Below are 576,716 nucleotides of genomic sequence, written 5' to 3' on the forward strand. Positions count from 1 at the left end.
TGGTAGATTCCAGAGATTGTACATCCCTTCCCTTTTCCTATACTTTGCAAAATTCATACACAAATATTTGCACTAGGAGGAAACTGAGAGGAGCTTTTGTGAATCCTACCATTGCAGACTTAAGAACATAAGAACACAAAAACATAAGAAAAACCCTGCTGGATCAGACCAAGGCCCATCAAGTCCAGCAGTCTGTTCACACTACGGTTGCCAACCTCCAGGTAGAAGCAGGAGATCTCCTGCTATTACAACTAATCTCCAGCCGACAGAGATCTGTTCACCTGGAGAAAATGGCTGCCTTTGGCAATTGGACTCTATGGCATTGAAGTCCCTCCCTCCCCAAACCCTGCCCTCCTCAGGCTCCGCCCCAAAAACCTTCCACCGGTGGCAAAGAGGGACCTGGCAACCCTAGTTCACACAGTGGCCAACCAGGTGCCTCTAGGAAGTCCCCAAGCATCTCCCATCTTAGGAATCCTGGGTCTCTGCTTTAAAAGGTACCATACCTATGAGACTTAATATTTCTCCTGTTTATTGTGATATAGAGCTTTGGTGTCTAATGTATGTAGCAGCACATGCATGTTTGGAACTGCATGGAAGGCAGACAATTTGCTCATAGGCTTATCGCACCCAGTCCAGGGAACGTTTCTGAACCCTTTATAACACGGAACATTCCTTCCCCCCTGCACTACATTTTCCCATTTTGGTCATGACACCGTTTTGGAAGCATATAAAGGCTGCAATATCCCAAAACAGTTTTATGACAATTTAAAAACTTCCCCCGTTCCCATAACATTCTAGCCTTGGGTGCGATAACTCTCAGACGCTTTGAGGACCCTTCCCTCTGCCCACGCCCACTTTTCCCAGCTGCCTCTGACTCCTCCCCTCCTGGTCAATCTTGTGGTCACTCCTCTTTTATTTGCTTGCGTCCTCCTTTTTTTTATCGCCATCTGCTTTTGCTATCGTTGGGTCAAAGGGAGGCTTGTTCGTTGAGATGAAGGGGAGGGGGTGGAAGAGAGCAGGCTGCAGGATCCCGGACGGGACACGCTCCTTTTGCTTGGACTGTACCATCACTTAAATATGAGCGGGTGGATTGTATTGCCAAGCATTCCCCCCACTCACATTGGGGAATTGTCTGCTCTCTACCTAGCCTCAATGGGAATTTCATGTTTTTGGAGGGGGAAAAACCCTTTCTTAACCTCCAAACCACTACAGCGAGCATTCCTGGCAGCCTCTGGTAATTGGAGAAATAAAAGTGTACGCTTGCAAGCCCCCCCCCCCTTTATTTAAACCATGATAACTTCTATTTTTATATATATATATTTATTTTTATAACATAAACTCATAAAACAAAACAAATACAATAATAAAAAGAAAATACAAAAGAGTATCAATTATATAATCTACTTAATATAATCAAAATTACTGAAATTCATAATATCCTTTTGATCCACCACCCACCAAAAAAGTGACCCATCACCAGACTTCCGGAGAAGTGTCTAAACAGTTTGAAAATTACATTATTAACAGTGAAATTAAAAAAAAGTTAAACTTATTTCTATAACTCATTAACTAATATAGTAAAATCCATTTTTGCCAGTTTATCCCAATATGTGACGGCCTTCATCCATGTTTTAACCATGATAACTTCTAGTGCACCCCCCCCCAATCTCTAGGCAGAAGGACTTTCCCTATTCTGCTTCTGGGTCCCAACTGATTGCAAGACCCCTCTGTTTTCCCAACCACCCAACTTCTAGGGCACCTTCCCCCCCCCATTAGTTTCGCTAGTCGGTTACAATGCAATCTGATTAGAGAGTTCTGTGTGTGCACAAAAGTTTGTGTGCGTGCGAGAACTAGAGGCGTCGGGGGAAAACGTGAGCCCATCGTCCTATCGTCCCGTTGCAACGACGATCCTGCGCAGGTGCACCGAAATGCCGAGGGGGGGAGGTAGAGGGGAACCCAAGCAACGTCACGATTACGTGTTGCTCCCTCCATGCCCCCCTCTCTCTTGTGTGCGTGCTATTTTATTGGAGGTGCGCTCTGTGAGCAGACGTTTCAGAGACGTTAGAATGGGCAGGAGTGCGGGGTGGAATTGGAACTCGCATCCAGGACAAACGCTTTTAAGGTGTTTTCCCCATGTTTCCTGGACTGGGTGCGATAAGCCTCTCAGTCTGCGTCTGGCTTGTTTTACACGTAAAGTGGTGTCCCAGCTCTCCTGAGGAGGAACCAATTGTAAGAAGTAAGACCCTGTGTAAAACAAACCCAGTTGTCTTGGTTGTATCGGCTTTAACCTCACAAGAATGGGGAACTGTTTATTTTGAATGCTAGATCTAACTTTTTAAAAGGTTGGGCCCAAGATAGGCACATGTTGAAATTATTTACAAAAATATGAGCGCATACGTACATCTTTTTTAGCATTAACATCTCTCTGCTTTCCTGGTCTTTTGCTTCACTTACCACTAGGGTTAATTCAGTGATGTACGAATGCACTCAATTTATAAATTATTTTAATGTCTGATGTATTCATTATTCGCATAGCTATTCTTGACCTGTCCCCCGCTTTTTTTTTCTCTCTTCAGGGGTTCAAAATAAGCACTTGACTCTGAACTCTGTCTTAGATTTATATATAATCTATGTAATATTGTCCCATGTTTTCTCTTTCATCGCGGGGTGGGTTAATTTAAGTGTTAAGGGGCACAGAATAAGGTTGCCAACCTCCAGGTACTGTGGAAAAATCCTATGTAGGAAATTTACTTTCAGTACACGGCCACTAATAAATTTAATGACACTAAGGGTGCTATTGCAATATTCTATTATGCCCTTAACATTACAACGTAAAATAAACCATCACAGTGGATAGTAATACAGTTACTCAAATGCACAAACGGAACTAAACATTACATGAATAGTCCATATATCTGAGTCCATATGATAGACGTTTTAGATGAAAAACTTGTGAATACTGTGGTAAGGCACTTTTCTTCCAGCCTAGCTCTAATCCCTTCCCTTCATGCCCATTTTGATGTGAAATTTGGATGGCACCTACTACCCTTTACACATGAAGGGATAAACATAGGATTCAACGACATGGCTGTCCCTATCATATCAAGGTAGGTCTAACCCCTACCATTACGGTTTCTCATTTTAAAACATCAGTAACGCTACATGTTGGATCCACTAAATATAAAAATCTGAGATGCATCCCAGGAAGAAAGGAGCTCTAAAACCTCAGAGGCTCTGAAGAGTCTTGAAATGTCAATGTGTTCTTGAGGTGTATCATGACAATCTGCCCTTTGAATGATATTTCTCATAATGTTCAAGTACAGGACTTGAATGTTCAAATCCACACCGTTTTTCAGTCAACAATACATTTTACCTCATCATTATACCCATTCCCTCTGAATTTCATCATTTTTGTGAAGTGATCCCTGGGGAAAGTAGGTCTTTTATTTCAAATATGTACAAAAAGAGATTATTTTATGCATGATGGAGTCCCTCCTTATGATAGTTTATCAGCCATGCACTAATACCTCTTTCTACTTGGTATTCCTCAGTTTGGTCCTGGGGGGAAGAGGGGGTGTCTCCATTTTCTACCTAGAAAATTCTGTGTGTGTGTTAAGTGCCGTCAAGTCGCTTCCGACTCATGGCGACCCTACGAATGAAAGTCCTCCAAAATGTCCTAACTTTGACAGCCTTGCTCAGATCTTGCAACTTGAAGGCTGTGGTTTCCTTTATTGAGTCAATCCATCTCTTGTTGGGTCTTCCTCTTTTCCTGCTGCCCTCAACTTTTCCTAGCATGACTGTCTTTTCCAGTGACTCTTGTCATCTCATGACGTGACCAAAATACGATAGCCGCAGTTTAGTCTAACAAATTCTAACCAAAAAAATAAATAAAAAAATTCAGTGCTGTTATGAAACCACAACTCCAATATCTTGGAAGGGAAATCAAGATGAATTTGATTTCTAAACACTTTACATTTGTGGCTGATGTGTTAATGATAGCTCAAGAAGTTAGTTTGGGGAGTCAGAAATTGCTTCTGATCCTTGCTGTAACAACAGTTCCCAGCCCCATTTGGCACCGCAGGGTTACTTGTTTATATTTAATGTTTCAACTGTATCCGTAGGGTTGCCAACCTCCAGGTGGTGGCTGGAGATCTCCTGCTATTCCAGCCGATAGAGATCAGTTCACCTGGAGAAAATGGCCGCTTTGGCAATTGGACTCTATGGCATTGAAGTCCCTCCTCTCTCCAGTCCCCACCCTCCTGAGGCTCTGCCCCCAAAACCTCCCACAAGTGGCGAAGAGGGACCTGGCAACCCTATGTATCCGCTTTAATAATGATAATACAATATTGTGAATAACCACCAACTGGACTTATTTCTTACTTCTTTATATAAATAAGTACTTCAGTTTAAAGCGCTAAAAGACTTTCTGCTAGCTAAATTGTATTTTGGCCCAAGAAGACATTTTCTTTCTGTCTTTCTGCCATTCACAAGCAAAGAGAGACAGTGACAGTAATTCAAACCCATCCACCCTCTGTGAAATAGCTAATAAGAGCATTTTTACTCTTCACGCGATGAATGTTGTTTTAAATTCCACAGCCTTTGAGGAAATGGCCCCTGATTCCCTGTTAGGCAGGAAAGGAACGGCCACCATTTTCTAAGCGGTGACAATTTTAAAGTAGCCTTAAGAGGCAGCAGAATAATACCTTACGCCCTTCGTGGAGGCACTTCTAAATCCCACTCTCGTGGCCTCCATCTGGCACATAACAAACTGTAACGAGTTATCCAGCCCTACACAGTCCTCACTTCCACAAACCGCTCAACCCCCTGTGCATAGATTTTAAGCTATTGTGTTTCCTTTCACTTAAAATCCATGAGCTTTTGCCAGCAAAAACTCATCCTATTAATATATTATGCTTAAGTTAAACAAATCTCGGCATTTTTTTTCAGCTGCATTGACTCTGGAGAATGTCAGAATTGGCAGGCAGAGATTCTTTTAGCCACCGTTGGCCAACCTTCGGCTAAAGGTGCCACTGGCAGAGCCGGGGTGGAGGTGGGGTGGGCTTGAACAGTGAAACCGGAGTTCAAGACACTGTTTGAGCCATAAATACAGTGTCGTTCTATAAATGATCAGAGAAAGCCGACAAGAGCCCTAAAAGGGGGATAAATGTGGGAGAGGGGAGGCATCTGCGAATTGACATTTATGGATGAAAATTTAAACATAATTATTCTCCTTTGAATAGAAAAACAGGTCACCAAAGGGCCAGCTCTATGATTAACTTGTCATGCAAAATCCTTCCCCCACCCCTTTCTTTTTTTGCTATAAAGGGAGTTAGGCTGCAGAGCCGGGCCAGTCCTTGAGCTGCATTCACACACCATTGGATATTGCTGAATCATTTCACTATAGCACTCCTTTGCAATGGGAAGATATTTTGTGTGCAAGCCGACACAACTGCCAGTGATTGCTGTATCTCAGTGATAGCGCCATATCCATCAATGTGAGGATACTTCTGAAGATGCAGACAGGTATGACAAATATTGCCCTGACCTGGATGGGCCAGATTAACCCAACCTCATCAGATCTCGGAAGTGAGGCAGGGGCAGCCCTCGTTAATATGTGGATGGGAGACTACCAAGGAAGTCCAGGGTTGCTACGAAGAGGCAGGCAATGGCAAACCACCTCTGTTTGTGCCTTCCCTTGAAAACCCTACGGGGTTGCCATAAGTCAGCTGAACCTTGAAGGCACTTCCATGATCGTGACAAACATCAGGATTTCAGGGGATCATGATTCAAGATCCCATGGATGTGTGATATAAATCAAATCAATTAATCGACTAATAGATTTATTGTTAAAAGCTTCCAAGGGTTCTGTCCTTTGCTTCAAGAAGGATACTTCATATTCTGGGAGCACAAGACAACTATGCATACCTATTCTCTCCAGGATCAGAGGACCATGTCTTTATATTAGGTGCTGTGGAACTAAGGCAGGACAATGCTGCTGTAGTGGTCTTGTTTGTGGGCTTCCTAGAGGCACCTGGTTGGCAACTGTGTGAACAGACAGCTGGACTTGATGGGCCTTGGTCGGATCCAGCATGGCCTTTCTTATGTTCTTACACATAAGAGGCCTCGTAAACCCACAAGTTCCCTTTACTTCCACGTTGCACTGGGGTCTTTTCTGGTATTCTTCACTTTGTAAATCGACCTTAAAAGGACACCACTGCCAGCTTCTCCAGATTCAAGCCCTGTAATATTGTGGAGCGGCATTCCAAAAATATCTGTATTGATTTTTTCTCTCTCCATCAATTTTTCCTGCCTGTGTATCACCCCATTTGAGGGTCTTACTTGGGAAGGGGCCGTTGCTCAGTGGCAGAGCGTCTCCTTGGCATGTAGAAGGTCCCAGATTCAATCCCCAGCATCTCCAGTTAAAAGGTTCAAGTAGGAGGTGATGTGAAAGACCTCTGCCTGAGACCCTGGAGAGCCCCTGCCAGTTTGGGTAGACAATACGGACCTTGGTGGACCATTAGCCTGATTCAGTATAAGGCAGCTTCATGTGTACGTGTGTACTTTGTTGTGCTGTGCTGAACTGCATACACATAAGTTATATCTGCATTAGCTTGAATTCCTGGGAAAGTTGCCGTAGCACATATGTGCTGTGTTAGAGAGATGCAATTGCAACACCTGTCCGGAGCATCAGCATCTGCTTATCCCATAATGTCCTGTTCCTAGCTGAAGAGGCACTCCTCTGGAAGTATAACAGGACTAAAATATGAAAGCATAAAATTTTTCTCCCTCTCCCAAAAGACTAATAGGGGCACTTTCACACCGCCCAAATAATGCACTTTCTAACCTTAACTGCACCTTAACAATCATTTGCAAGTCGATTTTGCCAGTTCACACAGTAAAATCCACCTTCAAAGTGCATTGAAAGTGGATTGAAAGTGGATTATTTGGGCTGTGTGAAAGTGCCCTAGAACTCAAAGGCATCCAATGAAGCTGGTGGGCAGTGGATTCAGGACAGACAAAAGGAAACACTTCTTTACACAGCGAGTGATTAAAATGAGGAGTTTACTGCCAGCGTGTGTAGTGATGGCCACAAGCATAGATAGCTTTAAAAGGCGATTAGACAGCTTCGTGGAGGAGAGGTCTATCAGTGGCTACTAGCCATGGTGACTAAAGGGAACCTCCATGTTTATAGGCTGTCAGCCTCTGATTATGAGTGCCAGGAGGCAAGATCAGGGGAAGGCCTCTGCCTAGGGTTGCCAGCTCCGCGTTGGGAAATTCCTGGAGATTTTGGGGGCAGAGCCTGAGGAGGTTTGGGGAGGGGAGGGACTTCAATGCCATAGAGTCCAATTGCCAAAGTGGCCATTTTCTCCAGGGGAACTGATCTCTATCGGCTGGAGATCAGCTGTAATAACGGGAGATCTCCAGCCACCACCTGGAGGTTGAGGAGGAGAAAATAGACACCACTGTACTAGTATCAAAGGATAAGAAATTCAGTACAGGAGCGAAGAATACTTATAAGTGCAAACAAATATTTATATGCTACCGTGTCTAATACAATACGCACTTCATAAATATACAAAAAGAACCATTCATACAGTTGTAACACACATACACAAAATCATCTCTAGGATGGTGGTGAATGGAAAAAGTTCAATAAAAGATGCAGTTTCTCTCAAGATATGCTCAACAGTCTTCTGTATTCATCCCATGCAGGTAAGTAGAGGTAATAAATATTAATTCAGGAGGAATAACTTCATGGAGGATACGGCCGTTTCAAATTCTTGACAATTTGAATTCTTCATCAGTCCTTCAAGCATTTTCCTCTTATATTGCACATCTTGATAATAAATTACAAAGTGCTGGATATAGTTCAATTCCCACGAAGGGTAACATTCACAAGTGTAGCCAGCAACCTGGAGGTTGGCAACCCTGCCTCTGTCCTGTTGTTGGCCCTCCAGAGGAGCTGGTTGGCCGTTGTGTGAGAGAGGATGTTGGACTAGATGGACCACCGGTCTGATCCAGCTCTTCTTATGTTCTTAAGCAAAGCGCTGGCAGCAAGGGTCAACAGCCTGTGGCAGGTGTGCCAAGTAGTGGCATACCAGATTATTTTGCTTGGCACACAAGGTTGCTTCTCTGCCCAAGCAGCTGAGGTGAGCCCCTGGGGTTCTGTCAGCAACGCTGGGTCTAGCAGTGTGAGGGAAGGTGGTGGCCATGGTAGATGCTCACCGTTCTTTCTGTACCCATGCAGCAGCCCTGGTTTCCTATTTCAGGCCTAGAGGTAAGCAATTCTGCAGCAAAATCAGCAGCAGATTTCACAGCCTTTCTTCTGTGCCCCAAATTCACCAGACTACAGCATAAATTAAGGACCACGCTAGTCTTTATCTCAAATTTCATCTGAATAAAATGATAAGAAGTATATCTATTTCATGCAGGAAATGAAAGGCACTTGGTAATCCTTCATGGACTACAACAATACACACTAGGGTTGAAAACCTCCAGGTACTAGCTGGAGATCTGCTATTACAACTGATCTCCAGCCGATAGAGATCAGTTCGCCTGGAAAAAATGGCTGCTTTGGCCATTGTACTCTATGGCATTGAAGTCCCTCCCCTCCCCAACCCCTGCCCTCCTCAGGCTCTACCCCAAAAACCTCCCACCGGTGGCAAAGAGGGACCTAGCAATCATAATGCACACCAAGTGTCCAGAAACTCAGCAGTTCACTCTGAGAAGCATTCTGATGTTCTGTTTCCTCAATTTTCTGCGGACAGTTGTAAAGGTCATTGAATAGCTCAAGTGAAAAGTAAGCTGAGAAATGAAGGGAAGAAAAAAATCAAACCTGGTAGTATTGCAGAGTGAGTTCAAAGAATGAGGGTGGATAAATGTCATTTTCTGTGAAATGATGGCCGATTCTTTTTTTCCTCCTCTGTACAAATGGTGATCCTAGAATTCCCAATATCTGTAAAGCTCTCTAGTGAAGCAACATTTGACACTGTTCCAGTGAAAACTACTAGCATCAAATATTAACACCAAAGATAGTGTGTTGTAGATACGACAACAATAATAATGTATCAATTGCCTTGCAATGGAGATGCACTCAAAGCAAAATACAATAAATAGTAATAGTACATAACAGCAGCTGTTAGGGTTGCCACCTGGCCAGGAGGAAAATGTCTGGTTCCCTTAATAGAGGCTTAATGGGATGTTATTTACCTCCACACCATGAAAAGCTTCAATTGTCTAGTTGCACACATTAAGCCATTACGAAAGAACAGGGCATTTTCCTCCAGACCTGCTGGCAATCCTAGCCGCCGTGCTGGATCGGATCAATAGTACATCTCTAGGCTGGCATCCTGTTTCATACAATAACCAACCCCATGCCCCTAGGAACCCTACAATTACTACTGCATTGGCTGCCCCTGAGTTCTATTACTAAAGGAGATAGAGGTATGTTTAGGAGAGATCGTTCTGGAGTGCCTGATAATCTACTTTGATTTTTTTTTATCTTCCTGAATACTTTGGTGTCATCCCCCAACTTGGCCGCTTTTCGACTCACCCTCAATTCCAGAGCCTTTATAAACACATTAAACAGCACCAGTCCCAGTACCTGATCTTTGTGGAATCGCACTGCTTAGTTGCCTCCATTGGGAGTGAACTGCCCATTTACTCCTCCGCTCTGCTTCTAATCCGTAAGCAGGCTTGTCTTCTAATTCTATAACTGCTAAATTTACTCAGGAGCCTTGGGACTTTGTCAAACAGTTTCTGGAAGTTCAAGAATATGATATCCAGGGCTTTGTATTGTGGCATCTTTGGGGGGGGGGCGCTCCCCCAAGTCCTGCTTGGGGGGGATTGGTGAAGACTGGTGCAACCTTACATATGAATACTGGCATCTTTTTTATTGGGGAATGGATCCCTTTTAACAAGTTGGTGTTAACATTTTGCCATTTTCCAGTCTTTTGGCATGGAGGCTGATTTTAGCAACAAGTTGCATATTTGTATTAGGAAACCAACAATTTCACATTTGGCTTCTTTACAAACCCTTGGGTATTTGCCATCCAGCCATGGTGACTTGCCTGTTTTTCATTTCATGAGCTCTGGAACTGCATCTCTCTTCACATCAATTTTATTTGGTTTTTCCCACACTCTTTTTGGGAACAGCAGCCTACATTTTCCACAGTAAAAACTGGCACAAATAACACAGTTTCTCTGTAATCTCTATCTTCTTTTAGCAAACCTTTTGTCCCTTTGTGGTCCCAAAGGCCTTGAACTTCCAGCCCCCCCCCACACACACACACACACTCTTGATCTGGGCTGGCGAGGCATAGCCGGCTTAACCAAGTGTAATTTTTCGCTCCATAAGACACACTTTTTTCCTCCTCAAAAGTGAGGGGAAAAGTCCGTGCGTCTTATGGAGCGAATGCCGGCTGGGCGCGTGCGCTTCGGGACGGCGCGAGCCGGTGTTCCCAGCTCCGACGGCCAGCTGGGAGGCGGGTGGGGCGGCACAGAGCGAGCCGGCTCATGCGGCCAGCTGGGTCTGTGCGGCCCCGCCCGCCTCCCAGCTGGCCGTCGGGGCGGGGAACGCCGGCTCGCGCCGTCCTGACTCGCACGTGCCCAGCCGGCATTCGCTCCATAAGACAAGTTTTTAGAGGAGGAAAACAAGATTTTTTCTTGTTTTCCTCCTCTAAAAACTAGGTGCGTCTTATGGAAAGGTGCGTCCTATGGAGCGAAAAATACGGTATGTCACATCTGGCCCTCGTAACAATTTAGTTCGATGCCCCTGGTATAGTGGTTAAGAGAGGCATACTCTGATCTGGAGAACCAAGTTCGATTTCCCACTCCTCCACATGAATCCTGCTGGGTCACCTTGGGCCAGTCACAGTTCTCTCAGAACTCTCTCAGTCCACGCGGAGTCAGGCAATGGCAAACCACCTCTGAACATCTCTTGCCTTGAAAAACCTATGGGGTCGCCATAAATTAGTTGTGACTTGATGGCACTTTACACACATACATAAAATCTTGCACTTTGTATTCTGGGGTGGATGTTGTGAATTTTTCAGATTTGTAGCCACCCCTTTCCTCACGTAAGTATGAGTTTCATTGTTTCCCAGGGAGAGGGAATTCTGATTAAGCCAAAAGGAATAAGCTGTAAAGACATGCCTTCCTCTGTATCCATTTCAAACAATAGAAATTACAAGAATTTGAAACCTGAATTTTACATTTCTGGGGAATAGTCATGTTAGTCAATTGCAGCCAAAGCAGCAAAGAATCTAGTTAGTTAAGGACTAACACAGCATAAATTATCACGGACTAGAAGCTACTTTATCATAATATTGATATCTCTAGGTATGGACAAAACAAACAAAGACTGTAAATATTGGAATGGAATGGTCCGTGCAAATCTTAAACATATATAAGATGAGCGCAGTGACCATTCACAAAAAGAATGACTGGCGATAACTCAGCCTTCCTACTTTTTGATTTAATACGGCAAATGTTAAAAATGTGGAAACCACAGATTGTGTTAATGGTTGTCTCCAGCAGAGGGCTCTCTGGCACAGATCCACCTTTTGGCCAATCAGGGTGAGTAACAGCCTAGTCCAAGAAAAATACAGATCACTTACAGGTTGGTTTTTTTCATTCTCTGGAACAGACGTGGCAATAATAACTATCTAGGGCTCCATATATACAACTGTGTTTTGACAGGGAATATAATACCATGAGTTCACCACAGGCATTGTCGCTTTGCATCTAGAATGTTTTACATTATAAGGCACCCTACTGAAATTATCACTACTTGGGTAGTAAGAGATTGCTAAGTACATCACATGCTATTACAAAGCAGGACACGATCCAAAGAGATGTGCAATTATCTCTGTGCATGCTGTGCGAGCTTTTTTGGTTATTTCCCCCCCCCCCACACACACACACACACACCTCCCACAGATGGAAGCCCACATAACAAATGGCTTTTGCAAATTCTCTGGATGGTTTGCCACACAATATGGAAGACAGTGTTGAAATTTTGTAAACAGGTTGTGGATGCTACAACAAAATGGCTGCCCTGGGGGCTAGATCCAGTGTCAAAGCATCGAGTCTACAGGGATGGTATAACAAATCAATATAGAACTGCTCAGTTGGTTCCAAGTCCTCAAAGGTGTTTAGGGCTTGTGTTTTACAAGCAGCAATTCCCCCGCCCTCTACCTAGGGCTGCCAACCTCCAGGTACTCATCAATACAAAGAAACAGCACAAGCTCTTAACTTAGAAGAGTACAATGCTATATTCTGAGACAATTAATATACGATCAACACACTTCACAAGAAAAACAAACCTGTACCATAGGCATACGAAATAAAGGCAAACAAGTTCTCATTAAACAGCTAAATATACAAATTCGAACACCAAGAGTAATGAGTAACGAGAAAGTTCATTCCCAAAGTTGATAAGCAATCGGTGGCAGAGCTGAGTTGGTCATGCACAGTAGAAAGACTGAAAAAGTTGAATAGCTGGAAGTTGATCATGCGCCGTAGAAGAACTGAAGGCAAGTTGAGTAACTGGAAACAATGATCATGTGCAATAGAAGAAGTCATATGGAGCGGGAACCGCCCGTCATTCAAACTAAATAACAAGATAATAGCTGTAGAATATATATTCAACACATAGCCATGGTGCAGAAAAAGATAGACTGAACGTGGTCTCTAGATTATTGTTCACGTTTCACTGGGGGGGCTTCATCAGCCAATGGTAATCAGTGCAAGACAGTCAATGCTGCATTGTAAGAGACCCGCAGGTTCATGTATCAATCATGACATCTCCTCAGGCTCTGCCCCCCAAACTTCCCACCGGTGGCAAAGAGGGACCTGGCCATCCTACTGTTGGATGAGGGAATCAGGAAAGCTCCATTCTGCCACTGAAAACTTTAGTCCGGATCCAACCCACTATAAGTCAAAAGATGACATCATTGGGCATTTACACTGATGCACTTTGTAGCCATGGGAAAACCACCAAACTTTGCCAGGCTTCCACCCGCCAAGCATGGGGGATAATAACAGTTTTCACAGTGGTGTGAAGGCTAATTATTGTGCAACTTCCTTTGAAGATAAGGAACACTTAAGAAGTAAGTATCCTTAAATTGTAATCCAGCAATTATGACCCTCATTACTTGCCTTTACTGTTATGTTGCAAGGTTTGGCCTTTTTTGAAGATGGGGAAGACAAGCTGTGCATTTGCAGACACTTGTTTTGGGAGTAAAATTTAAGGTTATATTTTATGAGCCCTGCTTGACTGGAAGCCTTGTGTGCGGAATTCCGTCTAAAATGGCTTATAGCCTCAAGCCTTATAGTCATGGTTACTGTATGTAAAACAGTGCTAAATTAATACATAGAAATCATGCGGCAATTAATATCCCATTGATGGGGCTGTTTTTAGAAGGGGGGATTGCTCATAGAAGCACACCCATGAATCTAAAACTGTAAAACATTAGGTCGGACATATGTATGCTGAGCAATCTCTGGGATTCTTGGCATATCTGTGTCCAATTTGAGGGCGGATGTAGGAATAAGCCCTTTTGATGTTCTTGCTATGAAGCCGAGTTATGCTAAGCAAAGATCTCTCTCTCTCTCTCTCTCTCTCTCTCTCTCTCTCTCTCCCTCCCTCCCTCCCTCCCTCCCTCCCTCCCTCCCTCCCTCCCTGATGCTACTGGGAATCTGGCTGTTGTTGTTTTATAATGGCCTTTTGTTGTTAGCTGCTCTGAGCACGGCTTTGGCCAGGAGAGAGGGCGAAAGACAAATCCAAAGATAAATTAAATTAAATTATTCTCCCCATTCCTAGTTTTTTAGCCCCCTCCCACTCCTCCGGTGACTCAGATAATAGTCTGTTGATGGCATTAGAATGGCTGGGGTTGCCAGGTCCCTCTTCGCCACCGGTGGGAGATTTTTGGGGAGAAGCCTGAGGAGGACGGGGTTTGGGGAGGGGAGGGACTTCAATGCCATCGAGTCCAATTGCCAAAGTGGCCGTTTTCTCCAGGTGAACTGATCTCTATTGGCTGGAGATCAGTTGTAACAGCGGGAGATCTCCAGCTAGTACCTGGAGGTTTAGGATAACAACAGCACACGGCTCAATTTCTATCATTCATTTACTCATGCAAAGAATTAACATGTATAAGTTCTAAACTTAAGGAACTAGTATAACAGTACAAAAAGTACAAACGATAACTGATATAAATCACAGTCTTCACTATTCAGACACCAAGGTAAGTAAAAAGTAGAAATAATACTGTAAATAAAAGTCTCTCCTTTTCTTCTTTTGAAGATGCCAGATGCCAGGTTACTTCACCAAAAAGTCATAGTTTCACGAAGATTCCCAAAACATACAATAGTCCAAAGTATTAACAAAAACAAAACGACACTTCCAGATCAGTGCGCGTTTTGCAATAAACTTGCTTCATCAGTTGTTCTTCTTTGTATTCTTTCATGCGTATTGCCAAAATTTATATTATGGGTACAAAGACCTCTGGAAGAAATATGGAACATGCTAACCATCATATAATTCAAAAATAATATACATGATTATATTAAAAGGAAAATATCAGAGCTTACCCTTCTAATGACCAGCATACCCTCTAGGTTCTTTTGTAGTTCTAATGGCTGGTGGAGAACAGTGGTTCTCTCAAAGTTTAAATTCATTAAACTGGTAGATGCCCCAGCTGTAGCTAATCATGGTAAAACTGTCTCTAAAGGAATTTCTTAAAGAAAACATGCCAGGTCGAATTCATTATTGAGACCTGAGGGGGACATAGTTTTAAAGAGATAGACGAATCTCATTTCTTGTCTACGTAAGATTTTAACAACGTCTTCACGGCAATAAGGACGTGGTTTATACTGCCATAGGGCAAAGAATAACAAATCATAATCAGAGTGGCCCTTTTGCAGGAAGTGGCTTGTCAGGGGCGTCTCCATCGTTCTGGAGCGAATTCGTGCCCTATGTTCACCAATGTGCAGTTTTAATTGTCTAGATGTTGAGCCAATGTACATCAAAAAACATGGACACAAAATGGCGTACACGATATTTTGTGAGGCAATTAGTAAACTGTGATAGCTTGAACTTAAAATTAGAACTAGAAGAACTCACTTCCTTAATCGGCAGGCTATAGGTGCAGACGGAGCACGTGCCACACTTGTAATGGCCACTGATGTTAACTCCTTGTTTACCCATTACAGAAGCGGTCTTAACCAAATAATTGCAAAAAGAACAAGTTTTTCTAAGACCAAAGAGTGGTAACTCAGAACACCCCGAAACATTGTACAAAACATGCCAATAACGGTGGATGATTTTTTTAATTTCGCAAGTTAAGTGATTGAATTCAAGAGAGGCATATATCCTGGGACTAGATTTCCCAGATTGTAAAACAGGGCGGAGTAATGAATCCCGGTTCGTGTTGGACACTCTATCTTGTGCCGCTTTGATTATGGAATCATCATCGCCCCTGTGACATAATTGCCTTTTCAAATCTTGTGCCGCATTCAAAAAATCCTGGTTATGGGTGGCGTTACGTTTTAATCTTAGTAGTTGACTAAAAGGAAGATTGAGCCGAAGGTGGAGGGGATGGTGAGACGCAAAGGGAAGTCCCACCCCTACATCAGTGGGCTTACGAAATGGTTTTACCGTCACTGTATTCCTCTGGGTCCTAAAGACTGTCAGATCTAGAAAAGAAATAGCCTGTTGATTAGATTGACCGGTGAATTGTAGATGTGGGTTAATGGAATTAATCCATTGTAAGAACGTTTCATATACAGAAGCTGAGTCCAAAATAAGAAAAAGATCATCAATAAACCTGAAGAAGGTTACCACATGATTCTGAAAGTTTTGATGACACATGAAAAAAACTGTTTCAAAAGCAATCATATACCTGGAGGTTGGCAACCCTAAGAATGGCAGCTGCTGATAGCTGCATCTTCAAGCCCCTCCCTCCCAGGTAGGGTTGGCAGCTTTGGGTTAGGAAATACCTGGAGATTTTGGGGCGGAGCCTAGGAGGGTGGGGTTTGGGGAGGGGAGGGACTTCAATGCCATAGAGTCCAATTGCCAAAGGGGCCATTTTCTCCAGGTGAACTGATCTGTATCGGCTGGAGATCAGTTCTAATAGTAGGAGATCTCCAACTAGTACCTGGAGGTTGGCAACCCTATCCTTTGGGTTCTGCTCCAGGATTTACCCCCAGTAGTGTCTTAATCAGAAGTAGTCAATGCCTGGTCTGTATTAATTATTAGCAGTTTTATTTATATAGTGCAATGAATGTCTTATCAGTGAAACCTAAGCCTTTTTACTCAGAAATAAGCCCCACTGAGCTCAATGGGGCTTACTCCCTAGTAAGCATTCTTAGAATTACAGTGCATGTCTTGTTGACTGTAAGCTCTATTGTCATGTCTGTCTTCTGCCAACTTGGAAGGCTACCAACTTGGAAGGCTTTAAGAGGGAAGTGGGCATGTTCGTGGAGGAGAGGGCTGTTCATGGCTTCTAGTCAAAATGAATACTATTCATGAATCATACCTATTCTCTCCAGGATCAGAGGAACATGCCTATTCTATTAGGTTCTTTGGAACACAGGCAGGATGCTGCTGCAGTCATCTTGTTTGTGGGTTTCCTAGAGGCACCTGGTTGGCCACTGCGTGAACAGACTGCTGGGCTTGATGGGCCTTGGTCTGATCCAGCATAGCTTTTCTTATGTTCTGCAGAGTACCTGTAATGCCAGTTGCATTCAGACATCATGATGAGCTGAGACTGCGCAAGAATACAGTTCATAGTGGTTTTCACGTCCTTCTCTTCTGCTGTCATACATGGAGTTTTAGTTAAAACTTCATGATTTGATCACACTATGATTTGCCATGATGTCTAAATGGAGGTACCACAGTGAACTGGTTTTATTCTCAACCAGCTGGGATTTTACATGTGGATTAAACCCAAATTAAACCTGATTTGTGTGGGGGGGGGAGTGTACAAGGTCCAGTTTGCAGAGGTCATTGCATTCGGACAGCATGGAATGTGATCGAGCCAGGGAGTTTTAAATCAAGCCTCATGTGTGGAGGAAGGAGTGGAGGTGGTAGGAATGAGAGGAGTATTAGATCACAGCACCAAAACGGTGCTCATGTTAATTTTTCAACTTGTCATCATGTCTGAATGTAGTCAGCGGTTGAAATTACACAAACTAGGAGTAGCTGTCCAGAGTCCTGTAAAGGTGTTACGTAGTGGACGGCCCACCTATATGTTTGTATAGAGTATTCATTTTAATTGTATATTTTAAATATTGTTAGCCACCCTGAGCTGGACTCGGGTCAGGAAAGGGCAGGATAAAATCAAATCAATCAATCACAGGGATTGAACACTGAACCAAAATGTCAGGTTCGCACAACTGAGATCACAATATACAGTATATCTCGGAGTGAAGACAGGCAATTTTGAGAGCTGAAAATGGTCTGTGAGATGCTTCACTTCCAATGATCTCTGAACATATTGTTTCTTGTCCTATTGTGTTCTCTGGCCAAACAGATTTCAGAGGTTTAAAAAACCAACAAACAAAACTCCCAACTCTTTTTTTTATCAGAGGTAAAGGTAATGGATTATGAGAATGACAGTCCCACTGTAGGTGCGCAACTTGCATATATATTTTTTGCGTTTAAAAAAATGCAGCTGGTTGCACTGTGGAGAGGCACATAAATGACGAAATAAATAAATTAAAAATATCTGTAAACAATTGCAGATATGTAGGGCTGTGTGTTTGAGTTTTGGGGCGGTGGTAGATAAGAGTTTCTGCTCTTCTCAGCCTTACACAGTTAGGCTTTGATCAGTCCTCTAGCACTGGGATTGTACCGTAAGAGAACATACAGACCCCACATAAATGAATAAATAATAAAAGACGCAGGCACGGGGAGCATTGTTGCTCATCAATAACGATATTGCAAACAGGTATCCATTAGCTGCCCATTACATTAATGCAACTACACTCTAGTACACAGCAATCATGATGGTAATGGATGCACTGAAGTAAGCAGTAAATTTCCCCAGTTACCAAATGTAGGACTTGGATGTGGACAGAATCGAGCAGGTGCAGAGTGACGAGGATGATCGGGGGCCTGGAGACCAAGCCCTGTGAGGAAAGGCCGAGGGAGTTGGGAATGTTTAGTCTGGAGAAGAGGAGGTTGAGGGGGGACAGGATTGTTCTTTTTAACTATTTGAAGGGCTGCTACTTAGAGGAGGGCAGGGAGATGTTCCTGTTGGCAGCAGAGGATAGGACTCGCAATAATGAGTTTAATTGCAGGACGAAAGGTACCGGAGGGATATTGGGGAAAAATTTTTACGGTAAGAGTTGTTCGACAGTGGAATCAGCTCCCTAGGGAGGTGGTGAGGCTCCCCCTCACTGGCAGTCTTGAAGCAGAGGCTGGACAAGCACTTGTCAGGGATGCTCTAGGCTGATCCTGCATTAAGCAGGGGGTTGGACTAAATGGCCTGCATGGCCCCTTCCAACTCTATGATTCTATAGAAATGTACATAGGTGGTGCTAAAGGGAGCATGGAATGGATACTGCCCTCCCTGAAAAAAATCTTGCTCCTTCTGGTAGGGTATGAAAGCTAATACCCTACCAGAAAATATTTTTGTTAGTCTTTAAGGTGCTACTGGACTCTTGCCCTTTTCTATTGCTCCTTCTTTGTCCTTCTGTTAATGACTAACCATTTCGGCACATAAGACTGCTCCTCTTCCTCCTTGTCCTGAGTGCCCAAATCCTTTTTTTCCCCATTGTGGCCATGCCGCTGTGTGACAGAACAGCCGTCCTTGAGAGAAGATACCCTCCCTGGTCACAGAGATCGATTTGCCCTGAAGAAGCCGCAGTGATTACCAGGCACAATTCTAAATGCTCTTTTTGACTTTAAAGGTGCTGAAGAGCATAAACGGTGTTTAAGAGGGTGGAGCTTTGCCTCAGTGACTGAGAACTTTCTTTGCATGGAGAAGGTTCAGAACCTGACATCCCAAGCTGAAGAAGAGTTGGTTTTTATATGCCGACTTTCTCTACCACGTAAGGAAGAATCAAACCGGCTTACAATCCCCTTCCCTTCCCCTCCCCACAAGAGACACCCTGTGAGGTAGGTGGGGCTGAGAGAGCTCTAAGAGAGCTGTGACTAGCCCAAGGTCACCCAGCTGCCTTCATGTGGAGGAGTGGGGAAAGCAACCTGGTTCACCAGATTAGTGTCCGCTGCTCATGGGGAGGAGTGGGGAATCGAACCTGGTTCTCCAGATCAGTGTCCACCGCTCAGGGTCTCAGGTAGTGGGTGCTGAGAAAGGCCTTTGTCTGCCTGAGCTGCTGCCAATCAGAGCAGTCAGTAGTGAGCTAGACAGGTCAATAGTCTGGCTGTACATTACTGCAGCTGTCCCTCGTTCGATAGAGCCGTTGATGCCTGGGAGGGTCATGGAGGTCTCCTTCCGTATGTTCTGTACACCCTGAACTCTTCCTTAGGGTTGCCAACTCTGTGTTTGGAAATTCCTGGAGATTTGGGGGTGGAGGATGAGGTTTGGTGAGGGACCTCAGTGGGGTATAATGTCATAGAGTCCACCCTCCAAAGCATCTGTTTTCTCCAAAGGAGCTGATTTCTGCCATCTGGATATTGGTTGTAATTCCGGGCCCCATCTGGAGATTGGAAAGCCTAGTTTGGGTGTTTTCTCAATCCGGTTAGAAGAAGAGTTGGTTTTTATATGCCGACTTTCTCTACCACTTAAGGAAGAATCGAACCGGCTTACAATCCCCTTCCCTTCCCCACAACAGACACCTGTGAAGTAGGAGAGGCTGAGAGAGTGTGACTAGCCCAAGGTCACCCACCTGGCTTCATGTGTAGGAGTGAGGAAACAAACCCGGTTCACCAGATTAGTCTCCGCTGCTCATGTGGAAAAGTGGGGAATCAAACCTGGTTCTCCAGATCAGAATCCACCACTCCAAACCACTGCTTTTAACCACTACACCACGCTGGCTCTATGGTTACTAGGGTGGAGGGCTTCTTGGGTGCCCGTACCTTTTGGGGGAACTCCCGGCCCAGGGAGGCTCACCCTCCTGACTTTTGGAAGGCTAAGTCAATGGATTGACTCTATAAAGGAAGCCATGGCCCTCAATTTGCAAGACAGCATGTTTTTAAGCAGCCCAGTAAGAAAATCAAAAATAGCACCCCTTATGGTAGTGGGGGGGGGGAGATTGACAGTTAGGGATTCCAGCCTCCAGGAAGGATCCGGGGATCAGTTCATCTCCTGACCACTGAGATCCTTTCCCCTGGAGAAAATGGATGCATTGGGGGGTGGGCTCTATGGCATTGTACCCCACTAAGGTCCCTGCCCTCTCTGGGCTCCATCCCCAAATCTTCAGGAGATTCCCTCCCTGGATTTGGCACCCCTACTCCCCCCACACACCTGGCAACTCTATTGGCATGAAACTCCAAAATCTCAGATGGAAGATGGGCAGGGTTGCCAACCTCCAGGTATTAGCTGGAGATCTTCTGCTATTATAACTGATCTCCAGCCGCCAGAGATCAGTTCACCTGGAGAAAATGGCTGCTTTGGCAATTAGACTCTATGGCGTTGAAGTCCCTTCCCTTCCTAAACTCTGCCCTCCTCAGGCTCCAACCCAAAAACCTCCCGCAGGTTGTAAAGAGGGACCTGGCGCCCTAACTCTATGGCATTGCAGTCCCTCCCCAAACCCCGCCCTCCTCAGGCTCCGCCCCAAAAATATCCAGGTATTTCCCAACCCGGAGCTGGCAACCCTAAAGATGGGTCACTTTACTCTGTATAATGGTGGTAGAGGCAGCTCTGTATGACTGAATTGTTGCACTGATTCAGCTTTTGCCTGTTTCCATGAAAATGGTACATTATTTTACACGTGGTGTGAAGTCTCTAAGGGCACTTTCACACATGCAGCTGGATTTTACTGTGGCCATTTATGCACGGGAGGTTTTGCCTTGGATTTACCATTCTCTAGGTGCACATTTTTTCCCATCTGAGTTCTCAAAACTAAAAAAATAAGCCCCCATGCAGAGATCTGACAATTTGGATGAGGAAACTGTGCCTCTAGAGTGGCAAATCCAAGGCAAAAAAAACCCAGGCATAAATGGCCTGTGCGAAATGGCAAAACCCACTTGCAAACCATCGTTAAAGTGCATTGAAAGTGGCAGGAAAGTGCCTTATTAGTCAGCATGGTGTGAAAACGCCCTTGAACGTAAGCTGCTTTGGAGGCGAAAAGCAGCGGTCTACAAATCTGGGGAAAGCCACCTCTCCGTTTCCCCCTCTTGGCGTTTACCGGCTCTCCCTTGTAGGGGTTCGTGGGGGAAATAGAGACCTGAACCGTTATTTCAAGAAAACAGTTTATTCTGGCAGCTGCGACCCAGAGGCCCTAATGGGCAGAAATCTCTGAGTCCCGATCATACTGAGGAAGGGATATATACCCAAATTCAAGATATGACAGCCATTAACATTCAGGGCATATCTGATTGTAATACAGGCCGAGAGGCGGCAGTATAGTAACAGTTTCACCCAGTTCTTGTTACGGTTCACTGTAACCCTCCGTGATTCTTGCCCCAATTACTAGCACACAGACACACAGAGATACCCTGCCCAGCAACAAGCTACTCCCTTGCTGTCCTAATACATGTCAATACATTTACAGAAAGGAAAAGAGATTATTACAAATTGCAAAATCAGTGGATCTTCCATAGTCATGGGAAGTCTACCTTGCTGTCTCACCCTCGACGAGCGGCTCTGGCCTGCAAGGCCCCAGCTACCGAGGACGTTTTGGCAAACCTGGACTCAAATTTAAGAGTGAATATGTGTGGAATTCTACGTCTTCCACAATTCCAGTAGCAGAAGTGGTCTAGGTACAGAAAATGTGCAAAAGATTTAGTGCTCAAAAAGCGAGTTACAAAAGGGGCACAAAATGCTACAGGAGACCTGCTTTTCCTACATTTTGGCATTTTGTCCAGCCAACACCCATATCTCAGTGCAGTTCCAAATTGCTCTCGAAAAGCCCTGATGTGCTTTCGCTCTTGCCTTGATGTAATCCCCCAATGTACGCCTCTCGGCATGCAAAGGATTGAGCTGCTGGTTGCTGCCATGGGCTCAGGTGCAAATGAGGGCAAGACTCAGGTCCTCTCAGCCAGGGAGACTGGACGTTCTGGCAACAACGGGGTGGTGAGACAGCTGGCCGGCCGGCTGGAAGCACAATCGTGGCTTTCCTGCATGGTGATTTGCTTGGACATAAAAAAAAAATGCATCTGTATATGATGGGCAACCATTGTTGTGTTATACCACCTTCTTTTTTATATATATATAAAAAAAATTATTATTTTCTCATTTCAAACATCATAAATAATTTTTCATTGATAAATTAACAATACAAAGTAAAGTCTAATAAAGATCCTAGTTCAAAAAATAAAAAGAAAGTTGACTTCCCCTACACTCTCTTCTGTCCAAAATTAAATTGTACATACTTTTGCTAACAATATATCCCCCCTCTAATTGGTTACTTTATAGGTATCTTATTTTATCTAGTTAATATTCATATAAGTATCCCAATATAATCATTACGCAAAGTAAATATGAGAGTAACACTGTCCTTCAGTGTTACTCCTCTGAAGATGCCTGCCACAGCTGCTAGCGAAATGTCAGGAAAGAAAATACCAAGACCACAGTCACACAGCCCGCGTAACCTACAAGAACCAATAAATATGAGGGATTAAATCAAAGAGTATCCTTTAAAACACTGGTTCCCAACCGTGGGTCTGTGGACCCCCAGGGGTCCGCGAGAACTAAATTAAGGTCCGCGAAACAAAGTTATAAACCCATAATAAATTAATATTTTCAATTAAAAGTTCTCTATTATAAAAATATATATTCAAATATTGCCCTGACCTGGATAGGCCAGGCTAGCCTGAACTCGTCAGATCTCAGAAGCTAAGCATGGTCAGCCCTGGTTAGTATTTGGATGGGAGACCACCAAGGAATACCAGGGTTGCTGTGCAGAGGAAGGCACTGGCAAACCACCTCTGTTAGTCTCTTGCCATGAAAACCCCAAAGGGGGTCGCCATAAGTCGGCTGCGACTTGACGGCACTTTACACACACATTCAAATATTATTCTAAGTTTAATGTTGAACTAACAGTTATGATTAAAGTTTATTTTCAAATTCTCTGAATTTTTATTTTGAACCTTGGGGTCCCTGCACCGAACAAAAAAGTCCTAGTGGTCCCTGGTCAAAAAAAGGTTGGGGACCACTGCTTTAAAATGACCCGTCGAGAAGTAGTTTTCACAGTAAATTCTCCACACCTCCCACTCCCCCCCCCAAAAAAAATTTGTACATTTTTGGTCTGATTAATATAGGCAGTGAGTTTAGCTGTTGTGGTAGGCAGCCTCTCCACAGTGTCCCACAAATCCTCCCTTTTCAGATATTGCTCCAGCCTCACAGACCAAACATGGTAATTCCCAGAGGTGAGCTTATACACAGGGATAATTGATTGTGCCATAACTCACACAGCCTTCACTTTTCCTCAGTAGCTTCTGAAAAATCCTGGACTCTGCTTATCTGCCACCACACGTAACCTGCGCAGTGTAGCATAAACACTCCTTTAACGTGGAGCTGGGCCCATAACCCTGACGTGGAAGCCAAGCAGATTGGCAGCCTGTCCAGGATAACCCTCAGAAAGTCCTCGGCTACTTAGAAAAGCGTAGTTTATTTTACAGTGCAAAGATATAACACAGATACTTCTTTCACACTCTCCGCTCATAGCATTCACACAAGTCTTTATGTGTAGAAGGGGCTTTATTGTGTGGTGTTGTTGTTTGAGGACAGGATGTGAAGTGGTTATGGATCTGGTATTTATTTGAACAGTTTTCTGCTGGAATTCATGTTTTTAAGCAGCCCAGTAAGAAAATCAAAAATAGCACCCCTTATGGTAGTGGGGGGGGGGGGAAGAGATTGACAGTTAGGGATTCCAGCCTCCAGGAAGGACCCAGGGATCACTTCATCTCCTGACCACTGAGATCCTTTCCCCTGGAGAAAATGGATGCATTGGGGGGTGGCTTCTATGGCGTTGTACTCCACTAAGGTCCCTGCCCTCCCCAGGCTCCATCCCCAAATCTTCAGGAGATTCCCTCCCTGGATTTGGCACTCCTACTCCCCGCATAGAACTTTATGCATCCCGTATAGAACTTTAGTTTCACTCCATTATATACACCTGGCGGACGCAGCCACCAATCACAGCAGATGCTTCGACCTCCTTAAAGTCTCCAGACTATTCCCCTTAGTGAAACAATAGTACAAGGCTCAAACAATCAATTTGCAAAAACATATATTGGACAATTACAACAGTGAAAGTGCAGAAAGTGTTGAAACGAAAACTAATCAAATAAGCTAACAACAATAATCTTAAAAGTTGATAGGTTCAAGTCAATAAATATGTTCAAATCAATAAATATATTTCAATATGAAGTCATATAGACTCTATAAAAGTTCATAACTGATATATCTTTCGCTTGTGTAGAGGGAACGAAAGTTGAGAAGAGACGGAACGCCGTCCGGACGTCTTGCGTTTTCGCCGCCCCCGCGGGCGGCTTCTTCTCGACTTTCGTTCCCCCTACACAAGCGAAAGATAGACCAGTTATGAACTTTTATAGAGTCTATATGACTTCATATTGAAAATATATTTATTGCTCTGAACATATTTATTGACTTGAACCTATCAGCTTTTAAGATTGTTGTGGTTAGCTCATTCGATAAGCTTCCCTTTCAACGCTTTCTGCCCTTTCACTGTTGTGATTGTCCAATATATTTCACAGCGGGTCGCCGTGTTAGTCTGTTTGCAGGAGTCAAAAAGGGCAAGAGCCCAGCAGCACCTTAAAGACTAACAAAAATATTTTCTGGCAGGGTATATTTACTGGACAGGAGTCCAGTAGCACCTTTTCCGGCAGGGTATATTTACTGGACAGGAGCCCAGCAGCACCTTAAAGACTAACAAAAATATTTTCTGGCAGGGTATATTTACTGGACAGGAGTCCAGTAGCACCTTAAAGACTAACAAAAATATTTTCTGGCAGGGTATATTTACTGGACAGGAGTCCAGTAGCACCTTTTCTGGCAGGGTATATTTACTGGACAGGAGTCCAGTAGCACCTTAAAGACTAACAAAAATATTTTCTGGCAGGGTATATTTACTGGACAGCCTGTGGCTCACGAAAGCTCACACCCTACCAGAAAATATTTTTGTTAGTCTTTAAGGTGCTACTGGACTCCTGCCCAATATATGCGTTTGCAAATTGGTTGTCTGAGCCTCGCACTGTTGTTCCCTCAGCCAGACTTTGCTAGTGCTAGCGCTTATTCCTCTCAGCTATTCCCCTTCGTGGGCACCCCGCCGTCCCTCCCCCGCCAGCCGCCTAGGCGAGCGCGCGGACTTGCCCGGGGGTGGCGGCGGCGGCGGCGCGTGCTCCCGCGCTCCCCCTAGGGGCCGGCTGCGCCCAGGCGGGTGACGCGCGAGCGTGGCAGAGGCGGCGGCGGCGAAGCGCTCGCGCCAGCCCGGGCTGTTTGCAGCAGCAGCAGCAGCAGCAGCAGCTCCAGCTGCAGCAGCTCCAGCTGCAGCCCGGGGTGGAGCGAGGCGGCGAGGGCGGCGCGCTCCGTGCGCAAGGGAAGGAGCCGAGGAGGAGGAGGAGGAGAGGAGGAGGAGGAGAGGCGGTGGTGGCAGCCATGGCGAGGCTCCACTGAAGGCGGCGGCGAGCGCAATCTCTGCATTCCCTCCACCCCATCCCTTCCTCTGCGCTGCGGTGTGTGTGCGTGCGTGCCTGCGTTGCATTGCAACCGCACAGCCCTGAATTCTCCTCCCTGCCTCCCCTCTTTTTTCGGCGGAGGGGAGCCTTGCGTGCGCGCCGCAGACAAAGAGCCCCACGCCCGCCGGAGGAGAGGGCAGCGGCGGCGCTGCGGAGCGGAGCCCGGGCGGGCGGGCGAGGGAAGGGCGCGGACGTCGCCTGCGAGCGGGCTATGGCGGACCGCAGCCTCGACAGCCTCTCGCTGCCGCTGGAGGTGAGAGCCCGGCTGGCCGAGCTGGAGCTGGAGCTGTCGGAAGGTAAGGCGGGCTTGGGGAGGGGGGGATCCCCCCTTGACCCCCCACCCACCCACCCTGATCCAACCAACCCTGATCCAACCAACCCCACCCCAAGGAAATGAGACGATGCCGTGCAGGGATCCTTGGGAAGATCTCCGCTCCGGGGAGCCGGGTGGATAGAGAGCATCCGTCCCTTGGGGGAGGCGTGCGCTGCTCCCAGTACGGGGGGGGGAGGGGAGGAAGAGGGGGTGGGGTGGGCAAGGTTAGGAGTGTGTGTGAATTGGTGTTTTTTTTGGGTTTTTTTTTTTTTGCAATAATCTGAAACGAGGATCTCTGGAAGGTGGATCTCTCTCTCTCTCCCCCACCCCCACCCCCGCCCCTCTGCAGTGTGCAAACCCATCGCTTCCAGCTCGGCTCCATCATTTCATGTGGCATGTTGCAATTGTTTCCTGTGGGTGTCAGTGGCTCCTGGGCTATATGTGACAGAGCCTAAGAAATGGGGGGTTTCTTGGAGGCCCCCCCCGAGACCCCCCCTTCCCCCCTTTCCTCTCCTCGGTGAAGGACAATTCCATTGCTGCATATATTCGCCTATTGTTTAGTTGGTCAGGAAACTGGTTCTTGGTTTCAGTCTTTTTTTTTGGGGGGGGGGCTTTGCTCATTGATTCTTGATGGCGCCTGTTGTCTCCTTCCCCAGTGCCGTTGGGGGTGTCTGCGTGTAAATATATAGATTGGATCCTGATTGCGATGAATTTGATCTTCCCTTCCTTCCTGCCTTCCCTTCTCTGCTATTCTTTTGGCCCTGGTGCTAAGAGGAGATGGGGAAAGGGGCCGCTGGCACCAGAACCGCTGTTCCAGCTCTGCACGCTTTATTACGGAAGATGGAAAAATCTTTAGGGCTAGGCTTAGGAGGACTTGCATCCTGCCAAGAAAATACAGTTTTACTTGGGGGGGGGGGGGATGCAAAAGAACAAAACACACTCAAGCCTACCCTTTTCTCTTGGTGCAGTTACCGTTTGAAGGCACCCATTGGCATTCTGGCATCCTACAGAGACGGTGCATAAGATTCACTCTTGGATCAAGTTTCAGATATGAATAATCAGTTCTAGGTTAACGGTTTTCATGCTCGCTTCTGGAAAGGGGGTTGTGGGTTATGTGTGGTTTTAACGCTTGGTGTTTTGTTTGTGCATTTTGGTGAAGAGGGTGTAATTTTATGGGTTTGGTCCATTGTGGTGCTTGGAGAAGTTTTAACCCCGCAGAGGGCATTTATACAACATTTTGACCTTTTTTCTTATGTGAAAAACAAACTGACTAGAGCCGGTAACCTTGTAATGTAGGGACACCGATGCAATTTATTTATATATAATATATATACATATATATATTGAGCGAGAGAGAGAGACTCTCACTTGCTGCTTCTTTTCATGTACGTGTTCAGTGGCTGCTCATTTTAAATAATATTTGATGTTTCCATTTCCTGTCAATATTTCTCCGCCTCAATAGCCAGGACTGGGTCTCTTGTGTGGGTTCTTCAAGTGCTTATGAAAGGAATGCTGATAACTCTTGGCCAAGGTGTCTTGCGTTTCTGGAAAAGACTAGATGTCCCATTCCCTTTGGAAGGTTATTCGAATAACATTTGACAGACAAGGGGGGGGGGAGAGAGAGAGAAAAAAACAACCCTACGTGTCCCAAATCGGGGTTGGAGTGGTTCGATACAGGGAATTTTTCCTCTCCCTCCCTTCTCAGATTTTTTTTTTTTTGGGTAACGGTTTTGTGAGGGCTTCTAGCCAGAAAGTAAAATGCTCTCATGCCTGCTCCATCAGCAGGGAGGAGCTGCTGTTGACATTGTATTTTTCTTTTAATGCTTTCGAAGGGGGCGTTGGGATTGTCGTATCCATGCCTTTATAGACGGTGCCTTAGCCAGGACCACAGTATTCTTAGCTGCACTAAGGGTTAAAGAAATATTGACTTATTCTGGCTTTCTGCACATCGATTTGCTCTTTTCTAAGCTAACAGGGAGAGGCAGGGAAAATTGCTACAGTATGCTGAATGTACCACTGTATACATGGAAGAGTTTGTGTGTGTGTGTGCGCGCGCACACACACACAAAGGTCCATGATGAATATAAATGCCAACATTACAAGTCCAAAATTTCAGCACACTTATAACTTACCTGACTTGTAGATGTAGTATGAAATCTTTCCAAAATAATAAAATTACACGCTAAAAATCTGTGGCAACTCCCTCCCGCCCACAATAGCTAATGCATTGAGCTCTGTCCAGTATGTGCTGAGGAAGTGGGATGTGGTTAGCAATTTAGACACACCAATGGATCCAATTAATCCCTGCTGTATTTATTTCGTAAAAAGTATTGCTGAAATTAATTTAGTTGGCTGATAATTTTTCTTCTCTTGTTATGTAAAATCGCTCAACTATTTGAGTGTTTTCGGAGGGGGGGGAATCACTTTTGTGCAACTTTTTCCCTGTGGAATGGCCAAGAAATTGGGTATTGTTTTTAAGAAAATATTTATCTTGCCGTTCTTGAAAATCATAGAAAAATTGTCACTCCTGAAAATAACGGTGTAATCCAAACCGTGTTTACTCAGAAGTAAATGCCAATCAGTTCCGTTTCAGTTCTGAAACTATCTTCAGTGACAGTATCTTGTGCACACGCTCTCAGAAGTAAGTCCCATTGAACTCCGTGCTTTTTACTTCTGTGTAAACATGCATAGGATCAGTCTGCAATGCTGCAATCCCATACATCGTTATTGGAGTAAAAACCCACTGAACAAAGTGGAACCTGCGTGCAAGTATGCATTGTTGGGGCTTTTAGTATCTTCATTTTTTAAATTTTTTTTTTAAGTTTTATAACATAAAAAATAACAATTGTTATAACAATAACAAAAAATAATAATAAACAAAAATAACAATAAACAACCAGGAGTATCTGTATATATTCACTAATACAATTTAAAAGTATCATTATTAAATCTACTAAGATACCCCCTTTCCCACCCCCCACCACCTTATGGTTTAAGTTTAAAACTGTCAAGTGACTTCTTCGGAAGTCAGGTGAAGGGTCACATAAGGTAGTATCTTCATTTTCAGCATAATCAGATTTAATAGAAATTTCAGGTACCTTTCAGCGTGGTGTAGTGGTAAAGAGCGGTGGTTTGGAGTGGTGGACTCTGATCTGGAGAACTGGGTTTGATTCCCCACTCCTCCACATGAGCGGTGGAGGCAAATCTGGTGAACCGGGTTGGTTTCCCCACTCCTACACATTAAGCCTGCTGGGTGACCTTAGGCTAGTCATAGCTGTCTTAGAGCTCTCTCAGCCCCACCCACTTCCCAGGGTGTCTGTTGTGGGGAGGGGATTGTAAGCCAGTTCGAGTCTCCCTTAAGTGGCAGAGAAAGTGGGCATATAAAAACCAACTCTTCTTCTACCTTTGAAACATCTAGTTAAGTTACCCGGTGAATACACATTGCAGTGCAATTTGACTTTTAATGTATCTCAAAGTTGACTCGTTTTTGTATGTCACACTTGGAAAGCCTATTAAGAAAATTTCCAAGATTGCAAATGCTCTCTGGCCGTTATAGGAGAATTTAAATTGGTTTCATATTTTGTTAATGTATGCATATGCTCTGATATGCCAGAGTGTCTGCATAAAGGTCTCGCTTCAAGAAGACAGAGCTTCCAAATTGATTCATATGATACCATGTGTGGGAACAGATGCGATGTTTATATAGGGTATTTGGCATTCCAGTTGAAGCACCTGATCAATTAAAAGTTGTTTCCGAGACACTCCAAAGCTGGCTACCATATTTTGCGGCTCGGTTGGTTCCAACCTTAGGGTATTTTCTTAATTATATTGGTTTGAGTTCATCTTTTTATGAGTCTATGTGGTAACTATTATCACCAGTTTGGAACAAAGTTCATGTATATGAAATTGCAGAAGCTCATGTTTACATTATAAGGATGATCACAAGCATATTTTCTCAAAAGTAAATCCCGTGGAGTTCTTTAAGACTCACTGGATTTTCTGGTGGCAGCAGTGGCCCAGAGTTTGTTACGCTTGCTTGAGTTGGTTCACTTAGCTGTGCCTTTTCCTGGAGAAGATCAATATAGTTGAGTAATTTATGCCTTGGAAGCTAAGTAGAGTCTACCCTGGTTAGTAGTAGATGGGAGACCACCAAGGAAGATCCAGGGTTGCTATGCAGAAGCACGCAACCCTGCAGAAATTTGCAGAAGCAAATTCCACTGGAATTTGTCTCTTGCCTTGAAAACCCTGTGGCGTTGCCTTACTTCGGTGGCCACCAAGTATCATGTCTTAAGACCAGCATGGTGTAGTGGTTAAGAGTGGTGATTTGGAGCGGTGGAATCAGATCTGGAGAACTGGGTTTGATTCCCCACTCCTCCACATGAGCGGAGGAGGCTAATCTGGTGAACTGGATTTGTTTCCCCACTCCTACACATGAAGCCAGCTGTGTGACCTTGGGCTAGTCACATTCTCTCAGCCTCACCTACCTCACAGGGTGTCTGTTGTGGGGAGAGGAAAGGAAGGTGATTGTAAGCCTGTTTGATTGTTCCGTAAGTGGTGGAGAAAGTCGGCATATAAAAACCAGCTCTTTTTCTTAATTACATCCAGACTGGACAACTGAAACAGACACTTTTGGGGGCTGCATTTAAAGAGTAACTAAAAACTACAACATGCTTCCAGAACCCAGGGACTGGCTGCAGGAGGGGCCGTGGCTCAGTGGTAGAGCATCTGCTTGGCATGCTGAAGGTCCCAGGTTCAATCCCCGACATCTCCAGTTAAAGGGACTAGGCAAGCAGGTGTTGTGAAAGACCTGAACCTGAGACCCTGGAGAGTCGCTGCCGGTCTGAGTAGACAATACTGACTTCGATGGACCAAGGGTCTGATTCAGTATAAGGCAGTTTCATGTGTTCATAATGCCAATTTTATGCAGTTGCTCTTGATGCCGGTTAATTTCTCGGCCCAGTTAAAACCAGCAATCTAAACCGTAAAGCCATCAACAGCCTGGGCCCAACATACCTAAAGGTCTTCTGCTCCCAACTGAACCGACTCACACATTGTGATTTCCCTTGGAGGCATTTCTTCCACTGTCAGAATGACTAATAGGATAGGGCTTTCTAAGTAGACTCTGGAACTCCCTCTGGAAGGATTTTCTTGCTCTTTCCATTCTGGCATTTTGGTGGTGCTTTTTAATGGCTAGATCAACACAGTTTGTTGCTACAGTTTTGTTTTTTTTAAATTTCTTTGACCTTCAGTTCTTCCACGTGGGTTTACCCTTTATTTGGTTTTTGGTTTCATTTTTAGCAGGTAGTGTTGGTTTTAATTGATGGTTAGTCATCTTGGAGGTTTTATAAAATGGGAAGGGAATACTTTTTTAAAATACAGATGCGCTTTCATGAATGAAGGACTCTAGTATTGTGTGTGTGTGTGTGGGGGGGTATCTGATAATTTCTTGCACTATTTGATCTTACTTTATGCAGCTCTGCATCCTATCAGTAGAAACAGCAAGGGCTGAATCTACAGCCAGCGAAGGCAAAATATTTGAACTCTTTGGAATTCCCTAGAACCCAGTCAGGTACAAACTTATTCAGGATTGGGTTTAACTGGACTATATGTTGCCTACACAAGAAGGAAAACCAGCTCTACCACTTTACATACATGGCCTATTATGATTGCACAATGTGTAAGGTTGACTGAACATGCAAATAGCGTATTGTATGGTGTATTTTGGGGATTGTGTATTTTTAGGACTGAATGAGGTTTGACTAGGGAATGGTGTTCAGAATTGCTTGTTGAGTGCTAGAGTGTTCAGCCAGAGCTGGAGTGAACTTTTACTGAGATCTTGGGGGTGGAAAGTGCCATTGAGTCTTGGCTGACCTATGGTGACCCTGTAGGGTTTTTAAGGCAAGAGATGTTCGGAGGTGGTTTGCCATGGCCTGCCTCCGTGTGGGCTGAGAGAGTTCTGAGGGGACTGTGACCGGCCCAAGGTCACCCAGCATGCCTCATGTGGAGGGATGGGGAATCGAACCCGGTTCTCCAGATTAGAGTCTGTCACTCTTAACCACGATACCACTCTCTCTCTCATCTTGCAGCTCCCTTTTGCCTCATTGGGCCTTCTGCAGACGGCACTCTTGTGTTAAACCAATGAGCCTAAATAATTGCAGTTCCCTGGGTAAAGTCACGTTGTGCTACAAACATACTAGACGTGGCAGATCTAATGAAGCATTCCTTCAGGGGCAGATTGGGTGGAAATAAAATAAAATAGTAACCTTACTTTGAAAAATTACCAGATGAGGATGAAACAAAACTTTGTACAGTGCTTTATGTCAGTAAGATTAACAATCTGTTGTTAAGACCAACTGCCCAAATGGTATGGAGGGGCAAGATTATACTCGACATAAGAAAAGCCATGCTGGATCAGGCCAAGGTCCAGCAGTCTGTTCAAACAGTGGCCAACTAGGTGCCTCTAGGCAGCCCACAAGCAAGACAACTGCAGTAGCATCCTGCCTGTGTTCCACAGCACCTAATATAATAGGCACGCTGCTCTGATACTGTAGAGAATAGTTACGCATCATGACTAGTATTCATTTTGAGTAGTAGCCATGGCTAGCCCTACTCTCCACGAACATGTCCACTCCCCTCTTAAAGCCATCCAGGTTGGTAGTTGTTAATACTCAGTGGGTCTTGGCATGGATGGGGGGGACTGACCAGAGGTTTTCCGAAGGAAGAGCAGGATAGATGTGTGGTAAATAATACATACGTTCTCCTGCTTTATGGTAGTAGGCCCAGGCTTTCCACTTATGAGTTGAGAGAGAGAGAAAGAGACACCAAATGGCAGAGTTTTAAAGCCAGTTGATAATGCTTTTCGAAAAATGCCCTAGGGATGGAATTTGAGCTAGATGTTTTCTGATTCTGTTACTTTCCTTAATGTACCCTGGAAACCAAAGTGTATCATGGCAAGGGCTGCCATAGCTTAGTAGGCATCTCATCCCTGTCCCCAGTGTGTAAGCTAACCTAATCTCTCAGTGAAAATGAGCTGTGCGCTCTGAATGACACCCCCTCTCAAGGTAAGCGCCGAGGCTTAATTTTATGACACTGCTGTAAACTTCACTGGAGGTGTTTCTGAGTCTATTTTGAGAAGAGGAAAGATGTGCGAAGGCATCACTTAAAGCGGCAGCAGGGTGATCTTCTAGGAAAAGTGAGATCGTGCAGTTACGTTACATGGAACTAAAGTCCCATTGATTTCAATAAGGCTTATTCCTGTGTGTGATTATGTATAAAGGGCAGAAGTGAGCAATCTGCCCAGCCGTCATAAAAATAACCTAGAGTCTGGATAATTTGCATATTACGCTTCCACAAAAAAGTTTACTTTGCTTAACATTTGCAAATAAGTGATAGGTGTCTTTAGAGTGACACTGGTACGTTAACTTACTAAAGGGTAAAGGTCCCCTGTGCAAGCACCGGGTCATTCCTGGCCCATGGGGTGATGTCACATCCCGACATTTACTAGGCAGACTTTGTTTATGGGGTGGTTTGCCAGTGCCTTCCCCAGCCATCTTCCCTTTACCCCCAGCAAGCTGGGTACTCATTTTACCAACCTCGGAAGGATGGAAGGTTGAGTCGACCTTGAGCCGGCTACCTGAAACCAACTTCCGTTGGGAACTCAGGTCGTGAGCAGAGCTTGGACTGCAGTACTGCAGCTTACCACTCTGTGCCACGGGGCTCCTATCTAGTTAACTTACTAGATATTGTTTAAACAAAATGTCTAAAAGGAGAGCCAGCGTGGTGTAGTGGTTAAGAACGGTGGTTTGGAGCGGTGGAGTCTGATCTGGAGAACTGGGTTTGATTCCCCAGTCCTCCACATGAGCGTCGGACACTTATCTGGTGAACTGGGTTGGTTTTCCCACTCCTACACACTAAGCCAGCTGGGTGACCTTGGGAAAGTTACAGCTCTGTTAGAGCGCTCTCAGCCCAACCTACTGCACAGGGTGTCTGTTGTGGGGAGGGGAAGGGAAGGTGATTGTATGCCGGTTTGAGTCTCCCTTAAGTGGTAAAGAAAGTCTGCATATAAAAACTTAACTCTTCGTCTTCTTCTAAAACAAGGCTGATTCAAAGAGAACGATTGCTCTGTGAATATTCTGGCCACCCCAGATCTCAGATGTGCAACCAAACAGAGAGAAATGTTCCTAAGATTTACAACCGTGAGCGACTTAAAACAAAGTGAAAGATAAGAAAGAACCACCTTGGGATAAAGGGTACACAAAGCCCAATGGCTATGGTTTCCTCTCCTCTTTTACCATTTGCCAGTGAGGTTTGTACATCCTTGTAATTTCTTTAATGCTCCCTTAAGTCTGCATTGGTTTCCACCAATTAAACCGGGACTCTTGAGTTGCCCGGACTTTGTGGTCAGATGCTTTTGACTACTCACGCTAGCTGCTCTTTCAGTTTTTATGAGTGTCTTGTTTTCTAGCCTTGAGGGTGTATGTTACTGGATTTATCACTTGGCTTTCTGGGATATCTTGCAGACAATTATATGAATGCTTGATGTAATACTAATGGGGATTTTTATAAGTGTGTTTACATAGAGTATCAAAAGTGCAAGATCTCATTTTTCTTAAACCAGAAGTACAACCGAAAGACCTTTGTGAAACTCAGCCTGTTCCAGAAATGTGGTTATTTGGAAGTTAGTCATACTGAGTTCACTGGGGTTTACTCCCAAGCAAGTAGGCTCAGGATCATAGCTGAAAGTTTACATGTTCTTATATACCAGCCTAAGTTAGATGTGTAGGAGTTGTTATCTTCACTGTGCTGTTTTTTTTTTTAAAGGACCAAGGGCAAAAACGCATGGTTGCTTTAGCCTTTTTTATTCCCTGTTTCAGCCAGGATTCAGCCAGGATCGAACACTTGCGTTTCGCCTAACATGCGTTTATTAGAAAATAAACTTGCAGTTGCATTGGACAGTGTTTTCAGTATTTAAATTATCTTGCCAACCCTTAAGGAATCACACAGGTGTTACATTGAGGAGAAGCATCAGAGAAATATTCCAAGTATATGCGAAGTCCATATCCTCTGTGTTTAAAAACCAAAAACTGCAGTTGGGTTACATTGACTCTCATAAAAAACAAACCTCAGAGACCCAGAAAATAACTGCAACCATGGGTGGTGGCGGCGGGGGTGGGGTGGGGTGGGAGGAGGGGAAGAAATCACTTTGAGAGCAGTAGATAAACCTGCAGTTGTAAACATCTGTTGCCAGAGGCCTAGGAATTTAACAAAAGGTGCTGGGAAAATAAAGATATGGAAGAGAGGGTAAATACAGTCATGAAGGGAATTCCGCAGGACATATTGGTCTGTGAGCTTTCCAGTCTTCTCTTTCCTTTTTGCAGCAGTAGATGGATATTTTCATCCTTGAGACCAAGGAGAAGGGGAGGGGCCGTGGCTCAGTGGTAGAGCATCCGCTTGGCATGCAGAAGGTCCCAGGTTCACCCGGCATCTCTAGTTAAAGGGACTAGGCAAATAGGTGATGTGAAAGACCCCCTGCCTGAGACCCTGGAGAGCCGCTGCCGGTCTTAGCAGACAATACTGACTTTGATGCAGCTTCATGTGTTCATGTGAGAAATGTCAGTAATTCTGTATATTCTGTATATTCTGATACCAGCACCCTACTGACTTTTGTAATAGGGCCTCAGCACTGAAGGCACTACAGAGAAACATAGGGGGTTACCGCACCTGTATTCCCAGCGATGTATTAAGAGTTTGAAAATGTTATAAAAAATACTGTTCGCACTTTGTTTGGCCCCTTTAGCTGTGAAGACGTTTTCCAACCATTTATAAGCCGTGGTATCCAAAACCCTTTTAAAGCGATGTTTTTTTACAACATTTTCAAACTCTTAATACATCGCTGGGAATACAAAGTGTATGGGTAACCCCCATAGGCAGGATCCCAGCTCCATCTTTTCCAGCAGCACTGTTTTACATTCAGATCTTTTTAAATGTCTATTGTTGTTATTATGATGCCTCTCTGTCCAATATACTTCTGGTGCAACATGATCTAGCTGCGGCCAGCCCATGAACTCCCCCTTAAAATGTTCTCTGCTTCCTAAACTGCTTTCTGGGAAAGCGCATTCCCTGGGAAGGTTCCATTTAAATAAGTGGGACCTGCAACCCAGTACTTAGCTGGGAATGAATTCCCCCATTGCATTCAGTGAATTGAAATGTGACATCAGATAAACAAAAAAAATTGAACCATGTGTGCACCAGGGTTCCATAGTGGTGAGTACTGGCACACTGAGAGCCAGCAGTGGTTAAGAGCGGTGGTTTGGAGCGGTAGACTCTGATCTGGAGGATCGGGTTTGATTCCCCACTCCTCCACATGAACAGCAGAGGCTAATCTGGTGAACTGGATTTGTTTCCCCACTCCTGCACACAAAGCCAGCTGGTTGACCTTGGGCGAGTCACACTCTCTCAGCCCTGCCTACCTTACAGGGTAAGCCGGTTAGATTCTTCCTTAACTGGTAGAGAAAGTCAGCATATAAAACGCAACTCCTCCTCCTCCTCCCCTTCATCATCATCATCATCATCAACAACAACAACAACAACAATGGATGCGTACCAGCTAGAGTTGCCAGCTCTGGGTTGGAAAACCCCTGGAGATTTGTGGGTGAAGCCAGGGGAGTGCAGTTTTAGGGACAGGAGGGGTCTCAGCAGGGTATGATCTGCCTTGAACCACGAGGAAAGGCAGTGTATAAATGTTTTAATAAAATTAATAACATGGCACAGACTCCGCGCTCAGTATAGCAGCCATTTCCTCCAGGGGAACTAGTCTCAGACATCTGGAGATCAGTTGTAATTCCTGGAGGCCCCCCCGGCCTGGAGGTTGGCAACCCTTGCTTTAAGCAAGGTGACATATGCACACAGATAAATTCTTGTTGCACATCCAGCGTTGCATTTAAATTGGGCGTTTATTCCTAGCAAGTATCCCTATGATAGCAGTCTTTAGGACATAACTACGTGTTGATGGCCTGTTGATACGAAGCTGTTTCTGTCATGTTCTCTGGATTGCACTCAGAAGTATCTCCAGATACACAGCTACAGTGAGGGAAAAAGTATTTGATCCCCTGCTAAATTTGCCCGTTTGCCCTTTGACGAAGAAATGACCAGTCCAGTTTTTGAATTACATCCCTCATCCTCTCTGTAGAGATTAATTTGTTTTGTGTACATTGGCTCGTGGGTTTGGGCCTATGTTGCAGATTGGTTTTTGGCAATCCCCCCCCCTTCTCGCCCTTCCCTTTCCCCCTTCTCGTCTGTTTGTTATGTGTCAAAATACAGCACTTTTCCATAGGGAAGGAAGGTCTCCCTGCACCAGAATAACCGCTGTCAGCAAAAATAAGAGAGCGTTCACTAATATGCCTGGCAAACTTTCTTGTGCACATAAAAAAACAGGGCCAACTCCGCATGTCTGGATATGCTGACTAGTTGAAGTCAGAGGGCCTTTGGTTGACGCTGCTTGCCAACGGAAATCTGTACCAAAGGGATGTTTTAAGTGTCAGGAATGTAAACCAACTATCAAACTTGCCACATCTGTATGATCTTAGGGAGACGAGCTAACCTCTGTCTGGAGTTGTGATTCTGCATCATGGTCTGCCAGGATTTTCCGCTGGGTCTTTGCTGTCTCTCTTTGTGATACGCGAGAGGCAGGCTGCCGCGGGTAGTTTGCTCTCCTACTCTCCGCTCAGGGAGTGGCTGGCAGGTGCGATTCTCAGCAGTCATCTTTGTGCATGCCAGTCTGGAGTGGGAATGAGAGAGAGAACTTGCGCACCCGGCCTTTCCTCTGAACAGTAGACTTCTCAGCTGTCACTACTAGGCTAGGGCTTCTGAGACATTTTTTGTTGCGCTGTCCTGTGTGTTTTTTTTTTCCTTTTCAACTTGGGTGTTCAAACATGCATCATTTAAACACCCTGAGAAGTAATAAACAGATCTATAGGATTAAAGACGATCCTGCCAATGGGATGCAATCTAAGGGTTCCTGATCACCTCAGGACTACTTCCAGTGTTTCCACTCATGCACGGGAATCAGTTTTCATTTGGGAATGGCATTTTTAAGCAGAGATGTTGCAAAGTGTATGTGGTTAGTGCCGGATTTTATTTTATTTTTGCCGTCAAGTTGTTGCTGACTTAACGGCATCCCTGTAGGGCAGGGGTGGGGAACCTTTTTCCCGCCAAGGACAAACTTGACAAACTCAAGATGGCAAACAGTGACTTGGAGCTATAGTTGCAAACATTAGCCTATTGATAGCCAATCACAACATGACATAATCAGGGCTGACCCTGATTAGCTTCTGGGACCTGACGAGATCAGGATAGCTTGGACTGTCCAGGTAGGTGAGAGCCAGATCTTTATCAGGAAGCTTATTCATGTGCCAGCATAAAACAGGACCCGAGTCTATTTTGGTGGCCTTTAGAATTTGCATGCACATGCACTGATTTCATAAGGGACACCAGGTGTATGTGGTACTCACAGAACAAGTTCAGAAATTATACATGTCATACTCAGGCATCCCGGTACCTTACCAATACAAGTGACCCCAGGTGTTACTCAAAGGGCTGTAGCTAAGCAGCCTGGAATTCAGGGTCAGCCCCGCCCAGAGGCTGAGCGGTGAGGCCATCTCAGATGGTAGATTTTGGATGCCAAATTGCCAGTCTTGTAGTGATGACTGTAATTTCTGTGGCTGGGAAGAGAGCAGAGCCCTTTGTTTTTGTTTCTGCTAAAGGCAGCAACATGTTCTGGAGCGGCACTGCCACAATTCTCTGTCCAGATGTAGACTGATGTTTCTGGTTCAGAATATTTATGCTAGCTAAGATAGAAGAATGTGTGTGTAAAGTGCCTTCAAGTCGCAGCCGACTTATGGCGACCCCTTTTTGGGGTTTTCATGGCAAGAGACTAACAGAGGTGGTTTGCCAGTGCCTTCCTCTGCACAGCAACCCTGGACTTCCTTGGTGGTCTCCCATCCAAATACTAACCAGGGCTGACCCTGCTTAGCTTCTGAAGTCTGACAAGATCAGGCTAGCCTGGGCCATCCAAGTCAGGGCAGAAGAATACTAAAGTCCATTTTATATGGCAGTAGGGTAGCTGTTTGAAATTCAATATGTGTGGAGGTACCTTAGTGGTAATCTGTTTGTTTGAAACGGCCCCAAATGGTGGAGGTCTATTGCCAGTGCAAACCACCAAGAAGGTAAAGTTAACAGTAAAGTTAAAATGACCTGAAGGCACTGTAAAGGTACTGTCAAGTCACAGCTGACTTATGGCGACCCTGTTGGGTTTTCAAGGCAAGAGAGGTTTGGAGGTGGTTTGCCATTGCTTGCCTCCGTGTGGGATGAGTTTTGAGAGAACTGAGACCGGCCCAAGGTCACCCAACAGGCTTCATGTGGACGAGTGGGGAGTCGAACCAGGTGCCCTAGATTAGAGCCCACTATTTTTAACCATTTCATCGCACTGGCTCTCACGTTGTCTCCTAAGGTAAAGGTAGTCCCCTGTGCAAGCACCGGGTGACCCATGGGGTGACGTCACATCCCGACGTTTACTAGGCAGACTTTATTTACGGGGTGGTTTGCCAGTGCCTTCCCCAGTCATCTTCCCTTTACTTTTAGCAAGCTGGGTACTCATTTTACCGACCTCAGAAGGATGGCAGGCTGAGTCAACCTTGAGCCAGCTACCTGAAACTGACTTCCGACGGGATCGAACTCTGGTTGTGAGCAGAGTTTCTGACTACAGTACTGCAGCTTACCACTCTGCGCCGCGGGGCTCCTAACACATTGTCTCCTAACACATTGTCTCCTAGGGACTTCAATGCCATAGAATCCAATTGCCAAACGGGCCATTTTCTCCAGGTGAACGGATCTCTATCGGCTGGAGATCAGTGGTAATAGCAAGAGATCTCCAGCTAGTACCTGGAGGTTGGCAACCCAAGTCTTAAGGACACCCTGTCAGCTTTATGGGCGATTGAAGATTTGGACTGTGATTCCTCCTTGGAACACGTTGGGCCCTCGTGATGCTCTATTAGGCATGTCTGAATTAGTTTACAGGTTGTTTTTGCCTTGCCGTTAAAACACCATGGCAAAAACAACCTGTAATCAGTTCATTTGTTCTTCTTCTCATCCAGTTGTTGTTCACATTTTACCGTTATAAGACAGTAATGTGCAGCACACACCCCGTCTCCTAATACAATAATTTCATTTTGCTTCAGCATTCAACGATAAAATTAGATTTGTATTCAAGTGTGATAGCCTGCAGTCCAGTTAAACCAAACTACAGTGTGATTTAAGACCATTTTGTCCTGTTGAAATCACTAGGATTCAATCAGTTCAAACACACATAATTCAATTTAACTGGGTTGCTCGCATTTTCGTAGAGCTACAGACTAGTTTGCATTGAAAATGTGATTCTGTATTTAGATGTGTATTGAAACGAAGGCAGGCACTTTCAAATAGCCCTTATCTTTCAGGGGAGAAGATGATAAATGTTCCCTTGAGAAAATAAATATATAAATATATCTAATTTTGGAAATCACTGGTTGATTCACAGCTGCAATATTTTTGTATCAAGCTGGCTAGGCTTGCGGAGTACGCTAGAACGATAAATGCTTCTCTAAAGGAACATCAATAGAGCCCTTCGGGTTTTCAGAGTGCAACACACTTGTATGCATGAGCACAAGAATGAGCATCCTGAATAGGCAGTATTTCTTCTGAGTTGATAAATGCACCACCTCTATTCATTTTTTTTTCCGTAGAGGCTTTTTGTATAAAAACATGATGCAAGATGCATTTTTAACACATGGAATATTCAGTCAGTGCAGTACGAGACACCTCGACACATTCCCAAGCCTTGTGAAATTATGCTTGCGTCTTCCCCTATGTTTGTGCTGAGCAAAATGTCCCCATCAGAATTCTGACCCTGCTCTTCTTTGCCTCCCCTCTCCCACACCGCTTCTTAAAGCTATGGCCTTTTATGCATGGTCCGTTTCCGCTGGATCAGCTGCTCTCTAACTGCACAGTATTTGCAGTCGAATTCTCAAAACGCTATGCAGAGGGGCTATTTGCCCTGAAAAAATTCCAGGTGTACCGCGTGATCAATTATGCACCCCTAGCAAAAAATGTGGAGCTTCTGAACCACGCGTGAGCCCCTCCCTGAAAACACTGCTTTGTAATTGGCTGTGGTGTGCTTTTTAAAAATACGTTGCCAGCCCCACAGCCGGATTCTTTCATTTGATATGAACCAAGTGACCATTTTACAGCCAAAGCAGAGAGGGGTCTGGACAACCCTACCCCCCCCCCCAACCAATTTGTTTCTGCTTAACTCAATGCAGGGGTCATAAGTACATAAAAACACTTGCAACAGTCATTTGTGACATTAATCGTTCCATCTGTAGTCTTGCATTCACACACAAAAAAAACTTTCATGCCTATAAGAGCATGTGTATAAAGGGAGGGCTGCAAATCAGCCCAGCCCTATTCTATCCTGCTGAGAACTGAAACTGACCCACACTCGCTGTGAAACTGACCAAATAAGCAGCCCCATAGGTTGTAATTATATCAGCGTCCTCATTGTGTTTTATAACACACCTAAAGAATAAGATGCGACCTCTAATTGATGTAGCTCATTATGTTTTGCTGTTACAGAGTAGCATGACAAATGTATATCCAGAATTATTTTTAATAGTTCAAGAGCAAGTGTGGTATAGTGGGTAAGAGTGGTGATTTGGAGCAGTGGACTCTGATCTGGAGAACCGGGTTTGATTCCCCACTCCTCCACATGAGCGGCGGATGGTAATCTGGTGAGCCGGGTTTGTTTCCCCACTCCTCCACATGAAGCTAGCTGCGTGACCTTGGGCTAGTCACAGCTCTCTCAGCCCCACCCACCTCACAGGGTTTCTGTTGTGGGGAGGGGAAGGGAAGGTGATTGTAAGCCAGTTTGTGTCTCCCTTAAGTGGTAGAGAAAGTCGGCATATAAAAACCAACATTTCTTCTTCTTCTTCATTAGATAGTTTGGTATACAAATGTTTCTTATATCCTTGCTGCATTGGAGTTCTGCATTGGAGAATTACCTTATTGGTCTCTGTTTCCCCTTTAAAAACAAAACAAAAAAGCAGTTACTTCATACTTGTAGCTTTTCTTATTTGCTGCATTTTTCAGTTTATAGAGATTAAACTAACAGATGGGTCTGTTCTGCTTAATACTGAAAGCCATAATGGAGCCAAAGCCTTCTTCTCCCCAACTCAGTAATTCTGGGTTGTCTTTCTTGCACATAAAATGCTGCCCAGAAACAAACTGTAGTTAGGCCTGGTCTACCCAACCAAATCCAGTTTAGAATTAAACTCTGGATTGTTTAGAATCACAGAGTTGGAAGGGGCCATACAGGCCTTCTAGTCCAACCCCCTGCTCAATGTAGGATCAGCCTACAGCAGTGGTTCCCAACCTTTTTTTGGCCATGCCCCCACCTAAGCATCTCTAAAATCCTGATGCCCCCACCCCGTGACATATAATTCTTATTATTCAAAAAGTGAACTCCTGTTCACCACTCCTCTCTATTAGCGGGCTTTCCCCCTCTCCATTGTCACCAGCTGACCGCCGTGTACATTCTGATTTTAATTTTTAAAATGTGTATGTCGCAATATATATTTATATACTGTATATGAGGCCCCTAGAACCATAAGAAATGCAAAAAAATAACTGTTAATAACTCATTCTCGAATTGCCCTCCTTAAAAATCAAATTGCCCCCCTGTGGGGCGTGTGCCCCACGTTGGGAATCACTGGCCTAGAGCATCCCTGACAAGTGTTTTCCAGCCTCTGCTTAAAGACTGCCAGTGAGGGGGGCTCACCACCTCCCTAGGTAGCAGATCCCACTGTTGAACAACTCTTACTGTAAAAAAATTTTTCCCCTATTATCCAACCGGTGCCTTTCTGCCTGCAATTTAAACGTATTATTGCGAGTCTTGTTCTCTGCTGACAACAGCTTGTACAATTGAGGCTGCTCTGGAACGTTCGTAGTAGCAGACAGTTACATGAATCTGCCTTACACAGAGTCAGACCATTCATCTGCCAAGGTCAGTGTTTTCTGTTCTGATTTTCAGTGGCTGTCCAGGGTCACGTTCACCTCCTGCCCAATTCTTTGCACTGGACATGTCAAGGGGCTGAACCTGGGACCTTCTACACACAAAACAGAAGCTTTGTTCCCACCCCAGTTCAGCTTTTCCTTCACTACTAAGTAGTTACACCCTACTGCTAATATGCAGGATAAGTAGAACAAGTTTCAGGTAAAAAAAAAAGAAGAGTTGGTTTTTATATGCCAACTTTCTCTACCACTTAAGGAAGAATCAAACCGGCTTGCAATCCCCTTCCCCACCACAGACACCCTGTGAGGTAGGAGAGGCTGAGAGAGAACTGTGACTAGCCCAAGGTCACCCAGCAGGCTTCATTTTCAGGAGTGGGGAAACCGACCCGGTTTACCAAGTTAGCCCCCGCCACTCATGTGGAGGAGTAGAAAATCAAACCCGGTTCTTCAGATTAGAGTCTACCACTCTTAACCACTACACCACGCTGGAGGAAGGAAGTTCCATGTGGAAGTAAAGGATTGCCTTACCATTATAGCCTGTGTGTGTGTTAAGTGCTCATGGCGACCCTATGAATGAAAGTCCTCCAAAATATCCTATCTTTGGCAGCCTTGCTCAGATCTTGCAAACTGAGGGCTGTGGCTTCCTTTACTGAGTCAATCCATCTCTTGTTGGGTCTTCCTCTTTTCCTGCTGCCCTCAACTTTTCCTATCATGATTGTCTTCTCCAGTGACTCGTCTTCTCGTAATGTGGCCAAAATACGATAGCCTCAGTTTAGTCATTTTAGCTTCTAGGGTCAGTTCAGGCTTGATTTGATCTATAACCCACTGATTTGTTTTTTTGGCCGTCCACGGTATCAGTAACACTCTCCTCCAACACCACATTTCAAAAGAATCTACTTTCTTCCTATTCTAGCTTATAGTTTAGGAGCTTACATTCCACAGTTTAAAAAAAAAATGGTTACAAACACAGATAAGCAATGTATATACGGGCAAATGGTTCTTTGTTCCCTTTCTTTAGCTGTGCTTGTCTCAAAAGAGGCACCTTTCTCATCCCCTACACCTGTCTCAGAGAGCCTCTAGCTTAAATAGTAAAGCCCCCGCCCACCAGTTGTTCCTATGCAGACTTTCTCTGGCTTTCTTTTACCTGGCGAGGACCTCTCCTCTTCCACCTCCCCAGGGTTTGCTTTTGTTCCCCCCCCCCCAAAAAAAACCTCTTTGGAGTCTTCCCAGCTTCTCTTGCTTTGCACCTGGCTGGGGCCCAGCTCAAGCTGATTGTCTATTAGGCTATTAGGCTTTTCAGCTGTTTTGGCCTCAGCTTGCAGCCAGACAATCCTGGGCTGGGAATTAACCAATTGCTCACCGGTGCAGAGTGTAGAATGCTCTCTTGCTTTTAATAGGGCTGCATGCTCCTTGTGCCTTTAAGGGCCAGGTGCAAACCGGAGAGAAGTGAGCCACGATTCGAAAAGCTCTTGCTGGAATAAATGTTGGTCTGTTAAGGTGTCTCTGGACTTCTGTTTTATTATGCTCACTCAAAGGCCTTTAGGAAATCACCTGTCTCCATTCTCGGCTTCCCATCTGTAAAAAAAGAAATAAATTGTGACTGACCTAACAGGGCAGATCTACCAAGCCCATATCCTTAGAGGGATCTTGCACTTTTAAGGTTGCACAAGAGAAGAATTTCTCTAGCTGCAATAATGGAAAAGCTACACTTAGGGCATTTTGAGAGCCAGCAGAGTGTAGTGGTTAAGAGTAGAGGTTTGGAGCGGTGGAGTCTGATCTGGAGAACCGGGTTTGATTCCCCACTTCTCCACATGAGCAGCAGAGGCTAATCTGGTGAACTGGATTGGTTTCCCTGCTCTTACACAGAAAACCAGCTGGGTGACCTTGGGCAAGTCACACTCTCAGCCCCACCTACCTCACAGGGTGTCTGTTGTGGGGAAGGGAAGGTAATCCCGTTTGATTCTCCTTTAAGCGGCAGAGAAAGTCAACACATAAAAACCAACTCCTTTTCCTACTCCTCCTCTTCTGCTGCTTCTGTTTCTTCCTTTTTAATGCAAATTTTCCTTTCCCCCCTCAGATTCAAGACCCAGGAATGATATATGCACGGGAGATCGCATGATTTTGTTCTGCTTCTCCATGTGCTCTGCAGTGGCAAGCTCAGTTGCACAGCGTAGCTCTTGGCCTTGCAGTATTTCATACCAGAGGGTAGACAGTCGTGCCAAAACAAAACAGACATGGGACCGCATCGCTGCATTGTTCAAACTCCGGCAGCATGAAGCTTTGCCTATTATTATTATTCGCCTGTTATTGCTAATATCCCATCGGGGTGTTGTTGCAACTGTTTGGGGCTCAGGGGCATTTTTGATCGCCAGGCTGCTTGGGAAAAAATATAGTAGTGATGAGATGCCAGAACTCCTGATCTGTTGCACAAATTACAATTCAGCTTAAGCAAGAATTCCATTGCCCCCCCCAAAGAGCTGCTTTCTCAACTTAATTGTGTTTAAAATGAAGGATTGGTTGCATATAAGTAATTCCTAGGGTTGCCAACCTCCAGTTACTTGCTGGAGATCTCCTGCTATTACAACTGATCTCCGGCTGACAGAGATCAGTTCACCTGGAGAAAATGGCCTCCTTGGCAATTGGACTCTATGGCATTGAAGTCCCTCCCCTCCCCAAACCCCGCCCTCCTCAGGCCCCACCCCAAAAATTTCCCGCCCGTGGCCAAGAGCAACCTGGCAACCCTAGTAATACCTGGCATGTATCCAGAGTAAAGCTGCCATAGCGTCCAGCTCTTCTCCCTGCAACCCTGCTTTCTGTTCCCCTTTCTCAGAGTGGGACGGGGCATTCTGAAACTGAAAATAACAACGATTGCTTCCCTTATTCTAACACTTTATAGACCATAATCTGTAAAACCTGCCTGCATGCAGAATGAGTATACACAGCAATTCAGGCCTGTAGATGGGTTTCACAAAGGTCAGCATTGGCCCTACTGGGGTGGGGAGGGAATGGGCAGTTGAAGCTTTTCTTGGCATGGAAAAGCTTAAATATCTATTAAAGGAACAGGGTTTTTTTTTTCCCCTCAGGCCTGTTGGCAACCCCTTCTCTCTCCTCCAGGCGTAGCCGTCACAGTATCAATCTGCCTGAGATACAGTAAAGAGCCAACCTGTTATTTATTAGTTACAATCATATCATGTCTTTTATGACCACAGAGGTGTGTTTTATTTCGTGATCTTAAACATGCCAGTGAGACTTACTAGGATACTAAAGAGCTGGGAACGTTGTAGAAAAAGATAACCAAAAAGGATCAAGGGATTAGAGTGTCTTTTCCCAAAAGGAAAGGCTAAAGAATTTGAGGTTTTCCAGAAAGGAGATATTTGTCTTAGAGTGGTGGGATGTACTAGAAGTGTCTTCCTATGTCTCTCCCCCATAATATTAGATGAAGAATGATAGGTTTTATACTCGCTTTTCTCTGGCTTAAGGAGTCTCAAAGTGGTTTACAATCACATTTCCTTCCTCTCCTCCCAAAAGGCACCTTGTAAGGTAGGTGGGGCTGAGGGAGCTCTGAGAGAACCGTGACCAGCCCAAGGCCACCCAGCAGACTTCATGTGGAAGAGTGGGGAATCAAAACCGGTTGTTCAGATTAGAGTCCACTGCTCTTAACCACCACACCTCGCTGGCTCTCAGGGACACCCGGTGAAACTGATGGCATTGAATTTAGGACACAAAAGAAAGTACTCCCAACACACAAGGCATAATTAAGTTGTGGAACTCAAGCGCCTCAAGGTGTAGCAATGGCCACTAACAGATCACTTTGGTGGTAGAAAGTGCCATCAAGTCACAGCCTCCTTATGGCGACCTCGTTTTCAAGGGTTTTCAAGGCGAGAGATGAACAGAGGCGGTTTGCCATTGCCTTTCTTTGTGTAGCAACCCTGGACAACCTTGGCGGACTCCCATCCAAGTGCTAACCAGGGCTGACCCTGCTTAGCTTTTGAGATCTGATTTGCCTGGGCCATCCTGATTGCTTTAGAGGGAGATTAACTGGCAGTTAGGTCTATCATAGATCATGGCTGCAATCTGAGATGGCTAAATTGGGTGGGGACATCCATGCTTCAGGGGTGGTATGCCTCTAAATGCCAGATGCATTCTGCACATGCAGATACAACAGACTATCCACTTGTACCGCATTGGGTCCCAAAGTATAAGGCATAAAGTTAAGGCTTCCTGTAGGCAAATGTGGCTTTTGTGGACTGTATCCCTGTACTTCATCACTTTCTACGTGACATCTGTTTGCATTGTTAAACCCAAATTATGAACTCTATCTTCGGATCTTCTTTGAATATTCATGAAGGCACCTGTTACGCAAGTGGTGAGAAATGCTCTCCTGCCTTCTGCCACAGTTTGTCAAGGTGAAAGGGGAGGGAGAGGGAAGCAAGATCATTTGTCAATTTAAGTATTTGAAATCCAGAGCTGTGCCTCATCTGCATAATAGCCTAATACTGAAGAAAGATACCATTAGTTTTTACTAGGGCTATATTTGCGTGATTGCCTGCAATTGAATTACAGGGTATTGAGTTAAGATTTGGAGAAGCCTCATTTTGCATAATGTCACAGCATTACAAAGGAGCTCTGGAATATTTAATTGGGGTGGCACTAATGTTTGATTGCAACAGATCTATCATAGGGTATGGATCCCTACCTTGTCAGGGGTAGGGTTGCCGAATGGCCTGGAGGAAAAATGTCCTCTTCTGTTGGTGGTGGAGAGTGCCGTCAAGCCGCAGCTGACATTTCCAGGGTATAAGCTTTCAAGAGTCAAAACTCCCTTCGATAGATTATTTGCAATGCTTTCCTTTATAGAAATATTTTGCATGAATTTTCACAACTATGGTCTGCCAGAAACTTAATGTCTGAACAGTGGTTATTTGTTTGTAAGACTTGGGTTTGTGAGTCGATTCCTGGTCCCTCAAGTAATTACAAGGTGATCAGTAGCAAGTCGTGAGCTCAGGCAGAGTTGAACTTGGTACTAATCCTCTGCAGATGAAGAACACTCTGATTTAAGGGGAAGGCGTGAGAGATTAACATATTTTATAGATTAGCTGTAAAATCTAATTTTAGGAATAAATATGCCTGAAAAAAATAAAAAAAGCTCATCAATATTTATGGAGTTTGAGTTCTGCTTGGCTGTTGTTGGGAACTTCAGTATCCAAGATGGGTTTCTTCAGACGGGTAGAGCTATATTAAAGACTCTAGATTAAATAGAAATTAAGCGCTGCATATCTTCTGCGTACATGACTCATTATTCCTCCATTAGTACATAATGGTACATGGCAGAATAATCTAGGGGAAAAAAGAGAAGCCAGCCCTCCCTTAAGGAACTGACAGTCTTCACTTTGACAGCGTGGGGGAGACAACAGAAGAAGGGAGAGGAAAATGAGAAAATAACAAAGAATGCAGAAAGGGGAAGGGAGAAGCAGAACAATGAGTCCTATTTTGAACTGTGTTCGGTTTCTTTAATTCTCAGCTCCATACTTTCCTGAAGCTGCCAATCTCAGGGCCTGTTTTGTAAAGATGGAATTGAACAGTAACTGGTGTTGGCTTTTCACATGCGCAGAGAATGAAAGTATATGGGTATATCAAAGCAAGTGTATGGGGTATATCAAACCCAGTGCGGATTCAGAAGAATATATAAACACAGGCCTTTGAAGGTTTCTACTCTAGGCAATTGGCGCTGTGTCAAAGGTTGTCCTGGAAATGTAGAGTAGCCCATGGATTGCATTACTCGGTTGCTTGCGATCAAACAAAAGTCATGTATCCTTTACTTTAAGGCAGTCCTTCATTGGGTCTGAAGAACATAATTGTTTAGTGTCAGTACCCGTGGTAATTTGGCATGCTCATCTCCATGTGCAATTGGTGTCAGTTAATTTGGAATTGATTAACTGCGCATGGATACTCAGATGTAAGCCCCGCTGTGTTCAGTGGGGCAGACTCCAAGGTAAATCTGTACGGGATTGCAGCCTAATACTCTTGAGTCCTTGGTATGCATTATCATTATGGTTCAACCACAGGGCTAAACAAGGCTGAAAATCTTGCCACAAATCCTCACGCCAAATAAAAACCCTTGGGAAACCTGTTGTGACCATGGATTGCGGAAATATATTTTTTTTAAGCTGTGTGATTCATAGTTGGATCCTCTCCAGGATCAAAATAGTTGCTTTCTGATTTCAGGCTATGGAAGCCGTTTGGGAAATCTTTAGACATGTCGCCCATTGAGAATATTATGTCATTAACAGAAACACATTGCTTCTTGCTATTCTTCTGTGTTTCCCTCCATTTAGATCCATTGGTATTAATTCACTAAACAAGTTTAATTCTTGTAGGGTCCAAAAGCATCTGTAGTATAAAACTCTTAGGGATGGCTAGTCTTGTAGCAGCACCAAACGTCGTGGGGCTGAGAGAGCCAGCATGGTGTCGTGAGAGCGGTGGACTCTGATCTGGAGAACCGGGTTCGATTCCCCACTCCTCCATGCGAACAGCGAACACTAATCTGGTGAACCGGGTTGGTTTCGCCACTCCTACATATGAAGCCAGCTGGGTGACCTTGGGCTAGACACAGTTCTCTTAGAGCTCTCTCAGCCCCACCTGTGTCTGTTGTGGGGAGGGGAAGGGAAGGTGATTGTAAGCCAGCTTGATTCTTCCTTAAGTGGCAGAGAAAGTCGACATATAAAAACCAACTCTTCTTCTTCTAATCAATAATTGCAAGAGAGATTCAATTCTACACTCCCTTGCTTTTTATTCTCCTGTTTATGGAACCAGTTGGATATGTGAAATTTGCTTGTGTGTGTTGGCCATTGTGCTAGGCCCCAGTGGTTGGCAAAGCAACCATGGAATTCCCTTGTCAAGAGTAGCCTCAGGGCACGTCGTAGATGACATATGCTTCAGAGGAATGATGTGGGAAACAAAGTTGTGTGTTTTGGAGGAAAAGTTAAGGCCATTTTGATTTTTGTCTTCCGGTCCAAGATGAGTGTGTGCTTTCTTGCATTTATGCTAAAAGTTAGAAACAAATGTATTTGTTGTTATTACATAGAGTTTTGCAAAAGAAAGCCACAAAAAGCTGTACTAACCAATCCGCTCCGCGATGTGGTGCTTATTGGAATCATTACATGGCGTACCATTGAGCAGAAAGTGGCAGGGAAAGCACCGGACATCTAATTTTGCGTTATCTTACCTGCCTTGTCGTCTCAAGGTTATTCCCGTCACCTTCAGGTTACCGAGTGTGTGCGAGTCATCAAGTCACAGCTGACTTACGGCAGTCCTGTAGGGTTTTCGGGGCAAGAGAGGTTCGGAGGTGGTTTCTCATTGCCTGCCTCCGTGTGGGCTGAGAAAGCTCTGAGAGAACGGTGACTGGCCCAAGGTCACCCAGCAGGCTTCATGTGGAGGATCGGGAAATTGAACCTGGTGCTCCAGATTAGAGTCTGCTGCGCGTAACCTTATACCACGCTGGCTGTCACGTTGTCTCCTAGCCGCTGGTATTTGGAGATTGACTGCCTCTGAATATGGATGTTCACTTTGGCATGCTAGCCAGGGTGACTAAGGGGTACCTTCAGGAAACCTCTAAATAGTGGTTCTTGGAGGCAACGTGAGGGAAGGACTTGGTCCTTCCCTCTGTTTGTTGTCCTTAAGGCAACTGTTTGGCCACTATGTGAAACAACGTGCTGGACTAGATTGACCACTGGTTTGATCCAGAAAGGCTCTTCTTATGTTCTTACATATGTGACTTGCCACAAAGCCTGCGATCGTAAGGGGACTTTCCTGGGAGTGAGGCCCATTGAATAATATTGGACTTACTGCCAAGTAGACCTGTTTCGGATTATTTCCCAGCAGTACAATCCAGATCAGAGTTGGTCTCTCTTAACCACTACACCACCCTGGCTCTCATCATGTTACCGTATGCGTGGTTATTTCAAGTCTGCTTGGTAGCTCAACATACTTAAAATATAATTTTGACCTCTCCTTTCAGTTACTGTATTCACTAACATTCCCCCCCCCCAGCAAGGCTTCTGTGCCTATATTAGCTAATAACTGGCAGATGTTCAGAAGATAGAACTTGAGTTGAACATGATGGCCTACTGAATTTTAAACCGTCGCAGAAATGCCATGGAAAGGTCTCCTGTGTAGCACATGTTTCTGAGCTTCTCTGAGCAAACGGAAGGATTAGACCATAATTTTTTCCATACGGGGGATGGTCTCCTTGTCCAATTAATATCATCTGGGATGTCAAGATCTGGTCTTCTTGAACGGCTTCAAAATGGTAATTGAATAGCTCTTAAAGGAAATACCCTTCTTTTGACCATGTGCTTCTTCAAAAACCTCAAACGTATCCTGGCATGTGGTGTGAGTGTGTGTATTTGAAGATTTATAGGGGCATGAAAAGAAATTAATTCTTTGAAAAGGGAAGATTTCCCTCTCAAGGGAATGGTATCTGAAGAAGCAGTTCTTTCAGGGATAGGTCATGGTATGTGTCTGCATTGTGTGAGTCATAGATTCTTTTTTGGCTTTTGGAATTGTATTTGCATGTTCTGTACCCGCTGTGGTTTGCCATACCTAAAATTACTGATGGATCAAGGCAGACAAGGCCCAAATCTTTAGCATTGTTTTGGTCTAAAAGGATTGCTTGGATTTCCTGAAGCCCGTAATCTTTGTCAGTAAAATAAAAATTGGAGGATAATTAAATTAGAATGTTATCCTGAAGAAAGAAATGGTGGAATATGTGATTTATATTCATATTTATCGTCACACCAGCTGATGATGGAACATCAGTGGGTATTACCCATGATGACTCAATGGAACCACAATGTTCGAGGGATGTTACCTTTTGAATAATGGACTGTGGGCAAGAGAGAGAAGGAGACAGAGAGGGTTTGGCCTCCCATGGCCTGTTTGTAGTTCTTCTGGGACCATCTGAATGACCAGAGTGTGAAACAGGATGCTGAATTAGATGGGCCTTCGTTCTTGTGTTCATATTGTGGGAGACAAGGGGGTTCCACTAAAAATAGCCAATACAGTATCATTTTGCCCTTGTTGCGATGTCACTATATTGGATTTTCTGCTCTTCCACCTGAAGCAGCCGTGATGTGGTTAGGTAGAAGAACTGCATGAAGGTGGAGCATCATGCCATGGGGGAAAGTGACATGATACCTTAGCAGAAGGGAGAATGTAATGCAGGGATGGCGTTTTCAGAACCAGCTCCATGTCTCTTGTAATGTGCAGTTCTACTCTTACAGCCAGTGTTTGATGTGGCATTAAACATTTATAGGAAGCTTTTTGAACACCATGTGCGAGGTGAGGACTGGTGTGGTGTAGTGGTTAGAGTGTCAGACTAGGACCTGGGATGACCAAGTTAGAGTCCTTCACTGAGTCATGGAAGCCCACCAGGTGGCCTTGATCCCATTGTAATCTCTCAGCCTAGCCTACCTGTACAGGGTTGTTGTTGTGAAGATTACGTGGAGAGAGAGATGATGTGAGAAGCTCCTTTGAGTTTCTGATGAGGGAGAAAAGCAGGATATAAATGTTAAGAAGTGTAAAAACACATTGATGTAATAGGTTGTTTGTGGCTTTGGAAATGACTTTCATGGATGCATGGATGCAAAAATGTTTGTTTAGAATACATCATCTATACTCCCAGCAGAGTAATGTTCCAGTGACTTATATTTGTCCAGTAATTCAGCTACTTCAACAAAGTTATTTCCAGTCACTTGAAGAGTTGTTGTTGCCCCTGAGCCATAGAATGGAGTCATTACAAACATTTCTATGGCCCTTCTTGCATTTCTGTCCACGTGTGATTGTTGCTCAGGAATATCAGTCTCTTGGAACCCTGTTTCTAGCTTCTACACAATGAGTAATTTACAAGCAGGGATGTTGTGAATTTCATGGTGCTTGTATTGGACATCCGAGCATGCTGTGTTTGGCTGTCCTGAGCACAGGTGAGCTGATCGCCCAGTCTGTTCAGCTCCCACCAAACAACTTGAACTCCTGCTGCCCCGAAACCGCCTCCCAGACTTCTTGCTGAGCACAGGGACCTAGTGAGAAGTTTGGAGGTGGAGCTCAAAAGCCGACTCTCAGACGACAGTAACTGACCTTCTCAACTACACCAGAAGAAGAAGAGTTGGTTTTTATATGCCGACTTTCTCTACCACTTATCCCAAGGTCACCCAGCTGGCTTCATGTGTAGGAGTGGGGGACACCCAGTTGTCCAGATAAGACTCCACCGCTCCAAACCACTGCTCTTAACCACTACACCATGCTGGCTCTCTCTTGTTGTTCACAGGGAGAAACTTGGGATGGGAGTTTGGAAGTGATCTGCTTCCTTTTCTCTGTGCCCCAAACTAGCAGCTTGGGATGCAGAGAAAAACAGTGGACTTCTCTTGTTCTCTGCATCCCAACCAGTTTAAGGTGTGTGTGTCTCTGTGTGTGTGTGTCTGTGTCAGATATATTGGGCTGCAAACAATAGGCTCAGATTGCTTCTGTTCTCTGCAGCCTATTCTTTCAGTTTTGGGTGGAGATGAAAGAAGCCACTTTTCTCTCTCTATCCAAAACTGATGTAATCGGTTGACATCTTGGGCTGCAGGAGAACAGGAAGGACCTGCTTCTATTCTCTTCAATCCAAGCTGACGCTTGGGGGGGTTGGGATGGAGAAGTGATTTATTTCTCCCATCCCAAACTGAGAACTTGAGGGGAGTAGAGATCTGCTTCCCACCCCCATCCCAAAGATGGAGAGAATAGAAGCAGATTGTTCCTCTTCTCCTGCAACCCAGACTCTCAAATTTGGAGGGAGAGGGGATCTAGTGTTCTCAGCCCAGACTCTCAGTTGGGGGCGGGGAATGGATTGCTTGCGCCCACTCTCCCTTGGTCTGCAGAAGATAGAAGCATATCATACTTGTTTTCCTCATTCCAAGCTGTCAGTTTCAGGTGGACAGGGGGCAATCCTTCTCTTCTCTTCTCTTCTCTTCTCTTCTCTTCTCTTCTCTTCTCTTCTCTTCTCTTCTCTTCTCTTCTCTTCTCTTCTCTTCTCTTCTCTTCTCTTCTCTTCTCTTCTCTTCTCCCCACTGGAATCCTGCAGGGGAATCAGCTGGGCTTCTGACTTCCCCCATCTTGCTGAGCCCTGCAATCAGCTGAGACTTGGCTTCTGATTCCCCTCTCCCTATTACTTCGCTGGATACACAGCAAAATGTCCCCAGCAGGAGATCAGAAGCCGACTCCCAGCTGATCCCTCCTCAGCTGCCAGTTGGGTTCTGATGGCTGAAGTCGCCCCTTCCTGCGAATAGACATGAACTGACTGCAAACAGCCAAACAGCCTGTTGATTATTGTCGAAGGCTTTCACGGTCAGAGTTCATTTGTTCTCGTAGGTTATCCGGGCTGTGTAACCGTGGTCTTGGTATTTTCTTTCCTGACGTTTCGCCAGCAGCTGTGGCTGGCATCTTCAGAGGAGTAACACTGTCCTTCAGTGTTACTCCTCTGAAGATGCCGGCCACAGCTGCTGGCGAAACGTCAGGAAAGAAAATACCAAGACCACGGTTACACAGCCCGGATAACCTACGAGAGCCTGTTGATTAATCAGCTACCTGATTGTCACCAGAGAAGAGAATGAGCCGAACCAGCAGGTATTTAGAGCATCCCTACTGACAGTCAAAAAAATGGGTTATTATACTCTCCATGCAAAAGACATAAATCTCTTTGCTTTGCTTAAAGAAATTGGTTGTGCATGATTAATTGTACTCCTGTTGATAATGTTGCTGTAGTTGTTACGCGCTATAAACAGAAAATAATTACAAACATTGCTTAAAATAGACAGGTCTTTCCCCCCCCAATTTAAACTTGGACATATCCAAAAGCTGACCTCTGTAATCTGCTGTGAAGGCCCCTATTTCCCCATCCACAAGGCTGAACGGCTCCCTGGTAGAAGGGGCAGGTAAGGCGGAAAGGTGTCTTGGCCTGCCAGAAAACAATTTTTAGCGTACGCTAATGCTGAGCTTTTTGCAGGTTGCAAAATCTGTTTGATACTGAATGGGGGCGGGGGGAACAGTGGTGACACTGATTTTTCTTTATTAGTCAAGAATCTGCTTCAAAAAGAAGAAAAGTATAACTCCACATGATGTGTACGAATGCAATCCTAACCACTAGGGAGTAAGCCCCAAAGAGATAATTGGGAATAGCTTCTGAGCAAGTGTACTCAGGACTTCACTGCAAGTCTTCTACCACCAGAGGTGAAAGTAAACTGGTATGTGCTGGTATGATGTACTGGTCAGAAAGTGGCTAAAACTGCAGCCGTGTGGAGGCCTGATATCTAGTTGCAGTTGCTTCTCCACATCTGACTGTCAGCTTCAGTGGTCTGACTCACTATAAGTACCTTCATGTGTTCATAACCTTCATATAGGTGCCTTTTTGGCATGCTGGAGAAAGTGTGAGGTACATGTACAGGCTAATAAACAAGCCTTATTTAATATTTAATCCCCCCTTCCCCAATTACATTCACACAGCAGAACCAAAATAGCCTCCCAAAATCCTTTCCTTTCCTTTCCTTTCCTTTCCTTTCCTTTCCTTTCCTTTTATCCCTTAGAAGCTCCTTGATCAATTGATCTTGAGCAGCATATATCTAGTGTTGGAGGGATATAAGGACTGAAACAAATCTTGCCACTGACAATGTAGCCTTGGGGTCCCTATCACTTAGTAAAAAAGGCATTATGTCAGTCACAGAGGCATTGGATTTGTATATTAAAAGGGGGGAAATATAGTGCGATCGAAGTTCCTCGTAAAAGCGGCATTCCAAAAGGGCATGGGCTAATGTGTCAATAGAGCCAGAAGAGCCAGGGCAGATCCTGTCTGAATATGGTATATTCAGAATTCTGCCCTGCATTACCATAGAAGGGTTAGCATTCAATCTAGCCAAGCAAAAAGCTCTACAGAGACGAGGAGTTGTAAGATAATATGTATAGGCAGGCAGACCACGTGGAGGGGGTATTCCGAAGAACTGGGATGAACAGACGCGACGAGCACGAAAAGTAGTGCTGTTATAATCGAGCTCTTTAATGCGCTTTTTAATTTTGGCAAAAGCTTCAGTTTTCCCAAGATCTGATAACATATCCTGCGAGAAGCCCAGCAACGCCAGTTTCTCATCTAAGATTTTTTGCCATGAGGATTTGAAAGGGTCATGCTTCAGAGAAGCTAGGAACCCCTCAGTGCTAAAGCACAGTTTAAGGTGGAGTTTAAAGGCGGCCAACCACGCCCTAGCTTCAAGTGACATTTGGCCAAACTCGGAACGAAGAGTAACGCCAGCAACACATCGAGGGGCATTTAGGAGTTTTCGTAAGAACTGAAGCAGTGGACGATCTATAGATTCATTGATTACTGTAATCCAGACGGCAACACCAAAGAGGATAATTGGGGTAATTTTCAGGTTAAAAACCTGAATAGCCCCTGGAATATATTTGCCACCTTTGGTGTGAAAAAAATTGACAATAGCACTAACCCCAGGTTTAATTTTGTTGGACACTGCTTTTTGATGGGCATTCCAATTTAGGTTATGGGAAAACAGAATGCCAAGGTAAACAAACTCCTTGACTTGGTCAACCTCAAAGCCATCTAATACCCAGCGAAAAAGAGGCATTTTTTTCCTTTAGTGAAGATCATGATCTTAGATTTATGATGGTTTATTTTAAGACCTTCCCTAGAGCAGTACTCAGAAAAAGTTTGCAAAGATCTTTTCAAACCAATTCTTGTGCGGGATAGGAGAACTGCATCGTCAGCATAGAGTAGAATCGGGGTGGAATGGCTTGCAAGCTTTGGGGGGTGGCAAAACTCTGAGAAATTGGTTGCCATATCATTCAGGTATAGATTGAACAAGAGAGGAGCAAGGAGGCAACCTTGTCTAACTCCCTTGGCCAGTTCAAAAGGCTCGGTTAGTTCTCCTTGGTTGCCACAGCGAACCTGAGCTGTGAGGTCAGTATGAAATTGCTGGATAAGCCATAGTAACCTCCTATCCATAGTAGAATGTGATAGTTTCAACCATAGCCTCTCCCTCGGGATGACCTCCCAAAATAAAAAATACCCTTATGTGGCATCCACGTTAATTACCACTGGCCTGACTGAAATTTAGTTAATTGATCTATTAATTAAAGCTTGAAGATTTGATTAATTTGTCTTTAACGCGTCTCTCAAACTTATTAGGAAGGAATATGTAAGTTTTCACCTTTACCCCCGAGGAATAAGATTTTTCTGTCTCAGAAATGTGCTGGCTGTTTTCAAGGGGCCCGTGGTGGTGTTTTCCTTACACAAAACATTTGATCTGTGTGATGAAGAAGGTTTATAATAAGTGCACCATTGCCATTGGCTTAAGTCCCAAGGTAAATCTCAGCTCCAAGAGGTTTCCGTCAGTGGAACAAGACTTTCTTGGCTTCCCTCCTCATGCATCAGCTCAAAATACTCTTCAAAAATACCACTTCTGGGGGACAGGCGCTCTCTGGAGCAGCGTTGGGGGAAAATTGGGGGGTCTGCAGTGGGAGAGAAGAATTGGAGAAAATCGCATCCCCCTCCAGTGGGATCCAAGCCAGTCTTTCATCGATCCAGCGGGTGCCATCGTACATGGGGGGGGGGTGTCACTGGGTTATAACTGTACTCGGGGGGGGGGCGAGAACACAAAAGTAAGAATGCACAAAAGTAAGAATGCACAAAAAGAAAAGAAAATCCATTGATTCCAAGAAGTTCTCTTGTTAATAATTTGCAGACTTGACAGGATTTCTCATCCCATGGGCTAGATGTTCATACGGTGTTTTGGCTTGACTCTTATTTTTCCATGTGCTGATGTCATCTTTGGGCTTCCTGACAGTTTCAAAATTCTTGCTTTAGGTTGCATCATTTGCACGCGCACACAAAATCCCCCCCACTGGTTTTGAGCCAGACTGCCTTCAGTGAAGCCATGTTTGATCAAAGCTTTTAAATACAATAAAACGTAAACACAGTAAACTTGCAAAAAACAGCACACAACCACGTTGTGTGGCTGGAGTCCTTGCCAGATACTTTGGCAACAGCCCGTTCCCCCCCCACCCCGCCTTCTTTATTTCTGTTTTTAGTTGTTTTCTAAGCAGAAAGAAGTTGGTTCAAATGACTCTGTTTCTTGGGTGTGGGATGTGTGGATTGTCCCACTAGGCTGTTCAAAGGCAAGCCTTGGTTGGAGTTTCTATGCTTGAATTGTGTTAGTCCATTAGAATTGGTTTTGGTACAATGCACAGCCCACTTTGAGGTAATTTACTTGGCCGTTGCACGTGTGGCTAGTTACTAATTTTCATCTGTATTAACTGAGAACCATTTGTCTGAACCATTCATCGCAGCTCGGTAGCCCGCTGTGAACCCCTGTTACGTGGTGTAGGCCAAAACCACGCGGATTGTTTTTGAATCTGGGTAAACATGTGGCCAGGGTGATATTGTGGCTTGAACAAAAGCCAGGATCCAAACAAGCTAAGACCCTGTGCCCAAAGGGGACTTCGGACTTGCTGTACCCAAACACCACTCTGTCATATAGTGTAACAAACTACTTTTTAAAATGAGTGTTTGCTTCGAAGGCAGTTTGTGATGCACTTCGGAATTTTGCACAAGCCCTTAGGCTAATTTAAAGAAGTCTTTTTGCATCTTTGCTAAAAAAAAAAAAAGTAGCTTCCATAGTGTCTCCTCTTAGAAGTTCTATCAGCAAATCTGGACATAAATCCCTTATTAATATTGGAAATCCACAGATATCACAGATATCAGATACCTGGATGCCCGTGCTGGCCAGATCTCATCAGATTTCCTGATGGAAAAGAAGAAGAAGAGTTAGTTTTTATATGCCGACTTTTTCTCCCACCTAAGAATCAAACCAACTTACAATCACCTTCCCTTCCCCGCAACAGACACCCTGTGAGGTAGGTGGGGCTGAGAAAGCTCTAAGAGAGCTGTGACTAGCCCAAGGTCACCCAACTGGCTTCATGTGGAGGATGGGGAAACCAACCCAGTTCGCCAGATTAGCGTCCACCACTCATATGGAGGAGTGGGGAATCAAACCCAGTTCTCCAGATTAGAGTCCACCACTCCAAACCATGGCTATTAACCACTACACCACACTGGCTCTCTCATAGGAAAAAGGCTTCCTATGATGAAGAAAAGCTATTGAAAGAAGTCTGTCCTTGTTGAATCCTATGATACGCTTCTACCAAGGAAGTCATAGGATGCAACGACTTTAAGATACGGTAAGTAATACCTTCTCCAGTCTGGGTTACACAAGTCCCCTTGGTCACATGAAATTAGTTATCCACTAGTTTTCTCTTGTGTTCTCCCCACTGTAGAGGAAGATCTGCAATGGTGGATGAATGAAGATTCTCCGTTGTTACCTTTTCCCCCGAAGGAACCCCTGAGAAGTTTCAGAAGGTCCTCGGGCTCTCTAGGACTGCAGTTTGTAAAACTGTCTTTGTAGGTCCCATCCTAATTGCATACTGGTTTCTTAATAGTAATGAGTTTATGGCTAAACATTGGGAAGAACTTCCTGACAGAGAGATTCGTCAGTGGAACAGGCTTCCTCAGGAGGGGTGGGCTCTCCTTCTTTGGAGGTTTTTAAGCAGAGGCTAGATGGCCATCTGTCAGCAATGCTGATTCTGTGAACTTAGACAGATCATGAGAGGGAGGGCTGGAAGGGATGAGTCAGTGCTCGGCTATCAAAGCGCTTTCTTACAAGACCAGGGTAATGCCGATCGCCACTTTGGAGTCAGGAAGCAATTTTCCTCCAGGCCAGATTGCCCAGGGATCCTGGAGGTTTTTTGCCTTCCTCTGGGCATAGAGCAGGGGCAAGGAGGTAGTTGAGAAGTTCCTACGTTGTGCTGAGGGTTGGATAGATGACCCTTAAGGTCCCTTCCAGCTCTGTGTTTCTATGATATAACCTCACATTTTGTTACATAATCAGAAGACTCTGTGTTTGTTTTGTCTCTTTCTGCCTAATCTGAAGGTGTGAATTGACTCATGGCCGTGGCCTTGTGTTCTGGCCTGAAGGGAACTCAAGAATGGTATGCTAATTCTAGTTCCATGTATTTGGTTAAACGGCGAGGAAGCTTACGTAGCAGTCTTTATGATTAAAAATAGCTCCTTTCTTCTGTTTAGTTCACTGAACATGTAGTAATCGTACATATAAATGCATCTAATTGATGTTTCTAATTGAAATTGTCTCAAAGGCTGGAAAAATGAGTCAGAAGGATGAATTCCAAGAATTACTTGTCAAGTGCCGCAATGATATTCACAGCTAGGTTTAGGACTTCAGACTTGTTCATCAGGAGGCAAAGCCTTTGGAGAACATCCCTTGGTGTTACACCATCTGGTGCTAATATAGTGATGGCATACCACTGTGAGTGTAGATGCCCACATAAGGATTTCCAGATAATCCTTCAATGCACTCAACATTCCATGAGGACCACAGCAGGCAAGAAGTGGTTGCACATTTTACTAAGTCTACCCACATTTCTCCGGTGGTTTGGAGGACCAGAATTAAAGAAACAATAGGAAGAAAAAATGCATAGACAGGTGTGCACCGAGGATCGTTTGACATTTTATTTCATGCTACCTAATGACCATGTTGCTAAATTGCTTCGTTGCAAGATTTTTAAAAAGTAACTTATTAAAACATGTATACCCCATTTTATTCTCTCCAGGATCAGATGAGCATGCCTATTAGGTGCTTTGGAACACAGGCAGGACAATGCTTCAGTCGTCTTGTTTGTGGGCTTCCTGGTTGGCCACTGTGTGAACAGACTTGCTGGACTTGATGGACCTTGGTCTGATCCAGTCTGATTGGCCTTTCTTATGTTCATCTTTCCTCATGGTTCAAGGTGGCTTTGCTCATAACACTACTCAGCCTGTTTCATGGGTATGTGTGCACTCATGCATGCTGCTGTGTGCATCTTGCTGCTGCACATGAGAATCTGTGGTCTTGGGGAAGAGATTCTGACCCAAGTACCACCCATCTTCCTTCACCCCAGCCTGAACAGAGAATCCATGTGGCTAATCATCTAGGTTCTTATGAAGGGCAGGAAGTGAGCTCGTCCATCTCCAGTCCCCCTCTTAGCATCTGATAAAGAAGGGATTGGGGGGCTGGCAGCCGCTGGTTGACTTGTGGCAGTAGGATTCCCAGATTCCCGGCAGTCCTGACTCCCCTGCAGGTGTCTCTCTCATGACCTCCCCAGCTCCCAATACGAGACCTTGGGGCGTATCATGCACACATAATGCTGCCTTATACTGAATCAGACCCTTGGTCCATCAAAGTCAGTATTGTCTACTCAGACCAGCAGCGGCTCTCCAGGGTCTCAGGTAGAGGTCTTTCACATCACCTACTTGCCTGGTTCCTTTAACTGGAGATGCCGGCGATTGAACCTGGGACCGTCTGAATATCAAGCAGATGCTCTACCACTGAGCCACAGCCCCTCCTCTAAACCACGAAACATTCTAAGTAACATTTGAAGAATGGGTCACTCAGTGTGGATGCAGAGTAGGAGTTCCTTGCAAAAAGTTATAGTGTGGTGTAGAGAGCCAGTGGTGTAGTGGTTAAGAGCAGCAGACTCTAATCTGGAGAACCGGGTCTGATTCCCCACTCCTCCAGATAAAGCCTGCTGGGCCTGTCACAGTTCTCTCAGAACTCTCTGAGCTCCACCTACCTCACAAGGTGCCTGATGTGGGGAGGGGAAGGTAAGCTACTTTGAGACTCCTTCGGGTAGAGAAAAACCAACTCCTCCTCCTTCTTCTTCTTCTTCTAAAGTTCATACATGTCTCAAATCTTTAGAAGGTCTTCATCTTTTTCACCTTACTAAATGGCAAGCAAACACAAAAGCCACATCAAACCTTTGCAGAAAGAGCCACACAAAGTGTGTGTGTTAGAATCTGAGCCTGTTTTCTCCTCCCCACCCTCATTTTAGAGAACAGCCTGTCTGGTATCTCTGACTAACAGTAACATGTCTCTCTTGGATGGAATGAATGTACGAATGACCCCCCCACCCCAAAGGCCACCTGTAATCCTGTTTTTGAATTACAGGCGTGGAGGCCTGTTCGTTGGCACGGTGGAGCATGGAAAGAAGATGCTCAGCTTGTCTAAAATCTGCAGTTTTTGTTGCTAAGGCATTTATGTCTTGCAAAAGAATGTTCCTACGACATGTTAATTCGGGATGGACAATGGGTCCCTCTGTATTGTATGTGAAATAGTCTATTGTGCTGTGTGGGGCCTGTGTTCTGTCAAGCCAGACACACACACACACACAACCACCACACATTCAGTGCTGCCTTTCTGTTTCCTGTGCTGTGTCCACCACCCAACATTTTCTTGCAACTTTATCTGAAAGATCTGTTATCTTTTTTGGGGAGGGGGTAATTAAATGAATAGCTTTCCTTTTCTCACTTGAACCATTGTTGTCCCTTCATTTAAAGCAGTGGTTCCCAACCTTTTTTTGACCAGGGACCACTAGGACTTTTTTGTTCGGTGCAGGGACCCCAAGGTTCAAAATAAAAATTCAGAGAATTTGAAAATAAACTTTAATCATAACTGTTAGTTAAACATTAAACTTAGAATAATATTTGAATATATATTTTTATAATAGAGAACTTCTAATTGAAAATATTAATTTATTATGGGTTTATAACTTTGTTTCGCGGACCTTAATTTAGTTCTCGCGGACCCCTGGGGGTCCGTGGACCCCCGGTTGGGAACCAGTGATTTAAAGTAAGCAGCTTTTTCTTGTTCCCTTCAGTGTAATTGACTTCAGCCAGCGTGGTGGAGTGGTTAAGAGGAGTGAACTGTAATCTGGAGAACCGGGTTTGATTCCCCACTCCTCCACATGAGTGGCAGGCTCTAATCTGGTGAACCAGGTTGGTTTCCCCACCTCTACACATGAAACCAGCTGGGTGACCTTGAGCTAGTCACAATTCTGTTAAGAGCTCTCTCAGCCTCATCTACCTCACAAGTTGTCTGTTGTGGGGAGAGGAAGGGAAGGCGATTGTAAACCTGTTTGATTCTTCTTAAAAAAGGTAGAGAAAATTGGCATATAAAAACCAACTCTTCTTCTTCTGAGGAATTATGTTTAGGATTGCTGCATTAAAGAACCACAGTGTAACTGAATTTACATGAAGAGCTAGATTCGAGTCCAGTAGCACTATAGAGACTGACAAGATTTTCAAGGTATGAGCTTCTGAGAGTTCAAGCTCATACCCCCCAAATTTTGTTGGTCTCTAAGGTGATACTGGACCCGAATCTAGCTCTTCTACTACGGACCAACATGCTTACCCTCTGAAACGGAATTTAATTGCAATTTATTCTTAAGGTTTTTTTAAGTCATCAACAACTGTGCATTGTTTTAAAGATGTGAGTAAAAAATGATAAGAAGATGTACAAAAAATGATAAGAACATATACAAAGTCATCAGTGTGGTCTACTCCAGATATCCCACTTCTTGTGTTGCTGGCTCAGAGCAATGACAAATCGGGAGGTGAAATGCTGAACATAGCGTGGATATTACCGTATTTTTCGCTCCATAAGACGCACCTGACCATAAGACGCCCCCCCACCTGGCCGTCGGATCGGGGAACGGCTGCTCGCGCCGTCCCGACGCGCCTAGCCCGCCTCCTAGCTGGCCATCGGGGCGGGGAACGCCGGCTCGCGTCGTTCCGGCGCGCCCAGCCTGCTGGCGGGAGGGGCGGGGGTCCCTCCGCCCGGCTCTGGGAGTCCCAGATGGACTTAGGGTCCATAAGACACACATTCAATCCATAGGTCGCACAGACATTTCCCCTCACTTTTGAGGAGGAAAAAAGTGTGTCTTATGGAGCGAAAAATATGGTATGTGGATTTAGTTCTTGCGTAGAGGTTTTGCTTTGGAACTGATCTGGCTGCCTAGAGATGCTTGGCTGTCGCTTGACCTGGAACGGGGGAGCAATTCCAAATGACTCGTTCCAAGACAGTGGGGTGAGCTGCAACGCTTCGTAACTTTAGTTATGTATGTATGTATTTATTTATTGTTTGGATTTATATACCTTTGTATTCCAGCCAAGGCCGGGCTCAGAGTGGTTCACATCATTAAAACAACAGTTGAATAAAACAGTCATTGCTACATTACATGCAAAAAGTTACATTAAAATAATAATTCCTAAATCGAAACCCTAATTCCTAATGTTCACTCCCATTGTTAAAAAGTGGGGGGAGTCATCAGTATTTACACACTCTGCACAAATGTAAAATCAAGGCACAATGAGTAACAGCAACACTGCTGGTTATTTCCTACCTCTTAATTTTGTTCCTGTGATCTATAGAGATGGGTTTTTTTTGTAATAATAAGTCATGGTGCATAGACTTGGAAAAGACTGATAATGCTTGGTGTCTCTGGAGATAATTACAGAGAGAGAAAAAACATTTGTGATTTAACAACTTAATAAACAAAACAAATCTATTTAAAATCACTGAAGCATATCCCTATGAGAGTTTTGCTTCATGGAATGTGATCCAGAGCCCTTTTTTTTGGGTCATTTTGTTACAGGATACGCATGATAATATATTCAGTTTTTTTAAAAGAATGAATTCATTTAAAGCGACTGGTATGTCTTTTTCCACTTGTTGATTATGTGTCTGTGTCAGTGCTCTGAATATAGAAAGACGTGGCGTTATGGCTGTGAACATTTTGCAACAAGGAATTTCTGTACTGGCTTTTGCTTTCTTTCACCAATATAAATGAGACCCCCCTCCCTTTGTAACCTTCTTAAATATAATGTTTGATGTTGCTAAGTAGAGATTTACTGGAGAGTCAGCTTGGTGTAGGGGTATAGAAATGTAATAAAATAAATAAATCTGGAGAACCGGGTTTGATTCCCCACCCTTCCACATGAGCAGCGGACTCTAATCTGGTGAGCCGGGTTTGTTTCCCCACTCCTCCAGTTGAAGCCTGCTGGGTGACATTGGGCTAGTCACAGTTCTCTTAGACTCTCTCAGCCCCACCTACCTCACAGGGTGTCTGTTGCGGGGAGGGGAAAGGAAGGTGATTGTAAGCCGGTTTGATTCTTCCTTAAGTGGTAGAGAAAGTCAGCATATAAAAACCAACGCTTCTTCATCTTGCGTTAGAGGTCCAAATATAACTTGGAGTGTTTTTTCAGAGTCCTGGATGATGCCCACTCTCTCCTCCACTCTGGGTCTCTATCCTTTCTAGTCAGTGGCTTCCTATATGACCAATACCTATGTGCTTCCCACGCATCTATTCCTCTTCCTTAATTCGCTTTTGCTGCTGCTTGATTTTAGTAAAAGTAGGTCCCTTTTGGTCATCTACTTCATTGCATATTGTAAGTATATTACTTTCAGTTCAGTTTAAAAAATAGTATGTGTTTTTAGAAGCCATCTTTTTCAGAGTGACACTCTGACAGCTAGCGCATACTGTCTCTGGCTAGCCACAGCCACTTAATTACTGGTGCCAAATCTTTGGTAATCTGTTTAAGGAGAAAAGATAGGCACTAATGAAAACACCGGCTGAAAACTTATCAGCAGTTCAAGAGCGCCACGTCAGTTTAATTCTCTCTTCAGAAGGACGTGCGTTTTAACGTTAAATGGGAACTAGTGGGGAAATCTATCCATTTAATAACATAATATTTGTCCTGATGAATTAAAAGAACAGGACTTTATAATGATGGGTCTATAGGTAGGAATTAAATCAGGTCAAATTGCATGCTGAAATTATTGTGAATATTGTATGAGAGGAATGTTGTATGAATCTGGGCATGGATTTCCATGGCGGATATTCAGAAAGATGCAAAGGTAAGCATTGAAAATGTGTGTCACAAGACATTCTGGCCTATAGAAATTTAGCCTTAGAGCCAGTTTAATATTGAAACCTTTTTTTGTGGACTGTACAGTTTCACCATGCATGTTGCAGTTTATGTATGTCTCAATGCTCCTGTGGGAGAAAAACCTCAACCTGTCTGCACATAAAACACTGTCATATCAAGAAGAAAGGATCGACTCACCACCTTTCTCCTCCTAAAGAAAAGTAGCTAGTAAAACATCTCTTTGGATTGGCCTTTGGTTCTTGAGTTCGGGCCGAGTGCCTTCGATGCAGTAGTTTGCACAAAACTTGCAAAATGAAGTACTCGCCTCTCAGCTTCATTGCTAGAGTTCTGATCTAACCATTTCTCTGTCGTCTTCTGTCCCTTTCTTCTTCTCCCCTTTCTCTTACAACATGCTTATTTTGTGTTTGATGGTCTGCTTAGAAAGACACTGTTGGGCAGGTTTTCCAGTGAGCGTCAGATGCGGACTGCCACTGTGAGGAATGAATGAACTACGAAGAGAACACACTTGATAACTGAGCAGATTCCATTTCTTGCTCCCTGCCAAGGTTTCTGGGGAAGGAGTCTCCTTCTAGCTTTATGCTGCCATTTGTCACCAACCCGTATCTAGCTCTGCTGTATTTCTGCAACTTTTTTTCTTTGGGGGAAAATAAGTTTTCACGGACTTTGGCATTTGTTGGCCCCTTTCGCAGGAAGGCTAATACTATTTTCTGGAACATAAAGTTGAATGCAAAGACAAATCACTGTGGCCAGAAGTCGAACAGTGTGAACAACATGCAGAGAGGTTTGCCTGCCTCTTGTTTCAAAGGAAATTGTGGGGCCAAAGAGAGAAGCCCTATTCAGTGTGACAAACTAAATGTGTCTTTGGTTGTGGGAGCCAGCGTGGTGTAGTGGTTAGAAGCGGCGGACTCTAATCTGGAGAACCAGGTTTGATTCCCCACTCCTCCACATGAGCGGCGGACTCTAATCTGATGAACCAGGTTGGTTTCCCCACTCCTACACATTAAGCCGGCTGGGTGACCATGGGCTAGTCACAGTTCTCTCTGAACTCTCTCAGCCCCACCTACTTCACAAGGTGTCTGTTGTAGGGAGAGGAAGGGAAGGCGATTGTAAGCCAGTTTGATTCTCCTTAAAAGGTAGAGAAAGCAGATTGATATTGCAGAAGAATATACCTAAGTCACCAGAGATGATGCTACTTAGTATAATACCAGATACCATTTTAACTCATAGAACTTTTTTGATTTATGCAACCACGGCTGCAAGACTGTTATACGCAGCTAAATGGAAAACAATGGATATGCCAGACAAACGCGATTGGATATTGAAAATGTTAGACTTAGTGGAGATGGCAAAATTAACGGCTCTGATAAACCAAAGTGATAATGAACAGTTCAGGGGAGAATGGGAGGTATGGAGAATTTATTGTGAACAAGAATTACATTCTGGGAAAATAGAAGGCTACACACTGAACTGACCCATTATGTGTTTTTTGATGATTAGTTATTGACGGTTTTTGTTTAATATTAGGGTCAATATAATAAACGAAAGAAATGTACTAATCTATTTTGAAGCAGAGGGAGGTGATGGGGAAGTCATTGTTTAATTCATTACTATGTATTTTTAACAACTTTACCGAGATATTTACTAATGATTATTATTATAATAGTTGTTAAACGAATGTTAAATTTTTTATCTTTAAAAAAACCCAATAAAATTTTATTAAAAAAAAAAAGGTAGAGAAAGCATATAAAATCCAACTCGTTTTCTTCTTCTATGAGGAGGCTGGGGCTCAGCTCTTGCCAAGGTACCAAGGACAGGTTCAACTCACGGGGGTGAGGGTAAAGTCGAAGGACTGCCTGCGGCAGGGAGTATCAGCAAGCTGAGTCTGCTTGTTGGTTAGACCAGAGAGCAAACCAGGCCTGAAACCTTTAATAAGGATCTCACTTTTGTCGCGTGACCTGCTTTGGCCATTCTGGCAGGACATTCCTTATAGTTTGCTAGCCAAAGGAAGGACCAGTAGTGGCTGTGCATGTAGTTCTGTCCTGTGCTCATATTTATTTGCTTACTTCATTAATACCCTGCCTTTCTCTCCTGCCTGGGCCCAAATCAGATTACATCATTCTGCACTCCATCTGATTCTCACAGCAACCCTGTGAGGTAGGTTAGGCTGGGAGTGTGTGACTGGCCCAAAGTCACCCAGCAAGCTTCCACATCAGAGTGGGATTTTGAACCTAGATCCTAGGCCAGTACTGTAACCACTGTACTGCACTGGTTGTATAAAAGTGTAGTTAAAGCAGTATAAATGTATAATATAAGTATGCCTGGAGAGCACGGATGCAATTACTCCTGGTCTTTGAAATTCGCCATTTCCTCTGTGCTGCAAAACGTTTGCCTACCTACAAGGAATATTAAATACAGAGAATGTAAATCCAGGTAAGTACCAGATATTCCTGGTGGTGATTGGTACAGGCATAGAAATTCTCCATGCATTTGAGAGGCTGTACATGATGATGTGTTCTAGGCATTAGTGTGTGCGTGCAGAGCGATCACCTGAGGGTGTTTCCAAATAACAATTCTGTAGAAAACTTAGTGTGAAGACCAGCCTGGAGAGTGAGTCCCTCCAAGACATTTGGAAGTAGAACTAGTGTGGGGTATTCCACAATTATCAAACAAGAACGTCGTTATGGGTGCACGGATTCTAGAGTGGTGTGGCACAGGGCGCACAGTAAAGGTGGTCATGCAGACGTGGCCATAGTATGATTCATCATGTGGAAGCATGAGTTCGCCCTGCACAAAACCACACTTCACCATTTAAAATTGCCACCCTAGCACAAGTAGAGAAAACAGAGAGTGGTTGCAAATACAGAGGGGTGAGCTGGTGGCCTGGGGACTCTCCAAACCTCAACGTTTTCAGTCTCTTTCTTATGGGAAAACCGTTTGCCAAAAACCGAAGCATCTTTCCATGAAAACTGACCGAGGGACGACTCCTCCGTCCACTTGTAAATCACGGCAACTCACAGCTTCTGTCAGGTTTCCTCGAACTGAAAGTCTTCATCTGTTTCCTGTTGATTGCTTAACACAGGAAGCCCAGTTTTCCTGCCTCCAATCAGAGTTGGCCTTTTGAATGAACCTGGTCCAAGTAAAGAGGGCTTCCTCTGTGTTGCTGCGGTACCTTTTGCTTGTAAAGGTGGCCTTTGTGCCTTTAGCCGGCTCGGTTTGTGGCAGCTTCTCATTCCGTGGCTGCAACCCTGTGTGCATTTCCTTGGGAGCAAATCCTGTTATATTCAGTGAGACATCTCAGACGTACAGGATTGGGTTATTTGTCTTCGTAGCGTGGGTATTGCCTTGCTCGTTCATCTGTGTCTTCAGACAGCCCAAAAACAATGGGAAATGTTGTCACTAAAGAGTAATTCACTCATACTTGTATGTCACAATTTCTCATCAGTTGATTAATCTGCATTTGGTGACCAGGGGTTGAATGAGTGAGCGTTTTCTACTCAGAAGTGTAATGTTTGAGTCTCCACTATGTGTTTTCAGATGGGATATTCATACATATAAGGAATCACTTGATGGTGGTGAACATTACATCTTCTTGTTGACTTTAAAGGGGTTAGACACATTCATGAAGGACAGGTCCATCAGTGGCTATTAGCCAAGATGACAAAAGGGAACCTCCATATTCAGAGACAGTAAACCTCTGAATAACTGTGTTAGGAGGCAATATCAGGAGGAGACCTTGGCCTCTATGCCCTGTTCATTGGCCCTCCAGGGCTATTGGTTGGCCGCTGTGTGGAAGGACGCTGTACAATATAGACCACTGGTTGGGAGAGGCTGTGGTTCAGTGGTAGAGCATCTACTTGGCACTCCGAAGGTCCCAGGTTCAATCCCCGGCTTCTCCAGTTAAAGGGACTAGGCAAGTAGGTGATGTGAAAGACATCTGCCTGAAACCCTGGAGAGTTGCTGCCGGTCTGAGTAGACAGTACTGACTGATGGACCAAGGGTTTGATTCAGAATAAGTCAGCTTCATGGTTTGATCCACCAGGGCTTTTCTTATGTTCATGAACAAACTAGCCCTTAAACAATGGCATATTATGGAAACATTTCTAAATGAAGATTCCTGTGATCTAGATGACACTGGTCACATCAACTCTGCCAGTCAGTTTATCATATTAACGAATGTACAAGCTAAAGGCCATATATAGAATGGTCAGCATTGGCTCTTTATATTACTTTATTTCGTTTATAGTCCACCTTTCTCATTGATGTATTTTTAAAGTTACTGTTAGGACTGTATACCTCTTGCCTTTAAAAATGACTTAAGAACCAGCTCTGACAACAGCTGGCTATATCCTAAAATCACTATGAATTATAGCTCGTTCACATACTACAAATTATCTCCCATTTGGTTCTCCTTTAGTTGATCATTATTTGCTTTCACGCTCCAGTAAATGTTTAGATAATGCATTGTTTTGTGTCAACTGTTCCTGCTATCAGGATGTGGGGTTGTTATTCCTGTTATCTTTGGTCCTCGCCTTTTACCTGGACTTACCCTTTGTTGTGTACCAGTGCATGAAAATATACACCTGCTGTGATACATTTGTCTAAGAACTGAGCTACATATTCAGGGAGATCACGTAGTGGTGCTAAAATCTTTTCCCGAATGGTTCCCCTTCACACTGCTGGTAAAGGATTGCAGAAAATGGGCATAGCAGAGAAAAAGGTTCTTTAGAGACCAGTGATGATTGTATTTATTTCTGTTAATAATTTTTAAAAAATAACAATCACAGTTCACAAACACAGGAACACAACAAAACATAAAGCAAACAAAACAACAACAAGAAGAAAAAAACAGCAAAACTATAATTACAGCACTAATGGTCGAGGGCTAAATATTTGTTATAAATTCTTATAATATATATATATATATATATATATATATATATATATGTATATGTATATGTATATGTATATGTATGTATATGTATATGTATATGTATGTATGTATATGTGTGTGTGTGTGTGTATATATATATATATACATATACACATACACACACAGATATATACATATATACACACACACATGCATAAATACATAAACCTTTTCCTTTTGATTACAGGTATAAAAGGAGTACAATATCAGTATAGGTGGTTAATACATTCAGAAATGAAAAGAAAAGAAGAGGAAGGGTCATTATAACTTTAATTTGTTTTCCATAATCTTTGAAATGGTTTAGATGCAAGTTGAATTTCTTTCTGGTTTGTATATGAGATGAAATCAGGCCATGTTTCGTAAAAATCCAATATATTAGCCTTGCCTTTAATAACTAAGTTGATGTGTCAATTTTTCTGCCATAGCTATTTGCCACAATTCAGAATACCAAGAGTGACGATTGTTAGAGCTTGGTTCTGGGTGAGTTGGGTTAAAGATCTTCTTTGTTGAAGCATGATCGTACTGGCTGTTCCCTCTGTTCCTCCCAGGGTTGATCTGAGGACAGTTAACAGTGCTGGTAACCCACGTATAGATATTAGTGCTGGCATAGCTACATGGAAAACTGATGCAACATCCATGGAAAGCAGCCATAATGTGATAGACTGTGGTCTCATTCTGCCCTGGCAGCTTGGCCCAGCTGTTAGTATGCCACATCCTCGAGACGCATTCGCTGGCACAGCAATTTTATGATTGAGCTGTAAAATAGTACCTAGAAACACTGGAGCTGGTATGTTATTTTACACAGCAGTTCTCTCTCACACATACACACTCCTTTTCAAGGGCCCTTTGGGGGTATTATTTTTCTTGTGAAACATGTGTTAACCGATGAGTTACAAAAGTAGTGAACTACCAGCATAGTACCATCCTAATCAGAGTTACACCCTTCTACGTCCATTGAAGCCAGTGGGGCTAAGCTGGGTATAACTCTGTTTAGGATTGCCCTGTGGGTCACACTTTGTTGTGTTGGTTTTCTTCACCCACTTGTGTTGTGTCGTTGTCTAGAGATACGTATTTGGGGCGTGGGATGGGGTGAAATCACGCACATTTTGTAGTGCATTCCTTACTTAAATTAGCATCTCCAAGGGGCCAGCTGCTACCTTAGTTCTCTAACGAAGGTTACTTAAAAAAAAAAAGGCCTGTGTAGTAATGTCATAAAAGCAACTAATGGAAATGTCCTGTCCCGACGCTCAAACACTATATGCCTTTGCTTGCATTTCTCTCATGTTTGCTTTTTCTCAACTAAAGAAAAAGGGGAACAAAGAAACTCAACCTAAAAGTCAGGGGAAACTAAACACTAATGTAATAACCAGTAAATCTATTTTTATTATATATTGTGCACATTTGTATTTAAAAACACAGGGCCTAAAATACAGGCTTCTTCAAAAGCACAAGCACAGTTACAAATACTGCAAGCCCATAACAGTTGATATTAGTACATAAAATGGCCAAAATCTGACCAGACGCATTTCGGCCTTTTACAGGCCGTCCTCAGTGTTCATACACACACAGTTTTACAATACACATCCTCCTAAATGCAACTAATGGGGATGTCTTGTTCTGCCGCTCAAACACTATATGCCTTTGCTTGCACTTGTCGCATGTTGTTCGCTTTGTCTCCCCATCTTTCCTCTTTTACTCTGGAACGCACTGGATAAATAAGGGTAATGATGATGACGATGCATTTAAAAATAATAATTTTATTTTCAAAGCAATCCTGCCATGACAATCTAATTGGCAAAACAGAGGATTAGAACAGCACCATTAGAATTGCAGAGCTGTTCGATCCAAATTAATGTCAGCGTAGCAGAGGTATGTAAGGAGCTTTGTTTGTGTAAGCAAAGAGACAGATGTTAGTCACAATATTTGAACGTTTGTTCGTTGACGCACGCCTTGCCAACGCTTACTGGGATGCAAAGTTTTAAAAAAAAAATATTGTGGCTACAGTAATGTCCTGGGCCATGATCCTGATCTACTTGTGTGCAAGAGGTATCGGCTCATGGTGGGCATGCACCTACATCCCCTATTTGTGTAAAAAAATATTCCTTTGGTCAATTCTGTTAGGACAGCTTATGCTCATCACCAGACCGGTGTGCTGAGCTTGGCTGTATTTATTTATTTATCGAAAGAATTAAAATGCCCCCCCCCCAGCCATAAGCTCCCTGGGTGGCTAACAGCACGATAAAACATAAAAAAAATATCATAGAGCTGTAAAATTCAGAAATGAAATACCTAACAGTGAAAACCACTCCGTATTTTGAATCAATTAAAAAAAAAAAGAGTAAGATGTACTTGGGGCAGGGAGAGGGAGAAGATGGGGTCAAAGCCCTCCGCCACAGCCCCAAAACTCACAGATCAGCCAAATAAATAAATAAATAAATAAATAAATAAATAAATAAATAGGGTAAATAAAAGTATTTTAACCCCATGCCTGAAAGTAAGAAGGCCTGATCTGAATAGCTAGGCCAGGAGTGGGAGAGGTGGATGGGTGATAGACGTATTCTAAAGATAAGGTATTATTATGGAAAAGATCTTCCTCTCTGACAGCTAGACTGCTCCTTTTTGAATTTTGGAGCATATAGAAAAGGGCCATGGGAAATTATTTGATTTCACTGGCAAGCATATATTGTGGTATAGACTCAGCATGGTGTAATGGTTAGAGCAGGGGTCCCCAGCGTAGTGCCTCCCAGGTACCCTCCGACGCTTTTTCTGGCGCCCACCAAGTGTTTTTAGGAAGTGGGTGGGGCCAGGTAGGGTGGAGTCTGATCTGAAGAACCGGGTTCGATTCCCCGCTCCTCCCCATGAGCAGCGGATGCTAATCTGGTGGATTTGTTTCCAGACTCCTACACACGAAGCCAACTGGGTGACCTTGGGCTAGTCACACTCTCTCAGCCCCACCTACCTCGCGGGGTGTCTGTTGTGGGGAGGGGAAGGGAAGCAGATTGTAAGCCGGTTTGATTCTTCCTTAAGTGATAGAGAAAGTCGGCATATAATAACCAACTCTTTTTCTTTTGCCCAGAAAGGCTTCTGATTGACTTATTAGAGATTTGATCGGCTGTGCAGATTTTTTAAAATGTGGCCTTGGCAGCAGCTGCCACCGCAGCACAAGGATCTACGCTGTATTTCTGAAGTTAAGCTATGGCAATCATTTTGTGGCTGGTTCTGCCTCCTGCGCCAGCGATTTCGTGGCTGCGCCCACCATGCCGTGGCAGAATTCCAGATTGGCCCGCAGGCTCAAATAGGTTGGGGACCCTGGGTTAAAGCATCAAGCTTGGATCTCAGAGTCTGTGGTTCAAATCCCCACTTGGCCATCAAAGCTCTCAGACCGTGGGCCAGTCACATACCCTCAGCTTAGCCTACCTCACTGGGGCGTTGTGAAGATGAACTAGAGAAGGGGGAGAGTGTTGTAAGCCACTTTGGGTCCCCACTGAGGAGAAAAGTGGGGTATAAATGAAGTAAATAAATATCGGAGAAGGCAGTCCTATAAATACTATGGTCCCCGATAGTTAATGGATTTAAAGGCAATAACCAGCACTTTGAATTACGCCTGGTAGTGAATAGGTAACTGGTATAGTTCCTTTAGTACTGGAGGAAGGTGCTCTCGTTAATTTGTACTTGTCCACCAACTAATTGCTGCATTCTGAACCAACTGAACTTTCCAGCCCGTCTTCAAAGGCAGCCCTCCTGTTCAGCACATTACAGTAGTCTAGCCTGCAGGGTAGTCAAGAAATATCCTACGTTGGCATTTAAAAAAAAAAAAATGAAAAAGAAAATATCCCCTCCCTCATCCCCTATGAAACTGTTCTCGGTAGAGCTTTCTTGACACCCTTGTATCCTTCTTCACCTTTCACATTTAATTTAAAAGTCAATGTACTTCAATAAAGCTGGATGCAAGTAAAATATTATACCACAGTGTACTGTTATTTAAGATGTAATAGTATTTTTTTTAAAAAAAGAAATATCCTACAGAGCTGAGGTTCTATCTGTTGTTTTTTTGTTTTATCTTGATAACCCAAGGTGGGAAACTCGTTCCTTTAGACCACTGGTTCCCAACCAGGGGTCCATGGACCCCCAGGGGTCCGCGAGAACTAAATTAAGGTCCGCAAAACAAAGTTATAAACCCATAATAAATTAATATTTTCAATTAAAAGTTATCTATTATAAAAATATATATTCAAATATTATTCGAAGTTTAATGTTTAACTAACAGTTATGATTAAAGTTTATTTTCAAATTCTCAGAATTTTTATTTTGAACCTTGGGGTTCCTGCACCGAACAAAAAAGTCCTAGTGGTCCCTGGTCAAAAAAAGGTTGGGAACCACTGCTTTAGACTGAGGAGGTGGAATGCCCATCGTTTAGAACCTTGATTGGCATTATGATTGACCAATAGCACCTTTTTGCCTTGCTGTCCTCTCCTCCTCAGATCCCACCCTCCTGCATTGCCATCACCCCTGCCATCTTTGCCCAAGGGCAGCTTCTTTGGACTTGAATGTTTTGATTAGAGGCTTGCCTGTTTTCTTGCTTATATTTGGCTTTTGGGCCACAATAGCTACTAAGGATGACTACTTATCCCGAGTGGGCTTTTCCTTCCTTCTTTTTCTGCTGGAATTGGCCAGCGAATACAAGATAAGGGACTTAACAGAACTCAGTACTCCTGAGGAGGCAGCGGGAATTGCATTTGCATGTACTTGGTATCCATGGTGTACGCATTCAGGGGTACGCATGGTGTACGCATTCAGTTCCTCAAAAAAGGGATGGAACAACCTCCTTTCTCTAGATCTGCAGCAGAAAACAGATGGTGGCTCTTAGCTTGGCGTTTGTTCTCCAGGGCCGACTTGATCGCTGTCTGTCTTTAACGTTCCCCTCGCAAGCTTTGACATGGACGATAAGAATTTTTCTCATCCTTGTTAACCGCTGCCCCGATGCCAGTCAGATTATTTTTGCTAGCAGCATGGCTTGACTGCTAGTTATTGGACACAGAGCGAGAGTGCTTATTTGTAAACACGCACGGGCCATCCAGGCGACAGCAATGCCGTTCCAACTGGTCCTTTCAATCTCCCTCACTCCCTGCTTCTCTCCCTTGGACCCTGGGAGAATGGTGCTGCAGAGGAATTGCACGGGAACTGAGGACAAAGAGGAGGAAGAAAAAAGCAATTCAGAATGGTATACAGACAGCAGCAGTGGGCCTGAAAAAAGCAAACACAGTTGGGCGAGGAGCTGTTGTGGAAGGAAGAGTGGGTGGCAGTGCGTTTGCTGTTGTGTGCGTCCAAAGAATTGGGAGCGTTGCTGTTTGCAGCTCACAGCAGTGTGATTCCTGCCGGGACTCAGCCTCGCAGACTGCAGAGCCATCTTGCAAAAGGGTTGCAGGATCTCTGGCAAGTTGCTCAAAGAGTGAGCAAGGGAGGAGGAAGTGGTTGCATGGTGTGTGTGTGTTAAGTGCCGTCAAGTCGCTTCCGACTCATGGCGACCCTATGAATCAATGTCCTCCAAAACGTCCTATCTTTGACAGCCTTGCTCAGATCTTGCAAATTAAGGGCCGTGGCTTCCTTTATTGAGTCAATCCATCTCTTGTTGGGTCTTCCTCTTTTCCTGCTGCCCTCAACTTTTCCTAGCATGACTGTCTTTTCTAGTGACTCTTGTCTTCTCATAGGTTGCATGGTAGCAAGTATGAAATGATTGCCCCCCCTGCAAAACGGGCCATGTGATAGCAGTACCAGGAGTAGTAGAAGAAGAATAATTCGTTTGTATATGGTGACTTTCTCCACCACTTAAAGAAGAATCAAACCGGCTTACAATCACCTTCCCTTCCCCACAACAGACACCCTGTGAGGTAGGTGGGGCTGAGAGAGTGTGACTCGCCCAAGGTCACCCAGCTGGCTTCATGTGAGGAGTGGGGAAACCAACCCAGTTCTCCAGATTAGCGTCCGCCACTCATGTGGAGGAGTGGGGAAACAAACCCGGCTCTCCAGATCAGAGTCCACTGCTCCAAACCACCTCTCTTAACCACTACACCACGCAAACCAATCTTTGATGAAGTCCCTTGCTATTTACTGAACTCTTATATATGCCTAGTCTTCTATTGCTCTTCTAGACCGCTGTCTTACTTGCTGGGCCTCATCCTTCCCCTGGCTTTAACCAACACCCTCGCACTGCACTCTTTCGAAGGGCACTTTTGGGAGCAGCGTGGCACACGCCAGAGATTTAAAGCCGTTGGCTTTAAATAAACATTGTTACCATGCCAAGCAAATCTTCAATCTGGGGTACTGCAATTCTCAGTCAAATCTCCATTTCTAATTTCTGGAAGCTTTTTGAAATATGCTTCCTAATACGCAGTAACAAGCTTACTTTTCACCTGTCCTAATCCTCCAAGATACAGTTTGCCAAAAAAAACAACAACCCCACTCTGTTTCATTCTTATAAAGGGATGAAGGAAATCGGAGTGAATTTTCAGGCTTGCTTCAGGTAGTACAGAGGAGAATGTATTCTAATAAAAGCTGGTGATTAATTACAATTTAACTGGACAAGTCAGAATTCATATGTGTATGATGATTAGTCTTTTCATACATATAGCATAAATTGATCTATAATGAATGTGTTAAAGCCACGTTGGCTCTTTGCCACACTGCACACAGTAGAAAACCTTTCTAAAGTTTAAAAAAAGAGCCTGTGTTGAGAACAATTTTTTTTTCATATTACTTGTGAAGGTGTCCATAGACAAATAACACGGAGACCATTTTTGCACATGGAAGTAATAAGTACATGATTTGTGCCATGTGTAAAGGTGGCCGATGCCTGGTGGAATGCAGAAGGGAATGTACATTTTATCCAGTGTGGGTCTGACTTTTGCATTTCAGACATGGAGATGGAAAAAAATATAGTATATAAATTAAGCGTCCCTTGTGAAAATGGTGACAACGGTAAGTGTGTGAAGACCGAGCTACCACATTTTGGGTCATTTTGATTTTAATGGAGAGTAAAGCTGTAGAACTGCTTGCAGGGATTGTGATCGATTATGAACATGCACACGAGAGCCTGATATATCATACTTTGTAAGACCCTTTTTAATCTCCCCCCTCCAGGGTTTTGCCCCATTTTCACCAGTTTTTAATCAGTGCCCAATCTTACTTTCTTGATACATCGTGTATTTTATAGATGGCTCAAACACTTTAATTAACGCATCACTCCGCCCCAAGTTCAGAAGTCCCAGGCTCAAAACCCTACTCGGCCATGAAGACCACTGATCAACCTTGGGCCAAGGACTCTCTCGGGCTCTCCTTTCTTTATGGTGTTAGGATTAAATGGAGTAGGGGGAGAGAACGGTGTGTGCTAGTTTCTCTCTCAGCCTCACCTACCTCACCTACACACGAAGCCAGCTGGGTGACCTTGGGCTAGTCACAGCTCTCTCAGCCTCACCTACCTCACAGGGTGTCTGTTGTGGGGAGGGAAGGTGATTGAAAGCCGGTTTGATTTTGCCTTAAGTGGTAGAGAAAGTCGGCATATAAAAACCAACTCTTCTTCTTGTCCTCCTCCTTGGAAGAAGGGCGAGATAAACATGTGATCGGTAGATGAGAGATCGATGCTGTCCTATCTAAAGGTCGCTTGTAATTAGAAATCATATTTGACCTTCTCGGTAGAAAACCTAAGGTCTGAGTTATATACTCAGCTGATCTCAAATTAGAAGAGGTAAACGTTGGAAGGTAATTGCAGCTTTTGCTTCGGTGCCCGGGCTATTTCATGTTCTCGTGTGTACACATAGATAAGTGTTGTTGATCCAGAACCGTTTATGAGGCTTTGCTTATCCAAAATAAAGAGTATTACACAGCTATTTTGACTGCTCTGTTTCATTAGCTCTTTCCTCTCCAAAATTGTTTCTCCGCAGTCAATAGTAAAAGGCTTTTTAATACAAATGGCGAAGTCATTACTGTGGCATCATTTATCAAATGACCCCAGGTTGGCAGACCAGTACCTAATACTGGATTGTTGCATTTGGGGATGACTTAGGGACCTCAGTTTTTCAGGCTTCCATTTGTCTCATTGTCTTTGATAACAGCCACCATTACCTCAATTAAAATGTAGATTTAAAAGTCGAGAAAGGTTCTTTTCATTTCATTAATTTTTAGGAGCCATTTCTTATGAAGATAAATGAGCGGATGGAGTAAATGTCCTTTTTACAATCCCAAACTGAGTGTTTTCCCCCCTTTTAATGAAAATAGCTTTCATGCTATTTTATTACTGTCTCCCTTTATGAACCTCATTATTTGTTAAATTGCTGTATTTTATGCTTTGGCTCGTTTTGCGAGTTAATTTGCGAAATTGGACAGTTCTGTCTGTGTGTTTGGCCCTGTTTACAAAGGTCCCGCAATTCACTCTCCCGCAATGATGTTATGCCATTCATACTTTGTGATGGAGAAAACTTTAAGGCACACCTGCACAGGCTTTTCGCAGGGCCAGGTGCATATTTTCATGTTTGCCGATTCCCACAAGACGAGCAGCACTCCGGGCTTACCCCTGGCCTATTCAGCACCCCCCGCCTCCAGCCCCACATCAGATGGTTGTGGCGATAACAGTTCTGGCCTAGGTGGAGTGTGGTCTGTGTCAACGAAACCTGGTTGTTTGTGCAGAGTCTTTCCTTGTCCTGGAAGGTTGGGTTGTTTGGGAGGATTTTGTTTGCCCTTTGGGGTTGCATTGCTAAAACCACCCAAACAAGAATATGGACTTACCTTTAGTAATTCTGTTTGCAGCCAACGCTAGATGTACCAGATCACTCCATTAACCCAAACGCTGCTGTATCCTGGTATTTTATTTTCTGTTTCCCAGTCAGTTGACAGATGAATTTCCCCCTGAATTAAAGATGCAGTGTCCATCTTTTATGGGAGGGTGGGCAGCACTGGAAGTGATTGAACAATCCCAATGTCATGGTGTTAGCTCTCCAGCCGATAGAGATCTGTTCACCTGGAGAAAATGTCCTCTTTGGCAACTGGACTCTATGGCATTAAAGTCCCTCCCCTCCGTAAATCTCACCCTCCTCATGCTCCGCCCCAAAAATCTCCTGCCGGTGGTGAAGAGGGACCTGGCAACCCTAAAGCACACATGCTTGTTTTTATTTGGCAGCTTTTCCTACATTTTTGGCAAAGTTTTTTTTCCGTCCCCAACTATTGCTGCAGTGTATTATTCTTCAGCCCTTCTTCTATTGACCCGAGGACTATTTTTGTTCTTCCAAGTACAGTCCTTTGCCTTCCCCCCAACCAGTATTATTCAAGACTTGTCAACCAGGAAATCTCTTTTATCTCTTTGCGCTAAAACAATTCCGCAAGAGAATGCCTATCTTGCATGTGTCTCTTAAGCTGCTAACCTATGAATATTCTGCCCATTTGTTTCCTCTAAGAAACAAGAGCAAAAAAAAAATGATTTATGTATTCCTCTGAAGTTAAGAAGCTCCAGATGTTTCCAGTGAAGGGGTGGAAGGAAACCTGTATCAATTAACAATTTTCAAGCGGGTGACTGATTTCTTTTTTTACATTGAAAAAATACTATGTCTGAAATATTGACTAAAAGATAAAAGCTTCAGGTAGAAGATAATTATGTGCCAGCACTGTACAAGAGACAGCGTGTTCCTGAATTCAATAGCTTTACCATATGTCTGTCTTGGTGTGTTTATTTGATATTATGTTCTCCCCTTGAAAAGGGCGAAGTGTCTCAGAATCATAGTCTTTCAGTAGATGATGTGCTGACAATTACTGAAATAGTATAAAACATGGGCAGTCTCAAACCAGGTGCTTTGGTAGTATGGTACCATTTCCTTTTGTGGTTTGTAAGAAGAAGGAAATGCAGACGTTTCCCACTCTTTGCCGCTGCTGCCACCGTTGAGGATGGCCAGAAGTTGGTATTGCAGCTGCTAGCTCAGCACGGGTTAAGTGATACTAGTCAGGTTCCTTCAGTCTGGCTCCTGGGTTTGAGGTGTACCTCCTGCTTATCTGCTGGTCAGATTGATTGCCCATTAGCTCTACTGCACATCTTCTTCCAAACTCAAGTGCCTATCTGGTTGATACTTGCCAGCCCTGACACATAGGTGACTATCACTGCTCCATCTTTTCTGACAGGATCCTCACATAATTTGAATTAATTAACTCCTATTCCTTTCAATAACCATTTTGTTTCACACAGTAGTTGTCAAACAACTACCCGCCTGATCCCCTTGACTCTTATGTAAGGTTATATAAATTACTTCTCTGTCATAAGCTAATACATCCTTTTAAAGTTCCAGATTAATTATCCTTAATTTTTTCCACCGCCTCCACTGTCACTTTTGCCTCTGGCACAAAATTACACCCTTTAATAATGAATATGAAATAGCTATTCTACCTCGTCCTTTTCTCAAGCTCATTTAGTATACTACCACCAGTAGTGTGGGAAGCAGGTTGCTTGAGATCTTGTCCCAGTTACGTCTCTGCTGTGGAGCCATAGCTTCTCCCATAAGAACATCACAGCACTCCAGAAATTAGGGAACCTCAAGAGGAAGCAACTGTGTCTTTCCCTTTACCTATGTGCTTTTGCCTGCCAAACTTTCCAGAAGGGGAAAACACAGAAAAGGGTGTAGTTGTGGCATTTGAGGTAGAAACTACATATTAACTCTTGCATTGTCCTTCTAGCCCTGTCCCGGATGGCCCAGACTAGCCCTGTCTCTTCAGACCTCGGAAGCTAAGCAGGGTTGGCCCTGGTTAGTACTTGGATGGGAGACGATCAAGGAAGTCCAGGCTTGCGACACAGAGGTAGACAATGGCAAACCGCCTCCATTCATCCCTTGTCTTGAAAACCCTATGGGGTCTCCACACGTTGTCTGCAACTCGGTGGCTCTTTCCACCACCAATGTGCTTCTAAACATGTGTCCTACGATTAATGTGAATGATAGGATTGGGGAGGCATTTGCCTGAATGTGCCCAGCAAACACACACTGCTCCTGTGTTAGCATTATGAGGGAAACATGGTATGGGGGGAGGCATACGTTTCCCTTGTAAGGATGCAGTTCATAAGGTGTAGCTTCTCCATGAGAATGCACTTTGACATAGACCTTTAAAAATATTTCATTTAAGAGTAATATATCCCATTCTTGAATCTCAGAGTAGTTTAAAAGAGGCTTCCCATGATCTTGTCAGAGTCGCACCATCTTAGATTAAGTTCTCAGGACCATGTGTTCATTAGCTTTGTACGTCTGACTGAACGTTACTAGTTCTATATTCTTTGGGTTCCCCCCCCCCCGCCATGCCCCTGGGTAGCCCACCCTCTGCAAACTCGTGAATATCTGATTTAAGCTTATCTCCTGCAGTTTTACACGAGGTCTCGATTTTGATTTCCATTATTCATGTTCACCTTGTACAAACTTTTTTTTTTGACTAATTGTTGTTCACAATTATGTCATTAAGCCAAAGGCTCTTAAACCGCTTTACCATTCCAGCTTGGTTTCCTGCATAAACCCGTTTACTTTGATATGCAAATGTGTGTAATTTTGTTTTACTACTTTAGTCCCTGAAGTGCCGTCTCTGAATGTGTAATTACCAGCAGGCCCCAGATGTACCTCGACCAGTTATGTGTCTTATAAAGTCTAAGGCATGTTGTTTCGTACCGAGTTCTTTCGGTTCTGCTCACGCCCAACCGGCCTTGGCAAGCAGGGAATTTTCTTTGGATATCTCTCCTTGTGGATATGGACTGCTCATTGGGTGTCTGTATACCGTTCTCTTCCTCTGTTAAAAACTCTGAGTCGAACACCCTTGGGCTTTGTTTCCCCTAAACACCCAGCGCAGACATAATGCAAGAACTCTTCTTCCCGGCACTCTCTGACGACATAGCTGCCTCTTGTGAGTGTGTTCTTGGCCATCCAAGAATTATGAGTAATTCTGAGTATGTTTCCCCCCCTTGCTTCCTTTCTGTCTTCTGAAGAGAGGGGCAGGCTGTAAAGGTAACACTGGCAAAAGATTATGGGATCTTGGCAGAATCTGGTAGGTGAAACTCCTGACGGTAATGCATTCGTGGGGTCTGCAGACAAAAAACAGGAGGTTTTGGTCTCCTGTTGCTTCTTGTGCAAAATAAAAGACCTTCATTGTATTGTTTTTCATTCAGACCATCACAAACAGAGCACAGCACAACCACAGAGGGGCTGTGTAGTCCAGTCCAGTGGTCCAGTGTGGTCCTTCAGTGCTCACTTATCATCATTCTTATCTAAATTAATGAACACTCTTGAACTCATTTGGTTGACTAGGTTGCCCTTCCATATTTTGAATTTGTGTATGTGTGCATGTGTGTGTGTGTGTGTCAGGAAATACGTATTAGTTTCCAAGGTCAGATACTATACAACTGTACATTATGAGGTGAATGTACATTTATGACGCGAAGGAAATCCCCCCAACCCACAAAATGTGGCGTAATTTGGGGCAATTTGTAATTTCTTTACATTCGGGGCTCTGTTTGTACCATACAATGTACATGTTGCCAGAAATGGTGTTCAGGTGGGCCATTCCACAAAACAAGAGCCAGAACGGAAAAGGAACAAGGTCTACATCTGCAGAACATAATTGACAGGTTCAGAACGCTTGATGGGAGGAGACCCAAGGTTGGGGGTTACAACAAGTGAGAGGCGATTGTTCAAGTAGGGGGGTCCCAGGCCCTGAAGGACATTAAAGATAATAATCTGCACATTCAGTCTGGAAACAGGTAACTGGTGTAGCTGTCACAAAATTTGGCATGGTACGCACATGTTGTACCATGCATGGCAGATTAGCAGCCCCGTTTTGCACTAATTGAAGTTTTGTGGGGTTATCTTTGAGGGCAGCCTTATGAAAACTGCGTACAGCCTCTTGGAAGACATGTTCACCCGCAGCTGCAGTTTGCTTGGACTGTTAGGTACGTTTTAGAGTTGAGGATCATGAAGTCTCAGGGGCGGAAATCTGTTTAGTTCCTAAGGTTAGGTGAGCCGGCCTACCAGCATGGGAGCAAACAATGAACGAAATGTGACTCAGCCTTATATTTTCTTCTCGCCTCCCCTTCCTGCCCTTAGGTCCGCATGAGCTCATGCGCCCCCGTTGTCTCCTTCCGTTCCAAAGTGACTCAGCATTGCCCTCCTCCCCTCAATAATTAAACGGTTGCCGATTTGTAGGGCTCCAATTCCCCCCCACACACACATTTTATTTTCTGATTTGCTTCCTTGCATCTGGAGACAAAAATGGATTTAGCGGGGAAGTCTTATTTTGTCTTTCGTTCTCCCCGAGGAGGCCTGAGCTGGACAACACCCCCCCCCCATCTTGATGACCAGAACTTCATCCGTCTGACACAGTTTAACGTTGTCTTGGGTGGAGCAGTTTTGTTTCAGTGATGATTCAAAACTGTGGGCTGTTTTTCAAGAATGAGAGTCACGGCGGAAACGTTCGTTCGTGTATTGGGGATAAATCTTGTTGTTAGGGCAACCGGCACGGCTGCTTGCTGCATGCCTATGCGCTTTCTGTGTGGCAGACTTTTGCAGTGTAGCCGGCGCATACGTTACGAGAGTATAGCTCCTCCTGTTTATCCCTTTTAAATATTCATGATGACATTTTAATGTATAATTTTCCAAGGCTGAGTAAATAAGATTTTAATCTAGTTTAGAATGAAGCATTTAGCATTAAGTGATAGGCCTTTTCAGATGACTTAATTTTTTCCCCCTTAGTGCAATCCTGGTGAGACATGCTGAACAGGGCATTAGTAGAAGATCTAAAATGCCTGGCAGATTCATAGGGGAGCAGCAATCCTTCAGATGCCATGTAATAACTGTCAATTTTTGCATGAAAAACAAATTGCCCTGAAAGGTTTCTAATCATTTTGAATAACACCTCCTTTTCTCTTTGTTACTCTCTTCCTTAAAGGTTTCTGGATAATATTTTTCTGTTCTTTCACCAAGGAGCTTAGGCCAGTAGACATGGTATTCTTTTCTTCTTGTAATTTTTCCTCACAATAGCCTTGAAAGGTAAGTTAGACTGAGTGAGAGTGTGATCAGGCCAAGGTTGAGGTTCATGGATGAGTGGGAGATTTGGTCCCTAGTCTGAATCTGACACGGTAGCTGAAATATCCCGAATGTAGTTCCCAAAGAGACCGGTGTGTTTCCTGGAACCTGCTGGGCAGGTGTGTCAGAGCTGCATGCCCTGAATCTGGTATTGAACACCGACTTCCTTATGTCTTAGGGCTTGGACTGCCAAAAAAACAAATCAGTGGGTTCTAGATCAAATCAAGCCTGAACTGACCCTAGAAGCTAAAATGACTAAACTGAGGCTGTCGTATTTTGGTCACGTCATGAGACGACAAGAGTCACTGGAAAAGACAGTCATGCTAGGAAAAATTGAGGGCAGCGGGAAAAGAGGAAGACCCAACAAGAGATGGATGGACTCAATAAAGGAAGCCACAGCCTTCAAGTTGCAAGATCCGAGCAAGGCTGTCAAAGAGAGGACATTTTGGAGGACTTTCATTCATAGGGTCACCATGAGTCGGAAGCGACTTGACGGCACTTAACACACACACACACACACACACACACACACACAGGGCTTGGTAACCTCTTGGTGAAATTTGTACTCAAAATATCACCAGCAAGGATCATAGAATCATAGAGTTGGAAGGGACCACCAGGGTCATCTAGTCCAACCCGCTTTGCAATGCAGGAAATTCACAACTACCTCCCCCCCCACACCCCCAGTGACCTCTACTCCATGCCCAGAAGATGGCCAAGATGCCCTCCCTCTCATGATCTGCCTAAGGGCATAGAATCAGCATTGCTAACAGATGGCCATCTAGCCTCTGCTTAAAAACGTCCAAGGAAGGAGAGCTTACCCCCTTCCGAGGAAGCCTGTTCCACTGAGGAACTGCTCTAACTGTTAGAAAGTTCTTCCTAATGTTTAGACGGAAACTCTTTTGATTTAATTGCAGTGTGTAACCATTCTGCAGGAAGACCTCAATTTGCTACCACGTTTCACCCGTACTAGAATTTCCAGTGTGGTTTCACACTAAGGCTGGTAAAGACCCAGGTTCAAATGCCCGCTGTGCCACAAAACTCACTGGGTGACCTTGGGCCAGTTATCTCCCTCTCTCTCTCTTTTTCTCTCTCGGTCTCATCTATCTGACAGGGTTGTTCCGGGATGTAGAGTGGAAACACAACTACCTGTGTTGCCCGGAGGAAGGGCGAGATAAAAACAGACAGGATAATTTATCTTGAAACTGGCAGCTCTGTCAAACTGGAATATCATTGTGAAATTTCCAGCAGTAATTGTACTGGAATCAGCTGTGCTTTTATATAATCTGATGTGTAGTCGACCAGGAAGTACATCAGTATCTTCGGCGCTTTAACAGTTAGCACTACACTGTTGAAACCCCCTAGTCTGTGGACCCTTTCCTGTCTCTTCTGGCTTGCCAGCCAGAGGTATGGATTTTCACAAAAGCTTTTGGCTTCTGATCCACTTCAAAGAATTTCAAGAAGACCTGAGAATCAGATCCCTTCGTAAATCTCACTTTAAGCCTCCTAATTATGGGTGTTCAACATTTCCAGTTTCTGAAGAATGCGTCTTTGCCTCAAGTAACCTTGAGGATGATAATGGAAGATTTTTTTAGTTCTCTTGTGTATCTTAACACTGATCAGAACAGTCTGAGAAAGGGGCGTGATGCAAAGCTTGAGAGCCCCTGAGTAACCTTTTGAATTAAGGTCTGGCAGGCGCTGCTGTGTTATGCAAGCAGATGGCACGTTTATCACCAAGCTTAGATAAAGGATGAACTATATGGGCTGCTAATGGGACCTTGTACAGATCTGCTATCAAGCTCCAGTAGCCCTTGGCTAAGATAAGACGACCATCCCAACATTTCTTCGATGCAGCAAGGGCAAATGTTTGGTTGCACATAACATTTTGAACACTACACTGCAAAATTAAATGACTTCCAGCCCTTGGCCTCCCTTCCCCCTCTCAAATAATTTTAAATGCTCAGCTGCCCAACCATGTGTAATATGGCCTTCAGGCTGGAAAACAGTTGACAGCATCCAAGTCATATGAGCGGAGCAACGTTGAATGGAGAGTTCTGATGGCCACTTCGTGTGCACAAGAGGGGCCGTCTTCTGCCACAATGCAGTGAGGCTATCTTTATTTCCCAGATCTGCTACACGTACAAGTTAACTACTTCTTTCTGAGAATGCAATGGGCTGATAAATGCTCAGCAATGGGCTGATAAATTTTTAGGGGACACGTCTTATTTAGTATTACATTTCTATCATTTTTCCCCCATTGGGGAAGTGGTGGCAGCTTGCACACATTCTCAGAAGGTCTCCCAGCTAAGCACTGACCATACCCAAACAGTCTTAGGAAATATAGGAAATGTAAGCTTTTACAGTTGAGCAGAACCCTTCAGGCACAAGTAATAAGGAAACACAGAGCCCTAGACAAATTAAAAATAATGCTTATATATTTGTACATTGTAGCAATAATTTTTAAGAGAAATAGGACTATCAGTGTTATAATTTATATTTAAATCCTTTGACTGAAGAAGAGTTCTGTTCTACTCAGCAGCTGACCCTTCAACCGTATGGCCATTAGTTGATCCAAATGCAACCCGTTGCGTCTCTTTTGTGCTGTTTTTAGGTTTGTAGGACCAATCTGGCTCTTAAAGCTGTGTGGACGCAGTCTGAACTTTCTGCAGCAGCTGCTGGCATGGCTGAGTGAACAAGCTGATGTCAAACTAAAAATCTAAGCTTTACAAGCAGCTGCCGTCAGGGTTGCCAGCTCCAGCTTGGGAAATTCCTGGAGATTTGGGGCAGAGTCTGGGGAGGGTAGAGTTTGGGGACGGGGCTCAGCAAGGATGCGATACTGTACAATCCACCTTCCAAAGCTGCCCACTTCCTCCAGGGGAACTGATCCCTGTGGTCACTTGTAATTCTGGGAGGACCCCAGGGCCCACCTGGAGGATGGCTGCCCTAACCACAGTAGAGTTTCAAAGGTGCAGGTGTGGTTCTGCTAATGCATAAGCTGAGCTTAACAGAATTGCCTCCTAAACCTTTGCATCATATTCACAAAGGCATTCCTGCTTCTCTCCAGTGAAAATTCGAACCTGACGGACATTTTGTAATTTCCCTAAGCGATGCCTCACAATGACACCTGTTAGAAAAGGCAGGCGGGCAGCTGCTCCCCCAGCGGAGCCAGTCACAAATCCCAAACTATTTGCCTTGACCAAGGCACACATGGTCTGGTATTCTTGTCCGTTAGCAGCAATTTGTGATCTAGGCATACCAGCGTGAGCTCCCTAGGATTAAAGTGACTGCCAATATCAGTTTTTTGAATCTTTGACCTTGACCGATGGCGGCCTTTCCTGTTGAGCCTGCAGAGTCGGTATCCGTGGCTGTGCCTCTGATAGCTTCTCTGCACGATTTTCTATCATCGGCTGTGTTTTTATCATTTCCTGCCCTGGGTCGGAGAAATCTAATTACCTTTTCCACCGCCGGCCCTCTTTCCCCTGCATGTCTGCATTTGTTTCAAGAGACACCTCTCCCATGACATACACCACCCTTGTTCTCTCAACACAGCCTTTGGTCTTCTCTCCCTTTGAATATGTTTATGTGGATATTGTAAAATCAAAAATACCAGGGGCTAAGAGGATGCTTGAGCTGCGGTATGAATTTGTGACTTCTAAAGAAAGTCTGTGGGCAGGCGTGCAGGAAAGTTAAAATTTTAATTTTGAACTGGCGTGTGCTTTCAAAAAGAAAAAGCATGTCCAAGCCTGAAAAAGCATGTCCAAGCCTGAAGCTTAACAGAAGAATGACAACCTGGAGAATGAGGGCTCGTTCCAGGTTTTGGTTCCTGGAGCTCCCTTCCTCTTATCTGACTGCCGCCACGTCATCCTGCTTACACCCCCCTGCCACTCTCCCATGGCCCACCTCTGCATTCCCCCACCACCACGGTTGCTTGTTTGCCAGTCCTCCCAGTTCTCACATGCTCTTCCCTGACAGCGAAGAAGAAGAGTTGGTTTTTATATGCCAACTTCCTCTACCACTTAAGGGAGAACCAAACCGGCTTTCAATCACCTTCCCTCCCCACAACAGACACCCTGTGAGGTAGGTGGGGCTGAGAGAGCTGTGACTAGCCCAAGGTCACCCAGCTGGCTTCGTGTGTAGGAGTGGGGAAACCAACCCGGTTCACCAGATTAGTGTCCATTGCTCATGTGGAGGAGTGGGGAATCAAACCCGGTTCTCCAGATCAGAGTCTACTGCTCCAAACCACTGTTCTTAACCACTACACCATGCTGGGCTTTGCATGCAGATGGGAGCGCCACTGCCAGCAATGAGTTAGGGCTGCTATGTCCACCCACATGCCCTTCCCCCACAAGCACTGGGCAGGATGAGCAGTCAGGAGAGTGGGTATTGGGATGGCTTACAAGGGAGCAATGGGCAGCAGAGGAGCTGTCCAAGTGTGTGGGTGGGCAGCAGCAACGGGGCCCCGCCGAAAGCTCTGGGAATCGGCAGCTGCCCCCCCCCCAAGGTATGCAGACTCCAGCCCCGACGAGAGCAAGGAAGGCTGCTCGCGAGGTTTAAGAGGGGCCGGTAGGAGAGGCTTCCCTGGCTGAAGAGCAACAGCAAGCCCTGGCAGATCATATCGGGCAGAGCTTGACAAATCCCAGGCGCCAGGTTGCCATGGCGGCTAGAAATTTCACTGTGGCGCTTAGTATTTTTTTTGTGGTAGCAATAGCTAGCAAATGTGGTCATACATAACCCTGAAGGCTGAAATCCAAGTCCGGTGCCTAAATTTTTGAGCTGCCTTCTAGACCCAAAGAAACTTGTCAGCGCCACGTATAGGAAGCAGTAAGAGGTGACTGATTCTTCCTGATCACCTGATATCCAACCCAGGTGCGTTCTGCCCAGAGATATCTACCTGCCAGCTTGACAAGCCTGCAGTTTCTCCCAGCCCAGTTGTTCTGGTGATCTTCCTCTTTGGTGCTTAATGGAAGAAACGGCCTATATCTATTCATTTACTTTCTTGTAGCATAGGAAGGTTTTGTGAATTACGGTTACATCTGTGTAATGTTTTAAGAAACTTGATAACAATCTTGAGAAAGGCTAAACTGACTTACAGTTTCACCTGAATGCCAGATTCAGATTTTTTTTTTTAAAGAGTCCATAAATCCTTTGAAAAATATGCACATTAAAAAACGGTATTCAGTTATCTACGAATGTGGGGGGTTGGCATTTTAAAGTTTTCAGATTCAAAATCCGGATGTTTCAAAGTGCAACAACGTAAGGGTACAGGTTTTGGATTTCAAATACAAATTTTGCATGTTGAACACAGCTCATTTGTCAAAGTGGGAAGAGTATTTGAAATACTCTCAGTATTCCTATTGGCCCTGATCCTGAAACGGATCTTTCCATCAGAACCTGATCCTGGTGCTGTCTGCTGTAGTTCACAATGATGTTGTTTTTCAAAGGGACAGCTGTCTTCTGTAGCAAAAAATAACTCAGATCCTTGTAGCATAGTGAAGACAGAGGCTGTAGCCCTAAGGACACTTTCCTGGGAATGAGCTCCGTTGAATAACTTTGGGACTTAGTTCTGAGTAGACCTGCTTAGATTTGCTCCTTTACAAGTTTATTGTGGCGTAAACATTCACGAATGAACCCTTCTTCAGTGAAGAAGAAGAGTTAGTTTTTATATGCCGACTTTCTCTACCACTTAAGGAAGAATCAAACCGGCTTACAATCCCCTTCCCTTCCCCTCCCCACAACAGACACCCTGTGAGGTAGGTGGGGCTGAGAGAGCTGTGACTAGCCCAAGGTCACCCAGCTGGCTTCATATGGAGGAGTGGGGCATCCAACCCGGTTCACCAGATTAGCCTCTGCTGTTCATGTGGAGGAGCGGGGAATCAAACCCGGTTCTCCAAATCAGAGTCCACCACTCCCAACCACCGCTCTTAACCACTGCACCTCACTGGCTCTCAGTGGATGAATGAAGTGCATGTATATACCATATGAGCAGCCAGTTCCTGAGTTCCAGGCTGAAAAGTGCTCAGAAAGAGCGCAAGTGGCTGTGCCAGTGGCCGGGCTGCTTGCGCCGGCGCCCGGGCCACTTGAGGCACCGTGAGGCAGGAACATTGGCATTGGGGTGCTCACGCTGGCCTCCCTTGTGCTACCGTGACAGCGCAGCCCAGGGACGCCGGACTGGCCTCCTGCCGGCGTCCCCCTGGTGCAAATGCCCGCGCCGGCATCCCAGGGGGCATTCCTGGGGCATTCCAGTAGGCAGCTTCATGACCCATTTCAGGCTGGGAACACCCCACTTTGAAACAGCGTTGCTGCGACAGCTTTTTGCTGGCGCAGTCTCACTGTTTTCAATGGGGCAAAATGCCCCATTAATTTTATTTTTTTTAAGGCTTTTTTAAGCCTTTAAGCGGCCGGGGAACGGCTTTGGGGCAGTGCCTCGGCTACGCCGTCTCTTGGCCGCTGCAAAGCTCAGGAATGAGCTGTTACTGAGAAGGACGGTGAACCTGAATGTAAGATGACTCCTCTAAAACAAGTTTTATTCCAAGATTATTATTTTTTTACTGGACATAGCTATAACTTGTTTGCACATGTAAGATGACCCCGATTTATGGCATAACTGAAGTAGGGGAGCTCGCCTTGCATTAGAGTAAACGCTGTGTCTATATAAATAACACAGAGACCCAAATAAAATTTGTTATATAAGCACAAGGGCCAAAAGGCTATGCAATGCTTAGAGTAATAATAGGTCTGCAATATTTGCATCCAGAGCCAAAGATAAGAACAAAGCAGTCCACTCCCAACAGTAGATGTTGTTGAAACAGTGATCTTCCTATCGATAGCAGGCTAGTTTTAACGCCTGTTGTGGGAATTTTTTTTTTTTAAATCTAAACTAAGCAAAATCAAATTCTAGCTCAAAATGGCAATTTCCTCTTGGAGGTCTTTTATTCAACTAGAGGTGACTTTGAGGTCAGCAGCAGAGCAACTGGACAGACCGAAACATTTTCTCACTAGTTTTTGAAAGCTGCTGTTTGTAATGTCAGATTGCGTTAGGGATGCCAGACTCCATGTGGGACCTGGGGATCCCCCGGAATTGCCGCTCATCTCAAGACTACCCAGATGAGTTCCCCAGGATAAAATGGATGCTTTGGAGGGTGGACTCTTGTAGCCCTGTACCCCACTGAGGCCCCATCCTCCCCAGGGTCAATCCCCAAATCTCCAGGAATTTCTCAACCTGGGTCTGGCAACCTCCCCCCGCAATCTAGGCAAACCTAGATTGTGTCCTTTAATTATCATGTGCCAGGGTGGTGTAGTGGTTAAGAGGGGTGGTGTGGAGCGGTGGACTCTGATTTGGAGAAGCGGGTTTGATTCCCCACTACTCCACCTGAGCGGTGGAGGCTAATCTGGTGAATTTGATTTGTTTCCCCACTCCTACCCATGAAGCCAGCTGGGTGACCTTGGGCTAGTCACAGCTCTCTCAGCCCCACCTACCTCACAGGGTGTCTGTTGTGGGGAGGGGAAGGAAAGGTCATTGTAAGTCGGTTTGATTCTTCCTTAAGTGGTAGAGAAAGTTGGCATATAAATACCAACTCTTCTCCTTCTCTCTGCCAACACTGCCATTCACCATTCTACACAGGCAATGTGAGTATGTACACACACACACACACACACACACACACACACACACACAACTTCAGGTGAATGAGCCCCAATGGTATGGCTGATGTTATTAGGTCCTGGATTAGGTCTAGATGAAGGGATATGGCGTCAAACCAGGCACCCACTTAGTGATGTTTTAAATCATCCTTTAAAACCAGATCTCTGCAGTATCATATCATAAAATTTATTGCGGTCTTTGACCAGTGTAACAAAAGTTATAACAAGATTTTACAAAGGTTCCAGATTTAATCTCTGCAGTAACTTTGCCAGTTCTTTAGCTTTTCCTTGGAGATTTGTGACTCACTTCTTGGGCCTTGGTTTTTGGGTGGACAGTGAAGGCTCATGGTCTCCACAACAAGAGTTGTAACCTGGAATTACTGAAATTAAGCAGCTGTGCAGTGAGTCCTCAAAAACTGAAAGCTCAGGCGGAACCAAATATTAATCTGATGGCAAACTGCAGAAATGCTCTTCTACTTGGTTAGCTGTCTACATGGTGCAGGCACTATTTATATAATTCAAGCACATTATATCCATGCCAGGGAAAAACCCTAATTTTGGGGCGAAGAAGGCCCCTGACATGATGAAGGACCATGGCATGTCTTCTCAACAGCAACTGTGCCTTCAGGCGAAGTGTCTTGGAGGGGGAACGAGGCAGTAACACACCAGAACCGTAGCAGCACCAAAGATAATAAAACCTATGCCCTTAACTTGCAACATTTTCTGGATGTGTGGTCCCCACTGATTATTTAAGTAGTAATGCTTAAGTTGATGAATCTGGCTAACCTTTCTGCCCTAACTAAAAGCCAACTGAATTCTCTTGATTAAGAAAATTTGATACTAGAGAAAGGATGGTTAAAACGATTGCACTTCGTTATTTCTGCATCAGTATCTGTCCGACCACATTTCACATTGTCATCCAGTTGCAGAAAACCATAAATCATGGAAGAGCCAGCACATCTGAACTTTCAGGCACCCTTTTAAACTCTCGGCTATTTTGTATGCTGCCCAAATTTCAGTAATGACTTCTTTGTCACTAGTAATTCCTTTCAACAATAGGTCTCTCCCGACATTCAGAAGAAAAATGCACTCCATTTGCCCCTCAGTGTCTTGGCAGCCTCTTTTATAGATTTCTGCAAACTCCAAGGGGGTGGGTTAAGACCTTCCAGGGTAGTCCGTATTGTGTTTGTGTGACTCTTAAAATTTTACAGCTGCCTTTCTTCTGGGTGATTACATAAAGGCACTGGGAGAGTTGGAGAGAGAGAGAGAGTCTTTCATTGTCACCCTCTCTAGGGAATAAGTAATTTTTAGGGTTTTCAAATTGTCTCGTACTGACAAAAGAGAAATAGCAGTGGCTTTTTAAAAAATTTAGTCGAGCCGTGGTGGTGGGGATCCAAACTGCCTGAGCTTTTAAATGGAACTGAATTCCTTCACAGCGTCCTGCTTCCAATGCACAGTGCTCAAAACAAAAGAAAACCCTTTCGTGCACTATGGGAAGAGAAAGTCACTGGATTACTTCGTGACCGGGTTGTGGTTCTGAGGTCCAAAGCCCCCAGCAGATTCTCGTGGTGGGCTTGAACTTTTGCATCTGCTGCCTTACCACATTTCCTCATACCTGCTACTTCTTCTTATCCCTGGTACCACATTTATTTCTTTAGCAATGTGCATCAGTCCAAGTGGCCTTCTTCCATAAGCAAGATATGCTTGGGGGGGGGGGGAGGAGAGTTGGTTTTTATACTCAACTTTTCTCTATCTTTAAGGAGTCTCAAAGCTGCTTACAACTGCCTTCCCTTCCCCCCCCCCACAACAGGCACCTTGTGAGTTAGGTGGGGTTGAGAGAGTTCAGAGAGAACTGTGACTAGCGCAAGTTCACCCAGCAGGCTGCATGTGGGAAAGCTGGGAATCGAACCCGGTTCTCCAGATTAGTGTCCGCTACTCATGTGGAGGCGTGAGGAATCAAACTCAGTTCTCCATGTTAGAATCCGCTGCTCTTAACCACTACAACACACTGCCCCTGCTAGTTCCAGGCATTTGGGGGGTGGGGACTGATGTTATCGTTGAGGGGAACCAGGAACCCCGTGGAAAGCAAATGGATGAATAAGGGGTAGCACAGTCAAGTACCTAATATTTATGTTTTTGATGGGCTTTGCATGGGTCCACCCTGAACACTGAATACTCAGTAGTACCAAGGTCCATCAAGTCCAGCAGTCTGCACAGTGGCCAACCAGGTGCCTCTAGGAAGCCCACAAACAAGACGACTGCAATAGAAATGCTTTACAATTTTGCTCCTCTGATCCTGGAGAGAATAGGTATGCATCATGACCAGCATCCATGTTTACTAATAGCCATGAATAGCCTTCTCCTCCATGAACATGTCCACTCCCCTTTTAAAGCCTTCCAAGTTGGCATCCATCACCACATCCTGGGGCAGGGATTTCCACAATTTAACTATGTGTTAACTAGTACTATGCATTTAACTAGTAGTGTTAGATCTCCAAATGCAAAGCTGATGCCTTCTGCTCAGTGAAAAAGCCAGGAATGGTCCCTCCCCCCTTTCACCACCCCAGAAGATGCTACGCTGAAGGGTATGGCATCTGTATGTGCCCTGTGGGAAGGGTGCTGTAGAAGGAGGGGAATTAGGTGAGTGAAAAAGCAGGCAGGATGCAACGCAAATAGCTTTAATCCTTAGAACATTTTCGTGCATGGTGTTAAAACTGGTTTTGGCATTTCGTTCCTCTGTGACACAAACAGAGGATCTACAGCCAGGTTAAAAATAACCCTGTTCTGCTTTGTGTCTTGCGTCAACCGTATTTGCTGTTTGCCCAAGAGGGGCTTGCTGGCTCTTAGAAGCTGCAGACTGGCTGCTGTCATTGAACCCAGTGCCTTTTTTTCCTGTTTATTGTGCTGAAGGTGGGCCTTGGTTGTCATGTGTGAACACCCCCTTAGGTATTGTTTGTGCATCTTGTAGTATGGTACACACAGATTTCATTTAAAATGAGTGGGGGGGGGGCTGCACAAAGAAGTGCAGTTCCTGAGCCCCCCCTTTTTTTGACTAGCTTAGCAACTATTCTCTATTCCTCAGCAGACCTGGCGTAATTGATTTCTCAAACAATATGTACAAATTAATTGAAATCCGTATTGAGCTCTCATCCACAGTGTAAATACATTGCTCTGATTGCAGATTGAATTAGCCTGAAATCCAGCATCTGATTGTGGTTAAGATAACTAAAGAGATGTCTGGCTAATTTAATTGACAAGATTGTAACTGTCAGAAAGGGCCCTTACTTTCATGTTGGAAGATTAAAATAACGAATAGTGAATCACCTCTGCCTTAGAGATGTTGGGGGAAGGGAGATGATGAAGGCTGGCAACCATATTGATGGTGGGATTGCTTTTGAAGAATATGTTAGGGCTGGAGGCAACTAAGGCAGGGTCTGGCAAGCTGAAAAGAAGCAGGCAGGCAGAGGGGAGTGAAGCAAGACAAGGAAGCAAGCCCTTGGTCTTCTCTGGAGTGGGAGATTGCTCTTCTTTGAGTCAGGCTGACATGTGAGGGTCCGGCTGTGTTCAGACAACCAAACAAACCATCGTTTGTTCCGAGAATAAGCCTTGGAAGTCGCCTGGCTCATGCCTTCCTTTTCTTCCTTTGCTTTTGGCTTGTAGATCAAAGACATTCCTGGTATCAGCTTAAATTGTGGTTTGGAATCCTGGTTCATGGGGGGAAATGAACCCACGGAGGCTCAGACCATAATGTGAAACCGTGGTTTAATTGAATGGAACATAGGCCTCTTCACTAACTGTGGCTAGTTTGTGCCCATCAAACCAGGATTTGAAACCTCAGGTTTGTGTTTTAACCACTACTTGTCTTCTTACCAATGGTTTTGCACGGTGTATGGATGAGACCATCCTGGCTTAAACCTGGCTTGTTTCCCAAAGGCCTGGAGATCTCCCAGACTTACAGCTGATCTCCAGACAACAGAGATCAGTTCCTCGGAGAAAATGGCAGCTTTTGAGGGTAGACTCCTTGGGCATTATACCCCACTGAGGTCTTGTCACTCCCCAACCCCATCCTGCCTGGGCTCAAGGACTTTTCCAACCCAGAGCTGGCAACCCTACAATGAAACCAGGAATTGAATGATTGGCTGTGAGCTAAACCCTAGTTTCATAAACCAGGTAAAGGTCCCCTGTGCAAGCACCGGGTTGTTCCTGACCCATGGGGTGACAAACATCCCGACGTTTACTAGGCAGACTTTGTTTACTGGGTGGTTTGCCAGTGCCTCTCCCATAATACTAGAACACGGGGTCCTCTGCTAAAGCTGGAGGGTGAGAGATACTTCCTTTTATCTGTTTTGGATCTCTCACCCTGCAGCTTTTTTCACACAATGCATAGTTAAATTGTGGAACTCCCTGCCCCAGGATGTGGTAATGGCTGCCAGCTTGGAGGGCTTTAAGAGGGGAGTGGACATATTCATGGAGGAAAGGGGTATTCATGGCTATTAGTTAAAATGGATACTAGTCATGCTGCATATCTATTCTCTCTAGTATCAGAGGAGCATGCCTATTATTTTGGGTGCGGTGGAACACAGGCAGGATGGTGCTGCTGCAGTCGTCTTGTTTGTGGCTTCCTAGAGGCACCTGGTTGGCCACTGTGTGAACAGACTGCTGGACTTGATGGGCCTTGGTCTGATCCAGCAGGACCTTTCTTATGTTCTTATGCCTTCCCCAGTCATCCAGCAAGCTGGGTACTCATTTTACCAACCTCGAAAGGATGGAAGGCTGAGTCAACCTTGAACCGGCTATCTGAAACCGACTTCCATCAGGATCGAACTCAGGTCGTGAGCAGAGCTTGGACTGCAGTACTGCAGCTTACCACTCAGCACCATGGGGCTCCTAGTTTCATAAACTAACCATAACTAAAACAAGCCATGGTTTTGCATTGTGGCTGAACCAAGCCAATGAGTTGCTTGTTCTGATTTGGATGCCACACCAAATTGCTGCAAACCAAGAGGTCCTCAATATATGAGTCAAATGGGGGGGGGAGAGTTGATGTGGGAACTTGAGTACTTGTGAGGTTCATTCATATCTGAAGAATCCGAACACTTTCTAAGCTGTCAAAATCTCCCCCTCCCATGTCTTATAGAATAATACCATTTCACTTTGTTTGTTGGTTGGTTGATGAGAACTAATGAAACATAGATGTGTGCTGTCTCTTTTCATTCATCATAAAAAAGTGAATTCTGAATTTTTTAAAAACTGACTCACTGTTACTTATTTACAAGACCAGAATCGTTTGCTCACGGTAAGATATTTCAGTAACCTGTTCTGAGGTAGAACATTACATTTATGAATATTCCGTTAGGGGATGATTCATTGCTACTGCTATTTTCTGAACAGTGGGACTTGAGTGACTCATGACAATAATAAACTATTGGATTAAAACAGAAGTAGCTCATAAATAGAAGCATAGAGTTTATGGCCGGGTTAATATTCTTTTTGAATTTTGAAAGATCAGATTGACAGCAAAGCTAGTTGAGTGGGTTGAGTGTTTTGATCTATATTTGGGACGGGGAGTTTTTTAAAGTCCTCATTAAACAATAGATTCTTCGAATTACCTCGGGTGAGTCATGATCCATCAGCCTCAGTTCTCTTATTGGAAAGCGGTCATACTAATGAATAAAAACGACCATTACCTAACAAGCTGTTTGTTTTCTATTTTTTCAGTTGAAACCATATACATAGCCCTGCTGAATCAAACTCGCGGTCCATCTAATGCGCAGCCCTCTTTCCAACGTGGCTAGTTGGATGTTCCAAAAATCCTTTAAGCACAACAGTGGCCCTTAACCTTGGTGACTAAATGGAATCTCCATGTCTGGAGGCAGCGTGCCTCTGAATAACTTGTTGCTACCTTCCAGCAACTGGCATTCAAAGATGCACTGCCTCTCAACGTGGAGGTTCCATTTGGTCCTCATCCCTAATAGCCATTGATAGACCTATCCTCTGTGGATTTGCCTGATTCCTTTTCCAAGCCATCTAAACTAGTGGCCGTCTCTACATCCTAAGTCCCACAGAGCTCATTTAGTTTACTCACTCCCCAAGTTAGCTTTTCAAGCAGTTTGCTAGACATCTAGAAATCCACTTTCCCCTTCTCCTTTCACAGTTTTTGAAAGCTTTTCCTTTTCATCCTTTATTCCGATATTCTCTTCTTGGCACAGAAACCCCAGCAGACAGAGGCAAGTTGGCAAGGCTGTTCGTAGCTCTGCTGTCGAAGATGAATGGTTTCTTACAAACAAATAAACAAAAAAATCCAAGATGTTGAGGTTGCCCTTCTTTGGCAATTCTGTTTGCTAGTTTGGCAATAATCCTGAACTGTTTGGAGGCTGTGAGCGTCCTTCTGAACCAACGCATGTGTGCCAAGTGGGCAACAAGCCAACGATCAGGCTCTACATGAAAACATGGTTTAGAGCCAAGAATGCTTAGCAAACAAACATCAGTTTGATTGAACTACAGTTATTTTAGTCTAGGTGAAACTTGTATTATCTGCAGAGTAGATAACTTGTAGACTTCCAGACGTAGGACCCAGTTCAAATATTTGCTCAAGACACGGGCTTGTCAGTTGGCCTTGGTCAAGTCATAAAATCTAAGCCTCCGACATATGTTACTGAGGCATGAGCTGCTTCACATGTACCATTATCCACCTGTGGTTGCTGCTGGAAAGCACTGGGCAGTTCTGGTGATCTACGCCGGGAACAGTGTTTCAACTTCTCTTCTGCACATGCTGATTCAATCTTGTGAAGGGTTAATATGTCAACATCAGCTCCCCAGAGGAATGGTAGCACAGGTGTGCTAAAGGATTTTTATGGGATTGTACAGAGAAGGACAGTTTCAATAATACCCTATACTGGGTGATGGCTAGTATTTGGAACTGACTTTGGGTACTCTCACACATGCCAAATAATGCACTTTCAATCCACTTTCAATGCACTTTGCAGATGGATTTTTACTGTGTGACAGCAAAATCCACTTACAAACCATCGTGAAAGTGGATCGAAAATGGATTATTCAGGATGTGTGAAAGTGCCCTTTGTGAAAAGCAGACCAAAAGGCAACAGATGCAATGTGGACTCTGCAGTTCAGATGCGCATTGGATTGTGTATCTACCTCCAAATTAAATGCCTATGCAGATGTACCCAGACGATGTTTTGTGTATCTGGGTTAAAACAACCCAGTTGCTCCAACTCGGCAAGGAAGAGCCGTGAGCAGAAATAGCCTCTGTGTAATTGAGGCGGATGCTCATCTGGATTTGTATCTGGAGTAATGGTCAGTTGAGCCCCATTAAACTGGGTGGAAGAGCCTTTGGGTGAGGTACACATGTCCATCCAGGGAGGGCCAACAGTGGTTATCACACAACTGCTTGCCTGTGTCTAGAGCTGAACTGAGACCAGTGGTCTAGGAGATAGCTCCATAAGATGTCCACCATTACTATGGCAGCAGCTTCCTATACTTGGCTTTGCCTGCCTCCTATTTGGCATCGTACATGTTCTTGTGGGCTCCAGATAGTGAGAAAGCACTCATCTAGATTATTTGTTTGTTGTTGCTGCTGCTTTAAAAAACAAACAAAAAAACCCCCCAATGCCTCCCTTCAAGAATGAAAAATCAGTTAAATTGCGGTAGTCTTGAATCTGCTCCAAGTTAGATTGCTACACAACTCTTATTACTTTAGCTGCTTTCTTTCCTTTTAATTTTTTTTTAATTTTGCCTTTTATGTTGGAATCATGAAATTATCAAGCTGATCCAGGGACTGTGTGGTATGAATGAATGGAAGAGAGAAAGACAGACAGAAAGAAAGGATTGATGCAAAATCCTTTTTGTAGTGATCGGGCTAAGCTCTAGAATTCCAGCCTCTACGGCCTGATCCTATGGGAAATTCTCCTGCACCACCCTTGTTGAAATGAAGGGAAGCCCTGTGCCAGGCCAATGAAGGTAATCCTGCCGCCTTGAGTAAAAGTTCTGTGGAGTAAGGGGGTTGTGAATTTCTGCAACCTAGAAATAATTTAAGGAAGCGCCATCCAGTTCTTTTGTGTAAATCCGGGTGACAGAGGGATACCTCAGTACTAATCAGAGGGCCAGGTCAGATGTTACTTATTGGGAGGAGGTCAATCCCGGGTTTCCAAACAGCCTTGCTCGTCTGAATGTCGCGCCTTCAGCAGTGCTAAATGGAAGATCTGGACATTTACCCTACCCCAAAAGACTTTGCTCATGTAACATGAATAAAATTTATACGCTTTCTCACACGATGCTGGAGCATCCCCATTTCAAACTCCTACGTGACCAATGGATCACTCCTATTTTAACGAAATTACCTGCCCCCGTAACAGATGATAAAATAGTCATAAGAATATAAGAAAAGCCATGCTGGATCAGACCAAGGCTCATCAAGTCCAGCAGTCTGTTCACACAGTGGCCAACCAGGTGCTTCTAGGAAGTCCCCAAACAAGACGACTGCAACAGCATTGTCCTGCCTGTGTTCTAAAGCACCTAATATATTCAGCATGCTCCTCTGATCCTGGAGAGATCCCCTTTTTGCTGGTGGATAGAGATCCAAGTATTAACATTGGTAGTGGCCAAGTATCTCTCCACCGTATTTTCATTAAAGAAATAGAAAAATAAAAAAGCTCCCTATAAACTGCTCAAGACCAGTGGGTCAAGGGAGCTTGGAAGGAAAGGAAACTGGGAGGAAGTCTCTAGTTACTAGGCTGCTCATACTCCTTCCCATCTCCTAATAAAAGGAGGCTGTGCTGCTATTCAGGTAGCTCCTCAGCTTTTTGAACACATTTCTTTCTGACCTCATGCCTGTTCTCGATAATGATGGAAGGATTCAGTCATGACTTGAGGGACCACATATTAACTTCATGGCCGTGGTGAAGAGGTGGGTTTTGGTGCCTCTCTCCACAGGTTTTACCAGCTTGAGATTTCTCTGCGGTGAGGGAAAAGAATGAGATCAGCTTATAATTTAATTATGCTTTTAATTGCAAAATGGAGAAGTTCCAGTTCTGTGATGACTTTTTGTACACCGCCCTATAAGATTTGTAGCTTGGTATTGTTAACCTATGGATAAGGACTTTAAAATAGCATTTTGCTGTTAAGGGGAAAAGGACTTCCCCCCTTAGTAGCGCTTTAGGTTTTGTCCCAGTTGTTTCAGGAAGATCATTAAGCAAAAGTGTATGTTAATAGTAACACCACTTCAGCAGCGACTATGCCTGATTAAACAATTTCTACTTAAAGCTCTGTGCATGCCAGCTCTAGTGTTCTCTTCGAAAGCGCAATCGATGTTTTATGCAACAGCCTCTCGCTGCATAATTCATTATAGATCTCTCCCCCCCACCCATATTGACTTCAGAGAGTCTATACGGCATGACACTCGCTAGATGGAAACCCAGAGCACTGCTGTTGGATGCCGTTGTTTTGTGATTCTTTCTGAAACAATACGTTGCAGAAAACACGCGTGATTGAATGAAAGAAACCTCACAGTGTGGCTGTGTCAGATTTGGTTTCCATTGAATTTCAGGGATCTAAAAGGGTTGCTAATTATCCCTTTGCTGTGTGCAGTATTTAAAACATCCCATGGCTTGTTTCTTTTTTTAAAAATCCAGTAAAGTGGACTCTGTGGTTTTCTTTGATAATTGCATATTTTGTATTGCTTTTAAATTTGATATTTGTTTCATTGATTTCCTCCTTAAATTTAGAATCATAGAATCATAGAGTTGGAAGGGACCACCAGGGTCATCTAGTCCAACTCCCTGCACAATGCAGGCATTTCACAACTACCTCCCCCACACTCCCTCAGTGACCCCTACTCCATGCCCAGAAGATGGCCAAGATGCCCTCCCTCTCATGAACTGCCTAAGGTCATAGAATCAGCATTGCTGACAGATGGCCATCTAGCCTCTGCTTAAACGCCTCCAGGGAAATGTTGGAATCTTTGTTGTATGACCTTGCTTTTATTGTGATGTCTATTACCGTTGAAATTGTCTTTCTGCATTGTGGTATGTCATGCCCTGGGTTTTTGTTTGTGCTTCTTTCTGATTCTACAATCCTAGTACTATTGCTAAATGTATGGGACGCTTGCTTATGTTGTCTGACTGAATTGTTTTTTGTAATCTTCCTTGAGGTTCAGTGAGAAAAGTGAGCTGTAAACAAAGTAAATACATCAATGCATTGTATTTCATTTTGATTTCTAGTTTTGTCTTTGGCAGACTTACGATACGTGTTGCTTTATAGGTAGGATTAGGTTACAGATTAGCCTTCTTTCTTTTAAAGAGCAGCAGATTTATCCTGATAGCGATATCTCACTGTTTTTGCGACAGATGCTTCTGGAGCCGAGGGAGAGGGTTTACCTGGATTAGTCTGATTCAGGTGTAACAAGCTAGTACAGTCAGTAATACACGTAAATCCAGCTGGGCCAGGCACTGAATTGGTAGGAATGACCTAAAAATACTTAATGTCCCATCTTGGGTGGCTTCTTATGACAGACATTGGGCTAGGCAACAGTCAGTAACAACTAGACTCAGCAATTCAAGAACTTGAGAAACAGATTTTGTACCCAAGTTCCTCTGAGCTGCTGCATGGAAAGAAATCAAGAAAAAGAAGAGGAGGAGGAGTTGGTTTTTATATGCCGAGTTTCTCTACCACTTAAGGGAGAATTCAACCAGGTTACCCTTCCCCTCCCCACAACAGACACCCTGTGAGGTAGGTGGGGCTGAGAGAGCTGTGACTAACCTAAGGTCACCCAGCTGCCTTTATGCGTAGCAGTGGGGAAACCAACTCAGTTCACCAGATTAGCACCTGCTGCTCCTGTGGAGGAGTGGGGAATCAAACCCGGTTCCCCAAATTAGAGTCCACCGCTCCAAAACACCGCTCTTAACCAGTACACCACGTTGGCTCTCTCTCAAGCTACTTCTCTTTGACACTACCTGGTTTTCTAAGACTGCTGAAACCTGTGTGTGATATGTTCCAGCAATGTGTTTAGAATTGGCATGCCTGTGTATTTGTGTTTGTGGCTAGGGCCCCTAACTGTGTCACCACCAAAATGTTTCCTTAAAGATTTTTTTTCCTGCAGGCTTGTTAATGTGACCTCTTTCTCGTGCATTGAAGCTGTGTATGTGAAATCTCACAACTCTAAAGGATATTTATTTATTTACTTGCTTATTTACTTACTTAATTTATACCCTGCCTTTCTTCTCAATGGGAAGTCAAAGTGCTTTATATCATTCTACAGATTAAAATGACTCCTACGGTTTTTTCCCCATACACTTGGGCACCTCTTCTGCATCTGCCTTAAGAGTTTCGAGTGACCCAATTCCGTGGGTGGACAAGAGGCGACAAAGTGATGCTTCACATCGGCGTTGCCTTTTCATCAAGTTAGTTCTGATAATCACTTTGTCTTGATATCGTCCCTGGTTTCTTGCAGGTGTTAGAGCCAGTTTCTTCTTTTGGCTCATTCAGTCTGGTAGAGGGAGGTTTTATTCATACTATATAATTTGTAAAGGTAACATAACAGATTTCTAAATGCTTCTTTCTTCAGTTACTGGATTGGATAGAGTCCTAGTGGTTACACCTATTTTTTTCCTTTTATTCCTGATGTATGCTTATATTGATTCAACTTACAAGGTTACAATTTATACCGCTAGTGAAAAAAACAGTTTTTTACTACACTTTGAACTTCTATTGTACATAAAAATTATGCCCACTAAGTGTGTCTCCAAACATTATCACTATAAAGCTTTCAAACACCAAGGAATTGGAACAAACTAATTTTCCTGTAGGTTGCTGCAGTCCGCCGCACCACGTCAAGGATGCACTCGCTGCACCGGTCAGCTGACCCTTATCTAATTATATTGATTCAACAGCAAAGCATCTTCATTTGTAACGAGGTGTGGAAAACTGTAGCAATTCAGGGCTCTTGCTGTTGTTCTTAAGGGTTAAAGAGAAGAAGAAGAGTTGGTTTTTATATGCCGACTTTCTCTACCACTTAAGGGAGAATCAAACCGGCTTACAATTGCCTTCCCTTCCCCAAAACAGATACCCTGTGAGGTAGGTGGGGCTGAGAGAGCTGTGACTAGCCCAAGGTCACCCAGCTGGCTTCATGTGGAGGAGTGGGGAAACCAATCCAGTTCACCAGATTAGCCTCCACTACTCATGGAGAAGTGGGGCATCAAACCTGGTTCTCCAGAGCAGAGTCCACCACTCCAAATCACCGCTCTTAACCACGGATATGCCATGGAATAGCCAATCAGTCCGTAGCTAGTAGTGGGCTAGATAGCCCAAATGGATAGTCTGACCTGGTATGAGGCAACCTCCTGTATTCCTAACTAATCTGCATTGTGAACATGACTTCTGTATACACTGAGTGATTATAGCATCTCTAGTTAAAGGATCTCAGGTTGTAGCTGTTGAGAAAGAAGAAGAAGAGTTGGTTTTTATATGCCGATTTTCTCTACCACTTAAGGGAGACTCAAACCGGCTTACAATCACCTTCCCTTCCCCTCCCCACAACAGACACCCTGTGAGGTAGATGGGGCTGAGAGAGCTCTAACAGAGCTGTAACTTGCCCAAGGTCACCCAGCTGGCTTCGCGTGTAGGAGTGGGGAAACAAATCCAGTTCACCAGATTAGCCTCCGCCACTCACGTGGAGGAGTAGGGACTCAAACCCGGTTCTCCAGGTAAGAGTCCACCGCTCATAACCACTACACCATGCTGGCTCATAGAAAGACTTTTCTATGACTCAGACCCTGGAAAGCAACTGCCAGTTATAGAAGATACTGAACAAGATGTACCAATACAGTAGTGCAGTCAGGTGGGAGTCCAGGGCTCTGGTTGGGGTGGGGGCAAAAATCTGTGGTTTTGCATTTGAATTACCACCTAAAGGGAGCGCTCATTAGACTTGAGTCTATCTGTACCATTGGACCAGTAACTTGTCTCAATATGGCAGCTTGTAACCTTTGGTTCAGCATTCCTCTTGGTCTTTTTCCGAAAGAAGGCAGAATATGATGAACTAGATTTTTTTTAAAAAAAAAACTGACATTGTTTTTGTTAGCCTTAAGAAGACTATTTTCAAAGACTTCCAAGAAGAGCATTTTCCAAGAAGTATTTCCCAAGCATTTTCCAAGTCTTGGGAAATAAGAGCATTTTCCAAGACTTGGGAAATAATGGTACCATTGCTTCTCAGTGCTGGCGAGACCTCATTTGGAGAGCTCTGTGAATTTTTATGCAATGCCATTTGGAGAAGAATGTTGAAAAAACTGTGGAAAACTTTCAAAGAAAAGCTATGGAAAAGACGATAGGCTCTAGAAGAAGTTCGTGGGATCAAAGCTTGTTGGAAATGGGACAGTTTAGCCTATAGAAAATACGAGTCATTGATAGTCCGTCCCCCTAACGTTAAGAGGGTATCAGAATGAAGAAGTAACAAAAGAGAGTTCATGTTAGTCCTCTGCAGCAAAGGCAACGAACTACTGTGACATCTGAAACAGCGCAATCCTGTGCAAAGTTATCCCAGTCTAGAAGAAGAAGAAGAGTTGGTTTTTATATGCCGACTTTCTCTGCTGCTTAAGGGGGACTCAGACTGGCTTGCAATCACCTTCCCTTCCCCTCCCCACAACAGACACCCTGTGTGGTGGATGGGGCTGAGAGAATGTGACTTGCCCAAGGTCACCCAGCTGGCTTCATGTGTAGGAGCGGGGAAACCAATCCAGCCCACCAGATTAGCCTCCGCCGCTCATGTGGAGGAGTGGGGAATCAAACCTGCTTCTCCAGATCAGATTCCACTGTTCCAAACCACTGCACTTAACCACTACACCACACTGGCTTAGACTGGAGTAACTATCTTTAGGATTGTACGGCATTTATTGCGGCAGAAGCTAGAGCCATTTTGTTAGACACATGAAATATGCAGCAAAGGTAATCAAGAGATACATACAGTAGGATGGGGAGAGGGGAGAGTGGTATAATGATACTGAAATTACAGGAAGTAAGATTTAAGGTAAAGATTAGGAGAACGAAGGCGAAGAAACAATTGGTGCAAGGGAAATGAATCTTCAATGTTTTATAACCCCAACACGTTTCGCATAAAGCTTCTTCAGGTGGAATCTTTTACATTCAATTCAAAACATCCTGTGCAAGTTCTTTATTGCTTGCACAGGATGTTTTGAAGTAGAATCTAAAAGATTCCCCCTGAAGAAGCTTTACATGAAACGTGTTGGGGTTATTAAACGTTGAAGATTCATTTCCCTTGCATTAATTGTTTCTTCCCCTTTGTTTTGCTTTGATGCGGCCCCTCCTTTTTCTTCTTTAAAGATTAGGAGAAGTGGTTTTCAGATCACTTTCCGTTGAACTTTCTGAAGAAACATTGAATGGCCGTCTGATGAAGATAGTTTAGGGATCCGATAATTTGTTCTGGGTGAAAGGCTTAGTTTAGATTAGGGAGTCAAAACAATTTTGTAATGCCCTTATATAGGTATGTGGTATGGCCGCATTTGGAATACAATGTACAATTCTGGCTGGCCCCATCCGCAAAAGGTAAAAACTCAGCTGGAAAAGGCTCCGGGGCTCTGAAGGTCGCTTTGTTATAAGAAGAAGAGTTGATTTTTATACGCTGACTTACTCTTACCTTTTTAAGGAGAATCAAACTGGCTTGCAATCTCCTTCCCTTCCTCTCCCCACAACAGACACCTTGTGAGGTAGGTGAGGCTGAGAGAGCCCAAAGAGAACTGTGACTAGCCCAAGGTCACCCAGCTGGCTTCACATGTAGGAGTGGGGAAACCAACCTGGTTCACCAGGTTAGAGTTCGCCGCTCACGTGGAGGAGTGGGGAATAAAACCAGATGAATCTGGTTCTCCAGATTAGAGCCCACCACTCCTAACCACCACACCACACTGGCTCTCCATAAGTCAATTTTGAAAAATATTTACAGATTTTATGTGCATTCTCCACTGGATGTTGATCACTACCTCTTTCTCCCTCTCCCATAATACTAGCCCTTGGGGCCACCTGGTGAAGTTGATGGGCAGTAGAGTCTGGACAGACAAAATTAAATACTTTTTTCATTCAACAAGTAACTAAATTGTGGAATTCACTGCCAGTGGATGTAGTGAGGGTCACTACCACAGAGGGCTTGAAAAGGGAATTAGACAGATTCATAGAAGGCAGCAATCCTATGAATGCCAGTGCTCGGAGACAACACCAGGGGAAGACTTTGGCCTCTGGGTTCTGCTTCTTGACCCTCCAGGGCAACTGGCTGGCTGCTTTGTGAAACAAGGTGCTGGACTAGATGGACCTCTGGTCTGATCCAGCAGGGCTGCTCTTAAGCCATTGATAGGTCTATACATCATGATACGATCTCCTTTTAAACCTGTCTAAGTCCATGGCCACATCTTGCGGCAGTGAATTCCATAAGTTAATTATGTGACCTGTGAAGAAGTACTGTCTTTTGTCTGCCTTTGCCTACTACCCATCAACTTCCTTGGGTGACTGAATTCTAGAGTTGGAAATACCCAGCCAACCCCCATCCTTTCATAGTAGTTATGTTTTAAAAGTTAGTGCATTCCTTTTATTGATGACAGGAAACCAAGGAAGGATCTATAATTCAGTTAATGGCCAGCTATAAATAAATTGCTTACTTAAAAGTGCATTGGCCTGTCGCTGATGTGCACATGTGCTTTATGCTGACTTATTTCAGAATGTGATTTCTCTTTAACTGTCTCATGGGCAAAATTTTGCTCCTGTGCCAAACCCATGAGCCCAAAATCTGAACAAAGTGTGGAAGATATGGAATAAGAACAAATGGTGAACATGTCTAATTATGACACAAATGTTTGAGAGGGAGTGGCCTGTAAAACAGGCATGAATTAATAACTGCAAGGTCAGTGTGACCAAGAGGCAGAAGGGTTGAACGGCACTCTTTCTTTGCCCTTCCTTCCCCATATGTTCTCTTGAATGTTGTGTTTTGTCTCCTTAGCCATTTCATAGAATCATAGAGTTGGAAGGGACCACCAGGGTCATCTAGTCCAACCCCCTGCACAATGCAGGAAATTCACAACTACCCCCCCCCACAGCCCCAGTGACCCCTACTCCATATCCAGAAGATGGCCAAGATGCCCTCCTTTTCATCATCTGCTTAAGGTCATAGAATCAGCATTGCTGACAGATGGCCATCTAGCCTCTTCTTAAAAACCTCTGGGGAAGGAGAGCTTACCACCTCCTGAGGAAGTCTGTTCCACCGAGGAACCGCTCTAACTGTTAGAAAATTCTTCCTAATATCTAGACGGAATTTAGGAAGAATTTTCTAATTTTCATTAGTTGGTGGTCACACTGTTCAGAGATAAATAAATGTGTAGTAACCTTTAAAACAAGGTCATAAAATAGATGACGCTCATTTTTGGGAGCAGAGACCACTGTAAGGCCTGGAAGCAGTCAGGACCCCCATATTTAGTTGGAAAATTTATAAACAACTGTAAAGAGAAAAGGAGTGGGGGTGGGAGGCCAACATTCATGGGAAACCGTAGCTGCCCTCAACTATAGGCCTGGTGGCACAACACTGTTTTTCAGGCCCTGAGGAATTCTTTGAGATCCTGCAGGGCCCTGGTCTCATTAGAAAGGGAGTTCACAAGGTTGGAAGAGACCACAAGGGCCATCCAGTCCAACCCCCTGCCATGCAGGATCCCACAATCAAAGCGCTCCCGACAGATGGCCATCCAACCTCTGCTTAAAGACCTCCAAAGACGGGGACTCCACCACCCTCCGAGGCAACGCATTCCACCGTCGAACAGCCCTCACCGTCAGAAAGTTCTTCCTAATGTTTAGGTGGAATCGCTTTTCTCTTTAAATCCATCACTCTATGTCCTAGTCTCTGGAGCAACAGAGAACAAGCTAGTTCCCTCATCAACATGACATCCCTTCAAATATTTAAACATGGCTATCATGTCACCCCTTAACCTTCTCTTCTCCAGACTAAACAGACCCAGCTCCTTAAGTCTCTCCTCATAGGGCATGGATTCCAGAGTTCCACCAGGCCACGGCCAGGGCCGAGAAAGCTTGAGGACAGCTAGACGTTTATTGGGCCGAGGACCACCAAAAGGTTATTTGCAGAGCTTAATGCTCTCTTGGGAGAGGTATACCATGAGAGGCGGCCCCATAGGTGCGAAGAATCTTACATTAGGCATCCAGATCATGTGTTGCTGTTCTCGAATATGTATATTTTTTTTGTCACGGAGAAGCAGTTTTGCTAAAAAATGTTTGCGGAACACTTGGAAGCTATTTCCTCCACACTTGCACATTCTTCCTCTTTAGCTTCAGCGCACGGATTAATTTTTCATCCCGGGGGGCAGAAGGGGGAGGCTTGATGACATCTCCTTCTTGAAGTGGACATTTGGAAACTATTTGTTCTGCACTTTCGGCCAGATGTGCATTTTATTGGTCCCTGGCTTTAACACTGTAAAAACCTATGCTTTCTGTAGAATGATGTAGTAATGTCCTGTATACTCTTTTTAGCAACTATTTGAAGCATAGCATTAAAGATATGTGAGCACAGCTGATCACAGAAATCTTCATATGATCAACACCCTGTTGGGAGGAAGGATAACACTCCAGCAAGAAACTCTGATGGGATTGGCCTCACCCGTATCGTGTTTATATGCACCCCCTTCCCCGCAGTTTTGGATCATACCGTAAAGAAGTGGGCCTTATGCCTCTGGGTGTCTTTGTGGCCTCCTTTTCCTACAAAACTATGTTTATCATATTTTTATCCTGCCTTTCCTTCGAGAGGATCAGGGTGACTTACATGGCTGTCCCTTCCTCAAAGCCTTTCTATTCCAGTATCCCATTTTCTGCTTAAGTAGCTGTATGTCAGGTGGGAAGATGCCTTTAGATCAGGGGTGGGGGACATCAGGCCCAGGGGCCATTTAAGGCTTGCAAAATAATTTGGTCTGGCCCTTCATGGCCCTTCCTGGCAGATCTCTAGCACAGAAGGATCTAAGACTGGTGATCCGCCCCCTCCCCTCGGACAGGAGTAGTCTCTATTCAAGACAGATGTGAGTTTGTTTTGCCGAGAAAAGGAACCTTTCCCCCCCTTGCAGAAGAGTCCTTAGCTATGGAGCTGCTAGGACTGCCCAAGAAACTGTGTTAACCCTTTCCCACCCGGGCCATGGAGAGAGACTGGGGGCAGAAATGGTGATAATGGAGGGGTTAAAGGAGGCAGGGCCAGAATGCATGGGTGGGGGAGTTCTTAGCCAGTGTGTCCTCATTTCATCCCTGCTGGCGGAGGTAGCAGGAGCCGATTGTAGAATACGACCCCGACCATGCGGAGCAGGATCAACTGTGGCGTGAGACTGGACGGCTATGCCCGGTTGGCAGAACAGACCATCCTGTGCCACCAGGTGGGCGAGTGCGGCACTGGTTGGAATGCCTGCTTGCTTGCCTGCGCGCGGGGTGTGTGTGTGTGTTGTTCTGGGGCAGCTGCTTGCTTGGGACTTGGTTGGCTAATTTTTAAGTTGATAGTTTTGTATGGCCCACGAATGATGTTATAAATATCCAAATGGCCCTTGGCGGCAAAAAGGTTCCCCACCCCTGCTTTAGATAAAAACTAGAGTGCCCAGCAACTGCAAAATTCCATTCATTTGGAGATCTGGCAGAACCAATCCTGAGCATCTTTTTGAAGCATTGTGTTTCCAAGTTCAAAGTCATGTTGTGATTGGCTTTCAGTAGGCTAATGTTTGTAACTATAAATCCAAGTCACTGTTTGCCATCTTGAGTTTGTTGATAGGGTGGGCTTCAAACCAGTCTTCTGGGGCTCATCATGCTGTCTGCAGTCAGATCTTGGAGATCCCTGATCATATGACAGCCTTGGATCCTCCAGAATAGATTCTGTTCCCCCCCCCCCAATCTGTGACACCGGGTACCCTTTTGCAGAGAATTATGCATCAGTAACTAACTTTATTGGATTGCCCATCTGGCTTCTGTGAGTGGAGGTAGGGATAGATTATTGGTTTAGCTTAGTTTGTATGAAGTGCATAATAATAAACAGAAAAATGCCATATGTACGTTTAACATGGTCTTGATTGTGGAGAGCTACTGCGAAGGGGCCTGATGATCCACACAAAACATGCTGCAGGTGGGTAGAGACCAATGTGTGAATGTATACATCAGGTCTGTATGTGAATCCCATTGCTTTCGAGTTACATTTTGCCTGTATTACTTCCTTGCTCATTCATGTTAATGGTGCATTTAATGAATTTGTTGTTTTAAGATCGACCCTCCTTCCCATCCCTTCTCTTCTGGTAGATTCTTTTTTTTAATACTCAAGATCATATTTTACTTATCTAATTCGGGTGGTGGTGGTGGGGGATGCCTATTGGCTTCCAGGCAAGCTGGGTCTCTCTTTTAATGAGCTGTGATTAGATATTGATGTTCAAAGCATGCTAGTGTGGTAGGGCCAGCCTCCTAAATTCCCATTGATTCGTCTGGGACCTGCTTATCTTTTGAACTTCCTAACAAGTATTTCATTGATGCTGGACTATGCTGATGAATTATTCATGTTTGTTAAGGAGGAGGCAGGGTTGTGGCCCGTACTGTATATTTTTCTCAACACGGAATGGGAATAATTGAATCACTTGATGTCAGTTTCCATTTTTGCAAATTGTTGGCATGCTCTTTAAAAAAAAAAACCCCACAGCAGTGAATTATATTCAGAGCATGTCACTGGACTGGTATCATTTGGAGCCATTTTGCAGACCTTATGAATTGGCTAGTAAACTCTCTGGAGCAGGGCCATCCTGTCATTTTATATGTCAGTGGAGTTTCAACCATGTTGCTGGTGCTCAGTCAAAGATAATAAACGTAAGTAATGTTCACACACGATGGGTGTTTGGACTTTATTACGTTGCAAGTGGGCATTAGTTTACCTCACAAAATCGCCACCGTCAAGTTCCTGTAATTTGATGCACTTGGCCAAAAAAAAAAGCTAACAGCGGAATAGTAGAACACATTGACAATATAGAGGACAGATTATCCAGGCATGTTTTGTGCTGACGTTGCCACCTTTTTATTTTTAATGGACAGAGAGAGACTTTGTGACAATTGTATGCCAAGTAGGAATTCAACTTGTGGAGCTTTTCTCCCAGTATGGAAATGCATTGATGGGAAGCCCATCAGATTACTGTAGCATGTGTACCAACTTTCTGAAATCTAAAAGAATCTGATTCAGTAATTATGTAGGAATTACATATGCGCTGTTGCCCTGACCTGGATAGCCCCAGGCTAGGCTGATCTCATCAGATCTCAGAAGATAAGCCCTGGTTCGTATTTGGATGGGCAACCTCCAAGGAATACCAGGGTAGTGATGTGGAGGCAGGCTATGGTAAACCACCTATGAAGGTCTCTTGCCTTGAAAACCCTACGGGGTCGCTATAAGTCAGCTGTGACTTGACGGCACACACAAAAAATGACAGTATAAGTATATGGAACTTATCCAACAAATAAGTATATATTTATGTGGTACAGTCTTGGGCCTACTTTGAATTGTGGGAAGGGAGCACCATTTGGAAATCTCATCCCCACCCAATTCTAGAAAATTCTCAGGGGGCTTGAATGGGCTGTATACGTATATGGAACTTATCCAACGAACAAGTATATATTTATGTGGTATAGTCTTGGGCCTACTTTGAATTGTAGGAAGGGAGCACCATTTGGAAATCCCATCCCCACCCAGTTCTAGAAAATTCTCAGGGGGCTTGAATGGGCTGTTTCCCCCCTCTTCCCTCCTTGAACTGTTTTCAAATCACTGTTCATCGGGCCATTAAAAAAAAAGAGATGGATTTCCAGTTGGTGGATTGTGTATATTAGTTAATTCATGGGTATGCAGAAAAAGCAGGGTAAATAGTGATGTTTGTCCAACTGACCATGGACTTTGTCAGCAGGACTCTGCCACTTCTCCTTCCTCTTGCAGCTCATGGAGCCCTAAAATTTTGTTCCTGGGGTCCAGTGGACCTTCCGAAAGAGCATAGGGGACAAAATATGGATCTGCATTGAGTGGGGAATTGGCAGAAATCAACATCCGCAATCAGGAATGTTACTCTGTCAGAGGAAATATGGGTTGAGTATATGCTAGAGGAGCAAGAGACCATTAAATGCAAAGTGCAGATGCATACAGAAATCCACAGTGATCTTTTGCATCTGCTGTAATTGGTGACAGAACAGGCTTCTTCCCAGCTTTGCTATGTCAACTTAGCAGTGTAATGGGAGAGAAATCATGCAGCCCTAAACAAATAGCATGAAACTCGTGGATAAATGCAGCAATTTTGTGTTGGCACCTCCCTTACAGCAGGTTAATCTTGATAAACAGCTTGTTCTGTGAGCAGTTTGAAGATGGTTTGGAATCTCTGGAGGAGGCAAATGATGTCAGGGTTGGCTTGTGGGAGCATCCAAGACCAGTGTAAAGTGGTAGTAATTTTTGTAGATGAGTAACCTTTGTAGATTTGTGTTCAAGGTTGCTGTGTAAGTACAGGTGCTGCCTGATCATAAGCCACAAAACTTACTAGCCCCCAAGAATTTTTACTAGCTTGCCTACCCACAAATCTCTGTGCTAGTAATTTGTAGCCTAAAATAAAAGAAGACATGAAACTTGGCAAAGCTTCCCTGCCATGTCACCTGGGGGCAGTTTTAATCACCATAGACTAGGTGAGTAGATGTTAGAAAGCTCTATATCAGGGGTGTTGAACTCAAGGGCCAGATATGGTATAAATGTCCCATGCCTCGCCAAGCCCAGATCAAGACTGGGTGGCTGCCTCAGCTGGCTCGCGGGCCGGATTAGAGCTCTCAAGAGGCTGAATTCAGCCCCCGGGCCATATATTTGACACCCCTGCTCTATATGACCTGGATCCAGTGTATGTGAGTGCATTCTCACATGTGACTCACCTCCTAATACTTGCCTGTATCTGTCATGGTGTGGAACACAGCCTTTTTCGTAATGGCGCCATGATGTTGGAATTCCTTTCTAAAGAAGGCCTGCCTGAATTGAGCTGAACAACTTGTACAAGGCATATCAAAACTTTATCGTTATTCAATCTTTTTTTTTTCTTTTGCTTGTTGCGTGGTACTGTTTGATTCCTGTTTAGGAGTCTATGGATTTTTTTGCCCTGACCTGGATGGCCCAGGCTAGCCCGATCTCATCAGATCTCAGCAGCTAAGCAGGGTCAGCCCTAATTAGAACTTGGATGGGAGACCACCAAGGAATTCCAGGGTCGCTACGGAGAGGCAGGCAAAGGCAAACCACCTGTTAGTCTCTTGAAAACCCTACGGCGCCGCCATAAATTGGTTTAATCTTGATGGCACTTTACACACACACACACACACACACACACAGACACACAGAATTATTTGCTTCTGTCTAACATTTGACGGAATTGTGTTTATATTGCATTAAGTTCTTTTGATATTGTTGGTGCCTATCAAGGGGAGCCCCTTTGGACTTCCCCTGGCAAGGAAGAACACATTTTTTAAATCTGTAAATAAAGAAATATCTGTACTTTCAACTTTACTTTGAAAAAAACACAACAACGCTGATTATAGTATGTTTATTTGAACTTCATTGATTGTGAGTGGAACACACATTTAACCTTGCAACAAAATGCATGCAGTTAATAAAAAAAACCCTGAAAAATTGAACCAGCTGTGAGTCTTACACAATACCATTCTCAGCTGCAGTGGTTTCTGATGCGCTCCCAGGATATCTTGATACAGTCTAATAGTTCAGAATGGAAAGACCTTATTTCACTTGGAAGAGAGTGTAGCTATGGTGCTGTTTAACCATTACAAGATTTCTAAAGCAGCAACAAACTCATTTTTTTTGCACCTGCTTTTGTGGATAGCTGCCCAGAACCCCATTGCTGTAATTAATGTGAGTCCTTGTGTGTCTAATCTGCCTTGGAAAATTAGACTCCCATCCCAGAATGCATTGTGGGGCACCATTAAGAAAAGCTGTTGAAATCTGTAGAAAGTAGCTGTCAAATATTGCTTAGAACTGTGGCTAGAAAAAAAACAGGGTCTTGGCCCTCACAGCCCTGAAGATGCGGAAGGACCATTCTTGATTAGGCTTGTGTGAGCTTTCCAAGAAGATAAATATGAGGCCCATTTGGGGAAGTAGAGGTTAGCTTTTGAACACTTGAAGCTCCCTTATAGTGAATCAGACCATTGATCCGTCAAGGCCAGTACTGTCTACTCATACTGGCAGCGGCTCTCCAAGGTCTTGTGCAAAGGTCTGTCAAATCACCTACTACCTGATCCTTTTAACTGGAGATGCCGGGATTGAACCTGGGGCCTTCTGCATGCCAAACAGATGCTCTTCCACTGAGCCACAGCCCCTCCCCGTGGCTTTTCTCTGCTGTTTTAACCTATTGGGTTGGATCCAGCCAGCTTTTCCATTTTTGTCAAAGGAAGAAGGGGTCTCCATTGACCACCAAAATGGCTATGCTGGGGTACGTGGCGCCGGTGTGGACTAAAGCCATTTGTGATGTGGTCTAAGAAGAATCGGGCAAGAGTGAGCAAAAAAACCTGGCTATATCCGATTCATTGTTTCCCCGTCTGTTGCACTTGCTGCTTTTAAAAGGATGTTTTGTTATTTCCAGGATTCTGTTATTGTTTTGAGGAACCTCAAAAGGTTGGGTTCAAAGCATCTTACAAGATGGCGTAGGCAGGACCTCTTTTTGGTGGGATATGAGCATGTCAGGGCACCATCTAAAAAGAGACCCTCTATCCTCAGAGTGCCCTGACCTGGATGACCCAGGCTAGCCCAATCTCATCAGACCCTGGAAGATAAGCAAGGTCAGCCCTGGTTGGCACTTGGCCAGGAGACCAACCAGCGTCGCTATGCAGAGGCAAAATGGCAAACCGCCTCTGTGTGCCTTACCAACAGGGTTGCCAGTTTCCTCCTGCACAACCTGCAACTCTGCCTTGTGAGTAAAACATGAATAGCAGGTGGAAACTGGCATTGGATAGTATGAAGGATGAAGAGTTAGGCTACACCGATACTACATGAACTTGTAAAACAGGCTCATACCTAGAAAAGTAAAGGCTAAGCAGCAAGGACATGCCACATCACTGCTGGTATGGATAGTTGTGTCGCTTGTGACAACCCTGATTTAATTATTTTGCTTTTAGGTCTGAACTTAGCTCAAGACTCTCTCTGCAGAGCTGCCGTTGGGTGAACGCAACTCCAGAAGTGACGTTTTTGTTCGGCATGAAGCATACCATTAGTAGACTCTTTTTTGGGGTTGTTGCTTGATGCAAAAGTACTGATTTCGTGACCCAAGTAATAATTAATGCATGCTGTGAGCAAGAAAGGCCGTGTGCGCAGGTTCCTCACTGATGGTGCTCTAACGAGAGGGTGTAGGCACAGAGACTTTTAAAGAATCCCCCCTCCTTTTTTTTAGCCTACACACATCTGTATGGCAGAAGGATACCTTTTTTTTAAAAAAGTGGCAGGTTATGTAAATAGAATTGGCACGTGTTTAATGTCATTCCGGTTTTAGTTTTGCAATTTGGCCGCACGCTTTTGCACACTGCCGTCTCTGGCTAGTGAGGCCCTGGCAGTTCTAGACCTGAGCATTTTTGATGTACAAAATTTAAAGCATCAGTATCTGAATTTCCGCCTCCTCTCTCCCCTTGGCTCTTAAGCAACAGGAGGGGAGAATGGAGGTTGTACTGATTTTCTGTAATACAGATAATAATGGGTTTGTAGTGTTTAGAATAAGGTTAGGTTACTAATCTGTGTGTGTAAGCTTATATCTGATGCATATGTAGGGACTTGTATTGCATTTTAATCAGTCTAATTAAATGATTAGGAGGAATAGATGCTGCATGTAGACTTAAGGGCATACCATAGAAAGTCACTTCTGGCGTTGCGTTCACCAAATAGCAGCTCTGCAGAGAGAGTACACAATACACCAGAGTGATGTAGTGGTTAAGAGCAGTGGACTCTTAATTGATTCCCCACTCCTCCACATGAGTAGCGGACTCTAACCTGGTGAACCGGGTTGGTTTCCCCACTCCTCCACATGAAGCCTGCTGGGTGACCTTGGGCCAGTCACAGTTCTGTGGACTCTCTCAGCCCCTCCTACCTCACAAGGTATCTGTTGTGGGGAGGGGAAGGGAAGGTGAGTGTATGCTAGTTTGATTCTCCTTAAAAGGTAAAGAAAGTCGGCATATCAAAACAAACACTTCTTTTTCTTTTTCTAATCCTTGTGTGCAGGCTCTAAAGGTAAAAGGTAAAGGTCCCCAGTGCAAGCACCGGGTCATTCCTGACCCATGGGGTGACGTCACATCCCGACGTTTTCTAGGCAGACTTTGTTTACGGGGTGGTTTGCCAGTGCCTTCCCCAGTCATCTTCCCTTTACCCCCAGCAAGCTGGGTCCTCATTTCACCGACCTCGGAAGGATGGAAGGCTGAGCCAACCTTGAGCCGGCTACCTGAAACCGACTTCCGTCGGGATCAAACTCAGGTCTTGAGCAGAGCTTTTGACTGCAGTACTGCAGCTTACCACTCTGCGCCACGGGGCTCTTCATGCAGGCTCTACTGTTTAACATATGAAGCTGTCTTATACTGACTCAGATGCTTGGTCTGTCATAGCCAGTATTGTCTACTGAGACTGGCAGTGGCTCTATTCCCTAATACCTGATCCTTTTAACTAGAGATGCCAGGGATTGAATCTGGGACCTTTGGCATGCAAATCAGATGTTTTGTCAGTGAGCCACATCCCTTTCCCTTATGCATAAGTCATGTCTTACATGTCTTCATAGGCCAAAGCCCAGCTTGGTTACAGGCATGCATGGTACAGTCTCTGTTACAGTAACATGTGAAGTGGCCCTGTAGAAGCTGTGGTGCCAGATGTTACTAAATCAAGTATTGCATCCCTGTAGCCTCTTCTGTTCTGGTCTTGCACTTTAAGACAACATTATTTCCTTCTTTTCAACCCCCCTTAGTATATCTTGGCTTCTTCTTTTAAAGGTGATCTCATGCAGAAGTTTATCGTAAGGTGAGGATTTAGAGAAATAAACCACACACACAAACTAATATTTCCTGCCAAACGACATCAGTTCTTTGGCAAACAGATGCGCCAATCTTCACGCAAAGTGATGGTATCGCTTTACTGTGCTCTGGTTAGACCTCACCTAGACTATTGTGTTCAGTTTTGGTCACCCCAATTTAAGAAGGATTTAGAACTTGTCCAGAGGAGGGCAACGAAGATGGTGAGGGGTCTGAAGACCAAGTCCTATGAGGAAAGGTTGAAAGAGCTGGGTATGTTTAGCCTGAAGAGGAGAAGACTGGGAGGTGATATGATAACCATCTTCAAGTACTTGAAGGGCTGTCATATGGAGGATGATAGGAAGTTTCTCATCCCAGTCTTTGCCGGAGGATCGCACCATTTCCCGCAAGGCTTCCTTAATAGTGCAGTTAGTGCGTTCAATAAGCCCAGAAGATTGGGGGTGTCCGGGAATGTGGAAGCGCTCCTTGACGCCCAGGGCAGTGCAGAGCTCCTGGACCACCTCCCCAATGAAGTGGCCCCCCATGTCGCTATCTATAACATGTGTAACACCCCAGCGAGACCATATGTTGTTGAAAAGGAGGCGAGCCGTAGTAGAAGCCGAATTATTCTTGCAAGGAAAAGCCTCCACCCATTTACTAAAGGGATCAACGACAGTACTTGTTTCCCCTGGCGGTAGTTGGCAATGGACCTATGAAGTCAATTTGAATCCGTGCCCATGGTCCCTTTATCCGCTGGTGTTGGATAGGGGCTTTAGCACCCGTGGGGTCAGCGTTCACCATAGCACAGGCAAGGCAATTGTCTACCCATTATTCCACGTCTTTGCGCATGCCTGGCCACCATCCAGTGTCTCTGACACGTTCTAGCGTGCCTTCCTTGCCTTTTTCTATGAGTCTTCAAAAACATTACATTCCTCTGATTGCCAGTTACTGGAGAGCTGCAGCAGGAATAGGCTGGGCTTTTGTAAAGCACCGTCTGATACCTGCTGTGGCCTTTTGGGGACATCTGTTTGGGCCTGTGGAAGAAAGAGCATGCTGGATTAGATGAACCCTAGGGCTGATCCATCAGGACTCTTCTTATGCTCTTAAATCAGGTGGTTTTGAGTCACTGGTGCAGTTTTCTGCAGCATGCCCTGTAAACCCTTCCTTCCCGCTGTACACACACAGTGATATGCAGTGGGCAGTCAGAACTTCAGGAGATCATAGAATCATAGAGTTGGAAGGGACCACCAGGGTCATCTAGTCCAACCTCTTTCACAATGCAAGAAATTCACAACTACCTCCCCCCAAAAACCCCAGTGACCCCCTACTCCATGCCCAGAATATGGCCAAGATGCCCTCCTTTTCATCATCTGCCTAAGGGCATAAAATCAGCATTGCTGACAGATGGCCATCTAGCCTTTGCTTAAAAACGTCCACGGAGGGAGAGCTTACCACCTCCTGAGGAAGCCTATTCCACTGAGGAACTGCTCTAACTGCTGGACAATTCTTCCTAATGTCTAGATGAAAACTCTTTTGATTTAATTTCAACCTGTTGGTTCTGGTCATGGCAGTCAGCTGACGAGAGAGCTACTCACGGCAGAAATTAACTGCATATGAAATATGTTCTTCGGAGAATTGCTTCCTTCCTGTTAGTTTTTGAGCTTATGCTGCCATGGGTTAAAAAAAGTTACATTGATGGCTCACGTGCACTGATGCCTTTCATTTTAATTGACATGTTGCTGCAGTTTTCACCTGTGGAGTCTGTGAGGTTGGAAGTTGGTGCAGTCTCTGACTCTCCTGTGCTAAGAACTGTGGCGGAGAAAGAGATATTATATTCACTTTGGGGCTTTGATTATTGAGGTGGTTTGGTGTTGTAAGTAGAGTTGATGTATTCCATTTGGGACCAGGCAGGAATATGAAGGAAAGCACCAAGGTAATAGGTAGGCAGCTTTTTCTTCATTGCTGCAAGCTGGACCTTATTCATTTACTTAAAATGGGGTTGGGTGTTTGTTTGTTCGCCACTCTTAGCATAGATGGGAGTTACCCCAGTTCATGCTCTCAAACAACCCTGTGAGGTTCATTAGACCAAAAGGGAATGGCTGGCTCAGCCTTACTTAGGGAGATTTATGGAGAACTGGGGTTTGGAGCCTGCTTATTGCTGATCTAGAGACAAGACTCTACTGATTGGGCTACATGCCTATCTTATGAGGAACATCTGCTATCTTCTAAAAGGGATAGAAAGTCCACACTGTGTGGAATATGACTACTTGTGAAGAGCGTTGTCAGTGCCCCTATGCCCTCTTTCTTTTATCTTCTCTGTTTTTGCTCACTTTCACTGATACAAAATTGATCTGATCAATTTCACAGGGCAGTTTTTTTCTATTGGCTTGTTCCCTGCCCAGATAAAAAGTTGTGATCAAGTTAATTGCAGGTGTTTTGAATGCTCCAGTTGTGTTTTCTAGACTGTGCTTCAGAAAGCCCAGACGCCGAAAGCTACATCTGGTAAAGCTGAATTAATAAACTCCATACATGACGTTGATCTGTCCTGAATGAGATTATGAACTCATATAGTCTAGAGATGTGGGTCCTCATCATATGCTGATTGAGATACTTTTAAATCGGAGATGCCGAGGATTGAACCTGGGACTTTCTGTATGCATTACTGATGCTCTGACACTGAGCTATGGTTTTCCCCCAAAATATTTGCAGTGTTTGCATGGTCTGTCTCTTTTTTGTTAGCTATGGCAGTGGGACAAGGATCTCTGTGGACCACTGGATTCCCTACACCAGTCACGGAACCCCGACTTAGGCCTAATGATGTGGGTTTTCTGAGAAAAGTTGAAGTGGGAAAGTTTCTGGAAAACTGTTCAGTTATTTTTCCAATTCATATTTAAATAAATTATATCATGTCAGCAAAGGAAGGCATATACCATGTACAAGCCTAGACCAGGTACAAGCATGGGGTTTGCCTCTGCTTCATATTCAGTGTTTAGCCCATCTAACATGATTGATTTGCAGCTCAACAATTGTAATAGCTATAGATAAGACTGTTTTTACATATGTTGGGGAGAAAGCTGACCACCAAAAAAGCATAGTGAAAAATTTCCTCCCCGTATTACTACTTAGTCCTCTATCTGGCTTCTGAGATTTTTAAAATGTTGACCTTACATTTTAAAGAATATATTGGAGCGAAAGAAATGTACACATTTGCCTTAAAATGGAATGTCATTATGCTGAATTCTTTTCCAGGTACCAAATGTATTATTAGCATGGTAGGATCATATTATATGCAGCTCAAATTGAGGACCAAGTGAGTAACCTTCATGAGAGATTTGTTTTAAGCAAGCCACAGAAAGTGGCAGAGAAGAAAGCCCCTTCCTATGTAATGGGACGATCCAGCCGCCCTGACACCATAGGATCCGGGGAGAAAGAGCGCACCAGTCTTAGTTTACAAGGGCCTAGGAAAGAAAAGGCAAACGGTACCGTTACTCAGTGTGAACCAAAGACCAGGCAAATCTGCCACAGCTGTACGGATTCTATATTTCCTTCCTGAGCTAGAGCTGTGTGGAAAATGAGATGGGGAGGCAAATGTTGGGGGTGTGGGGAGAAGGAGATGTCATCTCTGCCTGGCTTAATTGCATCCTTTGGTATCACCTCACCCTCATATTAGAATCGCACGATGCGCTATTCATGCACAAAACAAAGCGCTCTGTGAAACTAAAATAACATACAAATTGGCTCCGGTTGGGGTTTTTTTAATGGTAATTTCAATCAGTAGGACCCAATCCTGCAAGGTCCTTCCTGTTTCTGCCATCTTCTGTAGTATAATGAGCAATGAGGTCCTCTTAGCAGTCAGCACCAGACAGGATGAAGCCGTTGCGCTTAAAAAAAAAAAAAAAACTTTTCGAATGGTAAGGCTTTTTATCTCCCCTTGAAAAAATTATGCGATTGGGTGCACTATAATTATAGAAATTGTGATTCTGTCCTCTGGACAAGTCAGGAGCATTTATTTATTTATTTATTTATTAGTTCTAAGAGGGGAAGGGATACTGTGGGTGTATTCCTGAAACCTAAATATAGCTTGGGACAATTATTTTGTTTCATGATTAGAGGAAAAAAAGAAGGAAGAAGGAAGTAGAAGAGTATGAGGAGACTTGGTGTAAATAGGGTTGCCAGCTCTGGGTTGGGAAATTCCTGGAGATTTTGAGGATGGAGGCTAAGGTAAACTTAGCTTTTCACCAACTAAGGTGAAAAAAATTAGAAAGGGACACACCAGTTTTTTATACATCTTGTTTGATGGGTTATCTGGAGTGTATTCTTAATTTGCTACAGGCCATTAGGAAAGAGCCTATTTACTGTCCTGCTTTACCCACCATAAAGTATATGTGAAACACCATGAACATCACACTACGGTTATCTGCATAGTACCTTGTTGTACACAAGTAGGCAGGTACTACTGGAGTGTACATGGTCCTTCTGAAAAGCACAAATATTTTCTTAAGCTAGGCTGCTGTGAAGGTTTTAGATGTTGCTTTTTCTCAGGTGGCCCCTACATATTGTACTCTGACCTTGTGTGAGCCACCCCATGATCCTTCAGAGAACATCAGCTTCTTGTAACTTTGGCATGTCACAATTTATACCACATTGAGATTATTTGTAGAATATGAGGCCCATAGTAAATAGTTTCAAGTGTGTTTTGTATTGAGAAAGTGGGAACATAAAATTGGTAACAACTTTCCCAGCAAATCTGCTCACTCGGCGTATTCCAAGTTTTATTTGCTAATGTCATTGGCTAAAATGAGCCTTTATGGGTTCTTTAAAAACATCCATATAAGACTTTTGATGCCAAGCAATAACTCTAGGAGGGAGAACCTTAATTTGACTCCAACACTATCAGCAATGTATTAACTTTTTAAATTGCAGGCTCTTGATTGCTGGCAATCATTTTCAAGGAGTGACCTCTTTCTGGCTTATCTTTCCAGTCTCAGATGGAATTACTTAGCAGGGAAAGATGAATAGAAATGATTTCACCCCCATACAAGCCCAACAAATTGACAGTTGGCAAATGTGAGGCTCTCTTGATTCAGAAGGTAAAATAAAATACTTTTAATATTGAGAGTAGTAGCAAGATAAAGCTAACAGTGTCTTTGTAATCAGGATCCAAGAGTGTAATAAACAGCACCAGATGGAATCTGAAACAGAAGTCTCAGAGGGTATACAGGAGCATGGCTGTCAGGGAATGCCGTGTGTGTGTGTGTGTGTGAAGTGCCATCAAGTTGCTTCCGAATCATGGCGACCCTATGAATCAACGTCCTCCAAAACGTCCTATCTTTAACAGCCTTGCTCAGATCTTGCAAACTGAGGGCCGTGGAGTCTTTTATAGAGTCAATCCATCTCTGGTTGGGTCTTCCTCTTTTCCTGCTGCCTTCAACTTTTCCTAGCATGATCGACTTTTTCAGTGACTCTTGTCTTCTCATAATGTGACCAGGGTATGATAGCCTCAGTTTAGTCATTTTAGCTTCTAGGGTCAGTTCAGGTTTGATTTGATCTAAAACCCACCGATTTGTTTTTGTTTTTTGGGTGGTCCAGAGTGTCCGTAACACTCTCCTCCAACACCACATTTCAAAGGAATCTACTTTCTTCCTATCAGCTTTCTTCATTGTCCAGCTTTCACACCATTACAAAGTAATAGGAAATACAATGGCATGAATTAACTTGATCTTGGTGGCCAGTGACACATCCTTACACTTAAGAATCTTTTCTAGCTCCTTCATGGCTGCCCTTCCCAGTCTTAATCTCCTTCTGATGCCCTGTACCCAAGGCTAAACCTGGAGTTCTCCAGTTCACTTTCCCTGTGGTCAGTGGCTTGAGCTGCAAGCAGGAGCCTTAAAGGGTAAGAAGCAGAAAGTCCTGTTCTGTTGACCAAATAGAGGTCAACTCCTCCTAGACTCCTAGTGTTTATAACAAGCCCTGACAATGCAGAGGCACGGTACTGCCCGGAAGTTGTGGGGGTTGATGATGCAGGCCTGGATGACCATCTGCACCTCCGTTCTGAGTTCCAAGCACACAGTAACCGCAGGTGTTTCACTAGTTCCCACTTCAAAACCTAGAAGTTCCCAGTTCAAGCTCCACAATATAGAACTAGAACATTCCCCCCTCTGGGACTTCCCCTCCTCATTTTCCCCAACCGAATTGAAAATTTGGGGAAGCAATGAAAAACAACAACCACCCAATGAAATATTTTACCTTTTTGAACGAGCGAAATGGTTTCGAATGAGCGAAATATGTAGTGTGAAGACTTTCGGGTAAAATAATTTACAGCAATAGATAATGATAATTCCTGTGTATACTGTAGGTGTATACAACCTGTTTTTAAGGAGATGTTCATTGTTTAAATATGGCCAATTTGTCCACAACTAATTTGCTATTTTGAGTGGAGGGAGATTTGTCAGTCCTCCTCTATCATGGACTTCCGCCAGCAGGTGAAGAATTTTCTATTTTGCTTGGTGTTCCCTCAGTGTCCCTCCTGCCTATTTAAGTGTTCTGATATATGTATGTATTTTTACAGTTTGTTTTAATGTTTTTTATTGTTTGCTGCCTTGGGGACCCTAAGTTGGGTGGAAAGATGGCATTAAAACGTTTTACATAAAATAAAAATAAGTATTATGATAGTATACTTTCTTGACATTCAGTGGTTTCAGTGTTTACACTTCAATGGTTTCAATGTTATAAACTTTGGCTCAATATCTAAATGTACTGCTAGTCCTTTTGTGGCTGTCCCAAATAGAACTCTTTCTTTTGTTTATTACAATATTTGTGTTTTCTGTTTTTCCTACTCAGATGGCAGAAATTAGATACGCATCCCAAGGTAGCAGAAGGTGCACCATTTGCATGTATTGGGTATATTTACAATATTGCTTATAGAAAACAAAGTTATTTATAGTTTAAAATTTCATAAATATGCCATACTATATGTTAACTATGATATGTTTTATGTTGCCAAACAGTAAAACAAGTTTAGCTGTGATAAGAAAGTAAGCATTGCATATATTTACATTTTCTGCAAAATATGTGCCCCCCATCCCTGGGAAAAACTCTCCCTTCCCCAGTGGCTTTAATATTTCCAGAAATTTCATGTATATAGGCAAGATTAAATAAATAGTAAAAATGAAAGTTTGTGCATGGATAATCAACTATCCCAATCTTACTGGATGTTTATTGTTTTGGAGAGTATTATTCTGTGAAGTACTTCCAGGGTTTTTTCTCTCTCTGAAAGTTTGATCTAAAAGGACACATTAAATAAATACACGTCCATAACTATGTTGCCTGTACCCCTCCTGCTTGTTGTGACATCAGCATATAAATGACTGACTCCACATGGCCTGGCTAACTATGACATTTGAAATGGAAACAAACTCAACACTTAGAAGAAGAAGAGTTGGTTTTTATACCCCACTTTTTCTCAACCTTTGAGGAGTCTCAAAGTGGCTTACAATCACCTTCCCTTCCCCACAACAGACACCTTGTGAGGTAGGTGGGGCTGAGAGAGTTTGGAGAGCACTGTGACTAGCCCAAGGTCACCTAGCAGACTTTTTGTGAAGGAGCAGGGAAAACAAACCCGATTCATCAGACTGGGGTCCGACGCTCATATGGAGGAGTGGGGTGTCCATCGCTCTTAACCACTGCACCATGCTGATGTAAATTTCAAGTTCTACATGGCGTGGGACTGGGATATCTAAAGGGACTGTCTTCTGCCATATGTCCCTGTTTGGAAATTCAGATTTCAGGGAGATGCCCTTCTGACTGTCCCACCAATTAAAGATGCTCATTTGGCAAGTATACAGGAGAAGGCCTTTTCCGTGATAGCCCCACAGTTATGGAACAACCTCCCCAGGGAGATGCGCCTGGCCCACTCATTGTCGATCTGCAGAAGGCTGTGGAAGACAGCTTTATTTAGGACCGCGTTTTGATTGATTTACTTTTATTATTGGCAGTCTTAACTGGATTTTTTAAACTGTGACTTTTATGGGTTGTTTTTATTTTGTTTTTTATAATGTTTTTTTTAATATTGTAAGCCGCCTTGCGTTTCGCAAGGGAGAAAAGGTGGCTAATAAGTGTTTCAAATAAATACGGTAAGTAAATCACAGTCCCAAACCCGTTTTGGTTCCTTTCTTTTGGTTTTGAAGTAGGCTGTGACTGTTCCATCTACAAATAAAATAAATCATAGCCAGAAGAAGGATAACATGTTCACAAATTCTTGCCTGTCAACTTTATTATGAGCACTCAGCTGCCCCTATAAAAGATAACTTCACGATGTGCTTTATGCCTTTCTGTGTAAGAGGTCAGCACAGCAACAGCTCTCTGAAAAACGTAATGTGGCATGCATCATTAAGCCCTATTGAATAGAAAATGGTGGCTCGCATATGTCAATATAAGCACTTCCCAAAGACTGTGTAATTGAAGCTTGTCTACTTCATGATGTTGCTCAAGGTCTAAAGTTCCTTTCAAATGTGAAGTGATTGTTCAATGTCTTTAATGTTGCCGTATTATGGCTTCTACATAGTCCAGAGTCATCTGCACTCATGGTTCTTAAGGTAGCATTTTCTGCATTTCCTTGAGGATCTACAACCAAATGTGCAAATTCTTAGAAGCTTCTGGCATACCAAGATGAACTAAACTCTTCCTGGCTAAAAATTGGGATCCAGTAAATCCTCTTAATCGTCTATTAATCATTGCCTGTGTTGTAATCAGAGACAAATCGCTGTGCAAGTTACTCCCCCTATTCAATTAAAAAAAAATTACCTGTAATTTTAATGGCTGCAATCATCTATATTCACACCCACACAAGATTATACTTCACACTGACCGGAGACACACTCGGGCATTGTACTGCTGTGTTCGTTGAAACATTGTGGATTTGTTTTATGCAAATTCAGATAATATTGTGGATTCCTTTTGTTTGTGCTCTGCGGTAGGGGTGTTAAATGTAAATTTTTAGTGAGCGCTAACTGGGAACTGCAAGGGAAGTATATGTCTCCCTGGTGCTTTCATGCAGATAGAAAAGGCATGGATTCTGTTGCTGTAGAACATCATAGATGTCAGGGCTTAATTGATGGTTGCTTGACAGCCACCAGAAGAACATCACTCCTCGGTAGGAATGGATAAGATGCCATTAGATGCATTCATTGTTCTCAGCATTATTTTAAACTAATGTTTTAAATTATTGTGTATGTTATCAATATTACTTTTATGTTTGTATGTATATACTCATAGAATCACAGAGCTGGAAGGGACCACCAGGATCATCTAGTCCAACCCCCTGCACAATGCAGGAAATTCACAACTACCCCCCACACACCCAGTGACCCCTACTCCATTAGTTGCTCTGAGCCTGGCTTTGCCAGGGGAGGGCGGGATAGAAATACAAGTTGTTATTATTATAATATTATTATTGTTGTTGCTGCAGGGTTTTTTTAAAAGAACATTTCTGAAACCACGTGTTTGTTTGTTTGTTTGTTTAAGACATTTCTATGCCGCCCTTCCACGTAACCCAAGGTCCCCAAGGCAGCAAAACAGCATTTGAAATACAAATATACATAAAATATTTAGAACAAATAAAACATATAGACGCTAAGGACGACAAATAAGAGTTAGTGAGCACTTACCTTGCTGAAAGAACTGACATCGCAGGGCAACATTTTTGAGTTAAAATAATAGATTAACAGTGTGATCCTAAAGAGAGTTACTCCAGTCTAAGCCCGTTCATTTATGTGGGCTTAGACTGGAGTATTTGTAGGATTGCACTGTAAATCAGTAAGTGAGGTTTTTCTGCAGTTTTAAAAGACTCACAGGAATTATATATACTTAATGCTGGCCATGCTATGGTATGTGATATGGTTCTCTTACCTGCATTAAACTCATACCAAAATGGATTAGATTGGTAGGAACTCTTATTTTATAAACTCTGAAGGTTACTGCAGATTACAGAGATCTGTAAACGTTGCAGATTACTGAGCAGATTTCAGATACTCTGCATCTTTTCCGTGGATGTGACATTCTCTGATCATATAGAATTTATAGCCCCGTGGAGATTCAATGAGGACTGCAGGGTGCCCTGCTGGGTTTTAGATATGTGTCAGGTCAGGATTGCCGTAGGATGTGATTGATTTTCGTATCTTTCAGATGTGCGAGATCCCTACGGACAAACAGTTGAGGGCTGTAGCAAAAGACAATATGGTACCTGGTTTACCATGCGTGACCGTTTGTTCGCAAGCAGCGGCCACTTTGAGCAAATAGCACGACTTAACATCTGAGTCACCAGATACATGATTCACACGGAAACATGCACCTGCTCTGCCTGCAAAAAGTCAGTGCAATAGCCAACATTTCCCAGGTTTGTGATAGCGTTGTTTTTTTCTTAATTTAAATTGCCCACCTGAATTAGTCACATCTCTGGGTGTGGGTTTCCTGTTTGGAAGAAGCAAGGGGTTGTTGCCTCCTCTGAGGGCAGATAATCTCTCGCCTATCAGGAATAATTCAGTGTTACAATAACACCAGACGCTTAATCACACCTGATGGAGAAACATGACAGACTCACTTTACCCCGCAGTGAAAGCTGATTGGAAAGAATCCAGACCTGAGCTTTTAATAAATTTTTATTTGTTTTTCATGGCAGTTCTCCTGGTAATCCAGGGGCAGGCAACACCCAGCATGCATACCGAATGCGGCACATCAGATCACTCAGCTCGGCTCTCAGGATCAGTTCTCTGGCCGAGCAACCAATGAGAACCCTTGTGGTGGTGGCAGCGCCATTGGGGATGATGGCATGCATGAAGGCAACAGGCACGGGTTTTGCCCACCCTTCTTCCAGGTCCAAGCTGAGCTTCTGAGGTGTGGCTTACCCTCAGTATGTCCGGCAAAGCACAGCTAGGGTTGCCAGGTCCCTCGCTGCCACCAGCGGGAGGTTTTTGGGGCAGAGGGCGGGGTTTGGGGAGAGACTTCAATGCCATAGAGTCCAGTTGCCAAAGCGGCCATTTTTCTCCAGGGGAACTGATCTCTATCTGGTGGAGATCAGTTGTAATAGCAGGAAATCTCTAGCTAGTACCTGGAGGTTGCCAACCCTATCTCCCCACTTCCCCCAAGTTTTGTTTTCCAGCACAGCAAAATCTTCACTGGGAGAGGTTGCCCTTGTTTTGGCGCTTGGGCCACAAAGGTTACCTGCTCCTGTGCTATTCCATGAGGTATTTTCAGGACCCAGTAAACTCTTGTGAGTTTATTTGAGAGCGTCATACAGCTGGCTATAGGAACTTACAATGTCCTTAAAAAAATTTCCTTAAAAAAAAAAAAGGGAACAGAAAAACAAAGAAAAAACTTTAAGAATATATATAAAGTAAAGACAGAAATATAATAACAGTGGTGGCGAATCTGGACATAAGTTTCTATAAATGGTTTCCAAATATCCAAAAATAAATCAGTGCACAATTGCCGTCTGTATGCCATGCAATCAAATATTGATAAACTTCTAAGTAAGGTTACCAGGCCCCTCTTCGCCACCGATCGGAGGTTTCTGGGGTGGAGCCTGAGGAGGGCGGGGTTTGGGGAGGGGAGGGACTTCAATGCCATACAGTCCAATTGTAAATGCGTCCATTTTCTCCAGGTGAACTGATCTCTATTGGCTGGAGATCAGTTGTAATAGCAGGAGATCTCCAGCTAGTTCCTGGAGGTTGGCAACCCTACTTCTAAGGTTCAACTATTAGAGTTCTAAGGTTTACCAGAGTTGCCCTTTTTGTACTTTATAATGTCCTATAGAATTGAGAAAAAGAAACCCACAAACACACAAAACATTCAATTTACACCTTCCACATTTATTGCAGGCAATATCTTTACTGAGGAAAGCAATCACGTGAGGGAAGGGTCACACAAATGGAACAAAAACCCCAAACCCAGGAACGTAAATAAACACACCAAACCCAGAAACTTGCCATATAGTTTTCAGGGAGGGGAGGAAGAAGAACAAGTGGAACAGGAAGGGGAGGAAGAAAGGTAAAGCAAGTAGAGGTTGCCTAGATTACCAGATCCTGAATAAGCTAGTGCGCCCACGATGAAATAGGTTTAGTACTTTTAAAAATGGTTTGCTAAGACCTTGTGTGGTGCAGCAGTTAATGTATCAAAATAGAAATTGGAAGATGTGGGTTCAAGCCCCACTGAGCCATAAAGCTCTCTGAGCGAGGAGATTTGGGCGCGTCATTCCTGCTCCGACTAACTAGCCTAATTATCAGATTGCTGATAATTTAGAATAAGTTAGAATAAAATGAAGCAGGGAAACACTGTTTATACTGGCTTCAGCTCCTTTGAGGAAGGGCGGGATAAAAATATATACATATGTATGAAGCTTTGCCATGCACACATCTGACTAAAACACTGCACTAAAGGTAAGATTCAACAACAGTTGGAACTGGTGCATGCTTAGGGTGTAGTTTGGTGTAGAACCAGCGTGGCATAGTAGTTAAGAGGGGCGCACTCTAATCTGGTGAACCGGGTTGGTTTCCTCACTCCTCTGCATGAAGCCAGCTGGGTGACCTTGGGCTAGTCACTGTTCTCTTAGTGCTCTCTCAGCCCCACCTACCTCACAAGGTGCCTGTTGTAGGGAGGGAAGGCAGTTGTAAGCCGCTTTGAGACTCCCTAAAGGTAGAGAAAAAGCGGGGTATGAAAACCAACTCTTCTTCCTTTTAATTACTCTTTTCCCACATTTTTATTCGTAATGTGTGAGTGTTTTGTTTTGAACTGACTTTCAGAAAAATCCATTGGGTGATGGAATCATTATATCTGTTTATCATTTCTAGGAATATATTGATTTAATATATTCATGCTTGGTCTGCACACTGACTTAAATTAATTTGGAAGACCCAGGGTGGTATAGCACATTGCAAGTAGTAGTGTTTTTGACTTGGAAGTGAGCTGAATGTTGTACTACTTCCCATACTGGTGACATCTCCTGCCCTCTCTCCTCCAGGTGCCCTATGTGATTCTTAATTGTTTGAATTCTCCTCCTATTTGGGCTGTGCCCATTTTTTCCAAGGACCAGCTCTTATGCTAGATTGTTACTGTTCACGCCAGAGGGCATGAAACAGTCATTTGAAGACCTACAAAAGAGTATATAATAAAAATAACAATATTATGCAGCTACAATCCTCAGGGTTTATTTGGTCAGCACAGCCTGATCATCCTGTGTGCGAGTCCTGACAATATGTAAATTTGAACAACTCCATATACCTAAAATCTTACTATGTAGCATTTCTGCCAGTATGGTGTAGTGGTTAAGAGCGGTGGACTCTAATCTGGAAAACCGGGTTTGAGTCCCTGTTTCTCCATGTGAGCAGTGGACTCTAATCTGGAAAACCGGGTTTGTTTTCCCTCTCCTCCACATGAAGCCTGCTGGGTGACCTTGGGCTAGTCACAGCTCTCTCAGAACCCTCTCAGCCTCACCTACTCACAAGGTGTCTGTTGTGGGGAGGGGAAAAGAAGGTGATTGATTGTAAGCTGCTTTGAGACTCCTCAAAGGTAGAGAAAAGCGGGGTATAAAAACCAACTCTTCTTCTACTTCTCTGTGTGCATATGTGCACGCACAACTGTGAGATATTGGCTGGGTGGAGAAGCATATATGTCTCACCCTCCTCCTGAGAATGTCTATAACCAGTAAGAGCTGGTTTAGCCCTGGTCCTGACACATACAACATTGAACTGACACCATATATACCCAAAAACACTACTTAGAAGGAAGTCCCATTCATTTCAGAATATTTTAATTTGCGTTTAGGGCCACAATCTGCCACCTGCTGATTTAATGCTTCTTAGATTAGTTAAGAGATGGATGGACTCACTGAAGGAAGCCACAGCCCTCAATTTGCAAGATCTGAACAAGGCTGTCAAAGATAGAACATTTTGGGGGACTTTCATTCATAGGGTCACCAGGAGTCGGAAGCAACTTGACGGCACTTAACACACAGAGAGATTAGTTAAGGAAATTAACCCTTGAAAAATAAGTTTTCGCTCAGACAGCCTGGTAAGAGATGGTCTGAAAACTGAAGCTACAGGATTCAAGTCTTAAGTTTTGCATGTAGGCTGGAATGTATTTAGGGAATATTTAAAAGGCATGTAATTAAAGCAATCTGTTTTTTTGAACTGATGACCCATCTTGAAATAATCAGCGGCGTGTCTTTCACAGTGCTAGAATTCAGAACATGGCAACTGTGCCACTAATGAAAATGGCTGAGGGAAGTGAGAGAAACAATGAATTAGCGAGGAGCTATCAGAAGAAGACAGTTGGAAAAGAAACTGGGGGTTGAATCCTGCAAACTGTGTTGGGGAAGTCTCCTTCCAGCAGGGGAAAACACTTTCTGTTAAAGGGATGGATCCAACCCAAGGGATGTTCATCAGTATCTATAAATGGCAACAGATCTGAGTTTGTTTGTTGGGGAGGGGCTGTGGCTCAGTGGCAGAGCCTCTGCTTGGCATGCAGAAGGTCCCAGGTTCAATCCCCGGCATCTCCAGTTAAAGGGACTAGGCGAGTAGGTGATGTGAAAGACCTCTACCTGAGACCCTGGAGAGCCGCTGCCGGTCTGAGTAGACAATACTGGCTTTGATGGACCGAGGATCTGATTCAGTATAATCAATCAATCGACCTTTATTGCCATATACTTAGAAACATGACATAAGCAGTGATTCCGTATAAGGCAGTTTCATGTGTTCATGTGTTTTAATTTATCTTACCTTGAAAAGTTTGTGCCTTTAAAAAATTCTTCTGTGTATAAGTGTTCTTCCGTGTATAAGCATATAGAGCAGAGCAGGCTGAGCTATTGAACAAGCTCAGCTGCTCTGATTGTGTGTGTGTGTGTGTGTGTGTAAATTAAATAGAGGGAGCGATCATCATTTTTATTGGTGCCGGTTTAGCATCCCAAGATTAAGTGGGGGGTGGATAGCGTGGCTGGAGTCTTTACATTGACAGCTCCGGGTGGATAGCTGCTCAGTGACCCACATATATTGTGCACTCCTCTTGACGTATGACGTTTATGTGCTTCTCTGTGAACCAACGACGCACAGAGCCTCTTTTGAGATGTGGGCAGATGAAAAGAGAGGAAACAGCTGGTTCGATTTTATTCCATTCAGGTCAGTTCCCCCCCCCCCCCAACCTAAAGTCACTATGTAAGATAATTTTTTAAAAAACAACTGTTGTGTGCCAAGACAACACAACAACCTTGCCATTATCAGATGTTCTAGTTTCAGAAGATGGTCTGGTGGCCTGACCTAACCAAGAGATCTAATTTTTCAGTAGCAGGGTAACGGTTGTCTTTTTAAAAGTGGTTGCCGTGCATGCCATCTGCAATATATTCAAAATGCGTGACACATTTTTATCCTTTTTTTCTGTGAAATGTGAAGTTGGAAGGCTTCTTAACGATAGCATGGAAATAAAGTGAACATGTTTCACTCTCGAGGAAGATGCAGATAACAGCAGGATGAATTGTAGTGATCTGCACAGAGGTATGTGTAGTTTCTCTGTTCAAAGCCTGTTGCATTAAGCTTAAAAGGATTGCTTCCAAGTCTGGGCTGCAAGCCAGTTGGAATGTTTACAGTGATAATTGACCTTTTGCCTTCTTTGCTTTGTAATGTGCATAAACTTGGGGAGAAAAACTTAGTGCAAATATTGAGAGAACTGGATTAGCAGCTATCAGCAGGAACTGGGCGGCAATCGGGGTAATATTGGTGGAAACGATGGTTTTGATTGGAGTGTGTGCAACTGGTATCGGCCTTCTGAAGGAATCTGCCCTCAGAAATTGATTTCCTTCTCTTTACTTAGAGCGGAGTCATGTGAACTTCTTGGCATGGTAACTTCTGTGCGACTGTGCCGGTACCACATGCCGTGGCGATTGCCTGATGGGCCCCCAAAAGTCATCAGTTTTTAAATGGGCGGGTTGGACAGCAATTGAGAGAGAGACGGTCAACCGAAAGGTTTCCAGGGGAGACCCATTTGGAAAACAGAGCCATTCACTGTTGAGAAGCAGTTGAGAAGCAGGACGGACTTGTACGCTTCATGCAGACCAATGGGTTTAGTCACCTCAAATGATTACTGAAGCACCTTAATCCACTACACTTCCTTTTGCCCCCAATATTATTGTAGATAGTGACAGTAAAGTGAAGTCACTGCCCCAGGATGCGGTGATGGCTGCCAACTTGGAAGGCTTTAAGAGGGGAGTGGAAGTGTTCATGGAGGCGAGGACTATTCAGGGCTACTCTTCAAAATGGATACTAGTCATGATGCATCCCTATTCTCTCCAGAATCAGAGGAGCATGCCTATCATATTAGGTGCTGGGGAACACAGGCAGGACAATGCTGCTGCAGTCGTCTTGTTTGTGGGCTTCCTAGAGGCAACTGGTTGGCCACTGTGTGAACAGACTGATGAACTTGATGGGTCTGATCCAGCATGGCCTTTCTTATGGTCTTATGTTCTTATGTTCAACAAATACTACAGTTATGAACAATGCCAGTGTAATGTTATCAAAGTTACGTCGGCAGGACATTTAAAAGGAAGATCAAAGCAGCTGTTGTGGAGCAGCTGGGTTTGGAGACTGAGTTGAATGCACAGAGTCCGACTTTTGGGGTTGGGGTTGGCAGTGTGGAATCCGGGGACCTCAAAGGACTCCTTGCATAGTATAAACCTGGAATTCAAACTATATCCCAGAACGTGGGTGTGCTACCATTGGTGAACTAACTGCTGTAGCACAAACTGGCTGCACCTTCGTCAGTTTCCTACGTGCCAATAAAACGGGATTCATCATTACGTGTGTGTGTGTGTTAAGTGCCGTCAAGTCACTTCCGACTCACGGTGGCGTTATTATTATTCATTTCCCCCTCCCCAGTCTGCTACTGCTTCACCTTGCCTCATTATAGAGCTAGCCATGAGGTCAGTTCACTTAAGTGAGTCGTGTGGTGGAAAACTTTCAAGAGTTGTGAAAGTTTGAGAAGCCCTCTTGAGTATATGCGGCTTGCAGCAGTGTGAACACACGAAGTTGCCTTAGGCTGAATCAGACCTTTGGTCCATCCAAGTCAGTATTGTCTACTCAGACCGGCAGCGGCTCTCCAGGGTCTCACGTAGAGATCTATTCACATCACCTACTTGCCTAGTCCCTTTTACTGGAGATTCTGGGGATTGAACCTGGGACCTTCTGCATGCCAAGCAGATGCTCTACCTCTAAGCCACAGCCTCTCCTCTATGTGTGTTTGAAGACATCCAGGGAATGAGGAGGGAAAGCAAGGGCCCATCACATACTCTGGTTCCTGAGTGATGGTAGGCAGCACCCCTTCTCAGTATGCCACTGTGGACTGTCATGTTGGAAACTCGGCAGGAAGATCTGTGTCTTTGTACCCGTCTCCTGTGTCTTGCACATTAGCAGGTGATGCTTTTCCTAACCTGGAAACAAAATGATGATTAATTTTTGTGGCTCGCGAGGGGAAAAAAGTGGCAACCCTATTTCATGGTTGCTTGTATTGACACACAGACAGTTAAATGTTCCCTTAGAATGCCAGTACAAAAAACGGTACACAGCTTCTGTCCTGGGAAACTGGGCTGAAAGACACGGTAGCTTTGAAATAGCTTATCTTTGTGGCAGGGAAATAATTTCTGGGGATCCTATCCATTGTGGTAGGGCTTTGTAAAAGTCCAAGCAATTTCCTGGCATAATTTAGCAGTCAAAATCTTTCTCTCTTTTTTAAAAAAATGACAGCCTCTTTTTTTTTCTGTCCACAAAGGACCGTTTAATAATGTGGACGACTAATCTTGCGGATGTAGGAAGCACTACAGCAAACTGCATATTCTGTGAGCCATTTTAAGAGGGATGGCTGCCTGGAAAAATGAAGGCAATAGGCAGAATGGTTATTGTTTCCATTAACACAGACACTTGACATCATGCGTGTGTTTTTGTGATTACGCTGTTAGTCAAATGTGCAGCGATTGTTGCTTTGCAGAGCGGATAAGAATGGCTGCCTGCGAAACGGCTTCTCCGCAGACGAGTCAGTGTAAAAGTTAGTAAATGTGGTTGCCATTTGAATGGTTGTTTGCGAGATCTGGACAGTTCTGGGCAAAATCGCCCGCGTGTCCCTTTGCTCGTAAACGTGCCTTCATTTAAAATAACGTTGCTCGGGCATCCGTCCTACCTCTTGACGCAGCGATTACAGTGACTCATCAGAATCTTGTATGCATGCATAGGTTTTATAGACGTTGGGTGCTGTGAGAGGGGAAATTTGCTTTGCCTGCCAAACGTCGTCACTGAGCATGTGCAACTTGGGATTGCTTTTGCTTCATTTACTCTCTGTCAGATCTCGGTAATAATGTTTCCCGTCTTTCACCTGTGTTGCCATCTGGCACTGTAACTTTGTGTCGAACCCAACCCCTTTTACTCTGAAGCTGGTATGTAGCCAGCGTGAGAAAACTTCTAGTTGCCAAGAGGCATGAACAGGGCTGATAGGAAGACTTTATAGCACTGGTTCCCAACCAGGGGTCCGCGAAACAAAGTTATAAACCCATAATAAATTAATATTTTCAATTAAAAGTTCTCTGTTATAAAAATATATATTCAAATATTATTCTAAGTTTAATGTTTAACTAACTGTTATGATTAAAGATTATTTTCAAATTCTCGGCATTTTTATTTTGAACCTTGGGGTCCCTGCACCGAACAACAAAGTCCTAGTGGTCCCTGGTCAAAAAAAGGTTGGGAACCACTGCTTTATAGGGATCAGGAAGTACCACCTGACCTGTTGTGGCCTATAGCTGCAAAGAGACAAATATGGCTGTCCTCCCTTCTTTGGCCAGAATTGAGTGGTAGCCCATTGGCAGAATGTAGAGTTGCCAACCTCCAGGTGGTTCGTGCTGTTTCTTGTTTTATAACCTCCAGGTGGTGGCTGGAGATGTCCTGTTGACAGGCCCTGAACAATCAAAGCCATCTTATTCTTGATTGCTAGATTGGGTTCAGAGCAGTGGTTTGGAGTGGTGGACTCTAATCTGGAGAACCGAGGTTTGATTCCCCACTCCTCCACATGAGCGGCGGATGGTAATCTGGTGAGCCGGGTTGGTTTCCCCACTCCTCCATATGAAGCAAGCTGGGTGACCTTGGGCTAGTCACACTCTCTCAGCCTCACCTACCTCACAGGGTGTCTGTTGTGGGGAGGGGCTTACTGATTGTAAGCCAGTTTGATTCTTCCTTAAGTGGTAGAGAAAATGGTAGAGAAAGTGGTAGAGAAAGTCGGCATATAAGTGATAGAGAAAGTCTTCCTTAAGTGGTAGAGAAAGTCAGCATATAAGTGATAGAGAAAGTCTTCCTTAAGTGGTAGAGAAAGTCGGCATATAAAAACCAACTCTCCTTCCTCCTCCTCCTCCAATTTTGATTGTCTGAGAGAGGGCGAGAGAACTCTAGTGCAGACAAGAGTTTAAAATATAGGCAAGTAATTGCAACAGGTATTCACCATGAAGTAAAACTTGGCACACTGTATGCTCTGGAGCTACATTTACACATAGCTTATTCAATACAGCAGAGGCCTCCCATATGTTTTGCAGTACCACCCCTATATTCCAGATGTTTCTAAAACTTCTCCACAGTACAGTCAGCTCCAAAATATTTTGCTGAAGAAGCTTGTTTTATAAAAAATGCTGCATAGTATAGTGGTTAGAGTGTTGGACTAGGTTTGAATCCTCTGCTTAGCCATGGAAGTTTGCTGGGTGGCTTTGGGCTAGGGTTGCCAATCTCCAGGTGGTGGCTGGAGATCTCCTGCTATTACAACTGATCTCCAGCCGATAGAGATTAGTTCCCCTGGAGAAAATGGCCGCTTTGGCAATTGGACTCTATGGCATTGAAGTCCCTCCCCTCCCTAAACTCCTCCCTTCTCAGGCTCCGCCCCAGAAACCTCCCACCGGTGGCAAAGAGGGACCTGGCAACCCTACTTTGGGCCACTTCACACTCTGAGCCTGGCCTACCTCACAGGGTTGTTGTGAGGGTAAAATGGAGCACAGGAGAGCAACGTAAGCCACTTACGCTCTCCAGATTGTTCTGTACTGGTTCAAGGCTGCACAATATTTGTTTCAGATTATAATAATTTGTTATGTTTATCACCTGTCACACAGCTAGGTGATCTCTCAGATCAGCTATATCAGTTTCAATAAAAGTCACAATTTAAAGCGACCCTTTTTGCAGACGAACAGTGCATTCCTAAGGACAGTTACTCCAGTCTAAGTCCATTCATTTCAATGGGCTTAGACTGGAGTAACTCTCCTTAGGAATGCATTGTAATACAATATGTGGTCACCATTTCAGTATGTATCTCCAGGAAGTAATAATACCGAGCTGTGGTATATTCTACTTTCTCAGTGTGGCGTGCAGGTTGAGAATTGCTGCAACAAGCCATAGAATGGATAGTTTAAAAATGCATGCATTAATTTCTTATAAGTGCAAATCTAACATTTTTTCACGAATAGTGTGCTTACCTCTTTGGACACCTCTTTCCTTTTGTGGAGACATTCTTCTTCAAGCCAGCCCGGTGGCTTTTGCATTCTGCTTACACTGTTAATTCATACAAAAGCTCTGCAAGTTTTTTCCACCTCACAAGAGTTTAAATGTAGAGTGTACGGAGAAAATCTTGTATGCGTGGGGTTTGGCCCCGATTCAGTAATTCAGATTAAATTACATTCTTTGATGTCCTCAGTGTGACTGAGACATACTTTATCTATGGGATCATCATGAAGGAATACAAATAAATCTTGTTCACCTGGTCTTGTTAATTGCCAGCTCTCTTCGCTGTTGATGTTTGAAATTTGAACTCCAGGTTCTCTGAACTGGTGCCAAGAAGCGTAGGCTATTGTTCTGTTGGAAATAGCCAACACATTTGCCAAAAGGTCAACCAGCAGACTTCAGTGATATTTAGATTCTATTCATTAACTTCCTAAAGGAAGGTACACTCTCTAAAGATGGTCTTGCACCTTGCGGACATTCCCCTGGGAAACACAGAAAAATATAATTATTATTACAATTCCAACACAGTTCAAGATTTAATTACTTGGATTCCATTAATAGTAAATATGCAAGTCTTCTTCTTCCAAGGATAGTGTATAATTGCATGTTCAAACATTACAGAAAAGTCCTGGGGAGGGGAACCTATACATGAGAGGCCTTAAATGCCTGCTATAATGGAAAATACACTGTATTATAACTTCCACACTGATATGTGTGTGTTAGGGTTGCCAACCTCCAGGTACTAGCTGGAGATCTCCTGCTATTACAACTGATCTCCAGCTGATAGAGGTCAGTTCACCTGGAGAAAATGGCTGCTTTGGCAACAGGACTCTATGGCATTGAAGTCCCTCCCCTCCCAAACCCCACCCTCCTCAGGCTCTACCCCAGAAACGTCCCGGTGGTGGTGGTGAAGAGGGATCTGGCAACCCGTGTGTGTGTGTAAAGTTCCATCAAGTCGCAGCCAGCTTATGGCAACCCCTTATGGGGTTTTCAAGGCAAGAGACTAACGCAGGTCCTTTGCCATTGCCGTCCTCTGCATAGCAACCCTGGTATTCCTTGGTAGTCTCCCAACCAAATACTATATTCCTGATTAATTCCTCCACTCTATTTGCAAACAAAGAGTGTATTGTATCTGCCACATTCCCTGACCCAGCCTAGAAAACTATCTCACGGAGCCAAGCCTTTCCTTCTTTTCATTTCACAACAAGATAGATTCTGCTCTGGTTCTGTGCGTCAATTGTGTCTGCACCTGTGAGTCAAAGCACATGTTACAGGAAGCAGAAAAAGGAGGACGGTTTGTCTGTAGGACTGATGGACTTTATATGATCCCCCCCTAGGGGAGGGTGGCTCACGGACTTCACCACAAATGAGACCCCCAAATCCCATTTCACATGTCGCACCATAGAAATGGCTCGCCACAAGATAGACAGCAGCTGCTCTATGAAGCCAATTTAACCTGGCAACCACATAGCAACCATAATTTGTACGTTGACCTCCGGGTAGTCCAGTAACGTCGTCGTCTTTACTTATTAAAATAAGGAGAAATGCTTAATATACTAAGCACAGTGTTGTTGCTGGGGGGCGGAGGGAAAATCTCAGAAGTAATTTCATTCTTGTCATCTTTTGTAGGAAGTTTCCTTAAAGCCATTTTCCAATATGTTCAGATGCAGCTTTCCCCGCTCATTATTATCACTAATGTGTGTATGTTGCGATTTATAATTTTGCAGTTTCCTTCTCAATCTCATGGGCAAATTTCTTTTCTTTTTTAATATGCTATTTGTGGAAACCTCCTGTTTGGAATAGCTAGTTTTTTGCCTGCCTGTTCCACGGAGGACATTCTAAAACCAACAACATTTGTGATGCTGGTAATACTTAACATCTACATTTTAATGATAGGTGCATGTATGTGATGCACATTTTAAACCCTAAACCGGGAGGAGTTCAAAGCGAAAGGTTTATCTTAAATCTTTGTGGTGACTCATTTTAAAAATGCCTGTCTAAAAATAGCTACGCTGCCGGCAGAAATGCACAAAGCAACCCATCCTGCTGAGTGCTCGTATCTTTTTTGATCAATGACGGTGCGCTAATAGATTTTTATTTTCTCTGAGTCATCTCTCCGAGCTTCTGGGCCAGTCCCTGAACAATCAAAGCCATCTTATTCTTGATTGCCAGATGGTATTCTGTGAGGTGCTTCCGCGCATTCTTTTTCAAAAGATGTTACCCTCATCGATTAGGACGGCGCTAGATGATTTTCTCCTCTTCAGCCTAAATGGCACTATCACTTTTTGTAGAAAACCATACGCTTGGTTTTACTCAACTATTCCCCTACTGGGAGCTATGGATTGAAGCGAGTTGTGGCCTATGAGATGAGCCTCCCTTTGCTTTGATGCCGGCCAGACGCGGTGGGAATGGGTATTATGTGCTTTTCACAGCTGATGGGCAGAAATACCCAGTGGATTGCCGCGTAATCATGAGTCTTCCTGCCTTATAAACCTGCCCCGCGTTTCAGATCATTTTCTGGTTCCCTGTAGTGGATTACCCCCCTCCCCCATTCAAAGACTCAATTGATAAGGACTGTGGTTAAGAAAAAGAAGAAGAGTTGGTTTTTATATGCAGACTTTCTCTACCACTTAAGGAAGAATCAAACCAGCTTACAATCACCTTCCCTTCCCCTCCCCACAATAGACACCCTGTGAGGTAGGTGGGGCTGAGAGAGCTCTAAGAGAGCTGTGACTAGCCCAAGGTCACCCAGCTGGCTTCATGTGGAGGAGTAGGAAACCAACCCGGCTCATGTGGAGGAGTGGGGAATCAAACCCAGTTCTCCAGGTTAGAGTCCACCACTCCAAACCACCGCTCTTAACCACTACACCATGCTGACTCTCTAAGGTCTTTTATGTCGTAGTGCCATACGTACGTAACCTTTTCTTTGGTAGTACCATATGTACGTAATTCCTTCCCCAGAAATGGTACTTTGTAGACACCATTAGGAATGCTTTTTCTTTATTCCTTCAAGCATTAGCTGGCTGATTTGTTGAATGCTGCTTGTTGCTGTGTTTATGTTGTTGTTTTTGTTCCTCTCTTGTTTTGTAGCAGTTTGAGCTTTTGATTGTTGTTGTTGTGGCAATTTTATCTTAATTTTTTTGTTAAGCCACCATGGAGGCTTTCTAATGGAAACATAGGATACAGTAAAATCATCATCATCATCATCATCATCATCATCATCATCATCATCATCATCATCAAAGAAATAGATAGTGAACATGTGCCAAATGTTACAGTCAGTCATTTTATATTATTGTTTGTGAGTCCCAATGTCATTATAATAAAACATGCCTTTATAATAGAAAAATGCCTTTACATCTGTGGTTTAACGTCTTGGGCCGAGGCTGAAAATCCAAATGGCAATTCCTCACTACCACCCAGCAATTAACACAGGGCAATGGATTGCATGAGCTTCAGCAAAACTAAAGGGGGCGGCGATGAAAACATGCTTGTACCCTTGTACAGTTTTTACTCATTTTGTTGATGCCAAGGCAGGAGTCCTTCCTAACAAGACTGTTGTGCCTCATAGAACAAACCTGTTTCCTTTTCCTGCCCTTCACAGTGCCCCAAATCCACCACTACGGCCATTGCCGCCTCCTGTCTCAGTAGGGTGGCCAATCTCCAGGTAGTGGACAAAAAATAAGTTAGCTTGCTGTCATGTAAGATAAGTCAGGAAAAAACAGCTGAAAGGCAATAATACCACTAGTCTGGACACTAATTTCTGTGTGACAGTTCCCTTGACCTGTATCAAGAGTGCAATGGATACAGGGATCCGGTATTCTTCCTGTTTCGATTTACAAATCTTCCTCAGGATATAACATGGTCTGCTCTATAGCCAGTTCACATGTTGGTGTGAGAGAGATCTCCTGCTATTACAACTGATCTCCAGCCGATAGAGATCAGTTCACCTGGAGAAAATGGCCGCATTGGCAATTGGACTCTATGGCATTGAAGTCCCTCCCCTCCCAAAACCCCACCCTCCTCAGGCTCCACCCCTAAAACCTCCCGCCAGTGGTGAAGAAGGACCTGGCAACACTGTGTCTCAGACCAAGGCTACCTCTCGACTATGAAATAGAAGGCACTCATTTTTTTATAGAGCAAAATCAAAAGGGCACATTGGGAGAAGAAGAAGAGAGATAAAAGCAAGAGTACATGTTTTCAAAATTTGAACAGAAGGGATGCAGCCTCTCTTTTTAAAAAGCAAAGCATTGTCTTAAAGGTCAGAATGTGAACCACTTTCCCCCCCACAAGGATTTGAAAAGACCATGTATTTAGTCGCTGACTGACTGTCTTTATGAAATTTCTTTGCAAGGAAACAGTTGAGCCCTTCTTGACAAGGCATACCCAGAAATGCAAATGGGTGTTGCGTTTTTCCATAAGTGCACTTAGCCAGCTATAATCAGGGCCTCTGGGGAGGATGCATCTGTTCCAGCTCATAATCAAAACTTGATTGTTGTGGAAAGAACACTATTTTTATTCTTCCATAGGCGACTGCAGTCAGATAACACCATGGGATTTTATTTATGTAGCCGAACATTCCCTTTACCCATCTCGGCTACATTCATTGTTCTCTGCAGTAACAAAGACAATAGTCTAGCACCTCTCAGTAAGACAGTTAAATGCCATCGCTAGCAAACCAAGGGGAAAATTTCTGCCTACTATGTTGTCCAGCTATGCCGAAAAAAATTACTGTGAAACTCCACCCGGCAGCTAGAAGAGGACTGAGCAGGCTCAGTGGGGGAAATTTCAACAGTTTACTTCTTCTACCCTGTGACTTATTGTGGCCCCCCAATTTGAACTATTTAGTTGTTAGAGCTGGACAGAATTTGTAATTAATGGTTTTTAAAATGATCATACATTTAAAATGAGAATACATTTACTAGCTACTGACTTAATTCGTATTTTGGGAGGTTGTTAATATTTTTCTAGAAAATTAATACCTGCAGAAATCTCTGCTCTGGAAAAATAGCCATTTAGTAATAATATTAGTATTTCTCCTAAGAGCTTCACACACATTATTTTAACCATACTTACAACACTCTTATAAGTAGTATTATCACCTGAAGCTACATAGTAAACTCATGGCTGTTATTATTTTTATCTGTTGTCAGTCCTTCTTTCACAAAGCTTATATTAGGCTAAGATGCAGGGTTAAATTAACTCTGGAATTTTCAGTGGTGTGACATCACTTCCAGGGAAAACCTGGAAGTGATGTCAGTCTTCTCAAGGAATCATCAGAAACTCTTAAGTTTCCAGTGATTCCTAGAGAGGACTCATGTCACTTCCAGGTTTTCCCTGGAAGCGACATCATGACATCACCAACAGCAACCCCCCTCTCCTGCTGGTTGCCAGACCATGCCTTGCAACCCTGGGCAGGCTAGATGTGCAATATGGTGGCTGACATAGTCCTTTTTTGTGATGGTACTCTCCGATACTGAGTATGGGAGCCTTTTTGGGAAGGGGCTTTCGCAAGTCCTGAGGGGGGAAGTGGTGGAAATTGGTGCAGCCTTATATACAAGCTCTGCACTGGTGGAAATTGGTTCAGCCTTATATACAAGCTTTGTTACTGGTGGAAATCGGTTCAGCCTTATATACAATCTTTGTTACTGGTGGAAATTGGTTCAACCTTATATACGAGCTCTGGCTCTTCCTTCCTCCCTCCCTCCCTTCCGTCTGTATTAATTTTGTAACGTGCTGAGCCTCAACATCCATTGGTGTCAGTGGGCTTAGAAGGGCGTAACTCTGTTTAGGATTACACTGCAAAGAGTTCAGAGCAGCCACAAGGCGTTCAAGACCTATTCTGTTGGCAGTGAAGCCGATCCTTAAGCCAATGAGAGCCGCGCAATACGTCTTGGTCTGTCAATAGCTTACTATTATGCTTCTGCAGTACTTCGTTAGTACCAGCATCACTGCCAAATGTGTTACATCGCATCAACATTAATGTTGGTGAGATCAGCTGAAGCCTTTTAAGCCTTTTCCTGTAGAAGACCCACATTAAGACATTGCAACGTTTGCTGTTGGATAACCTCGTAAGCCGGCGTTTGTTGTTCAAAGGGCTTACCTTTTGGCACAGGGTATCTTGGACACACCTGTTCCGAGGAGGGCATCATGGCATGCAGCTGAAGCGATGCTCACCTCATTTCAGGAGCATAAAACTGTACCTTCTGGCAGTGATTCTGCTAGGCAGGTGCGACCAGCTTTCCTAGATGTAGGTCACGTATGTGCAATGCGTGATCCCCCAAGTCAGAGGCAACCCGCCAGCCACGTCCCTGTTTTTGTGGTCCCCCAAGCAAAAACAGGTACATCCTGGGAGGTGTTCCCAGGGCGTTCCAGGGGGCGGAGCTGCTGGTAGGCAGCTTCCTAACCCCTTTCAGCCCAGGAACATCACTATTTTCAAATGAACACATGAAGCTGCCTTATACAGAATCGGACCCTTGATTCATCAAAGTCTGTATTGTCTACTCCAGGGGTGGGGAACCTTTTTTTTGCCAAGGGCCATTTGGATATTTATAACATCATTTGCAGGCCATACAAAATTATCAACTTAAAAATTAGCCTGCTATATTTGGTCAAACATTTAGCCAAGAGGCATGACCGGAGACGGCTCTGAGTGTCTGCCACATAGAGCGACTCGCTTTTGAGCTCTGCTGTCCCCAGCTGGGCCCAAGAGATTCAGGCAGGGCAGCATCCTTCTGAGCTAGAGATCTGCCAGGACCCATGAAGGGCCAGACCAAATGATTTCGCAGGCCTTTTATGGCCCCCGGGCCTGAGGTTCCCCACCCCTGGTCTACTCAGACCGGCAGCAGCTCTCCAGGGTCTCAGGTGGAGGTCTTTCACATCACCTACTTGCCTGGTCCCTTTAAATGGAGATGCCGGGGTTTGAACCTGGGACCTTCTGCATGCCAAGCAGATGCTCTACCACTGAGCCATGGCCCCTCCCCTAAAATTATTTGTAAGAACACATGAAGCTGCCCTACACTGAACCAGACCATTGGTCCATCAAGGCCAGTATTGTCTACTCAGGCTGGCAGCGGCTCTTCAGGGTCTCGGGCTGAGGTCTTTCACATCACCTGCTTACTACCTGATCCCTTTTAATTGGAGACGCTGAGGATTGAACATGGGACCTTCTGCATGCCAAGCAGGTGCTCTACCACTGAGCCACGGCCCCTTCCCCTTCAGTGGGGCTTTCCCCCCCCCTTTTCTATTTTTTTCTTTTTTAAAAACCCCTTTCTCCCCCTGCTGCAGCGGTCTAACCTCTTTGGAGGTACCTCAGTACTGCCACGGCCACACCGTCCCCAGCCGCTGCGGCTCTCAGGAATGAGCTGTAAGTCACCTTCCAGGCTTGATAGGTTTATAGTTTAGAGAGGAAATGGACCAGGGGGAAAAAAGGCTCTGAAATGTATTTAACGTGAGTGATAGTGGAGGAAATACTTCCAACATTTCAGAGGGGGGGTTATTAATCAAGTGGATACCCAACCACTGACTGAAACACATGGAAAACTTCTGAGGAACTTTATGAGCGTACTGTGCTATGCAGAATCCACCACAGCATTTAGCCGCAGTGTTCGATTACATGCACCACAGAAGGAAAGCGTGACAAACATTCAATTCCCGTGTTGCTTGTTCCTGTATAGACTTGGAGGGTGGGGGAGCAGTTCTTGGAAGCACCAACTTTCCATTCATGCCCACGTGGAATTTGAGCACGACTAGCTAGACCACATTGCGTCAGATGTGGAACCTTGGCTGTCAGAGTGTAGGTTTGTGGGACTGTAGGCAGCCAGAAGTTACATTATTTCTTTAAAATTATTTAAATTAGCTGCCTTTTTCCTTACAGAGGTCAAGGTGGCTTATAATTCAGAGTTGCAAAGGTGAGGTGTTATCATTTGACCCCGTACTGTCTTTCAGCAGGAAATGGAGTATCCCGCTGGCCACGATCCTGCCCCTGTTCAGAGGACAACACAACATTCAAGAGAACCCAGATTATGTAGCAGTAAGAGGCCCATGAAACCTTTTAATATTACTTCCTTGCAAACAACTCACTATGACACTGTGAGAGCTAGAGACCTGAATTAAAATTAAAAGCATAGCTGCTTCTGCTTAGAGTGTCCATATGGAATTTCACACATGTGGAATTCTGGGAACAACCCTATGTTTAAATAACTTAACTCAATGTGTAACGTCTTCATTTCTTCATTGTTATCATGGCTTTCAACCTTCCCAAGCACTGGAGCTAGTACCTTTAAGGATCACCTGTAAACAGTTTTTGCAAATTGCCAGTTTCTAAGTGACCTGGCTAGCCTGATCTTGTCAGATCTCAGAAGCTAAGCAAGGTCAGCCCTGGTTAGTATTTGGGTGGGAGACCACCAAGGAATACCAGGGTTGCTGTGCAGAGGAAGGCACTGGCAAACCACCTCTGTTAGTCGCCATAAGTCGGCTGTGACTTGAAGGAACTTTACCCACGCACAAGTGACCTGAACTTTCTATAGTCGAACCCCCACCAACCCCATCACAATGGAATGAATTGGGATCATCAAGTTGTGCACACAGTAAACAAAACATAAATGTGTGACCTTATTACTGATATCTTTGTCCTCCTATCGACTTCCTTTGTTTCAATTGTGAGACTTTCCAGGGCATATACTCAGCAGCCCTAGAGATTTGTTAACTGTCTATAAACATTCACAGAGACAAGAGATGTTCAGTGTTGTATTTGTACAAGTGATGAAGAGTTGGTCTTTTCTCTTAAGTGGGTGTTTTGTTTTTAAATAGTTTCAAGGGAAATGTTACACTTACTTGTGCTATGGGGGCGGGGGGGAAGCAGCGTTGTACCCTCATCTGCAAACTTTCCGGTAGGAAATAGCTTCAGTTCAAAAATCTTGGCTGGAAATCATTAGGATGAGAACCTTTCTGCGGTATCAATTAATGCATTGTTTTTTTGTTCTCCCTTTCATGTTGCTAAGCAGGCAGAGAGATAGGAGACCAGCTGTACTCCATCTTGTCAGATGAGTTAAGCTATGTCGGTTATCTGGAAGAAGAGGGGAAACATCCCCTCTTGGATTTATTTAATAAAGCCCACATTTTCCAGGTCATCTCCTCTGCAGTAGATATTCCTGCCAGAAATTATGATTGCAGTATCAGTTAAATAAAAATAGCAAGTTAATTTTTTTCAGCATGCCAAAAGGGGGGGGGAAGCATATATTTGTGCACATGGTTTATTTACCATAAAATCGCCAACATTTTCTTCTCTTCAGTGTGAAAATGGAAGCTACACATATAGTTCCTAGCACCTGGATGGTCCCATTCAGCAGTCAAGGTGGCATTTGATAGCCACAGTTTTCTTTGGGAGCAAGAATGAGAAGCGATTGAATTTAACCCCCTCCTGCGCTGTCCTGCCTCCAATGGGTATGCATCACATGTTCAGAGGAAGTGTAATTCCAAAGCACACTTTCATAGGAGTAAGCACTATTGAATAGATGTGAGCTGGGTTTTGAGGAGACCTGCTTAGGATTGATCTCTAGGCTGTGGATGTGTCTTCACTTGCTTTTTAGCAGAAAGGGAAATTGGTCCTTTAGCCTGATTTAAATGTCCTTTGGCCTGATTTAAATGGGACACTAATGGGACAGAAGAACTTCCCTGGATGCTGCTCCATGACCAGTATTTCATTTGAACTTCAGCCACTGCTAGGGTTGCCAACCTCCTGGTGGTGGCTGGAGATCTCCTATTACAACTGATCTCCAGGCGTCAGAGATCAGTTCACCTGGAGAAAAATGGCCGCTTTGGCAATTGGACTCTATAGCATTGAAGTCCCTCCCCTCTCTAAACCCCGCCCTCCTCAGGCTCCAACCCAAAAATCTCCAGGTGTTTCCCAATCTGGAGCTGGCAATCCTAGCCATTGCACTCGCAGTCCCATTATTCCCTCCTAGTTAACATGTCATTGAGGAGCCCTGTGGCGCAGAGTGGTAAGCTGCAGTACTGCAGTCAAAAGCTCTACTCACGACCTGATTTCGATCCCGACGGAAGTTTGTTTCAGGTAGCCGGCTCAAGGTTGACTCAGCCTTCCAGCCTTCCGAGGTCAGTAAAATGAGTACCCAGCTTGCTGGGGGTAAAGGGAAGATGACTGGGGAAGGCACTGGCAAACCACCCCGTAAACAAAGTCTGCCTAGTAAACGTTGGGATGTGACATCACCCTATGGGTCAGGAATTACTTGGTGCTTACACAGGGGACCTTTACCTTTTTTTTAACATGCCATTGTGATGCCTGTCCTGAATTCCGATCTCTGGCATGCCAGCAGTGTATACGGAGTGGCTGAGGGCCTGGTTGAGATGAAGGTCCCATGTCTTGGCAGTGCCATGTTTAAACCAGGCACAGGGGGTCCTGGTATGAGAGGGTACAAACTTTGGGCTTACATCCTTCCCAGAAAAAAAGTAGTTCCGTGGCCAAGTTGCATATTGGACCCTTGCATTTCTGGGCTTCCCTCGTGCAGTTGATCTTCTTGCCCTTTTCAGTCTAGGGATGGATTTTGGGTTCAGTAAGAGAGAACCTGGGTACAGCCAAGCCTTGTCATCAGCATGGGAATCGAACCCACATCAACAAAACAATAGCTTTTTTCCAAAGCAGGTTTGGCCAGGTCCAAAGCCAGTGGAGAAGCTTTATGTGTGATGTTTATTTATTTATTAATTATGTATTTATTAAATTTATAATCCGCCCTCCCCAGCCAAGGCCAGGCTCAGGGTGACTCACATAAATATAATAAAACTATTAAAACAGTTATTAAAAACAGCCCGTACAATCCTAACAATGATATATGTAATTCTGAGATGTGACTAGCATGATATTTAGGCTGCAGAGTAGCCTGCTATATTCCACATCCCCCAAAGTTAACAATTTGGGGGGGGGGGGATGTGCAGGATAAAGGAGACTACAGGAGAATTACTGAACTTTAAGGTTAAAATGAGGAAATTGAAATTGTTGAAGACTTTCTATTCCTTGGCTTCATCACCAACCAAAAGGGAGGCTGCTGCCAGGAAACCAGAAGGAGATTGAGACCCCTACAGTATACACAGGAATTACCATTATCTATTGCTATAAATTATTTTACCCGAAAGTCTTCACACTACATATTTCGCTCATTCAAAACCATTTTGCTCATTCAAAAAGGTAAAATATTTCATTGGGTGGTTGTTGTTTTTCATTGCTTCCCCAAATTTCCAGTTCGGTTGGGGGAAATGAGGAGGGGAAGTCCCAGAGGGGGGAGTGTTCTAGTTCTATACTGTGGAGCTTGAACTGGGAACTTCTAGGTTTTGAAGTGGGAGCTAGTGTAACACCTGCGGTTACTGTGTGCTTGGAACTCAGAACGGAGGTGCAGATGGTCATCCAGGCCTGTATCATGATAGCATACGGGCCTGCCTAAATCTCCAGGACTGGACCTGGCAACCCGGTATGCAAGCGCACTGACTGCTTTCCAGCCGTGCGCCTGCCTCAAACGCTACTGGGCGGTCGCAGCGCGGTTCATTTGAAAGCTGACACAGCCGCTCCCACCAGCCCGGGCAACCAGCCGCTGGAAACCAGATGCCAAGGGCCGTCTCTGGTGAACCTGAGAGGAGCCATGTTCCTGTAAACCTCTGTTCTAGCAGCAGCCATTTCGCAGAGAGCTGACAGCCACGTACACAATGCGAGCTGCTCCCCCTCCCAACTTCCTCCGTTGCTCAATGGGTCGTTAGCAGTGATCCTGATATCAAGATGAGTCATCCCCCCCTGTCCAGCTGCAGCGACCCCAGGACATTTGCACAGATCACACCCATTGTTCCTGAATGTAAATCACATCAGCAGAGATATTCCAGACCATCTCGGGTTGCGAAAGCCATTGGCATTAGAATAGATTTCCAAATTCTCACTACCCTGCCCCGGTAGACACAGCTTAATCCTTTTGTCACCTTTTGTCACCTGGGAACCTGGGAGGGGTAAAACCCCTCCTCCCGCCCCCAGAAAATAGTATAACTGGGATGCCCCTGGCCCATTCAAGACACCTTAGGTCTTTCCTGGCACCTTTGCCGTTACTCTGTTGGTTTGGTTTCGCGGACCTAACCACGCTCCCTCCCGCCTTGGGAACCCCTACCCCCATCTCGGTCTTCCTTTTCAATCTGTTTGTAGCCTGCGTGAGATTGGACAACACCTCATCTAGATACGGTAAATATTGGATCAACGATATCCTGCCACATTGGCAAACGTCTCTGTACTCCTCTCTTTAATTTACTAGCTTCTTGTATGCTTGTGCTGCACCATTTGAATGCTTGAATACATAAACCCTGTTTAATTTGGAATCCTTTTGTCTGTCTTTATTCAAACGTCTCATTAAACGGATTCTGGTATAGTTGAGTGCGAGATCGCTATAAAAATACATAGTTACCGATTGCTCAGCTAATTTCCCCATATAAAGGAGCATTTCGGCTAACAATCATCAACCCCCACAACGTCCGGGCAGTACCGTGCCTCTGCATTGTCAGGGCTTGTTATAAACACTAGGAGTCTAGGAGGAGTTGACCTCTATTTGGTCAACAGAACAGGACTTTCTGCTACTTACCCTTTAAGGCTCCTGCTTGCAGCTCAAGCCACTGACCACAGGGAAAGTGAACTGGAGAACTCCAACTTTAGCCTTGGGTACAGGGCATCAGAAGGAGATTAAGACTGGGAAGGGCAGCCATGAAGGAGCTAGAAAAGATTCTTAAGTGTAAGGATGTGTCACTGGCCACCAAGATCAAGTTAATTCATGCCATCATATTCCCTATTACTATGTATGGCTGTGAAAGCTGGACAATGAAGAAAGCTGATAGGAAGAAAGTAGATTCCTTTGAAATGTGGTGTTGGAGGAGAGTGTTACGGATACTCTGGACCACCCAAAAAACAAAAACAAATCGGTGGGTTTTAGATTAAATCAAACCTGAACTGACCCTAGAAGCTAAAATGACTAAACTGAGGCTATCATACCCTGGTCACATTATGAGAAGACAAGAGTCACTGAAAAAGTCAATCATGCTAGGAAAAGTTGAAGGCAGCAGGAAAAGAGGAAAACCCAACCAGAGATGGATTGACTCTATAAAGGACTCCACAGCCCTCAGTTTGCAAGATCTGAGCAAGGCTGTTAAAGATAGGATGTTTTGGAGGACATTGATTCATAGGGTCGCCATGAGTTGGAAGTGTCTTGACGGCATGTAACACACACACATACATGTGCAGGGTAGGGAGGCCATCATTGTTGGAATAAACCATAGCTGGCCACAACCATAGGCCTGGTGGAATAGCTCTGTCTTGCAGGCCCTGCGGAAAACCCTAAGGTCCCACTGGGCCCTGGTCTCAGTTGAGAGGCTTTCCCACCAGACAGGGCCCAGGGCATGTTCTCTTGAAAGACTCTCTTCCTCGGCTTGTAAGCCCCAGAGTCCTTGTGCCCAAGCTACAAATTATTTGCCCGTTTTCTCTTCTGTTCATCTTCATCTCCCTTTCCCAAGTCTTACAGAGCAAGTGCTAATAGCTGTGTTCTGCGGTGCTTCAGCAGCCCAGTCGTTGCCTTGCAAAGGAGGAGAGACTTGCAGAAAACTCTGCTGGGGAAACGAATGCTGGGAATAAAAGCTCGTTCCTGGAAGCGGTCTCTTAGGGCTGCAGCCCTGCAGGCTGCGAGCTCTCACCATCAACTCGTTTAGTGGAGAATCTCCACCAATTACCCAGTCCTTCAAAAGGGAGTGCAGAGCATCACATGCGAAGGACCTGGCACAAGAACAAAGTGGAAGATAAGTGGCATTACAGAGAAACCCGACCAAAATAACTGCCTGAAGGGGCATCCCATAGTAGCTTTCGTCCCGGAGACTTTGTAGATTCTGATTCATAGCCACAGGGGCTTATATTTTTGAATGGTTGGTTTGTGTGAAAGCTGTGATGCTGTACAGATGTACCACAGGCCATCACTTTGCCTGAAGTTCATCCTGGCTTGAAGGGATCTTTGTTGGTGTTGTTTAAACATTCAGGCTGATGAAGGGCTCTGGAAGATGTGAAAGCTTGCACACTTCGTTATATTTTAAAAGTTATTGCCTGACTTTTCTGGGGGGGAAGGGCTTACTATGGACCAGTGTAGGTACTTGCCTCAGATTTAACTGATAAAGAGAGGAGTTCTTCAACTGGCAGAAAAACCTGGGAAGATAGTATTCTGATTATCACTAGGAGCTGTTTAGATGGAAAATATAAGAAGATCCCGAGATCTGAAAGGCTGAGCCCTTGTAGTACAGGTGACATAGAAACCATCGAACATGTATTGTTCAGCTGTCCATTTTATCATGAGGCTCGTAGTAGACTTATTGATCCCCTGATCAGCGAATTCCCAGATAAGTCAGCTGAGTTCCTGTCTAAGAAGTTTCTGATGGGAGAGATTCCTCATCTTTCGCTCCCCACTGCTAAATTCTGCGCCATTGCAATTAAAATACGCAAAAATAAGGTGGAAAAACCCCAACAAACTCTTTTATACTTTTATATTTTTAGTAATCTTAAGTTGGCAAGCCACTTTTGTGCCGTGTACTAATTTTGTATATTTTATTAATACCAGATTTTTTAAAATCAATTTTTGTAATTTGTAACAGTTTTAGTTTTATCAAGTTGGACAATATGATAAACTAACTTCTGGCTAGTCAAATAGACCGTATTAATAAACTTGACTTGACACTAGGAGCTGTTACTCCAGCCTGGCTTATATTGGCTTTTTATTTAGTGTGTCAAACCTTCCAGTGATTCGGCTTTAGGGACTACAGCGTTGTTGTTGTTTCCTTTGCTCTCAGCCTTTTCAGGGACTTCTGTGTTCAGTTTGTAGTCAGAGTCATTTCACTCGTTACTAGTTTGTATGTGCACAATCACACGGCGTTAGTTTTTGCTTCTGTCCCAAAATGCTTAGGGTTACCAGAATGGCACTGGTACGGTCTGATGACCACTACACCTCACACCCTCTGAAGGTAGCAGAACAATTCCACCCAGTACAAAGGACTGTAAGATTAACATGGCTGTGAAGGATCCTCTCCTCTGACACACACACACACACACACACACAAACCCATCCGCACAAAGAGTTAACTTGAAAGCTGGCACACATGTATTATTACAGTGGGTCTTGATAAAAGTTGTTACATGGCTTTTGTTTTTCGATTTTATTGTAGGCCAACATGCTCTCAGCCTTTTCAGGGACTTGTGTATTCAGGAACTTGTGTGTTCAACATGTGCATCCATCGCCTGAAGGACTCCTTTAGCATCCTTCATCAATAAGAGTGTTGCCATTTAACAGCAGTGGTGCCTTTTAGAACAACAGTAACAGTCTGATATGTAGGTAAAGCTTTTCGTGTTGCATTATCTCCATGCTGAAAAAGACTACGTCTACTGTATTCCCGAGTACCAGGATGTTTGTAAAGGCACAGGGTGAATAAAAAGTTGTGTGTGTATAAAGTGCCGTCAAGTCGCAGCTGACTTATGGTAGGGTTTTCAAGGCAAGAGGCCAACAGAGGTGGTTTGCCATTGCCTTCCTCAGTGTCCAGATCATGTGAAGTGATGGTATTGCTTTACTCTGCTCTGGTTAGACCTCACCTAGAGTATTGGGTTCAGTTTTGGGCACCACAATTTAAGAAAGATGTCTGCAAGCTGGAACGTGTGCAGAGGAGGGCAACAAACATGGTGAGGGGTCTGGAGACCAAGTCCTATGACGAAAGGTTGAAGGAGCTGGGTATGTTTAGCCTGAAGAGGAGAAGACTGAGAGGGGATATGATAGCCATGTTCAAGTACTTGAAGGGCTGTCATATGGAGGATGGTGCTGAGTTGTTTTCTGTTGCCCCAGAAGGTCGGACCAGAACCAACGGATTGAAATTAAATCAAAAGAGTTTCTATGTAGATATTAGGAAGAATTTTCTATGACCTTAGGCAGTTCATGAGAGGGAGGGCATCTTGGGCATCTTCTGGGCATGGAGTAGGGGTCACTGGGGGAGTGGGGGGAGGTAGTTGTGAATTTCCTGCATTGTGCAGGGGGTTGGACTAGATGACCCTGGTGGTGCCTTCCAATTCTATGATTCTATAATGACCCTGATTTTCCTGGGTGGTCTCCCATCCAAGTACTAACTAGGGCTGACCCTTGTTGTGGCTTCCTAGAGGCACCTGGTTGGCCACTGTGTGAACAGACTGCTGGACTTGATGGGCCTTGGTCTGATCCAGTAGGGCCTTTCTTATGTTCTTATGACCCTGCTTTGCTTTTGAGATCTGATGAGATTGGACTAGTTTGAGGTTTTTTCCTGCCTTCAGTCATCTCTGTAGTTTTCTCTTTGCCAGCCCTCTTCTTGAGCCAATAAACTGTACTGAACACTGTGGGCTTGGGCTTTTGGGAAGTACCGTACTTTTACAGATCCCAAGTTATTAGTGGATCAGTCCAACTGCGTCTCTTTGGTGGTTGACTTCATGTTGTGTGTATTTTTAAACACTGCTGGAAAGATGATAAATTGTAATTCAGTAATATCTGGAGTCATTGTCCAAAAACTATCTCGAGGCAACTTTGAGTAACATACACTGCATAAAATTGGCCGCGGAGAGTCCCATGGGGGCTGATCTGGGCCCATGAGCTTGGTCTATATTTGAAGAATTGGCAAGACAGCCCTTTCTGTTTTCCAGTGTGAGATACAATTTGTGTTAAAATAGACGGAAGGAGAAGATGCTGACTTTAAAGGATTTTTGAGAATGATTCTTGTCTGTGCAGATGCTAGTTAATTTCTTAGCAGATGCTGTTAATGCTGCTATTTATTTTAGCCTAAATAAAGTATGTCTTAACTTCTGGTTGGTAGAATTTTTTTTTCCTGCATAGATTCCTTTGGGCAACTTTCACGAGATGTTTATTTCTGTTTGGCTCTGATTTGGTGTGAGAGCTTTGTTAGATGAATATTACATTCTACACTGGCATTCCTCTCGTATGTTCGTTAAAAAATAGAAGTAAGGCCGGTTGGTCAATGATCACCTGTCCGATGGCCTGTGGCAAATAGGAATCTCCTCTGTTTTTCTTTTTCCTTAAGCCAATTTACACAGAATATAAATAGCTAGGGCCAGGTGATAACTAAACCAGGCTGCCCAATGGAAGGGGCCTTGTTCTCCCCCCCCCCCACCATCTCCGCTTGTGGGATTCTTTCACACATGTCATTCATCACTTGTTGTTGCAGTCATCAGATGATGCATATATATGTCTAGGTTGGGTCAGTGCCAGAAGGTGGAGATCTCCTGTGAACACTGGGAATTAATGTTACAGAAGAAAGGTGAGATATAAAAGAAATGAATAAAATCAGTGATTGTAAAAAATAAAATCAAGGTTTTGACTTGGAGGGAACCCCCCCCCCACATTTTTATGTATCCTGTTTTTTCAGTAGAAACATGCAAGAGGCAGCTTATGATGTTCAGTTCTAACAATAAAAACGTGCCCAATAAACAACCAGTATAAAATGGGTCAAATTTGTAATAGTTTTAAGGTAGCATCAGAAGAAGAAAAAAAACAAGCTCTAAACAAAACCATCCATAAAAGCAATAACTGTAAAAGCAGCGACACCATGTTAAGCCAGCAGAAATAAAACCCTGATAAAAATTTCACATGCAGGTTGGGTGAGTGGAAGTACAAAGATTACATAAAAAGCATGGGGAAATAAAATGATTTTTGCCTGGCCTTTTCACAAATGCTGGTTCGGTACCATTCAGGATTACTCGGTGGTAAATCCAAGCAGAGGAGCTACCCTGCCTCTCTTGCAGTGATTGGGAAATGTCTTGTGTGCCCAGGGAATCGCCGTGTTTTGCGTTGGAGCCTTCACGCCACAAAGGACTTCTGGGCTATATATTACGGCTACTGATTCCCATGGTGAGCTTTTGCTGTGCCTCAGCCATGACTCACTTTTTCAAAAACTACTAAGACAAAATTAGGGGGGCAGAAGTCTTGCCACAGAGACGCCCTGTCCCCATGGTGACCATCCCATACAGCCCAGAATGGGGCAGTGTCTTTTTAAAAGACCGTGATGGATTTTCTTTCTTTCAGAACTGAAAATTAAGGCTGTTTTCCAGTATTCAAGCATGGTTTCCTTCGACAAACAATCAGATCTGAAAAGTGAATCTGAGAGCTGTCATCATCTAAGTCCATGTCAGTTTTCGTTTTCTTCTCTCCTTCTTCTTCATATCGTTTTAGGCTGTAGGCATTATTGTCACTGCGTTGTGTAAACACATTTACAAGAAATTAAATCTCTCTGCGATTTCATAGGAGCACCCTGCCAGGTTAGAAGAAGAGTTGGTTTTTATATGCCGACTTTTTCTACCGCTTAAGGAAGAATCAAACTGGCTTACAGTCCCCTTCCCTTCCCCTCCCCACAACAGACACCCTGTGAGATAGGTGGAGCTGAGAGAGCTCTAAGAGAACTGTGACTAGCCCAAGGTCACCCAGCTGGCTTCATGTGTAGGAGTGGGGAAACCAACCTGGTTCACCAGATTAGCCTCCGCCGCTCCTGTGGAGGAGTGGGGAATCAGGCCCAGTTCCCCGGATTAGAGTCCACCACTTGAAACCACCATTCTTAACCACTACACCACACTGGCTCTTAGTGTGTGCTGAGGGTTATTGTAGGACTTTCTTTAATGTGTATGTAGGATTTTTGGCAGTATTTATGATTTATATAAAAGAACACTACTTTGTGTGCATGCAGGAAAATCCGTGGAGGGCAGGGTATCATTTTTCTTGCCATGTGTGGTTTCTGGATCATCATTTACATGGCTTTGCTAAATTGTGGTATTTCTAAATACCAGTTTATTTTGCAAAAAAAAAATTAAACATTTAGTTTGGGGATGCTTTCCATTTTAAGAAAATTTATTGTCACCTGCAAGGAGCTGGCTGCCGCTGGTTTAATGATTTTAAGCATTTATTTTTATGATAACCGTACAGAAACAAATAGACCCCTCCTTCCTAGCTCTCCAGCTGTTCTAATTGCCAGCCGTGAAGTATTTAGGAACAGATATGCCTGGAGAAAGTAGATCATCCCATCTGTGTTGTGTTCCAAGATAAGTGGTTAAAATATATTTGAAAGACGTGTTTCAGCAGGAGGTACCCACCCTGAGCCCTCTTAGTAGCAGTCAAGCTATGGTAATACACCTGAAACTATCGTGACGTTTGAGTCCAGAAGGAACAGTCATGCGCATCAGTTCATGGCTGCAGTATCAAGTGTTCGTTTTGTGCGTGCGATGAAACAGCCATCAGAGAGCTAGAGAGCTTCCATATAGACTTGTACATTGTCTCAAAGGCAACCTTTGTGAAAGTTGCCCGATACTTAATTTGTTCACTGGTGAACTGATGTCCCTTTTGGTTGGATTTTGCTTTAAAACGAAGAAGAAAAAGAGTTGGTTTTTTATATGCCGACTTTCTCTACCTTTTAAGGAGAATCAAACCGGTTGACAATCGCCTTCCCCTCCTCTCCCCGCAACAGACACCTTGTCAGGCAGATGAGGCTGAGAGAACTGTGACTGGCCCAAGGTCACCCAGCTGCCTTAATGTGTAGGAGTGGGGAAACCAACCCGGTTCACCAGATTAGAGTCCGCCGCTCGTGTGGGGAATCAAACCCAGTTCTCCAGATTAGAGTCCACCACTGGTAACCACTACGCCACGCTGGCCTCTCTTTGTAACATCTCTCTCCTCTGCCTTTCTGTTAGAAATGTGCTTTTCGTGTCTCCGATGAAGTGCGCTCTGACTCACGAAGCCATATGCTGGAATACGTTCTGTTAGCCTCAAAGACCAGTCATTGGACTCTTGTTTTATTTTGATCTGTATAACTTTTCCAGAGTGCCTTCTCTGAGTAGTTCTCTATGAACTCAGGCAGAGAGAAGTTTTTTTCCACACCATCTGCTAGCTGAGATTTTTAACTAGAAATCCTGAAAACGGAACCTGGGACCTTCTAAATGCAAAACAGGTGCTCTAGCAAAGAGCCAAAGCTCGTCCTTGGGAGGCCATTCAGATATTCAGTTCTTATGTTCAGCTGCAAGTCATTGAGCGACAGGTAATTAGGTGATGAACCTGCATGTGTGAATTAGCCCTCACTAGCCTTGGACGGAGTGGGAATGGGTAATTGCGTAGACCACATAATTTTTATCTGTTCCCCTGAGGCCTGAAAGAATTTGAAATCTTTGGACACTGTTAATATGCTTATTGGATGGAACTGCCAATAAAATTAGCGTAATAAATCCCACAGGAATGCTAATGGGGAATGGATCAGGAAAGCAATTTTTAGAGAGCCTCGGGTTGCCAACTTGTTCTCTGGGGGTGGGGGTGAAGTCTGTGCTATGCAGTCCTACCCAACTGCTAAGTTCGGCTGCCTCTCTGTTTTTGCTGCCTGGCTGTGAAAAGCTTAACAGGCCAAAAAGCGTGGTTGGTGGGCGACCTTCAGTTTGGAGGGTTATAGGCTGTGCAAGCCTGTTTTAATAGCTGCATGAAATGTGGGAAGTGGAATTCCTGTCCACCACGGAGATGAGCAAAAGGAAAAGAGTCTGTTGTACAATTCCTGCCGGTCATGCAATCTTTAAATGCATATGAACTGTGTTAGGGGGAAAAGTTCGAAGATCTATATTTTATCAGAGACTCCCGTAGGGTTGCCAGGTCCCCCTGGTGAGAGCTGGGGAGGGGGGATTCGCACGCGCACAAACGTCCCTTCCAGGTTTACTCTGGAAGCGGCAGGGACACTCTAGCATGCCCCTCAAAAAACTGTATAGTTCCCATAGAGTTTTTTAAATGGGACATGCTAGAGCGTCCCCATCACTTCCAAGGTAAGCCCAGAAGGGACATTATTTCACCGTGCACTGCTGTGCACACAGATTCCCACCCTTTAGCTGGCCTGCTTCCCCCGCTGGCCAGCTAAGGGGTGCTGGGCAGGCCTGCTTATTGGCGGGCAATTGCCTGCCATTAACAGTCACCTGGCAACCCTAGTCTCCCATGAATTAGAAGCCACACATATTCAGGTCACGTGCAAATTCTCTTTCATCAAGTAATGTAGAATTGTTTTCATATGTTTATTAAAAGCAAAAATGTCCCCCTGATAGGTCAGAGGTCCGCTTCCTTTTTTCTCTTTCTACCACAGTTTAACTTCTCTGCTTTGTTGGAAGTGTATTTTCACAGGCGCTATCCAAGATTGTAAAGTTTGCTCAAAAGTTACCGCATGATTCACTTGGCCCAGCGTCCTCCAGCGTGGCGAGGAAAAAGATCTGGTTTCACTTCAGAGCCAAGAAGGTTATGAAGAGATGTGATTACAGTCTTGAAATATCTGAGTTGATGTCTTGAAGAGAAGGTGGATCACAGCTGTTCTCTCTTGCCCTAAGGCAGGGGTCGGCAAACTCATTAGTCAAAAGAGCCAAATATCAACAGTACAACGATTGAGATTTCTTTTGAGAGCCAAATTTCTTAAACTTAAACTATATAGGTCGGTACACTGTTTATTAAGTTAATAAACTTTAATTAAAGTTTTAAGTCTTAATTAAACTTATCTGGGGCCCGACTGGGTGCCCTCGCTGACAGGTACACTGAATAAAACTTGATATCATACTTAATAGTGATCTTATTTATTGATAAAATTAAATTGTAAGTCCCTGCCATTTCCCCCTCCCCGTCAGGAGTCCTCGTCTGGAGGCCTGGTCTACCGCCATAAAAGCCTATTGGTAGACCTGGCCTCTGGCTGAGTCCCATTGGGAGGCCAGGTCTACCCATTGGCTTTTTTGGCAGTAGACCTGGCCTCCGGAGGCCCATAGAAGCCAATTGGTAGACCTGGCCTCTGAAGGGGGACTTTTTCCCCTCCTCGGAGTCCAGGTCTACCGCCAAGAAAGCCAGTGGGTAGACATGGCCTCCCAATGGGACTCAGCCGGAGGCCAGGTCTACCAAAGGAAGCCCGCCCCGCCCAACAGCTGCTAGGCGGGCGGGGGGAGGGCAGGAACCGCCGAGCCTCCCGCCCAGCAATTGCGCGGCTAAAGGGAAGGGGAGGCTTTAGCCTCCCAACCATTGAGGGCAAGGGAAAGGGGCTGAGAGGAAGGTGGGGCTGAGAGAGCTGTGACTAGCTGAAGGTCACCCAGCTGGCCTTATGTGTAGGAGTGGGGAAACCAATCCGGTTCATTGGATTAGTGTCTGCCGCTCATGTGGAGGAGTGGGGAATCAAACCCGGTTCTCCAGATTAGAGTCCACCTCTCCAAACTACCACTCTTAACCACTCATCATGCTGGCTGTTACTGTGTGGCAAAAAGAGGGAACTGGGAGGGAGAGAGGGAGGGAGAGAAGGGGTGTGTGGGGGCCACTGTTCGCCAAGGGTGTCTCAGCCAGCAGATGAGGTGGGAAAGGGATGAGGATGATGGCAGAGATGGATCCCCCACCAAGAGGGCACAGTGCCCCCCTCCCCAGCAATATGCAGTATGGGGTGAAATGGTTCTGGATCATTTTACAGGACAGTTGTAAGAATTGCTATGGATAATGGTGCTTTCAAGAGTGTTCCATATAAAGGCCAAGTATAACAATGGTTATTCGTCAGAAGCTGCATTCTTGTGCAAACTTACTGAGGAGGATTCCCATTTGCCTTTAAGAGTCAGTGTGCATTACAGTTTTTTGCAATTTTCATGGATCAAATCACCCCAATCCACATGGTGAGCCTCTACTTAAAAACAACAACAAAACAATTTAGGCTCTTTACCGCTTGGGAGTGGGATCGTATCGTATCTATTGATGCTGATCTATCTTACTAATAGTAATAGTGGTTTTCATTAATTGGGTTAAAGGTGTGCTGCTGTTTCCTGCTTAATCCTTGGAGAAATTGACAAAAAGGAGTTTGTAATAATTGCTTTGCTTAGTATCGTTTACGGCATTCCAGCAGGTCTGAACTGCAGTGGTCCAGAGTCATCCCCTGCTTGGCTAGGAATGAATGATAGTTATTTTTAAATATAGCCTTTGCTTTGTAATCCCCTCACCCCACCCAGCATGTGATATTTGATGAATTCAGAGTCAGTAGTTCATTGTGGGGTGGGGTGGGGGAGAGAAGGCAGCATGGTAGATCTTGGAAGCTAAGCAGGGTCAGTACTTGGAAGGGAGACTGCCAAGGAAGATTCTGCAGAGGAAGGCAATGGCAAACCACCTCTGCTTTTCACTTGCCTTGAAAACCTCTCTCTCTCTCTCTCTCTCTCTCTCTCTCTCTCTCTCTCTCTCTCTCTCTCTCTCTCTCTCTCACTCACTCACACACACACACACACACACACACACAGTCCATCGGGGGAAATGGTCCAGAGAAGATTAATGCAGTAAAAACAGATGATATATTTATGTGTTTAATATGAGAGGTCTGCACACGTGATTAGCATCATGTATGAGGGGGAAGCTGCTGGTGCAAATTGTGCAAACTGGGGAACTGGAAAATATAGTAACACTCCCATCAAATATTACTGCTTTGTTGTATTCCCCCCTACACGCACAAAGGGCAAAGGGGGCATTTCTGGCCCAAAAGGGTTTAGGAGGTTGCCTAAAAGCGGTTTCTCCCCTGGACCGGCCCGGAAACGCCCCCGGGAGGACGGTGTACAGAAGTGTACCGTCAGGACGCCGGCGTGAGGCTGTGCCGGCGACCCTGAGCTGCGCTGCCGCAGCAGTGCCTAAAGGATAGCGTGAGCGCCCCAACGCCGACATCTGTTCCTCTCTTGGTGGTGCAAGTGGTGCCGGCTCAGGGGCCCTGGACGCCGCTGTGGCCACTTGTGCACTTCCTGAGTTTTTTCAGCCTCAAAGCTCAGGAATGGGCTGAAAGTGACCCAGCATTCACAAGCATTGAGAAAGGAAATATTTTATCTCCTTCCTTGCTTGCCATTTCCTCTGTTCCAAATTGTCTCCCCCTCCCAATAGCTTTTTCCTGCAAATTCATAACAGATTTGCTCTTCTAAATTTATTCTACGGTTAGCAGTTTCTAATTTCCACCTCCAAAAGCTGCTTCATTTCTGTCATTGAAGTAATGCTACTTGAATCAGTAGTAACGCTGCCAGGCACAGCCTGGCAACCAGCAGGAGATGGGAGAGGTGTGGACTTCTGGATTGCTGGGGAAGGTGATCAGCATCCCTGACACAATGAAATTACTTCCAGCCCGAGTGAGAAGTGATGTCATTGGGGTGGGGGAGGGGGCGACACTCTAGCATTCACCCCAAACTCTGTGATTTAACCATAGTCTTTTGGGTGAATGCTAGAGCGTCACCTGGCATGATATCACTTCCAGGTAGTGCCAGAAGTAACATCACTGCGCTGGGGACACTGATCATGCCCCCACATTTTGCTGGGCATTTCCTCCCACTGCCTTTTATTGTGAAGTGGTACATACTATCCATCCTGAGTTTTGACTTTGGGTGTATGCAGGAGGGAACAAGAGGAGGAACAAAACACTGTGAATGCATTTTTTCCTTCTTTCAGGACTATACATTAGGTTTGTAATATTGAAGCATATATACAAATAGAATTCCTCTTTAAAGTTCAGGTTGTATGGTGAATTGCTGTAAAACACAGATTTAACACTAAGAACCCATTCCTGAAGGCGGGAGGCAAAGCTCCTTAGGAGTTGGCGTGACCCCGCATTGGCATAGGTGCCACCTTATAATGGAATAAGGTGGAACCTACGCTGGCTTGGGGACAAACATGCCGGGAGCCACTGGCCCCCGCCGCCAGCACAGCCAAGCCAGCAGGGATCTCCCAAAAGGGAAAGCCTGCGCCAGCATGAGTGGGTGTTCCTGGGGGGAGAGCTGCTGTTAGGCAGCTTCCTCACCCCTTTCGCCCCAGGAACGCCCCCTCGCACTGTGGTGGCGCAGCCCCATTAGAGGCAATGGGGGATTTTCCTCCGTTTTGTATTTTAAATACATTGAAATACCTTTTTGGCGGCCAGGAAGCCTGTGGGTAGACAGCGTGGCTGTGCCGCTCCCGATCCCCGTGGATCTGCCCCCTCCCTTCAGGATTGGGCTGCCCATATAGCATTTTGTGGAAAGCAGTTGTATATGTCCTGTTGACCTGGAATTAAAGGCATGGGCTTCTATGACAGTGTTTCTACTATCTTCACACATCTGCTACTACTATTTGCAATGCATTTAAAGGTATTATTATTATTTGCATTTTTAAAATTCGTAGTCTGCAGTTGGAGCTGTTAACAATATTTTAAGCAGCTGTAAAATGAGGCAGTTCTGTCCCCTGAAGGGGGGTGGCCCTGAAAGGAAGTTCACAATCTAAAAAAAAAAAATGTCGAGTTCCCAAAGGCCCACTGAGCACATGCACATAATTAAAACACAGAATGAATAATTAACATGAACACCCAGAAGAGCAGATTAAACTCCGCAAGGAGTTCAAAACCACAGAGGTTCACTTTCTCTGGGGCTGTCCGTTCTTTGAGGAACAATTTTTTTTTTAAATGAAGGTCATCGTAAAATCTTCTTCCTTCTGAGACGTCCTTACGGCCCCGCAGTCTGTTCTACACCGCTGCTGCGAGGCTTCACATTTCAACAGTGGTGGGGGAGTTAATTGAATCATAGTCTGCTGACAGAAGCATGGACAATGCACCGCATTCAGAACAGACGGCATTCAGCGGTCCACCAAACATCAGGGCTCCCCCGGAAGGCAGGAGGCAAATGCCTGCTTGTTTGTTCATCCCTCAGCAAAGAACCATGTGGATAGCTGTCAGGAAAGCGGAAGGGAGGGGCAGAAGATTCAGATCTCAGTCCACTTTGCAAACGGACAGGAAGAGACAGTAGTGACAGCATCTCAAGAGAATGATATGGATCGCTGCAGATGGGGGCGAAGGCAGCGCCGTCTTTTCCTGTGTGTAAGTCGAGTCCCTGAGATACCAGGCCTTGAACGTCAGAAATCATGATAGCTGACTAAGGGTTTTGGCTTTTTAAAAAAGGATGCTGCTTTAACATGTTGTACAATTCAGCATCTACACCACTGGAACATGTTTTTTGTTCAATTCAAGGTACTGGACATCATCTATGAAGTCTTTCATGGCCTGTATCCACATACCTGCAGGATTGCCTCTCCTACTATTCTCCACCTTATGAGCGTCTCATAGAGAGCCAGCGTGGTGTAGTGGTTAAGAGCGGTGATTTGGAGCAGTGGACTTTAATCTGGAGAACCGGGTTTGATTCCCCTCTCCTCCACATGAGCTGCGAAGGCTAATCTGGTGGACTTGTTTCTCCGCTCTTACACATGAAGCCAGCCGGGTGACCTTGGGTTAGTCACAGCTCTCTTAGAGCTCTCTCAGGCCCACCTACCTCACAGGGTGTCTGCAGTGGGGAGGGGAAGGGAAGGTGATTGTAAGCCGGTTTAAGTCCCCCTTAAGCGGTAGAGAAAGTTGGCGTATAAAAACAAACTCTTCTTCTTCTTCTCCTCCCCAAAAAAAGCTCTTCACCAGCTGTGTCTAGTTTAATGTGCTTTTTCTATTAAATTTGGTGTTTGCTGAAGTTGTCTTAGGGTCTGAGTCTGTAGTAGTTTCTGAGAACTGCTTTTCACATTAACATTTCAATATGCAGAAGACTATCCAGGAGAAATTTTCGGATGCCAAATGTTCTTCAAATGCTCACGTATGCTCTAATCCAAGACATGTAAACTATTGATTTCCCACATCCAGACAACATGTTTGTACCATTTTAAAGATATGTGTATGATTAGCAACAGTAATTTGATAAATCACTTGCATTCTATCACAAATGTGGGGAAGGAGTTTCTATCACTGAGGCTGACATGCAGTCCCACCTGGGTAAAATCCCCAAAATGAATCAAAGTCTGAGCAGGCTGTAAGAGTAGGACAATGAAAACCCAGTGAAAAGCTCTGGGTTTTCTGTTCATTTTTAGTTAGCCTGGGCACAGTTACTGGAATGAAATAGGAGAGTTTTGGCATGGGATTTTAAAACCAGTTTGGTGGAAAGCATTACCTTCTGGAAGTTTCTCCGGAATGCCGAAGAGAATTCTGTTCAGATGTCTGTGACTTCTCGTTTTGAAGGACTTTTTAGTTTGTTGGGTTTTTCCTTCCATTTCTGGAGAAGTTTTTTCTAAAAAAATATGTGAAAAATACCGTGAACTTCTTTACAGCTCAAGCTTTTCCCACAGAAAAACTATAATGCCAACCTACTCCAATTAATCTATTCACCCCCAGGACTACCAGGCTGAGCGGAAAAGTCCAACTGTATTATTTCAAAATATGAAATGCTTTAGAACGCATTATGAAATAAGCAGCAAATATATTCTGGTTTCATGTGGTTTTCTCCCAGTCACGATTTATGTGGCTTTTTTTGTAAATGCACAATTAGCTTTGGGCACATCTCAGCCCTTTTTCTCACACAAATGCACATATACAATTTTATTGCATTTATCAGATGTCTTACCGTAATAAGTGCATTACAGGAATTCCTTGGGAGACCAAAGAGTATACAATTATTTGTAAATATGTGCCTCTTGGATCGTACCTTGTGAATGCTCCCATTCCTTTTTGAAAAGATTTTATTTTTTATAGATATATAAAAACAGAATATAAGAATGACTGAATGCAAAAGAAAAGAAAAATTTAAAGCTCATATCATGACAGCAGTTACAATTGTGTCAATTACATCAGATAAAAAAGCTAGAATATAACAGACAATAATATTATAAACAATGCACAATAAAAAACAATTGCAGAAGAGTAGTGTATAATAGAATAATGAGCAGTATTAAACAGTGACCATTAACATAGATCATAAGAGACTCTGTATAATACTTGATAAACACAATATTGAAGTTGTGTGTGTGTAAAGTGCCTTCAAGTCGCAGCTGACTTATGGCGACCCCTTTTGGGGTTTTCATGGCAAGAGACAACTCGAGGTGGTTTGCCAGTGCCTTCCTCTGCACAGCAACCCTAGTATTCCTTGGTGGTCTCCCATCCAAATAGTAACCAGGGCTGACCCTACTTAGCTTCTGAGATCTGACGAGATCAGGCTAGCCTGGGCCATCCAGGTCAGGATTGAAGTTAAGCAGTGTTATAAAATGAATTACAAAATGTAATAGATAAAATTACTTGCAATAATAGTAATTATTATAGATTTATAAAGATATTTCCCAAATATTAACAATTACGTTTTGCTTCCTTTTTGGCACGTTTTCAATTCAACATGTTAAGACGATTTTTGCACGTTTCGTATATATCATTACGACAATAACCTTTGTTTACACCCAATTTTAAAAGAATAATATGAGTAATATGCTTTCCGTTTATCTTGGAATTCTCTGATTGATCTTTTGTTCACATAATTTGTCAGTTTTGCCATCATTGCGTATTCAGCCAACTGAACCCTCGCATTCTCGCTTAAGCCTGTTCATATGAGGCGTCTTAGGGTTGCCAGGTCCCTCTTCGCCACTGGTGGGAGATTTTTGGGGTGGAGCTTGAGGAGGGTGGGGTTTGGGGAGGGGAGGGGCTTCAGTGCCATAGAGTTCAATTGCCAAAGCGGCCATTTTTCTCCAGGTGATCTGATCTCTATCAGCTGGAGATCAGTTGAATCCTGCTACTACCTGGCAGTTTACAATTGAAAAAAAGACTTGGATTGCAATAATTAGTTATTCAAATACTAGCAATCTCTATAGCTATCAATTGCTATAAATAATCCAATGATAATAATAAAGTAGTAAAGTAGAGATAAAAATACTTTATTATTATCATTGGATTATTTATAGCAATTGATAGCCATAGAGATTGCTAGTATTTGAATAACTACCTGGCAGTTGGCAACCATAGTCATCTGAGTTCACCACAGTCATGTGTTGTGTTGTGGAGTGCTAGAATATTGGAGCAGCAGTAACTGAACTGGGAGTTCCTGATACTTCAGAATTGCTGAAGCTAAGCAGGGGTCAACCTGGTCTGTCCCTTAAGTGGGAAACCATAGGGAGCCCCCCTCAAGCGTGTCTCAGTGAAGGCGCTCCTGCTTCAAATGGAGAAAGTGTCAATTTCAGTATCTGGCAGGTTCCATTAAAGAATTGAGTGAGCCAGTGTGGTGTCATGGCTAGAGTGTTCGACTAGGACTGGGTTAGGGTTGCCATCCTCCAGGTACTAGTTGGAGATCTCCTGCTATTACAACTGATCTCCAGCTGACAGAGATCAGTTCTGCTGGAGAAAACGGCCGCTTTGGCAATTGGCCTCTATGGCATTGAAGACCCTCCCCTCCCCAAACCCTGCCCTCCTCAGGCTCCGCCCCAAAAACCTCCCGCCAGTGGCAAAGAGGGACCTGGCAACCCTAAACAGAACATCAGAAGGGGGGAAATTAGGTTATTAAGCTACTGGCAGAGCATTATCTGAGCAATAAGAAACAGCTCCCCTTTCGGAAGTCTGCTCATGAACTTTAAGGCATATGCAAAGACGATGCAGGAAAGGTGGGTTTACCCATGCTCTGAAATGTCAGCCTGGAATTAAAATTAGGATGTTAAGATTTGGGAGTGTCGCAATGGGCACTTTTTAATTACATGCTTTGCAGATTCCTTGCATGCATAATCATTAGCTGTTCATTTGGCATAGACTGGGTTTGATTTCTTTTTGGTGCTGTGCTAAAAAGAGCACAGGTCAACCCCAATGTTCAGAAACTGAAACTGAAATTATTTGGGGGGGGGGGTGGAATGGGAAAAGGGTGTGCAGCATTCTTCAACTGCCTGCCAAAGGTTACTTATTAGAACAGAAATGTGGCAAGAAGCCATTGGGCCTCACACCGAAAGGAAGTGGAGTTGTGTGGGAGTTTAGCTGGGCTCCTCTGTGTATCAAACCCACTTCTCATGGCTGGCTCTGCTCTGCACGCCTTTGGGGTTTGCTTAATTCTGCCAGATGTGAATCAGGACCTTTCCTACGGCCTACGGAACAGGCTTTTTATGAAGCCTGTGAAGCTGCTTCACTGACTACCTTTTGCTGACTGGTTAAGACAGGGGTGTCAAACATAAGGCCTGTGGGCCGGATCCAGCCCCTTGAGAGCTCTTATCTGGCCCATGAGTCAGCCGAGGCAGCCATCCCCCTTCCCACTCTCAGTCTGGGCTGGCGAGGCATGGCCCGGCCTGACCAAGTGACATCTATGTCATATTCAACCCTCGTAACAATTGAGTGTGACACCCCCGAGTAAAGACTCTTCTTTTCCCCAAGAATATGGTTTCAGAGGGTTGCTGTGTTGGTCTACAGTAGAACAGTTAGATTCGAGTCCAGTAGCACTTTAGAGGCCGACAAGAGCACCGCAATTTAAGAAAGATGTAGACAAGCTGGAATGGGTCCAGAGGAGGGCAACAAAGATGGTGAGGGGTCTGGAGACTAGGTCCTATGAGGAAAGGTTGAAGGAGCTGGGTATGTTTAGCCTGAAGAGGAGAAGATGGAGCGGGGATATGATAACCATCTTCAAGTACTTGAAAGGCTGTCATATAGAGGAGGGTGACGAGTTGTTTTCTGTTGCTCCAGAAGGTCGGACCAGAACCAACGGGTTGAAATTAAATCAAAAGAGTTTCCGTCTAGGCATTAGGAAGAATTTTCTAACAGTTAGAGCAGTTCCTCAGCGGAACAGGCTTCCTCGAGAGGTGGTAAGCAATCCTTCCCTGGAGGTTTTTAAGCAGAGGCTAGATGGCCATCTGTCAGCAATGCTGATTCTATGACCTTAAGCAGATCATGAGAGGAAGAGCACCTTGGCCATCTTCTGGGCATGAAGTATGGGTCACTGGGGGTGTAGGGGGGAGGTAGTTTGGAATTTCCTGCATTGTGCAGGGGGTTGGACTAGATGACATTGGTGGTACCTTCCAACTATATGATTCTATGATTTTTGGAGTATGAGCTTTTGAGAATCAAAGCTCCCCTTCTTAAGTTACATCCTCCTAAGTCCACTCATCAACTCAACAGGCTCAGAAAGCCGCCTCATGGTATACTGCAATGGTATTTTTATTGGGGCACATTGATATGACAATTTTATTGGAAATGTAGCCGATGAACGAAGCAACTAAACTTTCAGAGGTAAGGACTATCTTAAAAAGTACAGCTCAAACTGTTTCAGTCCCCCTTCCCTTCTAATTGCTTCTATTACAAATGCCTTTCCTTTCAAGCACAGATTCTGTTTTATCGGGTCAGAGAAGGAACAGGTTGCTTGTTTTGTACAGTTTCGATTATCACTTTGAGACGTGTCTGGGAACATTTGTCCCTTCTAGAAAAATAGGAAGGAGTTTTCCCTAGCAGGCTATAACTACTTCTCTGATGAATTGCCTGTGTTGCACTTGACTGGACTCACCTGGGGTTTTTTTTTGGTGATACTTTGAGATGGCTGCCCATTATCACGTATGGGTGCCTCCAAGTCCTGAAAGTAATAATCTTCCTCACAGGTCTATCATCCCCCCACCTTTTACTGCAAGGAATGATGGCAGAAAGAGATCAACAACTGACTGCTCAAAGTGCTCGGCACATCCTGCAGCACGGAGGGAACCTGTTCAGCTCTGATGGCTACATCAGAAATACATAAAAGTGCCAGAAGACTGCCACAAAGAGGAGCCTTTTTGATGCATGAAATTAACATGAATGGCACACTGCTTCATACTTTCCTTCCTTCCCTGAGCATCAATCTCTCTGTTTTTTTTCCAGAGAAAAGTGCACTAGATACTTATCGAGTCTTTGCAACTATATATTTATATATCGATTAAGCAGGTGTCACAGTGGCGCTGCGGCAAGCACACAATCACGCAATTGCAACATTTCAAAGCAACACCGGTCCCAAAGCAATAGTTTCGGTCCAGAAACACCTTTATCTTGGAGTCTCTCAGTACATCTGATTAATGTTGATTGTGATAACACAAAACAACACTTGCATGAAACCGTCTGTATCTTCTTCCACCCAATTCTTCTTTGATAGGTTGTGTGCGTGTGTTAAGTGCCGTCAAGTCGCTTTACGACTCATGGCGACCCTATGAATCAAAGTCCTCCAAAATGGCCTGTCTTTGACAGCCTTGCTCAGAGCTTGCAAATTGAGGGCTGTGGCTTCCTTTATTGAGTCAATCCATCTCTTGTTGGGTCTTCCTCTTTTCCTGCTGCCTTCAGCTTCTCCTAGCATGACTGTCTTTTCCAGGGACTCTTGTCTTCTCATAATGTGACCAAAATACGATAGGCTACACAGTCTCTATCAGACAAGGTAGGCTGTTCACCATGAAAGCTGATACTATAATATAACTCACTTATCCAAAACTAATATTTTTCCACTCTGCCGGATGAGGGTTCCATATATCTACATATTCCTGAACAAGGAATTTTTTGAGATTCCCACTTCCCAGAGGAATTTGGAGGAGGCAGTGCTGTACATTGGTCATGTTTTGTTGTAAGCAGAGAATACTAATGGTGTTTTTGGAATCTCTCTCGGTGACTCAGTTAAGAGCCTAGGAGTAATATTTGATCCGGCATTACTACTGGATAATGCAGCTGTAACACATGTTTTCGTCCATTTTCATTTCACCCAGATTATGACTCCCTATCTTGACTCAGATGATCTGGCCGCGTGGACTCATGCCACAGAACCCCAAGTCTAGACTACTGTAACACATTCTACATGGGTCTGCCCTTAAAGTCAGCTAAGAAACTCCATTCAGTACAGAATTGGGCAGCTCAGTTGCTATTGGGATCTAGGCAGAGAATGTACATCTCGCCCATTCCGCATTGGTTACTGATCCGGGTTCAATTCAAGGTACTGGACATCATCTATGAAGTCCTTCATGGCCTATATCCACATACCTGCAGGATTGCCTCTCCTACTATTCTCCACCTTATGAGCTTCTCTTAGAGAGAGCCAGCATGGTATAGTGGTTAAGAGTGGTGGTTTGGAGCATTGGACTTTAATCTGGAGAACCGGGTTTGATTCTCCACTCCTCCACGTGAGTGGCGGCCGCTAATATGGGGAACTGGGTTGGTTTCCCCACTCCTCCACATGAAGCCAGCTGGGTGACCTTGGGCTAATCACAGCTCTCTCAGCCCCACCTACCTCACAGGGTGTCTGTTGTGGGAAGGGGAAAGGAAGGTGATTGTAAGCCCGTTTGATTCTCCCTTAAGTGAAAGTCGGCATATAAAAACCAACTCTTCTTCTTCATCATCTGATCAAAGCAACGCTCTGTACACATGCATTCTCTGTTGTGGCTCACACCTGGTAGAAAAATCACCACGTAGTACATGGACGTATTGTGTGCCCTCTGTTTAAAGCTGTGCAATTTGTTGTGTTTTGCAGGACAATGATTCAGCTCAAACCCAACCCCTTTCTGACTATATATTACTCTTCCTACACACTTGACACTGAGAGACACTGTCCTTCAGTGTTACTCCTCTGAAGATGCCTGCCACAGCTGCTGGCAAAACGTCAGGAAAGAAAATACCAAGACCACGGTCACACAGCCCGGATAACCTACAAGAACCAATCGTTGTGTTGTGTTTGCCACTACCCAGTAGACATGAAACACATTTGAATCCCCCTTGGGTTCACTGGGTCTATGTAATACTTAACTTTTAATTAGATCAGGCCCATTATTTACATAGCACATGTTAAAGGAAATGCAAATCCCAGAAGGTTTTGGCTAGTATCTCTGTCCGGGGGACTGTCATCCATGCAAGCCTTTTGTATGTTTGCTGTCCCTTGACTCTGTGGATGTCCTTTTCTGCTCCTATGACATACCTGGTGTGGTCAAGCTGCAGGAGGAACGGGCCATTGGAGGGTCAAGGGTTGATTTATAGTGATGGAGACCAGATTCCAAGTGGTGAGCGTTTCATCCATTGGGTGGTTTTTAATTACTGTTTTTGAATTCTGGCAGCATCAAATGTACTGGATGAGCCAGATGGGCTGATTTGTCTAATGCGTAACAGATTATTATTTCAGCATCGTTTTCAGACATATCTAGGCAATTTGGGCTTTCCCATTCTGGCTTCTATCTTCAGAATGCGAGGAAATAATTAACAGATTCTTTTGCCCCCCAAACGTTCCTGCCGTTTCTATTGAAATACTAAGTTTCATGCAACATTCTTTCTGTTTTATTATGTCCTTGACATTTATAACTGTAAAATTCCATCTACCTGGCCCTTCAAGTAAAGTAGCAGAAACTGTTTCCCAGCTTCCAGCATGCATTTACAAGACTGTGAATAAGCTCCATCCTGCAAAAGGCACTAAGGACAGATGTCTATTGCAGACCTCTCCAGCTCAAGAACCGTCAAGCCAAATATAAGTCGGGATGTGACGTCACCCCATGGGTCAGGAATGACCCGGTGCTTGCACAGGGGACCTTTAACTTTTACAGGTGGGCACACGCATCAGCTTAGAAAACCTAGGTCATTTATGCATGGGTACTTTCACTCACATTCGCCCCCGGTCTATCTCGGTTTTTCCTTGGAGTTATGCATGAGTTTTCCCTCCATTAGACATGACCTCGCTCCCAGCCCTCACAATGTCCGGGTCTTCCCATTCTTCTGTTAACCCGACTCTTCACTCTCCCCTGAGCTCAGACCGGATGAAATGCCCGTACATAAGGCAAAGTGTGGGGCACGCAAGCTTAGTTTCTTTCACAGCCAGTTACAAAGCAGCATGTCCAGAGGCGGGGATTGAAATACTTCCTGCTTCCTCGGAGCTCGTTCTGAGCAGAAGAAAATATTTTTAAAACCGAGGCTTGGATTCCTCCCCCCCACATTTCAGATTGCTCTGTTTTTTATGTTGTTGTTCTTAAAATGCTTTTTTATGTGGCAGTTGTGTTTTTTGGGGGGGATTTTCTCTGACAGTAAGCACTACAAGTAAGCCAATTACAAAGCTGCATTTAGAGGGGCGGGACTTGAGACCGCTGGTGGATAGATTCCCAACAGGAAAGTGTGGGTCCAGCGAGCAACGAACTACAGGTAAAACTCCTGTGCATAAATGACCATACTGTTCCTGTTACCTGCCTGGGGCTTTTTAAGCACCTGGAAGGCTGGAATACTTGCCTGGTCGCAGATTTCACAGGCTTCCTCCATGGGTAAGCACTAACATTTAGAATCATTTAAAATAGTGTGGAAAGTTTCATTGATTGGAGGAAGCAAAGGGGAAGGCTTCTTTATTTACCCATCCATTTATGTTTAGCTAATAGATCTATTGAAGACCTGTGCAAGTTGTAGCATGCCGAGCTGAGAACAGCCTACTAGCCAAATAATGTAGATTTTCAAGCAGTTGAGAACCCCCATTTTTGCCGAAAGAAATACTGAGATGTTCTTGATGACTTGCTCACCTCTCTTGGGTCATTGTGGATAGTTGCTGAACTGTTTGGAATGGCAAACAATATACCGTGCAAGTCTGATCTAGGGGTTAATCAAAAGACAAATGATGTTGGGATAACAGACTCTGCAACTTGTGGAGTTGTTGGATCCTGCCAGCTTTTTCACTCAATGGTCATTTATGCATGGGAGTTTTACCTGAGGTTAACAGAAGAATGGGAAGACCCAGACATTGTGAGGGCTGGAAGTGAGGTCATCTCTAATGGACAGAAAACTCATGCATAACTCCAATGAACAACTGAGACAGACCGGGGGCGAATGTGAGTGAAAATACCCATGCATAAACGACTAATATCACCCAGTTCCCTTCCATTCTACAGCCCTTGTTCCATGTGGCTTTTGTACATGCAGGACCCATGATTCTCAGATTTTTGTGGTGGTCAAATGGAATCACTCCTTCCTTTTTCATCAGTAGAAACGCTGGTTGGTTCCAACCTCTGGTTTCTTTGTGATGTCAGAATTGAAGCATGATGAAATGAGTGTGAATGAAACCGTTTAGGAGTCCTTGGTCTGATTAACCAGGGATTGGTGATTTAAAAACAAAAAACAAAACATGGATTTGAGAGTCTTGGGTGTCTCTGAATGCAGGAAGGCTTTGCAGCAAATCTTTGTTTATTTTTGATGGCACAAAGCCTTGGATAAAACTCCAGTTTGCCATTACATCCGATGCAGGTAGCTGTAAAAGTTGGGGGTGCTAAACCTGAATTAAACCCTGGTTTAGAATCTTGAGTCTTTGTACTACACCGTGTTGGCACTCAAATAAATATATATTTATTAAACTTATATCTGGCTTTCGTAAGGGGCTGCCTTCTCGAAAAGGAATGACTAGGTCTGTACCTGTTTTACTTTAGCAATGAATCAGGTGCTCCCAAACCGCTTGTCACAGGTGAGTTTAGTGACTGTTAGTGAAAGCAAACCAAGGGATTGTTTTTCATATCAAAGGCCATAATCTCCAAGACAATTATGTTTCAGTCCAGGGACTTACCATGTTGACCTGTTGACCTGTAAGCTACAGAGCAGGGAGACACTGAATGATCAATGCAGGTGTGAATGCTTAATGCTGCTGTCTTGATGCCTGAAGGTGTAAGAATCTGTTAGATGCTCTTGGAAAGACTTGTTCCATTGGGAAGGTAAACACTGGGTATTTTTTCTATTAGTCAGCCTTTTCTTTTTTAAAGAGCATTGAGTCAAGTACTCTGGATGGTTTGTTACATTCACTGTGTGCGCGCACGCTTGGCCTTTCAATAACAACAACAACAACAACATTTCTATCCTGCCCTCCCCCGGCCAATCTGGCCTCAGAGCAGCAAACAACACAAAATATACAACAATAACATATTATAGTACATAATAACATAGATTTAAAACTATTACAGTAATTCAGTCATGCTAGGAAAAGTTGAGGGCAGCAGGAAAAGAGGAAGACCCAACAAGAGATGGATGGACTCTATAAAGGGAGCCACAGCCCTCAGTTTGCAAGATCTGAGCAAGGCTGTCAAAGAGAGGACATTTTGGAGGACTTTGATTCATAGGGTCGCCATGAGTTGGGAGCAACTTGACGGCACTTAACACAGACACACACAGATTTAAACCCATTACAATAATTTTTAAATACGCTAAATAAAACAATAATGCTAGGCTATCTTGATGGCGCCATTATTTCCCCAAAGGAGTGATGTTATTCTGGTGGCGGTCATGCAACCATCGTTATCAGAAAAGGCGAGGAGGGCAGAGGAGAGAATAAGGGGAAGGGGAAGGAAAAGAAGGGAGGAAAAATACAGAAAGATATCCATTTAAATGAATCAAGAGATTAGATTGAGATTTTTGCTTTGTGGTTGGGATATAAGTTTTTGTTTTGTGAATTAGTTTTGCCTTTCCAAATATGTGGTCTTGTACTTGGCCACTGGGCCTAGGTTTTAATTAGGAATGTCATAAGACTGCATGTAGGAAACCACTGGTCATTTTTCTATAGTATAAATAGATGGGGAGGAAGTAAAGGGAAGGCAATAAAATGAAATTGCTGTGAACATCCTGCTTTCTAATGGAAATCTTTTTGTTTAAAATGCAAAGCTATGTAAGATTTCTATTAAAGCAGGCCACTCACAGTATTCTGCTGAAATTATCACAGTTTCCTTGGTGATACTCATGCGGCTGAATGCTGGAGATTATACCTTTTGTTAATCGTTTCTCATATTTCAGGCAAATATTTTGGATAGGAATCTGCAGCAGGAGTTGACAAAGGCTTCCTAAGTACCAAGAGATTGCATTTTAAGCATCGGATTCTTCCCCTTTTGCTGAGAACACAATAGAGCGGAGGTGGGCAATCATAGGCTGGAGCCTTTCGTCCAGCCCTCGAGCTGTGTAATCCTTTGTTGGGATGATCAACTGCAATATGAACTAGTGAAAAAATTGTAAGACAGCTTGAGAGCCATGAAGGGTGGGGGAGGGAGGGCATCTTGGGCATCTTCTGGGCATGGAGTAGGGGTCACGGGTGTGTGTGGGGGGAGGTAGTTGTGAATTTCCTGCGTTGTGCAGGGGGTTGGACTAGATGACCCTGGTGGTCCCTTCCAGTCTGTTTATGAGGTTTATGAGTTGCACAGAGGTGCTGGAAATAGGAAGAGCCGTTGTCCAACTTGGAGACCTCAATTGAGAGTGCAGGTCCAATTTTTAAAAAATTAGCCCACCCATACAATTTAGGCATTTTCTCCCAGCAGGGCTGTTTCAGAGAGCCAGTTCATATCTGGAGATGGGGTGGCCAACTCTGGATGAGGAAATTCCTGAAGATTTTGGGGGTGGAGCCTGGGGAGGGTGGGATTTGGGGATGGGACCTCGACAGGTGTAATGCCATAGAGTCCACTCTCCAAAGCAGGCATTTTCTCCAGGGGGACTGATCACTGTCGCTTGGACAGCAGTTGTAATTCCAGAAGATCACCACACTCCACCTGGAGGTTGGCAGCCTATCTGGAGATAGGGTTGCCAACCTCCAGGTACTAGCTGGAGATCTCCTGCTATTACAACTGATCTCCAGCTGATAGAGATCAGTTCCCCTGGAGAAAATGGCTGCTTTGGCCATCTGACTCTATGGCATTGAAGCCCCTCCCCAAACCCCACCCTCGTCAGACTCCGCCCCCAAAACCTCCCACCGATGGCGAAGAGGGACCTGGCAACCCTATGTGGAGAGCAATGGGGGTTAGGCGTCTCCCCCCTTCTAAGATTTTTTTTAACGTCAGGAGATCCATTTCTGCATCTTTTACATCATGTATAGTTTGGCATTCATATTCCTGCTGGTGGCAAAAGGAAATACCTTGTGAAGGGGAGTTGCCCCGGGTATTACAGCTAGCTCCAAAGTCTGAAGTTAAATCAAGTGAAATTGTATATAAATTTGTCACGGTGTCAAAGCTAAAATTTTCAGAAGGAGAAATAAATTCTGCTCCAATCATCGTAATAACACTGATTACTGTCTCTGGGAAGCGTGCCAAAACCTGCAGCGAACATTGGAGAAAATGTTTGCCATTTCGATAGGGTGGTGTGTTGTTCGTGGAAGAACCGAGGGAGCCGTAGGAGACAGAACAAGGGTGGGAGTGGGGAGCGCAGGTGGGAGAGTTAAACGTGTTGAGGATCGTTTAAGGGTTCCTTCCCCCTAGATGGATTTTCTGAGAGCCAGCGTGGCCTAGTGGTTAAGAGCGGCAGACTCTAATCTGGAGAACTGGGTTCGAGTTCCCACTCCTCCACATGAAGCCTGCCGAGTGACCTTGGGCCAGTCACAGTTCTCTTTGTTCTCTCTCAGCCCCACCTACCTCACAAGGTGTCTGTTGTGGGGAGGGGAAGGGAAGGTGTTTGTAAGCGCTCTGAGACTCCTTAAAGGCAGAGAAAAGTGGGGCATAAAAACCAACTTTTCTTCTTCGACACAGAAGCCTTGTCCAAGCAGGAAATTCCAGGTGTCCGACAAATACCTGTATATGATGAATTCACGTATGCCTTTTCTATTCCTTGTGCGTGGAGCAGGGAGTCTTATTTTGGCATCTGCTGCCTCTTGCATGAATGCAAAAGGCAAATATCTCTGTCTGATTTTTATCCTGCCCGTCCTGCAAAAAGTGCGGTGTGGTGTACTTGTTCCTCCTTACCTGCATTTTATCCTCAAAACAACCCCGTGGGGCTGAGTGGGAATGGTTGGCTGAGGCTCACCCAGAAATTGTCATGGCTGAGTGGGGATTTGAACCCGGCTCTCCCTCATCCTAGTCCAGCACTCTTAATCACTACCCCACACCAGCGGTGGTGGTGTATTACAAACTGTATGTAGGATGCATTCAATTTCCTACATCAAACTCAAGGACATCTGATATAGCGTGGGTTCAAATCCCTGCTAATCTATAAAACTCATTTCCTGGTCTTGGGTAAACTGCCATCTTTCATCATCTCAAAGGGTTGCTGTACGGGTAAAATGAAACAGCATAAATTGAATGTTTTGTTTGACCCTTATAGCTAGGGCTGCCAGCTCTGGAAATTTCTGGAGATTTTTTTTGGTGGGGGGAGGGGGGGACCTCAGCAGGGCATAATGCCATATAGTCCATCTTCCAAAGCAGTCATTTTCTCCAGGGGAACAGATCAGTCGTCTGGAGACCAGTTGTAATTCCAGGAGATCTTCAGACACCACCTGGAGGTTGGCAACCCTACTTATAGCAACCCTTTGAGATTGTGAACAGAACAGCATTAAGTTCTGAACTTTGGATACATGAGCTTAATAAGCATTTATTAATAATATTTGTATACATTTTTTATTGTGCATTTCTACAAAAGTGACTGAAAGGTTACAAAAAAGAATAGTACTATAATACCAAAAATCCCTATAATATCGTACCATTTTATACACTGTTGTTGGTGTTCTGTATGATATTTTGGGTTTCTGTAAAATGGGCCATAAATATTTTGAACAAATATACTGGCATTCTGTATGAGTGCATTGAATTGCAAATTCAATGCTCCCAATCACCCATCTAACCAGAGATTACTGTTTATCTGATATTTTTAAAGGTGTATTTGTATTAATTTATGTTGTTAGCTGCATTGTTATACTCTTGTTTTAAAAAGATGGGATAGAAATATTTATCTATTTTTTAAATTTCCAGCCTGCCCTTCCCAGCAAAAGCCAGGCCCAGGGCTTTTAAAATAATATTTAAAATAAATACCAAAAGAGTCCATTATTAGAGAGGGCCAGAAAATAAAACTAAGCAAAAATTGCTTTCTCCCCACCCCCTTGCCAAGAACAACAGTCTAAGCCGTTCAGTCATTTCCACATTGCATTCATTTTCCGTAAGAAAACTGTCCAAGTTGCCACCCTGCTAACCTGGCTTCTTCGCCAACAGGTTTGCCAACTCATGCGGTGAAGCCGTGACCTTGCAGTCGGGAGAACCTTCTCAGCTCACTCATCAATTTGTCTAGTCCCGTCCCAAGGCCTGGCCTTTTTTTTGCATTGCTGGGCTGAGGCTCAGGATCAGACACTTTCCGCTTTCATTTCTCCCTTGTAAAGAGAAAGCAGAAGTGAGGGCAAAAGGCTTTCTGTGTTCTACAATTTGGTTCATTAGCAGCTGTTGCATGTGTTTTGTCCAGCTGTGGCAACTCATAGAATTGGAAGGGACCACCAGGGTCATCTAGTCCAACCCCCTGCACAGTGCAGGGAATTCACAACCACCTCCCCCCTCACACCCCCTGTGACCCATACTCCATGCCCAGAAGGTGGGAAATAAAAAAAATTCTGCTATTTAGGATGGGTTCCAGAGCAGAGCCTTTGCGTTTACAGGACTGGAGCCCACAGGAAACATTTTGTTCCCCTAAAGGTGTACAGATAATTGGATGTGTTTATGAGTCCTGTGCCACTAAGCGATCCCATATCAGACCTTCGTAGGTGACAAGACAATCCAGACTATAACCATAACACAATAATAAAGGAGGAAAGTCAACCACCTGCAGAGCAGATAACTCAAGAAAGTGAGCCAAACCACAGAGTAAAGGTAACATTCACGTGTGTGCATTTATATGGCCAAGGAATAAATTGGGGCGGGAAGGCTCACATTATCTGTAAAGGAACTAACAGGTAGGAAGCACACCAAAAGAGCTAAATAAGTAGAGAAACACAGACACTGTACAGGCAAATCCCCCCCAACTGAGGAAAGTCAACCACCTGCAGAGCAGATAACTCAAGAAAGTGAGCCAAACCACAGAGTAAAGGTAACATTCACGTGTGTGCATTTATATGGCCAAGGAATAAATTGGGGCGGGAAGGCTCACATTATCTGTAAAGGAACTAACAGGTAGGAAGCACACCAAAAGAGCTAAATAAGTAGAGAAACACAGACACTGTTCAGGCAAATCCCCCCCCCCAACTGAGGAAAGTCAACCATCTGCAGAGCAGATAACTCAAGAAAGTGAGCCAAACCACAGAGTAAAGGTAAAATTCACGTGTGTGCATTTATATGGCCAAGGAAAAAAATGGGGGGCGGGAAGGCTCACATTATCTGTAAAGGAACTAACAGGTAGGAAGCACACCAAAAGAGCTAAACAAGTAGAGAAACACAGACACTGTACAGGCAAATCCCCCCCCAACTGAGATTTAAAGCAGCCAAGGAGGGGAATTTTCAACCAAGGAAACAGCATAAGGAGAGGCGTTTTTTCCTTGCACCATGGCTCTAATCCATGTCCCTCCCCCATTGCTTTTTGCTGCTAAATCATAAATGGATATCTGATGAAGGACCCCAAACTTCCTGTGTAGCTTGACCCTTAGGTTGAAGTCTTCTCTGTTATCTACCTGGAAGGAAGTTCCACTGAAATCAGTGGGATTTACTGCCGAGTAAACATGCTTAGAAGCAGGCCGAGTTCACATCTCCCCGCATTGCACCGATGGGAGCAAACTCACGGCGGCTGGCATAACGTGACTGCAGACGGGCTGTCAATGGATACGTCTTCTCATTTTGCGAAGGCAGAACATCGATTGAACTTGGGCGAGTCTTTCTCCTCCGTGGGAAGGGGAGGAAAACGCATTTCAGCTCAGCTTTCTGCCTTTCGGACGGGGCAATCACGTTTCTTTCCCGAAAACACATTCTTCGTTTTGGAAGGCAGATAATGACAAGGGGCGTCAGAGTATAATCTGTGTGAGAGCAAGCATTATTCTGCCGTGGAAGCAGTGAACTAGCACTTTGGTCCCAGGTGGCCCTTAAAGCCACGTCTTTTCCCGTTTAGCGGGTCGGTTTTTTATACTGCTTTGTCAGGGTGGCAAGAAGCTCTTTCCCCCCCCTCCCCGTTTTCTTCCGCATTGTCTTAAAGCAATTATTTGGAAAGGAGGTTTGAACATTTCCGAAATAACTAAAAACAGGGAGTGCTTTGCGATATAAAAATGCAGATATTTATTTCAAGCGTTTACCGTGTTGTTTTTAAAAGGAACCGTACGGTAATAGTTTTCAGTTTGCATCACCGTGAATTCCTGCTGCTTCAGGTCCAGAGAAGATTATATACCAACTCGGGTCCATTCATTGCTGCAGTAAAGAGTTGCTATCTGGACCTGGAGGGAAAATGTAAGGGGGGAAGTATCTAATCAGGATATTGCATTTCCCCCCCCCTGACATGTCTTGGAACCAAATTGTGGGGGAGGATTATGGCTGACAACACTTCAGCGTAATAAATAGGCAGAAAGTTCTCTGCCTTTTGATATTCCTGTCAACTCCAAGAGGAGCTGACAAATTACCAGGGAAGGTGCCTTCCGCACTTGCCGCAACCAGGAAAAGAGAACATTATTTTTTTATTAAAAAAATTATTGCTTTTTCCATAAAGTTGATACAATAATCCCATTCGATATACCATCTAGCTTATTTTTCCATATATAAACAATAATAGTACAATGCTAAATGGATATCCTCATAGTAAAATACATATATCAATTTGAACCCCCCCCCCAACTTCCTCTAACCCATTCTTAATCCGGTCACTTCTTTGTATTACTCATTGCCTATCCTTCTAAAACAGTATATATTTATTTTTATTTATCTATTTCTTTCTTATATCCATGCATACGCCATAACTTTGTAACCCTATCTGAAAAGAGAACATTAGAGGCCGGTGTTTGTGCTTTGAGATGGGATAAATTCCTAGAGAAGGACAAATGGCGAAAAGTGCCTTTCGGCTGACAGCGACGTTCAGGCGACTGAAGATATTTCCGCCAATGCATGCTTTCAGAATGACTTGAGGCCATCTTGAAGTCCCATCAGCCTTGTAGAGCACATGAAGCTCATCTGATAGGACCACACCCTAACCTTGCATTCCCCAAAGCTAAAGCAGATTTCCCTGAGAAGAGTTCAGGTTTGGTCTACTTAACACAGCAAAATGAAGGAGAACCCTGAGGTGATAGAGGGGACGTTGCCATTAAATTTGCAGGGGTACTATTTTTAAAGGCTGCCCCACAAAAACCAGTGTGGTGTAGTGGTGAAGAGCGGTGGTTTGGAGCGGTTGAGTCTTGATCTGGAGAACCGGGTTTGATTCCCCACTCCTCCACATGAGTGGCGTCGGCTAATCTGGTGAACTGGATGTCTGTTGTGGGGAGGGGAAGGGAATACCTATGCTGCATACCTATTATCTCTAGTATCAGAGGAGCATGCCTATTATTTTGGGTGCGGTGGAACACAGGCAGGACAATGCTGCTGCAGTCGTCTTGCTTGTGGCTTCCTAGAGGCACCTGGTTGGCCACTGTGTGAATAGACTGCTGGACTTGATGGGCCTTGGTCTGATCCAGCAGGACCTTTCTTATGTTCTTATGTTATGGAAGGGGATTGTAAGCCAGTTTGAGTCTTCCTTGAGTGGTAGAGAAAGTCAGCATATAAAAACCAACTACTATTCCTCCTCCTCCTCCTCCTCCTCCTCCTCCTCCTCCTCCTCCTCCTCCTCCTCCTCCTCCTCCTCCTCCTCCTCCTCCTCCTTCTTCTTCTTCTTCTTCTTCTTCTTCTTCTTCTTCTTCTTCTTCTTCTTCTTCTTCTTTGCAAGGAATAAATAGTGCATCAGAACTCAACAGTTTATCGGCTGGAGATCAGTTGTAATAGCAGGAGATCTCCAACTAGTACCTGGAGGTTGGCACCCCTAACCATCAGCCTGCCTGTGGCCCGTGCCACCATCATGCGTGGGCCCACTGAAGAGCTCCTGTCCTGCCAGCACCTGCTGGTTCTCCCTCAGAAAGCCCCTGAAGTGACTCAAGAAACCTTGTGTCAGGGGAGTTGTCTGTATGTCAGAGCTACCACATGCATTTGAAAGGAATGGGAGCTGTTTCCTTCACAACCTGATGTAAATGTTACATGAACCAGGGAGTGGACTGTGGAGAAACCGGCATGTGAGAGGAAAGCAGGGAGAAAACGCACAATTCTGTCCTCTTGATCCTTTACCCTGGGTGACCTTCCACAGGCCGCCTTGGGACAAGCTTGAAGCCTCCGCAGTAAACAAAAGGCAATATGGCCGTATTGGGGCGGGGGGGTGTAGCTTATGCTGTTGTTATTTTTTTTAAGTCGAATACATAAAATGCAAAGGAGATCCTGCAAAACAGAAATGTTTGCTCGATCCAGATGGTGTTAAGTAGGAAATGTGGTCACAGCACATTAGTTTTGTCTCCATGGTAATGCTGCTTTGGCAGGTTTGGATATGTAGATCTGCAGTGCAGCGCTCGCTACAGGGCAATCTGCACCTCCCTGCTTTTGCTGGGCCTGAACGCAGCCCTCGTTTGTGCAGTCGGACGCTGGCAAATGCGGCCTGAAGGAAGCAATGTCATTTTCGCCTGGAGAGGAACGGAGCGACGGCGGAGGACGCGTTTGGTCGGCTGCTGTGATTAAGATTCGCAGGCCATATTTTTTATCCAAACGACTCTTATAGGCCCCAGTTCCCTGCGTGTACACCAGGCAGGTTGCAGTTGTTTCTTGATTATGATGTGTTCGTAAGTTAAATTGAAACAATATCTGCTGTTCAGGGCAAGAACGCAGCCTTAATTAAGTGGAAGCAGCTTTGGGGACTCTGTCCCTAGCCTGGTGGGAAGGAATTGCGAGTACCCTGAAATGCCATGCATCGAGAGGAGTTTGTTATTGCTCAGTGTACTATGGAAAGGGGAGGACGTAGGGTTGCCAGGTCCCTCTTTGCCACTGGCGGGAGGTTTTTGGGGCGGAGCCTGAGGAGGGTGGGGTTTGGGGAGGGGAGGGACTTCAATGCCATACAGTCCTGTTGCCATTTTCTCCCGGTGAACTGATGGTGATATTCTGGAGAGATGGTCAAAGGTCACCGCTTTGTCTCATGCCTGAAACGAAAAGCAGATGTGCCCATACATTATATGTTTTCGCCCACATGTGCAAATGGTTACTGGCTTAACTTGGCATTAAATTTAATTAGGAAGTCATTAAATCATATTGTCAGCGTGGGAACTGGATTAGTAGAAGTCCACGGACTGGCATATGAAAAATCGGGCTGGATGGCACAGTAATTAGAGAACCCTGTTATTACCAACACAGTCCTATGCAGCTTTATTCTTCCATAGGCCTCTCTGTGTTCAACAGCGTTTGCTTACAAGTAGGTGCAATTAGAATCTGCAGCTCCGACCTATCGTTCTTTAGTTGTATTTGTTTCCGTGAAACAATGTGTGGCAGTTTCATGTTCCAAAAGAATCCTAACTTTAAAGGAAATAGCAATGGGCAGCGCTGTAAAACTCTTAGGTGTCTGGTTTTACGTAAATGGGGTGCTTGTTGCTTTTTTAAAAAAAAATTTTATTGAATTTTTTAACAAAACATACAGTATAAGAAAGAAAAAAGAAAAAAAATACAATAGTATTAAAAAAACAAATGTAAAAGGGTATTTATACAACATATTCAATACAATTCGATTTTCAATACCATCATCAATCTAAATATTCAAAAGTACCCTTTCCCCCCACCCACCAAAAAAGTGACCCGTCACCAGACTTCCGAAGAAGTGTCTGGTAGTTTTATTTATTAATGATCTAAAATTTAATTTTATTTAGAAGATTTATTTTCTATAACTCACTAAATAACATAGTAAAATCCATTTTTGCCAGGGTGCTTGTTGCTAAGAATTTTTCTCATGCCTGTAAGAGAGGAAACCTATATGTATGCCCTGGAACATTTGGTTCTAGCACGTTGGAATTGTAAGCTATTTTTCCAGCTGTGGTAATGGATGCTACAGGCTTAGAAAGCGGATGGCAAATAAAATTTGTCTTAAGAGTTGTACTGTTTTTCCCCCTCAAGGTCTTTAATACCTGGGGTTAAGACTTCCGGAATAAGAAGCACCCATTTTCAGCAAATCTACATTGTCCGCTCTCAAAGTTTACATTTTAATCTGTACTGAGTGATCAGCTTCTATTATGTGTCCTGTGTCTTTAACAGCTGCTAGATCTACAAGACATTACCAGGCAATAATATTTACCTCCATGCGGAAAAAAAAAATGTGCCACCTGCAGATTGCTATACACCAGACTGCTAATGTTAAAAATGAACCAAAGATTGAACAACTCTCCATACTAAATTCTGTATTTAAGCCACTAGGGGCTAACATTTTAAAAAGAAAAATGAAGCGTCTCTCCTGGCAATTGAGAATCTTCTTAACATCTTGTGCCTGGTATGCTTTAGGCTGGTATTGCCAAAGAACAAAGAATTTGAGATCGTGGTCACTATGACCATGAGAGACAAAATGGCTGACAATTGGTGCGTCCTGAGTTCGAGCCCCTAGTGGCTTAAATGCAGAATTTGACCTCTCTTGTTTTTTGTAACGTGGTCACTTTAATCAGTTGGATCCTTTTGAGAATTTTTTCTCACAGCTGTGTGCATTTGAGTTTGTCCCTGCATTCCTGTTCTCACTTCGAAGAATACTGACTTCTGAATGGGTTGATTACTCTTTCTAGATCCCTTTCGTATGGGGTAAGACTTCATTTTTAGTATGGAGAGTTGTTCAATCTTTGGCTCATTTTTAACATTAGCCTGAGTGATTAGCTTCATTGTACCATAGGAAAAAATTGTTCCCATGAATTTCCTTTTGAAGATTCTTTGGACTTTTTGAAAAGCAGTGGTAAGCAGTCTTATTTTTGAAATTGCATTCACGTTGTTACAAATGTATTCTCAACACTCATAAGTTGTCACTGTAGCCATTTTGATAAGCCTTATTATTATGATGATTATCATTATTTTTATTATTGGTCTCTTTAAACATCGTAGTGGTCGCCAAACTGAGGAAGGATTGGATTCCGAAACGCGTGCTTGTGATAGACCCACCTTGGACCTTTCTTTGTCTTTTCGTGATTTTTCATGGACTACCGTATATACTCGAGTATAAGCCGAGTTTTTTAGCCATGATTTTTGGCTTAAAAAACTCACCACGGCTTATACTTGGGTCAATACGGTAATTCGCCTGCCGGGCCATCTCCCAGTGCACTCCCGCTGGCCAGCTGATGGGCGGGCTGTCCCTCCTTCTCCCCGCCTTCTCTGTGTTATGGATTTTCCAAAAAATAGAATTATTATATTCTGTAATATTGTTTTCTTTTCCAGTTGGTATATTTCACATTATATTATCTTTGAAGCCACGTGCTGCCATTTATTATAGTTTCTACTATTTCCAGCATAGGTATTTTCTTCTTCCAGTTCACCAACCTCCAGGTGGTGGCTGGAGATCTCCTGCTATTAAAACTGATCGTCAGCCAATAGACATCAGTTCACCTGGAGAAAATGGCCACTTTGGCAATTGGACTCTATGTAGGGTTGCCAACCTCCAGGTAATAGCTGGAGATCTCCTGCTGTTACAACTGATCTCCAGCCAATAGAGATCAGTTCCCCGGGAGAAATTAGCCGCTTTGGCAATCGGACTCTATGGCATTGAAGTCCCTCCCCTCCCCAAACCCCGCCCACCTCAGGCTCCGCCCCAAAAACCTCCCATTGGTGGCGAAGAGGGACCTGACAACACTAAGCCCGGAGCCAGCGCCGAAAAGGACAGCCACACACTCTTATGTTGTCATAATAGTTTTTTGGTGTGGTGTCTGTTCTGACTATTAACTGCTCTCTGGTCTTTGAGGCTGAGATTTCACCCAGCTTTGGTATCTGAGAGTCTTTCGCTGGAGATGTCAGGGAAGAGCTGGGGACATGCCGAGGTCATGTCGAACAGATGCTTTCCCACAGACCTGTGGCCCTTTCCTCAAATTGTCATGTGAACGTTCTTACACTAGGTCAGACTGTTGTTGTATCTTGCACTTATTCGAAACATTTATGTTGTGCTTTTTGATCACCAGCCCTCCCCATCCTGCAGGCAGCTTACAAAACACGCCAGTGAAAAATAAATCCCCAAAGAGAGAGAAAGAGAGATATCACGCTACAACCAACAAAACAATGGAAGCCGGCCGAGTGAAAAGGACAAACCAAACCAACAAAATACTGAAAGAGAATAAGCATGTTTTAAGCCAGGGTGCTTGTATTCACACATCATGCGAAAGTTTAGTTTCACATCAGTGACCTTAGTTTCACATCCCAGATTGACAGATCCTCATTTGGTAGGGCTCAGACACACTAACCACAGTTTAATTAAAGAATTGTATGTTGTCTGATTTGAGCCATTAAGTCTAATAAAAATAATATTGATAGATGGTTGCAGCGTGGTGTTGTGGTTGAGGGCAGTGGTTTGGAGCGGTGGAGTCTGATCTGGAGACCCAGGGTTGTTTCCCCACTCCTCCATATGAGCAGCGGAGGCTAATCTGGTGAACTGGATTTGTTTCTCTGCTCCTACACACAAAGCCAACTGGGTGACCCTGGGCTAGTCACACTCTCTTAGCCCCACCTACCTCACAGGGTGTCTGTTGTGAGGAGGGGAAGGGAAGGTGATTGTAAGATGGTTTGATTCTCCCTTGATTTTCCTTGGTCTGATCCAGCAGGGCCTTTCTTATGTTCTTATGTTCCCTTAAGTGGTAGAGAAAGTCGGCATATAAAAACCAACTCTTCTTCTTCATCATCCAGCTAAAACCAAGCATATAACAGCCTATTCCTCTATTTGTCTGACAATTTAGACCCTAAATATTGTCGAAGGCTTTCACGGTCAGAGTTCATTGGTTCTTGTAGGTTATCCGGGCTGTGTAACCGTGGTCTTGGAATTTTCTTTCCTGACGTTTCGCCAGCAACTGTGGCAGGCATCTTCAGAGGAGTAACACTGAAGGACAGTGTCTCTCAGTGTCAAGGGTGTAGGAAGAGTAATATATAGTCAGAAAGGGGTTGGGTTTGAGCTGAGTATTGTCCTGCAAAAGTAATGTGCTAATCATTGTCCTGTAAGTATCAAGATAATGTGCTAATGATGGTATGGTATGTTAATGATTAGCACATTACTTTTGCAGGACAATACTCAGCTCAAACCCAACCCCTTTCTGACTATATATTACTCTTCCTACACCCTTGACACTGAGAGACACTGTCCTTCAGTGTTACTCCTCTGAAGTAACACTGGCGAAACGTCAGGAAAGAAAATTCCAAGACCACGGTTACACAGCCCGGATAACCTACAAGAACCAATTTAGACCCTATTTCTTCTTTTTGTTCAAAGAGGCTTACAAAGAATTAAGTCCCACTGAGTTCGATGATGCTTACTCTAAATAAGTGTCCGTACGATTACAGCCAAGCCCCATTGATTTCAATGGGATTTGAATGTACTCTACTGTGGGTGGATCCCAGCCAATATTTGAGGCACCCCGGTGTAATGAATTAGCTAAAGTGGGTTGATCCGTGATGGTTTTCTACAGATCCAAGTGAAATGTCTCTTTATTATAGATGCTAAAATAATCATTCAAGGAACTTGCTGAATGCTTCGGTACTTTACCCGTTTATAGAAAAAACAAAACAGAGGCCTAACTGATTTCTGTCATGCAGAGTGGAAAACCACAACTGCAGTGTTTTTGGTTACTTAAATGAATATAAATGGTTTAGCAAACAAAAATGAGCCAGCTGGGTATTTCACACCAGCAGTCTGTACCTATTTTTCTAATGCAATTCGTCCCTCAGTTACTCTGCGTTCAGGTATTGGCAGTCCAAGTAATTCAGCTTGATTGGGGCATGAGTTGGAACTTGACCATGTGGCCAGCTTTGGCCACAATCCTGTGCTAGGGTTGCCAGGTCCCTCTTTGCAACCGGCGGGAGATGTTTGGGGCGGAGCCTGAGGAAGGTGGGGTTTGGGGAGGGGAGGGACTTCAATGCCATAGAGTCCAATTGACAAAGTGGCCATTTTTCTCCAGGTGATCTGATCTCAATCGGCTGGAGATCAGTTGAATTAGCAGGATATGTCCTGATACTACCTGGCAGTTGGCAACCCTATCCTGTGCCGAGGTGAGCGCTCAACACAAATTGGTTACATTCCAACGTAACTACTAATAGATGTTTGTGAGGCTCATGAAGTCAGTTTGTTGATATGCTTATGACTCCCCCCTTGCAGTGGAAGAAGAAGAAGAGTTGGTTTTTATATGCCGACTTTCTCTACCACTTAAGGGAGACCCAAACCGGCTTACAATCACTTTCCCTTCCCCTCCCCACAACAGACACCCTGTGAGGTAGGTGGGGCTGAGAGAGCTCTAACAGAGCTGTGCCTAGTCCAAGGTCACCCAGCTGGCTTTGTGTGTAGGAGCGGGGAAATAAATCCAGTTCACCAAATTAGCCTCCGCCGCTCACCTGGAGGAGCGGGGAATCAAACCCGGCTCTCCAGATCAGAGTCGCTGCTCCCAACCACCGCTCTTAACCACTACGTCACGCTGGTTCTGTGACTGGGACTATGATTGCAACTTCCTTTTTCGGAAGAATTGAATCAAGTTCCAGTTGATGTATATAGGATAAGTGTTTAATTAAAATGTTTGTTTGTTTGTTTATTCAGAACACAACGTACCAGCAGTCATAAAGATTTTTAAAAAGTCATGTACATTTGTAGCCTGGAAGTGTGATTCTTTTGACCACTGAAGAAGGCCATTTGGCCGAAATGCGTTTGGCCAAAGTCTATTTCTGTGATTGTATGTCCATTTGTGTTGTATGTTTATATGAATATGTTGGTTTGGTAGGCTATTGCAGGGCCTTGTATATGTTTTTTTTTATTTTAGCCTGTAATAAATATATACATATTTTGTACTGATATAACCTTTAAACTGTATAATATTTGGCCTTGAATGCTGATTTTTTTCTTGACCTTTGGGTGCTTAATTCAAGTTCCAGTTCGCCACAATTACCAAATGCAGTCCTCTGGACAAATTACAGATTGTGTCCATTACAAACTGGGATTGAACTGAGGATTAGAAACTAAATTTGTGAGTCTCAACCTCGGCCCCTTCCTTTCTGCAAGCTACAAGCAAGCTTCTGGGTATTGGTCCACAAACAGAGCGCAGTCCCAATGGTTGGAAAGTTGGGGTGAATTCTAGGGTGGAGGGCATTTCTCCACAGAAGCTTTAAATGCAACAAGATGGGCTGTGTGGTGGTGGTGGTCTTTAGGAAAATGAAAAAGAGCCACTAAGAGCAATGTGGGTTTCTCCGCATCATATTGCATAGCTGTAGTGGTTAAAGCCAGTTCCTCCCCCCTCCTTGCAGTGGGACTGTGATTGCAACTTCCTTGTAGATCATGAGAGGGAGGGCATCTTGGCCATCTTCTGGGCATGGAGTAAGGGTCACTGGGAGTGTGGGGGTGGTAGTTGTGAATTTCCTGTGTTGTGCAGGGGGTTGGACTAGATGATCCTGGTGGTCCCTTCCAACTCTATTATTCTATGAATTGCCCTGTGGGTCCTAACTCATAATGGGCTTGTAGCTTCTGTGTATCCTTTTGGTTTGTCTCCTCCCATATACTCATCAGTGGCTTAATTTAGCATCGGAGAGCAATATTATGTATCATGTGCCTGACCAGTGGACAGTCATGTGGTTCTTATGAACTGAATTTTTGTGACTTGAGTGTGGAAGTCTAGTTATGTTCATTTATACTAGCAAAAAGAGTAAAACCAATCGGCACCTTTATAGTTTATCTTTTGTTTTGTTTGTTTTGGTGGATTGAGTCTTCTATAATGCTGTACCTCTTACACAGTGCTTCTTTCCACTGGACACAATTTTCAGGACAGATGCCCTGAGGAACATAACAATAAGTGTAGCGGAATCCCATTCTCACTTCAGTCTTTCATGTTTTGCATCTAAAATGGCCAGTTTTGAATGTCAGCTTACTCAGTGGCCTTGGGCAAACTATGTAGGTCTCACTTTGATAATGTAGAAGCGGCAGCGGGAAAAACCAACAGGAATAGCAAGGAGAGAGACAAAGATGGAAGACTGTGTACAGTTCTGGTCACCCCACCTTAAAAAGGATATTGCAGAGATTGAGAAGGTGCGGAAAAGAGCAACCAAAATGATCAGGGGACTAAAGTAACTGGCCTGTGAGGAACGGTTAAAACGCTTTGGGCTGTTTCGCTTAGAAAGAAGGCGGTTAAGGGGAGACATGATAGAGGTCTATAAAATTATGCATGGTTTGGAGAGAGTGGACAGGAAGAAGCATTTCCCCCTCTCTCATAATACTAGAACGTGGGGTCATCTGCTGAAGCTGGAAAGTGACAGATTCAAAGCAGATAAAAGGAAGTATTTCTTCACACAACGCATAGTTAAATTGTGGAACTTCCTGGACTTGATGGACGTTGGTCTGATCCAGCATGGCCTTTCTTATGTTTTTATGATGTGTATCCAGACGTCTGCGGAAATTGGGGGATGGAACTTCCCCTCTCTACGTTCCACCCTGTTCCTGTGGTTCATCAAACCCTGAATAACCAATTGGGGGCAATGTGGAGAGGGGGAAATTAGCAAAAATAATCATCCGATCTTCCGCAAATGGAAATTCAGTTCTGTTGAGGAATCTGTGTCATAGGATGCATGCCAATGGGGTATAGAGGTCTCTGTGTAGGGTTGCTAACTCCGGGTTGGTAACTACCTGGAGATTTTTGGGGAGGAGCCTGAGGAGGTGGGGGGGAGAGGGGGACTTCAATGCCATAGAGTCTAATTGCCAAAGCGGCCATTTTCTCCAGGGGAACTGATCTCTATTGCCTGGAGATCAGTTGTAATAGCGGGAGATCTCCAGCCACCACCTGGAGGTTGGTAACCCTATTTGAGTATCAGACTAAGAGCAGAGAGAGATTGGTTCTCCCTCCCTCCTTCTCTCACGCACACACCCTAACCTATCTCTTAGGGTCGGTGTGAGGATAAAATGTGGGGGGGGGGGGGAAACCATATATTTTGCTGTGAGCTTCTTGAAGGAACAGTGGGATTAAAAAAGTGATAGATAATGCAATTAGGATTTTAACATCTGTTTCATCATCCAAATGCACAGACCACACATTTTTACTCATTTTGAGAATCCCATGAGCATTGTGCGAATTTTCCCCTGGAGAGCAAATTTAGGAAATAATAGTAACCATTTGTAACTAGCTAATTGGAGCTTCTGCAGCAGTTAAGAGTATGAGCTCTGAGCTAGGAAGCCCAATTTCAAATATCCCCTCAACTGTAAACTAGTTCTATTATTATAGTAATGATCCCAGTCCCAACCATGCAGAGATAATGTCAGGTTGCACCTGGTTTGCAGTCTCACCTGAGCCATAAGGTGCTTCTGAGTGGCTGTTCCCCAAGCTGATGGTAGCATCTAACAGGGAGAAGAAGGAAAGTTGATTTTTATATGCCGACTTTCTCTACCACTTAAGGAAAAATCAAACCGGTTTACAATCACCTTCTCTTCCCTTCCCCTCCCCACAATAGGCACTCTGTGAGATAGGTGGGGCTGAGAGAGTTTAGAGAGAACTGTGACTAGCCTAAGATCACCCAGCTGGCTTCATATGGAAGAGTGGGGAAACCAACCCAGTTCACTAGATTAGTGTCCGCCACTCATGTGGAGGAGTGGGGAATCAAACCCGGTTCTCCAGATTAGAGTCCACTGCTCCAAACCACCACTCTTAACCACTACACCACACTGGTTCATATATCACAAAGAACCGTGATTTGTTTATATGACTGTTGCAGAAACCCTGGTTAGTCTATTGGATGCATAAGCCACATTTCGTTTGGAAATCCCATTCTGCTGTTGCTTCCTTTCCTGCCTCGAAGCAGAATCCCTGGAAAATATCCTAGGCTTCCTTGTATTACCAGATTTCTGGCAGAGCCTTACTCCATATATAACCCTCTTGCTATTGGTCAAGAGCAGTAAATGGGAAGGGAGAAACGTAGGGCAAGCCAGTCTGCTACCTCCTTGCCCTTGGCTGAGTTATAGACTCCATTCCATTTCTGTTTAGCTACTTCACTTAATTCCTGAACTTTAAACCTTGAAACAAAATAGAGCTTTTATTGCCCCCCCCCTTTATGTCTGCCCTTTCTCCTGCTTTTAAATTTCCTCTCTGGAGAAGCTGAAGCCTCCAAAGTACATTCCTGCTTGGTGAGCCGTTTCTAGCAGGAACAGGGTGTGGACAAAAGGCAGAGGTAGGTAGGAAGTTCCTTAGAAGATGTCACAGATTATTGCCTCTGGAACAGCAAGGTTTTCTGTTGGTCTGTGCTTCCCTCTCTGTATGCTGGAGCCTAAGAGGAGGGCTGCTACGGAACAAAATTGGATTTCTGAATTCAGATGTCACAATTTGCGACAGTTGCCAAGTAAGGAACAATTCGTGGTTTAGAATCCCTGCTCAGCATCTGCTAACAAGCTACAGTTTATTGGGCATTTAGATATCACACCAAACTGGAGCCTAATTAAACTAAGGTTTACTGCAGTGTCTGAATGTAGCCAGATTATGTCTGTTTCTGTGAAAGCATAGGCAGAAGGTAAAGAGGAGGCAACCAGTGGGCTTCCTAGAGGCACATGGTTGGTCGTTCTGTGAACAGGCTGCTGTACTTGATGGGCCTTGGTCTGATCCAGCAGGGCTTTTCTTGTGTTCTTACGTTCTTAGTATAGAACTAATTAGTTCTGCCCTTCAGACACCAGCTGGGTACTGGGTGGCATATGGGTGTTCACCATTTGATGACTACACCTTGTGTGTTAAACTGAATGTCTGAATGATCTAGCATGGCTCAGGCATGACAAATGGAATGTTGATATTTTATTATTCGTCGAATTTAGATCTTGATTTTTTAACTAAAACCTTCCAAAGTGGCTCTTAACATTGTAAAAGGCAACAGATTTTTTAAAAAGTAACCCCCCTTTTCATTTGAACATTAAAGCCATAATATAAATAGATGAATTAGAGCAGAGATGGATGGGAAGAAGACAACAGATTCAAAAAGAGATTTTTAAAATACTGAACTGTACCCCCCCCCAAAAAAAACCCCCCAGAAACTTAGAACATAAGAAGAGCCATGCTGGATCAGACCAAGGCCCATCAGGTCCAGCAGTCTGTTCACACAGTGGCCAACCAGGTGCCTTGAGGAAGCCCGCAAACAAGACGACTGCAGCAGCATCCGGCCTGTGCTCCATAGCACCTAATATAATAGGCATGCTCCTCTGATACTAGAGAGAATAGGTATGCATCATGACTAGTATTCATTTTGACTAGTAACCATGAATAGCCCCATCTTCCATGAACATGTCCACTCCCCTCTTAAAGCTTTCCAAGGTGGCAGCCATCACCACATCCTGGGGCAGGGAGTGCCACTATTTAACAATGTGTTGTGTGAAGAAATACTTCCTTTTATCTGTTTTGAATCTCTCACCCTCCAGCTTCAGCAGATGACCCCACATTCTAGTATTATGAGAGAGGGAGAAAAGCTTTTCCCTGTCCACTCTCTCTATACCATGTATAATTTTATAGACCTCTATCATATCTCCCCTTAACCACCTTCTTTCCAAGCGAAACAGCACTAAGAGTGTTAACCACTCCTCATAGGGCCCATCAAGACCTCAAAGTCTTCAGGACATCTCAAACCCAATGCTTTCCAGTGCAGCCAGTTCCCACATTCAGCTGTGGAGTACTGAGGGCTGAGAAACCTGGCAGTGTATATACATGTTTAACTCAACCCTAGCTGTCACCCTTGTGGCATTTGTGCCACATCTGTGCTGCTGTCCATTCTGATGATTCATTTGGACTGGTAGAGATGGACGTGGGACCTTTCACAGCTCCCGTATAGTTTAGGGGTGTCAGCGCACCTGTTTTTCACAGATGCTTCCACCTGTGAGCAACCATAGACTCCCTGGGTATCTTAGAACTCTATCTATCTCACATCCTCATCTCTAAGACAGCAGAGATAATGACCTACCCTACAGGCTTCCTGTGAAGATGAGATAAGGGTAGAAAATCGCTTCATGTTGTTAAAAGGGCTGTATAAATGATTCATGATAACTGAGTGCTTCCCAGGCACTTGCAGGGGTGAGTAATTTTCTATTTTCCGAGGGAAGTTAATGGGATAGTTATTGCTGCCTTTAGTAGCAAGTTGCAATTATGAGTCTGCAAGGGGAGCATAGGGAGGGAGCTACTGCAGTTATTAAAGAGGTCTTTGGCTCTGCGCATGGAACATGTTAGCTGACCATTTGCGCTGGCGTAGATCCCTGAACTTTTAACTGGCTTGGTGAGGAATGACTTATTTCAGCGTGCAAACCACTGTTCCAGATGTTCTACTGGTGTCACGCTGAGTGAGGAGGAGAAACAGAATTTGGAAACTGATTTGGGATGGGCAGAAGCAATACAACAAAGATTCGTTGCCCCTTCCTCGTCCTCAAATAGAACCGAGCTAGGGGTTGCTAACTTTTCAACCAGCCTGGCGCTGCCCCTTTTAACAGAAATTTGATCTGCAGCAATGAACAAGTGATGGTCTTTAATCTCGTGCCATGAAAAACTTCAGATCAAGATGATAGAGTTCCCATATTTGATGGGTGTGTGTGTGAGAATGCTCATAACATCCTCTGCCATTCTCTATAAAAATCGAAATGAAGCACCACTATGTTAAAGGAGAAATTTTAATCAAAACACAAAAACATAGGTAGCCAAAATAAGAATGCCATATATATGTAATGTTTGGCCGCAAATATAAAGATTTCCAACAAAGTTATATATGGAATACAAACGCTCCCCAAATTTCCTTCCTTCGTTCACCCCTTCCTAGACAAACTTCTGGGTTGCTACTGGCAGTGAGGAAGTTTGTCTAGGAAGGGGTGAACGAAGGAAGGAAATTTGGGGAGCGTTTGTATTCCATATATAACTTTGTTGGAAATCTTTATATTTGCTGCCAAAACAGTACATATATACGACGTTCTTACTTTGGCTACCTATGTTTTTGTGTTTTGATTAGGGTTTCTCCTTTAACATAGTGGTGCTTCATTTTGATTTTTATAGAGAACGGCAGAGGATGTTATGAGCATTCTCACACACACCCATCAAAGATGGGATCCTTTTTTAACTTTGCTAATGGAAACGATTGCACCCTCGCTGCTAAAGCTGTCCCTTGTGATAGGGTTGCACAAGACCCCATTTTTTTTTTGCAGCAGATAACGACAGGGCTGAGCTGCCGCTTATTATCTGAGTAGCTGCTAACACCTTTAGCCCCGTTGACACGTTGTATCTAATCACACGAAGGGACGAAATGCAATGCAGTAGAATGTCATCCGCAGTGGCGAGCGCAAGCATTTGCTACGATGTCTTGATAAATGCTATCAATTTGCCCGGCAGATAATGTTCAGCCTCAGCTGACAGCAGTTGTCTGGCACGGTGAGCACTGGCAAATGTATTGCGTGATTTGAAAGTTCTCGGCTTTTAGAGGTATAGATGCTAGTCACAAAGCACCCCTGTTAAGAGCGTTAATACCGAGTATTTTCTTGGTTTTATTAGAAAATGGTTTTATTAGATCCAGCTTCTTCTAGTAAAACAAAAGGGGGGTGGAATGGAATGAAAAACATTGGATGACCTTGAGCCAATCACTGTTTCATAGCATCATAGAATAGAATCATAGAATCATAGAGTTGGAAGGGACCACCAGGGTCATCTAGTCCAACCCCCTGCACAATGCAGGAAATTCCATCCCTTACCCCCAGTGACCCCTAGTCTATGCCCAGAAGATGGCCAAGGTGGCCTCTCTCTCATGATCTGCCTAAGGTCATAGAATCAGCATTGCTGACAGTTGGCCATCTAGCCTCTTAAAAACCCTCCAGGGAAGGAGAGCTTACCACCATGCTAGATCAGACCAAGGTTTCTCAGCTCCGTCAGTGATGCTAGAAAAACCACATACACCACCTGCACAGGAGCAGCCATGCTGGATCAGACCAATGGTCCCATCGAGTCCAGCATCCTGCTTCATACAGCCAGATGTCCCAGGAAGGCCTAAAAACGACACTGAGGCCAATGCCTTCCCTGTCACTCCTCTGCAGCGCTGGTATTCAGAGGTACAGTGGCTCTAAGCATGGAGGTTCCATTTAGTCTTCATTCCTCAATATATTTGCTCAATCCTCTTTTATAGCCCCCTAAGCTAAGTGTCTATCACTCCATCCCGTGGCCCTGAATCCTGCAAGCTAATTACTCGCTGAGTGAAGGAGGACAGGATGAATAAAAGTGTAATAATAATAAATAAGCAATGGTGGCTTGGATCAGGTCAGACAGAAATCTTGGAGACAAACATCTGTGATGATCATGTGTGCATCTCACTGTGAATGTCTCCTAAAATGTGTATGTGGGATGCATGTGTGCAGTCAAGTCACGGCTGGCTTATGTTGACCCCGTGAGGTTTTCAAAGCAAGAGACGTTCAGAGGTGGTTTGCCATTGCCTGTCCCTCCACGTGGGCTAAGAGAACTGTGACTGGCCCAAGGTCACCCAGCAGGCTTCATGTGGAGGAGGGGGGGGAATCGAACCCAGTTCTCCAGATTAGAGTCTGCCACTCCTGACCACTACACCATGCTGGCTCTCCCTCCTAAAATACATGTATATTTAATAGCATGTTTAATCTGACATGCAAATTGCATCCTGTTTTCTACCTGGAACTCGTTCAGTGTAGGAAAATCATTAATATATGAAGAGGTCATTACCGATCATATTTTTAAACCTTCTCTGTCGTGCTTGCTGAACTTCAGGTTGTACCTCCCTAACAGTGTAATCATAAGCAGAGTTATACCTTTCTAAGTCCACTGAAGTCAATAGACTTAGAAGAGTATAACTCTGTTTAGGATTGCACTGTGAAGCTACCAACCTCTCTTCACCCTCCAACCCTAAACATAAGAAAGGCCATGCTGGATCTGACCAAGGCCCATCAAGTCCAGCAGTCTGTTCTCACGGTGGCCAACCAGGGGCCTCTAGGAAGCCCACAAACAAGACGACTGCAGCAGCATTGTCCTGCCTGTGTTCCACAGCACCTAGTGTAATAGGCATGCTCCCCTGATCCTGGAGAGAATAGGTATGCATCAAGACTAGTATCCATTTTGACTAGTAGCCCTGAATAGCCCTCTCCTCCATGAACATGTCCACTCCCCTCTTAAAGCCTTCCAAGTTGGCAGCCATCACCGCATCCTGGGGCAGGGAGTTCCACAATTTAACGATGTTTGGTGTGAAGAAATACTTCCTTTTATCAGTTTTGAATCTCTCACCCTCCAGCTTCTGCAGATGACCCCGCGTTCTAGTATGATGAGAGAGGGAGAAAAGCTTCTAGTATGATGAGAGAGGGATGGATTGTGGTAAGACTGCCAATTGGCCTTTCTTTGTCCTGGCACAGGGCAGAGAGGTGGACCCAGCCCAATGTAAGAGAAGCCAGGGCGAGAGGCAGGGTTATATGTTCAAATGCTAGCATATTGGATGCTGTTCTTTTTTTCCTCTTCTGGACAAGGTTGCAGTCCTCAATAAACATGATCTCCAAAAACACTAATTGGTCAGGCTACAACTGAATAAATTGTGATCTTGGCCTTCTGCAGTAGCGGAGTTTGCTCTGGCGGCTGTGCGTGACATCAGCGCATTTCTGCGGTTCAGTATTTGAAACTTAGAACAATTCAAACTTTGCTTCTTTCCGTTTCCCCCCCTTATGCAGAAATTCAGGCATCAGAAACAAGCATTGCACTTCAGAGCATCCCCCCCTCCCATCCCCACCAGGCAAGGTCTTAAAATCAGCTTTGTAACTGAGTCACAAAGCTGACTGTAAACCATTCGGAATCCACGAGTTGTAATTGATTAGTATTTTAGATACATTTTAATCCACCTTAATTAGTTTGTTATGACTTTGGCTTTGGCTGACTTTATATAGTTTCAGGGCCCAGCAAATGGACTGACTCTGGAACTCTTAGATACTGAGACTGTTTCAGAGAAGTTGCTGTCCTCTCATTTTAGCCTTGAGTCCAAATCTTGCCAGGAAGATCTATGCACATATCAAGCAGGTTTTATTTAGCTTTTTAGCAAGCAAAACTAGTCAACTCTTTTAGGCTAAAGAGGGAAGCAGGCTTCTGACACACCCAACCCCCACTTCAGGCATGCATTGCCCCAGAAAACAGAGGAACGGGGCCAAGAACCTGGGCTAGGCCCAGAATTGTTCTCTAGAACTCTGTTCCCTTGCTGCTGAAGAACTCTCTTGAGACAGAAGAAGATGATGATGATGAAGAAGAGGAGTAGTAGTAGTTAGGTTTTATATGCCAACTTTCTCTGCCACTTAAGGGAGAATCAAACCAGCTTACAGTCACCTTCCTCTCCCCACAACAGACACCCCTGTGAGGTAGGTGGGGCTGAGAGTGTGTGACTAGCCCAAGGTCACCCAGCTGGCTTCCTGTGTAGGAGCGGGAAAACAAATCCAGTTCACCAGATTAGCCTCCCCCGCTCATGTGGAGGAGTGGGGAATCAAACCTGCTTCTCCGGATCAGATTCCACCGTTCCAAACCACCGCTCTCAACCACTACACCACGCTGGCAATAGAATAAGGATTGTTCTTCTGCTCAGGTACCTTTGGCATGCATTAATACTCACTTGAGCTTTAATGGGCGGTGGGGGGGAATATCTGCTACATACGTTCAAATGGGTTTGAGCCATTTTAATAAGAAGTTTGATTAGCCTGTGTTTGTATAGGTAAATCGGCCCTGTCCTTCACCCCGTCTCACTGGTAACACTGAGCAGGTTTCTTGTGTCTGCCCAGCATCCTATCTCAATCTGATTTGTGGAATTTCAAGCACGACCAAAAGAGTTTCAGTAATATTAGCAACAACAAAAAAAAGGTCAGAGGGGTTTTTTCCTCCGCATCTCTGGTCCTGTTAAAAGACAGACATATTGTTCGCTCCTGTCGCATTTCATAGAACCCCTTGCAAAGTGGAAGCCAGGTGAGACAAAGCCGTCACTGTATTAACAACGATAAAGATCAAAGCAAGAGGGGGTCACCGAACAGGCGACAGGTGAGGAGGAAAGGGATGATTCTGTGCCCGCACTTGGCTTTCATCTTGCTGCAGGGTTCTTGAGATCAGCTCAGGGAGGGAAGCTTTCGTTGTGAACCCATCCAAGCGCCGCTTGAGTTAGGTAAGGAATTATTCGAAGATGGAAGACCGGCATTGCGGTCGGGTCCCTTGTATGGGCAAAGGGAAAGGATTAATGACAGTGAAACGAAATGGTGAATAGAATTAGTACAATGTGTCGACGCACTCATAGGCTCCCTGTTTGTAAAGCTGCTGCTCTGTGCGTATGCACGTTTTCAAACGCAAAAAAATTATTTGTGCAATTGATCTTTTCGGTAAGGCTGAAATGTCTGCCCAGTCAAGACGATATTTTTCTACTGCGCAGGAGCGTCTATATCTGTACGGCAGCATGGTGTAGTGGTTAAAAGCAGTGGACTCAAATCTGGAGAACAGGGTTCACCACAACAAGATTCCCCGCTCCTCCACGTGAGCGGGGGGCTATAATCTGGTGAACCAGGTTCGATTCCCCTCTCCTCCACATGAAGCCTGCTGGGTGACCTTGGGCCAGTCACAGTTCTCTTTGAGCTCTCTCAGCCCCACCTACCTCACAGGGCGTCTGTTGTGGGGAGGGGAAGGGAAGGAGATTGTAAGCCGGTTTGATTCTCTTTAAAAGATAGGGAAAATCGGCATTTAAAAAACCAACTCTTCTCTATTTGTAGCAGAAGGTGATTTTGCTTGGCAACACTTTACCACTAATGTGCCTTAATTAGGCAATGGATCTCTGCTGTAAATTCTCAGATCTTTTCAAGATAATAAATGCAGTTTCTTTCTGTTTGTTTTGTTTTTCTACTTCGCTGTAGCTGGATAGCCCTCTCCCCACCCCCTGCTACAAATTCGCTTGCTCCGATAACACAAACTGTCATCAACAAGAAGAACGGGACTTTCCCAGTTGGAGAAACAACTTTTTATGTGTACATAAATAATCTCTAATAGTTCGGCTCCCTAGCATGCCACTTTTCTGTGGGTGAATTCTGGCGTGAAGAAGAATTCAAGTATATACTGCCTGGTCTGAAATAGGATACATTCCTAGGAACTTCATACCAGTATGATTCTCCTGCCTTAGATTTACACTGGAAGGAAACCAAAAGGACTTCTTATAGCCGTTTTACTACACCAGTTCATGTGATAGGTGTGAAGAGGTTTAAACGGCATTATTCATCTCTACAAACCTGTGAGCCAGTGTGGTGTTGTGGTTAAGAGTGGCGGACTCTCATCTGGAGAACCGGGTTCGATTCCCCACTCCTCCAGATGAAGCCTGCTGGGTGACCTTGGGCTAGTCACAGTTCTCTTAGAACTCTCTCAGCCCACCGGAAGCAGACAGTGGTAAACTACCTTTGAAAGTTTCTTTCCTTGAAAACCCTACGGGGTTGCCATAAGTCAGCTGTGACTTGACGGCACTTTACACACACACACAAAGAAATCACTTTCAGAATCTGTTCTCCTTCCTATTGTCGAAGGCTTTCACGGTCAGAGTTCATTGGTTCTTGTAGGTTATCCGGGCTGTGTGACCGTGGTCTTGGTATTTTCTTTCCTGACGTTTCGCCAGCAGTTGTGGCAGGCATCCTCTGAAGATGCCTTCCATAGCTGCTGGCGAAACGTCAGGAAAGAAAATACCAAGACCACGGTCACACAGCCCGGATAACCTACAAGAACCAACGTTCTCCTTGCTGTTTTGGAAGTGAAATGGAAGTGTATTTATTGTCATTTATGGGCTTCTGCAGGATTACACTGAAGCTGGATCTGTCTGCTTCAAGTAAGCCAAGGAACATTCTGCTTTTTAAATCTGGGAAACTCAATGCCACCTGACGAATGTTCTTTATCCTTGGCTTCTGGGGCAAGCCTAGGGTTGCCAGGTCCCTCTTTGCCACTGGCGGGAGGTTTTTGGGAGTGAAGCCTGAGGAGGGCAGGGTTTGGGGAGGAGAGGGACTTCAGTGCCATAGAGTCCCATTGCCAAAGTGGCCATTTTTCTCCAGGGGAACTGATTTATATCGGCTGGAGATCAGTTGTAAGAGCAGGAGATCTCCAGCTAGTACCTGGAGGTTGGCAACCCTAGGCAAGCCAATCCCTGGTGGCAACTGTTGCCCGTTTCTGCCTTGGGATTGCCTCTGCTTCCTCTGCACAAGTCGAAACCTACTGTATTTGGTTGTGTTCCTGACCCTTTCACAGCTCACAGAATATGGAGAGTTACTGGGCCAAAGCCCCCCCCCCCCCATGAGCTTCCATGGCAGAGTGGGGATTTGAACCTGGGTCTCTTACATCCTAGGCAGTCTCTGTGTTATATAATTGTCCATATATACTGCGCCTTTCCTACCAGTCGCACCTGAGCGAAGTAGCACAAATCAATTTTCTTTTAGGGAAGAGATAGGACCTTCTAGCTTTCATTTCCTGATCCCCCTGGCCACTTTACTTCTTTGTTTAGCTTCTTGAAAAGCCTCAAAGCTCTCAAGGCTTAAAGCTGTTTTTCTTTCTTTCACAGCAGACCAGTACCAACAAGCCAGTACAATTTTTGCTACTGGTTAGCCAGGGGATCGGAGCAGATTAGAATCCCCTTGTCTTTTTAAGCCTTACACCATGAAAATATTTTAAATACCTATCAGCAAGTTGTACCAGCGGCTTTTCCACTGTTTGTCTCGAGATGAACCCGTTTCAGCTCCTCTGTGTGTCCAGCTTATAGGTTGGCTGTAGGGTTGCCAACCTCCAGGGGGCGGCTGGAGATCTCCTGCTATTACAACTGATCTCCAGCCGATGGAGATCAGTTCACCTGGAGAAAATGGCTGATTTGGCAGTTGGACTCTATGGCACTGAAGTCCCTCCTCTCCCCACACCCCGCCCTCCTCAGGCTCTGCCCCAAAAACCTATCGCCGGTGGTGAAGAGGGAACTGGCCAACCCTAGCTGGTTGGGTCACAAGGCAGGATGGATTCTTTCAGTGGTGCCTTTTTTGGGCATCGTGTCCCTGACAGCTCTCAAATTCCAATGATCTGCTCAGGTGGGAATAGGATGGAATTCTCCCAGGAATGATACATCGTTTTGGGGTAAACGGCTGCAAAAAAGTACTCTCCCCTAAAGTGAAGCCCTTTGGATCACAGCCAGTAATGAGTATCAACTACATTTGCCACACTACAAACCGATTGCATAGAAGGGCCCAGCCATGAACCTTCTTTCAAGTCGGCGGAGCTTTCCCAGGTCCTGGTGGGATTCTGCCTGCTTGGCTTTGATATCTTGGGCTTTGCAGCTGAGAGGTGTATACACGGCCCATTAATTTCCCATCAGCATCGTGTTAGTAGGTCCCAGGAGTTCCCTTTATTGACGTTTGGCATCTCCCCACTCTCTGTGCAGGATGAAACATGGCTTTCCTTCATTATATTCTGGCGGAAGATTTCTAAGAGGATGTGCTTTTCTTTTAATGGTGCCCACAGTGTTATTTTTAACTCCGGCTTCGAGTTTGTTTAGCTAGTCGTTGGACCTTAAAAACTCCTATTTTGGCATAAAGTATGGATGGCAGTGACCAACTCAATGCTTTCCATTATGATTAGAGAAGGTAAGAGGGGGGAAATAATACTGATATTCCTTTTATTGTAAATAGATACGGTATATAAGTGCTTTTTCCATGTTAGATCAACAGCTGTATTGTCTTGTTTGTGGGCTACCTAGAGGCACTTGGTTGGCCACTGTGTGAACAGACTGCTGGACATGACGGGCTTTGGTCTGATTCAGCAGGGCTTTTCTTATGTTCTTATATGCACACACCCAAAACAGAACGAAGAAGCTTTTCCTGTATGCCAAATCACTCCCTTCTGTTTGCTCAGGTTTGGGGGAGGTGTTTGCTTCTTCATCAGTTAAATCACAGTCTGTTGAACATTTCTAAATTTTTGTAGCTGCTGTTTATTGTCCCGATTCCCCCTTCCGAAATGAATATTTTAAAACAGGGAGCACATTAATTCAAAACGATTTGTCTGTCGCAAGTAATTGGATTGCTTTGGCCCTCCCCCCCAACTTCGTTTCCTAAGGCATTCTACATGGTTATGCATGCACGCAAGATGACAAATTGATAATTGCAGAGCTTAAACCTAGTTAATGGACTGATCTCTTCAAATACCAAATCAGCTTGTTTAGTTCTTTTTTACCGAGACGGCTAGCCAGACTTTGTGATTACACGTATTTTTAAGCCTTCGTGAATGAATGATGCGTACTTTTCAGGCTGAGCAAACATTTCTCAGTGTTTTGTCACCTATATGGTGCTGAGCTTGGCGAAGCGTCTTATGGTGACTGGCTGGGCTTGCGTGATGGCTTGGAAGGTTTAGTTGATCAAGGAACAAAGCCGTCTGGTTCTATGAGAAAAAGGAAAGTTGTCAGTCTGGCTGAGATTAAAACTGCACGCAGGAAATGCCTCAGGGCTGTGGAGCGGTTCCATGAAAGCTCACACGGAGGCAACAGGCCAGGTGAATGAATGAAGGGTGCAGGGTAGGCAGCGGATGGAGAAACAAGGGTGGGTCAGTAGAGAGTCGTACCCGAGGCAAGGAGGGAGCTCTTAAAGAGGTTTGTGGAGAAGTCTCACAGTATGCAAGGTCAGGAGAGGCAGGGAGTGGCATGGGAGAAGAGTAGGGTTGCCAGGTCCCTCCTTGCCGTCGGCAGGAGGTTTTTGGGGCAGAGCCGGATGAGGGCGGGGTTTGAGGAGGGGAGGGACTTCAGTGCCGTAGAGTCCAATTGCCAAAGAGTCCATTTTCTCCCGGCGAACTGATCTCCGTCGGCTGGAGATCAGTTGTAATCGCAGAGATGTGGCAGGGCTTTCCAAAGCCTGGAAGGTCCTTAGCTTCTGTATCTCTGTCACTTGTTACGCATTAGCATGACCCACTGTGCACAGATGGAGGAGTAGGGGCACGCAGGAGAAGGACACATTCTCCACTAAATCTGTAAGACAAACTGAATGAAAACAGTTGGTTTTACAACTGCATTATGGACTCTGTGTTTTTAAGAACTCTGTTGCTTATAGTGGCCAATCTTTTGTATAACAACTTGGAAGTGTTTTAGAGAAGTTTAGCAATGCTGACTGTTTAATTTTATTTTTATTATTACACATGATTCCTTGATGTGTCACCATTTAGGAGTTTGTTTGTTTTTAAACTTTCCTGATTCTGAAGCTGTTCTCCTTGGCTGTTACGGATTAACTCAAACCTAAATATGGCTACGTGGAAGGAAGGCCCATTGATTTTAATAGGCCTTCCCTCCAAGTACTTACGCTTGGAGTAAAGTTGCCAACCTCCAGGTAGTAGCTGGCGATCTCCTGCTATTACAACTGATCTCCAGCCAATAGAGATCAGTTCCCCTGGAGAAAAATGGCCGCTTTGGCAATTGGACTCTATGGCCCTGAAGTCCCTCCCCTCCCCAAACCCCTCCCTCCTCAGGCTTCACTCCCAAAAACCTCCCGCCGGTAGTGAAGAGAGACCTCGCAACCCTAGCTTGGAGGGGGAAGGACGTTTTGTTAAAATCTTCGGGCCTTCCTTCCAAGTATGCTTCAGATTGCAGCCGTTGAGTTCTAGCTATAGACCACCAACTAGGGTTACCAATCTCCAGGTAGTAGCTGGAGATCTCCTGCTATTACAACTGATCTCCAGCTGATAGAGAAAATGTCCGCTTTGGCCATTGGACTCTATGTCATTGAGGTCCCTCCCCTCCCCAAACCCTCCCCTCCTGAGGCTCCCTCCCCAAAACTTCCTGCCAATGGCAAAGATGGACCTGGCAACCCTACCACCAACTGCTGCTCAGAATCTCTGTCAAGGTGGGCAAGATTCTAAGCTGCTTGTTAACATTAAAAACAAAACCTGGCCAGGGCTTGTGATAGGCAAGAACTAGTGAGTTACTCATGCACATACTTTTTACCAGCACACACCGCAGTCAAGAAAAAAGCATTGTCAATGGGATGAAATTAAGAGTAAACGTCAACAAATGGAAGTTGCACACGGAAAAATATAATGAGGCTGCTGAAGCAGATAAAACCACTTTGTTGGAAATGATCGTGGAAAAAAGGACAGAGTTTACACTTTGAAAGTCTGTGATCAAAGATGAGCTGCAGGAGGACTTTGTTTTGCTTCAGTCAAAATTGCACTGACAAATCAATAACGGAAGTGCTTTTTAAAAAAATTGAGTCATATTTAGACATCTGTCGTAATCAGAGATGCACAAACATTTTTTTTAAACTCATCCCACCAGTACATGGGGCTCCCTGTAGTTTTCCACCCAGTGCCCTGATGTGGTCTAGAGCCGCTTAATTTCATCAGAGCTTGGGTGTTTCATGCTCACGCCCCCCAAAAATTGTTAATTATATGCTTATATTTTGTTCCCTGTGTGTTTCCACTGTCCTTCTAAAGTGGAAGATAGGTCTTCATTCTGTTCTAGCAATTAGATTTTATTAAGTTTGTGTCCAAACTGTGTGTGTGTGTGTGTGTGTGTGTGTGTGTGTGTTAAGTGCCGTCAAGTCGCTTCCGACTCATGGCGACCCTATGAATCAATGTCCTCCAAAATGTCCTGTGTTTGACAGCCTTGCTCAGGTCTTGTAAATTGAGGGCCGTGGCTTCCTTTATTGAGTCAATCCATCTCTTGTTGGGTCTTCCTCTTTTCCTGCTGCCCTCAACTTTTCCTAGCATGACTGTCTTTTCTAGTGACTCTTGCCTTCTCATAATGTGACCAAAACACGATAGCCTCAGTTTAGTCATTTTCGCTTCTAGGGTCATTTCAGGCTTGATTTGATCTATTACCCACCAATTTGTTTTTTGGGGGCAGTCCACAGTATCTGTAACACTGTCCTCCAACACCACATTTCAAAGGAGTCTACTTTCTTCCTGTCAGCTTTCTTCATTGTCCAGCTTTCACACCCATACATAGTACTAGGGAATACGATGGTATGAATTAACTTGATCTTGGTGGCCAGTGACACTTCCTTACTCTTCAGAATCTTTTCTAGCTCCTTCATGGCTGCCCTTCCCAATCTCAATCTCCTTCTGAATTCTTGGCTGCAGTCTCCCTTTTGGTTAATGATGGAGCCAAGGAATAGAAAGTCTTCAACAATTTCAATATCCTCATTGTCAACCTTAAAGTTGTGTAATTCTCCTGTAGTCATTACTTTTGTCTTCTTGATGTTCAGCTGTAGTCCTGCTTTGGCACTTTCTCTTTTAACTTTCAGAAGTAGTCGTTTCAAGTCTTCGCTATTTTCTGCCAGTAATGTAGTATCATCGACATATCTCAAATAGTTAATGTTCCTCCCTCCAATTTTCACTCCACCTTCATCTAAATCTAATCCAGCTTTCCTAATTATATGTTCTGCATATAGATTGAAGAGATAGGGAGATAAAATACATCCTTGTCTAACACCTTTGCCAATTGGAAACCATTCTGTTTCTCCATATTCTGTTCTAACTGTGGTCTCTTGTCCAGAGTACAGGTTGCACATAAAAACAATCAGATGTAGTGGCACACCCATTTCCTTTAAAACCAGCCATAGCTTTTCGTGATCTACACAGTCAAAAGCTTTACTGTAATCTATGGAACACAACTGTAGTACATGAAAAAAAGAATGGCACTTAACAAATTTCATATGCTTTGGAGAGATTACAGACTTGCTGATTGTTTTATCTGTTTAGAATGTAATAGGTATTGTGGACTCAGGGAAGATTGTAGCAAGAAAACAGTAACACATAATTTTTGTTAATTATCATGATAACACTATGACTCAATAATCACTCGAAGATAATTGGTATTTTTTATTCATTTGTTATCACTCAGTGTTTCTTAAATAGGCAAGTTAAATTAAAAGGAAACGCTAGGGGAAAATGATCATTTAAATAATAATTTTCCAGTTCGAGCTCTTCGAGAAGGTTGTTAGATACATATGGAAATGATCCATAAGCTACTATATTTATTTCAGTGTAACTTAATGCGCATATGACATAACCTAGTTAATGGTAAGAACTATTTGGCATCTGTATACACATAATACAAAAACCACGGTGAATGGAAACAAGAGATTTACTCCAGAGAGGGCAGGAGGGATTGGGAAGGAACTGTATTTCTGAGGCTGGTTCTCAATTTGCAAAACCCAGTTTGCATGCAGCCAGCTTCCATTCTGTACTGGACCTTATGGATTAGCCAAGATGGACTCAGAGGGTGGCCAGGATCACAAGAGTCTACAGCAATAACCTGGCCGCCTCTAACAAAAAACTCTAAAAATGTTGCAAAGCAAGAGGGAACACGCAGAGCTAAAAGCACTTGCTTTTGGAATAATTTCACATCTTATTGTTCATCTAGAAATTTCAGAGAATTTCATTGCACATCTGTTGAGCTATGATGGCGCAAGATGAAAACCCTTCATGGCTGAAGACACAATTAAAAAAAACAACGATCATAAGTTAATGGAAAAATAGGGAGCCGGAACAAGAGGGGCTGTAGTTTTTGGGGGAAACTCCTTGGGGGGGTGTGTGGCTTTCTTAGTGGGCCCCAGAACAAGTGGTGTTTGCTTTGGACCAGGGAGTGTGCTGTGCTTACACTTGTCTTATCGCTGTCTGTATGCCTGGGCATTGCATTGTTCACTTGGAGACACAAAAGCAGTTTCAAGTACAGAACGAAATATCAGCAGAATGCTTCATCGAGGGATGTAATCAATAATTCTTTTTTGCATTCCCATTAAGGCAGCAAAGGTTCGGTCTTCCATAAATTGATCCAGGAAGACTAACTACAGCAATTATGCAATTCCTACTACAAACGATCAGACTCCTCTTAACCCCAGACTTAAAAATACCAATGCAACTTCGCAATAGAGGACAGTGGAATACTGGGAACATTGTGCCTGCCCTCTCTGTATTCTTTTGTTCCAAGCTTGCATCTTGGTCTGAGAAACAAGTTCAACGCCCATTCTTTGGCTGGCTGTCACCATGCCCATCAAGACCTTGCTCCCTTTATTGGGTAAGAGTTGACAATAACTCATGGTCCACAATATCATTGCTTGTACAGGTTGAGTATCCCTTATCTGGACATCCGATATCCGGACTGATCCGAAAATGGAACATTTTGAGCCAGCATGCAGGCATTACTCACAGGCCCTCTGCAGTGCCATTGATGGTTCAATGTACACAACATTATTAAAAAATATTGTTTAAAATTACATTCAGGCTGTGTGGATAAGGTACATAAATGAATGTCGTGTTTAGACTTGGGTCCCATCCCCAAGATGTGTCATCATGTATATGCAAAAATTCCAAAAAGCAGGAAGAAAAGAGGGAAGAAACCCAACCTTAAAAAACCAAAAGCTGGGTACCCAAGGTTGGGTGAAAAAGATAAAATAATAACAGAGAAATATATTTTATTTTAAGGGGCTATATCGGCTGCGACTTGACACATATCAGGATTAAAAACATTACAAATGATAAAACATGGCGCGATGGCATCTTATAAGGTTGATAGACCTAAACCAGACACGGTTGGTGTAGGTCTATCAACCTTATAAGATGCCTTTGTGCCATGTTTTATAATTTTTAATGTTTTTACTCCTGATATATATTTTTCTATTATTATTTTATCTTTTCCACCCAACCTTGGGTACCCAGCTTTTATGCAAAAATTCCAGCATATTCCAAAATATGGAAAGATCCGAAATACAGACCCCTTCTGGTCCCAAGCAGTCCAGATAAGGGATACTCAACCTGTATTATTGGGAGTCGAGCCAGGGCTTCTGAACCACCAAGAAGTCATCCAAGGGCCCCCTTTATATCATAACCAAGCTCCCCTCAAAGTCTTCTCAAAGGTTCTCTGCAGAGGTGGTCTATACGTTCTCCAAATAAAAACCGAGAGCAGACAAGATATTTGATGAGAACAGGTGTGCTGCTAGCATTCCCCAGCATCACCTTGTATGGTTCCCCCGAGCCCCCCTGGGGACACATGAACACATGAAGCTGCAGGGTCTCAGGCAGAGGTCTTTCACATCACCTACTTGCCTAGTCCCTTTAACTGGAGATGCCAGGGATTGAACCTGGGACGTTCTGCATGCCAAGCAGATGCTCTACCACTGAGCCACAGCCTTGTACTCCTAGTCATTCCCTCTCAGCAGCCCCAAATAGAATTTACTGATAAAATTGGTTGCAGTCTCCTAGGAGATGAAGCAAAACTATTTCTTAGCCCAGCAGAAAGGGAGAGGCGGCAGAAGAGCAAAACGTGGCTCTTCTCCATGAATGTATTTTCCTCTCTTACATTAGGGAAGCTTTATACCAGACCTTGGAAGTGTCAAATTAGTATTTGTGAGTGGGTAGCATGGAGAATTGCAATACTGTGCAAGCTGGTCTTTGACAGTAATAAACAAATGTATGTATGAATTGCAATACATGAGCGTATGTCTTGGATGCCGTATGGGTTTGTCATTTGAATAATTGACCTAGGTGGCAGCCAAGCATGCTGAATTGCAGATGAGCCCAATCATGGGTGTTGAGGTCAGTATTCCAGCAACAAAAGCCATAATGAGAATGGGACCGTGGGGATTAAGATGCGACATTGACGAATGGCCTTACACACGTTCTCTTTATGTTACTTTATTGCAAGATCATTTGTTTTCCTTTCTCTGGGTGTACTTCGTGGGAGAGGAGCTTTGCCGAAGTGAACTTTCACCCTTTGCGGTGAGCCAAGAGCGTCTGGTCTAGAGAATACTTTTGTGCCTGGTGGGTTTTATATGGAAAATCAACTAAAGTATTGTGAGTGTGCATGGGTCTTTTATTACAAAGGTGCAGCCTCCCGGGAGCGTCCCTCAGGATGGAGAAGCTGGATTTTGTTTTGATCTTTTTGGGAATGGAAAAAGAGATTGTCTCACAGTCTTAAGTTCCCTTGGGTCACCTGACTTGCAGTCACAGGGGTCTCTCCTTTGGGGAAAACACATAAATAAGTAGGGTGCCAACCTCCAGGTGGGGCCTGGAGACCTCCCAGAATAACAACAGATCTCCAGCATACACAATCAGTTCCTCTGGAGAAAATGGCTGCTTTCGATGGTGGACTCAGCGCTTCTATACCCTGCTGAGATCCCTCCCCTCCCCAAATCCTGCCCTTCCCAGAATCCACCACCAGATCTCCAGGCATTTCCTAACCTGGAGTTGGCAACCCTTCAAACAGAATTTTTGCATACTAAGCTTCTTGGAGCAGGGACCTGTCTTATGCACACATGAAGCTGCCTTCTGCTGAGACAGAACATTGGTCTGTGTACACAGCACTGTCTACTCTGACTGGTGGCTGACCTTGGGCAGAGAAAGGTCTTGCTCATCACCTGGTAACTGTGTTCCCAATTGAAGACACCAGGGATTATACCTGGAACTGTTTGCCTGCAAGCTAGGTGTTCTGCTGCTGAGCCAAGGCCCTTGTCTCACTGATCAAGAAAAAATAGTAGCCCCGCCACACCAACACTGCAATCAACCCCCAAAATACAAAAGCATGTGGCTAAGGGACAATACTAATAGATTTAATTCTGTAACAACATTATAACTGCTTATATTTACTGACTGGAATGCATCCAAAGTAACAATACACAATAGTTCTACTGTCATAGAATCAAGAGTCCATATACAATCCTTGAACTTGTTCTTCCATATGTTGTGGATATCTCTTCACTGATGCAACACCAGTAGATCAGTTAATAAATAAAGTTATAAATAATCTCTTCAGTATCGGTAGAAAAATAGTTTTAAATAATCTCTTGTCACACTGAGCCATTCCAGAGTCCTGATGGGGAGGCAGGCAAAGGCAAACCCCCTCCGAATGTCTCTTGCCTTGAAAACCCTACCAGGTCACTATAAGTCAGCTGTGACTTGACCAGCACACACACACAAAAGGTTTATATGCTGGTTTGGAGCATAGGAGTCAACTTTTCAGGTTACAAATTAAAACTGATTGTATATAAACTCGCCAGAAACAAAGAGAGCAATGATTAGCAAATACTCTTGACAGATAAGGATCCTGCACATCCTTGCATTCACCAAACAGTCGATTAATTTAAAAGTTCAAAAGTTGAGAAGCAGACAATAGACCTTGTGTGCTGACACAGACGCCAGCTTCCAGCACTTTACGAGCTTTTCTGACAAGCTCAACTAGAATTTTCTGGCTTTGATTCAGGCTCAGGACACCATTCTAAGTCTGTTGAAATCCATGGGTTCACAAGGGTGTCGCTCTGCTAAGGATTGCATGGCAAATCCAGACGTTTCACAGGCCTTTAATGCTAGGCATAATCTGTCAAGGATACGTACATTCACATCCATGTTCCACAGCCTTAGCCTGTCCTTTTTGGGAACCTCAGATGAACATGCTGAAGATCACAAGGCTAATGCTATGCTTCCTGCTTTCTCAACACACAGCCCAGCAGATTCACATAGTATGAAATGACTCTAAATCTATTCTGTTACATAGGGATTCTTTACACCCAGTATATCTGCATGATTATTTGAATCCAAGCTTTTTGAAGTGAAAAATCCCATAATTTTCGCAATCCCGTAATTTACATAATTTCCCTCAAAAACCCATAATTTCCGCAATCCCATAATTTTTGCAATTTGAATTGCACATTCAAGTATTCAGTGTAATTCACATACATTATTGTGTTGTTATAATAAACCTTTAAGATAGGGGAGCGCTATTATGTCCCTGTTGTGGGTGTGGGGAGATTTTTATTATTTATTTATTTCATTTATACCCCCACCTCTCTCCCCGGCGGGGACCTAAAGTGGCATACATCATTCTCTTCTCCTCCATGTTATCCTCACAACAACCTTGTGAGGTAGGCTAGGCTGAGAGTGCAAGACTGTCTCAAGGTCACCCAGCAAGCTGCCATGTCAAACCCGGGTCTCCCAGATCTTAGTCCCACACTCTAACCACTACACCACACTGGCTGTCAAGAGATGACAAAGCCAACCTAGAGAGTTCATTGCAGAAGCAAGACTTGAACTGGGGACTTCTGACTAATAGGGTAGTCTCTTAGCCACAATGCCAATAGAGAAGGGGACAAGTAGGTTTGCTGCCCTAAACTCTGGGGAAGAAGGGAGGCAGGGTAAAATGTAAAGTAATGAACTATGTGTGTGTGATTTTGCTGTCAAGTCACAGCTGACTTATGGTGACCCCATAGGGTTTTCAAGGCAAGAGACATTCAGAGGTGGTTTGCCATTGCCTGCCTCTGGGTGGGCTGGGAGAGTTTTGAGAGAACTGTGACCGGCCCAAGGTCACCCAGCAGGCTTCATGTGGAGGAGTGGGGAATCGAACCTGGTTCTCCAGAGTCCACCGCTCTTAACCACTACGCCACGTTGGCTCTCAATAAACTATTCAGCAGTAGTATCTTAAGCAGAGTGACCCCATTGACTTCAGTGGACTTCGAAGGCTGTAACTCTGCATTGCAGTTCTCTTGGAATGATGTGTTTTATTGCCATGAATTTAGTTTTTCTAATATTTCTGTCTTGCTTGTAAGCATAAGCTAGGTGGGATGTAAACATGTTAAATATGTTAAATAGATATATTAGCACTAAATATCTCGGCACATTTCTGTAGCTATCAAAGTACAGTGAATGACAACCTCAGCCCATTAAACAGTGCCAATAGAAGGCTCCTGGCAAACAGATATTTCCTAAAGAATGTATTTTCATTCCCTTGGGAAATTTTGTATTCCGTGCTGATTAACACCACACTTGGAAAAGATTTTTACTTGACTCGGGGTGTGTCTTAGTATACGTATTTATTTTCTGGCAGACATAAACGTCATACCTTTAAGACATTCAGGTAGGATATACCTACATCCCCCCCCTTTTTTTTGACCCTGCCTCCAAGTTTGGGAACACAGGATAAGTAGGTCATCCGCAGCTTAGTATTTTGCAATACCTAGATTTTTTTCTTTTAAATATGCACTAAATTATTTAGTGGCAAAGTGACATGAAACACAATGTGTCAAGGCGGAAAAAAAATCTCATTACCTGCAGTTCCAGCCATGGTTTCTTTGAATCCTTTACTTTCAAATTAGAGTCCTATAATTTAGGATTATACTCTTGTGTGAAGTAAACATCCCTGTTATATTAGATAAGAAATGAAGCATATATGCTGTCTGGATACCGATGCTTTTAAGGCTGCCATTTATTTAAATTGCTTGGAAAACTTGTACCCGGTTGATTTTTATGCGGTTCTACAAAACAGGTGTTTGATTTTGTTGTATCAGTTTGGTGGAAACCATGAAATGTTATCCATCTATGCAACTATCCAAGACCAGTAAGAATGACATCTTATTTAAATAATTTGTAGTGTAGTGGTGTAGTGGCATGGTGTAGTGATTAAGAGCAGTGGTTTGCACTGCTACCCCTACACATGAAGTCAGCCCTCACCCCTACACATGAAGTCAGCTGGGTGACCTTGGGCTAGTCACAGCTCTCTTAGAGCTCTTTCAGCCTCACCTACCTCAAAGGGTGTCTGTTGTGGGGAGGGGAAGGGAAGAGAAGGTGATTGTAAGCCGGTTTGATTCTACCTTAAGTGGTAGAGAAAGTCGTCATATAAAAACCAACTCTTCTTCTTCTTCTTCTTCTCCTCAAAAAAACAACAACAAGATCTTAACTACAAGGATATCCATCATGTGTGGGAGCAGACACATTGTCAAGGGCACTAAAAATTTAGGACACAATCCAGCCTCCATTAAGCAATGCTGAGTCTCGTTGATGTGATGTTTGAACATCTCTCATCTTAGCATGTTCATCGCTATGGTATACCTCATGGTGATTAGCTTGTTTTTCATATCCTGAATTTTTTTGGGCCAAAACTCAGGCACGCTTAGGGTGGATTTGGATCCAGCTCATAGAGACAGGGGGCTTAAGCTTCTCTCCATTCTGTTTTCCCTGAGGATATGCTATTTGCCCTACTGAGAAAGTTTAGTTGTAGCCATAAATACAATGTAAGTTTCCCTAGTAGGTCAATAGCAGCTCCCCAAGGCTTTTTCAGGTAGGGAAAAATCATGGAGGTGAAAACTTAAGCCCCCTCTCCCCATGGTCCTGATCTGAAGTGGGTAGGCTTGCTAATCCCCGCCAGAGATGGGGGATCCCTCACTCCGGGGCCCATCCCCATATGATGATCTGCTGGCTAGCAGAGGACTTACTGGCAGGATAACTAAGCCTGGGCCTGCATCACCAGCAACGCAGTGATGTCACTTCCGGCATGCAGTGGAATCGACGCCATTACGTCACCAGCAGTGCAGGGATACTCGGGTATTTGGGCAAAACCTCTTTGGTTAAAAATGACTTCTACCATAGAGTTTTTGCCCAAATACCAGAGTCCCTACATTCCCACAAAATGGGAATACAACACGCTAATAAACAACAAGGTTTTCTGTTTTCTTCCCTTCTCACTTCCCTCTGTGGCCCCCTGGTCTTGTGCTGTGGGCCCCCTTTTCGCAATTTTTACCTGTGGCACCCTTGGAATATCCTGGGGGCCCCTGGGGGGCCATATGGCCTCAGGTTGAGAACCACTGATCTAGAGCAGTGGTTCCTAAACTTTTTGCATATATTTGAGAACAGATGTGGAACAGAGAAGTGTGAGTTCCAGGCTGAGTTGCGCCCCAGAACCTCTCCCTTTAGAACAGTGGTTCCCAAACCTTTCGGGCCACCGCCCCCTTGGTTCCAAAAACTCAACCCCAGCACCCCCTCCCTATCCTATAGAAAGCATTATTCAAAATAGGGGTCTGCATGACTCACTAAAGAAAATAATAACAATAACATTTCAAAACAGTAACAATTAATTGCACATCAATTCAAAATCAAATTAAAACTTTTTAGTTGAAATTTATTCAACAAAACTGATGAACTTGATCCAGTGGTACCAGCTCTTCAAAGTCTGGAAAATAATTCTGATAGTTTCCACCAAATTTGCCAGCATGGTGGCATAGCTTGATCTATTGTAAATTAGTGAACAACACAGGTGAAGGGGTCCACCCTTAGCACCCCCCTGCTGCCCTCTTGCCTCTTAGTGCCCCCCTGGGTAATCCCCCCCAGGGGGTGGTACTGCCCCCTTTGGGAACGACTGATCTAGAAGTTACACTGTGTGACTTTGTCTTTCGAGCAGTGGGTGTTGTCACGCCACCCAACAGCTTTACATTTTCCATATTAAAAGATGAAAAGAACTGTCAATTCGTATTTTTATTGTGTGGTGAAATCTTTGCATCAGCTTCATGGTTTTGTTCGCCTGTCATGCATGTCAGTGCACCTTTCACTTTAATTACCTATCAAGAGTTTGTAAACTGTGCAGAAATGCCCTTTTGCACCATACCACTTCAATTATTCTATGTTGTTGTGTAAATATTCCACACTTGCAGTCTTTAATTGATCTATGTGGCCTGGAAGCAAAATGGGGGGGGGAATAATATCAGTAATAAGTTACAGGAGTCTTCCTGTTATTGTCCCAGCAGCGTTCTGAAAACAGGAATTTCCATAATTGTCTTGGAACTGGAACAATAACACAATAGTAGGTTAGGGAACAAAATATAGTTGTAAAGTATACTGAGAAAACTGTCATACAATGCCTTGATGTGATTTACGGAAGAAAACAGCTTCATTCTTGTTGCATAATGGAAAATTTCCGCTAGATTTTTAGACACGAGTCGCTTGCTTTTTTCATTTTTTGCATCTGAAAAAATTGCAAAATGCAGATATCTGCAGTCGTGAAACTTCGCTGTGCTTGGGAGGGGAAGGAAACCTTATTTTAAGCATAGTGTTGAGGTGGTTGCTTGCAAGCAATTACAAGCCTGGTGTTTGATTTCCATTTATTTTCCGCTAAAGAGGAAATTGCTTTCACATCGGGCTAATCCATGCTGTGGATCGCTTTAGTGTATTACATTTTGTTGCTTTGTTTGCTGTGCCTTAATTATCACTTCAGGTTTCCATCTTTTTATTAAGCAAGAATAGATTGGATCTGCTCTGATTTTTGAACTTAGGAGGTTTCATATGAAACCATGCTTGTGCATGGATCTGTATTCTTTTTGCTCTTTGGGCTTCCCAAATCTATTATCTTTGTTTATGGGTATAAAAATCTACAATTATTCTGCAGGAGTACTCAGAATAATTCAGTTCAGAGATCTGTCTGCAGGCTGGAATATTTGCATGCATACACATTTCCTCCTTTCAGACCCTCCCTTCACTGGATTGGGTTCTCCCTCTTCTTCTGCCTTAGCAATGGTGAATACACATAGCAGCACCAACATCAATTTTGATGGCCTCACTGGGAAGTAGGTGTGCAAACCTCCAAATGGTGGCTGGAGATCTCCTGCTATTACATCTGATCTCCAGGCAACAGAGATCAGTTCCCCTGGAGAAAAGGGCCGGTTTCGGCAATCGATGACATTACGGTCAACAGCAGTATAGGGAAAATCTGGTATTTGGGCAAAAACTCTATGGTTAAAAATGATTTCTGCCATAGAGATTTTTCCTCAAATACCAGAGTGCCCTTACAATTCTGTCGATGCAATGATGTCACTTCCTGTGCATGCCGGAAGTGGTGTCACCGGCAATCCAGGCCTAGTTTTCCTGCCAGAAAGTCCCCCCGCTTGAAGTCCCTCCCTTCCCCAAAACCCACACACCCCAGGCTCCACACCCCAAATCTCCAGGTATTTCCCAACCCAGACCTGGCAACCCTACTGGGAAGTGCATGCGTAGTCTCAGCTGCTGATTGGGTTCAGGAAGCACATGGTGATCTGGCATGGCATCGCGGATAGAGTGTCGGACTAGGACCCCAGGAGACCCAGGTTTGAATTCCTCCTTCTACCATGGAAGCTCATTGGGTGACCTTGAGCCAATCACGTTCTCTCAGCCTAACCTACCGCAAAGGGTTGTTGTGAGAAAATGCAGGAGGGGAGAAGGATGTTCTAAGTTGCTTTGGGTCCCCGTTGGGGTGGAAAACAGGATATAGATTAATAAATACCAAATGCAAATGTGCAGTACCCATTCTGTGTATGTGGGTCCTCTTCCGGCTTGGGATGCCTTTGCGTTCGCCTCCCCCAAGCTGGTTCATGGTAATTATATAAAAGAGGCTCTTCTTATCAGAGTGGGAACTGTTATTTCCTTCTGGAAGGCAAGCAGTCTGCTAAGTTTGGACGTCAGCTGGATGGTCAGTCCATTTTGTGGTCTCTTTGTGGTCCAGTTTGGTGTAGGGTTAGGAAGCCGGCGCATGTGTGTGGCTTTTTACGCCAGCGGGCGCTTTAAGAGTCCCATGCTACAAAGCCTTTGCTTGCTTGTCAGCCCCACTGATTAATCGAGGGGGCAAATGTTAATCTGAGATTAAGGTTTTGATCAGTCAGTCACACCAGTTCATCAATTAAAGCTTCCTGCGCCCTTGTTTGTCTCGTCGTTTGTACTTTTATCCTCTCCCATCAGAGACTCTGGATGGGGTGAAACGTGCAGACCTTCCAAGTTACTGAAATGGCATACCGTCCAACCCTTCTGCCCGTGAGTCCATTTGTGGGCAGAGTCTGACTGCATAGCGGCATGATCTGGCGAGTGGAGCCAAAATGGCTTATGCTCCAACATGCCACAAAACTAAATGTATTGAAGAAGACTACTTCATTGTTGTTGTTTTTTCTGCTGGTCAGTGACCGTATTAATACATTATTACTACTACTCCAGAAGACAAGAGTGGCAATCTTTTACCTCAAGTTGTTACTATAACCCGCTATAAGTTGTTATAAGAGGCGAGTCTTACATGGATAAATCATGTTTTTTTGTGGTGGAGCCTGAGGAGGGCGGGGTTTGGAGAGGGAAGGGACTTCGATGCCATTGAGTCCAATTGCCAAAGCGGCCATTTTCTCCAGGTGAACTGATCTCTATCGGCTGGAGATCAGTTGTAATAGCAGGAGATCTCCAGCTAGTACCTGGAGGTTGGCAACCCTACTCTCTATGCCCACCATTCCTGGCGTACAAAAGCTAGAAAAGACCGGCAGTTAAGGGGAGATATGATAGAGGTCTATAAAATTAGGCAAGATATGGAGAGAGTGGAAAGGGAGAAGCTTTTCTCCCTCTCTCATAATACTAGCATGTGGATCGTCTGCTGCAGCTGGAGGGTGAGAGATTCAAAACAGATAAAAGGAAGTATTTCTTCACACAATGCATAGTTAAATTGTGGCACTCCCTGTCCCAGGATGTGGTGATGGCTGCCAACTTGGAAGGCTTTAAGAGGGGAGTGGACACATTTATGGAGGATAGGGCTATCTATGGCTACTAGTCAAAATGAACACTAGTCATGATGCATACCTATCCTCTCCAGGATCAGAGGAGCATGCCTATTATATTAGGTACTGTGGAACACAGGCAGGACAATGCTGCTGCAGTCGTTTTGTTTGGGGGCTTCCTAGAGGCACCTGGTTGGCCACGGTGTGAACAGACTGCTGGACTTGATGGCCCTTGGTCTCTTCACACAGTGGCCTTTCTTATGTTCTTATGCTACTTTTGCATGCATCGTTTTTCTCCCCAGAATTAGCCGCCCCTCACCAAGAAAAAAGATCTTTAGCAGTATCCAACTGCTGATGCAGCAGATCAGTGTCAACTTGAGCCTTTACGTAACTAATGGAGAAACAAACGATAGCTTTCCAACAGTCGTAAAGAGATCAACGCTTCGGAGATAACCCACCAGCCTTATAAAGTAAGAAAGGAAAGGAAACAATATTATGAATGACCCGAAGGGCCATAAAATTCCAAAAATGGAAATGATTTGCTTTCGTTACATAAAAGTGTCCGTTACAGCTTCAAATAACGAAATAAACATTGGGAATGGAAAGCTTCCCCGTTAAACTGGACTCTGTTTACTTTCCAGTAATCCAGGCTATAAAAGCAGCACCATGCAAATGCCCCACACAAAAAAGCAAGAGAGACCACACAGCACTCCCCATAGAGAATATTTACATTTTGAACTATGTATCGCTGCAGTTCTGGCTTCCAGTGAGGACTTGTGATAGTTTCTTCTTGCAATTCGACTGTCCAAATATTAGAAAATTTGTCTGGGGAAATTAGATGGATGCCTTTTTTCTTTTTGGGAAAAAACCCTATTTCAGTTTTTAAACAATCATTGGCTTCAGTTCAGGAATGTTTCTAGGAGATGGCAGTGTGTTTAATGCACAGAATGTGCTGAAATGATTGGTCTCAAAAGGTAAGCAGAAAAACTAATAAGTTGGGTTGAGGATGTAGCAAGTTGAGGAAATGGCTGAATCAGCCAGCAGAATCTGTACAAATTATTTGGAGTTTTGTTTATTTAAAGTAATTACAGGATCTGTGGAGTTAGCACACACTATTGTTCGTACTTTGTAAAGAAGAATAGTACTTATGGAGGGTAGACAAACCTTTGTTTCCTTTGATTCTGTGTGCTGTCATTAGCATTGGTTTCGGTCTGCCTCATTTTCATTGCTGTCTTATTCCTTTCTTGGTCCTCTGAGGCTCTCTTGCCTCGAAAACCCTATGGGGTTGCCATACGTCAGCTGCAACTGGATGGCATTTTCCGCCATGGCTTTGCCTGTTCCTAGTGGGACTTTTGAGTTTGAGTTCCCTCCCCATAAATAGCAGAGCCCCCTCCCTCTCCCAGTAATTTAAAGTCATCTTGCAAACCCCTCCTAGTTTCAAATGTGATTTGCCAAGAAACCTTGCCCCAGGATGTGGTGATGGCTACCAACTTGGAAGGCTTTAAGAGGGGTGTGAACATGTTCATGGAGGAGAGGGATGTTCATGGCTACTAGTTAAAATGGATACTAGTCATGATGCATACCTATTGTCTCCAGGATCAGAGGAGCATGCCAAATATATTAGGTGCTGTGGAACATAGGCAGGATGGTGCTGCTGCAGTTGTCTTGTTTGTGGGCTTTCTAGAGGCACCTGGTTGGGCCACTGTGAGAACAGACTGCTGGACTTGATGGGCCTTGGTCTGATCTAGCAGGGCTTTTCTTACGTTCTTATGTATGTTCTTGGGGGAGGGTTAGGTTAACTGGTCTTCTAGCCTAAAGCTCCGTGAGGCGTGTAGAATGTATTTACTTGGTTCCTTGAATCCTATCCTGTGTGTACATTTGGGCTGTGAAATCGGTCTGGTCTCCTTTTAGTGCATATTCTCCCCTTATGCTTCTGCAGCTTGCTTCCTCCAAAACGGCAATCTCTGGTCTCCTTGTGTATTTTTGGAAGGGCAGACGGAGAGGCGGTCTGCATCATCAGTGGGAGAAGCGAGTGAGTCATAACGCTCGTTTATGAGGAGCAGTGCTTCATTCAAATCTCTCTTGGCAAGATTTTGACAGTGAACTTGAGTCATCGGCTGTGAACGGGGTCTTAAAGCAACTTGGATATTCTGAGGATGGAAGAGGTTTTCGGGGGATGGGAGGAAATTTCGTCCATGAATTCGGTAACTTGGTAGATGGTTTTCAATAGAAAGTTTATACTGGTGCGGTTTCGTTGTCTAAAAATACCCAAAGCTGCATGTGATCAAGCTTTACGTTACTGTACATGTATCTTTTGAGAATTACAGGCTAGTTATTTGGTGGCAGCTATTGAAATGAATAGCCTGGGTTCAAACCAGAGACAGATCCAGGGCGGTTTCCCACATTTCTCATAGCTGGGACATATAGAATTAAAACTGGAGGCATCGTTCTATCATTCCCTCTCTAGAATTCATTCTGTTTGGCTGTGAGAGTTATGAATTACCTTCACTCAGAGAAGCGCTTGTTCCTTGTGCTTTTGCACGTCTCTGTTGTGAGTGTACATCCTGATTTGGAAGAAAGCAAGCCTTGAGACTGGCCAAGCAACACAATATGCAGCTTCCTCTAAGGGTGGGTAATTCTTTTGCCATTGGGAGAGATTTAGGATTGCCAGGTCCCTCTTTGCCACCGGCAGGAGGTTTTTGGGACAGAGCCTGAGGAGGGTGGGGTTTGGGGAGGGGAGTGACTTCAGTGCCATACAGTCCAATTGTCAATGTGGCCATTTTCTCCAGGTTAACTGATCTCTTAACAGTTGTAATAGCAAGAGATCTCCAGCTATTACCTGGAGATTGGCAACCATAGAGTGTTATCCCAACCCCATATGATATAGAAGCCCACTGGAACGAGATGGATGGGAGCTTAGTGGATTCATAGGAACCTTTAATTCATTTATCACGGCACACTACCAGTTTCTCTCGCCATGTATTTGTGTGTCCCTGCACAAAACTTGGGAATGAATGATTTAGGGGCTGATTCAAAGAGATACGCAAGACAGAATACACCGTTCATTCATCATTCTTACTTCAAATTCGGTTGGCGGGGAACAGGTGATCTCCCCCGTTTCTTCTGCAGTTAATGATAGGCTGGAGTATTGGATTTTGTCGCCAAAGACATGTTTTCTTGGCTTGTCATCCTTTTCTTGGATTATATTTCAATATATTCCAAAACTGCAAGAAGAAAATCTTTGATCTATTCAGTTACATTTTTCTCCTTAATTGTTTTATTGAATGAACATGTTGAATGTCTGACTCATTCCCTGTTTTTTGGGGGGATTGCAAATATGCATTGCACTAAAAGCTTCTTTGAGCATGGCCTAACTTACAAATACATATATGCTGCAGACACACGGGGTGGGGAATGCAGGACAAATATTTTGCTATACCAAATTGTGCATGCCATATGGGCAGTGGATTAATGAGCAGCTAAGCACCTGTTGCCTTCGTTTTCATGTCGAAACTTAAATGAAATTCTCACCGAGCTGAATATGGACCCATGCATACCCACATATACTCAGAGAGCTGTTTTTTCATCCTTCCCAGCTCTGGACCAAGTACACTTCATCCTTCCCAGCTCTGGACCAAGTACACTTCAGTATATGGTTCTCAGGCCTCGGGCTTTGGTCCTGAAACTCAGGTTGGGGGGCTCATTTGTAGGGCCTCAGATCTGCAGGTTGTAATCTCAGGACCATGAGCTAGCGCAGCACACCAACACACTTGGCCTGCAGATGAAGGGGAATAAGGTGTCAATGAGGTGACAGAGTTCAGAGGTGGTATTCTTTTAAGGTGCAGCAAGACAAAAATAGCTTAAATGCAACTTAAGTAGAACATCAGGGGCTCTGTATCTTTTTGCCAGGAACCTCAAGGCTTGAAATTGGAGAGAATACACTAAAAAGGACTGCACTTAGAACTCTCTTTAGGCAAAGACGGGTGTGCAATATTGCCTCCTATGTTTGGCAAGCAGTATGATGCTTCTGGATCGGCCTAACATGGTGTAAATGCTAGGAGCCAGACCTTCTTCCCTTGGCTGATAAAGTTGGAGAAAATGGCAGCATAGAAATAAAAAATAAACACGTTAAAATTACAGTAGCTAAATAAAATAAGTAGAGCTGTACACCAGCGTGGTGTAGTGATTAAGAGTAGTGGTTTGGAGCAGTGGACTCTAATCTGGAGAACCGGGTTTGATTCCCCACTCCTCCACATGAGCGGCGGAGGCTAATCTGGTAAACTGGATTTGTTTCCCCGCTCCTCCACATGAAGTCAGCTGGGTGACCTTGGGCTAATCACAGCTCTCAGCCCCACCTTCCTCACAGGGTGTCTGTTGTGGGGAGGGGAGGGGAAGGTGATTGTAAGCCGGTTTGATTCTTCATTAAGTGGTAGAGAAAGTCGGCATATAAAAACCAACTCTTCTCTTTGTTGTATTTCAGCCCTATAGCAATTGACCCCAGGAGCCAAAACACACTCTCAGTCAAGATCTTGGCTGGGTACAGAATGTGTTATTGGGCCAGAGTTTTCACAATATAGCTATAGCATTGTCAGGAAATGCTTTCAGACTGAGCACTGAAATAAAATTAAAAGCCATGCTTGTAATCCGTATTTAAACATTTCAATCAGTTAGTCACGGTGATAATGAAAGGGAGCTTTCGGTCTTGTTTGCTCTTTGTACACCTCCAGGATGAGAGAGGACTACGCTACCAGCTAGATGTTTGTGGGATTCCATGTTGCCTTTCGGCAGATTTATCCCAACTGCACTCCTGAACGGATAGAAATGGTGCCTTTTTATAGTTCAGTTGTGGGAACCGCGATACGTTTGACGGCTTGGCGTTTTTTGTCTTGAAGAAGTGCTTAACGGCTTTGCCAAATGCTTATATTGTTATTTAAATAGTACGTCAACAGTTCCAAATCTTTTTGTGTGCCCTTCACGCTTGATTAAAGAACCCCATTAATAGTGGAGGAAAATGCTAATTGGCGATGTCTTTTGCCAGCCATTACCAACCAAAGCATTCTATATAATCCACTATTGATTAACTTAATGAAGGCTGATGTGGTTTTGTCCGACAGTATCAGAATGACAAAGCAGCCCACCGCTTCTTGGACTCCCCACTGCCGGGATAAACTGCGCCGGGTGTTCGGTTGCCAAAAATGGCTCCAGTGTAAATTAAATTTCTTAGGCAGAATGATCGTAATGCACTTTCAATTGTCCATTCATTACAATTGTCGGGACAAACCGACAGCGCCCCAGTGGCAAAGCGTATGCTACCGCACTCAAGCAACCAGATTGCATCTTCATTCAGGCTTTATTGATTTCCTCCCCCCCCCTTTGCTTTCCTTGGCAGGTGACATCACACAGAAGGGCTATGAAAAGAAGAGATCAAAATTAATTGGGGCCTACTTGCCACAACCTCCGGGTATGTAGAGCGGCACGAGCGATGCATGAAGCTGTCGTGTGTATTGATCATTTGCCTCAAATATCAATGTGTGTCTTGGGGGTGGGGGAGTCACCTGGGTCAGAAAGGAGCCTCTCACTGTTATGCAGTGTATGTAGATTCACCCTCCCACGCACCCCACTGTTCATGTGTACTCATGTATGTCTGCTTGTCCGACCAAGTAGTAGATGTGTACACCTTTTTAAATGTATTCTACTGTGGATTGCATGGAGAATGGAACTACTTGAGATTCTTAATTTGGTTAATTATAAATAACTAATGAATAATAGAATCATAGAGTTGGCAGGGACCACTAGGTTCTTCTAGTCCAACCCCCTGCACAATGCAGGAAATTCACAACTACCTCCCCCCAACCCCCCCCCCAGTAACCCCTACCCCATGTCCAGAAGATGGCCAAGATGCCCTCCCTGTCATGATCTGCCTAAGGTCATAGAATCAGCATTGCTGACAGATGGCCATCTAGCCTCTGCTTAAAAACCTCCAGGGAAGTAGAGCTTATCACGTTCCGAGAAAGCCTGTTCCACCGAGGAATGGTTAGGGGACATATACATTAACCAGAATGGGCCTGAGGAACTGAGGAAGCGCCAGAATTTAAGAGAAGTCCCCCTTCCCTGGTGAATAGCTGACACAAAAAATTCTAGAAGTTGTGACCGACAGGAAAAATTGGATTCCAGAATGAATCGGCCTTTATCTATGTATGCAGCAGGATGAAGTGGTGGACTCCTAAAACAGCAGCACATTGGGTCGCTGGTGTAAGATTTCATTTTTGAATATTTCCATAGGTGAAAAAACTCTTGCAAATAAAAATTTAGCAAAATTTTAAAGTCAGCACATAAAGGAGAAAGATGCTAGCCTACGGTGGCCCGTGTCGTGCCACTTTACTACTTCCAGAGAATGATTTCATGTTAGCAAGCCCTTGAGAATGTAATCCGCTACTTGTACCTGAAGTTGTAGAGTCCGTTCTGCTGTGTTAAAACTCTGCCACCTCATTCATTCTGAACAGGACTTAGTCGAATATGTACAGCAGGTCTTAAAACACCTTTGAGGATTTTGCCCTGACCTACTCCATTATGATTATAGCCAGCATCTAAAACTGAATGCTGGATTGGATGGATTGGGACCCCAATTCTATAAGGCTAATCCACACCAGGATACTTAAATTTATCCTGGTCTTGTCTCCATGAAATCAGGTAGGATTACATTGACTTACACCTACCTACTCCACCATTGCAATGACGTGGCCAACAGCCGTAATTCTTAGGATGCAACCAAACAACAAATACATTCAACAACAAAAAAGAGTTTGGATTACTTTTTGTCTTTCCATTACTAAATTAATTACTAAACCTTTTGGGGTTGTCTGTTTTCCCCATGGGTCTAGGTTCCTTTTGTGGGCCAGTGTTTAAGACCTTAAGAGCTGGCTTCATCTTTTTGTGTTTGTAGTAAAGACAAAAGCTGCTATTGCTCTTATTTTAAACATTTTTAGTCCAAGGAGCAAAGTGCAATGAAGGGGAACGAAGTGCTGATTCCGAGGTGGCATGCCTCAGATTATTGGACATTGTAGACAAATATGGCTGTCACTATTCTGGCCTGCTTCTGCAGATCTCTGGAGCATTGGGATACCACTGGATAGTTACTGAGTAGTAGGATTAATGGTGAACTGGTCTGATCTGCCGTTGTTATTATTGCATTCTTGACAGTGCAATCTGAAGCAGAATTACACTTTGCTAAATCCATTGAAGTCAATTTCCTACACATTTATTCATCATAATTAGACTATGTCCGAGGCAAACGCTAATCCATAAATGGAGCCAACTGTTTTTACATAAGGGTGCATTTGAGACTTTCGGAAACCCTAAAAATAGGAAATAATTTGCTTCCACTTCTCAAAAGCCCCATTGATTTAAAAGAAAAACCATTGACCGGCATAGCCAAAAGTTCTTTTATGGCCTCAGGCCTGCAAATGGCTGCCCAGTGGACAATCACACAATAACTCCTGTGTAGACATCTATAGACTGCTCTGTGCACCCTAAACAGAGCAGTGCTGAGGTCACCGTTGCCTCTGCTGTACAAAGTCCAACCTCATTTCTTCAGAGCTTTACCAACACTTAGGCTGTATTGTTTGACATATACACAGGTGCAGTTAAGTTCTGGTTTTCTCAGACGTGGAACATCAGTGGAATTGGACATAGGGTACGAGTCAGGAGCTAGTGACCCCTGGGCAAAATCTGGCCCCCTGCTTGCTGTTGCCGGTGTTGCCCACTCCCAACGGTTGACAGCTAAGGAGAGACAGTGGGGAGCAGGTCATTGGGGTGGGTGGGTTGGTTCACTGCTGAATAGTCCCTTGTCCAAATTGCCCTGTGACAAACCAGTTTGCTTGCCTGGGGTTGTATTCTGTTGTATTAGCAGTCCTTCTCTTGGGATTCAGTAAAAGTGTTATTCATCTCCCCCGAAGGAAGTTGTATGCACTGTGCCTGCCCTTAAAATAATACAAGTTGATAGGAAGAGCTGATACTGAATTAGTCTACAGAAAAGCTCCTCTGGCTGTTGTAAATGGTCAATGGATCCAGAGATTTTTATGGGAATCCTGGGAAGTTCAGCTACTGTAATGTGATATCTGGTTCCCAAGATACTGATAGGAAGGACATGTTGTCTTGCTGCAAGAGAGGAGACCATTCTGGGTGACATAGGTGTGCTGGAATTTCCCTTTTTTTTCAGCCCTCTCATAAAGTCTTCTTTTTTCTTTTTGGTTATACTGTGGTCCATGAAATGATGAGGCCATAGGTGGAGAAACAAATTTCCTGCTTTTTAACCACCATAGGGCAGAGGTGTCAAACGTGTGGCCCGCGGGCCAGATCCTTGAGATCTCTTATTTCACCCATGAGCCAGCAGCCACACATACCCAATCCCAATCTGGGCTGGCGAGGCATGGCCCAGCCTGACCTGACCAAGTGACATTTATGTCTTATCTGACCCTCGTAACAAATGAGTTTGACATTCCTGCCATAGGGTTTCCTGACTCTGCCAAGGCTCTGATTTGTCAGGTCATCAGCTTCATTTGTGTCGCTGAATAACAGGTCGTAGTTTTCAGGTAACAAGTCCCGAATACAGGTTGCGGCTGACAGAAGTAGAATAAGGCTCATGCCTAGTAAGTGTTGAAGTGGTAACCCTGTGTCCAATCTCTGCTAACTTAGAGTACAGTTCAAGACTCGCATGGCAAAATGTTCTTCCATGCAAAAAAATCCTCATACATTTATTTTTATTTACATCATTTATTATCCTCCGGTCTTGCTGCGACTCAAAGTGGATTACACCATTAAAAGCAGCGCTGTACGAACAATACAAAACACACAACCAACAGTGAACAAATCTGGTTTAGAGAATTAGAGGACAATATAATAAAATGGAATAGTATGCAATAAAACGGAATAGTATATACAAACAGTGTAACAAAGTCGAATTGGAAAATTTGCAAACAATGCAAACACCAGCTGGAGTTTCCACCTCAGGCCCATGTAGAGTGCATTACAGTAGTCTGGCCTTGAGGTAACCGTGGTATGGAAAAAGAAGATGTGAGAGGGAAGGCTATCTAGAACCCTTCTCCCAGACTTGCTTTTTTTCTTTTTTGTATTGAAGGCATTTTTTGCCTGCATAGAAGAGCATTCAGGAGTCTACATATGGTACAGCCTGACCAAGTTTACCATTTTAGTGAGGCCATAGGGACCACTCCCACTGGAAGCTCCTAGGAAAGGCCAATGGTCCTGGTTCAGAGAGTCGGAGTTGGAGGATTCACTAACTGAGGAATTGGGGTGGGGGACAGGTCTCCACATGGGAGAACAACACATATTGCGCCCCCCCAAAAGTCTAGAAAGAACCTTAATTTTATATGTATACTTTCAAATTTTGGGCCACCTTGGCTTTATTTCAATGAGGGTTCTCCAGAATTCCAACCAGGAATCTATTCCAGGGACAGAACTCATCCGTGGATCATTTGAAGCAATAATACTGATGCAATAACCTCTGTTTTATCACTGAATTAACTACGCCTAGTCTGCATATATTTGAGAACAGATGTGGAACAGAGAAGTGTGAGTTCCAGGCTGAGTTGAGCCCTAGAACCTCTCCCTTTAGAACAGTGGTTGCCAAACTTTTCGGGCCACTGCCCCCTTGGTTCCACAAACTCAACCCCAGCGCCCCCTACCCTATCCTATAAAAAACATTATTCAAAATAGGGGTTTGCATGATGCACTAAAGAAGATAATAACAATAAAATTTCAAAACAGTAACAATTAATTGCACATCTATTCAAAATCAAATTAAAACTTTTTAGTTGAAATTTATTCAACTAAACTGATTAACTTGATCCAGTGGTACCAGCTCTTCAAAGTCTGGGGAAAAAATTCTGATAGTTTTCACCAAATTTGCCAGCGTGGTGCCATAGCTTGATCTACTGTAAATTAGTGAACAACACAGTTGAAGGGGGCCCCTCCAGCGCCCCCCAGCTGCCCCCTTGCCTCTTAGTGCCCCCCTAGGTAATCCCACCACCCGCAGGGGGTGGTACTGCCCACTTTGGGAACCACCGCTTTAGAAGCTAATTCACCATTCAGAGCACATGATGCCCTGCGCCTCTTTCCGATTATCTGTTTAGTGTGGAGTAGGAATGTCACCATACAGTTATCTGTAGTGTGGTGTAGGGATGTCAGCTGTTAATTAAAAATAATAACCGATTCTTATTGCAGACACAAGCTGGAAAATAATAATGCTGAAATGTTACTCTTTACACACAGAGAAGCATATGATCAGTACCGCACATTACTCTTCATTAAGGACTATTGAAATTCTGCACCCAGTCCCACATCAAGACCAGTTCAGTTCCGCAACTTGTATAAATTACACCCTGTCACTAACCACTGGCTCGGCTGCCCCTTTGGCTTTTGAGACTTTCAGCAAGCATTGTCCATACAGATATTAACAAACATGAGCGTTTCGGACGGGTTTCTTCACTCTTGCAGATCTGCGGCAAACACACAGCCCCGCCAGCTATAACTGCTGAAGCAAAGCTGTTTTTTATTTGCAGAAATGTAAGGAGGAGAAAGGAAAACCCCTTCCTGCCAGTTCTATCTTTGTTACCAGAATTAATATAAATCACAGCAAACTCCCACTTAGGGCTGGAAGATCTTCAATATGTTTGTAATATTGTTTGTTTATCTATAAATGTCTTCAGTACTTTCCAGACAAAATTGGTGTTTTCATATGATCGGATTTGCTCTACCCTTTGATTCATATGAATGGAGGGTTGCTGTTCCCCACGTGGGGAGAGGCATTGACTTGAAATGGACGTAAAATTATTGGGGGCTCTTTCTTCAGCTTTCTGTTCACTTAACACATTTTTTTTTAATCAGGAAGTACAAGCATTTATAAAGCTGGATATTTGAGCTCATAATTGATGGGGGATAAGATTATATATTTTTATTAAAACTAAAATCGCTGAATTCTGCACAATGGGGTTTTTTTTGGGGGGGAAGGGAGATAAGATGACTTTACTGCTTGTACAAATGTGCCCCCCAGACTGACAGTAAACCCCCAAGGCAGCGCCCCCCCCCCGACTGTTCCAGCATTTAATCTTCTTGCTGCTGCTTTGCTGACATTACAAACACCAATGTTGGCAGAGTGGGAAGTTGACTATGTGGCTCCATACTGTAGTGTTTGTGTGTGTGCGCGTGACTGTGTGTGCCCCGTGTGCGGGCTCGCGTGCGTGTGCGCCACGCGCTTTACTGCATGGGGGCAGAAGCTCCATCCGTTGCTGTAACAAATGTCAAAAAACTAAACCTGACTTAATTAGTTTTTTCCGACTTGTTACAGCGGCGAATGGAGCTGCTGCGGTACGGTGTAGACTGCAGCACAGTGAAGGGGCCACGAGGAGGACGCTGCGCACTAGCAACATTGGGGTCTGTGACATCCGGGAAGCAGCAGCTAGAGAGCGCGCAGCACCCCACAGCACTGCGGCAAACCGGCCTCTCTTTTACTTTCGCTTTGGTGAGCACAATCAATTTAAGAGTATGTGTGTGTGTGTGTGTGTGTGTGTATACGTGTGTGTGTGTGTGTGTGTGTGTGTCTAATGAGCCTTGCAATTGCTTGAGAGAAGCAGGTGGTGAGAAAACCTTTATTGCACTGAGGCCCATGCAGCTACAGTGGCCTACGATAGCTTGGCCATAGACAGAGGAGAAAAGGATGATTATTTTCTGTCATAGTCTCCTCGCCCTTTTCCCTATGACAAAGGCTTGTTTTGGAGGGAAATGCTCTGTACTCTATCATGTTCAGCTGGGACATCATTAGGGTTGCCCACCTCCAGGTAATAGTTAAATCTCAATAAATCACAACGTGTGCTGAGAAAACACTGATCTCTGTCGGCTGGAGATCAGTTGTAATAGCAGGAGATCCCCAGCTATTACCTGGAGGTGGTTAAAGGGAAAAACAGCACCAGCTCCAATTAACAATAATCAAACTGAATTTTATAATGATTACTCAAAAATAATTCAGTATTGGTGTACTATTCTGTACATTTGTCAATGATATAATCAAAACAGTCACAACCGTGGGGCCGCTGGTCATTGGTATGTATATATATGTGGTTCTTTATTAATAATAATTTTCTTAATTGGAATTTGGATACAATATGGTTCTGTTGGATATATTTATTTATTACAGAGGTCGTTGTACCCTTATGAAAATTGATTAATCAACTGAAGAAGTTGAGGTCGTTATACCCTTATGAAAATTGATTAATCAACTGAAGAAGCTCTTTCCAGGCGAAACACACTCAAATCCGGAGGTGTTGTCTTGGATTTGTTGGACTTTGGACCTTGATGAACACTGTTATTATTGCAAGTTTCATACCAGATTGTTTCTGGATCTTCCCGGAACCAGTTCATTTTCTCTCAAGAGGACTCAGTATTGGACTTTGATTTGAACTCGAATTGTACATTTTGGACTCTATTTCATTTCAATACTTTTATTTTTCATGGGTGGGGTAACCTGTGACACCTTGGTTGTGACTGTTTTGATTATATCATTGACAAATGTACAGAATAGTACACCAATACTGAATTATTTTTGAGTAATCATTATAAAATTCAGTTTGATTATTGTTAATTGGAGCTGGTGCTGTTTTTCCCTTTAACCACCTCCAGGTAATAGCTGGGGATCTCCTGCTATTACAACTGATCTCCAGCCGACAGAGATCAGTTCACCTGGAGAAAATGATCTCTATCGGCTGGAGATCGGTTGTAGTAGCAGGAGATCTCCAGCTAGTACCTGGAGGTTGGCAACCCTACATCAGGTGCAAGTCACCTGGTCTGCCGTTTCATATGTATAAGTTGCCATTAGATGCCCTGCATTATATGTCCTTGTAAAATAAAATAAGTTGCATTCTGAAAAGCAAGGGTAACCTCATGTGCGTAGCCGCACAGGTTGCAGCGTTATGAGCACCCAGCAGGTATACGATGCCACCTTGTTGTTTGTAACAAAGCTCCGCTGCCTTCCTAGTGTTTAATATTCTGCAAGGGTTTTGCTTCTCATACAAAACACACAAACACACAGGAAGAACTAATTCCAATGGAAATGAAAATTGGGGGGGGGGATTACATTTTGATAAGAACATTTCAGAAAGCGTTATTTTATAGGAAGCAAAATAATTTCATATTTTTGGAAGCTTTTTTTTGCAATACTGACAATGTTTTCACAACCTCCCCTTTCTTTCCTGACTTACACACCTGATGCTACATTAGCATAAATCATGGAGGATGGGAAGAATCTTTTGTATACTCAAGTGATCCTTGTTCGGTAGGAAATTATGAAAGCGTCTCAAAGGCCTAATTGAGGAGACAAAAGATAGGCCGTCTGGTGTAAGTTCTCTGTGGCCCCTTTATTTTTTAAAAAACATGAAAAGAAGTCTATAGAATTTGCTAGTTCACATAATCAGTTACTAGCCTACTCGCCCACGGATTACTGTGTTAATTCATTGTGACAAGACTAAACGCCTTTTCAAAATTTCCCCTGTTCTATTAACTTAAAAAAACACTAAACATATTTCATCTTACTGGTTTATAGAAAGGTAAAGGTAGTCCCCTGTGCAAACTCGGGTCATTTCTGACCCATGGGGTGACGTCCTATCCCGACGTTTACTAGGCAGACTTTGTTTACGGGATGGTTTGCCAGTGCCTTCCCCAGTCATCTACACTTTACCCCCAGCAAGCTGGGTACTCATTTTACCAGCCTTGGAAGGATGAGTCAACCTTGAGCCGGCTACCTGAAACTGACCTCCGTCAGGATCAAACTCAGGTCATGAGCAGAGCTTGGACTGCAGTACTGTAGCTTACCACTCTGCGCCATGGGGCTCTTAGACTGATTTATAGCATCTACTTATAAAAGATTGGCCATATGTTTGATTTCCTATTGACCAAGGCCCATATTTGTGTTGTAGGACTGCCCTTTTCTGTCCATCTCTATTCACCCAGGAGGTCAGGGAGCATACGTGGCTCTCTTCCTTTCTGTTTTATCCCGTGTCTGTGAGGTAGACTTGACTGAAAAGGGGTGACTTGTCCGAAGTCACCCAGCAAGCTTCTTGGCTGAGTGGCAATCTCCACCCAGGTCTCCCCTGTAGGCTTCCCAACCTCCAGGTGGGGCCTGGAGTTCTCCCGGAATTACAAGTGACCACAGGGATCAGTTCCCCAGGAGGAGGTGACAATTTCAGAGGGTAGACTGTGGCGTTACATTGAGCCAAGCTTCCTCCCTCACAAAAAACCCCGCCTCCCCTGGCACTCTCCCCAAATCTCCAGGAATTCCACAACCCGGAGTTGGCAACCCTACTCCCTTGCCCCAGTGCAATACTCTAATCCATGTGCCACACTAGATATCAAGTGGTATTTTTAAAAAAAACAGAGTGTGCATATGCACCGTTTTTGACATCTTAGAACTCTCTCTTGAACCTTGAGAATTTAAATCTTCAAGTACAAGGCAGAGACGCCATCAAATGCATAACCTGCCATTCCTCATGCTGCAACAGGTGAGATTCAGTTTGCATTGTTCTATAGGATAACTTCGTATATGCCCTTACAAGTCCCCTGCCTCTAAGCAACACCATCCACAAATCAGATCACTCCATCTCAGATCAAACTATCCAAATTCCAGCGATGTCAAAAGCACGCTGCAAGGGCATGCCGTGTAGATAACATTGGCCAGAGAGGCTAGTTGCAGAACATATGTCCAGTCAAATATATGATACACACACACATGCCACTTACTGTTAAGAAATTCCGCGTGCGACAGACCTCCTAGGAAAGGTGTACCCATTTTACACATCAGAAGTGCTGAGACTATTCCCGTTGAACCTGTGAATTCTTAATTTTTCCCATCTTTGAAGCTCTTCCTTGATATTTGTCCAAACTTTTTGATAATTATCTCTGCAGAGATTATCATTTTGTCCTGTTATATATATTCCCAAATATTTTATTGGTTTTTTCAGTAACAACCCATTCTGTTATTTTTTCTATCTCTTCTTCTACTTCAGTTGCCGTTAATAAGATTATCTTTGTCTTCTTTTTATTCAGTTTGTATCCAGAATAAGTACCAAATCTATTTATTTGTTCCATTGTTTATTTCAAAGAGATATTTGGTTTTATTACTGATACAACAACATCATCCGCATAACTTTACATTTTATACTCTTCTTTATCTTTTTTTAATTCCCGAGATCCTTATGTCTTGTCTAATTTTTGTACCTAGTGTTTCCATTGCCAGAATAAATAATATTAGTGAAATTAAGAGGGAGGGAAGGATGATGGGACAAAATAATGTTTTGGTTCACTATGACCCAATTCATATATTACCAGTCCATTGCAATCAATTTTTTGCTGTCTCATATATTATAGAAAAGTGTGTTTTTTAGTATACCTTAAATAGGAAAAAACCCCATGCCTCTTTGCGCATGACTTAGGTCAGACTACTACAGAGCCAGTGTGGTGTAGTGGTTAAGAGTGGTGGTTTGGAGTGGTGGAGTCTGACTTGGAGAACCGGGTTTGATTCCCCACTCCTCCACATGAGCGGCAGACGTGAATCTGGTGAACTGGATTTGTTTCCCCACTCCTACACGTGAAGCCAGCTGGGTGGCCTTGGGCTAGTCACAGCTCTCTCAGCCCCACCTATCTCACAGGGTGTCTGTTTTGGGGAGGGGAAGGGAAGGTGATTGTAAGTCGGTTTGATTCTGCCTTAAGTGGTAGAGAAAGTCGGCATATAAAAACCAACTCTTCTTCTTCTTCTTCTCCTCCTCCTCCTCCTCCTCCCAAAAGATAGAGCAGAGGTGTGTAGGAGGGGGGTGCTTAGGCAGCGATCTTGAACATGAGAGTGGGGATGTTAGAAGTACATGAGGAAGTCTCGGTTTCCACCTAGGAAATATTGGAGAATCTGCACAACCTACATCTCGATAACGGGAGATGCTTTTTTCTGGTCCCCGATGGTTCATATCACCATAGTATCTAATTTGTAGACTTAAAATAGAGCTGTCACCTGCTCTTAGCGCAACCACATGATGCTGTTCGGAAAGAGCTGCTGAACTGATTATTTCAATTAGCTTGCGTTTATTTTTAACCATTTGCCAGAGTGGTGCACAGCACATAATCCCATCCCGGCGCGGTTCACTTGCTCAATATCCTTCCTTTACTTGTTTTGTATCACACTTGTCTGAATGCCGTTGTATTTTTCCAGGAATGCCATTGCCTGGAAAAAATAACTATTCTAAGCCAACATTCTTCTCCCTCAGTTATGTACAGGGGACCTGTCTTCCCTTTTCTTTCCACCGAGGAATCAGAGATAACAACATCTGGAGAGAGCAGATGGGGATCACCGAGCTAAATGGCTAGGAAACTTTTCTTTGGAACTAGAATAGATGGATACAATGAATAAACTTTGTCTTCTTGGGCAGTCAGTGCCAGTGCCCAGTTACCCAGCTGAATGTGGCATGGCTTGATTTCTTGAGACGTGTGAATTAGTTTGACTTGCCACTCAGTCCAGTAGGAATTTGCAGAAGTCTGCCACTGCACCATCAATTGCATGAGTGCAGTGAAATCACTATCCTGTGGTTTCAGTCCGTGAGTTGACCTGTTAATATTAACCTGTTAAATTAACCCGTTAATGTTCACGTCTTGTGATTCCAATCTGGAACCAGGGCGAAACGGAGGGCTCTTGGTCCTGTTGAGGCTAACATTTAGACCTGTCATTCTTCTGGTCTGCCCTACCAGACCCCACCTCTACCCTCTCCTGATTCAACCAAGGCCCTTCTAGAGCAATAGCTCCCATATCATTATCTTGTCTCCTACACAGATAGAGAGCCAGCATGGTGTAGTGGTTAAGAGCAGTGGTTTGGAGTGGTGGACTATAATCTGGAGAACCAGGTTTGATTCCTACTCCTCCACGTGAGCGGCGGACACTAATCTGGTACACTGGAATTGTTTCCCCGCTCCTACACAGGAAGCCAGCTAGGTGACCTTGGGCTAGTCACAGCTCTCTTAGAGCTCTCTCAGCCCCACCTACCTCAGTTGTGGGGAGGGGAAGGGGAGGTGATTGTAAGCTGGATTGATTCTTCCTTAAGTGGTAGAGAAAGTCAGCATATAACAACCAACTCTTCTCCTCCTCCTCCTCCTCTTCCTCTAGTATAACGCCCTTGGGGTGCTTTGCTGTGCTGGTGCCGCGTGTGACATTTCCACTGATGCGGGCGCCATAGTCCTTGATCCTCCCTCCATTTCGCTTGGCACAACCGACTAATGGGCAAACTGCAGATCAGACTCTATGAGCTCTACAATTAGAATGTGGGCCTGGTGATCCTGGTGGGGGTCGAAGGGAATGGACTTCAGGGGCCGTCTCTATAATTCTGCATCCCCATTGCTGTGGGGACTGCTAAATGCCAATGTCAGTTGTGTTTCTGTCTGAAGGAATAATGTAAGGGCACTCCGTTTACTTTGCATAACCCCTGTTGTAAGGGCAGGGCAAGGGTGTGTATTACCCAAACACATGTGCAACAAAATTAAAAGTGTGATTTCCCCCCCCTCCCCACCCCACAAATACAGGAGTGGATCAAGCGCTGCCACAAGAACGCCGAACTCCCGTTACTCCCTCCTCCTCCTCTCGCTACCATCGACGCAGGTCCTCAGGGTCACGTGATGAGCGCTACCGGTCAGGTACGTGAGAAAGGGACACCAGGCTGTTGACAGGAGAGCCTTTCCGGCTACTCATTTGAAATGGGGATTCCGACAGCATTCACCTTTTAACTTCAGCGGGAAACAAATGACCAAAAGAAGTTCTGATTTCATTTGCCAAACAATCCCAAGCAAACACTGCACCAGGAAAGGAAAGAAAATTAAGGAGTAATGTGATTTTGGCACTGCTCAACATCAGAATTACTGCTAACATGTTTTTTTTTAGTTGTGTGCATATAGGGTTGGATGCAGCCAGCTTGATCATTTAATCTCGTCCAGTGCCCCACTGTACTACGGCCCCCCTCCCACATGGCTTTTGGTCATGCGGGTTCCATGATTCTGGTCACCTCCTTCCTTTATCACTAACAGAAAAGCTGGTTGGATCCAACCCGTAGCCTTGTCCAGCCAATTGATATGACCAGTTTTTCTCGGCCATCAGTAAGAGTGTATATTGTTCCTGCCTTCAGGATTGAGCAGAGATCTGCTTTAATGTATCGCTTGACAACCCAGGTTCTGGGGCGCACTTGCATGTGCTGCCATAAATGCGTCTGGGGCCAAGAAGAAAGATGCTTCCCCCAAACAGTGGGTGGGTGGCATTTACCAGCGTGGTTCGTGTCCGTTGCACATTTGGAGAAGTGTTCTCTTTGACTTTTACACGTCTACTGCAGTGCTGAAACACTGGTGTACTTAGGCTGTTTCATGAAGTATGCAGTTGCTCTAGGGCAGGGGTGTCAAACACAAGGCCCGCGGGCCAGATCCGACCCATTGAGAACTCTTATCCTGCCCGCGAGCCAGCCGAGGCAGCCCCCCCCCCCCACTCTCAATCTGGGCTGGCAAGACATGGCCTGGACCGACCAAGTGACATTTATGTCATATTCGGCCCTCGTAACAATTGAGTTCGACACCCCTGCTCTAGGGCAAAGGCTTGAGATTTCTCTGCCAAGATATCAGAGAGTTAGAGTAAGCCCTTGAGCCTGTCAGTACCCTTCCTTTCACCTTCGGTACTTTATCACAGACCTTAACATTCCTGTACTTGGATGTAGGTTCTAAAAATGTGCACATATGCAGTAGGTCATACAACTCATGAAAATGTATTTCCACTTGGTATCTTGTCATTGGGATCTGAAACAGAAGGCTCAAACGTACACAGGCTCCAGTGTGAAATTCCTTGGGCTTGCTCCAATAGAAAAGAAAATAGAGAAAATATTATGTGAGACTCGGTGCTCCAGGGCCACAATCCTAGTGCAGTCTCTCTGATCCGGTCATACTTTCTGGAGCTGCAGTGATAATTAAAATCCCAGTGCGAGTGTAACCGCAGAATGTCCGGAAGAACTGGATACAAAAGTGGAAGCAGATGCTGCTGTGTAAATCTGGAAGCCTCTGGGCAACGTATAGGAAAGCCCTTGCTCATGTGGGGCTCTCAGTCACTGCCAGCATTTGTAGAAGAAAGGTTTCCTGAATGATCTTGGATCAGTCTCCACACAGAAGGCTTCCCCATTAAATGATGGAAAGACATCTTTACAGTGGGAGGGCTCTATTTGCCTTGGTTGGTAATGGGATCCGTATGTGTTACCAGAAGCTCTTGATTGTTGAAGATGTCTTCAGAGGGTTAGAGGCTGAACACATACATGATGCTGCCTTATACTGAGAGTCAAACCACTGGTCTATCAGTATTGTCTAATTTGACTGGCAGCTGTCAATTACTGAAGTCGCCTTCAGAGGAGTAGAGGTAGAATACATACACAAAGCTGCCTTATACTGGAAGTCAGACCACTGGTCTATCAGAGTCAGTATTGTCTACTCTGACTGGCAGCTCTCAGTTGCTTAAGAGGCCTTCAGAGGGGTAGAGGTAGAAAGCTACCTTATACTGAGTCACACTTCTGGTCTATAAGAGTCAGTATTTGCTACACTGACCGGCAGCAGCTCTCCAGAGTCTCAGGTCTGCCTCATCACCTACTACCTCATCCTTTTCACTAGAGTTGTTGGGGATTAAACCGGGGACCTTCTGGATGCAAGCAGACGCTCTTCCAGTGAGCCATGGTGTCTCCCCTGATGCTGCTTCCAAGGCTCAATTTGGAAGCTTATGGACTCAAAAATCCTGAAATTCCCCAGCTTTTAAAAGAAGTGTTATTAACACTTCTAGCTCTCAAGGGCGTAAAAATAAGTCTGAACTTCTGGTTGCAATAATGTCTAACAGCCTGTCTTAATTTATTAAATGTATTTGAATCTGGCCTTATCCTGTCATAAATCTCTTATGTGGTTCTCACGCACACAGCATAAACAGATAATTAAAAGAAGCATTACACTGTCAACAGTGGCATTCACTGTATAGCCATAAATTGGAAGCCCTGATGTTGTAAGAAAGTTTGGCTATCCTACAGTAAAGCTTTCTGTGAATTGAACTGGTATAATTATGGGCTTGAGTTTGATCCTGACAGAAGTCAGTTTCAGGTAGCCGGCTCAAGGTTGACTCAGCCTTCCATCCTTCCGAGGTTGGTAAAATGAGTACCCCAGCTTGCTGGGGGTAAAGTGTAGGCGGCTGGAGAAGGCAATGGCAAACCACCACGTAAACATAGTCTGCCTAGTAAATGTCGTGATGTGACGTCACCCCCATGGGTCAGCAGTGACATGGTGCTTGCACAGGGGACTACCTTTACCTTTTTAATTATGCTCTGGCAATATTCACACCTGAAATGAGGATATTTCTGGACATTTCTGTTTACTGTATGTTCAGGCATAGACCTACTATCATGAAGGTTATATATTCATACTGAATGTTTGTGAGAGTAGTCCTAAGTAGGTCTACTCAGAATTCTGCTCATGTCTATTGAAGCTTTTGGAGGCATGGGTGTAAACATCATCTGATGTGGCTCAGTGGTAGAGCATCTGCTTGGCATGCAGAAGGTCCCAGGTTCAATCCCCGGCATCTCCAGTTAAAGGGACCAGGCAAGTAGGTGATGTGAAAGATCTCTCTGCCTGAGACTCTGCAGAGCCGCTGCCAGTCAGAGTAGACAATACTGACTTTGATGGACCAAGGGTCTCATTCAGTATAAGGCAGCTTCATGTGTATCCTCATGTGATTTTTTAAAATCCCATTAAGCCTCTGTTCAAGCAACAGGATGACCTGGGTGGTCCTGGCTTAAGGGTTCAACCACCACCACTATTCAGTGGGGTTTACTCCCAGGAAAGTATTCGTAAGATTGCGCTGTGTATGTGCTAGTTTTGCCTCTAAAATGCTGGTATGGCTTTTATCGACATTTGATCAAGAAAACAAGAATCTCGACAGTCCATGTGCTACCCTTAAGCTGCCAACTCTTTGCCCACAAGATAGCTCCATTAGTCATCCCACCTTCAGAAGGGCTTTAGTGGCATGCAAGGATTTCAGCTTGGACCTGTGGCGAGCAAGTCAGATATCCATCACATGCCGCCAGAAACAGAGAAGGGTGAAAAAATTGGCTGCCCTAGCCAGGTCAGTCATATGCTGCAGCTGTCAGCCCTGCAGGGGGGTACATACGTGATAAATAAAATAAAATAAATTATGCAGTCTTGGTCTGAACAGCAAAAAGGACAACAACAGATTTGAGAGTCTTCCATCAAGCTAAAAATTAATCCTCTTAATTTCCCCTCTGTGAAAAGACCTGCTTTGACTAATCTTTTCTTGCTTTTATTGGGCAAGATTGATCAGAGTTAAGTGATGAATGAATTATTTACTGTAATCAAAGAGCAGCACTAAAGTAAGTACATTAGCAGAAATATTACATTAAAAAACTTTATTTATTTTTTTGCTGTCAAATCGCAACCGACTTATGGCAACCTAGCAGAGTTTTCTAGGCAAGAGAATAACAGAGATAGTTTGCCATTGCCTGCCTCTGCGTAGCAGCCCTGATATTCCATGGTAGTTTCCCGTTCAAATACTAACCAGGGCTGACTCTACTAAGCTTCCAAGATCTGACGAGATCAGGCTCTCTTGGGCTATCCAGGTCAGGGCAAAAAAATAATAATACATAAATTACATTAAAATATGCACATATGATTCATTACATTAATACAGAGTTACAACAGGCTCTAGCACCTGCAGAGAATCTGCCCCCCCTTTTTTCTGTGATCCAAGGCTCAAGGTCCAAGAGGAGAGTTAGGTGAACCCCGGATGCTGCCCAAGTTAGAACAGGGGTTCAGCTAATGCAGTACTTGATATCTGGTCTAGTATCTAGAGTGCCAGCGTAGTGTAGTGGTTAAGGGCAGTGGTTTGGAGTGGTGGACTCTGATCTGGAGAACCAGGTTTGATTCCCCACTCCTCCACATGAGCGGCAGATGCTAATATTGGTGAGCTGGATTTGTTCCCCCACTCCTACACACAAAGGCAGCTGGGTGACCTTGGGCAAGTTACAGCTCTGTTAGAGCTCTCTCAGCCCCACCCACCTCACAGGGTGTCTGTTTTGGGGAGGTGGAAGGGAAGTTGATTGTAAGCCAGCTTGATTCTTCCTTAAGTGGTAGAGAAAATCTCCCAGTGTTTGCCAGTCAAGCAGTTGTTGCAGACACAGGAGCAAAGGACAGGAAAAGAGTTGGGGACTCTAGCCATTGCAGCTTTTCTTGGGCTACTCTACATTTGGCCTAGAAAAGAAGAACCAATCGCGGCATCCCAAATGAACGCCCGCGCTCCCTTTTTCACAGGGATTGATTGTTAATGGCATTAGCGTATCAATTTCCATGGCATCGCCAGCCACCTCGCTCCTTGATAACAGCAGGCTAATGACACCGAAAGACACAAGAGGCTACAAATCCTATAATTCGGCTGCTTGCATCATAGCACATTAACTGCTTTATCACCTGTCACGAGCAATTAGCACATGTCCTCATCCCATTGCTAATAGACACTCGGCATCAAAATTAATTATATAGCTGTAATACGTAAAATGTGAGCATTTCCAGCAATTCTTGCTAAGTACCTCCACACTTTCTCTAGCGAGCAGAGGAATGATTGTCAGTTTTCAGTAATACCGTTCATAAATACCTGCTTCTGGTCTACGTTAAAGGCAGGTAATACCCAAACACATCAACCACCGGTGGAGGGATTATTAATACGGTTATAATTCTTTTCTTGTTCCATTGGAGTTAGTCACTTGAATTCAAAAATTAGTTTCAAGAGTCCTTTTGCCAAGTGGTTGTGGGGCGGGGGAGTGGGGGGAAAGCACAGTTAGGCACGTGGAACTAGCTGCAAGTTTTCTGGACGGCAGCCAGTGTGGCTTACTGCCAAGTAATGTATTTAGGAGCAGACGGTTAGGGTTCCCCAAGGAGAAGCAGGCCCTTTTCCAATCTCCACAGTTTGAATGCCCAAACAATACCCGATTTCATTAAAAACTGACGCCCAGAATCAAAAAGAGAAATAAAAAGACATGGCACAACTAAAGAAATCTAGGAGGAAAGAAGGGCTGCCAACTGTAATCCTACCCTTTTAATCCTACTTATTCCGCTGTGATCCCTAGAGGTACTTCCCCTCCGGTGAGGAGAGGGAAAACTCACTCCTCCTTAGTTCAGAGACTTCCAAAGCTGCCCAGTGACAATAGCGCGTGCCCAACATTTCAAAACCTGAAAGAAACATAAACACAGCAAAAGAAATGATGGCGCATCAATATTTAGGAAAAAGCTGGACCTGGGAGGAAAGAGGAGCGGCGTAGAACGCCTATATGCGGTCCAGCGGATACAACGTTTTGCCTCAACTCAAAAGGACAGCCATGAAACTCACTGGGTGGCCTAGGGCAGCTAAGATGACAGTGTAATGTAGTGGTTAGAGTGATGGGCTGGGACTGGGGAGACCCAAGTTCAGATCCATCCCTTCTCCCCCACCTTCTGTTTACTTGTGGGGTTTGGCTGCTTGACCAAGTCTCCAGTGGCTACTACCATTACCATTACTATCACTTGACTGAGCGCCATCTTGGTGCATTTAATTGGTATATTTATTTCATATTCATCTATATTGATATGCAGTTTGATTGTGGTGGTTGTTTTAAATTAGAGTTTTACAGTTTTATGTTGTTTTAAAATGTTGCCATCTGCCCTGAGCTTGGCCTGGCTGGAAATGAGGGTGGGTTATAAATTTAACTAACTAAATCCTAGCTCAGTTATCGGGTGGCCTTCAGCCAGTTGCGTTCTCTCACTCTAACCAGCCTCAAAGGATTATGGAAGTGAGAGGAGAAACTTGGAATGCCATTCTGAGCTCTCAGGAGGAAGGGTGGAATAATAAGTACCAATTGGCACCTTTCAACTAAGCAGTAAATGGACTCAGGACCCGGGCAACGCAAACGAACAGGTTCTTTCCCCAGTGGACACATGAAACGCGTCATATGGAGGCTGAAAAAAAATCTTGGCCTACTAACGTGGAAACTTTAAATATTTACTGGGTAACACTTGATTGTACTGAGAAAGGCATGCAGTGCCGTGAGCCAAAGTGGAAGTAATAAATCACCTGCAGCACATTCGGCCTTTTCTATGCCTCTGGAGCAGTGCTGCTAATACCAAGATATGGAAGTCGGTGTGCCCACCTTTCCTGCAAAGAGAAAAAAAACCTAGCATTTTCTGTATGCTGGCAAGGACGGGAATAGTTGTATTAAACAGGAGCAAGCTCAGAATTGCAGCCCTGAACATGATCTCCATTATAGAACCAGCCCAGTTTTCCAAGTGCAGTTTTATTTCGGTCAAGGAGAAGGTGTTATTAACGTTGGGGGTTGGGATCCTGCTTGCCACAGTGGGTAGTGGAAGGAAACCTATGACAAGAGTGGAGAGTAGGGTTGCCAGGTCCCTCTTTGCCACCGGCGGGAGGTTTTTGGGGCGGAGCCTGAGGAGGGTGGGGTTTGGGGAGGGGAGAGACTTCAATGACATAGAGTCCAATTGCCAAAGCGGCCATTTTTTCCAGGGGAACTGATCTCTATCAGCTGGAGAGCCGCTGAAATAGTGGGAGATCTCCAGCCACCACCTGGAGGTTGACAACCCTAGTGGAGAGGGCATGGAGGGAGAGAGAGAGAGCTGTGCCTGCCTTATCTCCTCTTGCATTGGCCAATTTGAAGCTCTGTGCAGTGTCCAGATTGCAAGATGGCTGCCTCAGATTTGATATGAGAAAGAGCATGAGCAAAAATATGCAATACCTGTTGAGGTTGTGCTGTTGAATGCCCCATTAAAGGACAAACCATTTCCCCCTGTTGTATTTCAGTGGCACCAGAAGGGGGGCAAGTATCCCCTGTTCCCAGCTCACTAGCACCACCACTCTCTGTCAAATGCCAAACACAGTTGGGTTGCTAAACCTTTAACATCCTCTAATCCACACCTGCCTTCCTTTACACAACCGTACCTGAGAACAGCCTCAGGGTGTAATTTTGACAGCAGAAAATACAGTGTGAAGAATTATAACAATACAAAGGTGAGGTTATGGATAGAATCGGGCATTCTGATGGCTAAGCTAGTTCTGAAGGCAGTAGATCCAGTGGGTCTATGGGAGAGCACCACATGGGTGAGCACCGTTTAACCCACAACTCACCTCATTGCAGTCCTTTGCCCCAAATTCCTTTTTCCTGCTATCAGGCTCCAAAACTGGAAGTAGGATGGTACGGGAAAGGGGTGGGGGCAGCAGGGAGACAAAGAGTTAGATCCAGACAAAATTTTCCAGTGGACGAATGGAACTTTCCTGCCTCTTTCCTCCAACTGCAGCCCACTGATCTCCATATAAAGCTGCTTCTGGAGGATAGGTCTCCTGCTATGGCAGGAACCTTCCCACCAGCAAGTCCCATTATTCACCTCTCCGAGTGACCATAGGAGGGGGAAAAAAGTCATGCCACTGATGTCACCAGTGTGGTGTAGTGGTTAAGGGCGGTGGTTTGGCAGTGGACTCTGATCTGGAGAACCAGGTTTGATTCCCCACTCCTTCACATGAGCGGCGGAGGCTAATCTGGTGAACTGGATTTGTTTCCCCACTCCTACACATGAAGCCAGCTGTGTGGCCTTGGGTTAATCACACTCTCTCAGCCCCACCTACCTCACAGGGTGGCTGGTGTGGGAAGGGGAAGGGAAGGTAATTGTAAGCCGGTTTGATTCTTCAAGTGGTAGAGAAAGTCGGCATATAAAAACCAACTCCTCCTCTTCTTCTTCTTCCTCTTCTTCTTCTTCTCCCCACTCCCCAGAAATGACAAAGGCTAGCTCTAAGAATTGCTGGCAACTATGGTTTTACTATAGAGTTTCCGGCAATTCCTAAAGGCAACCTTTGTTACACCCAGGTTTTACCCTCAAGTGATGTAGCAAGGTCACTAACATCACATGTAACCCCCCCTCCTATGTCCCTGTCCCCAACCCTCTTACCCGGTGACAGGGTCGGTTGGCCTGGCAACCCTAGGGATAGGGGACCTTGAGGAATTCCATGAAGGGGTCTCACCAGAAAGGGCGGGGGAATAAGTAGAAATTCTCAATTTAGTCTGAATCCAACCCAAACAGGTAGGAGAGACTGTTTCTACACACACTCACATAATCTTGTTCCTCCCACCCTACACACATTTTATGTGTGACAGTAGCAGGTACCGATTTCATCTCACAGTTCTGCTGCTATGAAGTAAGAACATAAGAAAGGCCATGCTGGTTCAGTCCATTAAGTCCAGCAGTCTGTTCACACAGTGGCCAACCAGGTGCCTCTAGGAAGCCCACAAACAAGACGACTGCAGCAGCACCATCCTGCCTGTGTTCCACAGCACCTAATATAACAGGCATGCTCATCTGATTCTGGAGAGAATAGGTGTGAATCATGACTAGTATCCATTTTTACCCTCTCCTCCATGAACATGTCCACTCCCCTCTTAAAGCCTTCCAAGTTGCCATCCATCACCAAATGTATAAATGTTGGTCTGGCTTGGCCCTGAGTTTTACTACATATTATGAGGCCACCAAGCAAGAACACCCGACAACCTGAATAATGAGCCTTGCGCAGACAATCCTCACACAAGACAAGCAATTAGCCTCCCTGATCATGGTGCTTCATTTTGCACCATTTATATTGATTCTCCAAGAATAGCAAGAAGCACAAATTGAATCCAATATATGAGCCATCCAATTCGGAAGGGGAAGAGGAGAGGAAAGGAAACAGAGGGTGAAGACCTGCTGGTAAACAAGAGAGCGAGAAGGTTTTATTCAGCACTTCATGTTTTTTACAATGACATTTCCTTGTAAAGAGAAGTTTTTTGTTTGTTTGTTTGTTTGTTTGTTTAAGGTTAGTTTCTTGAGGGATTATTCAGACTTTGTATATCCTGGGAAATTCCAATCACATTTTATTGTCATAAAATACACAATGGGATTTACAATTGTAATTCAATAGAAGTAATTTTTATGTGCCTGGGAAATTGCAGGTACATATTAATAACTGCAGTTCTCTCAAATGGTTTATTTTTCACCCTTGGCATATTTGAACAGCTATAAAGAACCTTCTAACCCCTTCTGTAATCTCAATTATACATTTGAGTAATAAATGTGAAGTTTTACAGTGTAAAAGAAGGAAAATACCCCCCCCCTGTGTAGCTACTACATGGTGGGGCAAGGCATCACCTCTAGGAGAAGAAAGAACAGATCCATTTTTCTCCCCCACCCATACAGTAGCTGCATTCAGATTTCACGAACAGACCAAGGTTTCTTTTCTTTTTTTGAGAACTACTCCAGACATACATGGGCTTGTGCATGGCTTTCCTTTTCCTCTTCTCCCCATCAGGCACTGTGCCAAGGCTGAAGATTTCTAGTTTGCAGCTTGCCTCAGTTGGTTGCGACTCCTAACAAATTAACAAACTGCAGTTGAATTCTTGCTTACAAGCCAGGATTCTGAACCATGGTTTAGCACTGCTTGGGGACAAGAAACAAACTACACTTTATTTAAAAAGGGGTGATCCAGGCATGATGAATTGCTGTTAGTTCTGAACCAGGCAGTCTTGGTGTGGCCTGATTTGTTCATGATGTCTGAATTCAGTATGGGTCCTGGAGATAGAGTTGCCGACCTCCAGGCAGAGCCCAGAATTACAAATGATCTCCACAGTGGGTAGCCGTGTTAGTCTGCCTGCAGTAGTAGAAAAGGGCAAGAGTCTAGTAGCACCTTAAAGACTAACAAAAATATTTGCTGGTAGGGTATGAGCTTTCGGGAGCCACAGCTCACTTCTTCAGATACAGCTAGAATGTGAATCCATCTGTCTTTAAGTAGAGGAGAGTGAATTCAGACAAGCATTAGTATGTAAATGTTAACAGTATGTAAATGATCTCCAGACTACAGAGATCAATTCCACTGGATAAAATGGCTGCTTTGGAGGGTAAAGTGTATGGCAATCGATTCCTCTGAGGTCGCTAGGGTTGCCCGCTCCAGGTTAAGAAATACCTGGAGATTTTACTGCTTTGGTAAATCAAAAAGAGAATGAAGAATATGTGAGAGAATTGGAGGCATGGATAACATATTGTGAAAATGAATTAAATATGGCTATGATTAAAGGCTATGATTTAATCTAATTCAATTGATCAACGTTGAAAGGATGAAGCATTCAATAATTAAAGTATATAGGATGATAATATGTAGTTCATGGAAATGATATAACAAATTAGAAAACAAATACAGAGGGGATTATATAGATATTAATTTGATAGAGGAGGGGAGAGGGGAAGTCAGAAAAGTCAACACTGATTAGGCTGATTAGTTTGAAATTGTTTTGTTTTATGTAACTCTGAAGATGATAATATTGAAATTGAATGTGACTTAATAAGAAAATAAAAAAAAAATCTTAAAAAAAAATACCTGGAGATTTTTGGGGCGAGGGTCCCTGAGGAGGGCGGGGTTTGGGGAGGAGAGGGACTTCAATACCATGGAGTCCAATGGCCCAAACGGCCATTTTTCTCCAGGGGAACTGATCTCTTATCGGCTGGAGTTCAGTTGTAATACCGGGAGATCTCCAGCTACTACCTGGAGGTTGGCAACCCTAGAAGTCGCTCCGATCCCCAACACCCCCCCCCCCCAAATCTCCACAAATTTATCATCCCGGAGTTGGCAACTGTATCTAGAGGCCTGCTTCACTGGAAGGGGTTCATAGGCCTGTATGAAGTAGGCCTAATATTGTTACCTCAGATTAATGATGAAACTCAACTCAAGGATTTTTTTTTTTAAAAAAAACATTAGATATGGAAGTATTCTGAGGATTTGTTTATAGGATCAGGGACACCAAAAACGGTTGAGCCAGGATTTTAAACCCATCTCAGCTATCTCACCTCATGTTTACCTACAGGGGGTAGGGAATATAGGCCTACTCCACTCCCTACAGTTTCAGTTTATACAGTCCCCTGCAAGCTTGAAGCGAATTTACCAACGCCAACCAAGTGATCATAGTTTTACTAAGTCATGGATTCTTCTTTAAAAACCGAGGCAAGGCAAGCCGTCTTGAATATCCCGGTTCCGTTTTCCTAACCGTTAACTCGTTTCAACTTCAGACCGTCCCCTTCTTCTCATAAACCACTGGTTCCCAACCAGGGGTCCGTGGACCCCCAGGGGTCCGCGAGAACTAAATTAAGGTCCGCAAAACAAAGTTATAAACCCATAATAAATTAATATTTTCAATTAAAAGTTCTCTTATTATAAAAATATATATTCAAATATTATTCCAAGTTTAATGTTTAACTAACAGTTATGATTAAAGTTTATTTTCAAATTCTCGGCATTTTTATTTTGAACCTTGGGGTCCCTGGGGTCGGTCACAGTGGAAAACAGATAAAATACCAAAAATCGAAACGTGGACTGATAAAGCGTATGTATTTATAACAATGCCACATCTAACAGAACTATTGCAAACAAATACTCAAAGAGTAAATAAAGACAAATGGTATGCTTTCTATGAATATATAAAAACCAAAAAATAATAATAAAATCTTATAAATGTTATGAAAGTTAAAACGAGAACTATATATATTATGCTACCAAATATTGATATTTTGAACCGTACAAGGGGGTAGAAATATGTAGAAATATGTATTTTCTCACTGATGTTTTCCCCTTCCCTTTTCTTTTTTCCTGTATCCCTATTTAATATTATAAACCAATAAAAATATTTTTTTTAAAAAAATACTTCGGAAAACTTCACCTGATAAATGTTTGCTTCTCATGCAGCATAGGACTCCTCCAGGAACAATAGCAGCAAGGATTCTACATTGTAGATCAGGGACAACTAGGCAAAGGGAGCAATCTTGAGCAGGTCTAGTGAGAAAACAGTCCCAAGTTTTTAGTTTGGCTTACTCCCAGGAAACTGCCAAATTATATATTTAAACCAATTCGACCCCACCACTCTTCCCCTCACTGTTTGAGGAAACACTATTTTTAAATACAAGCAAAATATAATTAAACCCGACGCTCAGACCCAGCGACAGCAGCGAATCCAGTCTGAATGGCAGCCTTATAGATATAAATAATTAATGTTTTTAAAGAAAAATTCTCAGATTAAATTGTGTGTGTGTGTGTGAAGTGCCGTCAAGTCGCAGCCGATTTATGGCGACCCCTTTTGGGGGGGGGGTTTCAAGGCAAGAGACTAACAGAGGTGGTTTGCCAGTGCCTTCCTCTGAATAGGGACCCTGGTATTCCTTGGTGGTCTCCCATCCAAATACTAACCAGGGTTGACCCTGTTTAGCTTCTGAGATCTGACGAGATCAGGCTAGCCTGGGCCATCCAGGTCAGGGCCAGATTAAATTACCATTGCTTCTTTAAAAGCTGTGCCTGGTAATACTTTGTGAAAAATGTTAGAGAAAGTGCTATACTGAAAAAAACAAGCAACCATGGTTTTATTACGTATTTGGGATCTAGCTCTTTGCAGGCCAAGCAGTTCTTAGCGAATTTGCTGGGACGTCCAAGTATACATGGTTGTGGACAGGGTGTGAAAATGCACTACACGTTACTGATAAAAATGTCTGCGTTCATATCCAGATAAGTGGCAAGGTGGAGTGTTAGCATTCTCATTGTACCTACTGGAAATAAGAGACTCGTGACTGCTCATGCCTAGATAATGACAGTACTTGAAGACCTAATGCTACCATTATGGTTGCTTTTTAAAAAGCCCCTTAAAGCAAACCTTACACGAACAACAATGACCAGAAACTGTCAGCTAAGGCTTCCTGGCTTTCGGCCTCTGCCCATCCCACCTGGCATCTACACCTCAATGGAGACCTGCCCGGCTAATCGTTACTGAGTTACCAGGTCCCGCGGAACAATGCCTGGGAGCCCTGGCAATCACCTAGCTATTTCACACATTAGTTTCATGTATGGTTTTTCCTGTGAGTAGTAACCCGCTGTTACCTTCTGTATTGTTTCCTTATACCTAAGTCATCAAGACAACTCTGCCTCAACTTGGCCCTTTTGTATAATGTCCTGAAACTAACCAATCCTATTGTATGTATCCTTTAAATGTACTGGTGTTTCCCCATGTCTGCATTCTAGCCTTATGTCTTAGTGGACCCACTGAACTCGCTGGCTTTCTTAAATAAAACTTTTTAACTCGCGATTATGTCTGGAGTAAAGTTCCTTATGAGAAAAACGCAACGAGGTGCTGGAGTCTTACAGAAACAGAACTAAAAGGACAGCTTGGACCATTTACTCTCGAAACAGCACAGAGTAGGCATACTGAGGAAAAAGAATGAGTAGGATTGTTACTCTCCAGTCCTTCTGCTGGCAGTGGGATGGTTCCACTCTGAATGACCAGAGCCCACTAAGTATGGTTAAATGCCTAGTAGGCGGCAGATTTCAGTACAGTAAAGCCGATGAGATTGAACACATGAAGCTGCCTTATACTGAATCAGATCCTTGGTCCATCCAAGTCAGTATTGTCTACTCAGACTGGCAGTGGCTCTCCAGGGTCTCAGGCAGGGTCTTTCACATCCCCTACTTGCCTAGTCCCTTTAACTGGAGATGCTGGGGATTGAACCTGGGATCTTTTGCATGCCAAGCAGATGCTCTACCGCTGAGCCACAGCCCCTCCCCTTATTAGATTACTTTATCCTAAGATTTCAGTTCTTTGCACTCTTACTAGAGCATTTACCTAATGGAACAGTGGAGCTTACTCCTGGGTAAATATGCATAAGTCAAGGCTGTTGGTTCATATCTTGAAAAGAGAAATCTGTTCTTTTGCTTTTAGGGATTTTTAAAAAAATCTCATCCTTCCTCTGACTGAGCGTCCTCGGTTGCTTTATGTTAAAAAACAGGGTAGCTTGATTTCCAGGCAAGAATGTAGTTAAAAGAAGAATATGCTAATAGGTGGCTTTATTTTTTTTTTATTTGGGGGGAGGGGCATCTGCTTTTCTTGCTGATGCTCAAGGTGGATTATCAAATGGCTTTCTGTTATTTTCTGAGAGCGCTAGTGGTTAATACCACAAAAAGCTACTTTACAGTTTTGTGGTTTCTTTTTCCTGTCTTAGTCCAAGTTGGGTTGATGTACTGAGTTCCCACTAGCTTCTTCTTGGCAGTTAATAGGATCAGGCTGAATTCCTAGTTAAGTATACTTTTCACTGTTGCATTGTCTTAGAAAGTGCTGTTCTGAGTCCAATCAGTGCAAATGGTTCAAACGCTCTCTTTTTAAAAATGCAATAAGTTAAAAAATATATATATTCACATGTCAACATGTTGGTCTCTGAGGTTTACCTTTTAAAAATATTATTTTGTTTATTATGTTTGATTTCCAGCCCATTTGTTGTCTACCAGCAATGGTTTGAATTAATTGAGGGAGGTGGTTTAGTTAAAATAAGGCAGTAATTTTAAAAGTTGTTGTTAAAATGTATTTTATATAAATAAAAATATTTTACCTTACAGAATCTAACATCAAGCCATTATGAAGCAAGGGGGGGGGGAATACAGAGTTCTCTACTCTTGGTACAAAAATGAGCACAGACCTCAAAATGGGATTGCTTGGATTTTTTGTTGTTTTCTTCCCCCCCCCGCTCCATATTTTTCCAGAAGTTTGATACTGTCATTAAAACATTTCAGTGAACTATAGGATATGTTTGATGTCAGAAAGTGGTGGAGGTTTCCTGGTACATTTTGACTTCATGTTTCTGCACTTACAACATGACTTAAATGTGAAACAAAACACTTCCTTGCAATATGTTTTTAAAGGACTTGTGGTTTCTCGTTTCCCCAGAAGTTATGAGCTGAAAGTCAAACTAGTTTTGCCAAGATTATTTCTTTTCCTGACAGTGCTGGGGGCTTTGAATTTCTGCCTCTCTGCAGTTACTGAATCCAGTGGAGGGTTTCCTATCATTACAAACTCTACATTTCCTATCGTTATAAACTCTTGAACGTGTGGCTGTTAAAGGTATAGGCAACAAAGGTACCAGAAAAAGCTTATCAGCGCTCATTCAAGCATTTAGCCTTGACCCCCAGAAACAAACAAATAAAATCAGAACTTGGGTGGTTGCTAAGATAATTACCTTATTTAAACAATGCCATTTGTATGTAAATAGCTTTAAGAGTTGCCTCTTTTGTTCTAGAATTCTGCACTCCCTGAGCCATTAGCTCAATTACCAGAGCCTCAAAGAACGGTACACAAATAAGTAGCTTTATTAAAGTTAGGGTAGGGTTGCCAACTGGCTGGAGAAAAAAATGTCCCTTTGATAGAAACTTAATAGTATGTAAAATATTGTCGAAGGCTTTCACGGTCAGAGTTCATCGGTTCTTGTAGGTTATCTGGGTTGTGTGACCGTGGTCTTGGTATTTTCTTTCCTGACGTTTCAGGTGTTGTTATGCACCTCCCTGCCATGAAAGGCTTCACTGACCCATTTCAAAACATTAGGTCTATTAAAGGGATAGGACATTTTTCTCCCGGCCGACTGGCGACCCTAATTCTGGTGCGCATCATGCTGATTGTTTGTTGTGTGACACTCTGCAGAATCGGTTCCTTGCATACAAGTTGGCGGGGTGCATAAGTCTGTGCTTAAGGAGCGTTAAGAGGTCGCTGCTCTTGTGAAAGGCTTTTGGGGTTTATGGCTGCTTTTGCTTTGACTTCCAAACTAATATTTAGCTTTTACTTCTAGACGTCCATACGGAAGCCGTCCAGGCCGCTCTTGCGAAGCATAAAGAAAGGAAGATGGCGGTGCCAATGCCATCCAAGCGACGTTCGTTGGTAGTGCAAACCTCAATGGATGCCTATACGCCTCCAGGTACGAGGATGATGCTATGTGTCGTACAGTGAATACTTTAAAAATTATATTACCTCACTGTTTCTTTGAGTTGCGATTATTACAATGAAAGCATCTTTAAAAGATGAGGGAGGGACTTTGGAAAGCAATCCAGTTTTGTGCTTGTTCACATAGAAGTCTTTGAGGCTCACTGCAGGGTAGAATTGCCACCTGTGGGTTGGGAAATACTTGGAGATTTTGAGGTTGGAGCCTGAGGAGGGCAGGGATTGGACAGGGGAGGGACTTTACTGCCTTAGTGTCCAATTGCCAAAGTGGCCATTTTCTCCAGGGGTCTGATCTCTGTCGCCTGGTGATCAGTTGTAATAGCAGGAGATCTCCAGCCACCACCTAGAGATTGGAAGGGTGGCTGGAGATCTCCTGCTATGGAAGGGTGAGTTTGCATAGGATTGCAATCTAAATTAAATCCAACTACAAATTTACCTGGCTAGTTAACAAGTTGTTCCCAGTCTTCCCTTTTGGCCCTTTGCAGCAAAAGTCACTGGCCCAATTTGAATTTTCACATTTGGTATGGCTGATGCCTCTGATCTTAATTGCTTTTACTTGGCAGCAAGTCCTATCGAAACACAGAGGGCCTAACTTCTAAATAAGGATCTTAGGGTCGAGGTGGTATTTTTAGTTGGTGTGAATATGGCAGCGCAAGTAGATTGTCTCCTCTATTATTAAGGCCGGCAGATAGGGAAGTGCTATGAATCCTGCTTGGGAAACTGCATATGAGCGTACAAAGCATCTGTTCATCTGTTGCAGTGCTGCAGCTTTAAAATTCCCTTCCCACGGAGGCCCACTGGGAGAAACATTGTATACCTTTGGCATAGCCTGGCAAGCAACTGGAGATGGGGAGGGCAGGGGGGGATGACATTGTGATGTCACTTCTGGGGCAAACTTAGATGTGACACCAGCCCTCTCTAGGAATCGGCGGAAACTCTATAGTAAAAACTATAGAGTCCCCAGAGATTCCTAGAGAGGACTGACATCGAGTCCAGCTTTCTCTGAGTGTGATGTTATTCCATTGGGTTGACATCCTTTTTTTCTTCTTCTTCTTCTTCCCTTGCTGCTCAGAGCAGCGACGAGAACTGGGGATGGGGCATTGCCGTACCCACCAGGTATTCGGCAGTCTTGTTGTTGCTCAAGGTGAATACATTCTTGTTGCCTGATCTTCACATATGTAGATATATCCCGCTGAATTCAGTTGGACTTGCTCCCAGGAAAGCAAACATAATATTCAAGTCATACTCCGCCCCGAGCCTTTCAGTTTGTTGAGGCTGTGACTAATTTGCAAGTGTAGAAGTTGTTTTTATTAGATCTGACTTTTGCTCTCTATATTGAAGGCCAAAGTGTGTTTTGGAGGGAGGCCGCAATCTTCTCCCTGAAACGCCCAATCGTTTCCTGTATTGTTGCTGTTTGCAGCACTTCACATTCTACAGATGCATCAAAAGGAGGAGTGATCACTCAGTCACAGATTGATCACTGCTGACCACTTGGTTACTTTTTTTAGCTGGAAAAGTGATAGAGAAATTTTGAATACATATGAAATGTAGGGGAATTTTCTACCCCAAAATATTATGCCTCCAATCATGGCTATGTGGAAAAACAGCTTTCTCTGCTTTTGCAAATTGGTCAGTTTCCATTCTATGGGTGTTCCACTCATTCTCTTGGAATAAAGTAGTGGCACCATCCAACATGTTGCTGAAATCCCCAGCAGCGGTTGATTCGACTGTGTATATTGGCTGCCAGATTTTTAGCTCCCTTTGGGATCAATGTCCTTTGTCCATGTATTCTCGTTCAGACATGAAACTTGTAACTTATTTCCATGCTTAGATACCTCATCTGGTTCAGAAGATGAAGGCTCTGTACAAGGTGATTCCCAGGGAACTCCAACCTCAAGCCAAGGGAGTATAAATATGGAACACTGGATCAGCCAAGCAATCCATGGCTCTACCACATCTACAACTTCTTCATCTTCGACGCAAAGTGGAGGCAGCGGTGCTGCGCATAGGCTAGCGGACGTAATGGCGCAAACACATATAGGTTTGTCCATGGCTTGCTTTTTTCTTCTTTTTTTGTAGATAATGGGTTGGATCCAACCAGCTTTTCCACTGGCGAGAAAGGGACAATGGGATTCTCTTTGACCACAGAAAAGCCTGTGCCTGGTGATTGTGGGACCTGCATGGATGAAAGCCATGTGTATTGGGAGCTCTAATGAGGGGCATTGGGTGAGACTGAATGAAAAAGTTGGCTGGATCCAACCCATACTATGCATGCCCATTTGATGTAATAACCCTCTGATCTTTTTAAAAAGATGGTCTCCTGTGTATTGAGACATTGGGGCACGATTGAGCTCAGAAGGTCATGTGTGTTTTTCTCTAGGCCATTGTGCTTTTTTCTTAATTTTTCTTTGGTAGTGTTAATAGGATAATATGGTAACAAAATCAACAGAACCAAACAAGGTAACTGCCTTGGGTACAAACAAGGCTCACTATGCAGGATGTAAGTTTCTGAATTGTAATCTGAGCAAATATGTTCAGGGGGAAAAAGGCAGAAAATATTTGAGTGGTTGCATTTGTGTGCAGATTGATGCAGTAGTCAGGACTGTAATGAAGAATGTTTGAAAGAGGGTGCTGGAGTAAATAGCCCCTAGTTGTGGTCCAGTAAGGCTTTCTTAAATTCTTACAAGGTTGCATCTGATCTGCACCATGTTTACTAGGATATGTTCACAGGATTTACTTCCAAATAAGTAGGTTTAAGATTGCAGCCAAAGTCTATGAATATTTACTTATAAATATTACTGTGTTCAACAAGGCTTGTTCCTTGAGTTTTTTGGGTGTGGTATGAGGTTTTTAGGGATATTGAAAATAACTATTAAAAAGCCTGCCGGAGATGCTATGTTTTTGAGGTTGACTAAAATAAGCTTAATCCTAAGTAAACAGTCATAGGAATACAGTTTTAGCAAGGCCAGAACTTTGCTTATGCTAAGGCCTATATGTTGTCCCTCTTTAGGCTCATCTCATGAAGTAGTGGAAGGTCTGAGAAACGTTTTCCCTTCTGTTATCATCATCCAGTTTTGTAACTCATCTCAGATGCCTAAGTTTGGTCCTTTCCCTGTATTCAGGTTGAATTCCTGTTTTGGAACAAGCATCATTGGACATGCAGGGAGTTATTTCTGAATAGACGTATGTAGGATTGGGTCATTGGTGTGGTCTAGTCTGGAATTTGCTTCCAAGCTGGCATGCCAATGGTTTTAATTAAACTTGCTTCCAAGTAAGTTTGTTAAGGATCACAACCCTGGACCTTTTTCAAAGGCTTTATTCCTAGAATTACATTCTAGGGTACATGTTGAACGCTGACTGTACTAGGTGGTCCTAAGAACGTATCTACTATGGAGGAGAAAAGATAGTGGTGAGCTGTCAAACAATCTAGCCAGATAGCAGTTTTCATCTTTTGTTGTTTCTTGTCTAACCCCAAATTAATTTGAGGATGTTCACCTCTAAGGAACCAACGCACATTTCATTTTTAAAAATTGATTGTAACAACGTCATGATTACGGAGAAGCCTAGAGCTTGAGGTCTAATGAAGGGAAATGAAATAATTTGCTGGAAAATAAAAGGTTTTACTGGCTTGAAACAGAAGCAAATTCATTTGCAACCCAAGTCCTCAGTTCTCTTGTGAGAGCATTCCTTGCGGCATCTGTCTATACTAATTAAAATTGTTTTGTAGTCCTCCCCTACCCAGATTGAAGTAAATTGAGCTTTTGATTTGGTGGTAACTTGAATGTGCTTTGTTAATGCTTTTCTCCACATACATGGTCGGAACTGTTAAAGGAAATCTGCTGTGTTCTCAACAGGTTAAACCCCTGCATTTGGAATGCCTCTGTGACTTCCTGTCAAAAATTTCCTTCTCATTATGACTGGGAGCATTAAAATTATAAAAGGTTGCATTAGTCACCAAGTCTGAACGTTGTTTTCAATTATAGCTTTATAAATATAATGTGGCATTTTGTTAATTTTAGACTTGCCACAGTGTCTTGCTTGTAAATGCTGGGGGTTTAGTGTCGTCCCCCCACCAATGTTGTGTTATTGAGAAACAACAGTCCATTACCGAAGTATCTCCCCAATAATAGGCTGCATATAATGCACGGGTGGTGGGCAGACCATTATCTCTTTAAAACCCAGATGGCTGTGGCACTTCCTTCCCACAGGACTCCATAGTAGGGTTGCCAGGTCCCTCTTCGCCGCTGGCAGGAGAATTTTGGGGCAGAGCCTGAGGAGGGTGGGATTTGGGGAGGGACTTCAGGGCCATAGAGTGCAATTGCCAAAGCGGCCATTTTCTCCAGGGGAACTGATCTCTTATCGGCTGGCAATCAGTTGTAATAGTAGGAGATCTCTAATTAGTACCTGAAGTTTGGCAACCCTACTCAATAGGATGGTCTGCTCCCAAGATTTATGGATTCAATTGGTTTCTGGATTGCTCTGGAGGATTTGGAAATGGTACGGGATGGTGATTCTTCTAAACCTCCGGGTGGGGGGCTGGAACATCAGGCTGTGCATTCACAAGTCTGCTCTCCTACTCACAGAAAGAGGTACAGTGATTTTATGCCAATAAAGGACGATAAGACTGACTACTCACAGAAAGAGATCCAGATTCCTGGATATCTAGGGAGCTAGCAGTTATTGCTAGAGCACCTGTGGTGGAGGACTTGAGCCGTATGTGACAGAACATGCCACAGAGCTCATTTGTTTTAGGGCTTTTTGTCTTTTGTGGGTTTTGTTTCTTTTGTATTGATAATATTTTAATATGTTTGTATGACGTGGCTTGTGCCTGTATTTGTAAGCCATCTCGAGCCTCCACTGGATGGGGGAAAGGCGGGTTAAAATACATATCTAAATATGGAGAGGCTGGTTCTGCCTCCGTGCACCAATCACAACTCCTGTACATGGGCACAGACATACACCCTAGAGTGCACGGATCAGGAATGTGCAATCTGTACTCCACACATGGATATGTGTGGTATAGGTCATGTATTCAGATCTGTCACTTGTCAGATCTGTCACATGTTGTTGAACATTGGTCCCAGTGTAGGAGTTTTAATCAGTGCATGGGGGTTATGAAAGCTGCAGGCACAACTATAAATGCCCCTGCCCAGGGCTGGATTAAGACCTTTAGAGTAACCTAAGCACTTTAAAGATTTTGGTGCCTCCATATATATGTAATTCAAAACATAAACAGTAATGTTTATATTTGTATATTTCCACTTTACATTTGAAAAGTTTTCTCCTACTTTTTGTGGACCCTGGTTCAGCTGCACCATTTGCAGTTTTGCACCACACCTTTCCTTTATCCCTTAGAAGCTCCTTGATCCATTGATCTTGAGCAGCATAATTTAAAATCTAATGTTTGAGGGATATAAGGACTGAAATAAATCTTGCCACTGACAATGTAGCCTTGGGATCCCTGTCACTTAATAAAAAGGCATTATGTCAGACACAGAGGCATTAGATTTATATGTTAAAAAGGGAGAAATATAACGTGATCGAAGTTCCTCATAAAAGCGGCATTCCGAAAGGGCATGAGATAGTGAATCAATAGAGCCAGAAGAACAAGGACAGGTCCTGTCTGGGTATGGTATGTTCAACATTCTGCCTTGCATAACCATAGAGGGGTTAGCATTCAGTCTAGCTTAACAGAAGGCTCTAGAAAGACGAGGAGTTGTCAAATAATAGGTATAAGTGGGCAAACCATGTGGTGGTGGTATTCTGAAAAACTGAGATGAACAAACGCGGCACCATACGGTCCATGGTAAATCCGGCAAGGGAAAATTTCTGCGGTGCCCCCCCCCCTTTCCTTGATGCCCTGAGCACGTGCTTATTTTGCTGAATGGTTAATCCAGCCCTGCCCCCACCCCTGTACATTTCTGCTCGGTTTGACCACCTGCACACATTTGCGCCTTCTGTGTGGCATCTGCAAGCACACTGGACAACAGGACTTTTCGTAGGGGTCACTCAGTTCACGCTCAGCAGGTCCACGGTGATGACAAGAGCTGCCCAGAACACTTGGCAGTGGCACGAAATCTCTCCCCTAAGATGCAAGGGCCTGCCTAGCGATGCGTGCCGAGTGAAAAAAAACAGCCCCCTGGGACTTGTGTCTGCGGGAAAAATATGTCGACTGGCTCTTATAATACCTTGTATTACGCAGTCAAGTCACCAGTGGCTCTTAAAAATCTAGGCTGTGGAAGGAATCCGAAGACCAGACCGGCTCCAGGCACGACTGCAGCTCTGACATTTGTTAAGTTATTTCAACTTCTCAATTAGACGGTAGACAGGTGCTCAGGAATGACCTCTCTCAGCATGGTGGGCATGTAAGGCGGTCGGTCTCCTTAAGTGTTTGTTAGCAAGTAGGGGATTGTGGGTGAGCCAGTTTGAAGTCTCTTTCCTGGAGCAGAGACATCGCGCAAGACTCCTCTTCTTCCCTTAAATAAAAGAGCTGCCTTTAATAGGTCCAGCGGTCTCCTTGTAATAAAGAGGAGCAATTCCCACCGACTGTCTTTTTTCTTTTTCTTTTTTGCCCATGCCATATGATTTTAAAGCAAAGCAGTCCAGTAATGCATGAGTAATCGGGATGTTTCATTCATACCCAATAAGTAGGACAACACACTGTGGAGAGACCTCCCCCCTCCCAGTTATTCAGAAATAACAATGTGCTCTTAATGACAAAGAAATGCAAATTCCCCTACTCCCATCTGGGGAGTTCCCTCTACAGTCCTCTCTGTCTGTGGGAGACGCCACAATCCGACAAACAGTTACATTCCCAAAGTGTTAACTGTGATAAATATGAATTTTTCAAGGCCAGCACTCAACACCTCTGACTGTGAAGAACAGAAAAACTTCCATTCTGAACTCAACGGGGATCTGACCTTCAGAGTCCAGAGGAGAATATGGGACTCCCCCCACATTTTGTTCAAATGCTGAATTGCCTCCCAGAGGAGGGGAAACAATGGTAGAAAGACTGAAACATAAAATACAACCAAAGTTAAGAGCGTGCATAATTTTGTATAAGGTTGTCCAGGCTTCTAATACTATGCCATTCATTTTAGCCACTGGTTTATTTGTTTGTGGCCAGAAAATACAAAAATATATGTTTCCATTTTAGCTGTGATGGTTATTGTTGATAGTACTTGATGTTTATATGAAGCATCTCAATAGCAAATGCTATTAGATAAACCTTTTAGAAGTTAGAATATGGTCCATTTCAGAGCTGGGGTTTTATTGGGATTGTGTCGATAATTTTTATCTATGGATTTGTTGAGTAATTAATATTGTTTTATGGTGATCGTATGCTATTTTGATTTGGTCAAATGACTGTAAATTAAAGATTGATTGATATGAAGCATCTGAAATGTCAAAAAATACTCCATGTTCAGGGAGCTGTTGCGAGGATTACCAAGGCAGTCCAGTTTTGTTTCACTACCACTTCCCTATTGCTGATGGTCAGTGAGACCTCCAGTTGTGGTCGTGGCTGACATGAGATTTGGAAAGAGAACTTGAATGCTCTTAGTGCTCTCTTCTGGCTCTATGAGCGTTTAAAAAAAAGAATCCATCTTCCAAGTCTGAACTCTGTGGGGCTGCCGGCAAACTTTAGTTACCTGAAATATTTATGGCCCTGCCTTTTGGTTTAGAAAGCTGCAAAGTGGCTAAGAAAGCGTTTGGGAACCATGATAAAGATTAAAACTAATATAAAAAAAATGGTAGAAGTTGATACTAGGGGGAACAGCAGAACCACAGCTGGAAAGAAGCAACTGCAAAGATCTTATCAGTTAAGATACAGTCTGCAAACTGTGTGTGTGTGTGCGCATGTGCCATCAAGTCACAACTGACTTATGGCAACCCCATTGGGTTTTCAAGGCAAGTGACTAACAGAAGTGTATTGCTATTGCCTGCCTCTATTGCTAGCCTGGGCCATCATGGTCAGGGTGCAAACTGGGTGAGCAGTTAAGAGTAGGGTATGTGTGCCTGGGGTGCGGGACCTGCACAGTCTTGGTGTCAGTAATGAGTAGGGTTGCCAGCTCTGCGTTTGGAAAAACCTGCAGATTTTGGGGGCGGAGGCTGAGGAGGGTGGGGTTTGGGGAGGGAAGGGACTTCAATGCTATACAGTCCAGTTGCCAAAGTGGCCATTTTCTCCAGGTGAACTGATCTCTATCTGCTAGTAGTGAGATGTTCCCTGTCCTGCATCCACAGTATCTTTGATGGCGGAGTAATGTGGGGCATGTTTTCATTCATCCCCTCCCCATTGTTTCTTTGTGCCATAAGTGGAGCTCCTAAAGGTGTGTCCACATGTAGGATGTAATGCAAGCCTTGTTCAGATAAATGTAAGATCACCCAGTTAGAAGATTGCCTTCTATGGGGGTTGGGGGGTTGGGAAGGGGTAAGGAGGGAGCATCTGAGTCTAATACTACACCAGATCTCACTGGCATAGAAGTAGGGGAAGAGAAATAGCATGTCACCCTGACTCAAAATCTGTGTTGCTGTGGCATGGCTCTCTTGTGGGATGGAGAAAGGAAGTTGACATTTCGGCATGTTCAGAACCTGTGTAACTGTGGGTTTACTGTGAAACCTGAGAGTGTAATTCACTGGGAACATCCCCTGTTGTAAACCCTTCTTTTGCACACTTCCCATTAACTTTGATGAGGTGTGGACCAAATAGTACTTCTTGTACTTCCATGTGCTGTGGCTAAATAGAGGAAGCTACTTCTATGTCATTACAAGGGTTGGTTCTATTTGGTCAATATTAAACCCTTCCTGTAGAACATAGAGATTAATTAATTTGACAGTTGTTGGTAATGAATTTGCATTCGCGAGTTAACCTTTAAATCCTTAGAGACCGATTAATGTTCCAAACAAAAATTTAAACAAAGAATTAACAGCTAATTGTTATCGGAATGGGCTGGCCAGGCATGGTTTCTAAACATAGTCGTTGCACAAACTTAGTAGCACAGATTGCCTAAAATACCAGGAGTCCATGTATTGCTGTGGCTCCACAAGTTTTAAGCTTGTAAAAAAAGAGATACAGTACTACCATTAAAAACAAACAAACCCAGAAGCCACTGTTGTACAAAGGTGACTTAAGTTCTGACTAAAGGAACTGAGTTGAAACTTCAGTGGTTCCCTGGTGGGCAAAATGGGTCCTCGAAAAAACTTCCCTTAACCATCCAAAAGGGCATTATGCTGCCTTTCAAAATATAGTTCTGAGCCCTGGACTCAGGGCTAGAGAAAAGAGTATCCTCCTCCAATAAGGTGGCCATCCTTGAATTCGAACAGTGGTCTTTATTTGGTGGGCCATGACCCACAACTAAGTTGTACCCTGGCAAAAGATGGGCTGTACCACTGAACAGCCATCATATTCTGTTTAAATAAAGGCGTACAAGAAAGATAGATGATGACAATGAGACTAACAGTATTTGTGAAGGGGAAAGAAGGACACTTGTTGGAAGTAGGTCCGATGTTGTCTGTTGGACAACATCGGACCTACTTCCAACAAGTGTTGGAGTTAAAGGTGGGTTCTAGATCTGATGAAGCTGAAGAATTAAAAGATAGACATTCCTGTAGCTCCTTAAAAATGACTCTGAAATATAGTGGGAAAGAGATTGCTTTATTAACTGCATGAAATAGTGACTGAATGTTTTGAGTTAAATGAACAGTATAGCATGGTGAGAATTGAAATTTGTTTTAAAGTCTGAGGTAAAGGAAGACTGCCTGGTATCAGGTACTATATGTGACCCTCTCAGTTGAAGTAAAAGGGTTTCCCCCCATCAAGTTACTCTGTGTAGTGACCCTGGCGTTCCTTGGTGATCTCCCATCTAAATACTAAGCAGGGCCTACCCTGCTTAGCTTCCGAGATCTACAAGATTGGGCTAGCATGGGCTAAACCGGGTCAGCAAACCACGGTTCCCGAGCCGCATGTGGCTCTTTGGCCCCTTGAGTGTGGCTCTCCGAACTCGGTTTGGAGCCCCTGCTCTCGCGCCCGCTCGCGCCGGCAGCCGGGCTGCGGAACCGGCGCGCCTGAGAGAGAGAGAGAGAGAGAGAGCAAGCCAGCGGGCGCTCTTTCTCTCCCCCCCCTGCCATGGAGAATGGCCGGGTCCCCCTTTCCCTTGTCCTCAATGGTTGGGAAGCTAAAGCCTCCCCTCCCCTCTAGCCGTGCAATTGCTGGGCGGGCGGCTCAGCGGTTCCTGGCCCGCCCCGCCCACCTATCAGCTGTTGGGTGGGGCGGGCTTCCTTTGGTAGACCTGGCCTCCGGCTGAGTCCCATTGGGAGGCCATGTCTACCCACTGGCTTTCTTGGCGGTAGACCTGGACTCCGAGGAGGGGAAAAAGTCCCCCTTCAGAGGCCAGGTCTACCAATTGGCTTCTATGGGCCTCCGGAGGCCAGGGCCACTGCCAAGAAAGCCAATGGGTAGACCTGGCCTCCCAATGGGACTAAGCCGGAGGCCAGGTCTACCAATAGGCTTTTATGGCTGTAGACCAGGCCTCCAGACGAGGACTCCGGACGGGGAGGGGGAAATGGCAGAGACTTTAATTTTTATCAATAAATAAGATCATTATTAAGTATGATATCAAGTTTTATTCAGTGTACCTATAGTTTAATTAAGACTTAAAACTTTAATTAAAGTTGATTAAGTTAATAAACAGTGTACCTACCTATATAGTTTAAGTTTAAGAAATTTGGCTCTCAAAAGAAATCTCAATCGTTGTACTGTTGATATTTGGCTCTTTTGACGAATGAGTTTGCCGACCCCTGGGCTAAAAGATCTTATTAATGGTACTAAAAATGTATTTATTTTACTAGAAAGATGGTAATGCTTTTGGTAATTGGTGGCCCTGGAGAAAGCAAGATACTGGAAGTATCATTATATGCAGGAAGAGGTGTTAAATGCCCAATACCTAATGCTGTATGTTTTTGAGTGCGCTAACAAACGAAATTCATGTTGTTGTTGTCAAGTAGCATCCAAAGGGGAATTCCATGTCCATAATAGTGTTTCATTTATTTTTGGTAATGGCGCGGTAGCTACAGCGCTTTCTGCCTAGGACTCAGTCCCAGGATTGTTTCGCTGGCATGACGCCAGAGCACCTTTTGATCAGCACGGGCGAGTTGGCTGGAATAAAGTAAGAAGTGACAAAAATGTGTGAATTATGTAACTCTGTTGAAGCACAGGCCCACAGAATCATATTTTTATATATCAAATATGTTGAGGCAAATGGCATGACCTTTTCTAACTCTGCCTGCTAAAACTAATATTTGAATGACCGCTCAGTGCAAATTCATGACAATGTTCTCCTACTTTTTTGCTTCTTCTCAGAAGAGGAAAAATTCTTAGACAGACTTTCTGTTTGCCCCGAAGTCCTATACACTGGTTCTACAAGAGAAATGAGCCAGGTGCAAAGTGGTGCAGACAGGCCTACTCTTGGGGTGAACAGGTTGCCATTTACCTAGTGGTAACTTTGTCAGTGAGTGGCCAACCCTACACTGAGCTAGTCATTTGCTTCTGGCCCCCGACTGAAGACAATGATGCCCCTCCATCCTGTCTCTTTCATTAGGTGTAAATGTGTAGTAAAATTCTGTTCTTTTGAGTGAGAGCTATGAATGGCTGGTTTCTAACATTGCAGCTTATCAGGGTAGCCATGTAAACACCGTATAATCGCTTGGTGGGCAGTGAGAAACTGGATGTTCAAGTTGGGTGGTGGTTATTTTTTAATTCCAATACCTGCTTTGAAACCTGATCTAACTATATTTCTTGGTAAAAACAAGAACTTTTTTGGAAAGTATCCTCATCAAAATCAGTATCTTAGGGCTATTCCATTCCTTTAAAAATATTTATTTATGGTAAATAATAAGAAATACAGAAGGCGAAGAGTAAATAAACTAGATACAACAGATAAAACTGAAATTACTACTACACATAAAAGTATCTAGGAAATATATATATATTTCTTCCATTTCTAAGAGAATGCCTGCAAACATAAAGTGTGAATACACCAACCATGTATATTGTGAAGTACTCTAATCAAGAAGCTGTACACTGTATGAAAAACCCAGGTTTGTTTCCTTGTAATATTAAGAGTATAGAAGACAAAGCCTTACTGAGGAACAGCTTGGCCTCTGCAAATTAGCATGGCCTCTGCAAAGGGAAATCATGCCTCAGCACACTCTGAAACATTTCCAAGAAATTGGAAAGAAACCTAAAGATAGTATATACTTGGACTTTTAAGAAAGCTTTAAATGAAGTCCCTCACCTAAGCTTCCTGGGAAATGTAGTAACCATGGAGTAAGAGGACCTATCCTTGTGGAAGCAGAGAGGAGTAAAGAGCTAGTCACCTCCCCATAGTTTCCCCACAAAGAATCACTAAAGAGTTTGGGGCAACTTAGTTTATTAAAAAGATGACTTGGGGTGTGGAAGTGACAGAGGTTTGTAAAATTATGCATGGTATAGAACTACCAATGAAAGTGATGGTCAGTAGATCCAAGATAAAAAGTACTCCTCCGCACAGTGCATAATTACCTTAATGAACACATGAAGCTGTCTCATACTGAATCAGACCTTTGGTCCATCAAAGTCAGTACTGTTTACTCAGACCGGCAGCAACTCTCCAGGGTCTCAGATTGAGGTATTTCACATCACCTTCTTGCTTAGTCCCTTTAACTGGAGATGCCAGGGATTGAACCTGGCACTTTCTGCATGCCAAACCGATGCTCTCCCACTGAGCCACAGCCCCTCCCCAATGAATTCAGTGCAACATGATGAAGTGAAGCCACTAAGCCGCAATAGCTTTGAAAAGGGGTTAGATGAATTAAGATGGGAGATGGGAGTATCAATGGCGATTAGTCTCCATGACTAAACAAAACTTAGTGTCCTCAGTGGGATGTCTGATGCTGGGGCTTACATGGCTGTAGATGTTGGAGAGAAGAGCAGACTGGCCCTGGGGCCCCTTCTCACCCTTCCCAGTGACATAAGTATCCTTGATCTGAGTACTTCTTTGCCACAAAAACTGTGATGCCCCTATTGTGCCCAAATATAGTATTTGGCTATGTATGACCTTGCTGCGGCTGCACGATGCAAAGTCCGCTTACCTGTTGGTCTATGGCGGGGTTTCTTAACCAGGGTTCCCTGGAACCCTAGGGTTCCATGAGAAATCGCTAGGGGTTCCTTGAGAAATTGCTAGGGGTTCCTCGAGAAATAGTGATGAATAGGCTAATAATATGTAAATCATATGTAGGGGTTCCCTGAGACATAAATATTATTTCAAGTGTTCCACAAGGGTAAAAAGGTTGAGAAATGCTGATCTGTGGTCATTATTCACCCTTGCCATTTCATTATCCAGGGTTGAAGTGAGAGGAGGACCTGAAGAGTTCCTAGATGGGCAGGACTCCATTCCAACTTTTAGGTGTTGTTGTTTTTTAATAGAACTATAGTTTATTCCTCTAGTAGAACGATGGGGGCTGTTCTGGTCTAGAGGCAGAAACATCCGTAGTCATCTTGTTATTGGAGAGCAGCTGCTGAGCTTGCGGTGTAAATTTATTGAAAGGGACAGGAATATGGGGCAATGCAAATGAATATGCTTGTGGGGGAGGAGGCACTTTGAAGTTCTACAGCTGTCACTGTTCCTATATTTACCACCAGCATATGTTGATCAGAGTCATTTTTCTTCTGAAACAACTTAATTTTACTTAATGGGACTGCTGAGCTTATATATCAGAGGATGCACCCTCAGCATATCTTGATGGCTACCATCTCGAAATGACTTCTTTATTTTTGGCCTGGTATGTCATCTGCAAGCCACTTTGGCAGTGTACATGTCTATTGAGTTAATTTTTCTCTTGCTTTCGACTATGCAAAGCATGCAACTCGCTGTCTCGGTGACAGATGCGCTATGCAAAATGTGTTCGCCCCCATGCATAAATTTTTGCATAGTCTTAAGAGCAGCAGTGAACAGGTGTGGCTTTTTGGTTTCAGTATTCCTTCTGCTATGTAAAAAGAATTCTGACCCCATGTGATGAGTCATTTTTCAGAATGGGGAGTGGGCAGCAAATTTTTCTTCTGTCTACATTGCAACTAGTAGCTCTGGTCCACTTGGCTAAATCCGTCACTTCCTGCAAGATTTTTAACTGGCTGCCCTGTTAACAAAATGACCCAAACCAGTGGCTGCAGGTAGAATTAACTCCTGCATTGATTGGGAAAAGTATAAAATAGTTCTGTATAGTTTTTGATCCTGTGGAAGTATAGATAGTGGTGTAAGGGTCATCACCAACAGAGGAAGTTATGGGGGGGGGGATCTGTTATAGCTGCACAAGAAAAGTTTCCTAGAGAAACATTCAGGTTTCTAATATAATCCCATTAATGTGCATTTTTAACGTTTCTTGGCTCCTTCTTGAATAAAGCGTACCTGAACGTTGTTAATTAAACCAATATTTAAAAAAAAAACCTCAGTGAGCTGCTTCCCTTGGAAATAAGCTGAAGCTGATACTCAAATTAAACAAACAACTCTCAGTGGAAAAGACAAGTGCAGACTTTTCTACTTAGTCCAAAATATTGCTAACGCTGATGTACAAACGTTAATTCGTGTTATAATATAAGAACGTGTTCATTCACATCCATAGGAAGTCCCCCACCAAGCATAAACATTGCTTCTGATTGTGTTTTTGGAAGGCAGTCTTGGCTTGTTAGCTGGGTACCCTTTTATCTAATGAAAAGAGACCAGTGTCTGATCATCCAAAGCTACCTTAACTTGCAGCTGCAAAATGTAATGGCAATTACCTGGCAGCATTGTGAGCAGTTTCCCTGAAAACTGCTTCCTGCTTCGTGCTGTAAAAGCATCGTATCTGAAGGGTTTCCCTCTTACATGTCAAACTGTCTGTTATGCTGATGCCACCAGCTAAAGCTTCGCTAGGGATGCCCCGATCTTCTGACTGGGTGGATGGCTATGGCAACAGGGCCTTTTCTGTGGTGATGCTCCCAATATAAAATACCGTCCTGAGCACATTTGTTCTCATTTAAGTGCCCAGTTAAAAAAAATTCTTATGGAACTGTGTTACTATGTGTTAGCTGCTACCTATTTCGGTGTTGTCTTTTCATGGGTTTATTTTGAAAGTTGTTTTATGTTGATTTTTTAAAATGTGTCCCTTAATTATGTGGTTCTTTTCTTCCTCCTGTTTAATATGAACATTCAACCACTTTCAAGTAGGGTTGCCAACCTCCAGGTAATAGCTGGAGATCTCCTGCTGTTACAACTGATCTCCAGCCGATAGAGATCAGTTCCCCTGGAGAAAATGTCCACCTTGGCAATTGGACTGTATGGGATTGAAGTCCCTCCCCTCCCCAAACCCCGCCCTCCTCAGGCTCCACCCCAAAAACCTCCCGTTGTTGGCGAAGAGGGACCTGGCAATCCTACTTTCAAGAAATTTCCTCTTTAAATGGATGCGTGTATAGCTCATATAATTGTACAGAACTGGTTTATAAGTGGTACAAGAAGAGGGCTGGCCTCATCATGTCGAGTCCTTAACCTATGCTCCATTCCCTTCACATGGAGTATTTACTGGGGGCAGATACTACATTTTAAGAGGCAAGCAAGCATCGGCCTTTCTGGCAAGGGATCCAGCCGGCTAGTTAGTAGGTGTGAAATGGTCTGGGCTTTCCCACAAGCCTTGACATCTCTACTCCCCTACCCCCTTCCATACCCTCAATATTTCATGTATTTAAAATGTTTCCATCCTCCCTGACAGCCCAGAGCTTCCGAGAAATTAGAAACTGTCAGCGCATTGCTTCGAGCAGATTCACTTGCAGGCCAGCCCTGGCAGGAAACTTGCGGTGATGTCGAGTGAATATTCAGGTTGCCTTCCGCTGCTCGAATTGGGGAGGGGCCGTCACTCAGTGTTAAGAGCATATGCATGGCATGCAGAAAGTGCCAGGTTCAATCCCTGGCATCTCCAGTTAAAGGAGCTGGCAGTAGATGATAGGAAAGACCTCTGCCTGAGACCCTGGAGAGACCCTGCCAGTCTGAGTAGACAATACTGACTTTGATGGACCAAGGGTCTAAGTCAACAGAAGGCAGCTTTGTGCGTTTGGGTGAGTTCATATACACAGATGAAATCGTGAGGGAACGAGTGTGTGTAGTTCTAGCCCTTACTGCTGTCTTTTGAATCATTACAATGGACAAAGTGGCCAATGAAATAAAAACTTCATAAAGAAACATGCATTTCAAATAATTATAAGGGTTTTATTGTGGGGCGTGTGTGAATGACTGCCAGTTTTGTCATCCGTCAGCCTCCATACACCTTCCTGTTTCTCTTGGTTGATCTTTTTTTGGCAGCGGCAATGATAACGGAAGGCTTAGTACTGCGATTTGCCCCCTGAGAAGTTCTTTTGTATAATGGGCCAACCGTTCTGAAGGCTGACATGTTGAAGCTTTGGATGATGGGGCAGCATTAGAAAACCCTGCCTTGGCAGCCCTTCCACCCGGTTTCAGTTTGGCCTAGGGGCATAGCGTCGGACCCTCTGGACGGACGGCGCTTTGATCGTTTAGGCTTCTGAACAGAAAACTTGTTTAAGCCCGAGATGGGGCTGGTTCCTGCCTCTTGGAGCAACGCGTGCATCAAAAAGACTGCAAAGAGTACAAATTGAAAAGCGGCTGGGGGAAAAACAAATTGGGAAGGCATGGTGGGTTACTGAGCTGTGAAAGGTGAGGATTAGCTTGCGAATTGTTGAGTAATGTCACGCGGCAGGTTACCCAGTCATGCTTGCTTCTGGAAACGCAGTCTCGTGGTTCCTGTTTCAATTCTTCTCTGTAACACTGCTAAAAATAGCAAGCAGCGTGCATAGCTTGGTAGGTCTACTTAGAAGGAAAAAATGAACATCTCGTAGGCTTTCTGAAGTTTCACTAATACAAATTAGTAACAGAAATGTTGACTTGTGAAACAGTGGGTACAACTCAAGAGGTGCATGATCCTGTGCTTTGTGAGTTCAACATAGTTCATTTCAGTGTATTGTGCATAGGATTTCGGCCTCTGGGAATGACCAAGGATACTTGTCTCAGCTCAGGAGAATGTGGTGATTTGAACGGGTTCAGTCCGTTGCTTCAACAGAGGGGAAATTAAGCTGTTTCAAATCATTTTGAAATAAATAGAAATTACACTACGAGAGTTGAGACTCTTTCTGGGTTGGTTCCAGTAGATATGAAACCTGAACCTTCTTCTTTGAAATGAAAGATTGTACTTCTTCAGATTCTTCACAGGAGCCTGCAGGAGGTACAAGAAGTATAATAAGAATCCAGAATTTCACTACTTGACAAAAATGTTAATATATTATATATTATATATATAATGAAATATATATGTTTGGTTTATAGAGTAACAAAAAGGCCATTCAAAATGCTTGAAGAAATAACATAAACGTCTTAATTTTGTTTTTTCAGAAAATCATTCTGCACCTCCAGATGTTACTACTTACACGTCAGAACACTCAATACAAGTAGAAAGACCGCAGGGTTCAACAGCAAGGGTGGCACCCAAATATGGAAATGCTGAACTTATGGAAACTGGGGATGGTATGTTTTGTAAAACAGTGGAGGAACGTGTGGGCCCCATGATGTCTGGATCTTTTCCAGTCTGGTTTTGGGCCTGGTTATGGGACTGAAACAGCCTTGATCGCCCTGCTAGATGATTTGCACTGGAGATGGACAGAAGGAATGTGACTCTGTTGATTTTCTTTGACCCTTCAGCGGCTTTCAATGCCATCAACTATGGTATCCTTCTGGACCACCTTTCTGGGGTGGGACTGGGAGGCACTGTTTTGCAGTGGTTCCAGACCTACCTGGAGAGTAGGTTTCGGAAGGTGGTGCTGTGGGACTGCTGCTCAGGCGTTTGCCCTGTGGGGTGCCTCAAGGCTCCAGTTTGTCCCTATGCATTTCAACATCTACATGAAACTGCTGGGTGAGGTCTTCTGGTGAACTGGGCTGGATTGTCACCAATGTGATTCCGGCTGATCCTAGGGAGGCTATGGAAACCCTGAACCAGTGCCTTGAGGCAGTTTTGGAGTAATAAACTGAAGCTTAATCCTGACAAGATGGGAGTGCCACTGGTTAGTGGAAGGTCTGATCTTGGACTTAAGGTGTCACCTGCTCTGGATGGAGTTGCGCTCCCTTTAAAGTGACACGGCCATAGTCTGGGGGTGCTCTTGGAACCAAGTCTGCTGCCAGATAAGGAGGTGGTAGCTCTGGCCAGGTGCGCCTTTCACCACCTTTGACTAGTTAGCCAGCTGTGTCCTTTCCTGGGCAGAAAAGATCTGGCCCCTTGGGCGCATGCCCGGGTTACATCTAGATTAGATTATCGCAATGAACTCAACATATAAATCTTGTAAATAAAAGAATAAAACTGGCTGTGCAGCAAACTCCCTACTGCTTTTGGGCTTCTGCATGAGAAATGGGTAATGCATGAGAAATGGGTAATGGCTACAAGCTCATCTGGAGCTGGTAGAGAGAGAGGGAAAAAAGAGAGAAAAAGAGAGAGAGAACAAGATAACATAGGAGTTCAACAAGTTTTGAATTTGAAAGGGGAACTCCCAGGACTTGGCCGAAGTCCTTCATGTGACCCAATGTGATGGAATTGCCCGCTTCTTGCTTGTCAGAATTGTTAGAATTTGCTTCTTGAGAGACCGGAAGGAGTTATACAAAGGACTGCTAGACCATCTGGCCCTGTGACTAAACAGATCTTGGGAAGGCTGATGACTGATCTGGTGGGTGCATTTACTCTTAGCTGCCCCCAAGGCTTCCAGCAAAGGAGGGCCTTTTGCCAGAGGACTCTTCTGTCCCTGACAGTCGCTGGTTTAGAAAACAAAGACAGATCCATTGTCACATGGTTGTTGCCCATCCTGGACAGATCCTGATTTTTATCGGAATATGGTATTTGTTCTTTGGGTGACAAAGTGTCACCACCGTCTCCCTTGATCATAGAAATTTGCCTTTGGGTTGTTGTGGTCCCTTCTGTTTATATGTGACGGTGCAGGACAGGAACGACCCACTGCTGAAAACATGTATTGATCCCTGTTGTAGGAGTTCCAGTGAGCAGCAGAGTGTCGGCGAAAATTCAGCAGCTGGTCAACACCCTAAAACGACCCAAGCGGCCACCATTACGAGAGTTCTTTGTAGATGACTTTGAAGAATTACTAGAAGGTAAAATGGCTTGATAACTCCTCCTCTCCAAAGATTTTTCTATAAAAAAGTATTGCTTGCAGAGAAGCGTTTGTTCCCTGTGCTAGAAAAATTGAAGTTCTGCTCTGATAGTTCGGTACATAATCTGACCCTGTGCTCAGATTTAAATTATATAGATTGCTGATGTGTTTCTGGCAAGCCTGCTGCTGTCTCATGCATTTGTTCTATTTGTTCACTCGTAATCAAAATTCCTTGGGAAACGAGCAGTGTTGTGGCAGGGAATATAATGGGTGATGAAGGGAACATGACTAAAAAGGAGGAGAGAGGCGGTTCACTTATCCATGTGTGTGACTCATTTGTTCAGCACGCGACTCTTGGCTTACTGTACGACTTGACTCCTTGGAAAGTCGTTATGTCTAAAATGACACATAAGTCTCCCTCTGGAGTTTGATCCTCGATGGCTCATTCGCACCTACAACCCACCATTTCAAGCTGCAGTTGTGAAACTTGGTACATGTAATGTGAGCCAGACAAAATAAATGGATAAATATTAATGCCTTGCCACTTCTTACTAGTTTCTAGTTAGGAAACACTGTTGCCCTCTTGACTTCAGTAAACTGTGTTTTCAGGCTCCTTCCGATGGTGTGGCAGACCCAATAGCTGGATTCTTTGGGCATTATCTTGGGTATTATCTGGGAGCAGAAATGGAAAATATCTACAGACATTTATTTATTTTTCATTATAATAAGAGTTGGAAGAGGCCATACAGGCCATCTAGTCCAACCCCCTGCTCAATGCAAGATCAGAGCATCCCTGACAAGTGATTGTCCAGCCTCTGCTTAAAGACTGCCGGGGAGGGGGGGCTCACCACTTCCCTAGGTAGCTGATTCCACTGTCGAACAACTCTTAATATAAATTTTTTTCCCTAATATCCAGCCGATAGTTCTCCACCTGCAATTTAAACCCATTAAATCCTCTCCTGTGCTGCCAACAGGAACAGCTCCCAGTCCTCCTCTAAATGGCAGCCCTTCAAATATTTAGAGAGAGCAATCATGTCCCCCCTCAACCTCCTTCTCCAGACTAAACATTCCCAGCTCCCTCAGCCTTTCCTCACAGGGCTTGGTGTCCAGGCCCCTGATCATCCTCATCGCTCTCCTCTGCACCTGCTCCATTCTGTCCACATCCTTTTTGATGTGGGGGCTCCAGAACTGCATACAGTACTCCAAGTGTGCCCTGACTAATGCTGTGTGCAGTGGAACTATGGCATCTTGTGATTTGGATGTTATGCCTCTGTTGATGCACCCCAAGATTGCATTAGCTTTTATTTGTTTGATTTATACCCCATCCTTTCCTGGCAAAGCCGGGCTCAGGGCGGCTAACAACATGTAATACACACACACAACATAAAATTAAAATATACGATTAAAACCATAAAACCTAACCTAACCAATAGGTATATGACCTATATGCAAGCGGTGCCCTAAAATACGGCCTTACTTCGCTACCTCACCTAGACTGGAAGACATTCCCACATGGTGACAGGCCAGATGTCAGTGGGAGACAACCAGCCAGCAGCGGTTTCAATCCTTCCATGGAAAGGAGGCAGGAAACCAAAGGAAAAAAGGAAAGAAAACAAAAAGAAAGAGAGGGGAACATCATGACCAAACCATTGGTCGTGAATATCCTTGGGCTCATGCACTCCCATTGCTTGTGTCAATTTTCTTCTTCAGGCCCTACTTTGTAAGAGAGCCAGTGTAGCGTAGTGGTTAAGAGCGGTGGTTTGTAGCAGTGGACTCTGATCTGGAGAACCGGATTTGATTCCCCACTCCTCCACAGGAGCGGCGGACTCTAATCTGGTGAACTGGATTTGATTCCCCACTCCTACACATGGCGCCTGCTGGGTGACCTTGGGCTAGTCACAGCTCTCTTAGAGCTCTCAGCCCCACCTACCTCACAGGGTGTCCGCTGTGGGTAGGGGAAGGGAAAGTGATTTCAAACCGGCTTTATTCTCCCGTAAGTGGTAAAAAAAGTCAGCATATAAAAACCAACTCTTCTTCTTGTAACAACCATAGTTTACCATGACATCCAAATCATGAAAGCCTACAATTGCTGTTAACCGTAGGCTTGCTTCAATGATGCATACATTCTGGTTACCACGAACCAGGAAGTGGAGGGCTAGAATCTAGACAAGAGTTTAGTTTCAACAAATGGTTTCCATGACCGGAAATACTAGGAGCAGTATTTCAGGGGCATTTGGGCAAGCAGCTGGAAGGGGAAGACGCGAAAGTCATTCTTCGTGGCTGGAATTCCTTCTGCCCATGGAAATGCTGTGTTGGATCCAGTCTAGGGTAGAGGCAGCGCAGGAGCCTGCAAGACATTCCCATCGGCCAATTCATGGTTTGACTGTGATGTGTAAACTGGACCTGAGTATTCGCAACCAGGGAGCCCCAGCTCGGACTTCTTGTTGTTCTCAGATGACCTTTCAGAGGTCAATGTTTAATTTTCTCTAACTGTAATAAAGCATGGTGTAAAATGTATAAAGTAACTCTCTCTTATAACTGTAAGTTCAACAGCCAGACCCAAATCAACCAAAGCCAGAGGGAGCTCAGATGTTGGCTATGCGAGGGGAACAATTGGGCGTGGTTACGAATTGGCCTCCGTCTCTTGAAGCAGCATTGCAACGATGGGGAACAATTTCCCCTAAAGCTCCTTGCCTAACCACTATGGACACCAATGGGAAACCACTATATATTCTCACTTATGGTAAGCAGCTTTCTAAACTCTACTGCAACTTTCCCCATATAGTTTCAGCTTTGATTATTGTCAAATATACTTGGTGTGCGTTTTATTATTTAAAATATGCTTTTTGTTGTGGGATGAGTGGAAATTTTTAATGCATAAGTTAAGCACTCCGTTTGCTCAGTTCAATGAAGAATCCACTATGGAGGGACACAAATTATGGAAGAGGATGTGGCTTACTGCTTGGTGTGTACAAGCTTCAGTGCTCGATTTGGGAATCTCCACTGGAAGGGTCAATGGTAGCTGGGACAGACCTTTTCCAGAGAACCATTGTCAACTGGGCTTGATAATACTGGGGGAGAACCTCCTTGTTTACTTCTATTTTTAATTTCATACAGTTCAAGGCAACATGCATGGGATTTTCATGCAGTTGCCCGCCCTAATCTTGACCTGACAGCTGCAGAAGATTTCTGTATCACATACCTTTAGCCAGCATCCTGGGAGCCTAACTTCTCTCATGCTAACTTTAAAAACAAAGCAACACCAAGATTGCTTAGTGTGTGTGTGTGTGCCTTTGGGAATGGGAAACATCTTGTGTGAGACTTGTTACCCAGTGGCTTTCTGAATTACAAAACCAGATTCTGAAAGACTGCAGGCTATGTGTTCATGAGTCCATGTATTGCTTACTCTTAACGCAACCATTGTTGCATATGTATGTTCTAGCATAGACATTGGATGAAGGGACTAATGTGTATGCCTTCCGTAAACCAGTTCCTCTTGCCTTTTCTCAACATAAAGTAATGATGATGTAGTGGTTTGGAGCAGTGGTTTGGGGCGGTGGACTCTGATCTGGAGAACCGGGTTTGATTCCCCACTCCTCCACATGAACAGCGGGTGCTAATCTGGTGAACTGGATTGGTTTCCCCACTCCTACACATGAAGCCAGCTGGGTGACCTTGGGCTAGTCACAGCTCTTAGAGCTCTCTCAGCCTCACCTACCTCACAGGGTGTCTGTTGTGGGGAGGGGAAGGGAAGGTGATTGTAAGCCGGTTTGATCCTTAAGTGGTGGAGAAAGCTGGCATATAAAAACCAACTCCTACTCCTACTCCTACTCCTACTCCTCTTCTTCTTCTTCTTCTTCTTCTTCTTCTTCTTCTTCTTCTTCTTCTTCTTCTTCTTCTTCTTCTTCTTCTTCTACTACTACTACTACTACTACTACTACTACTACTAACAATCCGGCAGACATTTCCACTTGCCAGGGGTATTTAGTAGTCTGTGCTGTCCCAGACCAAAGTCACTGATTGTATTAGGATACTGTGGGCATCAGCCTGCACTGGGACAGTCCAGCTATACCTTTCCCTCAGGTGCCATTCAGAAATGATGACCAGTTCATGCACCATCCCTCTGCTCCGTCAGTGTCTTCTACTTGGCTTCCCCTTCCCAAGGCAGCTAGAAACAGCAGCAAGTCTGTTTTGGTAAAATGTTTTCGAGTTCTGCTTTTCTTCTCTTTTGGGGAGGTCTCAGAGTAGACTTGGCCTGCTGCTGTCCTTGGCCTTTTATCTATGAGAAGATAGGCCCAGAAGATCAATATCCAGCGCTGCAGGGCTCTGCTCTCAGCATCTGTTCAGAGGGAAGGAAAAAACAGCAACAGCCAGAAAGCTAAGAGGATATGGGGAGAAAAAAATGAGCATCACTCACTTGCCACCTCTTGCTGCCACAACAGATTTATTGCATGACTTTGACTGTAGATCGTTTTTATGATAAATCTCATTGGGAGCTGTTATTTCTGAAGGGTGGTCTGTAAAGATACACTACTGAAATAAATGAACTGTACTTTTGATATGACCCTAAACAGTTATACTCTTCTATATCCATAGGCATAGATGGGAAGGGTGTAACTTTGCTTAGGATTGCACTGTGTATAGTTGAACGTAATCTTTTTGTATTCTGGAGAAAAAAAAACCACCCTGACAATTATTTGCAGCTGCCATTTTGCAAACTCTGAACTGCTGGATGGCGTTTTGGTAAGACTCCTTTGGCTTGCTGTGACTGAGTTGGTGCTGTGTGGTGACGACAGTCCTACTGATCATAATAAGGAAACTGATCTCGTCTCATTTGCTTTTCTCTCGACATACCTCTCTGTCATAAGCTTTGTTGTCTGGCTATCTTTATACTTTGCACGTTTTTAAGATATAGCACTAGTGGGAGAAAGACACCTGGCGAGAAAGCTTAATGCTATAAGTCCTTTGATACCTTCTTAAAAGGCCCTGGCACACTTACTTAGGGGCCAGTCAGTCCCCTTAATTTTTAAATGGAATTCACCTCTGGGTAATTGAGCTTTTGGAAACAACCTGAACAAATAGTATTTGTGCTTTTATTGTGTGGGTGTGTGTCGTCAAGTCGCAGCCGACTTATGGCGACCCTGTAGGGTTTTCAAGGCACGAGGCTAACAGAGGTGGTTTGCCATTGCCTGCCTCTGCATAGCAACCTGGTATTTCTTGGGGGTCTCTCATCCAAATACTAACCGGGGCTGACCCTGCTTAGCTTCCAAGATCTGACGAGATCGGGCTAGCCTGGGCCATCCAGGTCAGGGCGCTCTTATCATAGAGACGTACATTTATTATTGTCCGAGAAGTGGAGGAAGCTTCGCCATAAGAGATTGGCCAGTGACCTTTCCAGCACCCAAAGGAAGATGCATAAGATCCTCCTCCATTATCGGTGCTTCTGGGCCGCACTCAGAGCTGTCCCGAGAAAAGCATTTCAGAACGTATTTAATTGCTGCTGGGTATGATTTGGTAAGCTACAAACCTGTCAGTTTTGCTTGTCAGAGAGTGCACTTAAGCCTCTTTGCTTTAATGGATGTTCAATCATATTGAAATCAGCAACTCTTGCTTAGATCCGGTCTGCAGGTTAGAATGTGAATGTGGGAGGGCAAGGATACACCTCACGTCAAACACTCTTGCCGTGTAGAAAATGTGCATGTTCAGAAGGTGACTAGATTTAGGACCCTTTGCTTGTTATTTTAATGGGTGGGTCTGTGGTTCTTGCACTTCAGATTGCGGAAGAGATGGTTGGTATGAAGTGGCACTCTTGAGCTTTTCTTTTTCCATCAAAGTGTTTTATGTAAAAGAGGCGTACCTGATCTCAGATTTACTTCTGCCTTCTCATGCTTATATAAATAAGGTTCATGCTCATTTAAACTTTTTTGACTTGCTGCTTCCTCCTTATATTCTGCCTGCAAATTCTTAGTTTGAAAATGTCCTTCCTTAATTATCGTGACACTAAATAATTTGTCTTCAGAGTAATGACTTGGAAATAGTTCACAGGGGCGTTGCTGATGGAACTTTCTCAGTAGCTTTAATGCCTTTTATGTGGACTGGAGGGGTTCAGTACCTCACTTAGGCTCATTTGGATTAAGCTTAATGATGTTGCCTCTAGGTACAATCACTTAGGAACTTCTCCCGAGCAAGTTGTACTGGATGTTATTCAAAAGCATGGCTTGCATAGCGAAAATTCCCTGTTAATTATGCCCTTCGTAAGTAGGCCTGCTACTTCCTTCTGGTTTGAGAGCAGCACAGAACAAAACAATCAATCTTGCCAGGCATATGGAAAGGAATCTGACTCCTTTGTGCTGTTGGGATAAAAACTGTGACACAGTTGTTTCAAATCTCATAATACCAAGGACAGAACTTATTAGAGTTTGCATTTGACTAAAAATATGGATGAGGACCCTTGCGTAGAATCTTTGGTACCAATATTTTGGCTTCCTGTAAACAGGGTTTTGCTCAAGGCAAACCTCACTTTGATAAACTTTGTCAAGTGGCTTTTGTATGTGATTAAAGATCCATGGTTATGATCCAAAGTTATATGAGGCTACAACAATCATACAGAGAGCTTTGTTGACAATGGAAACTCTGCTCTCTTCAGTGTTGGAGATTTCATTCATACTGTACTGTCCAGATGAAAAAGTGATTTACCATGGATTGGTGTGCTGTCTTCCTAATATTGTAATAGTATGTCGACACTCTACCTTGATTGACTTACTGTGGCAGAGAAAAAAGTAGCAAGAATTAGGAAGTGTCAGGTCATTATGCACACAGCCATGTTCAAGCTAACCAAAACAGCTCTTTATCTCCCTATATTTATCTCGCCCCTTGGGGAGGAAGGAAATAATCTTAGTGGCTGTTAGAAGAAAGGTTTCACACATGAAATGAATGGAAATTTGAGAAATGGTTGTTTGAAACCTCATCTAACATACAGTGCAACATGGCCTAGGTGCTATTGCATGGGTAATTTACTAGGTGCTATTGCACAATACTGTATGTAATCTATACTGAGAGTTAGTCATATGCAACACATTTCTGGAAGGAAATTTCTTTGAAATCACATTTCAAATTATGTGGTTTTTCTTTTTTAGGACTGTGCTGTCTTTTCTCCCATTTCCAAATTACACTAGACCCTTTGAACTACCAGTCTTGTAGTACGGTCTGCCAGTTGTTCATTAATCATACCTTAGCTTTGTTAAACTGTGTTTGGTAGGAGTCTCGTATGCTGAATCCATGTTCTGAATCCAGCCAAAGCTGGATTAAACCTTCACCGGCCAGCGTGGTATAGTGGTTAAGAGTGGTGGACTCTAATCTAGAGAACTGGGTTTGATTCCTCACTCTTCCACATGAGCGACGGACTCTAATCTGGTGAACCAGGTTGGTTTTCCCACTCTTACATATGATGCCAGCTGGGTGACCTTGGGCCATTCACAGTTCTCTTAGAGCTTTCTCAGCCTCACCTACCTCAGAAGGTGTCTGTTGTGGGGAGGGGAAGGGAAGGAGATTGTAAGCTGGTTTGATTCTCTTTAAAAGGTAGAGAAAATCGGTATATAAAACCCAACTCTTCTTCTTCTGCAGAATCTGAATATTTATTTATTTATTTAGATATTTATACTCTGGTTTTCTTCCCATTGGGCACTCAAAGCATACATCATACTCTCTCCCATTTTATCTTCATAACAGCCACCCTATGAGGTAGGTTAGGGAGAGAATGACTGGCCCAAGATCACCCAGCAAGCTCCTATGGCAGAATGGAGATTCGCACCTAGATCTTCTCAGATCCTAATTTGACACTTTGACAATGGAGGTAGATCATGATGGGTAGCTGTGTTTGTCTGTCTGTGGCAATAGAAAAGAACAAGAGTCCAGTAGCACCTTAAAGACTAACAAAATTTCTGGTAGGGTATGAACTTTCGTGAGTCACAGCTGTGACTTACAAAAGCTCAAGCCCTATCAGAAATTTTGTTAGTCTTTAAGGTGCTACTGGACTCTTGCTCTTTTCTACTTTGACCATGCTGGCTCTAAGTCATTAACTGCATAAAACTGCATGCAGTGGCTTAGTATATCATAGGGTCCTCAGTTTTGGTAACAGGAGTCAATTCTGTAGCATATCATGGTTAGCCTGGGGATCCAATGGGACTGGATAAGTGTAAAAACCTGAAGGATGTCTTGGTATTGTATATGACAAGACCACACTGTGCACTGGAATACCAAATTTGTCCTTCAGAACTTACCAAAGCCATTTGACAAACATTTCTGTGTGAGAGAGAAAGAGAGAATGAAAATTGTTTGAATCCTATTTAGAATAAAACCGTGTAATCCATTTTAAAAGTAACTTTACCATTTGTTTTGTGAATAGGCAAACTTTGGACCCGTAGTATGAAGGTCGCATACAACATTCTGCATAAATTAGGCACGAAACAAGAACCAATGGTTCGGCCAGGAGACCGGGTGAGTACTGGAGTGGTGATTGTGTGTTTTTAATGGCATCCACCTTTATCTTTTAAAACACACGGGCGACAGAATCTAGATATCTATATTGGAATACACTGTGAATCTCCTGATTTCTTCGCAGATTTGTTAAGTCGTTGAGCGATAATACTATGGCTGCTTGTTCACCTGATCGTGTCTGATATAGACAGTAAAAATGGCGGGAAGCCTGTGGCGAACTTAGCCCAAAGAGCCTACCTTTTTTTTTAAAAAAGTTACTTTTGAAAAAGAAATTTGTGTCACAAAAGCTTCCTTATATGAACAGCATTAGAGCGTGTTGTCATGTGGATGAAATCAGTTTTGGTAATAATATCAGTCAGAGGCCCTGGAACAATCGGGGCCTTGTGAGGAGTCTGGGCCGGACCCAAGGAACGTTGCCAGCTAATTAAGATGATGTGGAGCACAGTCCGTTAAAAACATTCCCACTTGGCACAAGAGCACAGACGCATTGCTAAGTGGGGATGGACTGGGGGGATGCTCTTGAATCAGCAGAGTCAGGACTCGCATTGTTCTGGCGTGGTCTCCGTGTAGTCCCACACTGGGAACTGTATAGGCCAGTCATACAAGCTCAGACTATGAGGCATTCATTCTCTCCCTTTTGGGGAGAAATAATTCCCGAACTTTCCTTTATGGTGAGGTGAGGGGAGTATGCGTTTCAATATTCCCTTCTGTCACAGGGCTTCTTTTTCAACATTCTTGTCAGCATTTCTTTTTGATGAGTTTTCTTGTTTTTAGTCTCTGGAACCTTTTCATTTCCTTGCCGCATTCGTTTTCTCTGCTTCGGTACAAAAAATAATTAGCATGTATCTGTGACAATATATAAAATATGTATGATTAAGAAAAAACACTATGCTATTTGCATGTTTTTGATTTGCATAACAAGGCTTACTAGCACCATTCCTTACGCATAGTCTTGCCAGCCGTGCTCATAGGCCACATTTATTTTCTCTAGCAAAAGCCCAAGATAGCTTAACAATATCCATAAAATAAATATCCAAATAAAAGTACAATAAAATATTGGGGGTTGGGGTATAATAAGCACATACAAGCTTAATGAAACCCAAAACTGGAACATTCAGAGAAACTGAATTCATAGTATGCAACCCAAAATTGCTTGCCTCCTAAAACACTTCCAAAATTATGTTTAGCCTGAAGAGGAGAAGACTGAGAGGAGATATAATAACCATCTTCAAGTACTTGAGGGGCTGTCATATAGAGGAGGGTGCCGAGTTGTTTTCTGTTGCTCCAGAAGGTCGGGCCAGAACCAACGTGTTGAAAATAAATCAAGTCTTTAGGAAGAATTTTCTAACAGTTAGAGCAATTCCTCAATGGAACGGGCTTCCTCGGGAGGTGGTAAGCGCTCCTTCCCTGGAGGTTTTCAAGAAGAGGTTAGATGGCCATTTGACAGTAATGCTGATTCTGTGACCTTAGGCAGATGATGAGAGGGATGACATCTTGGCCATCTTCTGGTCATTGGGGCTGTGGGGGGGAGGTAGTTGTGAATTTCCTGCATTGTGCAGGGGGTTGGACTAGATGACCCTAGTGGTCCCTTCCAACGCTATGATTCTATGAGAGAGCAGCTAGGTTTGAGTCCAGTAACACCGCAGAGACCAACAATATTTTCAGGAACTGAGCTTTTGACTCTCGACTCCCTGAGCTTTGATTCTCAAAAACCCATACCCTCCCCCCAATCTTGTTGGTCTCTAAGGTGCTACTGGACTGAAATCTAGCTGTTCTGCTGCAGACAGTCATGGCTACTCTCTGAAATTTAAGATTATGGGAGCAATCTTAAACAGATGTGCCCAGAAGTCACTCCCAGTTTAGTCAGTGACGCTTACTCTCCAGCAAGACAGTAATTCTTCTTAGAATTGCAGCTAAAGCTTTGGTCTAGACCAGTGGTTCCCGAAGTGGGCAGTACCACCCCCTGAGGGGCGGTAGGATTACCTAGGGGGGCACTAAGAGGCAAGGGGCCAGCAGGGAGGGCGCTAGAGGTGGGCCCCTTCAACTGTGGTGTTCACTAATTTACAATAGATCAAGCTATGGCACCATGCTGGCAAATTTGGTGGAAACTATCAGAATTTCTTTCCAGACTTTGAAGAGCTGGTACCACTGGATCAAGTTCATCAGTTTTGTTGAATAAATTTCAACTAAAAAGTTTTAATTTGATTTTGAATGGATGTACAATTGTTACTGTTTTGAAATGTTATTGTTATTATCTTCTTTAGTGAGTCATGCAGACCCCTATTTTGAATAATGCTTTTTAAAGGATAGGGTAGGGGGCACTGGGGTTGAGTTTGTGGGACCAAGGGGGCGGTGGCCCGAAAAGTTTGGGAACCACTGGTCTAGCTATGGGTGTCGAACTCAATTGTTATGAGGGCCGAATATAACATAAATGACACTTGGTTGGGCTGGGCCATGTCTTGCCAGCCCAGATTGAGAGTGGAGGCGGTGGATGCCTCGGCTGGCTATCAGGCTGGATAAGAGCTCTCGAGGATCTGGAGCTGGCCCACGGGCCTTATGTTTGACACCCCTGGTCTAGACAGTTGCTAACAAGTACAACGCATGCTGCTACTTTTTTGGAAAGATGTTGCATTGTAGATACATGGAACGGATCAGGGCCTCTTCTGATCTCCATATTTGTTTAGCATGTTATTTCTTTTCATTCTTGTGCCTTGTTCTTCCCTGCTTGCATCCTCACTATTTTGTTCTGGCACCATCCTGCATCACCTTTCCATTTTGCCACTTTGCAACACCTAGCCTCCTTGCTTCTTGTTTCTTTTGTTGTTCATCCCCATTGCTTCTCTTTTCAATTTACACACCTGGAGTCTTCTATGCATGAGCTACCTTCTTACGTCTCAAATGCTAAAATTGGGACAGTCTTCGAAACTAAACCAAAGAGACTATGAGCAGATGTTGAATTTAAATCACTGACTGCTTTGGCATTTAGCCAAGATGAGTCCGCAGAATCTCATATCTTGATTTATGACAGTGTTCAAGTCTCTAAATCATACTCATAGTGGTGGGCTGATACGGCTGGAAGTAAATAAGTTGGGGGGTGAGGCTTGACAGCACAACTAGTTTTTCTTTTCTTAGCGCATCTTGCATGTATTTGCTGTGCCTCCAATTACTCTCATGTTCTTCTGCAGTAGATTCTTTGCCTGAAACTAAATTTACAATGTTATTTTGCCATAACCCGAGGGCTATGGACAGATTTCAACATGTACTAAATTAGAGAATTTAAAAAAAAGTTTAGTTCTTTCTTAAAATTGAGGAGATAAATTTGTTATCTTACATTCCAAAATGAAGTATGCCACACACAATTGCCTAATTTGCATGATCTCTTCATCACTTTTCCTTGAAGTAAAATAACTGCATGAATCAGGCTACTGGACATAGAGATCTCCTTGTGAGCATGTACCTCTTATATCACTGGATGTGCATGTTGGAGAGGAGGAATGGACAGCTCCTCTGTCACAAAAACTGGAGTGTATTTCTAGGACAGGTATCTGATCTATGTTCTGTGTTCTTGGACTAGCACAACGCTGTGTGTTTGTGAAGTGCAGTCAAGTTGCAGCCCACTTACAGCGACCCCTTAGGGCTTTCAAGGCAAGAGACATTCAGAGGTGGTTTGCCATTGCCTTCCTCGGCATCGCGACCTTGGACTTCCTTGGTGGTCTCCCATCCAAATACTAACCAGGGCCAACCCTGCTTAGCTTCTGAGATCTGACAAGATCAGGCCAGGCTGGGCCATCCAAGTCAGCACAACTATCTGCTTTCTATAGCCTTTTGTTAGGAACAGTCAAAAGTGTCACAAATAGTGTCCACGTTTCTGAGTTCCCCAGAGCTCTTCATCAGGCTGGATGTTGAAGGATGAATTACCGGTAATTTTCCTGCTTTTCTCCTAGTGCTTAGCAATCTATCAAGTATGAAACTTCAGAGTGGAAGGAAATTATGTGTGGACTACGAGCACTTTTTGTGTGGGGGAGGCAGTTGACATATCACCATAGCATTATAATGTAATTGCCTAGTAATTCCTCTGGATCCTCAGCTTTCCTTTTAAAAATTCCAAGTCCTTTCATTGTGGAATATGTGCTTCCCCTTATGAAAAGGGCAAGATACTTACTTCTTTAAAAATGAAAGCTTCTGGGAATTCAGAGGAACTAAGAAATCAATTGTTATAATGCTATAGCGAAAAGTCAATTGCTGAAATTTAGGAAAGCCTTCCTGGGGCCAGGGTGGCGGGGATGGCAGCTGCCAGGGAGGGTGAGGAAAGGGAAATTGTGCCTCTATAGGTGGTGGTGGTGGAAAGTACCATCAGGTCACTGTCACTGATGACTTATGGTGACCCCGTAAGATTTTCAAGGCAAGAGATGTTCAGAGATCGTTTGCTATTGCCTGCCTCCATGTGGGCTGAGAGAACTGCCCAAGGTCACCCAGGCTTCATGTGGAGTGGGGAATCAAGCCTGGTTCTCCAGTTTAGTGTCTGCCGTTCTTAACCACTACACCACACTGGCTCACCTCTATAGGTGGGACCTGAGGAAAAAAAATATGTACATTCCCATCCACATGGCGTACAAACACACTTTTGATTACAGCCTTTCCAAGAAGATCATATCAAACCAGGTGGAACGTGGACAGTTAGGGCCAACATTTGTATGGATGTCACAAAATAACCTTGCTCTGGTTTGGATGCCAAACTGGAACAAAACCTCTATGTGAAAGCAGCCCTTCTTCAGCAATATATCAATGGTATCCTTTAGCAGTGGGAAGCAGACAAAGACTAAAAACAGTTTTGTCAGTAGTCATCTTCACATGTTAATAGTGAACACACATTCAGCCTGCATGTACATGCATACATCTGCTTGAAAGAAAGAGCCAATGCACATTCACATTCCAAATGAAACCAGGGACTCGTTCCTGGACAAATGTGAATTTGAATCACATCTTTAGCTGTCTGTGCATTGAATGTAACGTGAGGATGACTCAATGCATTTATAAAGAAAAATCAAGTGTACACTGTACACGGGTTTTATGTGCATTCCCCGTAACTTGTGAACTGGGCTGCTATTGTCTTTTGCAGGAGATTCAGGTACAATACGAGCAGTTAAGACTATTGAGTGTTAGATTACATCTTGTTCAAATGTCAAAGTGCTTCTGAAATCTTACTTCTCACTCTCTGTTTTCAGCTAAAACATTGCAGTGCTGTCACGTAAATATTACATAATTGTTGTGCATTGGCTAGAGGTCGAAAAATGTGTTCGGGGCTGCTTTTTAAAATATATGCATGTATCTTCCTTCTACAGGTAGCACTAGTATTCCCCAACAATGATCCTGCTGCTTTTATGGTAGCGTTTTACGGTTGCCTACTTGCGGAAGTTGTCCCGGTTCCTATTGAAGTCCCGCTTACCCGAAAGGTAAGAGAGAACAGTTTCTTGCTGTCTCCATTAGAAAAGCTGTCAGAAAAAATTGCAATCGAATATGGCCACCTGAATAAGTCGTGCATTTTGGGACAAAATGGGAAATGGTGTACTATTACATAATTTATTTTTTTTGAACGATCAGCCTCATATGCATGCTGTGGTTACTCCTTTTAACTTGACTAGATGTTCTCTGGATTTTGTATTGTTGTTTCTTAGTGTTGTTTTGAAGCTCCACCCAGAACAGTTAGGTAGCTTGAGAGCAATGTGACCATTTGGGGCTTTACTTGGAGTGGATCAGTTCTTGCATAAAGGTCCTCAGTGTTCTGTGTCAGAAATGCAGGCAAAACCATGGGAATGTGCTGGCTAAATTAGTTTAAATGCCGCTGAAGTGCATAATTAGCTTAAATCAGGAGTGTCAGACATAAGGCCCAAGGGCTGGATCCAGCCAGGAGAGCTCTTATCCGGCCAGCTGAGGCAGCCCCTCCATACACATACACAATCTGGACTGGTGAGGTATGGTCCGGCCCAACCAAGTGAGATTTATGTCATATCTGGCCCTCATAACAATTTAGTTGGACACCCCTGGCTTAAACTGAACTCAAGACACCTTAGAAGTGAAGGTCTGCTCAGCTAAAAAGAACAGAGTTTGGTTTTGATAGGGCAAGAACTTCTCAAAGTCCAAACCTAACTTTGTTCTTCTTGTGTGCATAAAGTGCTGTCAAGTTGCAGCCGACTTATGGCGACCCCAACAAGCGGTTTTCAAGGCATGTGAGAAGCAGAGGCGGTTTGCCATTGCCATCCTCTGCAGAGTCTTCCTTGGTGGTCTCCCTTCCAAGTACTGACTCTGCTTAGCTTCCAAGATCTGATGAGATCGGGCTATACCATGCTACCTTCCCTCCCCATTCTTCTTAAGGTGTGAATTTTTCAGCTTCTTCTTCTATCATTGAGTTAGAATTCCCTAGCCACTTCAACTCCTTTCGTATGTGATTAAATCTTGAGCGCTGGTCAATCTTGTCAACACTTGCAAGCTCTACTGGGGCTTTTTAAAAAAGGAATATTGTTCAGAAAGTACCAAAGTAATCTTTAGAATCCTGCAAGTTCTTTAGAATCCTGCAAGTATGACAGCTGAGTGATATTCACAAAGCCAGCCCAAAAGTTGTTAACATATGGTGGTAGGTATTTTGTATCTTGAATTTCTTGATATTGTTCATGTTGATGGACTCTGTTCTTGGGATTGGCGTTTAAAATGTTTAATGGATGATAAATTCAGGCAAAACTTTCTCAAATGTATGCATCCTTGGAAGAAACTGTATATGGCATGGATGTAGAGAATAACATCAGAACTGTTCAGCTAAGGAATGAAAATTCTTTGTGTTGTGTTGACTTTTCAAACCAGTTTAAGAAAACAACCCCTGTTTTACAGAAATCCGAACATACTTTTAAAAAGAGAATCTTGTAAGGCAAACTAGTTTTATCACTAATCCTTATTTAAGGACTTGTCTTGAATGTTGTGGTTCATGTTTCAGTGTATGGGCACTACACTGGGTTACATTTTATTTGCACTGACTAATACTGAACTGGGGACCCTGCAATGCAAACAACAAAATGGAAGCCCCAGTGCTGTGTTTAATACTGAACTGGGGACCCTGCAATGCAAACAACAAAATGGAAGCCCCAGTGCTGTGTTTATTTTTATAAGAAATTCCTGTTTTCCATGCATTAGAGAGAGTCTTCTTGTGATTGTTTATAATATGTATTTTTGTGGTACAAGAAAGAATATTTCTGAACAACTATTTTTGTATACATATTTATATACGACTGCTAGGCTTAATTTGGGTTTGAGTTCTGGGCCTTCAGCAGGAGTGCTGCTCCCAGACCTTCAACAAAATGTCAGGTGGAACTGCACCTGCCCAACTTCCACATGTTCTAACGTGTACATGAACAACTGACCCCTAAGATTTTAATAAAGTCCTTTGCTATAGACCATCAAGAACAATGGCATAACCAAATCATTATGTATCTAATTTTGGTTTTGCATGTCGGATTTTTGCAAGAGTTACTCAAAAGCATTGGACAGTTTAGATTAAACCTTGCTGAGACCATTTTAGGAAACACACTTTGGAAATGCACACACAAACTAAAAACTAAAAAGTAGAAACAATGTGGGGAAAACACAACAGCAGGTTGGGGATAAACAAAAGCTGTCTTTGGAAGGAGTTGTGGCTGTTGATGTTACTGAACATGTTTATATGAAGTTGGAACTGGAGTGCTAGCAATGACTTAAAAATCACATCAGCCATCCCAGAAGGAGATCTTCTACTTGGTTGATTGCAGTACCAGTATTTACTGGCCCTGGTTGGCGGTTGAGACCGGTCAGAACAGTAGGCGAGACCATGCTTTTCTGCTTCCCCCTCCCACCCCCCCATTATCTGAGCTCCTCCTGTTTTATTCATGGAAGCCTTCTGCATTTTGAACTTTGTACCTTTAGTGAAAGAAAAGATTGTAAATCAGATATGGCTGTCAATCTCTAGGCAAATTGTGAGCCAGTATGATGGATGTAGCAGCAGGAATGGTCAGTGGAATTAATGCCTTTTTATTTCATTCCTTCTCATGCATGCGAGAATCCCCTGTGGGGTTGACCTGTTTGAAACTCCTATGCGCTTCCATTATGCCTTTAAGGATTCATTTTGAAACTTCTTACGTTAGAGGCTTTTACTGAACAGTGGCTTTGTGCCAGTCAGATGCAATGTGTTCCTTCTTCCCATCATCACAGTGCTAGCAAGGTGTTCCCAAATGACAGAAATGTGGCCACATATGAGTAGGGTTGCCAACCTCCAGGTACTAGCTGGAGATCTCCTGCTATTACAACTGATCTCCAGCTGATAGAGATCAGTTCCCCCTGGAGAAAATGGTTGCTTTGGCAACTGGATTCTGGCATTGAAGTCCCTCCCCTCTCCGAACCCCGCCCTCCTCAGGCTCCACCCAAAACACCTCCCGCCGGTGGTGAAGAGGGACCTGCAACCCTACATATGAGTTGTAGTTCAGGGAGTAGATAGACCATTTGCCAGTTGCAGTTTCTCATAGGAATCTATGCATGCAGTAAGGTTATATGAACTACCCACCTTCTTGCCACTATAGCCCTCCTTCCTGTTCTCCCACTGTTCCTTTTAAAAAATGTATCTGTGCCAGTCCTGGAATGGTCTGAGGTGCGATGGGTGGATGCTTGGCACAGGACTCTTTCAGCAATGGCATCAAGACCATGCAAGCAACTTCCTGGGGAGGTTCTTTTTAAGGCTTGATCTTTGTTGACTTCTAGAGACTCTTTTTCAAAAATGCTTTTGGAGAATAATTAATTACAAGAATGTTTCTATTGGCTTTCTCAGACTTTTGTTTGGATGATGCGACTTTGTGACTTGAAGGACCACCTCCTCCCTTGCTGTCCAGCTCACTGGTTAAGATCATCTTGGCCTTGGTGCTTTATTACGGTCAATTGACCACTCCCAAGAGAATTCAAAAAGATAATCTTGTCAAGCTGTGCTCTTTTTAACCCCCATTCCCATAGGGTTGCCAGCCTCCAGGTACTAGCTGGAAATCTCCTGTTATTACAACTGATCTCCAGCCGATAGAGATCCATTCACCTGAATAAAATGGCCACTTTGGCAATTGGACTTTATGGCATTGAAGTCCATCCCCTCCCCAAACCCCGTCCTCCTTAGACTCCGCCCCCAAAACCTCCTGCTGGTGGCAGAGGGACCTGGCAACCCTACATTCCCAGGGGTGAGACAGGTGGTGATTAGAGTCGGGGCCTTTTCAGGGGTGGTACCTTACTTTAGAGCACTCTTCCCTTGAGGTTTGCCTGACATCTACTTTCCTTTCCTTTAGGTGCCAGGCCAAAACCCTTCTCTGTACCCAGGCTTTCAACTTGAGAAGTTCCTTCTTTCTTTCTTTTTGGCTGTTTTATGATCTGCTTGGAGCCTGAGGACTGTTTACTGATTATCATTTTATGCTGCTCAGTGTTTGTTTTTAATGGTTGGTTTGGTTTTGTATTTTTAGCTGCAAGCTGCCTTGGGCAGGCCTCTGGAGTGGCGGCATAAACTTTTTCTAAATAAATTATTCTCTTGTTTATGTGTGTGTGTATGATAAAGGATTTATTGTGGGTTTCAGTTTGTTTACCATCTTGTGGACCAAATATTCCACAACGGCAAACTTACCTGGTTTGCTGCAGCCTCGTTCCACAGTCTCGCCCCTGCGCTGCTTGTTCATCCATTTTTGTACCAGTCCTGGCTTCTCAGCTTCCCTTCGTTTGGCCTCTGCTTTGTCCATACCTCCTTTCCGATGTCATCTGCTTTGTTTAAAACGCTTCCTGTTCACTTCCTTGACATAATAGGTTTCTGATGTACAAGGTGTTATAATTTATGATTTTCAACCTTCTCTTAATGTTGGTATGGTTGAAGAACTGATTATCTCAGGCCTATGTAAACAGCCATAGTCCCCAGTAGGTATGAGTTAATTTGTGTCTTCACTTCAGACTAATTGTTGATTCAACTGACTTGTTAGTTATTGGTTAGAGATGGAATCGTGCTAGAAATATGAGGTGATGGGTGTGCATTTTTGTCTGGAGGTTGTCACATTCACTTTTTTACGTGATGTCTAGTTGTACTGTGCCTTTCATCGCTGGTGGAAGAGTTCCATATAAGTGATGTAGGGACACGTCTCTCTGAGGCCGAGGTCCTGGAGCACTTAGCAATATAGAGCTGCTGAGAAACTTTAGACTGTGGAGAAATATGGACTAAGTGTCCTCCACTAAACGTTTGTTGAAAAATCTAGCACATGTGCTCTTTGGGGAGTTCTGGAAAATGTACAAAAGAAGTTGTGGTGAGATGTATGTGTGTATTTTGCTATCTCACTCTAGAAAAACTGTCTATGTAATCCTTTGGAAGGATTGTAAGACTTCTGAATAGGAGGTAGAATAACTACCACAACCTTTCAGGAAGCTAGTCTAAAAGTGTCGTTTATATATCTATGATTGTATATGTTCTTCAGGCACTTTCTTGAGCTAGGGGAACTCCTACTGACAAAGTGGTGGGAGAAGGCAGGCTTAGTGGAAAGATCCTTTGGTGGGAGAAGACAGGCTTAATAGAAAGATCCCTTTGCTTTTCTGCAGTTAAGCCTGAACCTCTGCGGAGTCATAGTTGAAGAATATCTGCTCTGAACGCTCATGGTTTCACATAATGCCATGAATCTCTGGGAGTTACCATCATTCCAAAGGGAACATGAGACTTATGTGTGTGTACTCTGGGCTGCCCTGTGGCGCAGAGTGGTAAGCTGCAGTACTGCAGTCAAAAGCTCTGCTCACGACCTGAGTTTGATCCTGATGGAAGTCGGTTTCAGGTAGCCATCTCAAGGTTGACTCAGCCTTCCATCCTTCCAATGTCAGTAAAATGAGTACCCAGCTTGCTGGGGGTGAAGTGTAGATGACCGGGGGAAGGCAGTGGCAAACCATCCCGTAAACATAGTCTGCCTAGTAACGTCACCCCATGGCTCAGTAATGACCCGGTACTTGCACAGGAGACTACCTTTATCTTTACTCTGGGTGGCCAAGACGGGATTTTGTGGGCCTAGTACAATGTAGTCCAAGTTGCATGAAGTGTGGGTGAGCTTTTACATGGTGTGCCTTTCTTTTCTGGCCAGATCACTCTGGGCCCCGCTGTGAGCTTTGTACAGTAAATTCAGTTGAACTTGCTTCTTGACAAGACTGAGTAGTAATACTGAGTTTGGAAGCAGAAGGGTTAGGTTCAGGTCCTTGCTGAGCCAATGGCTTTGGGCAATGAAGATAAAATTAGATATTCTAATTTGCCTTCGGATGAGGCAGGAGCGGAATCTTGATAAACAGACTGTGGTGACATATGCTGAATTTTTCACTCTCCTAACCAAAATTAAGATGACTGCCTAGCTGAAGGACTTTGCTTATAAATGATGGTTTTGGCATCTACATTTAATACCCATGAAAATAACAATTTCAGTTTTAGCATCTTCAGAATCTTTTGGAAGCAACAAAGGAAAGACATTAGTGGTAGGCTTCTAACCTCTATCCTAGACTTCTTAGGTGCACTTTTATCTGCCGAAATCAATGAATGCCTTTAAACACTGTAGTTCTGCCGTAGCCTGTTTGGGCACTCTTAAGCCTATTGATAGAAGAGCATGCAGAGAATTCTCCCCAAAATGGCATGATTTCATCCTCTTGTCTCTTTCTATTTATCTTAAAAAGGGGACTCCTCCTTCTGTCTGGATTTTCATAGAAGCCAAACCAAATGAGAGCTCATTTCTGAAGACTTTTCTTGCAAAAGTATGTCTTTCTTTGCCAAGCTGGAAATAAATCTCTAATTATTAATGAACAGAAAATGCGAATAAGTTGACAACTTGTTGGATGTCTGAACTTGGTTATACAAGTTATTATGGCTTAGTTTCTCATCCCACCGTGTTGCTTGAAATCAGCATATGCCAAAACATCAATATAGTATATTCTGAAAATGGAGTGTGGAAAAGCCTAGGGCTAAGAATGGGGAGACATGCCATTATTTTATGTAGCTTTGATAGCTTTTGTCAGTGTAACTGTGTATTTTATTAAAAGAAAAACAAAACTTTAATTGGATCCAATGTGGAAAAACATAGATCTATCTGTGTGTAAAAGCTTTACTTCATCATAATGATGACTTCAATGGCCACGGGGTTTTTTCCTCACTCTTCCAGTTTGCTTTACTCCTCTAATGCATACCTACTTCTTCATCCTGTGTTAAGAACATGATATTTAATGCTGGCACAAAAATTCTTGAATCTATTTTCAGATCAGCTTCTGGTTAATGTGTTTCTGATCTTTTAAAATTGGAAATGTGTTGTTTTTCCGGTACTCCTTGAGCAGATGCATGGGGAAGTTTGCACGTATATTAGTGCTGTTTTTGAAAAATTGACTTTTTTGTACAACCATCAGCAGCATTACTTTCCTAATGTAGGTTTTTCCCGCTAGGAAGTTCTTATTGGGTTTGTACACAGAGGGAAAGGGAAAGGTATGCAACTAGTGTGGGGTTGGATTGTTTGTTCAGAACTGCATAAATCTAACCAATACCACCTCCTGGCTCTGTAAGAGGAATCCTGTTAGAATCAGACAAAGAGCATCTAGTTTAGCATCCTTTCTCCAACAGTGGATGTCCACATGGGTCTGGGTAGCCCATCAGCAGAATGTGAAGGAAACAATCCTCCCCCACTGTTGGTCCCCACCACTTGATATCCAGAGATATACTTCCTCTGAACCTAGAGGTTCCATTTAACCATTATGCTAAATGGAGTATCTAGGTTCCGAAGTCGTATACCACTGATTAACCATTTCCCCATAAATATATCCCTCTTTTTAAACCCATCTAGGTCATATCTTGTGAATGTGAATCGCATTAAGTTGATCGGTGTTGTGGCATAGTGCTTCCCCTTGTCTTGTTCTGAACCCATTACAGAGTCATCTCCTTACATGGCACACACCTTTCCTGAACTCAAGTACCACAAGAGGGGGAGAAAAATCTCTTTGATCTCAGTGCATCTATAAAGCACATTTGTCCATACATATGCATCGGTTTGCTTCCTGGATTGTTTGCGGGGGGAGGCTGTTGATTGAATATAAAGTGGACATGGAAGGAAAACCGTGGGGACTGGGGTTATGTGAGCTTGGCTAATAAAATAAAAGAGGTGTTCTAGACTAAGCAGAACACATGGGTCTCAGTCGCTGACCATTGGCTAGCATGGCCATTCCCCCATTTCTCCTTCCTCTAATTTTTTTGACAAATGAACTATTAAGCCATAACCATAAGGCTTACAAATGTGGAGCTGTTTCAAAATTTTGTTTTGTTCTGTTTTTTGTTGAACCTGAGATTCTCTCCCCCACCCCCAGGAATACCACAAACTAGGGTGGTCAACCTCGAGGTGAGGCCTGGAGATCTCCCAGAATTACAGGTGTTCAGACTACAGAGATCAGTTCCCCTGGAGAAAATGGAGGGTAGACTATATGACATTATACCCCGCTGCATGGCATTATACCCCACTGAGGCCCCTCCCCTCCTCAAATCCCACCCTCTCCAGCTCTACCCCCAAATCTCCAGGAATTTCCCAACCCAGAGTTGGCAACTCTACCCCAAACCCCATTGAACCATGAAATACAAAGAACCTTGTTCAGACTGTAGGGTTGACCTGGGTCTTTTAAAACCTTTGATTGGGTAATTGAAGAAAATGTTTTGTGTGTGAGAGAGTTTTACATAGGTGTGTCCATGTAGACTTCTTATTACAGCTCATGCACTGATGTACTTCCATGGCTTCTTTTGTTGCTTGTCTTCAACCAGGATGCAGGAAGTCAACAGATAGGCTTCTTGCTCGGAAGCTGTGGCGTTACTGTGGCCTTGACTAGCGACGCATGCCATAAAGGACTGCCTAAGAGCCCTACTGGGGAAATACCACAGTTTAAAGGTAAGCTAATCATCCCCAATCCCTGATAAGGTACCCTGGTTTCATGAGTACTGCATCGCAGTAAGTTTTACTGGCTTGCAAAGTACTGATGCTTGCCTTAATGGTTTGAGACAGGGGTGCCTGCAGGACCAGCTCCTTTTGTACTGTCCAGCCCACCGATTTAAAGTCCCCTCAAACATTACCCCTGGTGCCCCCCCATCCATGGAAGTGAGGAGGGCCGTGAGTAGAGGTGGTGCCTTTTCAGTGGTCCATGCCCCGCCTATAGAGTTCCTTCCCCCTTCAAACTCACCCGGTGCCTTCATTATTGGTGTTTAGATACCAGGCCAAAATGCTTTTGTTCTCCAAAGCTTTTAGCTGAATTCTATCTGCTGCTGCATTCTTTCCCTGATTATGTTTTTGCTTTTATATCTGTTTTCATTCTGACTTTTGTACTACTGCTTGAAAAAGCCAATGGATTTTAGTTGATCACCATGTTATTTTTGTTTATTTATTTTTTTATTTTAAATTGAGTTACTTTTTTTTTTTACATTAGCCACCTTGGGCAAATTGTGGAGACTGTAGGTGATAAGTCTTTTAACAAATAAAGGGATATCAGAATAACTGACTAAATGTGCTTAATGTGTACCAACCCCCCATTGTGTGAGTGTCGTGATTAAAATTGATTTTTAAGTACACCTGTGCAGAAATAAGGTTGGCATCCAGTCAGTTGATGGGCAGAATGTCAGCTGTGACTGTTCAGTTGGTCACCTGTCATTTGACTGCTGTCAAATATCCCATGAAGCAAAGAATGCCATTATAGAACTAGCAGCTTACCTTTCCCCCATTTCTATGTCATTCGTTCACAAGGGCAGGGGTGCTGCTTCCCTTCGTAAAGTTGCTGCTTCGGATGGAGACAAACCTGGCAGCATGGAAAAGCTTCCCCTGCTGGCCTCTTGCTGTACCTGCAGGCATTTCCAAAAATAACAGTTGAACACATGAAGCTGCCTTATACTGAATCAGTCCCTTGGTCCATCCAAGTCAGTATTGTCTACTCAGACCAGCAGCGGCTCTCCAGGGTCTCAGGCAGAGGTCTGTCACATCACCTACGTGCCTAGTCCCTTTAACTGGAGATGCTGGGGATTGAACCTGGGACCTTCTGCATGCCAAGCAGATGCTCTACCACTGAGCCACAGCCCCTCCAGTTGAATTATTTTCTGCTTAGCACAATTGGCTCTTATACTGAATTTTTTTTAAAGTAGTTGCTGCTACTTTTATTTCTATTTTAGTTTCACTAAAGTTAATTGTAGGCTAGTTTCGGTATTCTAGAATAAAAGCTATTTTGTTCATAGAAACCTTATGTTATTGTTAAATTATAACTTTTTTGAATGGTAACACAATAACTTCATTGTTTCACAGTAATGGTTAACTATATACCGCAATATTTTTCTCTAATAGAATTAATGCTATATTGTACAAATACTTGACAAGTATTTGACTGGACAAGCCTAGTAAAAATACTAGTCTATTTAAGCACCAGAAGCCCAACTAATGTTTAAAACATTACCTTTTTGTGTTTCGAAAGGCTGGCCAAAGCTGCTATGGTTTGTCACAGAATCAAAACACCTTTCGAAACCTCCTCGAGACTGGTTCCCACATATCAAAGATGCAAATAATGACACAGCTTACATTGAGGTAAGTTTACCTCTTGTCCCTCTCTCTTAGTTAATCTTCCAGTACTCTCCCTCCTTTCTTTCAGTCCCATATTCTTTTTGGGTTAAACGTGTTAAGGGCTTGCAAGAAATTTCAAATGTGGGGGAGGTAAAATCATAGAGTTGGAAGGGGCCATACAGGCCATTTAGTCCAACCCCCTGCTCAATGCAGGATCAGCCTAAAGCATCCTTGACTAAATTTTGTTAGCCTTCAGGGTGCTTCTGGACGCTTTCTCTTTTCATCCCTGACAAGTGTTCATTCAGCTGCTGCTTGAAGGCTGCCAGTGAGGGGGAGCTTACCACCTCCCTGGACATCCGATTCCTCTGCTGAACTACTCTTACTGGCAAAAAACTTTTTTCCCTAGTATCCAGCCAATACTTTTCTACCTGTATTTTATACCCATTATTGCAAGTCCTGTCCTCTGCTACCAATAGGAACAGCTGTATGGGTGATTTGGGAATTGCTCAAATAGTTACCCCTCTGGTAGGGTTGCCAACCTCCAGGTAGTAGCTGGAGATCTCCCGCTATTACAACTGATCTCCAGCCGCTAGAGGTCAGTTCACCTGGAGAAAATGGCAGCTTTGGCAACTGGACTCCATGGCATTGAAGTCCCTCCCCTCCCCAAACCCTGCCCTCCTCGGGCTCCACCCCAAAAACCTCCCACCAGTGGCAAAGAGGGACCTGGCAACCCTACCCTCTAGTATCCTATGGTCTCTTAATGGATCGAGCTCTTGTGGGGGGAGGGATTTCCCCATCTCTTCTTTGATTTCTCCCCCTTCTATCTACTGTGATGGACACATCAGCCCTCTTCATACCTGCCTTTGTACCCTGGTAGTCTGACAGAGAGAGCCAACAACAGCCCATCTGGACCCTTGGAACCTTTGGCGGGAAAGAGGAAAGGAAAAGATGAGGAGAAAAAGGAGCCATTTAACTGCTGTTTGAGTTAGAGAGGGTTTAGAGGTTCCTTAGGTAGATCAGGGATCTTGCTCAGCCTCCAGTCACTTCAGACTGAAGTGGGCGGCCTAGTGTGGACACCTAGTTTGGCGCAAACTGGTTACTGGTTCTTATTTGTAATCTTTCAGGGTTATCCTTTCCTTTTATCCCTTAGAAGCTCCTTGATCAATTGATCTTGAGCAGCGTATACCTAGTGTTGGAGGGATATAAGGACTGAAACAAATCTTGCCACTGACAATGTAGCCTTGGGGTCCCTATCGCTTAGTAAAAAAGGCATTATGTCTGTCACAGAGGCATTGGATTTGTATATTAAAAGGGGGGAAATATAATGCTATCGAAGTTCCTCGTAAAAGCGGCATTCCAAAAGGGCATGGGCTAATGACTCAATAGAGCCAGAGGAGCAAGGGCAGATCCTGTCTGAGTATGGTATGTTCAGAATTCTGCCCTGCATTACCATAGAAGGGTTAACATTCAATCTAGCCAAGCAAAAAGCTCTACAGAGACGAGGAGTTGTCAGATAATATGTATAGGCAGGCAGACCACGTGGAGGGGGTATTTCAGGGTTATATGGGGCAAGCAGGCGTCCGCAGTTTAAAAAGCCCTATTGATGGATTTTTTCCCCATCCTGTGGAAGTAACAAGTTTTAAAGTCCAAAGTAATCTGCAGTTACTGGTGCTCTCTCCTCTCTGACTATAGATATATATGTATGTTTCTTCTATGAAGAAACCGTATCTCCGTATCCCAATTTTTCTCTTACATTTGTATAAAGTTGGTCCTGAACATCCATGGTTTACTTTCCCTGTCACTGTAAAATAAACCTTTCTCTTGTGTTCACTCTCTGTTCTCCTCCTTGATATTAAGGGCAGAAAAAGTTGTAACTGAGGGGAGAGGGTGCCTCAGCAACACCATCATGATTTACTTCAGCGGTGGCTAGCTGTAAATAGTGCCAGGCCACTAGCAGGCCATTAAGTAAATATTCCTTGGCCTCTTCAACAGCAGTGCTTGGTGGTGTAATGGGGAAATGTGGTGTGGGCAGTAGATTTTGGTTAATCCCAGAACCATGCTACCATAATGAGGACAGCGGCACAGGGCTCAGTGGGGGTTTTCCCACAAAAATATTTTTAGTGCCTGTTCATGCCGCCTCAGCAAGTCAACTGACACTCAACATTCCTTGCCTCCTGGAACATGCTTGGTCCTCATCAGGCTATTGGTATGCATGTCTTGCCTTCAGTGGCCTGTTCTGCTTTTGTGATTGGCAAAGACTCCCCCCTTTACTGTTAGATATAGTTAGCTAAGAGAAGTCTGTCCAATGCACTTGCTGATTGAACACTGTGTTCAAGTTACTCTTAACCTGAAATGTTTGCGAAGAAGGTCTTAGTTTCTTCCAGCTTTCTTGTTTTTAAAGTTGCATGTGTGTGTGTGTGTGTGTGTGTAATAAATTATAAGAGAATGATCAATTGATGCCAGAGACTTGACCATGAGAGCTAATTTTCAAAGTACTACCTTGTGGATGCTCAAATGTTGTGCTTGTTTATACTTGCAGGTTAGCTATAAGTGAGCTGAATGTGAACGTGATGGTGGAAATAATGGTCCTGGGCAGAGTGAAGTGTGTGCAGAATAGACATGTGATCATGGTCCATGGTTCCCTGGTCAGGCTTATAGATTTGGGATGCTCCCAGATCCTCTGCAACCTCATATTTGTGTAAAGTGTTGCCAAGTTGCAGCCGACTTATGGCAACCTAGTAGGGTTTTCAAGGCAAGAGACTAACAGAGGTGGTTTGCCATTGCCTTCCTCTGTGTAACAACCCTGGTATTCCTTGGTGATCTCCCATCTAAGTACTAACCAGGGCTGACTCTGCTTAGCTTCTGATATCTGATGAGATCAGGCTATCCTAGGCCATCCATTTCAGGGCAACCTCATATATAACCTCTAAATATAATAAAAATAGCAGCAAATAAAATATTCATAACATTCTTCAGTGTAGATTAGCAAACATTTTAACTGGTCTGTCAAAGGTAGCAATAATTGATTAGTACCCAATGTATTATTTATATCATAGAGTTTCAGTATTTTAGATAAATTCTATGAAGATTAAAAGTCTATCTATCTCATTCTGTTTTTCTATGTTATATAAATTTCAGGCTTTTGGTTCACATTTTTTATTTCTCATTAACTATAAATATGTGGCAACTCTATCATTTTTCTGCTGTTACTGGGCATTTCAATTTTCAACATGAAATACAGAGGAACTTGCTGGTTTTTCTGATCCACCATCTTTCAGAGGCTTAAGAAGCAAGTGTAAAATTATCACATCTTACGTAAAATATATTAAGCTCAGAAATGCTTTGTACTAGCATAAACCAAGTTGCCAATAGTGTTGTCCATGAAAGTATACGTGAAGGGCTTTTGAAACAGTTATGGATTGTCATTCCACCTGGCCTTTAACCATGGTAGGTGCTAACCTGGTTCTCTCTTAACCAGGGTTTGCCAAGATCTTCCCTATTAATGCATGCATCCAGGTGGTAAATAGTAATAACACAATAGTTATAGCATTAAGAGGCTGTAAAAAGCCCCAGGGTAATGCACTGACCAGTTAAACTCTCAGATTCATTCCCTGCATGACAGCTAGATTGATTGACAGGGAAGATTTTTTTCCCAAGGCTCATGCCGGTCAGCTAAGGTACTGAAGTCTCACAATGCCAGACTATAAGGGATATGTAGCAAATTAGCTGAATATGTACATACATAAGCTGGTAGAAGAAGCTTGAACCTAGATGGTTGAATAATGTATGACCTTAGCCAACAGCTGCAATAAGCTGAGTGCCGGGAAAGACTCTTTGACCCTTCCAATTGTGAAGATCAACTTTGGCCAAGCTCTTCCCTTTTATTATGCATTTCAGCCACTTGTTCTCTGCATTAGCCAAGATACCGGTAATGGCATTGAGCAGCTAACATTTAAAATACTGGCTCTTTCAGATGATCAAACTAACCATGGTTGAAGAATGAAGCTCTTGGGCTTGTGAGCTTCCACCCTTCTCCCTCATGCATAGGGTTGCCTACCTCCAGATACTAGCTGGAGATCTCCTGCTATTACAACTGATCTCCAGCTTATAGAGATCAGTTCTCCTGGAGAAAATGACCGCTTTGGCAATGGACTCTATGGCATTGAAGTCCCTCCCCTCCCCAAACCCCACCCTCCTCAGGCTCCGCCCCAAAAACCTCCCACTGGTGGCGAAGGGGGACCTGGCAACCCTACTCATGCACCATGCCAAGACTGAAGAATTCCTGGTTTTGAACTCCCTGTAGTTTGTTATAAGGTCAGAATAGGTGCTCTAACAAACCATTACTAGTTTCTTGCCTGCAAACTAGGATTCTAAACTAGGATTGAAGCAGGATTTAGAGTCCTGTTTGTAACGATCCACAATTTGTTCAAGTGCCCAATTCAAACAAGCATGAGGACTTCTGAGCCTTAGTTCTCATGCTATGGTGTGTTCAGATTTCATGGAACATGTGAGTGCAGCTGCAGAAATGTTGCCCTCCCAAGTGTAAAAAGTCATACTTCTGAGTTTCTGCTGGTATATTGGGGGATGGTTGAGGTTCACAGTGAGAAGGATATCTTTGGGATCTAGGTCGGGAAAGAGCCCTCAGACTCCTACCTGTATTCCTCTAGCTTCTTCAGGTGTTGGCAGTTTTTGTGATTTCTTGAGTCTTGAAGTGAGAAATTCTTTTGCAGTATAAAACCTGTAAAGATGGAAGTGTTCTTGGGGTGACGGTGACAAGAATTGCGCTGCTTACCCATTGTCAAGCCCTTACTCAGGCCTGTGGATACACAGAAGGTATTTCAACATTTTAAAACTATTTCTAAAACAATTTAAGATTCCAGGATGTATTCTGCAAATCACAGTTTTATTTTAGGTATTGTTTTATATGTGGCTTTATTTTTCCAGATTATATTCTTTTTGTATTCAGTATTTAAACAAATACACTCTATTTTTAAATTGTTATAATGCATATGAAAGTAAGGTTGAGCTGGCTTTATCGACATCTATGCCAGTTGTGGCATACCTTGGGATAGGGAGAGCCAGCGTGGTATAGTGGTTAAGAGCGGTGGTTTGGAGCGGTGGAGTCTGATCTGGTGAACTGGACTTGTTTCCCCACTCCTGCACACAAAGCCAGCTGGGTGACCTTGGGTGAGTCACACTCTCTCAGCCTCACCTACCTCACAGGGTGTCTGTTGTGGGGAAGGGAAGGTGATTGTAAGCCCGTTTGAGTCTTTCTTAAGTGGTAGAGAAAGTCGGCATATAAAAACCCATTCTCCTCCTCCTCCTTCTTCTTCTAGTTCTCCCACTCATCTGTTGGTTACTTTTTTCAGCATAAAAATGTATTTAAATCACTCCTTTAAAGTAATATTTTTCTTCAGGATGTCGTTATGTGCTCAGCAACTAACTTTTTTTTATTTTTGTTGCATAGCTGAAACCATTGTGAATGTATTAGATTTCAAGAAAGATGTAGGTTTGTGGCATGGGATTCTTACGGTAAGTGTGTGCTGTTAAGCAATTCTTGTTCAAAAATCAATTTGTGCTTTCATTATGGCTATCAGAAGTCAGAATACTCTAGACATCAATCCTGACCCTAAATGAAGGATTGACTTTAACTACAAAGTTACAAAGAGTTTAGTCTTGCTTTAAAGGCTGCGAGGAGACGGTGTGACTAAAGTAGTGCATGAACTCAAGTAGCGCGCCAAATTTCATGGAAGTGCTCCAGAAGCATCAGCGAAGCAGTAGAAGATGATGATGGCAGAAGCACAATGCTTGGAGTTTCTCAAACCCGTTATTCTGTTGCCATTTTGGTGTCATTTTCAGAGCCCAATGTCTGTATTTTTAGCCCACTCAGCCATTGAGTCACTTCTTTCTGTATTGGCTAGTTTCCAGGCCTGTCACGTAAGAGGATATTTCATCTTTAAATAGTACACCATTAGCTTATTTTGTACATTCTTCTTTGCATGTACTATTTCAAGCCTCTCAGATGACCTTTTTAGGTTATTGGATTTTTTTGCTTTTGATATCTAAAAATAGATACTATTGTACCTTGTTTAAGAAGGATTAATTCTTTCCTTTGGAGCTCCACCTTGAGTTAGCTGATAAATTTAGCCCTCTGGGTTTCCTAGCTGCTTAAAACCTCTGCCTTGTCCTTGGTGAAAAAGGCATCTTACCCATGTTGTTCCGGTGACCACGGCTGACCTTTAAATTCCTGTTCGAAGTGATGCGCAGTGATGTAAGCATAATATGTGTCACTTAATTACATAAAAGTTGACTCGTATTGTTTATCTAATTCACTTGCCTGCCTTCTTCCATTCTGGAATTCGAGGTGGTGTACATAGGAATTTGAGGGAGTCTTCATGCAGGCACCAGCCAGACCAAGGGTGCCTTAGCTTCAGCAGTTCTGTCCCATCATGTGCCTTTCAGCCACACTCTAGGACTTGCACGTGTATGTGTAAATGGGGTCTATTTGGAATAATTGTGTTTGATGAGATGAAAAGGGAGCATGCATGCTCTGCGGTCTGTAATGGCTCGTTCACATGTGCAAGCTACCACCTGATACATATTCCTTTCTAGGTGACTTCTGCATGTTCTGCATAGAACTGAATTGCTATCAGAATTGCTACATCTCAGCCATTCTATAGAAGAGTCAGAAAATAAGATCTTCTTTTGCAATGTTCTTTATCATCATCTGTGGCTTTTGATGAATACCTGATGCATTTTTTGAAAAAAAGAATTGCTTATTTGGACTAGCAAAATAGTTGCTATATTGTTGATGCCTACTTTTCTTTCATTGGATTTCAGAGTGTTATGAACATGATGCATGTTATAAGCATCCCATATTCTTTAATGAAGGTAAATCCGCTTTCTTGGATACAGAAAGTCTGCCAGTATAAAGGTAAGGGTTATAAAGATGCATGTGGGGGAGCATGGTTCTTGTTCTGGGAGCCAGTGTGGGTGTATATATACACAATCCAGCTTAAGTCTTCTTGAGTAAAGTGGGCTAAAATGCGTACATAGGAGCATATTTTTACAAAGATATAAGGAGTTATGATAATTGTGATGGTAAGATCCAGAAGCCTGCTCCACCTATCTGCAGTCTTTGGTTGTGTGGTCCATAAAACATGGAAGCCCATATTCAGGCTCCAGTTTGCCTCCAGGTGGGACCTGGGGATCCCTTGGAACTACAGCTCATTTCCAGATTACAAAGATCAGTTCCCCTGGAGAAAATGGATGCTTTGGAGGTAGGGTTGCCAGGTCCCTCTTCATTACTGGCGGGAGGTTTTTGGGGCGGAGCCTGAGGAGGGTGGGGTTTGGGGAGGGGAGGGACTTCAATGCCATAGAGTCCAATTGCCACCAGCAGCCATTTTCTCCAGGTGAACTGATCTCTATTGGCTGGAGATCAGTTGTAATAGCAGGAGATCTCTAGCTAGTACCTGGAGGTTGGCAACCCTATTTGAAGGGTGGCCTCTATGATGTACCCCACTGTGGTCTCTGTCCTCCCCAGGCTCCACCCCCAAATCTCCAGGAGGTTTCCAACCTGGGGCTGGCAACCCTAGATAGAGATTAAATAGTAAATTCGTATTGGGGGTGGGGTGGGGGATCCCGGCACCTCTGCCCCCCTTTAATTATGATGCAATTCACAGCATGCCCAAGCATTTCCAAATTAATTTTAACTTTATTCGCCCGCGTTTTAACAATATCTCCCCCTGCTTCCTTCCCCATTTTCTCTCCCTAGCAAAAGTTGCTTGTGTAAAATCTAGGGACATGCACTGGGCATTAGTAGCACATCGAGACCAACGGGACATCAACCTGTCATCGCTCCGTATGCTAATAGTTGCTGATGGCGCCAATCCATGTAAGTGATGGCTGTGGAGTGAAGCAGTGGGGAAAGGGCACATCCCAGCATGCTCTGCTCTTTGGCATCTCCATGAATATCCATGGCGGAAGCCACAAAATAAGATTGCGTGACTGGAGTGCTTTGTGGGGGGCATCTGAAGATACTTATTCCGTGTGTGTGTGTGTGTGTGTGTGTAAAACTATTAATTCTGCCCCAAATGGCAGAAAGTGAAGTTTACTGACCATTTTCAGAAACCGATCGTTTGGGATTTTATTTAACATGTTTCTCTTTAGCAAATCCTGAAGCAAACTTGATGTTCCATGTAATGCAAGTTGCAGTTAATCCAATTATATATGACATGACAAGCTGTTACGTAAAGGCTGAATCAGATTTATCCTTAAGCAGTGGGAAAAGAACAGGAAGGTTTGGTTCTTGGCAAAACATTTCAAATGCAGGGGTAGCTTTTACTTTTTTCATATTCAGTGACACAAACGGAAATGGAATACACATGTAGGCCCCGTCATGTGTGACCCAAATGCAGGAGCGGTCGGCAGAAGTGAATTAGGCACACAGCCAACTTCCTTTTCTGGCTTTAATTTTCAGACTTTAAAAAAAACAACAACAGGCAAGTACCTAACTGTATACACACACATCACATACTGACTTCATGGGGCAAAACTGTGTTTTGCATTCCAGTATTCAGCCACAGAAAAAGTACGGAGCAACTATTAGAAGCAAAAAGGAAATAGCTGACATTTCCCTCTCAACAGTGCATAAAAATCCATGTGGATTATTTCCCCCCCTCCAGTTTTCTTTCAAGATATCCAGTGCAGTTCTTCTGCTAATCTTTTCTAATATGCTATGAATTGCTAGAATAAATTTCTGGGGCTTGTGGCTTTTTATTATATTAAAAATCACTGTGTGTTCTTCCCTCCAGAGTGTTCTTCCCTCTTTTATGTTTTAGGCAAGAAAACTCTAAATTTATCATGGCAGGAAATGAAAGAACTGCTTTAGTTCTGCCCAGTATTTTGGGGGTTTTGCGCGTATTTTTTTATCAAGGCATATTACAGATGGTGCTTCGAAGACCTGTCCATTTCAAAAGCAGTTCTTAAGAAGAAGAGACTGCTATCTAGGAGCACTGGGCAGGAGGAACTAGTTGGGTAGTTGTTTGGATCCTATTTGTTGAATTTATGCCCCACGCTTTTACCAATGACCCACCCTAACCCAACCGGCTACGAATTGTAGCTGAGTTACTTCTTTTTCCGTGGCGTCTAGATTCTTTTGAAACTTCTTATTTGTTTGGAAATCCTCTTAAGTTAGAGAAACAGTGCTTCATCACACACAATTTATATTGGCATCAGATTTCGTTTGTTCTAATTCTAGGGTCTATTTCGTCTTGTGATGCATTTCTCAATGTCTTCCAAAGCAAAGGCCTGAGGCAAGAGGTCATCTGTCCTTGTGCTAGTTCGCCAGAGGCCCTCACCGTGGCTATTAGAAGGTACTGTATTTAAATTTTTAAATGATTAGTGGAGGAGGAGGTCTCAGTGCCCGTGGAAGTCATAGGGTTGCCAACCACCAGGTACTAGCTGGAGATCTCTGCTATTACAACTGATCTCCAGCTGATAGAGATCAGTTCACCTGGAGAAAATGGCCACTTTGGCGATTGAACTCTATGGCATTGAAGACCCTCCCCTCCCCAAACCCCGCCCTCCTCAGGCTCTGCCTCCAAAACCTCCCGCCAGTTGCAAAGAGGAACCTGGCAACCCTAGGAAGTCAGAAGAGCTCCCACACTTTATTTATTTAAACCATTTCTGCGCCCACTTTTCCACCCAATTACAGGTCCCCAAGATGCCATAAGTTAAAATAAAACATTAAAACATTTCAAAACATTAACAAGAATTTAAAATACAAATATATGTAAAATATTTAAAACATGATATAAACAGATAAAGGGAGCATGTAAGCACAGTAGGGTTGCTAACCTCCAGGTACTAGCTGGAGATCTCCAGCTATTACAACTGATCTCCAGCCAGTAGAGATCAATTCACTTGGAGAAAATGGCCACTTTGGCAATTGGACTCCATGGCATTGAAGTCCCTCCCCTCCCCAAATCCCGCCCTCCTCAGTCTCCGCCCCAAAAATCTCCCACTGGTGGCGAAGAGGGACTTGGCAACTCTAACAGACAGGGAGGCTGGCCGGTAAGAGTTAATGAGGGGATGAAAAGCTTATGCTGCCTGTTTCCACACATTAAGCCTCTATTAAAGGTAGAGGGTATTTTTCTCCAGGCCTGTTGGCAACCCTAGAGGAAACTTTCAGTCTCATATCTTTGGATAAGAGAGCTTGTAATAGCCTCTTCATTTTCCTCTTTTTAATTAATCAAAGATTCTGGTACCTTGTTTTATCACTTTTCATCTAGGCATAATAAATCTTCATCAAATTAAATTTTCCTTATCTAATTTTTTTTCTCTTTTGAAAGCTTAAATGTTCTTTTAAAGACCAAAAACCTGATGATAGGCTACAAGCAAGGCTAGGACTAGGGAGACGCGGGTTCAACTCTCTGTTCCGCCATGAAGCTTTTTGGCTTACCTTGTGCCAGTCTCTCTCTCTCTCTCTCTCTCTCTCTCCCCACCCTCCACTAACTTACTACACAGGATTGCATGGGGGAGGGCAGAGGATCAATGATCCTTCCCATGATCTCCTTAGCGGATAAGATAGCAATGGATAAAGGGTCTTGATTCTTTCTGTTTCGAGTGTGTGTGGTGCTTCCCAGGTGATCGCCTGAGTAGGAAACACAGTATATCTGGGAAAGCAGAATGTCAGAGAAGAAGGATGCTGATCACTAGCGTGATTGAGCTTTCCTCCTGAGTAATGGGAATCCTACTTCATTACAGCTGCCTGTGTATTGACCGCCCATTTGTTGTGCCTTAATGCACATTCTAACCAGCTCACTGCCAGTGTTTTTGGCCCGTTTTTGCCTCCCCCTATTGCTAGTGCCCTTTTAGGAGAAAGAAAGCATCTGTAGTATCTTTTTCTTAAAATTAAACATTTATGGTGCTTGTCATTACACTCTGTTTTTAACATGGTTCGCTAATACCCATCTTGTGTTTCCTGGCAGAGTGTTTAGAGACTAATCCTAAGTAAGTTGGGAGCCAGCGTGGTGTAGTGGTTAAGAGCGGTGGTTTGGAACGGTGGAGTCTGATCTGGAGAACTGTATTTGATTCCCCTCTCCTCCACATGAGCTGCGGATGCTAATCTGGTGAACTGGATTTGTTTCCCCACTCCTACACACGAAGCCAGCTGGGTGACCTTGGGCCAGTCACGCTCTCTCAGCCCCACCTACCTCACAGGGTGTGTTGTGGTGAGGGGAAGGGAAGGTGATTGTAAGCTGGTTTGAGTCTCCCTTAAGTGGTAGAGAAAGTTGGCATATAAAAACCAACTCTTCTTCTTCTTCTTCAAGTTTACTTTTTGAGGAAACTTGTGCCCTTAAGTTTGTAGCATCACTTTTAAGAAACCATACTGGTTACCACTTGTTAAGAAAGGTTGTGAAATGCATCCTAGAGCCACCCATTAATTGGGAATACGTCCCAAGCCCAGCCTGTGTTGCTTGGCAATGTCACCTGTAACCAGTATTAGCATTGTGTTGAAAAAGCCAGGCCGCTAAAACATCAGCCAGATGCATTTGTCTCTCTCTCTCTTTCGCTCGTTAGCTTGAAGTTAAGGGTGAAGTGCTGTGTAGGTATGCTCATTATGAGCATTTGTTTTTGAAACAAAGTGGAGAATCAAACGCTTACTGAGCGGTGTTCATGTTACCATGGCAAAAAGTTCTAAAACAGCAAAGAAGCAGTTGCTATTCATTCAATAGCATGGAGGGGGTTGGATTATTTTTAATTATTATTATGTTCTAATCTAAAAGTCATTCTGATCTGGATGGCCTAGGCTAGCCTGATGTCGTCAGATCTTAAAAGCTAAGCAGGACCAGTGCTGGTTAGTACTTGGATGGGAGATTACAAAGGAAGTCCAGGGTTACTATGCAGAGACAGGCAATGGCAAACCAGTTCTCTATAGACTTACTTTAATGAAACTACTCATTCAACCCAATAGCCTTGAACAGTACCACAGTGATAAAGTTGAAAACAATCTGAATAGCCCGATTCCAGACTTGGACTCGTTTATTTATTCATATTATTATATCTTGCTATAACTTGCCCTGAAAACCCTGTGGGGTCAGCTACGACTTGACGGCACTTTACACACTATCTAAAGGTTGTGCTGCCCTTGAGAGGAAAGGTGAGAGGTAAATGGAGAGATGAAGATCCTCCAATATTTTAACTCTGCTCTAGCTTCTATCCTATTTGGTGCCATCATTTTATAAGGCGATCTTTTCCCACAGCCCAAAGAAGATTATTATAAATACAACAATAAAATTCAGCAAACTGAAAGAGAGTACTGCCGGTCAGTTAGAAATGTCACAGCTCCATTAAAACACTCCCAAACTCTCCTTCAAAAGAGTGGGGCCAATAGGGAGCATTGAAAACTGAGCAAAACCCTCTCTGCATATTCCCACTCTAGGTCTGTCTATTCCTCATGCTAGAACAGAGGTTTCCAAACTTTTTGAGTCATGGAACACTTTTCAGGAGAGAAATTCGTCATAGAGAAATAATTTTCACCTAGCACCAATATACTAAACCGAATGACAGTAGTATTTTTCTTTCCAATCGCTTCGTGGAGCACTAGGAGATGTTTCGCAGAGCACCAAGTGCTCCACGGAGCACAGTTTGGGAACCTCTGTGCTAGAACATAACACCAAAGCGTGGCATTGTCAGGAATTGCTTTTTTTAACGTAAAGAGCTGCCCATTCATGTGCAAATTGAATTCTTGCAGGCCGACAGATGATAGCAATCAGCCCCCAGGCAGAGGAGTGCTGTCCATGCATGGTCTTACGTATGGAGTCATTAGAGTTGATTCTGAAGAGAAGCTTTCTGTCCTAACGGTGCAAGATGTCGGCTTAGTGATGCCAGGAGGTAAGACTCTCTTTCCCACATTTCTCTGGAATATATCAAATCATTCTTCTGTTCATCTCAGTTCTAAACCCAGGCCAGATACATGCAGCAAAGATAACAAGTTATAAATTAATGGTTGTTGTTTCCTCCTAAGGAACCTTTGAGAGGCTCGTTTTGATACGGTAGCTAGGGTACTGAGTTTGGATGTGTAAATACCCGGGTTCAAGTTCCCACTAAGTTATGAGGCTCATTGGGTGCTCTTGGATTGGTGTGTTTTACAAAGCAGCCTGTATTTGTGAACTGAAATATTTCTCTTGGCAGAGGAGCAGAATACAAATAAATGTGTTTGGTTAAGCCCATATCTGATATATCTGTAACTAGAGCTGAGATCCTCAGATGTTCTGTTTGGGGTGTCTCCTGCAGAGATTCCACTTAAGTAAAGATGAGTTGCATGAGAGCTGAGCTCCCATTCATTTTGTTGCCATGTGCTCATGCACAAACCTTTCCTAGTGGGCTGTTCCCAGGACTCACAATTTTCTGAATCTATTGTCAGCACCTTTCTGATCAGTTTTTCCCCCCTTTTGAGACCAGGAGGGCATCTTGGCACCTTTGCGTACTCCTCTTCCCATCATCCTAGGAGGCAGGAACTAGATTGCTGTTTCCACCCCCGATGGGGGGGGGCGTGCCCGCCCTCTTCAGTTCGTTTCTTGCCTCCTCAGGAAGTGCACGGATTCTTTGAGCTCCATGGGCCACCAATTCTTACAGAGGGGCTAGATTGCAAGATCTTTCTTTTTCATCTGCCTAAACTTCCTTGTTAAAGTCTTCCCCACTGTCCTGGCCTTACAGCAAAAATAAAAATAAAAAGGCTGTTTGTGTCTTCAATCTGTCTCCCCTTTCCTCCTCCTCCACCCCTAATTAGCAGATCGTTAGCTGCTGAAGTTGCATCTTCAGAAGGAGAGGTGGAGATTATTCTGCCTGGCCAGGATAGTGGGAGGGCCCGGCAAAATATTTCCTCCAAGGTCCTGTTGCTACCATCCCTCAGTTGAACACACATAAACAATTATTTTAAAATGCTAATGTTCTCGGCAGGCTGTGATAACTTTCAGACTGGTACCTGAGTCTGAACTTCCAAACGTGACACGAAACTTAAATTCCTTTTGTGCCAAGCCAAGTTTCCCCTCCAAAAAGCCTGTAATAAATAATAGAAAAAGGCAAGGCGGGGGAGATTTATTTGTAAGCCTTATTTTGTAACAATGCTAAGTTAATGGTTTCTTCCAAATATTGTGTTTCCTAAAAAGACAGCACCCTCCCAAGTGCATCTGCCTACATATGATTGTGCAGCCCTGCCTAATAGGATGCAGTGCTGGGTACTTGAGCCTCTTTCTCAGGGGATGGAAATGAACATAAAACGAGTGTGCTTTGCACTTATAAAGGCATTCTGCTCTGTTTCCCTTCTTCCTCCGCCACACTGGCTCCTTTCCCACTGCTAAACATATGCTTGTCGCAGGATTTACTGCAGTTGCAATCCATCACGAGTCATATATGGGCTTCTATTTTATGCCCAAGATTGGAAGCAGCAGAAGCTTTAAGAGGCACTTTTAGCATGGTGGAATAAAGAGTACAGCCTAGTTCTGGAATGCGTCTCCTCATTCTCTGACAATACTGTATCTTTAAAAAAAACAAAAAAAAAAACCCCAAACACAATGGGTGTGTTAAAATCTACTGCCTTTCTTCTTCTTCATGGCGGTTAACATCTGGATGACACTGGTGGAATGTCTTTCTGTCCCCAAATAAATAACATTAAGCTTCTTCTGGATGACACAGGTAGAATGTCTTTCCGTCCCCACATAAATATCATTAAGCTGCTTCTCACTCAAAAAGAAAAGTACTTTCTTGGGAAGAGGGGTGTTGTCAAGGTAACTAGGATGAGGTAACCGTTTCTGATGACCTTTCTAAAAGCAGAGTAGAAATTGTGAAGACGCTCGCTAGCCCAAAGCATCTTTTGCTACGGCAACTTCAAAGGTGGAAGGAAGACATGAGCTATCAAATCGTCATGTGCGTAATACAAGGCCAGATTTTTTAATACATAGTATAATTACTTATTAATTAATGCAAATTGCCTGAGATTACTTTTATCCGCAACTTACACACTGTTTTGTAAAACTTGCAAGCTGTGTATTCCATATAAAATTACCTTGCTTTTCTCTTAATAGCCATAATGTGTGCAGTGAAGCCAGACGGGGTCCCCCAGCTCTGCCGAACAGACGAAGTAGGTGAACTCTGTGTGTGTGCCATGGCGACGGGAACATCCTATTATGGACTCTCTGGGATGACAAAAAACACGTTTGAGGTGAGTCAGGGCTAAAGGAGCGTTCCCTCCTGAGCATTCCAAGTTTCTCAGAGAGCTTTTGGATGATGCCAGTGAAGCTAATGGTTCCATTAGGGTCTGTCCATCTTTGTTTTGTGTTGGATGGCAGCTGTAACGACTCTCACCGTAGCGAGACTTCTGTTAAAAATAAAACACTATACCAACTGTGAAATGCCTAAATATCTCCTGTTTGGAAAGTGTTTATTGGGGAGAAGAGGGGAGGGGAGGGGCTGTAGCTCCTTGGCACACAGGTTTAATTCCTGCCATCTGCAGATAAAAGGACTAGGCAAATAAGTGATGTGGAAGACCTCTGCGTGAGACCCTGGAGAGCCGCTGCTGGTCTGAGTAGACAATACTGACTTTGATGGACCAAGGGTCTGATTCAGTATAAGGCATGTTCATGTGTGTGTTCAAGTGATAAAGGGAGGTCACCATAGTTTAAGCCTGTACTTTTAAAGAGTATTTGCATATCTGTATATAGGGATGCTAGCTCTGGATTGGGAAATGCCTGGAGATTTTGGGGGTGGAGCCTGAAGAGGGTGGGGTTTGGGGGGGAATTCAGTGAGGTATAATCCCATAGAGTCCAATTGCCAAAGTGACCATTTTCTCCAGGTGAACTGAACTCTATCGCCTGGAGATCAGTTGTAATAGCGGGAGATGACCAGCCACCACCTGGAGGTTGGCAACCCTATCTGTATATGATTTCAAGCTGAGGCGCAATACGGACATTATATGCCGGTTGTGGCATTGGCCACTATTGGGCTGAAAACTGATGATGTGGTTTTGCCGATGGAACCAAGCAGGTTGGATCTGGTAGGTTGCCCAGATGGGAAGCTGCTTGGGAACCGTGTGATCTCCGCACCTTGGAGATGCAGCAGCACAAAAGTTAGATTTAAAAAAATACTAGAGCACAAGAGTGTATGTGCGCACCATTCGTTATGGTTTCATTAATGCAGGGGTGCACATTCTGAAACAGGTACAAAGGCCAGAATCCACCTTGATTGGCCACACTGTGAAAGCGTGACATCACTGGGCCCTCTATATCATCACCTTCATCATTTTGTCTTTCTCCGTAAGTCTCAAGGTTCAGTCAGTCATTTATTGATAACGGCACATATCCAGACAGATACAGTAAACATTAAAACCAGGAATTCCAAGTATAAAATAAACTGGAGTCTACATAAAATCCTAAGAGGACACTACTATATACATAGATAATAAGGCAGGTCATCCCAACAATTTGTGCCTAATTTTGGACACAGCGGCACAAAATTCAGTGGTGTCAACAGAAACCCTTGGTTTTCATCTGAGAGCGACTGCCTCGCCCTCTCCAACATCCGAGTTATCTAAGAGCCTGTTAGTCCAAGGCTGAATAAATTTGTCATGAATCTCTTCATAGTAAGGGCAGCAGATGAGAATATGCTCCATGGTTTTTACGTCCCCTATACCACACGGGCATAATCTCTCTGAGATGGGGATTTTTTTATATCTACCCTCTAGGAGTGCTGAGGGGAAGGCAGAGCATCTGGCTCTGATTCTGTTCTGAAATCATCTGCATCTCTGATAGAGCAAGAAACTCCAGCACAGTGTTGCTGCAGCTCTGAAGTCCAACACTCCCCTGTCCTGTCCGTCTTGCAGGTGTTCCCTATGACCAGTTCAGGTGCGCCGATAAGCGAATATCCTTTTATAAGAACCGGATTGCTGGGATTTATCGGCCCGGGTGGACTGGTTTTTGTCGTCGGCAAAATGGATGGCTTGATGGTTGTCAGCGGACGGCGGCACAACGCAGACGACATCGTGGCGACAGCGTTGGCTGTGGAACCCATGAAGTTTGTTTATAGGGGAAGGTATGCTTCACTTTGGTCCCTCCTCCCCTTTAAATAGGATTCTGAAATAGTCACTGCCCGTGCTCAGAGCAGATTTTTAGATGCTGTGAGCTGTGAGACTATGTTGTTGCATTAACAGTGTTCTAGGATGCTTTCCCATAACTTCTTGTTGAATAATAAAGCAACGCCCTCATTCTCCACAGTACAAGCTTTTGTTTTCGACTACATTTATTTACCAGAAAGAAGCCACTATGAAAACAAAATAAAATGGAGACAAATCAAACCGTGTGGGCTACCGCTGGTCCCGCAAAATTTGGGACAGCATTTGCTTTTGGCTGTTATATAGCTCTAAGCCTTGTTTATTTATTTATTTTTCTGCATCTTTTGGTAAATACACTCCAGGCATGCTTGGAGACCGAAGCCTTCTGCAAGGGCTGTGCAGTTCTCTTTGGAGAGCTGAAAAGCTAGCTTTTATAATAGCTGTTTCCCCAGCAGTGCTCTATTTTAAACTTTCGTAGGTGTTTTGATGCAGCTGTCTCTTTCTAGAAGAAACAAGAGCTGGCGTCCCAGTCTTCTCAATTGCATAACTAATGAGGAGTGAGTCACAAACCTGATGAAATGCAGATTGCTCTACACTCCATGCTGGCTGCTAGATGGTGACTGTTTTGGTTTTCCACATTCCACAGAATAGCAGTGTTTTCGGTGAGCGTCCTTCACGATGAGAGGATAGTTATTGTTGCCGAGCAAAGACCGGACTCCACGGAGGAAGATAGCTTTCAGTGGATGAGCAGAGTGCTACAGGTACGGTCGCTAAACTTGCAATCAGCAGCATCGGATTAAAAGTTCAGAGCCATACGTGACGCAACATATTCTCACCTTCCCCAGATGCATAAGCTAAATTGTTTAGTCTGCTGGCATTCATATATATATGAATATAAACTACACAGTCTGTCTCACCGCTGCCAAATTCACCCTGCTTTGCTCCCCTCTGAATCTCAATGTCAGGGAAATCTCAATGCCAAGGAAAAAAAACTTGTCACAAGCAGTCGTGAACATGCACAGAAAATGGCATCTTTCGGGCATAGGGTTGCCAAGTCCCTCTTCACCACCGGCAGGAGTTTTTGGGGCAGAGCCTGAGAGTGGGTTTTGGGGAGGGGCTTCAATGCCATAGAGTCCAATTGCCAAAGCGGCCATTTTATCCAGGTGAACTGATCTCGTAGATTAGTTATAATAGCAAGAGATCTCCAGCTGGTACGTGGAGGTTGGCAACCCTATTTGGACACCATATTTCTTTTTGGTGCCTGACTAGATCACTAATTGAGTCCCAGCAGTGTTTGGAAAAAGCAGAGAGTCTGTCCACCTGGTTTGCCTCTTGTTGGTTATGTTTTCTATGTCTCATGGATTGCTTTTATAATTGCCCTTGGCAGAGGCTGTGGCTTCTGGTGGAAATACTTACTTTCCCTGAACAGTACTGAAAGAGACTGGTGGGTAGTTAAAAGGTTTTTAGAAAATAGTGCTGCTCAATGGTCAGTTATATGCCTGGGGAAAGATTAGCAGAACTTCTGCCAGACCTTATATTCGGATGTGGCCTGAACTGGCTGAGGCTGAGATTGATGAGATCTTGGGTTTCTAGTGGAAAGCTCAATGAAAACGTCGACTTGGTGCACTGAAAAAAAGCAAACTCCATGCTAGGAATTACAAGGAGTGGGACTGAAAATAAAACAGCACTTCTTGCCTCTGTCATCGATAACAGAGGCTAGCTTACATGTTTCAATTGCAAGTACAAGAGAGATTCAAGTCCTGTCACACCTTAAAGAATCTAATTGGTCTTTAAGGTGTGGCTGGACTTGAATCTTGCTGTTCTACTGCAGATCAGCAGGGCTACCTGCCTGAAACTAAGCACAAGAATGTCACTCATTTGAGGCTCTGTTCCTTTGCATGACATACCATGTAATGATGGACAGTCTATATTTTAAACATGCATGCATGTAGTGGATATCATGATGGCTTTTATTATGAGAGAACAACCAATATATTCGGCAATACTGGAAAGTTCAGAGAAGCCTAACTCATTCAGTAGGATGGACATATCATCTGCAATGGAAGATTCCCGTGTACAGTTTCCATAAAAGGGATCTGATTGGGATCCTGTAGTACAGTTGTCTTAGAATATTGTCTCCTGTCAACCCTGATAGGAGAATTCATGCGCAAATATCAAGAAGAAGAAAAGTTGGTTTTTGTACCCCGTTTTTTCTCTACCTTTCTCAAAGTGGCTTACAATCACCTTCCAGCAGATACTTTGTAAGGTAGGTGGGGCTGAGAGAGTTCTGAGAGAACTGAGACTAGCCCAAGATCACCCAGCAGGCTTCATGTGGAGGAGTGGGGAATCAGACCTGGTTCTCCAGATTAGAGTCTGCCGCTCATGTGGAGGAGTGGGGAATCAAACCTGGTTGTCCAGATTAGACTCTTAACCACCCCTCACTGGCACGCCACAAATTGGCACAATTTAAGCAGGAGCTTTTTCTTCTCTTGGCTCCTTAGCAGTTTGAAATCCACAGTGCCAAGGATAAGTCCAATAAATTTTATTGGTTTTTGAAAAGGACAAAAACATACTGTTAAATTATTAAAAGAGGCTTTCTACTGTGAATCAGAAAATCATGGTTATCTGGGTCAGTTTTTGATTAATGGTGGAATTACTTACAGTTTGAGTTTGCAGCAGGCAGGTACATGCGGTGACCAAGGAAAGAGGAATGGAGTAAGTGGTTTTATCATGGTTTTCTGTTTCTGAAGACAAACCAAATCTGCTGCTTCCAGATCACAATCTGTGTACCATTAATGATTGCATGTAACCTTACATGTAATTTTCCATTTGCAACATAAAATACCATCACATTCAGAGTGTGTTTTTGTTGGGCAGGAGGTAGCTTGGCTGTTGAAAGTCATTTAGCCAAGTATCAGATGCATAACATTCAGTGGCAAGACATTTGGTTAGTGTGGTGTAGTGGTTAAGAGCGGTGGTTTGGAGCAGTGGGCTCTGTTCTAGAGAACCGGGTTTGATTCCTCACTCCTCCACATGAGCGGCGGACACTAATCTGGTGAACTGGATTTGTTTCCCCACTCCTACACACGAAGCCAGCTGGGTAACCTTGGGCAAGTCATTCTCTCTCAGCCTCACCTACCTCACAGAGTGTCTGTTGTGGGGAGGGGAAGGGAAGGTGATTGTAAGCCGGTTTGATTCTTCCTTAAGTGGCAGAGAAAGTCGGCAGATAAAAATCAACTCTTCTTCTTCATCTTCATCCTTCCATTAATTTCCAACTTGTTTTTGAAAAACCGTTTCTAGGCTATCGACAGTATTCATCAAGTTGGGGTTTACTGCTTAGCGCTGGTGCCAGCGAACACACTCCCAAAGACTCCCCTAGGCGGAATCCACTTATCAGAAACAAAGCAGCTTTTCCTGGAAGGTGCACTGCATCCCTGCAACGTGTTGATGTGTCCACACACCTGCGTAACAAACCTGCCTAAACCAAGGCAAAAGCAACCAGGTAAGCATAGCGTCTCCACAAGGAATGTCTTGTTTAATAAGCCCCTGCTGTACATTTTTCGCTTGTTATGTGCGCAGGTACTAGGTAGAGAGAGCTTTCTTTCCAAGGAAATTATTCAGATCCCAGGGAGTTCCAGGCTGATGGAGCTGCAGTAGGTTTAACTCACCATGTAAAAAGCCCTCAGGCGCTGGTGGTTGTGAATTCTAAAGGCTCCTGTTTTAGCCAGCTGAGGAGGAAACAGAGGGAAGCTTGCCTTGATGTGAGCGCAGGAGACTTGACTGGTTAGCAGGCTTTCCCCTACTGCTGCTCCGCTCAGCTAATTTCCCCTTTTCCTCAACTGCTAAGGGAGATTAGCCAAACTTAATAACAAGGGATGATTAACCTGCTGGCTTGTGACATCTCCTCCCCAGTCACCGTGAGTTCAAAAGGAAGGACTGTCCAGCTTTCCTCTACTGACAAGGGAAAGCCTTCAGAATTCTCAGGAGTCAGAGCCTGGCTGTTTGCACAGTGAGAATAGCACTTAGCCAGGTCTAGCCTGTCTGCTGACTTTTTAAAAGTGGTGGTAGTATACAAGGAGCTAGAGGTAGTATACAAGGAGCTAGAGCTGGTGGTAATATACAAGGAGCTAGAAAAGATTCTGAAGTGTAAGGATGTGTCACTGGCCACCAAGATTAGGCTAATTTATGCCATCGTATTCCCTATTACTATGTATGGGTGTGAAAGCTGGACAATGAAGAAAGCTGACAGGAAGAAAGAAGACTGCCAAACAAACAAATCAGTGGGTTATAGATCAAATCAAGCCTGAAATGACCCTAGAAGCTAAAATGACTAAACTGAGGCTATCGTATTTTGGTCACATTATGAGAAGGCAAGAGTCACTAGAAAAGACAGTCATGCTAGGAAAAGTTGAGGGCAGCAGGAAAAGAGGAAGACCCAACAAGAGATGGATTGACTCAATAAAGGGAGCCACAGCCCTTAATTTGCAAGACCTGAGCAAGGCTTTCAAAGATCGGACATTTTGGAGGGCATTGATTCATAGGGTCGCCATGAGTCGGAAGCAACTTGATGGCACTTAACACACACACACAGTATACAAGTGTGTGTGTGAGTTTGCGCATGTAGATGTTTGCCCTCTGCTATAAAGGTAGGTATGCTGGCGAGGCTGACAATCCAAGTGAAAAAAAGTCCAAAACAGCTGGAAGCTTTATTACTTGTATGTTTCTTAAAATGTTGTGTCAGCAAAATTGAGTTTGGGTACATATGTGCTTATGTAAAGGAAGAAAGCATTAGATATTAAAAATAACGTTAACGTTAAAAATGTTAGCAATATAGAAAATAAGCTAGCAAGTAGAAAACAAAGAGGACCACATATTAAGAAGGTAGAGGTACAACATAATATACTCTCTAAGTAGGAAAGAATAATAATATGTATGTGGTAGTTTTATCAAAATTTTGTATTTCCACCCAGAACTTGTCTGTATTGTTTGCTATTTTTCTGTGTTTTTCTATTTAAAAAGATATGTGTGCTGGCTTGAGAGTAAGGGTCAGTCATTCTGGATTAGCACTTAATGGTTTCCATCCAGATGCCTAAAATGGGTATCCACCACAGGCTATAATGCCAGAGGATGCCCCTTGAGGCACCCATTTTAGGCATCTGGATGTGCCTTCCTCTATCTCCAAGCCATTTTTTCCTAGCAAGCTGCATATTGCCAAATAATGGGTCATGATTAGGTGTATTTTCTGAGTCTATAAGAGGGAATGACGGTCTAGCAATATCGAGGGCAGTCCGCTTCCACAAATTGAATACTTCTGTTCATGTGCTGAGCATTTTAATCTAAAATTTCAGACTTTGCAGCAGAGGTTTAAAACATTGCTGCGGATGAGTGGAGGCAACACTTTGGATTCTGCATTGCAGAACTTGGCTCGGGTTTCGTTCTTCTAATAAATCTGCTTCTGATATTTTGTAGAAATTGGCCCTGCCTCTGTGATGGTGGGGAATCTGGTCTCTGGGAAAAGAATTGCTCAGGCGAGTGGCAGAGATTTGGGGCAAATAGAAGATAACGATCAAGCCAGAAAGGTAAAGTGAGAAACCGTTCGTATTCCTGGCATTACAGCCTCTCACAGTTGCTTCATGATTATTGGCAGAGCTTTTTGGCCATGGGGCAGCAAACTCAAAGCAAGAATAAAATTTAAGTGGCGTTCTCCTTTACTAAGGTTGTAATTCTGAATACACTTGTGGAGGAATTGGTCTCATTGAACATGATGGGACCTGGGTTCCTGCTTAGGGTCACCCTTAAGCTGGGCTGGGAGAGTTGTGGTCCTGTAAGCGTCATTGACCTCTACAGTTGTCAGAAGAAGAAAAAACTTTGTTACTATTACCTTGGAACAGTGAGTTCTCGCTCTGAGTAGGAGGGCATCTTCAATGTGGGTGTTTTCCTTCACTTGCTTCGGGAGGCAGGAACCAAAAACTTCAACTTCCTGTCTTCAGAGGGAAACACCCTCTTCCTCTTCAGTTCATTTCCTGCCTCACAATGGGAGAGCAGCCTTTTTTGCAGCTCTCTGCTAGATACCTTTAGGAAACTATTTTAAACCTACTTTCTACTCTTATCTGATTCTAACATCTAATTCTACGTTCTACTCTTAATCTATTCTATTCTAATCTACATCTACACTACCTCCTTAGTATTCTAACAGGGGGGGGGGAGTTTTCCTGCCAAAACAAGATGGCTGCGACTTCTACAGTTGTCAGAAGAAGAAAAAACTTTGTTACTATTACCTTGGGACAGTGAGGGATCAAGCTTGCTGAAGTCAAGGAGGCCCAAGTCTAGTCAGCACCTGGATGGGAAATTCTTCTGGACCCTGTGTACTGCCTTGGGCTTCTTGGAAGAAAAGCAGGATGAAGAGATAATAAACTTGGGGCCACTCAAATAACCACTCCTGCATATGACAGTTCCAGAAATCTCCTTTGCGTGCTGGCTTCTGCTCCACAGTCATGGGCTGTCATGCCCAATATACAGCTTGTGGCGCGCCACAGCAAATGTACGAGACGATTGAGGTTTTGTGGCTGCATCACAACAACCTTATTTGTCATAGTACAGTCCGTGTGATTAGCTAGCTGTAAGCTGGGAGTCAGTATACCAAGATGTTCTTGTTCCAAGCATCTTTCCCACAGCTGAGGCACACCTAATGGTCAAGCAAGTATTCTGTTCCCAGGAAATGATAAAAAGTCATGCATACTGTCCACTTGTTCCTAGGCGTCATGTCATTTTCAGAAAGGAAAATGACATGATGCTTAGGAACAGTGGAGAAGTTCACTTTTTAAAACTGGCATGGAATATATTGTGAATAGCAGTGGTGACCAGATACTTCCTAGAAATATGAATGTTAAAATGAAATGCTGAGTATGTGTGTGTGTTTTCTTATTCGTTTCAGCACTTGCTGACGTATTTCACAAGCTTTCAAACTGTTTTAAGTCCCTTCGGACAATAGATCAATGTTCTTTGTTAATGAACACTCTTGAGTATAGTAGTTTATTCCTCCACAGTGATGAATTATTTTTTAAAAAAACTAGCTTCAGTTGCAATTGGGAGGAAAGGACACCTTCCTTGAAAATGCTAAAAGAATATTGTTTTAATTCCTCTCTCTCTTTCTCTCTTCATCCCGTTAGTTCCTGTTTCTCTCAGAAGTCTTACAATGGAGAGCTCAAACAACTCCTGACCATGTGCTTTACACGCTACTAAACTGTAGGGTAAGACTCTCAGAAGCTAATTGGGAATACTTAAGGGAGCTTTTTGCAGGGATATAGGGCACAAAACACTTTAAAGCAGTAATTCAGTAGAGAACTAAGTTGCTTTAAAATAACCAACACTGGAACAATTTCCAACTAGTAAAGAGTTTACAGTGCTTGCAAAATGTGCTTGGTTATTTTTAGTGAGCCTGCTGGGGAAGATCACTGGTGCTTTCTTGTCCCCCTCTTACTGAATATGAGCATGGATGGGACTGTTCTTGAAAATGAGGTTTGGTGGGGGAGGGATGCTACCACCTTCCTCATTGTGGGAAATCCTTATTCTTCTGACAAGCAGGAAGAGCCAGTGTGGTGTAGTGGTTAAGAATGGTAGACTCTAATCTGGGGGACTGGGTTTGATTCCCCGCTCCTCCACATGCAGCCTGCTGGGTGACCTTGGGCTAGTTACAGTTCTCTCCAGACTCTCTCAGCCTCACCTACCTCATAAGGTGTCTGTTGTGGGGAGGAGAAGGGAATTGGATTCAGAGCAGTCGGAGTGGATATGGTTGCACTTGGAGATCAGGCAACAAATATTTATTTTACTTCTTTCTTTTACTTACTTACTAATTGTATTTACAGACAGCGTTTCAGCCACAACCAACTCCCAAGGTGGTTTGCAATAAAACCAAATTAAAACCATTAAATTGATCGGTTGTGATGGTAGAGGAGTCACCAAGGGAGGGAGACATGGGGGTTCAGTCCTTCTAGATGCTGTTTTCAGGGCTTCAGTGTATGCAGTGTTTAATCTCTTAACTTTTGGATTGTTTGGATGCTCTCCTGTTTTTAAACTGTGTGCAGTCCTGGGGGCCTCACTTCAAAAAGGATGTGGACAGAATGGAGCCCCGGTGCAGAAGAGAGTGATGAGGATGATCAGGGGCCTGGAGACCAAGCCCTACAAGGAAAGGCTGAGGGACTTGGGAAGTTTCAGTCTAGAGAAGAGGAGGCTGAGGGGAGACATGATTGCTCTCTTTAAGTATTTGAAGGGCTGTCACTGAGAGGAGGGCAGGGAGCTGTTCCTGTTGGCAGCAGAGGATAGGACTCTCAATAATGGGTTTAAATTACAGGCAGAAAGGTACTGGCTGAATATTAGGGGAAAACATTTATAGTAAGAGTAGTTTAGCAGTGAATTGGCTTCCTAGAGAGGTGGTGAACTCCCCCTCATTGGCATTCTTCAAGCAGCGGCTGGACGAATACTTGTCAGGGATGCTCTAGGCTGATCCTGCATTAAGCAGGGGGTTGGACTAGATGGCCTGAATGGCCCCTTCCAACTCTGTGATTCTATGAAATATATTTTAGTGCTTGTGAAAAATTCCAAATGCAGTGGGGACAGACATCCTTGGTCTTCAGCAAAGTTGCAATACAGATCATACAAGTGCAAGTTTTTCCTCCAGATGTTCTGTAGATCTTATGTGAGACACAAAACAAAGCACAGTGGCACATGTTTGAGCTGCCACACTTTTTTCCGTGAATCTTACTTGAATCTCAGTTTTATTCATGCAACATTCTCTAGCTCATCGAAAAAGTGGCAACCTGTGTGGCTAGAAGTAGTGTGCACAGTGCATGGGCTCTATAACCATGTACACTTCAACACCACTGGATTGTGGCAGTAGGATGTTGCATTGTCCCCCAGTGGAGAAATTTGTTGAAGATGACCCATTAAGCTCAAAGAGATGGCTGAATTTAAAACTGTCAGAAAGGAAGTAATCTTTGCAGGAATTAAGATTTTGGTAGCGTCTGATGGAATTAACCAGCTCCCAAGATATAAGTAGCCACACTGGCTGTTCGACAGTATGTTTGGGAATTTCATTATTGACCCAGTCACACCAAATATACAGATGTGACAGAATGTATCCATTCAATGGAGGTGGATCAGGAGGAAAGCTAAAGCAATAAATCACATAGAAATACAGCGGATGGCCCCATTTATGGCTGGGCGCTTGGAGCTCATAGAAAACTTCTAAAATTTATTTCTTGAGGCAGGGCAGTGTGCCCTTGCATGGTTTGGGAATGATTTCCAGCAAAACTGGATTGAAGATATTTTGCTAACCAAGCTCCTCCTCTTGTCCTCCTGGTGCCTCTCCCTCATTCACTGATTCATCCAACTCCTAAAGTGATTCTTTTGCCAGCTGGCTTCATTCCATGCACCAGTTAATGAAGGGAAGCTTCCAGGAACATGCTCCTCTTAGCAGACTTTTATTTTTCAAGATTGTTATGTTAATACTCCAGTGCTTGTGCCATGAGCCAGCATAAAACAAAGCAGTGGGGCTCCTATATTGATGAAATGCTGATACCGATGAGTAATGGGTGAGCTCCTCCAACTGGACTAATGCGATTTTATTTTCAAACTAAATAGCTTTTATCACACAGTTCAGGGCCCTTCATGGTTCTGGTGAGGTCAGGGGGGGTAACACAACAGGGCCTGGAAATCTCTCGGACTGTTCCTCTTCGCTTTCAAAATGTACATAGCATCAGCATAGAGGGTTCTTGGTACATTGGGTCCTATGTGTCACTGTGCAGATATGGCACCTTCTAGGGTTGCCAGAAAACATGGGAAAAGCAGTTGCCATAGTTCTTGGCTATGATGGGTGGCAGGAACTGTTAGGACTGCATTTCCTGTGGTTCCTTCGAGCAGATATACTGTTCATGAAGTTCCCCCTCACATGAACACATGAAGCTGCCTTATACTGAATCAGACCCTTGGTCCATCAAAGTCAGTATTGTTTACTCAGACCGGCAGTGGCTCTCTGGGGTCTCAGGCAGAAGTCTTTCACATCACTTACTTGCCTAGCCCCTTTAACTGGAGATGCTGGGGATTGAACCTGGGACCCTCTGCATGCCAAGTAGATGCTCTACCACTGAGCCATGGCCCCTCCCACTACTGTTGCCATTTTGAGTGGGAAAAGGAGAGAATAACAGTGGGGAAAGCTTTGTGTGTGGCTAGCCCACTAACCATGCTCAAACCTTGAAGGGATCTGGTCCTGATTCAGGAGTTTGGGATGAGGCCAAACATTATGATGGTCTTGCTGAATCACCCCATTGGAACCTTCAGCACCACTACAGATCCTTATATTTTCTGGTTTTCCATTTCCTCAAAGGTTACAGAAAGCACTCTTATTCTGGGTGAAAAAATGAACGGACTGTAATAATGTTTGCCTCACTGACCCAGTTTTGGATTAAAGCATGAAAAGTTTTAGTGTAATACATTTTTTTTAAACCGTGTATTTAAACATTCTTATGGAGAGAGTGGACAGGGAGAAGCTTTTCTCCCTCTCTCATAAAGCTAGAACACGGGGTCATCTACTGAAGCTGAAGGGTGAGAGATTCAAAACAGATATAAAGGAAGTATTTCTTCACACAATGCATAGTTAAATTGTGAAATTCCCTGCCCCAAAATGTGGTGATGGCTGCCAACTTGGAAGGCTTTAATAGGGGAGTGGGCATGTTCATGGAGGAGAGGGCTATTCATGCCTACTAGTAAAAATGGATACTAGTCATGATGCATACCTATTCTCTCCAGGATCAGATGAGCATGCCTTTTATATTAGGTGCCTTGGAACACAGGCAAGACAATGCTGCTGCAGTCATCTTGTTTGTGGGCTTCCTAGAGGCCCCTGGTTGGCCACTGTGTGAACAGACTGCTGGACTTGATGGACCTTGGTCTGATCCAGCATGGCCTTTTCTTATGTTCTTACTTTAAATATGCAAACTGAAGGTCTCTCTGCCTTTTCTCCAATTACAGGGAACAATAGCAAACTCTCTTACGTGTGTTCAGCTGCATAAGCGAGCCGAAAAGATAGCTGTTATGTTGATGGAAAGGGGTCACTTACAAGATGGCGACCACGTTGCTTTAGTCTACCCTCCAGGTAAACAACATTAAATATATGTTTTCAGTAATGACCGTAAAGACTCTTGGGGGTTGTGAAATCTTCTGCTGTTGTAAATATAATCTTTGGCTAGATAACTAAGCTGCAAAGGTTAGTCAGTATGAATAATATTGATTTGAAAGGTTATGTTAATCCAGAACCTCACTTCTGAAAAGTGGTTTATGGTTGATGACCTTGGCAAGCCAAAAATTGAGGTGGAATGGGGTGATGCATATTTTGAAGCTTTGCTTATGTATGAACTGGGGCTGTGTTTCTGTACTCATAGAAGGCCGTGTGTGAATCCTTAACATTGTACATACTTGCTTGAAAATAAATTCCATTGGCCCTAATCCTGTCCAGGTTAGCTACGTTTCCCTAACAGGGTTTAAGGTAACCATGTTTAAGCCTTGGGAAAATCAAGTTTTAACCGTGAGTAAATGTATCTAATTGAAACCAATGGCTGCAACTAGATTCCTTTAAAAGATTAGGACTGCAACCCAAGTTGAATTTGTGGTCAATGTACTACATGATAGCAAAGCTATTAAAAAACAATGGGCGTGCCCCACTATGTGGCAAGTATGAGATGAGATGGAGCTAAGTTTGCGCCTCAGTTTCTTCAGTGTACAAATTGAGAATGGAAGCGCAGACCACCCTCTATGTATGTATGTATGTATATATGCTTGTAAAGTGCCATCAAGTCGCAGCCAATTTATGGCAACCCCGTAGGGTTTTCAAGGCAAGAGACGTTCAGAGGTGGTTTGCCATTGCCTTCCTCTGCACAACCCTGGCATTCCCTGGTTGTCTCCTATCCAACTACTAGGAGAGCCAGCATGGTGAAGTGGTTAGGAGCAGTGGACTCTAATCTGGAGAACTGGGTTTGATTCTCCACTCCTCCACATGAGCTGCGGACTCTAATCTGGGTAACCAGGTTGGTTTCCCCACTCCTACAAATGAAGCCTGCTGGGTCACTTTGGGCTAGTCACAGTTCCCTTCAAACTTTTTTAGCCCCACCTACCTCACAAGGTGTCTGTTGTGGGGAGAGGAAGAGAAGGAGATTGTAAGCCAGTTTGAGTCTCCTTAAAAAGGTAGAGAAAATCATGGTATAAAAACCAACTCTTCTTCTACTAACCAGGGCTGACCCTGCTTAGCTTCTGAGATCAGGCTAGCCTGGGCCATCCAGGTCAGGGCCCACCCTCAGTAGCTTAAGAGATTTGATTGCATGGAAAAAAACCAGTTATCTGGCTACATGGGCATACACAACCCATTCTATGAATTGTGATGAGTCTATATAACTACCTTGCCCTGGTACCAGTTGGTAAGCAAGGACTTCTTTTCCCCAAGTAATAACGTATTTCATTATGGCTTTTAATCTCACTCGTTGACTCTTTGATACTCATTTGGATATTTTTTTAAGTATAACTAAAAATGCAAATTAATCTTAAAGTAAACAATTGTGTATTGCAGTTTTTACAAGTCTGCTCTCCAGTGTGTAGCTCATAAATATTAGCTACCCTAAAATTAAAACAGCTCTTGAGAATGGCAACATCAGGTTTAGACCCAATGGCTTTCTTTGATACTTTCATGCCTAAAAGAGCAACTAAAATGAAAACGATCAGCGAAGCTTAACAAACCCCAATTGAAAATGGCGTTTGCTCAAGACTCTCGCTGCTAATTTCATTTTATTAATTCCAAAAGTAGTACTTATTCCAGTCTCCAAGTATCTACGATTGAATTTACATTTTTACTTCCCCCCCTTCAAGCTAGAAAATCTCTTTTCCCCTTTTTTCTTTTTTTAATCCACTGTGCAGGGATAGATCTGATCGCTGCATTTTACGGGTGTTTGTATGCAGGCTGCGTGCCGATAACAGTTCGACCTCCGCATCCCCAAAACATTGCAACAACGTTGCCTACAGTGAAGATGATTGTGGAGGTCAGCCGTGAATATAAAAACGCTTCTTCTTCTTCTTCTTCTTCTTTTTTTACGTCAGAGGGATCCAGAGAGCCCAGTAGGATTAAGGACTAGCGCCCCCCACCCCCAGTTCTAGGGCTGTTCATGCTTTTGAAATTCCTTTCAGTCCAAAGCAGTATACAGAGGGGCAAGTAGGGAGGAGCTGGTCTACGAAAAGCACAGAGCTGAAGCTTCGTTGCATGTGCTGAACTGGATTAGAACTGGTCATCGTGTGGCGAGCCAGTGTGGTGTAGTGGTTAGAGTATCAGAGTAGGATCTGAGAGAACAAGGGTCAAATCCCCACTCTGCCTTGGAAACGTCTGGGTGACATTGAGCCAGACATGCGTTTTCAGCCTCACCTGACTCATAAGTGGGTTGTGGGGACAAAATGGAGGAGTGGAGAATGATGCGAGCTGCTTTGGGTCCCCTTTGGGGAGAAAGGCAGGGTATAGATGAAGTAAGAGAGCCAGTGTGGTGTAGTGGTTAAAAGCGGTGGTTTGGAGTGGTGGACCAGGTTTGATTCCCAACACCTCCACATGCACGGCAAATGCTAATCTGGTGAACCGGGTTGGTTTCCCCACTCCTCCACATGAAGCCTGCGGGGTGACCTTGGGCTAGTCACAGCTCTCTTAGAGCTCTCTCAGCCCCACCTACCTCACAGGATGTCTGTTGTGGGGAGGGGAAGGGAAGGTGATTGTAAGCCGGTTTGATTCTTCCTTAAGTGGTAGAGAAGTTGGCATATAAAAACCAATTCTTTTTCTTCTAAATCAATAATGTGGGTTAATATAATCCAGAGTTGCCACCTCTGAGGAAGGATATGTCCATAAATTGTATCATATTTTTTGATCTTTTCAAACGTTCTTTTATGTGCGTTCAACCTCGCTAGTTGAAGGAGCCATTTAAAACAAGCCGGTGATAAACTTTTACATGTATGTTCTCCTGCGCTGTAAAAAGATGGTGCTGAAACCATTTTTATGTCGGGCGCTTTGGATCTTCTTTCACATTTTCTGTTCTGAAACTCTCAGGTGAGTCGCTCTGCCTGTTTAATGACGACGCAATTAATATGTAAATTGTTGAGGTCGCGAGAGGCAGCTGCAGCGGTGGATGTCAGAACTTGGCCCCCCATATTAGACACAGGTAGGGGCTGTTTTCATCTGAAAATCGCTACATCTGTTGAAGTATCTTGAGAGCCAGTGTGGTGTAGTGGTTAAGAGCGGTGGTTTGGAGTGGTGGACTCTAATCTGGAGAACAGGGTTTGATTCCCCACTCCTCCACATGAAGCCAACTGGGTGACCTTGGGCTAGTCACACTCTCTCAGCCTCACCTACCTCAGAGGGTGTCTGTTATGGGGAGGGGGAAGGGAAGGTGATTGTAAGCTGATTTGATTCTTCCTTAAGTGGTAAAGAAAGTCAGCATATAAAAACCAACTTTTCTTCTTCTTCTTGATAATGGCTGGTGAATCCCATCTTCGTTCTTTTCCCTCCCTAGATGATTTGCCAAAGAAACGACCTCCTCAGATCTACAAACCTTCTAACCCTGACATGCTGGCTTACCTTGATTTCAGTGTATCCACAACTGGAATGCTAGCCGGGGTGAAGGTAGGGATTCAGCAACAGAGCTAAATATTGCCATGCGAGAATCAAGGCTGGGGATATATGTAATGTGTAGAGCAAGTGACCAGATGAAAACAAGTACAGGTACTTGAAACTCTGTTCACACTGCCCAAAACCCAACGTGTCTGTAACAAGGAAACCCGTTTTTTTCATGCGTCTTACCTATGGAGCTGTGCTCTCAGACAAAAAAGTCAGTATTTACAAGGTTTCCTTGCCTCCCATGTGTGTATTTTTTTCATACCTTAAAGCCCATTCTGGGGGGGGGGGGTCTGCGGCAGCTTGGAGTGGTGCAGCCATGCCACCTCCTCAGAGGCTTCCCAGCTGCCGAGGAGAAATAAAAAGCCTTTTGGAAATGTTAAAAATGGGGAAATGCCCCATAACAAACAGCAAGGCTGCGCCACTGAAAAAGGTGGCGCAGCCCTGCTGCTGCTCAAGGGGGCTTTCCTGGGGTGTAAGGGGCTAGGAAGTTGACTAATGTCAGCTCTGCCCCTTTGAAAGCCCTGGGAATGCCCCTCCCATGCCGGCACGGGATTGCCCTTCCAGGAAATCCCTTCTGGCATGGCTGCGGTGGTGGCTCCTGGACGCCGACATGTTTGCCCCCGTGCTAGCTTAGGTCTGTGATAAGGAGGCACCGATCCTAAGGAGCTCCATTCCTTCAGGTGTGGGCTGCCTTTGTTGTAGTGTGAGGTCGTAAGTCTGTGATTTTCATTAGTAGTGTTGAGTTTATACCATTCTATCACTTGTGCTGTGTGTCAGTTTTGTGGCCCCTCAAATTCCTTATTACCAGTTCTGGTTGGAGAAGCTTTTTGGGGTGTAAGGCAGAGAGCCTTCCTCGTTTTCCTCAGCTGAGACCCTGTAACTGGAGATAAATTTGAAAGGATGAAATTAGGACCCTTCTCCATGCAAAGCAGAGCCTCCGCCACTGAGCTATGACTCCCCCCATTATATATATATAAATATATATATATAAAAGAATATATATATATACACACACACACACACCATTGTCTTCAGAGCTGCACATCAATTTCTAACCGTTCCTGATGATAAAATAGAAATCGGAGTTACCAATAAGTCACCCTGTCTTTGTCTTCCCATCATGGTTGTTTGAATATGCTCCTTGGGAAGCATATTAATTTTCAATATGTATAAATAATTGTGTGTGTTTTTGAGGCAAGGGGGGTAGAGAAGTGAAGCTGACTCTTATTGTTATCTATCCTGTGGCTGGGTTGAGGGCTGGCGGCCGTTCAAGAATTAGCCTATAGCACAATACACTTAATCATCATAATTACTGCCCTGTTATCTTCTTTCAGATGTCTCATGCAGCCACTAGTGCCTTTTGTCGTTCTATTAAGCTGCAGTGTGAGCTTTATCCTTCTAGAGAAGTTGCTATCTGTTTGGACCCTTACTGTGGACTTGGGTTTGTCCTTTGGTGCCTCTGTAGGTAAGTCTCTCTCCTTCTCTCTCCCCTATCAGGTATTGATGCCAGCTAAAATATCACTCTTAAAAAAAAAAACCCTCCAAGATCATGTGATCAACAGGCTTATCAGAGAAGAGAGAATGATCTATAAGGTGAAAAGTAAACTCATAACAAGATGCACATCCGAGTGTTGGCTTATTTTAACTAGCTTTTATTCTACTTATGTAGAACATTTCTGTGCTGCCTTTCCAGGAAATGTGCTCAGGATGACTTTCTAAGAAAACATGATTAATTACACCAACAAATACAAAGCAGTTAGCTTTTTCTCCATCCTATCTCCAAGGAGGTCATGGTGTACATAGCCTAGAAAACTACAAGCATGAGGACATGCCAATGGCCTTCTCCTAAATCTTAGTGTTTTCATTCAGGGTAGACCCAGTATTTCTATGTTTCTCTCTAAAGAGAATCCAAAGGGGCTTACAAAAATGTCCCAAATACAAGGAAGCCAATTTATATAATACAACTCTGGTTTCTCTTCAGATCATCTAATACAATTGAAGTAAGCAAATTGAAGCAGAAACAATCACATCCTACTTGGGAACAGATTCACTGGGCTGGGTAATACAAGCTGCAAGCCACAGGCTAGGAGTATAAGGGCCAAAAGGCCAAGAGCTCCCACTTCTGGCCACACCTGGGCTTAAGTACCTGCAACATACTCAGCCCAGATGGAATTCGGCTGCTGCTAGCTCACTAACAGAGTCTTCCTGCTTCTTTCCCTGTTGGCACGGTCCTTGTTTATTCTTTTTGACAGCCGTGAAAGCAGCAGAGGTTTCCCTGTTACAGGGAGACCATTTATAAGGAAGTATTCTCTCCAGTTTTAATTCCTTTAATGGGCAGAGAATACGCAGATGTGTTAACAGCACACTTTCTTACAGCCTGGGGTCATTCACAAGTCAGTAGCCTGGTTCAGGCATCCTAGCCAAGCCATGGGTTGTTTGCTGTGGCCAAACCTCAGACACGTACACTTCCTCCTTCCCTCGTGTGTTCCAACTCCAGCTCTCCCCACAGTTTGTGTTCCCCTCAGAGTTGAAAGCCCGCTTCAAAGTTGGCTTCTGTTTCTGGTGTGAAGACAGTTTTCCACTAAGCGTGGTTTGGGTATCACAGTGAGCTGTTGTTGCCTCAAACCAAAAAGTGAAGGAAGGAACCAGAGCATGTAAAAACAGGAGGAAGCTTAGAAGCCTGAGGCAAGGTTCCCCTGGCCAAACTGTGATTTGATTTTGAGAGAATTAGCCTACACAGACTTATAAGGAATTCTCGGCTCCATTCACCTCTGCATATCCAAGACAACAAGCCATACTTTCCTCTTACATATATGAAACCAAAACATACTTGAACCTATCCATTACCAGGACTTTCCTCTCTCTTTTGTCAACTGTCTGTAATCTCTGATTAGCCTCTTGATCATGCAAACAATCTTAAATCAGGTTAAGAGCTCAGGGGAAATGATCCCTCGGACACAGGATCAATACCATTGCCATTGGTCACTACCACAGCGGTGTCAGGATTAATCATGGATCCCCATCTACTGAGGGGTCACAATCCCAGCACAAGCAGCCAAAGAACTTAATCGCTTGTCTGTATTGTAGATTCTGTGAAGTTGTGGTGGTCTCCTCCCCTGTGATGTCCCAGAATGCACCATTCTGAGACTTCCAAACCACTAAGGAAAGCCTGCTTGGAGCATGGAGCCGGCCTATTGGTAAGTCTTGAGTATATTGCATGGTTTTGCAAAGTTTTTTGTTTTGTTTTTATTTTATGTCCCGAAGGGTATAAAATAATAATGAAAAGAAACCTTGCAAAGCAGAGCAATAGGCCTCTATTGAAAATTCTCCAGATTCCTATCAATCGGCCACATGCTCCAGCAGGATTTCCTGGGGATCTTTGTCAAAGATTGATGCATTCTGGACATAGAAAAAGTCACCAGGCCAAAGTGAGTTCATGGATACATATATATTTTTCCTTTCTGCTGTTTGTGCTGAAGTTCATTAACAATGTGGCTTTTTTGTGTTTTCATTGCTCTTCATCTTTTAGTGATCGTTTTCAAGCGGCTAATTGTTTTTGCTTTTGACCTTCTAAAATTACAGCTAATTAGCTAGACAGCACATCTTCGACTTGATAAGTTCACACACTGAACTGGAGAGGCAAGGTTTAAAAATGGCTGTTATATTACAATCAGATTGAACAATTTTGTTCACGGCTTATTTCCGCCCCCCCCCCTCCCCAAGACTGCAGCCTAGGATCTTGATGTGCTGTCATTTATCGCTACGAGAACTTTCTTTTTAGTAGCTAGAGGCCAATTCTCTTGACTGGTTGATGAAGTAGTTACAAGCTTTCTTCCTGTTGACAAAATAAGGCCTCGTTCACACATGCTGGATACCCAAGGATGGGTGGAAAGAATGCGTTTCGGCCTATAGGGCCTTCATCAGTGGTTAATTAAAACCCTTGTTAAGACTGCACACATTTACAGAAATAAATTAATACATACATATACAAACATTTCAAACCCAACCAGGCATGTGCATAGGTTATAAAATCTATTCCCAATTACTTAAACATCTGGTCAGATAGGTTCTAGTTGTAATACTGGTTAGTATATGTCTCTAATATACTATGTCTGCATGTATCAACCTAGTAAACTATGCACATGCCTGGTTGGGTTTGAAATGTTTGTATATGTATTTATTAATTTATTTCTGTAAGTGTGTGCAGTCTTAACAAGGGTTTTAATTAACCACTGATGAAGGCCCTATAGGCCGAAACGCGTTTGGTATGTGGTTACAGTTATCAACCTCAGGAAATGCCATTGTGCTATTTTAATGCTTTTAAATAATTTTAACCTTTAGCGCTTCTAATAAATATATATATATATATATATTTCCTTTCCACCCAACCTTGGGTACCCAGCTTCTGTTTTTAGGTTGGGTTTTATTCCCCTCTTCTTTCTTCCACTCATTCACACATGAACATACACTGGGCAAACTGGGAATTGAACTTACAGGGAAAGTTACCCGTGGGCCACAGCCCTGGGGCGCCTCTGGAAGTCAGGAACAAGCAGCTAAGCCCCAGTAGTTCTGCCAACGCCACAGGAGGTTCTGTGCTCAGACTTAGCCAGTGTTGTCCGTGATGGGTGTTGACTTGTTCATGTTTTCCTACCAAACCCCCACCAGCCAAATGCTGCTCAACTGGTCCACAGTGACCATTAAACCTTCTCAGTCTACTCCTAAACATACCAGAGTACAATACTTAATATCTTGTTGATGCATACATACACAAACCATAGACTCCATTGAAAACCAATGCATTTTTGAGATATAATTTGTTTAGGAAATGTATATGCCACTTCTCCAGCGTCTTTCTCAATGTGATATGTTTGCTGTGATCGTACAGTGATGACTCATTCAAACATGCAAGTCATCACTTGATGTTGCGCTCATCTAATAATAAGCATGCATATGTGAACTAGTCTTAACAATTTATGTAGTAAAAATAATTTATAAAGTAAGAGTAGTTAATCTTGACAAGTGGCAAGCCCTCTTTTCGTAGATAAAGTCAAGCTATGACAAAAAATTACAGTATGATCTGAGCGATATTTTGCCTAAATTTCCATTATTTGAGTTATATGGACGTAGCAAAGGGAAGAACTTCAATGTGTGAAATAGTTGCAGGGTTGTCCAAGACACCATGGTGGGACTGAGGTGTAACAACAAATCCTGGTTGGTTGTTGTGTGAACTGATCTGGGAATCCTCAGGCCTGAGTACTTACTCCCCCTCCGCCTTGGGAAGTTGGTTAATTAAAGACTTTCACTATCGTGTCCATATGTCTTACCTCCAAATCACCTTCCTTCTCTGAGACCCACATGGAGTTCAGAGGCAGCTGGCATTTTTCAGGTTTGAATTTAATAGACCTGAAAAATTTCGAATATCTGAAAAAAGCCAATATGGGGGTTCAGCTTTTTTGGATTTTTCAAAATTTTCAGGCACTATTAAACCCAAACCCAAAAAATACCCAGAAAAAAATGCTGCACACCCCTACTTGGGATAGCGGCTTATTATGCAGGACCTTCCATCCTCACTTTGCAGTTGAAACTGTTTTCCCTGCTACTGATGAGTGTCTGCTCTGGTAGGATGGCCTCCATGTGGACAGTTCATAGTGGCCCCCCACACACTTGCTCGGTCATTTAATCCTGCCCTCTGCAACATTCAAGGTCTTCTAACAGCAGGTTTCCAGTTGTATGTTAACAAATCTTATATCTTTGCAGCGTTTATTCAGGGCACCAGTCTATTTTGATTCCTCCCTCAGAACTGGAGACCACGCCCGCGCTCTGGCTTTTGGCCGTGAGTCAGTACAAAGTGAGAGATACTTTTTGCTCTTACTCGGTCATGGAGCTCTGTACCAAGGGGCTTGGTTCACAAACGGAATCTCTGAAGGTGAGCCGAGCTCGTTTTCTCTGTCTCTTCCCTATAGAGTATCACTTTTTGTAGTGTCATTGTGTAATCTGTGCGAGTCAGAATGCATTTAGCAAGAAGAAGCTCATTAAGGAGCGAGAGGAAAATATCTTCAACAGAGGCAGTAGCATTCCCTCCCACTAATAATTTTTTTTTCTCACTCGCTAATCCTTGGTTCTATTCAGACCACATGGTTGCAAAGTAAATTTGCTGCATGGTACTTAGTTGTACTGTTCAGGGTACATCCACACAAAGCAAGATTTTTTGTCTTGTGCATGATTTATTTTTTTACAGGTGACATGTAGTTTGTGCAGCCAGTGCAGGGGTTCTTTGGGAAAGGAGATCTCCCTGCCTAAGGGAAGACTTAACAGTGCGTTCCTAAGGAGAGTTACTCCCGTCTAAGCCCATTGAAATGAATGGGCTTCGACTGGAGTAACTCTCCTTAGGAATGTGCTGTAAGTTGCTAGTGAGCAGTGGAGTGTGCTGCAAAGATAGTGCTCAGGGACGGACTGGCTTTGAATTTCCAGGGGAAATTTCCAGGAGGCCACTGGCAGCTAGGGGCATCAGGGCTAAGGACCAGCAACTCTTTCAGAAGAGGAAGAGTTGGTTTTTGTATGCCGACTTTCCCTACCGCTTAAGGAAGAATCACACCGGCTTACAATCACCTTCCCCTCCCCACAACAGACACCCTGTGAGGTAGGTTGGGCTGAGAGAGAGAACTGTGACTAGCCCAAGGTCACCCAGCAGGCTTCATGTGGAGGAGTGGGGATACCAACCCAGTTCACCAGATTAGAGTCCGACCGCCGCTCGTGTGGAGGAATGAGGAAACCAACCTGGTTCACCCCAAATTAGAGTCCACCGCTCCTGTGAAGGAATGGGGAAACCAACCCGGTTCACCAGATAAGAATCACCACTCCTAACCACTACTCTTAACCACTACACCACGCTGGCTCTCAGGGGCCACTTGGCTTGGATCCTTCAATGGCAATCATGATCAGGGTCAGCTAACCAATTGCTTCCTCCCTCCCCGCTGCCAGTTTGCAGGAGGAAGGAGCAGGTGAGCTAGCGCCCCCTATTGGCACTGCTTATGCGGCCATCGTAATGCTGCAGGGGACCGTGATTTATGGCGACCCCAGCCAGGACCTTTCAAAGCAAGTGAGAGAAACAGAGGTGGTTTGCCATTGCTTTCCTCTGCAGGGTCTTCCTTGGTGTCCTCCCATCCAAGTACCGATCCTGCTTAGCTCCTGAGATCTGACGAGATCGATCAGGCTATACCATCCACCTTCCCTTCCGAAGATTACCTAGGGAGCTATATCTAAGCTACTTAGAGGAAAAAATGGGGTATAAGTTTTTAATAAAATAATGCATACATGAATACTAATTTGGGGTATAGGTAAATGTTTCACAGATGTGGTCATGTGGTCTGCCTTTAGCTGTTGTTTGCTGATAAATTGCTGGCGTCCTCTTCTCTGCCAAAAGCAGCTTCGCTCTTCAGCTGTGTACTGTTCAGCAGTATTCCATTTTGAGTTCGTGCTGACTTTCTGTAAAATATAAAGTTGGGAGATTTCTAAGCAGGCCTGAAATTATCCAATGGTTGTGACCTTATTTTGGGGAGTAACTTCTTCTGTCGTTTCTAGCAAAGAGGGCTGGACCTCTCAAGGGTACGGACGTGTGTGGTTGTGGCAGAAGAACGGCCTCGGATTGCTCTGACGCAGTCTTTTTCGAAGCTTTTCAAAGATTTGGGCCTACACCCCCGGGCTGTCAGCACATCGTTTGGCTGCAGAGTTAATCTAGCCATCTGTTTGCAGGTAAGACACTTAGTTCTTAGAAAAGTCTTAAAACCGGCACTTCCTGTAATGGCGTGGTTGTGCTTCTCACAAGGCTGCTTGATTAGACGGTGCATGGGGTACCCAATGTTTCCCCTTTCATAATGCTAGTAGTACATGTCCCACCTCATCCTTCCATATTTTGGTTAACAAGCGTTTTTCATAAAGCCTTCATACTGCTTTCATGGCACTTATTCTGCCCCAGACTTAAAAACAACTCGGTGTGTAAATTTTAGTAGCTTGTATAAGGTCAGTCTTATTAATACGGACTTTAGTTCTTCTTCCATGTACTCTGTGTTAATATCTCAACACTAGTTTCTTGCATCTGAAATGGCCATGCATTTTGTGCGTGCACTATAAGGGCCAAACAGCATGTACTGGTCTGACCTGTAAACCAAACTGCCATTTTTTGAACTTGGTCTTTTAGAAATGCCACCAGGGCCTTGTGTCAGCAGTCTGAACAAGAAACTTCAACTTCTACATTTTGGAAGGATTATCCTGTGACTACACTTGTCAGAGAGAAAGTAAACATACTAATCCCATACACACCAACAGAAGTGGGTAGATCTGGCAATATCTTTCCCAACAGTTCCAAACTGAAATCCTTGAACTGGAGATGCCAGTGAATGAACCAGGGACTTTCTGTACGCTCAGTGGATATTCTACTGCCGAACCATGCCCCCCACCCCCAATCACCTGATGCCACTCATAGTTTTCCGGGTCACTATCTGCAAATGAAATGGCTGCTTTTGTAGATGAAGTTATTGAGTCTGTAGCCTAAAGCTTCTACCCTAGTGAAAGATTGGCAGAGTAGGCTCAGCCGATGACTTCCAGGAGCAGTATCCCCTGACTTTGGCCATTTTGTTCATCTTTTATTCAGCTGTGATACAAGGGATGCAAGTACAATAATGTTGTACTCATAATGTTGTAATGCGTTAAGGCTCTGTTAGCACTGATAATAATGGCATTGACATATTGGAGTCAGGCAGCACTGTAAATTTGGGGGATGGGAGAACCTTGGTGTTCCATGGAAGCTTAGATCGATAATGGTGTAGAAGGTTCTAAGAAAGATGGTGCTTCCCTCTCAATACATGGAAGAGTACCATCTATGTTCTAGGATTCACTCTAAAATAGCACAATGAACTGGCCTAAGGTAAAGGTAAAGGTCCTCCTGTGCAAGCACCGGGTCATTCCTGACCCATGGGGTCACGTCACATCCTGACGTTTACTAGGCAGACTTTGTTTACGGGGTGGTTTGCCAGTGCCTTCCCCAGTCATCAACCCTTTACCCCCAGCAAGCTGGCCTAAACTATCCTATAAATCTTTGGTTTAATTCATATTAATTCAGTTACGGCTAAGATACTACAACTTAAGTCATGGGTCGCCTGGGTGGTGCCCAGGGGTGCCAGGCACTCGCCAGCACCTTTCTCGGTGCCCACGTGTTTATAAAAAGTGGGTGGGGCCAGGTGGGGCTGCTGCCCAACAGGGCTTCTGATTGGCCACTGAAGATCTGATCGGCTGTGCAGATCAAAATAGCATTGTTTCAATGGCAGCTATCATGGCAGTGTTTTATTCTCTCTCCCCCCTCTTTCCCAGTGTATTTTTAATTACCCCTCTCCTCCCCTGTGCTTTGGCTTCCTCTGTGCTCGTGGCTGTGCCTCCTGCATCGGCCATTTTGTGGGTGTGCCCACCACCCTGTGTCAGAATTCCAGAGGTGCCCATGGGATCTAAAAGGTTGGGGACTCTTGCCTTAAGTATTCCGTATTGCTTTTAATTTATTTTATTTGACATTTTTGAAGACGTTACTGAATCATCACTGGAAGGTATCTTCCTAAGAAAGTGCTGTATTATGAATGTGGTGATGAGATCTTGTGGAGGAGTTCAAAATGCTAGCGTGGCAGAACTTGCCTTACCTGAGCATTGGCTTGCATGCATGCATGGATCTCTAAAGGACTTAAAGCTCCTGCATAAACAAGAGTTTCCTGCAGAAAAGTTTTAGTGCTAAGTCATACCTGCGTAGACTTACCCTTGCTACTGAAGGAGAACCTAAACTTTACAGTGCTCTTTGAGTGCAATGGGGTTCCTTGAGGGTTTTGGACTAAAAGACATGGTTTTTGTTGCTATGGAGCACACAGATCCTTGAGAACTAGAGTAACCATTGTGGTGGTTGAAGTGGAAAAGAGCACTTCCCTTTCTATGAACTAACATGGAGAACAGCTTCTCTTTGTTTCAGGAAGGCTTACACAGGCCCAGTATCCCAGCGGATGAGAGCCAGCATGGTGTAGTGGTTAAGAGTGGTGGTTTGGAGTGGTGGACTCTGATCTGGAGAACCAGGTTTGATTCCCCACACCTCCACATGAGCGGCAGGCTCTAATCTGGTGAACTGGATTTGTTTTCCCACTCCTACACATGAAGCCAGCAGGGTGACCTTGGGCTAGTCACACTCTCTCAGCCTCACCTACCTCACAGGGTGTCTGTTGTGGGTAAGGGAAGGGAAGGTGATTGTAAGCCGGTTTGATTCTTCCTTAAGTGGTAGAGAAAATCGGCATATAAAAACCAACTTTTTCTTGTTCTTCTTCATGCTCTGTCAGTTCATAATATCTCCAGCTGTGCCACGCTTAATGCCAAATCCACCATCTAAATCAGTGGTCACACCTTGCTTCATGGGTATGGCCACCTCCATAGAAATCAAGGTCTAGGGTGCTTGGGAAAAAATAAGCTTTCCTCTTCTGACCATGAAAACCATTAGAGTTGGTGTAATAAAGTGCGTCCAGGATTGATACAATCATTGCCACTTGAGACAGCCTTTAATTTACCCAAACCATCTGGTTCTTGTTAGAAGCTGGGTTGGTTTTGTGTGAAACCAAGAACTAAACCTGCAGTCTTCAGTGAGAAGGCAAAACCATAGTTAGGAGTGCAGACCTTGACTAGTCCCACGACAGGACCAAGATGCTGAAGAAGAAGAAGAGTTGGTTTTTATATGCCTACTTTCTCTACCACTTAAGGAAGAATCAAACCGGCTTACAATCCCCTTCCTCTCCCCAAAACAGACACCCTGTAAGGTAGGTGAGGCTGAGAGAGTGTGACTAGCCCAAGGTCATCCAGCTGGCTTCATGTGTAGGAGTGGGGAAACAAATCCAGTTCACCAGATTAGCGTCCGCCGTTCATGTGGAGGAGTGGGGAATCAAACCTGGTTCTCCAGATCAGAGACCACCACTCCAAACGACCGCACTACACCACACTAGCTCTGAGATTACATTACTTTCCCCCTAATTGCAGAGGAGGAAGGCTGCAATGTGTTTTAAGTTCTGTTTTTCAACTGTAGATCAACCCTAGGGAATAACCTGCTTCACATAAACAGGTTGTGAGCATTCAAACAAAAACTGATCAACCCAATCAAAAACATACCTGGTGGAAATATTGATGTGATAGGGATGGGTGTGTCTATACTGGGGCACCTAGAATTGTACACTTCTCCTTTCCCCCAATGGACTGGATATCCTTATTTTATGCCAGTATGGTGGTGGGGCAATAATTCCTGGGCCTGCTGGTTAGAGTGTGCCTAACTGTAAATTTATACATACTCAATAAAGGAAGTCAATAAAGGAAGCCACAGCCTTCAGTTTGCAAGATCTGAGCAAGGCTGTCAAAGATAGGACATTTTGGAGGACTTTCATTCATAGGGTCGCCATGAGTCGGAAGCGACTTGACGGCACTTAACACACACAACTGTAAATGCAATGAATATTTTGCAAGTCATTGCTTAAGATAATGAGCCTTCAGCTCTGGGAATGGAGTTGTCTGCTAAGGGGCTTAGTTGCCATTGAAGTTGTAAGCCTGTTCTGCTGACTTTACCACTTCTGATGGTAAGAACATAAGAAAGCCCATGCTGAATCAGACCAAGGTCTGTCAAGTCCAGCAGTCTGTTCACACAGTGGCCAACTGGGTGCCTGTAGGAAGCCCACAAACAAGACAACTGCAGCAGCATTGCCCTGCCTGTGTTCGAACGCACCTAATATAATAGGCATGCTCCTCTGATCCTGGAGTGAATAGGCATGCATTGTGACTAGTATCCATTTTGACTAATAGGTAGGAGTGAAACTGCTGGAATCTGCTGCTGGAATCTTTTCCCCCAATGTATGTATGTTTGTGTGTGTGTGTGTGTGTATGTATGTATGTAATTCATTTATACTCTGCCTTTCTCCACAATGGGGACCCACTGTAGCTTATATCATTCTCCTCTCCTCCATTTATCCTTGCAACAACCCTGCAAAGTAGGCTAGGCTGAGACAGTGTGACTGGACAAAGGTCCCCAGTGAGCTTCCATGGCACAGGTAGAGATTCGAACCTGGGCCTCCCAGATCCTAGTCCAGGGTGGATTGTAAACCTGGGGAAACAATGTGTTGAGGCTCCAACCTTGACATCTGGTACTCTCTATGTTGAAGAAATGCCTGTATGGAGGAGTTTTAAGTTATGTGAACCCTCTGATCTGAAGTAACAGAGCTCAGACACAGGTCTATCAGCCTGGCAAATAATTGGCCAGACTATCCACAGGGCTTCTTATAATAGGGACTAATAATACCTTTGGCCCTGCTCAGCAAAGGAGTTTTTGCCACAAGTCTGCTGCGAATAGTGGGTCTGAATTTTGGTCGATTGCTTGCTGCCAGAGACCATTGCCAGGTAGAATATAGCCACACCTCCCAGTTGCTGCCAAGATTGATAAGTGAGGAACTTTGGGCAGCAACTGGAGGGAAGAGGAAAAGATTTGGCTCGGAGTTGTCACTTGTTGACCTCTGACCTACAGTACAAATGGGAGCAGTCCAAGACATTTAGTGTGTGTTTTATTTGTCTATTGAAAACGTTCCGTGCCAGCTCTAGCAGTCTAATGCAGAATAATCTTGGGGTGCTCAGTTCTATAGTTTAGTTTTGATCTTCTGGTAACTATAAAGAAATCTTGATTTTTATTCACTCCTATATACAGATTGTGGGGGGGAATAGTATAAGTATGCTTTTTGTTACAGCTGCTATACAGCTTTTCTTAATGCTTTAGGAGAACAAGGAGTTACTTAAATTTTCTTTGCAAGAACCATAGGATATCCTGAAAACCTCTTATTATTAACTAATATGTTTCTTAGACTTGCTTGGCTGGTAATTCCTGAATTTTGTGCAGGGCCATGCTAGTGTTCCACGAGGAACAGCCTTTTTTAAAAAAAAACGTACAGGCACCTTTGAGCCCAAAGTACCAACCATCAAAGGAGGCTGCCCATTGCATCTCTGCATGCTTTACTGTTCTGACAATTCCTTCTAGTTACAGAAACATGATTTCTGCCCCCCCTTTTTTCCCATTGGCTGTGGCTGGATGATTCAGTCACCCTTACTGCTGAGAGATAGAGAAATTCATATGGAGAAACTCAGAGGGTTAGGTACCTCTGAAAGTAATAGTTCTAAAAGCAGACTTTTGAGGGCAGGGGTACAAGTGTGCCTCTGCATCAGTCATAAATTTTGGGAGAATGAAGCTAGGCTGTAGAATTTCCTTAGGCTTGGCTTAACAGATTGAGTGGGGGCTTGATATTTGCTGTCCACTAACCACACTGTCCATAAAGTCTTTTAAATTGCTTAACTCTTGTTTGTCTGTCAGAGGTTAGCAGGCCTATTACTCTCGCCTCTGTTTGCTCTATTAAAAGGTCAACACCTCATTTTTCCTCCTTTTTAAACCTTTAATGGTATAATGGTTTAATTTGTAAGATTTGTGTTATTTGACATGATTTTTTTTCCTTTTCATTTTACTCCCTGCTTTTTGCATTTATCCTTTTTGATTTCCCTCCGATTTCCATTCCCATTTTTACTTTTTATTTCTCCCCCCTATGTGTTTCTGTCCTTCCTTCTCCCCTATGTCCCTTTTGTTCCTGCCGCTGTAGCCACACAGGCTGGGGAAACTGGCTGAGCAGGTAGGGGATTTTCATGTTCCCTCGAAAACCTCCACTTCTTCGCTCCTAACAGTGGGACAGACTGGATAGAGGCTGGAGACTTTTTTGTGGGGGGCACAGCCCGCAAATCCTGCAGGGCTGGCTGTGGGGCAGGGAGGAAACCGCCGTCTCTGGTGTTCATGGAATACAGACCTTCATCCAAAGTTTAACCATCTTTTCACTTAACAGTGAAGTTCAAACGCACACACACAAACACAGAACTCAGTTTAGCTTTAACGTTCAAACTGGTTCTATTGATTTTATAAATTGGGTCTGGTCAACTATGAAAACGTTTCCTAAGGTAATATTTATAGATTGCCTCTCTCTCCCCTCTCCCCCAAATTAACGATGCTTGAAATGAGCTTCTCCCCTCTGTGCTGGTCTGTTACACTGCCGAGTCTTATTAGCGCATTGGAAACCACACCCTGTAAGCCACTAGGAAGGATTTTTGTGTCTTGTGGTTTTTATTTTAAAACTTCCACCAAACAGAAGAAGGCTAACGTTGCATGTCGCGGCTCTTGTAACTCTCTCTTGGCTGTCTTGGTGATGGGGTGCTCATCAGTGTTCAATCAATGTTTCCTTGTTTAGATGTGTCTCTTGCCCTCTGTGGTGTTACAGAACTGACCTGGAAGCCCGGGGCAAATGAATTGCCAGCAAGTACGGCAGAAACCCAGAAGGGTTGCTGTGTTTTCTCTTTAACCTTCACCGTTAATCACCATTAATTAATCACCATTCTGGAAGTCCCTCGTGTGTTCCTTGTGGCCCTCTCTTCAGTCTCTGTCATGAGGTTCTGGTTAGCAAGACTGGGCTGGTCCAACACCTTAAAAAAAAATCTTGTGTGACTTGCCCATCGATTGTTGGCATAGGTTTGATGCTAACATGGCATCCTGAAGGTGGTTAGAAGCCGGTGCTTCACTTGTCACACTTCCAGGGCAAATCGTGGTGATGGTACTTATTCCGACATGTAAATAATGGTCTTCTAGCTTTCTGCCGGGCAAGCAGAGAGGCGTGCCGCAGAGCCTTGAAGTCAAGAGGAAAACTCCTCAAGAGCTTAAGCACATGAATGTGAAAAAAAGACTATATAATGGGTTCAAGGGTGAAGTGGAAATAGGTGGGCACCTCGGTCAGATGAGCAGCTTCAGTATTTCATGAATAGACTAGAAGATGGGAATGCTGCAAAGAATCATGAGGGGAAAAAGAATAAACAGTTTGGAAAGCTTCCCCCGAAAGCTTCCCCTTGTGAGATTCTGTACGTTCCCAGAGACTTGGGCGGGCTTCCTCCTCTCCATTTTTTACTTTAACTCACACTCAACTGATCTCAGCATTCCCTCCTTTCTGGAACATGTTTGCCTCTGCATCTTCAGGCCATTCTTAGGATTTTTTTTAAACTTTAGGTTGATTCACAAAGTCATATTTTTCTGCAAACCCGAGGGAGAATTTAGAGACTAGTTTTGCTGATTTCTTCATCCACAGAGGCACCAGCCAGTGTACTACTTAGATACAGTAATGTATTTTTTAAATGAGCAGACTTGAAAAATAACAAATGGAATGTTTTTTTTTTTTTTTGTTTGTTTAAATGATAAAGGAACAGAATATCTGCTTATGTCTCTTCGGTCCGTATCAGCTGGTATTGTGCATCCTGCCCTTTTTAATGCCGTTTACTTGGAATGAATCTTTTGCACGTGTTTGCAATTGCAATTCAAGCCCAGCCTTTCTCCCTTTTCACTTGCTTCTGCCATTGCCAACTGTGTCTCTTCAGCTGTTCCTGTATTCTTTTATTTTACCAGACGTGTCATGCGCAGCTATGTAGATAGGTGCTGGGTCAACCTTTCACTAGCGTCAAGTTTCTGTTGACACTAGTTTTCAATAAAAGAGACAATTGCAAGTTTATACTTGTAACTAAAAGGTTAATGAGTGGACCCAGTAAGATATGATTAATTTTCCATCCCCACCCCACCCGCTGGTATTGAAGTATCTGTTTGATCAGAGGTACTAATATGGGCTTTCTATTCTCAACTTCGTTGGTAAGTATAATGCAGGGTGGCAGGGTTGTTTCATTTATCAATGCGTGCAGACAGAGTTCTAACAGAAAATTGTTCTTTCACAGGGGACTTCGGGGCCGGATCCAACCACTGTGTATGTTGACATGAGGGCCCTAAGACACGACAGGTAGGATTTTGTTTTAATTTTCCTATATTCAGGGCTGAAATATACAGAAGTCATGCTTGACTTCTGGTCTGGCTGGGTGGGCGTGTGAAGTTGCTGCTCTGAGGAGTTTTATTACTTAATGTTTTAGTTAGCTGTATTTGTTTTTCCCCCCTCTCTTCTGTTTGTTTTAGATGTTCTCTGCGTTTTTTGCTTGTTTGGTATTTAGTTTCTGTTTTGGAAGTGGCTGGATTTGGTAGGCTCCAACAGTCACTTCCCTCCCGCTAGGGTTGCCAACCTCCAGGTACTAGCTGGAGATCTGCCACTATTACAACTGATCTCCAGCTGATAGAGATCAGTTCACCTGGAGAAAAATGGCCGTTTTGGCAACTGGGCTCTATGGCATTGAAGTCCCTCCCCTCCCCAAACCCCGCCCTCATCAGGCTCCACCCCAAAAATCTCCCGCCGGTGGCAAAAAGGGACCTGGAAACCTTACCTCCTGCCCTTGAAACGCTGAGCCTAGCCTTTGCTATTGCTAACTGGGCCGGCAGTTTGGGGGTGGGTGGGACTTCTGCTGCTTTTTGTTTCATGTCATGCTTAAAAACTGAGAAGAGTCCTGCTGGATCAGATCAAGGGTCTGTCTAGACCAGCATCCAAGGTCATGTGTGGAAGATACTTAATGCAGTAATTTTGCTAAACCTGGTCAGTACCTGGGTGGCAGTTCTCCTGGGAACCTCATACACATCCCACCTTGCGATCCCTGACTGAAGAAAGGTGAAAAGTAAAGGATGCAGTAAATAAATGAATGGCACAGTAGGCCTGCAAGCAGAGAATGGCCATCTAAGCCCCCCCCCCCATTTGTATTCAGAGGTACAGTGCCCATTTAGCCATCATGGCTTGCATCTGTTGATGGAGCTATCCTCCGTGAATTCATCTAATCTGTTTTTAAAACGATCTAATCCGATTCTCTACATTTGCAGAAGAAACCAGTACCAGTACAAAACTAATACAAAAAGTACATAGATTTTCTCTACCACCCAACTGAAAGCAATATAAAAAGGCATATAAATTGCAGTTCACAAAACATTAAAATCACAGTATTGAAGTAAAAGATGTCATATAAAAACAGTAATACGCGCATTGTGAATTGGGAACCGTGGCAATAAAAAGTCATCCAAGGCATTATTTGTTTATAAAAATCTTGACTGCTCTTCTAAAGTCAGAGAATGCACCCCCGTCGAGGGGGGCGTATTTTGGAAGAGAGTTCCACGTGGAGGGTGCTGTGGTTGAGAACGTCCTGTTTCTTACAGCGTTCTACCAAACTTCAAAAAGAAAGAGAGTAGAATGGCTTCCAGAGGACTGCCCAACCTGCACAGGTTCATTTGGGGAAAGGTTTGGAAGGGCCGGGGAGTGCTAGGCTGATTCTTGAGGACATTCTTTCTCCATGGTTGCTCGGAATAGGCTACAGATGCATTTTTAGCCTTCGATTAACAATTGTGCAAATGCCAGTGAAAACTATTTTCTAGGAATATCCCACTGCTTTGTAGCAGATGATAGGAGAAGCTTTGCTCCAGGATATAATCATGCCATTCTTTTTCAATTTTCATTTTTCAGAAGTGCAACTTTCCTTTTCAACGTACTAGAGTCTCAAGCCAGCTAACAACAATTAAAATTTAAAAATCCTTCAAACCACCAAAACAAAAAAACCAACACCAGTTATCACACCGACTTTCTAAAATTTGAACAGCCATGCAGGAGTTTGTGCAACTAGCAAGCATAAATAAAAAATTAAATGCCCCTTTTTCAAAAACGCCAAGGGCATGCTGCACCACTTCTATGCTGTTATAAACCGGAGGATCCATTAGCTGCCAAATAATTTTATAAAGGCTAAAAAAGATCCCCAAAATAAAAGGGTTTGATGTCCTTTAATTACACAAATCATATCCACAAGATCCAGGGGGTAGACTGGCCATTTACTTTACTGGGAAAAATCCCGACAGGCCCCCTTATTCCAGAGCCTCATTCCCTACACTGGTAGAGTTGCCAGTCCCCTTGGTGGCAGCAGGGGGATGTCCTGCCCCCTGCTCCTATTTCCCAATAAAAATCCTATCGGGCCTATGTGTCATATCACACCTCTCTAGGAATCACTAGAAACACTATGGTAAAACCCAGAAGTGACATCACACTGTTGCCGACAGCTAGGATTGCCAAGCTCCAGGTACTACCTGGAGATCTCCTGCTATTACAACTGATCTCGAGCTGATAGAGATCAGTTCACCTGGAAAAAAAGGCCACTTTTGCAATTGGACTCTATGGCATTGAAGCCCCTCCCCAAACCCCGCCCTCCTCAGGCTCTGCCTCAAAAACCTCCCGCTGTTGGCAAAGAGGGACCTGGCAACCCTAGCTCTGTCTGTGGGGTGAGAAGGGGACTTGAGGAGTCTTGCCTGTGTCTTGCTTACAGCAGGAGTGAGTCAGTGATCCATTTAGGGCTTGATTTGATTTTGAGCTAGTAGGGAAACTAAGTATCTGCAGCCAAGGTGTTCCTCTAATCCATGGGTGTTGAACTCAATTGTTACGAGGGCCGGATATGACATAAGTGTCACTTGGTCGGGCCGGACCATGCCTCGCCACCCCAGATCAAGTCGAGGGTGGCTGCCTCGGTTGGCTCACAGGCCGGATAAGAGCTCTCAAGGGGCCGGATGCGGCCCCCGGGCCTTATGTTTGACACCCATGCTTTAATCATTGTTTGGAAGGTCCATGGTAGAGGAACATGGCTTGGATCGCAGTCTAATGTAGTCAGTCCCTTTTTAGTAACTCTCTGGATATGTACCATGTGACCTTTTTAGCAGGGGCTGCATGAATCACATCCCAGCCATTCCTGCTCTTTCCCCCCCAATCTGTATTTCCTGGCATGGCCGTGGCATTATAAAAAGCATGTGGGCGTAGACTCAACACAGCCTCAGAAAGCGCTCGGGAACATGGCGCATCAACCAAGAAAGCTGAGTGCAAAAATAGCATGGTATGAAAATAGGACAGCAAAACTCGGGTATCAGGGAAATGAGTAAAATGGATGATGATAATGATTGTTGAACCCTTAAAAAATATTCCAGGAGTTGAGAAGCAACAAAACTCTTAAGTGTATGTCTGTTTTAGAAATGGCCTTTTCTCCCAAAATCCTTGTACTCTGTTTTTTGAGAGGAAGGGACCACAGGTATTGTGGGTGTATGTACGATGTTTCATGTTATGTGTGGGAGAGGGGGTATTTGGGGGTTTTCGTTGGTTGCTTTTAAATTTTTAATGTTTTTATGTTATGATTTGTAAGCTGCCTTGAACCATGAGGGAAAGGCAGGATCTAAATGTTAGGTCTTAGGGCACTTAGGGCTGTTTAGCTTGGAAAGAATGCGGCTAAGGGGAGACATGATAGAGGTCTATAAAATTAGGCAAGATATGGAGAGAGTGGACAGGGAGAAGTTTTTCTCCCTCTCCCATAATAATAGAACACAGGGAGGGAGAGAGATTCAAAACAGATAAAAGGAAGTATTTTTTCACACAACGCATAGTTAAATTGTGGAACTCCCTGCCCCAGGATGTGGTGATGGCTGCCAGCTTGGAGGGCTTTAAGAGGGGAGTGGACCTATTCATGGAGGAGAGGGGTATTCATAGCTATTAGTTAGAATGGATACTGGTCATGCTTCATACCTATTCTCTCTAGTATCAGAGGAGCATGCCTATTATTTTGGGTGCGGTGGAACACAGGTAGGATGGTGCTGCTGCAGTCGTCTTGTTTGTGGCTTCCTAAAGGCACCTGGTTGGCCACTGTGTGAACAGACTGCTGGACTTGATGGGCCTTGGTCTGATCCAGCAGGGCCTTTTTAATGTTCTTATGTCTTGATCTGGCAGCTGTCTATTACATAGAATCATAGAGTTGGAAGGGACCACCAGGGTCATCTAATCCAACCCCCTGCACAGTGCAGGAAATTCACAACTACCTCCTACACACACACCCGGTGATACCTACTCCATGCCCTCAAGATGGCCAAGGTGCCCTCCCTCTCATCATCTGCTTAAGGTCATAGAATCAGCATTGCTGACAGATGGCCATCTAGCCTCTGCTTAAAAACCTCCAGGGAAGGAGCACTTACCACCTCCCGAGGAAGCCTGTTCCACTGGGAAACCACTCTAACTGTTAGAAAATTCTTCCTAATGTCTAGATCAGTGGTCAGCAAACTCATTAGTCAACAGAGCCAAATATCAACAGTACAACGAGTGAGATTTCTTTTGAGAGCCAAATTTCTTAAACTTAAACTGTATAGGGGCTAGGGAGAGAAAAGTGCCATTTCCACACCAAACGTCAGCAGGCAGCTGCCGGAGCGGTAGCCAGGGAGAGGAGACGCTGCCCAGGCGGAGGGGAAGAAGGGACATCCTCGGAGGGGGGGGGGTGCTGCTGCTGCTGCTACCGCAGCTGCTTCCTCCTCTTCCTCTTCTTCATTCCAGTCGGGAAAGTCTCGGAGGGCAGCAACGGCGGCGAGGGCGGGTGGGAGGTGCTGGCGAGGCGGCCGCGGACTTTGGCTTGTGCCTCCCCCCCGGGCAGCCGCAGGAGCCGCCGCTCCGCCGACTTTTCCCCCCCTCTCCACAGCCCCCAAACCAAAACAAGCGTCGTCGTCTGTGTTTATGAGTCCAGCCCCCTCCAGCTGCCACCGCCGCCGACACTCCATCTCACTCCAAGGAGAAAAACACGTGATGGCGCCTCTGCGTGGACCAGCCCCATCTCCAGCCCCTTCAGCAGCAGGAGCAGCAATAGGAGGCGCCAGCAGCCTAACTTGCTGGCGCGGCCGTCTAGCCCACCTTTCCCTGCCTGCCCGCCGCGGTGGCGGCGGCTTTCATTCAGCACCGCAGCGAGCGCACTTACCTTTGGGCGCTCTGCCACTCGGAGCCTTGGGGGGGGGGGGCGTCCCGATTGGAGCGCCTGCCTGCCTGCCTTTCAAACCATCGCAGGCTCCGGAAAGCCAGATGGCGAGGCACCCAGGATTGTTGAGAAGCACGGCGTAATATTTTTTTTTCTCTTCTACTGAAGAGAGGGGAGGGAGCAGGGAGACGCCATTCACCCTCTCCCCACTAACTCCCATAGGCGGGAGAAGAAAGCTCTGCCCCTGAAGAGCTAAGAACCAATCCCCGATCAGGGGGCGGGGTGGCTTCCATAGAGCTCGTGACCCGCTTGCCCGGGCTTTCCGTTTGAACTGGGACTTGCCTTTTGGCTTAAAGCGTGCTATTTTTATTTTCCCGTCACCCGCACGTGGTCATTTGTGGCAGAGCCGCACTCTAAAGACCAAAGAGCCACATGCTGCTCACGAGCCGTAGTTTGCCGACCACTGGTCTAGATGGAAACTCTTTTGATTTAATTTCAGCCCGTTGGTTCTGGTCCGACCTTCTGGGGCAACAGAAAACAACTCGGCACCATCCTCTATATGACAGCCCTTCAAGTACTTGAAGATGGTTATCATATCCCCGCTCCATCTTCTCTGCTTCAGGCTAAACATACCCAGCTCCTTCAACCTTTCCTCATAGGACGGTCTCCAGACCCCTCACCATCTTTGTTGCCCTCCTTCGTAACCGTTTGCAATAACGGCTCCTCTAAACATTCACTGTGTTAAGCGTGCATGAAGCGGAGGGTGTCCCACTGGCTTTCTAGCCTGTAGCTGCACAGCTAACTCTGGATCACAGGACACCATAAGAACGTTTGATCATTTGTCGTTTGAGTTTAATTTCTCAAGCACAGAGTTTGGGAGGAGGAAGGAGAGCAAGTACACTGCCTTAACTTCTCTAGCAGTTTAAAACCCTGTTGCAAAAAGATTCTTATCCTTACTTGGTAGACAAGAAAATGGGTGTTTTTTGTATAAATGGAAGCAAATGTCTATTGTTCTTGAGATGTTTTGGAGCTTATTTTTTTCAGCTGGCACTTCTGGGTTGCAGTTTTTAAGACTTGTGGTGCCATTAGAAGCTTGGCCCCATGTCGTTCTCCAAACTGTGTGTGTGTATAATTCATAACCCATATTTCAGATGTTGTCTGCCGTCGCTTACTGATTTCCAGTGCTTCTGTCTCCTCTCTCGCCTCATCCGGCAGTCCCCACACAGCATGTACCAAATTGCTTAATGTTTCCTGCTGTGCCTGCTTCCTAACATCCTTCTAGCTTGGCACCAGAGCAGCTTTCTCCGGTGCTTTCTCTGTTTGGTGCTTCTCTTCATCTGCCATTAGAATGACATTTGGAACAGAATTAGAAATGGCTTGATAAATCTCATGAAATCACACCATGGCTATGCAGCCAAATGTAAATATATGATCTAAGAAAGGAGATTTATGACTTTGCAGGATGCATGGGTTTTTGCTAGTTTTTTTTTTTTTTTTTTTTTTGGTAAAACAGAAATGCGGTGCCCTGTTTGATTAACTTTCCCCATAAAACTTGAGTAGGCACTTGTTTAAGACCCCCCATTCTGGTGGTTTCTGGCTTTTATGGGCAAGAATTTATCACACTTTATCACAAGATTTAGTGTTTTGTTCTGTTCTTTGATAAGACTGTTTTGTGAGGAAATTGGCACTTGTTAAAAAAACACACGCACCATTTGGTTTTTTAAATGACTATAAAATATTCTTAACATCAAGCGTACAATGGTCCAAGGACAGGATTCTCTTCTGATCTTCCTGGTCCACTGATCTGTCCTGTAAATCTCTCGAGCCAACTTTGGGCACAACTGGTGTGGTTTAGTAGGTAGAACTTTGGTGGGAGAGGGTTTCTCACTAAGGAGAGACCTGGATTCAAGTTGTCACCTGGCCCCAAAGTTTACTAGATAACCTTGGCAGCTGAGCCCAATACACAAGATTATTGTGAAGATAAAGCAGCAAAACTCCATGAATACCCTTGGCTGCTTAGAGGAAGTGATCAAAAGAAGAACCAAGAGGAAGATGTGAAAATGTCTTTCTCGCTTCCATTTTTACAGATGTGCCATAATTTTTTATTCTGTACCCGCTTTGGGTCTCCAGAAGCCCTGAAGGCTACAAACAGCTTCCTTATAATATAGTGCATGAAGATAATTAAAGCTGATAATTAAAAAATCCAATAAAATCCAACAAACCATAATTGTATATCCCAAAGCAGTACTTGAAGCAGGAAGAGAGGGGGTAAATAAATGCTGTCTTAGTGTGTGTGTGTTTGTGTGTGTGTGTGTGTGTGTATGTGTGTGTGTGTGTGTGTGTGTGTATATATATATATACACACACACACACACACACTGTTTGCTTGGGAGATGACTAGTATGAGGGAATTGATAAAACACAAATTGCTTAAGAGTTTCCTGCTTTGGTATACAAAAGCATTATATTTCAAAGAGCACTCAAGCACTAATCTCCTCTGGAAATGAATCTGAGCATCTCTGGAATTGGTTGGGGTACGGCAGTAGCCACAGAAGAAACTGGACCGTGCCCTTCCTTCAGCTCTCAGAACTTTTTTATTTCTACCCACCCAAATCTGTCCCTAGCCATATTGTTAACATTCACTTCTTTAGCCAGTAGCCCCTTCGGGTACTCTTGCTATGCTGCACCTTAAAGCCCTTTCTCCCTCACAGTGTTTTTTGCTGACTGCCATGAAACAGTGATGGCTTCTGGAAAGAAAAGATGTATATCCTACCTAGCGGAGAAGTGTGAGCAAGTCTCCTCTGCTTTGGGGCAGAAAGTAAAATAGTCGCTAGGCTGGCAGCATGTGACAAGTTTAAAAACCAGTCGTATCGCTGGTATTCTGTGCTATAATATTGTCCTTTAAAAAAAACAAGTGTAATCTTTGTACAGTTGTAATGATTATCCTGTGTACTTTGTCTTTCAGAGTGCGTTTGGTAGAAAGAGGATCGCCTCATAGTTTGCCCCTCATGGAATCGGGAAAGGTAAACATTTTTACTTCAGAGATTCTCATGGTATCTTAAAATACTGTTAGATATATCCTTTTTCTGTTTTAATCCATTCCTTCTTTTTAAAAAAAGGCAAACTAATACAGCTCTTTGGGGAGATAGCCAAAAGGTATGCACAGGTGGGACATTTTCTGTGGCGGTACCTCAATATGCAGCTCCAGATGCTGAGCCATTTATGTTGTCCTACTTTCCCCCTGAACTTGAGTCCAGTCTAATATCAGTACTGTGATGTTACACATGGCACAATATTCTGCTTTGCTACCATTTCTCTTATGACTTACACACACACACACACAACTGATACCACAACTATATACAGTAGTTTATTGGTATGATTTCCAGGGTTGAAATGGACAATGAAGGTTTGCTTCCTTTCCCCAGAGCAGCAAGAAAAGGCATTGTTACATGAGAAGAATACACTCATCCCACTACTGCCTCTGGGTTGACAGGTTTTCGTTGCATCTCAGGAACCTGTGAAACCTATTTTGTCCAGAGGTAACGGCAGTGGGGAAAGAAATGTGTGTAATCACCAAGGTCAGCAGTGCTCCCACCATACCCCTTTTGAGCACTCTGGGGAAAAAATTGTCTGCTACCAGCCTTTGGCACAATGTAAGCAATGCCTACATGGCTGTCTGCGTGAATAAGGATTTGAGTATAAATATTTGTAGTGAGCATTGAAACTAAGATCACTAACCTGGATTTGGGGACCCAGTCAGAACAAATAATATTTCACAGACCTGAGGCTGAATCTTTCCTGATGTTTTGTTACCTCTAGAAACCTTTTATGTAGACTGAGATCTCTATATCTAATAGTGAAGCATGGCCTCCATCTGCGGATATCTAAATCTGCGCATCGGGGCCACACTGACACTAAACAGATTTTCCTGGAAACTTGGGGGACCCCCTAGGTTTGCAGAAAAATCTGAAATCTTTTTTAACAACTGGGGAGTTTAAATTCTCCCCAAAATAAAAGATAGTTCTTTGCAAATGCCGAGGACACATCTACCTCCAGCTTGGTTGTTGGTGGCTATGGCAGAGGCCAGGAGCCTTGCCAAGCCCAGTGAGAAAGTGAGGGGGAAGATGGGATTCCCCCCACGATTGTCACAGACCCACACTTGTAGCAATATAATTTGCTTGCAGTTGATTTTGTTAAGTTGCGGCTAGATAGCTAAGTTCCATCAGTCCAATAGCAAACAAGTAACATACATGATCAGTAAAAATGTAGAAGTGGAGAACCCCCATCCCACTGACTTATTTCTTTTTTCCTGCCCTCTGTGAACACTTTTCTTCCATCCTCCCACTTTCTTTTGCTTCCCCTTCCCCACTGCCTCTGCCTTCTCTTCCTCCTCCTCCTGGGCTCACTGGCTATGTCACCTCTGCTGCACTCCCCACTGCCTCACCAGCCAACTTCCTTCATTGCCAGGCCACCCATTCTCTGGGCTGCCCATTTTCTGGCTGGCTTGCCCACCAGCAGTCGCACCACCTTCACCAGCTGGGCTAACATGGCGGCACCGGTGGTAATTGTGGTGGCTCCTCCCCCTCATCCTCTGCTCTCCACCTTTCCCCCCTTTTCTCCTACCACCCAGCAGCAGTATTTTCTAGCCACTTTGGCTGGTTCTCACTGTTTAAAAAGGTGCTCATGATGTCACTCTCACAATGTTACGTGGTGAGATCTGAAACTAACCACTACACCCCACTGGCATTCATGACATGGCTGCTGTTGAACAATAGCCAGGCCTGGGTAAGTCATGCAAGTCATTTGGCAGCAAGCGGTTGCTGTTGGGCCTGGCCCAGAGTCCTCCCTCAAAGGACAAAACAGGCCTGGAAAGGGCCCTGTCCCATCCCTTTGCCTTTTATTGACAGAAACCAAGTCTTGAAGGTTAGCACTACTGTTGTGGTTGCCTAGCAATGGTCATTGAGGGCATCCATTTCTTAAAGCTACATGTGCTGCTTTGATCATTTGGGGGTTAGCCCCTCCTCCAATGTATTTTCTTTTAGATTTCAGATTTTTCTACAAATCTAGGACATTTTTAGATGTGTAGAAAGATCTGTTTCATCTGTTCATGGCTCTAATATCTGGATTTAGGTATCCACATATTTGGCCATGTTGAGAATTAGATATACCGATTATTTAGGGGCTTTGGTTTTGTGGAGGCCATGTTTGATATTTGTATGTAAACAGTTCAGGGCACAGTTTGGCTAAGGAAGCATAACAAACAAACAAAAAATGAAAATGGATCACTTGTGAAATGCAATTTTCTGCAGCAGCTTAGATTCATGAGCCGTAGCTATTCTTGAGCTGCTCATTGTCACTTTCCTTCAAGAAATGACGCCGACATCTTTCTTTTTTTTAATCCTTCTATAAGAGTCTTGTAAAAGGCTTTGGGAAACAAGGAGGATTGTTCTATGGTTGCATAAAACAATGTGTACATCATCTGGCTCCTCACCAGATATGACTCATTTTGTCTTTCAATAGATCCTCCCTGGAGTTCGTATCATTATTGCTAATCCAGAAACAAAGGGGCCCTTGGGAGATTCTCATCTTGGAGAGGTGAGTCACAGGCTGTGCCTGGGTTGGTAGTGAGTTGCTTGACTTAGTGGAGGAAGGACTGGTAGTTTTTAATCATTTATCTTAACAAGCCTTCTCTAGCAGATATGCACCACACAGCTTTAGGGAAATGTGTGTGAAGTACCAGGAACATTGTGAACTCTTGCTTGCTTTGTCACAGCTGAGAACTGTGAGCGCCCTGCAGCCCCATCCAATGGTTATGATGTATCACTTACACCGGTGCGGAGAGCATAGCAGTTGCACCGGAGTCCACAGCAACCTTGCCACACCCCACCAATCATGGAGCAATGTGCCAACAGCTCCACGGTGCTAGGCTGATTGAAACAGCCAGCGTGGTGTAGTGTTTAAGAGCAGTGGCTTGGAGCGGAGATCTGGAGAATGGGGTTTAATTCCATTTCTCCACATGAGTGGCGGAGACTAATCTGGTGAACTGGATTTGTTTCCCCACTCCTACACACAAAGGCAGCTGGGTGACCTGGGCAAGTTACAGCTCTGATAGAGCTCTCTCAGCCTTGCCCACCTCACAGGGTGTCTGCTGTGGGGAGGGGAAGGGAAGATGATTGTAAGGCGGTTTGAGTCTCCCTTAAGTGGTAGAGAAAGTCAGCATATAAAAACCTACTCTTCTTCTGCTAGTCATGCCTCCTTGACATGTCCTTGATGCCTCCTCCTGCTGCCCACACTCTGAACACATCAAGAAACGCTGAAAAGAGCACTGTGGTGTGACTGGGAGGAGCCCTGGAGTTTAAATGTTCCATAGAGTTCCACAGAGTACTGGGTCACCCAACACACATAGTATTTACATAGTATTTAGGAGGCCTTTGATTGGCTGCAGATTTAGTTGGCATCTTAAGTGGTGCCAGGGCTTTGGAATGTGTGTGTGTGTGTGGGGGGGGAAGGCTTGTATTTTCATTCTCTGTATGTAAATGGGTATATTTAAAGGTACACCTGAGTTCTTGCTGGCATGATATTACACTTACACTGGGGAAATAACCCAGATTGAAGAGGCTAAGGATGCCAGTAAAGCCCCACTCCTCCCTCAACATGCCCCTTACAGTACCCCATTATATATTGGAGTTGCATCTTACTCTGATTATTCATTCAGATTTTCCTAATCAGATTATTTTAAATACAGACTCTCAAAGGATTTGTTTTTCTTCTCCATTATCGCACTAGTATAAATCAAAGGGACCATACATATTGTAATCTAATTTCCTTCTTGGGATAGAGCACGATGGGTATCCTCGTTAGTCTGTCTGTATTCGTAGAAAAGAGCAAGAGTCCAGTAGCACCTTAAAGACTAACAAAATTTCTGGCAGGGTGTGAGCTCAGCTGTGACTCGTGAAAGCTCATACCCTGCCAGAAATTTTGTTAGTCTTTAAGGTGCTACTGGACTCTTGCTCTTTTCTGTTCCTTCTTGGGAGTGTCTTTAACAGTTACCTCTACCACAACACTGCTTCCTCCTGTAGGAAACATACAGAAGTGATAATTGTATGGTTTGCCACAACCTGGTTATCCTACCGCACCAGTATAATGCCTCCATCAGGGCCACTGGGACTGGTATAATATCTACCCACATGATCTTGGCATCCCATGTGATGGGGACTTTTTACAGCAAAATGGCTTTCTCAATTACTTTTATGCCACAGAGATTGGAACTCATACTGGGATAATTTTGTGGAAGTGTGTTAAGGTAGTGCTGTTGGCTTTCATAAAAGGCTTGTTTGTAGACATACATGTATGCAGACTGTACAGGCATTTGTCCTAATGTGTGAAGTTAACTGCAGGTTCGGCAGCGTGGTGTAGTGATTAAGAGCAGTGTTTTGGAGCGGTGGACTGATCTGGAGAACCGGGTTTGATTCCCCACTCCTCCACATGAGCGGCGGAGGCTAATCTGGTGAACTGGATTTATTTCCCCACTCTTACACACAAAGCCAGCTGGGTGACCTCGGACAAGTTACAGCTCTGTTAGAGCTCTCTCAGCCCCACCTACCTCACAGGGTGTCTGTTGTGGGGAGGGGGAGGGAAGGTGATTGTAAGTCGGTTTGAGTCTCCCTTAAGTGGTAGAGAAAGTCGGCATATAAAAACCAACTCTTCTTCTTCTAAACTTTAAACCATCTGCAGCAAAGTATACCCAAGACTCCTCTATCTTGTACAGATATGTCAGTAAAAAGTGACCTTTTTTTATACCTAGATATGGGTTCACAGTGCTCATAACGCCAGCGGTTACTTTACCATCTACGGCGATGAATCCTTGCAGTCAGATCATTTTAATTCAAGACTGAGCTTTGGAGACACACAAACTATCTGGGCACGGACAGGCTACTTGGGGTTCCTGAGGAGAACAGAACTTACAGATGCAAATGGGGGTGAGTTCTCCTGATGGTTTTTCAAAAGTCAGTTACACGGTGTTTCCTGAATAACATATTTGATTTGCAGAGCCCAAGTCTACTCCCACTCCTGTAAACCTGAGCATTGGCTCCGTAATCTGATATCAGAGGAAAGAAGATTTAGCAAGCATATTTCTTTTCTGGAGAGGAGAATCTCCTTGATTTGCTTAGATCAGGCAGAGGGTAGGGGAGAAGATTTTATGTTCCCAACAGTTGATTCAGAGAGATGGAAGCTAAGTGTGTTCTCTCTGCTTGGACTGGGATGCTGGGGCAATAAGGAAGACGGAGAAACATAGAGCTGGAAGGGACCTCAAGGGTCATCTCGTCCAGAGGTTCCCAAACTTTTTGAGTCATGGAGCACTTTTCAGGAGAGAAATTCGTCAAGGAGCACCAATTTTCACCTAGCACCTATGTACTAAACCAGTGGTCGGCAAACTCATTAGTCAACAGAGCCAAATATCAACAGTACAACGAGTGAGATTTCTTTTGAGAGCCAAATTTCTTAAACTTAAACTATATAGGAAGAGAAAAGTGCCATTTCCACACCAAACGTCAGCAGGCAGCTGACCGAGCGGTAGCCGGGGAGAGGAGACGCTGCCCAGGTGGAGAGGAAGAAGGGACATCCTCGGGGGGGGGGGTTTGCTGCTGCTGCTGCCACCGCCGCCGCGGCTGCTTCCTCCTCCTCCTCTTCATTCCAGTCGGGAAAGTCTCGGAGGGCAGTGGTGGCAGTGAGGGCGGGCGAGAGGCGCGGGCGAGGCGGCCACGGACTTTGGCTCGTGCCTCCCCCTGGGCGGCTGCAGGAGCTGCCGCTCTGCCGAGTTTTTTTTCCTCTCCACAGCCCCAAAACCAAAACAAGTGGCGGCGTCTGTGTTTATTAGTCCAGCCCCCTCCAGCTGCCGCCGCCGCCGACACTCCGTCTCACTCCAAGGAGAAAAACACGTGATGGCGCCTCTGCATGGACCAGCCCCATCTCCAGCCCCTTCAGCAGCAGGAGCAGCAATAGGAGGCGCCGGCAGCCTAACTTGCTGGTGCGGCTGTCTAGCCCACCTTTCCCCGCCCTCCCGCCGTGGCTTTCATTCAGCACCGCAGCGAGCGTGCTTACCTTTGGGCACTCGGCCACTCGGAGCCTCGGGGGGGGGGGGACGTCCCGATTGGAGCGCCTGCCTGCCTTTCAAACTATTTTTATTTTCCCGTCACCCGCACATGGTCATTTGTGGCAGAGCCGCAAGACCAAAGAGCCGCATGCAGCTCTCGAGCCGCAGTTTGCTGACCACTGTACTAAACTGAATTACAGTAGTATTTTTCTTTCCAATCTCTTCATGGAGCACTAGGAAATGCTTTGTGGAGCACCAAGGGCTCCCTTGAGCACAGTTTTGGAACCTCTGATCCAGTCCAACCCCCTGCACAACGCAGGAAATTCACAACTACCTAAAAACATATTTGACCTAGAAACATGTATGTAGCTGCCTTGTACCAAACCAGGCCATTGGTCATCTGTCTCACTCCAGTCTATTCTGACCGGCAAAGGAAAAATTTCCCCACTTTCTGCTGCCTAAAGCCTTTTCATGGGAGATGCCAGGAATTGAGCCTGGGACCTTCTGCATGCAACGCAGATGTTCGACCACAGAGAGAGTGACTAGAATTGCCCTTGACCAAGAAGTCTCCAGAGAGAGTGGCTGTCATGCTGGTCGCTGCCAAGGGCGCTGGCATTCCAGGATATCTGGGGGGGGGGACTTCATTAACGTAACATTTGTTTTTTTGGCAGTCCAGGGTATCCAGGTATATAATTACTTTAAATTTTAAATTTTAAAACAAACAAGCAAACGGTACTACCACCTGTTGCGCAACGGCTGTGACTGTGTGGCGCGGCAACCTTTCCTGGCACGGAGGAAAGAGTGCCTCTGAGCATGCACTGCATTCCTTGCCCTCCCCTCTCTCCCCAAAAACTCATCCAAGCAGGCCGGGGCTCTCGCGAGGAAACCCCTCTCTTGTGACTGGGACACTGCTTGTGCACAGAACTGCAGTTATCCCTCAAAGCGGAGCTCCGTTTAATCACCTCACAAGAGTGAAGGGCCAGGAAAGAGCCGAGGGCCGCTTATCCCGCTCGGACTTTTCGTGCCTTTTTCTCCCCTCCGCCAGTCACCGCTCCTTCTGCGCCTCACCGAACCTGCGCGCTCAAGGGGGAAATCCTGAACTGCGCATGCACCTCGACTCTCTCCCCCATGGCCTTGCCAGAGCGGAACTGATGACTCAGGGCAGAAAAGCGAAGCCACACTACAGATATGAGCACTTGGATTCCAGGCTGAAGCTCCCGCCCCACCGGAGCACGGCTAAAAGTAAAAACAACGTGGCTGTAGCGGCCTCAAGGGGGACCGCCCTCTTCTCCTCCGAGACCTGAACTGGCCGAGCCAGAGGAGCTTCCTCGTCCTCCCACACATCCTGCCGCATCATCCACCCGGCGCAAGTGCGACCGCGCCCAGGGCTGGCCCACCCGCCTCTCAGCTGGGCAGAGGGGCTACAGCTGGTGTGCGGCGGCACGCTGCTGCGTCTCTGCAGCCTGGCTCCTTCTGGCTGTCGGTCGGCCAGTTCCTCACCTCTCTGCTTGGGGTCTTCCCTGCCCTCGCGGACAGATCAGGGTTACAGGGCGTCTGGGTTAGTCCTGGACAGCCCGGGATGGGGGCTGTCCCAGGACAGTGGCGGCAACCCCCCAGAAAACACTTCGCAACCCCCTTAGGGGTCCCGACCCCCAGGTTGAGAACCACTGAGTTATAGTTTACTTGAGTAGTCCAGGACATTCAGTTTACAAGCTTGGATCGACGTGTGTTTGGTGATAGCAGCCAATGTCGTGTAGTGGTTGAAGTGTTGAACTGGGGTCTGGGAGGATCCCTATTTTGGCATGAAGCTCTTTGGGTGACCTTGGGCCAGTCACGCTTTGTCAGCCTATCCTACCTCCCAGACTTGTGAGGAAAAAATGGTGAAGGGTGGACTATGTATGCCATTCCAGGCTCCTTGGAAAAAATGTACTAGACAGTCAACGCTGGATAATGAACGCTGCTCATAGGGCCTCAAGAGTATTGGTTTGGCCTTTGAAGGAAAGAAGGTTCTTTGTTCTTTCCCCATATATTGGAGTTGTTGTTGTTGTTGCCTGAAACTGCAGTGTATGTTGTGGCATTCACCCATGCTAGTGTTTGACCAAGGGTGTTGGTTGTCATGTGAACACTTGTGGTTCTTGAATACTGGTGTAGTGCTTCAGTGTACAAAGAAAGCTGGGTTTTAGAAGCGATGACCCTCCAAAACAAACAGCCTAACAAAACAAAGCCGGCGCTTCAGGTGTTCACGTGCTTGTCTTTTAACGTGTTGTATAATATTCTGTCTTTTTCCCCCTTTTCTTGAAACCAGAGCGGCATGATGCACTTTATGTGGTAGGTGCCCTAGATGAAGCCATGGAATTGCGAGGAATGAGGTATCATCCCATAGATATTGAGACATCTGTAATAAGAGCACATAAAAGCATTACGGAATGGTAAGTACTACATAAGGGCGCTTTGCTGTGTGTGCGCATGCGTAGGGGGACTCGGTAGTATACTTGCCACTCGCATTATTTTGACTCCACTTGTGGAGTGGGGGCTGTGTGTAGCCAAGATAACCTAAATGGTGATTAGGTTTGGGTGGAGAGGTTCACAGGTGATTCAGTCAGTCACACCATCACTTTTCCTCAGCTTTAGAAGGTGAGGGGCGAGAGCAGAAAAGCCACAAAGCGGGAAAGAAAGTGCTCAACACTTTCCCTGCTAGTAGTTTTCATACTCCAAATGCCCCTTCCCTGGCCGCATTTCCCTGAGGGGTTCCAAATGTGAGTTTGAGTGCCTTCCCTATCAGCTGCTTTTCTTAGGATACTCTTGGGGAGACAATTCTTCCTATCTCTGATTGAGCTAACCCAGGGGTCCCCAGCCTTTTTGAGCCTGCGGGCACATTTGGAATTCTGACACGGCACAGTGGGCACAGTAACAAAATGGCCACCACAAAATGGCTGCAACAGGAGGTGGAGCCAGAAAAGAGGGGAACGCTAACTTTTCCAGTGAGTCTTGTCTTCTCATAATGTGACCAAAGTAGAATAGCCTCAGTTTGGTTCCTTTAGTTTCTAGACAGGGTTCAGGCTTGATTTGATCTTTTTGGCGGCTCATGGTATCTGTAAAACACTCCTCCAACACCACATTTCAAATTAATCAACTTTCTTTCCGTTTGCCGTTTACTGTCATACCTGATCATGATGGGCTTTTGCATACCTTTGTTGTATTGGATGGGATGCCCCGTTCCTGTTGTTTTAAATTGTCTTGCACTTCACAATCAAACTCGAGTCTCAGTGAGAAAGGTGGGCTATGAATGGCATAAATATACATAAATATACATAAATATATATATATATATATATATATATATATATATATATACACACACACCAATACATTTCCTCCATTTGATTTCAGCGCTGTGTTCACCTGGACAAATCTGTTGGTCGTTGTGGTCGAGCTTGACGGATCAGAGCAAGAAGCCTTAGACCTGGTTCCTTTGGTCACCAACGTGGTCCTGGAGGAGCATTACCTGATTGTAGGAGTGGTGGTAGTGGTGGACGTTGGTGTAATTCCTATCAACTCCCGTGGAGAGAAACAACGTATGCACCTACGAGACGGATTTTTGGCAGACCAGCTAGATCCTATCTACGTGGCCTACAACATGTAGTCTTGTATCTTTGAGGCTTCCAAGGACTTCACTCTAGATGTATAAATTTTTTTTTTGACGTCCACTGAACAATGTGCTGAAAAGAAAGTGACACTCTTCAGAATGGAACTGTTTCTATTAGGACTTTTTGAAGCGCTCATTATTGGCAGGACATAAAATGTGAAATGTGTTTCTTTTACCACTACGTTTTAGCACAGAAGGACTTTGGGGTACTGCCTTCCGTTTGTTGGAAAACCCATTATTAGACTTTTTTAAAAAATTATTTTTTGCTTATTGGGATGATACTGCTTTCTGAGTAATATGGCTTTGTATTTTACGTTAAACTGAAGTAGCTAATTTTTTTTTAAATCTGCCCTCCAAGTGGATATTTCTAAGCAGCTCATAAGATGACTGAATTGTTTTGGTTTGCTTGTTTTTAAATGTCCATAAAAAAAATCTTTTCCGATATGGATCCATTACTAGTTTTAGGCCACTTTCTCTCCCATTGTCTTAGGAAACTTACATTGAGGTACGAGGAAAATACCCAAAACAGCACCTTTTCAAATTTAAGAGTTTTTATCAGATTCCTCCCTTGGAAAGGCTGAAAAGCGCAAAGGTGAAAAGAGCTTTGAGTTATTAGAGTTTAGAATGAAAAAGAAATTTATAAATAAGGTGTATTTCGGCAACGAACTTGCAGATGTCTTTGTACTAAACTAAAAAGATAAAATAAGTTAACTACTTCTGTAATTATGTACAAAACCTTTAATTTATTTTGATCTCTTTAGAAGTATAAAAGAGAAACATTCAAGAATATTAAGCTCTTGTAATGTTTGCTAATATAAAAAACAAAAGTGTTGTATTATCTTGAGTGGATAGTATCACATCAAATATATATATATGAAATATAAATTCACTAATGACAAAAAAAAGATTTTAAAGTTTTAAAAGGATGCAGTACTCATCACTTGCATGGTGTCTCTTCTCCCACTGTAGATAATCAAACATTATTCACGTACTTCGAGGAAAAAGCAGTCCTGGATTGCAAAATATCCCTGTCTAAAAAGAATCTTCCAGATACCAGCAAGTGAAATGGTTTTCGCTGCCTTCAAGGCAGTGCATTAATTTTTAAGGCCGCAGTCCTGCACCTTGCATGCAGAGAACGCAGGAAGTAGAACAGCTCTTGGTGGGGTATCTAGCGTGTGGCTGTACTTCCAAATTTGCTGCTACTCTCAGTTAACGCCGTGGAGTTGCACTGGGGGGCCCTCCCGTACCCGAATTTGAACACTCTGGTTCCTGCTGTTCCCCGCACTGGGGGGAGGGGGGGTTGTGGCTTGCTCCCCCAGTGTTTGGGGGAGAGCTGTAGAAAAGCAGCTGCAGCAGCGCTGCAGTGTGTAAGGCACGTGTGACATGAGCTGCAGCCAAGCAGGCTAGAAGGGTGTGCTCAGAGGAGTGGTGGCACATTTTCTGGTAGACTTTATGGGAACTCGTCTGCTGGGTTCTACGGGAGCGCCTCTGTGGCCTGCTTTCTGTGCATTCAAGGATTTGGGATTTGCTTGCGGATGGAGATCTTAACAGCGCACCACGAAAGGGTTCTTTTCTTTGCCATGGAGGTGACGATAAATATTTGTGCTGGCATGTATGTTCATACACTTTTTAGACTTTAGAAAAAAGGCAGGTTTAAGAATAGCACTGTTTTTCTTAGCTGCATAATATTGTTGCACAATATTTCTCATCCTTTTTTATTTTAATTTGATGGGGGGGTTTTGTTTTCTTGTGGTAAGGAAAAGTTTTTTGGTGGTCATTTTGCACAAGAGTTATCATTTGATCTCTTTGCCTCTCTGCTAGCCTGTATTTTAGCTTGGGCAAAGGGATCCGATCCATCCACACTGTCCTTTCTAGAAAGTTGTTGTTTTTCAACAGTCTCTCTCAACAGCGTGTTCGTTCTTGGAGAGAAGCTGAGAAAGCTGCTCTGAACTATTTGGCCCAGCTAGGTGCATCTGCTAACTTGTCCCCATGCCAAACGGAGGAACTGAATTCGGTTTTGCAACCATCATATCCCTCAGTTCCAAAGTGAATCTGCTGTTTTTTTTTTTTTTTTGAAGAACATAAATGCATGGATCACAGCTGCCTTTTTTAAAAAAATTGACTGCCTTTGGGTAAACAGAACCTTTCATTTTCCACTTCTTTTGTGATCATTTTTTGTTTTTAATTTTTAATTTGTCTTATTCTGGTGTAATCTGGTTGACCTGTGTCTACTTTGAGGGTGAAGTTTGAGCAGGAACAGGCCAAGAATGCTTTTCTTTTTCTGGTTCAAGAAACGTTCACTTTCTGGCATTCATTACTGAGTATGCATGACTAAGACGGTTGCAGGACAAAAGCTACAAGATCTTTGTTTAACACGTAACGGGAAATATTTTGTCTACCTTTGCGGATTTCATTTGGTTTTTAAGACCCAACAGAGATTATCTTTCCCTTCTTTTCCCCCCCCTCTCCCTCTCAAAGATGAGAGATGGTTTTTACTCTGCATGTACAATACAGAGCATCTCACCAGGACCAAATCTTTATTTTTCAATCACCCCTTTCTCCCCAAGGTTTCCCTTGTCCTGTGAATATTTCAAATCAGGCTCCAAAGGCCAATCCTGAAGCATTCTGTTGAAAGATGGTTTTTGTGTCCCCCCCCCCAATAAATCTCTCTCTCTCTTTTCCTTTAAAATGTCAAGTTGCTATAAGGTTCAGACGAGTCCTTGGTTATGACAGTAATAACAATGTGTGAACTAACTTGTGAAGTCCTTGCTACTGCTGATCTCACTGTTGTGAAACACAGATTTAGCTGTCATTTTGTTTAAAGCATCCCTTTTAACCTTCACCAAGTCAAACTTTCCACTCCTGGGGAGGGAGGGGACAGAGGACTGCAATGCAGTCATTCAACACTGTTTATAATGGATCTCTTCTGCGACCCCATCATCCATGGCTGTTTAAATTCTGAACCTTAGAACCAGTACAGGAGGATGGATGTCGAACCGAATGCCTGATTTTGTCACGCAAATTGAGAGGAGAGAAACACACAATACCATCAGATTCAGCAATAAAGGAGGATTGTTCTGTATTAGAAAACCGTACTGTAGATAAAAAACCATTCATGAGAATGTATAAAAATGTTTGTCTTGTGACCTTGTGCTTTTGAAGTCAGACAAAACCATGTAATCACCTTGATGCACATGCCACACTAAAAAAAAGAAGAAAAAAAGAGGGTACACAACGAACATTTAACCACGAAACGAATCAAACAGGAGCAGATTCCTCATGGTGCTTGTTTATTATATATATTTAATCCTGCTTGACACTTTACCCAAGGGAAGACTGTCCCTTTTATCAGTTGAATGTTAGCAGCGTTATTTCATAGAGTGTGGTGACTGGTTAGAGAAATTCATGCATCTCAGCCAATCACAGTTTCAAATGAAAAATTTTTATGTGCAAAAGAACAGCAACCTTCTTGTATGTTAAACCACCAGTACGCTTTGTACATCTGTGATAACGCCTGTTTTATATTCAAATGAACAAATAAAAGCTTTTATTTTTGTTGCTCTGAAAATGTCCATTTCTTAATTAGCCGGTTTTGAAAGAAAGATCCCCCTCCCCCAATCTGCTTCCTTCTTTCCCGCATTACGCAGAAGGAACAAACATAAGCTGCCTTTAAACTGCATCATTGCAAGACCGCACTGTTGGTCTCTCCACTTCAGTACTCTGCTCTTTCTGCCTGAGATGCTACAGAGCCCCTGCCAGCCAGAGCAGACATCGGTCCCAGCATTTGGTCTCCCCTTTCACTGGAGATGCCATAGTAATGGCAAAGGGTCTATATGTGAGCCATGGCCCCTTTCTGGGAGTTTGCCAATGTGCATTAAAACGAGCTAGCAAGGAGACATGATAGAGGTCTATAAAATTATGCATGGTATGGAGAGAATGAAAAGGGAGAAGCTTTTCTCCCCCTATCATAATACTAGAATGCGGGGGCATCTGCTGAAGCTGAGGGTGAGAGATTCAAAACTGATCAAAGGAAGTATTTCTTCACACAATGCATAGTTAAACTGTGGAACTCCCTGCCCCAGGATGTGGTGATGGCTGCCAACTTGGAAGGCTTGAAGAGGGGAGTGGACATGTTCATGGAGGAGAGGGGTATTCATGGTTACTAGTAAAAATGGATACTAGTCATGATGCATACCTATTTTCTCCAGGATCAGAGGAGCATGCCAAATATATTGGGTGCTTTGGAAGACAGACAGGATAATGCTGCTGCAGTCGTCTTGTTTGTGGGCTTCCTAGAGGCACCTGGTTGGCCACTGTGTGACCAGACTGCTGGACTTGATGGGCCATGGTCTGATCCAGCATGGCTTTTCTTATATTCTTAAGTGTTTGCAAGCATATTTTGTTCCACTTGCATTTTACTTTGAAAGAGCAACTGGCCTTTATTTCTTGCTGTTTCCCATATCGAACACTGTCAGACATATAGATTAACATGGCTGCCATAGGCTGAAGCATGATGTGCTATGGGGAAAGGCTGCCATAGCTCAGCTCATACCTTGCAGGGTTTTTTAAAAAAATATTGAGTCCAATCCTTGACTTCTCCCGTTCAAACTTCACAAGTGATGGAATTCCAGGCTAGATGAGCCAATGGTCTCACACATTTCAAAGAGATGAGGAAAATTGTCTCCCAGAAATTCTCCTATGAAAATGCTGGTGTTGAATATTCTGCAGCCGTTCTTTTCATGGACAGATGTTTGCTAGATACTTGACATTATCTGGTAGCTGTAGGCCTACCATTTGATTTGTCAGTACTGATCGCTCCCTCGGTGCTGTTGCACATAAATTAACTGGTCGTTGTGTGGGAAGGTAGGTGTTCGTTTAAATGTAGTGTGGATACACATGTATATAAGGACAGCATATCTGATTCAAACATATAGTTCCCAGTCTGTCCTGAGAAAGAACCAGTTCATGAAAGATTTTCTGTGTTGCGTTTCCCTGCATGAATCAATATCTGAAGTAGGAACAAACAGGGTGAACAAACAGTAGGAACAAACAGCAGCAGTGACTTACAAAATTACAAAAATGCATCTAGTTGTTTTCCCTTCCTGGTCATTGCAGCTGCCACTGTGGTGTCCTTATTCGCCTCTTTCAGATTTTCACAACGAATGTAGTAAACGTCTGAACCAGCTTGGATTTGCATGCAGCTCTCCATCTCTGGATCAGGGCACATACGTGTTAACGTGTTAATGAACTGATAAAACGCCTGTTTTGACAGACTGCAATCACAGATGGCTTAAAAGTGGATTTAATTTGAACGTATCATACCTTCTCCATTTTATACCTCCTCCAATTGCAAAAGGAAGGCAATTCAAATTTTGCAACCCCAAATAGAGATCGCCCCAAATCCTTTTTTGGGCTGTCGTCCCGATGCTGTAGGTTTGGCAAGCTGCTTACTACAGACCCCAAAACGTACAATACGTGTCTGGAGACTCTCCACTCACATGGGAGCTAGCCAACGAACGATGCAGCCCTTAGCTACAGCCACGAGGGTATTTTTAGTATCCTTCACAGGGACACGTTGCATTTGAATCTCCCATGAGCAGAAATAACAGTTTCAGGCCAAAGCGCACGTGATGGTCAGTTTATTAAACACTAGAGTGCCCTCCAGTGGTCACAAACTTCAACTTCATTTTTAGGACACGTTTGGCGGACTTGAAATAACTTGCGGGAAAGGGGCTGTAAAAAAACCAGGCAGTTTTTAATTCTGATGGCTAAAACGAAACCCAAAGAATGCCATCAGCACTGACATTTTTAGGAACCTTGGAGAGAGACTTCTTTTTTGTTGTTGTTGAAATGCTGGGCAATATTTGAAGGTTTGCTCACTTGCATTAACCAAAGTTATTTCCATGTAGCCTTTTCATTTAGAGTTGGCATGTCCAATTTCTGAAATATTGGTGCTTGAAGGGTTGGCAGCCAGCTATGTGGAGACTTGTTAAATTGAAAGTGCGAGCATTGAGGAGTATTTCATCAGGCTAGGGTTGCCAACCTCTGGGAGGCACCTGGAGATCTCTGGCTATTACAATTGATCTCCAGGCAACCAAGATTAGTTCCCCTGGAGAAAATAACTGCTTTTGAGGGTGGACTCTATGGCGTTATGCCCTGCTGAGGTCCCTCCTGTCCCCAAACCCTCCCCTCCCCAGGCTCCACCCCCCCCCCAAATCTCCAGGTATTTCCCAACCCAGAGCTGGCAATAGCTACTCTGCAATAAAATTCAAGAAGTTAAAAAAAACATAAACTTTGAAAATGCAGAATGCTTGGAAAAATTTAAATGTTTAAGATGCTGAGCAACATGCTCATCTGCACATTGCAAAATCCTTGCTTAAAATGTGTAATGGATTTAGCTTTGTAGTCTACCCAAAGTCCTTTTAGCTGATACCATTGCTTCCCTGTAGACGTGGAAGCATTAGTTTGATGGGTAGATTTTGGACTTGCTATATTTATCAGGCACAATCATCCTTTGCAGCAGAATGCTTTGTGCCACTAATGAGTTCCAGCAGCTGTATGGCACCATGACTCCGCAAGATTCTTTCAGGAATCACAGGTTTGCTGCTTCATCATTTAATGGGCATAGGAGCCAGAGCCCAAAGATGAGTTGGAGTACGTGTTTAATTGTTGATTGCAGAGAACCAAAAAGGGGAAAAGCGGGGGGACACATAAAATTATCCAATATGATATAAAAAGGCCACAAGGACCAACTGCTTTGAAACGGTGGTGTAGACAAAATGCAGAACAATGTGGACACAATAAATATAATTTGATTGAAAACAGCCACTCCAGCTTCTCCCCCAATGGAACTAGAAGAATTCCAAAATCCCAGAAAAACCCGTACCTGAATCCCGGAACGATAACAGGGGGGCTGGATACCATTGATACCGGTATTTATTCTGTTCCTGAAATCTTTTTTTTTAAATACCACTTTTCCCCAGGTGCACATCTCTATAAAATAATCTCTAAATGTGTGACATCTTCATTAGTGGTCCACTATATAAAGGTAGTAATCATCAATAGATCTAATTCTCAACATGGCCAAGTCTATGGATACTTAAATCCAGAGGCTGGAGCCATGAATAGGGTTGCCAACCTCCAGGTGGTGGCAGGAGATCCCTGCTATTACAACTGATCTCCAGCCGATAGAGATCAGTTCACCTGGAGAAAATGGTCGCTTTGGCCATTGGACTCTATGGCATTATGCCCTGCTGCGGTCCCTCCTCTCCCCAAACCCCGCCCTCCTCAGGCTCTGCCCCAAAAGCCTCCTGCCGGTGGCAAAGAGGGACCTGGCAACCCTAGCCATGAACCAACAAGACAGCTCATTCTACAATCCAGGTTTGCAGAAAAATCTGAAATCTACATACGCACATACACACACACACATACACACAAAAGCTACAGGCACTGATTCTATTATTTGGGGAGGGGTTTATGAAACAAATGGCCTTTGTGGCACAACAGTATTCATTTTTGTCAGCAAAAGGTATGGGGAGGGGGAAGGGCTCTTTCAGGGCAATTTTGGCCTTCGAGAGAGGATTCATTGGGGCCCACTGACCACATACCTGCTCGAAAAGCCCACCCACCTTCCTTCCTGCATGAGGAACCCTAGGAGAACTCCAGTCACCAGGGATGGGAGCAGCCCTAGTTAGCTTGTCAAGGGAAGGAAGCATGGTATAGTAGCGATTGGAATATTTGGTTAATATAGCAGAGTTTGCCCAGTCATTGGTGTTTTATGCATGGTCGCTTAACCCTCCTTTATTCCCTGTTTCAGCCAGGATCAAATTTTTGGATCTGCACGTTACCTCATTCCTTGGAAGCTCAACGCTGCTTCAATGCAAAACGAACCTGGCTTTTCCCATTCCTCTTCTGGCCCGAATTAAACCGTGGACTCCTGGCTCATTCTGGAATCACTGAGCGAGCGTACAACTTTCTCGGGTTGAGCTTCGCCCCACCCTTTTCCAGACCCCTCTTTGAGGGAGCATTCAGACAGCCAAACAGGGGAAGCACAGAAGATTGGCTTCTCTCACAGCCGATCACGAAGCAGTGTGTAAAGAGGCAGGGATTCAAGTGCTTCCTGCTAACTCGGAGCAAAAGAAAGGCTTTTTTAAAACGAGGCTTGGATTTCTCCCCCCCCTTCTTTCAGATCGCTCCTTTTTTTTTTGTTCTTAAAATGCTTTTTTATGCGGCAGTTGGGTTTGGGGGGAAGGACAAAAAGAAGGTACCTTAAATTTTAAACACTTTTACTAATTATAGTTAATGTATAGAGATGTAGGTGTTTTAAATATATACCTTGCTAACGTTGTATATTAGGTGTGTTTGATGAAGATATGTCTCTGTCGGTAAAATGGAGTACAGTACAATAGCTATGTATTTAGATTAGGGACTTGGATCAGAGATGTATTGTATTACTGTAAAGACGACTGGGGAAGGCACTGGCAAACCACCCCGTAAACAAAGTCTGCCTAGAAAACGTCGGGATGTGACGTCACCCCATGGGTCAGAAATGACCCGGTGCTTGCACAGGGGACCTTTATCTTCACCTTTAATGGTGATATACAATAGTTTTAACATGTGTGTGTGTGTTAAGTGCTGTCAAGTCGCACTTAATGGTGACCCTATGAATCAGTGTCCTCCAAAGTGTCCTATTCTTAACAGCCTTGCTCAGATCTTGCGAACTGAGGGCTGTGGCTTCCTTTATAGAGTCAATCCATCTCTTGTTGGGTCTTCCTCTTTTCCTGCTGCCTTCAACTTTTCCAAGCATGATTGTCTTTTCCAGTGACTGTTGTCTTCTCATAATGTGTCCAAAGTACGACAGCCTCAGGTTAATCATTTTAACTTCTAGGGTCAGTTCAGATTTGATCTATAACCCACTGATTTGGGTTTTTTTTGGCGGTCCAGGGTATCCGTAACACTCTCCTCCAACACCACATTTCAAAGAAATCTACTTTCTTCCTATCTGCTTTCTTCATTGTCCAGCTCTCACACCTATACATAGTAATAGGGAATACGATGGCATTAATTAACCTGATCTTGCTTGCCAGTGACACATTCTTACACTTAAGAATCTTTTCTAGCTCCTTCATGGCTGCCCTTCCCAGTCTCAATCTCCTGATTTCTTGGCTGCAGTCTCCCTTTTGGTTGATGATGGAGCCAAGGAATAGAAAGTCTGCAACAATTTCAGTTTCCTCATTGTCAACCTTAAAGTTGTGTAATTCTCCTGTAGTCATTACTTTTGTCTTCTTGATGTTCAGCTGTAGTCCTGCTTTGGCACTTTCTCTTTTAACTTTCAGCAGTAGTCGTTTCAAGTCTTCGCTATTTTCTGCCAGTAATGTAGTATCATCGGCATATCTCAAATTGTTAATGTTCCTCCCCCCAATTTTCACTCCACCTTCCTCTAAATCTAATCCAGCTTTCCTAATAGGTTCTGCATACAGATTGAAGCAGTAGGGAGATAAAATACATCCTTGTCTAATACCTTTGCCAATTGGAAACCATTCTGTTTCTCCATATTCTGTCCAAACCGTGGCCTCTTGTCCAGAACATGGCCGGTACTATATCAACTGTTGCTGGTCTTTGACAGCAAATAAATTTGAATTTGAACTGCAAATGCAAATGCATGTGAAGACAGGCAGAGGAAAAGTCTACATGAAAAAAACAGGGAGTTGAATTTCTGCCCCAAACCTTTACAAGGTGGAGCAATGCATCATGGTTGTTGCCTGGTCACAATAGCTATTACCATGCCTGTGTGCTCCGTTGTGGACGCTTGGACAAGGGACAAAAACATCTTTTTGTTGATCGAGCCAAGGCAGTGGGTTGGATCCCAGAGATCTGTTTGGCTAACGGTGGTGCTTCCCTCTGGTGCAAGGAACCTTCTGCTGATGCTTTGTTCAGGAAGACTGAATCCCTGGGACGGTGCAAAAGACAAGGCAGTGGGTCGGATGCAGGAAAAGGAGCTCAGATCTTCCCGGCCCTCCCACCAGCTGCCTTTTCTGAGCCCAGGGAAGTTTATTCCTGGCATCCCAGAACCCACCTGGAGTAATAACCACACCGGCCAGGAGGCTGCAGTGGGGAGAAGCCAGTGGGTGAACGTGGTCCCTTCTTTGTCTTCCATCAGAGGAGTGTTATTCATGGAAGAGGCAGAAGAGAGTGACGCTATGCTGTTTCCCCTCTCCACTGTAGCCTCCTGTGACCTCAGGAATTAACTTTCCCAGGGTCAAACGTGGCTGCTGGCGGAGAGCCCAGAAGGTCCACGGCTGCCGGGCCTTTCCACTGACAGGCTTCAAGCCTACCCATGTGCCTTTCACACCCCTTTTCGAGGGATGGCACATGATTGTTGTGCATCGTTGAAGTCATTGAAGCAGGTGCTGCGGGGTGGGGGGGAGGAAAGAAACTGAAATCTCTATACAAGCGCCTGCGACGTTTATTGATCCCGAAGCTTGCTGATTACTGAGAATGTTTTACGAAGAGAAGGGAAAGGAAGACAGAACGGGAACTCTTGTGTTTGTAGACACAAACATACAGCTATTTCTTGCTTAATGGTCGCCACTGCAGTAATTTCACTTGCCATGGTATTTTCGCAAGAGCTGTTCTTTCCACAGGGCCGAAAGTCCTCCATTTTTGCTGACAAGTTCGATCCTTAGATCATTTACCCGAAAGCAGGGTGCCTCACTATCCACAAGGGCAATTATCTCACAGCAGCTGTGAGGCTTTGCCTACATGTGCCAATAAGTGGAATGTCCCCCCACTGATACAAGAGCCATTTGGGCACAGCCAACTGATTCTTCCTACCCAATTGTTGGGAAGGGTGTGGGCCAGCTCCACAAACCGGTCAAGCCGCCGTGTGTGTGGAGCTAAATCCATTTAATCCCGTGGATCTAAGTAAGGGCAAAAGCGTACTCGGCTCGCTAATGTGTGGGTCAGGGCATCTGTTCCCTGCTGGAAGTGTTTGCTCTGAAACCACACACATGCAACGTTACACAGCGGCGCCTTCTGTCTATGCTGTTTCCTGCTATTATTAGGCTGCATCTGTGGGACGTATTCCAACAGCGCAACCATTTTGTATTGTTTTCATTTCAGGGGTTTCCTGCTTAATTGCAACTCTAGATTTCTTACGGAGAGAGTGAGCAGAATCTGTCTCATATTAGCCTAGTGAGTATGCAAGTATCTTTGCTTTCTCCAAGTCAACTTTTATATCCAATCTGTGGCAGGGTGAACGAAGAAGACTACCTTCATACGCCTGATCACTAGTTAAAGACTTTAATGTGAAATGAAGGGGGGGCATTGCATGCAAAGACTTATTTTATGTATTCAGTCCACATTTTTGTTTTTCAGTGGGAAAATTGCATGGGTGGTACTGACTCGTGCCTGCCTCGATTTGTATGAATGGTGCCATGGGTGGTAGGGAATGGGGCATAAGCTTGATGATCTTTCCACATCCAATTGTATATCCAACCTACATTGGGGAGCTACCAGCTGGAAACCTCTGGCAACCTTGGTTTGCCAACTGCTCCGCTCCTGTCACCAACTAAGATGCACAAGAGGCATGCTGGTGTTTGCATCAGCATAACTTGTTGCCTTGCAGCTTTGGGAAGGAGGTCTTGCTCCATCAACCTGCCACAGAGCATTATGGGTGGTGGCACCCATTCCTGTATAATACTCTCTGTTGGGATATTCATCCATCCCACTAGAGCCAACATGGTGTAGTGGTTAAGAGCGGTGGTTTGGAGTGGTGGACTAATCTGGAGAACCGGGTTTGATTCCCCACCCCTCCACATGAGTGGTGGATACTAATCTGGTGAACTGGGTTGGTTTCCCCACTCCTCCACATGAAGCCAGCTGGGTGACCTTGGGCTAATCACAGGTCTCTCAGAGCTCTCTCAGCCCCACCTACCTCCCAGGGTGTCTGATGTGGGGAGGGGAAGGGAAGGTGACTGTAAGCCGGTTTGATTCTTCCTTAAGTGGTAGAGAAAGTCGGCATATAAAAACCAACTCTCCTCTTCTTCTTACTTCTTCTTTACTGAGACACTCAGAAGTATTGCCAAGCTTTTCTGATTGCATTTTGCTTGCAAGGCTTGTTTTATGGTAGTTTTTATTGCAAATCGCCCTGACCTGGATGGCCCAGGCCAGGGGTCGGCAAACTCATTAGTCAAAAGAGAAAAATATCAACAGTACAACGATTGAGATTTCTTTTGAGAGCCAAATTTCTTAAACTTAAACTATATAGGTAGGTACACTGTTTATTAACTTAATAAACTTTAATTAAAGTTTTAAGTCTTAATTAAACTATAGGCACACTGAATAAAACTTGATATCATACTTAATAGTGATCTTATTTATTGATAAAAATTAAATTGTAAGTCCCTGCCATTTCCCCCTCCCCGTCCGGAGTCCTCGTCTGGAGGCCTGGCCTACCGCCATAAAAGCCTATTGGTAGACCTGGCCTCTGGCTGAGTCCCATTGGGAGGCCAGGTCTACCCATTGGCTTTCTTGGCAGTAGACCTGGCCTCCGGAGGCCCATAGAAGCCAATGGGTAGACCTGGCCTCTGAAGGGGGACTTTTTCCCCTCCTCGGAGTCCAGGTCTACTGCCAAGAAAGCCAGTGGGTAGACATGGCCTCCCAATGGGACTCAGCCAGAGGCCAGGTCTACCAAAGGAAGCCCGCCCCGCCCAACAGCTGATAGGCGGGGGGGGGCAGGAACCAACGAGCTGCCCACCCAGCAATCGCGCGGCTAGAGGGGAGGGGAGGCTTTAGCCTCCCAACCATTGAGGGCAAGGGAAAGGGGGACCAGGCCATTCTCCACGGTGGGGGGGGGGAAAGACAGCATGCCCGCTCGCCCGCTCTCTCTCTCTCTCAGGGCGCCGGCTCCGCAGCGAGCGGGCGCAAGATCAGGGGCTCTGAACCAAGTTCAGAGAGCCGCACTCAACGGGCCAAAGAGCCACATGCGGCTCTGAAGCCGCAGTTTTGAGACCCCTGGCCCAGGCTAGCCTGACCTCGTCAGATCTTGGAAGCTAAGCAGGGTCAGCCCTGGTTAGTATTTGGATGGGAGACCACAAAGGAAGTCTAGCATTGCTATGCGAAGGAAGGCACTGGCAAACCACCTCTTGCCTTGAAAACCCTACGGGGGTCACCATAAGTTGGCTGCGGCTTGACAACACTTTATACACAAACACACACACACATTGCAAATCCCTTAGAGAGCCTTAGGAGTGAAACAAAGCAGCACTGTGTGTGTTAAGTACCTTAAAGTCGCTTCCGACTCATGGCGACCCTATGAATGAAAGTCCTCCAAAATGTCCTATCTTTGACAGCCTTGCTCAGATCTTGCAAATTGAAGGCTGTGGCTTCCTTTATTGAGTCAATCCATCTCTTGTTGGGTCTTTTTCCTGCTGCCCTCAACGTTTCCTAGCATGACTGTCTTTTCCAGTGACTCTTTATCATCTCATGACGTGACCAAAATACGATAGCCGCAGTTTAGTCATTTTAGCTTCTAGGGTCAGTTCAGGCTTGATTTGATCTATAACCCATTGATTTGTTTTTTTGGCAGTCCATGGAATCCGTAACACTCTCCTCCAACACCACATTTCAAAGGAATCTATTTTCTTCCTATCAGTTTTCTTCACTGTCCAGCTTTCACACCCATACATAGTAATAGGGAATACGATGGCATGAATTAATCTAGTCTTGGTGGCCAGTGACACATCCTTACACTTCAAAATCTTTTCTATCTCCTTCATGGCTGCCCTTCCCAGTCTCAAAGCAGCACTAAATATAAGTAAATAAAAATACATACAACTTCCTCCTCAACTGGTTCTCAAACAAAACTAATTGCTGACAAGTGCCCTACATGCTGGGATCCATTTGATCTCTGGGTCATTTCTGTTTATCTTCAGTGTTATCAGCAATTGCAATCCCATTTTAAATTACTTGGTGTTTTTCTATCAAATCAAAGAGACCTCAAGGCTTCCTATAGTCAAATGACCAGAAGAGGCCAACACAAATTATTTTTGGTTTCAATTTCCTGGGGAATTTGGTCATTACTTTAACTTTGCATTGTGCCTGTTGATTAGCAGAACTGATGAATGGAAAATATAAATGTCTCACAGGGTATCTGAAGACACTGGGAGATTTTCCCCTCCTGGACCATCTGAACTTCCTTAGCTAAAATTTCAGAAACCTCCCCCCCCCCAAAAAAAAAGTTGTCATGGCTGTTTAGCATCTTTCCACTAACTTCTGAATTTCCCTAGTGAGCTTTTCTGGCTCATTTCTGCTTTTGAAACATCTTTTCCTTTATGAAATGATTTATTAACGCAGTGGGAAAACAGATGTGTCTGTATAGGAAGCACATATGTGGATTCATTCAACAGAGCTAAAATTTGGCAGAGGAATTTGAAACAACTGTAAGCAAATCCCAAACACATCGGAATCACAGAATCCCCCCTAAACATGTTGAAAGAGGGACTCAGATGCAGATGCACCATTTAATGGAAACCAGTCAGAAACTCCCCACCCCCAACTCCCACCATTATACATTAATAGTCATAAAGAATGAGATTATACCCTTAGGAGACAAATGTCAAGGAAAGTTCATGTATGGAAATCTTAATTTACCTGTGACTTCCTCTCCTTAGTAGTGCCTGATGGGGCAGTCTTGAGTAATATCTCTCCTTGGTTATCATGTCAGGTTAACTTGCAAACAATACCCAGGGGAAGATAATTCCTAGACTGAACCTACCTGGCCAGTAGAATGCCAAGCTGAGCTAGTAACTGAGCCCAGCAAACTTTTCTCAAAGTAAAGTTTTGTTTCTCTCTAAACACCCCACCATACAAACTTTTGTGCTGTCTTAGAGAAGACTGGGGGCAGATTAGGGGAGAGGCACCATCTGGAATAAGCGATGACATTGCAAAAAGAACTCACGACCCACCTCCCTCTGAGAAGCCATACAAACCTCCACCTCTCTGCTACTTGAGAATCAGAAAGGCAGGAGCATGTTGCTGTACTTGAACATTTTGCTAAAGCTGATATACTCAGAAGAAGAAGAGTTGGTTTTTATATGCCGACTTTCTCTACCACTTAAGGGAGACTCAAACTGGTTTACAATCACCTTCCCTTCCCTTCCCCACAACAGACACCCTGGGAGGTAGGTGGGGCTGAAAGAGTGTAACTAGCCCAAGGTCACCCAGCTGGCTTCATGTGCAGGAGTGGGGAAACAAATCTAGTTCACCAGATTAGCCTCTGCAGCTCATGTGGAGGAGTGGGGAATCAAACCCGGTTCTCCAGATCAGACTCATCTGCTCCAAACCACCGCTTTTAATCACTACACCACGCTGGCTCTGGGAGTGCTACTTCAGTATGGCAACAGGCAAACTTGTGCCATCAGATCCATCAGCAGTTAGCCACATCATCTCCATACTTGGCTCATTTATTTTGGCCCAGAGAGGTGTGGGCAGGGCTGGAAAAGAAAAAATGCAAACCACCATCTGAGAGGGTTAGAGATAGGCACTGTGATACTTAGTGAGGAGGGTCCGCTTTCACGATTTCTCTGGATAAATTCTGGATTCCCTCCTGTGACTTCCTCTCTCTGGATAAATTCTGGATTCCCTCCTGTGACTTCCTTTGTTCTTTGGAGGAATTCCCAAAATAAGGATACGGTTGAATTTTAGGATCTGCTTCTCTTCTAAATAATCCACTTGCTTTTCTGAATTTTACCTTTTAAAAAAAACAAAACAGTTGTCTAGTACTTCTCTGTTTCATTGTTATTTAGACAATAGGAAAACTGCAGTATACTACTGATTAATGTCCCAGTTGATCCGTTCTATAATGAAGAAATTAGAGAAGACTCTCCCTTTGAGAGATGGGAAAAGCTTCCGATGGTGGGGCTTCCCTGTACTAATTATGAACATCACATAAAATAGCATGTCCACCCGAATCCACCTTTAGTGAGAATTAAAATGGCATTAAAGAACATTACATGTTATTTCCCATAAGCAAATGGTGACCTCGTTCAACATAAATATCCAAGAGACCAAGAACAACTTAACAGGGAAAGCTACGAAGCACTGTCGCCTTTTCAAATACATTTATTAACCAATGTTAACACATTTAATGACTCTATATATTGCTAGTCAGAGCAGCTTACAAAATGCCAGAATGCATCATAGAACTGGACAGCCACGATGAGTAAATTACAGTGTGCATAGTGGCTAAGCTCAACAGTTGAATATAGCTTTATGAATTGCAGGGGGGGGGGGAATTAAATCAGGATTCCTAAAACAATAATATTTCCCCCTAAAACTTATACAAAACCAGGCCACAAAATATTTTTGTTGTTCTTTTGTTGGTTTTTATAAAAAAAAATACACACAGTTTTCACGCTGTAGTAACTTGAAAATGTGCAACCGTGTCAATAGAGACTGGGGAAAAAAAGCCAAAAGAACACAAACCTTACTTTCATGCAGCTATCAGTTAAATATTATATATCCTGGAATGATTTTACACCAAAAAAAGTTTCCACAAAAACTTGCTTTTTTTAATATATATATATATATATTTATAGGGTTGGACCGAAGTTCTTTTGGGGAATTGGAAAAAATGAACAACCAAAAAAGGTTTGGGAATTCCTTTGTTGCTTGATAGTTTCCCATACCGTCGCAACATAAAGCCAACCAACGCTTAATCAAGGATGGAGATCATGACAATCAAACTCAAGCATCTTTTTTTCTGAGCAACACAGCTCCACTGCTGATACCGAGATCTCCCGCTCACAAAAGCTTCCTCCTTCGTCTCAATGGAGAAAGCCAACCTACCTGCTCTTTTCTCAGCATAGGGTGAATGCATTCCATCCACCGGAATGAACAGGGCAGCCGGAGCGTGCAAGACTCAAAAATCCGCACTGGCGTGTGCAAAGTATTCTAGGGTCAGGGTGCAGGTTACTGTCTTGTTTCCACAGTATCCAATTTGAATTCACACTAACCTCATGCGAGAAATTATGTGGCAGTATCTAGTCCATTTCTTTATCACTGTGATTTGCATACGGTCTGGATTTCATTGGCAGATCACGAAGACGGAATAGGAGCTTAATCTTTTTATGTCGACTCTGACAAAACCCAGAGAAAATGTCCTTAAAATTTTTTTTCCTCTCCTTACATCCACACCCATTGTTCCATTGTGTGATCACTTTCAATAAATATCCAAGGTCTAAATAAATATTTACAAATTATTTGTCTAGCTTTTTAAAAAGCTAGGTGATTATTGGGCATTAGTTGAGTCTAAGACCAAGCCTTTTTAAAAGAACCCTAAATGCTGAGACGCTTTAAAAGAGGGGAGAAAGCTGGTTAAATAAAACTTTACACCTATTATTAAAAATTGTCTCTGAACATGGATGCAATTTATATATATATAATATATATATGTATATATACCTATACATAAAATAAACAAATAAAGAAAGGTGGAGGGCAGGAAGGGAAGGGGGAAAATCAGTTTTCAACTATCGATCCATTCCCATCGGTAACGCTTCTTTATCCAGACATTCCGCAGAAAGACAGACTTTTTACAAATCACAGCATCTTTAATACACGAAAAGTAACATGCATTATTCTTCATTCTAAGTATAGAGATGGGATCGACCAATTAATACAAACATAACTGCTTCTGTGAAACTTAAGTGCTTTCTCCCACCCCTTCCCAATTTCAATTAATTTACTATCGAACAAGGAACGTAGATTAATGGGCAAAGAACAATCTGTGTGGTAGGGAACCAAAGGGGGGAGAAGGAGACTAATTTTTAAGCCATTTTTCTTCTTAATGCCTCATCTTCACAGCTCAATGTATGACTAAATGTGAAAACTGGATTTTTTTCTCCCTTTTTTTGGGCTTCCTTTTTACAAGCGTTCATGTTAGGAAAAGGATGAAATGTGCAAAAAATTTAAAGTTTAAATATTATTTTTCTCTAAGATCCAGCTCAGCAAAAGGCTACCCCCGTCCCCATGTGATTTTTTTAAGCTAAAAGATCAAAGCTAATATTTCGTTATAAAAGTTATACATGGGGGGAGGGAGGGACGAAACACAACCGGGGGAGGAGAGGGGGGGGAAAGTGTAAGAACAAAAAAATCGGCAGGACCAGCGCCTGCAGTGACAACCCTGTTCCCAAAATTCAATCATATATACCCACTGGTTCAAACCAATAGATAATGCCTTTAAAAAGTAACTTAAGCTGAACAAAAACCAGCTCATGTGATTAACAGGTGTTACACATCAAAGGTAGTATGCTTTTTCTTTTCTAAACAATTTTATTCTTCTTACATTCAGATCTCTTTTTAAAATGTCCCTCGCTATTATATTTCTGTGTCTCTATGAAACCTAAAAACCTTTGCTTTATTTTTATTTTATTTTTTATTTGCTGAAAACGCAACAAATTTCTAAGTTTAAAATTTAACACCCCAACCCCAGCCAGAAAGTAATGTGCTCCAGCTGATATTCAGACCACCTTACAGACAAAAAAAGGTAAAAAGAACCGGCGGGGGTAGGGGTGGGGGGAATTAACAACCATTCGAGAGGAGTGTTAAAACGCGAGACTGAAGTTTTAAAACTGTGCAAAAAGTTCTTTACGAAAAAAGTGTTTTAAAAGCCGGTGCAAAAAAAGGGGGGAAGGGAGTGAATTCCAAACAATTCTGGCCCCCTTGGAAACAAAAAGAGAGACTGTCTGCGTCAGAGAATAGCAATAAACCGGGGTGATTCCTTCACGGGGGAAGGAAAAAGCGTTCATCTTTTCCTGCGGCAGGTGCGCTTGTGCTCGGCGTGCCAGTGTTCCTGCTGGCACTTGATGGAACAGTAGGAAGTATTCCAGCAGCAGTGGTACATCGCCTCTTCCTCACAGTTGTAGCACTGGGAAGAAAACAAGAGGGCGTCACAATCAAAGACACAAACACTCTCCCTTGCTTGTCTTCAATCTGCTTCCTGCTGGCCCCGTTCTCTCCTCTGGACCTCTCTGGTGGGAGTCGCCTCTCCCCCCCACCCCTTTGAACAAATTTGCAAGTGTGGAACAATCTCGCTTGTTAACGTACATCTAACATGTATAGGGCAGGCTGCCACACACATTTCACTTGGTGACTAGAAGAAGAAGAAGAGTTGGTTTTTATATGCCGACCTTCTCTACCACTTAAGGCAGAATCAAACCTGTTTACAATCACCTTCCCTTCCCCTCCCCACAACAGACACCCTGTGAGGTAGATGGGGCTGAGAGGGCTGTGACTAGCCCAAGGTTACCCAGCTGGTTTCACGTGGAGGAGTGGGGAAACAAAATCCAGTTCACCAGATTAGCCTCCGCCGCTCACGTGGAGGAGTGGGGATTCAAACCCAGTTCTCCAGATCAGAGTCCACCACTCCAAACCACTGCTCTTAACCACTACACCACACTTAGGAGAAGACCCAGACCACAACAGTCCCTGTGAAGCCACCGCAAGTAATTGCTAGATAGGCCACGCTTACCCACTGCTTCTTCTTGGTCTGGGAAATCAACTGCTTGTGCTGGCTAGCCAGCTTCTTAATTTCCTCTAGAAATTCCTCTTTACATTTCTCCTTGACTTGCTTTGTCTTTCGGTCGCATTCAGTCTGCATGTTCGCGACAGCTTTGTTCACTGCCTGCCTTTTTTCCTCTTCCATGTCTGTGCGCAGCTAAATTTAAAAAAACACAAAACGTTGTCTGAGTGATAAAACCAAGCAAAAAACGTCCCAATTCCCTGTAATACACGCCATGCCCTACTTCGTGTGTATGGATGCACCATTAACATTCACCCTGGGCTAGCAGGCATTCGCAGGGACACTGGTGCAAAGTTGCCTCCAACAAAAACTCCCCTAAGCGAAGTCTGAACTAATGCAAATGTGCACATCAGGTGCGCAACATAGCCTGTGTGATGTGTCACGCATGTGTGGCTCCCACTTACCCGCCTGGGGAAGGGGGTTACCCTCCCCCGGGCCCAATTGCCTACTTCTGAGGAATTGAGCAGCAGGAGGAAAAAATGGTCTCCGCATAGTGACGCTCTAGGAATTTCCCCAAGTCTCGATGGTAAAGATCATAGAGACTACAGGAGGCAGCTTAGAGCATCAGTGACACGATATCCTCCCCCAAACCCTGCCCTACCCAGGCACAGTCCTCAAAATCGCCTGACAACTGTGGTTTCAGCATCTGATGTGCCTCAAGAGTGGGGTTAGGCACATTCTGTCATGCAGCGCTTCATCCTGCAACATCCCCTGACCCCGCAGCAGGTTCAGACACAACCTTAACCAAAAATGCTGAACTCTTTTCTGACTGAAAGATACTCTTTGTTACGTTGTGTGCACGTGACAACAGTGTAAGGATGGTGTACAATCAGAACTGGTGCCCTCCTTGCCAAACCCTGGGGGCTGCAGTTACAGGTCAGATCGATACCTTCTCGAGAGCTTCCCGCACAACCCTCTCGGTCTCCCTCTTGTGATCAGCCTTGATCCTTTCTTTGAAGTCGCTGAAGATTTTGGTGTATTTGTCGTGGCACATGTTCTGGCATACTCCGTCGTTATTGGTCTGGGTGCTCCGATGCAGCATTTTTGGAGACGAGGCACTTAACTTCTTGGTCTGGGTCGAGACTGAAACCTTTTCGACGGGCTGAGGCATCGTAGGGATCTCCTGGCTTGAACTCACAGCCTCAGTTTCAGGCTCTGGCTCCTAGGGAGAAACCGTGAGAATTATTCATCTTTAGGGTCAGCCAAGACGACCTTGGGCGAAAGGTGGGGAGAACTGGAATGTATTGAAGAAACTTATAAATAAGGGATCAAGACACCCTTGCAATGTCCTCTGAAGATAAAGGGCTAATACGACCACCTTAGCATTTACAAAAATGCAGCAGCATAAACACAGATGATCATGCCTGTGCTGTCAGACTACCAGGTTAAGAATTTAAGAAATCGTATCTAATGTTGAGAGCCAGCGTGGTATAGTGGTTAAAAGCGGGGGAGTCCAATCTGGAGAACTGGGCTCGATTTCCCACTCCTCCACATGAAGCCTGCTGGGTCACCTTGGGCCAGTCACAGCTCTCTCAGAACTCTTTCAGAGGCAGGCAATGGTAGGCAACCTCTGAACATCTCTTGCCTTGAAAACTCTATGGGGTTGCCATAAGTCAGCTGTGACTTGATAAAGAAGAACAGTTGGTTTTTATATGCTGACTTGCACTACCTTTAAAGGAGAATCAAACCAGCTTACAGTCTCCTTCCCTTCCTCTCCCCACAACAGACACCTTATGAGGCAGGTGGAGCAGAGAGAGCTCTAAGAGAACTGTGAGTAGCCCAAGTTTACCCAGCTGGCTTCATGTGGAGGAGTGGGGAAACCAACCCAGTTCACCAGATTAGCGTCCGCCACTCATGTGGAGGAATGGGGAATCAAACCCGGTTCTCCAGATTAGAGTCCACTGCTCCTAATCACTGCACCATGCTGATGGCACACCCCCCCCAATGTAGAAACAAATTAACTTGCCGTGGAATCTGATGAAAGGAGCTTTGACTCTCGAAAGCTTATATCCCCAAAATCTTGTTGGTCTCTAAGGTGCTACTGGAATGCAAATCTAGCACTTCGACTGCGGACCAACACAGATACCCTCCCAATACTATTGCCATGGTAGTATATGATAATAAGCACTGTAATCGCGTGGAAAGAAAACTAGATCTCTCTGATTTTGGTTGCACAGGAAATGTTTACGAGCTGAGCAGATAATCAACAAATCTACACAAATACACTACTTAACTGAAATATTTCTTTCCCATGTAATATACGTACAAACCCAGCTTGGCACAAGCATAACATTGGCCATCTCTTAACTGTGGTTAGAAAATGGGGGCAGTAGATCCACACATTTCCTTCCTCTCCTTCCTGCACTGTGCTGCAAATCTGATGCACGCGCTCGTTTCAAACTGCGGTTCAAGATGGGAATCTCTGGTTAGACTTCATCGTTACTAGTCTGACAACATTAAACCCTGATTAAGACAAAGGAAGGGGGCAGAATTCATGTCAGAGATGAAGGGTAGGGGGATCTGAGCCTACCCTGGCCTGCTCCCCATATCTTAACCACTGTTAAAAGAATGACAAAATTACATCTACGTCAGGCCACAGAATCATGCCATTTTGTGCTTTTTGGTCACCTAACAAGAGAAATGTTGTAAATAAACTGATGAAGATTACGATTCTATTTTGCCATCAATCTCTAATGAAATGTCAACATGTTTTGTATATATATGGGCGAACATATATGCTTGTTACAGTAATACAGGTTGAGTATCCCTTATCCGGACATCTGGTATCCGACTGATCCGAAAACTGTGTCTTTTGAGCCAGCATGCAGGCATTACTCACAGGCACTCAGCAGTGCCACTGATGGCTCAGTGTACACAGAATTATTAAAAATAATGTTTAAAATTACATTCAGGCTATGTGTATAAAGTATATATAAAACATATATAAAATATAAATGAATTTCGTGTTTAGACTTGGGTCCCATCGCCAAGATATCTCATTATGTATATGCAAAAATGCAAAAATAGGGAAAGATCCGAAATATGGACCGCTTCTGGTCCTAGGCAGTCCGGATAAGGGATACTCAACCGGTAATGTAAAACTGATCAATTCTGAACAGAAGCAGAGCCAAGTGCACTCTTAAAAGAAACCCATCCTTTCTGACGTTCACACATTTAATGAATACAGGACAAAAGACGAATTAATTAAAGCTTAGAAGGATGTTGCCTCTTGCAATTCCGCTCTACTTCATTTAAAGGCACATGTGTACCAAAAGTCATGCTGTTCCTTACTTCCTTTTTGGGTTCCACGCTTTGATTACGTCTTCCTTTCTTTGCTCTTGGTTCCTGAGTAACCTTCAGCTGTGAAACAGCCAATATAGTATTAGTTCAAATGAAAATCAGAATAGCTGATAGCTTACTACTCTTTTTTTTGGGGGGGGGGGGTTGACCTGCAAATTACACTCTAGAAAAAGACATGTTCATTAACACCAATAATTTCTCTATGTGCTAAAACATGAAAATCAAGCCAGTCTTTTTTGCACCAGCATAAATTCCAGTTTAACAGTTTGGATGCAAATGCCAAACACTAGTGGGATGGGGGATGGGATGAATAAGCCAGATTCCTTAAAGGTTCATCATTCACATGGCGCTAAGCCATGCTTAGTGCTTCGTCCAAACCACTGCGTCACCCATTAAAATATTTGATATCGAGACGTTTTTAGAGCACATGAGAAAGCCCTTCTCTGTGGGATCTTGCCCTTCTTCCAAGACAGCAAAAGAAAGAAAAGTAGTATGGTTATATAAACTAGAATGCACCAAGCAGAGATTTAGAAAACAGCAGAATAGCTATTACTAACGTGTTACAAATCAACAACATTCGTCCCTCCAAAGTACTGTGAAAAAACAAACAAATAGAACCCATATTTATCTGACTCCAACAGGAATCAGACAACAAACTGAGTAATTAGAATAAGGGAATTTTTGACACAGAAAACTGTTTTGTGTGTTTCTTTTTAATTGTAAATTGTTTAGCTTTAAAATACTAACCAAAACCTTAGGAACAAACCTGTGGCTGCATTTAGACAGCAAACTTAACCATGGTTAAGTTAAAATGTACACAAACCTGGACTGGTGCTGGACTCATTCCTTTCAATTTGGGTAGAAAATGATGGATTGTTAGAAATTAGCTTTGACTACCCATCACCTATGAAGGCAGATGTGTGGTTTAACTAGAGTTCATTCCTTCCTTCCACCCCACTAATCAGGATTCTAAACCAGAGTTCAATCCAAGCTTAAAATCAAAAGGCTTAGATATGCCGGAAAACAGCAACCAAAATTATCAGGAGACTAGAGCAACTGCCCTATGAAGAGCGGTTGAAACACTGTTTAGGGCTGTTTATCTTAGAAAGAAGGTGGTTAAGGGGAAATATGATAGAGGCCTATAAAATTATGCATGGTATGGACAGGGAGAAAAGCTTTTCTCCCCCTCTCATAATACTAGAATGCGGGGTCATCTGCTAAAGCAGGAGGGTGAGAGATTCGAAACAGATAAAAGGAAGTATTTCTTCACACAACGCATAGTTAAAATTGTGGAACTCCTTGCCCCAGGATGTGGTGATGGCTGGCAATTTGGAAGGCTTTAAGAGGGGAGTGGACATGTTCATGGAGGAGAGGGCTATTCAGGGCTACTAGTCAAAATGGATACTAGTCATGATGCATACGCATTCTCTCCAGGATCAGAGGAGCATGACTATTACATTAGGTGCTATGGAACACAGGCAGGATGGTGCTGCTGCAGTCGTCTTGTTTGTGGACTTCCTAGAGGCACCTGGTTGGCCACTGTGTGAACAGACTGCTGGACTTGATGGGCTTTAGTCTGATTCAGCATGACTTTTCTTATGTTCTTATAACCCACATGCCTGCATTCCTATGTTATTGGCAGCTGGGGTCAGTTTGTAACTGGGTCTCTCCATCATACCATACGTGAGATGTAGGAGAACATGGCACCGATGGCGTTCATGCACACTTAAACTTAACTGTGGTTAAATCAGCAGACATAGCTGTATCCCCAGAATTTCTAATAAAAGGCTGGAACCCACAATGTGACATATTTGAGATGACTCAATCAAAATCACAATCTAAGACAACAAAGCTGTGGCATACCTGTGACCTTGCTAATGGTACATAACACACAACTGGATGTTTTTGAAAGATTCCAATCACCTTTGTCTTATGTATCTAGGCTAGTTCACCAAAGAAGACGCCGCCGTTTGTTCCACAAGTTTGGTGTACTTTTGATGGTGTACATGAAGCCGCGGAGAAATCGAGTATGAATTTTCTACTTACAAAGAAACAAGTGCTGCTATTTCTATAGCTGCAGAAAATACCACTGATACACTGAACATGATGTCAAAAAGGGCAAGAGTCCAGTAGCATCTTAAAGACTAACAAAAATATTTTCTGGTAGGGTATGAGCTTTCGTGAGCCACAGCTCACTTCTTCAGATACAGCTAGAATGTGAATCCATCGGTCTTTAAGTAGAGGAACAGTATGTAAATGTGAATAGCAGGCTTGATGGGATTAGGTGTGATATGCAGAAGAGTCTGTGATGTCCAGGGGAGAGATGGGTGTGGAGAAATCAGCATTGGTAATGGGCCATGAATGCAACCCATCCCACACCCAATGCTGATTTCTCCACACCCATCTCTCCCCTGGACATCACAGACTCTTCTGCATATCACACCTAATCCCATCAAGCCTGCTATTCACATTTACATACTGTTCCTCTACTTAAAGACCGATGGATTCACATTCTAGCTGTATCTGAAGAAGTGAGCTGTGGCTCACGAAAGCTCATACCCTACCAGAAAATATTTTTGTTAGTCTTTAAGGTGCTACTGGACTCTTGCCCTTTTTGACTACTGCAAACAGACTAACACGGCTACCCACTGTGACTGAACATGATGGTTTATATAATTTCACAAACATGATTTCCAAAAAATAATTCAAGTTATGCAACAAAACAATCTATGCACGTTTACAAGGTTTCGTGAATCTTATCCTTTTTTTGCTAATTGCATTAGCTTCATCCTGTACAGCAGCAACAGACTTCTGATGAAGGTAATGCAATTAGCGAAACAAGGATAAGATTCACAAAACCTTGTAAATGTGCACAGATTGTTTTGCTGCAACTTGTCTAGATTGTTTTGTTGCATAACTTGAATTATTTGTTGGAAATCCCGTTTTTGAAATTATATTAACCATCATATTCAGTAGTAGAAAAGGGCAAGAGTCCAGTAGCACCTTAAAGACTAACAAAAATATTTTCTGGTAGGGTATGAGCTTTCGTGAGCCACAGCTCACTTCTTCAGATACAGCTAGAATGTGAATCCATCTGTCTTTAAGTAGAGGAGAGTGGATTCAGACAAGCATTAGTATGTAAATGTTAACAGTATGTAAATGTGAATAGCAGGCGTGATGGGATTAGGTGTGGTATGCAGAAGAGTCTGTGATGTCCAGGGGAGAGATGGGTGTGTGTACCACTGCATACCACACCTAATCCCATCACGCCTGCTATTCACATTTACATACTGTTAACATTTACATACTAATGCTTGTCTGAATCCACTCTCCTCTACTTAAAGACAGATGGATTCACATTCTAGCTGTATCTGAAGAAGTGAGCTGTGGCTCACGAAAGCTCATACCCTACCAGAAAATATTTTTGTTAGTCTTTAAGGTGCTACTGGACTCTTGCCCTTTTCTACTACTGCAGACAGACTAACATGGCTACCCACTGTGAATTATCATCATATTCAGTGTATCAGTGGTCTTTTATGTATATGTGTGTTCCAGGCACCACTCCCCTTCTCGTATTGTATACTTCATTTCTATAGCTGCAGCAGTTTCAAAAAGCAGTCCCAAGAATTGAAATGACTGTGGCTGTCTCCATAGGAAGAGCAAGTTCATATTCAGATTCCTCCAGGGGAGCATGTGCCTCTCACAAACAATTGCATGGAAAAAAGAAGTATTACTTATCTGGATCAACTGGCCTGTAACAACAAAACAAAGGAGAATGGCACCAGTACTAATATATACATCCACATTTTACACATTGTGAGCAGCACTGCATCTATCCCACGTCATCTCAGGGTTGACATGCAAGCGCAGAATAGGGCACAGAATCAGGCAATCTGTTTTTAAGGAAAGACTAGTTCCTAGCTCTCATGACTCTGAAGAAAAGCCTGAAATCAGTGGCAGCATGCTTGGTGAAAACTCAGAAGACACAGGCAGCAACGAGGTGGAACAGAACTGGTGGATCTCTGATCTGCAGGCTTAGGCCTCAATCAGCCTACACCTCCCCTTTTTCATCCCCAAAGTCCTTGGCCAAACTGTTGGCTTTCTTTGCATTTTAAAACCTTAGAAACAGACTATGTTTAGCCAAATTAGCACACTTCAGATATTACCAAAGGTTATTCCAATTAAAAATCGGAAGGTTTCCTTGCAACAGAATCCGATGAGGCAATTGTTGATTTTGAGGTACAAAAGGTACACAGAGCCCGAAACATAAGGAATGAGATAAAAGAAACCACCTAGCTTTGTGCAAGTCCCTCGGTACCAGGTCTACACACCTGTTCGTTGCTGGTGGAAGAAATGCTAGACTCTGCTTCCTCCTCTCCTTTGTCCTCATTCTTTGATTTCCAGAATCTGCCATCCCGAAGGAAGCGCTGATGCAGTTCCAGCTCATCGCATGCTTTCTTCCAGCCCATGCTGCGTTTCACGTGCAGCCGATGTATGTTCACCGTGATGTCCTGGATGTTTTCTGAAGGGATCCAGGCCCTGCAGAGTGAAAATTAAAAGACATACCTAAGAAGGCTCAAGTGAGTGATTACATAGAATCACAGAGTTGGAAGGGGCCATGCAGGCCATCTAGTCCAACCCCCTGCTCAATGCAGGATCAGCCTAGAGAAACCCTGACAAGTGTTTGTCCAGCAGCTGCTTGAAGACTGCCGGTGAGAGGGAGCTCACCAGCGAATTCCACTGTTGAACGACTAACATTGTAAATCCCCGCCCCCACAATATCCAGACGGAACTTTCTGCCTGTAACTTAAACCCATTACATATCCTTTCCTTTACCCCTTAGAAGCTCCTTGAACCATTGATCTTGAGCAGCATAGTTTCGAATCTAATGTTTGGGGGATATAAGGACTGAGAAATTTTGCCACTGCCAATGTAGCCTTGGGATCCCTATCACTTAATAAAAAAGGTATTATAACAGACACAGAGGCACTGAATTTATGCATTAAAAGAGGAGAGTTATATCGTGCTCTAAGGTCCTCACAGAAACAGCATTCCAAGAGCACATGAGCTAATCAGTCAATGGAGCATTACATATCATGCACACAGACACTGAAATGATCTAGGACACTGTTTGCAAAAGGAGCACCCTGCATGTCATTTCAAGCACCCTTAATACGTAAATGAGGTCAGATCGGCTCGTGCTGCCTTTGCATCACAGATCCAGTGAGACTGCAGCACAGGGAAGTGGCTATGTGGGACAGCAGCTTCTAAGCCCTAATTAAAAAAAAAATTATAGCCTCCTTTCCTTTCCTTCTTTGCTCCTAGAACCCATAGGTCCCGAGCAGTTATTTCTTAGAGGAAAATATGTTGGAGAGATATTTGGCCACGGCTAACGTTATATTTGGATCTCTATCCATCAGCAAAAAGGGGGCTATTTTGTCTCTTGTTATGGGGGCAGGAATTCTCGCCAATATGGGGGTAATCTATTTATCTCAGTGGTGTTTAAAGAGAGGGCATTCCATCATCTTATGAGATAATGTGTCAATTTTCTTTGAATTGCATGGGCAAAGTTTGTCAGAATATGGTAGATTTCTATATCTTCCGTTTAATATTGCAGAGGGATGCAGCATTTAAACGGGTGAACATAAAGGCTCTTCAGAAGGAAAGGACCATCAAGTTGTAAAAGTATAGCCTCCATCGACTCTTTTCTCTATGTAAGAAGGGCCCGTATCTCAGCGGAAGAACCACACGCTTTGCCTGCAGGAGGCCCTGGTCAAATCCCTCACCTCTCCAGTTAAAAGGATTCCAGGTAACAGGCCTGGGAAGACCTCAGCCTGAGTCCTTGGAGCGCTCCTGCTAGTCCCAGACTAGCAGGTCTGACTTTCTGGAAAGGTCCCCTTGCAACTCAAAGGCACCTGCATAATTGCCACAACACTAGGAAAGAAAACCAAACCGTGTGTGTGTTATGTGCCATCAAGTTGGTTCTGACTTATGGCGACCCTATGAATTCGTGACCTCCAAACCGTCCTACCGTTGACAGCCTTGCTCAGGTCTTGCAAACTGAGGGCCGTGGCTTCCTTTATTGAGTCAATCCACCTCACGGTGGGTCTTCCTCTTTGCCTCATGCCTTCTCCTTTTCCTAGCGTTACTGTCTTATCCAGGGAGTCTTGTCTTCTCATAATGTGACCAAAGTATGATAGCCTCAGTTTGATCATTTTAGCTTTTAGGCAGAGTTCAGGCTTGATTTTTTTTATCTAGAACCGGCTTATTTGTCTTTTTGGAGGTTTGTGGCACCCGTAAAACTCTCCTCCAATGTCCCATTTCAGATGAACCAAAAACTCATAAATATCCCCAATTCACCCATTTTTATATTGATTTGTGTAAATTTGCCATGAGCAGAAATCCGGTCCTTTGCCCAGAACATTTGCATCTACGTGAGTATTTCTGACATCCTATGCATTTTTTTTCATGCAAAGCTCCTTTTTTAAAAAAAGGGAAAAGGAAGAAAGATGATCTGACAGCTGTTCCAAACCTCCCGTGTGAAAAAGGCAGGGTACATAAAGAAAGGCAAAGCGATTCTAAGCAATTCTTCTGCGCAACCCTCATCTATTTCACGGCCTCTGGCAACAATAGGGGTGTTTGTTGCAGAACTCCTTAGGTAAGGATATCATTTTTTCCTGCAGTTCTGACCTCTCTCAAGTCACCTGAATTTGTGCCTACTGTGCTCCACAGCAATAATGGCCATTCTTTTATTCAGATGGCTGTTTGAAGAAAGGGTTCGTGCACACTTTAACTTACGATTTTTTAAAAAAGAGATTGGGAGAATCTTTTGGGCAATCAATAAAGCCGAATCTCTCATGAATCGCTTGCCAGTGTCAGATTTCTCTCCCCCTCCCCTTCTCCAACCATATAAGCGCGAAAGAAAAAAGCTTTCAACAAAGTCTGTGATCATTTCAGTCCGGCTGCGGGAAGAGGTGAATGCTGTCAGAAGCCGCCAGTGTGAAAAATACCTCTGGTGGTGGTGGCCGAAAAAACGAACGTCGACCTGATTGTCCTCTTTTTGCATGACTTTGGCAGGCCAGAATCCAAACCCTTTCATTTTAGCCCAAACTAGCTCGTGATTGGGTATCTGGAAATTAAAGGAACAAGTTACATTTATAATCATTATTTTTGATGGGGCATAAAGTATTGCATTCCGATCACGTAATGGAAATGAAACTTAATGATGGTTCTAGCCCACACTTAAAAAAAACAAACCTTTGTTTCTTTTCCTCTTATTCTTTTAATAACTTCCAGTGTAGGGAAGTTCTTACACTGTTTCTACACTGCAGGGTAAATTTTGGGGGAAGAATGGACTGACTTCTATTATCGTGGCTGCATGGTATTTTCAAAATTAATACATCGTGTTAAAACAGAAGGATTTCAAGAGTAAGAACAATTTCTTAGTGATTTTTTTAATCTCACCAAGCGCCTCCCCCTCCAAAAAGGATCTTATTAAAACTGCATTCCAAACTATCAATGATTTTGAGTTATTATATTGCACATCATTAGTGAGGCTGCACTGTCATTAGATTTTTATAGTGCATGAAAACTATTCTAAATGCTTAAAGAGAATAAATTGGAAGAAGATGTTAAAACAAAAAAGCTCGACAACAACCTTCTTTGGTCCCCCCCTCCTTTTTTATTTTTCTTCTTTTTTTTGTACCCCCCTTCAAAAATGAATAAAATAATTTTAAAAATACTTTTAAATAAAAGAAAATACTGCAAGAGTGTTATTGCTTTAAGCATGTTTGTATTTTAAGTAAAAAATAAAGTAAAAAAATAATATTTAAAAAAACACCTTCTTTGGCACATGGCTGGGAGCATCATGTCACCGGGGTAGGGGGGCTTTCCATGGCCACTGAGAACACTGGAACGACGGAGGGCCCCAACCACGGTTATGTGTGACCCAAGTTGGGTTTGGTAATCCCCCGACTGAAGCTATGGACATGTAACATCAAGGACGATCATTCACAAGTGCTGTGGGGCCAGTTTCTGCCCGCAAGCATGGAGCGGGGGAGAGGATGAGGGGCTCCAGTGTCCCCTCCCATGCAGTTTCCTCAAGCCGTAATGGCTGCGACCCAGTCAGATCGCATGTAACATTTAGTTAAGCCCTGAGGGTGTCTTCCTGCAGAGCTTCCAGCGTAGGCATTATCCTCAGGTTGCCTCCATTTATTTATTCTTGCTCATCACAGGACCCAGATTGTAGGTTAGCACAATTCACAAGCGAGTTAAACAGCATCGTCAGCACCTTATTTACAAATCGCCTAAATTACTAGACGCCACGCGATATGTTTTAGAAAGAAAGACAATTCCGTGCCTGCAGGCTCACAATGTAAAACAGATGTGAATGACAGGAAGGGCGAGGGAGTGGGGAAGGACGCTGCAATGCTTAATTCATTGGCTAAGAGGAAACAGCTCACAATGTATAGCTGACATGAATGATGGGAAGGGAAGGGGCATGAATAGGGAAGCATCCAACTCCAGGGAAAGGACCACATCTCAGTGACAGAGCATCTGTCAGACTGGCTATGAAATGGGCTTCAAACTGGTATCTCTCAATGCCTACTCATATTTGTTCCAAGCATCCATTATTCAAAGGTATACTGTCCCTGTACATAGAGGCTCCGTTTGGCTTTTATGTCTATGAGCCATTGACAGACTTCTCCTCCATGTCTAATACTTTTTAAAAGAACTACTAGCATAGGGTAGCAGTGCATTCCAGAACTTGATCGTACACTGTGTGAAGAAGCAAGACGGAGAAATAAACTTACACAAGGGTAGCAGAACCAATTGTCGGGACGCGCATTTGATAAATAGAAACAATTCTTGCAAAGCTGAAGCTCATCCAGCTGAAAAAAAAGTACGCTGTCAATAATATACTACTCATGATACTGAAAAGCATTATGCTACAACTTGAAAATAAGAAATTGCAGAATGAGGTTTTCATGCTGGCCTCTGTGTTTTGCAGAACCATATTGGGAGCATCAACAAGAAGAAAAAACCGGCTTCAGAAATAATATATTCTTTCTAAAAGTGACGCTAAAACTCTTTTATATGCTGGCCACTGGCCATAACAAATAAACAAACAAAACTCCTTTAAAAGCCATGACATATATATGAGAATAATTGTCGCACTGAAAAGGATTTCCAAAAGCACAGAACTAATTGGGTTACAGAGGCAGAGCAAGTATGATAGCTGTCATTAGCACTATTGAGGGGTCTCAGTTTTTCATTTCAACCAGAACATGGCCTCAAGGTTTGGATCAATCAATCAAACGAGAAGAAAACAAATCCGGCCTAGACGAGTATGCATGCACTACCTGGAAAATTAGAAGCCACCTCTAACGTCACCATTCCATTAACCAATCAGCCATTTTGCACATGTCGAACGATAATTTTATAAGCAACTGAAAATGAACTTCAGTTTTTTTTGTTTTATTTGCATGATTTCTAAAACGAATAAAGTGGATTCCACAATAGTTCAGAAAGATGCAAATAAAAGAAACAAACACGACAGGTATTATTACAGCTTGAAAGGGTCAATATTCACTGAACATGCAACAGCACTTCTCTTGGGACGATCGATGTTGTATTACGGGCTGCACTGGATTCTTTCGATCCCAGGGCGTCTTGCAGGACGAAAAAAACGGCCAGTTTTGATATAAACGAACATGCGATTATCTTTAAGCCAAAATGGCACTGCCAAGCCACGGACTTGCTGAATTATCACTCACCTCGTGGCAGGTATCTTTGTAAAGCATCCTGGCTATATCGGCTTGCTCACTGTCCGCTGTGAATCAAAAAACGTATAAATAAATAAATCACAACTCAGTAAGTGCTTGTACAAATTTCATGCAACAGTAAACAAGCAGTCTCTTTTTAGCTCCAGGGACTAATAAACAAACAAATAAATAAATGGATTCACAGCAGGACTGTGCCTTAGAGTCACTCAGAGTGATTCATGGGGCATTCGCCACAGCTGTTTGCTTACAGCCACCAAGAGTGGTTCATGGGGGAATTTGTCACAGCTATTTGCCGCTGAAGGACATGCTCTCAAATGCATCATGTACCCCACAGCAGAAACCTGTGGCTGATGAGGGCTCCGTGGTGCATGCTATGGGGTGTTTAGACCAGAGGTGTTGAACTCAATTGTTATGAGGCCTGGATATGACATAAATATCACTTGGTCAGACCGGGCCATGCCTTGCCAGCCCAGATCGAGAGTGGAGGGGGATGGCTGTGTCAACTGGCTCATGGGCTGGATCTCAAGGGGCCGGATCCAGCCCTTGGGCCTTATGTTTGACACCCCTGGTTTAGACCCTTGATGCTTGGTGCATTTACCAGTATAAAAAAATGGCACAGCCACAGAAAACAGTTAGCATATAGTGTGAAACTGGTAGACCCCTGTGGTGAAGAAGGGGCGCTGAGTTCCCCTCCGTGTGTCATAACGCCCCCCCCCCCCCGATCCTTGGGCCTCGATCCTATGCAGTATGTCTGAAACATAGGAAGGTGCAAATGTAGTTCCGTCCACAATGTACAAGCGGTAGGCACAGTGCAAGCACAAGTGGTGATGTCCAAGAGGTATTAAGGAATGCATGCAGTGATTACTGTAATGACTTGCTACTGGTTGTGCAAGCAGAAGTTTGCAACAAGATACAAATTCTGCTGAGGGTTTTCATGAATGCAAACAAGGGTTTTCGCTTGAGCAAAGATACATGTGACAATGAAATGACACCTTAGGATCCCAGCCTGGTTTTTCCCCTGAAGTATATCTTAGCTTGCTAGCACCACTTAGAATTACTAGCTTGGAAAACGTCTGCCTGAGATACACCTGGACTCTCTGTGATAAACTGTGGTTCCAATTGAACTGGCTGCTCTGTCGGAAGCTTGCAGGCAGTTTGGCCCAGCCAGCAGGTTTTTCTCTTTGTTCTTCTCTACAACCTCTTGTTTCGGCAGCTCTACCTGTAATCTACCTTACCTGCAAGCACACTAACATTGAGAGGAATGCCAACAAAACGGGGACAAGGTGGAGCTGAAGGGTAAAGCACGTTCAGAGTGACAACTAGACCCAAGCTAGATAATCTGCACTTCTCATTTTTACAGTGAAAATTGCTGGACAGCCTTTGATTGGAAAGCAGGCCACTTCTGTGGAAAATCAATGTTTTCAAAGACATTCAGAGAAATATAGTTTCCTACCCCTAGAGGCATGAAGTTGTGATGATAGCTCTACAGGTACATGCCTGGAAGAGTTCCAAAGCCATGAAGTCAGGAAACCGTCCCTGCCTTGTCTCCGCACTCACAGGCACATAGGTTTGGATGAGGGCTCACGCAGGATATACGACTGGATCTAGATTAATACTTCAGCTAGCGCAAGGATTTCCACCCACGGAATGTGGTTTCCCCACCTTCCTCCTATAGCAGCGGCCCTGACATCCCGTTGCTGGATGGGGGTCCCCTCAGTCCCCAAACAAGATTTTGGGGGGCATTCTGGGTTACTGTAGGAGGAGGGAGGAGAAACAGTAGCCCTGCGAGGGCAGAAATCCTTGTTCCTGCAGGAACATCTAGTCTGGATCCAAGCCATATAGAGGAAGGCCAGCCAAACTCAGAGGACATTTGTGCATGGCTGTTTCCTCACAGTCACCCCGCCAACCACTTCGGGGCTTTTGCTTTGATTATGCTTGCATTTTCCGACCATCAGAGGTTGCCTCACTCCCCCCACATGTTTTCTGGATGCTGGATAAACACAAATCCAGAAAACGTGGGGGAAACACAAGGGGAGAGCGAGGCGACCTCTGACGGTCGGAAAACGCAACCATAATCAAAGCAAAGCCCCAAAGTAGTTGGCGGGGTGACCGCGAGGAAACAGCCGTGCATCAATGGCCTAAGTCCATCAGGCCAGGATGTTTCCACAAGCTTAGTCTTTTTGTAAGAACCCAAACTTTGTGCTGTCCAGGAGGCTTCCTGAGCCAAATTCTTGTGAGCTGACTAATTCAGGGATTGTCTAGCACCCCAAAGCTCATACAGTTGCTTCTAGAATTCAGGGACCTGCAGATTCCCTGGTCTAGAAGCAACTCAATGAACACTATTAAAACAGTACCTAAACACTGGCTGAATCAATACTGAAACTGCATAGGATTTCAGCATACTCCAGTTTGTAAACCAGGTATCCTGAAAGGACTTTCCAGAACACGTTAAAGCCCTTCAAAAGACTTTCTAAAACAACTCTTCAAGAACATTCGGTAGACGTTCTCCAACGCAACCATACTCACCTCCATAAAAAATAATTGTGTTGTGTAGAAGAAGCTGGGCATCTGCTTTGAACTCCTCATAACTCCTGTACTTTCCTTCATTTACTTTCTAAACAGAGTTTAAAACACACACATATATATAATTAAGACATGCTATTATTATTATTTTTTGTCAGGGGAATCCAAAATATGGAACTGTACTGCAGGGAAAATCACAGAACGAAGCTGGATAACAGACTTTGTATAACACGAAGTCCCAATTTCAGTCTCCAAAACCTCAAGGTCAAGGGAAGGAACTTTGCAAAATACATGAGGGTTACTATTAGCTTATGTTCACTCACAGAATTTCCCAGCATGAAGCATCTGGTCTTCTAGAGTGGGCTCATACGTATGGATTTTTATGCATTGTTAAATCTTATTTTGACAAGGTGAAGCCCTGACATTTCCTGGAACTTTAAGGGAACATACCTCTTGAATAGTTGGAACATCAACAGCCGTGTGCACCAGCCGACGATACATGGGGTGTTTATTGTCCTTGCCTTTCTTGTTTAGATCGATAGCCTAAAAAGCAATCACAAAGCTTCCGTTTAGAAACTGGGCCAAATAAATAAATACTTTGGAAGTCTTCAGGTCCGAAATTATATCTGTCTGACAAGTAAAACTGCATGTCAGTTAAGTGATAGTATCAGCGAAACACTGGGTATGCTTATTTACACCTATGGTTTCAGCAAAAACATTTGCCTCAAACACATAAAACTGCTTTATAAACTGAGAGGAAATTCTCCAGTAAAAAAAATCTAGCAAAAATCTACCTTTATGTCTCTTTTGACCTGTGATGACCCTGTAAATTAATGTCCTCCAAAATGTCCTATGGTTAACAGCCTTGCTTCGGTCTTGCAAACTGAGGGCCATGGATTCCTTTACAGTCAATCATGTTGGGTCTTCCTCCTTTCCTGCTGCCTTCAACTTTTCCTAGCATTATGGTATTTTCCAGTGACTCTTGTCTTCTCATAGTGTGACCAAAGTATGATAGCCTCAGTTTGATTATTTTAGCTTCTAAGGAGAGTTCAGGCTTGGTTTGATCTACAATCCACTTATTTGTCTTTTTGGCAGTCCACCACATTTCAAAGGAATCAACTTTCTTCCTATCAGCTTTCTTCATTGTCTAACTTCCACACCTATACATAGTAATGCAGAATACTATGGCATGAATTTTTGATCTAAGTCACCAGCAACACATCCTTACACTTAATCTTTTCTAACTCCTTTATGGCTGCCATTCCCAGTCTCAATCTTTATGTTCTCCTATCCCCACCCCCAGCCCTGACCTGGATGGCCCAGGCTAGCCTGATCTCGTCAGATCTCAGAAGCTAAGCAGGGTCAGCCCTGGTTAGTCTTTGGATGGGAGACCACCAAGGAATACCAAGGTTGCTGTGCAGAGGAAGGCACTGGTAAACCACTTCTGTTAACTTCTTGCCATGAAAACCCCAAAAGGGGTCGCCATACGTCGGCTGCAACTTGACGGCACTTTACACACACACACACATCCCCCCTTAACATTCTCAGTCATGGGAGCTGATCTATCTATCTATCTGTCTGATATCTAAAACGTTGTAACATTGCTTTAAAACCATCAACAGGACCTAAGTTTAGAGGTCCTTTTAAAGTACTGGGCAAAATTGAATTTTAAAAATAAATAAATAAAATTTAAATGTCAAAGTTTAAATTTGAAATTATGCCCAATGAGAAATGCAAAAGGTTTCAATTTTTATTGGAAGAATCAATGGTTCATCCAAAGTAGGAATTTAAATCAATCAGTTGACTGACGGATCAAATTTCATGTTTGCATATGAATACAATAATAGTTTTGAGGCAAAAATCTACTTTGGTCTTTGATGCTGAATGCATAGGCCTCAGCAGGCACCATCCTAGAAAAGGCATTCTTTTGTGAGACTGAAATAGAATGCCTCTTCCATAGCGCCCAATAGTGCCCAATTTAATCGGGGCCAATGTTTTCGTCAATCAAAATGTTTGCAATTAATTGATCAATTGTATGATTAATCAATTAAAACCATAACCTTATTATGTGCAAACTGGACATTAAACTTCAATACTCACTCGTTCCTTCATGCGGGAGACAATGAAGCGCAAATACGTGCTCATCTCTTGCTTGCTTGTGTTCTTCTTCTTAATGCTCTGGTGAAGAATAGCAGCTTTAGTTCAGATTTATGAATTTTACTCACTGTGCCTGTTTAAAGTTCTACAATACAAAGATTTAAAAATTCCAAGAACAATCGTTTAGCTGCATATTAATCCAAGTACGCTAGGAAAATTTTTTTTTTCTATAGTCTATTAGCCAAAGTGACATTTCAAAGAATTAATGCTGATTAATCGAGAGTATGTTTAGAATGGTGTTGGACTCTCCATTCTCAAAAAGCCTCAACCTCAAAGTCACTGCATTTTTCATATTGTTTGATTTATCACGTATGACTTGATTTCTGTATTCCTAGTCCCATTATATAGTCAACTAGACATCTAATCCTACTGGCTGGATCGATTTACCCTGTTTAATCTGCCTCCAGTCTTATTGAGAAAGGCAGACGAAACAGAAAGTAAACAAATAAATGCACCCTTCCTCTCTGTCTCTAATATACACACACTGAGAAAATGTAGAACTACTCATACCTTTCAATAAAAATGAAAGAAGGCACGCTACACTTTCATAATTAATAAATCTAATTGTCATTGTATCACTATACATTTCAACAGCGCTCTTAACCTGCTATTCCATCTGTAAAACCCCTTAATTAGAAGGAACTTAACTGCATTAGTCCAACTGCTGAAACCTATGGAACATATGTCCAAATACAGTTACTTTAAGACTGGTATGTCAGTATGCAAAGTGTTGTGTCTTCACTGTCTTGGCCCCAGGAGGTATATTGTTATTATTACTGTTTCACAGTTTTTAAAAAATGAGGCGGAGGTAATGATTTATCCAATATCAGCAATCAAGACTAACTAACACTTTCTGTGCTGTATCACACGAAAGCCTTGCCTGGGTATCTTAGGATGGGGGTAAGTAATCCTTTTGGACTGAGTGCCTCCCCCCCCCCCCACTATCTACCTGCAATCTGAAAGCCAGGGGTAATTGATGCTCAAATTCTTACAACAAAGACTGATACCATATATGGAACGAGAAATGCCTGGTGTTCAAGCTAGATCCAGAAAAGGAAGAGGCACTAGAGATCATATCACGAATTTACGTTGGTTACTGGAGCATACGAGAGAATTTCAGAAGAAAATCAGCTTGTGTTTCATAGATTACAGCAAAGCTTTTGACTGTGTGGATCATGAAAACACTATGGCTGGTTTTAAAGGAAATGAGTGTGCCACAACATGTGATTGTTTTGATGTGCAACCTGTACTCCGGACAAGAGTACAGAGAGAATATGGAGAAACAGAATGGTTTGCAATTGATAAAAGTGTTAGACAAGGATGTATTTTATCTCCCTATCTCTTCAATATTTATGCAGAACATATAAGGAAAACTGGATTGGGTTTAGAGGACGGTGGATTGAAAATTGGGGGGGGACATTAACAATTTGAGATATGCTGATGATACCACATTACAGCCAGAAAATAGTGAAGACTTGAAACGACTACTGGTGAAAGTTAAAGCAGGAAGTGCCAGAGCAGGACTATAGCTGAAGATCAAGGAGACAAAAGTAATGACTACTGGTAATTATTCAATTTTAAGGTAGACAATGAGGAAATAGAAATTGATTCACTTTCTATTCTTTGGCACCATTATCAACCAAAAGGGTGACTGCAACCAAGAAATCAGAAGGAGACTGAGACTGGGAAGGGCAGACATGAAGGAGACAGAAAAGATTCTTAAGTGTAAGGATGTGTCACTGGCAACCAAGATCAAGTTAACTCATACCATAGTATTCCCTATTACTATGTATGGGTGTGAAAGTTGGACAATGAAGAAAGCTGACAGGAAGTTGATTGCCTTGATATGTCATTTTTGAGGAGAGTTTTATGAATACCATGGACTGCCAAAAAGACAAATCAGTGGGGTTCTTGATAAAAAACCTGAACTCTCCCTGGACACTAAAATGACTAAATGGAGGTCATCATACTTTGGTCACATTATGAGAAGACAAGACTCACTAGAAAAGATGATCATGCTAGGAAAAGTTGAAGGCAGCAGGGAAAGGAGGAGGCTCCAACTCTATAAAGGAAGCCATGGACTTCAGTTTGCAGGACCTTAGCAAGGCTGTTAACGATAGGATGTTTTGGAGGACATTGATTCATAGGGTTGCCATGAGTTGGAAGCAACTTGACGGCATAGGTAAGATGAGGCTAGGGACACTGGGAGCAAGCTGAGCTCCAGCAGTCCTGACAGCACCTCACGGCATGCCTTGGGTGGGGAACCAGCCCCAGTTGCAGTGAAATGGTCTGTTGTGCCGCTGCTCAGCACATGTGTCAGGTGTTGTCCACTCTTGGCCTACAACATCATTTTACAGGTGGTTGCGCTGACTTGGAGAGGGGGCATGGCTCCGTGGTAGAGCATCTGCTTGGCATGCAGAAGGTCCCAGGTTCAATCCCCGACATCTCCAGTTAAAGGGACTAGGCAAGTAGGTGATGTGAAAAACCTGTGCCTGAGACCCTGGAGAGCTGCTGGTCTGAGTAGACAATACTGACTTCGATGGATTAAGGGTCCGATTCAGTATAAGGCAAGCTTCATGTGTATGTGTTCATGGATGGCCCTGGCTAGCCTGACCTCATCAGATCACAGAAGCTAAGCAGGGTCAGCCCTGGTTAGTTCTTGGATGGGAGAACACTAAGGAAGCATGAGGTTGCTATGCAGAGGCAGGCAATGGCAAACCACCTCTGTTCATCTGTTGTCTTGAAAACATTAAGGGGTCACCATAAATCAGTCGCGACTTGTCGGTACTTTCCACCATCACCCTGGGTAAATTAAGAGTGGGCAAGCTGCCAACTGAAGTAAGAAACTAGGATTTACTGAGGAGTACGAAGAAGATTTCACCAGGGAATGGTGAGCCCATTCATGGAAGCAGAGAGAAGGAAGCCAATATTATTTAATTGTCACATATTTATCCTACCCTTTCTTTCCTCATGGAACATCAGGCACCATACATATGTTTCCCAGGAGGCCTAATCAAGGCAGTGATTAGACCCAGACCTGCCAATGCTCAGCAGTGTTGCTGCATCATGTGCCTGTAAATCATACTCTGGGCCCATAAAGTAGGTAGTCAATCATGGAATTGTAAAGAGAGGCCAACAGGCCCTAAAGCTAGAATATGGTGAGAGGAAACAGCCTTTCATATCCTTTACGTAGGGATCTAAACTGTCAACTTTATGCTAGTTCTCAATTATTTCCACTGATTACGGGATGGACAGACTTTTGTTGGTTGATTTGCAATGTCCTCACTGTCTATACTAATTCATTTCTGTACATGTGAAGCAGAGCTCTTGTGTGAGAGAAAAACAACAACACTGGCTCAGTCCAATCATGAAACCATGGTTTGTTATAACTATGGTTAGTTTGGGAAACCAGGATTCCATTCTGCTTCGATCTTGGTTTGCCTCAAATTTGGTGGTTGAATTGCTTTCTCTTTGTAGCTTGCATCATCAGAGAACAAATCTGGATTAAGCCAGGATGTTTGCATCCAGACAACACCACAATATTGCATTTAATAAACCCAATCCTGGCTTGCTGGACCTTAAATAACAATAGCTAGCAGAGTGGCTTGCATTTATACAATCATATTAACCTTAGCTAGCTTAATTAAACCATGGTTTCGAGTGATGTCTAAAACAAGCCATTGTGTCCAAGAAATAGACAATGTTTGCAGGTGAGATACCTCATACATGGGCATGCATATCCCTCTTCTTTCTACCCAGTGTCTTAAATTGCCTTATTTAACAAAAATATGGAACTCTTTTTGCTTTAAAAAACATACAGCAGTGGGGTGGGGTGTGGTTTGGCCGCCATGGAAGATTCCCAACCCAAAATGTTCTGCTTCCCTTTAGAAGCTCAAAACCCAGCTACCATTCCTGAACTACAGTATATAGAGAGAGACGCCATCTTGTATTATAAGACCAGACAAATATGCTAAAAGACTGATCTTAAACCAAAACCACTTTGTTGTGAATTCTTAGGAAAGCCTTGCTAACCACCATTTCCGACTTTGGGTTTCTAATGCATGCAGGCGGCTTGGTATGTTGGCTGCAATCCTTAACCCACTGTTCCTGAATAGTTCCACTGCAGCAAATCAATTTCAATAGGCGGCTATCACTGGCAATAATGTAATTTAATTGTGCATTAGTGAAATGGCAAGATTCAGCATGAGATTGCCAGGCTAATCTCCATCTCAGATGCAAACAAAAACAAAAAACAACAACGATCAATTTTCTAACCTTAAACCCTCACATAATTTCCACCACTCAAGATAAGACCAAGTTTGAACTACAATAATGCTTGAACTATCAAATCCCAAGTTTACAAGCAACGCTGAATGAGCCTTCTCTCCCCCCCTCTTCCTCTTACCAGGAAAGAACCAACTGAGAATATGTTGGTTCATTACTTCCTGGACATTACAGACAGTACTGTTTGCTATCTTGTCAGAATGAATACTCGGATCACTGACACACAGGTTGTTTGCCCTGGTTTGGATGCTATTAGTAAGCGCGGTTTCCCCCCGCTTCTCTATAGCACTGTGGTGCTTCTGTGATCCTGAGATCTTTCCCACACCTTCTTTGCTGTGATGTTTTGGAAAAGTCAGGGTGGCACTCATGGGGCACGGAAAACAGGTGTAAAGGAGCCCCATGGCGCAGAGTGGTAAGCTGCAGTACTGCAGTCCAAGCTCTGCTCATGATCTGAGTTCGATCCCGACAGAAGTTGGTTTCAGGTAGCCGGCTCAAGGTTGACTCAGCCTTCCATCCTTCCGAGATCAGTAAAATGAGTACCCATCTTGCTGGGGGTAATGTGTAGACAGGGGAAGGCATTGGCAAACCATCACGTAAACATAGTCTGCCTTGGAAACATTGGGATGTGACGTCACCCCCTGGGTCAGTAATGACCTGGTGCTTGCACAGGAAACTACCTAAAGGCAAGACTGAACCCAGTAGCTAGAATGTTAACCAGAGAAACAGTCGTGTGTGGAATTAAGATATTAGGAGGGATATCACTCTTACAGTGCTCCACAGCACTGCTAAGATGTTTGGGGGAAAGTCCTGAATCAGTGTGGAGTATTTGGATGTGAGACCACCAAGGAAGTCCAGGGTTGCTATGGAGAGGAAGGCAATGGCAAACCACCTCTGTTAGTCTCTTGCCTTGAAAATCCTACGGGGTTACCGTAAGTCGGCTGCGACTTGACGGTACTTTACACACACACAGTTTACTACCAAGGTACTAGACAATTGCTCTGGAGAGAACAGAATCATATGTGACTATTCTAGTATTACTTCCAGTGACCCATCTATCAATGACTGTACACTTAATCTACACTAATCTTCATATGCATATTTTTCAAAGAACAAAGCAATAGAAGTGTTCCAGATATACATTAAATTACTCAAAAGATGCCAAATGGACAACAATGGACTATTAAATCCTCCAACTTTACTGCCTTAAAAAAAAAAAAGCTACATCATGAACACACATTTTTCATAGTCCTTAATGATGCAACAACATGGCTTAAAGCTGTCCAGGGGAGGCCTCTTCAAGAATGACAAAAGAGGAAATCCAATGACCAAACTGTTTTTGAGATAGATCTCAAGCAATCTATCCATCGAGTCTAACACTTTCTACCTTTTCTAGAGTACAATACTCGGATCGCTCTTACTGTCTACTCCCATTGCTCTGCCTTGTGCCGAAAAATCTTGCAACCGAAAAACCTATCCAATTACAGCAGTTTCACATTCAGGGCCAACAGCAGATGGTGACTCTGGCAGACCAAATTTTCACTGGTTTCAGAGAGGAGCGTTTGAGAAATTGTGCTGCTGCAAGTTGTAATTATTAAAAAAAAAGTGGGGGGAACCTTGACCATGTTCATTTAAGCCCATTTCCAGTATGAAAGTGCAAGATAACACAACAGAAGTTGACTGAACCCACACAGCCAAACTGACAGATAATCCAATTGCCCTTAGAAGCGTTTACTAGGGGAGTTCTTATACAATCATCAAGCATCAGTCCTCTTGTCACTCAGCTTTCAAACATGTATTTCCTTCTTGCACTTAAGAGATCTCCAGTTAAAAGGTGATATAAGTTGTTAAAGCAAAACCTCACTTTTGTTTCAGTTATTTTACCTTTTTTTAGTGTGTTCAGAATATACAAAGAGCCCTGGCTGGATCAGACCAGAGGTCCATCTAGTCCAGCATCCTGTCTCGCACCGTGTCCAACCAGTTCCACTGGAGAGGCAACAACAGGGCAAATAGGCCAAGACCTTCTCCTGATGTTGCCTCCTTGGCCGTGGGATTCAGAGGTCTACTGCTGTTTATTTACCACTGATAATGAAGCAAAAGAAATCTGACTACCTTTTTCATACGGTGATTAAGCCCTTTTATATCCTTTGGGGAAACACCCAGGACTCTAAAAAGTATTAGAATTTATGCACTTACTGTACAAGATTCTGGTTCTCTTGAAAAAGGAAACTTAGCAAAGAAAACCATTAACTAGTCATGGCAAATAAGGAGAAGCCATGGTTGTATGTGGGAGATCTAGAGTTGCCTCTCAGTTGGGAAATACCTGGAGTTTTTTGGGATGGAGCCTGAGAAGGGTGGGGTTTGGGGAGGGGAGGGACTTCAATGCCATAGAGTCCAATTGCCACAGCAGCCATTTTCTCCAGGGGAACTGATCTCTGTCGGCTGGAGATCAGTATTAATAGCGGGAGATCTCCAGCTAGTTCCTAGAGGTTGGCAACCCTAGGGAGATCCCAAACCTGTGGTTAGAACAGATGGAAATAGCTGCGGTTTTCTTGCCACCTCATGAGAATCCCATCCCCACTCTAGTTTAAGATTTAACTTTAACATGTTTCCCTGAAAAGGTACAACAGATTGGGCGGACACTTTGGTGATTTATTCTCAGGAAGTCCTCTAGGCTTTGAGAGATACAAAGCCATTTCATAAGCTACCAATGGTGGTGGCTGCACAGGTGCTATCATAACTTTCCCTGCGATGCCAGAAGAAACTGAACCATGTGAGCAGGTGGTGAGACCGTTTCTCATGTTAATGCTGTCACACCCACAGGTATCCTGCTGGAATACCTCCCACTGGTAACGCATGGACCACAACTGTATTGGTCATAGCAGCATGCCACTATTGAGAAGAATCCACCATACAAAAGGAATTCATGTAATGTACATGAGTTTATTCTTAAATTTATTCTTAAGAAGGGGAGGGGAAAAATGAAAATGCCAAATGCAAGACAGTTGCAGCATAATTTAAGAATAAGCTCTTTGCTCTTGGCTTGCAGTCTGTTGCCCTGAGTGAGCCAGACTGGTAGATCCAGAATCAGCCCAGGATGTTAGAGTATTATTTGTGTTCCCTGTTTGATTTAAATTGTATTTTTGTATTTTGTAAGCCGCTTTAGAGTCCTCATTGAGAGAAAACCATGGCAGAAATACTGAAGAAGAAGAGGAGTAGAAGTTGGTTTTTACATGCCAATTTTCTCTACCTTTTTTAAGGAGAATCAAACTGGCTTACAATCTCCTTCCCTTAGAGAGCTCTAAGAGAACTGTGACTAGCTCAAGGTTACCCAGCAGGCTTCATATGTAGGAGTGGGGAAACCAACCCGGTTCACCAGATTAGAGTCCACTGCTCATGTGAAGGAGTGGGGAATCAAACTCGGTTCTCAAGATTAGAGTCCACCGCTCTTAACCACTACACCACACTGGCTCTTTAATGTTTTGTGTACTTAGAAAATTTTGCCTCCTTGGAGAACCTGCCCAAGGCGAATGATAAAATAAAACATAATAAAAACATAAAACATTAAAGGTTGTTCAGTAAAATCCAAAATATTTTTTTAGACGTTCTTAGACACGAGGCTCCAAGAACAGATGCCTGACACAGTTCTAGGCAATCCTGGACTAGAACACTTGGAAAATGCCTAGGAGCCTCATGTGTGCTATAACAAACAAAAAGATTGTCCTGGAAACACTTGTTGACTCTCAAGATGCCAAGAACAGAACCGCTGTCAAACCCACATGCTGCTATTCTTGAAGATGCCAAATCACTAAATACTTGTTACAATCAAAGAAAAGATTTCCCATTTCCACTGGGGATTCTGGTAATCCTATGGGGAATTAAAATATTTGCCTATCAACAGTGGAGTGGAGCACAGGGCAATGTTTCACCCCAGTGCCCACCACAAGTTGCAACTGGTTGTTACTTTTGTTGTTTTAAAATATTTATATCTACGCTTCTGGTCCAGAAATGGCAAAGCCATTTCACTTGAAGATATATTATCTGTTTCATGATGCCAAAGGGAACCCCTTTCTGCTTCTTTGTTAAAAGAATGATTCCCCACTTCTGTACAATTTTCTCACTAGGGAGGTGGTGAGATCCCTCTCACTGGCAGTCTTCAAGCAGTGTCTGGATAAACACTTGTTAGGGATGCTCTAGGCATTGAGCAGGAGGTTGGACTAGATGGCCTGTATGACCCCTTCCAACACTATGATTCTAAAAGCAGACTCACAGTGAGGAATTCCAGGGCAAGATAATAACAGGAAAATATGGAAAACTCATTGTGGTCATTCAGTTCCAAGCATGGCCATCAACCACTGCCTCTTACTGTGTACAAGAGAGTGGAAAAGGAACAAAATGAAGAAGTTTTTGAAAACCGACTTTTTTTAAAAAGGAAGAAATTTGTGGCAGGATAGTAATAAAATCTGGAGAACATGATGTTCAATCCTAAAATGAAGCAAGCATGCAATTTCCAAAAAGCCACTTGTTTCTAAAGTGAAACTCACACCTGCAAATCTCAGTGCCAATATGCCAACGGTGGCATTCAACCCTTTCCACCTCAGCTGTCCCTCTGCTGAATAGCGACTGTTATTTGCCACTATTAAAGAAAGCCAATATTAGGAAAACCGGCTGGCCAATTTAATGTGGGGAGGGGGGAGGCAAAGGGATTGCAACTAGTTGTTTTCTTTTGAAAATGCTGCCCAGTCATGATTCTTGTTCTCTCTTGCAGTGAAGACAGCTGCGACCAAGGGAGCCCATGCCATTTACATGCATGGGATTCTGTATCGCTTTTTAGAAAAATTCCCTAATCACGAGTTCCCTAATCACTATGCCCACTCCTCTGGCATAGTGAGTGTTGGGGATTAAAAGACTTACTCCTGGCAGCTACAAAGATTTGTTGTTCGTTGAATGTTTACTTGAGCAAACCAAACATCTATTGCACGAATTTGGATTTCAAACTGCAAAGCTATCGCCATGCCATATAAAAAATGCATTAAAGTAACTTCCATTATCTTACCATCCATCGTCTATCACTATTTTTAATCAACATGACACTTCCCTACAATGCTGGATACAGTAATCACTCATTCATTTGTCCCCATATTTTTCAACAGATACTTCCTTACAAGGTGATATGCATATTTATACGGGGACGTTCAATAAGAAAATTGAGGGGAGGGACCCTGCCTGCCTAATCAATTGAGCTTTACGAATACGAAATTCTCATTTCCAGCCTCTCCCCTCCCCCTCCCGCCTATGACTTACTGGCAAACTTTGAATCTAATGGACTCTGGTATTCATATCTGAAAGATGAATTTTAGAATATGTGAGTGCAAAAAAGAAAAGAAAAAAAGAATGGAGCTTTTGACTAAAGAGCCCTGCCTTATGGAAATTAGCCCAATGTACAATGTTTGAATAAAATGGTTTTGAGTGGATTTCAACCCACAATATTATATAGCATGTATAAACATCGGTTAAGCTCAGAGGAAAAAAATAAGATATGTCTTTTGCTGTAACATAATGCAAACCTTCTGGAGTACTTAAGTAAATATGCACACATGTTTAAAATTCTTTTTCTATTCAATCTATGTATGCATGGTGGGAAAATGCCAAATCTCACACATATCTGGATCTGGTTGGGCAAATGTGGGGTGGGGAGGACACATCCTGGTGAATACAAAGGGAAAAAATCCAGTGATTCAACGCTGCGTGTGTGTTATGGATGGTGCACATGGGGATTCCTTGGAGGAATCTGACCTGTGCCCACAAAAAAGGCATGCGCCCAGAATTGGCTCCCCTCCATGAAAAGAATGGGGGCATTTCATGGATTCAGTGGAGTTCCTGGACATGGGACAGCTCGCCTGATTGTGGCAAATGTTTATTAGGACCAATTTGGGGGGGCGGGTGGGGGGATTCTAGAACTCCAGGTTTTTGCACATCACGATCTGTCCCAGTCCAATCCGGTAATGCAATCTTTCTAATTACTGCCTCAAAAAAATGTTCCTTGATAGCGGCAGGCTATTCTAGATTTTGCCCAGGCACATCCAGACTTGGCCATACTTCTGGATTTGCACTCAATGTATGCATTGTTGTTACAGCAGACACAAAAAAATGTGATGTTTCTCCTGGCTAGACATCTTCTCAGAACTATTAACAACAAATACCCAGCCTCTATTCAGCACATGAAAGCTCAGAGGTACTCACCCTGCAAACTGGGCATTGCCAGTGACTACTGCTGTCTCTAAGCCTGAACTCATCAGATAAACACTTGGAATGATACACCCGAAAACACAGGTCACATATCAACACCTCTCCAGGCAAATGGCATTCAAAACAATACCAGTCATGAGTTTCTGTCTCCCAGTCCTACAAGAAATACAAAATAATTTGATAGAACATTCTGTCAATATCCGCAACAGCCAAGAACAAAGCACATTTCTTGAAGTCTCGCAACAGACAGGCATTATAAATATATTTTTAAAAGTACTGTACCTCCTTGGTGGGTTACTGTTTAAAGTTATTATATTAAGTCCCAAACCCTATGAGCTTCATGAGTTTTGATAGCCCAAGCATTCTACAGCTTTAACCGTTAGCGAATGCAGGGCTTTAGTTCTCGTTATGAGAAAGTGTTGGGTTAGCAACACAAACGCAGCATATATATATATATATATATCAACCACATCCCCAGCTACTTGCCCATATAGATGGTTATTGACTTGCATAATATCGTATTTACGCAAAACCCAGTGATTTTTTCACCCCTCTAGAAGGCAGGCAATGGGGCTACATTCTCCGCACTCAACTTATCAATGGCAGTGACCAGCCACTGGCTATTCTGTTGGTACTGAGGCTTAGTTAACATTTCCTTACTAAAGAGTGGATGAAAATCCTCCTTTTGCTGTTTGGAATTCTAAGGAAGAGAGGGAATTCCTTCAAATCAGAATTCAGCGTGAAGAGGAAGAGCTTTATCGGCATGGGATAGTGGTTGAGCAGTGTAGTGGTTAAGAGCAGCAGACTCTAATCTGGAGAACCAGGTTTGATTCCCCACCCCTCCACATGAAGCCCGCTGGGTGACCTTGGACTAGTCACAGTTGTCTCCGAACTCTCTCAGCCCCACCTACCTCACAAGGTGCCTGTTATGGGGAGAGGAAGGGATTGTGATAATAAGATGCTTTGAGACTCCTTAAGGTACAGAAAAGAGAGGTATAAAAACCAGCTCAACTTCTTCTATTCAGTGCTGTTGGTATTGAAAATGCTTCTCGTTGTAAGCCTTGGGATAACCATGTAAGTCAAGGCAATGTCACTATCCCCACGTTGCACATGAGGAGGAGGTGAGCGCTGACGCTGAGAGACAATGGCTTGTGTAAGGTCACTAAGGTAGGTAGTCTGTGGCAGAGGTGAAATTTGAATTCTGGACCCCTTGTTCCTTCTCTATAGAGGAGGAGGAGGAGGAGGAGGAGGAGGAGGAGGAGGAGAAGAAGAAGGAGAAGGAGGAGTTGGTTTTCGTATGCCGACTTCCTCTACCACTTAAGGAAGACTCAAATCAGCTTACAATCACCTTCCCTTCCCCTCCTCACAACAGACACCCTGTGAGGTAGATGAGGCTGAGAGTGTGTGACTAGCCTAAGGTCACCAAGCTGGCTTCATGTGTAGGAGTGCGGAAACAAATCCAGTTCACCAGACTAGCCTCCACCGCTCATGTGTAGGAGTGGGGAATCAAACTATGCTATGTGGACTTCCAGAAATGTGAGCTGCAGTGCTCCCCAAAGGAACCTTCTGCCTTCTTCAGAACTCAATACAGCTGGGAAGAGACTCCTTTCTGTGCTCAGGGGGAAAGTATGAACCAAACCTCAGAATGCTAACTATCCACTGTAATGTTAATCCTATGAGATCGCCAAATCTTAATGGGCATTTCCATTCTAAGGCCTGATCCATCTCCCAACCAATTCTGGATCTCAGGTTGTTTTTGCTCTGATTGGGCTCCATTTTAAGCGTTCTTGCTACTTTTGTTGAACAACTTGGGCGGCACTAAAGGGCATTAAGCTTGGTTGGAGCTGACCTGCTAGATCAAAGCAGAGCTCCTGTAACACAAATTAATACCCACAGTCAAGAGAAGCTTTGCAAAACTCATAAGAACTTACAAACAGAGCAGAACAAACCGGCAAACCACTTGGTAACCTTAGAAATATGCCAATGTTAAGTGGCTTCATGTTCCTCCTGTGAACATACCTTTTGCAACTTGTTTTCAGTGAATCCAGATACTGAACTATTTGAGCTGAATCTGGCTTTGGTCGGGGGGTTGTGGTCCTTCAAATGGTAGCAGTGGTGTAAATTAAGCCTACAAATATGACTTCTAAATACATTTTAGAAAAAAAGAGGAAGAAATGCATCTCTCCATCTCCCTCCTACTTCCCAGCCTTACTTAGAAAGGGTACAACCCAGCCAAAAACAAAAGAACCTTTTACATGCCATGTATTTTAGTGGAAGAGAGATAAGCGATCACTGAGTAAAAAGGCATTCAAATGTTTATTATACCTATGTGCATTCCAGTTTCATCAAAATCAATACATAATTGATGCATAATTCGAGGCTCAGTTTCTGGTATGTGCTCTGAAGTCCCACTAAAATAAATGGGCTTAAAGTGCATCTAACTCCGCGTTGGATTGTGGTTAAGGTCTCTATGGTATTAATAGTATAGAAATAAATATTCTAGTAGTTTTTTTTCCTGTAAACTGTATCCCTAACAGGGCCAGCTCTATTGCAGAAACAACACAGGAACAGCTGCTTCTGGAGACAATATTTTTAGTGATGGCAACGAAGCCGTGGATGATCTGACAGTTCATACCCAGCATCCCTTGGCATGCTGCAAGAAATAACGGGGTGCATTTATCAGATCATGTGGTACGTCTCGGAGCTGCAAAATGTCATGGGATTTCACTGATCCTTAAAGTTGTATCGAGGGTAACTTCAGAACACACAACACACTTGCTGTGCAACCCTAGCAGAGTTCAATCATTCTTAGTCCATTCGAAGAAGAGTTGGTTTTTATATGCTGACTTTCTCTACCACTTAAAGAAAAATCAAACCGGCCTACAAGCTCCTTCCCTTCCTCTCCCCACAACAGACAACCTTCTGAGGTATAGGATGGGCTGAGAGAGCTCTAAGTGAGTGCCAGAGCATTCCTGAGAGGAATGCCTGTGCTGGTTATAGGAGCAAAGACAGGAAAGGAGGTTTTGGCCCCACTGAAACCTCCTTGCGGCATAAAAATCTGTGCAACCCTTCATAGGGTTGCATAGGGTATCTCTCAAAAATAAAAATGGGTGTTCCCGGCCTGAAAGGACTTTGGAAGCCCCCTAAAGGCGGCTCCTCCCACAGCCCGGTGCCAGAATGCCCTGGAATACCTCCCGGGACACTGGGACGCCCCGGGAATGCCTCCCGGGATGCCAGCATGGGCTTTGACGCTGGTGGGATGCTGATGGAAGGCCCCATTGGCATCCTGGGGCGGTGCTGCCATGGTGGTACCTGGGCCTTCCCACCGGTGTTTGAGCCACTAACACTGGCGTAAGTTGCTTGGACGCTGGCACGGTGAGCCTGAATGCTGCTGCGGTGCCTTCCTGGACTCCTAAGGGCTTTCACCCTTCAGGCTCAGGTTAGCCCAAGATCACCCAGCTGGCTTCATGCATAGGAGTGGGGAAACTAACCCAGTTCACTAGATTAGTGTCCGCTGCTCATGCGGAGGAGTGGGGAATCAAACCCGGTTTTCCAGATCAGAGTCCACCGCTCCAAACCACAATTTGTAGCCACTACACCACGCTGGTGTATTCAATGGGTTTAGAAAGATGTTAATTTGGTTTAGGATTGAATTTCTGTTTACATTTTAAACAGACAGCCTTTCAGTTCTCCTAAAAATGTCTTAAGACAGATTAAAACTCACTTATTCTTCTATAAAAATACTAACACAAATTAGGGTGCAGACAAGTGGTTTGTGATTTCATTTGGTGAATATGAAGCAAGTATTTCCTTTCAGCCATTGAAATAGGCAAAGCTTGCCTACACTGACAGTTAAGACATTTTCACACACACACCCCATAATTACAACCAGTCACCTCCCTGTATAGATGTTATGTGTTTCAATAACTGTCTCAGATGGGAAATCTTTGCATGCACTATTCTGGTCAAATGTACGTAGTATGAGTGCCTAACGTGTGCCTAAACAGAGAGGGCATAATTTGCCCAAATCCAGGGTAACTGCACATCTGGATTATTCTGAATGCAGGACACACCTCTTACTGGCCTATTCTGATCACTGGGGGAAAATGAGTTCATGGGGAAAAAAGATCAAAAGTCAAGGGACTGGAAAATGTTTATGACGGCCATTTGTGTTCTTTTAGGGTAACTCAACAACTTGGCCACAGTTGACATTTGACAGCCGTCAGGTATAGAAATATATTAATTTTAAGGCGCTGATATCTATATTAAAAACATTAAAAATTATATTAAAAGAAAGCATAATGGTAACTAATACAGGTTGATAAAACAAAACCACATTCCAAACGCATTTTGGCCCCCTGGCCTTGTGGAATGTGGTTTTAGTTTATCAACCTGTATTAGTTGACACTGTCCTTTCTTTTAATATAATTTTAATGTTTTTAATATAGATATCAGTGCCTTAAAATTAATATATTTCTATACATAATTGAGTCTTTTTCCACCCAACCTTTGGGTACCGAGCTTTGGTTTTAGGTTGGGTCTTTCCTTCCCCCTTTTTGTTTTTTGTCATTCTACAGCTGTCTCCATGCGGGCATCCTGAAAATGTGTAGGGCCACATCACTCACGTGAAGATGTAGTTGGCGTGAACCATCACCTCTGCGTTTGTGGCTGGCTGCTCTGATGTGCACAGCTGTGAGGGCTCAAAAAAAAGTGCTGTCTTTGTGAAATTGCACGAGTGAAACCCGCATCAAAATGGCACTTCTAAACGCCCGCCAGTCACAACAGTCACATAGGTGAAGTGCCTTTGCATCAGTGGCCCAGCCGGGGATGTTCCCTCAACCCACGTGAACGCGTACTTTGTGCAAATTATCATCTCCACCTAAGGGATTGCTGTTATTGGCACAATCAGAGGCTCTCTCAAATGTGCCACTTTGATTGCACAAACTGAAGTGGCTACAGTGGCTTTTTGTGGACGTGATAGTTCATGCAAACAACAACACCTCTGCATAAGTTTGGTCTGGTGAAGTGACAGCCCCATACACTTCCAAAGCTTTTGCACAGGGGCCACCACCAAGTATAAACAGGCCCCTTAATATTTTGTCTTTCTGCTTTTTAAGACGTTTCCAGCAAACTCTATCCTTTAGATTCAGGTAAGTTACAGCAATATTAAAATACTACTATATATACGAAATATAGTCTACAACAGTAATAACCCCCCCAAAATTACTTTATAAACTATTCCCTTATTTATTTCATGGGTTTCTTCTTAGAAAACTATACTGGATCTAAATACATAGCATTTTCAGATTATCTTATCTTATTCTACATCCGATACCTTGTTTGCCAAGAATGAACCAAATATTCATTCGAATTACATTTCCACATGATGCGCTCCCCTTCCTCTTCTTTGTATAAGTTTGCCAAATGCTTATTGGTAGAAAAGGCTCAATTAAACATGAAAACAAGTTTGGGCACGATTCGCTGGGACGTCTTCCTGCACGTTCTACTAAAATGAACGGTAGCCCCACCGGACAGCTGCCAGGCCTTGCTCGGCTTCCCTCCGGGCTCATTGGCCCCCTAGTTGCATTGTGACTACTACGGGCTCATTAGCCTCCTGGTTGCATTGAGACTACGACAGGCTCACTGGCCTCCTAGCTGCATTGTGACTACAATGGGCTCATTGGCCTCCTAGTTCCATTGTGACTACAGGCTCATTGGCCTCCTAGTTGCATTATGACTACTATGGGCTGATTGGTCTCCTGATTGCATTATGACTACTACGGGCTCATTAGCCTCCAAGCATTGTGACTACTATGGATTGACTGGCCTCCTAGTTGCATTGTGACTAATATGGGCTCATTGGCCTCCAGGTTGCATTGTGACTACTATGGACTCATTGGCCTCCTGGTTACTTTGTGACTACTACAAGCTCATTGGTCTCCTAGCGGCATTGTGACTACTACGGGCTCTTGCAAGCAAGGCTGGATTGATGCAGATGACTATGATACAGTGCTGCAAATGATAGCAAGCCTTTTTTTTATGGTGAGCCTGAGAAGCAGTTGGGAATTTAAGGGCTTTTAAAAACAACAGTTCACAGAGAGTATTTCCAAGGGTGCCCATTGTAAATGCATTCTCAAGTCAAGGACACAAATGTTACACTACAAATATGTCTGTTAGCATTTTTTGGTCAAAAGGTTTTAAAGCTTTCTGTTTGGGAGATATGTTTATGTAAACAGAAAACGATACATGAAACAGAGAGAGATTCATAAAAGAAAAAGCTATCATGATCATGTTGAAGAAGGGGCTATTGGGAGAAAATGGATTGAAGTAGGAGGGAAGTCTGACTACTGCTGTTTGTATATGGGTGGCTGCATATATGTGCTTGTATTTCTAATGTAAATCTCCAGGTGGGAGGAAATGAATATAATAGTTACTTTTAAAAAATGTATTGTGTTTTTAAACACAAAGAATTTCACACAAGGGACTTTAAACAGAGAAGGAATTTCAACAGGAAAGTTGCAAGGACCAAAATGCATGTTACTGGCAAGAGTCTTAACTCTTGAGAAACATCTCATGGCAGACATTGTGTTGCGTTGTGATTGAGTTATTGGCTGAACAGTTCCAGATTCAAAGTCAAAAATCAAGATTTCAAAAAGATCACCCTACAAGCGGCACATGTGCTGGAACATTTGCAGGGCCAGGATCTATGTGGCTATCTACCACATAATTTCCTTGCAGGAGGAAGAAGATATTTATGTAAGTTTTAACATCTGGCTGCCAGCATTCTAATAACAGCAGATATGAAGTTCCCAAAATCTGGAAAGTATGACCGCCAGCCATCTCTGCACTTGCAAAGTCTGCCACCAGATGGCATCAACTACTCCCAAAAATAACTGATGAAAAAAGAAACCATTGCAACTTCACATCTTGTGGCGTAACACGAGTTACCATTTCCAGCACCCCAGGAAGAAGAAAGGAATTTTTTTTTAACAACAATCCCATAAAGACTGATTTTAGAACTGCTCGGAACAGAGATTATAAGCGTGATTAACACATTTATTGAAAATTTAAGAATTGACAAGCTAATCTGCCCTAGAGCGCATCAGAAAATGTAAATAAGAGAAAATACAACAGGAAATTCAAGACTGCATAGTGCAAAAGTTGTTCACCTTGATTTTTGCTGTTGTCCGGGAGAAAGGCTGCATACTGTAGGCCTTTCAAAATAAAGAAAACAAAAACAAAAAAAACACACACATGGTCGCTGTACTGGAACCCATCTGAGTCACACAGGGCTAAAACGAATTGAGACATGGAGATGGGGAAAGCATACTATTACAGATAGCATCCTGACGGCACATATTTCCCCCAAACAACTTCTATGGGCTGCTATCTAGATTCATTTCCACCTTTTCTGCTCCTAAAAGCTTTCCAAGCAGTAAAACTAATTAAAGGGATTAAAGAAAAACCATTCAAAGAAACAAAAGGAACCAAGCAGGGTCCATCTCTGGCACTCTCGGAATACCAAAGAGATTAATAAATTCACTACACAATCTCTGGGAAGGAATGCATGCTTATGACTTTCTGCAATGGCGTCAACACTTTGGAAAATCCAGGAGGTGCTTTTTAAAAAAATATGGATTATCAGCAATTGACCCATACTTTGAAAAATGTTTTTGGCTGTTATCTGAAAATAAAAGGGGGAGGGGCGATGCATAGGGAGTCAGAAACTCTAGCCCAAATTTGCAAAGGTGTTTTGTTTACGTGCAGAAGTGGAGACCTATATGGAATTAAGCTAACAGCAGACAACAGAAATAATTAGCAGAAAACTAACAGTGCACACCTAAACAGAATTAAATCCTTCTGAATAAATTGAACTCAATGGGTTTAGAAGGGTGTAGCTCCGTTTGGGTTGCACTGAAATAATGCGATCCTATGTAGAGTTATTCCAGTCTACATGCACTGCAGTCAATGACGGAAATTGAAAGGACTGAATTAGTGTTCGTTAGTAAACCCAAGGCAACCCACCCTTCCCCCCCCCCGCCCGGGGTTTAACAGGGACCTTGGGTTTTTAACTCACTACAAGTGCTAACATCTCATATGTCCCACCTTTAAAGGTGCCAGTGTGTTTCATGATCTCATTCCATCCTGCGTTAGACTTTATTCTGCTTTGTTGTTAGTTAGTTAGAGGTTCTCCACACTAACTTTGTATTAATGTATTACTACTCTGCAGATTAGATCTTACTTTACATTACGATTCCCAGCTTCTAGGTGGGGCCTGGAGATCTGCCAGAATTCCAACAGATCTCCAGACAGCAATATCAGTTCCCCTGGAGAAAATGGCTGCTTTGGAGGGTGGACTCTATGGTATTATACCCCAAACCACATTCTCCCCCAAACATTGAGGAATCTTCCAACCTGGAGCTGGCAACCCTACTTTATGCTGGCTTTTATTAGTAACACACACCCCGCCCCGCTGAATATAAAATCAGTCCCAATGGTTGTACACTTCACATATCTAAAGAAGTGAGCTTTTACTCACAAAAGCTTATGCAGAAATAAATTGTATTAGTCTTTTAAGTTGCTACTTGACTCCGGCTTAAGACTTGAGTAACTCTGCATAGGACTGTGTACAGAGTGGAAGTTTAGCTGTAGTCAGCTATGGGAAGTGAAAGTATCTCATGCCCTCATGGATAGTTCCTTCTTGCGCATGCATACAGGGCTGGAACTATGAGCAGGCAGTGTACGTTCTGCAATTCCGTGCAAGCATTAGAAAGTCAGAGATTTTGGTACTGGTCACAGAATTGAGTGTGCTGAGAATATCCATTTGCTTTTAAAACAAGTGTTTAGGCCTTATGGCGGAGAAGATACAGTCAGTGCCCAGAGATTAAAGAGAGCACAATATGATTTTAAGGAGTTGGTGGAGTTGGTGGTGAGACTTCAGTGCCCTTTTCCTTACAAAAAGAATAGTAGCAATCATGCAAACTAATGAAATAAAAGGAAATTTGCTTGATTTATATAGATTTTAGAATCCAGTTTAGCTGGAACAAGGATTTTGACTACCTTGGTACAGAAATCTGACTTTTTAAAAAATGCAATGGACCCACAGCCATGACTGTGTATTATGTCCAACAGAGATCTTGTAGCCATTGTAGCTAACCAGTCTATAGTTAGTCCCACAATACAAAGCTGATCTGACATTATTGTTCAGGAAGTCTGCATCATGTGGAGTACAGAGAAAGCTCTTGGCTATATCTCAGTTCAAGCTTTCCATCTTCTACATGGGGAAAATAACACTTAAAACTGGGGGCAGTAGCACTCGTATTAATTTAGGTTACATGATGCCTAAAACTGGAAAAAGGAAAGAAAGGGTACTTGGAGGTATGAAGAGATCTTGCATTTTCGGTATACATCTCAACTACCCTGTTCTTCTCTTTTTCTCCAAACAATAGATCTGCAATTCAAATACTGTTTTACTTGGAAAGCAGCAACTAAACTTATAAAACGAGACCTTTAAATAAGATAGTAATGTCATTTTGTTGGTGAAATAGCACCATTTTCCTCAAGTGTTGAAACCTCAAGTGTTGAAACCTCAAGTGTTGAAATTTTAATTTTTGGATATATTTTTTTAAAGAAAAGCTCTGAATAGCCAGGCAATGTCATTATCACATATCATCAAAACTGATTTTAAGTGATCTTCAAGATAAGAGCCAGTGCAGCAACTGTGAATTAGATCAAAGGGAAAGATTCAAGACTGGGCCCTGTGGCTCTTCCCTAGTCAAGCTGTGGACTTCTAGAGACTTTTCACGCCACTCACCTACATCAAGAAGTCCTAGGCTCTTCTAACACCCAAGAATTTTAAAGGCAAAATTGGCCAACCCATCCTATCCCTACACCCAATAAGCCCCCTAAGCTTTCATCTGGGAGTTCCTCTGATGTCATTCATCCGGGGGGCCCTCTGCAAAAGAACATACGAACAGCCAACTCTTGGTCAGACCAGTGTCCCATTCCAACAGCAACCAATTTCTAGGTGCTTCAAAGAAATCCTAGAGCAGGGCAGTTATGAAATAAATAGTTAATCCTTGGTTCATACATGGGTGACATTTTTCATTTGCCTCCCCACTCCCAAACCTTTTGTCATATTTTCGAGACTTCTACCATAGGCCCGGATCCAATGAACCTTGCGACCAGTTGTTGTCTATGCCCAAAGGAGCTTTAAGGTTCCACATGGAAAATGTTTTCTGGAACTGGGGAAGTTCCTTCAAAAAGCAGCGTGTAATATAGCATGGGTAATTCTGCTGTTCAAAGGGGAGAAAAGTCATAAATTTCAGTCGGCATGCCCAAACCCTTGGGGATGCCTACATGATAGCTCTTTGGATCCCAGACTATGGTCCTATGCCTTAAAACTGATCTACAGATAAAAACGTAATTGTATTCACATTACTCACGCTCATTAAATTGTTTTTAATGAACTGTCTTCGTTTACCTCTGAGGCTCTCAGACATCTGATCATCATCTTTGGATCTAAAACATTCTGCCTTGAAAAAATTAAACCTGTACTATCTGGCACTGTTAAAGACACTAATTTTCTATCCTGTGTCAGTTTAAAAAGCAAACTATTCTGAGGCCCTGAGCATAAGATGCTAGTAGGAACTGCAAATAGCAGACTGCAGGTCAGCATTCCAGAAAATGCAATATAAATTCTTGTAGAAAAATATACTCACAATCTCATCTCCAGGCAGCCAGTATCCTTCTTGCTCAATACCAGCTTTTGATCCCTTACATCCCACAGTCAAGGTTTCCACAACAAGGCCATCTTTCACGGCTAAACTAAGCTGACGTGTGGTCTCTTTGGGATGCATACCGTGAACCCGAGACATGTACCTGTGAAGTGAGCAGAAAAAGAAGTTTTAGCAAAACAGGTGACACACACTTAATTGTTTTAAAACATGTTCCTAATTTCTTCTTTTCTTCTTTACCCCCCCCCTTGCTTTCCATAACCTTTTTCATATTCGTGCAAAGCGAAAATTTCTCTGCCACACCATTCGCAGAATCTCACGGGTTTTCTAAAGCTTTACCAAATTAACTTATCTAAACGAAGAGAAGAACATTTTGAGTCGCCATCAAGCATCATGCTTCCTAAGCTGGGAGTTTCTTTTCCCCAGGAGAACACAGTCTTACTTCTAGAAGAAGAGCTCGGCCCACAACATGAAAAAGAAAGCCTTTCCTCCCCTCTGGTCCTAGGAGTGGCCAAGAATGGGCTTATGCATCCTGTAGCATGCACCCTCCTTTCCACTTTTGACAGACAAAGATCTAAAGACAAGCCTTGTCAATGACATTAATTAACACAGCAAGTTCCATTTAAGATAGTGCAACTATGTTGACTAGGAGCTAATTCAACTGACACTTCTGTGCCTTGTGTTACTGGAGTGTGAAAATGTTCAGTTCATCTTGCATAAGCTGGCAACCAGGGAGTATGGAGAAAGTGTTCAAATGACCGCATCAATGCAGAATCAATGCTCAAAATATACTACGTCAAGTATACTGAGAATTGACAGAGGAACAAAATATCTAACTTTTTAATTTTCAAAACAATTTGTTTCCTGCTATTCTGTGGGATAAACCCCCTGTAGGACTATCCAATAGTCCGCTGCAACTGCTGCACCAGAACAAACACATATCTGCAGCAGCACGGGCTTTTCTTCTAGCTTTGGTTTTTCAATGCGCCTGTAAAACAGGCTTGGCCAGGGTCTGTGGAAGGGCAGAAAAACAAAGCCCTAATTTTTACGGCAGTATCACATACAGTCTTTCAGAAAAGTTGTTTTCCTTTAAAAACAAAAGAGAGAAAAGACCCTAGAAAAATATAATTTGGGTGTAGATTGGATTGCCTAGTAGTATGAAGAATACTACTGGTGGAATGCCCTGCCTAGCAACATCAGGGCCCTGGGGGGACCTTAAAGCGTTCTGCAGGTCCTGTAAGACGGAGCTATTCCACTAGGCCAACAAGAGAAAGATGGTGTCCTGAGCAGATATACCGGCACATTGCTCCTGCCTGTAATGTGGTTTTAAGATAAATATTTTACTTTATTTTAAGTTTTCTTCTGCCACTAGGCCTACAACTGAGGGCAGCCGCAGGTGTTATCATTGCTGGCCTCCCTATCTCTTTCCTCACTTATAACTGGTGTATTTATGTCTGTTCGTTATGACACTTGCTATGAGGCATCAGGTTCTATATTAATTTGTGCGCCATCTGATTTTAATAGTTTATGAGCTTGTTTTTATTGGTGTGTGTGTGTGTGTGTGTGTGTGTGTGTGTATCACATGTGATTTTATTGTTGTGACCCGACCTGAGCCAGGTTTTGGCTGGGGAGGGAGGGCTAGAAATTTAATAAACAAACAAACTAGCCCATTTTGAATTGTTGATAAGTGAAGAAAAGTAATTCCCACGGTCAGAGACCAATATATAGGAAGTGATATAAAGCTGAAGCAGAGGTGAAGATGTGAAGGTGGAAATCCATGGTTTCACTGTCTGCAGGTCATAGTGTGTATACTGTCATGGGTATGAATACCCCAACAAACAGGTACAAGAATACACAAGTCAGTCTATCAAGCAATACAGTTTTTATTCAATTTTTGAACTTTTAAAATATATTGATTTATGTATTTATTAGTCACCTTCCTTACAGCACTCAAAGCAGCTAACAATATTAATAAAACACATAATATAGAGTGCATAAAACCCAAAACCCAAATTTAAAATCACAACTTTGGACTGCTTTAATCAAATGTAGCCCTAAAATAAAACCAAAATAAAACTACTGTGAGCCAACTACAGTCTTCAGGCAGCCAGCCATCTGTTGGCTACTTCACCATTTAGGATGACCCACCCGGCATCGACCAGAGCCCAGGCCTTTTCCATCATGGCTCCTGTGGAAAGAGCTCCCTGAAGAGGTGAGCCCCCCACCTTGAAGATCTTCAGAAGAAACTGCAAGGTGTGCCTGTTTGCCGGGGCTTTTGAGGGGGTTTGAATGGTAGGCATCTTTCAAGGGGGGAGGAAAGCAGGGCGAGATTTGGGGTTTACTATTTTATTTTTGGTTTTAAGTGGGAAAGTTTTTAAATTATTATTGTAAGCCACCCTGAGCCATGAGGAAAGGAGGGTATAAATAATTAATAAATAAACTCTTAAATTTCTATTATGAAAAATAACATAGGTTGCCACTGTAGTTCTTTTAAATACAGTTATTTTGAACCACAAAGAGTCCACGCGGAAGACGAAATAATAATTTCCAAAGGGGGTGGGGGGAAATTCATGCAAGCACCTTGCTAACTACAAAAGAAAACAAACTTGCACTAGTTTAAAAAAATGTAAAAAGGAAAATAAACCTGATGAGCCACTTTGAGGTGCTAATGCAATTCAGAAGGAGGAACCTCCCCGACCTAGCAGACAGGTAAGAACTGAAGACAAAGGTGATGGCCCTGCCCTAGGGTTGACAGGTCCTCCCTGTCCAGCAGTGGGGAATGGGGGGGTAGGGTTACCAGCTCCAGATTCAGAAGCTCCTGGAGATTTGGGGAAGGAGCCTGGGGAGGACAGGGACCTCAGTAGGGTACAATGCCACAGAGTCCACCATTCAAAATATCCATTTTCTCCAGGGGAAGTGATGTCTGTAGTCTGGAGATAAGCTTTAATTTCAGGAGATCCCCGGTCCTACCTGGAGGCTGGCATCCCAACCCTGCCCCCGACCGATATGCAACAGAGAGCTGAAAGCCAAGAACAAGGAATGTGAAAGCCCTGTGTAGGAAGTAGGGTTGCCAGCTCCGAGTTGGAAAATACTTGGAGATTTTCGGAGTGGAGCCTGAGGTGGGTGGGGTTTGGGGAGGGGAAGGACTTCATTGGGGTAAATTGCCATAGAGTCCAGCTTACAAAGCCACCATTTTATCCGGGGGAACTGACCTCTGTTGCCAGGAGATCAGTTGTAATCCCAGGAGATCTCCAGCCACCACCTGGAGTTTGGCAACCCAAGTAGGAGCCCTCACTGGCTGCTCCCTCTACCAGTTGATTGACTTCACAGAGGCCACAAAGGAGAACAGTCTTTCAATCTTGGATGAAATCTCTATTATAAACTCATTGCTAGGTGGAGAGAAAACTCCCACGCTAGTTGTTAATAACAGGGTGTTGGCTTTTGCTGCCAATGGGCCTCACAGCCTTCTGATGCTAAAGTCAAGATGTCAAGAAATAGAAGGGACAAAAAGCTTAGTGCAGGACAGAGGCGGAGATAAAGCGATTCCCCGCTGTCGTTCCCTGGAAAGATCTGATTAGCCTTACCTTGGACGAAAGCAGCTGAGGCAAAAACTGTTTGTGTTACCAGATCGCGTTCAGCCTCTGGTCAACAGATTGGAAAGCATATTACATTCCTTAGGCTGTTTCCAGCGAGGCAGGAGAAGCAAAGCAAATATGTTTGCAGATAGGTTCGCACATGGCACAGGGACAAAATTAATTCCTGTTAAGACGCCAAACCAGCCTTTAATCAGTGGGGATGCTGAAACAACCCTTCTGTAGTGCAGCATCAAGGGGGAGCTAATGCTAATCTCCACTAGCTAAAATACAGACCTGTCTGCTGAAATAAAAGAGGTTCTTCTTGATAATCTGTTTGTTAAATTCCTGATCTGGCCAGATGAGGCTGTCTGCCCACAGAAGGGAGGAGGAAAAAAAACTTAGGCAGCAGCTCAGTAGCTGAGTATTTATAGCTCAGTCTTAGGATTTCTTCATCAGCAAACAAGGAGCACAAACCCCACTTAGATTAGTCCAAGGTCATGCTACTAGATTCCTGGGCAACATCCACAATGAACAATGCTGCCCCTTAAAGTACCACCTGAATCATGCTCATTATGATTATTACAAACTAGTCTACTGGAGCCAGCGTGGTGTAGTGGTTAAGAGCGATCTGGAGAATTGGGTTTGATTCCCCACTCCTCCACATGAGTGGCGGAAGCTAATCTGGTGAACTGAATTTGTTTCCCCACTCCTATACACGAAGCCAGCTGGGTGACTTTGGGCAAGTCACACTCTCTCAGCCTCACCTACCTCACAGGGTGTCTGTTGTGGGGAGGGGAAGATGATTGTAAGCCAGTTTGATTCTTCCTTAAATGGTAGACAAAGTCAGCATATAAAAACTAACTCTTCTTCTATTGGAAACCCACTACAATCTGATTTTAAGACAAATAATGGTTTGCTGTAAGCATGGTTTGACCAAACTAAGAAGTGTAGGAGGGAACCAGAGCATATGAATATGGGAAGAAGAACAGGGACCTAAGGGCATATTCTTAACGAGAGCTATCAAATTAGTCAAGAAATTCAATGTAAATATAAACCCTGAAGTAATCAGCTAGCATTTACTGAATCAGTTTTATGAGGAGAATGCGCCTTATTTCATTCAGCCTCACAACAACCCTCACAACCACCCTCTTGCTTTTACTCCCATTTCATGGATGCAGAAGTAAGGTTGAGGAACAGTGATTTGCCACCCCGGAATAAGTCTCATAAACTCATGATATAGTTGGGATGTCAGTCCAGAATGTCAAAATCTAGATTGTACCAGTCTAGTCTCTGGATAGTATTAGTTTTCAGATTATCAGAGGAACAAGAGAAAGAAAAGGCAAAAATCATGGAATAGATAAATAATGAAATGGTTACTCTACAAAAATTATGTAAATGCAAAAAAGCAACCTTTATTTTAGAGAGCTGTAGAAGTGTTCTTGGGATATGAAGCTGGAAAGAAGGTACCTTTCCTAATATTAATTTAAATCACATCTTCTATCAAGAATTCTGTAGCCTCATCATTTGAATTCCATGTAACTGAAATAAATTGTTCTATTAAAATGCAGCACATTTTACCTCAATTTGAGGATGACTTGACCAAGTCCAGGCCAGTCACTAGTCCTATTTAAAACGAAGCTTCCACAGCGACAAACAGCTGCCCTGCAAAGCACACACTACATGAAATCACTGCAAACAGTAATTTACTTAAAAATAAAAGGCTTTATGTGTAGAATTGAATGGTCAGATGTGTGGCAGATGGAATTAAACTAAAATCTGCCTGACAGAAGCTGTTGACAGGCCTTGAGGTGTTCCCTGTTTGTTCATACTTTATAGACCTCAGGCAACATACAACCTCCCATAATGCTCATTATCTGGTCAGTTCTGTCAGGAGTAATAATTGTAATAATAATTTTAATGCAGACAAGAGTTGCTTGTTCCAGTGATTAAATTCACTCTAGATTCCCACTCAAAAATGTCATTAACTTACATCTCAGGCTGTTATACTGCCTAATTCCACCTACGCGAGCCACTACAGCAGTTATTGCCACTGAACTCCTCTTCTGACACCGATTCCTTTTCCGGGAGAAGATACCTCCTACAGATCCCTAATCTCCATTCTCCCTCCGAGGGGCTACAGATATTTCACTGTCCTACAGGAATGAGTAGAAGGCACAGTGGCAGTTACTGGTGAGAACAGAAAACAGAACGGAACAGGGAATACTGAGAACAGAATGGAATCTGACATCCTGAAGCACTCAGCAGGACAAAGGAAAAGAAACACGCTGGATCAGCAAATTTCAATATAAAATCTATGTCGCTGTGAAATTCTGTGTAGCTAACCAGCCTTCATATGGTCTTTCGCTAAAGCAGCTTGCGCATTGGGCCATTACGCTGTGATTTTCCCACTGAATGCTTCACAGAAACACACAGCAGGTAATGGCTAAAGTTTGGAAGCAAGTGAATAAACCTTTAATTCATGACTGGAGAAATTATGGATGTATATGAGGACGGCCAAATTAACGGAATTCCTACACGGAAAAGATATGGAAGAATTAAAAAAAAAACTTGGGCAAAGGCCGTCACATATTGGGATAAACTGGCAAAAATGGATTTTATTACTTTAATTAGTGAGTTATAGAAACTAGTTTTAATATTCTTATATTTTATTGTTAATAGATATTTTTAAAACTGTTTAGACACTTCTTCGAAAGTCTGGTAATGGGTCACTTTTTTATGGTGGGTGGAGGGTCGAAGGGGTATCTTTTTGAACCTTATAATTTTGTAACCATGAATGTACCAATTAGTATAGATACTCTTTTGTATTTTCTTTTTTAATTTTTTTAATATTATTTTATTGTATTTGTTTTGTTTTATGTTATAAAATTAATAAAAAATTATATGTATAAAAAAACACAGCAGGCTCTTGTGAGATTACTTTAAAAAATGTTTACAGGCTTCAGTTTCGTACTGATGAGAGAAAAAGAACAAATGTATACATGCACCGGCAGAATAGGGAGCCATTTTAATATACAATGAAAACACGGTTATGAGAACAGAGGCGCCATTATTTCCTGGGCCAAAAAAACGCTGGCACAATCATATCGGTTTTATGGTGCTCACCTCAGTGGTGAGAGACTGAACGATATGAACAGGGGATTTGTTTAAACAAAGCGAAAAGACAAGGCAGGATCTTGTTATTATTATTTTTCGGTCTCTCTAAATGAAGCAGCTCTTGATTGTAAGGACTATTCCAACATGGTCTTTCCCCGAGGAAAACTGCTAATTTGTTCCAACAAACCTAAGGAACAAATGCTCAGCCCGTTCACCCTTTGGCCTTGGAAATGAGCGGCCAGTAGGTATGGACTCCATTTTACTGCCCATTAGAGTAAATACTGCAGCTTCTGAGGCAATAACGTTTTGGGACTCAGTGTTGGCAAAATTCACAAATCTATATTTAATTGGACAAAACCACAAAATTGAATTTAAAACTGCTACTATATTTTGGAGGGGGGGAAACTTTCAGCATTTGTATCGCAGGGTATATTTTTACCCCAATCTGAATACCAATGTATCTTAGAGCAAAAAATTTCCCACAAGAGTTCTTTTTCCTTTTGTGGTGGCAAAGATCATTGAAAAGAATGGGACCTATGCATTCAGGTTAATAAGGCTTGGCGCATGGGAATTTCCAAGTGGATTCGGTCCGAAGCTAATAATACTAACTAGTCATGAAGTAATATAACAATTCTACTGTTTTTAATCTGAGGAGCTGGATGCACTGCAAACAATAATCCCTAAGAGGAATCTAAACAGGCAAACAGAAATATAATGAAAGAACAGAAGAACATGGAGGTGGGGGGGGGGAGACACAGAAAGTTGCCAAATTTCAGCACAAAATCCGCATTCTGCAGCAGTGCTGCTTATACAAAGCTAAATGCTTAACCATAAATTCAAGGGTAATCTTTCCTTAATCATGGCAATGACTAATTATTTTTGTTGATGTCATTAGTAATATGTTGTGACATGAAGCATGCTAGAGGGATCTTAATTTTTATCAAGGTCAGCCGTACCAGATGACGAGAGTTCTAGTTTTCAAAGTATTTTGTGAGCCTGAGGCAAACGTACAATGTAAGTAAGGCCATTTCCAAACATCACAACATCAGCCAGACAGCCTTCAGGGTTCATCTGGCAGCATGTGGAGTGAGAAAAATTGTGAGAAGACGGTATTCAGTTGAATGGTGACTCTGAAAACACCAGGGGCGTATCTAGCCAGAGCTGGTAACCAACCTGCCTATCTGCTGAAGCGCTAGCTATTCTCCTACCAACCTGTCCACCAGCTAAAATCAGTATTCCAAGCCCTAGTCTGGGAACCCTCATCAGCTGAGGAGTTGGGTGGGAACCAGAAACAGGGCTTTCTCAGCGGTGGCCCCTTGGCTGCAGTATGCCCTCCCCACAGAGGCTTGCCTGGTGCCTAGCCTATTGTCTCTCAGGAGTCGAGTAAGAAAAATTTATTTGCCCAGGCTTTTGGTTAGTGTAATTTTAAAATGATACTTCCTAGGCCTTTGATACAAAGGCTAACTTCATTGGTTTTACCGCCTGACTTTTAAAAACTTTTTATTTTCTGCGGCTGCTCCACTCTTTCTTTCTTTTGGGCTTTTATCTATCGATCGTTTTATGACTAACCTATGACTATTCTATTTTAGTGCCTAAACTGAGGAAGTCTTCAGCCTATGGACATTTTTTTTAAAGAAAGATTTATCCCATCAACAAGAAGTTTGCTGCTATCCGCAAAGATTCAGGGAAGCTGGAACTAAGACATTTACTGCATGGGACTGATACAAAGTGGAATTCCATGCTTGAGCACTTTTTTGGGCAGGGATACAGTACTGGATACCATGCAGATAAATGTCATATGACAGACACCTGGTCCACCAAGTCTGCTGAACATCCTGTAATACACCTCAATTGAGACTTACTCCATTAACAGACTCTGTGTGTGTGTGTGCGCACGTGAAGTGCCATCAAACTGCAGCTGACTTATGGCGACCCAACAAGGGGCTGTCAAGGCAAGTGATTAAGCAGAGGTGGTTTGCCATGGCCTTCCTCTGCAGAGTCTTCCTTGGAGGTCTCCCTTCCAAGTACCGACCCTGCTTAGCCTCCGAGATCTGATGAAATCGGGCTATACCATGCCGCCTTCCTTCCCTGTATTAAGACTATACAAGCAACAAACCTGGTTGCAGGAAGGAAGAGGCATGAAAGTCACACTCTGGACACTGTACTGGATCCAAGTTCTTGCGTCAATGATTTGCAGATTTTTTTGCAACCCAGCCATTTTTTGTGAAGGTTTCCAATTTTCTGCAAGCCTACGGATTTTCCTGGCTTTGCAGAACCATCTCCCCTGTCCATACATGGCCCCACTGTCCCATTTTTTTACCTGCACCATGGAGCCAAGTTCAGAATCAAACATATGATTTTGTAAACGGTATTTCTTGTGTGTGTGTTTTTTCCTTTACAGCAAAAAGTGATCCAGAATTCCAAGCGCTAGAGTAGGAACCAGTAAGAGTAAGATGACTAGATAACTACCGGAGGAAATGAAGGAACAATTGACAAACACTTTAGTTCACTACTATGGCTAAGCACCTGAGATGCCTGCCCAGCCCCACTGCCCTACAGCAATAATGACACAATGGTAATTTTAGGGCCACCCTTAGGGAGTATCATACATTTTATGAAAATGTGATGGCCATACATTACTACTTCAGATTTCTAGTACTACATTTAGTTAGGAGGAAAATAGGACAAAAGTAATTCATAAGAGAATTATTAGCATTCTCTTTCGTCCCATGTTTTATTTTATTGTAGTTTCTATACAGAAATTCGTAATGAACTACTAAGCCCTTTGCAGACAAACAGACAGACAAACAGACTGAATGCTTTCGATTCCTGTAATGCTTCCTTTCTATAGAACAATTGTTCACCCCATGTTCTGGAGGCCACCCAGAGAAGGCCTGCAGGGCGCCCCCACTCCCCACTCCCAGGTGGGAGGGCAGCCAGCGGTGGGCCCCAGAAAACAAGGCGCCAGGGGGGCACAGCCCACAGTCGATTGGCAAGGGAGGAAGGGAGGAAGGAAAACAGAGAAAGAGGAAAAGGGAGGGAGGGAGAAAGAGAGAGAAAGGGAGAAAGAAATGGAGAGAGGGGGAGAAAGAAAGAAAAGGACGGAGGGAAAGAAAAAAAAGGACGGAGGGAGACAAAGAAAGAGACAGAAAGAGGGGAGGAAGAGAGGGAGAGAAAGGAGAAAGAGTGACAGAAAAAGAGGAAGAGAGAAAAGCCTCCCCCCCACACACACACACCCGCGCATGCCGGCCTGCGCGACCGGGCCCCAGCCACCCCACCTCCCCCGCCCACACACACACACCCGGCGGCACACGGAACACCAAGCAACCGGGCCTCAGTCTCCATGCACTCCCCGCCCACACACACACACCCGGCGGCACACGGAACACCAAGCAACCGGGCCTCAGTCTCCATGCACTCCCCCCCACAGAGCTCCGCGGCAGGGTTCCCGTGGCAGGGTTCCCGGAGCTCCCGAGGGCCACAAAAAATGTCATCGGGGGCCGCATACGCCCCCCGGGCCTGAGGTTCCCCATCCCTGACTTAAATAGATGGATGTATTAACTCACAACACTATCTTATGCAAGTGTCTTTTAACTATTTTGAAAGGTTATATCTCAAATATTTATATTTTTACATGTTACTGTATGTATAGTTATTTTATGCCAATAAAGGACGATGTCTGTCGTAAGAGAAGTTTTAGAGTATATTCTGTATCAAGGCATTTCTTAACTTTACTTCCGAGTGCACTGTGCCTATGCAGGATTTTCTCTTTTTTATCAAGTAGGTAAAATATATTCCCCACGCAAATCAGACTGTGTTAAAATAATCCTGGGTCTCTCACAAGTTCAGCGTCACTCTGAGCTTGCAAACCCTTTTGTTAGGGGAAATATTCTCCAGGATTCAACCCCAAGTATGTAAGAATATTTTTTTTTAAAAAAAGGACCCATAGCTCTCCCCAAAGCAGGCCCATAGCTACAAAGGGGGTCTATGGGGCAATGCCCCTTCAGAAATATGCCATCTCCCCATCTGAATTCTCAGCTTTCATTTCTAACAGAGACTAACAGTAGTGGTTTTCCATTGCCTTCCTCTGCATTCCTTGATGGTCTCCCACCCAAGAACTAACCAGAGACAACCCTGTTTAGCTTCTAAGATCTGATGAGATCAGGCTAGCCTGGGCCACCCAGGCCAGGGCAAAAATGTATGGGCTGAGTGCTTTTTCCTCACTACACAGTGAAATAGTCAATCACTGTACTTTAACCAGTTACTGTAAGTGATGCTACAGTGTATTTTGAATTGTAAAACAATTCATTTTTTGTTGTAAATACTTCAGAAAATAGTAAAATGAAAAGATATATGTACAATATATATAAGCTTCAACAAAATAATATAGATCTAATAGAACACAGTTACAAATCAGTTACACACCCAGTAACCAACCCATCGATGATCATGCCAGGAGAGAATTAACAGTGGGTAGCCGTGTTAGTCTGTCTGCAGTAGCAGAAAAGAGCAAGAGTCCAGTAGCACCTTAAAGACTAACAAAAATATTTTCTGGCAGGGTATGAGCTTTCATGAGCCACAGGTCACTTCTTCAGATACTGCCAGAAAATATTTTTGTTAGTCTTTAAGGTGCTACTGGACTCTTGCTCTTTTCTACCTATGCCAGGAGAGAGTTCTCAAGCCAAACTGCCCGCAAACATGTTTGGTAGAGAATTTCCCATACAGACAGCACGCAAGCTTGTGTGGGGGATAGAGTCCCAATTTCTGTCAATTTTCAAGCCCTTTTTATACAATTTTGGAGGCTGGTGTTTTGAGAACCAATGAGATTTAGCAAGAAATTGTTATGAGAATCCTGCCAAATTCCCAAACATCAAAAGACATCACTTGTATCAATAAGACAAAACATCCCTTTAACGAACACCTTTCCAAACCTTTGATCTCATATCAGACAAACAGATGTCAAAGGAATGACCCAAACATACTTCCTTTCTCAAAACAGCTTTCTATTCTCACACTTTCACCTTTAAGGCTTATTAACCACAAACAACAAATAAAGTTGTTATTCACAAGATAAGCTTGTTTTCACTACTTGGCATTGGCTATACAATATCTGGGAACATTGTATCTGACCATGTTCTGTGGTCACACAGCTGTTTCTGCTGTCTCAGACAACTCTGTTAAGTTACATAGCCAAAACATGAATGAGAACTGAGAACAATGAATTAAATGCATTTAAAGCCACACTATATCAATACCTATAATCAATATATTGAAAAGCTATAACAACAGTAACTGCACACTTATACTTCACTACACCACAACTACACACTTATACCTACATGGGGCTGGAGAATTTCTACGTTGGAGGAAATTACTTTTAGGCAGGTGTAATTTAGGATGATCTCATTTTGATAATGAAAAGGCTGATTAATTGCCATTTCCCCCATTCATCAGCTTTTCCAACCGTTTTAAAACCTACCGCGGAGTCTTATTCTCTGCACTATCTCTTGACAGAAGAATGTAAGTATACCAATTAAATCAAAGGCATCATAGAATGTTCCCAGGATACTGCAGATACATGCCTGCTTGTGATAAGTACTTGTATGTAGGCCTGCTTGTGATAACTAGTGCATATGTAAATAGGAGAGGGGAAGCAATTATTCACACTTGCAACATTGTACATTCCATGTTATTATTTATTTTTGTAGTCTGATAAATAGCCCAGCTCTTCAAAGCCACACAACTGTGCCTACATGCCTTCACAAGTATCATGTGGTGCAGAACCTAGTGGCACCATTAGTACAACTATTCAATGTGACTTCACCGAACCCCATCCCTGGACATGAAAGGATCCCCATCCATGACATCATCGGGCCTTACCCAATGAGTCTCAGGGTTTGGGATAATCAGCACCTCGCAACCCTATCCCCCTTCAATGTAATTATGTCCCATCATTGTACAATTTCTTGCTCAAGGCCTGTCTCAAGAGCTCCCAAACCAGCCTTCAAGCTGCTTCAGAACATTGGGAGCTTGCCTCTGTTGAGAGTTGCTTCATCCTGGGATCTAAAGGGGACAAATATGACTCACTCTCCCAAAGCACTCTTTAAAGGATTGCCAGGGGGTGAGCATGGAGAATGCAGACCCTGAGGATACCTCCCCCCTGATGTTTCAGAGCAAAGGGGAAGAGCTTCAGGGCTTGGCCCCAATATCAGTTAGGACACCGGAGTTCCTTGAACTCAGAGGATGTAGCATCTTGCCACATTCATTCAAGGAGTCAAATCAAATGCAACGTATGTCTCTTTGATAGGTAAGGAAGTATGGAACAGGGGTAGGAAGGTGAACATAGGAGAGATAAAAGGTGGAAACGCCCTGTTCACTTCTCCCTGCCCTTGTGGGCCCACATTTAATATTTTAATAGTGGTATTTGGGAGGGAAGGTGGCATGGTATAGCCTGATCTTGTCAGATGTCAGAAGCTAAATAGGGTCGGTACTTGGAAGGAAGACCTCCATGGAAGAATCTGCAGAGGAAAACAACAGCAAACCACCTCTGCTTTTCACTTGTCTGGAGTTGCCATAATTTGGCTGAGACTTGAGAAGGCACTTCACACACACATACTAGTGGTACATAATTTATAGTTTGAAAAAGGGAGTGGGTGGGAAGTAATAAATGCATAACCAAAAAGCAAAGAGCAAAAATTTGTGGATTTACACATACAGGTTGAGTATCCCTTATCCAAAAATCCAATATCCAAAATACTCCAAAATCCAAAACTTTTTGAGCACCCACAATGGGTAATAAAATGGCACGTGTGCAGGCCGGGCGCACCAACAGCAGGTTCCCCACAATGCCCCACATGCACAAAATTATTAAAAATATTGTATAAAATTACCTTCAGATTGTGTGCATAAGATGTATATAAAAAATAAATGAATGTCGTATTTAGAACTCGGGTCCCATCCCTAAGATATCTCATTATCTATATGCAAATATTCCAAAATCCAAAAAAATCCAAAATCCAAAACACTTCTTGTCCCAAGCATTTTGGATAAGGGATACTCAACCTGGATGAGGTACATTGTTATCCCATGACACCTGTCTATGCAGTGTAAGTTGTACCTGTCTTCATAAGAACATAGAAAGTCAGTGTGGTGTAAGAGTTAGAGTGTCAAGTTAGGACTCAGGAGACTGGGGGTTCAAATTCTTAAAGATGGATGACCTTGGGCCAGTCACACTTCACAGGATTGTTGTAAGGATAAACAATGCAGAAGGGAGAACCATGTATGCTGCTTGAACAAATAAAACAGACAAATTGATAGAAACGCTGTCCTATTTTATTTATATCTTATTTTTCAATGTTAAAATAGTCAAGGCAGCTAGCAAAGGAACCTCCGAGAGCCAAACTAAAACCACATTAAAACAACATCAATAAGATAGCAGCAATGGCCAGTCAGGACAGAACTAATAAAGAAACAGCAGGAGCCGCTTAAACTAAACCATCAAATCAAGCAATCAAGACACTCCAAAAGCTCTTTCAAAAAACGTTGCCTCGGCTACTCAGCTGTTTGCTAACAGGAAACAAAAAAGATGGTCTTCCCTCAGAAGGATGTTCCATAACTTAGGTTCCACAGCAGTATAAAGGAACTGCAGTGGTGCTAGCCAAACTTGATTTTTTACTTCAGATGATAACAAGAAGCACTGTCATAGAATAAGAGCATACACTTTGATTGGATGAGCAAGTATTTTGCTTTCTGAAATATTTGTAGAACTGACAGAGATGTAGTGGCGGACGAACTTTGAATGGGCACAAACATTTTTTTAAAAAATCAGTGATAAAAATGTGTGTTATGTTTAGACCTAAACTTACCACAGCATTTCGCTATATACACTATATACTTCTAAGCGAATTATCTAATCCTTAAACACAAACTATTGGGGCTCCAGCCCCAATTTCCATGGAGGGGGGGGGAGATGCTAAAAATCTTTATCCTCAGATGGAGGATGTTGAAAATGTGCTAGAGGAAAGGATATGATCTGTAGATAAATATTTTTTGTTTGTTTCGTTTTGATGTATTGATTATTTTATTTTATTTATTTCTTTATTTAAAACTTTTTAATGCTGCCTTTCCACCCAATCAGGGTCCCCAAGGTGGCAAACATAAAAACATTAAAGCACTTCAACAATTAAAAAGAACATTTAAAATTATAAACTAATTCAATAAAAAACCTTAAACAAACAAGACCAGAACCAGGAGTATGGCCAATAACTGTTATTGGAGCTCTGCCAAACAACAACAAAAAAATCTTTACCTACAAGTGGAAGAAATCAATAGAGGGAGAGAGATGAATATTTACTACACTTGTGCCTTATGAAAATTAAATACCAAAAGTTCAATAATTTGCTATTCCTTCAAAGGAGATGAGATGAATGAGCTACATTCCCAAGCTATCCTTTTTCACTCTCGTTCAATGGAGCATGTGTTCAGTTTCTTCTCAACAGTTCTAGTCACATCAGTGACATCGGTGACTACTTCACAGGAAGACATTGAAGGACTGTGGAGTTTGGACCTCTTCTCATCTTTACCAAAGGTGGTGGTCCGTATGTCTAGTTCAGAAACGGTGGGAACAGATGTGAATCCCACATGGTATGGGCCAGTGGGATTGCAGACACACCTGTATGCCTTAATTCAGCCATGTGCATATACATTCCGATCTTTGTGCACAAGACATTTACACCTAGGAGAAATGTCTGCATAGTGTGCCCATCTGCATGAGTACAATCTCACTGCCTCAGAATCACTTAAAAGACTCCAGTGAAAAGTGAAAATGCCTTTAGTATTTGGCAGAAGTACACTTATCCAATCATAACAGCTTCATTTTAGGATGGTCTGGATAATTTATGAGGGATTTTTTTAAACTTCAGTGGTGCATATTAAATACAAAATCTACACAGAAAGCAAGTGTACTGTTTTAAATCCCATAGGATATCATCTGTTTGTTTGCATCCTGTATGTTTACAACATCAAGGATGTTCTCCACACCATGGTAACAAAGCCTGCAAATGGGACCAATTAAACAGACGACAAGCCAATATTTCATTTTCAGCCATACATTATCACTGTTAATCCATAGGAATGTGAAAATGTATCTGTTTTCAGCTAACAATTGTGATCTTCAGTGTATTGCTGGAAAATGTCCCATGAATTCCAATGTCAGTGAATGTATTTTGATAAATCTCATGAATTCTAGGGAAGCATGCTGCCTGGTTATTTCTTCTATTAACTTCTTCTTTTTTTTACTGTGGTAGGAAATTGGAAGATCTTGCTTACACAACGGGAGTCTGATTGCCATAGTATCATTGGAAAGAATTTATTTTTCCTTTGGTAAAGCAGTTAGTGTGGAGAATCAAGTTCTGCTTTGGCAAAAAGACATGATACTACATGAAACAGCAGTTTGAGATGTGGTTGAGGGACCCGTTAGCTGATACCCATCATGTTCATGACCCAAGTATTTTTCTATGCCACACCCTTGAGAACTAATTTCTTCTGTTAATACGCAGAATCCTTCAATGGTGTATCTTGAGAAAAATGTCATTTGTCCTAGTTATTGTCGAAGGCTTTCACGGTCAGAGTTCATTGGTTCTTGTAGGTTATCCGGGCTGTGTAACCGTGGTCTTGGAATTTTCTTTCCTGACGTTTCGCCAGCAACTGTGGCAGGCATCTTCAGAGTAGTAACACTGAAGGACAGTGTCTCTCAGTGTCAAGAGTGTAGGAAGAGTAATATATAGTCAGAAAGGGGTTGGGTTTGAGCTGAGTATTGTCCTGCAAAAGTATTGTCCTGTAAGTATCAAGATAATGTGCTAATGAGGGTATGGTATGTTAATATGGAACCATTGTATCCTGAAGTGATCTGTTAATGTGTGTAATCCAAAACACACATAGCCATACAGATTAGTTTTGGATTACACACATTAACAGATCACTTCAGGATACAATGGTTCCATATTAACATACCATACCCTCATTAGCACATTATCTTGATACTTACAGGACAATACTTTTGCAGGACAATACTCAGCTCAAACCCAACCCCTTTCTGACTATATATTACTCTTCCTACACTCTTGACACTGAGAGACACTGTCCTTCAGTGTTACTACTCTGAAGATGCCTGCCACAGTTGCTGGCGAAACGTCAGGAAAGAAAATTCCAAGACCACGGTTACACAGCCCGGATAACCTACAAGAACCAATGTCCTAGTTATGTCTGGCATTGGTATGCTTCAGCCTCTATTTCTCCTTCCTTCAAGACAGTGTAACTTAATCTGGCCTTGCAGGTAAATAAAAAAGATATACCAGCCTACAAAAAAAGGTTACTATTCCACTTACATTCCCTTCTGTCTTATATGATGAATTAAATCTGTAGGTCTGGCAAGCTGCTCATGTGAAAGGAATTCTTACTGGCCCTGGATGATGAGCTAAATTATCAGACTGGTTTTAGTTAAGAGATTTTAGACCTAAGGCTGCCAAACCTCCAGTTCTCCAAGCAGCAACGGGGGTGGGTGGGAAGGTGGTGTTCATAGAGTTTCCGGTGATTCCTAGAACTACCCTACTTCACTTCCAGGTTTTTCCTGGAAGTGACATACAGACACACAGGAAGCGGCGGCTGCCCTCTGGAGCCTCCCACCAGTTAGGCACAGCCTAGCAATCCTAGCTGGGAAGCATGCTGGAAGTTTTTTTTAAAAACCCACAAGCGGCTGAAAAGGAGATTTTCTGCCTTATACATCCTTCCCTGTTTTAAGCAGAGAGCAAAGCCCAAATGTTTGTAGCAAATGCGTTTGCAATTGGAACAAACCATTTGCTCTGCAGACAGCCATCACCTCCCACAATGGCAATAAATAGTTAAGAGAGTTTCCTCATCTGGAAGACCGGATAAGAGGATGTCTAAAGCGCCACCCACATCATGCAGCGCCACCATCGTATCACAAAATATTAATGGAGGTGCAAGGAAGCACAAAGAAGTGTACTGCTACAATGCTGATTTTGATGCATCTTCCCCACAGATTGAAACAATGAGATTACACAGCGCGGGAGGAGTTAAGGCTGAAAATAAAATAGTCCCTTACAACTGGACAATTTCCATGCAGAAGTTACAAGATTTTTTTTTGAGACATTAGGATGTAGTAGGCAGTCTTCATAGCAGGAATGTTATTTTGCATTTGACAGCAAACCCTTTGCATCCTCCTCAACCATGCCAGAGTTTGCCAATGGCAAAACGCTACTAGACCACAGGTGAAATCCAATCAAGCAGTTTCATTTCAGCTCTGCACATTATAAAGGATTTAAAGCCACAGGGCAATAATACACGGAATAATTATTTTATACGCGGGAAAAATACTTCTGTGCTGGACAAATCTCACCACTGACATTTTCTCTTCCTCATATTGCTATTAGTATTTAAATTGACACTTACTTTGTTATACGGTCAATGTTCGCAATTTGCTTCTGATTCCGAATGATCTCTATAGCTGCCCAAAGATGCTGGATAGCTTTCGTATCCGCTTGCCGTCGTTTCGTTAAGCGTGCCATGACCCCTTCTGCTTGTTTAGCTGCAGTAGATTTTTTTAAAAGAGAGAGAGAAATAACAATAATGAATTATGAAAACACGTTACCGGATGATTATCGTACACCTGCCGCAAATCAGATTACGAGAGAAATTACATGAACGACAATAATCTGGTTTGTACGGTTTCTTTTTTCAGCTCTATCAAACTATAGCTGTGCATTTAGACCAGGGGTGGGTAACCTTTTTTCCGTCAAGGGCCATTTGGATATTTATAACATCATTCGCAGGCCATACAAAATTATCAACTTAAAAATTAGCCGACCAAGCCCCAGGCAGGCAGCTGCCCCAGATGACCCCCCTGCACAGGCAAGCAGGCAGGCATCCAACCGGTGGCGCACTTGCCCACCTGGTGGCACAGGATGCTCTGTTGCACCGGCCGGGCGTAGCCGTCCAGCCACACACCAGAGTTGCTCCTGCTCCGCATGGTTGGGGCCGGATTCTACAGCCGGCTCCTGCTACCTCCGCCTGCAGGGGTGAAATGAGGACACACTGGCTAAGAACCCCCCCCCATGCATTCTGGCCCTGCCCCCTTTAACCCCTCCATTGTCGACACTTCCGCCCCCAGCCCTGTTGTAGTACAGAGGGAATACGTTTCTCCACGGCCCAGGTGGGAAAGGGTTAATACAGTTTCTTGGGCGGTCCTAGCAACTCCATAGCTAACGACTCTTCTGCAAGGGGGGAAAAAGTTCCTTTTCTCGGCAAAACAAACTCACATCCACCTTGAATAGAGGCTATTCCCGTATGTGGGAGGGGGTGGATCACCAGTCTTAGGTCCTTCTGAGCTAGAGATCTGCCAGTACCCATAAAGAGCCAGATCAAATGATTTTGCGGGCCTTAAATGGCCCCCGGGCCTGACGTTCCCCACCCCTGGTTTAGACTCTGGTACAAGGATGGCCAACTTTGGCATTCTCAGGTGCCCCCTTATTATCCAGACTGTGGGTCTGGGAGCCAGATGTGTATTTTACTGCACAAACTGACCCCCTGACAAATGGTCAGTCTCCATAAAAAAGATGGTACCACTTAGCATCAAGAGCTACATGGTTACAGAGCTCAGACATGACATACATGCAAATATTTATAGTTTTGTGTTGCATACAAATTTAGAGGGTGTGTGTGTAAGTGGAATATATCAAATTTTCACATCTTGAAAAGCATTTTCATTCCACGGCGATGAAGCTGTGGCCAAACCTTCTGCCTTATCCTGACTTAGATTTGGTGTACCCGAGAGTCCAATAAAGTAACTTTCAGGCTGTATCCAGTACGTATGCTCTCAGCTGACCATCTCTGCTCTGTCTCTTCACATAATCAAATTCTTCTCCAAACATATATGAATGTCAAGAGCAAACTATTAACCTTAATAAAATGTGGAACGCCATCATGGTTACAACACACAAATATCTAACAGGGTCTCACAAACAGTAGAAAAGAGTAGGAGTACAGAAGCACCTTAAAGACTAACAAAATTTCTGACAGGGTATGAGCTTTTGTGAGCCACAGCTCACTTCTTCTGATATCTGAAGAAGCTTCTGAGGAGAAACTCAGGAAGAGTCTGTGGCAGCTCCTAAAATATCTAGCAGGCCTTCTACATCTTGGTTCAGGGATTTATGTTGGGCCTACAAAGCAGAAGATCCTGAGCTAGAGTTTCACCTCGATTACAGAGGCTACCTCAGCAAGCACCACAAATTGTAGACTGTAAAATAAAGAGAGGAACTCGATTGTTCAATTACTGTACTCTAACTCATACCTTTATGTATATAAATTTACTGTTTATTTGATTCAGTATATTTCTGTTGTTGCTTGTCATTTGATGTAGGTCCCTGAGAGTGTGGTTGAAGAGAACACACGTTATTAGAGGTTGTGACAGTGAGTTCAAATTTTGGGTTTTATGCTTCTAATGTATTTTATTTTATGTGTTTTATCCATGTTGTAGGCTGCCTTGAGCTCCGTAAGGAAGAAAGGTGTTTGCAGGCTATTTCCCGCCAAGGGAAGACAGGAAGTCAAAGTTTTTAGTCCTGCCTACCCTGATGATCGAAGGAAATAACCCACAAATCAAGACGCCGGAGCCTCAGTAGGAGAATACCCTGCCACCTGCCCTGAACACCAGAGGTTGGTTTAGACATCCTTTGCCCTCAAAGGAATTCTGGGCGGTGGGGAGGAGGAGGATTCCATTCACCTCTAATCTAAACAGATTGAAGGTCAGGAGAGACTTTAGAGGAGGAGGAGGAGAAGAAGAAGAAGAGTTGGTTTTTATATGCTGATTTTCTCTACCTTCTTTAAGGAGAATCAAACCAGCTTACAATCTCCTTCTCTTCCTCTCCCCACAACAGTCACCCTGTGAGGTAGGTGGGGCTGAGAGAGTTCGGAGAGAAAGTTGACTAGCCCAAGGTCATCCAGGTCACAACAGCTACCAAGTAGTATAAACGTAAGTTCTAGATTCTTTAAATGTTTTCAATCCCTGTCTTCTTTCATGAGCAAATCCTATGGTTAGAAGCTTAGAAATCCTATGCTTAGAAGAATACTCACCTTTCCGGCTATCCAAGTGGGGATTATTAATGCTGTAAACTGTTCTGCGCAAGCAACAGGAATGCACAGGCAGAGCACTTCCCGACAGCAAAAGTAACGAGGAAAACCTTTCATATGTGGGAAGTGTTTGCACAATATCAGAATCCCCAGACTGGGGTGGCTTTGCCATGAAAAAAACCCAAAACTTTCCACATTAAAAAGGGCTAATATAAATTATCGCAAAGCGCTGAGAGTACAATTTCAGCCTTAAAATGCACGTCTCGTGCAAATGTAAAAAAAAAAAAAAAAGTCAAAAATTTACAAATGTAGAAAATGTTTGGAGCGCTTCTGTTTTGCAGCCAGGCCCTTTAAAAAAAAGTCTCTTTTCAGCCCACCCTCCAGCCCTGTGCTGCCGTTTAGCCGTCCAACTAACCATGAGCAGTAACATAACACTCAGCTGGCTCTGTTTACAAAATCTTCCAGAAGCTGCAGGCAAAAGATACAGATAAGCCATAAATTGCCCACAATGCCCTTACAGTCAAAGAATCCCCCCCTTTAAAAAAAGATTAATGATGCATTTTGATCACTAGGTAACTTAGTTCTAAAGGTATGGCTTTCAGAGTGAGAAACGATTTATTTATGGCCCTCGATAACAATTTATTCCAGACATCAATGTCTTAAATAGGAACCCTTCCAAAATTGAATACTTAACAGTTTGCAGGAGAGATCTTTAAAATAAAAAAAAAGATTATAGATGCTAGCCTCTCCATGCCCCCCCCCCCATTTTGGTTTGGGAGTCCCCTACTGACCTGGCCTGTCCAGTGGCTGTGAACTAGAACTGGAATGCCATCTTGTTTTATTGTAACAAGAAATATGAGTTTTAAAGTTTGTTTTAATCTATGTTTAATTGATGCTTTATAATTACGTTGTGACCCGCTCTGAGCGCCAGCTTGCCGGGAATGAGAGCGGGATAATAAATGCAAATAATAAATAAATAATAAATAATATGAGCATGGCTCACATCCTACTACTCCCTGACCTTGGTCAGGGAAGGGCGTGATAGAAATATAATTAATAAATAAATAAAAACATTGTGCTGTCTGAATATGACTCCTGCAGCAGTCAGGATTTGTAACTGGCGCCACTTATCACATTTGTATCCCACTTCCAAGATGCTCTGGGTGGCTTAAAAGTTGTTCCCTCTCCCACTCTTATTTCTAGTTGATGGAACATCTTAATCGTAGTTGGCCTTCTGTGATCTCCCAGGGTTAGGGGCCTGACTGCATGATATTTATGTTTCACATTAGTATCAGTGCTTGTGAAAGCACTACTGACATGGATCTGATTGCCCGTGGGCTTACCACTTCTCGCCAGTTTAGTAAAAGCCAGTCAAAAGAAGGGTGTGTTTACTCTCACTTAAATATCAACACGTCTGGACTCTTGCCTCGATGGAAAAATCTACCAGTTCAACCCGTTTCCATTAGCACAAAATGTACCCATGTATGACTTTTGTAAAGTAAGTTCCTTCTGTTTAACAATTTTCTTCACAGTGTAAGTCAGGGGTCCCCAATGTGGTGCCTCTGGGCACCATGGCACCTGCCAACACCTTTCCAGGTACCCACCAAGTTTTTAGAAAGTGGGTGGGGCCAGGTGAGGCTTTTGCCCAGAAAGGCTTCTGATTGGCTGTGCAGATTTTTTAAAACATTGCTTTGCTGAAGCTGGAGGGTGAGCGAGTCAAAATAGATAAAAGGAAGTATTTCTTCACACAACACATAGTTAAATAGTGGAACTCCTTGCACCAGGATGTGAGAATGGCTGCCAACTTGGAAGGCTCATGTTCATGGAGGAGAGGGGTATTCATGGCTACTAGTTAAAATGGCTACTAGTCACAATGCATACCTATTCTCTCCAGGATCAGAGGAGCATGACTATTATATTAGGTGCTTTGGGACACAGGCAGGATAATGCTGCTGCAGTCGTCTTGTTTGTGGGCTTCCTAGAGGCCCCTGGTTGGCCACTGTGTGAACAGACTGCTGGACTTGATGGGCCTTGGTCTGATCCAGCATGGCCTTTCTTATGTTCTTATGGCAGTGCAGTTTTTGTTTCTTTGTTATACTACTAAATTGTAAAACTTTCCAATAATTACAATTAAAAAAACAATGCCGCCTTACCGGATTTACGCTTCTTTTTCAGCCCTGGCCCCGGCCTAGTAGAATTCCTTTCCTAATGACATCAGGGCCCTGTGGGACCTTAAAGGGTTCCTCGGGGGCTGTAAAATGGGGGCTGTAAAAAAATTCTACCAGGCCTATGACTGAGGGCAGCTGCGGGCTGTCATCAGTGCTGGCCTCCCTAAACCTCCCCGTCTCCCCCACACTGTTGGTCTGATGGTGTGGGTTCTTGTTGCTGCATTCTCCAGCGACTGCTCTATGGATTAAGCACCATCTTTTAACTTATTAAATTATTTTTATTGTTTTAATGATTCGATTAAGAGATGTTAGATTTTAACTGTTTTATTGTAACAAACAGTTGTAACCTGCCCTGAGCCCAGCCTCGGCTGGGGATTGAGGCTGGGCTAGAAATGAATGAATGAATGAATCAATCAATCAAATAAACAAATAATATGATTACATGTACAACACAAAGTTTTGTACAGTTCCCCTCTTTCCCCTTTTTGGTTCAATGCCAAGACTCATAGCCCTGTACTGGTACAGTAGCCCTTGCTTGCAATCAGACCTACTGTTTGCTTTATAAGCTTTAGGATTGAGGTGATGGGTGACTTTTCTGACACAACCCCCTCCCCGGTATCTCTGCTAGAATTTTAGAAACGAACGTATCATTAGTCAGTGGGCCCCTGTCATGATCACAACATAAAGCTTTCCTAGGAAAATCACCCATGTGGCAAAGATGGATGCTTAATTATGTTTTAAGAAATTTCTGGTTGTCAAATGTTTCACAGGACATGGATAAATAAATTCACAAAACAAATACAAATTTAAGTGCTTGAAACTAATCTCATTTGATCATGCCAATGTTCCGATTTCTGAAAACCAGATGTTGGCAGTATAGTGACAGTTCTATATAAAGCCGGCCAAGTTTCCCTATTATTCAGTCTTCAGTCTGTATTTAGAGCACTGGCAAAGCTTCAGACAAGAGTAACATAAAGAGAGATAGAGAGGGGTGTTCCATAAAAGAAAAAAAATGAGGCAAATCCTGGCTGTGAAACTCCCTCTATTTACTGCGGAGCAGTCCTTTGATTTCTGAGCAAGTCGCTTGAGGAAAGTAAGTTTGTTTTTATAAGGAAAAAAAACTACAGCTCCATTTGATTTGCGCTTACTTAGAAGAAAGTAAGCATATGATGCCTCCTCATGCCAAGAAGATAGTTTCAGTGGGTAGCCGTATTGGTCTGCAATACACACGAATACATGAAGCTGACATACTGAATCAGACTCTTGGTCCATCAAAGTCAGTATGGTCTACTCAGACTGGAAGCAGCTCTCCAGGGTCTCAGGAAGGGTCTTTCACATCACCTACTTGCCTAGACCCTGGAAATGCCGGGGATTGAGCCTGGGATCCTCTGCATGCCAAGCCGATGCTCTACCACTGAACCACAGCCCCTAGAGATTCAAGTCCAGTAGAAGCTTAGGAGTGGGGAAACAAATCCAGTTCACCAGATTAGCATCTGCTGCTCATGCGGAGGAGTGGGGAGTCAACCCCGGTTCTCCAGATCACAGCCTACCGCTCCAAACCACCACTCTTAACCATTACACCATGCTGGCATTCTTAGGCCATCTGTAGGCATCATGTGGACCGGGCACTATTTCCCACATTATCACGAAGGTCCTGACTCTGGTAGGGTGAAGAAGGCAATAGAAACCAGGAAGCTGCTCTTGCCTTAGAGCAGTGGTTCCCAACCTTTTTTTGACCAGGGACCACTAGGACTTTTTTGTTCGGTGCAGGGACCCCAAGGTTCAAAATAAAAATTCCGAGAATTTTAAAATAAACTTTAATCATAACTGTTAGTTAAACATTAAACTTAGAATAATATTTGAATATATATTTTTATAATAGAGAACTTTTAATTAAAAATATTAATTTATTATGGGTTTATAACTTTGTTTCGCGGACCTTAATTTAGTTCTCGCGGACCCCTGGTTGGGAACCAGTGCCTTAGAGGGAGTTGACTGACAGCTAAAGGGAGTCCATGGAGCGGCTAGCGAAAGTGTGACATTCAACTCTCAGTCAGTGAGAGAGATGGGGCAGTTCAGCTCCTGAGTTCAGGATGGACGGAGCTCTGAGAATCCAGTGGCAGCTGTGTGCTGTGTGAGGATTAGTCCTCAGGTGGGGAACATAGAGAAACACGATTTTGTTTGATTAATACAGAATCAGCAACTGGGTCATAAGGACGTTAACTCTGAGGGAACAGAGCGCGTCTGGGTTTTGACACGGGGAGTGAGCTCTGAGGAAAAAGAGAGCTCTCAAAAACCAGGGGGAGGGAAGTCATCTCAGGTGTACTGAGTGGTCCCTAAGTAAGGTTGAGGAGAATTAGCCTCTAGAGTCCTGAGTGATCCCAGTCCCGTTTAGGTGTTAAACTGGTGAAGAGAGTCATGTAGTTCCTTACTCCAGAAACTGGAGTGTGTTTTAAAGTCAATTCAAGCGAAATCTAAACAAGAAACTGACAAACAAAAACAAGCTTCTCAGTGAAAACTAAGATCTAGCATCCTGAAGTGAATTTAGCCATACCATCTAGAACAGGGGTGTCAAACATAAGGCCCATGGGCCGGATCCGGCCCCTTGAGAGCTCTTATCCGGCCCATGAAGAAGCAGCCCCCCACATTGCTCTTGATCTGGGCTGGTGAGGCATGGCTCGGCCCGACCAAGTGACATTTCTAACAGTTACAGCAGTTCCTCAGTGGAACAGGCTTCCTCGGGAGGTGGTAAGCTCTCCTTCCCTGGAGGTTTTTAAGAAGAGGTTGATGGCCATCTAGCAGATGATGAGAGGGAGGGCATCTTGGCCATCTTCTGGGCATGGAGTAGGGGTCACTGGGGGTGTGGAGGTAGTTGTGAATTTCCTGCATTGTGCAGGGGGTTGGACTAGATGGCCGTGGTGGTCCCTTCCAACTCTATGATTCTATGATTTATGTCATATCTAGCCCTCGTAACAAATGAGTTCGACACCCCTGATCTAGAACAACAACCAAACCTCTCTTGTGTGAATATATATTATTGTGAAGTGCCTACTCTATGTTTTTGGAATATCCTTATAACTTTCTGAAATCTGAGTTTACCTGCCTAAACCTTTACCCTGCCTTTCTGAGATAAATAAATTCCTGTTGTTTTGAACTTTTACCACAAGCCTGTATGCCATCAAATTTCTGACAGACCTAATTTACCTGAAAAATCCAAGTCTCCCTTCGATCCGCCACAGGTAGCATGGCAAAAAAAGGAGTTAATCTGTGGAGGAGCTGTACGTTAATTTAAAACATTTCTATGTCACTTTCTGCCCAAATAAGGTCCCCAAGGCGGCAATCAAGACATTAAAACACTTTGACATTAAAACAGCATTTAAATTAAATTATATATAAAAATGTGGCACTGGAGAAGAGTGTTATGGATACCGTGGACTGCCCAAAAAACAAACAAAAAACAAAAACAAATCAGTGGGTCCTAGATCAAATCAAGTCTGAACTGTCCCTAGAAGCTAAAAAGACTAAAGTGAGGCTTTCATACTTTGGTCACATTATGAGAAGACAAGAGTCACTGGAAAAGACAATCATGCTAGGAAAAGTTGAAGGCAGCAGGAAAAGAGGAAGATACAACAGGAGATGGATTGACTCTATAAAGGAAGCCACGGCCCTCAATTTGCAAGACCTGAGCAAGGCTGTGAAAGGACATTTTGGAGGACATTGATTCATAGGGTCACCATGAGTCGGAAGCGACTTGACGGCACTTAACACACACAGACACACTCACATATATAAAAATGCCCTGATCCTGGATAGCCCAGGCTAGCCCTAACTTGTCAGCTCTGGGAAGCTAAGCAGGGTTCTCTCTGGGAAGCTAAGCTGGGTTCGCTCTGGTTATTACTTGGATTGGAGACCTCCACAGAAGTTGCTGTGCAGTGGCAGGCAGCAGCAAACCACCTCCTGCCTTGAAAACCCTACAGGCCCGCCGTAAATCTGCTGCAGCTTGATGGCACTTTCCACCATATATAAAATAATTCAGGGCAACCATATAAACGCAAGCACAAACAACACATGGCTCAATACATTGGAGAGCTGCCATAGGTAACAACTGAAAGCAGCTTTCACAAAGCAACCATAATCTGTGCAATGGTTCTGATAAGATTTTTAAAAAGCAGAAAGCAGAATTGCAGACCACTCAGAGGAAGGCAAAGGCAAACCACCTCTTAATTAATCACTTGCCTTGAAACCCCTATGAGCACATGCACACGTGAAGCTGCCTTATACTGAATTAGACCCTTGGTCCATCAAAGTCGAGACTGTCTACTCAGAACGGCAGCGGCTCTCCAGGGACTCAGGCAGGGGTCTTTCACATTACCTACTTGCCTAGTCTCTTTAACTGGAGATGCCGGGGATAGAACCTGGGACCTTCTGCATGCCAGGCAGAGGCTCTACCACTGAGTCACAGCCCCTTATGGCAGTGGTCGGCAAACTCATTAGTCAAAAGAGCCAAATATCAAGAGTAGAATGATTGAGATTTCTTTTGAGAGCCAATGTGCAATTTGCTCTCCCTCCCCTGCAGCACCAGCGCGGAGCCTGGGTTGGCAGAGCTCAGGGCCAGACCAGGAAGCGCAGGGACCCTCGCGGCTGGGCAAGGCAGGGGGCTTTCCTGGGACCCGGGGGAGGGCTGGCCACGCGAGGAGGGAGGCCGTCATGGCGCTGGGGGGCCCGAGGCACTGGCGCCAGCTCGGAGCGGGGGGTCAGTCCCCCCGCAAGGGGCCGGGCCGCGCCTGCCGGCCTGCCCCCACCCCCCATGCCCCTTGGGGCAAGGGGCCCGCTGGACCGACCACCCCTCCCGCGCCTCAGTCCCCCGTAGGGACGCAGCCCTGGCGGGGCAGAGGAGGCTGCGCCGCACAGAAGTGCTGGCCCGGGAGCTCGCCCGCTGCCCCGCCGCGCCCACCTTCCTCTCCGCGGCTCCGGGAGCCCGCCTGCGCACCCGGCGTTCCAACGGCCGGGCCGGCCCCTTTCTGCCGGGCTGGCTCCACCCGGGGGCGGGCACTGCTCACAGCAGACCCTCCTGGCAGAGGCATGGCGCCGCCGCCCCTCCTCCTCCTCCTCTGGCAGCCGAGCGCAGGGAGGGGGCTTCGCGAGGGCCGAGCCCCCGCCTCCCCCGGCCCGTTCCCGCTGGGGGCTGGACAGCAGCCCGGTCTTGCGGGAGGAGCGGGCGCTGCTCACTGCCAGCCCGGGACGCGTGTTGTGGTGCTGTGGTCGCGCATGAGGCAGCCACCTCCCGCTCGCCTGCTGGCTCCTCCCGCCTGTGGCGCGTTGGAGCCCGGCGGGAGCGCGGCGCCTCTGCCTGGCTGGGCGCTGGGATGCAGAGGAGCCGCACTCCATGGGCCAAAGAGCCGCATGCAGCTCAAGAGCCGCGGTTTGCCGACCACTGCCTTATGGGGTCACACACTGTAGACTGGTCAACAATTGCGGCAAAAAGCATTCACTCCTGCTATTTGATTGCAACACTATATAATCTGCCATGTGTGGGGTACTATCAAATATGGGGTGCCCAGGCTTAAAGACACAGATGACCTATCAGTTTCTTTAAGCTTTCTCACCTGATAAACCCATGAAAGCAGCAAGAAATATCTATTGCACTGCACTCATTTATACGCTAATTGCTACACGGGGTCAGGAAGAAACAGGCATTCATTAACATCAAGCTAATCATATTCTTATCAAATAGATGGTATATGTGAGCAGCAACACAAAAAGCGTATCAGTTAAGCAATTTCCATATTCCATTTAAAAATTAGAACTCCAATGGCCTTTTGTTTCGACACTGATAAAAATAATAAAAATGAGAGGCAATTATCGAAATTTGCTGAAAAGCTGTGGCTATTCAATAGTTAATTTAGAAATTTTAATTACAGGCTGTGGGTAGAAGCCAGCTGCAGCAATTTTACACCTCATTCTTTTTCAGATGTATTTATTTATATTTCAGTTCCAAGGCGAAAGCATACGATAGAACCATTTAAATTACACACCTAAATAAAGTTAATCCGTAGCACCATTCTGGCTCAAAGTATTTCATGTGGACAAAAAAATCAGAATATAAGTGTTAAATCACTATGCATGCAAAGTTGACATGAGAGAGAGGCCAGATCCAGGTAAACTGAAAGAGGATGACTCCAATTCAATCCATATTGAGAACTTTTCTTTTTTGGCATCAAGTTACACCTGACTCGTGGCGACCCCTGCTGGGGTTTTCAAGGCAAGAGATGTTCACAGGTGGTTTGCCATTGCCTGCCTCCATGTCACAACCCTCCATGTCCCGTCCAAATATTTGCCAAGGTCGACCTGCTCAGCTTCTGAGATCCAACGAAATCAGCCTTGGCTATCCAGAACTTTTACACAAAGTGAACATCTACTGCCAAAAGGATTATCGATTAAAATTTGTAGCTCTTTTTTCTTGTTAGGCATGTACACAAGAATAATCAGTATTGCCTGGAAAAGAAAAATAACTTTTCAGTGCTGTATTTCAATGCAGATGCCTGGCGTACCCTTTTTCTGGATTCAAGAAGGAGTCACAAAAGCAACCATCTCAGTGCTGTACTGTGTTTCGGTGATGCAGTGCTAAAGCAACAGCCTTATGCAGCCTTGCTTTAAAGCCAGAAGATAAGGCAGAGTGGGAAGAAAGGGGGGCTCAGGATAAGGAGTGGGCTCTGAAGGTCGTGAAGTGTGTTTGTGTGTATAAAGTGCCATCAAGTTGCAAATCAGGTTTTTAAGGCAAGAGACTAACAGAGGTGGTTTGCCATTGCCTGCCTCTGCATAGCAACCCTGGTATTCCTTGGTGGTCTCCCATCCAGTTACTAACCACAGCCCACTCTGTTTAGCTTCTGAGATGAAGAAGAAAAAGAGTTGTTTTTGTACATGCAGACTTTCTTTATCGCTTAAGGAAGAATCAAACCAGTTTACATTCACCTTCCCTTCCTCTCCCCACAACAGACACCCTGCGAGGTAAGTGGGACTGAGAGAGTGTGACTAGCCCAAGCTTACCCAGCTGGCTTCATATGTAGGAGTGGGGAAACAAATCTAGTTCACCAGATTAGGCTCCACCGCTCATGTGGAGGAGTGGGGAATCAAACCTGGTTCTCCAGATCAGAGTCCATCACTCCAAACCACCACTCTTAACCACCTCACCACACTGGCTTTGATGTAGAGGGCTCCAAAGACAGCACAGGTCATGGGAATGGGGATGATACACCTTTATGCTACTTAGACAACGCTATGTAAAAAGCACAAAACCCCAAGTTATAGAACAAAGTGGTCTATATATTCAAACACAACCTTTACAAAATCCTTTCGGTTCAAAAGAGATTGTTCGGTAAGGGGGTGAAAAAAGAAGAGTGTTTAATCATGCAAATAATTCGATTCTAAGGTGCGACCGAAAAAAGCGAATGGAGGATTCTTCATTCTGAATCTCCAAGTAGATCCTTCGTCTCAGTAGATGAATTTGTGTGGGGAAGCACCTCCTCCGCTTAGTCAGAGGCAAGTGAAACCTGCATATATAATAAGGTGACAGGACTCAGCCCATTAACATCTCCGTAATGCAGCGTAACTGGTTTATGGATCTGAGCTCATGTTGCACAACTGGAACAATACAAGACTTTTCCATCTGGTTGCGTAAACTGTCATCCAGTTACAAAATGCATCTGTTGTCATACGAATTAAACGGAGCTGCTTCACTGTTAATCAGAAAGGCCTCAACGCTGTGTGTGGCTTTATCCGAGCTGTCTTTTGACAGCTGGTTAAAGCTCTTGAAGGTCTACCACGTACATATAATTTTTTAACTGTTGTTTTATAGCAGAATGTGGCTTTTTAAAATGTTAGGGATAGCATGGCCACATGCTGAAATAAGTACATTAAATATGTTTATTTATTTATTAAATATGTAACAAAAGGGCTCGCAAATCGATAAAGGAGGTCTGTATGGAAAATCTGAATGTGAATGGCAGGCAGAAGGAGGCTCCGCAGAGCTTTATGTATTTTATTTATTTAGACCCCCTCACCTTTGTCAAAAGACTCAGTGCAACTATGAGAAGCAAGATTGGTATGTTTTAAAAGCAAAATCTACTAAACGGATGGGAAGGACAACGAGAAAGCTCAGTCCAAATAAATCCAACCTTGCGTCATCTCAGCCAAACAAAACTACAATGTTCACCAAATTCGACGAAATACCTTCTGCAGCAACCAGTTCTACAAGATCTTCAAAGGTTCAATTAAAATAAGGCAGAGCTGGACTAAATCCACTCAATAGCCTAGGAAGTATAGGATCTTTAATGCCCAGAACCTTTCAGACTGTTTTTTTATATTAATCTTATCAAGCAATTCTGCAGTCTTATTTAAAATAAATATGACTGAAAATAAATATTGTTGTTCTAAAGGTTCAACAGGTGTGAGGCACAACCTCAAGAAGGCTATTCCACAGTGATGACGCGGGAGCAGAAAAGGGGTTCAAACTAGAGAAAATGGAAAAGCGAAGATACAATAAAAATGAAATCTCGTAAATAAAATGTTATACCTTTATTATAAATTTGCTCCTCAGCCTTTTCGGGTTTGGCCTGGTTTATGTGTTGGTTGCAGGTTTACTCCCGCCCATCCTTGTGCTTAGCAATAGAGAAGGCCCCATTTCTAACAGAGCCAAACTGAACAAAGAAGGGATAATCGATAAAAAGTGTCAGGCAGATCTAAGAAGATGTGTGAGTTCATACCAGGAAAGGCTCTGGGTTCATGAAGGGCTTGGGGGTGGGGAATGGCACCTGGAGTTGATCATGGAAACGAACTGGTAGTCAGTCCAATTGTATCAATGCAGATTCCTATTGGCTTGCCTCAGATGGCCAGCCAGCCGCCATATTTTGCACCAATAGACATGTCTGCATTATTGGCAAGGGCAGGAAAAGGAAAAGCAGGAAAAGGAAGGAAAGGAAAGGGCAGGAAAGGAAAGGAAGATGGGTCATGCTGTTCATAGAATCATAGAGTTGGAAGGGACCACCAGGGTCATCTAGTTCAACCCCCTGCACAATGCAGGAAATTCAAAACTACCTCCCCGCAACACCTCCAACGACCACTACTCCATGTCCAGAAGATTGCCAAGATGCCTTCCCTCTCATAATCTGCGTAAGGTCACAGAATCAGCATTGCTGATAGATGGCCATCTAGCCTCTGCTTAAAAACCTCCAGGGAAGGAGAGCTTACCACCTCCCGAGGAAGCCTGTTCCACTGAGGAACCACTCTGTTAGAAAATTCTTCCTAATGTCTAGACAGAAACTCTTTTGTTTTAATTTCAACTCATTGGTTCTGGTCCGACCTTCTGGGGCAACAGCAAACAACTCGGCACCATCCTCTATATGACAGCCCTTCAAGTCGTTGAAGATGGTTACCCTGCTGGAGGCTTTGTATTGCTGGGTAGCTGTCAGAGTTGTCTCATCCGAGACTCATGAACACTTGATGCAGAGAGTGTGCTAACTGAGCATGTCTACGTGGAAAACTTGGAGAAAAGGCTAGCAAGCCAACCCCAGAACAATGTTGTCTCCTAACTGCTATTACTTGTAAAAGATTCACCCTACATTGTTTTATTTGAGCTCCGTTCTGCAGGCTTTCCCACACCTGCCAGTAAATCTTCCACTTCTCTGATGCCACTGGCTCAAACAATTTGTATTAATCTGAACTCACACAGAATGAGCAGGAAAGACTCGTGGGTGGTGACTGTAAGTATATTACTAAGCTGAAATTTTAAAAAGGAGCTGGTTTGGGGGAGTACATGAATTCCCAGCCAGGCTTCTGCAAGCAGGTGGACTGCTTATCAAATAATATATTGCTAGGTTCTTTAAACACTTTCTACTTCTTCTGAAATACCCTACAACAAAGCCTCTGTATTTTAAAAACTTCTGTTCTAACGACCCTTATAAAGGCCAAGAATTTTAGGGTATGCAAATGTCAAAACCCTTTGGAACATCTAGGCCTTTAGATCTAGCTCCCCTGCCAAACCCCCAAGTCTTTTTTTTAAAACTCACAGAAATTTTAAAAGTGGTTTGTGGTTTGTTGTCAGCTGCAGACAAAAAGGAAATACACAGAAAACCACAGCTGTGCACACTACTGTGTCTTAGGCAAGCATGATTCAGCTCATTGGAAGAAAGTTTAAATATGCGCATGAATGCGTAGCTGAATTCATCCTTTATATGACCCATGATATGACCACAGTTCAGAAGTAAGGATCTAAAGAGCCGTGCGACAAGATCAAAACCAATTATTTCTGAGCTATTTGCTAAAATTGTCCCTAACAACTATATCAGTTTTGTTCTGTCACTTTCCGAAGACGCAGCGAGAAACCGCCTGAACACATTCTGAGGTTTACATTTTGGCAAGAGACGGAAAACACGTGACACGTTCTCTTGGTCTTTCTCACTGCTCCCTAGCAAACACCAAACCAACAAAACAAAACATATTAAAAAACAAACAAACACCCTTGCTATCTTTCAAGGAAATGCTGGCTTAAATCTTAGAAGTCAGATTCAGAATTCATGCACTTTATTTTCTCTCAGTTACCATTTCTACTTGTACATGAACACATGAAGCTGCCTTATACCAAATCAAAACCTTGGTCCATCAAAGTCAGTCTTGTCTACTCAGACCGGAAGCAGCTCTCCAGGGTCTCAGGCAGAGGTCTATTCAGATCACCTACTTGCCTAATCCCTTTAACTCACTGGTTCCCAACCAGGGGGTCCGTGGACCCCCAGGGGTCCGCGAGAACTAAATTAAGGTCCGCAAAACAAAGTTATAAACCCATAATAAATTAATATTTTCAATTAAAAGTTCTCTATTATAAATATATATAATTCAAATATTATTCTAAGCTTAATGTTTAACTAACAGTTATGATTAAAGTTTATTTTCAAATTCTCAGAATTTTTATTTTGAACCTTGGGGTCCCTGCACCGAACAAAAAAGTCCTAGTGGTCCCTGGTCAAAAAAAGGTTGGGAACCACTGCTTTAACTGGAGATGCCGGCGATTGAACCTGGGACCTTCTGCATGCCAAGCAGATGCTCTACCACTGAGCCACAGCCCCTCATTACCTGCATGTTTGTAACTGCAGAGCAAAGAAAAGTGTGTGTGTGTGTGTGTGTGTGCATGGGGGTGGGGGAGGGGAACAATGGAAAAGCAGAGAACAGAAAAAGGATTTTTAAAATTCCCTTAATACTGCAGCCCCTATCTGATTCAAAGGCCCCTATGGTGACTTTTAGCTTTTAAAAACAACCCAGGGAGATGCAATCACGGATCCACCCAGGCTGCCGCCACTTTTGTTGGAAGGCTTCAGGAGTGGCTGAGCCGAACAAAGTTACTGCTATTCTTTGTGTTCTGCTCCACCTCTGACTTGCACGTTTGTAACGGCAAAGCGACTGTGACACAGAACTAATATTTAATTAAATTAAATATTTAATCCTGCCTCCCGAGCTAAGAGGAAAAGGAAACACCCATCTCGAAGATGCCCTTTGTCCCTCTGAGCCGAGAACACTGTGGCTGATCGGGCTTCACTCCGCAAAAGTCAAACTTCTCACTTTCAGATATCAGTGGCTCCTTTCCGCGCTTTTAAGATTTTCCCATTGCCAACTCATCAGCTCTTGAGACGGAGGTAAAAGAGAAATCCAGCCGGGTAGTAGCTAAAACTCCAGTTTAAGGTCTGCCAGGCAGGAACACAATTATTAGCGTTTCAGTGAAAACCGAAGAGTGAGAATTGGCGTGGTTTTCTGGAGTAAATCTGTGACGTCTTGGCCAGCTGAAGACTGCAATACAGCTGACAAAGCAATGCTGAACTATGGCACTAGCAAACAAATGGCTGAAGGCTACTGACTAGAATTCAGGTTTCTAGCATCACCGTCCTAGTTACAAGAAGGTGCCCAATTTTTTGGCATGTATTCTGCCCCTATCTTTAGTGGGATAGTGATCCTAAAAATCCCATTAAGGGACAAATTCCCTGTGTGTACCATACTACAATGTATGATGACATATAAAAAGCAACCACAGCCAATGCTATTAAATGCGCTGCTGGGGAGGAGGGGGATTTCATCTTCAAGGTAGCCAAGATCAGGCCTTTGGCTAGCAGCCTTACTCCCACAAGAGAAAGCTTTGCTTCATGCCACCTGATGAAACCTAAAATGGCACCCCTCTGCTCACCAGAATTTAAATTGCTAAAGAGTAACCTGTGGATTTAAAGAGGCAACCATGCCAAAGAAACAGCAGCAGATTATGACGTATCAAATGTGTTTCACGTTTGTCAAGGCAAAGTGCACGAGGCAATTCTTTCTGAGGTTTGCACGTCCAAAGTACCACAGACCGTGAACATTTTAATATTTAGTATCAGCAAGTACAAGGTTTCCTCTCATGAAAAAACAGCAAAGGTTAACATTTTCTCTCATTTCTTCTGTCCAATATCTTAAAACACACAGAGAACAAAAACAGCTTTTCTTGTTTGCTCTGCAGGCTCATTAGATCAGCAAAATAAACCATAGCTGTTAAGTCAGAGTCTTTCTTCCAAGGACAAACATTCCACAACCCGGAAAGAGCAACTAAACCCGTCACAAGTTTCAAATTTCCAGCATTTTCATAAAGTCTACTGGTTACGCTACAGCATGCATCATGCAAAAGTGCTCAGGCTTGAGCTGGAGGAAGGGGTGAAACAAAATGGCTGACTTGACATGAAGAAATAAAATGGCTGGTTCTCAGGAGCAAGTTTCTGATTCCAACGATTAGAAAGGTCCTCTTCAAACAAAAAAAGCAGCCTGCTTACCCAAAAAAATAAAATCAAAATCTTTTTCACACACACACAAACACTGGATTCTGCGCAGGCAGGTTTTCAACAGCAGAGAGCCAAGGGGAATCATGCCAGAACTTACTAACCAATTTGGAATGTGGCTGAGATTGGCTGGGGGAAAGAAAAGAAAAGAAAAGAGAAGAAAAGAAAAGAAAAGAAAAGAAAAGAAAGAAATGGGGAGGGGGCTGGTTTTGTCGGCTGGAGGTCTTCTGAGTAAAACAGATTGGATGCTTGTGGTGGCATGACGGAAGTCACACAGTTTGGGTGATGACTACAAGAACAGCTCACACAGTAAAAATGACAGCCAGTAAGGGGAACGTTGAAATGGCCTCCAAATGTCTGTAATCAGTACAATCTCCCCACCCCCAGTCCTGTCACTTGAGGCCCCCGTTTTTCTAATTGAGTCAGATCGGAATAAGGAGAGTTCCAAATGCTGAGAATTATTCTGCTGTCATTTATTTATATAGTACTTATTTGTGTGCAATGGGTCCACAATCTTTTTGGCCCTCAATCGTCCCTCAGGGTAGGTCAAAATTATTCCCTTTGTAGAGTCAGAGAGATTAACTGTGTGATTCCAAGCAGACTTATACCCTTTTGTGTGTGTGTTAAGTGCCGTCAAGTCGCTTCCAACTCATGGCGACCCTATGAATCAATGTCTTCCAAAATGTCCTATCTTTGACAGCCTTGCTCAGATTTTGCAAATTGAGGCCTGTGGTTTCCTTTATTGAGTCAATCCATCTTGTTGGGTCTTCCTCTTTTCCTGCTGCCCTCAACTTTTCCTAGCATGACTGTCTTTTCTATACCCTTTTAAACTCATTGAGTTAGAAGGATGTAAACCCTGACCTGGATGGCCCAGGCTAGCCTGATCTCGTCAGATCTCAGAAGCTAAGCACGGTCAGCCCTGGTTAGTACTTGGATGGGAGACCACCAAGGAATACGAGGGTCTCTATTCAGAGGAAGGAAATGGCAAACCACCTCTCTTAGTCTCTTGCCTTGAAAACTCTACTGGGTTGCCATAAGTCGGCTGTAACTTGACAGCACTTTACCCACACACCTCTACTTAGGACTGCCCTGGAATTTACCCAGATCAGCCGACAAGAAAGCCATAACTCCCCATCCACTGTATAATAACTCCTTTCTCTATCCGAACTTAATCAAGGCATAACCGATTGGGGAGGGTGGAAGAAAGAGTACTTTTTACCAGAGGGAATACAGGCAACATGCTCATGGCCATGAGAGTCTTCCGCCATTTTGGAAAGTACGCAGAATTTTTCTTTCATGACTCGTAAGACTGTATGCATGGGATGGAGTCATGGCTACATTAGAGCCATTGCTACAAGTTTGACCTGAGCTCAAAGACACAATGCTTGGGCTTTGAACTTTATCAAGTTTGTGACCTGAAGGGAGAGGCACAGAGCACAAGCATCTCTAAGGTCCCAGAGTCAACCCTACATATCCCAACAGAAGGATGTCAGAAATTAGGGAAAGAGTCTGCCCTGGAGCATCAGACCCCAGACAGCAACTGCCAGTCAGTGCCAGGACAGACAGTGCTGGAGTACTACCTTGGTGGTGGTAAGTGCTGCTAAGACACAAGTGACTTACGGCAACCCCGTAGGGTTTTCAAGGCAAGAGAGAGCCAGTGTGGTGTAATGGTTAAGAGCGGCGGTTTGAAGCGGTGGAGTCTGATCTGGAGAACCGGGTTTGGTTCCCCACTCCTCCACATGAGCAGCAGACGCTAGTCTGGTGAACCGGGTTGGTTTCCCCACTCCTACACATTAAGCCAGCTGGGTGATCTTGGGCTAGTCACAGCTCTCTCAGCCACACCTACCTTACAGGGTGTCTGTTGAGGGGAGGGGAAGGGAAGGGGATTGTAAGTCGGTTTGATTCTTCCTTAAGTGGTAGAGAAAGTCGGCATATAAAAACCAACTCTTCTTCTTCAAGAGACAAACAGAGGTGGTTCGGGAGTACGACTTTAGTGTGACCCAATACAATGTAGCTCTAGATAAAAGCACATTTACTTCTTGTTCACTTCTATTCTTGTGCAATCTGCATATATATGGCCTGCGTTCCATTGTCCTGCAAGACTGTTCTGGGGTAGAACAGTAAAAGAAGAAGAAAAAAGGTCAGGCATACTGTGCTTTGGAATTAAGCTTTGTTGTTTTCTCTCTCCAGCAAGTACTTGTAATATTATGATCCAGTTCTCCAACCCTCAGACACCTTGGACAGTGAACTGAGACAGAACCACGGAAGGCAGCCAAAAACAGAGACTTTTAGTAAGGCAGCTCTTTACCTACTTTTGAGCACTGCTACTTTGAGTTGTTGTGTTTTATTACTACATTAGCAGAGGTTGCTAGAAGACAGCATTTGCTGCCAGACTGACCAGGGAGTGTGAAAAGTTTGTCAGGAACGATTACTGCTCCCAAAGCCCAAAGGTCTTCCCTCTCTCATTATCTGCACATAGTGGCTCCGTGTGTTAATGTAGGCCATCTTCCCGGTGGAAGGGAACAGAAAAAACACTCACCACATCTCAATCACCCGTTGAACACATGAACACATGAAGCTGCCTTATACTGAATCAGACCCTTGGTCCATCAAAGTCAGTACTGTCTACTCAGACCAGCAGCGGCTCTCCAGGGTCTCAGGCAGAGAGGTCTTTCAATTCACCTACTTGCCTGGTCCCTTAAACTGGAAACGCCGGGGGTTGAACCTGGGCCTTCTGCATGCCAAGCAGATGCTCTACCACTGAGCCACGGCCCCTCCCTGTTCTTGACCTGTATGTTGGGGAAGGGGGGAAATACAAATTTGCCAATGGTGCTTAAGTCCCAGGGGTTTGGATTATTCCACCCTTCCTGAATTGGCATGCTTTCCTTATGGGAGTGATATGAGGGTTGCCACCCCCTCCAGGTGGGGTCTGGAGTTATCCCAGAATTACAATTGACTCCAGACTTCAGAGATCAGTTACTGTATAGAGGGCAGCCTTGAAGGTTGGACTCTATGGCATCAGAGATCAGTTGCCCTGTAGAGAGCAGCCTTGAAGGGTGGACTCTATGGCATCAGAGATCAGTTGCCCTATAGAGGGCAGCCTTGAAGGTTGGACTCTATGGCATCCCATCCCTGCTGAACTCCCTCCTCTCCCCAAACTCTCCTCAGGCTCCATCCCCAAATCTCCAGGAATTTCCTAACCCCAAGCTGGCAATCCCAAATGATACAGATTTGGCTGGAAACAAAACGTAACCATTTCCATCTCTCACAATATACTTGGAATATAGCCTTGGATACTCACCGTGAGGGCTTATTCTCCTCTGAGGCGAAGGGCATCCTGAGCTGCGGGTTGTTTTCCTCTCCATCCGGGTAGGCAGGACTGAAAAAACTTTGACTTCCTGTATCCCTTGGCGGGAAAACAGCCTGAAGAAGCCAGTTACCGTCTATACTAGCTAGGTTAACAATAATAACTACGAACTTGCGAACTGAACTTGTTATAACTTATAATTTGATTAAACCATCAATGAGGAAAAGAGAGGGAGACTTTATCCTATTGGTCCTCCTAGGTTCAGATATATAAACAGGATACTTTATACAGACATTCTTTATGATAAGGGAGGGGCAGGATGCCCTTCGCCTCAGAGGAGAATAAGCCCTCACGGTGAGTATCCAAGGCTATATTCTCCCCTGAGGCAAGGGCATCCTGAGCTGCGGGACTTGGAAGAGCTCCCAGAAGGGCGGGACAGTAGATTAATCGACAACATTCTGTAGGACCCTACGACCGAAGGCCGCTTGAGCCGAGGACCAGGTATGGATCTTATAGTGCCTGACAAATGTAGAGACCGAGGACCATGTAGCAGCGCGGCATATCTCTTCCAGTGGTGCCTGTTTGTCGAAGGCAGCAGTAGTGGCCGTGCTTCTGAGGGAATGTGCGGTAATCCCTTTAGGTATGGGCTTGCCAGATAGCCTGTAGGCTTCCGCTATGCACGCTTTAATTGTGTAACTGATAGCGGCGGCTGACATCCTGTGTCCTTTATTGGGGTTGGAAATCCCTACGAACATAAAGTCGGACCTTCTAATGTCCGCTGTGCGGTCAATAAAAATGCGGATTGCCCTTCTTAAGTCTAGAGTATGCCAAGAGGACTCCCTAGGACCGTTGGGTTTGGGGCAGAACGAAGGGAGGTTAATTTCCTGAGATCTGTGGAAACGCGTATCTATTTTTGGCTGGAATGAGGGATCCGGGGTCAGTACGACCCTGTCTTTATGAAAAACGCATAGACCTTCCCTGATGGATAAGGCTCCAAGTTCTGAGACTCTCCTAGTGGATGTTATTGCTGTAAGGAACAGCACCTTCATGCGCAAAAATCTCAGTGATACAGTTCTAAGGGGCTCGAATGGTGGACCCATAAGGGCCTTCAGAACTAGGTTGAGGTTCCATGTGGGGAACCTGTGTATGATGGGTGGCTGAGTTTGAGAAACCCCTTTTAAGAAGGCCGAGATGTGCCTGTGCTGTGACGTAGGGCTCCCGTCCGAAAAAGGTATGACTGTGGAGATGGCGGCCACCTGTCTCCTCAAGGTAGAGGCCTTGAGATTTTGGCGGACCCCTTCTTGGAGGAATTCCAATATTCTAGGAATGCCTGGATGTATTGGGTCGAATTTCTTTCTCCTGGCCCATCGGACGAAGGCCTTCCACGATGCATTGTATATGCGGCGAGTAGATGGCCTTCGTGCTTCTAGTATTGTATTGGCCACCTCGTTGGAGTACCCGAGATCTAATAGGGCCCTCCTCTCAAGTGCCAGGCGGTCAAACAAAACCATTGGGGGTCTGGGTGTATTATGGGACCCTGGCGCAGAATGGACAGGTGCACTGGAATTGGCCAAGGTTCTTGGCAAGACATGCGTTTCAGATTGACAAACCAAGGTCTCCTTGGCCAGTAAGGAGCTATCACAATCACTTCGGCTCTGTGTTGAAGGATTTTCCTCAGAACTTTGGGAAGGATCGGAATTGGAGGGAATGCGTAAAGTAGCCCCTTGGGCCATGGGCTGAGCAGAGCGTCTGTGGCTTCTTCATTTGGATGGAAATACCTGGAGTAGAATCTGGGAAGCTTGTGATTTGATGCGGAGGCGAACAAATCTACTGAGGGGGTACCAAATATTTTTGTAAGCTGAAGAAATGCCTCCTGGTCCAATTCCCATTCTCCCTCGTCTATACATTGGCGACTTAGCCAGTCGGCGCGAAGGTTGAGGACTCCCCTGATGTGTTCCACTCGAATTGAGGGAACGTTGGTTTGGGCCCAGGTGAAAATGGCCACCGCTTCCCTGTGCAGTATGGAGGACTTGGAGCCGCCCTGTTTGTTGATGTGGGCCTTTGTTGTAATGTTGTCTGTTCTTATGAGAACATGGTGGTTCCTTATCGTGTCTGTGAACTTCCAAAGGGCTAATTTGACTGCTCTGAGCTCCAGTAGGTTGATATGGAGCTGTGTCTCTTGTGACCAGCAGCCCTGGGCTATCTGGTCGCCCATTGTGGCCCCCCAGCCTGAGAGGCTGGCGTCCATGAATATCTGAATAGGGTCCTCGTGAATGTACTGTGTGGACTTGCGGAGGTTGGATGGGTTGGACCACCAGTGAAGGCTGTGACTGACCCTGTGGGGAATAGGAATTCTTTTGATCTTTTTCCGTGTTATGTCTAGTTGGTGTGGGTTCAGAAGCCACTGTAGTGGGCGTGAATGGAATCTGGCCCATGGCACTATTGCGATGCAGGAAATCATGTGACCCAACAGGGCAGCTAGGGACATTAGCAAGGCGGACTTTAGCTTGGCCGTATTGCGGGCCAGGGAGGTCAGTTTCTGTAACCTTTCCTGAGGAAGGGACAAGGAATTGTTTTGTGAATTGATTTTGGCTCCCAGATGTGTCATGACTTGAGATGGGCGCAGGGAGCTCTTGTGAAAGTTTATAAGATACCCATGTTCCTGAAGGAGCTGGGTTACTCTGTCTGTGTGTAAACGAGAAAGATCTGATGTTGGTGCACAGATCAGGATGTCGTCCAGGTACGGGTGTACCTGGATCCCCTCCTGTCTGAGGCAGGCTAATGATGGTTACCAGCGTCTTTGTGAAGACCCTCGGGGCAGAGGTCAGGCCGAATGGCAGGGCTCTGAACTGGTAGTGTTGGTTTGCATAGGCGAATCTGAGGAAGGGTCTGTGTGATGGGTGGATTGGGATATGGAGATAGGCTTCCGTAAGGTCCACCGCCATCATAAAGGTGCCAGGGAGTAGAGATTCCACTATGGATTTCACCGTTTCCATACGAAAGTGTCGACGGGCCATCCTCCTGTTGACGTATTTTAAATCTAGGATGGCCCTCCAGTCCCCGTTCTTCTTCGGGACTGTGAAGAAAATGGAATATACTCCCTGGCCCCTTTGACAGCTGGGGACTGACTCTATGGCTTTGATATGGGTGAGATGTTGGATGGCTGCTAGTGTCCTTGAGTGTTTCCCTTTCTTGAAGGAAATTGGGGAATGTATGAAACGGTCCCTTGGTCGAGAAGAGAACTCCAGGAGGTAACCATTGGTTATAATTTGAGATACCCACTTGTCTAGATTGGACATCGTCCATCTTGTTGCAAACCCGTGAAGTCTCCCCCCCACCTGAATGTGATTGGCGTCACTGAGAGGTATTTTTTGCAAATCGTTCTCCTTTTTCCGGTCTGGGGTGGAACCCTTGAGGTCTGGAAAATCTGCCTCCCCTGCGAAAGGATCTGGTATTGCTCCAGGATCCCCTGTTAGGACCCCAAGATCCTCTCCTGAACTCGGTCCTGAATGTAGGTGTAAGTTTGGATGAACGAAAGGAAGGAAAGGAGGAGGGACGGTTGTCCCTTTTGAGTTGCATGGGGAGAACTTGCTTTTTGTCTTTCGTCTCTATGAGAATACTATCCAGTTTCTCACCAAAAAGGCGTCCCTCCTTAACAGGGTATGCCATGAGGGAGGTTTTAGCTTTGAAGTCGGCCGGCCATGTCCTGAGCCAAAGGCCCCTTCTAATTGAGGTAACCGATGCCATTGATCTCGCTACTGAGGACATGGTATCGAGAGAGGCATCAGCCATTAAGGAAATTGCACTATGAACCCTTTCTAGGCCCCCAATGACCCTGAGGTTCTCTTCTGGAACCAGTTGGAGAATCTTTTTTACCCATAAATAGGAGGCCCTGGCAAAAATAGATGTAGTCGCGCTGGCCTGGATAGCCATGGCCGATGCCTCATGGGCTTTTCTTGTTAGGTAATCCAACTTTCTATCAAGTTGGTCTCTCAAACATCCCATCCCATCTTCTGGAACCAAACCAGGCGACTGCAGGTCCAGGACTGGGGCATCCACCAAAGGTAGCTTTAACATTGTCATGGCATGTGGTGCCAGATTGTATAGTTTTCTGATGTTAGGAGGCAGTTGTCTATTAGGTACTGGGTGTTCCCATTCGTCTCTGACTTCATTGATAAAAAATTCTGGGAATGGGACAGAGTTAGAAATTGGTTTTGGCCTGGGGAAACATTCCTTGACACCTTTCTTTAATTTGGACTTAGGTTCATCGGGTTGATCCGCATCCTCATTGAGGTCAAGGGCGAGGATGGCCTTGGACAACAGGGCCTGATATTCCTCCCCCGAGAACAGTCTATTGTTCTGGTCTGACTCCTGGGGGGGATCTTCGTCCGAGTCAAATTCGCCTTCCTCTTTTTCCTCTTCCTCATAGTATACTGAGGATATAGGGGATTTAGAGGTTTCTGTTTGTGATTCTCTATTCTCAGAATATTTTGCCTTCATGGCTGCTTTAGTGGGCCATGTAGAGTTTCTGGTGTTAACAGGTGTATTGGGATCAAGGACTGCCTCAGCAGAGGCGGTGGGCTGGGACTGAGTGGGCTGTGGCTGAGCTAAACAGTCAGGATTAATCCCATAGGGACCCAATCCCATTGGAAGAGGAAGGCGAGCCTGGAAAGATTGAAAGGCCTGCCACTGGCGTTGTAAGGCATAATTAATAAGCTCATCAGCGTTTTGCCACGATAAAAAATGGCTGCCCTCCGCCGCCTGTAAGGGGGGGGTGCCAACTCCCGCTGGAAATGATCCCGATGCCGCCATATTACCAGGTCCCGAAGGGGGGGGTGCAGCCGCCGCCGCGGTCGCAGCCGATTCCCGCACTCTGCAGGGTTGTCCGGGAAGCTTTGGGGAAGAGTCGGGTGATTTGCGCCCGGCTTTCAGCCCGGTGGAAGGCTTGCCGCCGCGCCGCCGCTTTTTGGTGGCCGGCTGCGGTAGCGCGCCTTTTCGCACCTTTTTAAGTTTGGGCTGAGCCGCGGACGACTCAGCTGTGAGGGTCTCTCCCGGTTCGGCTGCGCTCCCTAATGGTCCACCTGGGTGGCCGTTGGGAGAACCGGAGCCCTTGGGGATGGATTGGACCAGTCACCTCTGAAAATCCTTCTCAGAGAGAAGGTCGTCTTCTCGGACTAAAATGGCGTCGGCCATTTTGAAAATTAACTTGGGTCCCGACGGGGAAGGAAGGAGGGGACGAGGGAATAAGGAGAGAAGGTAGAAGGGGACTGGAAAAAAAGGAACAAGAGAAAAGAAGACGCACAAAGGATTGAGGCAAATAGGGTAGGTAATCTAATCCTAAAACTATCCTACTAGAGACTTGGCACGGAGCTGCGCGAAGTTGCCTGCTCTACCCGGATAGGCAGGACGGAAACTGGCTTCTTCAGGCTGTTTTCCCGCCAAGGGATACAGGAAGTCAAAGTTTTTTCAGTCCTGCCTACCCGGATGAAGAGGAAAACAACCCGCAGCTCAGGATGCCCTTGCCTCAGGGGAGAATATGATTTTAGATGTGTGCAATATTAAAAAGCAAGAATGTCAACCGAGGAATTTAATTGAATATTTTCTTGTTTACCCATTAACAGATAATGAATAAATGTAGTCATTACCAGAATCTCAACATAGGCAGACACTTATTTGAGAAACTGACATGTGACTCTTTATCAAATTGCTAATGTAAGACTTTATACGGAAATTTTTCACAAGCAGTAGATCAAAGATGGTCCCAAAGAAGAAATTACTTCAGACTATCTCTTAGGCTGTAATGATATGCACACCTGCTTGGGGTGAAGCACTATTTGACATAATGCTTCTTGGAGGGTAGGCAATTTTTAGTGGTAGATCACATGCTTTCTGTACAGGAAGTCCCAGTTTCAACCCTGATGTCATCAACTGGTGGATCTAAGAAGCAAGTGTTGGGAAAGAACCTGCTCTCTAACATCCTGGAGAGCCAATACTAGTCAGGGCAGACAACAATGAACTAGGTAGATCAGTGGTCTAACAGAAGAAGAGGCACAATGTAGGGGTATTTGACTCTCTACCCAAACAATTAAAATCTCCACTTCAATTAACACACTAATTAATTTACAATTTAAACTGATCAAAGTTTGAAGGCCAGCAAATCCACCATTACTAATCGCCTAGTGTTCAAAACATCCTGAACATTTTCCTCTATGGTTTTTGTTGTGGTCTCGTAGATGGATTGTGGCCTAGGAAATCAAAGTTTAAAGCTGCTGAGTTAAAAGATTTGAGCAGTTCATGAAATCCAATCAAGAGGAAGTTGGAAGGGTAAGCAGTGTAGGTAATATCCTTTTTGAGAGGAAACAGCTGGAGTATTCTGGGTTGCCTGGGTAGATCAGCATGACTCTCCAGGAAGTCAAGGCCTGTAGTTGTGGGTGTGTGCCTACAGTGTACACAAACTCATAGACTTTTTATTCTTTTAATTATTACAGCATCAGTCCAGAATAAATCCTCATTGTGTATACTGAAAAAACACAAAATTGCCATCTTTCTAGCATGTTCAAACACTTTGAAGGCAGGTATGAAAATGTCTTAAAAGGGCAAGTTATGGTGGCATAGTTCGCTATTTGTGTTCTACAAAGCATGTGTAGAGAGCCTTCATTTGAGGGCCTCAAATTCAACACCAGGTCTTCTTGTTTCCAGTGCCGCCAGTGGCAGCCTATCAGCAATAAAAAGGGGATGAATCGGCATCCCATTCAGAACCAGGTCCAGACCCACATGTTTCTCTCCTATGTCCCACTCCACTGCTCTTAACACCACTCAGCCCTCAAACTGTTCAACTGTTTTTCGGAAGCCCACTAGCCAAAGGCCCTGACCTAAATGAGCCAGGCTAGATTGACGTGACCTAAATGACCCAGGCTAGATTGGACTTGCAAGCTAAAATAGACATAAAGTTGTGTTTGAAGCGGCTAAACAAGTCCAATCAGCTATTCATGAGCAACAGAGTAATAAACTCCCAAGAAACGGCTTCAGGTTTTGCACGATCCTAGGCTCAACCATCTGATTTATCTGGCATTACATGTTCACCCGTTTGGAGTTGCTTCCCTTATGTGCATTTGTTTTTGTTTGTTTTTTAAAGTGAAAGAAATGTAAGATTTCCTCCCTTGCATCATTCCACGTATGGTTCTTAAATTAGGGACAAAATCGTCAAAAAAAACCCTGGTCGTTCGAATGCCTTTACATTTTCAGTACTGCATCCGCAACAGTAATTTGCTACTTTCCTTGGACACGTTAATAAGCTTCATATCAGGAATACCCCTCAACAGATGTTGATCATTCCATAGACTTAAAATGGAATTTGAGCTGTTGTACTCCATTTAAAGCCCAACCAAAAGAGTTGGAGGTGAATAACACCCCTTGCCACATCTTAAACATGCATCGCTAAACTGCCATTGCTGTACCATAACAAAGGAAATGCTACCCCTCAAAACTGTTATTTGAGAGCCAGTGTGGTGTAGTGGCTAAAAGCAGTGGTTTGGAGCAGCGGGCTCTGATCTGGAGAACGGGGTTTGATTCCTCACTCCTCCACATGAGCGGCGGACGCTCATCTGGTGAACTGGATTTGTTTCCCCACTCCTACACACGAAGCCAGCTGGGTGACCTTGGGCTAGGCACAGCTCTCTTGGAGCTCTCTCAGCCCCACCTACTTCACAGGATGTCTGTTGTAGGGAGGGGAAGGGAAGGTCATTGCAAGCCAGTTTGATTCTTCCTTAAGTGGTAGAAAAAGTCAGCATATAAAAACCAACTCCTCCTCCTCCTCTTCTTCCTCAACCCCGAAAGATTAGGTATGTTACAACTTGGCTTTCATTTACCTTTTGTTAATTATCTCCTGGTTACCTTTTTGTTTGTTTTTATCTAAATTATACCCTGTTGCTCAATATATTTCTGGCAAAGATTGCAAAAGACCTCACTTCTACTTTTCTATGTACTGCATTTCCTTTCCCACTGCAATCACTTCTTCTCTGGTTCAACCTATGTGGCTGATTTCCACCCCCAACTTCCATGTTCACTTCCTGCTTTGCATTTCTATAGAAGACTCTCCATAGCCCCAGTCAATGAAAAGCTGCTTACTCTAAGCACCTGGAGCCTCTCTGGAATCGAATGAATCAATTTTATTTTTATCCCACCTTTTCTTTAAGGACCTCAGGGTGGCAAAGAAAAGGACCTCCTGTGTGCTCCATTTTATCCTCACAACATCCCTATGAGGATTGCTAGGCTGAGACATTGTGACTGGCCCACGGTCACCCAGTGAGTTTCATGGCAGAGTAGAAATTTTAATCCAGGTCTTCCCGATAACTAGTATGATACTCTAACCCCAGTTTACCAGCAAATGAATGGATTCTTCGACAAAGGTTTCCTCGTAAACACAATGTTTTAAAACGGCTGAGTCCAGCCCAAATGCAGATATACTTTTAGCAACAGTGGTTTGCACTGAAAACCTATCCCAAGATACAGGCTGCAATTAATATGCATATTTTAGCTTGTGTCATTTGCCTATCCAGACCAGTCAGTGGACATGCCATACTCATTCTCCAAAGCCCTATGAGGATAGGCTGAGGGAGTTGGGAACGTTTAGTCCGTAGAAGAGGAGGATGAGGGGGCACATGATTGCTCTCTTTAAGTATTTGAAGGGCTGTCACTTAGAGGAGGGCAGGGAGCTGTTCCTGTTGGCAGCAGAGGCTAAGACTGTAGACTGTATAGACTGTACGTTCTATTATTGCCATGCCCGAATGGGTGTCACTAGCAATGTCCTTTGTTGTGTTTATTTTTCTAAATAATTACAATATAGGAGCCAGAGTAAGTATACTTTCTACTAAACTATTGTTGGTTGTTTTTTTTTCAGGTTTGTTTTTCAACTTTGAAGAAATGGGTTCTAAAGGAGAGGAAATAACATTTGGAGAATAGCAGCTGCAATTTCCTGATAGCATGCAGTTCACCAGAGGACTTTACAAACATTATCTTTCCCTACCGAATAACCACTGAACATTGTTTTGTCTGTGTATTTCAGTACAACCACAATATTCAAATGGAGACTGAACACAATATTCAAATGGAGACTGAATAGTAGCTTCTTAAGCTACTATATAAGGGTCTAATCTGTACATGAAGCTGATGGTTTCCTAGTTCACAGGTCTGCAAAAACAGCCAAACTCAGTATTTCTTGGCTCTGTAAGGTACTCCAAATTGTGATGTAATACAAATGCAATTTTTAAAAGGGGAAGGAGCACGCAGAAAGTTGCATCAATAGAGGTTGCTTGCTTATGATCTATAGTCGAAAAGACTATAACAGATTGGTGGGTTGGGTTGTTGTGACATCATGGGTGGAGCCTGTAGAGATGCTGAGAATGTACCATTTCAGTCTAGTTGTAGACCCAACAAAACTGCAAAAAGAAGAAACACACATATGTTGCATGACATACATGCATCAGCGCATAGTTTTGAGCGCTGGGCACAACACTTTCCTTCCGTGAGATGAGCAGGAGAACCTAAGGGGCTTCTTTATGGTGGCTGAAACTGCTGCTTTGAGAACTAGTGACCACTACAACATTTAGGAAGCTTCTTTCCCCATGATAGCTTACTGCAAGAGGCTAAGGTAGAAACCAGAGCTTTGTTCGCAAAATCAGACATGCCAAACTGCTGCTAACTCTGAATATCTCAATGCAAGTTGCCTGGTCCTCAAACTGCTATGTGTTTGTGCTCTTACATTTTATTAGGACTCCTAACCTGGATCTATGGATTTCTCAGTGAGTGGGTTGAACCCACCGGCTGTCTTCCACTGTGAGTAATCTTGGGTTAGAAGAATGACTTCTTCCTTCAGTGCAACAGCTCCTTCCTCCAATAGAAGACTTCTCACTTAGTAGGAGCACCTACAAGAGTCAACCCATACCTTCAAGCACCTTTCATAACTATCTTGCCATTCAGAATTTGCATTATCCTGTTCATTCTCAGTACCCTTAAAAACTCATTATAAAATTAGCCATTGTTGTCTTCATATACATAGTACATCCTTACTGATACACTAAAATGCCAGCATTCCTAATGTACACATATGATGGGATTGATCTTTACCAGCAATTCACAATATTCCTTTTTGCTCCAGCAGCCAATAAAATAAAACTGGAATACCTTGATTGAGCCTCTCTTAACTGAATAACCCAAAAACAAAGGCAAGCAATTCCAAATTACTAGCAAAGCCTTAATGTTTTCTCCATTGTTTGCAATTATAGTTTATATTAGAAGACAAACAATAAATGGAGCTTTTCATTTAAGAAAAAGCAGTAACTAAAACAACTTACAGCTCCAAACTGGAGGAAAAAAAATTATTCATCTGCTGCTAATATCTGGTCAACAGCCAAAATGAGATTGCTTGCCTCTGTATTATGCAACATTTTATTGGCAGTTTATGGCAAGGTATCTATAATAAAACAAGTTTAAGGTAATAGGAGACATTTTTACAGTGGAAAAAATAATTTCTTTACCCATGAATTCATTCTCTTCATGGACTGACTCTTTATTGTTTCGAGCACAACTGCATCTTGTCTTCCTATTTCTTTTGTCGACAGCTCTATTTGGGGTGAATTATAGAGCAACTCCCGAGACAACACAGAAGGCAGTTTAACAGCAAGGAACAAAAACGTCACAGGCAAGCGGGGCCTTAAAAAACGAGATCTGTACGTTTGGGTTTTTTTAGACGCCCCGCCTCCTTTTGTTTGCAAGAGTTCAATGAATTTGGTGTCATAAGCTATAACATGACAACCACAAACTGGAAGAAGCGACAACAACAAAACACTAAGAATGCAGGTTGCACAAATGGACTAGGGGCTCCAGCCAAAACACCCAGCAGAAGCTGTCACTGCAAGAAGATTATATGATTGACAAAATGGGCAAGCCACCAGGAAACAGTGTTTGAGTACAGATTTCACTGTCTCTCATTCTTATCCCACCCTTCTTTTAAGGAGCTCAGGCTGGTATGCATGTTTCTCATCTCAGTTTTTACAACTACTCTGTCAAGTAGGTTGACAGCATCTGGCCAGGGTCACGAGAGCCAGTGTGGCGTAGTGATTAATAATGGCGGACTCTAATCTGGAGAACTGGGTTCCCCGCTCCTCCACATGAAGCCTGCTGGGTGACCTTGAATCAGTCACGGTTCTTGCAGAACTGCCTCAGCCCCCCCCATCTCACAAAGTGTCTGTTGTGGGGAGGGAAAGGGAAGGCTTTGAGACTCCTTAAAGGTAGAGAAAAGGGGGGTATAAGAACCAACTCTTCTTCTCCTCCTCCCTCTAATCAATTTCACGGCATCAATTTCTGCAACTTCACTGTCAGCTATTTTGCTGAGGGGGCAGGGTGGACAAGAACAGAGTTACAGCTGATCTAGGATAAACTGTGCATTGGCTTCTCCTCTCCCCCTCTGTTTTGCTGAGGGAGGTAGATAAGAACCCGACTCCCAGCTGATCCCCAGATCAGCCGCGACCAACAGGCGGCTGCAAACTTGTCTGGCAGCTGTTCAATTTCCTTGATGCAATCCAAAAATATCCCTAATTAGTTCACAGTTCAGTCACAAGTGTCGAACAAGGAAGTTTGTCCGCTGAACAGGTTCACTGAAACATATGTGGCATCCCTACTGGAAATAAATTGAAGACAACAGGTTTCTAGGAAGTTCCCCTGCGCTCTTAATCAATATGTGATGCAAATCAAGAGGCACCAGTTTTCTTCCAACATTTTCAGGACATTGCTTGCTTACATCATTGAGAGATAAGTAAACAACAGCTAAAACTAACTTTAAAATCATGTTTACACTACCCTGGGAGGGGAGAATCCCACCTGTAGCAGAACCTTTTATTGCTGTAGAGACATTCTTATAGTTGCTATTTGTAACTGAAAATTATACAATAGTATGCTTTAAATTTGCAGTTTCAGGAGTCTCTAATTGTGTCCAAATTAATTTTCGTCTGAAAAATTCAAATAAGTAGAAAAAGCCCCCAAATGGTGAGGGGCCATAGCTCAATGGTCCCAAATTCAGTTTTTGGCATCTCCAATTAAAATGCCCTCTGGCAGTGGTGGTTGGAACAGACTATACCATGGTTGTCAAACATAAGGCCAAAGAGCCAAATCCGGCCCCTTGAGAGCTCTTATCTGGCCCGCGAGCCAGCCGTGAGGGAGCAACCCCCCAATCTAAATCTGGCTGGCAAGGCCTGGCCTGGCCAAGTGACATTTATGTCATATCCAGCCCTCGTAACAATGGAGTTCGACACCTCTGGCCTATACTTATATCCTTGGAGAGCCACAGCCAGCCAAAGTAGACAATAAGGCCTAGATGCAGGTTGACAGTGTACGTTGATACTTAATCATACCTTGCCTGCCTTCTGCTCACCAACAGTACAGAATACACTACAATAATGTTTTTTTAAAACACATTAAGCAATACAGGTTCAACGAACGCAGCTAAATTTAATATAGAAAATGGTGAGCAGATATGAATAGTGTACTGACTGCTTTATTCTAGCTAGATACTCAAAAACTTTATACTGTAGGATTCAATGCCAATAAACCCAATGACCAGGATCCAAAAATCTTCATCTATCTTTTTCTCTTCCCAGTTATCATTCACACACACACACACACACACACACACACTCACACACACACACACACACACACACACAACTCCCCACAATCTGACATGGCGGCACAAGCTGTTTTTAAAGTTTCCCAAACTTCAAAAGCAGTTTGATGACACTCATGGAGGATATACAGCTCGAAAAAAAGCGAAGAATCTTCTCCAGTTTGGAAAAAGGCCAGCTCTGCAAGCAGATCTTGCCAGCTTGCTTCTATGGATTGCGGCCAAAGATTGGGGGAGGCAGGGAACAAACTAAATATTCATCCCCACAAAATGAAATTCCATGCAGAAATTTTTTTAAAAATGTAAAAACAACGGAGAGGGAAAGTGGTTTACCGAAATTCATTGATGTCTTTGCCATCAAGATTAAAGTGGAACTCCTGAATTTCTAAGTCATCTGCACATTTATTTTGTACTCTGGCCAGATGTCAGCACAGAACAGATTATGGAGGGCAGAATTCAGGATAGGGCTACAGCTAAGGCTCCAAAAAGCCAGCAGGAAATGAACTTTGATATAATGACTCAATAGAAGCATTGAATTTATCCAAATAGTGGAAGCTTCGCCTCGGTGAGATAAAACCTGATAGCTTCTGGTAGGCCATTCTAAAAAAAATTAAATAAAAAAATTACAAGTGAATTGCATTATGGTCATATTTATTCCATTCAAAAGCAAAAAGTCAAGACTTCTTTTTTTGCCCTGGGCAAAATACAAACGGTTGGGTAGGCTCTTCATGCAATGCATCCGAAGGCGGTTAACAAAATCACTGAGTTGGATATAGCTAGCTGGTGTCAAGAGGGGTCCCTAACCCAATCAATTCATGTCCTATCAGATCTATGGGGGAAATACCACATTCATCAGTCTTGTCTCAACAAAAAATGGATTTCATTCCTTGATTAGTGGAACAGATATCTAAAATAATTCAAAATAGACAGAACTAATTTTCTTCAACAATGTAACTTATATGATCATCGGATGAAATGTACAGAATAATGTGAAATAACAAATTATTTTTAAAAACCCAGAAAAAAGCCACATTCAAAAAACAGCCTTAACAGTTTTGCATGTGCAGATACCAAAATATTTGCAGCCATTATTTTTAATGGCAAATTGCTTTTACATCCATTATAAACCATTGCTATTAAGAAAACAGCACCCTAGAGAGATGGTTTAACTACATACTTTTAAAAACTCCTACAATTTCCTAAAAGGAGATGTTAAGAGACTGGAAAGGCAGCTACTGTGAGACTGATAAAAGCAAAATCTTTGTGTGGAACTAGGCCTGTAGGGACTCCATCCGCTAAAAAAAACCCTACCGCGTACAGAGGGAAGTCATTCAGATTCTCCTAACGCGACCGAAGAGCAGTAAAGAGGCATCATATGAACCTATGCACAAAAACTGTACTTTGTGGAACATTATTTCAGTATCAGCGTTTCAATATCAAATGGAAGAAGATGTCATTATACAAGTATCTTATCTACTCTGAGCAGTTTGCCCAAATGGACACAGGGGGAAAAGATCGTTCTCAACAGAGTAAACTAAAAGTGGAAGTAGGGAAGAGTGTGCTACCTGGAAGCAATTGAATAAGATCTGTGAGTGAGAGCAATTCTGAAGGGGTGTGTGTAGATCCATGGTCCCAGGAGCAGTGGAGCTGCCCCGCCTCCTCAGAGGCTTCCTGGCCACCGTGGACAAAAAACAAAACCCTTAAAAAATTAAGACAAAGGGGGAAAAGGCCCCATTGAAAAAAAGCCGCTCAAGAGGGCATTCCTAGGGCATTCCAGTCTCCCGGAAACCCCCTCCCCACACCGGTGCAGGCTTTCCCTTCTGGGAAAGAGGGGGCCAACGGCACCTGGACACCGGTGTGTTTGCCCCCACGCTGGCTCCACACGAGTTTTGCCCCCCCTTTCAGGAATGGGCTGCCCATTTCTCCTCTGCTTAAAGGTATTTAAGGCTTGGGCATACCCAGAGGAGTAAACCATAGGTGCAGGCTGAAAGGCTCTTGTCCTTTGGCTGTTAGTGTAAGGGGCGCAACCTAGAGCTAGTGGAACACCAGCATGCCTTCCACTCAGAAGCCTTCTCCCCTTTTCCTGGGTGTGTGTTTTGTCCCCACTAGAGAGAAAAGTATGCTAAACATAAATAAAACAATAACTATTTCTGTACATCACCAGTTAAACTTCCCTAGATTTTGATGGGAAAGAGGCAGAATGACGTATCTTCAGCAAACTAAAGGCATTGCATCTCAAATCTCCAGATGACCGCTCTTTTTGGAGCACTTTCTTCTGGTGAAATGGAAGAAAGCCAGGACTGGCTCTCGGCTATAGGGAAGAAGTTTGTACGTACCAAGAAAAACTTTAATGGAGACCACAGCACCCTGAGGCACCATGCTGGATATCACTGCTGTACGTTAACCATAGTTCTGTTACAATACCTTGCTCTCAGATTATCAGATGCTTAAATTATATTGATAAACAGGCCTCAAAAGAGGATAGCCACTTTGAGCCATGGGGGGAAAGTAGGGTATACACGTTTTAATAAATGAAATAAACTTAATATAAATCAAAAAGCATTTTGCATGCTGCACTAGTATTCCTAATCCTGGCTCTGGCATTTACATCATGTCCCATTTTCAGTCTGCAAAATACCATGGCTCAGTGATAGAGCCTCTGCTTGGCATGCAGAAGGTCCCAAATTCAATCCCCGACATCTCCAGTTAAAGGGACTAGGCAAGTAGGTGATGTGAAAGACCTCTGCCTGAGACTCTGGAGAGCCACTGCTGGTCAGAGTAGACAATACTGACTTTGAATGGAACAAGGGTCTGATTCAGCTTCATTTGTTCAATTGTGAACACATTGAAGCTGGATTTTACTGTGTGAAACTGCAAAATCCACTTGCAAATGATTGTTAAAGTGCATTGAAAGTGGAATGAAAGTGAATTATTCAGCATGTGTGAAAGCGCCATGAGATTAGCATAGTATTATTATTATTATTTAAATTTATACCCTGCCCTCCCCAGCACAGCTGGGCTCAGGGCAACTTCCAACTGGATAAACGTAGTAATTCATAAAAATACGTCAGCATTAAAACATTAAATAGAAACTTTAAGACTATAACCCAATGGATATCGATGGCACCCAAAACTCAACACTGATGCCCATAAATAAAGGCTTCGCCAAGGAGGGTGGCCAAAGTATTGTCAACCTGCCCAGCTGCACTGCCTGGCATCACTGGCACATGTATCATGACTTCAAACCAGAATTGCACAAACTCTGACCCCCTCCTCGGTCACATGTCTGATGACGCAGAGCCCCACAGCATCGGACCTTCTGCTTTTCTGCTACATGAACAATGGGCGTCTCACCAACGTCACCTCCGAGCTTTGAAACTGCTGCCACCCAGCAAAGAGCCATCGAAGAAAACGATTCCTTTCCCACATTTTGTGATGCCAAAACCCATAGCTGCTGCTACTGTCCAAAGCAAGTTATGCACTCACATCAACGCTAAGCTTCGCATAAGAGCAAAAATAAAAACCTGCTGTTGCTTGCTTGCAAGTAACACAAGCCACAGAGAACAGGCCAACTGTGGAACAGTAAAAGGTTGACGTTTCAAACAACATTCCTGCTTCGGAGGGAGGTTTTAAACGACGAGACGGCATTGGCTCTGCCAAATTATTATTAAGCAGCTTTGATCTGTTGTGGGGTAACATTTCATCCCATTGCCAAGTCCAGACGGCGCTTCTGGCAACTGAGGCAGCTCCCTGAAACAAACGTCCAGCCTTGCTGTTTTGGTGCCTGACACCCGAGGATCTGCTGCAGTCTCCCAGCAAGCTGCTTCTCAAGCTTTCTCAAGGAGGAAGCAGCTGTTGCTTCAAAGGAGAGGAGGGAAGAGACGGCAGAAGAGGAGGGCCTCAATCCGCCGGGAGGAAAAGATTGGAAGCTTCTCCCCGACAGCGACTGAAGAGAGAAATGGACAAGCAGCTGTGTATGTGTTTGGTTGTAAGGGTATACACGGTTGCTTGCCTCCGTGTGCAAAGGAGGGTGATAACCTACTTTGAATATGTATTTATGGAGAATCTTTGTCTTTCTTTCCCCCTGTTCTTAGACCGAGGTCTTGAACAATAAAACCGTAAAACTTAAATAAGACCCATCTCTAAAAACACCTCCCTTTGACTCTTCTCTGCAGCCTCCAAAAAACGAGCAAACAAAATAAGTACACTGAGGGTCAGAGTCCTCTAAGAGGAACTGAACCTTTTGCTTCAGAGTTGCTCGAGACAATGTGGGCCATTTGTTAAAACATGGTATAATCCATTTTAGCCTACGTTGGTACACGTAAGGACAATGAATTTATGGAGGATAAAGAGAGAGAAATCCGGGAAGGGAGGGAAGAATACAAAGCTGAACGAGAGTTGGAGTGCCTTTACGAGTGAGTGAGCGAGACAGACATGAGCTTTGTTAGAGCCTGTAGCCCCAGACATAACAGAAAAGTCAGCCCTAAAAATATATGATTCATTACATTTTAAAACTTTATTACGGTCCACGACCAGCACAAAAACAGGTACAGGGAATAAACAAAAGGAATAAGATCAGTATACAACCAAACTCATGTAGCAACTGCCAACAAACATGGTACATACCAAACACAAACTGCAGGATAAACATAACCTATAAACCAATGAACAAATTTACAATTTGAAATTCTCCTTGACAAATACTAAAAATTTAAATCCTACCCAGAAACTTTAAAACTCTATCACTCTTTATGTCAAAAGGCCCCTTTTACTTTTTGTAAAATTAAAAACTTGGGTACAAAATCGAGCAAACAGCTGTGTTGTTTGATGAATATTTTCTCAGACAAGACTCAAGTTTAATTTTATTAGATTTTTTTTTCATGACATGCCCAGAACACACGTGGAAAAACTGGGACCATTTTGGCATCAGAACCCTGACCAAGACACAACCCTAAATACTTTTACACGGAAGCATCACATTTATTTTAGTAGCTGTTAGCAAGGCGAACATGCAAAGGGCAAACAACTTGAATCAACTGTGGACTGAGTGAAAGGAGAGAGACTGTGACAGCGTTCTTAGCAAGTGTGCCACAAACCAGTGGAAGACCATATTTAGGCGTGATCATGTCAACAGGTCATTTCACCCTCGTCTGGTCATCACAGTGTATAAGGAATCAGATAACCATCCACCTCCCTCAAAATCTAGCTAACTATAAAGGCTTTGCACCGAATGCTAGAGCTTTGAAATTCAGGCAGTGCGGTATCCCAGGAACATTCTCTGACAATGCTGGATTAACCGACTTTGATGGACCAAGAGTCTGATTCAGTATAAGGCAGCTTCATGTGTTCATGTGACTATGTTGTCTGGTTCTGGGACCCAAATAAAGTCTACAATAGGCTATATGTGATTTCCTGCCCGTCTTACTTCTGGTTGTCTTTTTCTTTTATTCTCTGCTCTTATGACAGAAGTCCTGAGCACAAACAGTTCCAACAACAGAACAACAAAAGAGTAGCAATAATAATAACAATAAATATGCCAATGACAACTAGGGCATTAGGTTGCTTAGAACTATCTGTTAGATTTGATTACATGGGGGGGTGGGGGAAACTTGGCAACTGCCAGGGTGATATTATGATCACTTCCAGCCAAAAGGGTCTGTAGTTTACAATGGGCTGGAATGCTAACCAGATCCTTTAGAAAGGAAGAGACAAGCATGACATTTTGGACCATCCAATACACAACGGAGAAATGTGCAACCAGGCTGCTGTCCAAGCGAAGCCTCTAGAGACAACCACTTGCGCTTGGACTGATCCTGAAAGATGCACAGCAGTCAGAGCTAAAAGATGCTGAGTGGTGGTGGTGAGGAATCTGCATCCACCACCTACAAAGCGCATGTGTGATACTCCTACCCCAATGGACATGTTCACATTGGTTCATGATGTCGGCTATGACAGTTATGATCACCTGTGGGGAGTCCGATGCAAAGGATATTTCTCCTCTGCAACTAACGTTAGCCATTCGGGTCAGCAGGGGAGATCTTTGCATAGACCCAAAGGGTGCGCAGCCTGTGGCTGAACTGATGTCTTCAGGTACAAATGGCTTTTCGACACAGGCAATTGTACCAAATTTTGGTTGTATTTTTAGATTTTCTCAGTCTTCAGTTGGCTCAAGGCAACTACATTCCCACTGTGATCAGGCCCAGTATGTAACACCAATATATAACATTCCGCCAGACTTATGCCAAAGTTGCAACCAGTTCTCCAATGTTACCTCTTTCCATTTATTAGAGATTTCTTTTCTATTTTCTTCATTTATAAACATCTTTGTTCTCCAGTATCCTTGTACTGAAATAACGGTTTTTAAAATATTAATTGTGAAATAGTTTCCTCTTATGAAGATATTTAATCTTATTTTTATTGGATGTCTCCTGTATAAGGTTTAGAATTTCTTTAAGCTGCATTTCAGATATATTGTAGACAAAGTGTTTATTTTTAAACATTTTACGGAGCCCTGTTTTCTTGAAAGTGGACTGTGCGGGAATGTAATTTTTTAAAAGGGTATGGACATTCTGACAAGGAATCATTGTAAACAACACAAACCATCTCACTGGCATGCAAACAAAAGCTAATGAGCCACATAACTTTGAGAAAGAGACCCAGTCAAATTTTTAAGACACCCAATAAAAAGAGAATTTGCTACAATACTGGAACAGGAAGATTTATAATGAATTCCACGGAGTCTTGCTCATTGCCTTTACTCATTATGGTTTTTAAGGAGGTAGGAGGAACGCACATTTAACCAATATATGTTCTTACTTGTTGGAAGTAAGGCTGGATCAAAGTCAGAATCCTAAGATCAAAGCCCCTCTCTCATCTGTGATTACCATTTCAGATGCAGATGCAAAAAAAAAAAAAACTGAAACAACCTAAAACCTGAGCTCTAAATTTTCAAAATACGTTACACTAATCCAGCGCGATGATCGCCTTTAGATCCCAAAGATCCCTTCATCTTGATAAAGAAGAAGAGTTGGTTTTTATATGCCGACTTTCTCTGCCACTTAAGATAGAATCAAACCAGCTTACAATCGCCTTCCCTTCCCCTCCCCACAACATACACCCTGTGAGGTAGGTGAGGCTGAGAGATAGTGACTTGCCCAAGGTCACCCAGCTGGCTTCGTGTGTAGGAGTGGGGAAACAAATCCAGGTCACCAGATTAGCATCCGCTGCTCCTGTGGAGGAGTGGGGAATCAAACCTGGTTCTCTCCAGATCAGAGTCCACCACTCCAAACCACCACTCTTAACCACTATATCATGCTGGCTCTCCCAGGCTGCCAGCACAATCCGGAGTATTTTTACTTAGAAGTAAGTTATGGCAATATCAACAGGGCTTACTCCCAAGTAAATGTGACTAAGTTTGCAGCATAGTCTCTTCCATTTTATTTTATTTTATTTATACCCTGCCTTTCTCTCCAATGGGGATTCAAAGCAGCTTAGATCATTCTTCCTCTCTGCCATTTTATCCTCGCAACAACCCTGCGAGGTAGGTTAGGCTAACAGTGCATGACTGGCCCAAGGTAACCCAGCGAGCTTCCATGGCAGCGTGGGGATTCAAACCTGGGATTCCTACATCCTAGTCTGACTCTTTAACCATTACACCATGATGTGGTCATAACTTCAAGATATGAACGGAGAAAACCAGCTGCAGAAGCAGCATGAATAAAATACTATGTGCATAAATACCACATGGGAAAAGTAACTTTCAGCGACAGTATTTCAGATCACTGCTGGTTCATAAAACATACAATCCTTCTTTGTTCATTTGTTCATATCAAAAACATCGTCAATCACTGGACGTTTCGCACATACACATCTGTGAGAACATACGCAGCAAGTTGCTCTTATCGCTATTCATATAAATAAGGATTAAATCAGTTTTGGAGTTCATCATGCGATCCGGTCTCTGTATGTAAAAAGAAAGGGGCGGTTCTTTGCCAGCAGCTGATTGCCATGGAGCGATCTGGGACTGTTTAACTCTCATTCACAGGCATGTAACACCCATTTAATTAGCCCTTTCATCTTGTTGATGCATGTGCAAACCATATATCCTCACTCAAGCTCTACGGCTCTGGATCAAACCACTATCATTAAGGAAATGTGCAGCTAGGGTATAACGCCAAGGTACAACCCCACAGCTTACTTTCAGAGGAAGCAACTTTTTAAAGTTTAAAGTTTTTAAAGTTTGCTTGGGAGCCAGCGTGGTGTAGTCGTTAAGAGCGGTGGTTTGGAATGGTGGACTCTGATCTGGGTTTGATTCCCCACTCCTCCACATGAGCAGCGGACGCTAATCTGGTGAACTGGATTTGCTTCCCCGCTCCTACACATGAAGCCAGATGTGTGACCTTGGGCTAGTCACAGCTCTCTTAGCCTCCCCTACCTCACAGGATGTCTGTTGTGGGGAGGGAAAGGGGAAAGGATTGTAAGCCGGTTTGATTCTTCCTTAAGTGGGAGAGAAAGTCACCATATAAAAACCAACTCCTCTTCTTCTTTTTGCTTTACAAATAAGATTCTTACATTTTCAAACTTTGCAAAACTTCTTCCAAATTGTATTTATAGTGGGTTATTTTTTGCTTTCCCGAATGCTGCTTGCATTTGATTTTTAACTGTCAAGTTAGATGAACACATGAAAAAAAAACTTACCAAGCTTATACCCAGGCCTTGCAAGGGCCCTAGCCCAGTGACAGAGCACACGTTTGACAAGCAGAAGGCCCAGGGGTCAAACCCTGGCATTTTAAGGCATCAAGACTGGGAAGTACTAGAACCACTGGCTGGGCCAGGAGGGGGGAGGAAAGGAGACTCGGGACTGTTGTGGGGTTTTCCGACCTCCCGGGACCAACGCAAACGAACAGGGAGTGCTTGGAATCCATTTGTTCACAGGGATCCTGCGAGCAGTCTTCAAAGAGATTGATGTGGATGCACTGAACAAAGATTAGGTATTGTGGGAGGCGTTGCATCGTCCTCGGAGAGGAAGGATTGCCAGAACAGTAAGGCAAAGTACCTGAAAGGTGGGTTTGGTCAGGTACGTCCATGTCTTGCAGAAACAAAAGGAACAGGCCGGAAGTGGACCACATGGAAGCAGAGCTCCAGATGTGCATCAGTTTGGCAGAAGAATGCAAAGACTGAGTTCTTGTGGAAGACTCAGCTTCCGAACGCCACCAGGAAGGGGCAGCATAAACATTTGTCATTCTCACAATGAATACATTAGAATGAATTCTCAAATTCTTTCTATTTTGGGCTCCCCCCTTTAAGAAAAATGTAACTCATAGTAAACAAACACAATTGAAATGCTCTTTTACAATTATATTAGCATAGGTGGGCCTTAACATGATTGGTTTCATGGGGGGGGGGAGGTCTTGAGTTCCATCAGTGGCCATCTTAAAGTAAAATATGGCAAAGAGAGGGGGCAGAAGAACATATTATCTTCTGAAACCAAGCCACCCCCTCCCTTTAGCCACAAGACCGGAATCCACCTCTTCTGCACATTATTTTGTTTCATTTACATGATCTTTTTGTATAGTTAGTGCCTGTAAGAACTTATGCGGAACCACAGCTACGCCATCTGGCTTCACGCTACTCTGACAGATAGCGATGAATACCAAATCAGTTGTATGTCATGCAGCTAATGAAGCAGGCTAGAGAGCCCATGTAAGCTCATGTCATAATGTACTGTTTAGTCTGGAGGAAGTTATAAGATTCACTGGCCCAGTCTACACTGCTTACCAAGATGGCGCCCTTCAACATGGTGGATAAGCAACTCCCCCCCCCCATAGCATTCACACTATGTCGTTTGTGCTTGTAAGAGAAAGCGTTTACCATGCAAAGATGATGCCAGACCAATTAAGTTACATGAATCAAACCTACTTTCATTTAAAAAGTGCCAGGTAAATTTACAAAGTACATTGTTCTGTCATTCTCTATACTTGGAAGCCTTTTTTGTTTTATCCCTTCTACTCTGTCCTTTTCCAATTCATGCAACTTCAACAGTTGCAGTTGTATTTTCAGTCTTTCTTAATTTATTCTGAAACCAATTCATCTTGGTAAAGGATTCTCTTGTATGCCACGTACCCTCTGCTTCCCTGTTATAATCTTCTGAAAGCCCACCCATTCTTTGACACCTACTAGACTATGTTCTACTTATCGTACTCGCTTCCTTTGTGAAAAAGATTAAATTACTGGGGTGCAGCAAACGAGACTGCATTGCATACGACCAACCCTTGCATGCATTTCTATGTATATAAATAATAGTCATAACACCCAGTTTGAAACTGCGGGAGGAATTCAGAATGGCAGAACATAATTACATAGCCTGGAACCCGGCCAGATCACCGCAGCTGACGTTCCTGTTCTAGCAAAATCTTTGAAAGTGCGGTGATTAGTTACAATGCTTTACATAATTAAATGAGAATATCAGCGAGCGTTCAAAGCAGAATTTAGAAATATCTGTCACCAATTTATTATCTACTAGGACTGCAAAATGATGCCATTTTAGTGATTTACTGTTAATAGCACCCATGCTAGAACACAAAATACATGAACTGAAGCCACCGCTTAAACACATGGGGGAAGTGGGAGACAAAAAAAAAAAATCATTAAAAAACGACATTTCCCGCCCTGTAATTTGGGAGTTGCCTGTAAAAAGCAGTAAACCATCAAGCGTATCATATCCATTAATTCAGCACAAGGTTGGCACAATAATTACTAGGAATGGTTTTTATTGGGTAAAATCCCAGAGAAAAATTATTTTTACCCCCATGGGGGGGGGGGGGGAGAACAAACAACCCTTTTGTTTATTTTAAGATCCAAAACATTTAAATTGAACTACATTTTACATATATTTAAACATGTTTAAATCAAGGCATTAGAGTCAGATGCTTGTTACTAATTTATGGCAACACACACACACACAAAATAAATTCATTAGGCAACTCCAAGCCATGTAATTGATACCGAACACACCTCGCTATGCGTAAGTCGCAAAGGCCATTTCAATAGCTGAAGAGCATCTCCAGCATGAAAAAAGGGGGGGGGGAGTCCTAGACAGCAGAGATGCGACATATAAAATGCCATATAGAGGAGGAGGAGGAGAAGGAGAAGAATTGGTTTTTATATGCCGACTTTGTCTCCCACTTAAGGAAGAATCAAACTGGCTTACAATCACCTTCCCTTCCTCTCCCCACACAGGCACCCTGTGAGGTAGGTGGGGCTGAACGAGTGTGACTAGCCCAAGGTCACCCAGCTGGATTCAAGAGTAGGAGTTGGGAAACAAGATCCAGATCACCATATTAGTGTCCACCACTCATGTGGAAAAGTGGGGAATCAAACCCAGTTCTCCAGATTAGAGTCCACCACTCCAAACAAACCCACAGGCACAAAATGGCAGCCCGTGCTCATCCATTGCCCTACCCATGCTAGCATGTGAAAAAAATGTCACAGTATAGAGTGGTTTGCTGTAATGGAGGAAAGAGGTGGGTCTGACCCAGCAAAACCAATACAGAAGAAACCTGCTCTTGTGGTTGCAGTCCTGAAAATGATGCTGCTGGGCTCCCCACCAGTCTGTGAGTGGCAAACATCTCTTTCTTGGTGGAGTGTCCGGTGGACTGTCAAAAGGTCAAAATATACCCTGTGGCTGTACATAAGAATTTCCTCAAGGATATTTGACATCACAGGCCAACAGAAAGCATAACTGGACAAAACAGAGATGCAATCTAACCGACTGAAGTTCACAATGATCAATGCTACTCTAAACTGGGCTGTCGTGACCCCCTCTATGCGGGGCTGTCACTGAAACCCGCTTGGAAACTTCCGCCAGTGCAAAATGTAGCACCTCATCTTCTGACTGGGGTGTGCTAGGGTGAACATATAATAGCAATGTTAAAACAGCTTCACTGGTTGCCTCAATTTAAGGTTCAAGTTCTTACATTTAAAGACTTTCACAACCGGGGGCCAAGACACCTGAAGGACCGTGTCGCCTTCACTCCCTCCAGCAGCTTTTATTCACTGTTCCCACACAGAAATTAAAAGATCATCCTTGGCTCAGATGAAAGCCATCTCAGTTGTGGCCCTATCTCTCCAGACCAGTGACTAGAAGAGGTGCAGTGGACACCCTCCTTGATTATGGAGGCTGTTTTCCAAATGGTCTTTTGTTGGCTTGCCAATTTTTATCATATGGAGGGATCAGCATGCGTATTCTTTTCTGCAAACAATTCTGGTTATTTGTTTTAATGTTCTCTTGTTGGTAAGGTTGGCTAGGCGTGCACATCGTAAACCACCTTTGGGCCCACTTTATAAGGAAGAAAAATGGAATTAAAAAAAAAGATGTCAGTACAAAAATACCTTTTGTTCAATAAACACAAGACATGAGAATTCTTTATTACGGTCAATGACCAGCACAGGTAAAACAGGTAAGGTACCAATTTACATAAGTCTAAAATACACATCTGAGTAAAACATGCTGGTTCATTTGTTGGTATAGATCAGTGGTTCTCAACCTGGGGGTCGCGACCCCCAAGGGGGTAGCAAAGTGTTTTCTGGGGGGTCGCCGCCACTGTCCTGGGACAGCCCCCATCCCGGGCTATCCAGGACTAAGCCAGACGCCCTGTAGCCCTGATCCGTCCGCGAGGGCAGGGAAGACCTCAAGCAGAGAGGCGAGGAACTGGCCGACCGACAGCCGGAAGGAGCCGGGCTGCAGAGATGCAGCGGAGCACCGCCGCACACCAGCTGAGCCCCGCCGCCCAGCTGACAGGCGGGCGGGCCAGCCCAGGGCGTGGTCGCACCTGCGCCGGGTGGATGACGCGGCGGGATGTGTGGAGGCCAAGGAAGCTCCCCTGGCTCGGCAGTTCAGGTCTTGGAGGAGAAGAGGGCGGTCCCCCTTGAGGCCGCTATAGCCACGTTGTTTTTACTTTTAGCCGCACTCGGGTGGGGCGGGAGCTTCAGCCTGGAATCCAAGTGCGCACATCTGTAGTGCGGCTTCACTTTTCTGCCCTGAGTCACCAGTTCCGATCTACCCTGAGTCATCAGTTCCGCTCTGGCAAGGCCAAGGGGGAGAGAGTCGAGGTGCATACGCAGTTCGGGATTTCCCCCTCGAGCGCGCAGGTTCGGTGAGACGCAGAAGGAGGGGTGACTGGTGGAGGGGAGAAAAAGGCACGAAAAGTCCTGAATTCCTATGCTCTTGTGCCATATCATATTCCCCCTCGAGCACGCGGGTTCGGTGAGGCACAGAAGGAGCGGTGACTGGCGGAGGGGAGAAAAAGGTGCGAAAAGTCCGAGCAGGATAAGCGGCCCTCGGCTCTTTCCTGGCCCTTCGCTCTCGTGAGGTGATTAAACGGAGCTCCGCTTTGAGGGATAACTGCAGTTCTGTGCACAAGCAGTGTCCCAGTCACAAGAGAGGGGGTTTCCTCGCGAGAGCCCCGGACTGCTTGGAAGAGTTTTTGGGGAGAGAGGGGAGGACAAGGAACGCAGTGCATGCTCAGAGGCACTCTTTCCTCCGTGCCAGGAAAGGTTGCCGCGCCACACAGTCACAGCCGCTGAGCAAAAGGTGGTAGTACCGTTTGCTTGTTTGTTTTAAACTTTAAAATTTAAAGTAATTACATATATGGATACCCTGGACTGCTAAAAAAAACAAATGTGTTTTCTTTATCCTATTGAAAATGTCATTTATGAAAATGTATGCAAATATGACAGGGGTCGCAGGTTACTTGGCAATTGTAAAAGGGGGTGGCAGCTCGAAAAAGATTGAGAACCACTGGTATAGATAAACCATTTGGCGAGAAAGGGGAGCACATATAATTAAAACTGTATCCCTTCATTTTCAGGGCTGCTGAGTAGCACAGACCCTCCTCTGTCTTAAGTCAATTGCAGAGGCACAGAATCTAGCCACTGAATACGTTGTGTCGGAGTTTACATCTTGTAACAGAGATGAAACATGGAACTGTCCCATATGGCTGGGAAGTTTATGAATTAATGGCGTCAATAAACACAAAACTCCCAGATTCAACCGCTGAATATCTGTCCAAAGACCTCTTCACATCTTATCAAAAAGATGAAGCTCTGCATTTCCAAAGTGAGTTAACCAGGCCTTTGCCGTTACTTTTCAAGGGAACATAAGAAAAGCCCTGCAGGATCAAATCAAGAAAACGTCTAAGAACAGCATCCTGTTTCCAAATCTGCTAGCCAGGTGCCTCTGGCAAGATACAGGGGATGAGGTCGACAGTTGTCCCCTGCTGTTAGCCCACAAAAAAGTCAGATACGCTATTTATTTAAAATCACTCACAGATCATCCTGTCAAGTCACTTGTGGTAGTTTACATGAGGGCAGCCACACACAAAAAACTATAATCCAAAAACACAACAATTGTCATCACACCCAAGATCCACTATCCAGACCTTGTAAGAATCTATAAATTCCATTTCCAAAAGGCTGCTCTGAACAAAGAAGTGTTATACTCTGTTCTAAGATGAAGGAGGGAAGCAGCCTTCTGGCAAAAACATTCTGAAAAGGGGCCATCACAGAAAAAGCCCTTTATGAGCTCCTGCCGACCAACCCAAAGAAGAAAAAAGGGAAACTCAGAGACCTATGCTGACTTGACCTTTTTAGGACGGGAGGCTGAGAGAGAGAGGAATTCAGCAGTTTGTGGGTCCCAAATTATGCAGGCTCTAAAGGAAAGCACCACCATCTTGAGTTGAACCTGGAAAGTAGCTGACAAAGAACCGGATATATTCCAAGTGACTGGTTGGGATGGCCTTTTAAAATTTATGGGGAACTTGTGTGTGATATTATCAACCTTCACCCTCCCCAGCAAAGGTATTATTCTGTGGTAACACATTTAAGGCTTTATTTTGGTGGATGCAGAATAGTGGGCTCCCTATTGTGAGTTAAGTTTCATTTTTTTATTTTGTCATTGAGGCATTTTTTTTAAAAAGTAGTACTCCTCCCTCTCCCCCCCAGCACTGTTCAAAAATTTAAGTTGCCACAAACACAGTCAACCAAAGTAACATCGCAGCCTGTGGTGAAGTAGTAAATATGTTCTTCTTCACAGGTTACAGTATCAGAAAGCTTTATATACAATTTAACTCAACAGCTCACAGAGACCTCATATCAAGAGTCAGACACCAAACTAACATGTCGGCTCTCTTCAAGAGTCACACCTCCACTTGCAACTGCTTCCACTTTCCCCAACGTTCCACCAGTTCTCTGAGAGCTGACTGTATGTTGCTGCAGCCTCCACATTGGCCCAAGGATTCACGTGGCATTGGCTCTTCGATAACTAGAGACCTGATGACTCCTTTCCATCACACTGGTACCTGTCAAAAAACCTGCCACCACACTGCATCCCAGCCGAAGCTTCTGAGATATCTTCAAGCGCGGTTCCACGTGGAATGCATTTCTGTATCTGAACCAAGACTTTTTAATTACCACGGATGAAGGCTGTTGATAGACCTCCCATGAATTATGCTGGCATCCTTTTTTTTTAAATGAAAGCTAGGGATTTGGAGATGCTAGTAGATCACAGCAAAGGTTTTGTGACATTATTACACCACAGCGATCTAGCAGTTACCAGTTACAGGAGGAATGGTGGCTGCTGTTGCTGAGACTGTACCCCATTAAGCCCCCTGGCAAATAAAATGGCCTTGTGATGTCTACTAAAAATTGCTAGAGATGGTGCCCTCCTCAACCTTCTCAGGGCACCCAGTCGACAAAGTGGAATCTACAAGAGAAAAGGCACACTGTCTGGTTTATAGCAGACAGGCTACACTAAGTGGTGAGACAACGAGCAGGTGGCAACTCGAACAGGCAGGATAATGCCGCTGCAGTCGTTTTATATGTGGGCTTCCTAGAGACACCTGGTTGGCCACTGTGTGAACAGACAGCTGGACTTGATGGGCCTTGGTCTGATCCAGCAGGACCTTTCTTATGTTCTTAACATTGCACAGGGACATATCACCTGTCTGAAGTTTTGCCTTACAACCCCTTTGAATCTGACACCCAAGGTTTAGAGAACACAACTCAGTGATAGCATGTTTTGTATGCACAGGATTCTAGACTCAATCCACACCATCTTCAGAATCTAACAGCAAGAATCTAATGACCTCATGAACAGGTACTGCAGAACTAGAATAAATAAACTAATAATTTGACTTAATATAAGCGTGGGCTCTTTATATATTTACAATCAAGAATGGGGGTGGCTTTTTAAAAATCCTTTCCACGGATTTTAACAAGATATCCAAAATGGTTAAACTTGCTATCTTCAAGAAGCTTATTTCAAAATATCCCTAGCCTGATCTTCTTCAGATGGCTTTTTCACAACAAACGAGGATTGAACCTTAAATGCTCCTAAGAACCAGAGCTGAAAAAAATCATTGTGACCTCAAGTGTTCATAGTGTATGCATTGAATTTGCCAATGATCAGCAATGTCATTGCCACATGTGTACAGACTATTTACAATTAAGCTCACGGGCGCAACTGGTTGTTCTCTACAATGGATTTCACTAGTCTACTTTCAAAGTAGTTCCATTAATCTCCCTAGTTTTCAATTTGGTTTTAGAGCCTCTCCCCACCACCCAGGCTATTTTCCCCCACAACTCAAACTGCAACCACTTATTTTCTTTCTATCATTCTTCTCTAGGTTTCCCAACAACAGAAATAGGTCTTGCAAGTACTCGGAAACATCTGTGCCAAGCTACAATGTTCCCCTGAGCATACTGAAGAATGGCTGGCCTGAGTCTCTTTTGGTACGCCAGAGCAAGCTTTCCTAATGATCCCTTCGAATATCTAATGACACATTTCAAAAATGTCTCTGCACCTATTCTTTTGAAAAGAACTGTTTTAGCAAATACAGGGTAATATGGGGCTATGATTAAAAATGAAATCTATTTTACTCCTTCTTCTTTGCAAAATATCTTTAAAATATGAAAGGAAGATTCTTTCTGACTCTCACATGCATGCTCTCTCATATCGGCAAGTAACCGACCAGTTATTTTTGGCCTCAGATTCTGCCTCACAACCGCTAGGTTATAGCTATCTGTTACTACTGGGAATGAAGAAAACTTCCCAAAGGAAACTTGCAAAGCTTGTTTGCAATGCAAAGCAGAGCATCTCTCCTTAACAATCCTTAAGCACCCTATTCTAATTTTCTCTCTCCTAGCTTCTTGAACAATAAAAGTTCAAGGTTATTGTAAAAGTCCATAAAATACTCAAACAATTCGGGACCATGGCATTCAAAAGACAGCAGAGATTTGGGAAGGTTAAGTGCAGTTGATACTCCATCAACTAAACCACAAGTGCTTTGTCTGCACAGAGGATGGAATCTTTCGATGTCATGTCAAAGAGTCCTGGCTACACAGCTACAAGAACCAAAAAAACCCCCAACCTTCCCCAATTTTCAGTTCAAATCAAGTGTGGTTGATTAAAATTTGAATCCCTCATTAGAACAGGGATGTATATGAGCAACCACACAAGGTACTGTTGTTGGGGAAAATGGGAGACACTAAATACAGGGATGTATATGAGCAACCACACAAGATACTGTTGTTGGAAAAAAAATGGGAGAGGCTAAATACTACAAACACAAAACCATACACAAACATGTACACCAGAGAACAGTCACCGCTTTATGACAGGGAAATATCATCATTCTTCAATCAGTATAATATTGCTAACTATTAAGGGTATATCCTGAATATATCTAATTGTTAATGTGGCCAAATCTGTGGATACTTAAATCCAGAGACTGGAGCCATGAACAGACAAGAAAGATCCTTCTACAAACCTGTTAAAGCTCCAGGTTTGCAGGGGGGAAAATAAATCTTAAAAAAAAAAAAACCTGGGTGATTAACCCCCCCCAAAAAAGGAAGCAACACCTGTCGCTTTAAGAAACAAATTCCCTCTGTTGTTGTGGCTAGGCAACCACAGCTGTATTGCCTGTTGATGCCTTGGTTTCTGTCAGTAAAAGAACAGAGAGGGCGCAAAGCCCTTTGAAGGCCTATTTTGGCCTTTGAAAGAAGATTCATTGGGGTTTGGCCTGGCAACAACCATAGGTAACTTATGCAAGTTCCACAACTGACCCAGGACTTGCTGATCAATAGTGTTCAACAACAACCAGTCTGCAGCTGGAATACCACAACTAGGCCTAGCCTGGTGGCTGGCACACCACAATTGGATCAGATTTTCCCAGGGACAGGGGAGAAGGGAAAACTTAAGACGGGAGGGGGAAATAAAGATAGGTTGGCTGGTGGGTGGGAAGAAGAGCAGGCATGAAAGGGGAGAGGCATGAAAGGGAAGAGACTATGGGGGCTTTGGGGAAGGGAAAGAAGAAATAGTTGGGGAGGGGGATATGAGATGCCCCCAGAAAGTCCTTGCAGGTCGTCTTCCATTTGTAGTAATACTAAAACTCTGTAGCCCAGGAACAGGTCAAAGTGTTGAACTTTATTGCCTTTGACCATGATTTTTAAGGTTTTACCAGCTTGGACACAAATTTTGCAAAGTAGCCAGAGCTATCTGATATGCATGTCCTTTGTTTTAATCCTGACCACCTCACTCAATCTCCCTTTGCACCTTGTCCCAGATTAGGCCTCCTACAATATCTTTGTGGTTTACATCTGCCTACTTGACCTCATGGAATTCTAAATTCAAATACTAACAAGCTTTGGTTCTTGTAGGTTATCCGGGCTGTGTAACCGTGATCTTGGTATTTTCTTTCCTGACGTTTTGCCAGCAGCTGCGGCAGGCATCTTCAGAGGAGTAACACTGAAGGACAGTGTCTCTCAGTGTCAAGTGTGTAGGAAGAGTAATATATAGTCTAGAGTAATATATAACAAGCTTGTTGCCAGGCAGAAGCAATTACCCAGTGTATGATGCTATTCATGCCCGACACATCTGTAATCGGCCCAGGGGCCATGAAACCACGGAGGTTTTATAGTTACTGGTAGGACTCTGGAGGTTTTAGAAGTGTAGGCCCTGTAGTTAGTTCTTTGTGCTGTTACTTAACTGAATGGCTGCTCAAGAGACCTGCGGGCTGCTCCACAGTCTAGGGGGCTTAGAAGTGATAGAGTTGGTACCATTTTGGATTCTTTAAAGGAACATGAATAAAGGTGTGTGTGGCTTTTGGAACATATACCTAAAACTTGAGTCCTGCATCTGTCTACATATAGTTTGCTATTTTTATGTTTCATTACTTGCTTTTATTGCTACAATAAATAAGGTGTCAATTTTACACCCACCTTTTATAAAATGCCTAATTGGTATCAGATATCAGAGGTCTGGGGGAAGTCAACAGCAAAGGACGGCTTGTACCTCTATGCCATCTTTGTAGGCTTCCTAGAAGAATCTGGACAGCATCTGCTACCGGACAAAATGGGCCTCTGGTCCAATCCAAAACAGCTCTTATATTTTAATGTTCATATTCAGAACTAATTTTGCATTCCTGATCAGCTTCACAGTTCTGCTCTACAACTGCATTTATTCAAGCGCCACTGAGCTGTATTTGTTTTGGAATTCACCTGTTTACTGACAGCCCGCAGCCAAAGATTCGGCTGTTATTCCAAATCAATATGCAGTTCCTCATCTCAGCAGCTCCTGCTCACGTGCAAACTTGCCTCTCGGCCTGTTTTCTCTCTCCATCTCCCCTGACAGCTCAGATGCCTTCTAACTTTCTGCTCTTTCCTGTGTTTCCTTGAGCGACTCCTTTTTAAGTAGGCAAGTCCCAGCCCTCCTTTCCTAATATCCCGCCTTCGTCTCCCTCTTTCTCAAGCCTCTGCTTCCTGTTAGTGGGGTCCTTACATTTTCTTTGCCTATTATATTAGGTGCTTTTGGACACAGGCAGGAGAATGCTGCTGCAGTCGTCTTGTTTGTGGGCTTCCTAGAGGCACCTAGTTGGCCACTGTGAAAACAGACTGCTGGACTTGATGGGCCTTGGTCTGATTCAGCAGGGCTTTTCTTATATTATGTTCTTTCCATAGTTCATCTGCCTGTCCCCATCCCCCACATTGAGCTCAGAGTACCCATGGTCTCTCCCTCCCAAGTTCAAATTACATCTATACAGATGGGAAGCCTTGACCTGGATAGTCCACGCCAGCCCGACCTCGTCAGCTCTCAGAAGTTAAGAAGGGTCAGCCCTGGTTAGTATTTGGATGGGAGACCTCCAAGGAATACCAGGGCCGCTGTGCAGAGGTAGGCAATGGAAAACCACCTCTGTTAGTGTCTTGCCTTGAAAACCCCATAAGGGGTAGCCATAAGTCAGCTGTGGCTTAAAAACACAAACCCAAAAAGATGTGAAACAGCAGTGCAGATAAATAAAGCAGGGGAATGGTGACTGTCCCTGAAAGAACAGTTTGCAGAGGTACAACATAAAATATAAAATAAAAACATTAAAACCACACACATGAAAAAATATGCACACTTGCATTTGTTAATCCCTTCTTCCTATCTCAAAAGTTTTCTTAAGCTATTATATCCCCAGAGTCAGCTTGCTTTTTAAAGCCAGTTTACTGACTGCGCCCCATTGGTCTTCAACAACACAAAGTCATGGAATGGGTCCAGCACATGGAGAGCCAGTCCTTTTGAAGAAGACTCCGAAATCACCACCTAGCTCCCCGCCAATCGTGCTTGCTCTCACTGCAAGAGTCAACAGCACATGTGAACCATTGTTACGGGAGCCATTTTTTAAAGTCCCTTGTCTGAAGTGCTCCAATTACATCCAGCAGTGAACACGCAACTCCCATCAACAGAGGTAACCCACAGCTACCACCTGGGCCTCTTCAGCACTCACCGCAGAACAAAACACCAATTTTCTGAGCTGTCGGTTATGTCAATTAAGTGTCTCTGGGCTCAAAGGCAAGACTAAAGGTCAAAGTGGTTGACAGAAACAAGGAGGGGATTTCTTTTTTTTTTTTTTTTTTTTAAACTTGTCAGAAAGGAGCAGAGCCGACCTGGAAAGACAAACAGTGGCTTGTGTGTCACTCCAGCTCTGAGTTGGGCAGGGCTAAAAGACCTGCTTAGCCACCAAACGATTTTATTCTTGTGCTTGGAAATTCCACTGCTTAATGTGGTCACACATGAAGCTGCCCTATCCTGAATTATACCCCTGGTCCATCAAAGTCAGTACTGTCTACTCAGACTGGCAGCGGCTCTCCAGGGTCTCAGGCAGAGGTCTTTCACATTACCTACTGCCTAATCCTTTTAACTGGAGATGCCAGGGATCAAACCTGGGACCTTCTGTATACAAAGCAGAGGCTCTTCCACTGAGCCACAGCCCCTCGTCCTTACTGAAGGTAAAACTCTTAACCAGGGTTAATGAATATTGTCACTGGTTGCCTTTATTACCCTAGTTACGATTGCAAACATCCACCAAATCCATGGTAGGCTTTCCCAAGCTAAGATCCATCTGCTTTCCTCGGAGGGCAAAGCCATAACTTGAAGCAGTCTTGCAAACCACGGTTAAACGTGATGCCTGCCCTGGGCACATCACCCTGGGCAACCCTGGCAGTATGCCGAGCAGTGGCACGTCAGCCCATTTTGCTTGGTGGGCCTCTGAGGCGTCTCCCTATTTCTGATTTGACTGAATTATGCAGATGGACACCACTAGGTCAATATGCCATCTATACACAATTGGTATGACCAAATGAACTATCAAATTCTGCACATTTTTGCTAACAGCGAGAAGCCAAACAGCCAAACTCGGCAGCAGAAATTCTAACTTCAGTTCTATACCTCTAATTCTCAGAAGGGAAAAGGCTGGCAGGGCTAACGTTTCCATTTAGGAAGGTTGAACAATGCAGGCAGTGAATACAACTGGAGTTAATTCTACAGGGCAGGCTTGGTTAAGAAACTGCAAAGACCTTCTCAGTCATGACTTCCACCAAGCATTATTAAAAATTTATCCTGACTCTCACGTCTAAACAAATTGTTCTCTCTCCTCTTCCAAAATTCATACATATTGTGGACATTTAAATTAAAAAATGTTACTATATTCGATTCATATACCAATCTCAAAGCTAATTTAGTTTAATTTTTTGTAAGAAAAAGAATTGGTTTTTATACTCCACTTTTCTCTACCTTTAAGGAGTCCCAAATTGGCTTATAATCACCTTCCCTTTCCCTCCCCACAACAGACACCTTGTGAGGTAGGTGGTGCTGAGAGAGTTGAGAAAGAACTGTGACTAGCCCAAGGTCACCCAGCAGGCTTCATGTGGAGGAGTGGGAAATCAAACCCGGTTTTCCAGATTAGACTCCTCTGCTCTTAACCACTACACCTCTAGAAAAATATTTTTCAAAACCAGCATCAACCTTTCAGGCACATGGACAGCTACATAATTTTTCTAGCATGCAACTTTCTAAGCTGTGTACGCTAGCATTTGGAGTACTGAGAGCCAGCGTGGTGTAGTGGTTAAGAGAGGTGGTTTGGAGCAGTGGACTCTGATCTGGAGAACCGGGTTTGATTCCCCATTCCTCCACATGAGCAGCATACGCTAATCTGGTGAACCTGGGTTGGTTTACCCAGTCCTGCACATGAAGCCTGCTGGGTGACCTTGGGCTAATCACAGCTCTCTTCGAGCTCTCTCAGCCCCACCTACCTCACAGGGTGTCTGTTGTGGGGAGGGGAAGGAGATTGTAAGCCGGTTTGATTCTTCCTTAAGTGGTAGAGAAAGCCGACATATAAAAACCAACTCTTCTTCTTCTACTACCTCCCAGTCTGGATGGAAGAGAAGAGAAGGGGAAGGGGGAGCCCTAGAACAAAACCAGTGATGCCTTTCTAGATAAGGAAAGATGAACGGGGCTATTCCCATCCGCATCTGGTTGCTTGGACAGCCACATCCAGACAATAACAGAGTTCCAAAGATTCCAATAAACTCAGAAACATCTCCCTGCACTTTTAATTTCTCCTCCAGCTGGGTGGAAGGAGGCAAAGAAGTGTTCCAGCCACTAGAGATTTTTCAAGAGATGATTTTGTAAGAAAAAGAGTAGGATGGTCACAGGTGAGATATAAATATTCCGCAGGAGAACTGGAGTGCTCACCCTAGAACCTGTTCCATTTAAAATCCCCTCATCAAGGTGGCAGATGGCAATGATCCCTGATGTTGCCCCTGAATTACCTAGCAGGAAAGAAAAGGATGTAAACACTATTTTTCAATTTTAATATTGCTGTGACAGGAGCAAACAACTTCTCTTTCAGCCCCTTTAACAGACACCCCCCAGGTGCCCTCATCTGATTCTTACATATTAAACCTACTATTGCCCCCCCCCCAAAAAAAAAACATTAGCCCATGGGAGGTATATCCCTTAGTCTAAACAAGTTTCCAATACTATTTGTCAAACAATTTGTATAATTCCTTTTTAAAAAAAGACAACTGCATACTCCCTCACACTGGAAAGGCAGTACCTTGAAAAGAAAATGGATTTTTACAATCTCACAGGAATTTGTTCTTCTTAATTTCACATATAATTATGCACATCGTAAGTAGGGGAGGGAAGAAAGGCTGAACTGGGAGGTAATACTTGTTCGGATAAATGAAGAAGGAATATAACCACATGAGACGGGTACACATTAAAGGCTTTTGTTCTAGGGGATATTTATTCAGTGACAATTTTAATAAAATTTTCTAGCTTTTAGGAAGCGGATTGTAAGGACACAATCCATCTCCCTGTGATGATTCTTTTTAGCATAGTTTTGCATACCGTCTCTTTCCAAACGAAATATGAAAAAAGGTAACTCTGCAAGACCTATGGAACAGAAGGGGGGAAGTTATCATTCCTTTAATTTTGTTTCTTTTCATTCAGAACCTTACAGAAATATAATAACATTAATGGCTATTCTGAGGACTGATTAGAACATTGTGCCAGGTCCTCTCCCTTTAAAAGGGCTAGCAACAGCTTGATCTAAACATACAGCAAAATTTATGAGGTTGTAGAGTTCTGGGAAAATAGAATGGACCATCTCAGACTGAAGGGTGATCACATTTTTTAATGCTCCCCTAAGTTTTAAAAAAACTGAACAAGTAGAGAAAATAGTACAAGTTGCCCTGTACTAAAAGCTTAATTTACAAGCTATGTATTTAGTGCAAGTAACTTTGCATGTGGGGAAGGATCTAAAAGTGGGAGGTCCCCCCAATTATTTACTTTGTGTATTCACCACTTTTTCCCCCATTGGGGGCTCAAAGTGCTTTACTACATTCTCCCCTCATCATCCACACAACAATCTTGTGCAGTAGGTCAGGATGAGATTGTATAACTGGCTCAAGGTCACCAGCAAGCTTCCATAGCAGAGAGGGCATGAAGTTGAGTCTCCCAGATCCTAGTGCAACACTCAAAACAACTACACCAAGTTGGCTCTCATTTGAAATATGAAACAGTACAGCTGATTCTGTACTGATCTGATCTCAGGATACCATCACCATAACATGCTACATGTGTATACTAGGCCAACATGACAGCAGCTCTTTGAGGGGCTAGCTTACTCATGAATATTGGCAAACACAAATCAACAACAGATGAGCAAAATTAAACTAGATTACATGTTGCAAATAATTCACACTGTAGGGGAACAGAGAAGAATACTTATTGCTTTAGCTGATTTTAAAAGGAAGCACACGCTGCTTCTTGTTATACAAGAAGCCATAACGGTATTGCTTCCTTAACTGAGTCATGGGAACAAAGGTGTTTAAGCAAAACTAACAAATTTCAAAGGTAATTCTGTAAACCTGATGAGTAAAGATTGCTTCCAGCGTTCCAGAGAGAAGTTAACACTGGTGCGACATCACCAGTTACAGCAGTTGTTAAAATCAGTAATGTATATGAGGTCCCAGAAAGGGAGTCCACCTGACAGATTGGCAGCTAAATCTCTTGGAGGTGGACACTGCTTGAAAAGCCACCACTCATAGTAAGGAAATAATTGCTCCAAAGCGTCTGCTATGCAGAGAAACCCTTCCAGAGCATAGGTTGACAAGAGTCCTTACATCACTAGGGCTTAATATTCTGCCATTAGACAGTCCAAAACCTGTCCAAAATTCTGAGGACGGCTCCTAAAAATGTGAAAGATTTCTAAAGCACTACCCTGGACTAGCACCTAAAACTGGTACTAGCTCCTTACGCTCATGCTGAAGAATGGAAATTCCCCCCCACCCCACCCTATCAGTTCAATACAATGCATTCTCATAAGACAGGACTTATACCAAATATGATCATTATAGCCACAGTATAACAAACCAGCACAAAAATAAGGAGCAACTACTGGAGGATAAATTGTTGAGAAAACTGCACCATGTCTATACACTATGCTTACAATATGAACAATAATGATTATTATGATAAAAGACATGATTGTTCTGTGGTGTTCACACATTACATATGGAGCAGATTTGAAATCTTTACAGCCCTGCCAGACATTTCTAAATGGATGGAGAGAAGTCACTTATTTTATAACAAGCAGTCAGTGCAGCGGTAGGAGATTTGATTCCAAGGTAACATCAACAAGTTGAATAACATGTGAATAAAGCCTAAGAAAAATCACCAAGTACTAACAATGAAAAGCAATGAATGCTCTCTTCAAAAAGCAACCAAAGTAAAGAAAAAGATCGATTTAGAAGAAGTATTACAGTTCAACCTTAAACACAGTAACTGCTTAGGATTAATAACCTGAACATTAAATATTATCCTGTACTCTCACACTTTGCAAACTTCCATGTTTCCTTGTAAAGATTCTGAAACAAATGAACAAACATTTATTTAGCTCTAGGCCTCACTTTAAAATTTAAGCATATAAAAGGAATAGTTTAACAATACTTTCAATTTCTCATTTAAAATGCTTGAATTGCCTCAAGACATTCAAATATGCACATTCCAAATGGCCATCCCAAAAGGGCTTGTAGAATGTGTAAAAAAAATACTGGGGTTTTTGTGATTAATGAAATCTGAACTTTAAATTGGCTCTGGCCACCCCTAAAGCCTACCTGCTTTGATTCTTCCTTTAAAAATAGATGATGAGCATTCAGCAAAAGATGACATTTTGGAGTGAAAACATTTTTCCTCTTTACAGCCGATCTCTGTGTCAAGTTTGTTTGTTTTTTAAGCTACCTTTTATTTTTCAACAAGGGATACTAAAAAGCCTGCAAAAGTGATTATTCTAGGTTTTCACACTCTTGAACAATTAATTTTCCTATAACGCATCTCACATCCAACACTTTGGCTGTCCTAAAACTTTCAAGGCCTTGTCTTCCATAAGAGCATTTTAAACGATTGTATCAGAGGGTTTGTTTGTTTTTTGATAAATTAGTTACTTTTGTACAAATGAAAAATTACAACCAGGCCATATTATTCTGCTCAAGCAACAGGAAATCGTTTCCTAGGCTCTGATGTTTTAAAGGATATGCTGCTTTGTTTCATTAACTTGCAAACACCAGGGAACCACAACGACACACCACATTACTGATCTCTTCATAAGTACCTCCCACATAACCCCTATTCCATTTCACTCTAAATGTTTATTCATTTTCATCCTGTCGGCCGTCATCCATTTGAGGAAATTAATCTGGATTAATCTCTTCTAGTGTATTCCTTGAAGTAATACAATGGTGGTTTAACGTGCACGTTTTAAAAAAAAAATCTAATTTAATCTTCAGCTATAAATCCGTCCCCCAAAAATCCCAAACCCGAGTACACTGACACAGCTACTGCTTAAAGACCCCAACGGCAAATAAAGTTATGCCAGAAAACGGTGTCTGATGCCTAAGGACACAGGCAAAGGCTATTCAAGCCTAACTCTGTCCAATATGAGTGTAATCCTACTTCTTTCCAACACCACAGCACTGCATCCAACCCTTCCGCTTTGGGAGAAGTTGAACGTGTGTAAACTGAAGGGTATTTCTGGAAAGCTTTGCAACAACTTTCTTTGGCCATTTGAACACCAATAAATCTCACGACGCAATGTAGAAATGAGGGCGATAGCCTCCGGCAACCACAATAACTCTCCATGATTTTTAGCAATACAAAAGAGCAAAAGTCCAGAAGCACCTTAAAGACTAACAAAATTTCTTGTAGGGTAGGAGCTTTCGTGAGTCACAGCTCACTTTTTCAGATCGTGATCTATTTCCATGGTCTTGTTTAAACTGGAGCCAGGGCTCAAACTGCATCCGTTGCGTGCACTGTATGTACTCTTCCTACTAAGCAGCAGCATCATTCTCTCCAACTCTACCTCCAAAAGTAACTTACCAGCTTCTCAAAGTGAACAAAGCAGAGCTCATAATTCCCAATGCTCCCCCTTGCCCCATTTCTCCTTTATTGCAAAAAAAAAAAAAATCTTTCTTCATGTTAGTCTCTTTAGTTGAAGCCTACCAGCAAGAGACCTTGAGACTTTTTAAAATCTTCTCTGCAACACTTAACACTGTATAGGTTCTTAAAATCATGTATAAAAATAGTAAGATTTTTTAGAAGTATGTGGGATGGTAAGGCCCAGATGACAGAGTTTCAGCTTTGAATCCAAATTTGGATCCCTTCTCAACCATGGAAGCCAACAGGTATTCTTGGCCTCTCTCCTCGGTCTAACCTACCTGCCAGGATTACTGTGACGATAAATTAAGTAAGGGTCATAAAGATTTTTATACAATAAAGATGACAAGAAAATATTTGCAGCCCAGCATCCTACCAGCTCAGATCCAATTAGGGGAAACAGGTTTGTGGGCTTTTAGAATCACTGCGAACTTAAACTGCCCTAAAATCACAGCTGTCAGGGGAGAGAATAATCTGCTTCTGAAGGGCAGAGTGCAAGCAACCAGAAAAATCAGAGCCTGTGGGTACCCGATTATCACTGTTTTGTGTGTACATTGTACAAGATGAAAATCTAAACCAAAAAAATGCACCCACTTTCCCTTCTAAAGAAGCATCTCTTAATAAAAACTGAATATTCTGCAAAAATAATCATAAATATTTGCACATAATTAGGATTCATATCCCTGATCAGACTGCACACTGCGTTCCTCCCCCCCCCCCCAAAAAAAAACACCCAATGCAAACATGGGCTATGGACATGTTGACAACACAGATTAGCTCCCTCTTAAAATTATGTAAGCGTGCTCTCCTTTTCACAATGAAGTGGATAAAGAATGGGAAAGAGACAGATTTTTCCCACCTTTCAATCATACTTGTGGATGATCTGCAGCTACTGTATTACTGATTACCGGAGAAGTAGAGTTCATTATTCTGGATTACTTAATACAAAGTAAAGGGGTGTTACCTTGTGTAGGTAGAATGAATGTAAGGGTCTGGATGAATCCAGTAGTAGGTTCTGCCATGCCCTGATGCTGTCAGATGGATCTTGCTTAATTTACAAACAAAAATGCTGTGCTTATAAAATGTTGCTTTAAAAAAAGGAACATACAATAATCTCTGTAAAACAGAGATGTTTTTTTCTGCAAAGTGACATACAATAATATCTCTAAAACAGAGATGTTCCACTAGATTTATGGTTGAGGACAGCAATGGTATCATCTAGGTGTTGGTCTCCCTTTTCCCGTTTTTTCCTACCTTCTTGTTTCCTCAACTTTCCATAAATGTCTTATTGCTAGCTGTGGTCCACTTCCCTCCTGAGATGAGAGATATGGTATTCAAGAAGACAATGGTTGCCATAATAACATCTCTCCCTACAGGGAATAAACTTGGCGCCAAAGATAGAAGTAAAGAAATTTTAGACTTCGGCGTGTTACAATGTTTTAACTTTTGTAATTCGATGTTCTATTGTATTAATTATATATTTAACTGTGTTGTTAGCTGCCCTGAACCTGGCCTGGCTAGGGGAGGCTGGGGTAAAAATAAAATATTATTATTATTCGAATACGAAACAGAAAGAGAAGGTTAATAAACACAACCACAGATTCAGGAAGTTAAATAAAACCAGGAGAAGCACAAATGAATCCTTAAAAGCTTCAGAGAAATAAAAAGTGTCTCAGACTGGTGCCAAAATAAGTCATTGTAAGCGCAGAGTTTTTCATCTTCACACTCATAAGGCCACAAAATATCATGAAACTCCCCTTCTTGAAATCTGTGAATCACTCCGTAGTTTTTTTTAATTCAGTGGCCCTACAAAGCTTGCCTTCTTTTTTGCAGTAAACTGCATCCGATTCACTATTTCAATCTAAAATATTTTAAAGGGATAGGTGTTTGGAGACTCTTTAGATGATGGAAATTTAACACCAGACTAAAAACAAAAATAATTAGAATTTCATCTAAACTAAGCAATATCCTAAACTCAGCTATGGCAGAACATGTTTGATTCATTCTTTTGGAAATTTAATTACAGTAGGAGGAGGGGATCAATATTTAGGATGGTGGGGTTTTTTTAAATGCTCATAAGAATTCAACAAGACCTTTACCCCCACCAAGATTTCACTTCATATGATATAAATATTAACTGTTTTGATTCAGAGTGAGATTTTGCAATATAAAGTTCCTATATGAAATACTGATTTTGGGTGTAGAAGACCATTACAAGCTGGTAGAGCTACTTCGGTATGGCTTTACATTTCTATTCAAGATGGGATAAGGAAGAGATATTACTGCAAGAAATGCCCACCTCTGAGAACACATAATTTTAGGCGGGGAACGTGGTTGGAGAAAAGTGTATGATTGGTGGAAAATCCTAGAGGATTTCCTGAATCCTAGATAATATTCAGTGCATTGGGGCTTCCATATTTATTTATTTATACCAGCTCCCCCACACCGAAAGGGATCTAAAGCATCTTACAACATTGTTCTCTCCTACGTCGTTCTTATCTTCACAACCATGACTCTATTAAGTAAGTTAGGCTGAGAGAAGGTGAGTGGCCTTAAGCACGAGAAGGAAATCACCTAACCCTTTCACATTTTCTACTTTCAAATATTAAATTTCCCATTAGGCTGGTATAGGAATCGCTAATTTTCCCCACTCTATGGAAGTGGAAGAAGCATTATACGAATTCCCAACACAAACGGTTCACGTGTTGGTAACAGCAGACACTACAACCTACCCCTCACAATATTCCACGGAATAACCTGTGGCTTAGGTAGCCCATGACTTTTATTTTTTAACAATGGCAGCTTTGTCAGATGCCTTCAGTGTATCACTGAAAGAGCGGGTTGTAACCCAATCAAATAAAGAAACAAAAAACAACACACTAAATTTGTCCAGTATCACTTACTCCATGCAAATAAAAACACAACTTTAACAAAAGATGATTACAGCCTCCACTAAATGACCTCACCTTTCCACACCATAGGCATGATCACAGAACAAGCAGTTAACAACCCAGGCGAATTACAACCCCTCCTTCATCCATTAACTGCGAGGGGGGGGGAACTGCCCCACGGCCTTCAACCACCCAGCCACAGTGAATACACTAACGTGGATAAAGAGCATTACAGCGATATTAATAACTCCTGGATTTGTGCCTTTAAACCCTTTTTCATCTACGAGAGGGAGGGGGAGAGAAGAGAAAACCACATAATACTGTCTTTCCCTCCTACCCCATCACTGGAGGTGGGGGGAGCTCTTAAAAAAAAAAAAAAACACCTCTCCACCTCTCATCTGGCATACTACCCCCCCCCCGGTCCTTTTTTTTAATAACATTTTTAATTGTTTTTTATAGTACAGCAGTTTCCATCATTCATTAAAATAATTATATAATATAAGCAATATTTCTCTATCCTACATACCTAATTAGTTCATAGATTTACGCTGACCTCCCCTCTCTCCTCCTCTCATCCTTTTGACGACTTTATTGACACCTTTGCATTTATTGCATTTATTGACACCTTTGCATTTAATTTCTAATCCAATCCAACCCTTCATCTCTTAACCCGATCGCATTTCTTAAAACCTCCCATCTTCAATCACATTTCTATCTTAGTCCGTTGAATTAAGAGCCAAAACATAACCTTCCACACTTCCCAGTTTTAAGTTCATTCTGGCAATATATATTGCCCAGGCCTCCCACAAATTCTGCCTTCTCCCTTTGGTTTACTAAGGCCGTCAAGTTGAGCCATTTCTGCTAGTTCCGACGTTTTATTTACCCGGTCCCTCTTATTCCCCCCAGTCCTTCTTTTAACACCTTTTCCTTTAGAAGAATAAGGTGCATCAAAAGACCCCCCCACACACACCTTTCCTGGCTCTTTTAGGGGGCTGTTTTTTATACCTGTCCACACCCAATGGCAGGGTATAACCTTCCCCCCCCACACACACCCTTTTCTTTCTGAAGGGGAAAGCCTCCCATATATTTAATGGGGAACAAAGGGGGTACAAATCCTCCTCGCTCTGAGGCACCTTTTTGGGAAATGGGAAGGTAAAAAAAAACACCCCTTCCCCAAGGCTTATAGGGAAGCCAGGCGTCAAAAAGGCAACCTGTCTCCTTCTCCCCATCACGAGCTCCTCTCTCTCCCCCCCCCCCGCCGAGCCGTTGCTCCGTGGGGCCCAAAACCCAGCCAAGCCCCCCCCCCACCGGGTGGTCCCCCTTAGCCGTCCCAAACCTGTCTCCGAAGCCGCCTCAGAGACCGCATCCGTACCCGAGAGGGGGGGGGGAGGGAGGCTAGGCGAGGCGGGCGTCCTCAGCCCAGGAGGCCCAACCGTTGGAGGGGGGGGGAGAAGGGGTGCGGCCGGAGCGGGCGGCGCTCCGCCCGGCTTCTCCCGCCACGCGAGCCCCCGGCTCCGCGTTCCATGCAGGCCGTAACGGGAAAGTAGTTCTCTCCCCCCCCCACCACCCCCAACACACACACCCTTTTCCTTCCCCACCCCGGCCTCTATATTCGACACACCTTAACCCTCAGGTAGATATAACTTTATTTTTTAAAAAAAATAAATAAAAATAAATGGAAAACCCTATCTTGGGCACCGTGCAAATCCAGCGAGCGTGCAATGGATAATTGGGAATTAATCTGTGATGCGTCTTTATTAATGGATCCTTTTGATTATTATTTTTTTTAAAGTAGGTGGCATTTTTATTCTTTTATATTTTTTAAAAAAAATTAAAAAAATAAAGGAATAAATTTTTAATTTTTTTTTAAAATAAAGGAATAAAAATGCCACCTACTTTAAAAAAATAGAATAATAATAATCAAAAGGATCCATTAATACAGACGCATCACAGATTAATTCCCAATTATCCATTGCACGCTCGCTGGATTTCCACGGTGTCCAAGATAGGGTTTTCCATGCACGGGAACCGGGGCGGGGGCTTACAAACCCACTTGGCACAATCCATAACCATACACCATTCTTCCCCCCCTCCTTGTCCCCATTTTTATCCCCCCCCCCATTCTTCCCATCAAAGCAAGAATTTGCACCCTCCACCTTCCCCCCCGCCCCCCAAACCAAATTTGCACCCTCTACCTCCCCCCGCCCCAAAACCGAATTTGCACCCTCCACCTTCCCCCCCCGCCCCCCAAAACCGAATTTGCACCCTCCACCTTCCCCCCCCGCCCCAAAACCGAATTTGCACCCTCCACCTTCCCCCCGCCCCCAAAACCGAATTTGCACCTTCCCCCCCCGCCCCAAAACCGAATTTGCACCCTCCACCTCCGCCCCCAAAACCGCCTTCTCTTGTGTTCCAACGTGCATATGATTTTGTAGTTCTTTTTTTTTTTAAGGCGCCATGTTTATAATCCTCCATCATATTTAAAAAAAAAGAAAGAAGAGGAAGAAAGAGATCCCCGCACCGAGCAGGAGATGCGGCCGCTTCCCTGCACAACCCCCCCCCCCCAAAGCCAGGAGGAAAAGACCCAGATAATCCCCGCAGGGTTGTAAATGCAAAATCGTCCCCCTTTCCCTCCCCCACGCAGCACTCCGCCTTGCCCAGACTGGAGCCCGTCTCTCACCTTGTGCTCTTGGCTTGCTGCTCTTTTCTGTTGCAGAAGGAGTCGGGGACGGGGAGGAGGAGGAGGAGGGGGACGCGAGGAAGAAGTTAAACCAGGCGAAACTTTTCAATCCCTGTCCCCAGGCCGCGGCTCCTTCCTCCTCCTACATATTTCCTTTCTCCCCCGCACCCCCACGCGCGCACACGCTTCTCTCTCTCCCCAATCGGGAGTTTTATTGTGTCTGAATTTTCTCTTCTTCTCTCCTGTCTGTCCACACTTCTAGCTTTCTGGGGTAAACAGGGGTTTTTTTTGTTTTTTTTCCTCTTTCTTTCCAGCATGAAGGCGCCGGATCTTTGGGAGAAAGGAGAACTCTAGTGGCGTCGGCTGGAGTTGCCATTTGTTTCCTTTTATTAATTCCGAGTGGTGGGTTTTAAATTAAAGAATGGGTCCTTCAGCTATTGTGTCACTGGAATGTGTGGGTTTTTAAATTAGGAGAAAAGGGCCAGCGTCCAGTAGCACCTTAAAGACTAGCAAAAATATTTTCTGGTAGGGTATGCGCTTTCGGGAGCCACAGCTCACTTCTTCAGATACAGCTAGTAGAAAAGGGCGAAAGTCCAGCAGCACCTTAAAGACTAACAAGAATATTTTCTGGTAGGGTATGAGCTTTCGGGAGCCACAGCTCACTTCTTCAGATACAGCTAGTAGAAAAGGGCAAGAGTCCAGCAGCACCTTAAAGACTAGCAAAAATATTTTCTGGTAGGGTAGGAGCTTTCGGGAGCCACAGCTCACTTCTTCAGATACAGTTAGTAGAAAAGGCCAAAAGTCCAGCAGCACCTTAAAGACTAACAAGAATATTTTCTGGTAGGGTAGGAGCTTTCGGGAGCCACAGCTCACTTCTTCAGATACAGCTAGAATGTGAACCCATCTGTCTTTAAGTAGAGGAGAGTGGATTCAGACAAGCATTAGCTCATACCCTACCAGAAAATATTTGTGTTAGCCTTTAAGGTGCTACTGGACTCTTGCCCCTTTCTACTATTGCAGACAGACTAGCGCCTTAAAGACTAACAAGAATATTTTCTGGTAGGGTATGAGCTTTCGGGAGCCACAGCTCACTTCTTCAGATACAGTTAGTAGAAAAGGGCAAGAGTCCAGCAGCACCTTAAAGACTAACAAGAATATTTTCTGGCAGGGTTATGAGCTTTCGGGAGCCACAGCTCACTTCTTCAGAGACAGCTAGTAGAAAAGGGCAAGAGCCCAGTAGCACCTTAAAGACTAACAAAAATATTTTCTGGTAGGGTATGAGGTTTCGGGAGCCACAGCTCACTTCTTCAGATACAGCTAGAATGTGAACCCATCTGTCTTTAAGTAGAGGAGAGTGGATTCAGACAAGCATTAGCTCATACCCTACAAGAAAATATTTGTGTTAGTCTTTAAGGTGCTACTGGACTCTTGCCCTTTTCTACTACTGCAGACAGACTAGCACCTTAAAGACTAACAAAAATATTTTCTGGTAGGGTATGAGCTTTCAGGAGCCACAGCTCACTTCTTCAGATACAGCTAGAATGTGAATCCAGCTGTCTTTAAGTAGAGGAGAATGGATTCAGACAAGCATTAGCTCATACCCTACAAGAAAATATTTGTGTTAGTCTTTAAGGTGCTACTAGACTCTTGCCCTTTTCTACTACTGCAGACAGACTAGCGCCTTAAAGACTAACAAAAATATTTTCTGGTAGGGTATGAGCTTTCGGGAGCCACAGCTCACTTCTTCAGATGCAGCTAGAATGTGAATCCATCTGTCTTTAAGTAGAGGAGAGTGGATTCAGACAAGCATTAGCTCATACCCTACCAGAAAATATTTGTGTTAGTCTTTAAGGTGCTACTGGACTCTTGCCCTTTTCTACTACTGCAGACAGACTAACACGGCTACCTACTGTGAATTATCCTCTTGGAAGAGAGGGTGGCATTCCCTGTACACATCTGAGCCCATCCTCTGCATTACGGGAAGAACCTGGCAGTTGCAAGGGCAAACAACAATAAATGTTCCACCCTCCAACTTTCTAGAGTCAAACGTCATACCTAAGCAGGCCGATGCACTACCACCCCCATAAGAGAGCTGCAGCTACACATCCCTTCCCAATAATACGCTATTGCAACCATTATAAAACGACCCCCCCCCCCGTTTTCGATACATTCTAGCTGTATCTGAAGAAGTGAGCTGTGGCTCACCAAAACTCGTGTGTGTGTGTTAAGTGCCGTCAAGTCGCTTCCGACTCATAGCGACCCTATGAATGAAAGTCCTCCAAAATGTCCTATCATTGACAGCCTTGTTCAGATCTTGCAAATTGAAGGCTGTGGCTTCCTTTATTGAGTCAATCCATCTCTTGTTGGGTCTTTCTCTTTTGCTGCTCATACCCTACCAGAAAATATTTTTGTTAGTCTTTAAGGTGCTACTGGACTCTTGCCCTTTTCTACTACTGCAGACAGACTAACACGGCTACCCACTGTGAATTTTTAAATTAGGTTCACTGTCTGCATCGCATAGGTATCCTTTGCCGTTATGAGGTGGTCCCGTTTTGTCATTCTTACAGAATGTCATATATTTTGTCCCCAGTAAATAAAAAAAATGGGACTGGGTAAAAATCAGAAAAAAGAGGAAGACCCAACAAGAGATGGATGGACTCAATAAAGGAAGCCACAGCCTTCAATTTGCAAGATCTGAGCAAGGCTGTCAAAGACAGGACATTTTGGAGGACTTTCATTCATAGGGTCGCCATGAGTCGGAAGCGACTTGACGGCACTTAACACACACACACACACACAAACAGGGATGATTTTAATTGGAATCCGTAGGATTTTTTTTTCCACAAGGAAATGACACAAAAGCGCTATTGTCTCACGGCTCTTTTCCTCGTCCATGAATGACACAATAAAAATCGTGGCAGCAGCATTTTGTGGTGTCGTCCTGGCGCGCACAATGCATTAAAAATGGTTCCTCGTGGATTCTTGGGATTTTAACAAGGGCTCTATTGAAATGCACTGTTAAATATAGGATACCACATCTATGTCCACAGACTGCATCACAAAAAACAGCCATGATGCAGTGCTGAGATGTGGCCATGGTTTTGTGGAGCTCTGTTGTTGTGTCCCATGTTTTTGTGCTGTGGCAGCACCACAAAGCACTGTAGCCGTGTTTTTGACAATCCAGTCTGTGGATAATAATGTAAAGTTAAATCACAAATTACATTTCAGGTGATTCCTTGCAAAAATCATGTGGATCTGCGCCATGGGTTTGCGCCATAAAGCACTGGAAGTGTGATTGTCAAAGTGTAGTGGATGTGGGTGTGTTATTTAAACTGACGGGGTTTTAGAGGGTGACATGTAAAAATCATAAGGATCCATATTTTTGTACCACAGGGTTACTATATGGAACATTGGATCTGTGATTCTTAGTATATAGTTAATCTGTGAACTAATTGGGGCTCCATATAAAACAAAAACTAAAAAAGCCAAAAGGATCCGTGTAGATCTTTTTCTTTTCCCCATACGAAATATATTTGTTTAATTCTTTATTATTTACATTATTTAGTCTGCCTTTCTCACTGAGGCTCAAGGCTGATTACACAGTGAGAGCCAGCGTGGTGTAGTAGATAAGAGTGGTGGTTTAGAGCGGTGGAGTCTGATCTGGAGAGAACCAGGTTTGATTCCCCACTCCTCCACATGAGCAGCGGAGGCTAATCTGGTGAACTGGATTTGTTTCCCCACTCCTACACATGAAGCCAGCTGGGTGACCTTGGACAAGTCATTCTCTCTCAGCCCCACCTACCTCACAGGGTGTCTGTTGTGGGGTGGGGAAGAGAGGGGAAGGTGATTGTAAGCCGGTTTGATTCTCCCTTAAGTGGCAGAGAAAGTCGGCATATAAAAACCAACTCTTCTTCTTCTAAGTCAATTCAATCGACAGAATGGGACATACAACAAGCAATGTAACAGGATTAGGATTGCAGAAATCTGAAACCAAGCACAAATCTGAAACAAAGCTGAAATGTCTTTCTGAACCATTCCATTATAGTATATCCCTATTAACTTTGTAAAAACAGCATTTTGAATCATTCAGTTTCGCACAGTTTGCAGAATGCCTTGAGAGCGGGAGCCTTCCTGACTGAATCAGGCATGGCATTCCATTGGACGGGGTCCACTACAGAGAATGCAAGTATACTTGTTGATCGTGTCCATTTGCAAGGTAGAACCTGCAGAAGGCCCCGCTCAGATAAGCAAAGTTATCATGGTGGCGCACAGGGGGAAGAGGTGGTCAGATATGAGAGTCCAAGCCCATTAAAGGCTTTGTATATGATAGCCAATACCTTGAATTGTACCCTGGTCTCTGATGGGGAGCCAGTGGAGAGACTGTAGAACGGGAGGTACACACGAACACATGAAGCTGCCTTATACTGAACCAGACTCTTGGTCCATCAAAGTCAGTATTGTCTGCTCACTGGCAGTGGCTCTCCAGGGTCTCAGGCTGAGGTCTTTTATATCACCTACTTCCCTGGTCTCTTTAACTGGAGGTGCCGGGGATTGAACCTAGGACCTTCTGTGTGCCAAGCAGATGCTCTACCACTGAGCCACAGATGCCTACTCCATCTAGTTCCTGCTCATTGCTGAGCAGCTGCTTTCTGCACCAACATATGTCTCTGAGTTGACTTCAAGGGGAGACCTATGTAGAGTGCATTGTAGCAGTCTAGTCACGATGCCCTGGATGGAGGGGCTTTGGTTGTCAGGCTTTTTGTAAAGACAGCATTAGGTGCACATTTTCAAAAAAAAAAAAAAGTTTCAGTAGGGAAAGGGGCTGGAGGTAACAAAAGAGCAACACCACTTTAGAAAAAACCTAAATGATTATTTGCATTGTAGAATGTTTCTATTCTGTACTTTGTTGTTTGTCATCCTTGAAGTGTAGGGTGATAAGGAACTGAAATAGCCAGAAGGCATTACTAACCTGTTTTCCTGATCTGTATCAGCAAAGGACAGTGCCCTCTGTCACGGTCCCCTCTGACCAGTCCAGTAACTCAGACTGTTCAGGGAAAGAACCCGAGGAGCTGAGGCCGATGGCTGAGGAGGACCAGGGACATCACAGAGGGCCCAAGGCGCCTTCTGACAGTGGTCCAGCATCCTGCCAGAGCCTGCACGGGAGGGCTCACCACCAGCCCCTGAAATAGTCCCCAGGTCTCTGCAGGACAGGATGAGAACTCGGGCCCATACCCCCAGGGGATGCTCTCACTCTGCAGGAACGGTGGCTGGTGGCCCAAAAGAGTAAAGTGCTCAACTGGCTGAGCCTGATTATTTCCCAGCCTATTTAAGCTGAGGCTTGGGAAAGCTGCCTCTCTGTCAGCTCCAGCTCCTTGCCTTCAGTTCCAGCACCTATCAAGGCTCCCAAACCGTGTTATCTAGACCTAAGGGACCTGCTCCAAAGGAGACCTGACTGGGCTGGCCTGCAGAGCACAGGGCACCTCCTAACCAAAGACACACCTTTCTAAGTCCACTGACTGCAACAGATCTAGTAGGATGCAACTCTGCTTAGGATGGCACTGTTAAATCCTTAAAGCAATGTAACTGGATATTCATGATTACACTGTGAATGTCATCCCCCCCTTGATGTCCTATTCCTTTTGACCCTTTGACGGATGGACCATTAACAACATGCCAGGTTATAAAGGGACAGTCCCGCCTCCCAATTAACCCACTTTGTAGCTTTAGGCTAAAATCACACATGCAAGGTGTAAAGCACACAGTGTGTGGCTGTAACTTAGTTTTTCTTAGTGGCTTCCAATTGATGATTCAGAAAACCAAGTGCATTTGAAACTGTTTTTCTGTTTTTTATTTCCGCACATCTGAATCCAGTCTTAAGGTATTAGTATAAGAGTACCATGCAAAAATAAACGTTGAACTTCTCATGAGAACAGGGCAGAATGTGTAAGAGTGCTATTTTTAAAAGGCAGTACCTATTATAACAAATCAAGGTACTAGATTCAAATTACAGATGTGAGAAATACAGACGGTTGATGTCCATTTTACTGCATACACAACTTCTTTTGGGTTCTGGTCGATTCTATAATAATGTATAGGAATAGAAATTTTGTCAAATATTTCAAACCTGAGCACTAGATTGTCAGTTCCTCTCCTATGACAATAAACGAAAGAACAGGTGGGGCATTTTTGTATTTGGTATGAAAAAACAAAATTGTGCCTGCGCAGAGGGGAGCATTTTTAAAATGGCTGTCTGAGAGTATTCATTTATTCAGTATTGTTTAAATTAACTGATTGAATGTATAGATTTAATTTTGCCTATTCAACACTTGAATCAACTTGTAGCGATTTTTCTCTCAAGGTTATTCCTATACATTATATTTTGCATGATATATGAATTTACCTAGAGGTCTTACATTCCTGTACATCTGAGGGGGAAAATAATCTCTAATCCTAGAATAAAGACCAACTCATCAGCGGTAACAACAACCCATTTCTTTTATTTTCAGATCTTCGGAGACCCAACATTCATATGATATTTATTTATCTTTTCTTGAAAGCATTTATATGCCACCTTTCTCGCTCACATCAGGCCTCTTTAAGAGTTCATAATAAAAGGAAAAATCAGATATAATAATTAAAATGTATTTGAAAAGACTACTGAAAAGTTACTGAAGGCCTTACTGTATGTGTGGTCATATGGTTGCCAATCTCCAGGTGGGGTCTGGAGCTTCCTTAGAATTACAACTGATTTCCAGAGTACAGAGATCCCCTGGAGGAAAATAGCAGCTACAGAGGGCAGATAATATGGAATCAATTCCATGCTGAACTCCCTTCCCTTCCTAAACTCCACTATCCCCAAGTTTCATTCCCAAATCTCCAGGAATCTCGCAAGCTGGAGTTGGCAACCTTATTAGAGTTGCCAGTGTCTAATTGAGCAAGGCCCAGGTTCTAGTTTAGCCAGAATTCACACTAAGCTAGCTAGTATAAAGAAGAAACCTTCGTTCCACCTCCCACTCCCATTAGTTTAGGTTTTATGTGCTACTGTGCATCCAATCTGGGCAATAGCCCGCAGAAGTGGTAATCAAGGGAATCCTTGAACAAAGTGTTGAGGTTTTATTCAGGGGAATAATTAACACACTCAAGTATGTAGTAATGATATTCATCAGCACTATAATGTCCACATTAAGAAAAAAATATTCCAGGCACCCCGCCCCCCACATACACACTGCACAACATGTATCACTCAAGAAGAGCGTGACGCCAAAGAGACAGAACATGAGAGTGAAGCTAGAGTACTGTAGTGGTTAATGTGGCTGTAGGATCTGGAAGACCCGGGTTCAAATGCTACCCTGCCATGGGTGCTCACTGGATGACTTTGGACCATTCTTTCTCAGCCTAACTGACTGGAGTTGTGAGGATAACATGAATGAAGGAGAACAAGGCTGTAAGGTTTTTTGGGGTCGTCCTTGGGAGGGGGAACAGGATATAAAGAAAGACAAAAAATAATCACTCACATGGAGATGTATTGAGGTATTATATGAACAATTCATTAGGTTTATTCGTCCGATTGTGTTTGGCAAGTACAGATATTTTTTGTAGTTTGTGGAAATAATGAGCTCTTACTGTAGACATTAGGTGTATTCAGATATTGTAAGCAAACTGAAGTACGATCTTGGCACAAGGAAGGAGGGCATCTTGGGCATCTTCTGGGCACAGAGTAGGGGTCACTGGGGGTGTGGAGGGAGGTAGTTGTGAATTTCCTGCATTGTTGGACTAGATGACACTGGTGGTCCCTTCCAACTCTATGATTCTATGATTATAAGTCTATTTTTATGCTTACGTATTCCCCCTTCTTCCTACCATGTGTGGAGTTGAAATTTGTAACCACAGCTTATGTTAATGTCCAAGGTGCTTCAACAAAATTGTGGTTTGTTTCTTACCTATAAAGGGCCACTGATAGAGATCAGTTCCCCTGGAGAAAATGGCCGCTTTGGCCATTGGACTCTATGGCATTGAAGTCCCTCCCCTCCTCAAACTCCAGCCTCCTCACACTCCACCCCCAAAATCTCCAGGTATTTCCCAGCCTGGAGCTGGCAACCCTATTTAGGCTGCACTGACATGGCTATTTTGGTCTGCCTGTGCTTCCAAACTGGAGTGTTCTTTTATTTGGAGCATCCACACCATGTTGTCCTCCAGTGGTCTACTTTGTCCCCTGCTTTGCTATGATCTTTAAAAAAAAAGTCCGCAGGGTAGGAATTTTCAAACCTCCCACCTACATCTGCACCATTTTACGGCAATCACCCCCTAGGGTTGCCAGGTCCCTCCTTGCAACCAGCGGGAGGTTTAAGGAGGCGGGATTGGGGGTGGAGATCAGCGTCATCTACCCTCCCAGCGTCTCCCCTTGCCTTGCCATTAATCAACTGTTTTTCCAATCAGCTGTTTGGCGTGAGGCAGGAGGACGGGCGCTGCTCGCAGCCTGTTTTACCTTTGTTGCTTCCCTCGTTCCGGTGATCGTCTGGGGCTGCTTTTTTCCTCCAGTGCCCCAGTTGGACTCACGATGCCATCACAACAGATGCTCCCCCTCCATTCCCCCACCTGCTTCCACCTGAGAGTCAGCGGGCAACACGAGCAACCACCAGTAGATTGCCTGCCATAAGCGGGCACTTGGGAACCCTATCACCCCCTCATGGCTGCCATTTTGTCCACCATAGAACCATAGGGCTTTTTGCAAACTTTTTTTTTAATGGTAATTGCTATAGCATTATAGTGTACAGAAATTACTGATTTTAAAGGACTTGTGGTGGAATGGGGAGTCCTTGAGGGGATAGCTGAAGAAAGTGCATAGGAAACCCCCTTCAGAGGCAAGGATTTTGCAACATAAAACGGTCACCATGGAAAGCAGGCTTAGACTCCTGGTTGGTAAGTAAGAAATAAATGGCAATGTGTTATAACACACCCTGATTCAAATGGCACAACAAACTGTGGTTAGTTCCAAACCAGGAAGTCTTCAAGCCTTGGTTATGTGCATACAGGGTGGGCGAAGAAGGGAAAGGAAATGCCCAGGTCTGAGAACATCCAGGCTCATTCTCACCAAACCAGAGTTTGTTCTGAATGAGTAGTGATTGTTGAATTGTAGAGACACATCCTTACAGGGATATAGATGGGAGTATACAAAAGATCTCTGCTGGAGAGAAGGGAGAAGCTGCAGGCATAGGACTCAAAGAGCATTCAAGGAAGCTAGGAGAATACTGTGTTTGTTTGGTAATAAATAATTACATTTACTTTTATTTTGGGGTATCCCTCATATGGTTGACCCCTAACTTATAAGGTTGACAACAGGCCTAATAACAGAATGAATTCTAATGGGTTACATATGAAGAATCAACAAATCTTTAATATAATATGAATATTTGAACCCTAACTTATCACAGAATGTAGCAGATCTGAACAATTAGTATTTATTTCCTGGCACTGAACTTACCGAAGTGTGCCCTCATTTAACAAACCCTGGCGTAGTTTTCTTTGTAGACTCTGAAAACTGCTGAGCATAGACAATATAGTACAGCCAATTAGCTGTGCAAGTTTAATAATATCCTTTTTTACTCTTAAAAAATGAAGAGAATATTAAGGGCACACGGTGATGCACTGGACTCATCAGTCATGATGCAGCTAAGTTTAAAATCTGCACAAACTTTTGCACACATCTATAATTGCAGCCTTTGGTTAAGCCGAGTTTCAGGTTGGGCCAGTTTCTCCTAATGAACTGGGCCAGTTTCTTCTAATGACAAGTCCTAACCCTTGCCTCCTGATTGCAGAACTCACTCCTGCACAACCTCTGACCCACCAAGCCCAACACTTGCTCAGTAACCTAATACTGCAAACCATTTTACCATCAAATGCCCCTTCCAGCCAACTTCAGTGACACTTTTTAAATGTAAAGAAATGGGAAATGCAAAACAAAAACAGCATAAGCATCATTTATTAAAACTGCGAACGATTCCTGGTACTTTTCTTCTTCTGAAATTTTTTTATCAGGGCATAACATTATAGGCAGGATCCTTAGCCCTGTAATATAAGCAAGATGGTATATGCCCATTAGAATTGAATAGGGTTGCCAACCTCCAGGTGGGGTCTGGAGATCCCCCAGAATTTTAACTGATCTCCAGACTACAAGGATCAGTTCCCTTGGAGAAAAATGGCAGCTTTGGAGGGTAGAGTCTATGGCATTATACCCTGCTAGTGTTGCCATCCCCCTGCCGGGACAAAGGATTTCGCGCTCCAAGCCTCCCCAGTGCCATTCAGCTAGCTGGTGAGGGGATTTACTAACTGCAAATGAAGGCCAGTATTGACACGTCACCGTCACCTCCAGAAGTGACATCATCACGTCACTGACAACCGCAGGGATGCTCTGGTATTTGAGCAAAACTCTATGGTAAAAATGGCTTCTACCACAGAGTTTTGCCTAAATACCGGAGTGTCCCTGTGATCATTGGTGATGTGATGATGTCACTTCCGGAAGTGATGTCAACATGTCAACACCAGCTTCCATTTGCAGCAAGCAAGTTCCCACCCACCCCCACTCCCTGCTGGTTGACAGGGAGTACCTGGCAACCCTATATCCTGCTGATGCCCCTCCCCTCCCTAAGCTTTACCCCCAAATCTCCAGGAAGTTCCCAACCTAAAGTTGGCAACTGTAGAACTGAGGGTGGCACTTTCCTGCTTTCTGCCATTGCATCTCTCCAAACGATAGCACAGAATTTGGGGTATGCCTGAAGAAGGACCTGGAAGGTCCATGGTCCGGCTATGGCACTGAGTCGGGTTGCCCTGCTCCCTGCCCTTTCCCATACAATGCTTGTTCCTCATCTCAGAAGATCAGAATCAAAACCATAACAAGGTATAGGAAGGGGCTGCATATGCAGAATGGAATGGCTCCATCTCATACTTAGGGTTGCCAGGCCCCTCTTCGCCACCAGCGGTTTTTGGGGCGGAGCCTGAGGAGGGCAGGGTTTGGGGAGGGGAGGGACTTCAATACCATAAAGTCCAGTTGCCAAAGCGGCCATTTTCTCCAGGTGAACTGATCTCTGTCGGCTGGAGATTGTTGTAATAGTGAGAGATCTCCAGCTAGTATCTGGAGGTTGGCAAAACAAATAATCAGCCTGCTGTAACATTAGTTACTACCCTATTTTCACAGCAGAACAAAACCACAATAATGTTCCAAAAAATGCTATATTCTATATACAATAAACAATATTAAGTGAACAACTATTATATACAGTGTTTCTTATCTAACCAAGTGAGGCGTTGTATTTTTTGGAATCATTGTCCATATACATAGTCCATTCAGACAGAGAACGCTGGGTTCCACCTACCACAAGAGCAGACATACTAACTGCCTTGGATACTTTCTGATGAAGACTACGGGTCGAAACAGGGCGATAATCTGGACCCCTGTAAAGATACGCCCCAGACTGGGAAGTTTGTGAGACCCCAACTTCGTACTAAAGACAGTGCACTAAACGGGATACAAGTCCACATATGCACTTCTACAACAAGGCATTTAATTGTGAAAATTTTGAATGGACTATATATATATGCACAACGATTCCAAAAAATACAATGCCTCACTTGGTTAGACAAGAAACACTGTATATAATAGTTGTTCACTTAATATTGTTTATTGTATATAGAATATAGCACTTTTTTGCAACATTATTGTGGTTTTGTTCTGCTGTGAAAATAGGGTAGTATCTGGAGGTTGGCAACCCTACTCATATTGTACTCTTCACGTGTGGCACACATGCTAAAAAGACTTACCACAGCCTTTTGTTGGAGGCCGGAGTGGTGTTGGACTACACTTGTAGAGACTGGGCTTCAAATCCTTGCTCAAGTTCACTGGGTAATCTTGGGCTAGAACCCTTCAGCCCAACATGACCTACCTCTCAAGGTTGCCGGATGGTGGAAATGTAATGGGTGAGAACCATGTCCTGAGCTCACTGGAGGAAGGCCAAGAGAAAACTGTCCGATAATAGCTATTATAGTGGCTGATGTCTCAGGGTCTGACTTTCATGTCCCACAACAACAAACTTTACCTCAGCTCATTCAGTACGCAAACAGGATACATTTATTTATTTGATCGTTGGTTAAATTTCTAACCCACCCTTCCCGGCCAAGGCCAGGCTCAGGGTGGGTAACAACAATAAAATCATAAAACATACATATAAATATAACAATAAAATATTTAAAACAGTAAAACACAATCTCTACAAATTATTAAGACCTAGGGTTGCCAGGTCCCTCTTTGCCATTGACAGGAGGTTTTGGGGGCAGAGCCTGAGGAGGGCAGGGTTTGAGGAGGGGAGGGACTTCAATGCCATAAAGTCCAATTGCCAACGTGGCCATTTTCTCCAGGTGAACTGATCTCTGTTGGCTGGAGATCAGTTGTAAGAGCAGGAGATCTCCAGCTAGTACCTGGAGGTTAGTAGTCAAAGAACACAGTTGTAGGCCAATATTAACACAATCAATCTCTGTATTATAACATCAGTTAGTATTTGTATTATAACATACTATATATAGTAACCCAATTATTATACACTGTCATGTTACACTATTTATATCATAATGCAGCAGGGCACAAGTGTATTATAGGTCAGTGAGTATGTCCAAATAAAGTTTTTATATGTATGGTAAGAAAATCCATTATGGACTACTGTTAGGGTTGCCGGCGGGAGGTTTTGGTCTTTGTCACCGGCGGGAGGTTTTGGGGGCAGAGCCTGAGGAGGGCAGGGTTTGAGGAGGGGAGGTACTTCAATGCCAATAAAGTTTCAATAAAGTTTTTATTTGGACATACTCCCTGACCTATAATACACTTGTGCCCTGCTGCATTATGATATAAATAGTGTAACGTTACAGTGTATAATAATTGGATTACTATATATAGTATGTTATAATACAAATACTAACTGATGTTATAATACAGAGATTGATTGTGTTAATATTGGCCTACAACTGTGTTCTTCGACTACTACTCATAATTACAGTTGAGTTTACTATATTGAATCGTACCTGGAGGTTGGCAACCCTAACTACTGTGTTTGCAGTAATTCGTTCAACTGACAACAACCTGTTGGTGGTCACCGGCCCTACAAAAGCCAGGGCTTTTGGGTGGAATGCTCTGTCTAGTGGCATCAGGGCCCTGCAAGACCTTAAAGAATTCTGCAGGGCCCGCAAGACAGAGCTATTCCACCAGGCCTATGACTGAGGGCAGCCGCAGGTGTTATCCATGCTGGCCTCCCTATTCCTTCCCCCACCCCTGGTTGTGGTAATACGTGCATTTATATCAGAGGGGGCTGTTCGCCTACCCATTGTGATGCAGCGGGTGCTGTATGAACTGTACGCCATCTTGGGTCTTAATAGGGTTGCCAACCTCCAGGTACTAGCTGGAGATCTCCTGCTCTTACAACTGATCTCCAGCCAATAAAGATCAGTTCACCTGGAGAAAATGGCCGCTTTGGCAATTGGACTTTATGGCATTGAAGTCCCTCCCCTCCTCAAACCCTGCCCTCCTCAGGCTCTGCCCCCAAAACCTCCCGCTGGTGACAAAGAGGGACCTGGCAACCCTAACAGTAGTCCATAATGGATTTTCTTACCATACATATAAACTCATGGAAAAAAGCAAAAAAAAACAAAAACAAAAACAAAAAAAATTGCCATGCCTTTTTGACTTGCTCATTTTTCATAACCAGATAATATGTTAGTTGAAACCCACTCTCACCCAGTCTACATTATTTCAGCAATTTGGTCTTCCCTGAAGAAGGGGGAAAAATCCCTTTTCCAACGATTTTGCCGTTATTTACTGTTATTGCTGGAGAAGTCACGCCTGATTTGGAGAATCATTTTCAAAGACGTACCCAGCCGAGAACAGCTTTAACGCCAAATTCCATTTGGCGAGGTTAGCATAAAATCCTGGTTTGGAACTGTATTCCTTTACTGATTAACCCACTTCATGGCTGACTTGGCTCCACAGACTCACGCTGTGCTCGTGAACAGAGCCGAAGTTGCTTGGCTTGGAGGCGCGCCAGGCTTTGTGCCATTAATCTCTGAAATTTCAGAGCCTCTGGGGCACAGCTGAACACAAGTGCAGCGCAGAGCCACTTATATCAAGACCGCCCAGACCCAGACCCATCAATTCAAGGGATATTAAGTTTCCTGATACTTTACAACTTTGGGCTCGGGCTCTGAAATGCATAGGGGCCTGGGGCTGGGTTACTTCCTTCATTCTACCCCTACCCCCCCTTCCTCTGGCTATTTCTCAAGACGGGGTACCTTAAAGCTAATTTGTAACGTAACACAAGGAGCTGCATATTTACCAAGAAAAGGACAAAGGTGGCGTTGTGTATACAAGACCTCTTTCGTGTGTGTGAAGGAACCCGCTGCATTGTGCCTGTTCTCTTTATGTTCTAGTCATTTAAAAAAAAAATGAAAAATGTCCTGCTCGCTTATCAGCAAACGATCTCAGGGTGAGATATACAAAAAGAGCAAACTACTACAAGACAGTACAATCAACTTACCTCTACAGTGGGAGGGGAAAAAAAACCTAAAACCATTGACAGCTAAACACTAGACACGGTCTGGGTGAATTGTGTGTGTGTGTGAAGTGCCGTCAAGTCGCAGGTGAATTAATGCCCTTTCAAAGTGCTAAGAGAACAAAGAAGGTGGCTCCGTAGAGACTTGGGGTATCACCAAAAAGCCTGTTTTGTGGTGGCCACCAGCCTAATATTAGAGAGGGATAGGGTTGCCAATCTCCAGGTACTGGCTGGAGATCTCCTGCTATTACAACTGATCTCCAGCAAATAGAGATCAGTTCGCCTTGAGAAAATAGCCGCTTTGGCAATTGGACACTATGGCATTGAAGTCCTTCCCCTCCCCAAACCCCACCCTCCTCAGACTCCGCCCCAAAAACCTCCCACCACTGGCGAAGAGGGACCTGGCAACTCTAGAGAGGGACCACATGAAGATTGTCAGTGACAGATCTAAATGAGTAGGATGTACATAGGGGCAAAGGGGCTTCTAAGACCAGACTTTAAAGGTAAGAAAGCAGCACTTTGCATTTAGGCCAGAAGCCCCTGAAAACTAGGAATGTATGAACACCCACCGGTTTGGCTCACACCTTGTTTGCCAGTTGCGAACAGAGACCAGATTTTCCAACAATCAGTACAACAGATGCAGTCTGGACCATTTGAAGTTTCAGGACAGTCCTCAGAGGCGGCACCGCATAGAATTCTGCATCTAGGACAAAATGTGTGCATTTGGGTTTGCATGGGCCCACAGCAAACCCTAAGAAGTATATGTGGGTCTTTCCTTACGTTTTTCGCTACAGTAGTGGTACTGCCTATGGAATGGTTGTCCTTGCCCCTCGAGTGTTCCCCTAGGCATCCCAAGTTCTCGGGATCCTAGTGGTATCATAAACCAAGAAACCAGACATTCACAGCATTCTCTAGTGGGAAGCGAGCGGAGCAGAAGAAATGAACGCATTGCGAGGCAGCCGCTTCTTTCGCCACTAATTTTCAGAAGACCTGGGACCCGTGCATAAAAGAAGACGTACGATCACTCATTTTGCTCGCTTTCCAGTGTAATAAGGCATGAATCCTGCGAACCTTGACTCGTTTCAGTACAGAATAAGAGTTGGTTTTTTGGGATTGTTTAATCTGGTTCCAAATTGGTTTTATACGTATGTCCTACATGCTGGACTGTATGTTAGAAAAAGATTTATTGATTCCAACGGGAATATCCTCGGCACTTCCAAGCCCCCACCTTGCCCATTTCAGTTAAATATAAATCCAGTCCAGTGTGCAGCTGACAAGCCTGAGGGGTTCTGTTATTCATTGGAGCATTTTCGGCATGAGTTTCTATACAGCCATGCACTAGGGGGGATATATTTTATAGCTCTTCCTAGAATTGTTAAAATGGTGTCATTGGAGCGCCGTTAAAAACCCAGAAGGTGTTGATGTAATATAGGATGTTAAACTAGCTCTGTTGGAGCTGCTAATTCATATGCAAACATGCCAAGGCTGTACAAAGTCCTTACCACCACCATCGCGTAGCTGAGTGAAAAGAGAATGGCCCTTCTTAACAGCGGTACAGATAGAGTGCTAGAGCCTCACTTGGCTAACTGGATTGAGGAGTTAGACTTAAATCTATTGAGTGGCATTTCATCACCTATGCAAAACTTAATACAGAAAGGAAGTTTATCAAATCGTGGATCTTTTACTTACATTTCACTTTGTATGGACAGTTAAATAAGCTGAGAGTCGTTTTACATGGCAAATGTTCTCTGGAGAAAATATCAGGGCACAGATCTGAGACCAAACAGCATCTCCTCCAAAGTGGGTTGGATCCTACCATCTTTTCTGATGATTAATGAAGGGAAAGGCCCCTTTTGACCATGGAAAGGGCTATACCAGGGATCACAGTGAGGTGGAGGCTGCAGCAAGGAGCGGGGTCGAGGGAGATCAAGTAGAAAAAAACTAGTTGATTCTAACTTAGGCCTTTTATGCATGGGTTGTTTCTATGGTAATCACCCTCTGACTACTTCGAGGCTTTGTTTTCATCCAAAAAATGCAGGGGAAATGCAGGGGAAACAAGAGAAGTGAGCAAAGTGACTTCTAAAGGTCAGAAAAGCCATGCATCATGAAAACAAAGTCCCAAAGTAGTGTGTGTGTGTGTGTGGGGGGGTGCTCGCCACGGAAACAACCTGTGCATAAAAGGCCTTAGAGTGATTAACAGTCAAATCCTAAGCAGAGTTATAGCCTTCTAAGTCCATTGAAGTCAATGGCCTTAAAAGAAGAAGAGTTGGTTTTTATATGCCGACTTTCTCTACCACTTAAGGAAGAATCAAACCGGTTTACAATCACCTTCCCTTCCCCACAACAGACACCCTGTGAGGTACGGGGGGTGGGCTGGGCTGAGAGAGCTCTAAAAGTTCTAAGAGAGCTGTGACTAGCCCAAGGTTCACCCAGCTGGCTTCATGTGTAGGAGTGGGGAAACAAATCCAGTTCACCAGATTAGCCTCCGCCGTTCACGTGGAGGAGTGGGGAATCAAACCCAGTTCTCCAGATCAGAGTCCACCACTCCAAACCACTGCTCTTAACCACTACACCATGCTGGCTCTCAAGGGTGTAACTCTGCTTAGGCTTGTGCCACCGGTGGCCTATATTATACCATTTTGCTCATAAAGTTTGATGTATTCCTCCAATTTAAATGGCTCTTCCACCTTTACTGAGGAAGGCTTCCCAGGCTGGAGGAAGGCTTCCACCTTTACTGAGCAGAGTAGTAGGATGCTAGCCAGTATGTCCCGTTCTTGAAGTCCTGCATCACGGCTATACTTTTCTTTGGCAAAATTTACTACCTTGTTCCAACGCTGGCGCCTCATCCTTCTCAAGAAAATGAACCTTGAATCTGTCAGTCATCACCCGCAGGCAAAGATTCAGTGAATCCAAATTGAAGCGTATAAATCTGTGTCCTATTTTTATCGCAAAAATCAGGGCACGAGTTCAAGGTCTCTGGGCTCCATTCTGGAATAATCGATTTGACTGATAGATTTTACGCGTTTATGCCCCTCTTTATTCCCCTTGTGCTTCAGGTGATGTAGAGACATTAAAAAAAAGAAAACGCACCGAATTGCTACAAGTGACAAACAGAAAATGCACATATAATTCTGTAATAAAACCAGAAGAGCAAAAAACCAGAAGAACAAGATCAATTCCCTGTTTTTCTATAAACCCTGGAACAAAGTGAAATACTTGTGCTGTTTCTTTAAGAACAAAACAATGCACATGCTAATTGCAGTTCCTATGAAGATTTCTGAAAGCACAAGCCATAAACTCAGAACAATCACTGAGGAAGTCCACCCTTTACTAGTTTTCCTTCAACCATGAATTGTCAACAGTAACCAAACAGAGATTACCTGCATTTATGCTTTATTTCATCCAAAGTCCAAGATTGTTGTGCAGATACAATTTGTGTTTATGCTATTGGTATCTAACTATTTTGGATTAACAAGATTGTCTTAACAAAGTTCCACTGTCTGTTAAATTATATTTTAGGAGAGAGGAAAGATTACCGACTATTTTCTCATTTTTAATGGTTTGAACGGAGACTAGGGCTGTTTTACCATGTTAAACCTTAAGATGGCACTGCAAGAACAGATCTCAAGCATAAACCTTTGATAAACTCATTGTTAAGAAATGTTTGCTACACTAATCTGAGCCCAGCAGGCCATGGACATCTATTTAACATGTACTGGATCCAGCTTTTGATATACAAGGGGCTTGCTGAAACCTGAATCAGTATGTAACAGGACATACACACTCTTGGCTGAAGTGTGTGGGAGAAAGCTGAATTTTGAGGGAGGATTTTTGCAGCTACCATAGGTTGAAAAGGGCCTGGACCTCAGGTGGACAATCGGGATCTAGAATCTTCACGTGTTGAGGCTCTGGAATCTGGAGGCTCAGCTGAAGTCCAGCGGCTATGCTCTCAGGTGGCTGCTTTTGTTTTTAGGCATAGAAGGAATAGGCATAGGGTTGCCAACTGCCGGGTAGTAGCAGGAGATCTCCTGCTAATTCAACTGATCTCCAGCCGATAGAGATCAGATCACCTGGAGAAAATGGCTGCTTTGGCAATTGAACTCTATGGCATTGAGGTCCCTCCCCTCCCTAAACCCCGCCCTCTTCAGGCTCCACCCCCAAAATCTCCCGCCGGTTGAGAAGAGGGACCTGGCAACCCTAAATAGGCACCATCAGCTGCTGTGAAGCCTATGGATTATCCAAGCTTGATATAAATGTTTTGAGGAACCTGACTTTGTATGGTCAACAGAGCAGTGCCTCCTTGAGCAGGTTCCTGGGAGAGGCAGCATAGAAATTTTCTAAATAGATAATAAATATCTGCTGCATCCTTGCTGCCAGCCTCTGTCCTAGTAACTGACCTCACACACCCTGCGGAACACTCACTACAGGCCTGAAATAGAGTATGGCTGACCACAGAACCAAGCCTAGCCCTGACCATGACATTAGGGCTTAATCCAGGTCAACCTGAGTTGTGGGGAGGGTATAGCAATGATGTCTGCAGAACTAGGGTTGCCAGCCTCCAGGTGGTGGCTGGAGATCTCCCACTATTGCAACTGATCTCCAGGTGACGGAGATCAGTTCCCCTGGAGCAAATGGCCACTTTGGCAATTGGACTCTATGGCATTGAAGTCCATAAGAACATAAGAAAAGCCATGCTGGATCAGACCACAGTCCATCAGGTCCAGCAGTCTGTTTACACAGAGGCCAACCAGGTGTCTCTAGGAAGCCCACAAGCAAGACGACTGCAGCAGCATTGTCCTGCCTCTGTTCCGCAGCAGCCAATATATTCGGCATGCTCCTCTGATCCTGGAGAGAACAGGTGTGCATCATGACTAGTACCCATTTTAACTAGTAGCCATGAATACCCCTCTCCTCCATGAACATGTCCACTCCCCTCTTCAAGCCTTCCAAGTTGGCAGCCATCACCACATCCTGGGGCAGGGAGATCCACAATTTAACTATGTGTTAAGTCCCTCACTTTTCCAAACCCTGCCCTCCTCAGGCTCCACTCCTAAAATCTCCAGGTATTTCCCAACCCGGAGCTGGCAACCCTATGCAGAACTCTTTACTAGCTTGGGTCCTGTGATGCTTTCATGTGCAGCCACACTAATGCATTGCATCAGATATGTCTTTGCGGAAAACAGTGTTGTTGACATAGGAGGCAAGGTCTTGTAGGGGACCTATAGGGCCAGAGTTCTGAAAGACATAGTCATCCTGAATATGTTCTACTATGATACTGAGTGTTGGACCTGGGTGGTGTGAGGGTAGAGCCAGAAGCAATCCTTAGGAGGTCCTTTGGGAGCTCTTGGCATCTCTGCTTGGAGGGGTTTTTTCTTCTGCCAGGCTTCTGCGATCCAAATGGCTACTCATTTTTTCCATACAAAAGTGGAAAAAAGAGATAGTTTTCTAAGTATTCCATAAAACAATCCTATCACACGCTATGCTGTCACAGAACGTTGAAAGGGTATCCTGCTCTTAGGCAATACATAGTGCAGAAATCAACAGATATGCCAGGGGAATGTAAAATGTCTCTCAAACTGTGTCAGTCTTTCTTAGGGCTGCATCCACAACTACCATTTCAGAGGTGGAAAGCATCATCTGCTCACTGAAGGATGTGCATAAGGGTGGTATGGTAGATATTATGCATTTTGACTTACAAAATGATTTTGAAGACAAAATTCATCAAATCCTCCTGAGTAACCAGTCAGGATCAGAGGAAGGGTCCTTTTATGGCTTAAAAATTGGTTAAATGACAGGAAGAAGAGAGTAGGAATAAATGGAACAAAAACTCCTAATTGGTTCTTGTATGAATTCTGACCGTGAAAGCCTTCGACAATATTTTAAAAACTCCTAACTTTAAATATGTGCCGATGGGGGTCTGAGTGGGCTGAGACTGAAAGAGATCTTGGGGTTGTAGTGGATCGCTCGTAGAAAATGTTGACTCAGAATGAGGCAGTGGTGAAAAGGGCAAGTTCCATGCTGGAGATTAATAGGAAAGGGACTAAAAGCAAAATGGCATAGAGCTATTGTGCAAGTCCCATTTGGAATATTGTGTACAATTCTGGTCGCCATATCTAAAAAAGGAAAGTTCTTTATTTCACAGAACAGTTCCTTATCTATTATCTATTCCAGAAATTCCTATAAAAAAGAAGAGATATGCCGTAACTACAAAAAGCAATGTACTGTTGTTGTTGTTTTGGAGGGGGGGTTGTTTTTTGCATTGGTTTTATGAACCTGTAATTCTCCTTGAGTCTCAACAGGCAAGGCAGTGGATAAATTCAGTAAATAAATAAATTAACAACAAAGATGGTGTTTTCTAATAAAGTACTGGTAATGTTTTAACCATTTGAAATGTGGTATTGGAGGAGAGTGTTATGGATTCCGTGGACTGCCAAAAAAACAAATCAGTGGGTTATAGATCAAATCAAGCCTGAACTGACCCTAGAAGCTAAAATGACTAAAATGAGGCTATCGTATTTTGGTCACGTCATGAGACGACAAGAGTCACTGGAAAAGACAGTCATGCTAGGAAACATTGAGGGCAGCAAGAAAAAGGAAGACCCAACAAGAGATGGATTGACTCAATAAAGGAAGCCACAGCCTTCAATTTGCAAGATCTGAGCAAGGCTGTCAGATAGGACATTTTGGAGGACTTTCATTCATAGGGTCGCCATGAGTCGGAAGCGACTTGACGGCACTTAACACACACACACAATGTTTTAACATATGTATGATGTTGCTTTCTGACAGTCTAACAATGTATTGTAAAGGCTGAATTAGATAGATGTTTAGCATGACTCAGGTAAGTGTTCTGGGCACAAGCAGCCTGCAATGGCACAAATAACCCCCCCCCCCAGCCATTTCTAAGGAGCCCCGTGGCACAGAGTGGTAAGCTGCAGTACTGCCGTCCAAGCTCTGCTCATGACCTGAGTTCGATCCCGACAGAAGTTGGTTTCAGGTAGCCGGCTCAGGGTTGACTCAGCCTTCCATCTTTCCGAGGTGGGTAAAATGAGAACCCAGCTTGCTGGGGGTAAAGGGAAGATGACCAGGGAAGGCAATGGCAAACCACCCCATAAACATAGCCTGCCTAGTAAACGTTGTGATGTGACGTCACCCCATGGGTCAGTAATGTCCCGGTGCTTGCACAGGGGACTACCTGTACCTTTTACCAGCCATTTCTGCTCAGGGAAACTGCATAAAGGTAGGAATCAAATACTCAAGCCCCTGCCACCTGTGCTGAAGTCCCAAGCCAAATCAGCCCCCCGTGTACTTGGGAATTTTCTTTCCCAGACATAATGTTTGGCTGGGATCAGAGTCAAGTGCCAAAAGTTGCACCTAGTCCAGCTCTTACTTTAGATCTGTCCAAATGGCAGCCCTAATCTTAATACTCTCCCATACTGCTAATTCTTGGCCAGTTCTCCAGATTTCCAGAGTCAACATTATGATCTCTGTTTAACCAGCATGATGGTGGAATACTTCATTTTTTCCAGTCTAAAAAAATGCAGTGATGCTTATCCACCTTGTAGAAGATTTTGAAGATTCATACAGTTAAAGGCAGCACACTGATCTCTGGAGCCATAAATGAGTAAGATGCATATTAGATGCATGCATTTTGCAGCAGTGAACTCCAACTTTGGTGCTTAATGAAGGTCATGGCAGTGAAACAGAATTTCCAAATGAGGTCACAGGTTCACTTAATCCACCCTTCAAACACATTTTTAGATAAGTTTGCTTCCCTTACTCTGTATACAGAGGCCAGATGCATTTTCACCTATAAAACTCTTTGCCATAAAAATGAACAACAACAGGAATACCAGCAACCCATTTAAGATAAATATCCTGAGAAAGCACTTCGAACGTTTACAGGGATGCTAACACACAAGTTACACTTCATCGGAAATTATTCTCACAGTTTAAGCAGCCTATAAAATCATTCTAATTATATCAAAGATAAAGCTTGATGACAACCGTCTCAGAAAGCCTTATTGCAAAATATTATCTCAAAATATCAGATTCCATGCTGTTGCCAAGGCTCCTGTTGAGTCTCTATTGAGACTGCTGATTTGATTCTGAGTTCTATAAAAGGCACTGGTGATATTCTTTAAAGCCCTTCACGGCCTAGAATCCACATAGCTTAAAGATCATCTCTCTTCACGTGTCCCCATTTGCCAGATGTGGACCGCTTTCAAACACCCTTTGCAATCCGTTTTAGCTGCCGGATGCTAACGGATTTTTTGTGTGTCATTTCAGACACAACCGTTTTGGCTCCCGGCTGCTAACTAATTTTTAAAAACTTTTTCATACAAATCCGCAGGCTGGTAGGTGTGAGGTAGGTGGGGCTGAGAGAGCTCTGAGAGAGCTGTGACTAGCCCAAGGTCACCCAGGTGGCTTAATGTGTCGGAGTAGGGAAACAAATCCAGTTTACCAGATTAGCCTCCCCTGCTCATGTGGGGGAGTGGGGAATCAAACCCGGTTCTCCAGATCACAGTCCACCTCTCAAAACCACCACTCTTAACCACTACACCACGCTGACTTTCTGTTTGCATTATTCTCTAATTCTGTAATCCTAGTACCATTGAAATGTCTACTTGATGTCTTACGCTATCTGAATTAATTTTTTACAATATTTTGTTATCTGCTTTGAGTCTCAGTGAGACATGAAGTAAATAAATAAATAATCAAACAAAAAAATTACCAATTTCCTAACTCCACATGGGTCAGAGCCTACTGCAGCAACCTCCCCCAACTCTTCACTGCACAATATACCCCTCAACACCCCAGAGCTGAATATCCCACCAACAGCTGGATAGTGTTGTTATGGGGAAGGGAATCTCTTCTTCTGACATTCCCTTGTTTAGATATAAGCACTGAGTTCCATTTATATTTTGACTCTCTTTGCAGAGAAACCAATGCACCCCTTTTGTAACTTGAACACATGAACACATGAAGCTGCCTTACACCGAATCAGACCCTTGGGTCCATCAAAGTCAGTATTGTCTACTCAGACTGGCAGCAGTTCTCCAGGGTCTCAAGCAGAGGTCTTTCACATCACCTACTCGCCTAGTCCCTTTAACTGGAGATGCTGGGGATCGAACCTGGGACCCTCTACATGCCAAGCAGACGCTCTACCACTGAGCCACAGACCCTCAATTGTTTTATGTCACATGTCACAGCACCGGGTGGTGCTGAGGCAGAATAGGAAGGTTTGAGAAGACATCGCCTGCCTCTGAGGACCTACAGAGTGAAATTCTGTAGAACCTCCCTTCCTGCCCCTCCCTTCCTCAAATTTCTTTTGGATCGAAACATAACAGATTCGAAACTGACTTCAAATTCCTAAACAGAGGGATAGAAACCAGTTTCTGGATTTCAGTGAGAAATTGGATAAAGTGGAATTAAGATAATTTTTCTTAACGACACCAGTCACAGTGCTGTACATCACAACAGTGGGGCGAGCCAGAGGGACAGAGCTGTCTGGTGTCACCCTTCTGCACAGACCAAGGGCACTGTTTCAGTGTGCCACCCCCACTGAGGAACATTGTACATGTGATGTGCACTTAAAACTGTGTGTGTAGAGACAATAATAGAGGAGAGTCATGAAAAGGAACTGAAGAAGACCTCGAAGTGGAGCAAAGTAATCTCGAGAATAACCGTCTTCCGGATTCTCCTGGACACTCTCCTGGAAATAATGCAAGGAAAATGAAAAGAAATTGAAACTATATGGACTATTGGGATTGTGAACTTTTGTATACTATTGATAGGGTTGCCAGGTCCTTCTTCACCACCAGTGGGAGGTTTTTTTGGGGGGCAGGGTTTAGGGAGAGGAGGGACTTCAATGCCATAGAGTTCAATTGCCAAAGCTGCCATTTTTCTCCAGGTGATCTGATGGCTGGAGATCAGTTGTATTAGCAGGAGATCTCCTGCTACTACTTGGCAGTTGGCAACCCTAACTATAGAGCTGGTGATCCACATGGTGGTTATGTTATTAATTGTGTTAAGACTCTTTGATTTGATATAATATAGAGATATTAGGTATCTTTGCCGCTCTGTGTTGATTTCAGGTTCACCCCCTAAAAGCAGGCAGCCTGACTCAGGCTATCTCCAGTCCAGCTGGATTGTATTCAATGGGTGGAGGATTTAGATAATCACACCTTCTCTCTTCAGCTGTAGTTCACTTTGTTGGTGGAGAGGAAGAGGCCTTTGAAGGGACTTTGAGGAAGAGGCCTTTGAAGGGACAATGAGGCGGTAAGGGGGTGGTAAGGGAAAGGGACAAGATCTTTGTCTTGAGCTTGAATCAAGCAGGAGAGAGGCAGTGTTGTTGTGATGGCTGCATCTGCTGAAGAGTGGATCACCTGCCCTCCATCTTGAATATACCAGTAAGTTGCCAGTTCCTGGAAAAAAGAGAAGAAGGAATGTCTCTCGTCAGTTCAGAAGACAACTCCCATTGCCCAGTAGCAGAAAAAAAATACCCAAGAGAACAGAATGACTTTTCAGCTAGAAGAAGAGTTAGTTTTTATATGCCGACTTCCTCAACGTTTTAAGGAGAATCAAACCGGCTTACAATCTCCTTCCCTTCCTCTTCCACAGCAGACACCTTGTGAGGTAGGTGGGGCTGAGAGAGCTCTAACAGAGCTGTAACTTGCCCAAGGTCACCCAGCTGGCTTCATGTGTAGGAGTGGGGACACCAACCCGGTTCTCTAGATTAGAGTCTGCCACTCATGTGGAGGAGTGGGGAATCAAACCTGGTTCTCCAGGTTAGAGTATGCCGCTCCTAACCACTACACCATGCTGGCAAACGGCTTGCATTATAGCTCTTGACTGGATTAAAAGAGACTACACTTATGTTGGAGTTGGAAACCTAGTGGGGCCTCTGAGAGGGTACAGAAGGATACTTTAAAATCCAAATATGCTCCGGTTCCCAGCCATGCTATTAACTATACACAGCATCTCCAGAGGATAGAGAACATTTAAACATTTCATCTTTGATGTGAGTCATTCTGTGTCCACAAGCAAATCTACCTCCCAGCTCTCCCCTCGTTATTGGGACAGACTCCTTGATGAATCTAAACACAAGGATACACAACTTGGCTTAAACTTCAAACATGTCTAAACAACCCGATAAAGCAGGGAAGGGGTAGTTTACCATCTCAGCTGAGCTTCTGAGTCTGTCACACAAGGCTGGCGCTCAGGACTGGATGAATCGGGCTGAGTACTGGGAAGCCAGCTCGGCTCTTTGCTTCCGGGCCTGATCCAGTGGACTTGACAAGAACCAAATGGGCCCAACTTGTTTGCTCCTGTCCTTACAACTGTGACAATGACCTACCACGAGAGATGGGAGTGCTTAATGTCTGGTCAATCAGAAAAGGATCTCAGTTGACAAGCATCACTGATGAGTGCTGGTAAAACAGTTATGCTTCTGACGTTCTCCATTTGCTCTGAATTGTTCACTTTGTTCTTTATGCATGTGTAAGTCATTCCCACGCTGCTTTGGTGGCGGGGTGGTGGTGGTGATGGATCGCCTAGGCACCTCACCCCCCTGGAATGTCCTGTGTCCTAGCACTTAGGGCTATGATTAACTTCTGCTCTCTTTGTGTGTTGTGTGTTTGCTGTCAAGTCACAGCTGACTTATGATGACCCCATAGGGAGACTGTACAGCTCAATTGCAAAAATACCACAGCAATTTACATGTGACAATCCAATAAACCGTTCACATTTTGCACAAACCTAGCGTGTAGTTGTGTTAATTTAAGCCAGAGTTGGTTTTTATATGCCAACTTTCTCTACCACTTAAGGCAGAATCAAACTGGCTTCCCTTCCCCTCCCCACAACAGACACCCTGTGAGGTAGGTGAGGCTGAGAGAGCGTGACTTGCCCAAGGTCACCCAGCTGGCTTCGTGTGTAGGAGTGGGGAAACAAATCCAGTTCACCAGATTAGTGTCTGCCACTCATGTGGAGGGGTGGGGAATCAAACCCAGTTCTCCAGATCAGAGTCCACTGCTCCAAACCACTGCTCTTAACCACTACACCACGCTGGCTCTCCCCAAATACTTGAGTCACTCCAAAATGTGTTCCTCACATACAGGTAATCCAGAACAAACCAACATGGAGAGGAGCAGGGCTGCCCTCAAATGGACCAGCAGGTGTAGTGGGATAAACAAGAAAAGGATTGTGGGAGTAGAGGGAAGGAAGCCCTGGCCAGGCGGGCACCCTCTGGGAAGGTCAGCTGATGAAAGGGCAGAAGAATCAGGAATGGGGAACGGAGAAGCTACGAGAAGGGAGTGGATATGAAGACATGAAGGGTTAGATACGGTATGGAAAGCAGAATCTATCGTTCTAGATTGGTCAAATATTCAAACTATTTAGGGTAATGGAGGATATACGCTCCATATATTTACCCTTTTGTTGTTTTTTAAATGATCGCACATAACTAAAGCAAAGGTCGCGGTGAACATTTTTATTCAAGAATGTTCAGCTTTGCCCAATGAAAACGCTGAGAAGATTTCTGCCCATCATTTATTTTTCCTCACTGCTTCTGTTTACTGGAAAATGTTTCGCAGCATTTTTAGAGATTACAAATGTAGTAACACTTTATGTTAACTGTCTCATTTTAATTTATGTTGTGTAACCATTAATAACAAGGGGGATCATCATACATTCCTTTGATAGTTAAGTGGGTGGCATAAAAACCTAAATGGAGAGGCATCTGTGGAATTTCATGCTATTTTCCTTCCTGCTGGCTTGGGAAGATTTTGACAAGGTCAACGTGAATATGCTTCTTAGCAAACACTGGGGGGTGAAAACTGTCTTGTAAGCCACACGTGACTCCAAGCAGCTCAAGAGCATTTCAAGGCAATCCACAAAAGAAAATGATATGGTACTTGCTGAAGCCCCAGATACAAATGCCAGGGGGTGCTTCCCGGGGTTGCCAATCTCCAGGCGGGGGCTGCAGATTGCCTGGAAATACAACTGATTTCCAGACAAGAGAGATCAGTTCCTCAGGAGAAAAGGGCTGCTTTGGAGGCCTGGGCTCCAGAATGTTATCCCCCAACGAGGTCCCTCTCTCTCCCTAATCTCCATCCTGAAGTCTCCAGGAATTTCCCAACCCACAGTTGGCAACCCTAGTGCTTTTCTTCCAGATCCCACATCCCCTTTTCCCAGGCAAGTATAAGAGCAAAAGTTCTCTTATTTGGATCCTCTGATGCACGATGGGGAACCTACTTACTCTAATCCTGCTAGACCCTGGTAGCTTCAACAACATTCAGGGGTGGATTGGCCATTATGGTCCCCAGAACATCTGCTTGAAGCCTCTGACTAGCAGGCAAGGGCAGTCTGATGTCCTACCCTAGAGTCACTTGATGCTGTTATTACAATGGAACACCTGTCAGATGGTTGGGATGGTATGCAGAGACAGAACAACTGAATTAGAAGGAACTCATTTCATCTGCTTATTATCCCAAGCCTTGGGAAACACCTGTGGCCAAGGCTAACAGTGCACAACCAACTTGCAGATTTGCACAAATTATGACCTAGTCCAAGGGTATAAATGCATCCAACATGGCTCCTTCAAGCAAGCAAATGAATTGGTTGGATTATATGTCTACGGGATAGAGATTGATATGGGAAATCTTGTGTACTTTAGTGAACCCTATTTTCTGGTAATCCTACAGTTAACAGAGTATAAGAAAATCCACTGGGAATGTGAAACATGATATTCCCTAATAGAAATATTATTTTGGAGGGGGTAGTCTTTATTGTACATCTAATGTTTTGACTAAAGCAACTTCTGAAAACCAAACATCATTCATCGATAAGGACTTCCTAAGCAACAGTGGTGATGAAACACCATGTACAGGTAAACCTCATTTAAAAAGCAACCATTCTCCACTAGAAAACCCAATTCTGTCTGCCCTGGATTGTAGTGAACGCTCTCCCATGAGAACAGAGAACTAAATAATGCAGGACATCTTTAGAGTGAGAGGAAGCAAATTCACAAGGAAAGTAGTTGAAACAGTGCTGAAGCACAAGGATGAGAGCAGCCAAGAAAAGGCCATGTGCGTATTTATCTGTTTGAAAGATTTACATACCATGGCATCCCATGGAATTTGGTTTTATATTGTATGTATATGCATCATATTTTGTGTGCATGTGTAAAGTGCTGTCAAGTCACAGCTGACTTATGGCAACCCAGTAGGGTTTTCAAGGCAAAAGATGAACAGAGGTGGTTTGCCATTGCCTTCCTCTGCATAGTGACCCTGGTATTCCTTAGTGGTCTCCCATCCAATTACTAACCAGGGCTGACTTTGCTCAGCTTCTGAGATCTGACAAGATCAGGCTAGCCTGGGCCATCCAGGTCAGGGCACATCAGCATGGAGTAGTGGCTAAAGAGTGGTGGACTCTGGAGAACTGGGTTTGATTCCCCACTCCTCCACATGAGCTGCGAACTCTAATCTGGTGAACCGGGTTGGTTTCCCCACTCCTCCACATGAAGCCTGCTGGGTGACCTTTTGCAAGTCACAGCTCTCTTCAAGCTTTCTCAGCCTCACCTATCTCACAAGGTGTCTGCTGTGGGGAGAGAAAGGGAAGGAGTCTATAAACCAGCTTGATTCTCCTTAAAAGGTAGAGAAAATCGGCATATAAAAACCAACTCTTCTTCTTCATCATATTTTACAACATGTATATTTTAATGTTTAAAGATATATCACTTACATTTTGCATATTCTGTCTTTAATATATATGTAGTTCTTTATCGTGCAGTGTAAACAGTGGGGTGCTCTTCAGCATTTCGATGTTCTCACACACTGTGTTCCCTCTTCCTTGTTATCTAATTTCATATCAATAACATACATCATGTGTACATGATACAGAAAGATTCGCATAACCAGTGGAAAACAAGAGCGCTGGGACGGTTAATAGCGAATACATAAACAGAAATGAAATATAACTGGCACTTGCTCATCTTGACTGAAAAGCAGGAGAAAGACAACATCAAGACATGATATATCAAATGCAAGAACAATGCAAGAACATATGGTTTGTCTATGCAGAGATGGACAGAGAAGAGCCAGGTTTAGAGAACGGGAGCTTTCCTTGGCTCCCCGTTGATATATAAATCAGGTTTCAACATCTGCATCACTAGCAGGCCCATAAATGTTCCTCATATTTGGATTGCCATTACTAATATTTATGGTATATGTACAATGTACATGAACATTATGAGTTTTTCCCCCAACGGATTCTCACATAAAGAAAAAGAACTGAGACCAGTCAGTTGTTTCTTGTTTGTACTCTGACAAACGGGAGCCATTTCATTACAAGGTTGCCCGGGGGTTAAAGTTTCTGAGTGAAAGAACAGATGTAAGTTATATTACACATGAACACATGAAGCTGCCATCTACTGCATCAGACCCTGGGTCCATCAAAGTCAGTATTGTCTACTCAGACCGGCAGCGGCTCTCCAGGGTCTCAGGCAGAGGTCTTTCACACATCACCTACTTGCCCAGTCGCTTTAACTGGAGATGCCGGGGATTGAACCTGAGACCTTCTGCATGCCAAGCAGAGGCTCTACCACTGAGCCACAGCCCCTCCCCAACAGGATTACACAACGGGAGGACCCGTGCAGACTTACAGAGGAGGGGAAAACCTCATCCTTCCCTCCTTACAGTCACCTGTGCCTTCCCACCTGCTCAACATTACCATCATCTCCCTTTCTTTCTTCTCCATTTCGCTCACCCTCCTCACTGCTAGCATCACCTATCCCTCCTCCTGTTCTTCTCCTCTCCTCCTTTCCTCCTCCTCCTTCTGCTGCTCACCGTTGCTTCTGTCTCTGCCTCATCCTGGCCACCAGTTCCTTGCTATCATTTTCATGTGGAAGGTTTGAATTTCCACTCTGCTATAGATAGGGTTGCCAACCTAGCTGGAGATCTCCTGCTGTTACAACTGATCTCCAGCCGACAGAGATCAGTTCACCTGGTGAAAACAGCCGCTTTGGCAATTGGACTCTATGGCATTGAAGTCCCTCCCTTCCCCAAACCCTGCCCTCCTCAGGCTCCGCCCCAAAAACCTCCCCCCGGTGGCGAAGAAGGACCTGGCAACCCTAGCTGTAGAAGCTTGCCCCAGTCTCGTTGGATCTCAGAAGCTAAGCTGGGTCACTTGGAAGGGAGACCTCCAAGGAAAAGTCTGCAAAGGAAGGCAATGGCCCACCACCTCTGCTTAACCACTTGCCTTGAAACCCCCACCAGGGGTCACTACAGGTTGGCTGCGACTTGATGGCACTTTACACACACACACACACACACACACACACGCTTGCTGGGTGACTGTGGTGCCCTCTGGGAGCAGGAGAACATCCTACCTGGGGTCTGAATGCCCCAACCCAGTCACTGCTGTCTTGCACAAGTTGTTTTATTGGAAGTTGACTAATCCAAGCACTTGAAGGTGTGGTTGGCTTTTTTAAAAGGTAAGACGAGGCTAGCCTGATCCTGTCAGGTTTCAGAAGCTAAGCAGGGTAGGCCCAAGTTAGTCCTTGGATGGGAGACTACCAAGGAAGGCCATGGTTGAAATGCAGAGACAGGCAATGACAAACCACCTCTGTTCATCTCTAGCCTGGAAAACCCCATGGGTTGGCCATAAGTTGGCTGCCACATGACAGCACGCTCTATCACCATGACAAACCAGTGTGGTGAGTGGTCTGTGTGCTCACTGGCTCCCACCCTGGCTACAACCCTGGTTTGCACAACTCCAAAGCCCGGTTTTTTCTGTCCCCAAGTTTTTTCTTACTTTCTTTCTTTTTCTCTTCCGAATTTGCACTTGGGATGTTGATTCCCAGGAAACCATTTTTCTCCCCCTGACACAGGACAGGGGCCAGGCTGTCATTCTGTTTTTGATCTACAGCACAGTTTACACTTTGTGAATGCATCAGCCAGAGCCTTTTCTCTGACTGTTGGCTAAACACTGACCATCACATGCCCAGATCTGTAGCATCTTGAGAATTGCAACTCCTTCTCATGCGAAAGCAAAAACATTTCAGACATGAAGTTTTCCCCTTCCTTAGCTGAGCAAACAGTATGCTTTTCTTTGCCGGAGGTGCCTCTTTGAGGATAATATTCATAATGGAAAGACACAAAAAGTAGCAGTTGTTTTATTGGAAGTTGTTTTTGGGGAGGGGCTGTGGCTCAGTGGTAGAGCCTCTGCTTGGCATGCAGAAGGTCCCAGGTTCAATCCCCGGCACCTCCAGTTAAAGGGACTAGGCAAGTAGGTGTTGTGAAAGACCTCTGCCTGAGATCCCAGAGAGCTGCTGCCAGTCTGAGTAGACAATATTGACTTTGATGGACCAAGGGTCTGATTCAGTATAAGGCAGCTTCATGCGTAAAGCAGTAGTCATATTCGTCTGGCCTAGCAAAATCAAACAAAAAGACTTAAAGACTAACATTTGGGAGGGGCTGTGGCTCAGTGGTAGAGCAACTTCTTGGCATGCAGAAGGTCGCAAGTTCAGTCCCTGGCATTTCCAATTAAAAGGACTAGGCAAGTAGGTGTTGTGAAAGACCTCTGCCTGAGTCCCTGGAGAAAGCCACTGCCGGTCTGAGTAGACAATTCTGACTTTGATGGACCAAGGGTATAAGGCAGCTTCATGTGTTCATGTGTTCAAGAGAAGGAGAGACTTTCCACTAGTCTACTGGACCCAGCTACCAACTGGGCTCCTCTTCTTTTGGGCTCTTCTTCTCTTGGGCCAGGCCCTCTGCAAAAGGAGAGAGGGAGGGTGCACAGTTCTGTTAGCCTGCATGGCAAAAACCGTTCCTCTTTCTTTTCAGAGTCTGTCAGCAGCCGTGCACTCTAAAAGTCAGAGGTCCCCAACTCTATTGAGGATGTGGCACTTTTGGAATTTAGAGAAAACTGAGGAGACATTGTCACAAACTAGCTGCCACAGGGGCTGGGCCTAACCACAAAGTGTCGGAAGTAGGGTTACCAACCTCCAGGTACTAGCTGGAGATCTCCCACTATTACAATTGATCTCCAGCCGATAGAGATCAGTTCACCTGGAGAAAAGGGCCGCGTTGGCAATTGGACTCTGTGGCATTGAAGTCCCTCTCCTTCCCAAACCTCGCCCTCCTCAGGCTCTGCCCCCAAAACCTCCTGCCGGTGGTGAAGAGGGACCTGGCACCCCTAGCCGGAAGGTCCCCAGCCAAGTCTCCTCGTACGATGGAGACAGGTGCTTCTGAATTGGGTACTCCTCGCTGACACAAAGGAGATCCCTCCTTGGCTCTATTGAAGCCCCAGAAAAGTGAAGGTACTCCATACCAACAACAAGTATTCAAAGGGGAAAAAAAGAATTTTGCACATTTTATCTGTATAAAATTTATGAAAAGTGAAATACAAAAATAAATATATTTGTGTCACAATATGACAGAGAATTCCTCAGTACACCAATACCTAATGTGTGAAAATACTTTATACACTTTTTTTTTGTTTTTTTTGCAAAAATTCTTTTTTCTTTGAATTTTTGAGTTGACCTCTGGTTTTTCTGAAATTCTGGGGTCTTCCCTTACCTGTTTTCTGTTTCTTTTGAAGCACCTCCTGAGTGGAGGAAAGCCAATACAGGTCCTTTGCTTTGGGGAAGAATTGGTTTGGGGAAAAAGCGAGTAGGCACCACATTGTGGATCACCAATGTAGGTATTCCTAAATCTACCAATTCCACCTCAGTTTTCAAAGGAATATTAATCAAATGATTACCTGACTTTCAAGACATTCAAAATGTTCCACTCTAAACCTAGGAACCAGAGGCTAGGCAAAAAATTTTTTTTTATATGCATAGCATTGGATCATATACATAGCACTGGGTAGAAATTTCTCTGCTTAAATCATCATGGCACCTTCCTCAAGCGCAAGGAGTGGTAGGACCCAAAACGTTACATATAACCGGTATTTACAAGCACAAATGTGTTTGAAATTATACATGCAACTGGAAAAGAATGGAATCTTTCAGCTTGTGCCTGTTTGCAGACAAACACTACAACCAGCGTGGTGTAGTGGTTAAGAGCTAGGGTTGCCAGGTCCCTCTTCACTACCAGTGGGAGGTTTTGGGGGCGGAGCCTGAGGAGGGCAGGGTTTGGGGAGGGGAGGGACTTCAATGCCATAGAGCCCAATCGCCAAAGCGGCCGTTTCTCCAGGTGAACTGATCTCTATCGTCTGGAGATCAGTTGTCATAGCAGGAGATCTCCAGCTAGTAGCTGGAGGTTGGCAACCCTATTAAGAGCGGTGGTTTGGAGAGGTGGACTCTGGAGAAGCGGGTTTGATTCCCCACACCTCCACATGAGCGGCGGAGGCTAATCTGGTGAACTGGATTTGTTTCCCCACTCCTACACATGAAGCCAGCTGGGTGACCTTGGGCAAGTCACTATCTCTCAGCCCCACCTCCTTCACAGGGTGTCTGTTGTGGGGAGGGGAAGGGAAGGTGATTGTAAACCAGTTTGAATCGCCCTTAAGTGGTAGAGAAAGTTGGCATATAAAAACCAACTCTTCTTCTTCTTCTTCAACATATAGGCCCCATCATTATTTTATTTATTTCTTATTTGATTTGATTTTTACCCTGCCCTTTCCTGACAAAAGTCACGCTCAGGGCAGCTAGCAACCAACAAAATGATGCAGAATTAAAATAGAATTAAAATAGAATACACTCTTAGAGTGTATAACTTAAAACATTTAAAACCATCACTAAGATCAAATTCCAGGTCGAACGTCTCCAAATGATATGGGTGTATTTTGTACTCGGAAATAGGTTCAAAAGCGCAACACATGAATTGGCCCTGAGTTTGGATCCAGCATGTTTGTGAGTCCAGTTCCATGACTGCAGGAAAGAGGCACTTTAAGAGATGAGGCACCTCAGACATGAGAACGTTGTGTAATCCCCTTTTTGTTTATGTTCTCCAGCTGTTGCTTGATAGGGTGTCAGTAAAAGAGAAAGAGAGATTTCAGTTCTGGACACACTGGGGTTTGTGTGCAGAGGGTGTACGCGTTTGCCCAGTCTAAGAGGCAGCTGACTTGGTTTTAAGACTACATGGTGTGAAGACCAGACCACGTTCTGGAAATACGTAAAGACTAAACTAAAGAACATTCCTTTCAAAAACATAATTTTATATTTATGGGGAAGAGGAGTCCAAGTGATTTCGGCAGAGGAGGAAAGATTCTTAGCAAGAATTATGGACCCACTCTTTGATAGACTCAAGATTAAATTGCAAGCAATACGAACACACGCCAACGTGTCTTTCTAGATCATACGTTTTGCTTACTTTCCATCTCTTGATAACAGCTATAGCAATGTTTATCAGAGCAGATCAGCCACCCCGTTTTATTTTTTGAAAAGCAATAAGATTTGTCCCCTTGTCATGCATATCAAATCCACAGGCTCATTTAATTGATTTTAATAACACCAGCTCAGGGTCAAAGAAGGCAATATGGACATCTGTTAATGGATCTCTTAATGTGTTTTTTTAATGTTAAAAAGCAGCAGGGGGATTTACATTAGGGCCACAATGCAGGAATAAGGGAGTTAACTCCCTTTCCACAAGAGAAATTGCTCTGTTCTCCCAACTGCTGTTAGCCATATGTTACAGTAGGGTGTGTCTTTATCCACGCCAGGGCTAACAGCCAGTTGAGGGACTTCTCTCCAGCAAACAGGAAGAGAGGGGAAAGGTAAAATTCATCCTCCTGCCCCAGTGCAATAGCCCTGATTCCAGTTTCTCCCAGCCACCGCTTAACATTAAAAAATATGTTCAGAATCCCAAGTGCAGATCTCTCACATTATGTGCAGTATGTAGGGTTGCCAACCTCCATATACTAGCTGGAGATCTCCTGCTATTATAGCCGATCTCCAGCCAATAGAGATCAATTCACCTGGAGAAAATAGTCGCTTTGGCCATTGGACTCTATGGCATTGATGTCCTTCCCCTCCCCAAACCCCGCCCTCCTCAGGCTCTGCCCCAAAAACATCCCGCCAGTGGCAAAGAGGGACCTGGCAACCCTAGCAGTATGGTCCTCACTGTGTACAACCAAGGAGTTGGAGAGAAACACAGGCTGTCTTGAGGAGTGATCACATGTGATCTGAATATGCAACACACAACCCTCCCCTCCCCAAATAGTGTTTCCTTCAAACCTCTGCACAGAAATGTGGGATTATTTAACCAAGTATAAATAGCACAACAAATCCTTTGGTCTCCACGGTTTGCTTTGGAAGCTTTCCTCACAGAGTTTTGAGGTACTCTGTTCCCCAGCAGGCCTCATGTGAAGGAATGGAGAATCGAGCCCAGTTCTCCAGATTAGAGTGCATTGTTCTTAACCACTACATCATGCTGGCTCTCAAGGGCACAGCTAGTGTACACACAGGCAACTCCAGATAAATGTTACCAGAGTAGGCTTTTCATATCCAAAGTTTTTGCCAAAACTTGCTGCTTTCGAATATGACCAAAAAGTCTTCTTCTGATAAAAAGGTAAAGGTCCCCTGTGCAAGCACCAGGTCGTTCCTGACCCATGGGGTGACATCACATCCCAAAGTTTCCTAGGCAGACTTTTGTTTACGGGGTGGTTTGCCAGTGCCTTCCCCAGTCATCTTCCCTTTACCCCCAGCAAGCTGGGTACTCCTTTTACTGACCTCGGAAGGATGGATGGCTGAGTCAACCTTGAGCCAGCTACCTGAAACCGACTTCTGTTGGAATCGAACTCAAGTCATGAGCAGAGCTTGGACTGCAGTACTGCAGTTTACCACTCTGTACCACGGGAAACCCAAAATAAGAAGTGTGATTTTCTAGGAATGTTTGAGAGGCAAGAAATAGTCTGAACACACACAGGAATGTTCTTCATCAAAACAAAACAATCCAAGTTGCAATAAATGTGGATAAATGGCTGCAAGAATAAAGCTTTCAGAGGGTAGGGAACACTGAAAGAAGGGATGCTGATAATGCCTTCCATTCACGATAAATTCATGATAGACTACATTAGTCACCAGATGTCGCTGTTGCTCACAGTCATTCTGACTTTGTTTTCTTAGCATGCAATATTTGCAACAGTTACTATTAAATCCTTCAGAGATGAATTGAACAGCCGTTACTCTCAAGAAACATTATGAATATTATAATGCAGGGGTGTCAAACTCAATTGTTACAAGGGACAGATAAGATGTAAATGTCACTTGGTCGGACCAGGCCATGCCTCGCCAGCCCAGATCGAGAGTAGAGGGGGTGGATGCCTCGGCTGCCACGCGGGCCGGATAAGAGGTCTCAAGGGGCCGCATCTGGCCTGCGGGCCTTATGTTTGACACCCCTGTTATAATGCTTAGTTACTTACTACATAGCAGTGAAAAAACCTTGATTCCCTGCTTTGAAAAACAGTGCACCACCCAGAGACATTCAAAAATCGTAAACCAGGTTCTACAAATTGTAATGTTGCAAACAATTAATTTAGCTACCTTTTCCCTTACGTTGTTTCAAAGTTTAGGGGACACACTCAGCAAACAACATTTTCCTGGCTGAAAGGGGGGGCAATGATGTCACCCAGCATGATGCGGAAACCATTCTATGGAAACTATAGAGTTTGGGGGCAAGTACTAGAGCGTCCCCCAGGTGAGATGCCAGCGCTTCTACATCATGCCGGAAGTGACATCATTGTGCATGCACACCAATCGCCACTCCCTGTACTCGCCCTCCCAGATCTCCTGCTGGTTGCCAGGAGGGACCTGGCAACCCTATATATGGATCTTCCCCATTCCACAATATCACAACAGCAGTCTTGTGAATAGGGCTGTCAAAAAAAAAAAATTCGGTACAGTTCGGATTCAGCCGAATTTGGCCCTTGTGGGTTCGGTACGTGCCGAAGTCCGAACTCCCCCACTTTGGATCCGTTCAATTCGGTGGGAATTCAAAGTTCGGAAAAAAATCCAGCCGAATAAAGCCATTAAAAACACAATCGCGCCTTTCCGCGGCTCTGGGGGGGGCATTTTTGGGGTTAGAGGTCCCAAACTTTTGGCAGAGCTTCAAAGGACGTTTATTGAAAGACTCCCCAAGTTTTGTAAAGATTGGGTCGGGGGGGGGCTGAGATATGGGCCCTGAAAGGGGTCCCCCACCCTTAATGTGCATCTCTCAGCAGAGCTTGCCGCCCACGCACAAAGCTCGCAGCCCCGACAACAGCTGAGAAATTAGCAAAACAACTGCAAACACAACCTTGTTAAACAACACCTTTGCAACACACAGAACCGACGAAAGCCCCCTTTGGCTTCCCCCCCACCCACAGAAACTCCTCCCTCCCCACACACACACAGACTCTGCTTTCCCCCCCACACACACACATACACAGGAGAAAAATTATAGATTAAAGCCCCCAAAGGGGTCTTACTGTGGCTGTCTTCTGTTCCATCAAGAGGGGCTGAAGAGAGGACTTGTAATCCAAGATGATTCCAATTAGGCACGGAACGTTTTGCTCTGGAGAAGATGCACAGGATCTGATCCATTCATCCCAATAGGGAAAAGGGGAAAGGGGAAAGCCCATATCTCGGGACCCCCTGACCCAATGTTCACAAAACTTGGGGGTATCTTAAGAACACTGGTCTGAAACTCCGCTCAAAGTTTGGGATCTGCACCCCCAAAAATGCACCCCCTGCAGCCATGGAAAGAGAAAAGGGGGGAGGCGATATTTCTGCCCCCACTGAACCCATCTTTACAAAACTTGGGTAGTATCTTAAGAATAATTCACTGAAGCTATGCTAAAAGTTTGGGGGCTATATCCCCAAAAAAGCGCCCCCTGCAGCCACATAAATGGAAAAAGGGGGAGGGAAAAGAGGGAGAGCCCATATCTCGAGACCCCCTGACCCAATGTTTACAAAACTTGGGGGGTATCTTAAGAACACTGGTCTGAAACTCCGCTCAAAGTTTGGGATCTGTACCCCCAAAAATGTGCCCCCTGCAGCCATGGAAAGAAAAAGGGGGGAGCCCATATCTCGGGACCCCCTGACCCAATGTTCACAAAACTTGGGGGGTATCTTAAGAACACTGGTCTGAAACTCTGCTCAAAGTTTGGGATCTGCACCCCCAAAAATGCGCCCCCTGCAGCCATGGAAAGAGAAAAAGGGGGGAGGCGATATTTCTGCCCCCACTGAACCCATCTTTACAAAACTTGGGTAGTATCTTAAGAATAATTGACTGAAGCTATGCTAAAAGTTTGGGGGCTATATCCCCAAAAAAGCGCCCCCTGCAGCCACATAAATGGAAAAAGGGGGAGGGGAAAGGGGGAGAGCCCATATCTCGAGACCCCCTGACCTAATGTTTACAAAACTTGGGGGGTATCTTGAGAACACTGGTCTGAAACTCCACTCAAAGTTTGGGATCTGTACCCCCAAAAATGCACCCCCTGCAGCCATGGAAAGAAAAAGGGGGGGAGCCCATATCTCGGGACCCCCTGACCCAATGTTTACAAAACTTGGGGGGTACCTTAAGAAGCTTCATCTGAAGCTCCAGTGAAAGTTTTGTGTCTGTACCCCAAAAAATACGCCCCCTGCAGCCACAGAAAGGAGCAAATGTGCACAAGCACCCCCCCCACACACACACGAGGATTTCGCTCTCTCTCTCTCTCTCCCTGGCCGGGCCACACATCAGCTGATTCCTCCAGTACTCAATCCTGACTGATTGGCCAGAAGAAGACCCAGCTTGCCCACCGATTGGCCGGGGGAGGAGAATGCTGCTTACTGACGGTTATGCTGCTTACTGGCGGCCGAATTTGCCGAATTTATTCGCGAACTCCCGAACTCGCTGAATTTGGCCCCCCCGGTTGCCCGTCAGTTTTGAGTTCGGTTCCTCCCGAACTAAAAACCACCAAATCAGGGGAAATTCGGCTGATTTTCAGTTCGGGCCGAACCGAATTGACAGCCCTACTTGGCTCAGGGTCACCCAATGAGCTTTATTACTGGATGGGGACTTGAACCCAGCTCTCCCTGGTCCTAGTGTTTACACTCTTACCTCTATATTATTATTATTAATATTTATTGGTCTTATATTCCGTTCTTATGTCCTGGCCAAAGCCGGGCTCAGAGCAGCTAACCGTCATAAAACATTACATATATATATACATCTAAAACATAATACATACAAGACATAAATAAAAATGCTAGGTCAGTATATCCTAAAATCATTATTAATAAATCGACTGGCTCACTAAATCGTCATGGGGGCCCATGGCAAGCCCAGGGAAAGCAGTCAGAGTCCTCAGATAAAACACCATCAGATGGAAAATTATAAAGGTAGAAATTATACCATATTGGCTGTCCTTATAGCTATGAAACCTCATTGACAGGTGATTATTTCAAGGTTATTGTCTTGGTGGTGGGTGGGTGTGTTTTCATCAGAGTGGTCTGGAGTCAGGATCAAAGTACCATGGTTATTTTCAGAGTATATTTAATAATAACAATAAATGTTTTGTAATCTATATATTAATGCCATAATCTAGCCTTTGTACAGTTCTTACTTATCTGTCCTCAATCTGCATGAATATGGAATATTATCTAACAATATGGGCAGTTTCAGAATTTAGCACAATATAAATTCCATTTAAATCTGTGGGTTTTTTTTTATTCCAAACTGATAGGGGCTAGTTTAATTTTAGAGATGAATGAAATAATGTGAAAGGAATTCAAGCTTCCCTCCCGTCAGCAGAATGAATGACATTCGTTTAAAAGGAATGTGATTCATCCTCTTGTTTGAAATGGTGTCGCAGAAGTTTTTTTGGGGGGAGAAATCAATTTCCTGGGAAATATTTTCAAAAAGGTCAAACTCAGTCTTGGCATTTAAAATATATATTTAAACAAATATATATGCAGAATATCTGTATAGTGAAGGGAATGTAGAATATGTAGAAGTTGTAACTGTTCCAATTTTGACTTTTGTGGTATACCAGGAGACACTGGTCCCAATGCAAGAATAGAAGTACCTGCCAGTCTTTCTACTAAAACTACAAGTAAGCTAGGATTCCATGGGAGCATGCAGAGGATGTGGTATTAGGTATAGAATTCAGCTTCCTGGAAATGTTAGCTTTAACAAATATAATGTTTCTAGACCTTATAACTGCAGTGAAAAACCTGAAGATGTGTGGGCAATGCCTGCTGCCATGACATACCTGAACAAGATTTCCTGTTGTCAAGGATGGGGCTTCGATGACCTGCATCTTCTTTGCCCAACTTCAGATCTACCAAAACCAAAATTACACATCGTGTCAACAGTGCACGGCGGTGCCCTTACACTATGTAGTTTATAGCATGTACTACCTGTCACGGTCTATTCCTTGGTCATGGTCCATCATCAACCAATGGTCATGGTCTATTCCTTGGTCATGGTCATGGTCCATCATCAACCAAAAGGGAGACTGCAACCAAAAAACCAGAAGGAGACTGCGACTGGGAAGGACAGCCACAAAGGAGCTAGAAATAATTCTTAAGTGTAAGGACGGGTCACTGGCAACCATGATCAAGTTAATTCATGCCACAGTATTCCCTATTACTATGTATGGGTGTGAAAGCTGGACAATGAAGAAAGCTGAGAGGAAGAAGGTAGATTCCTTTGAAATGTGGTAGTTGGAAGAGAGTGTTATGGATACAGTGGACCGTCAAAAAACAAAAACAAATAAGTGGGTTTTAGATCAAATCAAGCCTGAACTGTCCCTAGAAGCTAAAATGACTAAATTGAGGCTATTATACTTTGGTCACATTATGAGAAGAAAAGAGTCACTGGAAAAGACAATCATGCTAGGAAACGTTGAAGGCAGCAGGAAAAGAGGATGACCCAACAATAACTTACTATCACGGTATTCCATCCCTGACGACCTTCTAAGTTCTTCAGTAGATAACTCGTAATTTAGAGACTGGGTATACAAGTGCGACACTCTGGTAGCTAGAACATTAATTCTGAAATAACACTTGGCTAGGGTTGCCAACCTCCAGGTTCTACCTGGAGATCTCCTGCTATTACAAATGATGGCCAACCGATAGAGGTCAGTTCACCTGGAGAAAATGGCCACTTTGGCCATTGGACTCTATGGCATTGAAGTCCCTCCTCTCCCCAAACACCGCCCTCTTTAGGCTCTACCCCTAAAACCTCCTGCTGGTGGCAAAGAGCGACCTAGCAACCCTACAGTCAGCACCATGGTTTAAATCATTTAAAAACGACCACTTTAGATCCTGATATTTAGTTAAGATTTCTATCTATAACCTCAGAGCAGCTTTTACATCTTTACACTTTGTAGCAATGCCAACGGCCGTTTTGGCCCACCTAAGGACCAACACATATGTATCTGTGACATGAGAGTGCAGGAGGATTTACCCCGTTACATAATTGATTGCCCACTTTACGTACAGCCAAGGACTAAGTTTCTCGCTGGATTATTATCTGGTGTAAATTTCCATTCTGAGAAGGAGAAAATTATATTCCTGCTTTCAGACTCCGATGAGAATATATTCCATAGAACATCACTGTATGCCCTGGCAGCAAGGAAATTAAGGGCCAAAGATGATACTTCAAGATGATGAACTTATTGTTTTATTCATATTTATCATCATAAGGTTGTTTATATTATTGTAAACTGTTTTTTATAGATTTTATTCTTTTACTATGTATAATTGCATTATAATGTGTTATATTTGTTGACGATGTTTTGTAAATGCCTATGGCCATATACAAATAAATTTACTTATTTACTTACTTACTTACTTACTTACTAACTAACTACTACTACTACTACAGAGTTACTTGCAAGGCTGTGGAAAGTCTGTCAAGTTCGAAGGGGGGAATTAAAAAAAACAGTATTTACTGGGAGAGGGTTCTATGCTGAGGACCACGCCGACTTCATAGGATCGACAGAGGAACTGTTAGATCAGCATCTCTACAAAATATTGGCTTTCTCTGTAGAAAACCAGAGAAACAGGTGTTTGCTGAGGCACAGTTCTTGCCTTGAAACTCACAGATGAATTGTTGGGACGTGACTCACACTGTGTCTTCTTGTTTCTTTGTCAGGCATTAGTACTTTTCTGCTCTCGCACTTTATTGTGGCCCTGGAGATCTGGCTTTTAAAGGTTATGATAATTGGTACCAGTAGTCTGCACTTAATGATGGGCACGTATTCTCAAGGGGATAAGATTTACCCAGGATTACAGAGCCGAGCAGTAATTTTCTTATGCAAGATGCCGTGGCCACTATGTTGCAAGCATCACGTTAAGTCCTCCAAGAGCTCAAAAACCAAACCGAACAAAACAAAACAACGCACAAAGCACAAACCCGAGCATCAATGGCATTTTCAGTTATCATTATCCCTTTTTGGAAGCAAATTGGGAATAAAACAACAACAACACACCTTTCTTATTGCAATTTTATACTGAACAAAAGTTGTAACCCTATGTTAACTTTCCGGTTTCCTATCTTACATTGCACCCATACACTGCACTATTATTGCACTGCAGGGAACATTCGCAACTCTATTGTCTTGTGTACACAGGAAAAAAATCCAGTTGCGACTGATTGCCATTGTGTAGCAATAGCACAATGTACAGTGATATGTGAGCGTTGACTCCAAAAAGCATATACCCTGAAAATCTTGTTGGTCTCTTAGGTGCTACTGGAGTAAAATCTTGGTCTTCTACTGCAGACGAACATGGCAACTTTTATATCTATCTATCTATCTATCTATCTATCTATCTATCTATCTATCTATCTATCTATCTATCTATCTGCATTTGGTGGGGTGGCACACAGAGTATTCAGTAGTCATGTGGTTCTTTGGGTGGATGGTAATTGAGAATATTCAGTTTGCAAGGCCTGAACATGGCTATTAGTGATAGGATGTTTTGGAGGTCATTAATTCATAGGGTTGCCATAAGTCAGAAGGGACTTGCCAGCACATAACACACACACACACACACACACACACACACTTGAAAATGTGGTTCTCTGCAAGCCATGCGTGAAGTGGCTACCGCTGTCCTAGGAAATGCCAATCCCCATTTGCCTTTCAACTTGAGTAAGGTGCCGGTAAGAGCCCCGTGGCACAGAGTGGTAAGCTGCAGTACTGCAGTCCAAGCTCTGCTCACAACCTGAGTTTGATCCCAACAGAAGTTGGTTTCAGGTAGTCGGCTCAAGACTGACTCAGCCTTCCATCCTTCTGAGGCCGGTAAAAGGAGTACCCAGCTTGCTGGGGGTAAAGGGAAGATGATTGGGGAAGGCACTGGCAAACCATCCCGTAAAACAAAGTCTGCCTAGTAAATGCCGGGTTGTGACATCACCCCATGGGTCAGGAATGACCCAGTGATTGCACAGGGGACCTTTACCTTTAAGATGTCGGCAGTGAGGTGGGAAAGATGATAGGGATGCCAGCCTCCAGGTGGGACCTGGGGATCCTCTGGAATTTTGCTCATCTCCAGACTACAGAGATCAGTTCCCCTAGAGAAAATTGATTCTTTGGAAGGTGGACTCCGTGGCATTGTACCTCAGTGAGGTCCCTGTCCTCTCCAGGCTCCATCCCCAAATCTCCAGGAGTTTCCCAACCTGGATCTGTCAACCCTACCCCCCACACACATTCCCTGCTAGTGGCCGGGGGGGACCTGGCAACCCTAGAAGATGAGGTTCCCCATAGACTGCTTGACGGAGCTGGATTTGTGCACAAACTCAGTAAGCTACACATTCGGAGGGGCCTCTAAATACAACCCCCAGCCCACATTACTAAATTACAATTCTTTAGTAATGTTGTGGGGCCTTTAAAACTTAACATAGGACCTCAGTATGCCTTATTCCAGCTTGGCAGCCTGCTCCAAAAGGAAAGACCTGCAGGCTACCACGCACAGATTTCTCGCTAGACTGGGAACTGTATGTGCAGATCTGGAGCAGATTTGTGATGTGCCTCTTCCAGAAGCATTTTTTCAACATGATTCTCATCCATATATGGCACTGTGTGGATACAGATGCCATGTCAGCCATCCAGTAAGGGGCATTGCTCGGTGACAGAGCACATAATTTACACAGGGATGTTCAAATGTGCGCACTCAGGTAGAGGGGAAACATTGGCCCAGAATGGCCATTGAACTGATTTGATTTGGTCAGTTTCTTCTATCCTAATATGCATCACCATCCTCTATGCCAGATCACTAGTTGCTTGCAAAACCTAGCATACTTGATTACCTCTGAATCAGGAACAAAAAGGAGGGTGCCAGACACCACAAAGATGCACTTGAAGATCCTTTGCCATCTATTCCTCAATGTTGACTTATATGTCACTTGAGCATTTCAATGCCATAAGCATTATTTGCAACTGAGTTGACACCAATATTCTAAGTGGACTGTTCACCTGTTATGTAATTACCCCTGAAGTAGAGACATTGGGAGCCAGTGTGGTGTAGCGGTTAAGAGTGGTGGACTCCAATCTGGAGAATCGGGTTTGATTCCCTGCTCTTCCAAATGAGCAGCGGACTCTAATCTGGTGGACCGGGTTGGTTTCCCCACTCCTACACATGAAGCCAGCTGGGTGACCTTGGGCTAGACACAGTTCTTTCTGAACTCTCTCAGCCCCACCTACCTCATAAGGTGGGGAGAGGAAGGGAAGGAGATTGTAAGCCAGTTTGATTCTCCTTAAAAGGCTGAGAAAGTTGGCATATCTAAATTAACCTTCTTCTTCTTCAAAGATCATTGGCCTTTAAGTCTCCAGTGCCCCTTTAAGCCAATATTAGTCTTCATTCCTGTGCTGGTGCTTTCTCTTTTGTCCTTCTGTGCCTGGATCAGGGCCACATATTTCACAAACTGTCAGTGAAGAGCGCTGGCATAAAGCAGTGCCAGGCACAGATGCAAGATTATTAAATCTCAAAGCACCCAAGGACTACTAATGGCTTAAAGGCTATTTAAAACCATTCAGTAAAAGGGTCTGTTGTTAGAGAACAATTGGAAATTTTAAAAAAGACAGAGAGAGATTCAAGCTCTTTAGAGTTGCCAATCCGCCCCTTGAGTAGCTTTCATCAGGAATCATGAACAACATTCTGATTATCCAGACTTTTGTGCTCAAATGGCATATTTTATTAACAAGGGGCCCTCTTTTGACCTTGACAGTTTGCATTTGTCCTTCAAGGACTCTGAGACTTGACAAATCAGCCTAGTGGCTTTTGGAGGAGCTGGTAATGAGAGATTAAGAGTCCATCAATCCATTTGATTGGAACTCCCGATCTACCAGGGTAAAATCTTCCTGGCTTTACACAGAGGGCTCTGCAAGACCCCACCCCCCCTGCCCGGTTCCTAGCGGAAACAAGCACATTTCCTATGAACACAGATAATTCTACCATTTTCTGTTCTGTATATAACAAGCTTCAGCTGCATGAGTTTTCTTTCAGAGTGGTGTAGTGGTTAAGAGCAGTGGTTTGGAGCAGTGGACTCTGATCTGGAGAACCGGATTTGATTCCCCACTCCTCCACATGAGCAGCGGAGGCTAATCTGGTGAACTGGATTTGTTTCCCCACTCCTACACATGAAGCCAGCTGGGTGACCTTGGGCTAGTCACTCTTTCGCAGCCCCACCTACCCGACAGGGTGTCTGATGTGGGAAGGGGAAGGGAAGGTGATTGTAAGCCGGTTTGAGTCTCCCTTAAGTGGTAGAGAAAGTCAGCATATAAAAACCAACTCTTCTTCTGAGTTCTCTTTCAGCGTCCCTTGCAATTTTATGTCACCTATTATTATTAATAATTATAATTGTACTATTTCTCCACCAATGTCAATAAGCAGAGGATATGTTTCCTAATCAAGTCCATTAATTATTTCTACTACAGGCAAAAAACAACAACAACCCACTATTGGTAAGGTATCAAGTTAAAAGAACTACAGGTTTTTGCACTGCAACAGTCTTGATTTGGCTTAGCCACTGTTATAGTTATTGCCATTAGCTATTGTTGTTAGATTAGGGCTGCAGTCCTGTTATGGGGGGGGAGGAAGGAAAAAAATTCAATTGGACTAGCTTCCAGTTTAGGATCAGGCTGCAAATAGTTACTGGAACAGCTAAAAAGGGTCAGCTAATGGAAACATGATGGCGGCTGAAGGAAGCCTTCATCTATAGAGGCAACAAACCTCTGAATACCAGTGCTGGCAGACAGCCACAACGGAGGACTTTGGACTTAACCCAGTTTGTTCTGCTGGCTGGGTGAAGTAATATGCTGGACAAGATGGACAGCAGGTCTGATCCTGCAGGCTCTTCTTATGTTCTAGATGGGTTCACAAAAGCTACCCAAAAAACTTAGGCACCCTACAGAATGTTAATAAGACAAGTTATTTGAACACTTTTTAACTCAAGGGGTTATGAAACAACATCTGTAGTTTTCTATTAAGGTAACAGCAGCGAATTTTAATTACCTCTTCTCTCAGAAATCTTATCTGGGATTTCAGGAGAATCAAATCCAAAACCTAGCTTAGTATTGACTTAGAAGCGAAGGTCACTTGAAAATTATTTTCCTCTTCCAAAATCTTTTAATTGCAGCTATGAAAATCAGGCTCGTGTCTTAATCAGATTATTGGCATAGTAACTTTTCCTTCAGACAATGGGATAAAGGATCAAATGGTTCCTATTCCATATAACCTAGTATTTTCTGTATGCCAAGTTGGTACTTAACCAGCTTCAATGGTCACTTCTCCAAGACCCTTTGTATGACAGCTTTAAGAATTATCCTATTGGATAAAACCCAAATCAATTCACTGATGCTTCCAGAAGGAAGTCAGCCACAAGCAGAGTATAAGGGTAATGGCATACTCTGGTGCTTCTCCTGTCAGGTGTAGGTTATCATGGAAAGGTTCACACTGCACAATAGACACTAAAAAATTCTCAGAATCTTCCTGTTGGACCCCCTGCCACTTGCAGTAAACAGTAATTGGCTAAATGCATTCATGATTCAATGGAAAAGGAAGTATTTCTTCACACAACACATAGTTAAATTGTGGAACTCCCTGCCACAGGATGTGGTGATGGCTGCCAACTTAGAAGGCTTTAAGAGGGAAATTGACATGTTCATGGAGGAGAGGGGTATTCATGGCTACTAGTAAAAGTGGATACTGCTCATGATGCATACCTATTCTCTCCAGGATTAGATGAACATGCCTATTATTTTAGGTGCTGTGGAACACAGGCAGGATGGTGCTGCTTCAGTCTTGTTTGTGGGCTTCCTAGAGGCACCTGGTTGGCCACTGTGTAAACAGACTGCTGGACTTGATGGGCCTTGGTCTGATCCAGCAGGGCCTTTCTTATGTTCTAATTCAGTTCATATGTTCATTACGGTCATTCTGTTCCTGACTTCTGATATCAAAATTATTTAAGGAGTGTGCCAGTGGCAAAATCCCATTCAAACAGTTATATTATGTGAAGATATGCCTTGGCTGCAAAGAAAATAAGGGTCAAAGCTGATACTTCAAGGGCAGATTTAAAAAAAATGATTTTATTTGTGGATGATGAACTCATTGTTTTATTTATATTTATTGTTATAAGGATGTTCATATTATTGTAAATTCTTTTATAGATTTTACTCTTCTACTGTGTTTATCTACACTATGTGAAGATTAAAATATGTGTATGTTGGTTTTTATCTTGGGCTTCTGGAAATCTATGAGGAGTCTAGCTATAAGGTACAGCATAGAGGGTTTGTGTGTTTGAAAATTAGGGTTTGGGGGAGTCGCATGGTTCTATAACAGAAGGAAGTGTGCTAAAGCATGACTCGAATTAATTTTTAGTTATAGGGTTCACATTGATTGTGACCATCTCGGTGTTGTGATTTAACCCCCCAGATGCAAACAGGAATTCTTATGTATAAATCATGTATCAGGGTTTGAATGGCGTTACAGAAGAACTGACCAGTTACTGCGTCCAGCTGATTCATCCATCTGATATCAGAGAAAATCTGTGTTGACATATAGGCAAGATACTTAGTGCATTATTATGCAATCAGTAAGAAACATGTGTTAGTGGTTGTTGTGTAAGCCTCAGAAGAAGGTAGGTCTGGCCAGATTTTGCCTGGATGGTCCTCTGTTTGCAGGAACATATAAATGCTTTAATTTTTTAAAAATTGAGTCATGGAAAAAGTTATTGAGTTGTTTCAAAAGTTCAAAGGAGTTCCTTTAATAGAAATGCAAGTATAAATCCAACCATGTAGCAAAAAAACAGTTATGCATGTTTGTTGACTTAATGAGGATTTCCACCACTTTATTTACTAAGGAACTATTTCCAGGAACTTATTATGGGGACTTTCAATTTGCTTATCAGTATGCCAAAGGCATGGAACTTTGAGAATGATTCCTATCGAGCAAAACGTTGACGTTCCAATTTTAGTTGTAGTGCCAGAACCCGATGATGTGATGTTTCAACACAGGAAAGCAGATATCCATCTGCAATAAGTGAATACATTAGCCAAAACAAAGACTTTCTAGGAAACTCATCATAACTTCTGGCCAGACAATTGGAACCAGGATGGGTAAACATTAGGGCTGAAATGTTTCTAGGTGGGTGCTAAACCAGTTTAAATGGCAACATCCTTAGATCAGTGATTTAAGGTAGTGATCTAAGGCAGTTCTGTGACCAGACAAGAAAGCTAGTGTGACCTGAAAGCTTGCATGTTCTGCTCTGGTCTGAATTTCTCTGCTAGTCTGGCTGGCTATTCTTCAGCTCTCTGTAAAGATTATAGCTTTGTTGTGGTTGACAGGATTACCTCCCCTCCACTTATTTGATAACCCTCAAGCCCCAAGTTAAGAACCTGTTATAGGCTTGTAGCCAGACAGTTGCTCCCCTATTCCAGAAGCCCTTGTTGTGAAGTTTGTGTTTTAGTACAGCCACATATGTTCCCTGCAAATGAGTAAGGGGAGAGAAGGGAAAAATCCTGTTCTCTGCCCCATATAAGCCCATCAGTGAACTTATTTGGAAACCATTGTACTAGACATAAGTAACCCTTATCCTAAGAAAATCCTGACTTACTGAACACTGTTTTGTTATTACCGGCCTTGTCAATGGCTATATTACCTCTAGAAATGATGGGGTGACATGGTTCTTCATTTGATCAAATCTTGGTAAATTTCTTACTTTTGCTCCTGTTGTTTTGGGATTCCCCCCCCCCTCTGAATGAATACAATATTTAGAGTTGCAAATGGTTCCTTAGTTTGACCTAGAGTTGCCAAACTCCAGATGGTGGCTAGAGATCTCCCGCTATTACAACTAATCTCCAAGTGACAGAGATCAGTTCACCTGGAGAAAATGGCTGCTCTGCAAGGTGTACTCTATGGCATTGTAACCCACTGACGTCCCTCCCCAAACCCCACCCTCCTCAGGATCCACCCCCAAAACCTCCAGGTATTTCCCAACCTGGAGCTGGCAACCCTAGGCTGATCCAGCACTATTCCCTGTTCAACACAGGGCTAATCACAGAGAAGGCCAGGAGGGCCATTTGGCTTGGTCCTCAAATTCAAATGGGGTTGCCAACCTCCAGGTGGGGGCTGGAGAGCTCCTGGAATTACAACTGATCTCTAGACTACATTAATTGCTTATTTATTTATTATCTATTTAAAACATTTTTTCCACTTCTCCTGGAGAAAATGGCTGCTTTGGAAGGGGGACTGCATGGCATTATACCCTACCGAGGTCCTTCCCCTCCCTAAATCCTTCTCTCCTCGCCTCCGCCCTCAGATCTCTAGGTATTTCTGAACCTGGAGTTGGCAACCCTAGCAAAGGAGGCCTCACTCGTTGATGAGGCTTTTGATCAGTTTCACAACTCATTTTAGGTCCATTAGGTGTAATCATTTTATTATGGCTTCAAAAACTAGAAGTGTCCCAGTCCTTTCCAGACCTCTGAGGTGGCCTGAGAAATATAGTAGAATATTCAGTAATGAACAAAATTACCTTTTCTTGACCTTTTACTTCCTTGCCTTTTATGAAAGAATGGGAAACAGGAGAGTTGCAAAGAAATCAAATTAAAAAGCAAGTGCAGTGTGTATTATTGATTAAATCATCCAGGACTAGTTAGCATCTTGTTCGGTTTTATCAAGTTATAATTCCTAGTAAAAACAGAACCCCAAACTGAGTGTGTGTGGAAAAAATGAACGATCTGCTCTGTATCCACAAACGAAAAGGATTTTATTCACGGCACAAGGATTTTTTATTCATGGCTGCTTTGGCAATTGGACTCTATGGCATTGAAATCTCTCCCCTCCACAAACCCTGCCCTCCTCAGCCTCCACCTCAAAAATCTCCCACCAGTGGCGAAGAGGGACCTGGCAACCCTACCTCAGCTTTTTATTGTCGCAGGAAATAAAATGTCAAATGTTCCACATGTCCTGAAGAAGGATGAAGAGGAAACCTGAGTTCTGAGGAAACTGTCTTGAAAATAATTTAAAAAAATAACACGTATGCTGCACTATGCCAGATAGCAGCCTGAATGACATTGAAAGCTTCATTATCATACCTTAAAGGGGGAAATTCCCGAAGGCTACATGCTGGTCCCATGCATTTCAATTCTGTTCAGAAATGCTGACCACGGCAAGCTTCAGGCAACTCTAACTCAGCAAATGGGACCTAATTGTAAAAGCTCCATGTGATGACCGTGCTCTAGAGAAAACTCGCTGGCAGGTAACAAGAATTACCGACTTCTCGAGAACTCATTTTACCATTGCTTTAAGGCAGGTCTTGCCTTTCCAGCCTTTTAAAAGGATGTATCTTTTGCCTTCTAATCGTATTGACTGGCTGGTGCTGAAATGCCAGGGGAAGGGAAAGGCTGGCGAGGGGTGCCTCACCTTACCTGCACACACTGTTTTCGAGTTCTAATACGGCCATTCGGGTAATCAATAGACCCCAGTTTTAAGCAGCACACAGATTACACATTAACTGCTAAGTTAACTTCTCAGCTCCCCAATGCAGGCAACTCTTCTTATAGGGCGAGAAGGTAACAGTCTGTTTCCCCAACAAGACTTTTCAAATGTTACCACACCATTAGGGCTGCCAACCTCCAGGTACTAGCTGGAGATCTCCTGCTATTACATCTGATCTCCAGCCGATAGAGATCAGTTCCCCTGCAGAAAATGGCTGCTTTGGCCATTGGACTGTATGGCATTGAAGTCCCTCCCCTCCCCAAGCCCTGCCCTCCTCAGGCTCCACCCCCAAAACCTCCCGCCGGTGGCAAAGAAGGACCTGGCAACCCTACACACCACAGGCTAATTAATGTTTAGACGGAAGCAGGTTGACTTCAGAATAGATACCAAGTCATTCTGAGACTTTCTAGGGCAGAGTTACCCAAACTTGTTGATCCTGTGGGCACTTTTGGAAGTTTGAGAAAGAGTACAGTGTACTGCCACAAATGGCTGCTTTAGAAGGCAGGGTCAGACACAAAAGGGGTGCCACAGGAATTGCAAGACGAGCTGTTTTTTCCCATCTTACGAAAATTCCCCGGAAAATTCCCCTTATTACTCTTCTAGCAGAAAAATCATCACAGAGAAGGCAGCAAAATTTTGCACAGCAGCGAAATCTATTCGTGCTTCATTGGGGAGGTAGTTTTGTTTTATTGTACTAAATTATGTGAATCTTATTTGAGATTTTAGTATTTGTAAACCATGGAAATGATTGTATATTGTGAATTCTTTGTGTTATAATTATGCTGGTTGCTGACTGTGGCAATAAATACTACTACTTCATCCTCCCCAGCCTACCTTAGTTATCCATTAACATGCACAGAAGAAGAAGAGTCGGTTTTTATATGCCGACTTTCTTTACCACTTAAGGGAGACTCAAACCAGCTTACAATCACCTATCCTTCCCCTCCCCACAACAGACAACCTGTGAGGTACGTGAGGCTGAGAGGGAGTGACTAGCCCAAGGTCACCCATCTGGCTTCATGTGTAGGAGTAGGGAAACAAATCCAGTTCACCAGATTAGCCTCTGCTGCTCACGTGGAGGAGTGGGGAATCAAACCCGGTTCTCCAGATCAGAGTCCATCACGCCAAACCACTGCTCTTAACCACTATACCACACTGGCTACACTGCTCTTAACCACTATACCACAGGCTGCCTATACCCCTTCTCCTAAAGCTTGTTCATGTTCATGCTTATTTTATTTATTTTACTTATATGCCACCCTTTCCCAACTTCCAGTCTGGCTCAGAGTGGCTCACAGCATTCAGCACAGTTAAAAACCCAACAACTCACTGTTAAAAACCACAGTATCACTTAAAAGTAAAACATTTCCAGGCTGCCCGAAAACCATATCACAATAGGCTATAGTGGGAAACCCATTCAGAGGGAAGGAACAGGGAGACAATGGATATGCTCAGTAGGGTATCTTTATTGCTTTATCCTTTTTAAAGAATCGTTACCAGTCAACAGAATTCCACCTGGCATACCTATATGCATCCTGGCATCCAATAGGGCAGCAAAATAGCTCAATTTTACATGCACTATCGCCACACTGATGTCAACTTTTATCTGCTCCAGCCTTGAGCATTGAAATATGGATGATTTGCTCTAGCTTAAAAATTTACATAAATGGGCATTGTGGTGGAATCCATGGAAGACGGATATTAGACAAGAAGCTGAGCTTTTTAAATTAGCCTAAAGTTCAGTGCTTGGCATGACATACTCTCCCAAAAAGTATGCAAACTTAATAATTCAGGGAAGCTAGCAGCTCAGCAGCAAGAGAACGGATTTGTAGAATGGCTTGACTGAAAGGTTTATTTTAATCTTGCTAAAATAAAAAGGAGACCTAGCCATAGCAAAGAAAGAAAGAAAGAAAGAAAGAAAGAAAGAAAGAAAGAAAGAAAGAAAGAAAGAAAGAAAGAAAGAAAGAAAGAAAGAAAGAAAGAAAGAAAGAAAGAAAGAAAGAAAGTGTTTTATATTTCTCTTGCCAGACAGCTGACTATTGCCATGGTTCTAAAGTTATGAGCATGCTAAGAGGTTAGAAATTCCTGGAGATTTGGGGGTGGTGCCTGAAGAGGATGGGGTTTGAGAAGGGGAGGAACCTCAGCAGAGTATAATGCCGTACAGTCCCATTTTCTCCAGGGGAACTGATTTCTGTAGTCTGGAGATGATTTGTCATTTCAGGAGATCTCCAGGTACCACCTGGAGGCTGGCAACCTTATAAGAGGAGTAACTATTGCCAGACTAGCTCCAAAGTTGGAAGCTGATGCTGTTTGGGTGGCGTAGGCAGAACTGCCACAAAGTCATAATCAAAATTCAAAATGTCAGCATTTGGAAGACACAGAGACAAGGAAAGACAGAATCATCTATACACAAGATGTATGAAATATGTGTTCTTTATTTGTTTTAGTATTCCCAGTGCAAGTGACAGTCCTAAATTTCATGGGCTTCCCCATTCCTTAATATCTCTGACGTCAGAACTTGAAGCTTGCCAGAAGGGTACTCAATATTAGGACAGGGTAGGAAAAAGGACCAAAAAACAGAGTCTAAGTCCAGCTGTCTCCACAACAGCTGTATTCTGTGGGTCAAGCATTGTTAGTCAGGTTTCCTCCCTTTCATGCACAACCCGATCTATAAGGTATATTTTGGTGTGAGCAACCTTAAGACTCTTTTTGTAGGGGAATGATGGTGGTGAAAAGTGCCGCCAAGCTTATGTTGACCCTGTAGGGTTTTCAAGGCAAGAGACATGGGGAATGGCAAGAAAAAATATTTTAATAGATACGTTTAAAAAAAAAAACACTACTCAGGATTCCATGAAACATCCGCAGAGGAGAACAAAACCAACCGTTGGGCCATATATGCCTTGCAGGTTGGCAGTTGGCCATTCCTGTTTCAAACATTCAAAGAAGTTGTGGCAGCCCTATTGATTTTTGACCCAGTGACATTTGACATTTAAGTATGGGCTAGAGATGAAGGAATATGGGGGAAGGGCAGGGGGAGGAATGAGGCAGTAACAATGCGGAAAGGAAGTATGAAATCTCTTCCTTTGCCAAGGAAGGTTGTACGTAGTTTCTTCAAGAATTTCATGGGGGAGTTTATCTAGTTAACCTCTGTTGAGAACACGTCTTACCTCAGGAATACCTATAGCTTAGGACAGGTTGCAATAAAAAAAAAGCCCTCCAGAATTTAAGAGAAAATCTATAAAGATACTTTTGCCTACGTAGGAAGCAAAGTCATTCATGGATTTGTTATGCTTTACTGCGTGATGCTTAGCTAAAAACAACATTTACACAGGGGAGCTTACGTCCGCAAACCTTTCTGTAAAAAAATACCCAGTCCTGGTTAAAGAACATTTGAAGGAGTTTCCTTGAGGTTTATTGAATTTTGTTCTTTTCAAATGGGCAATAAGATTCACCTGGGAACAAAGTGAGTGTTACCTTTTCCTTTATAGACTTTTGTGCTTGCGCAGTTGTAGCCTCCCTTGAAAAAGAAAATGCTGCTCTCAGCCTGTTAAGATCCACGGTGAGCAATAAGGTGTTTTCTCCACAGACATGACCTGCTATGGAATCTGACTCACTATCCACAAATAGCTTCTCTCCTTGTACCATAGTAATAATAGCAGCATTTCTATAGCACTGAGTGCTGAAACTACTAATTTACATACATGTTTGGTGTATATCCTGTAGTCCCCTTCTGCTAGCATAATGAAGAAGAAGAGTTGGTTTTTATATGCCAACTTTATCGACCACTTAAGGAATAATCAAGCCAGCTTACAATCACCTTCCCTATCCCTTCCCCCTCCCCACAACAGACACCCTGTGAGGTAGGTGGGGCTGAGAGAATATAACTAGCCCAAGGTCACCCAACTAGCTTCATGTGTAGGAGTAGGGAAACAAATCCAGTTCATCAGATTAGCCGCTCATGTGGGGAATCAAACCCAGTTCTCCAGATCAGACTCCACCACTCTTAACCACCACTCTTAACCACTACACCATGCTGGCTCTTACGGCCGTTATGGTAGTGGAAGTGCTTTATAAAATTTGAAGTAGACTGTTGTGGGTTCTTCCTCCTTGGAGGTCTTTAAGTAGAGGTTGGATTATTATTCTCAGGGATGCTTTAGGTCATCCTCCATGGTGCAGAGGGATGGATGGCCTTTAGGCCCCTTCCCACTTCTTAATTCTATGATTCTGGAATTTGCTGGAAAGTGTACTGCAAAACCATAGCATTTCTGGCAATTCCCAGAGAGTCTAGGGATCCTGACAAAATTGACATCTGGGGAAAAAGAGGAGAAGTTGGGTTGGGGGGCGTGAATGGCTCAGGGACGATGCCTTCACCCACCCTCACCTCCGGAACAGCATTTTTAACCTTTTCAATTTTATCCTTTATCAGACAAGGTATTTCATGTGACAGGGGAGGGAAGGAGGTATGGTATAGCTCAATCTCGTCAGATCTTGGAAGCAAGGTTGGTACTTGGAAAGGAGACCACCAAGGAAAATTCTGCAAAAGAAGGCAACGGCAAACCACCTGTCTTGCCTTTAAAGAAGAAGAAGAAGAAGAAGAAGAAGAAGAAGAAGAGTTGGTTTTTATATGCCAACTTTCTCTACCACTTAAGGGAGACTCAAACCGGCTTACAATCACCTTCCCTTCCACCTCCCCACAACAGAAACCCTGTGAGGCAGGTGGGGCTGAGAGAGCTCTAACAGAGCTGTAACTTGCCCAAGGTCACCCAGCTGGCTTCGTGTGTAGGAGTGGGGAAACAAAACCAGCTCACCAGATTAACCTCCACTGCTCATGTGGAGGAGAGGGGAATCAAACCCGATTCTCCAGATCAGACTCCACCGCTCCAACCCACTGCTCTTAACCACCACACCACGCTGGCTCTCCCTTCCTGGGGTCACCTTAAGTCAGAGGTGACTTGATGGCACTTTACACACACACATCTTACATGACAAGACTGAGAGGAATGTGGCCACTTCTGGGTTTTTCCTAGAAGCGACACCACATTGTTGCCCAATGGCCATTTTTTAAGATTAATTTTCTCCTGCTGGCCACATCACTGGGGTAGGGAAACAAGAGATGGGGTGGAAGGAATGACAAGACTGGTGATTAGACAGCAAGCTAGGGAGGTGTGTTTATTTATTTATTTAAATTTATATTCCACCCTCCCCAGCAACGCCAAGCTCAGGGCAGTGACCAAATTCAGGCTCGACCACGGTCAAGATTACTGGCAAAAAATAACTGGCTCCCTTTTCAGAAACGTTTGGGTACAGGAACAACAGGATCGTCCCTTTAGGAGGTCGAACCAAGAGAAAATGCTTAATGAGAGCGAAGTGACCAGAAATTCGGTAGTAACGGAGATTCAGCAGACAAGACAGTCTATTAATAGCTTGACTGCTACCATAGGCTCCCTAAGGGAAGCTGACACTTTATGCCAGGGGCAGCAAGAGCAGCCAACCAATGCAAATCTAACAACATCACAAGATCCAAGACAGGGAACGGAATGGAGTATGAGCGGACGGAAGAAGGAAGACTCCCTCACTGATCATGACAGCGCCAGCTAGCTTTGGCCTTGCATGCATGTGCACATCCAAAATGGTTCATAATTTCTTCCCCTTGGGGGCTGTTTCATTTTGGCTCCAGAAAACAGCATGGGGTGTGTGGAAGGGCAAATGCTGTATAATGTGAACAGAGCAACACGTGATTTCCCCATGGTTCACACGAATGGAAGCTGTACCCTCATGGAAGATCCACACGTTGCCAATACCACGCTCCTGAAACTCATCATATATGACTCCTGGATTCCCACTCCATGTGAATGGGACACTGACATAATACCCGCAGAGGGCTTGTATCGCTAGCATTTCCACGCTTTCGGATTCTACCATTTTCATTTATTTTCTCCTGCACCTATTTTATGTCAGATGAGGTCACACTTCATCTATCTGATGGGCTCTAGATAGGGAAAGCTTCTGCCACAATAAATCCTTCAGTCTTTAAGTTGCCACCAGACTCTTTTTGTTTTTGCATCAATACACCCACATGGCTCGTCCTCTGGAATTTGTCGCTCTTGATCCACTGAGAACTTCTCTAGTTACAGGAAGCGATGGCCCTGGACTTTCATGGGGCTGGGTTTGCAGCCGCAGGGCCAGGATCGGACCAAAGGAAGGCTTCTCATTGGCTCTGAGCTGTCCTTGAGGACCTGATGGACGGGTTCCTGTAGCAGGCTCGGGCCGGCCAATCAGCTCCTCTGGGGGCCAGCCTGGGAGGGGCAGGACTCCAGGCAAAACTGGCGTTCAAAGGCTTCGCTCTGGTCCGCCTCTTCCCCATTTAGTCGAGCTGCTGCAGGGGTCTCGCTCTCAGTCGGATCCAGCTTTTAGGAGGGAAATCACCCTGAAGGAAAATCACTGCTAAGCAGACCATCTAGGGTTGCCAGGTCCCTCTTCACCACCGTGGAGCCTGAGGAGGGCGGGGTTTGGGGAGGGGAGGGACTTCAACGCCATAGAGTCCAATGGCCAAAGTGGCCATTTTCTCCAGGTGAACTGATCTCTATCGTCTGGAGATCAGTTGTAATAGCAGGAGGTCTCCAGCTGGTTCCTGGAGGTTGACAATCCTATGGTTTATATGTATTGAACGTGGGAGAAAGGCATTAAACTCCTGCCCTCAGCTTTTGAAATATATTTGTCTAGCATTCCTGTTGACTTTAGTTCTTTAAAGGAATTTCTCATTGCAGATTACTTGTTTTAAAAGTCCTAAAACCTTGTGCCAGGATGTGACTAATTTAAAAGCAGCATGGAACATAGATCACGGTGTGCTTGTTTTTGGAGGGGGGAGGAAATCCATCGAGAAACCTTCTTGTTAATGATTGCCAATGGAAGGGTGAATGTTATGCCGTTGCTGAATGCACAGTTTTAATGGTAAGTGCTGCAGAAAAAAACATACTTGAGTGACAACACTGAGAAATATGTATTACCCAGAACTGGGGCCTGTATTTCTTATGCAAGCACAATCTGGTAAGAATTAGCTCACCCCACCCGAGTCCCTGTTTACATGAGCTGCATTTTCTGAGAAACATATATAGAGAGACTTCATATATTTCCACTGCTGATCTTAAAATATGGTCTAATTATGTTCAAGTACAGCTTGCATCAAGGGAAGTCTGGTGGCTCTACTAGAGATAAGTCACAAATTCCAGTTGGTGAATTAACCCAGTCCCTCTCTGCTTCCTGCTTCTTTGCTGCCTCTCAGCAGAGAGGACATCCTCCTCTTTGAGCTGCTGTCTCTCGGGCCAGGCGAGAGAAAGCTCTACTTAACTAACTCTGGTTTGTGAATTTGAATGTCACAACAAACCAAAATTGGTACAAACTGTCCTTAGTGAACCAGCTATAAACCCTCATTTAAAACCCTAGCTGGGAGCTGAGATCACTGTTTCACCTAGCCCAGTACTATCTACTCTGAAAGTGGTTCAGCCCTGCTTCCTGAGTAAGGTTGCCAACCTCCAGGTACTGGTAGCACGAGGGCTCAAAAGTATAACACCACACTGTACTTTTGAGCCCTCGTGCTACCATTTTCTTCAACTACGTTAACTTTGGCACAGGTGTTCCTCATTATTGTAACCTCCAGGTACTAGCTGGAGATCTCCTGCTATTACAACTGATCTCCAGCTGACAGAGATCAGTACACCTGGAGAAAATGGCCACTTTGGCCATTGGACTCTATGGCGTTGAAGTCCCTCCCCTCCCCAAACCCCACCCTTCTCAGGCTCCACCACCAAAACCTCCCGCCAGTGGTGAAGAGGGACCTGGCAACCCTATTCCTGAGATCCTTTAAACTGGAAATATGAGGGACCTTCCACATGTGGGGCCTCCATGCTATCAGTGAGGTATGGGGTTTTTCCTTATTTGCAACCATGTATGCCAAGGAAAACCAATATATCAAAATAACCACAGTCTTTTATGAAAATCAGGGATCCATTTCAGCGTTTCCTTGATCGTTTTTGAGTCTGTTTCCAAAAACACCTCTTCATTAAGCTACTTATTATGAAGAACGGAAAGTTATAGTAGGGATTTGACATATTTATACCACACAGGAAAGGCTCTGTTTTCTGAATAATGGAAAGAGCCTTGGCTTACTATGTCTCCAGAGAGTAATATAAATGTAAAATTGGTCAAACATAAGGCACCTGACACATACCAACTCTTGTTCATATGAAGTCCAGTCCTAGAAATTTTTCTGAAGATATATTTAGTCCTTGGTACAATCCCATCGAAGCAACCACACAAGAATGCATACATTTGAAGAAAACAGTCTTCTCAACTTTCATTCTATTTAGTTGAATATTATAGAGCAGATGTACATCACTAAATAGTATAGGTTTTCTACCACTTTAACTGTCAAAACTTCCCCCAAGAATCTCAGGAATTGTATGTTTGTGAAGATACTGATAATTATTCCTCAAAAATCTCTTTATCATCTGGTCACAAAGGAAAGAAGCACTGGAGAAATTTCACCAGGACTTCAGCAGTTTCCACCCACTATCAGCCTGACCATGAATCAATCCACTGTACAGCTGCATCTGTTCTAATCCCTCTGACAGAGATTCTCACCTGCGATATCAACAACAGACATTTCTGGAATTTCAATACCCACCTGATGGAGTATGGAAACAGATCAACAAAGCCAGAATGATACCAAGGGATAACCTGTTGGAAGATAGGCCCAAACAAAATAACAACAGAACACCACTGGTAGTCACATGCAACTTCTCACTCACAATAACACACTTCCTAACATGGATATGGACTTTGGGAGCAGTGCCTGGCAAAAAACAAGATGCCACCTGTCCCCACATTCACTCTAACAACACAATCACTGGACCTAACAACATCAGCCATATCTCAGGTTAATTCACGTGTTCATTTTCCAACATTATGTATATCAGCAACGTCCTTCCACATCAGACAAATAGTTTAGTCCTTACACAAAAGAATAAACGGGCATGAATCTGACATAAAAACCACAATACTAAAAACCAGTATGAGAACATTTTAATCTTCTAGGCCCTAGGGCATTCCATTGCTGATCTAAGAGTGGCAGTCCTCAAACAGAAGCTTCAAGGGGAGATTACAATATGAGATTACTAAAGCTGAGTTCATTCACAAATTCAGAACAGTGGACCCCCCCAGGGCTGAATAGGGGCATAGGATTCTTATCTCATGACAGATGCTGATTTTCTGCCCCCAAGCACCCTGACTCCCATCTTTGCAACACCCCTCCCACCTTCTGACTGGGATATAAGGACCCAGCAATCCCCATTCCTATTTGTATCTGACAAATGGAGCTTTGATCCTAGAAATCTTGTTGGCCTTTAAGATGCTACTGGACTCAAATCTTGCTCTTCTACTGCACACAACGCAGCTACCCACCTGAAACTCTCCTCTGCTGAAATAAATTAGGTTTAAACGTGTTTTGCTGCAGATGAAATGTCCCTTAGGTTTCAAATAATAATAATAATAAGAGTTGGTTTTTAGATGCTGACTTTCTCTACCGTTTAAGGAAGAATCAAACAGGCTTACAACCGCCTTCCCTTCTACTCCCCACAACAGACACCCTGTGAGGTAGGTGGGACTGAGAGAGCGTGACAGGCCCAAGGTCACCCAGCTGGCTTCATGTGGAGGAGTGGGGAAATAAATCCAGTTCACCAGATTAGCCTCCACCTCTCCTGTGGAAAAGTGGGGAATCAAACCCTGCTCTCCAGATCAGAGTCCACCACTCCAACACTTTGAATACATCATGCTGTCTTACTGAGTCAGATCACTGGTCTATCAAGGTCAGTATTGCCGACTCGCGGCAGCTCCCTAGGGTCTCAGGCAGAGATCCTTCATATCATCTACTATGTGGTCCTTTTACCTGGCGTCGGTGATATGAGGGATTGAACCTGAGATCTTCTGCATGCTGAGCAGCTCCTCTACCACTGAGCCATGGTCCTTGCCCTAAACTTTGTTCCAGCACTGCTACTTGTGCAACCTGGATTCATTTAAGTGGCGCATCTGCTCTGTCTTTTATCCAAGTGTTTGCTGGAAACTACCGTAATAAACGAATAAATCTTCAGAGTATTTCATTGGCGTTCGGCCCATTCACTGCAGCGTTCTTGCATCAACCACAATCTTTGTAAAGAAAGATACAATCTAAATTCTTTTTAAAAAACTGGCTTTCACCAAAGTCCTAAACAATCCAAAAAAAAAACTCTTTCTGAACATTTTGTCATCCTAATTATATTATAACAACCCTTGAATTCAATCCAAAATGATTCTGCGCATGAAAAATACCTTTCTTGCAATCCAATTACTCAGTGGCAAACATTCTCAATACATACGAGAGAGTCTTTTCCTCCTTCAGTATTTACTATTGGGATTAAATTGCTCTCTCTGTCTCTTTAGTCACAGCATATAATGAGCAACAATAAATGCAAAAAAGGCCTTTTATGGAGGGACGTTTCCCCGCGATCACCTCGCTTTCCCGACGTATTTTGCCCTTGTTTTCCAGATGCTGTTTTAGCCAGAATCTGGAAAATGCGGGCAAAACGCATGGGGAGAGCAAGGCGACCTCTGATGGGCGGAAAAGGCATGCATAATCAGAAGGAAGCCCCGAAGCAGTTGGCAGCGGTGACAGCGGGGAAACGTCCCTGCATAAAAGGCCCCCAAAAAAACCGTTATCCCTAATAGAAATCACCTCCTCAGCTGATCCATTAAACCACAGCTCTGCCTCCTCGACAAGAATTCCCTCCTGAACAATTCTGTTTTGCACATTTTGCAAAATGATAGACGCATGGGAGTTTTCCTGTTACCTGCTTGCAAGAAGGCCTTGCTCAGATGAGTGAAGCTGTCGTGGCAGAACGTAGCAGGAGAGGCAGTCCTGCAGGTACATGGGTTCAATGCTATTCAGGACTTTGCTAGAACCTTGCAGTAAACCTGGCAAATGATCAGTAACCAATGGATTATCTGCAGAATGGGAGTGATATGCAGAGTTCTCTTAGAATCTTTCATGGGCAAATATGACCACTGTACCTTGTTTACATTGGCCCATCTAGTTCAGCATTATCTACTCTGACTGGCAAGAATCATTTCAGGGTATCAGAAAGAGGAAGGTCTTTCCCATCACCTACTACCTGAGATCCTTTATAACTAGCAATTCCAGGGGTTGAACATGGCTCCGTCTGCATACAAAGCATGCGCTCTACCACAGAGCCTTGGTTCTTCAATTCCCTGGCTTGCAGCAGACAGAAAAATATTTGTGCAATATGTTTTAGTTTTTCACTGGTAATGTATAGTTCTGAAGTGTTGACACATTTATTATGACTGTTTCAGCCCTTCACAGGACAGCGTCCTGTTTTGTTCTGTTGGGCTCAGGTTCAATGTTTTAAACCATTCAGCCAGTCTGGAATACTTAATGTCTCCTCTTCATGTGTGTAAAGTGCCTTCAAGTAGCAGCCGACTTATGGCAACCCCTTTTAGGGTTTTCATGGCAAGAGACTAACAGAGGTGGTTTGCCAGTGCCTTCCTCTGGACAGCAACCCTGGTATTCCTTGGTGGTCTCCCATCCAACTACTAATCAGGGCTGACCCTGCTTAGCTTCTGAGATCTGACGAGATCAGGCTAGCCTGGGCCATCCAGGTCATACTAGTAAGTATTTCTCACCTACTAAGAAAAAAATCCCTTTTCCAGAGTGTCCCCTGCCTTTCTGGCCTGGTGCAAAATCAGGGATGGATTACCAGAAATGATAGTCCATATTCATGGAATGTCTGACAGGTTTTTTGTGTGTGTGTGTTTAAGACATTCAAGTTCTTAAAAAAAAAAAAGAACTTCTATAGCAGATATCTACATTTTGCATATTACTATAATTTACATTAGATGGATAGATGGGCTATTCAGTGGGGTTTAGTCTCAAGAAAGTGTTCCTAGTACTGCACTGAGAATGACCCAAAGATATTCAAGTGATTGTACATCTGATTAGTTCCCAATAGAGACAGGGAAACATCTGTAAGAGGGAGGAGGAGAGAAACAGAGCTGGATTTAGGAGTACACTAGGTAAAAAAAAAAAAAAAACATCCTAAGCCCTCACAAGATGATAGGCCTTAGCACAAGGAAATGTTTGATTATATTTTTTTCTTTGTGCCCTTGAATATATGCAAAAATAATGTTTCTTACATTTCCCACCCAGGACATGGAGAAACGTATTCCCTCTGTACTATAAGAGGGCTGGGGGCAGAAGTGGAGACAATGGAGGGGTTAAAGGGGGCAGGGCCAGAATGCGTGTGGGGGGTGAGTTCTTAGCCAGTGTGCCCTCATTTCATCCCTGCAGGTGGAGGTAGCAGGAGCCGGCTGTAGAATCCGGCCCCACCATGCAGAGCAGGAGCAACTTAGGCGTGTGGCTGGATGGCTACGCCTGGCTGGTGCCACAGACCATCCTGTGCCACCAGGTGGGTGAGTGCACCACCGGTTGGATGCCTGCCTGCTTGCCCATCTGGGGGGTCATCTGGGGCAGCTGCCTGCTTGGGGCTTGGTCGGCTAATTTTTAAGTTGATAATTTTGTATGGCCCTCGAATGATGTTATAAATATCCAAATGGCCCTTGGTGGAAAAAAGGTTCCCCACCCCTGCTCTAAAGTGTTGCTCAACATAGTGATGTCACTCCTGGTTTTGACCAGAAATTATATTGCAGCATTGCATGATGCCCATTTATGCCAGTCTCTGTCCCCCGTAGGCTCCCAACAATTGCCAGTGACCAGCTGGCAACCCTACTAACAGGTTGTTGATCCTGTGATTTGCTCCAACCACCCATGACCCCTTCAAAATCCCCATTCATTTCAGTGGAACAGGAAGATCGCTGAGAATAACAGAGACTCTTCTGGCACCTTAAAGACAGCACATTTATCATGGCATAAGCTGTCTTGAACCAAACTTCCCTTCATAAATGGATGAAGCTGCCTTATACTAGCCTTGCTGCAAGTTACAGTGAACGCACATATAATCCATGTACATTGAGTGCTTGATTATTTTGAAGTGAGTCATTCTGATGTTACATTCAATGCGTGTACAGCTGAATGTGTGATACAAATCCCACATTTATCCAGGTATTGGTCATTAGTTTCAACTGCAAAGTTACAGCTTCTTGTCTCTTTCTTTCAAACAAATGTACATGCATTCACTGTAACATGTGAACCCGCCAACTGAGTCAGGCAGGCCATTGGTGTATCAAGGACTGTACGGTCCACCCTGATGGGCAGCAGCTCTCCAGGGTTCTAGGGTTGCCAGGTCTCTCTTTGCCACCAGCAGGAGGTTTTTGGGGTGGAGCCTGAGGAGGGCAGGATTTGGGGAGGGGAGAGACTTCAGTGCCATAGAGTCCAGTTGCCAAAGCGGTCATTTTCTCCAGGTGAAATGATATCTATCGGCTGGACTAGCAGGAAATCTCCAGCTAGTACCTGGAGGTTGAGCAACCCTATCTCAAGTAGAGATCTTTCATATTACTTGATAATTTTAACAGGAGCTGTCTGGGATTCAGCTTGGGATCTTGTGCATCGGACAGGCTGTAGGAATGATTAATTGTTATAATTTTTAGATGGCATTTTCTAAGCTTGTTTGGCTCATAGAAATTTTGCATAATATTTCCAGGGATTACTGCAATTGCTTTCCAACGATTTAAATTTTGTTTTGATGTTTCAGAACTACACCAAGAAACTGAAGCAATAAAAAACCCATCCAAGTCCACATTTACAGACAGATGCTCCTCTCTAAAGGAATTAGTCACACAAGTGACTAACTTGTCTCCTTGATTTCAATGGGAGTTAATCTCAAACTTGGACAAAAGAGACATTAAGAGCAATCTCTGGAGCAGAGATTATCTCCACATTTAACAGTACTTTGATTTGATTGTTCACTCAAAAAAAAATTATCCCCTTCTAGTTTATTGCTTGAATTTGGATCCAGCATATTATAGAAGTTGATCTTTTCCAAGAGCAAAATAAACAGGAACAAGATAGTAGTTAAATGGTAGCCTAGATATGATTATCAGTATTGAAACAATATACACATACACACAATTGTGGGAAGAATGAAGAAGTGGTGTATAAAGAATGTTCCTGAGTAATAATTTAAGTGGGATATGGTAAACAGTGAAAGAACTATACATTTAATTCATAGGAAATATTTATCAGGAAGAAGAAGAAGAGTTGGTTTTTATATGCCGACTTTCTCTACCACTTAAGGAAGAATTAAACCTGTTTACAATCACCTTCCCTTCTCCACAACAGACACCCTGTGAGGTAGGTGGGGCTGAGAGAGCTCTAACAGAGCTGTAACTTGCCCAAGGTCACCCAGCTGGCTTCATGTGTAGGAGTGGGGAAACAAATCCAGTTCTCCAGATTAGCCTCTGCCACTCATGTGGAGGAGTGGGGAATCAAACCCGGTTCTCCTGATCAGAGTCCAGATCAGGAAGAAAGTATTCAAATTAGATAACAGGTAAATACCTCTAGGGCAATTCTGCACAGGGTCACTCCAGATTCCATTGTTCCTTTATTGAATCCTCAACTTAAAAAAACTGATGTATGAAGCCCATTAGCAAGATCCATGACTCATACCTCTTAATTCATAAACATGCAGGTACTAGCAGATGAATACTAGCCTAGTGGTATCAGCAAATGTTAAATTAGAACATATGTAGGAGTGGGGAAACAAATCCAGTTTACCAGATTAGCCTCCGCCGCTCATGTGGAGGAATGGGGAATCAAACCCGGTTCTCCCCATCAGACTCCACAGCTCCAGACCACCGCTCTCAACCACTACACCACACTGGCTCTCAATTTTAAAAGAAAAATAATCCATTTATTTATAGTCCACCTTTCTCAGTGGGACTCAAGTTGAATTACACAGAGTAAGTCAATATAATCAATAGGATGGGACATCCAATAAACAATACAATAGGATTTGTATTGTAGAAATCTGGAACCAACCAGAAATCTGAAAAAAGAACAGAACTTTGGGACTATATGGGTATTTGGAGACACACTCCAGTATACAATTAAGCATACGCTTATTACCTACCCATTTTTTGTCTCTCTCAGAGGTTGGGGGCATGGAAAAATTCCCTCTAGTGACAAAGACTCAGCGGGAACTTTTAGTCAAACTGCTATTTTCTGAGCTTGGCTGCCAACACTGATATTAAGCTGTCTCTCAATAGAAATTATACTGTGCATGGAGTAGAGGACTTGGATGCTGAATAATAGGAATGGGACAGCAATTATAGCTCCAACAAAACACTATTTTTCTCCCCTCACTTGATTCTTCAGTCCTGGCTGCCATCCCTTAAGTTGTTGATTGTTCCCTCACCAGTAGTCAGATGGGATGTTGGGTAATTATGATTACGGTTGCCAACCTCCAGGTACTAGCTGGATATCTCCTGCTATTACAACTGATCTCCAGTTGATAGAGAGCAATTCCCCTGGAGAAAATGGCCGCTTTGGCCATTGGACTCTATGGCATTGAAGTCCCTCCCCTCCCCAAACCACGCCCTCCTCAGGCTCCACCCCAAAAACCTCCCACCAGTGGTGAAGAGGGACCTGGCAACCCTAATTATGATGAGTTAACAAGACAAGGAAGGCTGGTTTCTTTCTTGCACTTCCTGGTTCAGGCACAGTGTAGTACAAACTATAGCAAAATGGCCCACTTGCTTCTGCATGAAGCCTGTATATCCACTGTAGGTCTTTGTTTATTGATCTGTACTTGGCCAGGACATTTTAGAACTGTAGAAGGTGATCATCTACGTCACAATAGCCTGGATGGTATAGGCCCAGGTTATATTCAAGATACATTCCTGGACTCATACCTTGATGATCCCCAATCATCCTCAATAAACAGCGCATCCAGTAGTTATGAATGTCCTGTGAACTCCACCACCACCCCATCAACATACAGCCTTCAATGAGTAAAGACCCTGCAGCCCTCATTTTAGCTGCCAGTTGGCAGTGAGGGCTTGGCATTTCCCTGCTCCCATACGGGGCACAGTCTGGTAGTCCCAACTGGGAGGGGCTTTGGCTCGGTGGGAGACCATCTGCTTGACATGCAGAAGGTCCCAGGTCCAGAGGCAAGCCATGTTGGTATATAGATGCAAAAACAGTCTCTCTTATAGTACAATCCTAAAACCACTTTCTGAGGAGTAAGACCCTTTGGTGCTATAATACTTGCTTTTCAGAAAAACAACAACATGCTTTCAAAAAATACTCATTGACCTCAGTTCTAGTCTTACAGAGTAACAGCAGCAACCTACAGATCTACTTCAAAATCTTCTAAGGTGGTGTGTGCTGTTTCCTCCTCCTTAAAGTGCCCCGTGGATCTGCTCTTTACGTGGAAGTTTTATAACAGAGCTGCCAGGTGAGTGATGCGATTTTGCAAATGGACACATGAACACATGAGGCTGCCTTATACTGAATCAGGCCATGGGTCCATCGAGGTGAGTATTGTCTAAGGCTAGCAGCAGCTCTCCAGGGTCTCAGGTAAGAGGTCTTTCGCATCACCTCCTACTTGATACTTTTACCTGGAGATGCTGGAGATGGAACCTGGGACCTTTTACCTTCCAAGCAGGTGCTCTGCCACTGAGCCACAGCTCCTCCCAACACTTTAAGGAGGAGAAAACAGAGTGCACAGGAGAAGTTAGACCTGCTTCAGCCTATATGCCCTGGTTGTGAGAGCTGCCCAACAAACAGTAGGACTGTGGAACATATAAAGAGGAACCCACTGCAGGCTGCCAGAACCTAATCTGACACACTAACGACTCGATCATCCTTTGTCTGTGTTGCTCAGTATTGTTGAATGCACATTTTTAGACTTTGGTGCTGAAGGTATTATTCAAAATCCACTCTCTGAAAAGATTACCGGTTTGACAGCAGACGCATGAGGTCTCATCTGCTTTGGCAGACTTCCTGTGCTTTAGAGTAGGATGCTGGCAGGTAAAGCTTTTCCCAAAAGAATTCCATCATTTGAGTGGAAGGCACTACAACCTAGTATTTTACATCACATCATATGACATGTGCATCCATGTATGAAAGCAAAAACAATTTTTTTTTTACTATGCCATAGAGGAAAGACACTGGATTAAAGTTGACGCCAACCGGGGTTTTCCAGTTCATAAATCACAGACATGTTTTTGAAGCCTTTAGAATGTGAAGAATAGTGTTGGATGACGGCCAGTGGGTGAGCTTCCCCAATGCCCCATACTAAAATGGGACATTCTATATCTAGGAAACTTTCTATCATGATCAGGTCATTGAAACAGGAATGGCCATATATGTCCCATTTACCCATGGTTTTCACATCTTCCCTAATGAGATATCGCATTTCCCAGGTTACAAGGTACAACAGGCCCTATGAGGAGAGGCTGAGGGAGTAGGGAATGTTTAGTCTGGAGAAGAGGAGGTTGAGGGGGGACATGATTGCTCTCTTTAAGTATTTGAAGGGCTGTCACTTAGAGGAGGTCAGGGAGCTGTTCCTGTTGACAGCAGAGGCTAGGATTCGCAATAATGGGTTTAAATTGTGGGTGGAGAGGTACTGACTGGATATTAGGAAAAAATTTTTACAATAAGAGTTGTTCGACAGTGGAATCAGCTACCTAGGGAAGTGGTGAGCTCCCCCTCACTGGCAGTCTTTAAGCAGAGGCTGGACAGACACTTGTCAGGGATGCTCTAGGCGGGTTGGACTAGATGGCTGTATGACCCCTTCCAACTCTATGATTCTGAGTCTAACAATTATTTCGCTCAAAATATTCCCACAACCAAGGCTGTATTCCCCATGCCTTGCATATTTGTTATATAGAGCTGGGGTGTTGTATAGCATTGTCACTAAGAACCATTGCTAGTGCCTATAATTCAGTCTGCAATTATATCCTAAGTACTAGCTCTTCGAATCGTTTAGCAAAGATGTTTTTAAAATGGCTGTTCCTTTGACTGCCATCGTCCATTATGGAAACACTAACAAATGTAGCCGACACAGAATGGGGCAGTGGGAAGGGAAGGAGATACAGGAAAGAGAGAAAAAGATCCCTTTTCGTAACAATTGTAATAATTATTATGCCATTAAAGGTTTATGATGATGATGATGATGATGATGATGATGAACAGACCACAAAACAGAATGAACAAGGGAGAGGAGAATAGTAAACACTGGCTGAGAGGCTAGAGAGTGGTCAGTACATTCTTTGGAGACACAGCAGCTCACTGGGATGAGTTAGAATTTACAGTACGTAGACAACATATCCTTGTAATTCTTCCATGGTCACGTAAATGGGGTACCCACATGAAGGAACAGACAGTCATGAAAGACGGCCCTCTTCATTTTCATTGGAGAAAATCCAATTGTTGTATATCTTTGTCATCCCAGTGAGATCGTTTATAACAATAATGTAACCATGGATATATATTGCAGAAAAACCTATAACAGTATATTACTTTCCAAGAGAAGGAAGTGTATTTTGTCATTTGTGTCAAATAAAAGAAGGTAGATACAGTCCAAAGGGGAGGGTCTTTTTGTTTTTGTTTTTTAGAAAGCATATCAGTGGGGAAAATATGTAGGGTTGCCAGGTCCCTCTTTGTGGGAGATTTTTGGGGCAGAGCCTGAGGAGGGTGGGTTTGGGGAGGGGAGGGACTTCAATGCCATAGAGTCCAATTGCCAAAGCGGCCATTTTCTCCAGGTGAACTGATCTTGATCAGCTGGAGAACAGTTGTTATAGCGGGAGATCTCCAGCTAGTACCTGGAGGTTGTGTAAAGCTAGTACCTGGTTGGTGGTTAATTGAGATATGAGTCACACTTCATGAACTGCAAAGTTGTGGTCGGATAAAATGTGTTACACTATC

General features: G+C 43.8%; 2 protein-coding genes across 11 annotated transcripts; one reads left to right on the plus strand and one right to left on the minus strand.

Moving 5' to 3' along the window:
• The first annotated feature begins 26,036 nt into the window (after positions 1-26,036).
• DIP2C (disco interacting protein 2 homolog C) lies at positions 26,037-364,114 on the plus strand. Of its 3 annotated transcripts, XM_056857272.1 has the most exons (40): positions 26,037-26,121; positions 225,757-225,828; positions 231,730-231,903; positions 237,987-238,097; positions 254,172-254,297; positions 256,152-256,361; positions 271,783-271,914; positions 273,418-273,537; positions 276,082-276,279; positions 281,941-282,032; positions 287,375-287,485; positions 293,760-293,837; positions 295,873-295,996; positions 297,558-297,667; positions 302,374-302,476; positions 303,111-303,175; positions 304,484-304,577; positions 305,418-305,537; positions 306,903-307,017; positions 310,401-310,540; positions 312,733-312,869; positions 314,526-314,734; positions 315,400-315,514; positions 318,054-318,255; positions 320,223-320,332; positions 321,923-322,003; positions 325,779-325,902; positions 327,711-327,832; positions 328,876-328,987; positions 329,339-329,448; positions 330,777-330,907; positions 335,200-335,368; positions 337,024-337,194; positions 343,131-343,160; positions 345,286-345,347; positions 353,195-353,252; positions 355,753-355,827; positions 358,037-358,211; positions 361,632-361,755; positions 362,717-364,114. In XM_056857272.1, the coding sequence occupies exons 1-40, from the start codon at positions 26,037-26,039 to the stop codon at positions 362,967-362,969; spliced, it is 4,950 nt and encodes a 1,649-aa protein (XP_056713250.1). In that variant the 3' UTR covers positions 362,970-364,114. The 3 variants fall into 3 exon arrangements, with proteins under 3 accessions (XP_056713250.1, XP_056713251.1, XP_056713252.1); XM_056857273.1 differs by lacking the exons at positions 293,760-293,837; positions 343,131-343,160; XM_056857274.1 differs by lacking the exons at positions 231,730-231,903; positions 293,760-293,837; positions 343,131-343,160 and having other exon boundaries at positions 26,043-26,121.
• Positions 364,115-381,711: 17,597 nt separating this feature from the next.
• ZMYND11 (zinc finger MYND-type containing 11) lies at positions 381,712-506,302 on the minus strand. Of its 8 annotated transcripts, none has more exons than XM_056857279.1 (16): positions 506,294-506,302; positions 439,744-439,879; positions 421,571-421,730; positions 418,019-418,063; positions 410,844-411,005; positions 400,263-400,340; positions 398,613-398,705; positions 398,166-398,253; positions 395,631-395,686; positions 394,668-394,745; positions 392,865-392,983; positions 390,186-390,393; positions 385,846-385,914; positions 383,444-383,716; positions 382,504-382,689; positions 381,712-381,900 (listed from the first exon to the last, which is right to left on the minus strand). In XM_056857279.1, exons 2-16 carry the CDS (start codon positions 439,857-439,859, stop codon positions 381,778-381,780), a joined length of 1,854 nt encoding a protein of 617 aa, XP_056713257.1. In that variant the 5' UTR covers positions 439,860-439,879; positions 506,294-506,302; the 3' UTR covers positions 381,712-381,777. The 8 variants fall into 8 exon arrangements, with proteins under 8 accessions (XP_056713257.1, XP_056713256.1, XP_056713259.1 ...); XM_056857278.1 differs by having other exon boundaries at positions 385,801-385,914; XM_056857281.1 differs by lacking the exon at positions 418,019-418,063.
• Between the last annotated feature and the right edge of the window lie 70,414 nt (positions 506,303-576,716).

This window comes from Euleptes europaea, chromosome 11 (genome assembly GCF_029931775.1).
Source record: "Euleptes europaea isolate rEulEur1 chromosome 11, rEulEur1.hap1, whole genome shotgun sequence".
NCBI lineage: Eukaryota > Metazoa > Chordata > Lepidosauria > Squamata > Sphaerodactylidae > Euleptes > Euleptes europaea.

What these genes read in the sequence shown, in the direction of transcription:
- ZMYND11 (XM_056857278.1), bottom strand. Translation starts at nt 439,859, where the DNA reads ATGGCACGCTTAACGAAACGACGGCAAGCGGATACGAAAGCTATCCAG. An exon ending in GGACAACAGCAAAAATCAAG is followed by an intron (nt 411,006 to 418,018) that starts GTGAACAACTTT and finishes TATTTCTTGTAG; the next exon opens with GACTGGGAGACAGAAACTCA. An exon ending in ACAAAGATACCTGCCACGAG is followed by an intron (nt 394,746 to 395,630) that starts GTGAGTGATAAT and finishes CTTTTTTTTCAG; the next exon opens with CTGGATGAGCTTCAGCTTTG.
- DIP2C (XM_056857272.1), top strand. Translation starts at nt 26,037, where the DNA reads ATGGCGGACCGCAGCCTCGACAGCCTCTCGCTGCCGCTGGAGGTGAGA. An exon ending in TGATGAGCGCTACCGGTCAG is followed by an intron (nt 238,098 to 254,171) that starts GTACGTGAGAAA and finishes TTTTACTTCTAG; the next exon opens with ACGTCCATACGGAAGCCGTC. An exon ending in GCCCCCCATATTAGACACAG is followed by an intron (nt 328,988 to 329,338) that starts GTAGGGGCTGTT and finishes TTCCCTCCCTAG; the next exon opens with ATGATTTGCCAAAGAAACGA.